Raw genomic sequence first — 555894 nt, forward strand, 5'->3', positions numbered from 1 at the left:
TGTGAGGAAAGGGAAATAAAAACCAGCAACAGCTGGGGAAGAGCCAAGGGTAAAACCACACAGTGTGAGTGGGAATGATTTGAGAAAGGTACAGTGTTATTTCATTTGGGAAACATTTATCATTTAATGACTTGGCCTTCCATCTATACCCCCGCAGACACCAGAGCTGACGGTTCCAGCGCACTCTGACCGTGCTCAGGGACGCGCCATTGCCCGTGGCTCCAACACTACCCTCAGGCGCTGCCCGGGGCACGGCAGCTCCCGGGGCGGGCACGGAGCCGTGCCCGGCAGCAGTGGGTGCTGAGGAGGCGCGGGGGGAGCCTGGCCTAGAGCTGACCATGGAGCCTGCCCTGGAGCTTCCCATGGAGCCCACTATGGAGCCCGCCTTGGAGCTCACTATGGAGCCCGCCACGGAGCTCCTCATGAAGCCCGCCATGGAGCTCGCCATGGAGCTTGCCATGGAGCCCACCATGGAGCTCGCCATGGAGCTCACCAGGCAGCCCACGGAGCGCGGGGCAGCCCGGAACGGTCGCGCCGGGCTCGGTTGCCCCCGGCGGGCGCGGGCCGGGCCCGGCGGAAGCGGAAGCGCGGCGGCGGCGGCGGGAGCGCGGCGGGCGGTGGGTGCAGGCCTGGCAGGGCAGGGCAGGGGCGGCTCCCGGGGTCGCGGTCCCGGTGCTGCCAGGCCGGGCTGTGCCCCCGTGCCCCGCAGAGGTCCCGGTGCGCCCGCGGGCCCCTTCCGTTGGCACCCAGGCGGGGCTGGGTCTCTGCAGGCGCTGCCGCTCCCGGAGGAGAGCGGGAACAGAGCGCGACTGAGCTGTCCCCAGGGAGCGGTCACAGTCCCAGGCTGCCAGAGCTCCAGGGGCGCTGGGACACCGCTCTCAGACACTGGGTGGGAGCGTTGGGTGTCTGTGCAGGGGCCGGAGCTGGCCCGGGTGGTCCCTGTGGGGCCTCCAGCACGGGACATTCTGTGGTTCTTTGTTTAGAGCTCCCTTCGGCTGCTCTCAGCATCCTCAGCAGGGTGAGATACCTTACTCTAGTGAGGTCACATTTCAGGCAGGCTGCTTTTGGAGCCTTGCGACAGAAAGTTCCCCTGGTGTTGCAGGGGAACACCTGCTGGCGAGGTGCAGCGCTGTGTGCACGGGGGCAGGAGGCAAAGATCGAGCCCTTGGCTTGCGGGGACACAACAGCTCCGTGCTGTGTGCCAGGGACCTGCTGGGTCAGCTCCCTGCCTGGCTGCCTCTGGTAGAGCTGCTCATGTACAGAACTGCAGCACATCATCAGCACTAGCTAAAAACGGTCAGTGCCTTTGTTCAGAGTATGGTGTCACTTCACAATGGGTTAATCACGTTTCTGAGGCTCTTCAACTCAAAAGCACAGCCCAAGGCTACTGATGAGTTTCCTTTCCTGCCTGTTGGTGTCCCAGCTGTGGGAGTGCATGTGCTAATCCAGCTTTCCCTGCTCTTTTAGATCCACAGAAATGGGGAACACGAGCAGTGAGCGCGCGGGGCTGGAGCGCCATGGGCACAAAGCCACCCGAGGGGACAGCTCAGGAGGAGCCTCCAAGGAGGGGGACAGACCCAAAATCCTCATGGACAGCCCTGAAGATGCAGACTTGTTCCATCCAGAGGAAATGAAGGTATTGCTGGTTTGTTCTGCCAGCATTGCTTGCTTGGAAGGCTCTGGGGCTGTTTGCAACCTGCAGGGATTTTGTCATTGAGTTTACACAAAGCTGTCAATCCCCCTTCCTTCCCATGCCAAGGAGAGAATGAATTGGTGTTTAAGCAGGTATAATTGGAGGGAAGAGCATTATGTTGCCTTCCACTCTTCCTGCAGATTTGGAAGGCTTTAACACCTTTGCAGAATTCGTGCAAATGAACTTGTGAACAGTATCTAGAGATGCATTTTGTATTCTGCATCTGACAAAACCTGCTTGTAGTAAACTTAGAGAATCCTGCCTGAGGGCAAAAAAAGCTTTCAGTACAGCACAGGTTGTCTGAGTCTGCCAGGAAAGAACCTTTTTTGATTGAGACATTGTGCTTGTAGGCTCCATTGGAGAAAGAGGAATTTCTGGCTTGGCAGCAGGACCTGGAGGTGAATGACAAAACCCCCACTCAAGCTCGGCCAACAGTGTTCCGCTGGACTGGAGGAGGGAAAGAGGTTTATTTGTCAGGGTCCTTCAACAATTGGGGTAAAATTCCTCTGACAAGGAGGTAAGGAAGTGCTGCTGCAGCGTGTTCCCCATGGACTGGCAGTGCTCAGTGCCATGAGGGAGGTGGGCAGCTTGGAGATGGGATTGGGCTTGATTTACCACTCTCCTGCCTCTCTCCTCATGCGCTTGATGACAGTCTGGCTTCTCCTTCTTCCTGGATGGCACAGGGTGGAAGCTGAGCTGTGTGTCACTTCACTGGGCACAGAACACAGATAACCCCAAACAGTCCCTGCTGTGTGTCTGTGCCTGGAGCAGGGCTGGGCAGTGGAAAGGGGAGCTGGTTCCAGCACAGTCTCTGTCACACATCCTTGCCATGTCAGTGGCTTTTGCCCAGCTCAGAGGGCCCAGTGGCCTGTTGGAGCCATCAGGTGTTTCTCAGCTTTTTTGAGATGCTGCTAAAGCCTTCTGAGGAATCAGGGAGTTCACAGCCCAAGGAGTTTGGAAATTGCCAAGCAGCAGCTCTTCAGGCCCAAAGTAACCCTGAAGGATCGAGTTGCTGCTTTTATCTGCTCATTGCTCATTTATTTCATGGGCATTTGGGAAATGCAGTTTATGATGGCAAATACTGAAAGGCAGGGAAATATGAGAAAGCTGATCTTGTTCCATCAGCAGATAAATGAGGTCTCCTGTGCTAACAAGTAACATGAAGATGTGAGAGTGACTTTACAAAAGCTCAGTGCCAGTTATGGGATGTCAGGAGTGTGGGGGGACTCACTGTCACAGAGGAAATTATCATGAGCATTAATCATAATTGGATTCCTTACCTTTGGATTGCATCAGAGATTCTCTGCCTGTTTAAGGTTTTGCATGAGGAGGCTTCTGCTCTGTGTCACAGTGTGTGTCACAGCTTAGAGACCAAGGCACTTTTCAGAATTTTGCAGGGCTGATTGTTTGTCTTAAATTCCAGTCACAATAACTTTGTGGCAATCCTGGACCTGCCAGAAGGAGAGCACCAGTACAAGTTCCTCGTGGATGGGCAGTGGACACACGATCCTGCAGAGGTAAAGTTTGCTTTGAGTCACTGATTATTGATTGAGGTATCTGAAGAGGAGAAAGGGGCTGTTCAGGCTGGTGAGAGAGAGGTTTCTGCTGGCCTGGGTGGCAGCATCAGTCTGAGCTCAGAGGGCAGGAGATGCAGTGAGGGACAGGATCTCTTGGCCATTGGTTTGTAAGTGATGCCAAGCTTTGCTTGTCCAGTGCCAAACTGCCTTTTAGAGCATTGCAGCACTGCTGGCAGCCCAGAGCTCGCTGTGCCAGCATGTTGCTATTGCTGCTCTAGATCTTTTCACAGTCCAGTAATTGTGCCAAAATCTACCAGGCCTGTTTTTCCTCCTCTGCTATAAAATGAGCTTTAACCCCAGCCTGCCCAGCAGTTCCCCACGTGCTCAAGGACAGTGTCCAGAGCTGGTGTCACAGGTAACTCCAGCCCACACTGACCCCTGCCTTGGCAGGTTCAGCTGATATTTTCCTCTCCCAGCCCTTAAAATCCTGCACTTCCTCTTAACCTAACACTCATTGAGCTCTTCTCACATCTGGTTCTGTCATATTTCAAAATTAATTGTACCTCATTCTTGGTAATGCTGATTGTGCAGTTCTGAGAATCTATTAGTCCCACAGGCTTTTTTTATTCTGGTTTTTCTGTCTTGTCTTTTGGCAGCCAGTAGTAACCAGCCAGCTGGGTACTGTCAACAACATCATCCAGGTGAAGAAAACTGACTTTGAAGTGTTCGATGCTTTGATGGTGGACTCCCAAAAATGTTCAGACATGTCTGGTATGAGCTCACTGGTAACTTTATGTCACACTTTTTAGAGCTGTTCAAAATTTCATTTTCCCTTTTTATCTGAGTTAAAGCTCCAGCAGAGATTAATCTCCACTTGTGTCAGGCCCTGTGATGTGTGCAGGAGTCACAAATGCCCAAAGGAAGAAAGTGGAAAGCACAGAGGAGGAAGCCTATACAAAGCAGCACAGATCTGATGAGGAGAAGTCCTGGGTGCTCAGTAACCTTGTTTGCCCCTGCTGTGTGCAGTGGCTGGGTTTAGGGCAGTCACTGGTGGATCAGTCTCTGCTTTACCACATCAAACCAACGTTGAGAGCCTGCACTGCTCCTAATTCAGTCTTCCTCTGCTAAGGAGGCGGCTGAGGGGGTCAGGAGTTGCTTTTCAGCAGGGAGAAATTAGCTGCATTTCCATGCTGGCACAGGCTGGGGAGTATCCTCACAGTGTAGTGTAAATTATCTACCTAAGAATAATACAAAAATGCAATTCTTGCCTTAAGTTTCATGTTCCAGTGTAGCAGGAGAGAGGTGGGGTTTAGCTTGAGCCGTGTCTGAGGTCAGCCCTGCCCTGCTGGTTGCTGAGCTCTGTAGGGATGGAGCCCATGACTGAGGCAGCACCTTCCACCCTCCTTCAGCAGACCTTTGAGCCTGGGCCAGGAGGTGTGTTTGGGTGTGTTTTGCTCTGTGTGACTTTGCCCTGGCCAAAGCCTTTTTGGAGGAAGTGTTATGTGATTGTGGGGCAGGCCAGGAGGAGATTCTGGTAGATGCCCTCCCCCTTAGGCTGTAGCAGTGTTTCCTTTCCCTGATCAGACTTGGAAGGGCCCTTCCCACAGCCCAGCCTGCAGGGGGGAGCAGTTGCCTTTCTCAGGTGCATCCCATGTTCTTGCCCTTGTAGGGCAGCCTGCACTGTGGGCTGTGAGCAGAAGCTCTGGGCAGAGGTGACAGAGAAGTTCTGAAGTGCAGTTGTGCCCTCAGAACTCTGCTGCCCAGACCCTCACAGCTCCTTCCAAGTCAGACTTTGGGCACCTTAAATCCCCTCTTAGGCAGTGACTGATCCCCTGGCACTCCACCAGCTGCTGCAGTTTTACTTAAGTGCCATTGATTCCTTTAGGCTGCATGTACCTATAAAGAGCAGATGTTCTCACAAAGTATTCAGGATGAAATATTTACCATATTTACCATTTTCTCTCTGGCAGAGCTGTCCAGTTCACCCCCAGGACCGTACCACCAGGAGCCCTATGTCTGCAAGGCAGAGGAGCGCTTTAAATCCCCACCCATTCTCCCCCCACACCTGTTGCAGGTCATCCTGAACAAGGACACAGGCATTTCTGTGAGTACATCACTTTGGTTTGCTAAATAATGCCCTTGAGGGTGGGAACAGATGGGGAAAAATCTGGATATGGACAAGGGACAGCTTAGAAGAAACCTTAGCATAAGTTATTGTGCTGGTGAGTTCCTAATTATGTGTGTCCAGATGGATTCATCTGAAGTAAATCTATTTTTCTAGTTGATTGTCTTTAAAATTGAAAACTAGACTGCTGTTTTCCTCCCAAAAGCTTAATCTTGTTAACTGTTAAGACACCAGAAGCACATAAGGGATAATCACATGGTCCTGGTGAGGATGCAGAGGGTTTTACCCAGAGGGAGCTGGGGTTGTTCTGAAATGGTGACTGTGTTTGTGATGGACTCAGTGGCTGGTCACAGATGCTGTTTGGCACCCCTCAGCTGTGAGGAGTGAACTGTCACACTGTCTGTCCCACTGTTACTGTCACACTGTCCCTCTTCTCTGCAGTGTGACCCCGCTCTGCTCCCTGAGCCCAACCACGTCATGTTGAACCACCTGTATGCACTTTCCATCAAGGTGAGAGGCCAGGGCATGTCGTGCCCAGGGGCAGCCCATGTGTCTGGCCATGGCACATGCTCACTTGTTTTCCCTCCCCTGTAGGATGGAGTGATGGTGCTCAGTGCTACACACCGTTACAAGAAGAAATACGTGACCACTTTGCTGTACAAGCCAATATGAGCATCACAGTCATTTGTGACCAATTGTTCTGGGCCAGTGCAGTCTCAGAAAAAAATGCTTCACTTAACCAAATGTACTTCTGCTCTGTGCTGTAGCAAACAAACTCTGATTTCATATTTTTCCTGAGACTTCCAGGTTCTCCTGTATTTGCCTTATTTTGTTAGCCCCACCATGGAAGTTCTTGGAAATGGCAGCTTCACAGCACCCAGACAGGTGGCAAAGATGTCAGTGCCCCTTGTCAGCTGAGTTAAAAAACCACCAATTTAATTAGGCTGAATAATGTCAGGGCAGCAACAGATCAAAGAGCTTTAGCAGCAAGGCAGACTGGGAGTCTGCCAGCCCAAAGTCTGGAAAGTTCAGGATTCTTGGGGAATCTGATTTGAGCATAACACTTAGCAAAAGCAAGCTCATTACTGCTTCCATTGCTCATCAAACACTATTTCAGTAGCAAGTTCCTAACTTGCCTGGCTGAAGTAAGTGTGAATATTGATGATCATTTTGTAGCAGCCTTTTCTGGGCAAATTCAGCAACATCATCATCACTACAAGCTCGTTATTATTTTACGGTAGAGTGGGGTGCACTGTTTCTACTGTGAATAGCTCTGTAGTTTTTTCTCTTCATGAGAACTGAAATACATCTTTTCCCCTGTGGAATTTCTGGTAAAGACAATTGTTTTTAATGGCTGGATTTTTCTGTAAATCGTAATTGTGTCTTGCAGTAATCTGCTTTTGGAAAACTGGTTTCTCTTGCTGTCACTGATGAGGACTTCCTTAATCTGAGAGAGGAAGGAGATGGATGGATGCAGTTTAGGGATGAGTTCTTCAGTAACAGCCTGAGGGTGACTGTAAGTCTCCTGTGTCCAGTGGCCAAACTTACCCCTCAGTGTCAGCAGTGCTGGATGCAGCACCCTCTGTGCCCAGGGCTGGAGCCGGGCAACTTTTTAATTCTGTTTCTGTTTTCTAAGTGATTCTAGGCTGCCTGTCCTTGGTGCTGACAGCCTGTTTTATCCCAAAACAAATGCAACATTAATGCAAACCTGCTGCCAGTGTGCTTGTTGTGGTGCCTGGGGCATCGTGACCGTGCCAATGATAAGCAGCCCCTCCCACTGTGAGGGAAGCACTTTGCACAAGTCTGTGAGGACTCTGAGTGGGGACAGAGCTGCAGCAGCCAGCGTGGGGTGAGCCACAGTGGGAGGGTGCCTTGCCATCCTGGGGTCTGTTCAGCAGCCTTGTTGCAATATCTTCAGTAGCTGAGTAGATCTGGGTCTAGTGCAATGGTTTTCTCTGAAAACTTTCTTCATTCTGTGCTATGGATAGTATTTAGTATTCTGAACTACAGAATTGCTTGTTTTCAACCTCTTTAGAAACAAATAAAACATTTTCAAGAGATGTGGGTGACTTGTCTTGTTACTACTGTTCCCACCTGTGGTAATTTGACCTTCAGTGAGTTATTTTGTTATTACATGTGATTTCCTGATTGCAGTTTTATGCCTTGGTGGGTTGTACGAGCTTTTCATTAAATGATGCAGATTGAAACACTTTCCCCTCTTGCACTCAGTCAGTGAACAAGACCGAGGTGTTCGTGTTTATTTGTGATGTAAAGTTTAGAGGAAGGAAAAGACTCCAGTTAAAAGCTCCAGCAACAGAGCTGGAAAGCTTGGGATGGGCCTTAAGCCTCCTGTCAGCTTCTCTTAGTTCCAGCAGCCACTTCAAGCAGACCTTTTTCCCCAAGCCTTTGTCCTCAGCAGGGTGACTCTGCAGGTCCAGCTATGTGAGGGCACAGTTTGTGTCCCTGCAGTGTCCAGGGAATGCCAAGGCTGTGGGGTGTGTGCTCAGTGCTGGTACCTGCAGAGCACTCCATGTTCTTCACCAGTGCATCAGCTATGGTGGAACCACAGGACAGGAACAATTGTTGTGTAGAAAGCTTGAGGATTTTTAATTTTTATTTTTGGTTTGTAACCCCAGGCAGAGGGCTCAGTACAGGGACTGCAGCCCCCATCAGCTTTTGCAGCCCCGAAAAGTTGTGAGGGCTGGTGGGGAGCCCAGGGTGGGGCCCAGGCTGTGGAGGGCCTGCAGGAGGGACCCTCTCTGCTCCACCCTTCCTGCCCCACTGCCAGCAGCAGCAGTGATGGAGGTGAGCTGGTCCCTGGGAGCCACAGATTTCCTCAGGTAAGGCACTGGCACCCTCAGCCCCCCCAAAGCCCTTTCTCTCCAGCAGCATGAAGAAGAGGAAAGCTGGTTGTTTTGGTTTTTGCCTGGGGGTGGGTTTTGGGGTGTTCCATTGGGTTTTTTGCTGGGTCATTTTCTGCTTGACAGGTGAATGAATTAATCACTCTGTGTTCTCTTATTGCAAGGGGATGAATCAAATCCCTCCAAAGGCAAAAGCTGGATCAAGAGTTGGATTTATTAGCTCACTTACATTCCCCACCCACAGCTCACAGTCTGTGCTGTTATGTTTATTCTTGGCTGTTGCTAGGAGAGCACATTTTTTTAAAGGTAGATGCAGACGCTTTTGTTACAGTCACTTTTGGGGACCCTGGAGTAAACCAGTACAGGAATAACAAGAGCTCCCTGCCCTCCCCAACCCCCTGAATTTCAGCACAGCATGTGGGGGTCAAGCTGACATGGATTTGTGTAGGGTTCTTGGGAATCAGAAAGCTCAATAAATAATTAATTTTTTTTTTTACTCCATCAGTTTCTGGATTAATTTAGTTTTGTTACAATTCGGATCATGCATCATAGGACTGCAACAATGAGCTTTAAATAAGTATTGTTTGTGCACAGTAAAAGAAAGAAAGGAACATTGAACAAGTCAGCATTTCATCATATACATCATAGTAGGCACAATAGATAAATCAAGCAGCTCAGGGTTGATGGAGAGCATTTTCATGGAGAATGTCATGTAGACCAAATTGTAAGAGGAGCCATTGGTTACCCATCCCCAGAGCCTCCAACAAGCCCTTTCTCAGGGCTGAGGGGGTGGGTATGTGCACAGAACCAAAAACACTGAACAGTAGGAGGACAAATTAAGTTACTGTAGGCAGCAGTGTGAATATTAAAAACCTCTTCCTGTGAAAGAATACTTCAGACCCTGTAAAAACTAGTTCAGTTAAAAATAGATGTATTTACATTTAAGTCTGATCTAGCAAGTTTTCCCAGCAGGTGTAAGTTGAGCTGTACAGTAACTGCAGGTTGTACTCAATCTGACTGGATTTGTGAATGGTCTTTTTTTAAAGTTGCAGCTATTAGGCCTTAAAGCACCAGCAATTTTACAGCAGTGGGATGAGGAACTGCCTCCCTCCACTTTGCTCCCAGTACATTGCTGGGATAAGTCCCAAACCTGTCATTAGAGCACACTCTTGTTAATTAAGATGCCTTTTCTCCAGCTCAAGGTGTGTAGGGTCATTTACCAGGGCAAGACTGTTTTCCCAGACACTCACAGGTGCTTCACCTCTGCCCCTCTCACAGGCGAGGCAGGACTGAGCTGTGGGTGCTTGCAGTGACTGCTGCTCTAGTGAAGCACCTGGATAAATGCACCTGGGTTAGTGCACGTGAACATGCCTGGGGTTTGTGAAGCCACTTATGCTACTGTTCAGGGAATGAAAAGTATTAAATGCTGAATATTGCCAGGGTTTGCTCTGGGGTCAGCTGTGACACCAAGGATTCCCCAGCCCCAGAGCCAGGTAAGGGGCAGGGGCACTCCAGAGAGAAGGAAGCCGTCATTTCACCATGCCAGTCAAGATAGTTATTTGTTTTATTTGGTTATTGTTCAACAACAAAGTTCAATACTTTCCCGGTGGAGCTTTGAACTGTCCCTCTGGTTCCCTCCCTTGTCAATAATAAAAAGGTAATGAAGAAAAATCCTGTACTTTTAGAGACCTAAAACCTCATTTATGCTAACAAGCTTCAATTGCAATTTAATGTTACAATATTTCTTCATGGGAGCGAGGAGGACTGAGGCGAGGCCCCTCCAGTGTCTGAGGATGGCTGTCCACAACCACCAGTAAAACAAAAAGCCAGTGTTGAAAAACGCACAGTTTACAATAAAAAAGTAGAAACCAATTCAATTCCCTTTTGTTACGAATATAAAGTTTCTTGTAAATATGTACAGTCCTTTGAGCTATTTCTATAGCAGGAAGCATTTCACGAACAAGACACAAGATATACACTTTCAGGACTCAACAAGCCCATTTCTGAGGTCTTGAAGATCTTCCATGAGATGCAAAGATTTAAAGACTGATCTCAGTGACCTTTCAAAATATTCAGACCAGGAGACAAAAACTTTCAGCAAATTTCCTGCCAAATCATCTGACTGAAAATAACCCAACAGACAAGAGAACAGAATACAATATTCATGAAACTCGCCAAAGGACACTGACAAGGCATTGGAATTTTGATGGGTTTCTAGAACAGGTTAGCACAGGCTTGCAAGGGACTAGCAGAAGTTTAAGTGTGGCGCCAAGGGAAGAAGATTGGATGCAGTTTTGCTCTTTCCAGTTGTAAAGAACATGGTTGTTCACTTAGAATGTTGCTATTGCAGAGTGAATGGTCAAAACCTGCTTTGAAAATCATTTGCTCTCTGCTTCATGTTCACAGCAAAAGAGAATAGGAAGCAATAAAAGGCTCGAGGTCAGACACGGGGAAGCGAAGGTGTGTCAGCAACTGCCAAAGCTGCTCCCTGGGGGTGTCCTGTGCCAAGACACCGGATCTGATTGCACCACGAGCTACAGCTCACGGGAGGAGCCAGCCCGGGCTGCTCCCCCTGGGGAGCTGAGGCTGGCAGGACTCATTGCTGAAGAGACCACATCCAGTGCTGAGAGGAGAACACAAGTGTGACTGTGATTCTTGTCATAGAATAAGGCTTGTTAACGCTTCGGTGCCAAATTTCCAGAGTAATTAACGGCTATTTTGCAGCGTAATCTAAAGGTTTCAGTTAATTTACAAGTGAGGTACAATACACTACTCAGCAAAGCAACCTAAAAGGAGAGAGCCAGTGATGGTGCAGCAGCATGCAGTGAACTGTCATGCAGAAGACCTGGATAAAGTCTTACAACCCAGTAGCTTATAGGTAATGCACTTTGTCTCAGGGCCGGGCAGGGGGCTTGGTTAAAGCAGGGTTCTTCCCTCCCCATCAGAGCTGCTCTAAAGCGATTTTAGTGAGAACAAAATAACTTTCAGAAGTGGCAGGTGAACAGGCTAATCAGAAGAAATTTTTCATGTGTTCTGTGGAGAACATCCAACCACAGCTCCTATTGAAAGACTCACTCACCTTGGCCCTTCTGTTTCCAGGCCATCAGGGGCTCCCAGCACATCTCAGAACTTTGACCAACTCTCTGTTAAGGGGTGCTAACCACAGTGATGACCTGGGGTAGGACACGAGTCCCATTTCCTGGATGAACTACTAGGGACTAAAGTGGATACAAAAAGTTCATGAACTGCTTGAAAGAGTAACAGTAGTACAAAGTGCAAAAACAGGAGTGCAGGAAAGTGCAGAGAAATTAACTGAGCTGCGAACGGTCTTGGAAAGCGTCACGGCTCCCGCTGCGGAGCGAGCTTTGGCCCAGGAATGCTGTTTGGGAACTGGGCTGCAGACAGATGGAGTGCATATACTCAGTAGATTTCCTTTTTTTCCTGCAGGTCAAGACGAGTAACTTTGTCTAGCTGAGACTTACACTGAAGACTGGTCCCAGACCTGGCAGGGAAATAAAAGGACAAGTTAGAAGTCACAGGTGCTTCTCTTCCAGGCACGAGGTGGTGGGAGCAGTACATCCATCACCTCCTGCTGCCACAAAGCCAGGGCTCCTGTCATCCACAAACACTGACAAGGGCAGGCACTGCCAGCACCACTCTGAGCACAGCAGGCTCCCACGCTCCCTGCTCCAGACATTATTCCCCTTCAAGTCCTCCATCGCTTGCAACTAAATGCACCTTTGCTTTCAGCCCATTCTAGTGCCAAGCAGCTTCTGTAGTGCCACAACCAGCCCAGGGCCAGTGCATGACACCACGTGGACTCTGCCCCAACAGAATTTGCGGAGCAGGGGGCTGAGCTTTGATCTGCTCTTGTGCTTTCCAGTGCCCCCAGCCCTTCTGCAGTACCTACAAAAGCCTTTCCCTGAGGACAGACATTCCTGCAGGCTCCTGCCTTACCTTATTGACTTGGGCAAGAGGAGTTCTGGCCCCGCTCACAGGCACCCTGCCTCGGCCGCTGTCCTCGAAGAGCCGTCCTGGGGAGCGCTCCCTGCGGGTGCTCAGCAGCCGCCCCGGGGACTTCTCCCTCTCCAGGGGCCTCCCTGGGGACTTGTCCCTGCGCAGCTCCGTGCGGCCCTCGCGGTACCGGTGCGGGGTGCTGGGCTCCCGGGGGTGGCTGGGCCCTTCGGGGGGCCCCGGGCTGGAGGCCACCCTCTTGGTGATGTGCTCGTTGTACGTGGGAGGGCCTCTCTTGTTGGGGCTGCTGTCATTCAAAAATAATTGATGCGAACCGCTGAGTGACAAAAACCTCCCGTTACATTTTCTTTTAGCAAAAATGTAACTTTTCCCCCAGCACCCTTCGGGTGAGGAGCATCAGCCCCTCCCTGAGGCAAGATGGAAAATGCAGAGGTATTTTGGCAGCTGGAGTATCCATCACGTGAGCCACACTGGCAAAGTGCCTTAATGAATTGCCAGTGTAAGTCATGTTCTCTGGCCTGTTCTGTACACAACACCTTCTCATACGCTCCAGCCATATGCTTTTCCATATAAAAATACACTAAAATTTGATATATGTGTTTTCACACAATTTTCTGTAGCTCAGGGATGTTCAAGCCAGGCTAGGATGAACTACAAGCCTCAATTTCTGTTTCCTGTGCACACAGTGGCACCATCAGCCCGAGTATTTAATTACCTGTATATCACATCACAACTTCCCAGCACTAATCTCCCTTAGGCAGACCCATTATTTGATAGAAAGGGGCTCTTGCTTTACATCTTGTTACAGCCAAGCTGTGTTTAGTGTCATATCAACAGTATCTGAGCTCAAAAAGCTTTGAAGCCAGAGCTCTATCACAACATCAAAGCAAACCAGCACAAGGTCACAAAGCATTTGTGGAGATTATCCCCATCTAGAGCTGATGTTTGTTTCCTTGTGGATGTTAAGCCATTAGCGACTCTATGCCAGTATTACACTAACTGTCACCAGGCTCTAAGAACAGAACAAGGGCACCCCACCACACCAGAGGGAAAGCATCAGGAGGGAAGTTTGCTCCTGAGGCACGCAGGGACTGTAACACCCCGACACCGTCACCGTGACACACGATGTCCCCGCACCTGCGCGTGGCAGAGGAGCCTCTGTGGTGCTGCGGCTGCTGCTGCTCATTGTTGGTCTCCTTCACCAGGTTGCCCTTACAGCAGATCACCCTTAGCTTGTCCTGGTAGGAGGAGGCCAAGTAGATCGCCCCCGAGGAGATGGCAGGCCCCAGGTACCGCGGGTTCGGGATCTCCAAGTGGGCTCGTGCCGGAGTTCTGGGGAAAATTGCAGGAAAAAGTTTTTACAGAGGCAGCACAGTACCTTTTCCTGGCAAGTCCATATATTCCTGCAAAACAGGCTGTTCAAAGAGATGAAAAGAGAACCACTTACCCTATAGAAGCTCGTGCCTGAATCTCGATCACTTCAAGGGAATTGAAGTGGGTCACGAACAGATAGGGCTCCCTGTAGGCTGGAGGAGCAATGCAAAGGCAGGAAAAAACACAAAATACATTCTCTATTAAAAACTTCTAAAACACAACAGCAAGCACAAGAGAGGCTGACAGCCCTGTGGGAAAACTAAGGAATACATTTTATGTAATGACACAGACACCATCAGTATAGGGGGAGATGCAAGTTTAAAGAATTGTTGCTTTGAAACTGTATCTCAAGGACTTTACTAACCAAAGTATCATGAAAAAGGCATTAAAGCCAGGCTATTAACTGAACAAAATCCCATTAAGCAGTGCAAAAGGCCTGAGGGAGCCATGCTGCCCTCATATATTCTTCACTATTTCAGAAACTTAGAGCATTGTTAAAAATTCCACTAGCCAGTTCAACCAGTGTCAGACCAGGAACAAAAAGGAAATGGAACTTCGGTTTAGTTTTCCTTAAATTGCTTGTATTTCAGAGGGTTTGCCATCTGGATTTAGAATAAGCTTAAATTCGTAGGAAAAAAGCTCCATAGTTTCTGGAAGAATTGGGAAGGGAAAAGGAGACAGAAGGGTTGAGTGCAGAGCAGCCACAGGGATGTTTCCTGGTTTCAATAATCTCCACAATGCAAGGGTTGTCTCTCAACACCTACCAAAAGCTAAGGGCAAGCGGTTCCATTTCAGGTCGTCTGTCCTACTGCGTCTTCCATAGGAATCCACAAAGACACCAAACTCTGCCAAGAGAAGCCACATCAGGTCATGAGCATCTGCCTCAGTTTTATTCATTTCTGAAGGGACAAAGGCAGTTGTTCCCATGCTTTTTATCAGAGACATCTTACAAATCCCAGATTGCCATGAGTTACTCTAAATGCCATGGAACTGGTTGGATGTAGGAATACTGCCAGGCCAAAAGGTGTTGTGATTCCATGTCTCTTTGTTCCAGCTAAACTAAGGTCATTATTTAATCTACAGTTGGGCAGGTGATGACCATTACTCACCCAAAATTACTGCTAGAGGGCTTCAGAAGGTTTGTGCATTCCTATGACAGTATACAAGAGGGCAACAGAAACAGCTGTACAAAAAAATAACACCCTCTCTTATTTAATCACCAGAAGGTTAAAAAGTCTTATCTGTCAGCACAGAAACCAGACAAAACCCAAGTCTGAGAGCCCCTGAACATCTTATCAGGGTAATCAAGCACGTTTGCACTTAGCACACTGCCTGCAGTCCTTCCCTCAGGCACAGAAATCTTGTGCAAAAACTGATCCTCCAGGCATGGAGAATTTTACAGCCAAAGCAGGTTGTCCAAAATTCAACAGCATTTGGGTACCTACTGCAGCTCAGAGAACAGAATAAGTGCAACACCTGCACAAGCATCCACCACTTACCATGGAAACAGAGCAGATACTCCTCCCTCTGCCCTGCTGGGTTCACTTGGATGATACTGACTGGGAAACTGTTGGTGGAAGCAGCAAACACAGCAGAGGCCAAAGTGTGGTCATTTTTATCCAAAAACTCTGCAAAGGGAATGGAGAAAGACACTTTGATTTGCACCAACTTTTTTTTCAAAACTGCTTTTGAAAAGCCCTACAAAAGAACCTGTGGAGCCACTTGGAGCATTTCTCAGGAATTATCTCCTACCCTCCAGTGTGTACTGCTTCATCTCAATTTCATAGAACTTGTTGGTTCCAATGATGATGCTGTAAGTGGTCAAATGGATGCAGCTGCAAGGCTCAGAGGTTTCAATCTCCTGGAAAAAAGGAGAGCATGGACAGATATTAGTCCCCTGTACCAGCTTACAGATAACACTGAGTCTGGAAAGTTGGATATTGCTACATTTATCTTTACAAAGGGAGAGGTGGCAACCTCAAAGACCCTAGCAGTCTCTCAAAAGCATGTGAACAAAAACTCTTGCTAGAAGAAAGTTTTGTTGGAAGTGATGCTTGAATGTAGACTCACATACCAAATCTCCTCTGGAGAGATTCTCTTCCTTTTGGAAGAATACACTGTTCTGGAAGATATTCTTCTGCTCTGCAGCTCAGATTTCTGGAGCAGCAATGAGCAGCTGCCTTGTAGGTTCACAGCCAATTTTCCTTCCTTCCTTCTTTTTACATGACAGAGAGATGTTGTCCACCAGGACCTGCCTTGTGGCTGAAGAGCTGGGATACTCTGCAGGTTAGCCTGACACAATGCTCAGATTCCCAGATCTTCTGAGGACAAGATTCCTTACATAAATCCTACTTTATCTGGAAATTTTGTTGGCAGAAAAGAAAAGCATATTCTGGGCTTGCTGCCATCTTGTTAGGATCTAAATTCAGTTGTCTGGATTAGTGGAGATAAGGAAAACCTGCCCTATAAAACATGCGTTTGCATGGTGTGCATGTAAGCCCTTGTCAGAGGAAGGGCTGCAGACCCTCAGTGTTCCCTGCTGTGAGCAGAGCTGGTATCAGCTGCAGTGCTGTAGACATTCCAGGTGTGCCCAAACCTCTGTCAGTCATGCCCTTCCTCCTGAGGAGGCCAGATCTGCTTGGCTGTGCCCACTGCTTCCTCCAGCAGCCTCAGTCACACTGGAAAATGATCTGGTGCCTGCAGAGTCACCTGCAGGGACTTTCACCCAGGGAGGTGTGGTTTGGCTGAACATCCTTTAATTTGTGCATAGGAGAGAACATGAGTTTCTGGGTGCCAGATGTTTTAAGGCAGCTGGTGTTTAAACTCTTTGTCCTGAGGAGAGATCTCTGAGGGTATGATTACAGCTCAGCCCAATATCTCAAAAAATCACAGTTCTGTTCTGCATCTCTCCAAAAATGCCAACTCTTATTAAAGGAAATTGCTGCCTACTCCACTTTGAGTCAGTGCACAGTGCAATTTGTTATCATTTTAGCTGGAAAACAAAATTTCTCATGCTAACAGAAAGGTTTTAGATGCTTGCTCCAAAGCAAAGGCTTAGAGCACTATGTGAATTAACCTCAACTACAGCAGGGAGTTACTAAACTCACCTTTCTGATACAGAACTTGCTCAAGCTCTCGTTGTATCGCAGAACCACCACTTTATTGGGCATGGCTGCACAGATACAAAGACTGTTCTCAACCTGTAAGGAAGATAAAAAGCATAGTTCAGGACAGCAATAAAATAAATTCTATTGCTGAGCGTGTGAAACGGATCTGAGAACCTCTTGCCACAAAAAGAACTTTGCAGAGATAAGCAAGTACATTTTATTAATAGGGTAATTATTGTGAATTCATGAAATAATGAAAAGCCTCTTCACATTCTCAAAAAAGAACGTGAATTTAAATGGCTTCTATAATTTCTTTTATGCTTGAAAGACGTTAATAAAATATGAGAAGGTTTTGCACAGAAAAGGGATTGACAAATTGAAATAGGTTAGGTCTACATTTTAACCCCTGAAACTTATCTTAAGCATCACTTTGAAATGAGTGGTGCTCAGTTTGTTACCAATGTAGTCCACAGAAGTTATTGTTAATGAGAATTTTTGCTGTGGTTAAATGCTCCATACTAAAACCAGTAGTCTGTGTAAATATTTAAAATTAAAGTGACACAAACACCTAAGGAAATTTTCTAGCCTGGAAGCATGACATTCAAGAACAAAGACTGGACAGAATTTACTAATTAAAAACCTCAAAAGTTCTCAAAACTGTAGTCAATAGTGAAGAGGCAGTAGTACCATGCTAAGCTGGATTTCTTACTGTCTAGCAGTTTAAGCTATAGCACCATGGCATCCTGACTGAATTGATCCACATTAGCAGCAAATCCCCCATTCTGTCTCCAGCTCAGCCTCTCTTCAGCCCATAAATTCCTCTTATTTGAAGAAAAATATTCAGAGCAAGAATACAGACCTTGGATGTGTTGCCAGTGGAGTAAAGATGCTGATTTGCTAATATTAAACTCAGAGCAGTCTCAGGGGTGGTCTGGGGGCACGAGGGAGCTGTGACTTACTTTGCCAGCAGCAAAAAGGTGACATCCTTTGACAGCCTCAAAGACATTTGGTGAGACATCAGGCTGGGCTGGGAGGTGAGACTGGGCTAGGGACTGCTTCACTTTCTTTACATCAACAAGACACAGAGCCCTTTCTTCTCCTGGAAACAAAAAAAGGGTGCATGTCATCAAGGGAGAACTCCCTATTCACTACAAAAGTCTTACCTAAGCAGCAGCTCATTGTTACAGGCTGTTACTGTGGAAACAGTCACAAGGTACAGGCAGAATTCATTCCATATTATTCCTATTCAAACTGAAACAGAAAACTTATAAAATCCCAACCCTACAACAGGCAGTAAATCCACCAGGAGAACAACCATTCCCTGTGTGGATTATTAGTGTTGCTGAAGTCTAGCAGAACACAGTAATTGTGGCCTCATTAAGACATTATTCAAAATTAGCCAGGAAGTTTTATTTTGCCCTTCAGAACTTCTTCAAGTACAAGATGTTTTAATCACTCTGTGCCAACAGAACTGGCAAGGGATTTCCAAGAACTGCCCTAATGAATTGCATTACAGCCCAAGGCCAGTTCCTCTCAGAAGCCCAGTGACAGACTAACACAGCTTTCTCATTATGTGTGAGATTTGCTTTGTTCTCTACTACCCTGGCACAAACAAACCATGGACATCTTAAACCCTTACCAGGAAAAAAACACAAAACTAGCAGAACAGGAAAGAATTTGTTTTTCGTTCCCTGCAAATGTCATATAGACACTTGATAATTTGGGCTTTCAGATGAAGATACAGCCTAATGTTCAGCATGCCTACATCCGTGTGGGAAGGATTATCTCTGGAAAACCACAGATGGAGAGATTAAAGCTGGTGTTCCTTTCATAAAGAAATCTTAAGTCATGACAGGAGTCCCAGCTTTGTTACAGGGCAAGAGAGGGTAAGAGTTGGCCCTATGCCCCAGTGATCCCAGAGTGGTCCTCAAATGGTTAATTACATTAAAAAGGTTATGCAATAATTAGGAAGAGATGTTCACTGATTAGCTCAACACTTTTTAAACTGAACTTAAAATGACAACTGACCTCTAACCTGGAAATGTTTTGTCTCTGGTTGTTCCCTCCCCCAGCTCTGAAATCAGTTTCTTGTGAAGGTTTAACTGAGTGCTCATTTACATCATCCCTTACCAGCCAGCCTCAGGCAGGACTGTGTTAACCACAGCAAGGCATTCCTGCCAATTTGCTGATAAAAAACCAGACAAAAGCCTGGAACAAACCCAAAGGTAAGCAGGACCTGGCAGCACAGAGCCACTGCAGGGCCAGTGGGGATGCACAGCCCTGTACCTGCTATCATGAGTAGCTTCTCCAGGTCCTTGATGAGGTGAATTTGGAAGACAGCTCCCATTCCTGGGATGTGCGTTAAGGAATTCTTCAGTACATTCAGGGCATAGAGACCTTCTTCTGCACCCACCAGCACTACCTACAATAGGGGAAAAATAGCTCTACATGAGGAGAACAAGGAATGCTCCAACAGCAGCTTGGGTGATACTCTTCAGCAATGAAGAGAAAAAATCAAACCCACAAACAAGTGCATAATTACACATATTGCAATCAAGATACCATTTCCCTGAATCAATTATCCACTTCTGAGAAAGACCAAGTGCACAGGACCATTACCTGGTCACTGAAGGGCATTGTGCAATTGATATCCAAACGGTCTTCACCCTCCAGCTTCAGCAGGGAGTTCCCCAGCAGTTTCTGTAAATGACAAAAATATTTTTTTTCTTGTTGAGTTAATCTTCATCTCTTTATCTGTGAGTATTTTAACAATGTAAGGTCATCATTCAGACAGGCAAAGAGATTGGCATAGATTTCTTTTTCTCAGAAAGCTAAAAGTTGCAGGGATGCCTCCTACAAAAGAATTAGTAAACTTTCATCTACCTTAGACACAGTAAGGCAAACTGATCAGAATTATCCTAACTTCAGGCAGAACCTATTGTTGTCTCTATCCTTTCCATTTTCCCCAACCTCCTACAACAGAGCAGCGGAATTTTCCAAGGGGAAGGATTAAAGAAAAGTATAAATGTTGGTGGGAGCATGTTTTTTTCTCAGATACAAAAGAAATGTGAGCCTGAGGAAAAAAGAGTATTTCCTGCAGTCAGATATTCCCTACCTCCAGAGCTAATTCTCTTATGCAATGCCACAGAATCCAACCTCCCTTTGCCAGAAAATAGAATTATCAGGGTAACAGTGTGAGAAAGGCTATCCAAAACCTAAACAAATCTGTATAACCTCTTATTAGGGATAAAACTTAAACTAAAAAGTACACACCCACACACACCTCCCCCCAGCAAGAAACATAAAACCTCTGGCTCTCTAAGAATGGGAGGGGAGGGAGCTTTTGCTTCTTTTAAGGTTTGCTTGTTCTATGTGGTACCTTATGAGACTGGATTTAAACAATGTCCTAACTGCTCTTCCTTCCTCTGCTGGAATTACAGAGATATTTTGGGATTCTTTTACTACACTCCCCAAGTCTAAAGAAGAGTATTTTAATACACAGCATCATTCTCACAGTGAACTGGCTCCTGGTGCTCAAATCATAAGGCAGAAGCAATAACTTACCTTCAGTTAAACCTCAGTATGTCAAATACCGAAAAAATATTTTTCAAAACTCTGCTCCCTCCCAGAATATTTTATTATTAAATGAAACTTTTATACTCACAGCATCAGCCTCAGCTTTTTCTCTGGAAACTCTCCCACCTGCCACTATTGATTCCAGTGCTGTGACCCAGCGCTGTTTGTCAGGGAAGCTGGGTGCTAACAGGTAGAGTGTTCTACCAGGCCAGCAAGTGGTGTGTGGATGAGACTCCAATTTTAGGATATATGGCACATCTGAGATGTTATATAGATAGAATAAGACTTAGATTAGTTTTTGGAATATTGTCAGTGGACTTAAAATCAACACCTTTCAGCCTCATTGGAGAGAAGTTGTATTTATCATGACGTACCATGGCAATTTACACATTGGTTTCTCCTTTACAGGTCCTGCACAGGCTAGCTACTTACACCTAAATATTAGCTGGATGTATGCAATCCATACATACAAGGCTGTCTTTAACTCAACAAAAATAATTTCTTGCCTTTTATTCAAAAGAGAAAGAAATTCCATTGTGGGGAAAAAAAAAAACCAAAACCAAACCAAAACCAGCCACTTGACTAAAGTTTTCCCTGTACTGATTAAGAAAAATCTGTAAAAACTGGTTATGGAAACCTTTGTTTTTAACAGTCTGTATCCTTTAATGTAACAGTCAAGACATACAGAATCTTATCCATCAGTTCTCTTCAGTACATACAAATCAACACATCAACATTTTTCCATAATAAGAGACTGTATACACCCCACAGCATTTCTAAGTTAATGGCTTTGTGGTCAGAGCACAATGGTGGCAGAAGTTATGATACATCACAGTTAATAGAGAAGAAATTTAAATAAAGCGAGTGTTTATGCTACAAATCTCTTAAGATTTACTTCCATTTGGCTTGATGACTATATTAACCACAGTTCTACCACAACAGAAGCAACAGCCTGGGTGTAACTAGGTCTGGAGTGCTGAGCTACTCCCCTAATTCAGATGGAGGTAAATTACAGCATTACACAATGAAAGCTCGAGGGAGAAAATTCTGTTCAGCCAAACAAGGCTAACTGATGCAAGCCAGATGAAATCCATTTGACCTCATCTATGTAAGATTCTCACCTGTCTTTGCTGTATTGGTAAGCTCAGTAGCTCCTACAGCTCCATGAACAGTTACATCACCATCAGGAAGGCAGAGCTCAAATTCCTCCAGAGGCCTCTGTCCAGCTGCAGGAGAATGGGGAGACAGATTAGGAACAGACAAACAGGTAGCAAGAAAATAACTGTGACAGCAAAAGGAAGTGGATGCACACAGGATGTTTTCACAGTTCGATTATTATGACATGCCGGCCAATAAAATGGCTAAGAGTCTAGAAAAAAAAGAATGTTGCCTTATCACTGAAGATTTAGTTAAATTTGGTACAGCTATAGGAAACAATAATAATCTTTAAGCCTCTCAACACACCAAACAATAGCTGAAGATTAAAATATATGTTCTTGCTACAAATTCTAAGTTACCTTCTCTTGCTTCTGCATCATAAATGAGCACTTTGGTTCCTTCCAGGACAATATACTTCCTGTCCCAGCCCTGTTGCCCACGTTTATTATTCCTGAGGAAAATAAGCACAAAGCCATGTTGGACTTTCTGCTTGGATTCTATATAAAGCAAGCATGCAACTCCTATAAAAGAGACATTTCAGCAGTAGCAATTGTAATTATAGTGGTGTAATTGCAATACCCCAGTAATAAGCCTTTACCAATTATCTCATTGTAAGAGCCAGGGTAATAGGTAATATCAGGCCAAACATTTCAGCAGCTGACATGGCATCAAGAGTCCTGTTTATACCTTGGCACTTTCATCCACCCTTCCAGACGCAGACTGGTGCTTGGCTCCTTCAGCTGCAGGCCAGGGGAATTCATCTTATCCCGGCAGAACGCTTCCGAGAAGTGTGTGGCATATTCTGCTGGCAGCCCACAAGTAGCTGGCAAGCAAGTTGAGCATTTTGGGTGACACATCACCTGGCATTCTGACAAGAGGACAGGGAAAAACTTCTGTTAAATGACAAAAAAAAAAAAACAATCATGACACAGCTGCCTCAACTTCTAACACACAAATCCCAGCTTCTCCAAGGTTCCCCTTCCACTCCAAACCATGATGTTTTCTCAATGTTTGCACCAAGTAGTTTCAGAGTCTTCACGCTGTCATTTCTTTCCCTGCTCTAGATAGGTGATTGTCAGAACTCAGGACATCCCTCTGGGAGTACAGAGTTGCTGGGACCCCTGCCAGGGGGCTCAGAGACCCTGGCACACAGCCCAGAACACCTGTGGGTTTGATTATGACCCGTGGAGCAAATTACCAGCTTTGTATGAAGACCTGAAAGCCACAGAAGTTAAAGTAGTGTAATAGTAAAATTATCACTAGGTGAAAAAGTAGATTTTGGGGTCTTTAGAATAGAGGATTTGGGGACAAGATGGAGGAACTTGGGCATGTCCAGCCTTTCTTCTTCTCTACCTCCATCTTCTGCTTTGATGTTGGCACTTTTGGATTGGTTTAGAGTAGAAGCTCACTGTCTAACACAGGTGATAGGTATTGGAAAGGAATTGTAAACATTGTATAGGTAGTTTTTAGTATAAAGACATAACACCACCCTGGGGGCAGGCAGCGTGCCTGGAACTGTCCTGCTGGACGGACCTCGGCTGGGCAGGAGAAAATTTTTTATAGATAAGATACAATAAACAACCTTGAGACCAAGAAATGAAGAGCCCTGACTCATTCTTCAAACATGTGGGCCGAAACAGAGACTTTTCACGTGAATAGGGGCTGCAATAAACCGCAACCTTCCGAGATGATGCCTTTCCCCCCCGAGCTGTGCTGAGCTTTGCCCTTACCCAGACACTTGGAGGCCTGCCTGCCGAAGTGCACGGTGTCCAGGCACACGGCGCACTTGGTGGCCCTCATGTTGAGCCCCACGTTGAAGCGATGGGGGATGTTGTGGTGCATCCGCTCCTTCAGGCGCCGGCTGTACTCTGCAAGGCACAGAGAGCATCAGCGGGGTGAAAACGAAATCAATATAAAGAGATGGCACTGGCAGAGGGAGAAGAAGAGGAGCTGAGCAGGAGCCTACCCTCAGGTGTGGAGGATTCCTTCCGGCGGCTGGAGGGTGGGGCCAGCAGGCTGATGGGCGTGGGCTGGTGCTCTGGGGAGCGCACTATGGCAGACATGATGATCTGCTGCCTGGCCGTGGCCGGCGTGGAGGGGTGAGGGTGGTCGGATATTTTCCGATGAGCAGCTACAGACAAGACAAATGTCCCTGGTTAATGTGACCAACGTGGCACTCTGGCTCCTAGCAGGGCTCTGTGTGACCAGTCTGCAGTTACAGCCCACAGAATCAAGTGTAGCTTTATTGTAACATCACAGCGGTGGTAATAACATTTGTTGTTTAATTATTGTTAGAGTGGCACACAATTAAAGGCACATTTTCAGACCAAGAACGTGTGCCTCCTTCCAGATTCACCTTTTCTGTTAACCCCTACCTTCTTCACGAGCAGATCTGAGTTCAATGCGTGTTTTCTGTAGAGCCTCCTCCAGCTCAGCAGAACGAGCCTTCTCCTTCTCCAGTGCCACTTTCAGCTCATTGTATTGCAGGGGAACCTGTGTGGGTAAAGAAGGGTCCTCTTTCCGCCGACTAAACAGGCCCTAGCAACAGAAACACACAGACAACTCCTAACTCCTAGCAAGAGATGGCTTAACCTAGGCAAAGTGACACTAGCTAGTGGCAGTCCGGCCAGAGGGCCTAATGGCAACTCTGTTATGTGTAAGGATGGATTTTTAGTTCATATTGGCACTGGAGAGAAAAATGTCAAGATATGGATTAATTGAAAGAGGGACATACGTTACCTGTTAGTACTCACACCTGGAGTCTCTGAAAGCATCTAAACAGAGGATCTCAAAATATGTGGTTAAAAATTAAATTACTTCATTCAAAATGACAGAGCAGCTTATGACAAAGATGTGACACGAGTCACATTGCCTGACTCCTCTGTCCTATGCTGTGACTAAAGGACAGCCACTCTTGATACACAATAAATTTGTACACATATACATACTTAGCATTAAAAAAACATGCTTAAAATTCTGTATTCCTACAACTTCACTGAGGTGTAGCTACTGGGTTGTAACCTAAGTGTTGTAGGAATAACAAAATACCAGAAAAGCCACAAAGAACACATTCTACCTAGTAAAGTTTGTGTTCACCAACTCAGAATGGTTTTAAATGAGGACAACATTTTGTTACACAAAGAAAGATAAAACAGAATATTAAGAATACACAGCACATAACTAACTACAAAACCATTTAATTCCATGCCTCTCAAACCTTCTTCACCCACCTTTTTCTTTTTTGCTGGTTGGTCCATCTTTGCCTGCAGGAAATCAATGAGTTTAGTTTGCTGAGAAATAGTGCCCTCCATTTTCACTTTTTCATGGGAATAGAGAACCTGTGAATCACACACAGATGCAAGAAATTTCATCTTAACAGAAGAAACAAACAAACAAACAACTCAATAGCAAAACAGAGCTAAAAAATACCCTAAAGAAAGTGTCACAGACAAACTGTAAATCACATCCCAAAGGCTCACAGGGAATGAGGCAGAGCACTGCCCTGCTTCCTCACCCTCACCTGAATGTTTTCCAGCTGATATTCCAGGTCACTTCTCTCAGTCTTCAGAAGATCTGCTCGGTCCAGAGCCTCTTGCAGACCTTGAGTCAGGCGGAAGATGTGGTTCTTCTGCAGATCCATTTGTTGCTGCAGCTTTGCCTGCTGTTGAAAGGAAAACAAAGACCAGGGTTTTGGGCTTGTTGTCTTCTTGTTTGTAAGTAAAAGCTATTAAATGTTGTCACTCTTGTAAAATAATCATCACTGCAGAACTTATAAATAAACACACAATTCTTCAAAAGCTGGAAAATTACAATACTCTAGAAGATTCCTTTTCTTCCAGAATGCATGGTGACTAAACAAGCATTTCTGTGTATTTATATTAATCTGTAGCAACCTTATTTTCTCAAGCTCTCTGTAAAACCACCAGAAGCTACCCAGGACTTTGTAAAAATAAATTAAAACTATAATCTTTACTATAAACCAGGACAGTCATAGTCACATGAGATACAAAATAATGGCCAGCTGTTTGCATCTTTGTCTCCAATTAACACCAAAAGAGGGCACATGACAAAATACTCCTACTTCCTTTAGCATTTACACTTTCTTGACAAGAAGGTCCCTGACTAGGAAAACCATGAAGGTAACCTGTGTTACAAAGTAAGAGTCAGAAATCTTTCCTGGTGGTGCACAAAGGAGTAGGCAACCTGTCAGTACCCCAAGAATACCAGAAGGCTCTAATTGTCCATAACCACCCCTGAAATCCTCCTCTGGAGCTTCTTCCCCCACCACCACCAACTAGTTGCCTGCATTCAATTACTCTCTGATGTGGTGCAGGTGTGTGACCCTGGATTAAAATCCTGTGACCCAAATCAATGATGACAAGAGCTGGGAGAGAAGCCTCACCTGTGGCCTCCAGGTGTGCACCCTCGGCTGGTTTTAAGCTATGGCCCTTGGCCTGGTCAGAGCTGTGCCTGGGCACAGACCTGGCCTTGCAGGTCAGACCTAGGACATGCCTCGTGACCAGAGGCTTCTATAATGATCACTGGTACCTTCACTGCTCCTCTTGTTCAGGTGCTGTGGGTGTGAGCCTGCAGGCTGCAAGGTCCTGTCCTTACCTGGCACACATTCCCCTTGGCTGCCAGCTCCCTGCCCCTGAGGAGCAGCTCACTTTTACTGCTCCCTGACATGGCCACACACTCTGCAAACTTGTAAGTGAAAACAACTCCCCCAACTTGATTAATCTCCCTAGTTATAGAGAAGAAGGATGGATGTGTAACTCTTATTCACACAACCTCCCCATCTCAAGATGTGGAACCTTCTGAAGTTCTAACATGAATCTCCAAGGTTACCTCCTCCAGAAGCCTCTGCTTCAGCTCCCTTTCTGTCTCAAGCTTCTGCTGTAAACTGCGGGCGTTCATCTCCAGCATGGCGTGCTTCTTCTCCAGGTCATTGAGCTGGGAAAGAGGGTCAGAATAACATTGAACACTAATAAATATAGTTCCACAGTCTTAAATCCAACTTCACCAAGCACATGCTCAAGAAAAATGATACAATTAGCCTTTGGTTGCTGGGGAAAAACCAGGCAAAAGACATTTTGGCTTGTTCAAATGCAGATACCAAGTCATTGAAGGACTTCATTCCAGGCATCATAGGCTGCTGTCTGCTTTAGTCTTTTTCAAAGAAAATTTGAGGTCTTTGGTTTGAAGACAGAATTCTATTCTATGCCCTCCAGTCTTTTTAATTTGTCTCTATAACATCTTGAAAAAAAGCTGCTCAAGGCCACATTCCTAAAAGTAATATCAGTGGAAAAGTATTTCATCTAATTATGAAAGTCTAGGATTGAAAGTTACTTACCTTATCAGAAAGGCTCTCTGCTTTGAGTTTTTGTTCCTTGAGTGCTTGCTGCAGGGCCAGAATCTCTGCCTTGTGTTCCTTGACAGCAAGTTCTACCACCTGGCGAGACTCAGTAATACGTTGATCTGCTCTCACTCTGCATTAAAATGGAAAATAATGTTACCTAACTCCTTGACCTCTCCCTAGCAGGCAGTGGCATCAATAACTCTTTCAGAGGTTGCCTCAAATTCAAGATGTTACATTAGAAAGCCAGACTGTTTGCTGCAACACTTTTTTATTATATAATCCTGTTCCTGCCTCTGCTAGGACTACAGCCTTAAACATTTCAAGACCCCATAGGAACAGTCAGGAGCAAAGACTATTTTTTCCATAAAATAAAATAGAAGATAATAAATCAAGACATTTTATAAATTACAATGATAAATACCACTCCCCTTGAATCTTTCACTTGCAAAGAAACAAAAGGAACAATATCAGTGATGACTATTAACTAATAAACCATTTTTAGAACTACCTCACAAGATTTTATATTTAGCTCCAACTCCCATATCCTATGCTAAATATAATTTTTGTACTAGCTTCTATAGAGAATTTTCATAAAAGTTCATAAAAGGGAAGGAAGAAAGAGAGAGAGACCTGCTCTGTTTCTCAGTATCCAGCATCCTCTGCAGCTCTCTAACTCGACATTCAAACTGGGACTTCTCATCCCCTAGAACATTTCTCCACGCTTCCCACTGGCGCTCTTTCTCCAGGAGTTCATCATTCAGGGCCTCCAAGTCCATTACTTGCTCTTCCAGCATCGTACATGTTGTCTTCAAGGCCTCCATAGTCTAAAAATAAATCCTCCTATCAATTCTCACATCCCACATCAAGCGTGCACTCTCAGCTTCAGCCGTAGCATTTCGATTACAGTACATGCAAATCAGCAGCCAGCAGGAGCTGGGAAATCACAGCCCATTTATTTCAAGGCTCCTGTACATTCACTTGTGATCCCTGATAATGTCAGGTCAAGCTCATTATGAACATTTTGAGATTTCCAGAGCCACAAAATTAAAATGAGTAATTCTAAATGACAATGCCTTCAGATTGCAGGATCGCTAAATAAAATGTTGTAAAAACACGATGGGAAATGCCAAAACTTTCCATTCACTCAGCTGCCCTGGGAAGGAAGGCTTAAATGCCATTGCCCCCAGAAGCATCATCACTTCTTATGGGTTTCCAGATGGAAAAGGAATTTTTGCCAGCTCCCACCAAGGGCTCCTGATCAGACCTAGAGAGCCTTACTTGTTTCTGGCTGGTCAGCTGCATCTCCCTCTCGGTGATCTCCCGGCGGAGATGATCGACTTCACTCCGCAGCTGCACAACCTCGTCGTTGGCCCCCGAGGCCTCGTCCAGTTGTTTGGACAGGAAGAAATTCTGGTTGTTCAGCTCTGCATTGTCTTCAGTGAGCTGGTTCAGCTGCTCTTCCAAATCTGAAATCACCTAGAAAGAAAAGTAAATTACATGTGAGTAAGCACAGGTTTTTGAAATCATCCATCCTTCTATGTAACTGGGGAGATTAATCAATTCACACAATTATTGATTGCCAAGCTTTTACATTTTTTCTAATTCAAAAAAGGGGCAGCATTATAGTGGTAGATATTTTTACATAGTAATGTACTTGGATTAGGAGTTTTAGAAAATAGATTTTTTTTTTTTAAATCTGCTTCAGAGCATAAATATGCTGCAATGTAATTTATTATTTGAGAGACCTGTCATAGTTAAAGCACTGGATTGGGAGCCAGGAGTTCTGGCTGGATTCTCAGCTCTGCTGCTGACTTACAGTGACCTTTTTTGCCTCAATCTCCCCCAAGTGCAATGAGGCTAATCACTCTCAGAAAGGCTTTCAAAGTGTGGTACTGAAGAAAACAGATCAAGAGGTGCAGTGGAGGCAGTGCAACCTGATGGATATCCCTGGGAATTGCTTATATTATTATTTGTAGCAGTGGGTATAACCAGGAAAGGCAGAAAAATGTTAAGAAATACATTCTATCAAAGTAACAGCATTATGGATGGCAGCTGGGTACACAGGAGGGAAGAAACCAGTGTGGTAACACAATATGGAAAATCAGTGAAAAGCCAAAACTCAACAAGGCCTTTGCCAAAGTGGGAGCATCCATTTGTTCAGTCAGCACTAACTAAAAGCTTTCAACCACAGTCCCCTCCAATTGAAAGACAAATATAAACAACAGTGGGCCATTTTCACAGTTGGTTTTATGAATGAAAGGCCTGAACACTGGGTGGATGAATTTGTACCTCCTCCTAATTCAAAACCAACATCATCACAACAGAAGAGAAAGAAACCTCAGTAATCTTGAAATCAGCTTAATAAAAAGAATTTCAGAAACGAGTAAACTCTATACAATTCACATTCAGCTCTTCAAAATATGTTCTAGAGGCTCTTTTGCCTGGATGTCAAAGAAAAGTGAATAAGATACTTCATTAAATGGGGAAAAATAAAATCTCAGAGCACAGTTGGCCACACATTCAAATGTAAATGTTCCAATTTCCTACAGAAACCAAGGACTTAAATATCTAAAGCAGTAGAGGATAGAGCACACAGCTCTTCTCAGCTCTCTGGAAAGATGACAACCACTTCTTTCTGAAGAATCTGTAATGCATATTTTGGCAGCCTTTTACCATGCCTCTCCTAGACCTAAATTAACAGTATTTGGTTTTTAAACTGTGAGCAGGAAAAGTCCAACAGCCATTACTCCCTGCTGGGTGAAGGGGAGTTCCTGCCACCCATATGTTCAGGGTCAAATCAAGATGATTCACACTTCCAAACACAACATTTCTGAAGAAATCTGATCATGTGCTTCTTTCTGAGCACTCTCGCTGCCCTATTCAAAATACGCATTTTCCCCTGCATTGTTTGCACCAAGCTTTCAGAGGGGGCAGCCTGGGTTGTAAGGACATGTTAGTGCCTATGCTGCTACAGAAACAAGGACTTAGATTTGTTTATACAAACAAAAAGGAGCAAAAGAACATTTGTTTTCACAGTGCTTTACCTACTGCTCTTACGACAGCTGATATCTCTACCAGATCAGAAATTCACTTTTTCTTCCATTTCTTTTAATTTTATGTTTAACCACACCATGTATCAAGGCAGTTTCAAGAAATATTTTATACATTCACGGTTTCTTCCACGTCTATTTTATATACTAGTACAAGTAAATTTCTATTAAAAAAATATTAAGCTAGTTTTGAAATACAAGAAAATTGAGATGAGGGAAACACAAAATGGATAAAGTAATAGGCAGAGTTAATATGTCCAACTACATAATTAATTATTAAAACTGGCTGTATTTCAAGTTGATTTTATTCCTTAAGGGCTGGAAGCTGAGCTCCTATTTTCTTTTATTCTAGGTTCTGAGATTTTGACTTCTTTCCCTGAATACAACTAAAATTAAACCAGATCATATTATATTTCACTGCTATATTTTATCTAGTAGGATATTTCTGGAAAACTTCAGACAAATAACAAAGCAGTTAACAAAGAAGGATTCCAGAAGATGTGACATGATTTCTTTCCTTCTTCTAACAGTGTATTTACTGACTATTCCAAAATACCTTGGCTTAAATTCCAACTATATTAAAACCTAGATAATGTAATCTAGATAGATTTTTTTTTACAGGAGAAAATTTATTCCTCTTGGTACAATTTTTCCATCTTTCATAGGGAAGGGGGATGTTTTTTAACACATCCAATAGCTATCTAGAGCTATGTATAACCCAACAGGATTAGAGAGTTTATTAACACTGAAAGCCTAAAGAGTAATGGGTAATGCTGACACAGGAAAATGGGATGTAGTGTGATATACATGCCTGTCCTGGGGATCAACAACAGCAACAAAAAGAAAAAAAAAAAAAAAAAGAAAAAAAAAAAAAAGAAAAAAGAAGAAAAAAGAAAAACCCACCAAAAACAGATTAAAAAAACCCCACATACCTGGAAAGATTTAATAGCTTTAGATATTTTTCTTTTCAGTTAAGGAAATCCCCAGGCAAAAAAAGAAAAGCCCCAAAAAACCCCAAACAAGACAACCAATTCTGAGCTATTCTCAGGTAAACGTGAAGTGTATTAAAGAGAAGTCAGTAAGAAAATGCTATTATATCCTTTAGAAACCCATAATATAATTAGAAAAATTTTCACATTTTAAGTTTGTAAATTAACCAAACACTTGAAACCTTGGAAAAGCAATTCTAGACAATCTAGACAGCCACTGTATCTGTGCCACTGCATCACCACTCAGAGCAACTGGAATTTTCTCCTCTATTTATGCACATCTTCATCACAACTAATCCATAAACCAGAGATATCATCTAACTACACAGATTGTTCACTGCACACCACATCTAAGGACACAGCTTATCTTTATCCTGATGCAGAGGACTGTATCTCATTTTTAAATATTGCAGAGCAACCCAAGTACAGCAGCTCCTCAGCAGAAGGGGCCATATCCAGCATAATTCCCTCCCCACTGAATAATCTGAGGAAAGCAAAGTATTCCCCTGGTGAGGCTGAGCAGATTCACAGCTGTTACCTCTGGTCCTACAAACCTCTCCAGCCATGGATTAAATCAAATATCAGAGCAACAAACAGTCAGAGCCATGATGATTTGGTTTGCACACCAGATAAAATGTACTGACTTTAATCCATATGCTCCACATACCAAAACCACAGGCACAATAATGAGGAAAATGAGAAAAATCAGGAGTTTTATTTACATACTAGTAACTGCAGCTTGCAAACTTCCCCACACTCTATTCCTTCATAAAGGTGTCTCAGTTCTCAGTTGCCATCAGCAAACATGCAGAAAAATGCTAGGACACAGCAAGGGAAACTGTTTTGGGATGCTATCAGCAGTGGCTTATTTGGAGTTTAATGTAATTCCAGACTAATAGTGTTGCTCTATCCATTTCCACTCCTCCCCATCCCCACTAATCTTTACCAGAAAGCCACCTGTCAGAAGTAAACAAGAAAAAGCTGTCTCTCAGCCCCAAATTATTGTGAGAAGGAAGTGAGAGCAGAGATCAGACTCCTTTTGTCTTCACCTACTGCTGAGACAAAGCTTTTCAGGCAGAGAAATCCCAACACTGGGAGGCCCAGGCTCTCCAACAGGGCTGCAGACAGATTGTATCTCTCCCTGTTCCATCAATACCTGACAATGAATCCCTCACTTTCCTCCCCTCTCCATTGTCAGACAATATCTGTGCCTTGAAACACACCTTAAACATGGATCTCAGCCTCCAACAACTCTTCATGGTTTATCCTGAGGGACATTGCCCACTGGACACTGCCCAGACTGCACTCCTCTCCTCCCCTGTGTTCCTGTCCTAGGTCCCAGAAGATGAGCTGCCTCTCCCAAGCAGGAGCCTCTTCCTCAAATGATGATGATTTTATCCACAGTGAAGGTCTCATTAACCTCTCACAACAATGCCTTAGAAGTCTCTGATTTTTTGTCAGGCTACAAAAACTACAAAACTCCATTTCTGCCTGTAACTGGTATCTGCCATCATATTTTATGTGAAATGGGAATCAAGGATAACCCCTTCCACTCAACAGGAATTTTACTTTTTAAAAAAATTTTTAAAAGCCATATAAAAGTTTTTGCCTGGGTATTAGCCTTGTCACAGTGGGCAAGATTCCTTTACTCTGAAACACAATTTAGCATCAAAGTAAAATCTCTGAATATTATTTTGGAAGCTCACAAGAACACAACTTATGTCAACTCATTGAGCCAATGTGGAATCAGGATCTTAGACTGAATTTAGCAGGAATTCACACATAACTAAAATTATACCTGTCTGATGGGCTCACAGATTTAATGCCTCAGTATTCAATCTCTTGCACAAGTGCAGAGCAAGCCTGATAATGTTTAAGACTGGAACACAAGATGATGACAAAAGAAACTCAAGAAGGGAAGATAAACCTGGTTTTATTGGGGAAGACTTGAATAAATGGAAATGCAACATCCAATTAGGAATAAGAAATTCCACTCATTGCTAGAGTAAAAGCAACAGCCTGTACCTGAAAAACCCAGGTGGTTCACATGGTGGTTCTCTGGTATTTTCCTAAGCTGAGGGCAAGGCTTTTATAGGACTATTTCCTGCTAAATATTTAAAGACTTTAATTCATGTTTAATGGAAGTTTCCTTTTGGAAACAGTTCTATTATTATTTAGATAATTTAGTTGTATTTTTAAGTTTAAACATGCTGGTGATCTCAGAACAAGCTACATTTTGGAGGTATCTGGAAACAACTGACAAATGTGTAAACTTTCCTATTTAAGAATGCCTTTTATTTCTAGATCTTGCTTTGATTGCCTGGAAAATAGTTTTAACACTCAAATGGGCCATTTATTTCATGGAATAAATGTAGGGAACTAGTTCTCCCTCAGCAGATTTGCTGGATGAGCTATCATTGTGAGAAGATTGTGATAAGATATGACTCTGTGTGTTCCCATGAGCACGTGTGTGTTCAGCAGGTACCACAAGCTATCATTTTTGCTGTAATTATGTATCCTATTATTTCTTGCTCAACTGAGTGACAGAAAGCATGAAAAAGGAGAACCTGAAAATGCCTCCTAGGTCAGAGACCTCAGCAAAAGGAAGACCAAGTGTGGAATGAGGATATAAGGAAAGCAGACACGGCCTTCTCTACAATCAGAAGCTGTGACCTTTGTGAAGCTAGAGAAACAGGAACAATACCAAAGAAAGTAGATTAAGTATTTTTAATTATCTTTTGAAGACTGCAAAAGTACTGAAGTAATTCAATTTTTTAATATTTTTTCCTGTCTAATCTTATTTTTGTAATTCTTATGCTGTTTGGGGGTTCTCAATAAGATCAAATAAAAAGTAATTCCCTACCAAAGTTTGCCAGACTAGTTCAAGGAGTTTGTGTCAGCTTAAAAAGGATCTCTCTTGAGAACCTCCTGAAAGAATAAATCCATCCTTTATCAGGCTGTATAAGTAGCAGCATATTACAATTATTCCCTTGAAGTGTTGTTGGGTTTTAAAAAGAGTATAAATTCTAATCACCTTCAAGTGGAGTCACATGGTCACCAAAAAGCACAGCCTGCATCATACTGGTACCATCAGATAAAAATGAATTTGGAACATCTGGTTAAAGCAGTGCAATTAGCATTTCTTGACCCTCACTGGCAACAGAATATTGCCCTGATTTCCTCATTCCTCAGGCAGGATGGACAGCCAGGAGCAGTCATAGCACACAACATGAAATTATCTGTCTGGTCAATTAAATTATACATGCATTCTCCTGGGCTGCAAAGAGAATGTACCATGGGCATGCATTATTCATTTAGGAACTATTTAATTAATTTCTTATTGATGAGGATGTCTGATTCCACTTATCCCACTGGAGGGCCTTACAATGCACAACACTTTTACAAGTCCTTTGAAGCTCTTGACATTCTGGAAATGTTATGGGTCATTCTTCACTGCTGGAGCTTGTTCCCCACACTCAGAGCTGAAGTGTCACTGGATAATGAGTTACAGCTCTGCAAGGCTGCTGACCCTGCAGTGAACAGAAGCCACAGAGTTTCCACACCTGGCTTTTCTCTGCATGGAGATCACAAAAGTGTTTTCAGAGAAAGCTGTCACTCTGAATGAAAGGCAAGATCCAGAGCAACAGGAGATAGCTCTGGATGTAAGATCTATGATGACACATGGGGAGCTGGACAGTCAATCTAAGAAAATGAGGAAGGGAATAGAAAGTGAAGTTTCTTGTGTAGGATTTCTTTTAGACAGAGGTTAAAGCACTTTGGAAAGCTGTACTTCCTCACTTCTTCCTATCTAGATATTCCATGGCCAGAATAACCCCCTTGCTTAGTGCTAAAGAGCAAGTGAGGAAAACAGAATGACTCTCATGCTGAAAAGATATTTTAAAATAAGATGAAAACTGACACATTAGAGACTTACTCCTACAGCATGAAAAATTACATTTGAGGAAATCACTGGCAGCAGGGAAACAATCAAGATAAAAAGTCCCAGCAATTAAGCCCTGCTCACAGTGTGGGGTAGAGAGAAAAAGCCCAGAATAATTTACAATCACAGCTGACCAGAGGACTGTGGTCCTTATCCAACACCTGTGTAATTCATGTCACTGGAAGGCAGAGACTCTCCCTCACTGCCATGAACAAGTGTGAAGATAGTGTCAAACTGCAAGAATCCCTGTGGATAGACAAAGGCCTTGTACATCTGTCCTGGACTGATGAAATGAATCTGAAAACATGTCAAAGATATCAAGCAACAGAAGGTGAAAATTCAGATCCTGGAGTTCTCTCTGCTGTATGTCAATGTATTATTTGGAACCTTAACACTTCTTGTTTCTTCAAACAGTGTTAAAATCCTCCTTAAAACCCACTCAGGCCTAGATCTACAATGCAGCTCAGAATTTGGACAGGTAGATCTTTTCTTCTTGTGAGCAGAAAAGACCTCCATGTACAGTAATTTTTTGCAGCTGCTGCACCATTCTTATTAGCTGCACTGCAATGAGATATTTTAATTTACTTTCTTCTCCAAAAAGAAGAACAGTGACAATTTCATGATCAGACTAAAACCTCCAAATTGAGGTTTACCTGAAACCTAAAAGAAATCCAATCCAATCCATCCAGCTCCTACTAGCACCTTGAAGCCAGAAGTCCACATTATGAACTAGTGTCATCAAGGATTGAATGAGGAAATTGTTTGTTTCATTATCCTTAATTTCAAAATAATTCAATGATCTGTATTTAATACTCACTGTGCAGCTATTACGAAGGGCTTCAAATTTACGCTGGATTTCATCTCTATGTGCCTAAAGGAGGTAAGAAGTTCATCATCAATTTTTCATACATTAGAATTCAAGAATGCTGTTGCTAAACAAACTGCAGAACAACCTACCAGCAAGCAAAGTTTGGAAGGCAGATGCTGCAGGCTATGAAAGCACTTTGCAGTGGCAAAGAACTGCTTAGCAAAAGTCCCATCCTACTTATCAAAATACACTTCTGCTCCCAACTCTGAAGTGCTTTAGGAAAATGTACAAGCTCAAGAATGGAATTATGCAACAGGTTCCATCTGAAATGGGCACCAGAAGACTTGTTGATCCCATGTTAAGTTTTTACATTCTTGACATTTTAATTTGAGTTGGTTTTATGTCCATATTTGGTGTTTCATAGAAAATAAACACTACATACAATTTAATGCTTGCAAAGAAAAGCTATAGTGATGTATAATGCAAGCTACCCCAAACAGCTCTGCCAATCTACCTGAATCCTACCATAAAGTCACATTAAAGCCTGAGCCTCTCTAAAAAGCAGCAATAAAACATAAGAATCAATTCTTTGGAGGACAGCATCTAAAGTACAGAAAAGTTCAAACACTCATATTAAAGAATGCAGTATTGCATGCACCATTTTTATCCCCTAATTTACAAGCAAAGCATGACAAAGCAAAAAGTTCTTGTTTCAGCCTCTTGGCCTCTCAAAATTCAAAGTGATTTAACAAGTGTCTAATGTCATGTGCTATCTGAAAACTTAACAAAGGAAAGGTTACTGCTGAAGCACATCCAGCCACCTTTCTTCATTCAGAACATTTTCCTTAGAGCCAAGAGACTAAACAGGAAAAAAACCATTCAGCAGATGTCAAATATGAGTGCGTAAAAGCTATCTTACCACAACAGGCAATGTGAGAAATAAAAGTATGTAAAAAACTCCATGGCAGGAATAGTCCCAAGCCTGCTTGGCTGGAGTGTCTGACAGCAGCTGGTCCAGCACTACCAGTTTGCCCCATTAACTGGAGCAATAACTGAGTGAACACAGGTCATGAATATTCATCTGTTTCACTGCTGGGTAAGGATCCCAAGTGCATTGCCAGCCCCCTGGCAGTGATAGTGGCTGTTATGCAAAGCTTTCAGCTGGGAAGGGACTGCCTCAGTTCTGAGCAAAAAGAACCCAGTGCCATTTCTATTCAGTTATTCTTAGGCCTCGATGCTGTTGCTGCACTTGCCCAGCCTGTGCCCCCTTTAGAACTGAGAGAATGGTTCTGCCATTCATCTGCCCAAAGCATCAGCATAATACCAGTGCCCATGCCAGCTGAGGCCCCTCCCCTCCCAAAAACCAGCAATGGCAGCAATGTTCAGAACAGTTCTTTGATTAAATGCCACTGGAGCACATTTTCAACACTTCCAAATCACAGGATTTGAAGGTCATTTCAGGCTGCTGCTCAAGGGGGGGTTAGCTGGTAGCAGGTCAAACTCTCTACCCACAGCTCTGGGAATCTTTTGTGGAGGAAATATTTCTTAGAATCAAACAGTTTGAAAGCATCCTTTTGTGCTCAAGAGACAGCAACCAGCAGCATATAATCTAGAACTCCATTTACAGGGATTGGGGTGAAAGAGGGTGGCAGGACTTGAACTTGGTTTTCCTTTCTATCACTCACACACCTCACCAGACACACGTGACAATTTTTAATGAAACTAGCATTGGAATAAAATTATGTGTTAGAAGACTCTCCCTAGGAATTTGGTGGGAGAATTTGGTATATATACCCCTGAATTTGGTATATATACTCCTGAATAAGTATCCTCAAAGCAGGGTAACTGATAGGAAGAAAAAAATCATCAAAACATTTATGACCATCAAGTACTTCCAAACTCATGAGCTATTATTTCAATAAGTAAATCACAGAGTTAACCTCCTAACAATACCAATTTCAGATGCAACTTTCACCTCAAAACAAAAGTAATGATGCTCCTACAAGCCATCTGTCAGTTTAGGCAGCAATGAACCATTACTAGGAACTCTTCAAATGGTTAAAGGCAAAATTTGACATTTTAGCCTATCAACACAAGGCACAATTCATACCCATTTCTGAAAATTAAAAATTGGATCATATAAATTCCTATTATCCTCTTTATGAAACATGCACCTACGTGACTCTAGTGTGCATCTGCAGCTCACAGACAAGTGCCAGGGCTCACCGTGAGGGCTTGGATCTCCTCCTCTGCCTCGGCCGTGGTCTCCTCCAGCTCGGTCTTGGCCTCTCGGAGTTGGTTCTCCAGGGCTGTCCTTGCAGCCTGCAGCCCAGTGATCTGGGATTCCCTCTCCTGCAGGGTCAGCTGCAGCTCTGTCAGCTGCCTCTTCAGCTCCAGCTTTTGTTCTTCGTGCTCTAGGCTAACCTGAAGGAAGTCACAGTAGTACCCGAGTGTGAGTTACTAACGAAGGCATGACAGGCAATGGAGTCTTGTTTCAGAAACCACTTTAAGATGCCATTGCCATGTCTGTTCCCAAAATCACATCCTGGCACACTGCTTAAATCAAGGACACAGCTTTGTCTACTCCCTAAAATCTACTGATTTTTTGGAAAAAACAACCTGGCATTTTGAAGCAACAAGGGCACAAGAATAGTTCCAGCTGAAACTCAAACGTATCAAACACTGATATGAAATGTTGAAGTAGTTTGTGATGAACTTTCTTCACTGAAGCTAAGAGTCTCTAAGGATCTTTATTTGGGAATCTCTGGGCATACATTACATACATTTTGCAATTGACTTCCATGTTTCATCTTCCCTTCAGATTCCTTTTAAAGAAACCCACCAGCTCATCTGGCTCTGGATGGCTTCTGATGAAGGCTTTCTTGCAGCACACAAAGGGATAAACATGTCACTCCAGGGAGAAGAAATAAACAACTAAACCACATCTCAGTTTTCAGAATCAATTCCAAACCTTAGCATCTTCTTCAGGCTCCCTGCTATCCCAAGGGAATCTGTCTGTTGTGCTGGAGATGTGTGACAAGGCTGTCAGAAACCTTATATGGTCTCAGTCAGCTTCTGGCCAAAGTAGGACAGGTTGGTTGTTCAACAGCCTCAGCTGAAGGCAAGATTTCAGCCTTAGCTGAAAATTAGTGGACTGAGACTGGAGAAGAATTTGTAGAACCAAACTAGTTAATACAACATTAAAACTGAAGCACAGCTCAGAGATCTTTAAAAGAGTATATTTCCATATCACTGTTAGGTTTTCTTTCCAGAAAACTCTGAAAATGGTGCATGAAGCAGCAGGTTCCTTTTTTCTTACAGCAATTCTGCTGTATCCTTTGCTTTCTAAGCTCTAGACTCTAAGGCTACAGGTTATCTGTCTGGTCATTGCACACTTTTGAGCTGTTATATTCTATCCAGACAATACTACAAGGGTATTGTACAAACAAACACAGAAATAGAATTCTGAAAAAGCAAGATGATCTAAAAGCTTAGATTCAGCATGACAAGTCCTTAATACTTACATTTACCTCCTTTTTAATGAGCTTTTTTTTTAAAATTACTAATACACCTTCAAATACCACTACAAGAAGTTAATTCTAGTTCTCATTGCATTCACAAAATGGGGTGCATTTAGGAAAGTTTGTTGAGAGGGATCAGAGCCATGTTTTCACCTCTCTCAGCCGTGTCTCCAACTCCAGCAGGCGGTTCTTGTCAGTGTGATCTTGGTGACTCATCTTTTCCAATTGTTCTTCTAATTTTCGATTCTGGGCTTCCAACTTTCCAGCTTGTGTTTCCAAGTAGAACTTCTGTTGCCTGAGCTCTGAAATCATCTCCTCTTGGGCTTTCCTGATAGAAGAAATGCACAAGTGACAAACCCAAAATGACCTTAACATGTGTCCTTCCACTGGGCTCAAGTAAGGAAAACAAAAGTTTCCTGTGAAGTTAAATTCATGGCTTAAATTCCACATCCCAGCTAAAAATAAAAAAAAAAATAGTGTATTCATCAGCATATGCCCAGAGCACTAAAATTCCATATTTGCCAGTTGCACAGACAAATGAATCTTGTAGAGGGTAATCTATAATTTAAGGTACAATTAATTCTACGCGTTTCATCAATTCCTTGTCACATTTTTTTCTATAGGGGAAATATAAATTCTGAGAGTTGCTTTCTTAGAGTGTATTTCCATGAGACAAGAGGAACTCCATGCTTTAGGACTGGGGGTAGTGTGTGTGGGTTGTTTTGTTAGGGGCTTTTGAAAGTTGTAATGCACATAAGAATTGACCTACACTGAAGTGAAGCTTTTGCTGTGCCTGATCAAAGTCTTAATCCACAAACTGAACAAAAATAATTACTTGTTCTCATAAGAATTTTGAGAGCTGGCAATTATTAATTATTATTATTTGAAATAGACACTCAAAAAAAAAAAAAGTCTTTCTGCATTATTTACAGTTCCTGGAATTGTGTTATCATGCACTGGAAAATTCTGCCTCATAGAGTGCTTTCTACTTAGAAACCTCACAAAGCCCTACATATATTAATGAATTAATATTTTAAGAAGTTCACTGTGAGATAAGCTGTTATTAATCCTATCCCAGAGAAATTATGTGGGTTGCCCAAGATCAAATAGGAAGACTTAACAAAACTAAAAATAGGACTTAAGTCTTCTGACTCACATTTCTGTGCATTCCAAGCAAAGCACCCTTTTACCCTGTTTTTTTAATTTACCTCTACAGATTATTGTCAGCCAGAACTGTCAAATGGTGTTATTTCATTTCCTGCTGTTTACTGGGCTATCTTCTCAGGAACCTGATAATCATTGGTTTCCTCAGATACTGCTGGAACAAAGCTTGCAGAGCTCCCCTCTCCTCTGAAGAGTTTAATCACTAGCTCTCCTCTTGATGCATGCTCAGATTAGCTGCAGCTTTTGTGGGTTCAAAATGCAGTCCAACAACAATTTATACATTTTCAACAGCCCAATTCACAAAATAAGCACAAATTCATTAACTAACTGCATGCATAATTAAGCAATTTTCTCTCAAAATGTTGCTAATTCTGTACTGTCTCCTACCAATCCTGCAAAGTTCATCATTTGACAAAATGTCTCTCAATAATCTATTTTAAATGGTATGTTAAAACATTATTATATGTTTTTCTTGTTTTCTGTGGCTCTCCAGTCAAGGATATGGCTCCCAGAGGTTGCTTTAAGTCCTTAAACTCAGTTCAGCACCCATGACTGAGACATTCAACCTTCCATACACTGAACAGCTCCACCTCGAGACATTCCTGTTTTATTTTAGATTGAAGGTGAGTTATGGCTTTTGCTGCCTCAACAAACTCCCTGGGTGATTAACAGGAGGTCATCTGGAGCATTAAGCAGCACAATTAAGTTCCTCAGTTATTTCTGTGAATATTTTTGGCTGCTAAGGTTAAAATAAATTGCAAGATATTTGAAATGCAATGAAAATTGGAGCCATTACATATCTGAAGGCATAATGACCACAAAAAAAGGAATGAAACCAAAGCAAGTCTTTGCCAAAATTCATCCTTGTCTGATTCTATTCAATATTAGAGATGAATCTATTCAAGTGCTTCCCACAAAGGCACTGCCTGATGTTGGATCCAGCAGCTGATGGACACTGTAACCTTTATGCAAACCAAGCTGGTGAATCTCTGAACTCAGTAAGGGCAAATTCTGTTTTAGCCCTGCCCTGCAGGAGGTATCAAACAACCCATGCTTTTCCTACACTTGAAGTAGAACACCTCTCAGTCATTTATGAAGGAGAAACAGCATTGGAAGGATAAGGAATCTCAGCTAAAATCTAAAGAAAAATGAAGTTCAGGCAGACAAAAGGATCTGAAACGGAAGAATTCAAAAACATGCAGAGAAATTCTTGGCTTCAAAATCTAGTGTTCTTCCTTGTCTCCTCACCCATCAAGGCATGATGAAATGTTTGTGAGTGAAGAGTGTTTAATGTTTTCAATTTCAAAATCATGTGTCAGGGGAAGTGAGTAAAATATAAATCTATTAGCAATGTTTATGTTTAAAGAAAGAATGTATGCTTCTCCAGTGGTATTTTAGACATCAAATTATTATTTCATTTAACATATCTGGCAAACCTACACAAATCACCTGCCTTAGGAAATGCTCCAAAGTAAACACTGTAATACAAACCAATTTTCCCAGTCACGTTTGAGAAAACACAAAATCCACAGTGAGCCCCAACTATTTGAAGAAGGGAGCATATTTTTGAAAGGTTATCAGTGAAAAACAAGCAGGGAGCAGAGCAGGCCTGCAAAAAAGAGCCACTTTTACACAGTGAATCAGAGAATCACTTCAATTGGAAAAGGAGTGACAGAGCTGCCACACTTACATGTTCCTCTGGGTAAAGAGGCTGCTATTTGCTGCCAGTTTGTTGGCCTCAGACAATTCCACAATTCTCTGCTCCAGTGACCTGATCTTGGAATCCATTGCATTGATCATCTGAAACACAGCAGTGAGCCTTTGAGACTGCACAACGCGAGCAGTTACAAAAATAAAGTTTATTAAAAAGTCTGAACTTTTTCCAGAAGCAAAAAAGAACTAAAAGAGAACTGATCAAATGGCCAAAATGAGCAACACAAATGCAATTACTGGAGCTATTTGCAGCTGCTTGCTACTGCTTTAATGTTAGGAAAAAGCAACCATTATCAAGACCCAAAATGAGGGGTACACAGCAAGCTGCATGGCTTTTTAAAAGGAAATATTCTTGAAGACACTCTGAATTTAAAAAAAAAGTCTCTTAAAATTCATATTAATCAATGAATTTTTTTCAAAGCAGCTCAGCAGCACTACAGAACCTCAAACAAGATTATCTTGCTTGAAATCAGCTTTAGAAAGCTGCTCTTCAAACAGCTTTGATTTCCAGCTCAACACCACATACCGCCTTCTGTTCAGCCAGAACTTTGCATTTCTCACGTGCTTCTTCTTCATGTCTTCTGAGCATATTCTCAAGTGCTTCCTTATCTGCAAGATCCTTCTTCATCTGATTTTCCAACACCTAAATGAAGACATTTCTTTTGTCTAAATTATATCTGTTTCACTGGGCAAAGGGCAAGCAGAAAGAAAATCATCAATATAGATTTTTTTTTAGTAAGCAATTGGTCATATCTCAAGCAAAATTAAATCCATGATGCAATTGCATGAAATCCATGGAAGAGCAAACTCCAAAAAGAGCACTCTCTCAGTTATCTCTGAAGACTGAATTTAACAATAAGACTTTATAGAGATATGGAGATATTGTAGGTGTTTTATTTATTATTTTGAGTCATATAAACTGTGTTCAATAACTGTTTCAGCCTAATGCAACAGAAACAGAGAAAAGACTCTCTAACCCAACATGTACAGCTGAAGAAATAGGAAAGTGCCCAACCTTTGGCTGTCCTACCAACATGGCTCACAAATAATTTATAAGTTCCATAGGTATGGATGAGAAGGCAACTGAGACCATACAAATTCTTCCAGTCAGAGACAAAAAATCTAACAGCAAAGTAAAAAACTTCTTTTTGTGGCACAAACAGCTGTCATTGGGAACAGGACTAAAGTAATGAATTGCTACATTTTTCTAGAAATGCATGCTGTGTATGTATGACCAGAGTTATAAATCAGTTGTTAAACTGAAGGTCTCTTCCTTTAAAGAAAAGTTTATCAAAGGCACAAATTCTGGACACCACAGGACGGTTTTTACTTTTCCAATTACAAAAACTCCATGTCTTGTTTTATTCCTTTGAACCTCTTTCACCTGGCTTCCTGATTTCTCCTATTAAACCCTACATCATAGGGCCCCATAATACACCAGGTTCTCTTTTTATTTTTTCCAATGCTTATCCTCTTTCCCAGTTTTTATATCACCACTTATTTCTCAACATCTACATCTGATCTTCCTGCTTTCTATCACTCTCCTCTCATTACTGATAACCACATGCTCTGATCTGCCAGCATATCTTACTTGTTTTTTCCTTTATATTTCTCCCACAGAAATTTCTTCTCTCCTTTTAAATACAACATCCTCTCACATTTCAGCAAAAACGTAGAATTAAAGTATTAGATAAATGTACAAGATGAAGACTGTTCCTACTGAGAATAATTTGTTCTTATGAAAGATTCTTACAAAATACATTTAGTGGCTGTTACATTGCAAGCTCTTTAGAAAAATCCTTAGCCAGTGCACATACTCCTATTTGCCAGCTTGTTTTTACTAATTTTAGATGGTGCCTATTTCTAACTGTTTGTTAATGCTACCCTGGAAAAGACAAAAACAAAGTGGGTGGTTTCTGTGGCTTCTTGGCAGATGTTCCAGCTCCAAGATGGAATTTCAGAAATGGTCTACTATTTGCTGCATTTAAAACTTGCAGGTAGGCTGAGTGAACACTCACAGAAAATCAGTGGGAACTGAAAGCTTCTTCAGGGTGTGAGATCCAACAGCATTAACTAAGTATTATTTAGTCATCAAAAGTCAAATTACAACCAACAAATGCCTTCCTGTAGTTCTGGCTTCAAATGCTACCTCTCCTAATCCAGTGCCACAGACAGATAAGGTACAATGGCAGGAAAAACAGGAGAAAACTGATTTAGATTCCACTAAGCTCCCTCAACATTGCAGCAATGGCAACAAGAAGGCAACTCATAAGACAAAGCAATCAGAGCCTAAAGGCAACTGTTTTTCCCTGAACTCATTCTACCCACAAAAGCTTGTAGGAAGAGAAGATATTTTTACTTTGAGTTTCTCCTCATAGAATTGTTCCTTCTGTTTCAGCTGCAACTCCAGATGTTGTGCTGCAATCTGAGCCTCACGGTGCTTCTCCTCCAGCTCCTAAAAGCAGCAAAAATTCATATTCAGACACAAGGAAATGGTAGGTGCTGTGAGTATGTGTTACACGGGTTCCAAACATTCATTCTCTTTTTTTAAGGCTTCACACTATAAAAATTCCAGGTTCAGGGCTGTCATGGTAAAAAAAAAAAAAGGCATTATGAGACCTGAACATTATCAACTTTTAGTTTGCATATTGCTGCTGACCCATCTACTGCAGAATGGGAACACTGCTTAGGACAAGGATTTCTACTTCCATGGTAAGAATCTCCATCTCCCAGTAAAATATCCCCAAAGATAGGCCAAGGACATTTGGTGAAAACATAGTTATAAACATTTTATAGCTGCAGTGGCATCACAGGAAGTTCAGATCTATTTTTAACAAAGTCTCACTTGTTTTCTTACAGCAGACCTCAATAACGGGGTACTGCTGTCTGTGCTTTTCATTCTGCATTCAGAGGGGGAATAGCATTTACTTTGCTGTATTCCTTGGACAAATGTTGTCAGAAATGGTATTTATAAATGGCTTCAAAAATGAAAAGTGCAGGATGCAATATATGTGATGGAACATACCAGAATCTTTCTAGCCTCTTTATTTCACATCAAATAGTTTCAGCCATGCCCAATAAGGACTTAAAATAATTTGTATTTCAGAAATCAGCTATTTCTGCAGTCTGACTATATTATTTGGGGGTCTATCTATAATAACCTTTCAACAGGACACTTCTCAAGAGCCAAGCTTACAACTTTATGCTCATTTATTGCCATATTTGTCATTCCAACAATTTCCTTAGAACAGGAGCAGGTCCAGGTCTGTCATTCACCACCACTGGGCTGACTCTTGCATAGACAAATTTGGTTGCTGAGGTGCCTCTGAATCTCCTGTCTGCCTTCATAACTGCACAGAACAGGAAAATTTCCTGATATTTGTGTGTGCTGTAGTACTTTACATAGTATTTTGATATGCTTTTTCCTGATCTTCCTCATCTTGTAGGCTTTTTTGCTCCAGTAATTGCAATAGACCTCCTTTTCCAGAAGTGAGAATCAAAGAGGAGGTTCACCAAAAGTAGGTCATCAACAGTGCCTAGTCCCTGACACTCCTGCATGGAATGGAGATTGCTGCTTTTTGCAATTGAAATATGTCTCCCAGCAACAAGAGGGACAACTCACCTCCCCCAGAAACCCACACGTTTCAGGTCCTGGCAGAGAATCAGACAACCAGATCAGCAGCAGCTTCAAAGCTCCCAGCATCAGACTGCTCATATTGTAGCAGGAGCTTCACCAGTTCCTGCAGTGGCACTTAACAGCCAGTGTGGGCTTATAAAGGTAATCTCCTACCATTGCTGCCCTCACTCAGTATTCTCTGTGTAGCACTGACTTGGTTATTGGTATCACAGCAATATCTGCACTTTCAATGATCTGCACTTTGCTGTGATATCATCAGGCAGGCAGAAGTATCTTCTCTAACTTGTTTCTTACTTCTTCATCAGTTCCTTACAGACAGATGAGCAGGTACTCTCAGGTACTGCTCCATGAGTGTACATGAAAACCATGCCTTTATTCAACAACTTCCACCTTATTCTATCCAATTCTGTACCTTCAACTCCCCTCTTACCTCTCTATACCAGGAAAAGTCAAAAATGTTTGAAGAGACAGCTTGAGGGAAGGTACAGAGTAGGAGTGGAGGAAAAGAATACCAGTACCCTGTGCTCCCAGATCAGTTGCAAGGGACCAGGAAAGACTCTATAGGATTACTTCTTCAATGCCTGTTTGACTTTTTCTATAAAATACCCCTCCAACATTCTGTCAGGACTCCATGGAAACTATCTATAAGAAGAGCTAAGCATATCCCATGGTGTAAAACAATTAGTTGATATTTCTGCCTTCCCTTCCACTTTCTCCTCCACAGAGAACATAATCAAAACCAAGGAACAATCCCCAAATATACACAAGAGGCTTATGAAACAATTCAAAGTTTTACACTATTTCTAAACATAAAGTTGGCTCTCTGCCCAGCACAACCATAGTCTCCCACTTACCATGCACTCCTGCTATCAAAACAATTTGAAAGGAACATCACTACTAAAGAACTTATTCTACCTTTTCTTGATAGTGCTCAGCATACTGATGCTAAAGTCTATGCACCCAGAACAAGCCTGGGTCATCTGTTGACTCCAAATATGTTCAATTTTACATTTTCATTTGGCCTTCCTCAGGTGTGTCTCAGCTTGGGATTACTACCAGTAAAATGTAATCCTTTTTTTCCTTGTCATATTGGCAAGACACAGAGAAAATTCATGAGGAAGGCAAAATAAATTTAATTATTCCAATATTAAATTATGCTTTCTGTCCCAGGGAAGCAAAATTATTAGAAACACCCTCTGCTCGATTCACTAGAGACTGACATACTAACTTGCCTTAATAGTTTAGGAAAGAAACAAGAAATTGCCAACAGAGAAGTTATGTGGGTGCAAATGGTTTCCTAACAAATATCTTTGGAGATGAACAGTTTGGATGACAAATTTCTCTCTGCTTCAAAATGTAAGCATTTCTAATAGATCTGACCTCTAAATTCCTCTGCAATTTACTTAAAAAGAGAGATGTTTTTGTTGTTGCCCGCCCTCAGAATGTTTTACCTCTGAAACAATCATAAGGTAAATAATTTAAATATTACTGTGTTGGTGGAAAAGCTTTCCCACTGAGATGACTCCAGCTTTGAAGTGCTATTAAGACTAAAGGCACAGGAGAGAGTTTGTAACTAGGGGTACAAATGGTATTTGAATACTTAAGCTTTCTGCTGGTACAGGAAACAAATCCTTTTATCCAACAATTTCCACCTCATTCAATGCAATTCTACATCTTCTCATTCTTCCCTACCCCTTCCTTACAAACTCTTACCCTCTAGGTTTCATTTATCACCTCTGCTCACCAGAATTTTTTCTGCCATCTGTTGAATCTGTTGAGATTTAGTTTGAATATCTTCTTTTAGGCGGTTTTCTCTTCGTTCCACAGTCTCTAATCTCTTCACCTGATTCTCCAGAGAATGGCGCCGTTCCTGCACAGCAATTATGAGCTGCTGGTTAGGCCACTCTGCATTAGCACAAGGCAAGGAGTAGTTTCTAGAGAAAGCAGGCTGAGCAGTCAATATAAGGCTGGCTTTCATATTTTGAATCTTCATCACACCCTAAATCCCCCAGGCTGACTGCATGTCCTTATCCACTCACTGAAAATAAAACCCCTCAGTTTTCCTCAAAGAAATATGCTTCTTAATTAAAAATGGCTTAATGTCCAACAGCACTGTCCCCTGAAGAATTACTACAGGAATGCTCTTCAGAGCTACCCAGGTGAGGGTTCCTAAACTAAGACACATCTCAATAACTGATGTACTCTGAACAGACACTCTGCACTCACTTCTGCTTCAAGCAATTTTTTCTTCATGCTTTCATTGGAATCTTCCCGGTTCTGCAGTTTCTCCAGCTCCTTCTCAGCTCTCTCCTTTGCCTGACGGATATTCTGCAGGAGCTCAGTTGCCTCTGAGCTGGCTTTCACAGCCTGAAGGTCAAGAGAGAAGAATAAAAGGTAATAGATGAGAAACACACACAAAAATTTGGTGTATGAAAGTTTCAGAACTTCAAGATGGTCAACATTCTCAGTAAAACCACTACAGAACTTTGGTTTAACAGTTTAAATTAACATGTGCATGAGTCCAAATTTTAACTTCCAAAACATAATTTTGACTTCTATTTCACAAAAAAAAATTAAAATCTAGGATACACATGTTTGTCTTGCTATATTGCAAGTTAACTTTCAGTATATAGAGTCAAGTCTATCCCAAATTCAGCCCAAGTTCTTTAAAAGAACTCAGAAAATACTCTTACTGAAGGACAAGGAGAATAACCTGTTGGCCTATAGATAATTCCTTGGCATTAATGCAGGTAGAAAATGAAACAGGGGATTAAAACATGATTGTTTTGAAATATTAGAAGTACTATTTCTATGTAGTTTTGGCCTCCATATTCATGATCATTAACCCTTGAAATAGCCCTCTCTCAGCAGGTGCCAAGTTTGAAAAGCTCAATCAGGGAATTACTGTGACAACCCCTTTCTTTCCTGCTGAAGGACTCCAATAAGAGAAGTTCCCTGACTGCTCTTACAGTGAGACCTGAAGTGCCAGACTGACCATGACAGCAAATCTTAGATATTCTGCCTTACTTTCTGCAGACATTGATAAGGTGTTTCAATTCTGTTGTGAATCCTTATAATTCAACATTTTTGCTGTGAAGATCCTGTGAAGAACTGAACTGTCAAGTGATTAAAGCAGATTATACTGGGAGACTAAAGCAAGTCCAGCATGTGTTTTACTAGTGAGCTAAAAGCAGCTGAACCCTTCCTCAGAAGCAAGGGACCAGTGCAGTGTCCAGAGCATACCCAAACAGGCCTCTAAATGAGAATTTCTCTACACTACTCCAGTTCTGACTCAGCTTCATTTGTAAAAATAAACACTGTTGACATGTCTCAAGAGCCAAAAGCATATTGAGAGCACCAGTGATTTCAGATACCAGTTCCCACCCCCTTTTCCTTATCATCCCCCATGCTATGACTAATTCTATTTTTGAGGGTAAAACAAAGTGCATCCCTCCTCTTCATTAAGGTTTCACTGGGAAATCTTGTGAAAAATCCACTTTCACCACCCAGTCGTTACCTTTGTCAGCTTTTCCTGCAGCTCCTGGATTTTGGCTTGCTGCTCTGTATTGATCTATAGTTAGACAAAAAGATGGAGGGAAAGAGTCAAAACCAAAGAGGAGAAAATGCTCTTTGCTTATGATACCATATTTGTTTCAATTCACTTCCCAAAAATCTTATTTTCCCCCTGTAATCCCAACACACCAAAACACCCCTCGGCAAATCCATTCCCATTTTGCTAACTTGCAGTTGATTCAATATTTTAGTTACCAAGAAGATTGTTCAGTGTGAGAACACAGAATTCTTTTTGTTTTTCACTTTGCTGTTCTTTCTGAGTAAAGCAAACCCTGATGTAGCCCCAGCCTGACTCCAAAGTTGGATGACACATAACAGCCTGTCTTTGCCTGGCTTCTCAACACAATCCATTAGGAACAGGTTATCCAGAGACAGCTTTAGATCAAATAACAGAGAGCAGTGAATCACACCAAGATGTCTTAAAACATAAAATCAAAAGAGGTGGGGGCTGTGAGGCCATGCATGCCACTGAGTAGCCACAGTTTGGTTTCTGTGCAAAACATGAAAGACCCGAGAAGCAAAATCTAGAACGCTGAAGTAACATACCTTTTCCAGTTTGGAATACAACTCTCCTGCCTCATTTTTTCCTTGATCTTTAACCTGTAACTTAAATATAATATACATGAAAATCTCAGGAAAAACTAGGCTTCTACCCAGTCACCACCTCATGCAATTTAAACACCAGCAGTACACAAAGTAGAAATCATATAATGAAAAAAACCATGTTGTGTTAGTTGTAGGAACCACGCTAATCTTTGAAGGGCACACCCACAACTTGTGTGTGCATGTGTCAAGCAGCACTAGAAATTCCAGCAAGCCTCAGCCCCCTCTCCCATGGAGCCTAAACTACCTTTTGCAGTTTGTTGTGGCACTCGGCAGCTTTACGTTTGAATTCCTCGGCTGCCAGGCGGGACTCCCTCAACTCCGACTCGTAGAGATCGCTGCGCCTGCGAGCTGAGATCAGATCCTCCTCCAGCTGATTCATCATCAGCCTCATCTCTTCCACTTGAGCTTGGTATTCCTGTGGTTGGGGTGCAAGGGAAGGAGAAGGGGTTACAGTTTAGAGGCAACAGGGGAAATGCTTGGAGCAGCAGATTCCAGAATACTGACTGCAGGCAAGAGATGCACTTAAGAGCATGTAGAAGAAAGGTAAAGTAGAAAATAAAAAGATAAAAACTAAATAAAATAACATTCATGGTGTTCTGGATTGAGTCTTGCCACTTTCAACTTAATACCTCCAAATCAAAACATTGACTTTTTGAGAGTGCAGGAACACATAAATACATCTACATACAAATGATAAAAATTACTTACATTTCTAATTTCTGAAACAGAAATGTGCCTTTGAGTTGATGTCTCTACTAAATGCCCAGATGCTCCCTCAAGATCTATTTTCTCAGGCTGATAACATGACAGTTATCACAGATCTGCACAGCTTGGGTAAAAGGGAAGAAGGAGAAGCAGAGGGGTATCACACTGTGGCTTGCAGCCATCGGATTTCTCTTGAGAGAGTTAAAAAGGATCACATTGCTCAGTATGGGAGACAACCTAAAATCAAATATTATCTTAGAAAAACTACCTAAAACTCGCATTGCTCATAGAAGATATTTGCCTGTACAGGCAGAAATAAAGATTCCCCATGTAGGAGACTACAAGACAGGGCATTTGGAAGGGGAAGGTGGGAGAAGAAAAGAACATTTGAATTGACTATCTGAATGAGACTGGGAACTCAAACTGAGACTAGCTTGAGAGATTGCTTCATATATTTTCACTGGAAGAAAAGAATTTAATTATGTTTAGCATTTATTAAGTCCTGCAAGTATGCATTTCATAAAATTATTCTAAAGCAAAAAAATAAAACAAAAACAACACAAAAGCCCTCTCGAAAATTGAAGTATTTTTTACAAAGCTGAGAACAAGTAGAAAACATGCACATCAAGAGTTAGGAACAAAGATTGTGAAGGACTGACAGTGGGGGAGTCTATCTTTCTTTCCATTTTAATATCTTACAGTATGCCTGACTACCCCCATATTCAGAAGAGTAACTGTCTCGTGACAGAATCAGGTTTGTCATCGCTCCCTCCAGACAGGCAGCGCCTTCAGCTCCATGGGAGACTGCTGAGCACTGGCCCTGATGGCAGCCCCTCATCCCCCAGCATGGAGAGCTTAGGCAGGTATTGAAAGAAGCCAGGCCTTTAGCAGATTGCTTTACTGTCCCTTACAGGGAGCAAAGAATGGCTCTTTGGCTTGTAATCCCAAAACTGGTTCTCCACCTTGTAAGCCAGACAGGGACCTACTCTTTCCAGTTCGTCTCCTATGCAAGGATAATCTTATTTTCTTGCTGGAAAAAAAAATAGATCTTTTTTCCTAATAACTAAGCATGTATTAACTTAAGTATTCTTTTTATACAAATACATCTGTGAACAAAAAGGCAGAATGGCTTGAAGGAATAAATGTTCTGCTCAGAAATCATAATTTGTTTAGACTTCCTAAAATACTGGGCTTTTTATCAGTGAACACTTGACCAAAGAATTAAAGGTATGACAATAGTTGCCACTGTTACAATGAGCATTTGGGAAGGGAGGAAAATGGGGAGGGAGAAAAGAAGAAAGAAGAGGAGATAATTAGTAATATTTCAGGTTTTCTTGTTTCATCACATTTGCAAGATTGTCTTTGAATAAGTCCCAAAATAGATCAGAGGAAGTCAGGCCACACCACTCAAGGCAACACAGAACAAACCTCTGGGGTATGCATTGCTCAGAGTTCTAAGATACCAAGAGAGATTTAAGCACAGATTACTAGACAAGTTCAGGGCATGTATCTGAAGCAAATCACATCAGAGAACTACACAGACATGAGTGGGGCTTTCAAGAAAATACAGATTCTGATTTGTTGCAAGTTTGTCTGTTAGTACAGTTCTTCATCAAATAACAACCAGAGCACAGGTTTAGTTAAAACAAAAAAGCAAAACAAAACAAAAACCAAACACACACCCCAAGCAAACAAAAAATCCCACAAACCCACCATGTTCTTCTATCCAAGTACCTGAGGTTAAGTTGAACCTACAGCCTCACCCTGAAAATATCAAATGCCTAATTATTGGGTTTTGAAGATTCTGCTTTGCTGTTGAATTGACTCATTCTCTCTCAAGCCTCAGGTTTCCAACAGCAAAATTCTAAGGGGCTCTTCCAACTCCCAGTTCCCTCTGACTTAAAAGTCATGGTCCAAGTCTTTAATGGCCAAGATCCACCTGCTGACATGAGTCAGCACAAATCTCTCAGCATTTTTGGTTGTGAGGTTCTTGCACACGTATTTCAGGGAGCTCAGAAGGCCACCACAGACATGAAAGTCTGCAGGACTCATTTGTTGAACTAAGCAGCCTCTTTATGTCATTGTGAATCTTCACAAGCCAAATTAAGAGATTCTGGGACAAAGTGTTTGATTAAAAATTAGTTGGATTATGTTTCCTCTGTTACATTTGCCTGTACTGCCTAAGAATCTGTGGATATTTAAAATCATCAAAAATGTTCCCCATTTCAGCATTTAAAGCAACTTTGCTAGCAAAGCACCAGAAGAGAGAGCAGGGAGCTTTAGATTCCTTGTATTACATAAAACAACCACCCAGAAGAATGCTGGGGAAGTCTGTGGAGGCCAGCTACATCCAGAGGGCTGGGTTTGCATTTCATTACTTTTTACATAAGAGCTACTCATGTCTGGAGAATTATTACCAAGGTTTCAGGGCTTCCTTGTCTCAGAGACTTTGAAATGAGTCAGTTAATGTTTGTAAAGTGCTTTGAAGATGAAAACCAAGATAATTACAAAGAATTGTTTGAATGCTATAGCAAATTTCAGTTTCTTTTTCTCAATGCAGCATGTTGCTGTTAATTCATAAAACTGAATGGCTTCTCCCTTGCAATGACCACATTTGTCACAATGTTTTCATTTAATTTTGACCTTTTTTTTTCCTATGAGCAACTATGTGAATTAGTGATCTTTCAACATTCCTTGAGTGGAAAAGAAAATTATTTATTGCTACTTCACAAACAGGTCAAATCAGGAAAAGAACAGTTAGGCACCACATATTCTATTTTGAAATGCTATTAAGCATTTTAAATAGTAAGATAAAGAAGAAAAATAAAAAAAAAAACCAAAAACCACAAAATTCAGGTTAGCTCAGCTCTCTCCCAGGTGAAGATTCATTAACTTGTGACATTTAAAATGGATAGGTCATTTCTAATGCAGCATGTCACTAAAGCATTGGAACTTTCTCCTAAACTGATTGTATAGATGAAGTACTTTCAGGACTAGGAAAAGAAAAAGGTGAAGTCTGGAGTTTGTGCTTACTTGCAAGATACACAAGTGGAATTTTGTAGCTTGCTGTATTGCTCAGGAACCCCTGTGAAATCACACAGCTTGGGAGTTATCACAGCCTATCAACACCGAGCACAATCCTGGCACCAGAGCCAGAATGTGCCAAGAATGCCTATTTGTGGGCAGCCACTCTGCTCCCCAAAGAAGCAGGAATACCTGTTCTTTGATCTCTTGCAGTTTTCGGCTTTGCTCTCTGATATCATGAAGTAGCTGCAGTGCCTTATCATCTTCCTGAGACACCTCCATCCGTGCCTGCTCCAGGCTGCGCTTTAAGCTCTGCAGAAAGCAAAATGTTCAATACATAGGCTTTGGTTTCTCAAATGGTTGTATAATGAAGATCTTTAGTTACACAAATGCCTCCTTGACTGCAGTGAGGCATCAGAAAAATGGAGGCACCAATGATGGAATCCTAATGAAATTCATGGCCAGTGCTGCTCCTATCTGAACAGAAGCAGCCCATTTTACAAACACTGTTTACTCAACTTAAATCTTCGTTCAAATCTCCACTTCCTCACATCAGGTGTAGAGACAAAAACCAAACACAGATCACAAAAGGCATCCATTATTGACAGCATTTATCTATATTTTATCCAGCACTATTAATTCACAACCTAGATACAATCCTTCAACTTCATGTTACTTACATTTTTCTTGTTGCTGTTAAGTGAGTCAAATGCTTTAATCATTGTTAAATTTCTGTAAGGAACAGAAGAGCTGAGTGTATCTCACCACATGCCTTACCTCCAAATTTGGAGCCACCAGTGGAGTGGTGCTCCTATTAACTAAGTGTTATTCATCAACAGGAAGATATAAACTGAATTTTCTTCCTTTGCCTAGCAGCATTCAGTATAGGAAAATCACTTGGCCCCATTTTAAGATGTCCTTCCCAACAAACCAAGACATCAGAAAAGGTTTAAATTCTCTGGAACAGAGTATTAGCTGCATTTTTACTCTTGGTACAAGAGAGGAAACATAATTGTGTATCTAACTGAAAATACAGAGACTATCAACTAGAATGAAAATAGCCTCTCTGGAATATTGCCAGTGACAACTGGGCAGACATTCCAGCTCTCATGAAAAATGATCTTTGAAGACATGGCTTTACAGCCTCATTTTTATATTCTACCTGAAAAATAGCACCTGCCCTCGATCTTCCTGACACTGTGCTGGGGAACAGGATGGGTCTGAACTCAGGACACCACAGATGGAGGCAACACCACTGCTTCCTAATCCTATTTGTTCTTGAAGATTTCTGTCTAGGCACTGATCAGGCCCCATCCTCTTCCAGCTTAGAAACCTTCAAGAAGCACAAACCAGGCATGTTCTAGCACAGCCAGTAAGACAAACATCACAAAGAGTTTCAGCAAGACCAGGACAGTAGTCACTCCTGCATGATCTAAGCACATGACCATGAAACAACATCTGAATAAAACTACCATCAAGCTTATGCAAACACTTCAGGGCTCCATGTTCAACAGATATCCTCTCACATAGTATTTTCTCTCCATCAAGTACCCCACTGAAAGCATGATGGAAGAGAAAGACAAAGACCACCAGATTTCAGGCCTTCAGAGCTGAAAGGACTGGTGTAAGGGCTCACACTGCATTCTGTGATATAGGTGGCCAGGTCCTGCTCCAGGAGGGATCGCTGGGTCTCAGAGGCTTTCAGTTCCACCTCCTTTTGGCTAAGTACAGCCTCCACCTCTGACACTCTCCGGTGCAACCGCGTCATTTCCTGCTCCATCTGCAATAAATATCAAGAGGTTATAAAAGGGGGGCTTCAAAAGCTTTGTTAACTGCTACTTTCAGAGCTCTCTTTGTAAGGAGTTTGTCTCCAAGAGACTTCTAGCTATGTTTCTCCAAATGGTGTTTAAATTCCGATACCATTGTCTCTGCTCCAGGAATGCACAGTTCTTCTTAAGGACAAAGTAGTAAGTCTAAGTCACCCCATTCATTCAAGCTGCTTGTTCATATTCAGTCATTCTTCGAACCCCAGTTAGCAAAGAAGACACAATCATTTTTCACCTGACTTGCAGAGATGGGTCACTTTAACCTTATCCCAAATCCATGCTGGACCAGAAGATGGTTTCCCCCCATCTCCTTGTCAGGAACAAATGGTCAAATCCAGAACCGAGCAGGGAGAAAAGTAATGGAACTCTCATAAAAGTCTCAAAACAAGCAGTAAGTGTTAAAAGACTCCACCAGGTTCCCTTTATTGGAGCACAGCAACTGTTACAAGACGTTCACCATAAAGCAGTGACGTGACAACAGTTATATAAGCAGGAGCTGATGAGTGAGGAAGAGCCCTCAGAACAGTACTGCTGTAATGTGTGTCTGATGAAGAGGCAGGGCCTGCAGGAAGCAGCAGTCGTCTGTGGCACGCTGACAAAAGCACTGTTTAAAATCCAGAGCCGCTTCTTGTTAAGTTAAAAGTATCTACAGCAACAGCATGGCCTAAATTCATCTCCCTTTGTACTGGACAGGAAGCCACCTCTCTGAAGGAAAAGCACTTTGCCCACCACGAGTCTGGATGATCAGCAGCATCTGACAGATCCCTGGACATACAGTGGTTGCAGATTCCTGGAGCAATGGGTGTGGCCAATCGCATGAATAAATACCTTGTGACACTTGTCCTGGGCGTCTTGGAGCTCTTTGCTCTTGAGAAGAAGTGTCTTTTCCATGGAGCTGACCTTGGCTGGGGAATCCACACTTGAAAAAACAGATCTAAAAGAGCAAAGCCAAACAGCACATGAATATGGGCAAAAGGTACAGAAATCTGATTTATGCAGCCTCTGTAAAGTCATTGGGTACTTACTTATTCCAGGATAAAAGAAATGTGATTGTGCAGCAATCACAGCCTAACAGCCATCATTGCAGATCAAAGGTACCATAAAAGCTAACGACAACACACCATTATTAAATAATCCACGTGCACTTCTAGTTACAATATTAATATTTTCCATCTGTGGTTGTGTCAGAGTGCAAAACAATAAATCACAGCAGCAGTTTTGCATGATTTGTAGGGATTTATAGGTGCAACAAAAACAGAGCATAAAGTCAACATAACCATTTGGAAAGATAACAAATTTTCAGAGAAATGCTTTTTATTTGGTACTTTATTTTTAAACAGGTTTTTAAATTATCATCAAAGTATAAAAGCCCTACAAACTTCAACATGTCATAATCTGCACCACAGGAAGAAGAATTTAATATCCTTAGTTACATTTTGTGAATCAAAATTGAAACTTCCCTAACCCAATTCATATGATCCCTACAAACCCAATCAATATCAATATGATTAGTCACACTGCAGAACTTCAGAGTTCCACTTAGAAGTAATTTTTTTTTTCCTGAGACACAACTGTACTGTTCAAAACAATTTGACTCCAGAAGCCAGGGGAAAATATTTACTTGTTCTTAAGCTTTCTGTCTAATTGAGACTCAGCATTTAAGAAGTTTACCATTCCTGTTAGTCTAAATTTATTTTAGAAGAGGATAGGAAGCCACCTGATGTTTAGGAGCATATTTTTAGTGCTTTGCAAAGTCTTAAATATGCAATCTGCGACCAAAAAATTAAGTACACACATCAAAACACAATTTTAAAAATCACATTCTCCCTTGCATAAAATGATTCAGACTAGAGACTGGAGCAGTTAATGATGGAAGCAGTGTTAACTGATAGATGAAAAAGCAGCAGTACAATGAAGGTGCTAATAAAAGATCACACAGGCTGCCCACACGTTGCTTTCTGCTTCTCCTGGCCACAGTTTGGTGTGCAGCCAGTTATCCCCACGGAGAGAAAGGAGCTTTGAGCAGCTCTCTGCATAGAGCCAGACACCCACACACAGCAGCACAGGCTCCTCTCAACACCAAGGAAAGTTTCGTTCCATCACCACCATTTTCTGAGAAAAATCTACTCCTTAATCCAACTGGATATGCAGCAGAGACACAGAAAGATATACGTGGATTTTTACAAAAATGCAGCAACATTCCTGGATCAAAGAGATCTTCAGCACCACCACCTCGAGCAGTGATTAGGAAAGACTGTTTTAATATCAGCAAACAAACACAGCAAAATCCACCAATGCTGCCTTGAAAGGTCAGGTATTAATATATCTCTTCAGAAACCTGATATGGAAAAACTTAGAAGAAAGAATCCTGCATGTCAATGATAGAGATATGATCAGGACTTACTAAAAAAAAAAGTTTAAAATGAATGCTTTTATACAGCATTCCTTTAGCCCTGGTCCAATCAATCTGATCCGTCAAATTACCATATTTAAAAATCAATTTATAAAGCGTGTCTATACTCCTACAGAGAAAAAGCAACCATCTGAGAAAGATGCATATTAAATCCCATAACAGCTGGGTGTACAAACAAGGCTAAAAATGAATAGTTGAGAAAAGCAGTCTAAAAATACAAATTAAAGCTCACATTAGCTAAAAAAGACACTAAGGAATCTGCTTTCAAATGTTAATCAAATATATGTAAATAGCTGCAAATATGTACTGAGACAAATCTGAAAATCTTCTTTTAATAAAAATTTAGTTTTACAGGTCTGAACTGTATTGGCTAAAGCAATCTCTTTTTTAAATTACAGTTTCAACCTTAATCATCACTTTTTTACTTCCATTCTTTTCAGATCTGAGGCATTACCTAAGAAAACTCTAGCCAGTTCTGACAGAGCTGGTTTTATTTGTGTCTTCCATTCCACCTCCCCAAAGGAGCTAATTTTATTTGCCATTTTTGCTTGTTTATTTTATTTGCTATTAAAAGAATCAGAGCCTAATATTACAGGCACCATTTTGCATTTCAAAAACTTCTCATGGTGAACCAGCTGAAAGCATCCCCAGGCACTGCAAGGCAGGCAGGAACAGGAGGGATGCAGGGAAGGAAAGTGGAGTTCTGCAAAAGGCAGGAGGTTCAGTCAGCTGGGATGGGATGGGACAGGGCACAGGAGACTGCCCAAGTTTGGATTTCATGAGGTGACTGCAGAGGGAGCTGCTCCTCAGGGCTGGTGTTGGCTTTGTAAGAGGAGACAAGGCTGCAGACACAACTCAAATCTTTCTTCCCCATCCCTGTCCAAAGTGAGGAAGAAATTCCTTAAAAATATATGTGCTGGTGACACGGTGATTTTCCTGCCATGGAAACAGTACATCTTATCCCCAAGGGAAGCTGATCTCAGCTAGCACTGGACACACAGGTTTTAGGAGACATGCTCTCCCAGTAATTCTTTCCTGTGTACAAATTGTATTAGAACAACTTCCTGAACATCCGTACAACCTTCAAAGTATCAGAAAGGGGCAGACAGAGGAAATCAAGAGAAATGGAATACTGGCTAATCTAATAAGCCTTGTCATGGTGATAGAAGCTCTCAACAGAGCATGACAAGGTGGAAAATACCCACATTTCTGGGGCACTTATATTCTTCCTCAGTCAGCATCATTGCAGAAATTAAACACATACAATCCAACATCAAAAGCCATGATGCAAAGCTATCATTCAGGATGGGACCATCTCAGAGTATTTCATTTAATTAACTGCTACATCTGGATCAATTCTCTTAGCACAACAGAGCAGTTTCTGCTGTTTCCTCTCAAGCGTGAAAAAAATTATTAACAAAAGGTAACAAGCTCCATCAACAAAAAAATTGCAGCAAAAGATTAAAAAAACCCCAAATCCAAGTTTGGAGTACCAAGCTCTCATAGCTCTGGCTGTGCCAATTGACTTTCCAGAGAAGCAGAGCCTGCATGACTAAAAGCCAAGTTAACTTAGAGCTGACTAGTGATTTCACAGCTAGATCAGCAGCAGCCTCAACCAGCAGGATGAGCAGAAATGGGGCTGCTTGTGTAAAAGCTCCTCCAGTCCTAACGTGGCTGAGATGAAGAAGAAAAAAAGCATTGCCATGGGAAAAGCTCCAAGCTGATTGTTGGTGTCCAACTTGTACCTTGCACATCCCATCACACCTTTGTAACTTCCTGTGTCCTTTTCTGCCACTGTCCTAAACCCCCAACTCACCTGTGCTTCCTTCTCACAAGGATTGGCACCATCTGTCCTAATCCTGGCCCCCACACAACATGCTGATAATCTCATCCCCCATCCCTCATGCTCTATTCTTTTTAGCATTATACTCATCTGTACCTTCCACCCCCTCGTAAATGCTTGCTCAGGCCTAAAAAAAACCAACCAAAAACAAACAGTGATACCATCAATCTGTGAATAGAGCTTGCTGAAGCAAAGCATATTTTTGGTATGCTCATCCTGTGCTTCCTCTTTCATCTATCTTTGGTGAAAGAGCTTACCAGAACCCAACAAACTGTTGGAAGAAATCAGTAGAAATCCTTCTTTTTGGAGGAATGGCCCATTTTAAGTCAGTATTTTATAATGCCTGTCATGAATCCATACCAAATTTTTAAATTAAAAAAACCTCAACCCCAGTAACCCAAAAAAACCCCAGAAAACAAAACCCCAGAAATCCTGAGAAACACCATTTCTTAGGACCTCAGAGAGAGAGCACAGGCAGGCAAAATTTTGAATAGCAAACTATTTTTTAATTAGGCACTTATTTTTTATTAGGTATTTTGATATATTTCATTTGGTATTTATTTTTATCACGCACTAATTTTATTAGCTATTTATTTTTATTAGGCAGTTTGGTATATTTGGATTTATAACATATTTATCTTATGTTTTCTGCTAGTCACCTGCAAAAGACAAGAACAATTTTCTTCCACCACTTGATGCATATTTTTGGCAGCTAAGGGTTTCTGTCACTTGTTCTAAGCACTGGAGATCAGCCATGGTTAGGGACAGGAAGTAAGGTGGGGCTGGCTTTTAATGGAATTAAACTCTTGGTTGCCTCTTATCTTGTCACAGTCACACGCTTGCAGCCAAACCAGCAGCCAGATTTGCAGCCAGACAGGCTTTTCTCCCCCACATCCAGAATTCAGAGGCCATGATGAGAGAAGGAGTTAGCTGGTCCTTCTCTGCAGCCTCAGCCCAGCTCTCCTAAGAGCAGATTTCACTGAAACATTCTGCTAGTACAGGAGCCCACAACTTAAACAATGTCCTTGATTTCTCCTGATTGCTTCCTATGACACATTATTGCTGTGTCTTTTGCATTTTTGATTAATCTCACATTTGTCAGAGGGACAAATTCTTCTCAAATCTCGTGGTATGGGGCAGTAGACAGAGCACTGTAATCCAATGGACCCTTCTAAAACACACACCAACCATGTCATTTCTGGCAACAGGTCTAAGTGACTTAAAGAAGGAAAACCCTTCTAGCCCAAAGTCATGGGGAGAGTGGAAAAGAGAACTTCTGTTATCCTTCTTCTGTCCTTCTTTAGCTGCCTTTTCTCTGAAGTATTTGAAATACCCAAATACCCAGCTTCTTACAGTCCAGTGGACAAGGGCAAGAGCATCACCCTGACCTTCAGAGTCTGACAGCCCCCAGGTTCAAAGTGCTGAAAGTTTCAAGGATCTCGTCACCAGCGCTCTGCAGTTGCCTGGCCTTACAGTAAGCAGCACTAGAGGGTTCGTGCTGCAGACAGGAAAATAGATCTGCATCACTTAGCAACCACAAGGATAGACTTTCACAGGAAAAGGTTTTTTTAAAAAAATTCTGGACTGATAAACTTCATGACTTAGGACCTTCCAGAGAAGGCATCCCAAGATTCACAGCAGATAAACCCTCTCCACACTTTATTGTTCATCATCTAAGAATTTGATTTTCAAGGCAGTGCAGACAAACAGTACTCTATTTCCTCAAGTAAAACACACACCAGACAATATTTTATAAGTAAGAAGTTATCTTTGTGACCCATTTGCAGTGGTATTGAGAATAAACTAATCACTGCATTATTTAAATACAGGTATTTTAAAGTCTCCATAAGGGCTTTTCCATACTTAAATCACCTTCTTAGAACACAAGGCAAGAATTTACTGCTAAAAATAAGTGCATTTTTCGAGATCTCACTCAAGAAAAAGAAACCATTATTATTTGGGAGAAAATTAAATATAAGATGACTTTCTGTTCCAGTTTAAGAAAAAACAGGCCACACCAAACAGAAATTTTATTTCAGTCAAAATTTCTGCAGAGGACGTTAATCTCAATATTCATTTGCTATACCTCTTCTCACCTATTCCCAAAATTCAGATGTAACTTCCATACGCATTTTTGGTAGCAGCTCCACAGAGAAAGCCCCTCAGTCCATCTGCTACAGCTCTCTCAGCCTCCAGCACAGTTTCACCACTGTTCTGAGACTTCACCCCACGCTCCTCTTCAGTTCTAGTCCTGGGCCCAATGACATACGTGTTTTTACCACACATATATGGTCACTGTTGAGGCTTTCCTGACTGTAACCTGAATGGCCACACAGACCTGGTACAAGGATTGCAGCTCTCCAGGCAGACAAGAGAACAGCCTAAGTTATCTCACTCATAAATTAAGACAGATTTTTAACCTCAGGTATCTACAGATCTAACATTCCATCCTGCTGACAATATTAGATCATTTCACCAAAAGAATACTTTCTGAGGTTTTATATCCTCTCCCCTCCTTCCTCTTTTGCCATAAAAGCAACTCTGCTGAGGAGGGGAAGGCAAAGAATCCCTTTTTATTTCTGGCATAACCATCATATAACCTTGATTCACGGTGTGAGCAAGATCAAAGATGTCAACAGTATCACCAAATTCGGTGACAAGCTTACTGCAGAGCAACTATCACCAATATGACATAAAATGAAACTCAATCAAGACAGATTGACAATGAAGTCCCAGAAGGGAGCAAACCAGCAGCAGGGAATGAAGGTTGACATGATAACACAGGGCATTGAGTCACTAACCCAGCCAAAGCCACTGCGTTCCTGAGAGGCCTCCTGGTCCTGAGCTAAGGACTTCCCAACTTAACACACTGCACTAATACTTTTTCAATAGCTCTGTCACCAAAAACCAGCCAGCCACCACATAAAATGGTTTATATCACACTACTTATATTCTTCTTTTCCTCTGACTCCATTCTCTTGGAAATAATGTTTTCTTTCCATTGAAAATCATTTCTCTGAGGTCTTTACATCCCTCCACACACATGGCCACTGCATCTGAATCTCCGGTGTCTGAGCACAGACCACAGCAATGTCCAGTCCTCCTATTTAACTTGACCTAGCAGCACAGAGCCAGCTGCCATGCAGCTCCTTCCCTTGCTCACTGACCCATCACTGCACATTCCCAGGTTAGTGGAGCTCCTTTTCCATGGATCACTGATTCAGCCTTACACATTCCCAGCACTTGGTGCCCACTCTGCGACCCAATAAAATAACACCATCCCCTTTTTCCATCTCTGAACTCCTCAGTATTCTCCTCCTTGCAGGGATCTGCAGTACCAGAAATGCAATCACCTACTGCTCCCTGCTTAACAGCAACAACTAATTCAAACTATTTGAACTACAATTTTAATAATAACTGGTTTAGAATGAATCTTTCTATCCCATTTCCTCCCCCTCATCCCAGAAATAATCAGAGAACAGTAGGACATGCACAAGACACACCAGCAACAGATAAAGCCCGAATCTGGCAGCTTCCCTACAGCAGAGTACAGGTCAGTTAAAACAGCTTTTCCTCTCACACACACCATCCTCACTGCAACAAACCTACCCATTTTTCCAGCAGTCCTATCCACCTGAGCAATAATTTCTACTTACTCTGGTCTGAGTATCCCCAAAGCCTTGATGAATGAAAACCCCACAAACGGCAAATCTTCCCCCGAGAATCCTGCTGGGTTCAACTGGCGCGTAGAGGATAAAACCCGCGAATTCTTCTCTGGTTCATCAAAATTTGAGGTGTCATCATCAGACTTGAGAGTAGGAACGAAGGGGGGAGGAGCTGGTGGAAAAAAAGCAAGAAGAAAAGATAAAATTCAGCTACAGTTCACTCTGCAACAGTCCCACTCATTCAGTGCTTGCAATGGCACTGCAGCTCCTGCTTTTAATCTTGCTAACACAAGCAGACTGAGCTGCTGCTCTCAAAGCGTATTACAGCAACAAGAGATTAACCCCTGAGCTGCCAACATGGCTACCACTCTGCAGGCACAGCATCTCCCACACTGTTCAAACTGAGATTTAGCTTGGGCATTGGAGATTCTGGGGTTTGGGCTTTTTTCAGGTGAAGATGTTGGGGTTTTTAACACATAAATAATAAAATCAAAGCACCAGGCTAAGGAAATCATTGCTGTAATATAGCCAGAAGCCTGTCAATTCTGATTCATCTTGAAAAGGAAAATGTCTCCAACCTGTCCAATTAGTGACACTACCTGAGAAAGAAGCCTGATCCTGTGCTAGTCAGCTAAGGGATATATCTTACCCTTTAACACTAACAAGAATCTTCCCAGCATGGGTTTCTAATCAACAGCAAACTGGTCTTTCTCCTGGAAGGTTCTAATAAACTATAGCTACTAAAAGCTCGGTGGTCTTTAGGAAAAGAAGATTGATTTTATTTCTCTAAAAGAGCTTGCTTAAGATCTGGAACTCTTGCCGGGACACCACTGCAGTCTGGCTCTGATACAATCAGCTCTGAAGAGAGGTATAAATAGCAGGAATTACAATGTATTTCTTACTATAATTTCTAAATTGGTACCACTTAACTTGCTAAGCAGTTGTTTAATTTCAGATGATTTTCTCGTGCTTGCTTCAGTTTAATTAACCTGAGGAACAAAAGGACAAGTTCTTCTCGGTGCTGTGCAGCACCCGAGCTACCTGCTGGCTTGGCTACGTGTGGGAAAGGAATGAATGCAGAAGCCCTGCTGTGCAATCCCTACCTCATTAAATCACATTTCCTAACATTTATTTATTTAATTTCATCACTCGGGTCCCCACTCACTGCAACTCTGAGCTCAGCAAAGGGGAGACAGCTCCTCAGCCAGCAGCTAGAACAGCCCATTGTCACCAGCTGATGGAAGTGGAGTGTGCTAAAACCGTTACCATGGATCCAGTACGGATCTCCCGGAGCTGAAGGGCTGATGAGGATTGAAGGACTGGGAACAAACATTCCAACCCCTGCAGTGCAGGCTCCCTGCTCCCGAGTCGGCGTTAACCCTACCTGCCTGCGGCGTGACAGCCGCTGCTGCCCGTGAGTGGCAGGGGCACAGCGAGTCACGGCTGGAGGCTCTGGCTCCCTCTAGGCTGCCAAAGCCCTCCACTGCCCGCCTTTAACTCTCCATTCCCTCGCTGGAACTACCCACCAGACCAGCATTAAGAGATAAAAAAAAATAAAAAATTAAAAATAAAGAATCTGTCCCCGTCAACTGCCAAATCCCAAGTACAGGCGCAGGCTTTGGTAGCAGCTCCCTGAAGAGCCATCCTGACGCTGCTCCCAAGCAGGGAAGTGAGAAGAAATTCCATGAAGCAGATGCTGCTCATGTACTGTAGCTCCAAGTGCATTAGAATGAGATAAATGGGGAAAATACACTAATTAAATAGGTTCTGTAGTAAGCAGTTTCAGCCTACTGGAACTTATGAGCTCCAGAACATTTAAAATGTATGTCAGTATCACAGATTTATTAATTTCTTCTCTTTAATTGGTTATAATAAAATATATAACATAATGCTGATACTTATGCAACATAATTTTGAAATATAGATTGTTGATTGGAATACGTATTTCCTTTTAAAAAAATCACTTAATATCAGGATAATGTCCAACTACTCTTACAAATGTTCTTAATGATTAAAAACAGAGAAGTAACAGAAAAAAATTTGTAACCATATAATCTTAAATGCAAATATAAGCTCAAAGTTGTAGTTAATTCACAGCAGAGGAGAATCAGTTCAAGATTAGTATTTTTTAGTTTCAGGACCTTTGCTGAAAGAACTCTGCACTTTCACAGAAAGGGGTTGCTGTGGGATTTTTAACACTGTTTTTGAAGGCAGACACTGTCTATGAGGTAAAGTAAAAGAGAAAACAGCAAACTCTTCACTTCATCTGCAAAAGTTTAGAATGTTTTTAAAGAGGCAGCAAAAAGCAACTTAGGTGCCTTTTTATAATGGTACAAGCACCCTGTTCTGTCCTCCCCAGAGCCTGACAGATACAACTTCATCTCTGAGACATCTAAAGCCTTACTTCCCACCAGAAATTAGCAAAGAAGATCTTAAGAGTCATCTTCAAGGCCTTGCAATTAAAAAGAAAGTTGTTCCTCCTACCAACAATAAGAATTGCTACTCAAACCACATGCATAAAAGAAAATATAATTTAACTATGCGTGCACACAAAAAGATGAAAAAGCACTCAGTGGGGGAACAATGGATGCACAAAGATAAAACTGAATGTGAGACAGAGCAAACCTTTGGGGCTGGTGGAAACTAGTTTAAAGAGCACAATGTTTTACACTACAGCTTCGTCTGATGTTCAATAAAATATGAGAACAAAAAAGAGAAATTGTGAATACTAGATTAAAAAATAATGAAAAAACCCTTTGCCCTCTATTTTGCATTCACTAAAATCCATGACTAACAGTCCAAAATCTCTGCAACTCTGCAGTATAACTTTGTTACAACATTTGTATCAAGAAGTAGTAGCAACTAAAGAGAAAACTTGAAACAGTCATTTGACAAAAACACCTCTAGATGTTAAGTAGTTCTGAACCTGTCAACAGTGGCTGAAAATGAGAAGCAGAACTTCTGAAGAAGTTTCAGCTGTTGGAGAAAAATATCACTTAGGGGTAAGAGGGAATAACTTTAAAAAAAAAAGAAGCTAGATCCACTCTGTGTGATGTTGCTAATTATTTGGTAGCTTCCTCAAGGATTTTTATTCCTCAGACTAAGGAATCCTTTACCTGATGCCCAAAATACCCAAAATACCCACAGAATAAACTGAGTAGTCTTGTAAAACCAAGCTAAAACACACAAGCAATTTTGTTCTCAAGTGTGGGTCACACCATGGCACAATGTCTAGTGAAGTTATTATTTCTTGTTTAAAATCAGAAAGCTGTCACACAACCATAGCATTTTCAGAACAAGATGAAGACTGGTGAATGCAAATCCATTGATGTGCTTATCAGTTGCTTCTTTAAAAGGAAGGATCCTTCAGCAGAGGTCAAGATAAGCCTCTGAGAAATAAATGTGAGCACCATGCCATCACATCTGACAAGGTGACAAATTTGCACTTTTGTCAGGCTCACCCAAAAGTATTACTCAAGAAGACAGCAAACCCAGTGCTTCTACTCACACAAACTGGTTGGGTACAAAGAGCTCCTTTTGTCCCCGACACGTTACAACAATGTACATGTTCTGTTTACCATTTAAAGTATCTTGTGGAGAACTGCATGTTTTAAAAAAGCCAATTCCTTGCCTAGATACATCCCCACTTGTGGAAGGATGTAACCCTCTTCCATCTGTTCCAAAGAATGACTTTCAGAGGAAAAGGGGGTGTTGTAGGTTGCTAAGTTTAAGGGAAAGAGAAAAAAAAAAAAAAAAAGAAAAAGAAAAAAAGGAAAAAGAAAAAAGGAAAAATCCAAAACCACCACACATACTCCAGTATTTTAATCAGTTTATAATTAAGATTAGATAAAGTGTCTTTTATGGAAAAAAGCCTTTTTTTTTAAACTCTGCCTCAGTATGTGTATTTATGATTGGTACAAACAACATTGCCTTAACCAGGTCTTTCCATCCTTTCAAAATATTTTCATGCAAATTCAGAAAAGAGAGACTGCATTTCCCCTGGGACAGTGAAAGACTCAACTGAAACAGGAAACTTAAATGCAATACAGAATGTTTCTTAAGGATAAAAATGTGTCTCTTCTTGATCTACAAGGTGATCTATAAATGCTTTCTGAGGAAAAGCATCCACACAGCCTTTTTAAATAGGTTAGGCATTCCTCTTCCTCAGGCTCTAACAGACCTACTTGAGAAAGTGTTATGAAAGAAAAATAGACAATCCCAGTGATGAAACTAAAAGGAAATTTTTCCTAAGACCACTTATAAAGAATGCACTGTGCTAGTTCTAACCCATCATTACAATATTATCTTAACACCTTTAGTGTTTTGTCAAGGCAATGATCCAACACATACATTCCTATTAAGAAAAGTGATTTCCAACCTGCAGTGCAAGTGATCTCCACTTCAAGAAACAAGTCAACACATTTTTCTGAAGACAAGAATTTAAATTAAACACTACAATGTGTAGCTGTTAACATGCTGAATGACAACATGGTGTTCATAAGGAAAAGTGTCTTGGACTTATGAATAATGAGATTTGGGTCCTGCCTCTTCAACAGCAGAAAACAGTTTAAAAATCAGTCTTTAATACTTTCTCAAGTTCTTCTGTTTGCATGAGACATTAACTCTTGTCTTTTCATATATATATAGTTTGTGCAAATCCAAATATGCCATTCCATTTTCAAGACCTCTTGGACTGTAATTACAAAGCAATTCTTAAAATGAAAGGCTCTTTATGCTGTACACAGATGAAAGTTTTCTGACCATCTCCCATCTAGACTTCAGCAAGCAGATTTTTGATTCCAAATTAAAAAGCTGATGCAGTTTATGGATGTCAACTAACAAAAGACAACCAACAAAATCTTGAAATTATACAGAATGCAGCCTTGTTGCTGGTAACTCAAGTATGTCATTCCCCCATTCTCTACCTCTGATTTTAGATACTTCTTAGGTACTCAAATGGTTCTGTTATCAACTTTCCAGTGAAATACCTGATCATTTAGCTGAAACACAGACAGAAATATGCTTATTTCAGGTAAATAAATTCCAAAATACTTTCAGAAAATTCTTCAGTAAGTGAACACAAACTTTTGAAAGTTTTAGTTTATTTTATTTTTGGGGAGGAAGTGCAGTGGTATCTGTTTTCAGGTGGGTTTTTTTAATAAGCTTTAGAAGTCATTAAATAGCAGAAAAAAGAGACCAACAGAGAGCAGAATCTATAAGTGTGTTTCAGTACAATACTCCAACAAAGAGGAAAAATCACCTGTTGAGACAAATTCAGATAAACCTGACTTTAATTGTTTGATTCTGTTTCTGTAACTTAAGAGCTGCTACTATAGACACATTCCTTGGACCCAGGGAATTTGGGAGCTTTTTTTAGAGGCAATGATCTTTTGGAAAGGGGTTTGCTAAAAAGTCAAGTGTTTCATAGGTTACCATAACAACAAAGTGTAACACTGAAAAGCCCCTTAATGACACATTCTTAACCAAAATCAGTGTATTAAGAATGGCTATCCTGGAGCTCTCAGCATGATAATTAAATACCTGCAAGGCAAAGGTACCAATTTTTTTCCCTACCTTGCTCAGCCTGAAATAGAAATTACATCACTGCCCTTATAGACTAAAGTCTGACTATAGTGACACAGAATTTGTCTAACAGTTGTGGATCAGAGTCACTTCAGTTGGCTTTAGGATCACCCAGTCCCAACACTCCATGACCTTAAAGTCTTTGACCAGATTAACTTGGGGTAGTGAGATTCTTTAATGTAAGTCTAAATCCTATGACCTCTTCCATCACCCATCTTCTCAAGCTGCCATTTCTCCAGCTAAACACCACTATCAGCAGAGGTCAAGATTAGAAAGAAGCCTTTAGCTTTTAGATAGCCCAGGTCAAACCTGACCCAGGTTTTGAACAGAATGACAGAAAAACTGCTCAGAAAAATCAGCACAGGGAGAACCACTACTGAGAGCAAAGCAATAGGTGATACATTGAATCTGCTGCTTGAAGCACAGACACTGCTGTGTTTTGTGCTAGTTACAGTGGGGGTTTATCAAGTATGAGGAATAACAACAAAATGAGGGGTCAAAACTGCATGAAACCTCCCAGTAGGTAGGTGTGGATATTACAGGGAATGATGATGCAATCTGCTGGCCAGTTGCAGGCAGAAATGGGATTTTTTTAAATCCCAAATGATTATTCCAACATTATAACCACACCAGGGCTGCCTAGTGGCTTGTCCATCAGCATCACTGCTGTCACACAAATTGGCAAAACGCTCCATTAACTCCTGCAGCTGGGTGAATACCAGACAGGCAATTGCCAAGGAAACACCAGAACATATGCTCACATGTCACTCTTCTCTCTATATCTGAGGTAACATGATATCAATGCAACACTAAATTCAGGAACAGAAACTGGTGGCTTAGGCAGGGCTCTAGGGAGAGAAGGCAGAGAGCACTGGGAAATGGATGCTAAAGTGATGAAAAGGGCTCGAGGCTCAATGGCTCTCAAAGGGCAGAAACAATGGAATTGAACAGAACAGCAGCTCCACAAGTTCAAAATTAATGAATCGACAGAAAAGTGAGCAAACAGTCTGTGGAGCTGACAGCTGAAGTGCTGAGATAGTCATCAAAAGTAGAAGCACTGGCTTAGCAATTTATCATGGAAAATGGAGCAGAATCATTCCCTTACAGCATATTTGACAAAAAACATAAGGCAGACATGTTGCTTGCCCAGATAATCTTACAGTCCAAATAATTTAAAATACTCTCCAACACAATCAGATCCCCACACAGAGATCACTGATGAACTGTGAAGTATTTGCTTTTGCCATGGAGCTGGTGCCTCAGTACTTCCAAATACCAAATTCCATTGCTTGCATAGTGTTATAAACAGTTTTCTGCATAGAGAATTATCTGGTTCACTGGTTTTGTTCTATTCCTGGTTGAATGAACAGATTTTTCACCAAAAAAAAAAACAGTAATACATTATCACCATTGACTTTGACAAAAAGCTCCAATGGCCCTTATGGCCACAGATGTTTCATCACCTGCTGGGACTACAAAAAATAAACCAACCTTAAGTAAAGTTGGTCCACAAGTAGCAAAAGAGAAACCTGAAGATACAACAAGAAAAGATGAAGCCAAAATTTAGCAAACTGAAGTGGGAAAGGCCTGAAAAAACATAGTGATGCCTTTTAATCTGAAGGACATGGAAAGGACCATTTTGATTTTCCAGTCTAGTGCCTGCAGTAATATGGCAATTCTATCAGGAATTCATGTGGAGTTTAATAAAACATCCTCCTACCTTACAATTTTTACCTGAGATGTTAACATAGCCTTTGCAAAAACCAAAATGAGCTGTTTTGTTAAAAACACCTGCTCCAGGAACCAGTCCTGTTTCATTAGGAATAATTCAGATCAAACACACTTTAATACTCATTGTATTACTTTTCCCAGTACCAAAAAACCCCAGAAATTGTTTATAAATACAATTTTATTCTACTTACAATTACGGATATTGTTCCAGTCAATTTTAGAAAAAAATGGATGGCAGCAGAGATCCTCATAACCCAGCCTTTCCTTCTGCCCACAGAGCAGGCTCTGGATCAGGTCAAGAAAGTCACTGCTAACTTTGACATCCTCTGGGAACTTCAGAAATCTCTGCATTAGAAAGAAATGGATTTCTGCTCAGTAGGAAAACAGGCTCAGAACAGGAAGATTAAGTTTCATTATTCTGAGATATGTCAGGTACAAAGGATGAATATTTATAGCACACAAATAAAAGCATGGTGCATTTTATCCAAGTAGGCTTTTATATGCATTTACTGCAGTAAAGATAAGAACACAGGAACAACCATTCCCACCCAGGCAAATGGTATCCCAGGTCAGCATCTTATGCTGAACAATGGCCAATGGCACACACAAATGGAAGAGTAAAACAAGATATTTCCCCAGAAAATTCTCACAAACTTCCAAAGGGTGGGCCATAGAATTTTTTGAATTGGGAATGATGACACCTGTTACAAAAAATAACTTGATACCTACAATGCCTATATAAATACAACACAATGCATATATTCCAAATATTTGATGAACGTGACAAAGACACATCCATAAACTGTCATGTAAAGCTGAGAAAAACAGCCTTCAGTTGCAGCCTTTTTACTTGAGAACAGGGAAGGAGATCTCTCTACCTGGAAGTTCATGATGTTATTGAAAGTCTTTGCTGAAGTGCCTTCAGTGAAGGGAGACCTTCCATAGATCATTTCATAGGCAATGACTCCAAGGGACCACCAGTCACACTCAGGGCCATAGGAGGCTTTGCCATCCCCTCCCAACCCTGTCAGCATCTCTGGTGCCATGTAGTCAGGTGTGCCCACTGGGAGCCTGGCATTTACCTGGGAGCAAAGATAAACCAAGTGAAATTACAGCACTTTGTGTTCAATGGCATTAGTACCACGTTCTTGGTAATAAAACAAAGGTTTTATTTTTCCCCCCCACCCTTTTTCTATTTTTTTTTTAACAAGACGTAATTTTCAGCCCTCCATGTGAATTTTAAGAAAGTAATTTTAACCAAAGCTGTTCAGCAAATAAGCACCAGGTTAAGGAAACCACTGATAAACAAAGGGAGCTATTTGATATAGTCAAATTATCAGAGCTAATTGTCACTATAAAGTACAAACTGCTAAAGTAGAAAAGTAGCATCCCAAAAAGCACAGAAATATTAAACTGATCTTTGTTTTAAACAGCAAACGTGCTCTGCTTCCACTATTATTAACAGGGATATAATAGTTGAAATTTCAAAAATGGTCAAGTTCAGACAGAAATAATTCCTGCCCTCATTACATTCTCTGTCATCTTTTTACCTAGTGTTCATGAACAGCAAAGCACTAATATCTGAATTTCTGGACTGCTTAGAAAAGGTAAATCAGGAGCCAATGCTACAATCATTTTTGTACTGAGTGGCATAAAGAATGAAACAAAACTGCAGGGAGGCTAACACAAAAACCTATGAGTGACTGAAGCGATGGTGTGAAGAAAAAATTTCAAAGGAAAATGCAATGCAGAGAAGCACTGAAAATGTAAGAGCAAGGAAAACCAGGATATTAAGAATCACATTACAAAGAAAATGTTATGGAAAAATAAAAACTGTAAAACAAGACAGAAATATGGTGCAGAACTTCATGTTCTCACTTAGACACATTTAAATTTTAAAAATTTTCACTTGAAGTTGTGTGCAGTTAACAAAACTTACAAGCAACTTATAAAACACTCCACTGATTTAGATTTGATGCAGTACTTTGTGGTGAGTGAAGCCCAGAATATTTAAATGTGACTCATTTTGATCAAGAGCTCCCCAGTCTTCAAAATCATGAACTTAGTTACAACAGGCACAATTTTCATTCCAACTATAAATCCATGTCCCCTTTAAACACAGCATTGAACAGCTGTAAGAACCTGTAGAAGTATGACTTTGCATCCCAGTGCAAAAGCAGGTAAGTCTGCTTTCTTGTGTATTAACATTTTAATAAGCAAATATGTATTTGCTGAGGGCTGAAAAAGACACTTGAGCTCATGCTTGAAAAGCCATTCACAAATGGAAAAATACAATTGTGAATAGATTCCATAGTGGGCAAGAAAGGCAGAAGAGAAGAGCAAGGTGTAATCAAAGAACAGATACCAAGTTAGTTTTCCTTTTTCAACTGGACTATCCAAACAAGGCACAGACAAAGTTTAAATCCACATTATTACCGTTTTGTTTACTGTCATTTTGGCAGCTGACCCAAAGTCCACCAGTTTAATGTGTCCTGTTCTGTCAATAAGAACATTTTCTGGTTTGATGTCCCTGTAGGCCAGAAGGAAGCAATCAGAACCTTTCCAGACCATTCCCTACTGGCACATCCAGATTGCAGGATATTCCTATTCAGCTATACTCAACCACATGCATAAAGCCTTTCAAGTGGGAGTCTTTTTCCAAAAATTGCCCTGTTTCCAAGCAAATATGGAAGAATTACAGCTCCCCTCATTTCATGGAAGCTTAATAATTATTGAGAGCAGATGAAAGGAGAAGGTGATTTTGCACCTTGACCACATTGTAACTGACTTACAGTCAAGTATTTTATATTTTTCTTCCCAAACTCCCTCACAACTTATTCTGTACATCTTCCAAATTCAGCCAGTGACCTGGCACTAGAAAGCCACAGCCCATGCTCTAAGTGCAGCCACTACAAGCTCTTGGAACATAATATACTTGCTAACATTTCCACACCCTCAGAATGGAAGAGCTTTTTTAAATACCAGTATGATTTGAAAATGCACACAGTAACTGTCGCCAAGCCCTGAGAGAAAACTCTGCGATATTTAACTACTCCAACTTCCTATGCTGCCCTGATCACCAATCAGCACACAACCATTTTTAACAATTACATTAATTCCCCATAGTATTTGGTGCCAAAAGCAGCAGTCCATGGAAAATATTTAAATTTTTTATAGTGCAACATTAAGGCTTCTTTTTACTGAGCCTCCAGAAAAATATATGTAACAATCCTTTCTTGATATTGGTCTGAACTTTACATCAAAGTTAATGCCCTGAGCTACAATTATAGTTGGGAGTCTGATTAATTTCTCATTTTGTCCTCTGACATAGCATGTGAAATACTGAAAGAGGCCAGAATACAGAAGCACCCAAAGGAGCCTTGACGTACCGGTGGACATAACCCATCTGATGGACACTGTGAATGGCCAAAACCAACTCTGCAAGGTAGAACTGCACCATGTTCTCATCCAGCTGGTCCTCATATCTGTTTAAGAGTGACAGCAAGTCCCCTCCAGGCTGATACTCCATAACCTACATACAATTTTAAAGGAACAGATATACAAGATATTCCATTCAACTCCCCAGTATGGCACTGGGCATATATCAAACAGTGCAGGAAAATGTACAGAAAACAAGCACATTTCAACCATCACATTATTCTTTAATAAACCAACAACAATGGTGTTCAGTAGAGGAGAAAATCAAAAACTAGGCATTACCAAGTAGAGATTTTTCTTGTCTTGAAATGCATACTGTAATTGTGGAATCCATGGACTGGTGCTCTGAGCTAATATGCTGCGTTCTTCCTCAAAAAATGACACCTACCAAAAAAGTGTTCAGTTACATCATGATGAGAGGGAGTCAGAATACATTATAATCCCCTAGTTTTAGAAAAACTTGGCACACATCACAAAAAAATTACACAGAAATTATTAAGTGCTGTTTCCTGAGCAAGTGCCATGTGAGGGGAGCACCATACTTTGCTTTCTTGTCAATCTGGGCCCCAGAAAGGGTAATTTTAGTCAGGCTCCATTTCTCCTAGCCACAAACAATGCTGAGGGCTATCAGGAGCAACCTTAGTGCACCATGTATTGGGAACAACTGATGCAGATATTGTATAAATTCATGAGGTCTCTCATGGAGTATCTCTGTCCTACTTGTCATCTCATGTCAGCAAAGATTAACTTCTGTTTCTCACCAAACTATGAGAACAACCTCCATTATCCCTTTTTTAAGTTTCCAAGTAACACATTTCTCAAGCTAGCGAGAGGCTCTCCATAAAAATCCAGTCACCACAGTTTGCCTTCACACCCACTCCTGACATTCTACTTCGCTCTTTAAAATAAAAAAAAAAACCTTAATGAATAGATTGTCTGAAAATTCCAACCATCTTCAACAAGATCAATACTGATTCAGTGTTTTCATCATCTGTTTTTCTTTTTTTATAATTAGATGGGAAGCTCTTTACAACAAGGGCCATGTTTTGGTACCTGAGGATGGCACCTCACCCAACAGACCCATAGACTGTGATAATGACTTTTAAACACAGCAAAACTACTCACAAATTTATTGCTTCACTGAAATGTAGGATGAACTTTCTCAAGATATATTTTTAACTCAGTTCTAATAATAGTGACAGAAAGGAAGTGTTCAACAAATTGCAATTTATCCTCCTAGTCTCATAAGAGAAAAACATACATACGTGCTCCTGTGCCAGCAAGGACTCCTTGCTCATCACCTTCATGGCATAGACATCACCAGTGACTTTCTCTCTCACTACTTTGACATCTGCAAAGTGACCACAGCCAACCACACTCTTTACTTCAAAGTCCTTCACACTGGGTTGCAGTTCCTTTAGTTCAGCGATAGCCTCTGCATCTATAAAAATAAAACACTTATTTTTACATTTGGCAACTGGCATTTTATAAAAAAGAGACAACATCGAAACTGGAGAATAAAATTAAAAAAGCTCCAGCAAACCAAAACCAAAAAAATCCCAACATTCAGTTCCAGATTCTCAAGAAATGTTAAATCTTTCCAGAATATGCTTCTTAAAAATAACAGCATGCATCAGAACTAGAAAAAGACTGTATCAATGCAGAGTTAAGTCTGAAATATGGTACATACAAAAGGATCAGGAAATGCTAAGACAGTTCCCATGGCAACCATAATTCTGTCCCATTCATAACATCAGAGGCTGAGAACCTCTTTGGTTCCTAATTTCTTTCCAGCCATCCTTTATCAACACAAAGTATATTCCCTAAACATGATGGCTTTACCCAGCAAGTTCTAGTCCAAGGGCAGGGTTTGCTCCTCTGCCTGAGGGAGGCACCAGTCTATTGTCTAACAACCTACCAGAGGCATTTACTGCAGATATTCAGCTCAAGCTTTCCACTGACTAGTTCCAGCCAGCATGCACTGTGATAATCAGTCACTCATGGGAGATTGTTCTAAAAATTCTTCAAACTAGCAGAAAATTACTGTCTGCTAATAATAACTACAAACATTGGGTGGAATCATAACAGGGGGCACAACATGTTACTTGAAATCAAATGTCTTTCTGCTACATCTTAATGGAAAAATTGATGGAAATTTTCTTTGCTCTTCTCCAAAAGGATTCTGGGCACATTATCAATAAAATATTTACTCCTTTAGGACCTGTATTTCTGAAGCACAGAAATACTCTTTACAAGCTACACATGCAGAACTTGGGTAACACATGGAATCCAAAAGGTATTTTGAAAGAGCCAGAGATTACCAAGTTTCTCTCTCAAATCTTTTCTTCTCATAGTCACCACCCTGCTCTCAACTTCTGAGACCCTTCTGTGGTGCACACTCAGAGCTTTGCTGTAGCCAGTACTCACTTTCCAAGAAAGTGCCTCTTCAAATATAAATACAGTACAGACTAAGAAGGAAGCACATTTGAGTCACAGCACTTCAAAAGCCACTTGCATTTGATCTTCTTGGACCTGAACAAATCCTTACCAAGATTGCCAAGATCCCCTTTGCAGAGTTGACTCTGCCAACAAAAAATCAGATGCTCAAAGTCCTGGGTTACAATCAAAGCAACTAAAGCATTACTCTAACATCCAGATTCTTAAGAAGTGTTTTATAAAGTGACACCTGAAAATTAGTGTAAACAAACTTACACTTCTTGACAAAGTTGCCAACATGTTTAATTTTCATTAAAGCAGGGTTTCTGCATTCTTCAAAAAGAACAAATAATGAATCAAGGATGCCTTCCCGGGAGAGAGGAGACATCTGCTGTTGAGTCACAAAGAGTGGCTTCCCCTGGAAAAAAAAAGCAGCAACAGCAGATGGAGTCTCAGACAACAATGAAAAGCCTCAAATCAATAACAGATGTATAGAGCAGATAATATATATCCATTTTAAAACCACTACTTCAGAAATTAGGCAAATGATACAGAAGTGTGAGGTAAATATATCAACTCACTATGACTATCTGTAATAGCTGCTACAGGTATTTTTCTTGTAGACAAAGCAATCTTTAAAGTTTCTTCAAAGCAACTAAACTACCAGTCTCAAGAAAGCTATGATTCAAATTTTAACAATTTATATCCTCCTGATGACTCTGATCTGACTGGCCTTTTCCTTGACACTGCATCATGCAGGTCTGTTCATGGTACAAACAATTGAAGAAATCAGCATCAACAGTAGCTCTGGAAGGAAAAGATGTTGGACCTCAGATGATGAAAAAGCAGCCCCTTAGGTAAATTCATCTTAGGACAAACCCACAGCTCCTTCACTCATGAAAATTTGAAGATTACAGGGCACAGAAAGCAATATTCCATCTTTAAGTGGAAATAACTATCAGGCTAAAACATCAGCAGATGCACAAAACATAAGACCAGTTACTATCCACTGAATTTTGTGCAAACCAGGTGAACTTTGAACTTCACCTAGTTACCCCTTTCTTTTACCCTAAAGAACAACACAGGCATAGTTTCAGCATCCAAACAAGCAAAGCTGTATTTTGAGATCCTGGGGATGGAGAAGGACAAAACCAAGATCAGCTGCTCCCAGGCCAGATGTCCTTCACCTGAAAGAGCAGATTTAGCCGGGACACTCGGCTGGTGATGGGCTCCATTGGTCCTGCCTCGACTGGATTTCGGGCTCCACATTTAAACTTCAGCATCTTTACAGCTTATCTCATTGAAACAAGCACCTGAAAAAGGGAACAGGGACATTCAGGAAGCTCTTGGCTGGCTGACTCTAAGCAAAAAATATGGATGAGAGGAGATGGAATTTAAGTAACGTCTACTTTTCCTCGGGGACAAAATTTATGTGTTTAAACACACCTGAAGCGCCCCAGCAATTAAAGTGGGGAGAAGCACAGAAGCAATTACATTGAAGAAGACCCTCAGAGACCATCCAGTGAGCAAACCCCACCGTGCCACCTTCCCTGTGGCACTCAGCACCTCAGCCAGCCTTTCCTTAAACACCTCCAGGGACAGTGACCCCACCACCTCGCTGGGAGGGCGCATAGCCCCCCAGACCCCGGAGGTTACAGCGGGCGGACCCCTCAGAGCTGCCCCATCCTAAGCCCCGGGTCCCTCTCAGAGCTGCCCCATCCCGAGCCCCGGGTCCCTCTCAGAGCTGCCCCATCCCGAGCCCCGGGTCCCTCTCAGAACTGCCCCATCCCGAGCCCCGGGTCCCCCTCAGAGCTGCCCCATCCCAAGCTCCGTTCCCCCCTCAGCGCCACCTGTTCCAAGCCCCGTTCCCCCTCAGGATCGCCCCGTTCCCGGAGCCCCCAAGGTGCCCTCGATCCCCGCGCGCGCCCCGTTTTTACCGCCGCCAGCGTTTGAACGGCGCGGTGGGCGTGGGGCTCCTGACGTCACTTCTGGTACCGCGGCGCGGGCCAATCGCAGGCCGGCGGGGCCGGAAGCCCTGCCCAGGTGTGGCGCCAGCCCCGTGAGGGCGGGAGCGGCCGCGGGGCTCTGAGGGGAGCCTGAGGGGACCCCGGTACCGCGGGGCTTCCCCAGCTCCGGAGGGAGCTCAGGAGGGCCTTCGGACACCGCTGGCGCTGCCCTCACGGGTTTGCTCGCGCTTGTCGTGTATTTCACGGTTTTTTGTTTGTTTGTTTATTTTCCTGTGCCGCATCTTAAAAGTGAAAAATGACTCATTCCCAGTGGTTCTAAGTGAAGCTGGCTCAACCCTACCCTAGACGTCATAGTTGGCAGTAGCTGCTGCCAGGTAGGGCAGCCAGAGGGGAAATGGAAAGGTTTTCAGAAGCTTTAAATTTCCTTCTGCAAAATGCTTGCCTGACCTTTATGACCCTTTCTGTACGGCCGTTTTATTCAGATACAGGGTGATTAACTTTAAAGTGAGGCACTGGTGAAAGGCCTTTAGCTCGGCAGCCCTGTGTCGGTGAGGCCTCATCAGAAGGTGCAGTGGGGTGCGGGATGACCTTGTGTGAGGAGAGACCCGACGGATCCGTGCGGAGATGTCCGTGGGACATCGGCAGGGAGCACTGCTGAGACCTGCAGACATCACAAGGGTGCAAAACACAGCCCCTTGTGCGACAGTGTCGGGGCAAGATTTGATCTGGTAACAGAAATCTCCGTGACGTGGTCCTTAAAAATAATCATGTCGCTGTGAGTGATATAAAATAAGATAGTTTGCCCTCTTACATTCATTTTAATGATGCTAATACTAGTTTGGCATCTTGCTGATCAAGTAATGCACTCATGGATTCATTACATTTGACTTCCTACAAATCATTTTACCTTTCACCTTCCCCAGTCCACCCCTGGAACACTGACATATTTGTGGTGTATTTCTCATCGGAAACTTACATAGCTGGGTTCATTTCAAGTTACAAAGCATGAAAGAGTTTTTAAAATCTAATTTATTGTCCACTACCTGCACTGCCAATTTGGTTTTGGACTCCACTCAGGACACTGTGACTGGCTGTGTCTCATCCACATCCGCATTTCCCAGGGAGATCAGCTCTTAAATAGAAATGCAGTAAAGAGCGTCCTGTGCATGAACTGGGCAATTGCCATGGTAGTGCATTTCAGTGAAATGCCACATCCTGCCCTGATACTGGAGCCCAACCATGTCTAAAGGTGCTCTACTCTAGATTTTGAACAAGTCTGCCATCCAAACTAAGAGACCTTCAGGCTCCTCTGTCCAGCCTGTCTCCTCAACAAATATCATTAACCCCCTCTGTTTTAACTGCCAGAATTACTGTTAGACATCCCCACTGTTTCTAATTCCACTGGGGATATCACCATATCTGCACATCAGTTTGGATTTAGAAAATGGGGGCAGCAGAAGACCTGGGTTGTCCTGAACAGCTCAGTTCTCTGTTGGGTTCAAATCACAGGGTGTGGCTGATTCTCCCTCCCTCCTCTCTGCAGGGTGCTGTGGAACAGCTCATCCACGCTGGGAGAGGATATGGCTCATTAAGGGTCCCATCTCATGTACATGAATGCTCCCCTTTCCCTTCAGAACATGAACACACAATATCCCAAATTTAACCAGCCAGGTGAGCTGCTTGGCTGGACCACGGGCCTCTCTCAGCTGCCCAACAGGTTCAGCAATAGCATCAGTTTATTGATTTACAGTAAATTAATTTATAATTCATTTTTCCAAATAAAGAATATTTTTGAGTGTTTGCAAGCAAAGAAGCTGGCTCTTAAAACCCTTTGGGACAGATAGAGTTTTCCTCATCATTTAGGTGAGGACTCAAGTTAGATTAGTTCCCTTTAAGAAGGGCTTTAAATGCATATTTTGCTAGAAGCAGCCGTGATTCAAGACCACGTACTGGTTTTTGTCCTTCTTTGTTGCTTTGTAACAGACTTAGGTAAACAGGAAAAGTCTAGCAGCAAAATAAAATAGTAGTATAAAAATGCAGTTGCACTAGAACTGTTATCAAATGCTAAGAAAACAACTGAAGTGGCAGATGAGGAGAGGAGAAAGAAAAACCCTGCAGTTTCAGTGCTAACACCTCAGTACCCATTTCTACTGTCTCAGGTAAAAAAGAAATACATACCTGTTCTGAAGAACACATATTTTCTTTTTGTTTAAGTTGATGATCTGAAGCCTTCAGAGTGAAAGTGATGATTCCTTCCTACCTTTGATATTTTTATCAAGAGGAATCATAGTGCACCAGTCCTTTGTAACAGCCAAATTATCACTCCTTGAACTTGACAGCTGCTCCTGGGTACAACCTCACTGAACTGGAAGGAGCAGCAGCAGACCTGCAACTGTACAAAGCAAGGGCTTATTCCTACTATTAAATTAATAGGTTGTTCAAAAGTGCAACAGAATAAATAGCACTGTGATTTTCCCTAAGCAGGTCCCAATATGGTGCTCAACATGTTTTGACATCTCACCATGCACTGAATTGGTTACCATCTGTTTGACATTATTTTATTATAAGAGTAGGGGTTTCCCTTTGTTTCCTTGGCCCAAATTCTCCTCCCTCATGCTGCTGCAAGGTGACTGTTCCCAGGATTGCTTGTCACAGTAACATCCTTCAGGCTTGCCTGAGGTCTAAGATACCCCATAAATGGAGAAGTAAACGACCAGGCAGGCAGGTACTCCAGGTTTTTGCCAAGAGCCTGGTGCTCAGATCCTCATCCTAACTAACCTCACCATATTTTAATGGGCACAGAGCTGCCAAGTCCCCCCCAACACCATCTGGCTGTGAACTTCTGTATTTACAGCAGCATTACTTGGAAATCTCTTCATCTGTGGAGCACTGGTGGCTGTGCCCAAGGTGCTAATGAATTTATATGTGCTCAGAAAACAATAAACAGGGCTTGTGCTGTCACAATGCTAAGAGCTAAGGATGACCAAAAAATGGGGGTTTGTCCTACCTTGCAAACCTTTCCAGCTCTGTTCTTTCCAAATTGTGATGCTGCACATGCAGATGGGTCTGCAGCCAAGGCTCCCAGGGGATGTGGATGCCAGAAATAAATCATGCTCTTCAGCAAGGCCTTTACCATGGCTAATCTGTATGTCAATCTCTAATTCTATATGAAAACAAAAAATGAATTTGCCTTTATCAGCTCTATCCCTTCCTCTAACTCACCAATATTTAAAAGAGCTTGTAATGAACCAAGGTCTTTCTTCAGCCCTAGCCCTGATCACACCTGGGTTACCACTGCCTGTTCCAAAATAAAGGGTTTAACTTGGCTGACTCCAATGCTCTCATAAACCCTTGCTTAGTGTAGCTCTCCCACTGCTTAAAGGGACCTAAATAATCCTTAGATTCCTGACACATTTTGTTCCACTTTCTTTTCCCAAACTATCCAACCTGACATAATAGTCGTTCACACTACAGGGGATAGGAATATTTGCAAAACACAGATTTGGGAAGAAGAGTTATGGAAGAGGGAAGTAAATTCCTTATCAAAGATATGAAGGCAAAGAGAAATAAGCACCAGGAAAACAATTACTTTGTCTTTCCTTCTGCAGTATTTTTAATTTCCTCCTGAGAATTTTTGGAAAAAGACCACTCTGCTGTCATCCTCCTGGGATAAGCAAAAAGGAAATGAAACTTCAAAATACCTGAAAGGCTGTTTGGTGTTTCTTCCATAGACTTTCACTAGAAGGTAGGCACAGAGATAATATTCTTCAAGGTTATTTTGACTAAAGTATTAAAAGTTTTTTTTGTTTGTATTAGTAATATGCTAATAATTGTATTATACAAATGCTAATGTTCACTGGGTTTTTTATGTATTGCTTCTATTTTTTTTATATTTACAGAAGTAAAATCCGTTAAAACAGTTTTTAAAACAGTTTTTAAAACACAGGGCCTTCCTATTAGATACATAGTTGTCATCTCTCTTTTGATTTATTCATAAAAATGCAAACAGACATATGTGATGATGCTCTTCAGACCAAATCCCAGTTCTGAGGGTTCCTCATTCCAGCACACACTGCTCAGTTGTGACCACACTCTCCTAACACAGCCATATGTTGAATTTCCCTGTAAGCCAAAACATAATCATGATAAATTTCTGGTGTGACCAAAATGAAATAGTAACAGAAGTGGGTCACTAAGAATCTTTCTTTATGTGCAAACTGAGTGTTTAACCTCATGAAAGTGAAGTGCTTTTTTTAATCCTAATTGTCTTCTACATTTTTTTTTTCATATTTAGCCTAAAACAAATCCCTCATTACTTTCCAGAGAAATAATTTATTAACTTGCAGATGCAGTGAAAAGCAAATGATATTTTAGATATCTCAGCTTCAGGCTTGCTTTGTGCTATCAGAGGAACATCCCTGATTCCACAAAAATGATTTTATAGAAAGCAATTTATTAAACCTCACAATCTGTCAAGAGACATGAATATTGATGTGTTCACATTAACATCTCCTGGAGCTGCTGAAAACTGAATTTGTCATGACTTAATGGGAATTACATGTTGCACAGCAACAGGTGACAGGAGCTTAATTAAAGCAAACCTGATAAAGTATCTGAGCCATTATAAAAAAATGTTTTGTTTCAAATGTCCTAAAGAACCACTTGCATGTTTTCATTGATGGGAAGGGAAGGCAACTTTGGTTTACAAGATAAAACCTAGAACAGGACAGGTGCTGCTTATCAGATGGCAACTGCATCTTCTGGAATTTAGATAAAATAATAATGTAAAAATGGCCATACCCAGTTATATTTTACTTAGATTCCAAAAGAAGAAAAGAACAGCAATACCTGTATGGTGAAGAGACAGAATTCTTTTGAGAGCACAATTAAACTTATTATTAAAATTTAATCATATGTTGCTCCTAGGGTGAATTAATTCTGGATGTTCACAGCAGGACTCTTTTCTTTGCCTTAAATCAACAAATCCACAGAAAAGACATCCTTTCCTCAGCTACAGCAATAATTTGCTTGTTTGTGGGATTGGGCATCAGTGCCCAGGTATTTTGTTACAAAAACAAATATACCATCAGACTGAAGTATCAAAATTAAGTATAAAATAGATTAAATAAAATATGTCTGTTAAAATGATGCCAGCTATTTAAAAGAAAACAAAGCCAGTCTTTACTAACTCTAATGATTTAAGATACAGAGGTAGACTTGGATTCTTGGTGTAATTGAACTTGAAATAAACTCTGTCTTTTTCCTTTGAAGATTTATTCCAAAAGTTCCAGTAACCACTAATGTGTGCTCTGCAGCCCTATGGCATGGTGGGCAGTGGGAACAGGGTAAAAAAGCACAATAGTAGCACTTTGTGCAGAGTATAAATAAAAGCAGCAGATGAGGCCACGACAGTTTTAATGTCAAAGGACTCTTCCAGGTGAGACTAAAAGAAATTTGGATTTGATTGCCTGCCTGTTTTTCAATCTGGAATCACGATTTTGGTACCTCCTGGATTGTGGATGTTCTTGCTCTGAGTGGGTGCGTTCGTTCCTGTCCCGAAGAGCTCGGCAATGACAGCCTACATGTTACTTTATTTAATCCTTCTAGAATTAGTTCTATAATGTTTGCTTGGAGGCCAGGAGATATTTTACAGTCACTGTGGTGGGATTCTCATTTTTAAACAGCTTTTCCCTGTTAAGAATTGTGATGAATGCATGATTAAGAAATAACACTGACAAACAGTGAAGTATTTTAAGGTTCATAAAGGAAGTGAATGACAATTTCTGGCTGCTTTGGAGGTCGCTGCATGGTGAAATTGCTTTTTTTGGAGTGCTCTTCACCATTTCTCATGGTGATTGGCCTGGCTCACATTGTTTTTTCACACTTTGAAATTTCCTTTACTACCTGGAAAGAAAAGGCTCCAAACCCAGTATATTCTTCCTCAAAAAAAAAAAAAAAATGGGAAGGTGGGAAGTTGTTGCAATGGTGCAATGCTCATGGTCTGCCAAGGAATTGCATTTTGCCATTTTTAGCCAAAGGCTGGATACAAAAATACAAATCTTGAAAGAGGAATGGAAATTCCATGTGAAAGAGTTTCTGTAGAATAAACATTTCCTGAATAAAAAATGGCTTTAGGCTGCTTTTCCCCCTGTGTTTTTAAAGTACTGAAGGTCGACTTTTGTTTTGAAAAGAATTTTTTAATGAAAGGTGGGATTATGCTACTGGTTCAAATTCCTCTATAATTGAATTATAGAGGTATTAAGGTAGAATATTTTCTTCTTTGTATTCCTCTCACCACTTAGCCCTCCAGTTTTCCTCAGAGCAATGGATCTTGTGTATTGCTTCTGTGAAATTTGAAATGGATCAGATGCAGCATTAATGAGTTCTGCCAGTGGATGAGAACAATTAGTATCAATTAGTCCCTTGGAAATGAGGGGAAGGTGCAGACTTGGCACACCCCACATCTTAAAGCTTTTAAGCATGAAGCAGAAAGTAGTCAGCTTTTCATACCAAAGAGCTATCAATAAAAGCCTAACAGCCAACCTCAAAATGACAAAAACCAACAATAACTAAAATAAATAATTTTCTTTAAAACTTATCTTAAGTAATTTTTATTTGTTAACAACCAGCTACCACTTAAAATCCTCCAGAAAACAGCATTTAAATCAGTGGAGGAGTCTGTGTTCTGCATCAACCTATTCCTCCATGAACAGATACTACAAAAGAAAGATTATTTAGAATACAAGATGCTGGAATAAAAGAGATTTGCACACAGGCTGCATAGTTTGTTGCACCTCTTTCTTCTCTATGTTTCCCTGCTTTCATTTTGATGCCTTTCAGTATCCCAGCCTCAAAAGATGATGTATCATCTAGTTCCTGTGAATAAGAACTGCTACTTCTCTCTTAAAAAGGGTTCTTTAAATCCTACTTGTTTTCTGGAATTCAGCTCCAAACTGAGCCAGAGGCAGAGCCAGGAAATGCTGGCAGTGGTGTTCAACAGCTGTGTAGAGTCTGCAAAAGTCTTCCCCCCTTATATGCAGCCTCTTGGGGCAAAAAAATGCTATTCCACATTCAGAAATATCCAATGAAGAGTCTGATCCAAGGTATTTCTAAACAGTGAAGGTGCAGGAGCAAGGCTGCCTCCCCCTGTCATTGCCTGCCCAGCTGTGATGTGAGAGAAGGACACACAGCCCCCACTGCATCATTCAGCAGTACCAACACACCAGAAAATGGCAACTCCTAAAGAGCATTTTTCTTTTCATGCCTACCAAGTCATTTGTAAAGGGCCATTTCTGCCCAAGCTGCATATAAATCCTGGGTTGTTAGTGGATTGCTGCTCTCTGGCTTCCTGTGCACAGAGCTCTGTGCCAAAACCGGGGCTCTGCAGGACCTCAGCCATAAAGAAGAGAATGATCAATAAGGCTGGGCAGGCTGTGACGCTCAGTGACAGATCGGCACTGCCTCTACGGCTGCATTTGAGTTTGGACTAAAATAGTGAACAGCGCAGTTGCAAGGGAAAAGGAGTCATCTGCTTCTTATCTAATGTGTAATTCAAAAATTCCTATAATTGATCTTCATTGACAGTTTTTGCAAGCTCACTCACCCACACTGCACATATTGTGCTTCCTGACATAATTCCCGACATAGACGATGATATTTCAACAGAGGAAGCTTGCTAAATCAGGTCAAACAAAATAAAGCATTAGAATGTGCTGCAAGTCCTTGCAGCTGTCTGTCTTTTCACTCTTTCCCCCTTATTCCCACCAAAAAAATACAAAACAAAACAAACAAAACCCACAAAACAACAGCAAAACGCACAAAAAACAATACAAAACCAAATACTGGTAATTTTGTAATGGGCTAAAAATACAAAATTCAGCTTTGTTAAATGTTGATAGGCTTTTTTTGAATTAAAATACATTATTTTCTCCCAAGATGCTGGACTATTACTGTTGATCAGACATAACTGCCAGTCTTTTATTGCTTCCACATGGTTTAATTTTCCCTGGAAGTGTCATATATATTCTAATGATCTGCTGAATTAAAAGAATTCTAAATTGGTTCCCAGTTGATGAGATGGTGTTTCTGAGATAGGACAATAAAGGGCATTTTCTCTCACAGACAAACACAAAAATTCAGGAGGTGATAATGGTCCTCAGGTGTCTGAAAGAGCAATACATAATTTCAGAGCAACACAAACAATAGATGCATTTTCCATTTACAATGACTGTAAATAAAGAGGAACATAATGTTTCTGTTTTATAAACACAATCACTGGCCTAGGCAGCATTCTCCAATTACTCAAACTGCTCCTATTCTTCAAAAATTGAGATAGAGGAAGGGTTCAACAGACTAACAACTAATAGATACAATAAATGGTAGCAGAAAGCCAGACGAGTTCAATAGAAGCATGTTAGAATAATAGATACAAAAGGCTGGCACTGGGGAACCCCATCTTAATTTCTATAAACGCATCTCCAGCTTTCAAAATAAAACATTTGAAGTGCAGAGTGAGGCACTTTTCCATAGAGGTAGATTCCTTTATTCCAGCTTCTTTTTCCAACTCTAGTTGCTAGTTCTATAGCAGTTGAGAAATGATTCCCATAAATCACCTCCCTGACCCACAGGCCTTTCCCCCATTGGCTGGAGGTGGCTCTTAGGCTGTGCTGCTGAATGATTTTCCAATTTCTGGTGGCTATAGCACTGCAGGTTATTTATGCTACAACTTATTGAGCTGAAAAGTCATCAGGAGAGAAAGAGAAGCAACCAAGGGTGACGCATGTACAGACACACTAAAAATAACAGCAAGCTCTTACCTTTCTTGCCCACAGCAAGTTCCCAGGAGGCTTCTGCACTGGACAGGGATGTTGGTGTGCTTCAAAAAGTGAGACAATATTTCCTGAACTCTGCAGACATATCATGTTATGTGCAAGCATCTCCTTTTTCCCACTGAGTAAGTTCTGAAACACTCAACAAACAAAAACACTTGAAGGGCAAACCCATAAATATTTCAGCAAGTTGTGTATAGGTTTGGAGTTAAATAACTGGAGTAAAACTGACACAGTGTGTATTTTATACTGAGTAGCACAAAACTGACCCAGGGAGTAACAAGGATTATGAAGCAGACAGTGGAATGGAAAGCCATACAGGCTCTTCTGCAAGGATATTCAATAATGGAATGTTTGGAAGGTAGTTGCTGCCTCTGTTTTTTGGCCTTCACTGAAATGTCTTCATTTAAGTGTAAATTTGGGGAAGCAAAACTCATCTGTCTATATGATGGGTTTATATGAAACAGTGAGTGAAAATAAAAACAAAATTCTTCACATAAGGCTACATCTGACACCGACTTAGAAGAGAATTACTTAAATAGGAAAAAACATCCTAAGATATACTTTTAATATCACAGTGTTACTGAAAGAAGCCAGATACCCAAATAAGTGGCAAGCTAACCCGCAGCACTGAAATAATGTACAAAATATTATTTTTTATGACTTTTCCCTTCCTGCTCAACAAAACTGATTTCATATCATTCTAGGCAGGCAAAGGTGTGAAGCTTTATAAAATAACCTGATCTCCAAGAGAGAGGAGAATCACAGACCAAAGGGCATTCAGCCAAACCCAGAGCCTGGATTGCTGTGGATTTTATCAGTCTCTACATCCAGGATGAAAGGCCATTGAGTAAGAAAAATATGCACCCAATCTTCCTATCTTTTGACAACAGCATGTCAATGTATTCATTGATCCCAGTGAAGAGTATCTGGCTCCCTTTTTGTCACATCACTGCCTTCACACACCCCATGGGAGACATTGGCTGTGAACTCACACCAAGGCTGCACTAAATGTTCATAAATGTCATTCCCAATGCAACTGAGCTCACCCTGCCCCTGCAGGCACTGAATGCTGTACAGCAAAATGCAAAAATGGGAAACAAGAATAGAAGGCACTTTATTAAGGTAATGTTCACATCTTAATTTCACCCCCATATAGATAATGTGTGGGTGAATATTAGATTTAAGCAGTTAGCTTAATGCTGAATATTTTAGTGACAAATATGGTCTATGCACTTCCTAAAATGTCTAGAAGTATGCAAAGGAATAATATGGGAAAGGCAGGATAGAAAGAGAAAGGAAACTTTTAATCTTAAGGTTTATTTTTAGGTGATCTGTTGAATGAAGGTTTGGCTTTTCCTTAGAACACCCACACCCCTGCAGCAGAGCAAAGATTCTGATGAATGTGATACCCAGAGTATCACAGCTTTCTCCATGGTTGTTTTTTTCATATAATGCAGTCAGTTAATTAGATCTCCTCTGATCAATCATTGAATTACTGCTTCAAAAGGCATTATGATATGATGAGAGTGCCTCGCAGCAGTTAAACACTTTGATTTTTCTGTCCTAACACATTTACAACTGATGTCAACTAGGTCCTCCCAGCAGGAATAAAGAAATACTTTTTTAAATTACAAGAATAATTTATCTCACAATTTTAAATCTAAAAAAATTACTGTAAAGTGGACCAGTAAAATTACTGTAATATGGATTCATTCTCTCCATTGGTCCTTTCTAGTATTTAAGACCAATTTCTTTCATGTTTTCCATGTTGCTTATGTTTTGATCTCAAGCCCTCTGGAGCATCAACCTTCTCTCTTGCTCTTGTTCTCTTCAGCTGTTTTATACCATCACTGTTATATATCTGTGACTTCAGCTGTGTTACAGCAGCTCCTTCCTTGATCCTTGGGAGTCTGACTCAAAAACCAAAGCAGTGTAGCCATTCCAAAGAGATATTGACAGGAACTCTTTTGTTTTCCTTTTGTGACTTGGCTCTTGAAGAGGAACTCAGATCTAAGGGTTAGGAGTGTAGGTCACAACTCGATCACGAGATTTACATGCCTTGGCATTGGGGACTGTTGGCAAGTTACTGCCTTGGCTTCTCCTCATCCCTCTGTGAAAGGGGAGCAGGGATTACAGGACAATGTCACCCCTAGAGTTGCCTCATTATGGTTTCTGTGAAGAGCTTTGAACTCTTGGAAAGCAGACAGTACAGGGAGGGGTGGTGTGTAGTTTTGGGAAAGGTCTGGTTTTGCTCCCTCTCCAAAAGCAGATGCCATGTGCCACATCCAGGAATCTTTGCACAGTGCTGTACAGAGTTATGCTTGCAGTAAAACAAGAACATAAAGAAGCTTTCTACATTCTGCTTTTGTTTGTGATTCAAGTCCCCAAATGGGGCAAAAAAAGATACATTGGTTTTCTGAGCAGTACAAGTGATGGAAAATAATTTACTTTCTAATCCTACAGAAATACTTTTGCCAGATGAAAACTGTTCTGCCTTTCCAACAGGGTAGTGCAGTCTGCAAGTAATTAAACAGCAGAAAGCAATACCCATAATTCAACAGTATGTCTTAGCTGTTATTTGGCAATTCTTTTTCTCTTGAAAACTCCTATACATAACATGAGCTTAAAATGGAAATCACTCATAGCAGGTTTCATTCCATTGTGAATTGTTCTCATACACCAATATGTAACCACATTTGTAAGAAACCCAGATCTTTTCCTGCCAGCTGAAGCTGTCCTGCACTCTTAGAAAGTCTGCTATTTTGAATTTGAATACCTGCTACGTGGGCAGCAGACCCCAGGAAGATGATACACCAGTCTGGCAACTCGCCATTCTGTGAAACAGAAAGGTGCTGACAAAACTGAAGGGAATTTAGAAACCAGCAACTAGCATAAGAAGACACAGGATTTTCATTTTTCTGGAGAAATCAAGACTTGGCTAGTTTTATAGCAAGGTTGATTACTGCCTCCCAAATTAAACCCCACTACTCAGGGAAACATCATCTGGAGACTGGTTCCATGGTACTTGCAGGTCTCCCCATGGCCAGGCTGACACAGCAAAGACAGATTTCCAGCTGCCTCCAGAGCTAAGAGGAGGAGAGGTTATTGCTCCTGACAGTGCAGAGCACTCCTGGGGCCCAGGGAGGCAGTGTGTCCCCTGTCCTGTGAGCTGAACGTGGAAAAGGTGACAATGTTCTTTTTAGTAACTCAGCTGTTAAAAAGAACCAGAAGAAATCTCAGTTTGAAAGTGTGAAAAAGGAGAAAGATGCTGGGGAATAGCACTGACTACCTCAAGCTAATGCAGGATTCCTCATCCATGTAGAATGAGCTTTAGCTCACCAGGAGCAACTTAATTACTTCTGTTCAATGGTTTTCCACCCACATGTTTATCTAGTTCGTGCTCTTGGAAAGTGCTGAGGAAACAGCTCAGGGCATGAAAGGGGATTACTCTCATAGGTAATGGGTGCTGCAAAAGCTCCTCTGAAAGCTTCTGTGCCGCACATACCCAGGATGCCTCCCCCTGGGCAGGATGGTCTGACTCCTAATGATGTGACAGATCCTGCAGGGACACGAAGGTGCTGATATTTGCACCAAGGAGTGCAAATTACCAGCTCTAAGGATTAGTAATTACACAAATAAGTACACAGCTAATGAGAAACCCTCTTATCCTGTACTTTTTACTTTAAAATTTCTTGTTCCCAAGAAGTGAATCAGGCCTCTCTTCAGATAATTTATAGAATACCAGTTTCCATAACAACATAATTGCTCAATGAAGCAAAAATACCTGGCAGAGTTGCCATTATCATGAAATAATTGACCACAACAGTGAGTGAAAGAGGCTGCATTAAACCCCCACCATTGCTTTGTGTCAACATGGTCAATTACAATCCAGTAATGCCAGATCAAAGACCAGCATTCCTAAAACAAGTCATTACAAATCACAGCAGATCCCTAAGAAGCAGAGAGATCATAGTGAACAAGAATTTTTCCCTACAACAAAGCACTAAGTCATGTCCAATCATTTAATGGTTGCAGAACTCCACGGCCCCCACCATGACAGGTAATTTTAAGACTTAATGGTTTGCTGTAAAGAAATACAAGCAAGAACAGCTCTCTCAGTTTGTGCCTTAATATGGGCAAAGGCACAAGCTACTTTTTAAATCTTAATAGGAGTGTTTGTTCCACAAAGGCTTGGCAAACATTGTCATGTGGTAAGATTCAAGAGGGAGAACTCACACCCACTGCTGAAAACACCTAGTTCATTAAAAAAACACAGCACCAGTCTAGATGTAGATGTACATCTCCCATGGAACCATTACATCTTTACTCCTCCTGTGGGCTGCAGGAGCAGCCAGCCCACAGCTGGGTTTGTGTGTCACATGTAAGTGTTCATGCCACCCTGTACCTCCCCAGCCCAGCTCTCCTCTGCACCCTGTTCTGCTCACTGTGTCCCTGAGATATTTTCTGTTTCTCTACAGCTTCTCCAGCAGCTCTGAGTAGCTCCAGCAGTGTCACACTGCAATCCCAGCAGCTGGCACAAGGGCATGTGAGGATGGGAGCCCTCTTGGCACAAGTGTTGGAAGGTCATCCCACTAAGGAGCCAGCTTGGATCCTGTGTCCAGAGTCTCCCTGGATCATGGTAAGCCAAGAAGGAGCCTCAGGTGCAAGGCAGCATGTGTGTCAGATCAGGGCCAACTGTGAACCAAAGCCAAATTGTTGGTGGGGTACCCCAAACTGTTGTTGTTCTATTATTTCTAGAGTCCCATATTGTTGTTCTATCAGATTTCTAAAGTCCATACCTCTTTGGTGCAGTCTCATGGCTGCAGATCTTCACTGACTCCTTCTTCTGCATGCTGTTCTCTCTCAGGTCAAGGCTCCTCCAAGACTCTCCCTAACTGGCTATCCCACCCCCTTTTATCCCAGTCACCTTCATTGGTCACAGCTGCAGCCCAATTAAGGACATCGCAGCTGCAGCCCATCACGGGCAACTGGGACCTCTGGGGCAAAGACTCTAGACAGAAATTCAAATACATTTCCTCTACTATACCAAACAGATCAAGCTGGCCTGAAATATTGGCCATGCAACTCCTCCAGGTCTGGAGTAGTTCTGCTTGTTCCCAGCACTGTCAGCTTTGTATAGAGAGACTGTTACAGAATGCTTCCAAACTTCACAATTCACAGAGACTAACACCTATGGTACAAAATAGTTACATCTCTAACTCCTATATGCCATATTACAAGTCAAACTGTTCTCCTGTTCTTTTCCCTTTGCACCCCCTGTTCCTTACACACAGGCAGGGTGAGCACAGCATGGTTGGTTCTGTCCTTGGGCACTCCTGAGTCATCCATGCTTTACCCCCTTAGCAGTCAAGGGATGTTTCCCCTGACTTCAATACCATGAGTCACCATGGTGGATGAGTGGTCTTTCTGTTCTTTCTGATGTGATTTTGATAATCCTGGGAAAAAACAAACTTGTCAGAAACTCTATGGAGATACTGAGCCTTGAGAAAAATAGGATGGCCTTTTTTTTTACTACATCTTGCTTGGCTAACACTCATAACAACTTCCTTTCCCTTCTTAAAACTTTCCAGAGTTTAATAATAAATCTCTGTTTTTTTCACCCTTACCAAGCTCTGCAAATACACCTTCCCATTCTGTATTTCCTCTACTCAGCATCAGGGAGAAGCTGGGCACACACATACTGGATAGGTTTGGACATTACAGAAGCAAAGAGAAAGAAAGGTCACACATGAGTCTTATCTCTGGCTTTACAGTTCTGGCCTGTTTTGCAAGCAAGACACAGATGTCCTTTAATTATTCATTAGGGTAACTGCAAACTCTCTGAGGCTGCCTGCACCTCTTGCAGCAGAGGAGGCTGTGGCTGAGGCTGTGGTTGTACACAAACAACCAGAAAACGTAAGATATTTGTCAGAAATTAAGTGCAGAAAAACAGAGAGAAGAATAAAGCAATTCATCATTCAGAAAGGGGGGAGTGGGGCAGGGAGGGAGAGAGAAAAAGAGAGAGAGAGAATGGCAAAAGAAACCTGATAGCTTGTGCTGCCTCCCCTGGAAGTCTGTCAGCCCACTGGCAGGAAGATTAAGGATGTTGATGGGAATTCCTTTCTCACCACAGTCGGCTTTAAAAGCACAGGACAATAACCTACTTTTACAGGTCTGGCTGTGGCTTTCCCACAACACATCTTTTTCTCCCCTTACTCTAAACAAAAAAAGATGATCCCTTGCAGTGCCTGTTATCTGAGTGCTGCCCTCACAGCTGAGGTGAAGGTATTGATTGAAGCACTTGGACATTTATTGGATTTGCAGCTTTCCTGATGTGTGAAAAATGCTTTGTCCTGCTCAAGTCATACAGTCCTACATGTTCCAGCATTTGTTGGTGTAACCACCAAAGGTCCAGACCCTCTGCCACACTTCCTTTGTGAGCAAACCAACCAGTGAAATCCCTGCAAGGCAGAATACAGATTTCAAAGCATCAGATCTAACAATATACTTGACACTGGGCTTGAAGAGCCTGCACAGCTTAGAGTTCACCTCCCCTTGACCCTCTGGGAAGGACAATACCCACTGCTGTATCCACAGCTTAAGCTGGATTGCCTGTTTCAGTATCTTGCTCTATTAGGAACCTGTTTAGCGGAGGGAATTTGCACTGGCAGGATGCCCTGGATGGCTCCTTGAATCAAATTCTCCCCATGGCTTTTTTTTACTGAATTCAGTGCTTGCGGGATGGAAAAAAGCAAGAAGGGAAAAAAATTACTCAGAGGCAAGGTCAGTGCCACCCTTTTGCCCCATAAGAATAGAACCTTTTGCTTTCTAGTTTATACAGAACTATGCAAGATTTTGATCTGAGCAAGGAAAGAATGATTGACCCTCTTACAAAGACTCTTACACCACTCTCTTACACCTATGCTTTATTTTCACCCTTGTTTGCTAATATCACAAAGAAGGCAGTGTGTCCTGGGCAAGGTGACATTTCTGTGCTCTGTGATGACATCACTGGCATCAGTCACTTGCTCTTGGTTCTCTGTGTGCTTGAGTCAGTCTGGCCTTTTTGCATTTTCAGAAAGGGCCATCCCTGGAGTGATTTCCAGGCTGAAAGATCATTTGTTCTGTACACACAGAAAGCTTCTGTGTTTCAAGAGTGTCAGCTCTTGAAATGCCTGATCTAAATCTCCACAAGAGCTACTCACTATTGCAGTACCTGAGGAGTGAAGTCTCACATCAGCCTTCAGCAGTGCAATTAAAACAAAACAACCTCATATTTGACTTGTTTCCAATAACTGGTTCTTCTATTTTCTGGGCTGAGGCTCTCCAAAGGACATAACCAAGCTGAAGCAGGGCAAGAAGAGCAGAAATGGGAGTTGGGCGTCCACTTATAGGCAGCAAATGCCGCAGCTCTCAGCTGAAATATATTTTAGGATCCTAAAAGATAATGCCACCATTTCATTGTAAAGAAACTGCATTGTTATATTTTTAGCAGTTTTTCATAGGTATTTGATTGAGATGACACATACAAAATCAAATACTAATAAAGTAGCATACAAAGGAGTTTTAGAAGCAGTAACATACCATATTTCTAAAAAGCCAAACCAATAATTAAATTCACAGGACAATGGATTTTTAATTTTTTTTTTAAAGTGGAAGTCAATAATATGTTGTGCTATAAACAAAGCTTTAATCCAGGGTTGCTCCAGATAACACAGTTATGTTTTGCAGTCAATAGTCCCCAAAAGAACATTAAGCTTGTATAGAGGCCTGACTAAGATGGTGGCATATTTACAATACATTTCACTGATTTATATGTGCTTTTCCCTCTCCATCCAAGCAATAGATTTTCTTCATCCCTCTCCTAACAGATGCAGCAATGGGGTTTGTTTCAGGCTTTGTTTGGGAGATTAAAACCATCTCAGTATAATCTCTTTTTGTTTTATACACTGAAGGAAGCATTAGAGATGAAAATTGATGCCACAATGGATTTCATTAATCACACCAGGAGGCTTGGTTTGCTGTAGTAGGCACTTCCAGCAGAAGGTGCTCACAATCAGTTTAAATATTAAACGCCCTCCTGTGTTTAAATAGAGATGATCAAATCTGTGCAATCACAGCTCCTCTTGGGACAGGGATTCTTTTAAAAGGGCCAATATTGTCCAAACCATCTCACCTTATGGTCAATCCTTCTTTCCAGCAGTGTAAGCGTCTGTGGAGCTGCAAGGACAAAAGGACTAGAAAAGTCAGTGCCTGGGGGAATTGCTGTGAGATAAAGGAGGTGCCACCTCTGGGTCACCAACGAAAAGAAAATCACAATGGTCCTAAGGGCCAACAGTTACCGTGCTGGGACAGGTGCTGGCAGCACGAGGCACCAGTCTGCCCAGTCCTTGGAGAGTAGGTGCTCACACATCAAAAAGCAGCACTGCTGTTAACTGATGCTGCCAAGAACAAGGCCAAGGATCAACAGATCCCCCAAGCTGGGCTGTTGGGGTGTATCCCCACGAAAGGCCAAGTCCCAGTGGCAGATGGCCAGAGGGAAGTTTGCACTCCCATAATTCATGTTCTAACTGTTACGAATAATCAGCAGCTCTCCAGGGCCCTGGGTCTGACGCCAGGCAGAAGCCAGCCTGCTTGAAACCTGCATCAGTCACCAATTGTCTCAGCCAAAAACACCCTTGGACTGATGTGTTGGGGCTGTTGCATACAGATGAACATGGTCTAAGTGAAGGAAAGGAAAGCAAGCTCCAAGAAAGCAGTGTACAAAGAAAAAAGCTGTGAAACTCATAATTCCTGTCTGCAGAATCTAGGAACCAAAAGCACAAGTTCACTTTAAAATGTTTTTGTGCCATCACTGTTAAAGCCTTGCTTAAAATTAGAGTATAATCAGAAATTGAGGGAATGGGGTCTTAGCAAAGGTGACAATATACAGGTTTATGCTGCTGTATTCTGCCTCAGCCTCCTTCCTGTACTGGGATCTAAGGAGATTAAAAAAATCAACAAAACCAAAACTGAAACCCCAACCAGTCCTGCCCCCAATAGAGGGAATAGTACTGGGAGCTGAACTGACTACAATTCCCAACGTTCACCGAGGGTACCTTTAGGACAAATGTTACCCGAGAACATGCCAAACAATCTGAAATTGAAAGCAAGCCCCGGTGGCTGTTGGAAGCTGTAGTCAGCTCTCCGGGGTGAACTACTGAGCACAAAGATCCCGAGAGCGGCTCTGGCAACCGAAAGAGCCCCGCTAGAGCTCTGGGGGATCGGGCGGCGAGCGAGGAGAACGCGCTGTGCCCCTCGGGGGTGCCAAATTCCCTCCTGGCACTTCCCCGATGTTTTGGGGGGATTTTTGGCCTGGGCCTGCGGCAGAAGGGGCGAGACCTGCCCGCGGCAGCCGGGGCCAGCAGGACCCGGTTTCCCCCGCGCCGCCCGGGCCCGGTGTCGCTGGCGGCGGCTGCGCCGGCGGCAGTGGCGGTGGCCGTGGCGGTGGCGATGCGCTGCCGGGGCCCGGCGCCGGGGGGCGGGGGCCGGGGGCGGCGGCGCTCCCCGCCCAGCCGCCGCAGCCGCGGGCCGGGCGCGGGGGGCGCAGCGGAGCGGCGGCGGCGCGCAGGGCCATGTCGGCGCCGTGCCTGCGCCTGCCCGCCGCCGGGTCAGCACCGGCGGAGGCGGACAGCGCCGGCGGCATGGAGCCGCCCGGGGCCGCCGCCCTGGAGCTGGCCCTGGAGGAGGAGCTGGCGCTGCTGGCCGCCGCCGGGGAGCCGCCGGAGCCGCCGCCCGCCGCCGCCGCCCGCGACCCCGAGCTGCTCTCGCTGATCCGGCAGAAGGAGAAGGACCTGGTGCTGGCGGCGCGGCTGGGCAAGGCGCTGCTGGAGCGCAACCAGGACATGAGCCGGCAGTACGAGAGGATGCACAAGGAGCTCACCGACAAGCTGGAGGTGAGGCCCCGCCGCGCTCCGCCCGGCCCCGGCCCCTGCCCCGGCCCGCGGGTTCTCCCCGCGCAGCGCGGCCCCTTCCCCGGCGAGCGCCGGCGGCGGGCGCGGGCCCTGCCGAGCAGCCCACGGGACGCGCTGTGGCCGTGACGGGGAAGAAAGGGTCTGAGCAATGCCTGCGAGGCCTGGGGGAGGCGAAGCTGCCGTTCTCCCCCGATCCCCCCGGCCCAGAGCCGGCGTGCGGGGCCGGGGCCGGGCTGCAGCACCGCGCTCCGGAGGCTCCTGGGGGGCTGTTCTGCCCCAGGACCACCTGGGAGAGATGTGCGCGGCTCATCTCGTCACAGAAATACCTCGGAAGTTAAATTTGCACAGCAGGTACTGAGCTACAGAGCATATGTGACCCTTATGCTTAAGCTGTTGCAGCTAAGGCTTTAGGCATGGCAGGAGATAAGCCCTACTGATACATCGCTGTTAGCCGTTTGCTCTAAAAAATGCCTACAGGTATCTAGAGAGAGCTGTTTGCAAGGAACTCGGGGGGGTTGAGCTATTTATTGATTTTTTAAAGATAAAATAGAGCTATTACAAAGAAAAGGACTTGTGCTAGCAGCTTTTTTTTTTTTTTAACGACTCTCTTGCACAATTCTGAGAGAACCACTATTATTCACTCTTCCTCATAGCTACTCTTGAAATTGTATTTCTTCCAAGAAGTAATACTGCTTAGAAGGCTGAGGAAAGCCTCTCTCACCTTTCTGGAGAGAGTTTGAACAGTGCTGGATTAACATTCACATTTCAAGTCACAGCCCTAGACCTTTCTGCACAGTCCTGCATATTCCTGTATTCCTTCCTCACAGACTTAACATTTCTCAAGTTCAAGAGGATTTGTGAAATTACTGTATGCCCTTTGTTCTCCTGACAAAAATTCCTCTCTCTTATTAAGCTTGTCATTTACCTCAACTGATCCCTTCCTTTTTGCAAGGGAATCTCTCTGCCTTTGCTATTTTAATAAAAAAATAGTGAAGGTGACATTTGCTCAAATTGTTGCTTAGTGGCTCTGTTTATCAGATGAGAATTTCCCAGAGTATTAAAATTTGCCAGAGTGAATGCTTCCAGGTTGATCTTTAAGCAAGAACAGACGTACGTGGTGTTGTGCTGACATGGTTTTCCTTAGGAGTTGGAGTAGAACCTTTCCTACCATTAAAGGAAAAATGCACAAGTTTAGGTACCCAGCGAGCTGCCTCTTAGAGAGTTCAGGAACCTCAAATACCACTCAGCGCTTGCAAAATGTAGAGGTGAAAATGAAAGGGGAGAAGCTATGACTGTATAGTACTTTAAATAACATCCCACAAATGTTTACCTCTGCTCTCACAGGCCCATTCAGAAGGTAAATGAAGAGATTGTAAACACAACTGGCTGTTTACATATTTTCATCCCATTACTATCGCCCTAACTTCCCAGTGGAATAACAGATTGCTATTTTCCAGGCTACCCATTTGAGAGGAGTTAGTGTTATCTACTTTAGGGGCATTTTTTTTTCCATTGTGTTTGGCAAATTTAACCCAGTACTACTTCACACAAAAAATCAAATTTCAACATTAATCTTCTAAAACACAAGCTTGATAATCCCAGCTTCTGCAGATTAAATCTCGGCCTCCTCCTGTTGCCACTGAAGTGAATAAAATTTCACAATAAGCTTTTTTATTTCAGAGGAGCAGAGAGGAAGGACCCACAGCTGTTCCCTCCTTCCCTGTGCTGAGAACTTTCTGATGGTGACACAAAGCAGTCTCAAATGTCCTTGGTGACAACCTGATATAATGATGTTTAACACTTAAAAGGAGATATTTTGTCCCAATTCACAGTTCAGAATGGGTTACAAGAGCTCAGTGAAGCCTCTCCATTTCACAACAGCCAAGGTCCTGGTCTGCTTGTTGGGTGCTTTGCCTCAAGATTAAATACGTTCTACTTTTGTGGGTTCATTGCTGAGGTACAGCATTCCTGCCATGCACCTATTCTGGCACTTCACAGCCTGAATTTAAATTCATTTCTAATCATGAAATTGAAGTTCTGTAATAAATTCTGATATGTGATCCTAGACAGTTTTATCCTCTCTAAGGGATTAAAACAGTTAATAGTGCTGTTCCTCTGACACAGAGGAGCCTGCTGTGTCCAAGCATTTTACAGTATGAACCCTCTTTTTATCAGCTGGGAAACTCCCCCTTGCTTTCATCTCTTCAGATGAGGACCAGCCCAGCTCAGTTAAGTTGAAGAGAAGCTGTTTTCAGAAGAAAACATCTTCTAGAAAGCAGTTCTGTTTAAAAATCAGTGAGCAGCTGGTGAATGGAGAGACACTCAGGAAACAAGAAACTCCCCTACTGAGGCCAGCAGTTTGCCCTATCAGCACTAGGTGCAGAAATCCCCTCTCCAGACCTGCAGCCCTGCAGGTGCTGGGGTGAGGGCAGGCCAGGAGAGATGGCTGCTGACAGAAGCAGGAGGGACCAGTCAACACATCTCATCTGGGTTCTCCTCTTTGCAACAGCCTCTCTGTGCCCCCCTGCTCTGCTCTGGTTTCTCTGTCACAACAGAATAAACTTCATATTCTTCACCTTCTTCTAATGCCAGCCTTTGTGATGGCCATTTATTGGGGCTCTCTGTAGTGATTTTCTTTTGCAGTGAAAAACTAAAGTGCTTTTTAAATGATTGACAAGGCTTATCAGTGGCTTCTAAATCACATTTGGGTGTCTGGGGCACTTCAGCTGCAGTGCTGCTTCTCAGCAGGCTGAAGTTCCACTTTCCATTTAGAGAAGGCCCTGGATCTTTCTAAACGTTGCCTAGCAGTGAAAGAGGCAGAGCTATAAAAGACAGAATTTTCAGTGTGCTGCTGAAAGTGAAATTGTGGCTGCTCCAGCCACACTTGGACTACAAACAAGATTTCTTTGCAATGGTTGTCATGGGCCAGGTGCTGGGATCTCATGCCTACCTATTGCACTAAAATATTTATATTTTTGCTTAGCTCTCATTTGCAAGGATGCTCATTCTTTTAGAGCTGAAACATGGGGAAATCCCCTACTATGGACCATTGTTTTTAATCAACTTTCCCTCATATTTAAGGGTTTTTCAGGAAAGTCTGAAATTTGCAGAAGGATTTGAAGGCATAAGCAACATGCTGCTACACTGAGCTGGAAGGAGCATAGGAAAGGATTTGGGGATCAGGTGAAGAAAGAGAAAACATGGCATCTGTGTGGCAGAGCAAAAAAAAAGGTGGAAGATTAGCAATACACAGGCCAGAAGCTGGAGAGGTACTGGAGGGTTTTGACATTCAGACCTGCTTGGGAAGGTGACAGGGACCCTGCCAAGGAGGCTGTGTGTCATCAGCAATAGGCACCCAGGGGAAACAGCCCCCTCACAGCCTGTGTTTCTAACAAGCAATAAAAAGCCACTTCACATAAATGCAGTGCAATTTTCTTTTCCACCTAGCAGGTTTATTTTTCCCTCCTATCAGAAGTGCCATGGGAATTGTTCATGAGGGAACAATTCACCTGGGAGAAATAGGCAAGTGCTACCAGTGTTTGGCCCAGTGGGTTTCTGTTCTTTTCTAAGACACATTCCTTAAAGACTGGGGAATCTGATAGAGAGTAGCAGGAGAATATTCTGGGGATCAGAGGGCAACCAACAAGGAGAGGACTCCCATTTTTCAGGTTTCCCTGCTGATCCTGGGACATGCCCATGTCCCCAATCTGTGACTGTTCTGAAAGTAAATGTGTGTCTTCAGCCACCAAGGGAAATTCAAACTCAGGGTTTTGTAGCAGGGATTCTTTCAAATGGGCACAACATAAATCTGCTTTGACCTGATTTGCAGCTCTGTTTCAATCAAGCCCTCATTTAACTGAGCCTGTAAAACATGCAAAAGTTTCACCAGATTGGTGCTGTCCCTCATTTTCCAGCCAATCCAAAGCCAAGCAGAGTCTCCAGAACTGAGAGTGGTTTCTAAGAAACCTGAACCCAGAACATGGACATACATAATGTCTATAGCAACCAGTTCATTGCATCCATTGCCATTCCAGAGCAGGCTGCATCAAACAATGGAGTTACTGTGCACTATCAAACTCTCAGACAACTAATTAGGTCAGGAATAGAAGAAGCAAATGGATAGATGATTCAACTGTTGTTCATGAGACCCATATGACAACAAGGATGCCTCATCTACATTCCTCACCAACAGTAAGGGTATATAGTTTGTGTATTTTGACTATAAAGGCAATTTTTAAAAAATTATGCCACTGACCACTGAAATATTGCTTTGGAGTTAAGCTGGGCTCTGCTAAATCAATTGCTCTGTCTGGCCTATATATCTCGGCTATTGACATGCAGCCTACTTCACTCTTTTGGCAGTTATTTCAGTAAAAATTCAATGTGCTGAACTCCAGTGGCCAAGGACAGGCCAATTGCTGGAAATGGAAATTGGCTTTAGTGCCAGTGACCTGCCCTGATGTGGAATTGTTATCTCCATGGCATTGTCACGCTCCAGCACCGTCCTCTTTCCTGCATGAGGTTTTAGCCCAAGCATAGAGGAGGAAAAGGAGACATTCACCTTTTTTCCCTCCCTTCCTAACCCCTTCTCCCCCATCATGTAGCACCTGGAGCAAGAGAAGCACGAGCTGCGGCGGCGATTTGAGAACAAGGAGGGCGAGTGGGAAGGAAGGGTGTCAGAGCTGGAGAGCGACGTGAAGCAGCTGCAGGACGAGCTGGAGAAGCAGCAGGTCCACCTGCGCGAGGCCGACCGCGAGAAGACGCGCGCTGTCCAGGAACTCTCCGAGCAGAACCAAAGACTCCTGGACCAGCTCAGCAGGGTGAGTCAGCTGGGTGGCACAGCTGGGCACGGGACAGCTGCCATCCCCCTCTGGGGCACAGGAGTGGGGAATCTCCAGCTTCCAGGGAAACAAAGGGTTCTGCCTTTGGTTATGTTACACATGCTGCCTTTAAACTGATTTTACACCTCCAAGGAGTGATGCATTTCTTTGGCAAAAGAGTTGTGTTTCTGGGTTGAGTGGTCATTTACTGCGTAGTTATCTCTCTCAACTGTTTTTGTATCAAGAACTGATGTAGAAAATCTGTTTCTAATTTACTAATAGGCTGAACAAATTTAGCATGCAAGAAGAAGGCTAATCTGCAACAGTGGGGCGAAAGGCTTTTTGCAGGCCTCCCTTTTTTGAGATACATTGCCTGTAATGTTGTAGAATTGAACATACCATGTCATTCTCAGATGGTGTGTCACTACAGATAACTTTGCCATGGTTAGATGTGTGAGAACCTACTGAAATTCCTTGGAATGCCATGTTTCATCAAAGAGCTTAACTTGCCTCTGAATGAAAGAGGATTTATAGTGAGGCTGCTACAAATCAGCCTAATTGACTGAATACTTGCAGCATGAGTTTCTTTCTGACAGCAAAAGACTTAACAGTTTCTGCCTCCTTCTCACAGAAGTTAACCTGTCTTCTGGAATTAAGAGCCTTGATTTTTTTCCTCCCCACTGGACAGTTAGTACAAACCATAATTTTAATGCTTGAGAACACAGTTACTCCAGCAGACAAAAGCATTTGCTTGTTAGCAGTTGCTTATTCCCAAAATAGCATAGAACAAAACCACACAGATTCAGGCTGAAGAGGCCCACCTCATGCTCTAAGAACCTCTCTCAGACTGAATTCTGTCAGAGCTGAGTCTCTGAGGCTGACACAGGGATTTTGCTTATGGAAGAGTGAACACCTCAACCACAACAGTAGGATCAGAGGACTCTGAAGAGGGTCAGATGTGCAGGCCTTCACTCAAGCTGTGTATGCAGTTGTTCTGTGCCTCTGGAGGTGAGAGGAGCTAGTGTTGGGTTTGACACTCTGTACTGACACTTGAGGAAATCACTCCTTATTCCACTGTAGATTTTCTTGTCAAGAATTTAAAAAGTCACTTATTCCAATTTGGTTAACTAACTTAAAAAAAAAAAAAAGAGGAAAAAAACCACAAAAAGACCTGATCTTCCTTAGCTCAGGAATGCTGCTAAGTTTATTCATGTTTTTAAAGCAATGTGTCCCAAGTGAGCTACAAATCTTTCACCTTTTCTCTGGACAGAGCTTATTCCACATACACTATGGATGAAGGTTTCCACCCAAGATTGTACAAGCCTGTGTTGTGTCAGGTTTCTTATCCAGGGTTAGTAAGTTGGCTCCTTCTGTGTATGTATGATTTCTGTCACTGGCTGGGGAATGTAAGATTTGTTATTGTCCCAGCATAAGCATAAACTGGAAGAACATACTGGAAGGTGGGAGAGGCAAACCAGACAGCTTTTTTTGGGCTTTTAAAACAGATGGGATTATCCTCACGTGATACTTGTGCTAGAGGAACCTCTCACAGCCAGATGCTGAGAGATCCACTCCACAAAGCCTTGTCAGAGGAACCACCAAGTTTACCAGCATGTGGTGTCCAAGCATGGGTTTTGTTCCCTTAACTCCCTGTTAGTGCCAGAAATGGTCTTCATTGACCCACTTCAGAACTGCCATATTCAAAAATGCTGAGTATTGCTGCTGCCCTTCCCATTGCAGCCCAGCCCTGCTCCCAGCCTGGAGGACAGTTTTTCTCCAATGCAGATAAGCTCTGATAGAGACAGAGCTGATGTTTGCCGAGGCACGATTCAGTGCTCATTGAGTTTGTCACCTGGCCAAAACTTGCCAGTAACTCAAACACAGCAGTGAGTATAGCAAGGGGGTAAACAGTCTTCCCACAGTCAGGAAAACCTGGACAAATTGAAAGAGAGGAGGGAACAATCTGTTGTCATTCTCAGGGCTTTAGCTGAGGCTTTTTAAAATCTTAGCATTATATTAGCTGCTTAATATTCCATATTTGCTGCTCCATAGTGTATTTACAGTCTCATGTGTCTGGTCTCTTCTTCTGAAGAGGTTACACATGTAATAATCCCTGAGGTAGTGGCACTGCCTGAACCCTGCACCCATGTAGTTCTGGCTCCTGTTACCACTTAGGCTTCCAATTAATAAAAAGGACAAATAAGGGTTGCATGGATGTGCTTGCCATAGGCTGGAGTCTCTCCTGGGATCATGAACTGAGCACTGAGGAGGAAAAGCCCCACAAAGAGGTGCTGTTACAGTTTCTGTGATGTTTAAGGCGTTGCTGCTATCATCCTTGTGTTCCTGGTTCTGCATTTGTGTCACCGCGGGTTGTTTGGGAGCAGAGGGTCATGAGAAGTCTGGGATAAGGTGATGAAAGCCTTTTTCAGAGCCTGCTTCACTCACAGGACACAAAGACAGGCTTCTCTCTGGTAGTCTTTCTACACTAGAAGCTCCTCAAGTTTGAATTTCTACAGTTTTTAGCAATTAACACCTCGTGGCCCCACTAAACAACACTTGATCATGTCACTCCTGGAGAAGGTATCCCCTTGGCATGAGGCTCTGTGTGTTAAATGACAGTCAGCCTCAGGAGCTGCCAGCCCACATGGTCCTGCTTGTTTCTTCTGGATTCCCTGGGCTTCAGCCTCTTTTATCTCAAAGCAGGGCAGCAGCCACCATCTCCTCCATCCTGCCCCTCCTCCTTCCTGCTGCTGCCACACTTTCACCAACTAATTAGTCCTTAGGACATTTTTTAAACTCTGCCTTCCCCAGAGATGAAAAGCCAACACATACTCACTTTGTCTAAACCTGGCACTAATGCCAACCAACCAAGCACACACACCCACACAAGGACAGCAAGGGGACCTGGAAAGCTCTGTCTTGCAATTATTGCCTGGGACTGAAAAAATCCATCATCAGTTCCAGCAAAGACTGATAAGGAAAACTCAAGGATAGGAATTTTAAGTCTGTTCTAGTATCTAAAAATTAGCCTCTTGCCTCTGTCACCAAGAGGCTAAAATAAGGTCCTTAAAAAGTTTTGAGGACTTCCAATGAGGTGATGATATAGGAGAACTTTAAATATCTAATAATAGTAAGTAGGCTATAAGGAACTTTGCTTCCTCTTGAAATACAGCCTTTGGTTCTCTGCTTTTAGCAGAACAAAGATTCTGCCTGAGGTTAGAGCAGCATTAAACCTTGGGGAAAATTTGGTTGGCTGGACTGGGAGCACATGATGAAAGACATGATTGAAATGCCAAAGAGCAAGTTTAAGACCTCCACAGTATTTTTTAATTTGCTACATGATGATTAAAATCCCTTCTGCACATTGCTTTGATTTCCCTCCCCCTGCCTCAGCACAGCAAAGGGTGCAGGAGCTCTCAGCAGTGTGTCCACACCAAGCTAAATGCCAAGTTTACCAAGGAGAACTGAAGAGCTCCTCATGAGCAGTGTGCCAGGGTACAAACCACTCACCAGAACTGCTCAGAGCTAAAGTATGAGGCAAAGAACAGTTCTGCTGAGAAAGTCAAGGCTTGGGAATTATTACATGTTCTGTTTCCAGCTCCTTCAGTGTCTCCCATCTGTTTCAGTTCCCCACGAGGATAAAAAAAGAAAAAGAAAAAAGAAAAACACAAAACCCACAATCCTATGCCTTCTGTCCTTTTATGGAGGAGTGTGTATAGGGAAAGGTCTCCTCTTACATGTGCCCACAGCAGGTAGCACAGCAAGAGTCCTGTCCCCACCTTTGGGCTTCTAGGAGTTACTAATACAAATAATAATAACAAGCAGTCATCTTCCTATAATGAGACAACATATTACTACTTTGTCAGGAAGTGAATGAGAAAAGACTTCCACGCTGTTTCTGAGTGCCTTCACCAGATGGCTTTCCCACACATTTCCTGCTCCCCAGCTCTGGCTCCTGGAGCTGTTTGCTGCGTGAAGCTTGGGCGAGGCTCATCCTGCCCGGTTCAGCTGGGCTTCTTTTATGGTTCGTGGAGCACCGGGAGCGATTTCACAATGGCAGGCTCAGGTAGTTTTTGCAATGCAAATCTGTTTCCCGGGGCAGTGGCAGAGTGTCATCTTGCACTGCTGAAACAGCTCCTTGTGTGCAGAGGGGAATGCTGGGCTGCTGTGGCATCCCTCAGAGGGGCCCTCAATCACCAACTCCTTAGATTCACTCAGCATCTAGAGCCGCATGCTGCTACAAAGAATGAGGTGTTTCAGTCAATCCCTCTGCTACAAGAACAGGAGCAGCCAGCCCACAATTCTCCAAAGGAGGTATTATTTACTAACCACAAAACCCTCCTTTCAGTAATATTTCAGTTGAAGTTTCTCACTTCATGCTCTAACATGCAGCATGTTAGAGAACTGGCAGGCACTGCCTAGCTTTGCTTTGAAAGAAACAGGTTTTTATTTAAGAACAAGCTAACCATAATGTGTTCTCCTTTCCAAATTACTTGTATTTTAAATACATCCTTTTATGGTCAAGAACACACAGGAGAGGCAGATCTGTTGTCAGTTACTTATTTGAAGAGATTTTTCTGAATGGTTGTTGCTGGGTCTATCAGCATAGGAACAATGTTGGGTTTAAGAAATTCAGATTATTCACTGAAAAAGCAAGTTATTGGAAGAAGTGTGCTGGGCAAGATGCACTGCTTTTGCCATGCCAGAGATCTGTAGTAATTACACTATGAATTATGTCTTTAATTCCTTATTTTATCTATACAGGTGCTTAATGCAAGTCTTGTTTATTAAGTAGTCTCCAGTAGCCCAGCAGGGTCTATTGAGAGCTCCATCCTTAGCACAAAGGCAAGCCAGGCTGAATTTAAGTCCTGCTTCAGGGGGTTTATTTTTAACCAGACAAAGATCCTGAGTGAACCTGGGCTAAAGAAGAGTTTCTTTTACTATCCCTACATTTCAAGGTGCAGATCAACCACTACGCTGAATTCTTTTCCATAAAAACTCTTCAGTTTTTGCTCTTCAAAGTGTTTACTGGACCTATTCAGTGAGTAGCTTATTAGCAAGCAAGCACAGAGTCCTGAGTAGCAAATATTCACCTGCATCACCATTGAGCAGTCCAAATTCAGTGGAAGGGGAGATTGCAGGAGAAAGGGCAGCACTGCTTCCTGTTGAAGGGGCTGAAGGACCTGCTTGTCATGGCAGCTGTGGTGGGGCTGCTCATTCCTTGGGGGAAGGCAGACAGCCCTCCAGCACTGTTTTGTGCCTGCCATAAGGCACACACTCGTGTCACACATGCTGAGGTGAGAGGAAACAGACACCAGCACCAGACAGAGCCAAGCACTGATTCCAGTGAACCTCCCAGTAACCTCATTGCCAGCTCCCCACCCCTCTGGAGCATCAGCAGATCCTCACGCCACATAGCCAGATCCCTGATCACCCAGGGAATACTAATGAGAAAGGCTCCTTCTCTCCAGTTGCTTCTCCTCTAGCAGAGAGCACTTGTTAATAATTCAGCTTCGTGCCACATCAGGCCTGGAGTGCTGAGGCTTTCCATGCTGAGGCTGTGAATATAGGACGTGACTGCAGCTGCCTGTTCTCGCCTGCAGAGTCCTTCAATGAAATGATTCAGTGCCCTAGAAGGTAATGGAGAAACACCTTGAGGTCACTGCTGAGTGGCACTTATCCTTCTGGGAGAACAAGGACAGAGGCTCAACCCTCTGCTGAGAGTCAGTCCAAGCCTGCAGCACCCATTAACCCCATTTTAGAACACACAGAGCTTTGGGACCCAACAGGAACAGGGCCATCCAGACATCAAGGAATAAATACAGGAAGTGCCAAAGTAATTTCAGCAAACATGAGGGGGAGCACCCCTACAGAATTTGCTCAAGGATTTTGCACACACTCATTTTGTGAAAGATTTTTACCCTTGAGTCCTTTGGCTAATGAGCACTTATGGAATGGGCAGAAAGAGAATGGGCTGTATTGGTAGGACAAGGGGGAATGGGGACAAATTAAAAGAAGGGAAATTTAGGTTAAGTATTAGAAAGAAATTCTCTCCTGTGAGGGTGCTGAGACACTGGAGCAGGTTGCCCAGGGAGGTTGTGGCTGTCCCAACCCTGGCAATGCTCAAAACCAGGTTGGACAGGGCTTGGAACAGCCTGGTCTAGTGGGAAAATGCCCTGCCTGTGGCAGGGGGAATTGGGACTAGATGATCTGTAAGGTCCATTCCCATCCCTTAACATTTCATGCTTCTATGAAAGCTGTGCATGGACTAAAACAGGGGCTCATGAATAGCAAAGCCCTCCCTAGGAAAAGGATTAAACTACTAGTTAGATTAGAAAAAAATGTTACTGCTAAGGCAGTGGAACTACACAAGTCGCTGCTCCTGGGCAAAAGGATGGCATCCCTGGGTCCCAGGGGCTGGGTGGGACCCTCATCCTCCTCTGGGGCAGCAGAGCATCCCCTCTGTCCCCGAGGACCCCTCGCCGGTTGCTGGATGACAGCACGGCGTGTCCCGGCTGCTGATGTCGCCATGGCAACCGGGTGTGATTTCTCTGCCTGTAACGCCACGACAGTCAGGGACACGCAGGGAGACGCACTTGTGACGTCCGAGGCGGGCGGGCGGGCGGTGGCCGCGGCCCGGCTGCCACCCCCGTGGGCTCGGCTCGCTGCCGGGACGTGTTCCCGCGGCGCCTCTGCATCCCCCGCGGGCCCCTCCCCACCTTCCCTCCTCTGCTCACGGCGATTTCCCCCCCAGCATCGCCTGGAGCTGTACCAGCCCAAGGCAGCCTGTTGTCTGTACCATCCACAGTGAGCTCCCGAGACTGCTGGGACAGGCAAACATTTCATATCCTGCGTGAAAAGAGCCCCTTGTGAGCAGATCAGTGAGTGAGCCCAGGTGACCCTGCTGGGGATTTGGCACAGAGCATCTCCCGGGAATCGATTGTCTGCCCGAGCCACTGAGCCTGCGGGCTGTGCACGGCTCATCTCCCACCCTCCGAGGCTGTCGTGCCTGGATGAGGCAGCAGAGGCTGCCCGGGGAGCCATCACAGAGCCACTCCTCCTGTCCCACCATCCCCCCTTTCACCGAGCAGCACATCTGCAGGAAGAGTGGACAAATACACGTTGGTGTAAAGCCCTTGGTAGTCAGCCATACATTGTTCTTCCCTGCACTTCAGCTGAGCCCTCTCATAGTCCAGCTTTCTGCTGGCAAGTGGTCCTAGGAGAGATTTCAAAAGTTCATGCAGGGCTTCTGTCTTGAGACATCAGCAGCACCACTAATCTGTGAACATCTGAAAGCCAGAATCCAACATAAAACTGAAGCTGAATTTGTTCTGGAGTAAGAAGATAAAATTCTGAATGAGTCCTTTCCTCCCCTCTTCTACTGCACTAAACATTTTGAGTGGCTATTTTGTTTACATCCAGGTTGTTTATTGGAATTGTTTTATTATGCAGCAGCTCAGAGGTATGAACACATGGGCAGAAGAAATTTTTTCAAAATATTTCTGCTTATTCACACTTGCTGTAAACACTTCCTCCAGGAGATTCTAGAAAGTAGGACACAGAAGGTGTTTGTATCCAGCCACTGCATTACTAGCTAGAACCAAACATGATTGAAGGCTTTGCAAATAGCTACATAAGAAAAAACCAATTAAAAGCATTTGATCTTTAAAGACCCATTCTGGGTTATAAAGTTTACACACCTTATAATGAAAGTCTTCTTTTTTCAAGCAGAAAAAAAGACTTGCTTTTTTCTAAATGCAATTTAGTAGACAATAGCTCAAGAGGGAAGTCTCTTCTACACTGAGAGGGTTTTGCCAGCTGTATTGAGTGCTCTGATTACCCATGAAATCAGAGGCCTCTTGCAAAACAGCCAAGAGCTTAACCAACATTTTGTTTAGAATGGCATTTAACAGAACCCAGTTTATTTTGAGCAGAGATACAGGATCAGGAAGACGCTGTTGTTGACTTCTGGTGGCCACGATGCAATACAGAGCTGGCTCATGCTTGGCAGCACCACCACAGGGATGGGAAATGCCACCTCAGACAGGGACACAACAGGATCCAGAGGCAGGCGTACCACAGAAAACAACTGACATAAGTCAAGGGACCTGCATGTCAGAGCAACTGGAGTAAAAGGCTGCTCATAAGCCTGGTCTAGTGGGAAAATTCTGCTCATAAGCAGCCCAAGGAAGCATTTAATTTGGAGGAGATACAGGCTGGCCTCACAACCTCAGTAGTTATCCTTCTGCAGAGGCTCAGTTCTGTAGATGCCAAGTCCTCCAACAGATTTCCATCATGGATGGGATCCCTGTCAGTGTTTGAAGGGGGACTGCTGAGGTCAGAAGTGTTGGGAACAATTCCATTAACTGTTCTCTTCCTCTCCTAACTATTCTTGCCTAGAAGGTTCTGCTGTTGAAGCATGGAAAGAACATTTTTAAACTGAGGGACTGCTTGGATAGTTTCAGCTGGGTTATGACTCTACCAAGATTAGCACAGTAATGCAGATGTGTCATAGCTGCAGAGCTTTCACAGAACAGTTACACGACCTGCTGATGTTTGGGTAACTAAAGCATCCAGCTCATTGGATTTGCCCTTTAAATGGAATCCTTCAGTTCCTTTGCAGTTCAGTGCACCAAGATAACAAAATTTAACCTTGTGATTGCTTTGTTCTCTACATCCTTTAAAGTCTGTTCCTGAATCCACTTCCAGGCTTGGCACAGTTTTGTAGTGACAGGGGTGCTCTTAGAAAGCTGTTCCATTTGGCAACTATTTTGCCTGAGCTGTTCCTGGTTACTTGTTGAACAAAGCACCATTGTACTTGGCTGTCTACAAGCTCAAATCCAGGAAAATGGAACTGTTCTACAATTCAGGTGTAGATTTGTCACTCACACTAGGACCATTAGACAGGTACAAATGTCAAGACTTGCTGTAGGGAAGGGTCTGTATTTATAGAAAAGATCCATAGTCCCATTTGCTTTTGCAGGTGAAGTGTTTCAGGACAAAAACACCCACAAATTTCAAGAGAAGGCCTTTTGGAGAAGTACCTAAAGAGCTCTCCATTGTTTCTTTACTTGGTTAGCAAGGGATTGGCATAAATTCTATTGGAACACCAGGAAACTGAGGCACTGACAGACTTTTCAATGAAAACCAATAAACAAGACCCAAGTAAATGAAAAATCTCCACTTAGGGAGTGTAGTCAAGAGTTTGAGCTTCTCTTGATCTTATAGAATGGGGGTGAACTGGGGTGGGGTTTGTTGTTTGTTTTCAAGATGTGGAATAGGAATTTAGTGCTCTGTGTCCCACACTGACAGCATGACAGGGTAAGGCTAGTGCTCAGACATTACTCCTTGACCAAGTATAAGCTTTCTTTATTCTCCATGTCCCTTACATAAATGGTCATGTGTATAAATTGCAGGATAAAAATTAGACTGATATTTAAAAAACCAAAAAAAAAAAACAGCTGTAAGTTTGGCTGAGTAGAAGAGATGGTCCAGAAACTCTACAAGGTCTCCATCAAAAAGGAAACTTTTGGGAAGTGGCCAAGCAGACACCAGTCAGGGAGGGCTGGCCAATTTCTGCACTGATATGAGAAGAACCAAGCAAAGTTAAGTCTGAAAGAGACCTTCTGAGGTTTCCCTTTTATGCAGGCAAGAGTTTGACTAACATCAGGTCATGTCTTCTTGCTGTTGATGAATACTAAAGAATGAGGCAGAGAAACCTGAGGGAATGCTCACAAGGAATGTGTGATCTCAAAGGCTTTGGAACTGACTTGCATTGTAACTCTACATGGACGTAAAGTAATGAAAGGGTGAAAACAGATGTAAACAGGCCATTATTCAAAATGCTTGAATAGACTCAGATTTTGTGGGAGTCATACTTTCAACAGATTTATGTTTAGAAGCCAAATGAGAAAGCCTGGAATGACCATGTTTGTTTAAAAGAGATCGTTGGTAGAATGTAGCAGTGTGATATTTGTCTAAATAACATCTATTGATCAGCTATGAAGTTGCACAGGGATTTGCCAGCTCAAACTATTCCTGTAGGTTTGCCTCTATTACAGAAAGATTTATTTCCTTAGGCTTTCCTGGATGTTGTACTTCACTTTCTGCACAAATTCTCCCTAAATGTTGTGCTGCTTAGCCTTTATTTCACTCTCCACTTTAGCACAAGGGACCAGACTCTTAGTGAAGTCTAACTCATAAATATTTAAAGCTTTAAGGGGTACAGGCAAATGCTTATAAAATTGATGATTTCATTAATGCCACCTCTTCCTGGGGCCTTCCTGTGCCTGAGGCACTGCTGCCATGGGCACAGGCCCTCACCCTGCAGAGCTGCAGACAAGGAGGGGTCTCTAAGGCTTGGGCTTGCTTTATCAGCAGAAGCTGCAATAAACCAGTTCAGGCATTATCCAATCCAGCAGCTCAGTTAATCTCTGCTTACCCAGATTAACTCTGGCATCACGAGACACAACCCATCAGCTGCAGGCTGGCTCTCAGCATCTCCCTCCTTTCAAAGGAGTTCTTTGCATCAGGCATTCAAAACTTGGGAAATTCCTTCTGTCTTCCCATCCTTCTTAATCCTCCATCAAGAGACAGTATCAGAGACTAAGAAGGTCAAAGTGGGGGAGAGGGAAGGAGACAGGCAGCTTTCTCCTTGACTGCATGTCACTGCCTCACCTCAGCACAGGAAGGGAAGATTTGCCCAATGTGGGAAAGCTCCAAATCACACAATTTTAGTGCTCCTGGTCCCAGACATGGGCCTCCTCCAACAATCTCTGACCCTTTTCATGGCCATGGAACACCCTGCCAAGGAAATATTTTGCTGTGTGAAACCAACAGTGCAGAAGCCTTTCCAAGCATGAACTTGTTCAAATGAAGGTATTAGCTCTCTGGTTTATTTAATCTCCCTAAGCAGAGCTATAAGGCACCCCAGGTCAGGGAAAGTGGCATAATTGCCCAAAATGCCTGTCTAGACCCACATACCGCGTAGGCCATGATGCTAACCCTGCCCACAGCTCAGTGAATGTGACACAAGCACCCAGAGCCAGTGTCTGTGGTGCAGCTGGGCTCACCCTGCAGAAGGGAGGAATGAGCTGGCTGGCTGTAAAGCCATCAACAAAGCACACACACCTCCATGCCTGTGAGTACCTGCACACCTCCACTCTCCCCTCCCCTCACACCCCTTGGCCTGAGGCACCTGTGAGTATTTCAGGCATGTGGAGTGGACAGTTCTCATTAAGCCTCTGTCAGACTGAAATGACTTCTTTACGTTCTTTATCCTTGTGTATGCTCTGCTGATGCCACAGAGTGCAGGTGGCTGGACAGGGAACTCACAGCACTGCAAAAGCCTTGTCTGCCCCTCCCCTTGAAGCCTTGGAGTGACTTTCTAGAACCAGAGGCTGGACAAGATTAAGAGAATAACAGCAGGTATTTCTTATAGGCCTTCAATAGATACACCTTGGGCAGTCAGAAGCCTCCCAGAGGCTACACCCAAGATGGATGATGGTCACAAGTTTTTCACACAAAGTTTGGTCCATTTGCATATCAAGGTTCAGGTTGAGGTAATGAAGTAATTTACCCCCAGTTTGCTCCCCCCCAATTCACTTTTGTTGGTACTTTTCGGGTCCTGAGGCTGTAGGGTGTCCTTGAGTTTTAGGCTTACAGGAATTGTTTTGTCTGAGCAAAATATGAAGACAGTAGTTAATACTTTATATGGAGTTTAGAGTTATGCACTAATGCAGTACAGGATTTGAAAAATATAAAGGCTAAAATCTTAAGGCATCACCCACAGCACTACATGAGGCCACCATAGGATAAAAGGAAAAAATCAAGGCCAAGCTGCTGCTGCTTTAATTTCACAGGGACATTTTTTGCATGTGTACCAGTCCTCCATATTCATCACAGAAGAGGTAGTACTTCAAAGGCACTCAGATAATCACTTCTTGGTGCATTCCACCAGCATCGTTAGGCAAATGTCCATAAATACCCTTCTCACATATCTTGTTTCACTCAGATTATCCTTGTCTCCTTGGCAACTGTCAGATGATGTATAATGCTGGCAGGGATTAGCCCCAGTGAGCCTCATAACCCTCGTGTAAATTCACACTCTCTGAAGGGACCTGGCCAAAACACTCCTTTCCTGGTAATGTTTAATTGTTGCCATAAACAATATTAAATCCTAAACCCTTTCAGCAAACCTGAGTAAGGGAGAAAATCAATAGAGAGCTTTTTAACTGGTAGTATTTGTCTTGTCCTCTAAATAAATAAGTTTGAGACATGGATATACTTGGTGTTTCACAGCTTGACATGTAAAGCTGTATTTTGAATCAGTGCTTGAGAGAACACTTGTGCTGAAAATTCAGCTCTAATATCTTTATCTCCTTGTCCCTTGTTGTCAGTGGGATCACACTGGGAAATTCCAAATCCCTGCAAGAGCTTAACAAAATTATGCTTCACTTTAACCTGTTAATTTCTGAAAACTATCCAGGGTTCAGGCCATCACTTGGTGTGCACACACTGCTGACATGGGTTGTACTCAGACTTTCTCTGAGCAAGCAGCTCTGGGTTGCACCCTCGTGCCCCACTGCTCAGGCAGACATGACCAAAGTCAGGGAGCTTCCACACATGCTCCACTTGCATGAAGCTTGTCTCTACTCCACCTGGTGTGTGGGTCTGCTGAGGAAGAATTTCCTTGTCTCATGTGGCATCCTGGGCACCCAAAGCCAGCTTTTGCCATGTGTGGCACTGACGTGAGACCTCCACATAGGAGATGCAGAGAGTGCTTGTGCATGGAGCTGAGCAGCCCTGCCATTACATACAAGTGTTAAGAATTGAAGATCTAAGTGATAAAAGCCTATCTGTGCTGCACTAGTGACATGATTAAACCACTTGTTCCTTCTTCAGTCCACTCTGTTCTTTATAACTTTCCAAAGTGGGGATATCTGCTCGAATTCAACAGAACAACAAAAAATATCTTTAAGCAGAGCCAAGGAAAGGAGGCTGAAATCAGCACCAGCCTCAGGAACAAAACCAAATCCAGACATACTGCAGCAGAAATAATAGTATTTCTGTAATTGAGCAAATAAATCTCTGGCACAGCATTGTGTCTAAAAATGAATTCAACAATGTGCCATGGCTGATATCTCTTAGACTAATCAACTAGAGAGAGCTGAGAGAGGAGGGGGGAAAACTTTCCAGGAGGTAGGTCACCAAACAGCCAAGCCAAGGGGTGATGGGGCAGCCAGTGACAGGCAGAAGAAAACCCAGGTCCTGGCACAGGCTGGTGAGCAGTGATGCAGCCTGATTTTTTTGCATGCTCATGTGGACCTGTTTGCTCCCCAGCCATCTGCCAGCACCAGCACACACCTCACTGCATGCAAGACTTGCACGGAGGGAGGAAAGGGATCAGTGGCTTAAGGCAGGTGATTTTTAGCACTGATAGGATGAAAGCCCTCCTAGCTCACTCACATGTCTGTGTACTGGCAGAAGCTCTAAGCAGCACCATTTTAGACACTCCAGCACACAGCAGGGGCTCAGGAGATTTAGTGCTGCTACCACTGGCTTGTGCACATACAGAAATTCAGCTACAGCAGCAGGAGTAATAAAAACTGCTGAGAGCTGAATACCACAGTCTCCTCTGTCACTGGTCACATTACTCTTGATTTCAGGCAGCTAGAGGAAGAGAAAGTTAATCATTTATGTGCAGCAAAGCTAGGGAAGATCCCAGTTTAAAATCCTGCTGTAGTAGCAGAAGAGATGGAGTAGATCAGCCCACGATTAAGTGCAGGAGAATCCACACACGCTCAGGCAAGGCAGCCCTCTCTGCTGAAGATAAAGGGATAAATGAACATCCCTGGAAAGCAACTAAGGTTGCCACAGGTAAAGTATGAGCATGTTCAAACAGGGCTTTGAAAATTAAGCACATTCCCAACAGTAACTTGTCAGGGAGTCTCTGAAGGTGAAGAACAGCCACTGCCACACCACTTTTGTTGTCCTTTTCTTGTTGCACTTCACAGCTGGTCTCTATTCCCTTTTTTGGCCCTAGGTAGGGTCAAAAGGCACACGCACAGGGTACATGTCATTGGTACTGACTTCTGCTTAAAAGCACCAAAGCCAAAAGCAACAATATTTTCCCTAAAGGGCAGCTGTAGGGAAACTCTCCTTGTTTACAAACTCTGCCCTTCCAAGACAAATCACTGAGGGTGAACAGGAAGTTTTGGTGAAGGAGGGAAGCATGTTTCTTACCAGCCAAAGTCTCAGCTATGAAACCTTCACAGAGAAAAGAGATCTTTTCTCAGCATCAAACACAGGACAGGCTGCTAATTCTGTCTGTGCAGTGTTTACCAGTCTAAGACCTTGACCAGTGCTTACAGGTTTGCAGGCAGCCCCACACCAGGGCCGTGGGTCAGTCCCAGACCTGCCTGGCACCTGCTCCAGCACAGCCCAGGCTTGCTGAGAGCTGGCTGTGTCTGCATGGAGTCAGTTGTCAAAAAGCAGCAGCCTCTGTGCCAAAAAACCACAGCTTCAGTGACTGTTATCCCTCTAAGCAGCATCTTAGACAGTGCAGGAAAGGGCTTTCACTTGAATGACACCTGACCTGGATTTGCAAAACCTTGGCTACAGGTACAAGTCTGAGTCTAACATATTTGTGCCAAACTGGCTGCCCACAGCCAAGCATGGCTTTTGTAACATTTTCAGTGGACTCTCTCCCAGGCAGTTACTCTAACAGAGCTGCTGGGATGTTGCTGCAGCAGGTTTTTCTTCCTCTAATAACACTGCACTTCTTTTCTATATGAATACATGAAGGGTTGGTGACTGAGGCATCTTCCCCCATACAGGACCATCCATACTTTACCTTTAGTGATACTCACATACACTAAACCCTGAAACTCATACAGAGAGGGGCTCTTTCCAGTCCCTGATAATGATTCCCCTGCATGTGTATGGTTTGGCAGAGTATAGTATCCTTTATATGCCATCCCACAGCATGTGTTGCACCCACCTCGTTTTTCAGCTACGTTTCCTCTCCACATCTACTTGATTTTTTATTTCCAAGCACAGCCTGTTGTAGGACTTAAAGTACCAAAATGCCAGCAAGTTTGCCAAAAGCTGTTATTTCAATAAAATTCATGCAAGAGCTTTTTAAAAGCAAGATTGTAGGAGGACAAAGCTGCAAGGAGAGATCCAAAATCCAGACCCTCCCCTCATCCAGACACTGGCCACAGCTACAGCCATGCAGTCTCTCCAGAGAGAGACACATGCATAAGATCATTATCACATGAATAAGATCTGGCCACTTGGAGAAGTACTGAGAAGCTTCCCAAAAGCTGGGTTACAAGTGTGGTTTGGAAAATATGTCTTCAGCTTTGAGTACACCTGCTGTGAATTTAGGCTCTGGCTCACACTAGAAATTACTATTGCATATTTGCCCCTCTGTACAGCTGGGGAGGTGCAGAGTGCTCTGAAGGCCAAGCCCTGCCCTGAGGATGTGGGAATTAAAGACCTAATCCCCCTCAGTGTTTACATCTGTCACTGCACAGAAGGTAAACATGCTGTGTTCCAGCAGCTGCTGCACCTGCATCCACAGGCTCACCCTGGGTGGAAACAGAGCAAAGTTGGGCTAAAAGGAGACAGAATTCCTGTACTTATTACCCATGTTAATGCACTAAGTATAGATTCAGCTTCAGCAGATCAAAGTGCTCAGATGTTATTACTAACGCATTGTAATTATCTTTTGTCAGCAATCACCAAGAGCAAGGTCTGCCTTGTGCTCAAAGTCTGCTCCAAAGACCTTATGCTCTGAACAGATCTTTTCATGCTGTCAAGAGGGAGAACAATTCAGATATAGCTGGAGGCTGCCAAAGTACAGGAAGAAGCACTGCTAAGTTAAATGGTATCTCTCTAGAAGCTTTTTGTCTGCAGGTATTCAGCACAGTTCTTTTGTGTTTAGAAGGACAGATCAAGTACTAGCTGACCAAGAAATATTTTCAGTAAAATGTTACTTAACAGCTCCAGAACAATCCTTTAAGAACATAGATTTGTACCTTTTTATTTGAGTACTGCAATGTGACATGCTGCCATATGAGTTTCATGGTTTCCAGTCCATCACAAAGTTTCCAAATCTTTGTGATGGACTTGCTCATTTTTATGGTATTCACTTTCCATGTGTGGCCCTATTGCACCTATCTGTGGTTAAAACATTTAGTGAAGAGGAAACTTTATTGGAATAGTTTGAAGCTGTAGCTTTCATCCTGGCCACTGTTCACTATAGAGTTTGAGTTTGCTTATTTTTCCACAAAAAGGACCCACAAGTTCTACTGTATTGGCTATGAGAAATCATCCTTCTGCAATGAACATTTGCACATCTTGCTTTAATCAAGCAAAGCTCCAAAAACCACTTCTTAGCTCTTTTTCCTCTCACTTTTGAAATAAGTTTATCAAGTTTTAAAGGAAATGAGCAAACACATATGAGCACTGTTTTTAAGAAACAGCCTGATAGAAGTTATTTGGAATCCAACTTTGCAGGGATTTAAAAGCTAGTCAAACATGTCCAGGTCAATCTACCATAAAATTTAAATATACATTTGAGAAAATGTTTTCTCTCTTCCTGTCTGAAGACTTCCTGGGAGAGTTTAATATATTTTAAACCAACTCCTTGAATTTTGTCCCATCTTTTTTAGCACTAACTCATTTCACATATATGGGAATGGTCACCCCTATTTTCATGCATTCAGACATGTTTGTAACTACAGGGTTGAGTACCAAGTCTACACACACTGGAAAACTTCTGGCTTGTATTTACTACTAATAAATCCTAAAACAGTATATTGTGAGCTTAACGTGGTGTAGACATGAAGATTTCAAGAGCAGACAGAACTGTTAGTTTGCCATCAGATATTAGATATCCCCAACAGAACTCAGTTAATTTGCTTTGAAATAAAGGGGAAAGAGTGCTTAAAGCCAGAGCAGGAGACTGTAAGAAGCTTAATTATTGTCTCTTTCTTCCAGGCACAACCATTTGGGTTTAAACACCTCCAGGTTTAAGGTCTTAAGACTAAAATGATTTTGTAAAAGAATTAATTCAAGAACAGAGACTGGTTGTCCTGACTTCAGGCTACCATGGAAAGACAGCAAAGCCTCTCAGGCAGGAGGGAATGTTACATTTCTTTGTCTCCAACATTGTAACCTTCTTAATTTTTCAAAAGGTTTTAATGACCAGGTTAAGTATTTGTGTTTCCAGTTCAGTTATTTCCAAACTAGTCAGGCATTCTGTATTTCTTTGTCCTCTCATCTGACCCACACTTTTGGCTCACTAGGAAGTTACTGGAAGAAATATTTTTCAGCCTTTAGCTCATGTAGCAAAGACAGACTGAGCTCCTGCAAATCTGGATTAAAAACCCACATCAAAGGTAATGGCCAAAATGGTCTATCAAGATAAAATATGCCTTTATCAGGGGGGAAAAAAACTTATTAGTGGAAATTAAATATTAGAAATGCATTTAAAGTTATCTTGGAGAGCAGACCACAGAGCTTACTGATGGAAAACATGAACTGTCCACTTCCAAACTGTACCATTCCCTCTGCTAGTCCAGTACAGAACTCCAGGCACTGTGCTCTTGCACAGGCACAAGGGGAATGCCAAACTTTTTAACCTGAAGGTCCCAGACACCCTTGCAACAAGGGCCAGGCTGTGCTGCAGTGAATTAATGTGGTGGTTCCTCTCAGCTCCACCAGACTTGATTATTGCAGCCTTTCTGCTTCCATGTGCAATAGGTAACAAATGCTTCACTCCAGATGAGGTGCAGCATCCCCACAGAAGCAGACCAGGCTGCTGGTGTCACATGTTATTACCCTAATCCTCTCACCATCCAGGAGCCAAGCAGCTGCCAACAAGCCCATGTTCAGCTCTCTGTGCAGAGCCCCACAGCAGACACAGTGCAGAGCTGCCTCATCTCCCACACTTCTTCTGCAAAGCAGGATTTGCACACAGAGCAGGAGCCACTTTGTGCACTACTTAGCATGGTGTGTCCTCCAGGCACACTTTGTCCTCTGAATTATCTCCAGTGCTAATTTATTGCAGCATTCAAAGCATCGTGCCTCCTGCAGTCCCTCCCACAGGAAGCTGGCTGACTCATTTTTCCACACACTCTATTTTCTTCTCCACAAGAGCCAAATGTTTAGGTCAAGAATAAACCACAAAAAAAAGGGAGGCTCGTGTTTAAGCACCTCCTAAAACAGCCCACAGCCACTTGTGAAGCTCTTTCTTTCATTCAAATAACAGACCTGGAAGTGTTACACCCAGGTAGAGTTACCCCCATATGGCACCCAACTGCCCCTGCAGTTCCTAATCCTGTAAATTGATTTAGCCCAAGCTAATGGTTTTTGGCCTCAATTAGTTATCTGAACACTTACTAAAAGACAAGATGAAGGCCACCATTTTGCATTCATTCCCCTGAACTCTTTCCCAAAGCATTCAGATGCTTGCCTTGCACACTGGTTTTGATGTATCACCTAACCTTACAGGAAAGGAAAAAAAGAACATTGCCAGGAAAACCCCATCTAGTTTTTCACACTTTGCTTAGTGATGCAGCAAAAGTCAACCATCTTTGATAAAAGGACTTTTCAAGGACACTTGAAAATAAAAGAAAAAAGTATCAGTACCTTTTCTCCATCTGTAGCCACACAGTCCTCCAGTCACCAGAAATACAGGAAGGAGCCAGAGTAATACAATGCAAACACTTTTCCTTCCAAAAACAAGAAATCCAGCTTCAGCCTGAGAAGAGCCATGGTTTGCAGATGCTTCCATCAAGGAACTAAATACCTCTATTCTTAATTCCATATCAAGCAGGTGCCAGACCACTCCACCCCAAAATACAAAGCCCCAGGTGCTGCCTGCTCTCTCTTTCAGCCAGTTGGGCCTCTGCCTCTCAGGTGTGAGGCCTCAGAGTTGATTGGCATTAACCCATTGCCACCCACTGCACAACTAGGGCTTGTGGAGAGGAAACACATTCTTGGGGGTTTTTATGGTAAAACTCAGGTAAATAGGAGTGAGGTTAAAGGACACACTGTGCATTTCCCACTTGTCCTACAGAAGGGAAAGGGAACAAATCTACAGCAAAAATTTCTCACTTTCATGCAAGCAATAAAAGCTTGTATTCTTGTATTTCCAAAATGTCAAAACTGTGGAAGTAGTGCAGAGCTTAGCATAAGCTGCCATTGCTGCCCTTTGTCTCACAGAATCCTCTCAGAATAGGTTTAATGCTGCAGCCATGAGGCTTTTCCCATCACTAATGTGTCCCCAGCCTGATGCTTATAAAAGAGTCATAATTGTGCCTTTCCTCCATTACTGAGTCTCCTTGCTTTGGCAGTCCTTTGGACCAAGATCTCTGTTTTCCTTTTTTCTGGGGAGATTCATTTTGTGCAAAAATGTTATTGTGCAAAACTAACATTCTTTTGTTTACTGTTTTGTCCCCCTGCCCTGCTGTCAGTGTAGGGCCCCCAGCCAATGGAGCAGGCCTGTAGCAGCCTGTTTCCTGCCAGAGGGAGAGCTCATCAGCCTGAAATCCCCCACAGCTGGGCAGTAGCAGAGTGAAGGATGAAGTGAGGAGGAGGATTCAGCCCCACTCCCCATTTGGCAGGGATGGGGGCACTTCCCAGCTCTGATGTCCTGTGCTGCACTGGGGAGAAGCAGGAAGAGGTCTCTGGAGAAGGCCTAGCCAAATCCCCTCCTACTCCTCCTTCAACCACGAGGCTCTTGCTGTTTCACACACTTTTTACCTCAGCTGACACTGGCAGAAGGTGTTGTGCCCTTTCCTGAGTGCATTTTTCCAGAGGTGTGAATGACAGGCTCAGCCCTGCCCGCAGAGGGGCTGGGGTGGAACTCACCATGTCCACCCTGGGGCAGCCCCAGCCTCACCCCAGAGGGTCTCTCAGCCCCCCAGCAGTGCCTGGGCATCTGCAGCAAATAAATTCCACCCCTTGCCTCAGCAAAATGCTAATTTCATAATGGTCATTAAAGCATCCACTCACCACACACCCTGCACAGCTCCACTGATGACATCAGTCCCAAAAAACCCTCCTCACACCACAAAGGAAACAGCACCATCAACAACCCCACCAGGATGGGCGATATCCACCCTCAGTACAGTTCCATCCTCTCCCTCACCACAAAAATCCCCATTGCTAATCCCAGGCAATGGTTGGTCTGAGCTTTGCCTTTTACTTTACTGGCCACTGTTTTAACTTCAAATTCCCCTAATAGTGTGTAATCTCCCTGTCTTTGTCTCAACCCACAAGCTTTCAAATCTTATTTTCTCGCCCATTGTTGAGAAGGGGGGCTGAGAGCAGCTGGGTGGGCATCTGGCCAGCCCACCAGGGTGCCACTGCTCTTCTCCACAGAGAATTCCTCAGGGAATCCCTCTGGGCACATCAATCAGCAAATACAAGCTGAAGGCCCCAAGAGGTGGTGAATACAAGCACTTATATTATGTAAGAACTTTTCCTGGATGGACTAACGTTTCAAATAAGAATTTGAAGTTGACCTGCATTCAAAGCTTTGCTAAAAATCTCTCAAAGATTCCCAAACCGAGCAACTTCCAGGTGTGCAAAATATTGATTGTGGCTTATGGTGCCAATGTGCCAAGGATTAGGAAACAGCCAATTTATTGGCATGGATCAAGTACCCAAAAAAAACAGGGTTCTTCCAGCACCAGGATGCTGGCTGCAGTGGCAAGACAGCAATCCCAATCTTCTGGGACTTCCCTCAGAAGCCAGATTAACAATTTTTTTGTAAATTACTAATCTAAAGCAATTTGTTGTTGTTGTTGTTGTTTCCTGCTCTGGTTATGTTTTAGTAGCCAAATATATTTTCCTTCCAGAGAAGAGCTGGGAATCCAGGAACCTGCAGCCAGGGGAGGCAGCAATTAGTGGTTTGAAGTGTTAATGGGACCACAGTGGGAACTGGAAGTCCCTTGAACTCAGCTATTAGCAAATTAATAAAAGGGGTAACACGCTCTCCTGAGTGTTACAAATTTAGCACTAATTAGAACTTCTCTTTCTTAGCTATTTTAGGCAAGAAAATCTTCAATATCCTTTGTTAAATCTTAATCATCTTGTTTGTAGAAGTAAATCATATGGAAACATTGGTTTCTCCACCCAGCTACAGTCTATTTAACTTTTTCCATTCTCCTTTTCTTTGTGACATGACTTATAGCTAGATATTTTGTAATCAGTTAGCTTTATTTATCAACTCTTACCCCAGAGGAAGGTTTTCTTTGACTAGGACTAACCTACAGGCCATTAATTTGTCACAGTCCATCCCTGACTTCTCAAAGATCCCCCCTTCACAGGAACATCAGTGGTCCAATTTATTTATATTTGTTTTATGTATTTATTGCTCATACATTCCAGATGTTAAACCTCATGGAGTTCTTGTAACTGGCAAGCATCTCTTTCTGCCAGAGATATACACATGTAGATTTTTGTGTATTTTAACACTTGGGAATTAATCACGAGAGAAACTTAATCAAGTTTGCAATGATGAAAAGCCCTTAATTAGAGCAGAAGCCAAAATGTCCTCCTGCTCTTCTTGCACTGCCCAAATCTCATCGAAACCTTGCCTGAAGACCAGAAAACAAATCTCACAGTTGATTGGATATATCTAATTGTGAATTGATGTCTATGCTTTTGCAGATATGTTTCAAATCTTGCCTGGCGGCTGCATTGGCCAATTTGCCCATACTGAGGAAATTAATTCATTTTTAACTACAGAGCAAAGCTGTGATGTTGGGCAATATATGTCTCCTTTCTGTAAAGAATATTACTTGTCTCTAGGAAAATCAGTGCATTGCTAAGTGATTGACAGAACCACAAAAGATTTAGCTTTTAATGTTTAGGAAACACTGATGGAGAAGAGAAAGCCCTACAGGCTGGCTGAGGCAGAACAAACTCACTTCCATTCAGCAAAAGCCATATTGAACATTAAAGAGGAGATGGAGATGGAAGGTTACATCTTCACTGAAACCACTAAGTAAAAAGAGCATGTTAGAAGTAATCAGTGGGAATCTCATGGTTTAAAACACACATGTACAGGTGCACGCCACCAGCAGTGCTGAGAGCTGAAGCAGACACTGTCTGAATATACACCATAAAGCCTGAGAAATACTGGACACTGTCAAGGTGGCCTTCATAAATTAATGCAAGCTGATGTTAAAATCTCTCCTTTACAATCAATTAGAAAGGTTAGTTTGGCAGCAGGATTAATAACCTCTGAAACAAATGTAGCATGACAAGGAAGATTCCATGACCATTTCATGTCTAGAAAAACTGGATGAAGACTGTTTCTAGTTAGCCTGTGGAGGGAAACACAAAATACAGTCATTTCTGTTTACTTCTGCTAAACAGCTGGTCAGAGAGTACTTTCTGTACTGTGTGAGCCTAAAGCAAGTGTTGTTTTTGCTTTTCTCTACTGCATGAGGTAGGATGCAAGTGGTGTTCACTGAGGTGACACTGTGACATCCTGTCTGCCTTTAGGGCTCTAAATACTAACAGCAACTGAGTCCTTTTTTTCCCTCCATGTGGGTTATAATTGTGGCAATAAGATGTGTGAACCTGTGAGCTGGGCAGCACATAGGTAAATTCCAGGTGATGATTTAATGCTGGTGAATACAAGTCTTACAGTCCTGCAAGCAGCCTGGTACTGGAGAGGACCTTTGAGGTCAATTCATTTCCCTTCTGTCACAGGCAGCCCTCTGAAAGAAGCTGCATGATAAAGTGACCCAGCTCCATTACAAAGTTAATTTTTTTGCCACCATTTCTACTACTGTAATGGTGCAGGAAGAGGAATCCTACAGCAGGTCCTTGAAAATGTAGAAATCTTCCTATTGCCAGCCTTAATATACTCTTATCCGGTTTATTCACATCTTTCTTTTCTGCCAAAATTGTGCTTCTGCTTAAATAGCGCTTCTCCCTTCTGTGTGCTCATCCGTGATGTATTTATAGGGAGTCCTCTCTCAGCATTCACTGCATGAGATAAAACAAGCCATCCTTTTTTTAGACTCCTTTCATATAACAGACTTTCCACAATCTGAATCATCCTTGCAGCTCATCCCTTCACCTGCTCCTGTCTGGGCATGGGGAGCAGAACGAGCAAGAGCAGCTATATATTCTCCTACCAGGGATTTTTACAATGCCATTAATACTGCCTTGTTTCCTTACTGCTCTGTTGTACATTTATATACTCTCTGTATGTAGAATTCTTCAAGCATATAAATTATGTTACACAGTGAGCTATCAAATACTGGTGTGTCATCTCCTCTGGGGCCACTTGTGCTCCTTGGGAGTGTGGTCAGCATCTTGCAGGCAAAATCCTTCAGTGCTTTTCATCTGGTGCTTTTTCATCCTTGATAGCTCCTGCAGAGTGTTTCAGCATGAAGATGTTTCAGCAGTCATTACAAAAGCAAGTGAATCATTCAGAAAAAGCACAATCCATCCATCTTCTTTAGTGTCACCAATTAATAGCTGCTCAGGATGCTTTGCAACCTATAGTTGCTTAAGGGAAGAAAAATAACCACCCCCTTCCTATAGTGCTGTGCTGTCATTATATTCTGTGTATCCTGCCCAAGCAAGGGAAGCTTTATTAAATCCATTTGGCAATCTGCAAAGGGTTCTGATACGGGGCTTTAAAGAAGAGTGAAAAAACAGAATAAGAAGGGAACTAAAAACCAATTGGTAGACAAGATTATTTCTTTTCATTGGAACACACTTCTGTTTTTAGGAGCCAGTGGTCAGAGCCTGATTTGGTGGCCACACTTCTGTCTGCTGCTGCCCCTCCAAGCAAACAGTGCTGAGGCCACCAGTTTCCTCCACTTGATGGAGCTGGAACAGCCTTTTACTTCATGCTTCTGGTTTGGAATATTTTGCTGCAGACTGTGCAAAATAAGGGATCATTTTAAAAAGGGAGCAGTGTTGCCTTTGTGGGCAGCTCAGGCTGGGTCTGTGTGCTCATTGCTCCAGTCACAAGCTCCTAGAGCAGAGTCATTGCACCCTTTGGTGAAGCTCTGCCTTGGGCACTGGCAGAGCACCTGGAGAAAATCCAGACCCACATTTGCCAGACCTGAAGATGCATTCCCCAGCCTGCCCACAGCTGCTGGCTCCAATCTCTCCCTCCCATCTCACCTCCCTGTCTAAAGCACTTTTGCCACTGGACATGCCCCAAGCAGGACAGCAATGCCACCTCTTGGGGGGAATCAGCTCAACCCCAGCCCCTGTGGCATAGTTGGAGCTCTGTGCCTAAGTGTAATGGAACCTGATGAAAGCTAATTAAAAAGAAAACTGTCCATTTTGCTGTCTCTTTAGGGTTTAGTCATAAAAACCTTGTTGTCTCACAAGCCTAAGCAAGTGTGTTCACATGTAAAAATCAGCCATAAAGCTGCCTGGAGGGGCCTTAACATGTCTAAGCTGTCATTTGTAAGGGCTGCCTCAAGCCTGGATCCTGCAGGTAGGAATGACCTTTCTGCTGTCCTCAAACCACCCTGCATAAGTGGGGCATCTCTGCTTCAAAATGGGAAAGAGGGACAAGCCCAGGGATCCTTCACTGACAGTCATGTGCATTGGATGTTTCTCCATCTGGCCTTGACAGGAGCTGGGAATCAAAGGCAAAGAGTACTTGTTATATTAGAGCTGTGCCAAAGATGTTCAGAGGTTAAGAGAGTGTAAATCTAATAGGAGTGTTTCCTGGTCTTCTCCTCAACCCCAGCTAGGCTACAATTTTTAAGGCAAAGTGAATTTCCTTTAGGACACAGGAGTCACCATGTTTTTTTGCAGTGAAAAAAATTATGGGATGTGTCCTCTTGGCTGCCCCAAGGGAAAAATCAACATGGTTTAAATGGCAGCTCTCCCCAGTGTCTGTCCAGGATGAGATTTTCACTCACCCAAACTCTGCAAAATTCAGAGTTTCTGCAGAAACTGGGCTTGTGCAGAAGGTGTATCTGGGTGGGTTTCCCTGGGCAGGAGGAGAGGGCTGCTTTTGGGGTAACTCCAGCTGGTGTCTCCTTGCAGGCGTCGGAGGTGGAGCGGCAGCTCTCCCTGCAGGTCCACACCCTCCGGGAGGACTTTCGGGAGAAGAATTCCTCCAGCAGCCAGCACATCGTGCGGCTGGAGAGCCTCCAGGCCGAGGTGAGTCACCTGCCTCCCTCCTGCAGAAAGCAGCCAGGGCTCTTGGAGCTTGTGTAATGACCCTCTCTGAGCTGGGCAAACACAGTCAGCCAGTGGAGCCAGCAGAGGGATGGCAGCACTGTGGCACAGGACTCCCCCAGCAAGGATTGCTCCATGGTGTTCTGGCTGGGCTGGCTCAGGGCACCTTCCAGTGCTGCCTTTGCCACAGCGTTCCTGCAAAATGAATGGATGAGAAGGATCTTCCAGGAGCCAAACTATGGCTGTGCTCCTGCAGGGCTGCTGTCCAGTACAGACTAAACTCTGGTAGGAATGGTGGGAAGGTCTGCAAGGGTTTTTTTCTCTGTTGCTCATGCTTGCAAAGAAAGCAGCAATCCTCTCTTGCCTCTGAGCCATGCACTTGGGAAAGCAAGGAGCCCCTGCCTGTTTTAACTCAGGTACATTTGCAGGAATGAGACAACTTCCTTCCTTTCCCCTTCCCTGACAGGCTCACTGGGGATCACATAGACAGGTAGAAGATGGGTAGAAGATGTCCAACTCTACTACCCAACCACTTCTTTTATTTAAAAGCTGTCTGGAAAAGCTTTTCCTAAAATCTCTCGATTTCTTTTCTCCCGCTCCCACCTGCTCCTTGCTGGTCCCTCGCCTTTTCTTCCCTTCCCCTTGGTGTGGAGCAGCAAGTCCTTGAAGTAAGTATGGAGGCTTGGAAAGGGTTTGCCTGCACATCCATTGCTGTCACCATGCATGCCTGTCACCATGCATGCCACACCTTGTCTCCTCACCTCCTTCCTGTCTCTTGCTTTCCAAACCCTTTCCCCCTGTGCCTTTCCCATGGTCCAGGGCTCATGGCAGAGCGGTGTTTTTTATGTTGTATTGTTATTTACAGCATGTTCATTACTCTGCCTACCAAATATGAAATCTTGATACAATCTCTCCATTAAACCTCTTATTTTTCTTTTTTCAACCCATGCAAATCATGGTGGTGGTGGGCAGAGACATCTCAGAAACCATTAGTCACCTCAGAGCAGCTTTCCAATACCTCCAGCAGCCTTTACTCTGCAGAAATAGCAAGTCCACATACTTGGCTGATACTCCTTTGTGCAGCCAGATCTTTCCAGCAACCCAGAAAGCAGCAAAGAGACAAGGTCCCAAAGAGGCCAAGAAAACAGTAGGAATTTGCTGAATTTGTCTACGCTCCATGAACTGAAAGGAGGCCATAAGGAATATTTAGGGTTATGCCAGACTGGTGGATGGCTGGCATACCAGACCCCAGAGATCCTCTGTGTACTAATGTGGGGAAAAGCTCCTTCTTCTTGGTTAAACAAAAGAAGTGACCTTGGCTAGTGCTGATTCATCCCTTGCACTGTTCCCAGCTAACTGAGTCATGGAGGGTTTGTTTGGCAAACTGTCCCTTGCCTGAAATCACTGCCCTTGACAATTAAAAGAAATGAACCAATTTTGGAGGCAACCGATCACTGGGAGGCTAAAAATAAGCACGGCACAGAAAAGAGTCTACACAATTGAAAAGACAGAAAAATCCCTGGTGAGGACCTGATGAACACACACCAATTAAGAACAGCAATGGGCAGTGCTGTGGCACAGCCCTGCAGGGAGCAGGATCCCACAGACTCACCCTGTATCATGCTGGCTCACCCTGTGATCTCCAGCACCCATACAGGAGAAAATGCCACCATCAGGACCAGCCAAAAAAGTAACCAGTTCTTCCCAGTCTTTTGAATATTCAGGTTCAAGGGATGGGCAGGGGTGGTCTCCACTTAATATTGATTTCAAGGAATATGCCTTGCATATTCCTGCCAGTGCACACCCAGCCCCTTTGGAGCAGGCCCTGCAGCCTGGGAAAGGAGTTGGTTCCTTTCAGAGCTTTCCTAAGCTTTAAACCACACACAGAGGTAGTTTCTGTCATACAGGTACAGAACATCTGTGTACATCCTTCTGCTTGTCGCTGTTTCATGTCTCTCCTGGGAATGTGGTGTTTCTCCTCTCTGCTCCCTGCAAAGTCTGACAGGGCCTCTCTTTGCCCTGCAGATCAAGATGCTGACGGACAGGAAGCGGGAGCTGGAGCATCGCCTCAGTGCCATGATGGAGGAGAACGACCTGCTCCAGGGAACTGTGGAGGAGCTGCAGGACCGAGTGCTCATCCTGGAGAGACAAAGCCATGACAAGGACCTGCAGGTGAGGAGGCAGCAGTGAGACAGGGAGGGGATGGGGAGATGCAGTAAAAGTCATGATTTGGGGTAAAATTGGCCACAAACTGGGAGACAGAACAACTAGAGGAATGAAATGGCTCATGCAAGAATGGCAGCAAGCAAGGTCCGGGGTGTTCCCCGTGAAGACAGGTAACAGGAACATCAACGAGGCATCTTGACAGCAAAGAGCAGCTTAGGAGGGAGATCTGAGCAAGGAAGTGGGGCGGGGTACTGGGGAAATAAGGTAAATGCAAAAAGAATCAGAGGACTCTGGTTACAGTTCATTTTATTTCATTTTTTAAGAGTAGAATTGGCTTCAAAAGGGGCTTCTCTAGATCCAGAGAAGCCCCTCTTGATCTCTGCTGTTCCAGAGTGCTGTCACTGACCTCTTAGATCCCAGTGCTCAGGTGGTTTCCCAACAATCTCCATGGTGTTCACAGCCATGAATCACCAAATGTCACTCCCCAGAAAACGAGCTTGGCCCCTCTGAGGCTTAGGGCAGAGCAAGGTTTTTCCATTTCACTTCTGTGGGTTACCAAGCACTGAATCCTCAGTTCTGTAAAACAACCCTGAGTAATTCTTCCTTTTTTAAATATATATTTGTATATGTTTTTAAAAAACATGTAGATAGCACTTTCTCTTTGGATCCACTTCCTGCTGTGTTGTTTTCAGCAATTTTTTTTACCTGAGTCCCAACTTCTTCACAATGTTCTCCATTTTAGTGCTGATTAATCTGCTATTTTTATCTTTCTGGATATTCTGGATTCTAAACAGTGCCTAATGACACTTAGAGATTATTAGGCTCCAATAAACAGCAATACCAGCCAAGAGTACTTTCCTCCTGGCTGGAAACCCTGTTTTGTGTCACTCATTCCTCCCTCCCAGCTCCCTCACAAACCAAGAGATTGATCCAGTCCATATTGCCTCCATTAATATTCTTCTGTTTCCTTGCTTTTCTTCCCAAGCTGCACCAAAGCCAGCTGGAGCTCCAGGAGGTGAGGCTGTCCTACCGGCAGCTACAGGGCAAGGTGGAGGAGCTCAGCGAGGAGAAAAGTCTCCAAAACCTCAACACAACCAGCACATCCCTGCTCTCTGAGATAGAGCAGAGCATGGAGGCAGAGGAGCTGGAGCAAGAACGAGAACAGGTATTTGCCCTCCAGCCTCTGGGGAAGCCCACAGGCCACTGTGACCAGAGCAAAAGGGAGTTTAATGCATTTGATCTGGATTTGGAGCTGAAAATTGGGATTGGGGTTTGGCATCAACACCCTTTGACCATATGAAAGTAAACCTCTGCATCCATTTCCAAATCAATGTGGCAAATATTTGTGAGTGCTGGAAATCCCACACTGCACTTTGTGACCATGTTCAGAGGGGTCCAAGGATGAGGGAAGAGGATCTGACTCCATGTTTCAGAAGGCTGATTTATTATTTTTTGATATATATTATATTAAAACTATGCTAAAAGAATAGAGGAAAGGATTTCATCAGAAGGCTAGCTAAGAATAGAAAAAGAAGGAATGATAACAAAGGCTTGTGGCTCGGACAGAGTCCAAGCCAACTGACTGTGATTGGCCATTAATTAGAAACAACCACATGAGACCAATCCCAGATGCACCTGTTGCATTCCACAGCAGCAGATAACCATTGGTTACATTTTGTTCCTGAGGCCTCTCAGCTTCTCAGGAGAAAGAATCCTAAGGAAAGGATTTTTCAGAAAAGATGTCTGTGACAGCACTTGGCCATGGAGGGAGGCTCTCCACGGCCCTGACAGCCCAGGCTAATGGCAGGCTCTGTTGTTGCAGCTGAGGCTGCAGCTCTGGGAGGCGTACTGCCAGGTGAGGTACCTGTGCTCCCACCTACGGGGCAACGACAGCGCCGACTCGGCCGTGTCCACCGACTCCTCCATGGACGAGTCCTCAGAAACCTCCTCAGCCAAAGACGTGCCCGCCGGGAGCCTGCGCGCCGCGCTCAGCGAGCTCAAGAGACTCATCCAGAACGTGCTGGATGGGGCAGACTCCACGGTAAGGTGGTGGCACAGAGAGGCCTTGCCTTGGGCATGTCCCCTGGCCCAGAGCTTGCTGCAGGTGCTGCCGGATCCTGAAGGTCCTGGTGTCTCTCTGTGGCACAGGGCACAGCCCACTCTTTGTGTCTCAAACGGTCAGCCAAGAGCCAAGCACGCGGGGTTTCAGCCTGAAGTGCTCAGACCACCTAAAGTTTCAAGCTCGTACAGCTGTCATTGGTCTGGGAATCATTCTGGAAAATTAATAAAAGTGGGCTTACTTTGAGATTTTCAGTAAGTTAGAGTTTCATTGTGGAAATATTGCAGGTTGCCTTACACATCACGGTTCGGTTATTTCCTTTGGGATTTTCTTAACCTTGCTTTATTAGCAATAGTATCACAAAAACATCATAAGCCCTATGTTGGAAGGTTCTGTCCTTGTGAATTGTCATTGGTAAAAATGTCTTGGCAGGAGCTGCCAAACTCAAATCCATGGCAGGTTAAGGGTTTTGCTGGCACAAGATGATGTCTGTAGGATGTGGTCCCCAGGCTGTTGAGCAAAGGGGGTGGCATGGAGGGACCAGTCATCATCCACAGAAGTGCAGAATTACAAGCAAACACCTCACTTTTTGTTGTGGCTCAAATGAGGCCTGGTCCCATTCCCTACAAGCTGTTTGCATTGCCATTAGGGCTTATTTGGGGTGTTGTGTTGAGGAAAACAGTGTAGCCCCTGCAGGGGGCTGTGAGGGAGGACTCACCCTCCTCACTTAAGTACCTATAGGCAGAGCATAGAGATGAAGTTGTATTTGTTAAATAAAACAGAGAGTGTCCTGTAAAACATCCACAAACAGAGACTGTAGCCATGTGGGCTACCAAATGGGCAGTAGGTCTCTGTAAATTTGGTTTATGCCAAGCTCTGCATGCTCTTTGCATCATGTGTGGAAGTACTACCCTTGGTTGAGCACCCTTGGTTGTGGAGGTATATGGAAACAAAAAGCTCTACCAAAGTCACATTCACATTTTCATTGTTTAGCACCCTCATCCCAAACTGGTACCAAATTAATACAATTGCCTTTTTTAAAGTGAAATCTGAGCAAGAGGTTTCTCTCCCGCTCTCAGAGCTCTCGGCGAAGCGACGACGACACCTTAGAGGAACAGATCAGGAGAACCAGTGAGGATTCACGAGCCCTGAGGGAATTAATGGAGGGAGAACGGGGGAAACTGAGGCAGAGTTTGGAGGAGCTGCAGCGACTGCACAGCCAGGTTAGCAACTCCCACACTTTACCTGTGGTCTTGTAACAGCAGTGTTCATCCTCCAAGACATGCCTTCCATCAAAGAGACCAACATGATAAATAACCCAGGAGGATTTAGGCCAAAATGATTGGATGAGGGAGATTTGTTAAACCAAATGCAGAGGATTTAAGCATTTAGGATGAAAATTTCTGACAAATTTTCTGGGGCCCATCTGAAGCATCATCTCAAGCAGCCAAACTTCCTATAGGCCTTTCTCCCAGACTGCTTTTTAGCCAGTCCCTGTTACTTAAATTCTTCTCAACAGAAGATCTCAAAGTATGAGGCTTCTTGATACGGGGTACTGGAAACCTGAAGGTATCCAGGCTGATCTGAATTGCTGCACTGAGCCCTCGTGAGGGGTATGTGCACCATTCCATGGATATAAAGGTGCTGTTGTTATCAGATTTCTAAAGTCCATACCTCTTTGGTGTATTCTCATGGCTGCAGATCTTCACTGACCCCTTCTTCTGCACACTGTTCTCTCTCAGGCCAGGGCTCCTCCAAGGCTCTCCCTAACTGGCTAACCCACCCCCTTTTATCCCAGTCACCTTCACTGGTCACAGCTGCAGCCCAATTAAGGACATCACAGCTGCAGCCCATCAAGGGCAACCGGGACCTCTGGGGCAAAGCCTCTAGACAGATATTCTAATACAATACATTTCCTCTACTACATAAAGGTGCTGCTCTGCTGAGCAGCACCTTTATATCCATGGAATGGTGCACATAACCCTCACAGGGAGGTATGTGCAGCAATTCAGGTCAGCCTGAATTGACCTCTTCCACAGCAGCATCACAAACCCTCAGAAAAGCACTCCCAGAGAATCCTAATTGTGGCCAGGCTGGCACCAGGCAGCACCCCAGGGACCAGCTGAAGCAACCTCAACAGCAAGGAATGGTCCAGCCCCAACACCAACTCCATACCTGAGCACAGAATCCCACTGCACCCCCACCCAGCATCATCTGTGTCTGAGACCCTGTGCCAAGAGCAGGATATGGACACAGGCATCCAAAGAGGTGCTTGGCAGTCCTTGTCTCTGTGGGACAAGACTCAGATGCTGGAGAGGATCTGGAGGCTGCAGCAGGAGCAGCAGCAACTGCACTGGAGCATGGAATGGGATTAATGTCCTTGACTAGTCTTCCCAGCAGTGCTGTATCACCCTTTGGAGAATAAATAGGAAAACACACCTCTGTTCAGAAAGTCAGCACAACCAGGGATCTGACAGCCTTGTGTAGGGCTGTGGGAGCTCCCACCAAAGGGAAAAGAGTGAGAGCATCATTAAACACCCTGGCAGTGGTGGCTGCACTTGTGCAAGGGTGGGAAATGTCCTGCTTCCACAGCAGCTGATCAGGGCAGAGTGTGGGAGAGGAGCAGCCCTGCAGCCCTTCCTTCCCTAGGACTGCTCCTCTCAGCAGTGTGGCCACCACAAGAGACACTTTTGAGGGTCTAGCCTTCTGCCCCCAGTGAGACATGAGCCAGCCACTGCCCTGGCTGTGCTGCTGCAGTCCTGTGCACCACACACAGCTTCCCTTGCCCTTAAACACACCTGAGATGGAGGAGACAAGGGCTCGACCTCTGCAACCTGGCAGTGCTGACAGAGACCTTTAGAGATTTATTCACAGATTTTATTGTCTGATCTCCCCAAACTCTCCAGCCAGGAGGGACCAGAAAACCAGCCCTGGATTGCAAGCCTGGAACCCTGGGTCTGCTTTTAGGGGTCCCCAGCTGCCAAAGCTCTGAATATTTAGTAAGCAAAGGGAGGACTGCAGTTCTGTTTTCTTCTCACACCTCTGTGTGATGTGGAGAAAGATGAGGCGTAGCTACAAATGCAGCAGCCATTACTCTCAGAGAGGAACTCCAGCCTCCCACAGCCAGTACATGTCTCCCACAGCTTTGCCTGTTATCCAGCCTCACACTTGCTGCAGGTTAATCATTATTCTCACCACCTGTTAAAGAGGCAACATCATCTTCTGTTCAGTGCTACAGAAAATTGATGCATGTGGAAATCTGGTCCAGCCGGGGGAAGCAGTGCTCTGCTGCCTCCTCATCCCTCTGTTCTGGCACTGGTATTGATACAATCAAAGGGGAGCTGCTTCTAAATGGCTTTTAGGATCTTGTGGCATCACACACACATTCATTGCTCCTGCCCAACAGCACAGTGAGCAAGTGGAGACAGGAGCCATCCTCTTCTCTGTCTACACTGAGAAGCTATTTCACACCTTCTGCCTGTTTGTTTCCTCCCATTCTTACCTGAAGCCCAGACAGAACCAATTAAAATCCCAAACCTATCCCTAAACAGCATGTTTTGGGCCTCTGGATCCTCTGTCCCCTGGGATTTCTGTAGAAGTGCTCAGCATCTTTTACATCACCCCATCACCACTGCTCTGTGTCACAGCATTGCTCTGAGGTGCTCCCCATGCAGGGCTGAGGGAGGGGACAGGGGAGCTGTGCCCTGGCACAGCTGGCAGCCCTGGCACAGCTCCCTGGTTCCCTGGCAGCCCCAGCACAGCCCCCCAGTCCCGTGGGGAGTCTCTGCACAGACAGGGTGCAGTCACACCCTCCTCCCCCCGGCCCAGCCGTGCCTCACTAACAGCAGATCCTCCCACACCCTGGATGTGATCAGCCCTTTTTGACTGTCTGCCCTCTATTTAAAGATTTCTTTGAAGATTCAAGCACTACTGAGCTGCATTTAGAGGCAGGAGGTGGGTCAAGTGCTGGAAGGGTTTCCAGGTGGTGGAGTAGTGTAACAGAGTATGTGTGCCCTAGACAAAGAAATTAAATGTGTATGAAATATTGTGAAGCTGTGCTAATGCAATCCTTGCATGATTTCACACCCTATTAACTCACTCTGCACAGGACCAAAACCATAGATCATTTCTCAGACTATTAAAGACTCCAGACATATTTTAAAGTCTAATTAAAATTGTAAGATGTGCCAGTAACACCTTCCATGGTATGAAAGAGAATTTTCACATCCTTTGTCTACAGCTGCATATTACTTCAGAAGATGTAAGGGTCCCTTCAAAAATATTATTTGCTGGTAAATTATGTTAGCAATAATTTAACCCTGGAAAGATCAGAATTATAACAAGCAGACTCAAAGGATGTGTACAAACTGCTTGGAGAGGGACAACCTTTTAGCACTGATGCAGTAGTGTCAGCAAAGTCACAGGTGGGTCCTGCCCTGCCCAGCTTTCAGTGCTGTTTCTGCATGTTACTGAGGCCACCCTGGTGACACATCTTGCCCAGGTGAGCGTCCCAGAGTCACTCAGTGCCTTTCATGGAGGGTGGCACCAGCCCTAACAGCCCCACTCAGCAGACGCAGCTTTTTCTATGACCTGGGGATCTCTCAACCTGCAGGTTCGCCCATGTGGCTTTGCCCCCACACACTTGTGGTACATTTTCCTGAGCAGCCCCGGGTTTCACAGCCTCCCTCTGCCCACAGGTGACGCTGCTGAGTGTGGAGATGACGACGCTGAAGGAGGAGCGGGACCGGCTGCGCGGCGCTGCCGAGGACAAGGAGGCGAGCGAACGGCTCCTGCAGGCCATCAGGGACCGCGACGAGGCCATCGCCAAGTGAGTGCCACCAGCGGCCAGAGCCAGCCTGGGCGGCACCTGAGGAGTGCCATGGCAGGAGATGCCTCTGCAGTGGCTTTCTCCTGCTCTCCACAGCAGCTCTGACAAAGTGCTGGTGCTGGGAAATGCAGCCAGGAGCCTGGGAGCAGGGCAGGAGATGCTAAAGGCAGAGCTGCCCCATGGCTGGACTGAGGGCATTTAGGAGCGTTCTGTGAGCCGTGTTTGTGCCATCCCTAGTGCTGGTGTGAGTCACAGTGAGGAGGAGAGGACTTCAGGAAGCTAAATGCAAACACTAGGTCTGCCCTATTTGTCACATTTTTCTTCCTTTACTGTTCCAGAAAAACAGCCCTGCTTTTCTGACCATCCCCATTACAGCCTGCCTGGGCTTCTTCCCCAAGCCATTCCTGTTCCAAGGTCTTTTTTTGCATCTCCAGTCCTGTAATTCTCTGGTTCTCCTTTTGGGATTCTCCCACTGCTTTGGCTCTTTATTTTGCCCATCATCCTTACAGATCCGTGCAGTTCTGCTCCCCCATACCCCAAATCCTTCCTCAGCTCTTGGGCTTGCCAAAATGCCCTGAGGAGAGGGACAGACACCTTTACCCCTCTGTGCTCTGCTAGAAAGGATTCTCTGATAATCCTGGTGGGCCAGGACACCACCAGTCCATCTTCTTAGGGGAAAAGCCCTGGACAAGAGGAGGAGCAGGAGAGGGTTGCACCTCTGAGGGTGCAGGAGCTAAATCAGCCTTCACCATCCCTTTTTGTAAGTGGCTGGATCGCCTGTGCTGCCCCTGCTGGGCTAGCTGGCCACCAGAGTGCCGCGGCTGTGCTCTGGAACACCTCCATCTATTGGCAAGGAGCAGGAGCATCCCAGCTGCGACGTTCCGGTGCCTGTGGGTTGCTGGCTCTGCCGTGGCTATGGCAACACTGCCATCAATCCTGGAAACATCCACCCAGCAGCGGGGAAGCGAACAAAAGGCTGTTCAGGTGCTCAGAGCACTGCCCGCAGGGGAAGGGCACAGCTTCTCCACTTCCCTGTGACCCTGCTGGGCAAAGCAGCAATATTTGGGGCTGGCTGGACTGTCCTGCAGTGCAGGAGCTGAGGGAATGAGGCACGAGTGAGGGGGATTAAGGAGCAGAGAGTGGCAGCAAGGGAGAGCAGACAGGAGCATCTTGTCACTGAAGTGAAAACATCCAGACCGAGTGGGCTGGTTCTGCCTGGGGAGGCTCGTGATTTTCTTCCCACCTCACAGCCCAAGGGTTAAGTTGCTTTTGTTCAACCCATCCCCCCCAAAAATCCCTAAGTCTGAACAGAAATAAAATCACTGCCCGAGGCAGACATCTGGTGTGGAAAATTTTTGCTTGAAGCTGAAGTTTGGTAACATGGGAAGCAATAGGAAAATAGGATCCTTTCAGAGGAAGTGTTAAGCAACCAGTACCTGGAATATGAGAACTGGAAGTGTTAAGCAACCTTGGAATATTTGTGTTTATATTCTAATACCTGGAATATAAACACAAATTCCCAAATTGCTCTTCTACAAGGGAGCTATTACGAGACAAGGAATGAGCTGCAGTTAATAAGATGCAATTATTTCTCTCGAAAATGTTTGCAAGGAAAGATGGTTCAAGTCATGTTACACTTTCCTATCACACAGCAGTTAATTGAAAACTTCAGCTTTGTGCTCACCTGTGTGCTCCCAGCAGGATGAGCAGCATTTCCAGTTTGGGCAGCTTAGGAAATTGCTCCATCCTGAAGGACAATTCCTTTCCACAAGCAAGGAGCAGCTGGAACATCTCAGCCACTGAGCATCTGGGGCTCTTTGGGTAACCTTGTCCATGGCATGACATGCTCAATGGCCACCAAATGTCTGGGAAGAAATGCAGCAGAGGTGTTCCCAAGGGCTGGGACAACTCCACTGAAATTGGGAGCTTTCCTTAAAGCCTAACAATTAATTCAAATAATTTTGACAGGTTTTCATTCTTAAAAAGTATATGCTGTAATAAGCTCTCATCTTTCATTCCTTCCTTCGATCCTTCCTTCAATCAAGTCCCAAGTGAAAGCAGAATTGTGCTCTTTAAGAGATTTTTATGTTTGTTTTATATTGCAATTTATTGATCAAGCAATCAGACATGAGTCATTTGATTTTTAGCACATATCATTTGTTTTCTATGCATGTAAATGGAAGAAAAATAGAAAACATTTGAATATAGATCCTACCTTGTTCTAGATCTCCATGTTATTGGCAAATCTTGCACATTATCCAGGCACACTATTACCTTACACAGCAGTGTATCTGATTTTTTTCAGTATTCTTCACAGTGTGCTTATCAGAAATCTGCTGGTTTGAAGGTAAAGATATCAAAAGTTCTTCACTCAGATTAATAGATTGTTCAGAATACAACAGAGATGAACATCTTAGGATGTGGGGACTTGCCAGGGAAAGACATAAATTGTAGATTTGTTTAGATATGCCTGACTCTTTGTTTAGAAAGAAGGAGGTGCCAAGTCTGGATTTCTGTCCCCGCAGGAAGAACGCGGTGGAGGTGGAGCTGACCAAGTGCAAGATCGACATGATGTCCCTCAACAGCCAACTCCTGGATGCCATCCAGCAGAAGGTGAACCTCTCGCAGCAGCTGGAGGCCTGGCAGGTGAGACATGAGCCCACTGTCCCCCCTCCCTGTGGCTGTGTCCTGTTCTCTGCCCGAGCACCCATGGATTGGGTGTTTGGGGGTTTTGGCTCTGCAGGAGCCAGCGATGCTCATGAGGTGTGGGGGGTGCTGCCCCTCCCTGCTCCCACCCTTTTGGCTGTGAGCAGTGAATTCTACAGCTCTAAACTCCTTTAAAATGGAGAAGCAGACTGTGCCTCACATGGGAAATGTGCACATTGCTCTGCCCTGGGGTGGGGAGGGGTCCATGCAGGAGGTGTCCCCAGGCAGGCACACCCTGGTACACGTGGGCACAGCATGTCTGTGCATTTCCATGATGGAGCAGAAAGGTGGGAGAACGAGGTTGTGCTGATTGTTGCTGCACTGTTTGCATAAACTCTGAAGATCCATCAAGAAGGAGAAGCTAAAATTCCAGTTCTTCAGCAAGGTGAAAAAACAAAGTCATGGCAGTTCCACAGCTGCCCTGGAGATGCTCTGCTTGGGGTCAGTGGGGAAAATCCTTGTGAGCAGACAAAGCTGCCTCCTCCCAAAAGCAGCACCAAGGGAGGGGTACTTCAACAGAAAATAGAGCAGACTCAAGAGCAAAGGTCTGTGCCATTTATAGTGATTTGTTGCAGACCATGCAAGCCCCCAGCTCTACTAAGAACCAGCCTGACCAGTAGAAACCTTTCCCGTACAACCTCGCTCCTGTTTCAACTCCACTGTGTTTTCGTTTCTCTCTCTCTCTCTTTTTGTTTTGTTTTTTTTTTTTCCCTTTTCTTTTCTTCTTTCTTTTCTTTTTCCTGCTTACAGTTTGCTTCCTCAGGGCTTTTTACTATCTGGCTCCTTTGGTTTCTGATCTAGTGGCCTTTCTCAGTTCCTGTACCAACAGCTTTAGTCGTACACCCCTCCTGCCTTTGAGGTGAGCTCCCCACACCCACCATCCCCTCTCCATCTGCTGCCACCATCACCCACATCCTTCTGTGCCCTCACCATCATCTGGCAAGAGGGGCCAGTGGGGGTCTCCATCACCCACCAATATTCTGCCCACACCCCCCATCCCAGCAGCAGCCAAGGGCAGCATCCTGCACCCCATGGTGAGGCTTCACCAAGGTCCATGGGCAAAGCCAGGCTGAGGTGCACATTTTATTAACCCTCTCTATCCACATATTTAGTATCTGGAAAGTTTCTTGAAAGACAGGCTGGGATTTTACTTCTCAGCCTCATTGTCCAGGTGACACTCTGCTCTGCACAGGAGCTGTCTGGATCCAAGTTCAGTCTGGATGGGTGCTATAAAGTTAGGCCTACTTAGTGCTAGAATAAACCCAGCTTAGGGCCTTAGAACAGGTCCTGTTGCAGTAACACAGCAACCCCAGACCTGCTCCCATCAGCTCTGTGAGCTGAGGCTCAGGCCACTTCATGGCAGTAAGTTGTCTCTAACATACTGACCTGAGGTGTTGCTACACAGCAACAAAAAGGTTTCCAGCCACCTCATGTCCCCTCAACAGCAGCTCAGCCACAGAGGCACAAAACAAGTGGGGAGATTTATGTATTTTGGGGACTATTTTGCAAAGGAGTTTGCAGAAAAGTTTCTGATAAAATAGGATAAAAGTCTCTGCTTTAGCTGGGCATAATTGGACTCTTTAATCTGGTAACATTTTGCTTTTGCTCACTTCTAGTCTGCATTTCACCAAGGGCTGTCAACAAGATGACAGTGTTCTCTAAGGACATAATCATACAGGCTGCAAAATAGGATTCATGCAAAAAATCCTCCCTATCCAAGTGCTTTTCTCTCTGACTCACACATCTGACAGACAGGGATCCAATGCAGTGCACTCTCAATAGTGCATACTGTATTTTTATATATATATGATATTTTTGTGTGTATATATATATATATATATAAATATACATAATCCTTCTCATCCCTTGTTGTATGGTCAATCAAGGACACAGATCTGCCATGCAGGAGCCTGGGTACCTACTTCATTTAGCAGAAGAGGTGCCTTCAAAATCCAAGTGCTGTACATTTTCACATGGCAGCTTCAGCTCTGGAAACCTGTCTCACTGATATTTCATACTGATGTTCACCTCAACCTCTTCAACTCTCCCTCTGCCTTTCCTCTCTCCAGCCCTGCTCTAAAAAGACCCAAAACTTCCCCAGTCTGTGTAGCTCTGCACCCTCCTGCTCCCACAGGGGAAGCCCCCATACTAAATTCAGGCCCAGGTCATGGCTATCAATCCTTTTCCCTGAAGAAAATGCTGCAACAAAAGATCAGCCATTATTAAGTTTCCAGTCCCAGCTGACTGATTTGATTCCAATCCAGAGCAGCTGGGGCACCTGCTGGGCAATGGCAGCACCTTCCCTTCAATCCTGGGGCTGCCCCTCACCAGGTGCTGAATGAACAGCACTTCCACCACTCCAGCCCATCCAGAGTATCCTTACAGTGTCCTCAGCCCTAGTAGGGACCAAACTGCTGGGGAGTAGTTGATTCCTCCTGTGGGGCTAGTTTATATACACACATTTTCACTAAGTTGTAGCTTAAATATGCAATTATAGGAGAAGCAATGGATCTGAAAGTTTAAAATCTGTAAAATTTATAGCCAGGTTTTCAAGGAACGTGTTAGCACATCATTAGTGGCAACAGAACTGGGTAATTATTTTGTATAAAGGAGCTTCACTGTGCTGCAAACATGAACAAAATCAGAGCATTCCTGGTACACCTGAAAAGCCCCAGTTGGTGTTGAGGTGTCAGTCAGAGCTCCCACTGCTGTGCTGGCTCTAGGGGAGGAGGGGGTCCAAGGGATGAGCTCAGTTCTGTTTGGTGAGTCTGGTGCAAAGCCCAGGAGGGATCTGGTGGGCCCACACCTGCCCCAGCCCCTCGGCAGCTCCCCCAGAGAAGCCCCAGTGACAGTGGCCATGCAGCAGCTCTGCCACCCCTGCCTGTCCACTTGCTGTGCACACAGACCTGCTCAGCACAGACTTTGTCCTTCTTCTGGCCTCTGCTTTCAGCTGCATTTGTTCTTCTTATTTATTTCTCCCCAAAGGGGACATCTGCAGGCTGCAGATAGCAGAGAACGCAGCTTAGGGGTGGCAGTGAGTCCCAGGCAGGCACAGAGCTCCTGTGCCAGACCACCTGAGCAATCTGTCCCTCAGAACTGTGTGATTGATCTTCCTCCCTCCCTGAGAAGCCTCGTGGCAGCGAGCACAGCTGAGCCTGCTGTGGGGTGGGGACACAGACCTGTCCCTGCTCCCTCATCCCTGCTCCATCTCATCACTGCACGTTCCATTCCCATTTCAGCCGCCCCACCCCAGCTCCCCTTGGGCGTCAGCTGCCACTAACGGCCCTGTCCTGTCCCTCTGCTGCAGGATGACATGCACAGGGTCATTGACCAGCAGCTGATGGACAAACACCCGAAGGAATGGAGCCAGCTTGCTTATTCCTTCTCCAGTGGCACCAGGCGGAGCGCCAGGCCCTCCCCCAGGCCGGAGCAGCAGGGGGACGAGCCCGGCGGGGCCGAAGGAAACCGGCTCTTCTCCTTTTTCAAGAAAAATTAATTTGAAAAAGAGAAAACTCTCCAACAATTCCTGCTTCAAGATGGGGAGTGGGGCAGCTGCCCAGCTTGCTGATGGACCCAAGTCTGATTCACTGAGTAAAAAAGAAGGGGGCAAAGGAGTTAACCCTTGAGACTCTGCACTATTTACACCGCACCTGGTCTGAACCAAATGTTTACATGAATTGGAGATTTGCAAATTGACAATGTGATTCTAGTAGAAAGAAACTTTTCTTATTCTATACATGAAGTGATAAACTTCAGGGTATATTTTAGGCGCTTTGACACAGTCCAGTTTCTGCTGTGAAGAATTCTCTGATTGTCTTAAAAGCATTCTTATGCTGGAGAAGGAAATAAGCAGCCCCAAGACAGAGCGGTGCAGGGGATTGAGAACTTCTGTCACAGCAAGCAGAAGGGGAAGAAGAGAGCTGAATGCAAGAGGACAGAAGGGAGCCATTTGTATCACCCTGGCAGCTGTGACATCCTTCATCCATCCCACTGAGACTGGAGTCACTCTGGCCCCAGCAATACCATGTTTTGACCAATGTAGCTTTCTCCATGGTGGAAGCTGAGCCCTCACTGCAGCTCCTGCCTGGGCACCATCTCCCCTTGAGCTCTGCGTGGCCGTTCACCCTCCCTGGGATCCAGGCTCCTCACAGCTCAGGGCAGGGGACAGATGGGTGGTGTCACTGTCGTCTCCAGCTCCCTCCTGTTAGAGGTAAGAGTTGCAGGCTGTAGCTACACAGATTTCTCCCCAGGACACTGACCATCTACAACAGATTACAGACTGGATAAAAGTTGTGCATGTTCAGTCCCGGGGCACCTGCTGTTCCTCCAATGGCCAAAAGTAGTTTGGGAGCTTCAGCAAGTCACACACCTTTCCCCAAAGCCATACACATCTCCCAAGCAGAGTAAGAAAACTGTCATTTTAACTGGATAGGCCCCCAAAAGCCTAACTAATAATTCACTGGAAGCCTACTCCCAATGATGTCAGTCAGTCTTTGACACTGGGTTGGCAGACTCCATCCTCAGAAAGCACACTGGCATCTGCCTTCACTGAAGCCAAAGGCTATCAGGGTGTCTACAAAGCTCTGGAAAGCCTGCAGGTTACTCTGCCCTATGCAGAAACACTGGCTATGGCCTGACAGAAAGGAGTTTTGTCCCTGCCTGGGGGTCAGTTGCTACTCAGCCCTTTAGGGACCAGGTAGCCAAAGGTCCTTTGGATCAAAGATGACCAGAGCCTGCTTTGCACGACTTGATCAACAAGAAGGAACGTGGCTTTTTTGGTGTATTCCAGCACACAGCAGTGCTGGAAACCCTGCAATACTCAACTAGGGACCTGCCCTCTGCACTGGATGGGCACTTTACAGCTCTTCTCTTTTATCAGTCTACCATCATAAGCCAGTGAGGAGCACCAGGCTCAGTTCAGAGATGTCCTGCTGCTGTCATGCAATTTTCACACATTCTCCCAGCTCATACTACCCATGAGTTTGTTTCCTGCTGCTTTCAAAAGGCCACCACCTACACTGTCCCACAGCAGACAGAGCTGGCTTCACCTCCAGCCCTGCCCTGCTCAGCAACTTCGGTGCTAACACACCATCCCACAGGGAGCTGCTATCTCTACTCACAGGAACAAGCTTTCTGCTAGAACAGGTACCAATCACCTTCTAAGCAGCAGGTAAGAGGCTGGTGGCTTGGGTTTTACCTCCCTGTGGGATAGAACATCCATAATACCTCAGTATTACAAATATCCTTTCTGCCTATGAAGATTTGAGCATTCCTGTATTTCCTTGTTACATGAAACCACCACATTGGTATGAAATCATCTTGCACTAAGGCAGCTCTGGGCTGCAAGGAGCAGAGTGCTCTGAGACTGGCCATGATAGTGAAGAGCTGAGTGGTGAAACCCATCTACATGAAAGCAATGAACTCTGGATTGCAGAACTTTCTTCAGGAGATGCTTGGGCAAAGCCCCACCAATACAGCTTGATGCTTTTGGGGAAAGGCATCAGGAGCCTCACAGGCAGGGAAGGAAACTGAAACTTGGCCTCTCCTTTCTAGGCAATGCTCAGCTGTCGAGTATCTCCTTGTAGCCACTTGTGCAAGCGAGGGGAAGGGCTGCAGTGCAGTGCCACATGACCTCATGCTCCCATCCTGCCTCTGCTGTGACTCTGGACAGGGCAGGGACACGAGGCACCTGCTCAGCATCTCCTGCTGCCAGGACTCAGTCACACCCACATGCATTACCCCAGCCTTGGATCCCTGCAAAATGAGGAGTGGATGCATGGATGCCAGTGACACCTGGGACACAGTGACACCAGTGAACACTGAGAATGTGACACGGTGACACCAGTGAACACTGAGAACGGTGCTCTGTCACAGGAGAGCCACATGAACATCTCGGTCCTCAGGGACCTTTCTTCTGCTGCCAGTGGTCATTTCCCAGATCCCACCAGCTCTCTTCAAGCCACATGCCCACCATGTGTGGGACTCTACGCCAGTGAGGATGAATGGATGGATGGATAGATGGATGGATAGATGGATGGATGGATGGATGGATGCAATCCTAAGGCAAGGGCCTTAAGTTACCCCACGAAGATGCAGTAATGAGATGAAGAAAGGTGCCTTCTGCTACGTTTGCTGAGGAAAGTGACTCAATCGGTTGCAGGGGTAGGCACAGCCCATCTCTTCATTCAATGAGAATCCTTAATCCCATTGCAATTTTATTTATTTAACAAGAGTGACAGAAGAGATTGCAAGAGGAAAGTCTGCATGTTCTAAGGTGCCAGTTGGGTATGGTTTCTTCAAACAAGCCCCTTACCCTAAAGACTTAGTTGCACTACTAAACCCAGAGATACAAGAGAACTGGGTGTAATGAACTGGACAACACACCAAAGGAGACCTCCTTGTGCTGAGCTGCTACTCCACAGGAACAGAAACTGCCTTAACACAGCAGCTAGGTATTGTCTTCTGTCTTGAAAAACCTCACCTGTATTTGTCACGTTGTGTTTTAACAAGGTCCCGACTGCTTCACTCTGTGCTGTCATTAACACACTGCCCCCATCCTGTCACAGCCTGGAATCAGCCTTGCAGTGCTGGTTGGAAGACACTTCCTTCACTTGTGGCACTTGACTCTTCCAGGATACACCCACGGTGTAAAGGACACAGCAGCTCCAGGAGATGAGATGGAGGAAGGACATCAATCCAGCAGGTACTCAGGATCCCAAAGGAGATTTAATGAGTGGGATCAGCAGCTCTAAACACAACCCTCAGCCTTGCTTTTGAGATAATGGTAAATAAAACAGTAGTGCTGCACAGTCACTGTTCAAATACTGCACAGAGAAGAGATGCCTGCTGAGATTAAGGTTACAAAGGACTTTCCCACAGGTAACAGGAGACTCTTTGGGCAAACGTTTGTTATGCCAGCCTGAGGGAAAAGGGATCAGTCTCCCCTTCCTAAACCCTGCAAGGGAAGCAACTGTAAACAAGGAACAAATGTAAAGGAAAGGCAAGTCACTAGCACTTTATCTTCCCACAAACTTAGATCAGCAACTTGTCATGGAGATGAACAGTAAATGAAAAAGTTACTGACAACAGAGTCATTTTGCAGAGAGAGCAGGAAGTGAGGCTGCAGGCAGGGCCACATGCACTTGTCCTACTTAGAATGGTAGATTCCAGATATGCCTCTCCATCAGGCAAACTCTCTACTCCCCACTCAGCTATAAAAAGCAAGATTGTTTGAACCAAAAAGCCAAGAAAGGAAGTGTCTGGGTGCTGCAGCAATGATTCCCTTGGATTGAGAGGGAAAAAGCACACAGCAGGGACAAGCAGAAAGAATGTACCTATAGATATGTACATATACCACAGTGCTGTAATTTTTGTATGTAGCAGTCATGTAAATAAATGTATGGTTTTTATAAGATACATATTATAAAAATCTATAAAGGCATATTTTTAGTAAAAACAATGCTCTACTTCTTTTGTAAATAGTTCTCTTCAGAATAAAACATCATTTATACGATACTGTCTCAGCTCTCACCACTTTACTGTACCCAGCAGCAAAACAAGCTCATTTTTTGAACTGTCATTTAACACCCAACAGCATCTTTGGTGCTGCATCATCCCACGAAATTCAGCCAGGTAAAGCCCCTGTGTGTGCTTAGGAGAGAAGGGGCCAGGGCAAAAACATTTGAAACATTTGCATCTCTTAGGAACACCTAAAGGTGGGTAAATCATCTCACCTTCCAGCCATTTGTGTCCTTTGCTGGCCCTGGGATGGAGGCAGACTCAGACTGGGAGGGGTTTAGACAGGAAACACAGAGAGGCACAGACCCACAGCTGGCAGCAGCTGCAGCTCAGGCCACCCACACGGCCCCAGGAGTCCCCTCCAGCTGCTCCTCCCGAAGGGCACAGACACAGCCAAGGCACCTTCCCAGAGGGTTCCATCTCTGCCCAGGAGCAGCCTGGGCAGGGCAAGGGGATGCTGAGGGCACAGCCACGGCTGCAGTTCCTGCACAGATTCATTAAACACACAGCAATTCCCTGGGAAAGTGAAGAGAGACTCCAGGTGATTGTTCCTCACCTCGGGAGAAGGAGCTTTCAAAGCTCACTCAGTACTTTTTGTTGAGCAGAAAGACAAAAGATTTCAGCACAATCACAGGCACCTCACTTCACACAGAAATAAGCTACCCACTCCACCTTCCTCTTTCATTCAAACTAAAACAGCAACTAAACATTTGAAAGCATAAATTGTGGTTTTTTTAATATCCCCTCTCAGGAAATAACCCTTTACACTCAGCAGCAGAGCTCACCCCTGGCTTGCCACCCTTCACCTCCAGGTGCTGGACAGCAGAGGAAACAGAGCCTCAAAAAAAGATTTGGCAGCTTGTAACCTTTATTTTTAGTTTTTTAAAATTATTTAAAAAGCATAATTAGAAACTTTCATTACAGAAATAATCCTAGCAAACCAGTTAGACATTCCATTGCTCAACATTTAGGAAACTTCACATCAGCACCACTAGAGACACAGTCCCCACCCCTTCCAATTGAACAGTGATGGCAAGAGCAGAGGTAACTGCTCCTCTACAGCCAGCTCTGGGGGAAAAAAAAAAAGAAATTCCCACTTTAAGCCAGGAAGCTGGACCTGGATTGACAGAATTCCAACCACAGCCACAAAAACCTGGACTCAAAGAGGACCAATTTTTCCATATAAGAGAACACTCCAGGCTTGGGTGCACCATTTCCTCATTTTATTGCATCATTTCCAGTAAATTCAGACATGTTCTTTACTTCTGCCTATATGAAGTTACTCCCTCCTAGATCTGCACACAGCTACCAACAAGATTCCCAAAGTAACACAGCCGGGCCCCTCAGTCTGCAGGGGGAACCCCACAGGCAGCTCCAGGGACGGGCCCAGCTCCTCCCAGCACACACCACATTCCACACTGGAGAGCAGGCAGGAGGGGCTGGTGTGACCAAAGCCACCACTTTGCACAGCCTCTCAACACTGATCAGAGCTCACCCCAGCAGCACCATCCCAGCTCACTCCAGTTCTGGGGTCACCAATGCAGGATATGTGAAGAACAGAGGTGGGTGAAGGCAGCTGGATCCATATCCCAGCACCTGAACCCATTAAAAACCCACGTGTTGCACATTCATCGTTTGCACTTTGGAAAAAGTCTTTAAAGTGATTGACTGTGATGTGATTGTATGATCAGGGCTCTCACCACAACCTGAAAAATCTAAAAAAATGCAGGCAAAATAAGTGACTAAAATTTAGCCTCTCCTGGAGAAAGGGTGAGGAAGGGAGAGAAGTGGGCTGATTCCAAGCTCATGGACATGGGTGAATCACATCCTACCAAACTAAGGCCAGCAATTCCACAGGGCCACTTACTGGCACATGGAGTATGTCCCCCTTCAAGGCCTTAAAGGAAGTCATACCCTCCATGCCTTTTAAGGTAAAATTATTTTTTATTATTATTTAGGCAATAATTCAGGTGCTGAGCGTGTCCTTTCAGCCCAGACATTTGATATTTTAGTTACACACACACATACACTCTCCACCTTTAACTACATCTATTCAGGCTGAGGAAGTGAGCCCTTGTTTTCCCAGAAAGGCTGACGAGGGCCAGGAAAATGTTGCTGAGCACAGCAAGCCCAGTTTGTTTCCAAGTGTGATCCTCCACCACCACATAACCCAAGCAAGCAAGCTTTCCATTTCTTTGCATTAAACAGCAGTCCTCCTTCCTAACTGAAGAATCCTGGGAATGATCCTGCAGCTTTCATATTCAGACATCAATAAGAAGAGCTCAATTTTTTTCATGCCTTTTCTCTCTCAAAAACAAAAGCTTTGCCACCAAAATTCACATTCAAGTTCAGATTGCCTATTTGTGGACAGGGCAACAAGGAGAAGTTTGGGGTTTTTGGCAGAATCACATGATTTTTGTTCTTCTCAAAAGAAATGGACCCTCACTTAGAACACTGGCAGAACCAGAAGCAGAGGTCAAAGTTGTTAAACTTTGCTTAAAAAAAAAAAGGTTTTATCCAAACAAATCCCACTTCTGCAGGTCAGTTTGTTTTCCAGTATCTTGATACAAACTACAGGAGAGCACAGGTACAGCTGGGCTGCAGCACAAGGAGGTGAAACCCAAGGATCCAGCCACGAATCTGGATGATGGCAAGCTGAAATTCCAGGCCCCAGCAGCAGCTCCAGCTGCCAGCCCAGGGGCTGGTGAAACGAAACCCCAGGCTCCAGCAGCAACACCTGCAATCCTGGTACCTAGAGAAACACAGCCCGAGCCCCAGGAAAAGCCAGGGACTCCAGGAGAAGCCAGGGGCCCCAGGGGCAGCAGATGCCAGCCTGGAGCCCAACAGAAATGCAGCTGGAGGCCCCAGGAAGCAGTGCCAGCCCGGGGCCAACTCAAATTAAGAACTTTTAAACTTTTTCTTTAAAAAGATGAACTCTGCAGTCCATGATTGGTTGACATTAAGAAGGCAGAAGCCAAAGCGACAACAGAGAGGCGAGGCTGGTTAAAGCAATATACATTATATACAAACTCTTGGGTTAATTAGTCCACTTGGTAGGCAACGTCCTTCTTGTCTACAAGGCGCACTGGAATGAGCAGGGGAGGAGAGGGGGGCAAGATTCCATCCGATACCTTCTTGGCACTGCAGTGGGAAGGTGCCAGCGCCTCTTGATAGAAAACATGGAGAAAAAATAATCTTTAAATAACGGCACAAAACTGAGAAAGTCCTCCCAAAGCCTGCCCCAGTGGAATTGCCCGAGTCTAGCTGGAGGGGCTGATCTGTCTGAGAGCAGAGTCTCTGCAGCAGGGAAGGGGCATTAGCAGCACCGCTTCTTCCTTTTACTGTTCTTCGTTAGCTTCACCACATCGTTCTGTTGCTGCTGTTGCTGCTTTGCTAAGTTTTCTTTCTTTGCTCGCAGGACAAGCTCTGTAATGCAGTTAAACATCTGCAAGAGAAACAAGCACACTCAGACCACCCCAGAACTCGGGTTGGCTCCTGTGGGGTGCTGGCTCCTGTGGGGTGCTGCTCCCATTCCCCTTTTCTCTATGTTACAATAACACTTCAGAGACCTTCCCCAACCCACTATGGCCCAAGTGGAAATCCAATAGCTTTCCCCAACCCACTCCCAAACTAAACAGTACCTCTATCCCTTTTTCCAAACCAATAAAACCAGGGCAGTTTGGCAATTGAGGGCAGGAGTGAAGTCTGGATAGTCTTGCCTCCTACCAGCATTCTCAACTCCTTCCTGCCTAATACATGAGCACTGCAAAGCTACTGAAAATGCAGTGTGGGCTCCTTCATTTTGCTTCCCCAACTCATCCAAAAACAGCTGAATGTCTCTTTTTGAGATTTTACCTACTACTTCCAACTCATACAAGCACTTTTTCTTTCTCAATGGGAAGAATGGAATTTTTATTTCTTCCCACACCATTATCCCTAAATCATTCTATCTCTACTCTTCTGAATATTATATTACCTCTTCCACATTAATATTTTCTTTGGCGCTGGTCTCAAACAACTGGATCTCCATCTGCCCAGCAAATTTATAGGCATCTTCTGTTTCTACCACTTTTCGGTCTGGATCATCATTCTTATTGCCCACTAAAAAAGGAAAGAGAATAAAAGTCAGTTTGGTATTCCAGCAGGCCAGCCCCCTAAATAAGGTGCTGTAACTCCCTAATCACCTACCAAGTATCCTGCAGACATCATCACAGTTCTGATTAATTTCATGCAACCACCGTTTTACATTCACAAAAGATTCTGCGCTCGTTACGTCGTAGACAACAATGACCCCGTGTGTTCCTCTGTAATACCTGTGGGTACAAAGGACAGCAAATGTTAACCCAGGGCATCACCTTCTCTTCCACTGAGCTTCTACAGGATTCACAACAAATCCTCAAGTTATGGTAATCAAGTGCCCCCATTTCTCTCCATTGAGACTCATGTAGCTCTTTTATAACAGCTTGATCCCAGGCTATTCCCCCAAAGCTAGAGAGCTCCCTGCTCGTTCACTCTACACAAATACATTTCCAAGTCCAAAGTCTTCTAAAATCTTCCTTGTTCAGGTTGTCAGGACCTTCAAAGATGAATGCTGTCTTCCAGCTACAGGACCAAAGGCGATGGTACCCCCAGCACATCCTCAGACCTGGCTGTGATGTGATCCCTGGGGCTGTATAAGCCACATCAAGTTTTTGCAGTAATTCTGTTATCTGTGAACGATCACTTACAGACTAAAATTTCAGCAGATCTCCAAATATACTCAACCTTCAGTCACAGTTCTCTTGAGCTCTCAAAAATTTCTGTCTTGTTGAGCGACTGTGTTCTGATCACACCTTCCTACTCAACAGATCGACTCCATATGTGCATTCAATACACTCTGCTACCTTTAGCCATTAAAAATAAGCTGTATTTCAGTTTATTCCCATTAGTCTTGGGCAACTGGCACCTTTAAAAGATGATGCACAAGTCTGATATGCAAGAAAAATATCTGAATTCAGGTTCCAACATTATCACCTGCACAAAGCTACCAAAGACAGACAGTATCTGCACCACGAAAATGCTAAATAGGAAACAAGCAAGCTCTGCCTTCTCAGTTTTCAGCCACAATCACAAGGCTACCAAGTACATTCCCTATGGCAAATTAGGCAGCTGTAACCCAAAAAATAAAAAGTAATTTAAACAGGTAACAGTTAACAGTGAGGTCTTCATCAGGATCCATTTTTTTGTATTATGTGTAACTTTATTCTTTTCCTTTCATCCTCTTCTCTTTCTTCTGATCAATATTAAAATTTTTAATAAAACAAATTCAAGAAACCAGCATACAAAATTGAGGATTTTCCCTTAAACTGTGACAGCATTACTAGACCTTGCTGTCTTATCACAAGTACTTCTTGCTTGTGCACTTCAGAGATGTCCACTGAGACCATTCTGCTCCTCTTTGATTTTTCCAACTCAGCAAACACATCTTTGAACTTCAAAGCTTTGACTCTAACCCAAACACACCTTTGAGAAGATCTCAAAGCCTCAGCTGTCTTTGCTGCTGAAGTGCTTCAGCAAGTCACTGTCTCTTCCACCTCCAGCCTCATCATCCTTCTACAAGAGCAGCCACCTGCCTTTATGCATCATCAGACAGACTTGCAGAGAGGCGCAGAGCACCCCCAGGGTCACACACCTTCCTCTCCTGACCCCTGCAGTGACAGCCCTGGGTACCAGGGCTCCTCCAGGATGCTCTGCAGCAGCAGAACAGTCTGCTCCTACTGCCTGGCTGGGCACTTGCAGAAGACACACAAATGCTTCTCCCATGCCATGTTTTACCAGTGATTTATGCTGTACATTTGCTTCCCTTGGCAAGAACTAACTCAGGTAAGAATTACTTATTCCCAGCCCATAAGAAATCCTGTACTTTCAAATGTTCTAGTCCATTCACAGTCAATTCTTTCAACAACTTCAAAAGTTGCTACAGCACTGCATTTGTGCTTGACTTGATTACAACACAACTTTATTCATAACTTGGATCCTTTAGAGGGAAAAGTATTTCATGGCCTGAATCCACATGTTGCAAAAATAACCCATCCTCTCCTGATACTGGCACGCCCTGCACACTGGTTTTGATGAATCCTCTTCTGAGTGACATCAATCCTACCAACACACTGCATTTCTCCACAGCTGAACAATAAAATTATCTTCAAGCTCTCCCATATCATCACCTAATAATCTTTTAATTCAGCAGCCCCCAGGCTGACCTACCACTTCCTCCCCAGCACTGAGCACTGCATTTGCCAAGACAGCCCTTGCAGAAGCGCAGTGGCTCAGCTGCACCTACGCAGAGCTGCTTCTCTGTGCTGTGCACACCGAGCCCAGCCTGGCATCCCTGTCAGCCCGAGCAGGGGCCCAGCAGAGCATCCTGCTGCTCCTACCTTGCCCACACACCTACATTTTCTCCTGAGCAAAGCACATGATGTCAGGGAGTGGAGAAGGGGCAGCTGCACACACCAATCCCACTCCTGACACCTCCATGTCAGCACCACCACGTGTTGCTCCTGGGATGGGGCTGTGGGCTGGACCCTGCAGCAGAGACCACCACAGCAATGGGAACCCTGCAGGGGTTTGGAGCTCCTGCCACTGATACTGCCAACCACCTCATCAGAAACAGCTTCCTTTGTGCAAGACAGCAACCCCTGGCTCCTGCTGAGTGCCTACCAGCACACACTGCTGCTATTTTTGGAACAGAAAATTGTCTGGCACATCGTTCTAGAAAGGTTGCCAACCCCTCGTCTACACTAAAATGTCATTTTCTCTATTGGCTGTCATTACCAAGAGAGATAAACCTGAGAGATAAGACCATGGCTACTTGTTATTCTCTAACTCTTAAGTCCCATAGCACACATTCTTTCTCAAAAATGTGGTCATGCTATTTTCCATCAGTTGTTAGATGCTCTGCATCCTAGATAACATTTAAGGCTTAACGAGTACAGAGAAGCTTCTCCAACCCCAAATGCAGGACAGTACTAGAAAACAAAATCTAATTTATCCTATCCCATACTTCAACTTCCAGAATGATGCAGTGCAGAATTGCTTTTATAACAGGTTGTGGGCTTTGGCGAGTAGAGAACAGATGGGGCTTTTGGCATTCAGGGAGGAGTAGGTGTAAATTTTGTGCTTTTGGCAACCAAGAGGTAGTTGAGACTTTGACACAAGGGAAAGAATGTCTTATCTCCTTCCCATCCACATTTTTGGGGAAATAGAGACCACAGAAATGAAAGCAGAAGAGACCTGAAGTCCTCAATCTGAGCCTCTCAGTCACAGACTGGTGCTGGCTGTCCTCTGTGTGGTGGGAGTGCTCTGCCATGTACTCTGCAAACCCCCAAGCCAGCATCTGCTGGTGGAAATACCTTTGTGAAATACAGAAAAAAATGTTCTAGACCAGTTATTCATGTTAAGAGTATCCATGAAAGTATCCTGCTGAGGTGAAAGGCAACCAAACCTGACCTGTGTACACCTTTGGATGCTGGGTAGTAGCCAACAATCTCCCATACAGCTGTAAGTCCCTAGACCTAGAGGCTTTACATTTAGCTTAGGTGTGGAAAAGGCTTAAGAAAGCCAACATTTAATTGAAATAAACACCTTATTGCTTGTTCTGCCACTGGAATTACCTGGGGATTACCCAAACTCAACATGTCCTTCAGCCACCTGCATCCCCTCCTCACATCCCTGAACACAGTCTTGGGAAACACAAAGGAACAGCTGCCACTCGTTGGGGCATTCGCTGCTGCAAGAAACCAGTGACAAAGTTCTCAGATTCCCTCTAGCAACTGCTCCCCAATATTAACATTTGGAGTTATAACAACAGCTTCATGGAGCACAGCAGCAGCTAAGTCAGATTTAAAACAGACACTATGTTGGTCCAGTAGGACCCATATGTTGGTTTTTTTTTTTTTTTCAGGAAAACATTTAACTGCCAAACGTGAAAGACAGGGCACTGGTTTTTAATCCAGCTTCTTTGTTCATATTTCACTACTTTGTAGCACACATTTCCTTTGTTTTTTCATTCATCTAGAATTCTAACCATTTCCAGAGACTTCTAATTACCTGGTTTCATACTCATCTTTCTTTCAAGTTCTTGGAAGCACACCTATTGTCAGTCAGACCAGTCTTTTAACTACTAGCCTTTTAGTCATATCTGCTTTACAAGACACAGCAATTCTATCATCTCAAAGGTCTTATCCCTCTCTCAAACATGCCATTCCACAGGAAACCATGGCAGAAGGTCCCTCTGCTATCACTATTCATCCTGAGCTGGCATCTGACAGCCATTATGTAAAGCTGGAATCCTAAACCCAGAGTCCTGAATCAGGACAAAGTAGTCCTGTCTACAAGAGGAAATCAAGTACAGGGACTGGCTGTTCGTGCATTTTAAGTATTCCTGCTAATACAGCTGCATCCTGGCATGCTAAATCCCTGGTGAATTTAAATCAAATTTAATTTGGATGACATTCCATGGCAACCAAATTCACACAGATCAGCCTCTCCTCCCAGAAGGCACCAGCTATCCCAGTATTTCCACATTTAACAGACAATAAAACCAGCTGCCTTCATACTTCCTAGTCTGAAATTTTCTTGAGCTTCTGTGGAATACTCCAGACCAACGTGATTTCTGTTCCTTAACAGTTTTATTCTGCTTTTCAGCTTTTGACTGTAGTTACAGTCACGTGAAATCAAACTACTACAACCTTTTAATGTTTCCCAATTTTCCACTATTAACTTCCTACCACCTCTACCATTTTGCAGTTCTAAGTCCACACAGCAGCACTACCAACCTATTACTGTAATTACCAGATGGGCTCTAATTTCAGGCTTGCTTGCCAGGCTTGGCTCAACATCAATCTGAACTCTGCCTTTCACTGTAAAGGGACTCCCTGACCTACTGTAATACTGAAGGAACACCTTTTATATTCTTAACTTCAGTCTAAACCTCAATCTAGTCAAAGACCAGGGAGACTACTACATTCTGTTGACAGGGCACTCACACTCCACCCATGATTTGATAGCCAAGGCCTTTTGTAAGAACAAGCAAGGTTGATTTGTCAGTCAGTTTAGGATAAATAAATCAGTTAACTTTGCCAATAAATGAAAAAAAAAAAAAAAACTAACCACAAAACAAGCCAGCCAGAACCATTTCTAAAATTTAACTTTTGTTATTGCCTGGTTTTATAGGCAATACAATTAGGAACACTAGACAGGCACAGCCAACCAACCTAGCAAGAGGAGCCCTCATCCCACTATAATCAGCATTCCCAAAGCATTTTCTTCAACACTTCAAATGCACTTGGACACGTGAACTTCTTTGCACAGAACTGCAAAAAATGCAGATTTTTTTCCCTGACCATGGAGTTACCATTCTGTAACTACCAGAGTGCTAAGGAAGAAACCCCAAAACATTAGATCCCCCTAAAGTAAAATATGCCTCACTTGGGTAAAAAGCAATGAATGCAAAAGGAAGTAGCAGCAGAGTTCCAAGAGGTCATGGCACAAATGCCTCAAACCATTTCATTATCTATTTGAAATGTTAACGAAGAAAAGAATTTCCATAAAACACTGCACAAGGTCCAATCTGCAGCAATTCCCACTGACAGAGGAGTCCTCCTTTGCTGGTATCTCTGCTCAGTGCTGGACACACCATGGCTTTCTAAGCTAGCTGGCATCACCCCAGGACCCAACGCTCGTTCCTGAGCCCGGGAATCTGCAAACAGGAAGGCCATTTGCTGACTCAGCAGTAATGGGGGCTCTCTGACTCGCCTGTCACAGCTGACAGGGCTGCAGCACTGCACGGCTGCCTCCCCCTCACCACTTCCTTCCCAAAACTGCCTGCAGCGCTCCAACAAGAAGTGATGTCACACACAGGAACCCTACAAGAGGCAACTGAGGTTTTTTTCAAGCTAAACACTTAAGAAACAATGGAAGTAACCCAGTAATATCCGTATAGGAGTGCAGAGGAAAGGGGCGGCGCACACATCACGTTGGACTTTGCCATTTCTAGACATAACACAGATGTAACCAATCTCATTATTTTTAGGTGTAAGCAAATTAATCAGTTCATCAGCTGAAAATTATCCTTCTCTCAAATAAGAGCCAAAGGAGAAGTGAGTCATGAAAGACCAAGTGAAACATATGGATCTTTCAAGAATTATTTTGGTTAAAACCCAAGAAACAAAAGTTCCATTTCCAAGTGCACTTTTCCCTCTTCCCCCCATGAGCAGTCCAATTTTACTGCAATCAGTTTACAAACACATTTTATTCTTAGTTCCCACCACCGCAGCTCTAGGTGTGGTTTCTTCAGGAACAGGAAAAGCTCTGCACATGCTGTTCAGAAGGACAATGAGTTCAAATCTGAATTCCAACCAAGGAAAAGGTTAATATCATGTGGGCGTCTGCTTCAGCAGAACTCCACATAAAGATAGCTGCTAAAGCATTTGTCCTAAAGGAAAACCAGGAGAAATCCCACTCTTCAATCTTTGAGCTGTTCATTAGTTACATGACACTGACAGAGAGTTTGCACTCTGTGCTTGGCTGTGCAGTCAGAGGACAAACTTGGATAGGCACCGAGACAAGCTGCCTACTACATGCAGTCTAATACCTCTAGTTCTACCAGCAGAGGAATAAGAGAATACCAGCAGAGGAATAAGACAAAGCCACCACAGAAATGCATAGAAGGGTGAGGAACTCTGAAATCCCAGTTCCAAAGCTTGCCAGAACATCACCACCACAGTCAGTTCTGACACAGCTGAGAGAGGTTTCACTGCACAGACCACACAGCTATCACTAGTGATCAACTGCAGCACTTCAATAGCTAAACCCCAACTCTGGACTAGGAGATCCAGGCCCAGAGGTGCACAGCACAAAGGCTGGTGTTACTCACGTTGATGTAATAGTCCGGAAGCGTTCTTGGCCAGCTGTGTCCCAGATCTGGAGCTTCACCTTCTCTCCATTGATCTCAACTGTCCGGATTTTAAAATCCACTCCAATGGTGGTAATGTAGCTGCCTGGAGGGAAAGCGTGGGTAAGTGAGAACCTAAGCCTTGTTTATTTTGGATGTCCCAAAGCACACTGCTTGGACACTACTTGGCAGCAGCTCTCAGATTGGACAGGAGAACAAGGCTCCCCAATCTGCTTACTGTTTAAAATGCCTTATATCATGCTGATCTACATATTTTTATCTGTACCTAATAGCTTTTCTTCCTAGCCATAAAATCACTTCTCCCATGCCATCTTTAAAATTAAAAGCTCAGTGTTACAAAATAGAATTATTATTTTTCTATCCCATTGATCAAGAGTATGCACCCAAATATCTCAAGAAATAGACAGTAACTATGAGAGCACTTCACTTGTGAAAATTTTGAGACAACACTTTGCTTTAAATACTTGTGGAAACACTTATTTTGAATACAGTCCTACAGTTCTAGGAGTTTCCTCCCAATAAATTGGTTATATCACAAATGTAAGTGGTTTACCACAATACTCAATCAATCTAAATCCCAAATGGCTAATAGGAAGTCTGCAGAGTATAGCACAACCTAAACCACCCAAGCTGTTTCTGGAACCACCTCAGTATTTCAATACTCAGGGACTTCCAGCTGCAAGTGAAGATCAGTCAGGATGGCCTGCACAGGCCTATACCAAGAGATGCAAAGTTAAAAGATGATGTATTCCCAGCACAGCTATCAGTGGGCAAACACAGATTCCTTACAACCAGCAGCAAACCTAGAGCATTTCACTTACTGAAGGAAACAAACCACTCACCTGAGAAGGTATTATCTGCAAAACGCAACAGCAAACTGCTCTTGCCCACACCTACAACAAACAAACACAGCAAACTTTCAGTACAGTCATCCTGGGGGTCGGGGAACATGACAATGTTTTATCCATCCATTGCATAAAAATCAGCACATCATTTAGTACCATCCACCTTAACTATTCATCTCCACACTCTCCTTGGAGATTTGACCAAGCACAGTCACCCCAAGACAGGATGCTCCTGTGGTAGCAGTGCAGGGAGGGGGAACTTGTGCCCTCCCTCCTCCAGCCCTCAGCAAACCCTGCAACAGCAGCTTCTGAACTGTGGTCAGTTCAAGAGGTCAGAGAAGAATAATAACTAAAAGCAAGTTCACAATCAGTAGGCTTACATCTGCTAGGGAAAGAGCCAAAGCTGAGCATGTCCTGTGAATGAACAAGTGCTCAGAGCACTGCTCTGAATTCAGCACTATTGAATTCCACTTGCACATCATGTGTGATGTCAGGAACAGCCCTGCCTACCTCCCATTCTGTGTGGAATTTGGACTGCTCTGACAATCACACAGGGCTCGGTACTACAAAGCTCCCATTAGCATGGCCACAGTGTAACAGAAGCCTGAACGCTAATTGGGAATCACTGTCCTGTACTGCTGTCTGAAACAGCCTCATTGCACATCTCACTGAAAGGACACACACCTTTCTGAAGCTGTCCCTGTTGCCAAAATGTTCCATGAAACATTCCTCTAAATGCTTTGAGTAGCTCTTCATCCAGGTTTTCCATAACTGATTGTTTGCACCCTGATCACACCCTGTTGCAGGGAAGCATTTTTCACAGTGCTTCAGACAAGAGCTGTAAGAAACTCATTCCTGCACACCCACCCAAGAGAATCTGGGTATCTAAATGTCTCCACGTTGTTATCTCTGCATAACATCTCTGCTGTTAATGACCCTTTCTCCCCAAAATAAATCTGCTATAGCATGAATAGGAAATTCAACTTCACCGAGGTAATTATCTATTAAATCTTTTCAGGTAGAAGTTATCCAAGGTAATTATTTTGATGATGTATAACTTGCAAATTCTTCTTAATAGAAGACCTATGCAAAGGCTATGCAGAACTCCAGTAGTTTTCAGCTGCTGGCATGTGACAACAGCTACCAACAAAAAATAAAAACCAGCCTAAAAATCTGCATGATTACAGTAAGCCAGGTCTCATTTGCAAAGAGTTCAAATCACCAGCCATCTGGAGAAGCCATGCTCATTCCTCACTGCTACCAAGCTAAGGAGGAAAAGAGGTAAGGGACTAAAAAATACAAAGCTACAGCATGCATATAATCAATATATCTGAGCTCAAAAAAGGTAGCAGAGCAGTTCCTTCAGAGGACTAGTTATTTAACAAGAATTAAAGCTCTGGAAATACCAGTCAATTAAGAAAAAATAAGAAATTAAAAGAAAACAAGGATGTTTCAGCAGCAAGTGTGTGCTTCTTGACCAAGCAGCCTTGGCCTTCAGCTCAGTGAAAGACAAGAAGGTGCCAGAACCCCCAGAGCTGTCAGACCACACCACCACGTCCGAGCTCAGGCGGCCCTGGGCGATGCTGCAGAGCTGCACATGACACTGCTCTGTCACACTGCCCTCCACTGCACAAGCTGCACAGCTCCCAGCACGCTGGCAGCTTCCAGAGAGAAGAAAGCTCCCGAACTCAGGAAGTTCTGCATGCTCCCAGTGACAATGATCTCACTAAACAAACCCTGCCTCTGACCCACACTGCTCACACAGAGAAAACCACACTCTTGGTGACCCCACACTTCCCACACAGAGCTGTTTGAAGATCTGAAGACAAGGCTTGCAGGGCCCTCAGCTTCTTGAAGACAGCAAAACGAAACAAAACAAAACAAAAAAAAAAGGCCTATTGACTTTGCACAATTACAATTAAAAGTATATTTCAGTGTCAGACAAGATTCTAAGACCTGTGTCTTACTGAAAGGTAGAGTGAATTAACGAAGCAGATGCAAAGCACAGATCATCTGTATTATTTTTAAATATCTGGCACAGCTGAAATCAGCAGCAGCTTTTCAAGATGACCTGTTCTAAAAACACACAAACCTACTACCCCTCTGACAGATTTGCATACAAGGGAAAGCAGATGAGACAGAATTATCCTATCTAGTAACAGTCCACTTCCTATTGCAGGGAATAAATGTCAATAAACAAGGCAAGCAAACTGTTTCGTGCAAGCAGGGACAAAGCCATCCTGTTGGGGTTAACAAAAACAAAACCAAAGAAAAATCAATAGTCAAACTACATAGTGAGATTTAATTACAGCAGAGAACCACAGGCAGCCTGACAATTCTCACAACACTCCTTTCACTGGATACACTACAGGGATTTTGCTCAAGAAGACTGAGCTGACAAAATTTATTTAATTGTTTAAAATGAGAAGTCTTCCTCAGAGTTTTCACCATCCTGTTTATCTTGCCTGAACAGTTTTGGAACTCATCAGCAACCAACAGAGCCACTGCTCTACTCAGAATGCAGCATTTGGATGTAATAATCCAAGGCTCCCAGAACTGCCTGAAGCTGCTCTGAAGCCGTTGTCCTATCTCCCTCCTTAGATCCCTTCATGCAGACACAGTTTAGTGTAGAAAAAACCATTTTTTTGCACGAAGCTAAGGCTTCTGAAGGTGATAACTGCCAAGATCGTGCAACATTACCCTTTCATCAAGAGCTGTGCCTCGCTGCATGCCGGGACCTGCCGCCCCAAGGACCACACCTCTGTTAAAAGAAGAGGGTGGATGCACCCTTCTCCAGTTTATGGAAATTCAGCTGCAAGCTGCTGGAGTGCTACCAACACGGAGCTGCACCGACGGCAGCAATCCTCCCAGCCCCAATCCCTGTGCACCCAGACCAAAGCATCAGACACTGGCACAGTTCACACGCTCAGCCCTCCAGAAGTTTCTGAGGTTGCTGAAGTATTTAAAGGTCTATTTTCAAAAAAACCTCAAACTATGCCTTTATCTCCTCTTTTTAGATATTTGCATCCTATGCTATAACAAGAAGCACACAAAGCTACCAGCTCTTCCAGGATTCATTAAAAAAATAAGGAACTCTAGAACTGAGACTTCAGGCTGAAGCACAAAGAAGTCTTAAGGAATAATTAAGATAATAATGACTGTTAAAACGTACTAGCTGCCACACTGGAAACAACAGTCCTTAGGGCAGCCAGCCCTTCCCATCGATCCCTAAACTGCCTGTCACAGGGGAAGGGAATTCCCTGCCCATCCCAGCAACAGATTAGTGGGCGCCGTCAAAACATGCGCTCGCCAAGGCTGATGCCGGCAGCACCGCCGGTGCTGTCCTGGCTTCTACGTGTCTAATCTGCCTTTTCCCAAACCCAGCCAAGCTATTTACCATAATATCCTGCGGTAGCCAGTTCCGCAGGTTTATCAGATAAAACCTCCCGAAGCCCAAGCGAACGCGCCCCGCCATTCACGCACAGCGCGGGTCCCGGCTCAGCCCCGCGCCGCGGCACCGGCAGCACAACGCGGCGGCTGCCCCGGGCGGAGGAGGCCGCCCGTCCCCGGCTCCCCCGCGCCGCCCGCCCCGGACCCGGCCCCGCCGCCGCGCTCCGGCCCCTCACGGCCCGAGGGGCGGCCACCCCGCCAGCGGCCTACCCACGCCCCCGGGCCGTGCCGCCCGCGCTCACCGCTGTCGCCGATGATGAGCAGCTTGAAGAGGTGGTCGTAGTCCCGGGCCATGGCCGGGGCGCGGCCGCGGGCGGCGGAGCGGGCGGGGGGGGGGCGGGGGGCGGCGGCGGCTCCGGCCGGAGCCACTTCCCGGACAAACAGCCGGAACTGACAGCGGGGCCGCCGCCGCGCATGCGCCGGGCCGCCGCCACGGGCCGCCAGCTGCGCCGCCGCGCCTGCGCCGGCCCCGCCCAGCCCCGCGCCGCGGCTGCGCGGGAAAACGGCCGCGCCCTCACGCGCCCGCGCCTGCGCGTGAGGGGCGGCGGTTGAGGCGGGCGGCGCGCGCCGGCGGCCATGGCGGGAGTGTGAGGGACCGGCCGCCCTCAGCCGCCCTCAACCGCCCTCAGTCTCCCTCAGTCTCCCTCAGTCTCCCGCCGCCCTCCGCTTCCCCTCCGCGGGAACCTTGTCCTCCCCCCCCGTGCCCAGACACCGGCTGACCGCCGTCGGGCGCGTGTTTCCCCCCCAGTTCCCGTAGTGCTCGTGTGAGGACGCGGCAGAAAGCGACGCTGCCCCCAGGAAAGTGTCAGAGGCGTGAGGGAGCCGCAGCAGCCCCAGCTCTGCTCCAAAGGAGCGATTTGTGTAGGTACAGGAACAGTTCCCAGCGCAGCCCAAGCCGCAGGTGAGGAGCCCCACAGCAGTGATAGGAAGTGCCCAGGTGTGTGTCACAGCCCTGGCAAGTCAGGCCAGTCTGAAATTAAATGCCTGGGGTTTTTAATCCACAGATGTGCCTGTGTATGGCCTAGGAAGGGCCTTGACCTCATGCCCATCTGCAGCTGTGCTTGCACCGTCCCCAGCCACATCTGCAGTGTGGCTCTCCAGAGCACTCCCAGTCGTCCAGCAGCCTGAGTGATTTTGTTATCAGTTGCACAGATATTGACTACACGTATTCTGCCAGACTATGGTCACTTTTTAGGTGATTGCCACTTCTAAGTGGAGACATGGCACAGGAAAAGTGCTGGGTTTTGCTCTGATTAATTTTTCTTAAAGATTCTCACTGGAACTGCTGAGATCAAGTTGAATTAGTTAATGAAACCTGTTACTAACATGTATTATCATCCATATGGGAAGAGGTATATTAGCTCTAAATAACTTGGATTGTTACAGATTATAAATGAGTCTGTATTAGGAATAAGTTGTTCCCTGTGAGGGTGGTGAGGCCCTGGCACAAGTTGCCCAGAGAAGCTGTGGCTGTCCCATCCCTGATGTGTCCAAGGCCAGGCTGGGTGGGGACTGGAGCAGCCTGGTCTAGTGGGTCATGTTCCACTTAATTATAAACCTTTCTTAATCTTAACCTTCAAAAACATATTATGGTTTTCAAAGTTCACCCCGTCAAGGTCCTCAAATCCTGGAATCCACCCATGTGACCTTCAGCTCACATTCACTCTGCAACTGATGCATTTTAAACGCCACATATGTATATATGTATTTATATATGTATGTTGCACTGGGGCAATCCAGCACCACCAGAGTAACTGAGGACACTGTAGCTGCAGGGAAATCCCTTGAACCCAGCACACAAACCACCAGCTCAAACCCAAAATGACAGTGACTCCTATTACTTCTATTTTTAAGCTCATGAAACCTCATCGCATGAAAAGCATAAAATGTCATGATGTTACCAAATAAAATGGACAGTAAGAACTGTGACTAATCAAAAAAAATCAAAATATTTGAATATTTTATGCTTTTACATTTGTTTCTCTTCCATTGTAGTTTTTAGCACCTTGTAAGTTTAAACCTCTCTCATAAATTATTTTTTTATCTTCTTGAAATCCACACAGTTCAGCTGTCACTCAGAGACAGCTGCTTGAGAGTTCAAAGATGTTATTACCATCAGTTGTAGGGAAAAATTATCTTTTACTGACAACTGGTATTTTTAAGACATTTGAAATGAAAAAAAAATTAATTCTTTAGTCTCCAAGTTAGCACAATCAATTTATCAGATCTCATGTTGTGGCAAAAATTATGGGTATTTTATCTCTGATACATTAATACTGCAGTGTATAAATAGTTTAGCAAAAGTAGCTATCAAAATCCAAATCGAGTGTTTCACTGTGACTGAAAAATCAGCATATTCTCCACAAGTGCAAGTGAGCTCCCACCTTTTACTCCTCTCTCTCAGGAATCACTAAGCTGAGTGCAGAAATTCAGGTGCTGTTTGGGAAAATGAATGAGTTTTTCCACTTGCTGCTACCTAAGTTGGAAATACAAATCATCAAAATAATAGAATAACTTATTGGTTGAAATGAACAAGTGAATAGAAAAGGCTTCATTTACCTATAATTTTCTTTCCCATGTTTATGTGGAGCATCAGTTGGAATCAGAATAAGCCAAGGTGCCCATGATCAAGAGCTCAAACAGACATTCTTCACCAAAACTTGCCATTTTTTCATTCCTTCCTGGCTGCAGTGATGGAGCGAGTGATTCCAGTACAATCACTGAGATTTTTGACACCTACTTAGTAGGTTTTGAGTGGCATCAAATTTTGTGGCGTTTCAGGGCAGAGGTTTTTGCATTGCATGGTTTAACTGCTGTTCCTGGGATCCCAGAGCACAGCTAATTCATCACAGGTGAAACTCATTCCAGTGCCCCAAGCTGCCAAATCTTTAAGAGCACTTAGCTGACTTTTCACTTTTTAGTATTACCAACTCAGTGCAGAATATGTGGTTTTAAGATGATTTCAAATTCACAAGTATTTTGAAAGGCAAAAATCAGAATTAAAACTCACCTTCAAAATGCAGCTAAATGTCATGAAATAGAACACAATTTCCATCAGACCAACTGGGAAGCACTGCAGTTTTGTAGAAATACATCCAAAGCATAAATACAGAATTAGAGATAATTAACTAAAGAGCCATTTTGTAGCTTGGCTTCATAGCTGATCACAAACTAAACATGTCCACAACATGGTGGTGTTGCAAGAAAGGAACACCCAGAGCTTGTGCTGGGGTGGACAACTGAGATTGTTGTGTGGGGCTTGCAAAACAACTCCCCAGGAGACCTGGGCCAGCAGTGGCCACCTTGGGGCAAGGAGGAGTCAGAATGAAACCAACATGAGGGGCAGCAGTGTAAGTTTAGAAAACATGTAAATCTCTAAGGAAATACATAGAAAATCTGATTTTATTTCATCCAGGGGTGAGGACACTGAAGTGATGATGCAGCTGCTGCTGAAATGAACTGTCTTCAATGTCTGTGGGAACAGAACAAGCAGCAATGGACTCAGGTAGCAGCAAGGAAAACTTTTTCCTCAGACATGAGGTAAGTTCTGACAGTCCGGTAAGTTCATATAACAAAATAGATGGCATAGAGGGTTATGGAATCTCCATCCTATGATGCTGTATAAACAATTGTGTGGCAGTCAGCTAGGAATGGTTTAGTGGGAGCTGAGCCTATCTTAGGTACAGGGTAAAACAGCTGATTTCCCCAGTTCCTTCCACTAACTCCTACAGCAAATCTGTTGTCAGGATGCTACACCACAGGCTGGGAACTGACACAGCACCAAGAACCTCTTGTCAGATTTTTGTACTTCTGACCAGAATAAACCACAGCACTCCCCAGATACCTGCTCACTATTGTATCTTGCTGTTTGAGGCATGAATATGATAAAAATGTTCTTGTGTTTGCTGCTACTGCCATAACAATCAGAAAACTGCTTCTGGCAGAATGTGTGTTCCCATGGGGGTCCACCTCATGCTCTCCAATTTTATGTGTAGTGTTGTGTTCTCCATTCATCACGGTTTGAGCCATCCAGAGTTACAAGCAAGGAAGATTGCACACACACACACCCCACCCACATGAAATAACAAATCTTAGTGCTCTGTCTTAGGTGCAACCAGCTTCTGTGAGTTTTATAAAATAGGTACGGCTCACGTAACTATTGCTCTACATGAAATGTAAAGCACATTTAGCCTTCTAAAAATTTGTATTCTGCAACAAGATTTTCAGTATTTCCATCAAGTGACATCATAGCTACTAGTAAATTGATTTTTTTTCCAAAAGAGATATATGTGGCCAGGTAAAATAAAAGACTTTCTTGGAGCAGCACAACTCATTGACCAAAAGACCTAAAAAGCCAAGTTTTTGTGAAGCCTTTGAAGACGTAAATACAAAGGACTTCTTGTGAGTTGGGTAACTAAAAAGCTGTCTGTAGTCAAAAATACTTTTGAAATTAACAGGAGTAATTATTTACAGATTTCATTAAATGTCAGCTCTGGCTTGGCTTTAAACCCTGTATTGCCTCAGTTCTGTGAAAGGTTTTCACAGCACTGTCCACTCTACAAACTGTATGCCCTAGAACAAACAGGTCTGAAAAGTAAATCACAGTTTGTTGACAAATGAATTTGTAAAAAGAACAGTTTACATCAGAAGGATCAAAGTCAGAGCCTTTATTAAATGTTCCTTCTCTAAACAGACTGCATTTAATCCCCCTTTCGCATCTGTGATTTCTAAGGCTATTTTAAATACTTCGTTTTACAGGGATTTTCAGTCTTCAGAACCGTCACAAGCAGCAAGTTAGCAGTACACAGAAACAATACAACTGAACTTTCACTGAGTTCTATTCCTGCCTCCCAGGGGGTGTGCAAAAACCAACAATACCTCCAGGAGTGGAGTTTTTGCACAGACCCTGGAAAGGAAATAGTTGTCACCAGAGATTAAGCCTGATGTGCTCTAGCCACATCTCACAATTGGCCACAGCTGACCAGTACTGGTTAGTATGTCTGTCTCTTGCACATTATCTGTTTCAAAAAGGGGACCAAATTTTTAATTTTCATCTAGTGTGGGTCTAATTAAGGCTATTCTGGTATATTTGATACTAAAATACTCTCTGGGAGTCCTTTTCATGAAATCCCATCAGAATTAACATTTTCAAAAATGAAAACATTTATAATAGGTGTTGGAGTTGAAATGCTGATGCAGCGGTTGGTTCAGTGTTTCCTGGTCTTCGGGAGCTTTATCACGTCAGGATAGTGTCATCGATCTGTTCCTCAGAGTCAGCCTGCCCAGCCAGCTTCCGCAGGGACCTCCTGCAGCTTTCATTGAGAAGCTCCAGGCTGGCAGCATCCAGGATCTTGGAAACTGACTGTGGAAGGGAGACAGCAACAGTTACCAACTCCTTACAACATACCATTCAAAATCAGAGTGAGTGTAAGTGCCTGAGGCACTGGACCAACTAAAATCTTTCAAACATCCCAAAAGTCTCCACCTGGTTTTACAATTTCAGAACTATCCAAAAACAGGTCAGCCTTAGAAAACAGGTCTGGAAATGGATGCATGAAGTGGTCTATCCTAAATACTTCCTAACACCACTGTGATCATCCAGGTGACCAAAGCAATGAATTATCAGTGCCAGCTGAGGGAACTCAGCACAGGCAAGGCTTAAGGGGCTATGTTAAATGCCTCAATTCTATTAATGCTGCACTGTGAGGTTGTACAGAACAGGTGTTGCTGATTTCTTCAGAGCTTAGCATGAGAATGCTGCTGAAGATCTAAAAGAAAATGGGAATATCCCACTGAATCTATTTCATAAGAGACTTCCAGCACATTCTGCAGGCACTTCACAGACAAATGCAGAACAGGGTGACACAGCCTTACTACCAACAATTATGTTTTTTTATATGTCTCATACCTCAAGCACTTCTTCACCCGCTCTCATCTTCAGGAGGTTGACAATAGCCTGGTCACTGTAGGCTCTTACACTGGTGTTTTTGTCTTTTGTGTTGTCCAGAAGTGCTTTGAGAATTGGTTTAATTGTCTGAGTATCCAGTGGGGGAAGATGGCTTTTATTTGCCCACCAAATCATCTTTTCTGCAACTAACTTTATGTCACTGGATGAGTTCTGAAGACACTGAAGGAGACAAAGATACACTTGCATTCAGATATTCCAAGACTGTATATTTAACGCAGTTGTTATTTTTTTTTCCTAATTTGAGTATTTAAAACTATGCTAAAAAAGGCAAACAGTTTTCAACTCACAGGTACACAAGATACACACTTGTTACCAATTAAGTCTGACTAAATTGTGTAAGAGAAGGTCAAACCTTGAAAACATGACAACTTTTCAATAGAAAATTTCTAAATATGTAGTTGATGACAGTATCACATGTTCATCTCTAGTGTCTCAGGAAGCAACAATGACCCCTAAGTGCAGAAAGGCTGATAGTGTCAGCACCTCTACAGCACACTCACTCAGCAACAACAGCCAGGCCAGTCTCTGGTTGGAATCCTGGGTGCATTTGAACAGGGGATTTCACTTCAAAATTCAAAGAATGAGAGTTTTGTATTTTAACCGTAACCCATTTAAAACATGAAAGCTAATGTCTCAATGTCAGGTACATTATTAATATGGTGATAAAGGTTTTGTGGTAACTGTGGTATTTTATATTTTAACACAATACTATTAACATAGAAAAGTTGGACTTCAAACAAAAAGTCTGCTTTGAAGAATGTTGGCTGTATCATGTCAACTTGGCATGTTTGGTCGTTTTTCAAGTAAATTGCAAAGAAATGTAAAACCTGAAAATGTAACATGCTGCAGCATCACCCCTCTCTATCTGTCCTTGTCTACCAAGAGGGATACTCAAGTGAATGGTGGGGTTTGGGGAGGGCAGACAACTAAAGAAATCAAAAAAACCCAGCCACACACCAAAAGAAACCAACAACCAATAAAGGAATTTTGAAGAAAAATATTTAAATATTTAAAATAAACTGAAAAAAGATGTTAATTTCAATGTTCTCAGGTTAGGTGAGTTTTGGTATTTGATTTCTAGCAAAGGCTGTTTGACCTTTAGCAATGTTAAAAACCTGACATCTTCCTCACACTCTTCTCTGCCTCTCTGCCAGCTGTTTGCTACTATAAAGGAAAAATGCATTTATAAGACTCAGGCTTGAGATTCAGTACAGAAGGCTCAAAAGCAAATTTCCATGTTAGAACAGGGACAGCAGTGTTGTATTCACAGCTTCAAAGCAGGCTGATACAGTGATTCTATCTGCACTCTGCCTCAAAAAGAAAGTTCTAGACTTTCAGGGACTTGATAGACCCATCCATGAGTTAGGTCACACAGAGATTCAGATCACACAAGAACACCAGCAGATAGCTAGCATGAAAATTCTTACCTTAATAAAGAGGCTGGAAAGTTTGGGAGGCAGGTTGCCTCCCTCTTCCATGTGGTATTTCATGAGAAAGCCCATCCCTCTGATGCCACTAACTGCAATGGGGATCTTCACCATAAAGACAAGAATTGGTATTACTACAGCACAGTTCAACAACAGCCTTTAAAACCAAACTCATGGTCTGTCAGTTTCTGTGGAAGGCTAAACCCATCTTTCAAAAGAACAGCAGGATGAAAAAACATTGGATTAATGGTATTGAGTAATATGATGAAAAAATTCCAATGCAACCATGAGCCAGAGGAAATAAAGCAGCAGGCCCCACCAAGCCCACAAAATTCCTACCCCAAACTACTCATTCAACACCAGATTTAAACTCTCCCTCCTAAAATGATTTCCACTTCTTGCAAACTTGGTCTGTGAATGAGAGCTCTCTAGGGAAACAGGAGTGTAATTTACTCCAAATGAAAGCTACTCTGCAGTTAAAGATTAAATAATCTTCATCTCCCAAGAGATCAGAACTCAAAGAACCAGAACAGTTGTGTAATTTCACCATAAAAACTGCATCTAGCCAAGGGAGAATCTTCAGATGGCACTTGGGGGTTTTTGTCCTGGTTGGTTACACAGGAACCTGTTCAAACACCTTTCAAAACTGCTCCCAACAAGAGCTGGCAACAGCACTCCCCCTGTGGGGCAGGACTCACCCTGTCAGCTGTGGCATTGCTGAAGATCATCTCCTGGACACTGCTGTAGTATTTTGGGGAGCACAGCTTGCCAGGAGCCACGTTCACAGCCACAGAGAGAGCCAGGCTCCGGCCATGCCTCACCATCCAGTCAATGCCAGAGACATCTGCTGCAGAGGAAAGAACAAAACAATGGCAGGGCTCATGCCATCTACTTCTCTTCATCTGAGAGGCTTTTGGCAGTTTGTCAATTCACTGCCATAAAATGAAATAAGGAGTGGCATCTAAAGCAATGCCCGGCTTCCTCCGTTTCTCCAAAAAAGACACACAGACAGAGCTAATATGCAACACCTTTTCCAGGCAAGAACACCACTTGAACAGGCAGGAAGGCAGACAGAAACAAGGGACTCTCTTGTTCAACTCAGATACTTCTGATGGTTCAAAATTAGACAAGCTTTGACTCTCTAAATTTGTAAAAGTCATTGTCTATAATTTGACCAGCCAACAGACTTCTTTTCTAAGCCTAGAGGGAAGAGTAATCCATAACACTCTCAAACACTGGGGTGCTATAAAATGCACGTTTTTTTCTAACTTGGAGGCAAAATAGTTAATTTTCCAAAAGCACGTGAAGCCATCAGATGTGGCCTGCAATTAACATCAGCCAACCTAAGATCACAGTGCTTTCCCAAAATGTGGGATGGCCCTCCTGTCCACCCTGAACATCCTGTCATGTCCAACTGTCTGAACATCCTGTCATGTCCAACTGCCCTTGTGCTGGCAACAGCAATTACTCAGCCATGCTAGTACTTTTATCAAGCCATCAGATAACAAATCCAGGAAAAAAAAGTCTGAGCAATCCCAAGTGACAACCAGTTACCTGTGCTCCCTGTGTACCAGAGTGCATCAATTAAGAGCCATGAGAAAATCACAAGATAATACAGAGCAGAGATTCAGTCACAAAGTTATCCTGAATCAATGGCTCAGAAGGAATCTTCTCTGCTTCCAGCATCTGTTCCAGTCCTGTAAGGAGCTTCACCTACCCAGTAAGTGCTGGTAGAGAACGTTGCTGAGCTCGTCGTCGGACAGAAAGGCGCACAGCTCTGCCAGGCAGCCGGCCGAGGCCATGCGGGTGGCATCCTGACAGGGATGGGAGAACACAGAACATGGCTTGAGATCAACACACCCCAGAGACAGGCAGCAAGAAAAACAAGTGTCAGAAGATGACAGGAAATAAAGAGGAGAAAATAAATAGTAGTATTTCGCTCATACTCCTGAGGATTTCTTTCAGTTCATATTGTTTCTTGGACATAATGGAACTTAAAACCAAATCTAAGGTCAAAAAAGCCAGCAGAGACTGAAGAATTACAGATTTTATCTAAGTTTTGATTTCTTAAATGGAAAAGTCATAAAGATGAAATTCAGTGTTTTAAAAGATGAGCTTATAAGAGCTTCTTTAAATCTAGCCATCTCAGGATGAGCTGGTCTCTGTGATAAACTCTCACTACTCTTCATTTAACACTTTCAAGTTTTTGCTGTTTTGGCTTCCTTATGTGACCATCCCATTACTGTCCACTTCTCCCCCAAATTTATTTCTATTTCTAGCATGTCAACAGTATCATGTCTGTTGCAGAGACTGATATAAAAAATAAATTATTAAATTATTAATTTAATCTCCTTCATGTTACTGTTGCTATCTGCTATATACAGAAGACCCTGTATTAAACTTGGAGAGCTTCTCTCATTGGAGAAAAATCTGTCATTATCAGAAAAATTTCTCACACAGAATGATAAACCTCACCTGAGAGGCTACAAACACATCCATGCATATAGTGAAGGCACTGCAGGCTTTCTCCAAGATAAAAAACAAATCCTGACTGCAGAGCTACCTGAAACCTATTAGTGAGGAGCTGCAGGTCAAACCCACATATGCAGTTGCCAAGGAAACATTAAACTGGAGGCTTTTCAGAGTTACCAGGGACGGGTCAGGAATCTCCAGTTCTTGACTGTGACTACATCATTAGTAATTTTCCCAGAAGTTATTTTAGATAGTACTTCTGTTACAAAGTTCAGATTTTCAATGTAAGAACAAGACTGTGTGCAGCAGGGGACCTTTGCAGGTGGCAGAAGCAGTACCTCATCATGTCCCAGCATCCCCAGCAGCACTGTGCTAATATTCTTCCTAATTGCAGCATCCACTTTAGCACCAGCTCCTCGTGTGACAAACCGCAGCGCTTGCAGCATTGTATCCCTGGAAGAGATCACATTCTACAGTCAGACACTGCCTCTCCCCTACCCTCCAAGAGAAGTTTTGTTCTGGATAGTGTAATTGCTGAGCAAGGATCTACAGGTGAGATGCCTTACAGTTTGCGAGAGTGATCCCCTCTCTGCACTGCTGGAGACTCCCCCCTAGACAGTACTTCCATGTGTCTGTCTAACACAACAGAGATATTTTCTGTTTGTTCAAACATTAAAAAAAACTATCATGGCAGGAAGTTCCTATCTTAGGGATCTGTGCCGTAGGATACAAGAACAGCTGCTTTGCTTCAGGTCAGACTGACAGTCAGTACTGCCTTTTATCTGGAAGTGGGCTGCTTGGGGATGTGCAGGAGAGGAGAACTGGGCAGACCCCCAGCACTCTCTCTCCTAAATACTCTCACAGTTCACCTGACACAGGAAAGCCCCATCACCCCCATTCCTGGTTTACAGTCCACTGCTTTCATTAATACATGCATCTTACTCTAACTGGGGGTTTTGTCAACTCATCCCAGCTCTTTCATCCTCAGTAAGCAGGAAGGTCTGAGCTGTCAGCTGCAGCTCACCTGATGGCAGAGTCATCGCTGGAACGAATTCCATTCAGGAGCTCTGTGAAGAGAGGATCCACTTTGACATGGATGACAATGAGCTTCCCAAGAGCATCGGCAGCTTTAAGGCGAACAGCGCGGTTTGAGTCTTGCAGAGCTTTGGTGAACGTTGTTTGCAACTGGGGCAAAAACGGTTTCAGAGCAATCTCCACCTATTCCAGAGTAGAAGAAAGGAAAGTGGTGGGTCAAGTATTAAAGAGCAGTTGGAGATCAAAGCCTGACAATCTCTTTTACAGCAGTTTGTTATCAGAGAACCCTCGTTAAATCTAACATGCTACTAAAATAGGAAAAACATGAAACAACAATTTACCACAAAACCTTTGACCCTTTCCAATCTAATTATCTTTTCTTCACACTGAAATACAAGGGTAGCACTGAGAAATTTTACACTATCATGTACTCAGAGTACTGAATAAAAGCTCAGCTCTGTTCAAAGATCTTTGCACTTAACAATACATAAAAATGGTGGATACAGGAGAGATTATTACATGGTGGGTTTTAATCACTTGAAAGTGGGATCGGCATTTAGCAATATTTCTAAGAAGCCCAGTGTTTCAGCACTGGGTGCTTTTTTTGTAGGCCAGAAGCTGCTGGAAGAATCCAATCAAGTTACAGTGCTATTCCTACATATCAAATCCACAGCAGCAGACATCCCCGCTGTATTTACATGAACAGCAACAGGTATTTCTGAAGGTTGCCATGGAAAATGTTCACAAACCACAGTCCAATACTTGGAATCTTACCTTAGCTAAAAGAAGGCTTAATGTTTCAAGCAGAGCCACCTTGACATTCCAGCTGAACCGATCTCCCAAGATTCGAATGAGTGGCCCAGTGATGCTCACCACAGATGGTTTGAGAGCTTCAGCAGAAGTCAACTTTATAACCAGCCCTAAGGCCTTTGCTGCCTCCTCCTTCTGTTCTGGATTACCAGTTAAAACACCTTCCCGCAGCACCACAAGTATGGAAGTCACTCCCTGTCACGAAAATCGGATAAGAAAGCTTAGAAGCTAAGATGCAAGAAATATGTATCTTATTTTTGCTGCTATTATACACCAGATGCACAAACTTGGAGAGTTTCTCTCAATTTCCTGTTGACCTTCAGCTGCCTGATTCCACACTGACAGAGCTACTTTTATTTGGTTTGATTTCATGCCTCTCCGCCTTACTAAGCCAGTTGCTATGAGAAAAGTGGTGGCGGCTCAGGGAATTTTTAAACCAGAGAAATTTGGCACAGAAGTCCAGTGTTACTCCCCCACAAAAAGCAGCCAGTAACCATAACTTACGTGCATAACAGAACTGTCAGAGACCTCATTGCAAGAGGGGTCTTCTGTAGGGTTACTCAAGAGCTCTAACCTACAAAAAGTCCTCCAATATACAGGTTTGGAAAGCCTAAATAGTCACTGCTTCTAATAGCTATAATATCAATCAGCTCTCCCCAAAGGTGGGGTATTGTGGCTGTGATGAATCCACACTCATTCTGATCCTTTACCTTCTTAGGAATACAGAATCCTGGCACATGCTCGCCCTTGGCCTCATTCCCGACAATCCGGATATCCCTATGCAAGTCCTCAATGAGAGCAAGCTGGTTCCCAGCATCTAATTTCTGCAGGAGAGAGGGGTGAAACAAAGATCAGGCAACATGACATCCAGATAGCTTCTGTGAAGTCTTCCCAGGCCAGGCATTACTCCTGTAACCTTTTTAAGCTGCCTCTCACCTTGGTGATGGAATTAAGCGCATCCCAGCTTTCATTCAGAACTACGGGGTTGGTGTCATTAAACAGGCGAATCAAGCCTGAAACCAAGCTCCTGAGATGCCCAGTGTAGTCTGCTTTCGTCTTGGAGCAGTAGATGTTCAGCATGACAGCTGCTGCCTGTCTCATGCCCAGCTCAGGGCTGCGGGTAGCTTCTAGCAGATCTTCAGTTATAATTCTTTGTCCAACATCATCTTCCACAGATAGGATCACAGACTGGCAGTTTGCCATCTCCTGAAGAGTCCAAATTAACTTTACATTAGCCCTCAAACAGAGCAAAGCCAAATTTAGCCCCAGGTTTCTCCATGTTATCCCCAGCATTGTCTCTTAGAGAAATCCTACAACACACCCCATTTGCTAATTGTTTCTCATTAAAGAGCTGCTCACATCACCATTAAAGGCTTGACTCAGTCCTGGTGCAGACACAGGTATGACCAATTCTTAAAATTTATCAAGTGACCAAACTCTGCTGAACTGATTGCTCCAGCAGCTGCAGGAGGGCTAATTTACAAAAATTAGAGTAGCTCAGTCTCCCCATCTTACTCACCCGTGAGAGACTGTGAGTCTAGTCAGATAACATTCTTCGGATTTAGGTAGTTTAATGCTGTGCGTCACAGCCCTAATTACAAGCACGTCTGTGGGTACATTAGAGATCTCCAGGCAGACTTGGGGCTAGAAGCTGATCTAATGGGTATCCACAGCAGAAAGGCAACAGGACTCTGTCACTCATTTCTAATTCACCAACTGATTATGAAAATGTCTGTCCACAGTCACAACTCCAGGATGTTCTCTGGAGTCCAAACACCAGATGTTTTGGAAAGCAGTACATGAGGAGTGCAGCATGCAAAATAGGAGATTTCCTCCCTGCAGCCCTTTAATCTCTCAGTCTTCTACACCAAGAATAAATACAAAGTTAACTAGACTTTCTGGCAGTTCTCCAGGAATAAGCAAACTGAGAATTGTATCTTGTAGCAGGCCAAGGAGACTTTTAAATGGATACAAATAGATTTGGAAAGCATACGTTTTTTGACTCACAATATGCCACCAGGCAAAAAGACTCATCCTGGAGAAGCTAATGGACTGAATTAAACATGCAATCTGTGAATTTAGAGAACACAGATTCTGGGATGGGAAGTAAACCTGGTGCACTATCTTCAGGCAACCTGTCACAACAAAGAGTTGAGCTGTGCTACTTGCCAATTGCTCTTCACTGGTGCCCAGCTTTTCTTTGAGTGCAGACATCATGGCAGGCAGGATGACACTCAAATGCCGTGTCAGAGCATCCCCTGCCACTGAGGAGAGGAAAGCCAGCACCCGGGTATTCACTGGGGGGGTAGTCAGCTACAAAAATAAAAAATAACACCAAAAATTGAGACAAGCAGAAAGTTTTTTCAGCAGGAGTCTCACTTTCTCTACAGCATGAAATATTTATGCATCACAAGCCAAATAACAATGTTTTGAGCACAAAATCAGAAAAAAGAAATCAGGCTATGCTCTCCTTTTTGCTATATTGGTCCAGAGAAAACTGGCAGCAAGCAGAGAAAACAGCACAAATATCAAGTTTAAAATTTGTTTCCCACTCTACCTTTGGCACCAAGTAAGGCAGCACCACACGGCTCTTGACAGCCATAACTTGTTTAAGACCATCCACAGCAAAGTCAGCTGTCTCTTCATTATCCTACAGGAAACAGAAAGAGACAAACCTGAGAAATTATCTGTGACACACTAAGCTAAGCCCTGCTTCAAGGGACAATTTTACACGTGATCATAAAAACAAAACCAAGTCCTTCTATTAAAAAATGTTCTCATATTCTCATTGTCCCTAGAAAAACCCAAACGAAGCTCTTCTGTCACATCAGACAGATTTTCCATTTCAGACATGTTGGCCAAGCAACTTCATCGGGTGACAGTGGCAATTCCATCACAGAGCCAGGTGTAGCAATTCTTACGCCTAGGCTTAAGCCACAACATCTTCCCTACCACTGGCTAGGATGACTCCAGGAGGAGACAAAATACTGCTGCCATTCCCTGGTAGGTCTGCCACTACAATCCTCCTGCTCCTTTAAGTTAATTATTCAAAACTTGTCCCACAACATCATTAATCAGGCTGTTGACTAATGCTGAGCAATGCTCACCAGCTGCTTCAGCAAGAAGGGCAGGATGTCTTCAAGAGCCTGATGGCCAATTGTTGAGTGCAGCTGTTCAAATGTTTTGGCTGCAGCCTCTCGAACTTCTTCCAGAGGGTCACACAGTGCTTTTCTCACTGTAGGAACCAGGGACTCGGAGAAAAGCAGCACCTGTGGATGAAGAGATAAAATTACAGAACATCTAAAGCACAACAGACACTCAGTAAAGTAGTGAAGAATGCAGAATTTGCAAAACTGAAACTAAACTGCAATTTGCTTGGAATAATATTGGAAGAAAAGCAGGAACCATCAGCACAAATAGCTGCAGTGCTCTAAGGCTACCTAGTGGAAGATTTCTAGTATTGTATCTCATAAAAGGCAATGTTTAAATTTACCGACTGATACAAATTCATACAATTTGCCTGAGCAGCAACTCACTGTTAGTTACAAGCCCTGACTTCAGACCACAGAACACTGGCTGTATTTTTCTGTCTCAAGTGCAATACCTGCACCATAACATCAATACCTGGGAGAAATGGGAATTTCACCTGGCACATGTGACTCACCGCGTCCCTGCTGGTTGATTTCATGATCTCGCTCAAACCAATGCAGACTCCTTGCCTCTCATCACTCTTGTCTGATCTCAGTCCATCTTCCAGGATAGGAATGATTTCAGGGAGGATCTTCTCCCCTAACTTTCGGACAAGGTCTCCTAATGTCCGTGCTGCAACCTGTCCCCAAAAATGTATTAATTATTTTCCTTTTTTATAAAACTTAAGAAGGTGAACTGTGAGCAAATGTTCACTTTTGACCATTCGCTACTGTTCATAGTGCAGACCGTAGGAATGGAAACAGTATTACAAATAACCATTGAAAAATAGTTTTAGTGTCATCACAATCTCAGTTGCCTTCAGCAGAAAACTCAGACCTGCTTATGCTCAGAACAGTTAAACTGATGACAGCTTTGGAGTTACTTATAGAGAAGAATTAGCCTCTGTTCCTCAGGAGTTATTTTCCACAGTCACCTGCAGGATCAGCAAGGCACAACTTAATTCCTCACCGTTCGTTTATCTGCACAAGTACTGGCCAGGAATTTCAGCAGAAGCCCAAAGAGTGTTGGCAGGATTTCCCGCAGCGTGCGAGGAGTGTTTGAGACAACAATTTTCCAGACGTGTAAGGAAGCCTGGCGCACCACCAGCTGCGTGTCCGAGCGGCCCATGTACAGCCCTGCCAGCACCCTGTTCCTCCTCTCCACTCCCAGAGCATTAATGATAGCCTGGAAAGAAACAGCACAGAATTGTATTATCTGCCCCTGAAATCTATAAAAAGAACAGAATACATGATTATTCAGTAAGTCTTTCCAGCAGGCTGTCCATGCTGATTTAAAATAGGAGAATTTGAAAAAAAATAAAGGCACAACAGGCAAGAATGGCTTTACCTTGTTTGACTGGGCTGTTCCAAAGTTGTCATCCTCTGAGGCAGTTTCTGTGGTCATTTTTCCAGTGACTCCTGAGATATGGAATAGGAGATCTCCAAGGAGCTGAACTGAGCTAAACCTGGCAACAGGAGCAAGTCAAGTGTTACAAACAGGTTGCTCAGGCAGTACCTGTCCAATTTTGACAGGATGTCAGCTACAGACTGGAGCTGAATGTGAAGCACAGCTGGGTCTGCACTGAAATGCTGCATGGGCTGATGTGTCACATCAGTCTGCCGACATGGCTGAAAGCAGCATGATAAAGAGAAAGGGAAGCAATGAATTCCAAACTGGAAGGGCTGAGAGAATTTTCAAATGAAAGCAATGAATCCAAGAATAGCTTTGACTCTAAAAAGGAACAAGACATTGCCTGCATGTGTCTAACCCAAACGACATTCAGCTGGGGCAAGAGTACTTAGCAACACTCAGCTGGCACAAATCATTTAGTGCAGCTAATTTTTGAGTAACTGCTAGTGGCTGTGAGTGCTCCACTGTGCATCTCCACACACAGGAGAACAATAACTTGCTCAGCATTTGGAGAAATGAAAAACAGTACACAAGGGCTAAATATTGCCACATCAACTTCCTTGGAAGTGCATTTCAGAGTCACCACCAGAATTAATAATCCAGCATGAATGCTCTGTAGGTAGTAGGAAACCTGATCCAGCCTGGCAGGGCTTTGCAGACTCAAGTGCGGTAAGGCATCCTAATCAAATCAACAAGCAAAAAGAGACACTTGTTTTTGCTTCACAGGAGGTCTCTGCATTTTTCTGAGGAGAAACACAGAGCCTAAACCACACCAGTTTTTCAAGCACGGAAGGGAAACATTTGTGGCTAAGCTGGTTCTGCCTTACCTTATCCTCCACAAGTCATCAAAGAGCCCATCCTCGAGCTGTGGCAGGAGCAGAGCGATGGCAGTCTCGGCGTACATGCTGATGATTCGCTGCCCCGCGCGCAGCGCCGTGTCCCGCACAAACTCGTTCTCATCTGCCAGGGCCTGCACACAGGCACAAAAAGGCTCTGAAAACTCAGCCTTTCACAATACACAAAGCAACAGGAGGAAAACAAGCCAATGTTTTCTCTCTCCACCATGAAAACCGAATGAACTATGGAGTTGTGAATGCACAAAGATGACTTCAAAAAAATTACTAGTGACCACAAGTAAAAGACAGCAAGCCAATAAATTAGGAGAAATAATGTATCATTTTAATTCCCTTTTTTCCTAGTAGTCCAGCCTAGCTGGACAAATCTCTGCACATCCTACAGTTATCAAAAATTTTACTTAAAATATTCTGGAGGCTTATTTTTATTCTGTGATAAATAAAATTCTTCCGTTCTGCTACATACCTTAAGGATACAAGGAATGATGGGACCAACATAGGGAGTGAACTTGTCTCCAAAGGTAATTGGCAGGTAGTTGAACATCATGATATAACCATCTCGTACATGTGGAGCAATATCCACTTTACTGGCAGTTGCTACAATCTCTGGCATAAGCTTCTCCAGCTTTTCTACCCCCAAACCAGCCATAACCTCAGCCAGACCTGGGGAAAAAAAGCAGGGAACAGAGCTGATACACACACAAAACAAACAGCTAATTTGATTTAATATGGGAAGACCTGAGCTCAGTGCTCACACACAGCTGTCCCCACCTTGAGCAGCACCAGAGCGATCCACTGAGCTCTGCTCGTATGTCAGTGTCTCCATCAGCCACGGCAACAAATCCTCAAAGCACGACTCTCCCATACCCTTCACCATGGCCCCCAGGGCCTTTGCAGACACTGTGCGCACCTAACAGACAAGAGGAACAGAGATCTGCAAAATGTCCAGTCAAAGGTGCTACAGATGTGCCAGACTGATTAGGACAATGTTTAACCTAATGCACTTAAAGACAGACTGTGTTTGTACAAAAGACTTACTTCAGGTACAGGATCCAACAGAGAGGCCTTCAGTCCAGGGGTCACACTAGGTAGGTATGGAGCCAGATCCTAAAACAAAGAGCCCAAAAAGTCAGAACCAGATTCAGAATGAGAGAAAACACAGTCACCTTCATGTAAAGGACATCCACCCCTTGTAATCAGCAAACATCCTTAACATCCTGAAAGTTTAATTAGCTGCTCTCACAATACTGCAGACAAGCACAGTGAATTATTCTGCAAGTCCAAGAACACCAGTTCTGTGCAGATCACTCAAAACCTTTTTAATGCTCACTCACAACGCAGCAGTTTGTGTCTTAGGATAATCCAACACTCTTAACATTTACACAAGGTTTAAATGTAGAGATTATCAGCACAAAAATTAAACACAGATCTTTAGCCTACAGTCAGGTCCTACAAATACTTTTCAAACAAATCCTGGATCCATTTGTTAGCAGCTGATCTGTGTTTCAGTTGTTTGTTGAGGCATTTCTTATCTGGTAAAAATTACAGGACCTTTTTGCAGGGATAAACTGGTAATAACTAGATGACCAAAGCTGACAGTCTTAAGGACCTCAGAACTGTCACTATCCTTATAGTCATCTGCTCATTTACATACATTTAATTAAGAAGCTGTACGGATGATAGTATTTTCTATCTTAACAGCAAAATCTCCAAGCCAAATCAATTGTCTCTAGTGCTTGTCACAGTGATCAAATAGAATACAGTTAGAGGGCTTTTTTAGCACTGTACCTTCTGGTCAGTCAGGGAGTACATGTTCCCAATGATCTGGGCAGCCATTTTCCTGGTGTCTGTGGAACGATCCTGGAAAGCTCTCTGAACAATTGGCATGATCAGGGCTAAGGATGGAGCATCAATGAAATGGACAAATTTGGTATCCAGTAGAGTCTGCAAACACTTCTGAGTCTTCCTGGAGGGGTCAGTAAGAGCATCCAACAGAACTGGAGCAATTGCTGAATGTTTTTAAAAAGGAGAGAAAAGATTTTTATTTGTACATAAACCAAAAATGTGTCAGGATGAGCTAGTGTGCTCTCATGAGATGTTGTAGGCAATAAGCAGCACAAAGACAAGAGAAACTCTATTAACATCAGATGAAAAAATGGACAGGAACATTTAAAAAGCCTGGAAGCAGACAGCTGCTGTTAAGCTTTCATGTTTTACTTCTGTAGGATTAGTTTCATTTCTACACAAATTTGCACTTAATCCTAAATACCATGAACCTAAACCTTGCTATTATAAACCACAGTCACATCAGGACATTAGAGATGCACAGACAGGTCTTACCCAGGATCTCTGGATTCCTGATGACAGACCCAATCTGCCTAAGAGCCTGCTGCCCTGCATTCTGCACCTTCACATGGGAATCTGTCAGCACTTCAGTGAGTTTGGGCACGATGTTGGGTAAACAGGAGGAGAGCTGTTTGGGAGCACAGTATGCCATAGCCCCCAGCAATTCCACTGAGCCTGTGAAGAAAGCACACCAAGAAAAAAAAAGACAAAATAAAAGACAAAACACAGTATTAAGAACTGACATGAGATGATGATCACATTTACTTCAAACTCAAATCTACCAGTCGGAGAACACAAAGAAAGGCTGAAATGCATTAAGTCACTCTATGCCACCTAAAGACACCAAAAAATACTTTTCTTTTGTACAAGGGAGAAGGAATATGTTAAGGAAATTCCAGGTTCTGAAGTACAACTATAGATACAGGATACAAACTGTCCCTTGAATATGCCAGGGGGAAAAAGGTTACTCAAATGTGTCAGGGAACTCAGCTGTAAAAAGCTGGAGAAGTTCCACAGTCCCTCATAAGACAATAAACCATCATGGCCATGTGTAGGGATTAAGGAATACACAAGGGGGATGACAGCAAAGGGAACTGTGGGTCACTCTCAGTCCTGTCAGGTGCATATTGGTCCATACCAGCTTTAGTTCTCCAAGATTCCTCTTCTAGTGCCGCAAGAAGCGATGGCAAAACCAGCTTCACTCCATGAGTACTCAGATTGCTCATTACAGCTTTGGCACAGTCATCTGCAGCCTCCAAAGAGAAGAGAACACTTACAAACTGTGACACAACACTGTTTTCCTTCCTCTGAGACTCTCTGGGAACAAAGCCTTCATGTAAATAGTGTCTCACTACAATGATGCAGCTGGCTAAGTGGCTCCCAATTAATGGCCAATGAAATCAGATGCTTTCAGTTACTAAGAAGATCAAATTGTTATTAGTGGTATCTCAAGGGATAGGTCACCTTCTCTATTTGCCTTGTTAAAAACAGGATTTGCATCCATATCCATTCCATCTGGGTTTTTTAACACTATGTGATAGCAGAAATTTCAAGCACCTTACCTCTCGCACGTACTGGTTCCCATCTCCAAAACAAAGCAGCAGGTGAGGCAGCACATGAACCACATAGGGCTCAAACAGCTTCCCAAGCATGCTGCAGAGCATCTCGAAGGCAAACAGAGCCCCTAAAAACCCAAAAAAGACAGTCAGAGGAAAATACAACTTCATTTAAGGAGGATGGGAAAAGAAGATAAAATTTGCCAAATATTTTTCCAAAAGCACTCAAATCTCACAGCTGAAAGTCTCTTGCTTTCTTGCCCTTGTGGCTTGTGCTGTAGTAGGGATTTGTGGCCTCAGAAAAGGAACTCTCCCCCAGCAACACCTGCCTTTGGCAACAGGAGAGGGGGGCACATCCATATGGTCTAGGACTAGAAATTCCTTCCACCACCACAAGGTGAATCGAGCAATTTTGGGACACTATACACAACCAACGGCCTCACAAGAGATACTTCCCATTTCTTTCTTGCCAAACTTTAGTAAAATAAATGTAGCTAAACCAAACACAGGGGTGCAGGAACTTCACCTGACCACAGTGGTAGTAGGTACAAGAGAAATTATGAGTATGTGGAGGGAAAAGCTCCTGTCCTTACCCTCCCGGCGGCGGAAGTTCTTCTTGTCCTGGATGGCGTCGGTCAGCGTGGTCATCATCTCCTGCTGCTTGAGAGAGAGGATGCCCAGGCCTTTCACCAGGCCTGCCAGACCATAGGCTGCACCTTTGCGCTCAGCATATTTATCAGACTCCAACAGCAACTGCATCAGCTTCTGGATCATTCCTCCTGCATCTTCCTTAATTGCAGGCACCAGAGGTGGTAAACAGCTCGCCACTGACTCTTGAACCTATAAAACAATCCATCAGCCACCAGATCACAAAACAGTCATTACCAACATAAATTCCCCTTAGAATGCACCCCAAGTGAAACCTTTCTGTCACCATTTTTCATCTCTCTGCCAACCCTAACAGTATCCTGGTGTTAACCTGTCTCTGTGTGGAACCTGACAACTCCTCCCAAGGGCACCTACCTGCTGAGATGGGGTGGACAAGGCTGCTATCAGTTTGCCAACAATTGGTTTCACTTTGGGGTCACTCTTGTCCAGATGTTTTGCCAGTGACCCCATCAGAATGACCACGCTTTGCCTGACAGCATCATAACTGGCATCATTAGGAGCATTTTTCAGGAATTCTTCAAACACTGGCAAGAGAGAGTTAACATTGTCCTGAAAAACAAAACCACAGAACCTGCCACTAGAGTCCACTCAGAATGAGATTTGCTATGCTCAGTGGACTTGTTTGTTCTTCTCTGAGCCAACAACTGAACAATCACACTGTATTTACAGTTCATTTCATGTGTCACATCACATAAAACCTTGTACCATCCCGACAGGCAACAAATATTTCCTGCTAGAGAAAAATTAGTTCTTCAAAATTAGAATCCCCAAGCCTGCCAGCATGATGTTCTGCCAGAAGCAACACAAGCTCTCAGGCCTGAACATCAGTGCCCGCTCCTCTGCTCGCCCCATTTGCCAAGAGAGAGCAGAAACGTCAAACTTCACATTGTTTTTCTAAGAAACACAATGAAAGAATAAATAATATGAAAATACCCCAATTGTCTTGGGCTAAACTAAAGAATACAGGTATCTGTCCAGAAGTGACTGGCACATATGAGGAAATCAGAAGCTGAGCAATTCACACCCTGCACACCTTCCCCATCTGACACTGCTGGGGAAGAGCTGGCAGGGAGAAGGATGGTCCTCAGCTCCTCAATGTTTTAAGTTTAATTAAGCCAACAATCAGCAAGGTTTCATGTTTTGCTTTGCATGAAGCCTGAAAAGGAATTCTCATCTTCACAGAATCAAAAGATCTATGATTTGACCATATCAAATCTATGGTCTGATTATACTTTTATTACTCTAGTTTTATACCATTTTAACTCCAGTTGATCGGGGATATTATATTTTACAGCAATGACAGGGATGAACCACACTTAGTCAACACTAGACACTAACAGAAAAACCTTAAACACAAAAATTCCTAAATGAAAGTTTTCAGCTGTTACAAGTAACAGCAACCTCTAAGAAATTTATAATTTTTTTTTAAAAATCGATGGGCTCCAATGCAGTATCTACATATCCATCACATCTTTTTTCCCCTGACAGAGACAGATACATTCAGACTTACTTTGCCATGAGTGTTGAGCGTTGAAAGAGCTGCATCCAACATGCACTTCCTGACCTCAGGACTGCGATCATTCAGAGCATCCGGCACAAAAAACTGAAAGAGGGGCTTCACCTGAGAACTGTCCAGATGCTCTGAGAGCTTGTTAAGGGCCAGTGCTATGCCACACCTGTGAAGAAGGTAATGAGCCTGTCAGCTTACTGACTTCTCACAGAATTGAGAGCTCACAATCACGTTTGCTATCAGCAGCAATTACAGAAACTGAGAGCAAGAACCATTACGGAAACAAACTGCCTCAGAGTGTCCAACCTCTGTGCATTTCATTACATAACTCCATGCTGAAGTCTCCCAAAAGGACAACAATCCCTCAGCCATATAATAGCTTTTATCTCAATTAGGCTTTAGGGATACTTGAGCCAACTTAGACATCAGGATCACTTGAACTACTGCTGAAATGCAGCAGCTTTACAACAAGGTACATCAGCATTAAAGGCCAGATTAGCTCAACAGAAGTAGCAAACAAGATGATCTCCAATTAAACCTGTACAGAACATACAAGTAAACAGAAAGTAATTATCCAAACTGGAATTTGGCCAATTCATTAAGCCTCGCACTGCTGCTTTTGAAACAATCAATGGCCCATACAGAGGTGGGAACATGGTAAACTAAGACAAAAATCAGACAGTCTGAGAAGGAAAGACTCTGCTTTTATCAGGACATTGAGATGGTAGCACCCAATATTTTGATGGAGTTCTACCTGCCCCCAGTTTGCTTGAAGGGCACATGAAAACAGCAAGTCAATACAACTGCATTTAATTTTTTGTTCTAAATAAAAATCAAAAACATTTAATTTGCATGCACAGGAAGTGATGAGATCAGTCTGAATACAACTGTACCTTGCTTCCCACTGGTCAGGCGGTGATTCAGATATCACTCGTCCCAAAGCATCCAAAACTGGAGGTGGCCTCTGGAAGGAGAAAAGATTTCATTAAAATGCCTTTTCCAAGGATAGGCATGCAGGGAATTTGTTAACCATACTTGCACTGCCATTTGATAATGGTGCACAGAGTTATGATACCACTAGCAGAAGGGCAAGGTAAAAAAACAAGCAGAAAGCAAGTTTGAAGTCAAAATTACTTCAACTGACGTTGCCCTACCACAGCCTTTCTGTATCATCTAAGGCACCCCTCCCACCTATCCAGTGGTGCCATTACTGGCTGACAACATGAAGTTCAAGACACTGAAGTCTGTGCTAAGCTCAAAAAGGACAACAGTAGATTCAATGCACATCTTCAGGACAGACAAAAGGAAAAGTGACTAACACAAAATAAAGCAGTAGTTCATGCCTGTCACCCCTTAGGGTAAGAGTACTTACATAGAGCTTTTCCTGGTAGATCTCTGTGAGCTTGCTCATGACCTCTGCTGCTTGCTTTCGGTACTGAGCTACAGCTCTGGAAAGAGCCTCAGCCCCTGCCTGTCGCACTGCCTCTTCGTGGTAGATGACATCTTTGATCAGCAGGGAACACAGGTCAGGCTGCAGCTCCAGACCCATGGACTCCCACAGCCTGCAGCACACACACAGAGGTGATGGGTCACCCTTCAGCAAAGAAAGCACTGCCACATGTACAACTGGAGAGGCCTACAGCTGCCCTCCAGCTGTGGGGCAAAGCCCCTGAGTGTAGCTCCATGCCATGGGCAGAGAAGAGGTCCCCCTAAAACCCAATCAATAAAGAAGAACCCTTACCTCTCTGCCAGCTTCTGAATCTCATCTTCAACATCAAACTTTACTACCCAGAGGCGACGCAGCAGGTTCAGTCCATTCTTCTCATCGCTGTCTGGGGTTGGTAGAACCATTTGTAGCTCCATCAGTCCCTGAATTAGTTAACAGGAAAATCAGGAAAAAGGATCTGATTTTTAGAAACAGATGCTTTAAAACAATTAAAACTTCTGTCAAGTCAAGCTCTCAGTGGTTTAAAGTGTCAAAATTCATGTTTGTTTGTGTCTTTGTGCCTTACACTGCCCATTTTGATCAAGGAGTTCCTATTGCTAGTATGTGAGATGATGAGACTCAAGAACAGTGCTCCACAGGCAGGTTGCAGAAAGGCTCTGGTGACTACAGTCTGTCCTGCTTCTGAGTACAGACAAGACAGCTGAGGTGGGCTAAACTGGAATTTGTTTCATGGCAAAGAACACCAAGAGGCCTTGAGGTTTTTCTTTCTGTGTTCTCGAAGTGACTAAGCCTGAAGCTTTCCAATAACAAGGCCTAGTACAGACAGGAATTTTTTGACAGCTTCTCTCTTTAAGACTAAGCTCTATCCAATTGTAAACAGAAGGTGTTAAGTAATCCTAATTATACCTCTTTTAAGGAAACAAAAGTATGGATAAACCCAGAGTACTCCTTTTTGCAGATAAATCTGGCACAAAGAGCATGACTCTGACACATTGCCCAAAGCCTGGCATCACAGCTGACTCCTCTCTGCATCAGTGTTAGAAAAGATCCACCTCCCAAGAACTTCAGGAATTTGGTGTGACCCTGAATGATTCCCACCTACCCTGAGAGCTGCATCTCGAACGTTCATGCAGGGAGACTGCAGGGCCTGCAGGAGCACATCGATCTCCTCCTGCTCGGCGTAGGCGCAGCCGTCCTCCCCGCTGCTGCTCGCGCACAGCGCCGTCAGCGCCTCCGAGGCCAGCACCTACAACAGCACCAGCACGTGGCACAGACCCCACTACACCTGAACTGCTGGCACAGCAAGCAACGAGTGCTGCCACAGCAGAAATTCCCCAAGAACAGTGACCAAACCATGACAAGTTCAGCCCAACTCTGCTTTTTATTATTGACCTTTCTGCCACCTCATCCCTTACAAAACACTCAGAGGAGAGACTACTGAGCTTATCTGGCAGTGCAAGGCCTTAGAGAAAGAAAAAAATGTCACTTCTGGAAGACTGAAGAATATATTTGGCGCAATAAAACCCACAGAAAAAAAGATGCAGGCATTTTAATCCAAGAATACCATAAACACAGACGAAAATTGGGAATGTATCAACCACCAGCATCAGAGATTTAAACCAGTTGGTACATTTCCCTCATTTAGATGCTGATGAAACTTAGGGAGAATGCTGACTGTGGTTATGAAGCTGAGCACTCACCTGTAACCGTGGAGAACCTGTTCCTATCACCCGGGTCAGCAGAACTAGCATGTCCCGGCGGGGCAGCAACTCTGGGCCATTCTGAAAGGTTGAGGGGAGAAAAGGGCAGGGGAGGAAGGAAAAAGACTTTTATCTTGTGATTTCAAAGTGCCCTGCCTATGTATGATGTTCCTTAAAACATCCCAGTCAAAACCTCAGGCTGGACAGGTACCAAAACCCATGGCAGAAAACAATCCTATACAGGTAACTCTAACGTGGACAATTCATCTGCTTTGTCCAGTTTGCACATCAGCTGTTTTATCCCATGGCTCATCTGAAGGAGGTAATCTGACCCCACAGCTCTCACCTCATCCACCAACAAAGACTGGCCATTCCCTGATGATCTCAGCTGGGCATGGACTGTAAGAATCTGCAGAATCTTGACCAGGAACTCCTCCTTGTCTTCGCTGTTATGGGGTGTCTCAGTCATAACTGTCTTCAGAAGAGGAAAGACCAAGGAAAATGCTGGAGCTGATAATGGGGCAGCACCTGTGAAAAGGAAAAAACCATCCTGTGAACAGAGCTGATCCTCCATGACTTGGATGATAATACTGACTGGTATAAAATGTACACCTGAGTAGCTCATAATAGATATGGCCAAGCTTCAGCCTCATGCACAAAGATGCTGAGTAAACCTAAGTATTTGCCATTTAGCAGCAGCAACAGTGCAGCTCCAATAGTGGCTTTTTCAGTGTTAGGTTAAGGGTAGGACTTGATGATCTTAATGGTCTTTTCCAGTCATGATTCTGTGACTCTACCTGGCTTCAATTAAAGTCACATTAGGATTCCAAATTACCAATATTTTCCAAATTACCAAATTACCAAGGATACCAATGCCACAAGAGTATAGAAATACATACTGTAAATGGAATTGAAATAATTCAGTGAATTAGACAGTCACTTATAAAATTCATTTGTCCCAAAGCAAAACCCCCCTGTTTGTCAGCTGCATTTCCTTTAAACACTTCCTACCAACCTAGCTAACCTGTCATTCCAGCCTTCAGCTGGATCTTTGAGAATTAAGTCCTTCTAATTCTGGTACAAGATTCAGCTCCCCTCGTCTCCTTGAAAAAATTAAAGCTTTTGGATTCCCGTTGTTAAAAGATTTTGCTCCTTCCTTTCTACAGGGCCTTGGCTATAGCATATAACAAAAGGTCCTTCCAGTCTTTCATTAGTCCAGTTAATATTCAAGTATCAGGTGTCTACAGAAAACATTTCCTTTCTATATCCTATCTGTGCTGACAGAGAATGCCCAAGTTTAAATTTCTAAATGCAGATGAAGAGCATTGCAGATACAATACTGCAGTATTAGTCAGCTTATGTAGGGCAAAAATACTGCAAAAGTAGTTCAAGGGAGAAATATTAAATCCCAAACACGTTCTGAGCTCCTATTTAACATGAACAGCTTCAGTAAAACCCTCTCTATTTCTCATGTGGGATTTTTCTCTCTGTTTGCTCAGTATCTGTTTGCTTTTACACTTTTCTTTTTTAATTATTGGCTGGATATTTTTAGCCTTAAACCACTGTCCCTCTATACACAGCAGGAGGAAGAAAGCTTTACTGGAGGAGAAAAATGTTCTACTCACACAGTAGCTGGTATTGACCAAAAAAAGAACGATTATAGGATGTATCTTGGCATTTCAGCAATGATTGATAAATTCTGTCATCCACATTACAAGGAGGTATGGTGAATCTTAGGTCTCATAGTAACCTAAGAAATTAATCTCTACTAAATCATATCACACAAGTACGTTCCAAAGAACTTTGAAAAAGAGGAAAAATCCTTTGGGAATATAGTATGATTTGTCATACTATATACTATACAACAAAGTGCTGTGGAAACTACTGCCCTTCTCTTGCAAAAGTGGAAAAAAAATTAGCTATTAATATAATTAAACAATATAGGAAATCGTGAAGGACTGAAAATACTTCCACTATTTTCTTATTTTCTAGAAATAAGCCTGAAAAAGGATTCAAATGTTACTGAATGTGCACTTACTATGGCAATAAATTGCACAGTGGTGACACCAAATTATCACTGAGATATTCAGCATTGAAGTGGTGGTCAACATGGCCAATGGCCACTGGTCAGCTGTGACAGTGACACCAGTCATTCCTTGAACAGCAAGAGAACTGAACTATGGGGCTAAGGGACCAAACAGAATCCCACATTTCCCTTCAAAATATACACCATCTACCACAGCAGCTTTTGACTGGGTTATCTGATGAACAGCTCCAAAGCCTGGGAGAAGTGAACCACCTCTCTCCCTGGAGTACATCCTGGGACAACCAAAGCTATCCCAGCCCCCAGAGGACACACACCAACCCTCCTCTTCTGAACTGTCATCTTCAGTGGAGTGGCACAAGTACTTGTGCACTCCACTGTGAAGTTTTTGGAAGCAACCTAAATAAAAACTAACTCCAGGAAATAAATTTTTTAAATAATCAGGAAAAAAAGGTTTACTTTAACTCAAATCATTACCTTGCACTCTAAAAATATTGGTGCTTGCCTTCGTGTTATAGAGTGGAGAGAACTGCTCTTTCTACAATCATGGCAGTATAAAATATTCATGAACTGCAGCACCACACAGCAAACAAGCAGAGGCCATGGGCACTTCACTGCTGTGATCACAGATAACAAACAATTATTTTCTCTCTCCACTTAGTCTCACTGAATCCCTTATGCTAAGTGGTGCTGAAAGGTAGGAGCTGTCCTTGGCAAAGATGAACCTTAATTTCACTGCTGTTACTTCTGTATGAACCATTTTAAGAAAAACTACTCTTATTTCATTTCTACACTTAACTATAGTTGCAACATCACTTCTACTACCAGCAGAAAAAAAACCCTTAAGGTTTTTCATATCTATGAACAGCTATCCAATTAAAAAAGAAAAAGTGAACTTCTGCTTGCAAAATATAATACAAACTCTGAAAACTAAACCAGTCCATAGTTACTGGAGGTGGGGGCAGTGCCAGCAGAATGTACCATATTCCCCATACTTCATACCTGGCTCTCCCTTGCTGGCTCGGCTGGGAATGGTGTGGGCATGCAGCAAACTGACCACTCTGTTCAGAGCAGTAGGCAGCTCTTCCTGACACCAGGATTCATCCAACTCACACTCTGGTTTCATCAGGCGCAAGGTCACATGGCTTACCAGGGTACCTGGAGTGGAACAGTAAAGAATCCATGAGAGGGCCAAAACAAAAGATTCTCGATAGAACAAGCCTCAGGAACACAGAGCCAAGAATTGTAACAAAGCCCTGGGCAAGAGCCCAGGCTGCAAAGAGGCTCGGAGCAGGAAGCCCAGCCCAGGGCTGTCAGGGGACAGATTTCTTCACAACATGTGTGAGTTACACTCACACCGTCCTAACTCTGCACAGAGAAGATGGTTCCACAGTGACCAGCTGCTCCTCAGAGCTGGTCACTGACCAGACAAGTCCTTGTCTTTTGTCCCAGTCCTACCCAGCAGTAGGATCTCTGGGAAATCACAGTCATCTCCCTAAGTACTGTTCCAGGTGGTTTTTCCTCTTGGCTTCCTATGGTACATGGTCATGATCCACAGTCTATAAGAGCAAGAATTTTCACCACCTTCAAAATGACATATCCTGCCCTTAAAGAGCAACTGCAAATACTCACCAAAGGTTTTCAGTCGAGCAGGCATGACACAGGAAGCCAAGGAAAGAAAAGGCTTCTTAATCCTTGGAGCAGCCAAAGGAGATCGAAAAAGTGGCAAGAAGGAACTGATGAGACCAGGGATGTACTGAGTGAGACCAGGAGGCTTTTTCTTTAAAACAGTGTCCAGGAGTCCTAGAGCTGTTTCCAGCTCATTATCAAGCTGTAGGAAAAACAATTTAATTTTAAAAATTAAAAAAAAGCTCCACTGGGAAAAAAATCAATTCAATCTCATTTCTAATAACAGAAACAAATAGGTGACTGCTACACCATTTTCTCTCCATCAAAATGACTGGGGTCATGCTGGCTTCAAAAAATACAACCAAAGCTCACCTCCTTCAGCCGTTTTCTTATCTGAGCCTCCCTTTCCAGCTGTGCACGCATCAGCTCCTTCTGCTTGCTCGTCAGCTGCACCTCATCCTTTATTCCCTTCTTCTTCTTTATCTCCTGCAACAGAGAGCCATGGTCATCGTTATCTGGGAGCTACAAACACCATCCCTTCAATTAGTCAGAGAAGCAAGTTGGAAACAGGGTTTTTTGCAATTTATTTTTAAAACAGTATCAAAATATTCTTCCAAGTATACCCTTCTTGAGGAAAGACACAAAATGGAAATCAGCAGGTTAACAACACTTTAGTGTCCCTTGGCATAACGTAAGTTTCTCTGCATTGGTCACAAGTTATTTGGTATCATTAAAAAGTGCTTTCTAGTTCATTTACAGGGGATGGTATGTCACCCTCCCCAGAGCTAAGAGAAGTCAACCTTTGTTTAAAAAATGGGATACATACAGATAGAAATACTCCAAGTAGTTCAGAGAATCTTTCCCACCAGCACACAGACATATGCCAGAAGCCATGGAACAACACACAACTTGCAGTGAAGATTCTGACCAGCCTGGCATTCCATCAACTCACCTCCTTCAGCTCCAGCTCAATGATTTGTTCCTTGAAGGAATAAGCTTTGTTCTCCCTCTTCATGTTAGCCTTTTTCATACTATCCTGTTGAGCACTGAGAAGGAAAAGTAGAGAAAGAATCAGCACTGCTCTGGACTAAGGACCAGACATAAAAATCCACGAACTTCTGTGCAGAAAGAGCATCTGACACACCCAATCACCCACTGGCAAGAATATCACTGGTGATCAATCCCCAGATGCACAAAGAAATTATGAAGACTTACCTCTGTATTATAGATTTGTCATACAGTTCTCCCTCGGGTGTCTTCATAATGGCAAATTCCTCTCGAGTAACCTGGCACAGAGCTGGATTCTCCATTGATGCTGTGATAGTGCTGATGAGCTGTGGGAGCACTCTGCCAGGTAAAAGCAGGGAGAGAGACCCCACTGCATTCATTGATGACTGTCAGGAAAATGGAGGAAAAAAACATAACCAGTCTTGCTTAAAATTGTCTCCAAAAAGTACACCTCCCTTACATTCCAATCCCAAATTTGTTGTTCAGTGGGTATTTGAATGTTATCTAAAATTCTACTCAGTTGCTGGTACATTCTTTCCCTCTTAAATCCCAGCTCCTTTTCCCCAGAGACATTCTCTTTTAACCTCCCTCTTCCACACCTTTTAGACTGCTCTCCTTCCTTATAGACCAGTTAGTACTGAACTCCTCCAAGATATCTCCCAAAAATAACAAGGAAAGCAGTTATCACCTGGTTCTCCAGAGTGTAGGTGGTGATCCTGGGTAAAATGTCATTCAGATGTTTGGTAATGAAGTCTTTAGGATCTATCTTCATCTTGATGAGGAGGGCTGGCCAAAGTCCTGGCTGCACTGCCACTAGCAAGAAGAATAAATGAGGACAATAAACATGAAGCAGGTTGCTGGCACAACAAAACAAAAAGCACAATAAAAACTCATACATTGGCCATGAGAGTCTTATCCCTGCACTTACCTACAGATGGATGATGGCTCACCAGCAGCATCTCCAGGGCCAGCTTCTCTGGCTCAAAGGAGTCCACATCAAGCCCTGCCACACTGGAGATGACACAGAGGGCCTCATGCAGCACACGAGGGGGAATGTATGTCCTTCCCAGCTCCGACAGCTCTCCTGCCTCTGTCACCAGCACCTCGTGAGGCAGAATCTGAATGGACAACACCAAACCTCCCTGAGACCTGAACACACCTCCCCACAGTACCACCAGGCTGAATGCCATCTCCCTGTCAATACCAAACACCTGAAGTTTCCAAAGGAAAGAAGGGAATAAGGATAACAGCAAAACCAAAGCACAAGGATGACAGTGACAAGAAGATTAGGAATGGAGGACTATACTGGATTTGGCAAGCTGGGGTAAAATAAAACTAAAATGATCACTTCTGGCAAAGACTCTGGAAAAGGTTGAGCCAGCTGGCTGGGAACATTGTGTTCAACTTCTGCAGTCTATAAGCCAGGGCTTATAAAGACTCAAGATACAAAAAAAGGAATGAAGCACTTGGTCTTTCAGCAGATATTAAATCTGCATTAAAATAATAAAAAATACATGGAAAACTACAGCTTCCTCCCCAAAATATTTTGAATATGTCTTTTCTATGTATGTAGGGAAGACTAGGCATACCCCAGCCATTGATACTGTAGTATGCAGTAATCCAATAAAAAGTGGCATTCCATGAGATCATCTGGAGCTGAATCCTGTTCACATCAGGCTGTACCTCAATGCCAACACCAACAGCAAACCTAGGGCAGGGAGGTGAATGGCACCACTCAGACATCTGTCTGAGCACACACTTGCTGGCTACTCACCTTATGAGAACTGAGAACCACTTTGAGTTCCTCCAAGAGCCCATAGGCCAGCTTGTACCCCCCCAGGGAGGACAGGAGCTTCTTCACCGTTTGCTGGGCCTGCCTGCGGACGTGCCAGGTGCGGCTCAGCAGCACGGCCACCAGGGCACGGTGGTACTGCCTGCAAACACAGACACAGGGGTGAGCCAGGGAGCCAGCTCTGCAGCCAAGGGGACACAAAGGCACCGTGAGTTCAACATTCCCAGGCCACCCCCCCAAGCAGCACTCTGGGGTCACACAGGGATTGGGGACAGCAAGGGGACAGTACGTACTGAACTTTGCTTTCAGGCAGCCGCTGTGCATGATCCAGGAGCAGGCGCTCTGTCAGCTGCAGCACTGTGCACATGGCTGGGGGAAAAGACAAATATTTAAAACAGCATGACACTTTGTAAGGAAACAGATTTTTTTACCTGAAAACAAATGAACAGCAAACAGGACACATTAAAATAGCTCCCCAAGCTGAGCCTCTACATAATCTTCTAACTGAAGCTAAGACAAATCCAACTCAGATCTGCCAACACTGGGAACTGAACCATGATTTCATTGAAATGTTGTTAGCTGGATCCCAGGACAATTTTCCTGACCATTGTGTGTGACCTATTTTGGTCTAAGTTGACAGAGCAAAGCAAATTATAAACACCACGCTCAGTGCTTCTGTTCTGTTAATTCCTGAGCCCTGCCAAAATGGCTTCAGTGGCAATGAAATGGGTCCTGAGTGTCAGCCGTCACAAGGCCCTTCCATTTCTTTATCATTTGGAATGATAAATGAGTGATAACTCAGGTTCATCAAGAAATAAATTAATTATTTTCAAGCTCAGACTACAACTACTGTAGATGTACTCTGAAGAGTACACAGCTCCTTTTAATCTGAAACTGTATTATCCAAGGACATAGAACAGGGCTAACAACGTTAGTTGTCAAATACTAAGAAACATAGTTAAACAGCAACTGGATATCCAGTAACTGTCAATTTACCTTCCTCTGATGCAGACTGCAAAAACTTCTCAGACGTAAAAATTTGTTTTTTCTCATCCAAAATCAGCTGCCAAAAACCACTCAGCTTAGACTCTGACAGGAAAAGAACAGATGTCCATCAAGGATGTTTCAAAATAAGTCAGAACTCATCAGTGTACATAAAATACAGTAGAATTCTCTCTCCTGAAATCCCTCAAGTTACTTCTAGCCTTACTGGTCTTCAATTCTTAAGCTTCTTATTTCTCTCATTGAGAACTATAAACACTCAAAAAAAACCACTCAAAAAACACCAGCTGATAAAAATACTTTTCTCTGACTTATATGTGTGAAATGTAAAGTCTAATTTACCTTAATCTTTCATAGGACAAACTTTCCTAGAAGTAGGAAGAGGGGGAAGTGGTATGTTGCTTTTGGTAGAACACATCTGATTTTATGTCCTGGCAGATGTATGAACTCAGAGAGCTCTTGTAATATCCTCTAATGGGAGACAGAATTCCGGTCCCTATGCTTTCCAAAGGTTTGTAAAACACTACCCAAATAACAATCAAGTAATACTGCCCATGCATCAGTCAAATCCAACCATGTAAGGTCAGGGTGAACATCTCCTGTCAGAATAAAGAGGAATATTTCCCTATGTGAATGGAAGCTGGAATTTGTGAAGCTATGGAAGAGTATTATGTCTTCACTGACATAAATGAGATGGGAATTAATCTTTCCCTGGTTTATAGAAGATCAATGATGCTCTATCTAGAAACTATGCACAGATTAAGAAATAGTATCTCCTGCACACTGTCAAGAAGTGTTAACCCTCAGAACCTGTTTATATTGGATTCTGCCAGCTGTTTTGTGACCTTACCAGTTTGTCCCTCAATTACAGACATCCTGCAGATCAACAAAGCTGCAGCAACTCCTTCAGTTACCATGGGAACCTGAGTACTTTGAGATGCTGCTTTTTCTACTGTCTGGATCAGCATTGGCAGCAAGTCCATTCCCTGCAATAATGTGTCACCTGAGGGGACAAAAGAGACACATTACAAAACAGCATGGTCCTCACTTTCCAACCTAAGTATCAATGGGTTTTCTGCTGCCAGGAGACAAGGAGAGGAATCAGACACACACTGGGAACACTGAATCTCCCAAAGTATTTGCCAATCACTATCACTAAATTGTAACTATGAAAAGCTCAATGGCAACCACTTCAGTCCTTTTCTCATAGACAGAACATTCCCATCTCAATAGATTAAGTTTCTGTTCATGGGATGCAAAAGAAAATGCTAATTCAGTTGCATTAAAGGAATCACTTCAAATCACAGGAAGTCTGACTTCAAAGATGAATGTTTCCCTGAGAGAGGGAAAGCAAATTCCTGGCATGCCATGACCATCTGTTTCACTTCAAACATTCAGAAGTTAAGGAATCCCAGAGGTCTACAAATGTGCATGAAATGCTGCAGTCAAAGGGGGCAGGACCAAGATGTCAATCCTGAGAGGATCACCAAAAGAGAGTAATTTCTTGAGTTTTTCATTTCAAACACAGAAATTTTTTTTTAAACTTTCCAAAAGTCAAAGCCAGAGACCAAGATCCAACTGTGCTGGGTGCTATATAATACAGAAGTACAGCTCCTGAGCTAGAATTTAAGAGTAAGAATTTAATGTAAGACAAAAATAAAGCAATCAAAAATTACTTTGAGATATATAAAAGACAGCATGATGGACAGTGATTGTAGTTCTACAATGAAACAAACCATCTTTATAAATTTGAATGCAGAAGAGTTTAAGGAGAAATGTGAAGGAGGTCAGTAAAAAGACACTGCCTTACAAAGTCTTCCCTAATCTGCAGAGCTCTCTGTATCAGGAAGTGCAAAGGTTGCTAACTCTCCTCCTAAGCCCCACAAGCAAGAGTTAGCAGCAGCTGCCCAGTTTCACCTTTGAAGGAGGCTAGCATGCACTGCAGGTAGGCATGTCTCACTGCTGAAGTCGAGGTTTTAAGGCTGAAGGCTTTCTTTAGCCATTCCACCAGCTTCTTAGGAACTTCTGTGGTGAACCGAGCACACCAAAGGGCCAGGACAGAGACTGCATGGACCAATGTGCCTTCATGGACTGGGGAGAAACACAGAGCTCACATCAGTTCAGCAATTGCAGAAAGCACAGAATAGAAAATAGAAAACAGAAAGAAGGTAACAACATCAGGATGCAGGAAAAGAACACGTGCTCCTAACAGGCACAGCACAGTCTCCCTAGGTTGCTCATCAAAACAGGGCAACAGATTCTCTTACACAGCAGGCAAGAATCCAGATTAATCTTGAATAACCATGTGAAAAAAAACCCTGCTCAAGATGAACACAGCTTAGCAAACCCAGAACAAAGGCAACAGGTCTCACCTTCTTGTTGCAGGAAAGGGATGAAAAGCTCAGCCACAGTTGCACTCAGAGCTTGGCTGGAGGGTCCAGATACTACATGGTGACTAAGGCTGCCAATCCCTGAAAGCACAGAATTCTCTCAGTAGTTCCCAAACTACCAGCACGACATCTAAAACCAATCAAGAACAACCCTTCACACTTCAGTCCTTGGACAGACATCTCTTTCTTGTCACTACATCTGGATATCACACCCACCATGTACCACACTGCCAGATCTCTGTCTTCATTTTCACTCTGGGTGCAAGTCATCTTCTTTTAAGAAAATTTTTGGCCTATCAGCTAATTATTTTCTTTGAATAGAAAGTCAGGAACTGGTATGTGGTATCCAGAACCCTCTATGGGTTCAACTACAGCCAATTTAGAGTGACAGGCTGAAAATCCTAAAGGCTGAGGTACAGATCCCTTCCATTCAGCCTTCTGCTCAATTTCTTCCATCAGAGAAGCTTTCTTCCAGGATTCTCACCTGAAAGGACACTCATCTTCTGAGCAACAACTGTCAGCTTCCCCTCTGAGCCTGCCAACAAGAAACACAAAGGTGACAGGTGATTACAGGCAACAGCTCTGTGTTACATCAAGAATCTCCAGAATCTCCTCCAAAACTCAAAAGCTTGCCCCATTATCCCTGATCCAAGCTGAGCCACCCCTTCCATACAGGCAGTAAAGAGAACAGAAAACACAATACACAAAACTCCTTGAGGCTGTCAAACCTTGATTCATCCCCAGTGCTTATCCTACAATTTACTCACCCCCTAAGATGGCAAAAAGGTGCCTGCCCAGAGACTCCACAGCCGAAGGATCACTGCACTGCCGAGCCAAGTTCTTTAATGCCACAACTGCTTCATCCATCAGCTGCACACTGTTGGATTTCAAATGACCTAGAAAGTAACACATGAGCCAAGAGATCCCTATGACAAACTGCATAAAATCAGCAAGTAAGGATTATCTTTACATGTGGCTTAATGCAGCTTCTGGAACCATCATGTGAACTATTCCAGTTCCAATTTACAGTACCATCCTCCCTCCCACCTAAAACAACCTTTTCACCAGCAATCAAGCTGTTGTAGCTACAGCCAGAAAGTTGCAGAAAGCTTTATTCTGAATTCATAATTCCCTCCAGAAGTGAGAGAGTACTTACTGGCCAGTCCTTTGACAATGTCTAGAGCATACTGGCTAAGATCCAGGTTCACAGATACGAGCAAGCAAGAGATTGCTGACAACATAAGAGATAAAAACAGTTACTTAACAAAATATGGTATGCCATTAGCATTTTAATACACTCTTCCCCACAGTTCACATCAAGAGCAGACAGGTTAATAAAGAGTAGGAATAAAAAAATCCTACTGAAATTGATGCCAAATGAACAGAATAATTCAGGATTATTCTTAGCACTCAGCTGTGAAATCCTGTCCTCGGTGCAAACAGTAGCTATCACATACCCTGACACTTGGGATCACACCACAAATGTTGCTTCTCCACATCTAACCCTTGATGCCAGACAATCCTGCCTGCACTCAGGGACCAAAAGCATAGCCCAGAGGGACACTGCCCCAACAGCTCCAGAGCACTAAGGATCTAGGCTCTTTGACAGAGCAATGCAGAGGTGACAGACTCACTTTCAGTTACATTCTCAGGGCTCCGCAGCAGGGATTTCTGCAGAGTTGGCAGAACAGAGTCCTTGAATTCAGCGTGGGACACGTAGCGAAGGAGCGGAGAACAGCTGTCCTGCAAAGGGGACAGGGCACTCAGCACAGGGCAGTGCTGCCTGGGGGACAACATCACAACCAGCTCTAAACACTGTCTCACCAGCACATGCTTCTGAGGCTTTGTCTTGCTCATAAGGATGGTCTTCAAGTAGAAATCCAGGAGAGCACTCTGAAAAGCAGAAACACCAGATTACAGCCACATCTCAACCTGTACTTAGCTCCTGGCACACACTCAGGTGCCAAGCTGGACACCCCATCTCCTCCTCCTCCTCCTTTCCTTGCACCCTCACATGAGCCAGTCAAGCAGAGACCAGTGCTCCCTGCTCTACCCTGAGCCCAACACTCAAACCACACTGAGAGCTACATGCTGCCTTTACTCCCACTACAGGGACAAGGTGGGAAGCTGTGTGTTGGACATCCACAGAAATGCACTGGCAACACCAAACAGCCATGTATCTGACACCTCCTGTCTAAACACACCCCAGCTGTTTCAGTCAGACGTGCAGGACTACTGAATTGACAGACAGTGAAACCAGGGCAGAAGCAAAGTACCAGCCTCACTAAGACACCTATTCAGTCCTTTCTTCATGAGAACAAATGATGTTTGTGATTCCCCCCCAAAAAAGCTGTACAACAGACTTACCTTGTATCGTTTAATAATATCCATCTCCTTCTGGGCTGTGCAAAACTGCATCACAAGTCCCAGCATTGCAGCATAACTCTGGTTTGGTTCAAGCCCAAGAATGACAGATAGGTACTGATCCACCAGATCCTGGTTCTTAAGAGGAGAAAAGCAAGGCATGTTAATAACACTGCAGAACAGAACAGCTGTAGAATATGGCACATAAGGTAAACATCACCTCTTTCCACAGCCTGTTCAACTTCTTCACAGCCCCATCCACTGCCTGCTTGTGAGAGCCTCCCAGGACTTCCAAAAGGAGCAAACACTGAACCTCCACCTGCCAAAGGCAATAGACATAAAAACCTTTGTGCACCTGCTTCTCAGAGAGCTCATATCAAACAAGACATGCCAAATGTCAATGATTGTCAATGATCAGCTGAATCTGCTTAAGTCTTTAGATCATCTGAGTTCTTCCAACAAGTTGCCTTTGCTTTCATCCCACACCTAGAGCAGAACCATGCCTAACAGTTTTGGAAGCACTGAAAACAGATTACATCTCTTCTTAAAATCTGTTCCAGCTATATCCCAGTGTGCTATGAGCAGAGTCACATGTTTGTGTAAAGGAAGTGAAAGGAAAGCAAAAGCTGTATGACAGTATCATACAGAGATATTTCAAGGGAGGCACAAGGACTTCATGTCACACTGCAGATGCCCCTCAGAGGCACCAGTAGCCATCTCTGTATGCAGAGCAACTGCACAGATGCAAGACTGCCCCACTCATGCTTTATACACCTTCAGTTTTCCCAGGGGAACAGGAGAGAGGTCACAATACACCAAATCTTCCTCTAAACCTGGATTCAAATTTGGTGTTTTCAGTTAAATTCAGAATTGTTTGCAACATTGCAACAACTTAAACACATTAGATATATTTAGATCCATATCTGTGATAGGATATTTCTACAAACCTTAAAGAACCTACCAGTTTTTTCCATGTTTCTCCCTGTCTCTTGTCAGGTGTTGGAAAGACTGTGCGTACAAGCAGGCACGTCCAGGAGAGTGCCAGCAGAGCTGCAGATCCACTGCTCTTACTGTTGTACAAACAGGAGAGGGAGGTAAATCTACACTTCCCAGGACATAACTTACACCTACTAGACCATTACAGACCTATTTTGCCCAAATTAGAACAGCACCTGACTGGCAAGCAATTTTATCACACAAAAAATGCAGCTAAAGCCTCAGTTTTTACAGAAAATAATCAGCCCTCAGAAGTTGGTTGTTTCAGCTCCGGCTTGACACTCAAAGCTTCCAAATGGCACACGAGGCAGCTGAACACTTGACAGGTGATGAAATTCCCTTTCCTAGTGATTTTGGAGACTGTTTCTTGGAAGAGTTTGCTCCTCATCCCCCAGACCTGAAGTTTAACAAAGGCTAAACCATAACTCAGCCCAAACCCACCAGCAGTTATACTGGGATATTCCCTCTGCTTTCCCAGATGACATGGAAGAGGTAAGAGAGGAACATCTGAAGAGCATTAAGAGCTTTCCCTCTAAAGGCTTTCAACACCTCTGCCAAGCAGCAGCAGAAGCCTCATTCTGAACAGGAGGAACTGCCAGCAACTCAGAACTGCTTCCACACGAGGGACTCACCTGGGCACTGCAGCCCTGCCGCCGATCCCTGAGGACTGCAGCGAGTGCAGCAGGTTCCTGGCCGTGGCCTCAGGCTGGGACTCTGCGAGCTGCTGCAGGGCCAGCTGCAGGGCCCTGCGGGACGCCGCATCCCTGTGACAAACACGGATCAGGAACGTCCCCAGCCTGCCACACCGCACCCTCACCACCCCTGCACCGCACCACTACCCCTGCTCTGCGTTCTCACTTCAGCAGTCAGCTAATAACTATTTTATCCTTGCTCTTCTGCACAGTGCAGAAGTTTTTATCAGAAACCTCCATTCCCCTTCTCAAGTGACAGCAGTTATGTAGAGGCCCTCCAGCAGACTGTGGAAGAAAATGGGTTCTGAACAGCTCCTCTACAACAGACCATGATTTAATCCCACCTAAAATTTCCTATAAAGCATCTAAAAGACAGCTCAGTCTTGCTTCACAAGGACATGGGTGTTCATTCTTGCAAACTGAACCACAGGATTAAAGTTTTAATTTAAAAATTAAAGATGAAACACAAGGCAAATATTGTAGAACTTTTTAATATCAATCCTTCCCTGAGAATGTAATTACAAGATGACATTTTTTGATGTCACATACATTTCTGTGACACTGCATGCTAACACTTCCAGATGCTCCAAACCAATTTAATTATTAAATACTGATAGATTACATAATACAGCCTTTCCACATCAATTTACTTGTAGCCACGATATTTTATGAAAAATCCTTTTGCTAGGATTTTTTCTCCTGAGTAGCTGAGAAGCCTCAGAGGAAAAGAAAACCAATAATTATCTGCTGCTGTGGAATGCAACAGGTGCATCTGTGATTGGTCCATGTTAGTTGTTTCTAATTAATGGCCAATCACAGTCAGCTGGCTCAGACTCTCTGAGAGTCACGAGCTTTTGTTATCATTCCATTCTTTCCTTTCCTTGCTAGCCTTCTGATGAATCCTTTCTCTATTCTTTTAGTATAGTTTTAATATATAATTTACTTTTAATATAATATCATAAAATAATAAATCAGCCCTCTGAAACATGGAGTCAGATCCTCATCTCTTCTCCCATCCTGATTCCCCTGTGAACACCACCACATTTACTCACCGGTATCGATGCAGAGTAAGGCAGAAGAGTTTGCAAAGGCCTTTCACTGCACCTTCTGGGAGATCTGTAACAATGTATTTCAAAATACTTCTTCATAAATCACTGTGCTCCTGATCTTTAAGGCAAACACGATTCACTTTATGACTGAAATCAGTAAAATGCTTGCATCTATTAAATTGCTTGCAAGAATTACAGTAGAAGTTTGCTCTTTCTATACATTTTATGTGTATTTTTACAAATAATGGTATAACTGGAACATGTGAAACACAGTCATCTTCAGAAAATGACAGAAATAAGTTTAAAAAATTTGCTTCAGCTGTTTTATTAAGACCATCAGTAATCTTCCACACTCCCCATCTCTATACATGTGTGTATCCAAATATTCCATATGTACTAAAAGAATAAGCCAAGAGTCATGAAAGAAACTCAACTGATACACTATATAAAGAACTAACATACATAATGCTACAACTACTGACTGGAAAAAGTTGTGCCAAAAGCTGGGGTTCTGTGCTACCCACAAACCCCACACTTGGAATTAACCCTGTGATTGAGCACTGGCTCAAAACACTGCCAAATACCAAATACCCCTCACACAGCCTTTTGAAACAAAACATTTGAACATTCTCCTCCACCCAGGTGAGCAGAACAGTGCTCCCAAGCTTTTACCTTTCCCAGAAATGCATTTTCCCAGCTCACTGAGGATCTCTCTCCGCTCCTTCACGCTGGCTGTAGTTACTTTCACTGCAAACCGCTTCAATGTGTCAGAAATCTAAAACCACAAAGCACAAAAACCACCAGACTGCCTTTAATATCAACCTACAGAACATAAACCAGGGCAAGCAGAACATGTCACTTGCTGCCACATGACCCCTTGGTGCCCAAATGTGAGCATCCACCATCTCACCCACCAAGGAAGGGTCACTGTGCTTCACACTCTGTGAAACTCCTTCCCCAGGGTTGAGGGATGACTGCTCTGCAATTATCTGTGCTCTCATGCTCTGTAAGAGACACTTACCCCTCTAAAAGTAACACAGAGTAAGAGCTAGGACCCATAATCTGGAGTACAGGACCTTTCAAAGCAAAAAACAGTAACTTCAAGAATTCAAAGGAGCTTCTCCCTGTATGTTATCTCCTGAAGTCCAGGAAGTCTTGAAGAGGCACTCGAACTGCAGACAACCCAGGGAGACCTACACACCCAGGTTTTCTGCATTTACATAAAGCAAAGCACAGCTCTCCAGGAAAGGCTTTTGAAATCCAGCTCTCAAACTGAGCAACTTTGAATCATCTTTCCAAAAGGCAGAGCATGTCTTCAGAAACTCATAGAAAACTGTTCCTTTTCAATCTTTTTCAAAGAGCTCCTCAAAGCTGCTTTCAATGAAGCTTTTTGCCTACACTCTGGAAGGCTGATCCTGCACAGTGGCTTCCTGACCTTTCAAGTCCATCCTGAGTCTCCCTGAGACTGGCACCATTTCACACCCACAAGTCCCCTTAAAAGCTGGCTGGGAAGCAGTGCTGCACCTCTGAACAGCAAGGCTGGGCTGAGCTGCAAAGCGTGACCAACAACGTCACTGACACAAGAACCAAACCAACCAGCTGCTGTTAAGGACCTGCTCTCCTCTCAAAGATTTCAACTATATGAGTTCATCATACGCAAACTCAAACCAAGCTGCACTTACTCATGCTGCTTAATGACGAGCAGGGGAATGTGCAGACATGAAAAACGTGTTAAAATTATCCTAAGTCTAGAAATGAAAAATATAAATTATGTATAACACTACAGGATCTCACCACCATTTCAGTGACTTACACAAACTGCAAAACCTCGACTACCCACCAAGTCTCCATGGAAAAGCCACTGGGACAGGCTTCAACAGTTTGCTTTCTATTTTTATTTTTTAGGATGTTTATGTACACGTTAGACAGCCAGCATACCGGCAATGCTTCTGCAAACAAATAGAGGACAAAAGCAGTATCTCTACAAGTAAGGACCCGATGCTGAGCAGACTGGGATTTGCTTTGGGAACACCCCAAGCCCCTCAGGATGAAGCCGGTGGTCCCACAGCCGGAGCACGGGGAGCGGTCACACCGCGGCCGGGCGGTGCGAACCGGAACAGCCGCACACGGCGCCGCAGCCGGGCGGGACGCGACTCGTCCCGGGCCTCCGTCCGGACGGGCCGGGCCCGTTCGCCCCTCGCTCCGCCCGGATTCCCCGGCGGCGGCCCCTTCCCGCGGGCCGGGCACGGCGCGGTGCGGGCGGCTCGGCGGGGCCCGCCCCGGCTGCCACGTCCCCGGGCGGCTTCGGGCGCCGGGCCGGGCCCTGCAGCCGGGCCGAGGGCGCGGCGGGGCCAGAGCGGGACGGGGCGCGGCCCCGGGTGCAGCCCCTCCGGTCTCCCCTGCCCGGGCCGGACCGTGCGCGGCCCGTCCCGCACTCACCTGCGTGTCGGCCGCCATCGCTCCGCTCGACCCCGGAACCGGTAGCGGCTTCCGGGGCGGGCCCGGCGCCACGGCGATGGGCGCTGCCCGCTGCCCGCCCGGCCCGGGAGGAAACGGAACGGAACGGGCCGGGCGCCGGCTGCACCGCCCGAACGTGCGGCGGGCACGGCCTGCGCTCGGTCCGGCCGGGGAGATCCGCGCTGCGGCCCCGAGAACAACTCCTCCCCTGCAGCACCCGGGCCGGGGCACAACCGCTCCTTGCCGTGCCCCGGCCCGAGAACAACCATCGCCCTGGAGCGCAAAGCCCCTCGGGTTACACCTTTCCCAAACCCCAGCTGATATGGAGACTACACCATCGATGCAGGCACACATGAAGGTGTAAAAGAGCTTTTTATTTTTCCATCGGGCCAACTCTGACAGAGGCAGAGAGGGTGGCTGCTGTTAGTCAAAAAGACCAAATCCCATGTCCTCGTCAGACTCCTCCGACTCCTCCTTCGCTGCCTCCTTCGCTGGAGCAGCAGCAGCGGCAGCAGCAGCAGGTGCAGCTGTTTCAGCCACCACAGGCATAGCTGCCACAAAAGCTGAGGGATCTGCCAGGAATGCCTTCACCTGTAAAAGTGGGGGAAAAAAATGTAAACTCACGAGGAACAAAACATTTTGCAAGACTGAACCTTTGCAATGATAAAGGCAGCACTTGCAGCTTGCCAGAATCCAAACAGGTCCACTTATCAGTAGCAGATATGAAGAGCCAAAGACATTTCAGCTAAGCTTTCAGCCCTCAGGTAAATCAGCTTTCTCCTGCCATTTGTACACAAGATATGGAAGAAGCAAGTGCCTCTTCTCCAGACACATCTCACACAGGTGTGTCCCAGTGTGGATGCCATGGGACAGAGAGAGAGAAATGGCAAGCGTTTCTCACAGCGGCTTGTGAGAAGTTTTAGGGAGTTGGAAAGATGTGCTAACTTGTTGAGTATAAACAATTTGCAGTTTTTCTACTTTATTTTTCTGTTCCTTTTAAGGACAGTGTCTGAGAAAGATGTTTTTGTTAGTAAGCCAACAGAACAGAACCTATCATACCACTCTATAAAAACCGCACAGTTCTTTTGAATAAACCCTTCTTTGCCTTTTCTACAATCCTGCCTCAATCAGCACAAGAGCGACATCCCAGTCCTCTCAAACCAGGGGACATGCTGTGAATGTGCCTCAGTGCACTTCTAACACCCTGCTCTGCAGAGCTCAGAGCCAGCCATTACCTTTTCAGCCAGAGGGAAGGTGTAGTCAGTCTCCACGGCCACGGCCAGGACACGTTTGTAGCCATTGATGATGGAGTGGGGCACGGACGCGATGGTCGGGTACCCAATCTGCAGACAGATGCTGGCAACATTCCGAACACCCTGCAAAGAGACAAACTTGTGTTTCTGTGGTCTGAGAAATTACAGAAATTACAGCAGAGGATGGCCAGATGACAGCTTTTACACTGCCAACAGAAAGGAAAGCATGCAATGCACACAGGTAACAGCTCCAGTGAAATCAATGCATCAATACTTAAATGTCACTGATCTCTGCTCTCTGGTAACCAGTGACAGGACCCAAGAGAACAGCATAAAGCTGCGTCAGGGGAGTTTTAAGTGGAATAATAAGAAAACAGGCTCCCCATGGAATGCTCATAGCCCCAAGGCTGCCAGAGCTCAAGAAGTATTTGGACAATGCTCTCAGGCACAGGGTAGGATTGCTGGGGTGTCGTGTGCAGGGCCAGGAGTTGGACTTGATGATCCTTGTAGGGCCCTTCCAATTCAGGATATTCCACGATTTTAAGTGGCCTCAAATGATTTCTGAAGCAGATTCAGATGAAGAATCCTACAGGAAGGTACTCCCTGACACACAGTTTCTCTAGAGAACCAGGGAGAGCTCCTGGCTCTGCAGGACCTCATGGAAAATACCAGACAGGACACTTTGTTCTGGCAGTGGTGGCTCCCAGAGCAGCAAGGCAGAACACAAGGGACAGGGCTGTGGCACTCACCTCCAGGAAGCGCTTGTGCAAGGTCTCCTCGGTGATGTCCAGCACTTCAGGGTTGTAAATGCTGCCATTATCAAAGACCTGCTGGATCACCAACCCGAAGGAGAACGGGGAGATGTTCAGCATGTTGAGCAGGGTGGCTTCGCTGGCACCCACTTTGTCTCCAGTCTTGATAAGCTGCACATCACTCTGAGGATATCAGGGAAAAGGAGTGAATACATACCAAGAAATTCCAGCATGTCAAAGCAGTGGGACACAAATGCAGACCGTGGAACTGGAGGAACAAATGAGCACAACATACTCCACATTCAGAGAAAGCCCCAGATCACATAAACAAGTCCACATCAGCCAGGAGAAAGGCAGCACCTTTCCTTCATTACCTACAGGTAGCTCACCTGCACGTTCCTCTGACAGAGCCTACCTGTGGAAATCTGATTGAGAACTTCAATCCCCCCACGCTGCACATTGAAACCAAGCCAGACACCCTCCTCCAGATCCCAAAGTGCAATTATCACAGTGCTCATACAGTATCTTGGCACTAATGAGAGCTTTGGCCTTCACAGCTCCCTCAGCTGCCACAATCAAGGCCTCCCAGTCAAAGAACAGCTTGAACTGCAGCTCACTAACCAGAATTTCAATGGTTCCTCTGGAAATCTTTGTGGTGATGCCCAAGGCCTGGAAAAAGGAGGTCTTCTCAGGTCCGAGGCCTGTGTTCTGGGCTGGCACAGTCACATCACAAGGAGCGATGGCACCAGCACGGGCAGCAGCTGGCACCTGAGAGGGGGGAGATGAGAAGCTGCAAGAATGCTCACCCAGATCTGGTGGGATCACCTCCTCAGTGACATGCTCCTCCATGAGAGGCAGCACCCAGGCACACACAAGTGAGGCAGCTGAACTTAAGCACTTGCTAAGACTGCAAGGGCCAATTCCCAACCCCTGAGAACTTCCTGTCCACCATGAAGACTCAGTTTTATTTTGTGTTCCATCTCAGCATAAACACGCAGTGAGGACTGATCTCTCTTACCTTATTAGCCAGCAGCATGTCCCGGATCTCAGTCAGATCCTCCTTAGTGAAGACAAAGCCCACATTCCCACGGATGTGAGGCAGCAGCCTGAAAAAAATATGACAGCCTTCAGCTTTACTCCTTGGACAACCTCCCCTCCTCTGAGACAGAGGACCCAGAAGTGCCCTCAGGCAGCATTACCCACTTTTCTAGAGCAGGATTATTCTCCAGATGACCCCGAATAGCTTTGCGCATCATCGTGTTCTTCCCCATCAGCACAACAGCTTTTCCACGCAGGGACATCCGGATCTGCTGCATCTGCTTGGATCCCACGTTGTCTGCTCCCACAATGAAACATTTTGGGTAATCATCCAGGAGTTGCTATAGCAAAACAAATACTGTAACTATACAAAGAAATTCAGAGCAGTGCACAGAGCAACATTAAAACCGCAACACATTAAAACGTAAAAAAAGTCAGAAGTTTGAGAAAGATGAGTTCCAAGTGAGGCTGGATCTGCCATAAGCCGCATCCTTCACTCCGCCATCGATTCCCATCCCTGAACAAGTCCGCAACGCCACGGCAAATTCTCAGCAGGCCTGATTTGGACTATCTCACATCTCTTCCTAATGCCAGAAACTCGTTCAGACACCCCATAGCACTCACCCATCTCTTAAAAGCCCCCACAGCCCGGCCCGCCCGGTTCCCGCTGCCTCGAGCCTGCCCCGGCAGCGCCCCACGGGGGCTCCGAGCCGACACTCACGATGATTTTCATAAAATAGTTGGACTTCCACGTAGCCCTGTCTTCCCTGGGCATCTCGGCGGTGCTCCAAGGATCGCCCGGTGGGTTTAAAGACGAGCTGGGACCTGCCAGGAAGAAGAGCGGCTCAGGTGGGTCCCCACCCTTCTCTCCGCCCTGGGGCCCAGCGCTCTCAACCCCATAGCCCTGCCGCGGCCCAGATACCGTTCCTAGTCCTAGTCCTGGTCCCGGTCCGCTCCCCTCAGCGCTGCCCCCCAGCCCCGCCCGGGCCCCTGAGCCGCCGCGCCGCACCCGCACCTCCACGAGGGCTCCGGGAAAGAAGGGCCGCAGGGCGGGCTTGTCTCCTTTTATACCACGGCTCACGACCAATCGCAGAGCGCCGCGGCTCTGCCTTCCCTCAGCCCATTGGCTGCCCGCCGCGTCAATCATCCGCCGCTCTGCGGGAAGCGCGTGACGCCAGCGGAAGGCGCGAAAGGCGCAGGAGAGCGCGCGGCCGGGCGCGCGTCGCCCCCTGGCGGCCGGAGGAGCGCACTGCTCCCCCCCCCCCCCGCGTCAGCCCTGAGGGCCCGCCCGGGCTCCGCTCCCTCACAAGCTCAGGGGCGAAAAACAACCGCGACACAGGCGTGACTATAATGGTAAAAATTTTATTGGCGTAACTGCAAGAATTTTAAATGGAGAGGAAAGAAAAAAAAAAAAAAAAAGCGGAGTTAGAAGTTTACAAGGGAGGAAAGAATCAAATAATTGTCGACCCAGCAGAGCTTCCCCCAGCCCAGCCATGATGTGAAAGGCCTTCCCCAGGGGTAGCGCCTGGCCCGGGGGGGCACACACACACCCTCCCGGAGCACCCCTATAGCCCAACAGCGGCTGTGCTGCCCTAAAACCGCACCTGCACTGAACGAACAGGCATTTTGGACACCCGCAGCGGCCGCAGCCACCACCAGGTGTTATTTGGCAGAGTAGCATCGGTGTGGCATCCCAGCATAGCAGACACCAGATGAAGGCAGAAGGTGAGTGTGACATCATCTCGGTTACGTACTAAGGCCAGAGGAGCCTCCTCTCAGCACCACACACCCCACACAGCACCCTGCACCCAGGTGTGCCACAAGAGTCACTGACAAAGCCTCAGCTAGCAGTGAGGTAGGCTAAAGACTCCCCAGACAGGGAAACTGAGGCACAGGATTACACAGTTTGCAGGTGTCACACAAAGTGGCAGTGCCAGAAACATCTCACCCCTCTCCAGCATCTGCACACAACAGCTGTGTGTCCCCTCAGCGGCACCAAGGAAGTTGACCATTCCAGAGATAAACGCAGGCAGCTTGGGAACATCCATTTTAACTCAAATAGACTTACAAGATCAAAAGGCAAATGCACAAGGCCTCTTGCCTCAAGAATTTCCCAGAGCTGTGCTCAGCCCAGCTGACACAGCTCCAGTGCTCCCACAGCTCCCTCTGGCCTCACACCCACACACTGAGGTTTGTTTGTTGGGGGAAATCTGTGGGACAGTTTCAGTGACCTGAGCAGGGCAGTGCAGCACCGTGATGAGGTTACATGGGACAGTGACCCATGGGTTTCAGGGCTGGTTTCTGACACAGCCACCCCTGGAGCCCTATAATGCACCTGCCGAGCTGCAAACACAACCAGATGGCAACGGTGACAGAGCTGCAGCTCTCTGGAGCAGGAATTCCAAACACTGCTCCCAGGGCTGGTACGCCACTGGGAATTTCAGTGCAGTGCTTCCCTCTGCACAGCACCCTCCAGCCAGAGACCTAAAAGTGCTTTACCAAACATAAACTAGGTCTCACAATAACCTCACAAATCCAGGCTAAACTGCCCCCATTTTACAGACGGGGAAACTGAGGCACAGTAAGGTTTAGTGACTGGCCCAAAGCTGCACAGCTAGTTAGGAACAGACTCTGTCTCCCAGTTTTTTCTCCTCAGTCACAAGACCTTTCTTCCACAGAAAGAAAGGAGCCCCCTCCCCAGTTAACCCTGTTCTGGTTTCAGGCAGCTGAAGAAGAGAAACCAAGGTAAAAGAACTCCTTCCCCCCTAGCACATCAAGAGTCACTTTTAACATCCTGGAAGCTGGGCTTTGGGAGAACGGCAGGTGATTCAAATACAGCAGTTTACAGATTACAATAAAAACCGAAATTATACTTTTAGGTGACCCAGAGGAGGAAAAAAACACCCCAAATCTATTCACAGTTCACCTGCCTGTGCTAGAGAAAAAAAATACAAGTCATGTTCCCTTGCCCATAGATTCAAGCCCCTCCCAACCCGCAACAAAAAGGAAATATTGAATGTTAGTTAGGCTTAATAAAGCATTGAGATTACAGATGCAGTAAGCCAGCCCAACTGGCACACTGCCTAGAACAGCACAGCTTGATATAAAAGTTGCTTTCTTAAAATCACTTCAAAACCAATTTCTGTATAAGAGGATTAAAAGTAAATTAGATATGAATTCAAAATCAGTGTAGAAATCTACAGTTCTTATCAAAGACAGGATACAGTATTCACTTTGATAGTAAAACTCCAAGTGTGTCATGCACACCTGACCCCCAGGACTCATTATACCAGTAACAGTCAATATAAAAGGTTATTGCTGTAGCATCTCTCAGTAGAACATGTTTAACAAGAGCACAGAAAAGGGAAACACCAAGGGGCTGATAGGTCTCATTAGCAAACTGGAAGAAGAAAGGATGTAAATTTAGGAATTTTTTTTTTCTTGGCTTCTTAAACCCTTCCTTCTAGCCACTCTTGTGACAGATTCAGGCCCTGATAGATGGGAGAGTTCCAGGCCAGATAAACACTCGCACGTCGCACTCGCTCATGACAGGGCTGGATGAAAAAGGCTGCTCTAACCTCTCTGCACCTGTGTTTAAAGAAGGGGTGATGCCTCTTCCTCCCCCAGGAGCAGCAGGTGAGGGGAGCAGGTTCCCTGAGCTGGCCTGGGTGCCTATGGAGCTGCATGTCCCCACAGGAGAGCACAACAGTGCTGAGGGATGGTCGGGGCTTACCCCACCTCCTGCTCCAGTGTGCTGAGAGAAGGCATCGAGAAAGGGAGTAACAAACTAGGGAAAAAAGAAAAACACCCCACACAGTAACACCTTGATTCCTCTTAATTAAAAAAAGAGTAAGTGGTATTATCTCCTTACAGTGTAATGGAACTGGAGAGACCCTTGCAGGGTCTTGGCTGCCTGTGCTGATGCTCTAGTCTCAGCAAGTCACACACACCATGTAACTCTGTGAGGAGAGCCAGGGTGGCACAGAGGTCACAGGGTGGCCTCGCTGTGCTGTCACCCTGCACACCAGCAGGCAAAAGCCTGAGAATGAGGTGTCAAAGCAGAGGGTTGTGTTGTCTGCAAGTGTCACCATTTGCTCAGAGAGCTGACACAGGCTGAAAAGTACTGGCAAAGCCTCCTGCTGCCAGGAGGCGGCTGGGAAAAATCTCCCTGTTAGAGCCCTCGAGCTAAGCTCAGCTGTCAGTCACACACACAGACACACACACACCATAATGAGGGATCTCAGCCTCTCTCTTCTGAGACACAGCAAGGGCGTTTCCAGTTTAATGGTCCATCTCATCTCTGGATCTACTGCCTCTCCATAGCAGCACTTCCCACCCCCCACCCCCCTCCTCCCCTGCCTGGTAAGGTTCCTAAATCACAGTAATGTTCAGAGAGACAGAACTGCCAAGGGGGTGGCAGAAAGATGCTTGAGCGCCCATCTATAGTGCCTCTAACAGAAGAGCTTGAGGAAGCAGTTCTGGCAGTAGGGCTTGTCGTTCTGCTCCTTGAAGGTTCCTTTGTTGAGTTGCTTGAGGCAGAAGGCACAGACAAAGTGTTCTGGGTGGAATTTCTTGCCCATAGCAGTGATGCAGCGTCCTGTGATGGGCTTCTGGCAGCCGGAGCAGAGCGAGCCGCGGCGCTCGTGGTAATGCACCTCGCAGTAGGGCTGCCCGTCGTGCTCAAAGAAGCTGCCGTTGACAAACGGGGTGAAACATTCCTGCAGCAGGACAAAGCAAAGGGGACAGCTTGTATGAGAAGCTGGGGTGGTGGGGAGGGGCAGCTCTACCAGCATCCTCTGCTCCATGGCACAGCCCAGCAGGTGAACTGCTGCCTTTCAGCACTGACCAGTTATCCAGAGCCAAACTCTGTCCATCAGGAAGGGCTTCCAAAAAAAGACTAAGAAATGGACAGATAGAAAAATAAGCAAGGGAATTAGTCAGCTCCTTCACCCAGCTGGCTTCACTTCTACAAAGAAAATACTATGGATGAGTTACCAGATGTATCCAGCCAGGACAAAGGAGAACATTCCTGCCCTGAGAGGGGAAACACTGCAGCACTTTCCCTGGGGTTTTTTTTTTTTTTCCCCTCACTCCAGCTTCCCCACAAGGGCAAGCAGAAAAAAGGACCAAGAGACTCATGCAGCAGAATCCTGATGAGCATGGGACTGGTTCCAGCTGAGAAAATCAGGCACAATTAATCTTTATGAGTGACCTCTCCAGAATGGCTGGCATTAGGCAGGTACACTCTGCAAAAGATTGTCCAGCCTGAAATATTTCCAGTTACACATGGGTCACTGCTGGGAGAAACTGTTTGTTCTATAGTGCTAATGATGTTGAATAGATAAGGGGAAGAGGATACATCAGCTATGTGCTAATAAATGTCCAGAGCTGCTCCCTCCCCTCAGCATCTGAGGACACTTCACTGCACAACTTGCAACAGAAGCACCCACTATCCCCACCAGACTGGGGAGACTCCTCTCTCCTTGTAAAAGTGGGAAACTGAGGCAGCAGAGTAAGGGAGGGATTTACCAAATATATCAGCAGCAAGACCCAGAGGAGGCAGTTTCCTGAATCCTGGTTTTGCTGTCCTCTTTCCCAGGGGGGACACTGAGTATCACACACAGCTGGCTCCCAGTGTGTGGACAAGAGTCCAGCAAACAGCATGCAGAGCCCTGGGCAGCTGAACACTTGCAGTACCAGGAGAATGCAGCTTGCCTGCAGCAAGTCCAGGACTTTACCAATGCTGACAGTTACTTCAGTCAGCAGAACAGCTGAAAGGTTTGCTCCGCTTTTGCAGAAACAGTAGAGAATCACATCTTGTGGCCTGGAAGAAATCTGTTCTGGCCTCACTAATTCAGGCCACAGTAGGGGGAAAGGAAAACAGAACTGCTTGATAAAGTCCCAATCTCTGCATGAGAAGGCATAGCCCTCCCAGCCCCAGTCAGGCACAGCTTCTGCCTCACTCTGCACACCACTGCAGGAGCCACAGACAGTCCCAACAGGGTGGTGACTGTCTGCTCTGAGCATCACAACAGGAATCAGCAGCTTTTGGTTCTGGCTGCTTGATCTGGTTTCTGCCTTCTTTCCCCCTCTAGGAAACAGTGGCTGGTTTGGCTCATCTCTTGGGGATGGTAAGAGTTAATATTGCAATGCTCTCTGAAAGAGCGCCAGGCATTTAATCTGCAGTATTCCTGTTTATTATGCCTGTTGTAGGGAGCTTGCCACTATTTCATTGACTTGCATGTTTGTCTGAACAAGGTCACTCTCATTAGTTTACATTTTCAGATGGAGCATGGGAGGAATATCCTCAAAATCTGATTGCTGCAAGTGCTCAGAGAGAAGCTTAGCTTATAATTATTTAAAGGTCACAGAAATATCTCTATCTGTGAGCTGCTGCAGAAGCCCATAGTTAAAGCTGGGAACAGAAAGAGCAAAGCAACTCCAAAATTTAATATAAACAGAGAACAAGAAGATGTTTGGTTGCTGGCATGTTTTTATGTTGTGGGGCTGGCTGCCCTTCACTACCCCACAGACACCTTACCCTGATATGGGACCAGATGCCTCAGGGTGGAAACAAGAGGGGTCACAGAGCAGCAGCAAAGGACCTTGGGTTTCTTACCCGACAGACAAAGCACTCAGGGTGCCACAGGGTGTTCAAGGCAGAGATGTAGTTTTCCAGGATAGCCCGGGCACAGCCTCCGCACTTGGGAGCAAACATATCAAAGTAGTCCTTGCGGCAATAGGCTTTGCCATCCTTCTCGTGAAACCCTGCCAGAAGAGAGGGGAGGCAAAGGGATCAGCTCCTCATCTTCACCTGTGGCGACACAATCTGTGCAGGGTGACCCATGTAGGTAGGATCATCCTCCTGCTAGCACACAGAGCAGCCACAGCTGTTTCTTGTTCTGTTCCCTTCCCATCCCAGCAGAGGCCTGTTCTTCCTCCCCAGAGAGAAGCCATTATTACTGGCACCATCCTTCCCCCATACACAGCTCCCATGAACTCCAGTAGTTCCCCTGTGATGCCTCAGGCTGTACCCTGGAAGCAGCTCTGCCTCACTCCCTCCTCTGCAGTTCAGAGGGGAGATTGCTTTCCCCTTGCATAAACCAGCAATACCTTCAGGTCCAAAGAAAGCTCCACATTGAGCACAGAAAAAGTGTTCAGGGTGCCATGTCCTATCCAAAGCCGTCACCACTTTCTGTTGAGAAGAAAACACAAAGTGCAGGTCATGTAAATGACTTGGAGGTGAGTAAGGGGGGCTGGAGAGGGGACACATGAATGTTGGTGCTGACAAGAGCAAGCATTAAAATAGACTGTCCTTTAGAGAGCAGAGTCAATTTGCCCCTGCCTCTGGCTCGTTCAGACTTTCCCACTGCACACTTTTTTTTACCCTAAAAGGATCTTAGGCACTGCTTCCTCCCTTACACAGGGCCCCACCCAGTCTTAAGGACCAGCACTGGTGCCTGTTACCACAGGCTACCAACAACAAAAGCTGAGGAATCATTACCAGAATGATGGTGCAATGTGGGGTTCTGAAGGAACTCCAGCAAAGGTAAGAGGGACCAACTCCACTCACTAGTGTAAGAATTTGAGTGTGCCAAGTTGTTTCCCTTTCAAAGGAAGGCCAGAACAACTAGAGAAATCCCTGAACAAAACCTTCCACCCAGAATACATGGGTGAAGTGGAATTTTAACACCTAGGCCTGCAGGAACTTGCCAGCACCATGACTCCCCCAAGAACTCACATCAAGGATGGGCCCGTTGCAGTAGTAGCAGCGAGGGGAGAAGAGGTTGTGATAGTCCTTCTCGCAGTAGGGCTGCCCGTCCCGCTCAAAGAAGTTCCGAGAGCCGATCTCCTCCTGGCAGTGGGTGCAGACAAAGTGCTCGGGGTGCCAGGTTTTCCCCATGGCTGTAACCACCTGTTGGGAAAACAGATTTTGGAGAACAACTCTATCTCTCCCTCCCTTCCCTAGACCACATGACAAGATACCAGCTGGAGGTCAGCAAGAATGACAAGTTCTACTACTCAAGTGAGCCCTGGACTGGGGTAGCATGAAAACTGAATTACCTATCATCTCAGGAGAGGGCAGTCCCTCAGGGGCAGGGTAGAGGTCACTGGAGGAGCTTACAGCGTACCTAGCCAGTGGATAAATAGAGTACTTCAGTTTCTCCAGCATCTCCAGTCTCTCCAGCCTCACGAAACAAGCCCTCCCCGTTACTCCCAGCTGCAGCCCAAGGTTCAGCAATGAGGCAGCACCTTCAACTCACCTGCCCAGCAATAGGCTTCTTGCAGGCTCCACAGACACCTTTGGCAACTGTAGCTACACCCAGTTTATTCAGGTCAGACTGAAGACTTCCCAGCATGGTATCCAGCTGACTGCCAGGCTTGGAGGCTGTGGATGGAGGGGAGCTGCTCCCAGCTTTTCCCTGCGCCATGAACTGCAGGTGAGACAAAACAAATACTGTAAGGTGAATGCTGCTATGCTTATCAGATAAATGCCTGCTGTTGCTGCCAGTGACTCCCCTGCAGAGACAGACAGGAGTCAGCTACGCTCTCTGAAGAAGCTGGTGAGAGTCAGGATCAAGTACACACATGTATTCTGACCACACAGAGACAAGCAGAGAACTGAGATATGTAACAGCAGAGCTGTGAACTGAGAATTTGATTTTCTTTCACTGCACACACAGCAACAGTCACCAGCACATCCCAGGCACTCAGTATAGTGCTCTCTAAGCCTCTGCCAAAAATTTCCCTTTACCTCATCAGTTCCTGGCCAGCTGACAAAGCAGACGCCATCCAGAGGGCCCCTTCTCCTTGACCTCTCTCCATTCCTATGCTCTTGCTCTCAGTTGTCTCTCCTCTCTGATAGAGATGCTCTTCTCTCCCTCCTCTCATCTCCCCTTCAGCTAGAAAATTTTCTCCCTTTGCACCACCATCTGCACACCTGTTTGCCAAGTCTCTCTCTCACTCTCAGGTGGTTCTCCCCCATGCCTGAGCTAAGCAACTGGAAGCAGGAAGGAAGGAAGGAACTCCCTCCCAGCTGGCTGCTGTTTACCTACAGAGCAGGCAGTGCATCCCCAGCAGACAGGGCTGCTAGGTGTACTGTAGTTGGAAATGCACCAGTGGGGGGAAGGGGATTTGGATGCCTGTCTCAGAGGCTGCTTCTGAAACTCACACCACCACAGCACACACAGCTTGGAAAGGCTTCCAGAGGAGGGGAGAAATGTTTTACTGAGGTTCATAACTTATAAACAAAGCATTCTGTTCTCCTTGGTCACCCTTTACAGCCCCCTTTACAGACAAACCACAGCAAGGAAATAAGAGATGATTTCAGCTGACTTGGCACTGCCATAGCTACTGTCAGGTTTAGGGACACACAAAGAAATTTGGTTTAGAGTATGTTTTGTTTTACTAAGAGAGTAAATTAAAACAGACAAAATCTATGTCTATGAACAACCAGCCTGCTGCCAGCATAGCCAAAGGAGCAGGGACATGCTGAAGTGTTCCAAGCCTTGGCAGACCCTGCCCTTCCATCCACAGGAGGAGCTCTATTCCCTGTGCTGCAGCTGCTTGCCCTTGCAGTTGACCAGTTTATTCAATGATAAATCCTGGTTTCTGCTCATTTGTATAAACATTCTCATGACATACATGAATTTAGCTGCTTTCACACACACATCCACACACTCTCCAGCCTTGCCTCCCATGCAGTGTGGCTCCCAATGGATCCTAACACACAGCTTTTCCCCTCCTCTCTCAACTGACCTCTCCTAGTCCAGCAGCACAAGCAGCCCCATCACACCCCAGCATCCTCAGCGTAAAACAAACCCTTCACAACACACATTTGCTAACAAAAACTGTTACAGTGGCTGCCTCCAAAGCACACACACACCTGCAAGGGCACTCTCACAGAGAGAGACAACAGTGCTTGGAGACAAAGCCTGTCCAGAGCCCCAGGATAAAGCCCAGGCTTCCTGCATGATGCAGCAGGAAGAAAAGGGCTGCACTGTGTGGAAAGAATCACAGCTTCTCTTGCTCTAGCCAGGGCTTATGGCCACACAGGGCAGGCACAGATGCCACACACAAGTGATAAATACCATCCAGGAAGAAAGGAGAAGAGATGAATTCAACATGTAGCAACAGAGCACTTCACCCTTGTAGTGACCTGGAGGGAGCACACAGTCCTGCCAGTCATGGCTGACCCCAGAGCAGGCACAAATACCTGTGCACACCTCCATTTCTAGCTGGCCTGGCCATCCAGCCCTCCTGACAGCTCACAAATGAGCCCCCACCTGAAAGAGGCTTGTTTCCACCTCCTGTACATAATCCATGCTGTTTGTAGGGGACACTCAGCACATCATCCTCATGCAAACTGATCATGCAAAGGCCCTTCAAACTCCCACCCCTCACCCATGAGATTTGCCATCACTCAAGTTCAGAAAGGAGCTCTGTGGGTAGCAAACCATGCAATACAGGATATTATCCACATTAACAGTGCTGGGAGCTCCAGGAGCAGATCCCAGCACACTCATCAACCAGAAGAGCACACACCATGCTGAGGAAACAGAAAGGGGATCCTGCCTTGTCAGGGGCTGTGGGGCCCCAGGGTGTGGGAGCAGCCAACAGACTGGCACTGCGGACCAGGGGAGGAGCAGAGGTCACCTGCAAAGTACAACAGGTCAAGATGCAGAGATGTTTCTTGCTCGCTGCTTTAGAGCTGTACACTAACACTGCACTGCACTTATATGTTAAAGACTCCCCACCACCCTGGAGCTACAGCCCTTCCCTGGCAGGAGATGCAGAACCCAGGTCTTGACCATGCCATCTCCTCCCCCAAATCCACTCATACAGTGGATACCTGCCTAAAAGGGCAAACACAGGAAGGGTTGCTGAGTTGCTCCTTCCAGTATGCATGTTCTGCCCTCTTCTAGTCCCCCCACTTCAGAGAGATTGTGGAAGGGAGAGCTCCAGGCTGTGTTTCAGAGTTACCTCAATCTCAGAGGGAAATGAGAGTCCCTGCTGCATGAAGTGCCTGTCAGGACACACAGGACCCACATATCCGAGCAAGTTATTGCACAGGCATGTACTGTGCAGTACTACAGCTGGGATTAGATATTGTCCATGAGTCCTCCCTCCCATCCAGCAGTTCATACCAGCCTTTACCTGAACACTCTATCTATTGAGCTGTCAAATTACAAGCAGTAGTTGGATTGGAAAATACTGCTAAAAACACAAATCAGAATAGAGAAGCCTGCCTGCATTTCTGGGAAGAAAGCTTCATCTTCAGTCTGACAGCCAACAGAGACAACTGCCTTGGTGCTAGGAGTCCAGGTCTGGGGAGAACAGGAATGTTTGGGATCTTCATTAGGAGGGGTGCCCACAACAGAAACCTCATGATAATCATTATCAGAAGCTTCCCACTGGAAGAGTGGCTGGGGAGCCAAGCTGAAGGAAGAGGAAGAAACTGGACTAGGAGCTGGGGTAGATGACACAGAGGAAGGCTGAGGTGGGAGTGAGAGAAGAGGTGCAGGGCCAGAGGCAGGAGAAGGAGCAGCATTAGCAGGGACTATCTTTGCAGCTTCTTTGGAAGGCTGGAGCTGGGAAGAGACAGGAACAGAGATTGTCCTCCTGGAGAGGAGTGGGGATTCTGGAGGAAAAACCACCTAGAAAGACACGGAGGAAGAAGAAAGGTGAATAAATCCAAAGAGGAACCAACAAGCACTTCCTTTAACAGGAAGGCTGGCTGCTACCAGTATGTTTATCTAAGGGGGGAAAGCAGCAAGAAGGAGAAGGGAGCTACAAAAGGTGCTGCTCTTTGTAGCTTAAGGAAGAGCACCATTTTACTCATCCCCAGAAAGGCCTGCACAGGTACAGCACTGGACAGAACAAAGCATGCCTGTGTATCAGGCTTCCCAGTGGGGTTTTAAAAATAATCCTCACAGGGATATTTGAGATGTGATAGCAGGATACTGCATCAACAGATAACATAAGTAGCTCCCTCAGATCCCATTCCAGTTCTTAAACATACAGAAGTAGAACCCTGTGCTGCTTTCCCTCTCAGGCCAGACAAGGGTGTTACTTCTTCATTTTGTGTTGCTTAGGATGCTCAGAAACTCAGTCTGCACCTCCACACAATGCAATCTGAACAGAGGGACATGCTGGAATTTCCCAGCACGTGTGACCCTGCTTTCTACCTTCTCTACTTGCTGTTCACCACTCTGCTCTTCCCCCCGGGGCCTGGCAGTGACAATGACCCCCTCTGTCAGCCAGGCATCCTGGCTTTGCCAATCTTTCTGCTCCTGGTTATCGATGCCCAGTCTGTCCTGAAGCTCCTCAATCAAGCGATCTTGGGACTCAGTCTTGTGGAATATGGCAGGACCTAGTTTGCGCCTTGGAGAGAGGTCCCGAGACATTGGATGCACATTCGCAGTCTCTTTTGTCCTCTTGATTAAAGATTTTATCTAAATGACAAAGGCAATAGTATCAGCAGAGAAGAGGAAAGTCAGAGCAAGCCCCAAGATGCAACAGCACAAACTCAAAGACATTAGTGACAATTGTGAGGAGAAAGAGTGATGGCATTTATTCCACAATGCCAAAATTCCTCTTGGCACAGCCCAGAACAGTGACTCAGTGCAAGGAAAAACCCTGTAAGGATAATCATAGCAGCCAAAAATAACTGTCTAGAAAAGGAAGGGAAAGATTAACCAGTGGGAAGCCAAGATAGGAGGTGCAGCATGAACACTCCACTGAGCATTACAGAAACCTCAGCATCACAAGGGCACAGAGCTGTGCCTCTGTGTTTGCCCTTGACAGGCACAAGGCTCTTGGTCAGAGATGTCTGGTGCACAAAGTGTACTTCCAGCACGGAAAGGAACACTGACAGCTTCAGTAATGAGACCTAAAACAGTAAACAGAGCAGAGGAGCTGCCATCCCAATCAGTAGCATGAAACAGCCCTTTCAGCTTTTTGGAGGTCTCTGTGGACTGAGCCTTACCCCAGTTAGGGAATAAAAGTCCACTTCACAAGGAAGTCCCTACAAGCTGCCATGTTCTGTGCTGCTGAATCACATGCAGGAGAGACCACAAGACAAAGCTGGGGGCTGTGAAGCCCTGTGAGATGCAGCTGTCAGTGACACCGCTCAGAGCTCGTGCTGTTAGTGGGGTGAGCCCGGGCACACTCACTGCATGCACACACTGCGAGTGTGCTGGCAGAACAGTCCTGGCTAGGACTTGCCCTACTCCTACATTCACTCAGTGCCTGCCTGGCCTGATGCAGAAATCCTCTCAATGGGTGGTTTGGAGACACAGGGTAGATCCCATTCAGCCTTCCCAAAGCTTTCAGGAGATTCTGGAGTGACTGTAGAGCTTCTGAATTGCTCCTTTTCCTGGTCTCCTCTGGCCTTGTTCATGTTAGCAGTACCTGCCTTCCTAGGAGTTCTGTCTCTGCCCTGCCTCTTCTTGCCCACATCAGGACAGTGGTCTACCTTGGTTTCGTGTGGCACTTCAGCTTTTAGCTCCTGTCCTTGCTTTGCTACAAAGCCCAACTGGCTTTTAGTGTCTGGGAAGACATCCCACCGATCCAGGGCAACAACAGAAGGTTCATTAACAGAATCCAAAACATTGTCATTCTTTGCATGCACCTCTGGCACATGTGCAGGCAGCTCCAGGGGCCACAGCTCATCTAAAGCTGTTTCCACACTTCTGCCCTGGGAGGAAAGAGCTGAGTAGTCCCTGAGTGCTCCCTGCTGATGCAGCTCCTTGGCTATCTTCTCCTTCTTTGAAATGGGTACATTTGAGATTTTGGGATCAGTTCTCTGCTCCTTCTTCTCAGTCTCTTTTGCCACATCATACCCTAAGCCCCGTGCCTCCACATTAGCAGACCTACAGAGAAGCTCCACACTGGAAGCTGGCACAGCCTGGGAAGTATTTCTGGAAGAGTCAGGCTTTCTGTTCAGCTGAACTAAGCTGGCAGAGGCCACTTGCTCCCCACGAGTAGCATAACCAGAGGAGCTCCGTGGCGGGGGCACAGGGACAGTTTGTGCTAAGTGGGGCACAGGTGGAGGGGCAGCAGGGTGCCCTGACAAAGGCAGAACTGCAGTGTCACTGCCTTCCTCAATGCAGGTGTCTGCTGGGGGGACAGATGTTGGCACTGTTGAGTCCCCACTGTGACTTGCAGAAGGGTGTTTGGAATGGGACAGCACTGTTAAACTGTGAGGAGTGTTGCTGGAGTCTGCATTTGCTGAACTGGGAACCGGTTCTAGGGAAGATTCAGAAATCAGAGACATAGTGGAACTAGTCTGCAAAAGAAGAGATAGAAGGAATAAGGAGAGAAAAAGATAATGACAGAGATAAGGAGAAGAAAAAAAAAAGGCACAGAATTAAACATTATAAGAATCATGACTCCCAAATCAAAAAGCCATGTTGACCCAAATCCTTACTTCCAAGAGTAAGGAAGAAAAATGAAACACCAAAGAGCAGAACCAGTATGACATTGTACTGATCTTCACGAGTTCTACAGCCTCTGGGATCCTTTTCCTGGGCCCTCCTCCTCAGTGATAGCTCAGTGTTCACCTGCAGCTGTGATGGGGGCGTGGCATGGCCACAGCCACTGCTGGGAAGCCAGCTCCAAACCCAGGAGTGTCTCGACTGTGAATAAAGGTCATGTAAACTTACTCACAGTCAGACATGTAAATTTTGTATTCCAAAGCTGCAAAAAATTCAATCAATGAATAGAACAAAGCATGACATTTTCTTCTTGATACACTTAATAAAATGCTCCAGTTGGCTGAGTTCATGGCAATGAAAACAAAGCTTCAGGGCATTCACAGCAAGAGCAGATGACATGGGCTTTGTTCTATTCACATCACTAATCTCACCTTGGAAGGGACACACACTGAATCTATACGAGCCTGTCAGTCATTCCATGCCCTTGTGAGCATTGCTTAGGTGGCAGATTAGCCTCTTCCCCTTAGGCCAAAGACTCCACATTGACATTGTAATAAAATCAGTATTAATTTTGATCCAAAAAACATTCTAAGAAGAGCAATTAATACATAGGTTTTGGCTTTCTTTGACTTACAGGATCTTTTGAAAACAAAAGATCATGGGTGCTTCTTTCCCCACTTCCAGTGGTTCCTGATTAAACTCTAGGAGACAAAGTATTACAACTCCTTTTTCTTAGAAAGGGAGACTCAGATCAGCAACTTGGACAAGCTCACACAGCAGGTCAACCTAAGACCAAGACTGTGCCTTCTCAGTTTTAAAAATGTACCCACAAAGGATTTCCAAATCCAAGAGCTATCAAGACCTGCTCTGACTCTTCATCATATTTTCCAGAGCAGCCTAAAGAAGTCAGATGCTTATGCTCTGAGGTGGAAGGGCACATAACTTCCTAAGCCCCACATATGCTACCTCAGTCTCCACTTACCTTTCTGAGATAATTATCATGAAAAAAACTATATAATTAACCAGATCATGCACAAAACCTGTCAGGAAATGGAAGAATAATAACCTTCAGCTGACCTGAGCTCCTGCCATGCTGAGGGGCCAGGAGCTGGCACACATGCACACGCTTGCAAAGCCACACCAGTAGTGCTACAAGGAGACTGTTCTCAGAAAGAAAAGAGCAGTAAGAGACCAAATTTCATTACAGATTGCTCTTCCCTTCGAGTAGCACAGCCAGGCTACTGTGACCACAGTCACAGCTGAGAGGAAAATGACTCGCCAGTATATTAAAATGAGGGAATATCCCAACATGCCCTCTCCCTGAATTTTGCCTAAGCTGGGTACACCTGTAAAAGTAACCTGGTCTGATGCTGTGCTTCACATTTGGTTTCCAGACTTCCTAAAATGAAGTCAGTCACTTTCAAGGCAAGAGTAACGTTTTGCTCAAACAGTATTTTTAACATACTGAAACCATACTAATTCCAAAATAAGAGCAATGGGTGAGCACTCCACAGTAACAGAACAGTTAACTACAAGTATCCAGTTATGCAGTAAGCAGGCATCACATTACACAGAAATGGCAGAGGGTAAAAAAACAAGTGCATTAAGTAATCTCAGTGCCTGATGACCGATTAACCAGATAACCAAAATCAAATGGATTCTGTAAGCAAAAAGAAGGGGCAACAAATCAGGGTGAGCAAAATATAATAAAAGGGTAATGTAACATCACCTTTTACTCAGGGGTACAAGGCAAATCAAGCACCAGTGCCCTCCACTCCTCCCATCCTCACCCATTGCAACTTCTATCAATTCCAACTAATTACATATCATATTTGGGGTTTTTATCCTGTATCCTGCAGTCACACACAGGTCTGATACTCCAACAGCAGCCTTTCATATTCCACCTTTGCAAGGACTCCCCTTGTCTCCCTTATATTCTGACACTGGTACAGACTAGAATACATTTTTACAGCCAAGTTAACACCCCCAGCTGGCACAAACAGAAGAGGTATAACCAAACAAAAAGGACTGAAGGGAAAATGAAGCAACCTGGACAACAGGAGAAAAGGAAAGTAACTTAAAAACAGTCAATGACATCATTAACAAAAGGGAAATGATCACAGAAGCCGTGTTCCTTGTGCTCCAGGAAGAATGTTTAGGCACAGATGAGCTCAATGCTTCACAAAAATACCAATTCTGTGCTTAATAAAGCACAGATCTTAATATCTTGCTGCATTTCAATTTGGTCTCTGAGGTCAACTGAAAACTAAAGCAGGAAGGCAGGTGGTGTTAGCCACAGCAGCTCATTTCTGTCACACAGGTTTTAGTGGAGATTCTAAAGCTTCTCAAGAGTGCAAAGTACTGAACACCCACACTTAAAAATGCCCACTCCCTGTTCTCACCAAAGAAACCTGTGCTGGGCAAGGTCATTCTCAGCTGCCAAGAGCTCACCTGGGAGCAAAGGCTGGGCCACACCCTGAGCTAGCTCCTGATAAAAGCAGCAGGGGCACAAGGCCACAGGGCTCAGCTCCCACAGCACACGGAAGGAGCAGGGCATGGAATGCCAGAAGCACAAGTGGGAGCTCTCTCCAGCTCCACAGCACTGCAGTGTTTCAACCAGGGTGGACAGAGCTTGTGGCTACCCTGCACTACACCCTAGGACCTCAGAGGGAGAAAAAAGGCAACACTAAGGTGTCAATATTTGCAATTGACTAAACACAGCTACAGCAAGTCTAGAGAAAACACTGAGGAACTCACAGCTTCTCACTGATTTAGGTGCATGTGCCAGGAATGGCAGACTGAATTCCATTCCAGCAAGCACAAGGCAAGTGAAGCTTCTCAGAACACGTGTGCCCAGTGCTAGGTTCTGAACTCACACACTTGTCTCAACTCTGGGTGATGTATTGATCTCCATGGGACCCACTAAGCACAGAAAGAACAGCAAACAGCAAAAGCTGTCACTACATGTTCTGTACCTCTCCTCACAAAACACTGCTCAGCTCTGGCTGCCCCACCTAATGTCATCTAGGAGGGGATGGAGTTCAGCACAGACAAGAAATCTCAAGCATCCAGCAGAATCTTCCATACAGGAATAAAACAGAGAGTTAGGAACTGATTTAGGATTAGAAAGCAGATAGGCATGTAAAAAAGGCAAACCTAACAAAGAGATTATCCAGTATATTTGCTTTCGCCGCCTCTCTCAGAAGAAATCCAAGTCAATAATTAGGTAAAACTATAAGCAAAGCAGCTGAAAGTAGAAAGTGAGAAAGTATTTTTCATTTTGCCATGAGTATGGGTAAATGAAATCCCATGAGAACAACCTCTATAGTTCATCATCTAGTGCAGGAGTGGTAACACACCCACATGAATAAAGAAAAAGTTATTCAAGTACATATGCTGACATTGAGTAGTACTTGCCATCCTTTGTCCCCACAAGAAACTGAAACTTTAATCCCATGTTGAGGTGAATAAGAGATTTTGTTTTAAGATAAAACCTTTGAAATCTTCTGTCTGAGGTAAGAGCTTCAGTGCTCACACCACATGCCTGGAATATCCATTCTCCTCAGGGAAAGCACATCAGGATAAAAACACACTCCAGAGAGGAGTCATCCCACAGAACAGAAGGGCCTGGTCTCTGTCAGAAAGCAGAGTGGTGTCCCCATGCCTCTCTCCTTCTCATTAAGTTGTAGCACAGCAAAATAATTCACTCTACCGAGCAGTAACAAAGCTCATTATCTTTGGCAAACAGACAAACTGCAGAACTGAAGGAAAAACAGATCCCAGAACTGCCTTACCCTGCCAGTGATGACAATTTATAGCAGTCAAGGACACCTACAGCCCCACTGAGAAAGCACAAATACACCACAGGAAGTTTATCAGAGCAAATGTGAGAGGTAAAGGAGGCATTCTGACCAACCAAGATCAGCAAATGTGGTTAACAGGCAAGAGAGACTGAGCTGGGTAGGGACAAGATGAAGCTTTCAGCTGCCATGACAGGGTACCTTGAAGTCAGAGAGGGATGCCATCAGCTCATCCAGTTCTCGTGTAGCTGAAGAAGCAGAAATTCGAGTCTGCTGCTGACTGGCCGTGACACGCTGGGGGCTGCTCACCTCACCCTGGCTCACAGTGATTGCAGGCCTGGCCAGGGGAAAAATTAAAAGAAAATTTTAGGAAGAGTGTGTTTAAACATTGGAGGGCACTCCTAGACTGAAGTCCCACTGTTCCCCCAAGTAAGCAGAGCATGAGGAGTTTCATTAGCACAGCCCAACCTGGCCCAGCTTCCCCAGCACATGCAGACCCTGCCTCACGTGTGCACACACATCCCATCCTCTAAGAAACAGATGATGCCTGAATGTTCATTTTGTATTTGTGCTCAGCTGTAAATCTGAGCTTGAACAGTCTACCTCTAACGGATGACTTATGCATTTTTCCATCCAGAAGCAGATTACAAAGCACCAGGACCCACCTGACTTCTGACCCTTTAGACAAAGCCAATCTTCCATCCATCACTGTCTGCAGCAGCTGCCCCTACACCACAGTCACCATTCCCCCAGGAGCCCACCCCACCCCACCCAAGCCTGCAACCACCACAGCACTACTCACACTGGACTTGGCACGGAGCTCTCCAGCTCATCCAGCAGGCTCTCCACGCTGGGACGCACATCCTCAATCCCACGGGCACCATTTCGCTTTGGTTTTTCTTTTGTCGGGGGTGCAGCCTTCCCTCCCCCTGAGCTGCTGTTCTCTGGGACAACATAGTGAGGGCCAGCCACGTTGGGCAGTGATGGGCTTCTGCCAGCCTCATCTGAAGAAAGGGGAGCAGAAAAGAGCCATTCAGAGCCCCATTCCACACACACACATCTGCTAATCACAAGCAAGTACAAAACATTGTCCAGAAATCTTGGGGAACATCCATCTTCGAGGATATTAGAAACTTAACAGTGCAAGGGCCTGAGCAACCTAAACTAACTTCAAAACTTTAGTTAGAGGCAGTTTTGAAGCTGGCCTTGCTTTGAGCAGGGTGCTGCAGCTCAGACCTCAGGAGATCCCACCTTCACTAAATGAATCTTTGATTAAGGGCTGGAGGGGTCTCCCTCACTAAGGATGTTGGAAAGAAAAAGCAAGCTACTATTCTGAGAATCAAAGTATCCACTCATACCAAATGTCCTCCTATTCCTTACCTGTGAAGCCAGTGGCAGGGGTATGTTGAACAGCATTCAGTTCCAGAAGGAGTCTGTCCAGTTCTGAGAGGTTGCTGCCCAGAGAGGAGCTGGTCATTGTGGGAGATGGCTCCGCAGACTTCTGCTTGTTCGGGAAACTGAAGATAAAAGGGAAATGTGAAACTTCTACATCAAGATACAGCAGAAGGATGGAGGGAAACTCATTAGGTTCCCGAAGTTTACACATGTGCTGTGGTCTTTTCAGGCTGATGCTTTTAGTTCTGGGCATAAAGAAGACACATGCTTTGTGACATGACTGAACACAGCCACTACTATTCTTGTAAATCACAAAAATAGCATTGATGGACAGGGCCTCTGATTTTAGGATTACGCGCTGCCCAGCCCTGTAGGGAAGAGTTAACTGTCTGTAGATGCAAAATGCACAGAACAGCAGCAGAACCATTAGCTCATGTATGGGAAAATGGCTTGTTTCTGCTGACACCACACCAAGCAGCAACATCCTCCTCCCTGAGTGAGGGAATGCAGGGCTAGCACAGACTGGAGACAGAGGCAAAGCACAAGCCTCAGGTTAGAAGCAGAAACTGAAAAGCAGTAGCATATGTCATAGCCTCTTGCATCACTCAAGGTCTCCCCAAGTCCTCTCACCTTTAATTTGGGGAACTGTAGTCAATTCACAAGAAAGTAACTTGTTATTATTTTCTACTGTGTTAAACACTCATGCATGTATGAGGCACTGGCTGTAATTACTGCTAGTCTTATATGGGTGATATCATTTACCACACAGAACTGCAAACTGTTCCAAAGCAGACCTGTTCAGGTCAATGCAGTGATTTTTATAGTGGTTACACTGTAGTAACAGTCTTTCCATTGTCAGTCGCAGGAACATTTTTTGCTCCTGGTTTTACAAATGAACTTTACAAATAACTTTTAATGCTCTAGAGGTTCTTATTTTATCAAAAAGATATTTTCCAAATACAAAATGGGAACTTCTGCCTTGTGCACAGGACCACATTATGCTCAAAAAGTTAGTATCTAGCAGGTTAAGGACTCTGACACCTGTAACACCAGTGACAATTATGAATTCCATAAGGGAAGTTATCCTTCTCTTCAGGTTGAAAAACAAGATCCACAACTGCAATCTGAGGAGAACATACTTCATGTTGAACCAACACAGCAGCTACAACTCACACCAGAACCAAGCCTCACCAGACCCTTGTTCAAGAGGACTTAGGGCTCTAATTACCTTCATTTAATACTAATTGCATGCAGTCATCTGAAAAAATTGCAATTACCATCTCCATTGGACCACCTCTGGCTAGGCTGCCCAGAGAGGAGCTGAGCTCTAACCAGAATTAGTTCTGGTTGGAAGCAACTTCCTGCTCAGCAGAAAGAGCTGGCATGGTTAGATTATGACTCCAAAGAAACACCAATCTCCAAAGTGTAAAAAGGTGCCTAGGATGAATTTCTGACAGCACTCATCCCCATGTCAGCAGAAAGGTCTGTCCTACTGTGCAGGCTACTCCTCCAACCGGTCAGAGTGAGAGCAGCTGCCTTTGCAAGTGTGAACTTGTTATCTGTCAATCACCTACTGAGAGGGAACTTTTAAGAAGCTTGAATTTACCTGAAAACTCAAGTCCCTGCACAACACTCCAGGCCACAAGTACTGAGTTCCCAGGGAAAAATAACCCTAAGGCCATCCACCCCCTGAAGAACTTTTGTGCTCTTTAGCAGGGGGGTGGATTTGTCACTTGTGTCTGGATCATATCCTTCACAACACAACCCAGATCCTGCTGTGTCTGATGGATCCTTAACCTCCTGCAGCTGAGCAAGCCCAAGGGCCAGGTCAAAGTTTGAAGTGAGTATGAAAGTTACAGTGGTGTGTTACAAAAGAGACAATCAAAACTGACACAAAGCAATGTAACACACACAGAGAGCAGTGCTTGTTTCCACTTAGAGCAGGCAGCTTGACCCTCAGCAAGCTCAAGTTGTGAGTCAGGCTTATCTCTTAAAAAGGGACAGGATACCTGTAGACGTGCTCCTCTTCACTGGCACGGGGAGTAGGAGAGTTGAGCCCGTCTCTAGGAATGGAGGCACTGGAGCTTTTGGCACTAGAGCTGTATATAGGAGACTGGGACTGAGGCTGTGGAAACAAGATTTGCATTGGAAACAGAGATTACAAAACAAATATGTACACTACTGCATTGCAAACCCATGCATTGACAAGGCAGAACAAAATAAATGATCTGCTCTTTAGTCAAGCCAGTCTCTATCAGATGAGCTACACCAGGAACAGTTTTTCCCCTTACTTCAGACCTGCCTATGAGTCACAGCTTTGTGCTGGAAACCCCCAGCCTGCCCTCCACAGGCTCAAGACAGATGACTAACACTAATCTCATCACAGCACCATTTTGTCAGCACAGTGACGATGGCTTTCAAATTCTTTTCTGCCATTTGCTCCAACCAGTTAGTTCTAATAAAAACTCCTACCTCCCCCCATTTCCCTGCTCCACAGCCAAATTCATCGTCGTTTCTTCCTATTCCCTCCTCCTTACTGTGCTGAGAGATCCTGCCCTTACAAAACCAGCACCCTCCCACCCACACAGCCCCACTCACCTGCTGGTGGCCGTATCTGGGTGTGTTGGGCTGCCACTGCTCCGAGGGGTCGATCACGGTGCCATTCAGGGCGTCGTTGGAAGGTGGCGGGGGCACCGGGGGTGGCACAGCAATCTCCTGGTACGTGTGGTTTCCAGTTGGGTAGGAGTAAGGAGTTTCCTCCGTGAGAAACACTGGGCGTTTGGAGATATGCGAGGTGGTTGATTCCAGGTCTGCCAGCAAGGCGTCTGCAGGAAAGCAAAAAAACCCCAACAAAATGGTAAAAGCCTGGACTAGAGCTTTGTCTCTTTCTTCTCATTTAATGTATCTGTGTCAGAAGTTTTTTGGGGGGACTTCTCGTCTTTGGTAATCTACCAAATGCCCTGAAAAACACTAGTGCTGCTCAGGAATGAACGAGTTAATCAAACTTGTACTACAAAGAGAACACCAAGATGTAGCAAAGCAGCCAGAAAAGCTGTGTCAGTCTCAGATTTTTGCCTTAACTGGAAAAACACCCAACAACAGGAACCCGTAGTCTTCTCTCGTTGTACCCTGTAGAAGTGCAACCTAGGCAAGCCTGTCCAGACATCTACTCCACCAGGATATTGACACAGACTAATTACAGGCCCCACATCATCACAGAGTCATTTACTGTGGCCGCAGGCACTGCTTTCTGCAGGAAACAAGATCTCAGGAGGTGTTTTCTCCAGAGTCAAAGGTAGTGGAAGAAGCATGAAATGTTCAGATCAGTCCATCAGGGCAGCAGAAGGATGTATTTTGGTTGTCCTGACAGAAATCCCCCTCAGTACCTCATACAAACAGTTAACAAGTTTCCAGAGGCTGCCAGGTAAACGCCATTTCTTCTGGAAACAATTCTTAACTAGATGGGTGGAGATTGCTCACAAATTCCTCAAGAGAAGGAAAACCTCCACCAGCTACAAACACTGTCACTCATGCCAGGCAGAGGACCCACATGACACAGTTAGCACTTCTCAAAAATCCCACAGTCCCATCAGAGTTTAGGCATAAAATGGCATTCCCAGCCTTCTGGATTTCTCCCTGCAAATGTATTCTCTGCCCATTCCCAACCCTGCACTCCTCTGGGGTGACTCAAAGGCAAACTCTGACCTGCTGGACCTTCCAGCCCATGTGCCCACCCTGCAGAGCCATTGCAGTTCCTGCTGGGGAAACTCCAGTGAGCGCCTGCAGGTCTGTGCTGCACTCACTTTCCAAAGAAAGCCTCCCTGGCCACGTGCCCAGCTTTCCACTGGGGCAGCAGCACAGTGCACACCTCTGCAAGGCTGTTAGAGAGGAGTTCACTGGAGACATCAGCACTCTCCATGTTCACACGACACACCTGGCAGGTCCCTTTGGAGATGTGGAATTCAGCCAGAAAACAGGAACACGCTTCAGGAGAATTGGGAGGGGACACTCTCTGAACCCCCCTAGATCTCCTTTCCCCTGCACAGACCCAGCTGTCCTCAGGGAGACTCAGCAGATCCCTTCTCCTGCACACAGCAGGTACCTGACACTCAGGTTTGGGGGCACAGGGGCTCAGCCTGAGTGTGGCCACCCTGCAGTGTCCCCCACCAGGTCACAAGGAGCTGGTGGCACCAGAATAGCAACCAAGCAATTGCTCACACTAATGGCTGCCCACAGCTCCCCGGGCAGCACCTGCCAGCCCTGAGCCACTTCCTGAGCACAGCACTCCACAGCAGCCAATGCACTTAGCAAGCCTTCAGGAAAATGTATTGGAAGAGGACAGTATTATTGAAATACAAGATGAGGAAGGTGCCCCTTTTATATTCACTCTTTTCAAAAAATCAAAGCATCATAAAAGGAAAAATAAGCAGTCCTGCGCTCAGAGAGCAGAATACAGCCATTAGCAAATTAAATGCTGTGTTAAATTATTTCTATACACCTTTCATTTAGTAATAAAGATGCTCCGAACCATTAAAGTCACAGGATCTATCTTCCTAAAGGGACCAAAATATCCCAGAAGCAGATTCTCTGAAGGGAGACAAGTATTCCACAGCTGGGGAAAAATGAACTGAATCTTCTTTTCAAGCAAAAGAACAGCTGGTGGACTGCAGAGTGAAAGGCACATACCTCCAGGGAACTGCCGATGAACTGCAATTCCTACAGTCAGGCAGGTCCTGTGACTGGAGCTTTCACGCACACCACCTCCCAGAGAAGTGCTTGCCTAGAAGGAGTGGTTTTTGCTTCTCCCCTCCAATGACAAAGGCAATTCAAACTCCACCAGGAAGTGAAAATCCCGTGAGGATGTTGGGCTCCTCCGGCCCTGCAGAGGGGACGCAAACCATTTTTCCACCCTCCACCTCCAGCCCTCAGTGCAGGAGCGGCAGCTGTAACCATCTCAGCACAGACACTGCCCTGCTCGGCTCCTCTCTGTGCTGCTGACCCATGGGACAGACACCCGCTGCCTTTTGCCGATGGCGCACAGTGAGCTCGGCTACACGCACTGATTTACTTTTACAGGTCTGCGGAAGCAGGGAGGTCTGGAATGCCAGGAGCACTGAGCCCCATGGCTGTGAAGGAGTTAAGGTTAATGATTAACCGCCCCCATGCCCTCCCCCTTCCTGACTTGAGCAAACAAGGCAAAGCCGAGGAACGGAAAGCGGAGGGAGGAGAAAAGGCCGGAGAGGAATTACTCGGTTACTCAAACTAAACTCCAACTTTACAACTGATATCGAAGCAGCTGCACGAAGGCAGCACCCCAGGCCGGCGGGACAGGAAAGGCGCTCACACACCGGTTTCCCGATGTGGAAGGACTCTCCCAGTGCTTGCTCGCCCCCAAATCCTGCAGTCCCCGATCCTCCCTTCCCTGCACCCCTGCTCCTCCAAGCTCACAGCCATGACAGAGGGAAGGTCTTCCCCATTCCGTCCCTCCCCGTCGCTGTTCCCGGATCCAATCTCATCAGCAACCACAGCTCCCTGAAACTCTGCCGAAATGGGAAATTGCACTCGTTTAAAGGGCCCGGCAGCAGCAGCAGAACGTCCCCGGCCAGGGCAGGGTGAGGGGGGCAGTGGCACCGTCCCACCCCACGGGAAGCGATTCCCCAATGCACAGGCACGGGCTGCAGGTCCGTCCCCTGGAGGTCAACCCAAGGAGTTCCAGAGCGTCACTTGAGGCTATTATTCAAAGCCCAACCAAAAATTAACCAAAGGGATTAACATTTTGTTTTCCATTTAGCACTTCATCCCAAGAGGTCCCAAAGCACCGTGCATTCATTTAGGATTTGTACAACTACCACACGACAATATAAGAGATGAGGGGAAAGAATGGAGATTTATTAATAGAAAAAGATGCATCACTCTCTCTTTTGCAAAAGGGACCAGCATCTGTAACCTGATGAACTGTGACAGGGATGCTGTGCTTGTGCTGCACCTCTCGTCACACACTGAGTTCACAACACCGACTTCTCCTTAAATGGAATATTAAATGCTTAAACAGAAATATTAAAGTCTCGATCGATTTACTGGGTAATGAAGTGTTCCTGCCCAAGGTGACCCCTGAGGGACAGTGCTGCAGGACGCGTGAATCAGCCCGCAGGAAGCAGCTGACTGGGCCACCGCAAGGCAGTGACTCGGGCCAGTGCCCACCGGCACATCCATCAGAGGGCACCACCAACACCTCACAGGGACAGCGAGGAAACCCACGGCAGTGCCCAGCCCGGCAGTGCCTCCACCTCACCTGTTCAAGAGCCGGGAGCCTGTCCCTGTTTCAGGCACACACAAACTCCCGGCGGTGCCACGTGTGCTGCACCTCCCCACGGAGAGGCGAATTTCACAGCAGCTACCGCCCAGAACTCCGGGACAGCCACACACCCTGACCTCACCACAGCCTCACCGCTGCCCCAAATACTCCCTGGAACACCACAGACACAGCTCTAGGAGGCAGAACCTCCCAAGGATGAAGACCATACATTTAGTTATCTCAAGAGAATAGATTTAACCATTTTGTAGCAGTAAAGTAAACCAGAGTTATAACGGACCTTCAAACCATTGCTCCTCCCCAGGATCACCCCTCTCCCCACTCTCACTACAAGCCACTAACACAACCCACAGACAAAATGTCAATTCAGAAACACGTGCATGGAGCAGAATCACTCCAGTTTCCAAAGACTCTGTAGGGGTCAGCTATCTATGGGCTGTGCATACAGAAATCTCTATTTTCCACTCCATTCACAGAGTGCTTCTCAGGAGGGTGCAAAAGGGACACCTGCTGGAACACCACCTACCTGGACACTCCTGCTTATCATGGCTACTCTGGAGCAGTTACACAGCCAAGAAAGTCCTAAATCCCTGTGCACTGCAGCACAGAGCACCTCAGCATAAGCACAGCTGGTCCTCCACAGGCTCAGGTAACCTGGACAACCACCTGGACAACCCAAAAATTACACACTCGATTGAAATCACATTTAGTCCTGAGGGCTACTCAAACCACATCCTCCCCAGTATGGCAGGACATTACTGTTTGCATTCAGGTGGGCTTTCTACAAAGATTTTCCTGTGGAGGAGGGACAGTTAAAGAATGATGCCACATCAGGCACTAAAAAGCACTCCAAGACACCTGGAGGTGTGCTTAGTTAGTTTGCTCCTCTCTCCCTTTCCTCATTTTTGCCAAAGATCATTATTAACTAAGAGGTCCTTGGGATTCTGTTCTACAAATCCTCCACACCTCTCTGCACATCAGTTAGGTATGTACAAGCAGCCCTTTAATACCAACTGCTTTGCTTCAAGGTAATTCCCAGCAAAAACAAAGCTCTGCTGGTCATTTCAACAGCTCAGGACAAGAACTCTCACACTGATGTCCAATGCACCGAACCACTCACAAAACATCCCTTCTACCACCAAAGCAGCAAGGTAGAAGAGCAGGACAAATCCTTAGGCTGAGCCCCATTTACCAGTTCAAGCTGCACTGAAAAGATCAAGCTCTGCAGTGCACATTCCTGTGCTATCTCCCCAGCCCACAGCTCGTGGGCCCAGAGGAGCTCCGGCATTCCAGGGGCTCCAGGGCAGGCTCCTTCACAGGGCTGCGTGTCAGCGCTCGCTGCCTGCAGATGCAGCATCCTGCAGCACAACGGCCTCTGAGCAGCCAGGGGCACATTCTTCAGCTTCCCACAGCCCAGCTCTGACTGACACAGAGCAGCAGCACCAGCCCAGGGAGCACAGCCCTGCTCTGCACTCTGCAGCAGCAATGGGTAACACCGGGGCCCCTTTGTACTGATGCACACATCAACAACCCTTTCTAGAAATCTGAGCTGGACTCAGCCCCTTTAAATAGGTAAAGTGAAGTTACTAAAAAGAAAAATATATATTTTTATATATTTAGATGTGTCTTCCCATGCATATCAAAGCATACTTTGTGCACTTCCCCTTTCCTGTGCATTTCAAAAATGCTTTTGGATTAAGGTGACACAGTGAAGCAGAACACATCATGGATTAATTCTGAAAAAACCTACATGACAAGGCATCGACAAATTCACATTTGCCAACTGACATCAAGCAGCTTTTCAATGCTAATTCTTCCTCAAGCAGTAAATAATTTTCCACTATTCATAAGCGGTTTAGAATTTATCTTTTCCTTTTTTTTTTTTTTTAAGTGAGGCAATTTAGAGAAATATAAATTTGCTTTCCTCCGGAGAAAGGATTTCCATATGCAGTTCATCTCTCTCAACAACTGAGGATTATTAAGCCATGCTGACACAGCAAATCACAGCATTATCAAGACAGTGAGGAGATCAAAAGGATGGTGGTCAATTTTCTTCCACATCTCATCTACTGCTGGGGAGGAAATGGAAGCATAAATGAAGCAAGATACTCCAAATGCCTCAGATATCAGCCTTTCATTTTCAACAGCTGAAAGCCACATCTGCACATGTATCAAACCACACACTGCCTGTAGCTCTGCTTCTTGCATGAGACATCTGGAAAGTGAGTAGCACTGGAGACAGGATTCCTCACCCAGCCAGCACCCAGCAAATGCATTCAGCCACAGAGTCCCATCTCCCCCAGCATCTCTGGTGCCACATGTCCCTGACAGCCCAGAGAGCACACTGGGAATCAGGATGAGATGTCAGAGCACAAACTACAGAATTTCCTCTGCTGCAGCTGCACAGAACAGGTATCTGCACCTCCCCTATTTCCCCCCTGCCTCTATTTATCCAAATAGGTAGAAGTGCTGCAAGTTTTCCTGGTTTAGGCAGCAGAAGATTCCTAGAGGACTGGCAAATAGAAATAAAAATGAAGATATCCCTAAGGGCAGCTCTCAATGAGATGGACTTTATATGCTAATCATGTCTCTCTTGGCATCAGACAAACTGCAGACCTCTCACTGGCAGAATCACACACCATTCTCCCCAGCCCTTTTTTCTTAAACCTGCAAGATGCTGAATTCAAATCCTTGAGTGTTGCTGTCCCCTGAGAGAGTGAGGGGAAAGGAATTGCATTTCCAGAACTGCAGTTTGAGCTTGCAGCCTCATCTGAGACACCTCTTTGCAAAACACCTGAATGCACACCTTAAAAATCTCATTAGGTTCAAATAAGTCTTCTCTCAGCACCTCCAGGAGTAAATGCAGCTCCAGCTCACATAGAGGGAGACAGCTCAAGGCAGTAACCCAATCCCTGGCATGACAGTTTTACCTTATGAGTAACTGCAGAGGAATGGGGAGCCTGGGTATATTTATCCTATTAAACAGCCTTTCAAAAGAAATATTTGCAGTGCTCTACAAGACCTGCATCAAGAACACTTGCTGGAGCCTTGCTTGGACTTCTCACTGCCCTGGAGTTTGACTGCAGGTGTGGGGAGCCCCAGACACTGATGGCAGGAATTCCCATTTTGATTTTTCTCAGCAAAATGGAAGAGCCTTATCAGAAATAGGAAAATCATGAACAGGTAAAGGCCCACATTGACTTCCAGGTAAAAGCAGGTTCCAATCAATGCTTTTAAATGCAAAAAGATCAGAGACTACAAAAGCAATAAAATACAAAGACTACATTCAAAACGAGACCTTAAAAACTCAAAGTGCAATTATATGCTCTTAAAATCCTCAAGTTTTCCAGCTCACTGTAAAATAGTTTGGCTTACTGTCTAAGACATTTTGAGATGACATCTAAAAGTTTTCCAAAATGTAATCAATATGTCAAGAAGGTGGTTAGAACACAGGACACATAAAAGTGCTCAGATTTCTTGTGAAGCAGGGGCAGATTGTTATTTAAGATACACAAAATTTCAAGCCACAAAAGGTAAGTCATTTTCTAGGCCTAACAACTGCTGGAGTATCAGTACAGAGCAGCCACTGGGATTTTTACTTCACATTGCCCAGGCCTGCTTAGAGAAAGTTCAGATTGCATGGTCAGTAAAATCACTCAGCTCTCTCCTTAATGTACTAATGTTTAAAGCCTTGTGCTTTCTCACTATCGAGGTACTGCTGCAAGTCATATCTTGTGTCACTGCTTAACAAAACAAATGCCCAAACTAATATCAATATGTGGCATGGTAAATTACAGTAAAGACAATAGCCATTAAAATTTTGAAGCTTCTCTCCACTTTCAGACCAAAACCGCCCCTTAAAATTAGCAAAACTTTGCATTTGTAGCACTGATTCACAAACTTGTGTGGGTGCTCCCAAAAAGCAAAGGCAACCTCCCAGCTGCAGTTATGCCTGGCTAGCCCAGGCTGCAGAGACAAACTGAGCAAGGATTCATCCTGTGACAGCCAGAACTGCTGCTGGAATCAGGTGGTGGCAGCCACCCTGAATCCTTTCTGTGCCAGAACTGGAGCACTGACAGCCAAACCAGGGAGCCTTGCCCAGTACAGCAGCACATGCACCCAGCTCTGACCACTATCAGCAAATGTCTAAACAAAGACAAGACACTGCAGTGTGAGATGTGGTCTGCATGAGCAGCTGCAGCAAGGACTGTGGCTTCCTTTCCCAACCACTGAGACCCAAGCTGGAGAGTTTACTCCAGAGCTTGTGGCCAACTAAGTGGTCACAACCAACATGCACTACTACCACCCCAAGCCTGGGGTTGTAAAAGAGTGTGCAAATGCAGCCTGTGTGAAGCAATTTCAGGAACTGTTTATCAGTAACTGCACTTTTGGGGATGAACTGCAAAGCCCTGGAGTGCTCTGGCTGTAGCTCCAGCAGAGCTGACACCATCACACACAGCCAGTGTAAGGGAAAGGCCCAGGGATCCTCCCTTCCCCAGCATGCAAACCCAGGCTGTTCCTGGAACTTGCCCTGCTGATCACCCCTTTCTAAACTAATTCAACTTACTAATCCAATAAAAGTTTGCTGAGGTGTTGGTTTCAGTTTTTTTAGATAAACTCATCAGGTTTCTTGGAAGCACAGCTCCAACCACCCTATGACTTAAGCAGCTTTTAGAAAATATATTAAAAAGACCAATGGCAGAATTGAGCTCTTGTTCAAGTAAATGAATAAAATTTCTGCTTTAAATGGAAATGTTCTACTTTCAAACCTTAGGCCAGAACACAAATTGTAAATCCAGCCCATCCTGCCATTAGTTGAAAGAAATCACCTACCCTCCCATCAGATTCCCATAATTCATCTGCAGCTCAGATGCAGACCAGAAAAAAAGGCAGCCTGAAAAGGTGCAGCCAGCAGCCAGCTCCAACTGAAATGCTCCTTGTTCTGGAGACATCCCTCACCATTACCTGCTGCTTCCACCCAAACCTACACTGACATTTGATTTTGGCTTTTCAGCCCCAGGATTGTGACATGGCTCAGTCCCTAGGGCCACACTTGCTATGCACCCACTGATGCCTCACTTGTGCTGCTGAGGTGAAGAGTGACAGACTTTTGACAGACTCCTGACCATAAAAGTGAGGATAAGCCAACTCTGTATGCTGCAAAAACCCAACAGAAACCACCACGTGAGCTCAGAGCTTCCACCAGATCCCTCAGATGGGCAGGAGGTTATTTCTGTGTGGGTCTGCTGAAAAACCATTAAGGTCACCACTAGATCCTTCCTGCCCACACCATGTTCTTGGCACCCAGAGCTGCAGTGGTCTGTCTGTCTGTCTGTCTGTCTGCAGGGTGAGGCTGCTGGAGCACTGGGCAGCATCACGTGCAGTCAGCAGGCTCCTGTGTAGCCCAGCAGCTGCAGGGCTCTCAAGGGCACAAGGACACTGGAGGAGAACCAGCTGACCAGTTTGCAGCTTGACACCAGCAGTCCCTGGGAGTCCCAGCCCCATTCCTTGAGGAGCACCTCAGATCCACCTCTTGACATCTGGGATGCAACAGGCTGGGAAATCCTTTGGCTGCTGGCTCTGCTCACATCACCAAGCTGGCAGGGAGGTAACCTGATCTTAACTAGTTCCACAGGGCATGGGATCACCAACTCAGCATGCTGGCTGAGAGACACCACAAGTGCTTAAAGATTGAGTCAGCACAGTTTCCTGGATGAAACAGAACAAATTCACAGCACTCCCTGCCTACAGTCCAGGCTGTGTGAAGGAACCACAAATGATTTTCCCATAGGATCAGAATTTTTCCACTTAACTCTCTCAACACTAAACTAGACTCCAGCTTAAACTGAGTGAGAGAAATGAACCACCACCTACAAAAGAGAAACACATGGTTATTCTGCCTTTCTCCAGCTTCCTGATCAAAACCTCCATCCCCTTTCCACTGTCTCAGAACAGTTCATTAGATGGCTGAGATAATGGAAGTCCCACAAGATACATAACTGCTTTTGTGGTCAGAGATAAATATTCCTCAATATGTCACAAGTGTGCTGAGCATCCTCACACTGAAAGTGATTTGTATTCAAGTCCCTTCTCCTATCAGAAGGGAAAATGCTCCAGAGAAACAAAATACGTTTTGAATATGTTTTCTTGGTTTTTGGACAAAAAGCTGCTAAAAGCAAGTGTAGCCTTTTGAAGTTCTTCAAATTACCCTCAGCTGTCCACTCCACTGCCTTGCCTATCACATTCAAAAGCTGCCAACAGAAACACCAGGAAGAACAAACTCTTACTGGCACTGGAGATCGAAGGACAGCATGGAGGACAGCTACTTTCAGAGGCTGCTCCCTCCCAAGGGTGTGTCCTCCCATTTATTTCTCATTTCCAGAAGTGCTAGATCAGGGGGTGGGAAGAGAGGGAAGGGTTATTTCCTGCCACATACAGCATCTTCTTTTTTATAGCATGGTTTTCTCCACACCTGAAGTGGAAAGAGACATATTTACTTCCCTCTGTTATAGTGATGAGCAGCAAACAGCTCATGCCAATAAAAAACACCTTATGCTAAGACTGGCTGCCGAAAACTGAATTCATGTTCCATGTTCCTTACCAAACAAATAAATATTTTTAGTTTCACAGCTACCAAAGGCTCCTGAGAACACCAGATCCAGCTACACAAGCCTTGAATGCCTCCAGATTCATGGTTGTGTGAAGCCAAAATAGAAAATAATCCTTTGTGTGGTTCCTTTCTGCCTAGATTCACTGGGCTGGCAGAGTCCTGAATAACAGGAAACCATTTCCAAAACTGGATAAGCACAAAAAATTCTTCCACTGCTCCATGAACAATCTTCAGGAGAATGAGGAAAAGTTTGTCAAGGGTTTGTACATCACAGCTGTGGCACATCCTGTGACACAGCGTGTGCAAAAGCTGATCTGACCTCAACGTTTGCACAATGCTGAAGAGCAAAGCTGGGCTCTGCTTCACTGGACAGAGAAGTTGGAGATTGCACAAGAGAAGGATCACAAGGTGATTTGTAAAATGTCACCAGCCTTCCCCAGTACTCCAGCTCCTGGCCTCCAGGGATTCAGACTGTTTGATTTCAGTACCACTGTCCTCAGATGATGTTCCCACCCACAAGTTACAGCCTTTATCACATGGAAGCTTTTCAGTCACAGCTGTCACAGTTCCACACCCTAAACCTAAATCTCCACATATTCCATTTTGTATTGATAGAACTGGCTATGGCCTGCAGCAATTGCAGGCAGTAAAGTCTGCAGCCACTGCACCTGAATCCCAACAAGGCTCACAAATCAGAATCCTCACCCTAACATTCACACTTCCTTGATAGCACAAAAGAAAGGTACCTTTCAGAAATGGAGAACTGAGATGCAGCCCTGAACAGTCCAACATAACATGGCAAGTCCATATTATATCAGAATAGAAAAGCAAATCTGACTCTCAAGCCTGTACTAAAAATATTTAAGTTGGAATTTCTCAGCCTGAATCTGCAGTCTGCTGTGAGCTCCACCTGCCACCAAGTCTTTTGTCAGAATCCTCTCCTTTTGGAAGCAAACTGACTGGTGTTCAACAGGCAGTTATACCTAGCCTTGTAAAAATCACAAGGAACAACTATCTGCACAAATTAGAGAGTCTCCATTTCTCTTCCTATGTGTCAGCTGTGAAATTGGAAACAGCTCTGGACTCCAAGGAGGGTAAGTACAGCCTCTGACAGTCTCCTGGAGTGGCTCTTCTTATGCAAGATCTATTTCTGATCTCTGCCTGACAGCAAACACATCCTCAGGCATTTCCAGGAAGTCCCAGACAAAGGCAGCAGCAAATGGCCAATCCTGACCCAACAGTCTCTGGGAGGGAGGTGAGTTGGCTCAGGGACATTGCTCTGGACAAACAGGAATGAAACGGCATCCTGGACAGTTTGGTGGGAGGAACAGACTGGAGGGAGTGTAAACATTTTACACAAACAACTAAGCAGTTAACACCTCACTACTGACCTGGGCTGGATTGCAGCCAATGTTCTAGATGGGAAAAAAAACTTAACAAACCCAAAACCACTAGTAACCAATACACTGTCTTTTTTAGTCCTTTATTTATCCTTACACATTCAAAATATTAAGTTAACCCTTTTTGTGCATGTTATAAGAATTTTCATATGCTGCTGGCTTCCCTCAAAGTTTCTAGAAGTCCAACAGGATCTGCTCTCCTCTGCCAAAACAAAAAGTTACAAACGCCAAACAAGCAGCCACTGAACTGACCCCTCAGGGAAAATTTCCAGGGCCAAGGGCTCTGGACAAAATACCAACTCCCTTGTATTCCTACAGGAAGAGGGGCTCAGCTAAGCCAGCTATCTGAGGAACCAGACCCTTCCTGCTACACCAGCCTGCAGCTACTCCACAAGCACCAGGTCAAAACATAGCACTGCCATTCTACAAACATCTGACAAATCTGGCACAAAGGAGATCTCCACCAGACAAAAGAGTCCAAGGATGGGAATAGAACCAGCAGGCAACAAGACACTGGATTTTAAACACAGCTCTGGTAACAAGAGCTCAAGGCTTGAATGCAGAGGTGTGCAGCACCTAACTACAACAAGCAGCCCTTTACATGCCCACTGAAAAGAGGGTAGACAAGGGCATTTTTAAGCCCTGTGTTGGTATTTGGTTGAAATTTGTACAACTGAAAACTGTCATAAAAACCACTGAGGTTACAACACATGCTGATCCAGGACTGGATCCCTCTTCCAAGCAGCAGCTTAGTGTGAAATCAACGGTGGCAAATCACAGCATTGTGCACACACAGCAGTGGTCTCCAAATCTCAGGGCAGCAGCAATCCTGGTGTGCTTGTGCTCCAGAGCCCTCAGGTGGAAATGAGAAGGGCGTGGGTTTGACCTCTCAGGGGGACCCTCACAACAGCTGTAAAGCACTTGTCAGCTTGGAGATCATAATTTGCTAAGTGCCGATTGTAACTCATCTAGGGAAGGAAAACATGTTACATCAGGGCTTACAGGAGCACAGGAGCTCCACTGGACGGTGAGCACCCTGGAGTGAGGGATACAGTTTCATAAGATGCAGAAAGGCGAATTAACAGCTCACCACTGCCAAAAATGGAGAGGTTCTACTCCCTCTTCCAGACATGTGCTGCTGCCACTTACTTGTGCAGGCTCTGGCTCTCACAAGACCCCTCTGTGAACCAGTCCAACAGGATATACACCCAGTGGGAAAAAGCTGACTGTCTTCTTTGGGGTCAGGGAAGAGAGGAGCACAGCAGTCAGCAGGAAGGGATATGTCAAACAGCACGTCAGACAACACAGAAGGAGAAAGGATAAGTAAAAGTAAAGCCCTCTCCCCCTTGAGCAGCAGCAGGACCACCACCTCAGGCACCCCAGCAGCACACAGGTACCACACAGCCAGGAACAGCACTGCTAAGGGTCCCTGTGATCCTCTCCATCTGCTTATGTAAAAATGGGCTTGGACACAGTCGCAGACAAAATACAGCCAGAGCTTGCACATTCCAAGTTAATTATGTGCCTTTTCAAAAGTAACAGAAACAGGAAAGCATGTGGGCCCTATTACCAATAAAGGGAAGAGTAGGATTTGCATGGTTATGCAATAATGGACATGGAACTTGAGGGGAAAAAAACAGCATCTTTTAAGCTGTGGAAATCCTATCCAAGCAGCATAAACAGATCTGAGTATAGACCCATCTAGGCAAAGTGCCAGTTACAAAATTTGAGACACACATAAGGATGATGAAATAAAAGACTGAAATACTAGTGTAAATTCTGAATTCATTAAAAGAATTCTGAATTCATTAAAAGCATTAGAAGAACCAATTCTGCCAATGAGATGTAGAGTGCCCTGGCTACCAGCAGAAGGAGGACTCCAGTAATAAAGAATAGGGACACTAAAGAGACTCTGTAATCATACCCATATTTAGTACAGTCTTATTGAGGCATTCCTATCCTGAAGGCTCTTAAATGGGATATCAGAATGCAGACTTGACAGATTTTAGACCTTGAAACACATATTTTTCATTAGCTTCAGCAACTTCCCATTCAGTAAGTAACAAGCATAGCTCCCAAAAGCATAAATGCAAAGAATATTCAACAAATGCAAATCTACCCTTAAAAAAGCACGGTATCTCAAGATTTAAAAGCCTGTGTCAATAAGGAGAGACAGAGTCCCAGCAAATATTGAGATATAAATAAAGACTTGCTGGCTTGATCTGCCAACCACTCTGAAGTGGGTTGTTTCCCTTTTTTTAAAATGGGAACTTGTGTCAAATGTGGTTTAACTAGCTTGTTAAAAATCTAATTATTAAGGAAGTAGTCTCAAAATGGTGGATGTTTCTTTTAAAAAGTTTTCATTTCTGCAAAGGTTCTCTGCAGCAGGGTGGGAGCAGACTTGGAAGCAACACCAAAATCTTTGTAAGCCAGAAAGTGTAAGTCATCATCAAAAACTGACTTTACACAAAGCGCTGCCAAAAGCACAATGTAAACTCACAGAACAGGGCAGGAGGAAATGACAACAAAATATTTCACATTTTTCAGTCCTGTGGATGTTGGTACTACTTATAACTATAATAGGTAGAAAGTTTTAAAATGAAGCTTTTGGTCTGATGAGCACTGCACTGTAACTTAAAAATAACCCAAGTTATTGCAGATAGCGGGCAAGCAACAGCTCTGAAAGGCAACAAAGTACAAGGGGCCAAGAAGCACATGGTTAAAAATCTAGTTAAAGCAGCTTCTTTCCACTTTAAAAACAGCTTCTGGGAATGAAAGGAGGACAGTGTTTCAGAAATGAACGTGGGAACTGGTCTCCCAGTCCACTTTGGGAGATGTGGGTGGCAATTCGATGGAGACTGCTGATGGCTCTGGAGCTGCAGAGCTCTGACTTAGGGGTGGTTTTGGTTTTTTTTTAGCGTTGGCAGAAGAATGTGGCTCAAGAGTTTCACAATGTCATGACACTGGCCCACTGCAAGAAAGAAAATTGTTAAATCTAGATAGAAAACTAACATTTTTAGAACTGGAGTATATTGGAGCCAGTGGATGGAGAAGAGCTGGAGAATGTTTAAGGTTCTCTTATCTCCTCTTACATGAGAAGGTAGATGACCCATCATTGTACCTGTCATCTGGTATCAGGACACAAGTACCAGTCACAAGTCTCTTGCTTGTTTCAGCAGCAGCAAGAGAAATAGTGAGGATATTTTACCAAGAGCAGTATTAATAAAGCAATTAAATGCATGACAGCTTCTTCATCTCAGTGCCCTGAACACAAGTTGTTGTTGTTATTTGATAAAGAAAAATTTTATTCTGTCAACCAAAGGTTGTTACTCACAAGAGAACTCTTGACTGCAGAAAAAAAAAAAAAAACTGAGAAAAAAAATTCCTAAGATTAAAAAGAAAGTAGATTTTTGAGAGGTAGAGATGAGTAAGAGAGCCCGATCTCCAACACTGACCAAAAATGGAAATGGCAGCAATACTGAAATAGAAGCAGCATGAGAATAAACTTCCCTTTCAGAGGTACATGAAATAAATCCTTCTTCAAATTGCTTTCTAAAAAAGGGTTTTCAGCATGATCTCTGACTGTCCCTCCACCAATCCTATGATAAAAGTCACCAATCCTCTGAGATGACTGGAGAGACTGTTCTGCACAAGTCTAGAGAAGTCAAGACTCCCAGTGCCTACATATTTGCTTCGCTGAAAATTAAGTTGACTTCTTTGTCTCAGCTCATCATGTTCTTCCCTGCTATGCCCTGAACTAGGGCACAGAGGAAAAGAGATGAATTTTCTTATCCAGTACTTGGATGCACTCACATTTTATATGGATGTGTACTTACATCACATTCATCCCGTTACTGTTGGGTACTTTAACCTGCTCCATCTCAAACCACAGTGGCATCCCCAGCCCTCAGAGAAGCCCAGGGACCAGGCTCTGCCACTTACACACCCAATGTACCAAGGCAACGTCCCACACAAGCACAGCAGAGCAACTGCCCTCTCAGCAAGAACAATATTCCACTTCTATCTTCGTGACAAATCCAAGCCTAGAGTGTTTAAAGCGGCTGGAAAATAGAGCAACTCCAACTCCTTTCCCCCCTCCAAGATAGAAAACAGAAAAAAACAAAAAAAAAAAGCTGTTTCTGCCAAGCAAGTACTGAATACACTGCATTCCATTTCATTAAAACAATTATTCAAAAGCCAGCCAAGAATTACATAAAGCTTCCTCCCTGCACCACCCCCAGCCCCTTCCTTCAGCCCCTCCTCCCCAGCAAACAGCCTCCCAACCCTGCAAGGACAAGACCAAGCACAGGACACTGCTCCAAACACCTCACAGCCCCATTGGCTCTCCCACCCCACACACAGCATTTTCCAGAGCCAAGCAACAGAGTCAGGGGGCTCCAGCAGATCCAGCCAGCCCAGAAGCTCTCAGAGTTTCACACCACCACAGCCACACCACGGTGATCTGTTTCAAGCAGATTTCTCCTTCGCATTTGATGGGAAAGTAGCATCCAACAAATGAAGCCCTTAACTAACCCTACTAGAAAGATGAATGATAACCTAACAGATTTTCTCTCAAACTCACAGCAAGGCTTTTAAGCATGACCCCAAGACAGAAGGTGCTGGAGGCACTGGATTTAAGCAGTTAAGAAGTACAGGAGCAGCATGCCAGAGCAGCTGTGAGACACTGCCCAAGCAAACTGCTCAGAACAGCCAAGCAGCAAATCTCAGATTAAGCACAAGCAGGATAGATTGAAAACCACAAGCTTAGGGTTATAAGAACCTGACTGACAAATTCATCTCAAACTCCACACAGCCACTGCCCAGCTCTCAGCCTGACTGACAGTGCTGAGCTCCTCATCTTTCACAGGAGAAATAAAAGGCAGCTTCTTCAGGCCAGTGCAGCTCACCCACTCACAACACTGAGTTGGCCACTGATAAGAGATTTCATGACGTGGATGAAATGGCATTTCATTCCCTCCCCCAGTGCTCCAGCTCTCTGCAGGGATCCTGTCTAACTGCTGGAGCTGCTCACAGCCAGGCAGAATAGTTCCAGCTGTGTGTCACACTGCCTGACCAGGCCTACACAGCCCAGAAAAAGTCTCCCATATAAAACCATAATGAACAGGAGCTTCAAACCAGAAACACTACTCTAGGCACCTTCCTCTGGGGGATCACCTCTGCCCAAAAGGCAGCAAAAAAACCAAAACAAACCAACCCAAACCTAGCAATGGATGCAACTAATGGTAAAACAAGATGAGCAACAGAGACCAGCCAAGCCATCATCTTATTCCAGTTCATGGGGCACCAGTAGCCTCAAGTGACATGCAGTTAGCCCTAGGCGTTTTTGTCTGACCTAGCTGAAATTAGTGGCTTCAACCCAAAAGAAACCTTTTCACAGAGAAGCCCTGAACTGGTTTAGGACCATGAAAGAGGATAAAACAAGGGAGTACTAAGCCCCTAATCCACGGCAAATTATTTACAGCTCTCTTGCCCGTGACCTTTTTCTACCTCTGGCTTCTTTCACCATCTCCTGCTCTTATTAAAACTCATCCTAACCACAGTCCCTGAACAACCACAAACTTCCCCATGGCACAAAGTGAAATTCTCTGTTCACCTTCCTCTTCAGCAATGGAAATAAAGCAAGATCCTGTGAGGCATCTAGACAGACACAGGATTAATTCTGTCTGCCAGCTCAGTTCTGTGACAAAAACACGGGACTGGTTTATTCCTGGAGCCCCCATACAGTCTGATTTATAGCTGAGCCATTTAAAGCACAATTCCCCATGCAGAGTGTCATTCAGAAGGTTTATTCCCTGGAGTGCCATTTACTTTTTTTTTATGTTCTTCAAATGATTTGCAAAATGTTAGAGGTTTAAACACATGCAATAAACAGCAAAAAACCACAAGAAATCAAGCTACACTCCACTGCACGCTGCCAGCCAGGCACTCAGTACCTCACCCAGCAGAGCCATCTCTGCAGATGTGCACAGTGAGAACACTGTGAGAAGTGGCATGACAAGCTGCATTGGACAACTTCAGACTATCTCAGCATCATTTAAATAACTTGAACTGAAATTGTCCACAGTGCAGAGACAGTCCAGCACAGGGAAAAAGGAGCCAAGCTCTAACAATGCAGGCTGCCTCCCCCTGTGGCCTGCCATAAGTTCTCTTGGCTCCTCAGTTTGCAGTTGTCTCAAACTGCTTAGATAAATTTCCCATGTAAATTCAGAATAGTTACTGTCTGCTAAAAGAAAAAGCTGCATTTGTGTGAGCAGAAAAAGTGTACCAGACTCCTAAACAGCACAAACACATAACCTCAGGAATCAGTTCCTGTAACTGAAACACCACCACCAAACTCGTTCTGCAGCACTCCAGTTCCCATTTCAACTTGTTTGTTTCATTGGGATTTAAAAACACCCATGCCCAGAAGAGAAAGCACAGATTTTAACACCTAGCTGGTTGCTGCTGCTCTGGGGCCATTTGCAAAAAGAACGAGCATGAATGGGAAAAACAGCTAAAACTGATACAAGGAAGTCATCCCCCACCTCCTATTTTTATGGTATATCTTTAGCACACAACATTCCTTGAATGACTTCATGACGCTCTGTGGTAAAGGGAAAGACGAGGGCAGAGCCACTGCGGGGAACTTGGAAAGGAAAGAAAATCTTTTCTCCCTACTCACAGCCTGTCATAATGGGGGGTGAAGAAAGGATGAGCAATCAGAAAGGCACAGAGGGAATGTTCAACGGGCCTGAGAACGGAATAAAAACTTGTAAATCTAATTTAAACTTGCCACTGTAAACTTTTCCAGCAATGGTGACCAGAAAAGCTTGAAAGAAGCTTTTCAGCTGGAAGCTATTTCAGAAACACAAAGATCTCAACTAACATAACCACACGTTGCAGGTAAGGAGTAATTACCCCTGTTTCACAGACAGAGAAACAACATGCCTTAAGTTAGGGTACATTTTTGAGGCTGTGGAGAAATGGTTACCTTATGCTATATTAAACATAACCCACAGCTGAAGGAGGTAGCCTCACTTCCCAGTCCACTGTGCATGGAAAAAAAACGACTTTGAGAAGAATCAGCTTGCTGATGCAGTTAACTGTCCAACAGTTAATGTGGACACAAACAAAGGAGATGGCCACAGGGAACACCGCAGCAGCCAGCTTAAATCAGGTGAAACCAATTTGAGATCACAACTTATTCTCTAACCCATTCAACTTCAACCAAAGTGGAAAGTAATGGTGCCACTTCTTGCTTCTACTCTGCACTAGTGGATGTAGTAATCCTGCCACAGATGAGACAGTTCCCTACTTAACATTTTACAATGCAATATCCTAACAGTCATGATAACCTGTACTCCCAGGGTTTGTTACTAAACCTCAGTTAGTTAGGACAGGTCTGAAGTGAGCAAGGAACTCATTCCCTAATCACAGAGTGAGAAAGCTTCCCACAGACAATGTCTCACTTTCAGGCAGCTGGAACAGAAGAGCATCTTCATTAACAGCTTCCGCATCAGACAAAAAGGGACACACAGGATCAGTGCACAAAGAGGGAAGCACAGGCTGAGACCAGAGCAGGAAACTGGGACCAGAGTTCCTATTCACTCATACTGATTTTCCACTAGCACTCACAACTGCATTCAGAATCTGCTCTGGCTGTCTCCAAAGCTGCATCAGATTCTGGGTATCACAACTAACACATTAGTTCGATTCAAACTAGATTTGTTTTGTGGCCAGGACAGCCTTTTTACCCCCTCTAATTTTAATATAAGGGTTTTATCTGTCAGTCTGAGCAGCAGATCAGAAAACCAACTCTGATCTAAATAGAAATGCATTATTAGTCCTTGTTCTGCTGCCAGACTTCAAAATTTTAGCTGTCATTTCTGGAGTTTCACAACTTGTTTCATATAACAGATAGACTTCAAAGGGCAAGAGGTGAGGAAAAAGGGGTCCAGAAAAACTGAAGTATCATGATCCCTAGGAAAGGAAGAAAAAGGAGAGAGAGAGAGAGAGAGGGAGAGAGATGAAGATGTATGAGAAGTTTCCCATTTGTTTCTCCAGTGGCAGAGATGGTGTCGGAGGATCAGTTTTAACCAGGAGGGCAGCTGAACACTTAGGATAAGCTGACCTCTCCCAGAGAGGGACAAAGGAGCTAAAGACAGCACAGGGTCCAGCCTTTCCGTGGAAATAGAGCAACAAGAAAAGAAGCCTCTCTCTGCATCGCACACTGCTTGAGGCAGAGGACTCCCTGTCTGAGCTGCTCAGGACAATGAAGTCCCTGTTTTATGAGGGGTCACAACAGCTAAGGAGCTGAAACAAGTCAGAACCCCATTGTGCAGAGCATTAGTTCTGTTTACAGCCTTCTCGCCCAGCAGCAGGAAGGACTCAGAAATCTGAGCCAGTAGAAAGCCAAGGCACCAAATTACTTTACCAGTGCTTCCCCCAATACCATTTCCTGGGCGTAGCTGACCTTAAGCAATTTCACAGCAAACTTTAGCCAAGTGACCCCAAAACCCACAGCATTTGACTCCCAAACGAAAGGAACTGAGTCAGAAACAGGCAAGCATCCCCCTCTGGAGAGGGACAGACAGCACCGCCCTGCAGAGCACAGCAATCTTCCAAATGTTAGGACAGATGACAGATGGAAACACATGCACCTCCCTCCACACTCCCATGAAAAATCAATGGCAAGATTGCTCTCTTTAAAGTCAATCTTGAGAGGATTAAGCACTGAAGAGAGGGTGGATTAGAGTTCCTAAAACAGAGGAAAACAACTAATAAAGCAAAATCTCTTGTGCCCTTGAACTATGCACCCAGAATTTTGAAGTCAAATTGCTAGAAAAACTTTATGCAAAAGAAAAATCCTTCTAGAAGTGAGAAAGCACACCTAAACAAAACAGCTCGCAATGTAGTTGACGTGGACAGCCAAAACAGTGCCATAAACACATCCCCATTAAACAGATATAACTTCTTTGTAAAACACCTTTTACAAGCTCTGGTGAATGCTGTTTTGTTTTTGGTTGCAAAATCCAGTTTAAAAATATCTGAAGCCTTTGAAAACAATTTTGTTTTTTAAACAGCAGTAGAGAAGTGAGAATTTCATCAAATGAAAGCTTCTAAAAGCCATTTCTGTCTGGAGTTACCAAAAGGTTTCCCAGTAGTATTTGCAAACAATCCTTTCAGAAAAAGGCTGTAAAAAACTTCTGGAGTCAAAATCAAAACAGTACTCTGACTAAAGCAAATGTAAAGTTTCTCTTCTCCTACTCCTCTCACCATAAATACATGACAAGTTCTACAAATTAGGTTTCTTCCTCTGCAACAAGCAGATCCTAACGGATCTGTTCCCTCATCCTACACAGACAAGGCAGCAGCACAGTAACTCAACATCTCATTCAGTGTCTCATATTGTCTGAAGTGAGAATGTGTGGATGGTCACTTGTGTGCTGGAAGCACAGGCTGTGCTTTGGCAATCCCCTGAAAGGGGCAAGAGCCCCAAAGCTGGATTCTCACTCTTGAGGACAAAGCTGTGCTCTCTGTGCCAATTTACAGCACTGCAGGACAGCAAATTCATTCAGCAAACTTCCTGTCAAACTCCAAGCACATCCGCAAAGGCGCTTCCTCAGAGAGACTGCAGGGACACAATCTGGAGGGAGACAAGCCCAGCCAGCTGCTCTCCTCCCCCTTCCCACCACGGGCTGCTCCAGTTTCCATCCAGCCCCAGCACTGCGTGTCCTGGGCCACGGAGGCTCCCCCAGAACAACTGGGTGCACAGCTCCAGCCTGCAGAAAGTTTCCTCTGTGAGCTTCTTCAACACTGGGGGAGGAGGGAAATGGGAATGAAGATTTTTTTTCAGCTCCAAATGAATCCTCAAAGCAAGACAAATCCATTCTCATACATTTCATAAACTCTCCAGTCCAAGAACCAAACTGAGATACTTCTGGACCTCCATTTTACAGTGGACATGTGCACACTGATCAAATCCTCCAACTCTAGGGAGAGGGAGGAGATTTTTGATAAAGGCAGGGAGTTAAGAACAGACACACCAATGGTCTCTGTGAGGGGTTCACTCCTGCCCAGCAAGGCCTTTCACTCACTGCTCATTTCTGCGCCACACAGATTCAGAAGCGAGGCATGGAAGTATCTGAGTTGATTTTACTTGACATCAACTCTGAACCTGCAAGTCCCAGCTCAATATCAAACTCCTTTTGGGCCAAAACTGCCCCTGGAAGCAGAGCAGCTTTGTCTACATGGCACTGTGCCTGAACCAACAAGTCCTGCCTAACCAGCTTGACTCTGGACAGGGCCAGTGCAGATGTCTGTATCCATGGCACAGTTAATCCACAACTCAGATAATCCACCCATAGATAATGAGGAAAGAAAAACAAACAACTCTCACTTGAGTTCGAAAGTCTGACTTATTTCAGGGGAGTTGTATCAGCACAGCACAGTTCCATTATGTGTGCATCCCAAGGTGAATGGCTTTAGAGCAGTAAGTGAGCCATTTTGGGCTAACAATGATTCACAGAGGGAAAACAGCTGGTGTGCTTTTCCGTGGTGAATTCTGTACACTACAGAAAAGCTTACAGAGAGAAAGGGTCACACTTTGTTTTGTTCAGCTGCCTACAGTCAATTAGATCTTGTCCAGTCTGAAAGGCTGTACAAAAATTGAGACAGACGCAGTGTAATTAAGACTTGATGAAATCAAGTTGCTCAGACAAAAAGTTCTAACTTCTGGTTGTCCCAATACACTTCAGAGCTCAGAAAAACAAGCCAGGCACAATTTCAGATCTTTTTCACAATTTCTTTGCAGTTTACCTCTAATTCTCCTACAGAGCAAAGAAAAAATGTTAAGGGACTGCAGCAGCCTATTCCAACAAGTGGGAAGTCACAGTACCACTGCTCAGGAATGCAGCTCTTGCAGTGGGCACAGCGAGGCTCCCATGGTTTACTGAAGAACATCCTGCTGAGACACTAAACTGGCCCTACACAGACCTGTATGCTCACCTTGAAGTGCTACTCAAGTCAATACACAGAATCCCGGGTGAATCCTGTTCTGACTAGCAATGCATTCCTGAACACGCTAGGAACTCGCACCACATCTCCAAGAGATAACCAGATTGAGGGATATGAGAAAAGGTAAACAGAGCTGTCTCCACTTAAAGGAACAATAACCATGAGAAGAAGCTGCAGTAGAAATTACTTCTGTTTCCACCAACAGCTACTTCACTAAAGCAGAGGGTTTCACTCCCCAAGGATGACTCCTCCATGGGCACACCTTTCACCAGAAAGCCACACAGCAGATGGACTCCTTGCCCTCTAAGTTTTATCATTAGCCCAATTCAAAGTCTGTTTTCTGAAGGTGTGACCATCAGCTTAATGTCAGCACCATAATGTGAGCTTCCAGGTCCAGAAATAAACCTGCAATTTTCTTGGACTATATGTCGACAGGACGTCTGGTTTCTATTAAAGGTAGGATGGAAGTAACGGATCACAGCCCCTCCCCAGTGTCTGATTTAATCAGTTTCATAAGCGGAACTCAGTCGTCCTAATGCCTCCCAGAGCACAAGGGATTTTGGCAGATCCACACCCTTTCCGGCTTGGTACCAAAGGAACTCAAATTCTCTAGATCTTTCCCTTGAGACCAGTTGCCTGACATTTCTCCATTACACGGTTTCGGGAAACCAAATAATGCAGCCCACCTGGGAGAGGCAGAGGGAGGACAAGGATGAGCTCCGAGCCCGGCTGGGCTCCGCTTATCCCCCCAGGGCTCCCCACTCCATACCCGCGCAAAGTTCAGATCTCGCCCAAGAACGGGCTGGAGAGGCTGCGGCGGGGCAGGGGAGGCGATGTTTGCTGAAACCCGAGTACGCTCCGCGCTGCTGCGGGCACAGGAGCGCAGGACGCCCTTCCCGGCCGGGACAGCCACCGCCTGCGGGCGGGCGGCGGCCCCGGGACAGCCCAGCCGCGGGGGCCCGGGCGGGGCGGGGAGCCGGGCTGGCCGGCGCGGTGCGCGGGGTACGACACGTCCCCGGAGCGACAGGCGCGGCCCGAGCCCCGCGGCGCCGAGGGGCGCAGCGTGGCCGGGCGGGCCGCGGCCGCCCGGGGCGCGGCGGGGAGGCGGCCCCCGCTGCGGGGAACCCGCGCAGCTCGGAACTCACCCAAGTCGTCCATGGTGCCGCCGTGCCCGGTGCCGGTGCCGCCGCGCCCGGAGCCGCTCCCGCCCCGCCGGTGCCGCCGCCGCCCCAGCGCCCGCAACTTTCCCGGCCCGCCCCCGCGCGCGCCCGCCCGCCCGCCAGCGCGCCCCCGCCGCGCGCCCCGCGCCGCCCCCTGGCGGCCGCCGCGGGAATCGCCAGCCCGGGCCGGGCAGAGCAGCGGGGTCGGGGCCCCGGGCTGGGAAACGGCCCCGGGACTGCCGGGAGAGGCCGCAGCGCCCGGAGCCGCCACCCGCGGGGCGCGGACCCCGGGGCCAAGCCTGTCCTGCCGCACGGGAGCCGTCCCGCTCCTGCGGCCCCGAGCGCGTCCGGGACTGAGCGGGAACGCGACACGAGCCCCGCACTGTGCCCTGCAGGAGCCTTTCCCAGAGGAATTGTCCTCCTGGTACACTGATGCGGCCGCACCGGGATTATTGGGTGCTGGGGCTGTGCCCCGAAACCTTCAAACAAACATTTCAGAGCCTCAGCTGATTTGCCCCATCCCAGGGAAGCTGGGCAGCAGAAACCTTTCCTGACCAATTTTCCATAAGCTGTGGCCACCATACAGGAAAGTCACCAGCTACTTCTCCTTTGCTGTGTTCAAGGACTATAACAGCCCACCTGGATTTCTCATGTGATGATCTTGAACCATCATTTCCCACATGCTTTTCCTTTCAAACCTCTATAGAACAACACTCCAAGGCAGCAAAGTCCTTGCTTTGTCTGAGCCCCAGCACAGCCCAACCCTCATCAGAGCTACTGTTTCCCACTGTGCTCCAGCCAAGTTGACATGGCAGTAAAGGCAGTTGCTCAGCCCAAATGTTCACTTCTTAATCTGATGAGAGATACACCAAAAAATATCAGTGTGGGAACTGCCGAGGATCCAGGAAACATGACTCTTGTAGCTCTTTTCCTTACAAAATTACTACCAAGCCAGAGAATGTTCCCAGAACTGAACAGCACATGTCCTGTTGTTGAGCTGAGATTACGGAATTGTATTTCCATTAAACAGAGACCGTGAGGTCAGCTGTGAGCAATCTCCAGTGCTGTATTTTTCACTCTCTAGGCACAAACATACCCAGTTTCCCCTGCTAGCACAAGTCAGACATCATTATTTCCTGTGTTAAGTCATGCTTTAATGGGAATTATTGCTAGGGGGGCAGGGAAATATCTCCTCCCTCATCCCAGCCAATGCTTATGAATAGTCAAAAACCTCCAAGAAATTCATTCCAGCTTTTACTCCAAATACAGTTGTATTGGAGAAATAATATCCTTACTGAGATCTAAGTACAACACAAGTGTAAGTAAAGACTTTCACTGCATGCTTCACCATCCATGCCAAAGATCTCACCTGACATCCCCCTTGCTGGTCTGCCTCAGCAAAATGTAAAACATTATTTGGAGGGACTGTTAAATTTTCTCAAAATCCATCACTGGCTTTACAATGACAACTTCAGGATGCGTGTCTCCAGGTGGAGCAGCATAAACCACTAGCACTGATTGGTCACAGAGCAGATCTGAAGTCATTAGAAACATGTCCTTTCCTGGGGTCTGCATGTTTCCTCCACCAACATGTGACAAGCATGTGCCTCAACTTGGGTTGTATTTTTACCTCTGCATAAATAAAGTGCCTGCTGTGCTCTGTTCATATTGTAGCCTGGTATGCAGTTTTTATTTTCAGCTTCCTACGATGTCCTTTGGGAGTCTGGAAGTGAATGTAAATCAAGAAAGCAGTTTCTATTGTGTCTCAGGGCTGAAAATAAGCTGTCATAAAACCAGCTAGAGTTGCACCCACAAGAAATGGGTTATGTCCAAGATGCTCAGTGTTAAAAACTAAAAAATAAAGTCATTGTTTCTAAAGCTTTGCCTATGGCTTGTGCACTGCATTGAAAGGTGGGGTGGGAGGCAGGGCTGTCCCATGAGTGATACTATCCTCTAGGCATACTGCTTTTAAACCAACCTGCTCACAGCCAGGTGCTGTTCATAACTGAATTCTTCACACATTGACATTTCTTACCTAAAACTGCCAGTCCCTAACCCTCCCACGAGAGCTGAAGGAGTAGGGGCAGGTTAAAACCCCAGCTGCTGAGGCAACTCCTCAGTGGTGTGGGCTCAAGCCCTGTCCTTCCCAATGCCTTGAACTGCTGTTTCCTCATCACTGACCTGCTCTTTGCCTCACACTCTCCCTGACTCACAAACACCTGCTTGCTGCTAGAAATACACAGCCTTCCTCTTATGCTGTGCCCTGTGCTGAGACATTTTGATTTACCCTTGTCTTTCACAGAAGGTGTAACAAGAAGTTACCACCCCCGTTTGCAGATGGTAAACAGGGCTGGGAACTGGAAATGAAGTTATACAGTGAGTCAACATCAACAAAATGTTGAACTTTAGGGCTTCCTGTCTCCACACAATCCATGTTCAGAGCATTCCTGAGTCCACACAATCTGCAGCCAGAGTACTTGCTCAAGGCATCTTTCCCTCTTGTTGAAGAGTCATTTATTTACCAGTTACAGACCAAGTCCCTCAAAGGGCAGCTTAACCCACTGACCACACACAAGACCCTCAGAGTTGATGGATTAACATCCACCAGTGCCTTGTCATTTCAGACTGGCTGCCAAACAGAGGAGTGATCCAAGCTCATTTCATAACACCACCAAAGAAAAGCATCATTATTTTCAATCACTGTCAGAGAAGAGAAATGAAACTACACTGGCCTGTGAGGCATGTTTAGAACTTACCTGTGCACTTTCCAGAGAGTGACTTGAAACTGCAGAGCAATGACAGCACCTTCATTGCAGTGTGTGCCCTCTGTGCTGTGCCACATGAACATCATGCAAGGGCATTTTGCTCTTTCTTCAGGTGAATGCAAGGGAAAAATTTTCAATCAGAGCTTTAGGTTTCAGGCAATAGCAGTAAATCACAACATGCAACTCCCACATTCGAGGTCCAACTTCACACTTGTTGAAAGGATCTATTACAGCAAAATTAACAAACTTGGTTTCTGGATGTAGGACATTGCAATGCAGATTGAAAGCACCACACCAAGGCATTATTACAGACAATTCTGGCAGCAAAAATGAGAAACAACCAAGTGACAAATCCAATACTTACCAACACAGTTTATAAGAATCAAGAAATTACCTGAAGTGTATGACTCACTGCAAACTACATATGCCTTTGCTATTTACCAGTGTGACTTATTCTGCCAAAGGGTAATGGTATCCCTATGCTTCAGGGTTTGATTTCAAGTGATGTTGCTGGCAATAGGAACAAATGAGGGGACAAAGGCAATCTATGAGGTTTCACTGTCACTCTTGGTCACTGTTGTGTATGATATCCCAGTATGACTGAATGTTATTTAAAAAAAATAATAGTAATTATTAAGAGGAAACACTGATGTTCACTACTAAGTTTTCTACTCTACCAAAGTTCCAAGTAGCTGCCCAGCTCAGGGTCTAAGGGCAGGGCAGGAGCATCAGATGGCACACGTGGATCTGATTCTCTGCCCATACAGAGCATGGCAGAGGCAGGCTGTCAGCAGCAGAAAGTTCATCTCACTCACACAGAGTGACAGAGGGCAGCTGCTCCCACCTGCAGCACAGCCCCAGCCGAACTGCTGTGCAGTGGTCACTACTCTCCCTCTGCAGGGCCTGCCTAGCTACTCAATTGCTGCAAATTAGGAAAGGATGGGTTTACTTATAATAGGCGTTGGCACCAGTAGCTGCTTTTTCCAGAGGAAAGGTTTCTTTGACAATAAGGAGCCTTTTTCTATTGTTTTATTTTTTCTTAAAGCAAGTGATGTCAATAAAGAATTGCACACAAAATGGAGTTTACAGTACTTTACACTAGGAGTTCCCTAATGGGTTTTAGAGGACTTCTGCAGCTGGGGAAGCACGATTCAGACTTTCACTGCCCCTAGATTCCTCCCTACCTGTTGAGAAGCTGAGCTCTCCTAAGGATCCTGCTCTACAAGAGCTATTCCAGAAACCTTTCTCCCGCACCTAAGCCCCTCCACTTCCGTTTTCGCTGACCGATTCATTTTCAGTAATTTTGAGAGAAAAAGAAACGAGCTCTTCATTTAACAGCGCCCTCATTTTATTAAACCACTGTTTTGGCGGCAGCAAACCAGGGCAGCGCCGACAGAACAAAACCCGCAGTATCTTCCATACTGGACTTCTCCAGTCGCGAGATAGAACCGGGCTCCATTCATCCTCTATCTGATATCCTCTTTTGAGTTTCATCTATTTTTCACCAGGATTTTCAGTCTCCGTAGAGACTGTCAAAAATTGCCAATGCCGACTATATTTCAAGTCGTCATGGCGGGGTATTGGGAAAAGTTTTCAATTAGCAATAATCGCGCCTCGGATTAACCTCATTGGCTACGATACTGCCACTGCGCAAAGCTGACGGGGCTACCCCGCCGCCGCCGCCACTGGCCCCGGGGCTGCCGCCCAGCTCGCGGTGAGTGCCGCCGCCCGCCCGCTCCTGCCTGCACCCTCCCGGCTGTGCCCCCTGCCTGCCCCGAGCCCCCCGCGCTCCGCCGGAACCAGGGGGGTTCCGTTCCGCGCTCCATTTTGGGCCCCCGGTACACCCGCAAAGGCTGCTGGGAGGGAATATGCAAACTAAGCGTGACGTCACGGCGGGCAGCCCCGCGCAGAACGAGGGGGCCCCTCCGCGCATCCCCAGTGAACCGAGCCCGGGCAGCCCGGACCGTGAGCCCCGGCCAGCCCCGAGCGGCCACCGCGCCGGGGAGCGCATCCCAGCTCGAGTCCCTGCCCAGCATGCCCGCGCCTGCTCCAGCACAGGGCACTGTTCAATAAACTGAGCGCGCTTTTCATAAAGAATTCGGTGTCTTTTTTTTTTTAACGTGCTGAACGAGAAATTATCAATGAAACTAGACGGGGAGTAACGCGTACGCTGAGTTATCCCCACTTCCAAGAATAAGACTCTTAAACATGCCGAGATATCCACATCTCTGAGAACGAAACACTTGAACCCATGCCCTTTTCTTTCTCTGAACATCTATCTTTTAACCACGCTAGATCCGCCTCCGTAGAGGCTCTCAAAAATTGCCAATGCCGACTATATTTCAAGTCGTCATGGCGGGGTATTGGGAAAAGTTTTCAATTAGCAATAATCGCGCCTCGGAATACCCTCATCGGCTACGATACTGCCACTGCGCAAGGCTGCCATGGGGCCGCTCCCTCCCGGCACCGGGGCCGCCGCGCCCCCGCCGCGCTCAGAGCGCCTGCCGAGGGTCCCGGTGCCCCCCGCCCGCAGCCCCCCGCCCGCAGCCCGCACAACACTGCGGCACCCGGGGATGGACCGGGAGGCCACGGAGGGATGCACCGGGGGCCCGTGGCACCGCCGGGACCCGCGGAGGTTGCCGGGAGGGCAGTATGGTAATGAGCGGCCGGGAAGGCGCTGCTCGAGCCGGGGGCATTGCCCAAAAATCGCGGGTTTCCATCCTGGGAGGAGCGGGGGCGCTCTCGAGGAGCACCGGGGAGAAAGGGCGTCTGTCGGGTGCCACCAAAGCAAAGTCATCACCCAACGGTTTAAAACACGTTTAAACTCCTAAAGTATAGATCACTGAAAGTCGTTTAGACTCACGAAGCTGCCAAAAAGAAGGCTGCACTCCATAGCTAAGCCCAGGGGCAGAGGGACAGGCACTGCAGGATGCTCTTCTTCCTTGTGATCACAGAATTACACACTGGTACACAGACGCTCAGGCTCACCTGGTTTTTTAAATTACTGTAAGAGACCAAAAAAAAAAAAAAAAGGATTAAAACTTTCTGCAATGTTTGGAACTGTTTAGCAAGAGCTCTTTGGTGAATGCATTTGAAAAGCAGTCGAAATCTTTAGAAAGAGCACATTGTCTGTAAGATTGCTGGGCATCCAGTGCCCCAGGCTGCTACCATACAGCAGTCTGGCCTTCCTCATATTATTTGTTCCTCAGAAATATAAGCCTCATTTGAAGAAAAACAAAGCAAATACAAAACCCAAACAAAACAAAAAAGAAGAAAAAGAAGAAAACCAAACACGAACTCCTTATTGCCAGGCAAACTAAACAAATTATCAGGTGATTATGGAGCCTGAAACCTGCACCGAGCAGGGAGGCAAAGAGATGGGTTCCTGCCAGGGTGCACAGTCAGCAGCAGACAGGCTTGCACTGCCCTAATTCCCAAGCTAGACATATCTTTAACAGCCCTCAGTGGATATTTCTTCAGTAATTTATTTAGCCACATTTTAAGCCTAAAACATGTTGGTATTGGTTAAAAGAAAACACATATTTTATAACGACAAGCATCTACAATGCATTTTAGCAAAGCCATCGCATGCATTTGTATCCAATAAATTCGGATTTTAACCTCACACGTTTCCCTGAGGGCTGCTATGAATCTCTCAGCGCTCTCAAACTGCCTCAGGGGTTTGGACGTCGGGAACACCTTTCGCTCCCCCTCTGCCTGATGGGAGCTGTAGTCTCTGTGCTTGGTGCACATTTCTCCCCGTGAACTACATTTCCCAGCGGGCTCCCCTTTCCGGCAGCCAGCCCCGTCCTTCCGCGGCCGGGAGGCAGCACCATGACAGGTGAGTTCTCGGCGTTGGTCACCGCACCGCTCTTCTCTCACCAGCCGGCTTCGCTTCGGCTGCCACCCCGTCCCCGCCGCTGTCACAGCACAAGGGACACGTGGGGGTCCCTATGGCGCGGGGGTCCCTTTGGATTTCTGGCCTGTAGCCGTTTGTAGGATCCTGTTTCTCTTCTACCTTAACCTTGCCTGATCTTTTCCTATGGAGCATCGCTAAAAACAAACTCTAGCCTCAAATCTCCGTAGGTACGTTTAAAGAGTTCCACTTATGTAAAGTAGTTTTGTTGGGTTTTTGGTGCTTTTTTTGTTTTGGTGTTGTTGGGGGTTTTTTTGGTTTGTCTTTTTTTGGGTTTTTTTGGTTTGTTTTTTTTTTTTTTTTTTTTTTAATCTCAGCACTTTCATTTTACAAGCAGCTTTGTATTTGACAAGAAATATTCCATCCTTTAATATTTTCTCTTCCATAGTCCTTACCTGGTTCACAGCAGCTTTCAAATGTATCTGTAATTTTTGCTTTCTCTCTCTTGTGGGCCAACCCCTATTATATTTCTATTTCATTTCGCCTCTGAACATTTCCTTCTGAGAGATCTTTTGATGATAAGGGGCAGGAATGAAGAGTTTTCATCAGTTAAAGCAATTTAATTACCATCAAGCTGGCTTAACAGCCTTTGGGGAGCATCATGACACAAGTTACTCTCAAAGCAAATTAGTTTATTGGGAGCCTTTGTCCCTTCTAATGAATTCATATGGGAAATTAAACCTCTTTAGAGGGAATGCCCAACACGACTCCTGCTAAACAGCAAAACAAAGCAAAAATCATTGCAAACAGAATCACTGCTTAGATACAAAAAGCAGTTCAGACTATGGAGTCTGTCCAATCTTCCCTGCATTTCAACTGATGATGACAAAAACCCTTGAGAACTGAAGACTAACTGAGGCAAATCTACCCTTTGCCACTAGCAACAATTTAGCATCACAGTGCTTGGAGCTGAACACCTCAACTTCAGCTGTATGTAAGCCCTCAGTTACCCACCAGTACTAGGTCTTACAGTAAACAGAGCAATATTTAAGTACATCTGAAGTTGAGGTGTTCAGGAGATCATCCCCTTTTATCAGTAAATAAAGTTCTTCCTCTGTCCTCCACATCTTGTACAAGCCCCCCTGCTTAGGGAGATTTAAGGAGGCAGAAATACCAGACAGTCAATTCTCAGGACTGTTGCTCTCAAAGCTTTTTGTACATTGTTTGCAAAACCACAGTAAAGCCCAGAAAGAGTAGTTTTAAAAGAGTGAAATGGAGAAAGAACTGCAGACTGCTCAAAAGCACAAACAAAATCAAAGACCAAACCCATGCACTCGTGTCTCAACAGGTCCTGCACACAATTCCAGGCTACTTAGTCAGCAAAGCCATCCATCCTGCCTGCCCCAGCAGGGCATGGCATTCCTCCCTTAAAGCAGGGTGTCCCTCCCATTCCTACCTGCCAGGCAGTTCCTTCTTCCCCAAACACTTTGGATGATCCCTTCTCTCTCAGAAAGCTCCTGTGTCTGCTGGAGAAGCAAAGCAGTGCCCGTCCAGCTCCCCACTGACTCTGGGAGGTGGCACCCACAGAAGAGAAGGTGCCAGAGGCATTTAGCCAGTGCCCTAATCATCTTCAGTCCCATTTCAAGGCCTGTTCTGCACCAGGCCTTTGTAAATAACAAAAACAAAAAAAAAAACAACCAAAACATGCCACACAGGAGTAACTCCAGTCAAGGCCTTCGTCAGGGAAAAAAAAACATTTTGAGGTTGTTTTTCTCTCCCTTCCTACAACATGTGTTAAGGATGGGGTAAATATAAAAGACTGATTTGGAGCAGGCAGAGTGTTAAAAGTGCAGAACAAGGGTCTCTTCTGGGGAGGAACCAGCCAGTGCCTCTGGGGTGGGGTACTTGGCTTTCCTGCCATTTCCTCTGGCCTGCTGCACATACCTGGGAAAGGCTTCACATGCACAGGTCCTTCTGCACTCTTTACAAGCCCTCTTAGGCAGCCATCCTTCACACCAGGGTAGAACAGCAGGAACCCTGCAAGTCAGAGTTGTTAACTTTGTGCTCAGTGTTCCCCTCTTCCAAAAGAACATACTTGCATGCTGAGTTTTAGTTCACATTTCCAAAATAATTTGTTTCTTTACTAAAAAGAGAGCAAAGAATATTTAACAGCATAATTTCCCAGAGAATCACAAGCAAATGGCATTAAGGACATGCTTTTTGCTTTCTGTTACCTTCCATGTGTTCTGTTCTTGCCTTTTAGCTGAACATGTTCTCTGCCAGGAAGTGGTGTGGCATTTTCAGAGCTGTCAGACTGCATCATTGCAGATCCCGTTCTGTATCCAGAGCCTCTCCAAACCTGACTTTTGTGCCAGCCTGTCTTCCCCCAGATCCTGCAGAAGTGGAGGAGCTGCAGCACTTTGTTTCTAACTCCAAGAGGCTGTTTGTAATGACTGGAGCTGGAATCTCCACCGAGTCAGGGATCCCCGATTACCGCTCTGAGGGAGTGGGGCTCTACGCCAGGACAGACAGACGGCCTGTCCAGCACGCCGAGTTCGTCCGCAGCGCCAGCGCCCGGCAGCGCTACTGGGCAAGGAACTTTGTGGGCTGGCCCCAGTTCTCCTCCCACCAGCCAAACAAGGCACACCTGGTGCTGAGGGACTGGGAGAAGCTGGGCAAGCTGCACTGGCTGGTGACCCAGAACGTGGATGCCCTTCACACCAAAGCCGGGAGCCAGCGCATGACGGAGCTGCACGGCTGCACACACAGGTACAGCTGCTGGCACTGGGGGCGGTCAGTGCTGACTGACACAGCTGCACTGCCAGCTGCTGAGAAAGGAGGCAAAATCTTCACACTGCATTGCTGGAGATGACAGACACAAAGGTGGTATTGGGTTGGGGTGGAGAAAAAATCACAACCCAGTGCTGTTGACAGCATGGTATTTAAGAAACATGACCACCACTCCATTTTTTGGAGCGTTATTTGGATCACTTTCCTTGAAACCTGCATCCATTTCCCCTTTCCTTGGTACAGCAGATGTCCTCTTAGTAAAGAGAACAAAGGGATCATGAGGATACAAGGATTATCTACCTTAGGCAGAGTGGATAGTGCCAGAATTGCATGGGATATATGTACTGGAGAAGGGCCATCACAGCCTGTCTGGGATCACCCAAAATTTCTAGATGAAAAAGCACAGCATGAACTGGGAGAGAGGATGCATGGCAGGGTTGAAAGCACTTCCTCTAGAGCATTCCTACAAAGCAACAGAGTAGAAAGACATCTCCTTGACCTGTACTATTTGGTAAATAAATGTGGAAAATTATGACAGGCCTCCTAAGGAACAAGTTAGAGTCTCCAGATCTTCAGCTGACCTGAAACTCTCTATTAAGACTTTGCCTTAATTTTCAGGGTTTTCTGCTTGGCCTGTGGGGACCGAATCTTGCGTTCTGAGCTGCAGGAGCACTTTGAAGCTCTGAATCCCACTTGGAAAGCTGAAGCGTTTGGGGTGGCTCCGGATGGGGATGTCTTCCTGACGGACGAGCAGGTGCGCACTTTCCAAGTCCCAGCCTGCCGTAAGTGTGGTGGGATCCTGAAGCCTGATGTGACCTTCTTTGGAGACACAGTGAGCCAGGAAAAAGTCAGTTTTGTACACCAGCGCCTGGCAGAATCAGACTCCATGCTGATAGCAGGATCCTCTATGCAGGTAAGTAGGTCTGCCTCCCAAACTGCATTCCTGCTTCTCTGCCTGCAATGATCCTTGGTCCCACAGCTTAGGACTACAAATGGCTTGTGGATCAGACCAGCACTTGCAGACCTTCTTTGTATTTCATTTTTACTGTGGTTAGAATCTGGCTTTATGGGTGACCTGTTTGGGCTTCCCTGTCACTCTTTGCCCGTCTACTTCATGCTGCTGTAAATACCTCCATTCACACCTCTCTCTGCTGCCTCCTCCATCAGGTCACAATTGTCCATAAAGGCAAGAGACCTGATACAATTCATTCCTCACATTTTTTTACCTGAAATTTTTAGCCTTTGGTAGCTTTTTAGGCCTCATGGCACGCTGTGTAAAATACCAGGGTTTAGGACCTCTCATTCTTTATTAAATTCTCAATAAGAGAGCTGAAATATCTCTGCTGCTTGGGATTGTCCTTTGTATCACAATATGTTTTCTCCACTAGCCTCTTATCTATAAGGTAAGGTAACTTCTAAACCCATAGAAGCTTTTGTAATGGTGTTTATGTAAGATAATTTTTTTTTCCAGGAACAAGTTCTATTACATAAAAAACCCCTTACTCTTAACACCTCCCAGAAGAAGATAAAACCAAGGCTGCCTGATTGTGATTCTCTTGGCTTCAGGATACTGGATACAAATTCCTTAAGCTTGCACTTCTTAAGCTTATAATCCTCTGTACAGGAATGATTGAAATGCCTTAGGTTTGTTCTTGTACTACCTTAGCTGGGCTGTGCAGGAACCATCAAAGTGCAGCGTTTAAGTACCTGTGATAACTAATAAAAACTGCTGCAGAGATTTACTAAAAGACAAGGACATTTCCCTTCAATCTGCTCTGAAGTTTCAGTTTCTATGAAACTGCAAATCCTTCACTGACAGAGGTTAAAAGCTGTTCTATTCTGTGCACTCCTGAATGAAGACATTTCCTACCTGAGCTCAGTGCAGCTGCCTAACACAGCATGTATGTACAGCCCTTTTCCCATTGCCAATGGCAGCTATTTTATTCCTTTCTGTAACTCTTCTTTTGCCTAAGCTGCCTGTATTTTTGTTTTTTCTGCTACTCCTGCAGGTGTACTCTGGTTACAGGTTTGCTCTTGCTGCCCGGGAGAAGAAGCTGCCAATTGCAGTCCTTAACATTGGGCCCACCAGGTTGGATCACTTTGCATCCTTAAAGCTGAATTTCCGCTGTGGAGAGCTGCTGCCTTTGATTGTTTGCACATGACCCAACCAGCTGAGCTTCAGTAGCTAGCAGGATTAAAGTTATTTTTACAAGGTGGGTACCTTCCCTGGTCAGTCACCTTTCAGGGTAACAATATGGGTTCCTGGCAAATGCTGAGGCTGAGATGTGCTGATTGACAAAATGTTCCCTCACTGCACCAAAAGGTGGCTGTAAATTTTAATCTGTAATTGGTCTGCTCTGATGGGCCATGATACTGTTTCCCATGATCATAAACAAGAAACATACTTAGTGCTAGCACTCCCAGAGAATTGGGTAGGAGTATCCAGAAGACTCAGTAGTGCAGAATTCCAATCCATTAGTTACCACCAGGAAGCTACAGGGGATCACCTGATCACAACTGTTGCCTTTGCAGTGAATTGCCTAACAATTCAAAAGCTGTTCCTGATTGAATTGGTCCAGCTAATCCTAATCAAACACTGCTGTTCAAAATAATCAATTTAGTCGATAAAGGAGCTTCTTTCTTCCTCTCCTGCAGGACTCATCTCAGAAAGGGGAAAACTCCAATCCAAGAGGCAGCTGTGAGATGCAGTGCACAGCAGCTGAGGGCACCAGGAGAGGGCAGCAAGCCTCACACGTGTCAGCCTCACCAGTGCTCTCCACTGAAACCATCTTCACGTATCAGGAAACAGAATGAGGATGAAAAAAAAAAAGTACTTTTCTGCCTTACCTTGCCGTTAAACAGTGCCTTTTAATTCACTGGGACAGGATAATTGGACTGCCATGTCTGAGGACAAAAAACCTTTTTTATAATTGTCCCCAGAGGAGAAGGGTGGGACGGGGATTTTGACCAGGTAATTTGAGGCTGTAGCACAGGAGGGCGATGTGGGACACTGCTGGGGGATCCAGTGCACCGGTGGGATACTGTAGAGTGAGCAAAGAGGAGAAGGAGGCAAGAGGAACTGCAGTGGTCACTATAAAGAAAAAAGGTTCAAAATAGAAACTGAACAAGAACACTGCTCTTGTAACAGATTAGTTGGAAGCACAAGCTATAAGGGCTGATGTCTTCCAGCAAGGAGGGGAAGTCAGCATTTCTCTCAACTGTTGGTTGACAAATTAAACTGCTTCCTATCTGACCCCTTGAAAAATTAAACATTGTTGAGATGCCAGAGGAGTTACTTGAAGCTAATCTGACCAGCACTACTTTCAGTGAGGCCACTACATTTTCCAGAATGCATTTTTTGAAGATGTTATTAATTAATGAATAGCTAAGGAATCAATTAAAATTGTTTAGAAGACTGAGACTCTTTGCATTGTAATTTTCTCTCCCTCCCATGATTTAAGTACATTCTCAATAGCCAGTTTAGATTCTTCTTTTTCCACTGCAAAAATGCAGGTTGCAATTACTAGCAGCTGATGAATTAAGAGAGAAATACAATTAAATCTGTACAATAGGTCTCCCTCAGGAGGTAATCTCTGTTGAAAGGTGCAATTTCCACACTCCTAACAGGAGATCCATCACTAACTGGGTAATGATTTTTTGTTGATCTTCAGGATGGGATTGCAAACTCTGTCAAACTGTCCACAGAGTAAAATACAGAACCTGGCACAAACTAGAACACTAACAGTTTGACCTGACCTTCTTCATGAAACCACCACTCCCCCATTCTAGCTCTGAGGGATTTAATTGTTGGGGTTTTCCAAGTGCCCCCTCCTACTTCAAGTAACGCATCCTGGACTAATATTTTGACAAGAACTGTAACAAGCAGTTGGAAACAAGGATGCTAGAGTCATCTGCTAAAAGGTCGAGTAGCAAAGCAAGGACAGCTGACCACAGGATGCAAAGTTCATTTTTGCTTTGCTGTTGATTCAAATCCATGCCAGGAGAGAGCAAATAAAGCAGAGAATCTAAGGGATACATAAGGCATCCAGTTTCTGCAGAAGGCATTAAGATGCCTGATACATTTCAAGCTTTGGCTGTATTGGGTTAGAGGAGAGACAGCTTCAGTTTGAAGCCAAGCAAGAACAGTTCAGGACTCCCACCTGCATTCTGCTTGCGTTGAATGGTGACTCCACTTTGCAGTGACTCAGGTTTCTGCTGCTTGGCAGTGAGCAAAGCTCACAGATCTCTCTCCATCTTTAGCAGTCCTGTCACAGTACAGCTGTCCCACCAACCAAAGCTGTTGCAGAAATCATGCCTAAAGCACAGCAGAGTCTCCACCTACACCATGTTTACATGTAGGGGCTTTCCCTGTAAGAAGAGACGCTGATGCCTCCTTAGCAGAGGAGCTGGGGCCGAGTTTCTCACTATCCACATCATCTTCTCCCCCTCCATGAACCTTACACCACAGTGCTGTGTCAAAACCAGAGGCTGCAGGTTCAGTGCCAGTAGAGCCAGCCTTTTGAGAAGGTGTGGGAGCATTGCCAAGCAGTCTAAAACAAGTCTTGGAATGAGTTCTGTGACAGGTAACTAAAGCTCCCTCATCTACCCCTGCCTGCTCTCCTGTTCTGCAGCTGAGCCTGTGGGAGAGGAGTCAGGGTGTGCCTTCAGCATCACTCTCAGATGAGTCATTACCCCAACTCTCCACTGATTGTACTTTTAAGCCACCAGGACAATGAGTCAGAATAAATGAAAATAACAGTAAATTTCCTCTGCATGGTTTATTACTATATGGTAATGAGCATATCTACAACAACTATATGAGGTTGAGATAAAGAAGTTCCTTCTTTTTTCTGCTAAGTTGATCTAGCAGTACTAAAATTGACCTCTTTTAGAACAGGATCAGAACACTTCACTTCTTAACATATTCCCCAAGATACCATTAAGTTTGCTCACATGAGAAATGCCTGAGAGAGCCTAAAATTCCTACACCAAAAGCCATGACATGAAATTAGCTGAATCAACAGCTTTTGCTCTTCTCTTTTTCTTACAGCTGTTCTTCCTGAAGCTTGGATAGAGGAGCTGAGAGTACGTTATAATGGATTTTTCTTCTGCTCCTCTGAAAGTGGGGTTGGAGTTACCCAAAGCAAATAAAAGTTACTTCCTATTTGGCAAATCTTGTCTTTGTTTCTGGGCAAATTCTCAGAGCCATCTGTAACTGAGTCCAGAAGTCTGAGGAAGGTATTTTACATACTGAGCTCCAGTGAGGGCAGCACAGAATGCAATGGCCCAGAGGGTTTGGTGCCTGTGGTCTAAGTGCAGCCTCCCACATCTTACAGTCAGATTGCTCCTATTGACACACCTGCTTGTTCATTACTTCTAGAAAATGACCCAAAACCCAGGGCATGCAGAATTTGTGAGGTTCAGTGGAGTGAAGGTGACTAAATCCACCATCTAGAGTGTGCTTCTTCCCCTGTGACTGCCTTGGATGTCACCCTTTCCCAGCCTTTGCAGCAGGCAGGGAAACAGCAGAGTCAAGCCAGATGGGCTTTAAAACCACTGTTCCAGACTGTTCCTGCAATTGTGTGCAGGTCCTGGTCATCTTCCTTCCCAAGGAAAGGTACCCCAGTGCACTTCTTCCCTTCTGCACCACTAACCAGACAATGGCAGAGAAAAAGAGAAGCTGAGCCTGAAGAGGACGAGCAACAGTGCGAGTGTCTCGAATTGGTCTCCAGGCCCAAACAGAAACTGGCACAGGATCATTACCATCAGCAGAACTGTTTGCTCTCTGCACGTCTCACCTCAGCTGGAGCACTCCCTTTCATCTGTGCAATGCCCATGTAGTTAAGAGTAATTCAGCCCTCCCTGCAGAGAGTGAAAAATCTTGGCATAGAAAACAACAATAGAGAAAAGATAAGAGACTGAGGCTTCACTTCTGCAGTGAGCCCAGGGAGCTGCTCTCCCTCCAGCATCCCAAGCACCAGCTGTGGTGCTGTGTAGGGTCTCAGAGTTCCCCCTTGCTGAGCACAGGGATACCTGGCATTCCAGGCAATCCCTTTCTGCTTTGGAACAGAAGTACAGACCAGCATGGTAGATCTTCACACACTCCTTGTACTCCCCTACACTGGCAGTTCAAGCAGTCACCAGCCCTGCTCTTACTCTTCCCACAATGTTCCTCAAAGCCCTAATGAGCAGCTCTGCACAACCCCTTCAGCCTCCCCACCTGTGCGTTCATTAGGGCCTGACACTCTGCATTATGTGGGAAGGCTCCCCATGGATGGGGAATGTTTAGGTTTAATGGAGGGTCTTTCACACCACCAAAAGGGCAGGGAAATGAGAAGTGTGATCAAGGGATCAAACAGAAGTGCAGGCTTATAAAATCTGTATGGAGTAAGACAGATATGGAATATATTTGAGCCTTTATCTATCTATGGGGTTTATCTAGGGAATGCTAGCATGCTCCAAATGCTGAATGCCAGGAGTAGATATACTGCTCACCTCAAATCTAGAGTTCCTGTTACAGGCAAAATTCATACTGAGTCTCTGAAATGCTTCCAATGCACCCCAGCAATCTTCACTACTTGTGATAATACAGCTCAAAAGTGTAGTGTTCCTTCCAGATAGTGATGATATTTTACTTTTTTTCTCTACAATGAGGTTTATCACAAGGGGATTTTAGTAACATTTACTTAGGAGCTTTACTGTTCTACAAACAATAATTTCAGAGAATCTAAGCTAGTGAGGGAGTACAAGAGACCTCATCTTGCTCTTCCAGCCCTAAGAATGATTCATTTTTGCCATATGACAGAATCGCACCCAGGATCCTCAAGATTTCTGTGGAAGACTCCAAGCACTCAGTATTTCCAGAAAATTCACATAACACAAATACGTGAGAAAAATAAGCAACAAATACTGGTAAAATAACAGGACTCAATCTATCTTAAAATTGAATGTCTGGCTGTGACACAATCCCTTCCCCTTTTCAAGGAAAAGAAGAACTAAATGCAATTCACTATCCTTTCTCAATATCATTCTAATGCCCTCAAAGATACATTTACTTTCAGAAGGAAGGCATTGCAAGTACCTTCCAATAACATACCAAGCCAGCTTCTTTCTCCATTTGTTTCTCATTTCCCAGAGAACTCTCAGGTCCTTGGGGTCTGCTCCATGTTTGGGTACAGTTCATTCTGATGATGAACCGGCGCCCTCCTCATGCCCTGCCAGCAAGCAGGTGTGTGTAGACCCTGCCCCAGGAGGTCACCCACACCTCCAAAAATATCTGCCAGCAAAACAGGTAGCAAGGGTGGGGGGCAACTTTGGCACAGGACCTTGGCAGGGCTGGGAAAGCAGGGCAGATACCGTCCCTCAGAGGGGCTCCCTGCCTTCCAGGCTGACATTACCTCCTTCTCTGCAGCTCCTGACTGCGAATAGGGGAAGGGCTCCCCAGGGTAAGCAGAGACCCTCAGGAGAAAGGAGCACCAAAAGGCTCAAGACCCTCACGCAGCGATGCCCCGGGGAAGAGGGACAGCCGTGCTGCGGCTAACGCGTGGGCAGCCCGAGGCGAGGGCGGCTGAGGGAAGGCTTGAAGGGCGCCCTCCGGAATCCCGGGAGAGTGAGGGCGCCGTGAGGGTGAGGGCGGGGGAGAAGGGCGCCCTGAGGAGCCCCGTGAGGGTGAGGGCGGGCAGGGACGGTCGCTCCGAAGGGCCTCGGGAGGGTGAGGACTGGCAGGGACGGTCGCTCCGAAGAGCCCCTGGAGGGTGAGGGCAGGCAGGGACGGTCGCTCCGAAGGGCCTCGGGAGGGTGAGGGCAGGCAGGGACGGTCGCTCCGAAGGGCCTCGGGAGGGTGAGGGCAGGCAGGGACGGTCGCCCCGAGGAGCCCCTGGAGGGTGAGGGTAGGCAGGGACGGTCGCCCCGAGGGGCCCCGGAAGGGTGAGGGCGGGAAGCCGCAGCCGCACCTTCAGCAGCCCCGCCCGCGGGCACCTGAGGGGCGGGGCGGGGCACGCGAGGCCCTGAGCAGGTGCGCCCCGCCCCCGCCGCCTCCAAGGGCCAATCAGAGAACGCGGGGGCGCCTCATGCGCCACACAGGGCCGTGGGCAGCGGGGGCGGGGCTTCCCTCTCTCCCCCACGCCCCCCCGCCGCCCCGTCCCCTGAGCGCGGCGGTGAGCAGCGACCCCGAGTATCGGTTTAGGTTATTTATTTGTTTATTTTGGCCTGCGACTGCCCACAGCCACAGGATGGTGACTATTTACAATATTTGTCGGTGTCCAGATGCTTGTGCTCGGGGTTGTAGGGCGCCTTGGCGAAGCACATGGCAGCGGTGCGGTCGCAGTTGCAGATGAACGCGGCGCACTCCTTGTTCGTGCCTGGAGGAGAGAGAGGAGCGGTCAGAGCCCGCGGCTCCTTCGCCAGGCGCTGCAGAGGCTCGGGCTGGCATTTCTGCTGTCACGGTGTGCCCGTTTCACTGCTGCCATCGTTCTAGGGGAGAACAGGCTTCTGCCCACTAACCCAGTGCCCCTAAAGCTGTGTGTTCCAGCCAATCCATCTCTCTCCTTGCCCCTTCTTCCCTTGCCTGCAGCCTTATCTGCCAACCTCTCAGCTCTTTACCTCCGTTCCAGAGCCCTGTAAGTCTCCACTATTCATCAGAGGTGTCTGGCAGAAACTATATAACAACGCCAAGTTAACATGCTGGTCTCTTGCATACTGCCATTAGAAGGCCTCCCAGAAAAGTACTCAATCCCCTGGAGACTAGAGAGGCTTCTCTATATTCTGTTGTACCATATATCTTCACAAACTTTAAATTGTGGGCTATATAGAGAATACTCATTCCAGTGCCTCTTTGAGGTGCCCTCTTTCTAATGACCAGGTCCCCTGGCAAGAGCTTGCACTTGTGCCTTCCTGCCGCAGAGGTGTGAGTGTACCACAGCCCTGCCCTTTCCTGAGAGGCTGGAGGATATCTGGGGTGAAGTGGAAATGGACATACTGCTGCATGTGATCTGCCCATCAGAGCAGCTGAAGCGGTACAGCTTAGTGTAGGGGTTGTCCAGGAGGAATTTGCAGGATTCCATTTTCTTTGCCTCTGAGTAGCAGCGATCATGGGTTTGGCAGCACCTGGGAAGCAAGGAGAAAAAGGTTAGAAAATACTAGAATCACAGGCTCAACTGACCTGTAAGACACACAAATACATTAGATTTGCTTTGACAAGGCTCTTGACAATAAAAAAAAGATACCCAGCAATAAGAGGGCAGACACAAAGGACCTCAAAGGGATACACTTGTGCCAGCTCATGGTCCAAGAGGTACCTGGTAAATACTTATGGGAGCACCTTCACAGTTGTCTATTGGGCACAGGGAAAGTCAAAGCCAGTGTTTACCCTACACTTCCCTCTCAGTGCCTGGTCGCTGACAAGCTCTCAGCCAACACAATCCAAGACTTGGCTGCCAGATTTGTGTGTCTCTAAATTGCCCTTGCAGTTTCCTAGCATTTTACAGCCCAGCCTGTAAATGTTGATGGTCAAGCACCAGGCAGAGTGTGCAGAGCTGCATCCAGGCTGCTGGCCCAGCACTGCTGCAAAAAAAAAAAATGCTGGAATGAGCACACTGTGCTGCCATAGAAGAGAAGAGCTACTGTAATTATATTTTATCTTAGTAATAAGGCATCAAGGTGTGATAGACCACATCCTTTTCCCCTGAATCCACCTGTGAAAGAAAGCTTCCTTCACAGTAGGCAGAGAGTTTTGTAAACGTTCATAGGCAGGGCCAGCTGAGATGAAGCTGAAGCAGGAAAGTACAAGCAAGGAAAGAGGTGTGTAAAGGCAGAGTTGTACCTGTCGAGCTCGTCCACGGGAGTGCCGCTGCCCCCCAAGCCGCAGTAACAGCCATAGTGGTTGAATTCCAGCAGTGGGTGGCTTTGGGGCAGGGTGCACTTGATCATTTCACGGAACAGCCACACGGCCCGGGGCGAGACCTCCTCGGCACTGGCTGCACCCACTGCGGACAGACAGACAGACAGACAGAGGGTGGTTAGAGTCAGGTTTGGGGTTACCTGGGCCAGGACGAGGGCACCTACACACCCGACAGCAGGAAAAGCAGGGCCAGGAACTTCATCCTTGCAGCTCTTGACACAAACACTGGTGCCAAGGGAAATGAGTCTTTATACAGCAAGCTCACCTTGACGTGGTATGAGATAAACCAGCCAGTATTTATGTTACTAAATGCAGACTTCTTCCATCGGGGGCTGTGGGCGCCAGGTTGTGGCGTGACCAGTTGAAGGCCAATTGAGTTAAATCCATAAAAGCTGGAAAGGCAAATATTTGCTCTCTAGGATTTTGCTATTAAATTATTGTAGTATTGCTATTAGAAGTCAGCCTGAAAGATCTGGATATTTTTAAGGGCTCTCTACTAAAAAATAATATCAGTATGGTAGTTACGTTGGGAATTTCTGGCACACTAATAACCACCTGCCACTAATACTTGCATCCTCTTTTAATGGTATCCCACATATCATTAATCCTGTATCTCTCCATGGGTTCTCCTGGCATAATTCAGAGAATAAGATACAGGTTGTCCACTCATATCAAATGACCATTTGGCATGAGCTCACCTGAAAAAAAAAAAAAAATCAAGCTATTCTTTACTTTAAAACCACAGAGGAGAAGGAGGTACTACTAGACAAGAAATAGGAGCCAAGTGACCTGGAAAACTTTAGGTGGTTTAAACAAGGAGTAGTATCTGGTTTTATGTGGCCTTAAGCAATGTACATTGGAAATGAACCAGGCTTAGAAGTTTCAACATACACAGCAGACTTCAGTGACTTAGAGCAGTTTCTCTTTCTCCAACACCAATGCAGAACCCAGTTAAGAACCTTTGGTTTTCTATGCAACAGGATGAGGAGAGTTGGGAACCTTGAAAGAAGTTAAAAAAAAATGGGTAAGAAAAGTCTTCCTGGAATCAGTCAGGGGTAAGTAAAACAGCGTGCTCATATTTAGATCCCAGAGGCTCTGGCATTTTCAGGGCTACAGGTCTGGCATTTTTACACACTCAAGATACGGTTCCTAGACATGGCTGTCAAGTCTGCATTGATAAACAAAGCACCAAAGAAACACAAAGGCCACCTTTCTACAACAGCCAAATACACCAGGGTGCTCATGCAGGAAACTTTGGGCTCACATCCCACCAGTAGATTCCAAAGGGTTGATGAAGACACCTTCCTCCTCATAGGGTCTGAAACTACACCAGGACACCCACAGTGCCCACTGGATGTTGACATATCCATAGGACACCTAGGGAAAGTTAGACATGGTGCTGAACAAACAGATCCATTCCAACTTCTTTGATCTCTGCAAGTGCTCCCATTCTGGGGCTCCCCACTCATGGGTTACCACAGCTGAACAGATGCTGGGTTGATTTAAGATTCTCAGTGTTCTAACCCAATATTGAACAAACATTAAAGGCTGATGTAAAGGACAATCTGTACCACAGTTAGTTCAGAAAAAATAATTTTGTCTTTTGCCCACATATCAATCTGTCAACTTTCCCTTCAATATCCACTTAAGAGATCTCTTTCTTCTCTGCTTTTAAAATTAAAAAAAAAATTGTTTTCTTACCTATGAAAATTAGGAGTCTGGTTCCTTTTTCTCTGTTCTCGGTATATGATGTATTATTGATGTTTCCTAGAAAATTTCCAGTCAACCGGCCTTTTTAAAATCATAAGTCAAAAATTTCCTACATTTTTAGTTCAACAAAAGAATCACCAAGTGTGGGAAAGCAAGCACATGAGTATTACAAGAGCCTCATGAGAAAAATCCCAGCAGGGTAAAGATTTTTCCACCAATGCTATTTTTGGTTTCCCCCAACCTGTGCTGTATACAAAGCCACTGGTCCCTTGGTACACTTGTGAGCACATTTCAACCTATAACTGGTTCAAATTTACAGGCTTAAGCCTTAAATTATTTTTAAGACTTTTTTTTATAAGCCCTTCTCTCTTTTGTTTTGTTAAGGACTTTACTTCCCATCTCCACATTTTACTTCCTTGCATCTAGTTTCCTTGGTCCACCACAGTCAATTGAATCCAGGGTATGTGCTAACCCTGTAAGCACCACATTATCTCATTTTCTGAACCTACAAATACTTACAACAAAACCTCTGTAATGTAAAGAGACACAATCTCCACTAAAACCAGATCTGCCTCACATTATAAACTGGCCACTGCCAAAGTGTGGGAGCAGAACAGCAAGTCAGAGACCTGCCTGGGGCTTCTATCCTCAAGGCAGGATGCAACTCCTGCCAGGTCCTGAAATCTCCCCCACTGGAAAACCTTGCGCCCCCAAATAATGACAGAGAAGGACAGTTTTCAAATAATTTATTAGGAATTTAAAACTGAAATCTGGAAAAAGGGTTACAGGTGTGGAGAGAACAAACACTGGAGTGTAATAACTTACTGGCTTAAAAACACAGCTTTATTTCTTTTAAAAAAAATGCCCACCCTGAAACCAGAGCCCCAGCCTCCAGGCAGTGGCCAGAGAGTGACTCACAGCCCAGCAGCAGCACAGCTGGCCCGGGATGTCTGGAGGGGGCACGGAAGCAGCTCAGCGCATACACCAAGAGGGAGGAAAGCGCTGTCCGCAGACCCAAATTTGAAGTATATAGAATAAAAATAAACCCAATAAAATGCAGCTCTTCTTTAATTAGGAAATATTTAAAAAAACAGACATACAGACTCTTGTCTCAGTAACAAAAATTATTGCTTTGTGTTTTCAGTACTGATCTGTTAAGTACCTTCTTACCTAAACAGAACTCTCCAAACGCATCGCCCAGGTCAGGACAAGTTCCAGCAGACGGGGGAGAGATAGAAGAGAAAAAGGGCCCTGTGGGCACTGTGGCCCTCCCAGTCCTTTTCTAAATGCCCATCTCCTTTACAGGGGCTCAGTTTGGGGGAAGAGAGGGAATGATTTTTAAAACTTAAGATGAAGCTTTTATTTCCCTGGGAAAAGAGTTTGGCTGCATCTTAATAAAAGGCTTAATCACCCCCCTTAACAAGGTCTTTGGTTCACTGAAATCCAGACCCAAACCTGCCCCATGTATTCCTGCTGGAGGTCTCCCCTGGCAGAGTGCTGGTTGGCAGAGGCCTGGACCATACCAGGGGAAGCCCCAGCAGGTTCTGGAGAAGGGACCAGATCGCCCCGCACAGGACAACGGACAAATTCCCACAGTCTTCAGAACACAGAGTAAAGCAAACGGGAAGCTGCAATTCTATAATTCATATAATCCCTGAGAAGCCCTTAACCCGCCCCCAAATCACCACCCTAATGCTTTTCTCCCCTGTTAATGAATCCCCATCCCAGAGCCCTGCCCTTCAGAGAACGACTACCCAAATCTCCCCCTGGCCAACACCCCTTCTGATACCCTCGCCTCCAGAGGAGGATCCCCTTTCCCAGGAAATCTTGACGCAAGCGATAAAGTTTGGAGAGTGAATTCCTTTCAAAGTAACCAAGACAAGCAACGGCGGCAAAGCCTTTCCCTAAGCCAGCCCAGAGCCGGTGCTATGGAGCCCAGGGATGGAGTCTGTACATCAAGCAATTGGAAGCAGCTTTAACCCGCTCAGCAAAACAGCCGATGGCTGGTACGTTTCACCCCGCCCGCCCCCCCGCCCCCCTTTCATCTCATCTCATCAGAGGTCTTAAAATCTTACAGTAAAAGGTGTACAAAAAAAGAACAAAGTCCTGTCAGGATTCTGCTGGAGAGTATTGCTCACGCTGCGGCACCAAGTCCAGGACCTGGAGCTGCTCCTTGGAGCCAGGCTGCAGGCAGCAGCCAGGTTCAGCTCACGATATTTACATATTATACAGGAGGAAAAAGAAAACCCCACGTAAAACTAAACCTAGGAAAAAAAAAATCTTTCAGCTGTAAGGATAGTGTTTTTCACTTAGCAAAATATACATTTGTTTTGTTCCATAGCAATGTCCAACGTTTTCGGATCCTTGGAGTTTCACACTTTTCAAAGCCTCACATTTACAAAACAGAAACAATTAAAAACAGTTTCTTTAAAAAAAATAGAAATACAGCAGTTCCTCTCAGCCTTTGCTCTCTCTCTCTGTCTCTTTCTTCCCTTCAGAACTGCATTCTTGTTACATACCGTGCTTTAAAAACACTGACGACAACAACAACAGAGTTGAAAATATTCAAAACAGTTTCAAAGCCAAATAAAAATACTCCTCAATGAAAACTACCTAACACAATCACAAAGCCAATTCATAAAATATGTCTACTAGCTCGGGAAAGAGCAAACAACAAAAAGAAGGGGCAGCCCCCAAAAAAGATAAAAAAATAAAATAAAAAAATAAAACTAACAGCTAATAAAATAAATAAAAGAAGAATCAGTGGGCTGGGGGCAGGGAGGGGGAAGCGTAAACCGTCGGTGGTTAGTAGGAAAGCGAGATGATCTCCTCGGGTTCAGTCCAGTGTGGTCTGGTCAAAGGGAGAGATCGGGCAGGGCGGCAGGAGCCTGGCAGCCAGCCGGCAGTGTGCAGTTTGATTCAAGAGAAAGGAAACCTTGGCTCATCCCCCGAGGCTCACCAGATCCTCCAGCCACGCGCTGTCCTCGGTCAGGTCACTGGGGAATCTGCGGGAAACAGCAGGGGAGGGAAGGGACAGGGTCTAGAACAGCCACAGCTTTCCTCCTGGGGTTTTTTTCTGGTGTGTTCTGACAGAAACACTCAATACCCAAACTTTGCCCCGACACAGTCTTGCTCTGCACATGGCAGGCACAGCAGAGATGTTTCTGTCTTCAATGGCAACGTGCAGGCCTAGGGAACAAGGTCCCACACCCCACATGGCCTGGTCCCTGTGAGGGCTGGGACATAGCAGAGTCCAGCCATTTCCCCAGCACTCAGTCCAGCCCTGCCAGGCTGCCATGGGCTCCTGTCTGTGGACACTGCTCCCTCCAGTTTTTGCCCTCCTTTTTGAAAAGCTGGTTGTTCACTTTTTTTAATTTTAAATTTTAAGCCAGCTAACTTCAGTCATATTTGCAAAGCAAACAAAAACTATTCACCAGTTCCCTCTCAGCCCATCCAAGGACCAATACCAGAAGTGATCAGATTGTCCTTCTGCCGTTCTCCCAGGCAGGAGATGAAAACTTCACTTCCCAGCGACTGGTCTCAGCAGCAGTGAGAACAACCAGCTGCATGGTGGAGGCTTCCCCAGCCCCGCAGAAGAGCCAAGCTTGTCTCTCAGATCACCACTGGGTTGTGACTCTGGCCAACCCTGTAGATGTTTTCTTTTTTTGTCAGTACTTCATTTTCTTCCTCTTTGTGCCAGACACTAAGAGACTCTCCACTCCCAGCCTGGGGAGTGTTCAGTAGGAACCCAACCTGCCAAGCCTCCTGGTTCAGGAGGGAGCCCAGGCAGGCCACAGGACTCCTCCCACAGGCTGGGCCAGGCCATGGAGCTTCACAGCAACATCCACAGCTTCAGCTGAGAGCACAAGCACAGGGACCAGCTCAGAACCTCACTCCTCTCTCTCATTACCTGCTCCTGTTCAAAGCTGTCTTACCTCCTGCCTCCTTGGTCCCCAGCTTCAGTGATACCCATTGGTAAAAGCTGTTGCAATCAAGGGACCCTGTGAAGAAAGAGTTAAAACCCCACTCTTAAACAAAAGAACAGTGAAGAAGAATTGCTAACACAACAAATTCAGTCATGGCCCAGATGACAGAGTAAATGTTTTCATTTGGAGGTGCCAGGGCTAAAGATCACATCGCCCTGCAGAATGCTGTGTCAGGGCCAAGATGGGCTCTTGGAAAGCCTGGGCTAGATCAGGGAAAGGACTGGAGATCAGGACCTTGAGTGGTGATCAGAGAGAGCCAACAGAAACCAAGCATGTGGGCTCTGCACTGTCCATCTTGGTCTGGGGCTCAGCAGTGGCACAGCCAATGCTGCAGTGGGTGGTATTTCATAACCAGAAAACAGACTGTGGGCTGAGGGGGCTGCCCGCTGCTGCTCGCCTCCCTCACCACGTGGAGACACAGCCCACTCCCCATGTCCCTCCCTCCAGAGAGGGCCCAGAGGGAGGACTCACCCCTAGGCTGTGTCCAAAGCCGGTGCTCGGGGCTGGGCTGGCAGCGCTGATGTAACTGCTGACCCCTGAGTCCTGGTTGGCAGCTCCGTAAAGCTCTGCCATCGGCCCGGGACTGGTGGTGCCCAGAAAGCCTCCGGTGCGACTGGGGGTGGAACCTACAGCAGGCAGCAGAACTACGGAGTGAAGATCCCAAAAATGCAACCCCGTCCCACCCCCCTCCCCAGCCCCTTGGCAAACCTCCTGCAGGACCCGTGCTGGGGAGGAAAGTGGAGTTACCTGTCCCTCGCACCACAGCCGCCGCAGCTGCTGCTGCCGCCATCGGTCCATACGCAGTGAGGGGGATTGCTGCAAAGGAAGGAACAGGCATCTCAGGAGCACTGTGGCTACATGGGAAACTCCTCAAAGGGAGCCTGCATTTCCTACTGCAAAATACTGGGCTCACACATATGTATTGGCTTAGTGCACCACACATTAAAGGATGACAACGGGGAAGTGCGTAGCCCTGAATTTATCAGTGCTCTTTTGCACAGCCAATGTCCAGGGGATTGCACAAGCCATGCTCTGTCAAGCCCACATCCCAGAGCAGCCAAAGGCACGGTGTGGAAGAGCTGAATGAGAAGTGGGCAATTTCAGATGTATCCTGTCACTACTAAGCTTGCAAGATGCAGTTAATCTGAAGCTACAGATCCAGATTTTGGCAGTAAATGTGGAGAATGGCAACAGCTCAGGGACAGCAGCTGAGGCTTAACATCCTGAGGCTCAGCCCCTCCTCTGTCTCTTGTTAATATTCTTGAATAACAGTTTAATAGCCTCTTTCTCCCTATTTCTTTGCTCAAAACATACCATTCTACCCACACTGAGTTTTGCTCCTGATTGCTCAAAACCTCATTGTTCATTGTAGAAAAGCAGGAAACGTATACCTAGGGAGCAGGAACTAGAAATGGCTTAATTAAAACAGTAAGTCTTAATTTATATGTAACAGTTCTAATTCCCAACTCTACTGCCACAGGCATTCAGCCCTCGGGGCAGGAGGCATCTAGCCAGTATGTTTCTCTTTGCCCTTAAAATGACTGGGTCAGCATTTCATGCTTGAATGTGAAATTCACTGTGATTCTGTTTAGAGCACCATAAAAAGAGGTCAGAACAAATCAATCGCGTAAAGGCTGAAACCCAGACTAGCTTAGGAGGGAATATTTAGTAGCAGGCACCAGCCTGTTTCAAGCAAACGTCATAGGAGGCTTCTATCTGGGTTAGCCGCTCATTACAGGCCCTGGGCCAATGCAGGCATGTTGCTGCTTCACATCACCCCCAAAGATGCTGTTCTGGGAAAGAAAGGCTGCTGGCAGCCACCCTCCTGCAAGTCCCTAACACATGAGTGAATGTGGTTTTACTGAGAAACGAGGCAAGGTCATCTCAAAAGCTCCAGCTCTTTTTCCAAGAAAAATCCTTCTTGCCTTTGCAGTGTTATCTGCTGAGACACCAGGTTTGTGCTGGGTGACAAAGCACCTGTGTGTGCATCCCTGCCTGTGCCATCCCCTCCCCTTGGCTCCCCTCCCAGAGCTGTGAAGCGCAGCCCGTGTGTGCTGCAGCCACTCAAGGCACGAGGGCCCTCGAGCGCACGGCTCTGCCCTCCCCAGGGCCAACTGCAGCCTCTGCATGGGAACCACAGCCCAGCCAGGGCTGTGCAGCGCCTGCTTAACAGGAGGGAAGCGTCTCGGGGAGGGAAGGATGCCACGATCCCCAGCTGGTACTTCAGCAAGACACTCAGGACTGTAAGCTAATGTGGCACCCAGCCAGGACAGCAGCATTAATAACTTCTTGTTGTGCAGAGCTCTGGTGCACCCCGAGCACCAGTGACAGCCAGGCCCTGGGTGAGTCACCTCTGCTAGGAAAAGGCACAGGACAGCTGGGGGTGGACATCAAGGGAGAAACTATTCTACCAAGTCACCAATGTTCCTCTACAAATGTGATGGGTTTTGCAGAAAAACACACAGGTAAATAAACAACTGGACACACATGTGCTTTGCTTGCCAAACAGAAGGCTCAAAGGTGCTTATGCAGCTGCATACGTGGTGTCAGGGAAGGGTTTTGTTATGAGGGAAATGGGATTTAGTTTTCCCCTACCTCCCTCAGGGAAATTTGTTCATTGGTGACTGCCAACCTCAGCATCCTCACAAACAGAGAGTCCCTGAGGATTAACATAGTTTTGTGCCACAGAAACTCCCTTTCAAGCCTTGTTTGTACTGCTAATTCCAGAAGAGCTTCCTAGGAAGGTTTTCCATACCCCTTTGCAGAGAGATTCAAACCCTGAAACAGGTGGGGGCAAGGAAGCACTGGGAAGGAGGAACACTATGGAAATGAAATGGCACATGGGGAGCAGGGTGCTACAAAAAGCTGCTTTTCTATGACAGAAACCATGGACAGGACAGAGCTGGGAAAATATGGCCGTGGAAGGGAGAGTAGACAGAAGGAACATCACGTAGGGAGAACACACTGCACACACCCCAGGGCCTGAGGATCCAGAGGGCATTTGCACTTTGAGGAAGGACACGGAACACAATCCTCTGCTCCCATTTTGTTCCACAGCTCCCTACAAACACTGCAGGACTTTGCAAGGTCCCAGCACACTCACTCCTACCTGGGAAGCCTGTGTGGGAGTGGCTGGGGAACTGTACCACTCAGAGAAGGGAAATCATTCCCTGCAGCCCCTCCTTCCCAGGGAAATGGGATTAGAGTAACCAGGAGGGCATCCACATCCTCTCCCTCCTCCCAGCACTCCAAATTTCATCCTTGCAACACCTCAGGTTAACGCCATTTATAGACCTGTTGAAGTCACCCTGCTCTCTGCAGCTTCCATATCTGGTTTACATACAGCCTGGGGCAAGGAGCTAAAAATGAGGCAAGCAGCAGGAAAGGACCTGCATGGGCCTCTTCAGAGGCAATACACATGGCTCTGATTGCCTCTCCATCTTTCCATCCCCAGCTTTGAATGGAGCTTATCCAGATGAAAGAGGAAATAAGGCACATTTCCAGTCTAACTGCGCCAGGCTGTGGAGCAGCAACACCACTGAAACAGCACAAAGCCCCCTTCTCCCCTTGCAGCTTGTGAGTTTAGGAAATGAGTGGGACTGACCTGTGAGCTCAGGGAGGACGGGGGCACTCGGGAGAGGGGTCCGCTCTACACGGAACTCTAAAAACGAAATGCAAGACAGCTTAGGAACTCATCAAACGCCCCCAGGGAGACCCCCAGAGACACAGCAGCTGGGGTCTGCTGGGGGAGCAGTCTGCAACCAGACTGCAACCAGGCCAGTGTCTTCTTTAAACTGATTTATAACTGGTGCTGAAAGGTGCTGGACTCCTGCCCTGAAGGCTGAAAGGATCCATTTATCCTTGGAATAAATGTGGCCAGGGCAGGGCGAGTTCAAGAAGCCTCACTGTGTAGCCTCAGGTCTGCCCTGGAGCACCACTCTGTGACCCAGCCAATCTGACCTCTCGGCCAATCTGACCTCTCAGCAGCAAGGCCAGTGGGTGCTCAGTATGTGCCACACTCAGCCTGGCACAGGTTTACAATGAGGGACTTGAAGCCACTACAGCTAGATTCATGGAGAGCTTCCAGACAGCCAGGAGGCAACAGCAACTTTCAGCCAGTTAGCCTGGGCTCACCTCAGACAAAGAGGAAACTTCCCATTCCCAGCCCTTAATATCAAAACTTCATATATCAACCATCACACTGAGGGATGGAGTGAGGAAGGGATGCTCAGAGTTGCCACAACTCTAGAAAATAGCAATAGCACAGTGTGTCCCTTAAGTGTGCTCTGCCTCATTCCCTGGCCTGGCAGAGAGAAGGAGGGGAGGCCCTGCAGCTCTGAGCAGCTGCAGCACAGCAGGTTCCAGCCATTGATCGCTGAATCCATGTTCTCAGCACATGGCAGTGTTAGAAACCACTCTGTTTGCAGGGGATCTGCAGCCCCCTGGCCCAGCAGATGCTTTGTGAAGGCTGTGAGTTGTCCAGGCACTGTTCAGATCACAACTGCAGTGCTGCAGGCACCTGCCTTTTGCGTGCCCAGGAGATCACTGGCACATGGGGTTTAGCATTCTGTGCTACTTTCAGAGTGGTGGCAACTCTGGTAAAGAGAGACAGACACACACAAAGGCAGTGAGACAGGCAGAGCTGCAGGGCCCTTCTGTGTCACAGCAGCAGCCCTGCAGAGGAGGCCAGCAGAGAGGACGTCGGAGCAGCCTTGGGCTTTTCCTGCCACTGCAGCGTGAGGATAATCCTAATGAAGGACAAGCTGTTCCCACCTATTCCAGGGCTTCTCCAATCCCCCTTCCACATCCATCTCCAATTTAAAGAAAGACCAAACAGGGAAAAGGGTGAAAGGGGCAGAGCCTGGGTTATAGATCATGCCAGGGGCTCCCATCACCTGAAGGCAGAGCAAAGAACAGAGCAGGGAGCTCCACTCACCAGGGAACTGGTAAGTGTAACCAGGTGCAATGCCAGTGTAACTTCGACTCGCGTAGGTGGCAGCTTGGAAGCCTGGATAACCTGGGGAAGAGAACAGGACTCTGTTACTGCAAGCTGGCAAGGTCTGGCTGCTCACCAGCAGCAGGAGCATCCTTTGGCATCAGACAGCAGAGAAGGGCAACAGCAGAAGCCCCAGGAGAGCACTGGGCAGAGCGCACAACACGTGCGAGCCTGCAGAGGAGTTTTAGCAGGCCCGTTTAATTTTTCCTTGCTCCAAACATGTAAGGACATGGAGATTTCCTTCTCAGACTCACAGCTCTGCAGACTAAGGCTTTCTGATGCATCAGCTGGATTTACAAACAGGAGATCAGGGAGGAGGGGGCATTTGAATGGCTGAGTCACTTTTGCACTAGAAGGGTTGGTGAATGCAGGTACAAAGAACATTTCTTCATGGTGCAGGCAGGAGCACAAGTCCTGCTCTTCCCCAGGAAGCTGACCACCTATAGGAACAAGCCTGTGAGAATGCAGGGCATTGACTCACAGATGAGTATTTAATTTGAGATCTCCCAAGACAAGAGTCCGTGGATTTCCCAGTGACTCAGTTGGAGTCTTGCTGCTTTAAAATTCAGATGGCTTAGAAAAGGCAAAACCCAAAACTACAGGCTGGAGATTTATTTTCCTTCAGTAAGTCAAGTGAAAACATTGGTGGAAAAATGCCCTTTTGGGGGTTTTGTTCAGTGACTAACTGCTACTCAGCAGGCTTAGCACTGAGAGCCAGGTTGAGTACATCCTGCCCAGCAACACCAGCAATGATCCTGAGCAAACAGTGCTCTTGGGTCAGCTCAGTCCTGGCTCCAATGAAAGTGAGAAGAGAGAGAAGCCAGGACCTGCACCCACACTGGTAGGATCATGCTGACTCTCAGATTCAGGCATTAGGTTTTGTGCTCCTACAAAAGATAGGGCTACAAATTATTTTTGTGTTTTTAATTTTTAAATTTTTATCTGAATGCTATTGTCTTGGGAGCATTGGTAGACATGAAATCCAGCCTGCTTGTCACCAACTTCTCCTTACAAGACAGTCCCCATGATAAATCTATAACTTTCCCTGCAATACCAGGTGTTTACTGTACCTGAAAGGAAGGGAACAGAGTGAGACAACACTCAACCAGAACTTTAAGGGCATTTTAACAGTCTTTAAATGGCAGTGGGGACATTTACACAGACCACTGCTTCAAGTGGAAGCTTAGCGACTCTAATCAACAAATTCATCAGAAAGCCTATACAAGTACGGGATAAAGAGGCCTGGGTACAGATTACTCCACACTCAGCTCTGCAGTTACATCCTATTCCACATGAAGGAATTGCTGTCCCCGTGCACTGCGGGACCGTGGAGGAGCTGCCGATGGGCAGAGCCGGCCCGGGTGTCGCAGGACCGGCCCGGGTGTCGCAGGGCGGCGGTGGCACGCCTGCAGTTTTTCCCGGTGCCACCAGAGGGCAAGTTGCGATCGCGAACAGGTCCCGGCGGCCCCGCACGGGGAGCGCTGCCCTTGGCCGCCCCGGCGCTCCCGGAATAAACCTCTAAGCTGCTGCCTGGCACGGCCGGGAGCGGGGGGAGCGCGGCAGAGCTGACCGGGGCTTACCCAGCATGCCGATCCCCAGCATGAAGGCATCCATCCCGTAAGGCATGACTCGGGACCGCCCTCGTGCAGAGCCCGTTGGGGACATCACCTCCTTCGGCTGAGCTTTTTTACACTCCACCTGCCACAGGAAAGTAAGGATCAGGCTCGCCTGTCACAGGCTGGATCCCAGACTGTCACAGGACACGGCCACGGAGCACAGGCAGGTCAGGCAGGGCTGCCTGCGTGACAGCACGTCCCAGCCCCAGCCACCGCTGTCAGCCTGCCCTGCTGCCCTTCTCAGGCATCGCTGTCCCCAGCCCACATGGTGCCAGCCTTCCCTCTTGCTCTGCAGCCACCACAGGCAATGGGGAGCTCCAACACTGCTTTTCTCCTAGTGGTGTTGCCCTTGATGTTCTACTTGACCCTGCACCAGAGCCTCAAAGCCTGATTTTCCTCATTTCTGAATAAAGATAAAACCTGCCCCCTCCCAGGCCGCTACAAGGTTTTGTGTAACTTCAAAAACTCCAAGCACAGTACCATTCCCTGTTTAGTTAGCTCTCCTCCTTGAGAACTCAGTATTATGCTTGTTCACCCCCATAAGGTGAGGTTCTTCCCCAGACTGACTGCTGTGATTTTTGGGAAAAGACTCAATCTGATTCCCCACTGGAGAGAAGGTGCATCAGGACCCAAGTGCCTCGCACCCTGCCTCTCCCACATCCACACCGCTGTCCCTGCTCCCCCAGGCTCTGCCCCAGACACTCACCATTTTGTTGTTGATCTCATGGAAGTGGATTTCACATACTTTTTCCACAATGTCTTCACTTTCAAATGTGACAAACCCAAATCCTGAAGAAAAAGCAAAACTCCCTGATCAGGTCAGACCTTTCACAGTTTGAACTCTCTACTCACAGCCTTTTATTGGCAGGAGAAAAGGAGAGTACAATCAGCCCTTTCGAATACAGCTGTCACTCATCTTCCCTCTCCAGCAAATTCTACTTTTATGCACAAGAACAGGACTGTCCTCTTACAGATTCTCCTCTCCTACTCATCCTGTATTTCCCACCCACTCTGAACCCAATTGGTCTCAAATCCAGGTTTGTTGTTCTTTGGTTTTTTTTAAACTTTGCTATTTGCAAGGCAAACCACATGGCTGGTAACACTGGGGAGGATCTGGGCAGATGCTCACACAAAGAATCGGTGGGGAAACCAACAGCTGCTTGCCAGGACATCACCACCCTCACTAAACGCACCCCACCAGCAGGAACACCCTGCAGCTCCCTCACAGGCACTGGCCATAAAGCCTCGTGTGAGCAGGCACAGATCAGCAGTGCAGCTGCACACAGCAAGGCAGATACAGGCACAATGATTTGCAAAGTTTCACCAAAGTAAGGTTTGTATCTGGGGTAAGACAGGACAGCGTGTTCCTGGCCCCTGGCCCACGCTCGCACCTCCTTTCTCTCACCAAGCCCTTTGCTGACAGTTCTGGCAAAGCCCAGCTCGGGTGGGCAGACTGAACTCCTCTAAGCTGACTGCAACCGTTTCCGGAGAACTGAGGCAGGTGGGAGGATGTCTTAGAGCTTGCTGTGCAAGCAAGCTGGGATTAAGCAGAACTTTCCGCTTTCCAGAGCTGGCCAATTCCAGAGCTGGCGCTGTCAAATAACATTCAAAAGCAAACGGGAACCCACTGCCCATACCTCACCTTTTCTCCACACTGCCAGAAACACCTCGCTATAAACTCCCCCATCTGTCTGTGCCCAGGTAGATTCACACCACTCATCTCAACACCCATAAGCAGAGGAGCTCAGGAATTCAGCAGAAAAATGCCAAAAGCAGTCCTGAGCCCCATCAGACTCCCACCAGGCCTGCTATGCCCTGGGCTGAGCCCCCTCTCTGCTGACACAGTGGCTAGCAGCTCTCCCTGCTGCCTCCCAAAATGCCCAACAGCTCTAATTGGACCAGTGACTGGCAGGCACCCATGGAGGAACAGGGGTTAATGCTTCTTCCCTTTCAAGATGAAGCTGGAACAACATCCTAGGACTGCCGAGGCCTGGCAGTCAGAGTAGATTTAATGGCTTTACAAAAAAGTAAAAATCTGAAGGGCACAGAGAGTAGCAAGAGCAGAAGGGAGAGTTCCCTCGCTGCTCTGGGGGCAGGAGTGCTTGGAAGTGCTTCAAACAACACACAGGAAAGCAGCCAGCATAGGGCTGTTACTGACCCTGACTGGGAAGAGGCTGAAGCTAAGTTTGCAGGTCAAGCTGTTGCCATTAAATCTCCGAGTTGGATGCAAGTGTCAAGCCCTGCCACACCACCAGGTAGTTGGTCTGAGGACTGACCAGGAAGGCAGGGACACCCATGGATGGGCTGGGTCTGTATAGCACAAATAGTACAGCCTTGCTCCCATCCTGTAACCAGACTCCACCAGCAGGACTCGGGTAAGAAAAGGTGACCTGGGAGCACAAGTGGGCTCCAGGCCGAGGAAGGGGCGAGAAGCAGGCACTCTTCAGGCTCTCGTGTCAGCTTTCCCAGAGCTCAGATTACTCGGGACAAGGTAAGACACACACTGCAGGCTGGAGCCACGGAGGTGAGCATGCAGAGGAGGGGGCCGTCTCCTCTCACATATCTGCAACTCGACGAGTTTACAGCACAGGAAACGCACTGGACAAAAGCTCTCTGTGCTGCAAGGGCCACTGGTAAAAGATGCAGATGCAAAAGAATGGGGTGACTGGAGGCAAGATAGAGAGCAGCTGCGACCTGCATCCCCTGCTGCTTGGACCCCTCCCTAGGCAAGGCAGGAGGCAAATCCTCTGCAATAACCTCTCCTAGGGCCAGAAGACAGCTCTCACCTCGGTGTCGGTTGGTTGTCTTGTCAAACATCAGCATCGCATCATCCACCTGCAAAGAGAGTGGCTACAGTCAGATTATTACTGCTGCAACAAGCATCCTCCAACTCAATTGTTCAGAGCTTCCCCGGCTTTCCCAAACCTGAGGGGATCAAGATGAGACATCCTGTCCCCAAGAAGGAAACAGGGTGTGCACACATATGCAGTACACATAAGCTATCGCACCAGGCACTTCCTCAAGCCACAACCAGCATGGCCCTGGTCCCCCCACCAGCCCGGGGCAGGTGCTGCTGGGCTGAGCCCTTTCGGCCCAGCCCCTGGCAGCGAGCGACCCCAATTGTTTGCCTGCAGCTCCAGCCGGGGGCCAAGGAGCAGGGAGGGCATTGTTACCAAATCCTGGCCTCAAAGGAGAGGAGAATCAAAGGGGGGCAGAGAAGCAAAGCTGGAGAGAGGGGAGAGGAATAAGGGGCCTCCCAGCGGTGGGGGAAGCGGAGGCCTCAGACAACAGAGCCTGCCTGGGAAAGCTGGGAAGCGCCCCCACCCCCACCCCATGAGGAGCCTTTCCTCTAAGTGAGGTTTCCCACTGCTGGAGGCTGTAATTAGAGCAAATTTACTGCAAGGCCTGAGCAGGGCTGCCTTCCCGGGGGGAGGGGCGGCCGGATCCCATCCCCCAGCCGGCCTGGGGCTGCTCTCCTCCCCGGCACATCACCGCCTGGTGCCACTTTTCCCCCCATCTTCCCGTGAGTGTTGCCTTGCGGAGCCACATCCACTCCGCAGGTCAGCCCGAGCAGGGTTAAAAAATACACTTCAATCCCCTCCGTGTAAGCCCCAGTGTAAACCTGTCCCACTGACCCATCCCTCCTCTAATACCACTGCCTTAATCCGATTATGAAACTGGACGTGCAAGTGCTCAGGGGAGGTGGCAGCAGTCTCTGGCCAGCAGCTGCCCTGGCCCTCCTCCTTCTCCATGTGAAACAGCCCCTCCCTGAGCAGCAAGCCCTGCACGGCCCCCAACTCTACAGGATTACTCCCTTGCCTTGCCCCGGGAAGAATCTGCACTGCTGCCTCCTCCTGAACAGTCACTGGACAGGGCAGAGCCCTGGCAAAGGCAGCCACGGGCTTTGCCCATGGAGACCCCACAGCCCCAGTCAGGAAGGGAGAGGCTCCCACTCTCAGGCCCCCAGGACACTCAGCTCCACCTCAGGGCCAGGTGGATGGAAGCAGCCCTTACTGATATTTCCAGTACCAACATAAGCAGACAGGGATCATATTTGATGCCCTTGGCATTGTCTAACACATCCACTCCAGGTGACAACAGACAACCTGGCTCCTGCTCATCTCACACACTTACCATCCTGGCTCAGCCTCCTCAGCCAAGTAAACAAACACCTGAGAAACATGCCAAGCATCCAGTCTGGAGCCACAGGGGACATAAGCCTTGACACAGACCCGAAGCAACTCCTCAGCAGCTTCCCAGGACACACAGTTAGGGAGATGGGTGCCGAGAGCAGCTCCTCATGCTGTCATTCCCCATTGCCACTTGCTCCCACATCTGCACCATTTCCCTTCATGGCACAGCACAACTGTGATGTGCTGGAGGGAGGCAAGACATGGCTTTAAAAAGTTCAACAGGTTTTATTGTCTGGTTTTCCCCATTTTAAAGTCTAGATCCATTCTCCCATGCAGTTCACCAAAAGGCTGGAGAAGTAGCTGTTCTCCTCCCCAGTAAACACTGGGAGAAAGCTGTGTCAAAGGCACTCTGAGGTAGTGCCACTCCTAGCTCAGGTAGCTGGAGACCACAAACCCATGACAATGAGATATGGGCGTGAGGAAAAAAAAAAAACAAACTAGTGTCAATGAGCACAGGCCCACTGCTGACTTACTCTGCCTGACCAGCCCTCCTCTCTGCAGAGCCTGGGAAGCAGGAGCAGCTGCAAGTGGCACAGCCCACTGCACTTCCACACAAACTCCTGGCACAGCAATATCCCAGGCAATGGCTGGGCACTGCCACAGCACTCAAGCACTCAGAGAAAGAAGATGTACAACCATTTCATCCCAAACCATGCTGTATGCTGTGAGGAGAGCTGCAGCCTTCCTCCTTCTGCGCTTTTTCTGATGGCTCTGCTTTGAGGTGTACCCAGCACTCCAAAATGTACTTGCCTTGCAAAGACATATTTATTGTAACACATGTACTCTATTTGAAAGCTGTTTCCTGCTAAAAACTAAATCTTATACAGTACATAAGTGTGTGTGTATATATATATATGTGTGTGTGTGCACACAACTCCAGGGCTTCAACTCTGTGTATGACTGTAACTGATATATTTTATTGCCATTAAAACCTACACATGACCATCTTTATGTCTCCTTTCAAGGCAGCCTGTGGGCTCAGTTGGGTGGTCTCAGCACACACCTGTGAGGTAAAGCAGGGCCCAGATCCTGCCTAACCCTGGCTACAGGGGATACATACATCTGTCTCCTGCCATGGATAACTTGGGCAGACCCTCACTCTGAGGCACCATATCCAGCACCCACCAAAGCTCTGCCTGCACCGATTCTACACCCCCACGGGCCGTAAGTGGGCAGCTATTGTGGTGCTGAACCACCGCAATCCCCCACCCCCGCTCTTCCCTCCGCGTTGGGCCTTTCCCGGCTGGGCCGCGCCGGGCCCCAACAAAGGCGGCCGCCGGCGGGGCCGTCGCGATGGCAACGCGGCCGCCATGGCAGCTGGGGCCCGGATTAGCGGCTCACAAAGCCGCCCCGCAGCGCTCCGGGCCCGCGGCCTGCCATGGGCTTCGGGAGGGCACCCACCGGGGGCCTCCGGCACCCCAGCACAGGCGAACCGGCATTCCCGAGGGATTCATCCCCTCCTTCCAGCCCCGCGGCTCTGTGCAGGGCCTTCAGACCCTTCCACCAGGCTGGTGCAGCCCCTCCAACCTGGCCTTGGACCTGCCCCAGATGGGGCAGCCACAGGTTCTCTGGGCAGCCTGGGCCTCGGCCTCACCAGGAACAACTTCATCCTAAGAGCCAATCTAAACTTACTCTCTCTCTCTCTTTTTCAGTTTGAAACCGTTCCCCCTTGTCCTGGCACTACATGCTCTTGTAAATGATCGCCCCCAGGAACCTGGTGCCTTGAGCTAGAGGAATCAGACAGGATGGCTTGGTCCTCCCTGCTTTCTAGGTCCTAAGTGTTCCTATGCCTTTCCTAAATAAGAAGGTAAAAAAAGAGGAGTGATTTTTTTTTTTTTTTTTTTTTTGCATGCTTTCTGTCTGGGCTAAAATGTATTTTTCAAAAGCATCTATTCTAATTTAAAGTGGTGGCAAATCTAAGACACACTCAGACTTGTGGCCTGAGGGTGACATACAAACCTTCATGCAAAAGCCATCCAGCAGCCTGGATTCCCCTGTCCTCAGAAGCAGAGCATGATCTCCCCCTAAAGCCAACATCCAAACTGAGCTTGCCACTGGATTCTCAACAATTGACTAAAAATCACCACTAGGAACCTAGTACCTTGAGCTTAAGAAATCTGCTGTCTTCTCTCTAGATCCTAAGTGTTCCTGTGCCTTCCCTGGACAGGCAGGAGAAAAGAGGAGCAATTTTTGTCCTGCCAGGTACTAAAAAACTGTGAGGGCACTTGGAAGAAGAATGAACAGAGTTCACTCAGAGAAAGCCCTTTCTCAGAGGGTAAGTCCCCTAAAGAAATACTTTAAAAGGGCATCCTCAACAGTTCCTTTTCACACAGTCCCAATGCAATTCCAGTAGTACTAGACCCAAATTACAGGAAAAAGTCTACCTGAAAAAAAAACATTTTCTGAGATGAGGATACCATGACTGAAGCTTCAGCACCTCTCACTTAAAGGTACCATAACTACAAATGATCCATCCAGCCTTGGCCAAAATACCTGGGGGTTTTCATTCCACTCTAATATCTCTCAATTTTCCCCATAGCAGATAACTAAGAATGAAAAGCAGATAACTAAGAATGAAACGGGAAGCCAATGACATCCTCATGCAGATTTAATAAAATAATAATTTCCCATGCCAGTTTGATAGGAAATATGGATGCACTTTCACAAAGGCAGATTTTGAAAGTTGGTAGTTTTGAAAGCAAAGGGTCTGTGGAGATGGACATCTTCCACCTGAACTGCAAATAAAAATGTCTGAGCCGGTCCTAGAAGGAATCATAGCAACACATTTGTAGTAAAGTTAGGCAGAAAAATAGTAACTGTTGAGACAGCTTCCATATGGAAAATAGAAACCAAACTATCTAGAAACCACTCAGGCATCCTGTCAAGAGACAGACAGCATTAACAGCCCTGTGAGGTTGTCCCAGCTGCACAAACAGGACAGGCCAATTCCAGGAGGAGGATACACGGACAGAGAGGCTGCCTCCAGGGAGCAGGTGTGCTGTGCCTTTCAGACCCTTCTTACCCTGCTCTGCAGACCCACGGGCAGAACTCTGGGAATGAGACTTGGCCAAGGGGACAGAGCCTGCTCCATGCCACAGAGAAGAGAACAGACTGTCCAGGTGTCCTTGCCCACTCTCACACAGGCACCTGGCAAATATCAGGTGAACCCCAGAAGACCTGACTGACCATTACTGCTAGAGTGGTTTTGGCTATGTGCCTACCAGATGCGGAGCACAGAGAACCCTTTGTTCCAGAGGCATTGTTACCACAGGCCAAACTGCCTACTGCCACAAGAGAGGTGATCAGATTCCCCTTCTCCTCCCCTCCCCATCTGTTCATGGCAACCATGTTATGTGTGAGAATTTACATAAATTGCCCTCTGATATGTGGAAGAAAATCCAAAATCCAGTTTGGAAATCCACAGCAGGTTGACAAGTAGCTTTGATCCCTGAAATTTCCAGAGAGCAGCAGATTAAGGATTAATTAATTAACATTCTCCCAATCCAAAGTGAGGAAAATCATGGCCACTGTAAGCACAGAAACAAGTCTTCCTTAAAGACATTTGCCATCAGTATCTGAAGGTTTTCCCATTAGTCAGCAGGGAAAACTCATTGCACACACCTAAGTCAACCACCCCATTCTTGTGGCAGGACTACATGAATAGGCATTTGTGACAGACCCTCATCTGATCCAGCACCTCAGATACTGTGATTTTCCCTCATGGCAACAGTAACAGCCATCACCCCAGAGAGATCTCAGGACCTCTCAGGTCCAGAATTTGGATGGAGTATTAGATGGCAGCCTAAAGGTCAGAACCCTCCTCAGACCCCAGATCTTTTTTCTTGTTTGCTTCCAGGGTATTTTTAGAGAGGACATCTCTCTCTGGGCAAGAGCTGCCTCACAGAGGCTGAGCTTTCATGGCCGACTCATCCACACACAATTACCTCAGGCCCAGTGAGAGATGCAGACTGGTTTTAAGCACTTTCCAAGCACCCTTGGTGCTGCAACTGATTAGTGAGTCATGCAAAGACGTCACTGGGAATGTATTTCCTGCACTGCTGCTTCACCAAATGTAAAAGCACATTACAAAACCATGAGTTCAAAAACCTGATTCAGGTGCAGGCCCCCATTTCTTCCAGGACCTCTGCACTTCCAGTTTCTGTTAAGATCAGCTTCTCTCCTAATGACAAACAAAAGACCAGCTGCATCAAGTTAGAGCAGAGCTCTGCCTTGCCCAAAACCTCCCAAGATATCAACCAACAGACAATTTTGGAAGAACATAAAGATAAGGCAAGGATATTACCACAGAGCCCAGAACACAACATCCCCATCCAAGCTATTTGTGATTTGGAGATTTTCTGAATTCAAAAGGGTGTCTGTGTATGTTAAAAGACCTTCCATGAATTTGCCCAATCATTTTGGAGCCTATGTAAATTTTAGCAACAACTTCCCGCAGCAAAGATTTCATAGTTTAGATATGCTCCATGATAAAATGACTTTATTTGTTCTAAGCCTCCTCCTATCTTGCAATTTATATAACCTTCTCTACCACAAAACTTCATCAGAACAACTCTTGCATTAGAAAGATGATCTGAGTTTTTTCAGTTTTGATTTGAAACAAATAACCTTGCTTACAAGATCAAAGACCCAACAGTCCAAAGAAATTACTCTGATGGACAACTCCTTTTCCTCCCCAAAAATAATACAGAACAACATGTCCCCACAGGTTGAAGTAGCAAAGGAGGAAGCTGCAACTTGAGCTCCTCTGGCATTCTCATACATGTTGAACTAGACAGAAGACTAGCTGTGCCTGAGGTGGTAGCTGCAAGACACCTTCCTCCTCTCTTTCTCTTTCAGGTTTCAGTGAGGGTGGTAGCCTGAATCTAGAGAAGCTGTTGAAATAATTCCTTTTGCTGTCTAATGATCTTCAACACCATCCAACTTAAGCCAAAGTACTTGGCTACACATACTGTGAATGAAAGTCTTTCCAGGACTTCTGTCCTACAGTTGAAAAAATAATCTCCTTTAGAAAGCATGTGCATGGCCTGAGCTTGGATCTCAGAGAGATTCAAGTTTTGGAACCAGAGAGGTGTTTCCTAGAGATCCTGCTATGCTCAAAGCCCTCGCAGCTGCACCTGACAAACCACAGCCAGCTTGAGATCACTTTTCAGTCTCTCTCTCTCTGTACAAAAAAAAAAAAAAACCAAAAAAACAAAAAAACCAACCCAATTTTGTATTTTCTTTCTCAGGAAAACAGCAGCCCATATATTTTTTAGTCAGAGTTTTGGAAGGGAAAAAACCCCAAAGTGAATCCTCTTTGAAGCAGAGACACAGTGTATTTGGGATCCTCTTTGAAGCTTCACCTTTTGTGCCTGTTAAAACCAAGTATTTTGATATGAAGAACTAGGGTGCCAGTCTCTCCCTCTCTTGCTTTATCACTAAGTAATACTCACGGATTTCCTTTTCACACATTTTCACCTTTTTTTTGCCACTTCCATTTTACAAAGGTGAGAGAAGGTTTTGGACACAGCAAGGAAAGAAAACAAAACAAAACAAAAATAAGAGAATAAGCAGAAATGCCAAAATGGAAAAATCACATCTGGGACTTTTGTCTAATGAAATAGAAAACCATTTCCTTTGCAGCCCAACTAAAGTTCCATTTTTTTCCTGCTAATGGATGTAGGAGGTGTGCTGCATCTGACCTGAGATGCACTGACACCAACCACCTTGGTAGGCTTGTGAGCTGCAGTTCATGGATTTGAACTGGAGAGAACATTATGATAATCTAATTTGACCTCATCTGTTCTGCAGGCCATAGCACTTCCTCTTGTAATTCCTTCAGCATGTACATGCTTTCTGTCTGGGCTAAAATGTATTTTTCAAAAGCATCTATTCTAATTTAAAGATCTTAAATGGTGGCAAATCTGAGACACACTCAGGCTTGTGGCCTGAGGGTGACATACAAACCTTCATGCAAAAGCCATCCAGCAGCCTGGACTCCCCTGTCCTCAGAAGCAGAGCATGATCTCCCCCTAAAGCCAACATCCAAACTAAGTTTGCCACTGGATTCTCAACAATTACTAAAAATCACCCCTGGGACCCTGGCACCTTGAGCAATCAAGACAGGATGCTGGTGCTCTCAGCTCTCTCCTCTCTAGATCCGAAGTGTTCCCATGCCTTCCTTGGATAGGCAGGAGGAAAGAGGAGCAATTTTTGTCCTGCCATGTCCTAGGTGACTGTGGGGCCACTTCAAAGAGAAGGGAATAGTTACAAAGCTCTTTCCTAATAGGGTAGGTCCTCTAAAGAAATGCTTTCAAAAGAGCATCCTTAACAGTTGCTTTTCACACAGTCCTGATACAATTCCAGAAGCAGTACTGGACCCAAATGACTTGGGAAGTCTTAATGAAAAAACATTTTCTGAGATGAGGATACCATGACTGGAGCTCCAGCACCTCTCACTTAAAGATGCCATAAATCAAAGAGATGAAGACCACTCATGACATCTGGGACACCCATAAAGATGAGATTCCAGGAGACCTCTGAAATCTGGGAGGCCCCAGCACATCATAAAGAGCCACCAAAAGAGACTGTGCATCAAAATCATGTTTTCCACGAGCAACAGCTGAAACTGAAGGCAACAGGCTTAACCCTACAAACCATACAACAGCACATTCAGAGCTCAGAACTCCAGAGGTGAAGGCCACAAGGCTTTCCTCTGAAATGCACTTTCCTATCGATCCTGCCCATCCAAGCTCTCTACTATAGAGAATCTCTCAGGAAACAATTCTCCTGGCCATGGGTGAATTATTTCAGGCTTAGTCTGGAAGATGGTTACAGGCCAGGAATGATGCTTTACACAAGAGCTCTGAAGAGTCTCTCATCTGAAGTGCACAGATGAGTCTGAAAATTGCCCTGAAAACAGCAAGTCAATCTGACCAACACTAACACCTCCCCATGGAGGTTCCAGCAGAGCCAAGGGGGCAACTGCTCCAGCCCCACGCAGACTTGAAGCTCTGGATGTTGTCCAGGACACTGGTTCTTCAGAAATGAATCGCTGTGCAGAACTCTCCCTCCTGCCCACTCCAGAAAACCGGCTCACACAACCAGTCCTTGCCTGACATCAGAACACCTCTCAGCACACAACCATTAAACAGGAGAAACATAACAGCACCCCAAAAGAGCTGGAAAGGAGTGCTCAGACTAGAGCAACTGTAACTGCCTGTAGACTGAGTGCCCTGTGACATGCTTCTTTGAATTAGCAGGGATACAGTCAAAGTTAAAAGGGGATTATGCCAAAGACAATTTGTTTTCCTATCAAACACATCCATCAGCAGCACAGGAGAACTTGCAAGTCCAACAGCCTTCAGACTGCACAGACACATGAACACCACCACCTTTAGTGGTGGCACCCTTGAGGATACCATGTAAAAGCTCTTGGGGACACAACAGAGTTTGCCCATTTCTTATAGAAAATGAAAGCACACAGAGCTACCAACTGGCAAACATGAGGATATCCGACCACTTTCTCTTAGAAGTGAACAGAGTCCCACTTTGCACACCAGGACATGCAAATTTGTCTTCAGAAGCAAAGTTCTGAGCAGATACTTGTATCAAACTTTCTGCCCAAAAGTTTCAGCAATATGGCAAATCTGGTTACAAAACCCCCTTTCCTTTCACTAATTAGTGTGCCTTAATATGACATCACCCTTTTGTAGGAAATTTCAAAAGAAGATTAATACCAAGCCTTCATCTCCACGCTGCAGCTTCCATGGTACCTCCCTCCATGACCATGATTCCATCAGCAACCAAACCACGTTCTTCCCTCCTAACTGGGCAGGAAGGTTCCAAGAGCTGAAGAATCCAACACTTCCTGCCCCAAAGAGCAAACCTATGCACAACTCCACTGAACAACAGTGAAACAGTGACAACGTCCTGCCCACAGAGGTGACCACACTCAGCACTTGGGTACAATGATCCCCTTCAATTCCTAATCCCATTAAAAATCTTGGGATCCTTCAGTCTAATCCTGCTGATAGCACTCCTGGAGATGCTGACAACCTCCTCAGCTGAAAGGTCACAACTGAACTCCCTTCAATGCTCAGATTTGGTTCAGTCTCACAATTCACACACCTGGCTGTCATGGACCATGGCACAAGTGACTTCCAGCCACAGTAGCCCACCCTTCCCTGAGCCACCACTGGCCACAGAAGAGCCAGACCAACACAAGGGACAGCCTTAGTGCCAAACTTTCTTCAACCATACAAAACTTACACCACCACTTGCCCAAGACTCAGCAGAAGTTTCAGGACCAAAAGACTTATTTTTAATAAAGGATTAATGAAAAATAAATCACAACGTTTTGAGTTAGAAACTCAAAGTTTCTAGAGGCCAAAGTTTCTAGAGGCCTCTGAGTTAAAAGCCAAAATCAGAGGTTTGATAAGGCAGCCACTCTGTTAGGAGCTACAAACCTTCCTCCAGCATTTGAACAAACTGCAAATCTGTGAGCCACAAGAGGCTTCTGGATAGGAAAAATTTCCCATAGCTGAGGTCCTAGCAACTCTGGGAACAAGGATAAACTCTGTTTCAAATCACCACAGGGCAGGAGTCACAGGCTGTAGCCCCTACAAGGACATTACAGCCAGCCAGCATCTGTAACTGACCTTTAATCTACTTAACCCTTGCAAGAGACTCAAGCTTCTAATCCCGCCCCCACAAAAGTTCAGAAAACTCCTTTTGCCCCAGAAGCAACAGCTTTGATCCAACATCACTCAAGAGACTTACCTTTCCAAACTGCTCGAAATATTGTTTCACATCCTCCACAGTAGTGTTCACAGACAGACCACCCACAAATATCTTCTTCGTTCGGGTCACCATCTGGAAAAGGGAAGGACAGGAATTCACCAAATAAACCCAGAGCGAGCAGAGAACAAGACTCAAAAGGCCACTAACTCCCCTCTGCTGCTGGGAAGTGCTTTTCCCTTTGCTGCAGGGCTTCCAACTTCTTGAAGCCCTCTGGCCAAACACAGCTGGCAGATCTGTCCCACACCAGATTCATGCTCTTGTCTTCACAGAGCCCACCACACGTGCCAGCACCCAGCCACCACCTCCTCGTCAGACAATTACCAGCCTCCTCCCTCACCAGCCTGCCACCACTCCCTTGGCACTGTGACACCACCCCAAATGTGTGGGGCACAGCTGTCCCTTCCCCAGCCCTACCACTTTGCACAGCCAGCCTCTTCCAGGCAGCCCCAGAGGTGCCTGCTCTGCTCCCAGGGTGACAGGAAGCCATCACAGGCAGGTTCCCCAGGCTTTGCCCTCCCACCCCACAAATTGCACAGCCTTCCAATCTGAAATGGAATAAGCCTCATTTCACTACCATTCTCCAGGCACTTCAATGGAGCCCAGTCAACACCCAGTTAAAATGCTTCTGCCTCTGCAAATGTAAAGACAAGATCCCTCTGCCACTTGTCACTGATACTGCTGGGACAAGGAAGAAAACTAACTACCCTGAGAGGGGCCATGGCTGCCAGGCTGAGGCACACCGACATCCTTTGAACCAGCTCTCCAGCTGCATCCTCCCCTTAGCTGCTTGGCTACACCCCTGCTCTCAGTGGAACACATGGTCCTAATTACCCCAAGGAGCATAGGGCTAATCCGCAGCAATTCCCTGCCTTGGAGAGCAGCCCGTTCTAACACTAAAGCACCTTCTGTCACCAAACTGCTTAATGGAATTAACCCAATTCCTACCATGTGCTTCCTGGCTCCAGTTACTTGGGATACCTGCTCACCAATTGTTCTCAGTGCCTGAACCCCTTACTTCCCTCCTACCACCAGTCTCCTCTTTCCTCTCTGCTTCTCAGCACAGCTTCTCCTCAGCTCTTTCACCCCTAACAGCACTTGGAACACAGACTCTAAACTTTAAAAGCCACATCCAAGAGCCAAGTTAAAGGAAGACCTAAAGTCTAAAGGCAGTCCCCAGCATCCTGCTGGCTCCTCAGCTAAAAGTTTCTAGCTGCACACCTGGAAAAAGTTCCTGCCACTGTGCATTTTAATGCCAGAGCCTCTTGTAGGTAAGATCCAACACCAAACTCCTTTAGCCTTTTCCAGTGCTGAAGCACACAAGGGCATTTCACAAAGTGAAATCCTTCTCCCCTTCCCTGCCATACACCTATTCATCACACACAGGTGCACACACACACACACAACACTCTTCCACCTGTGTCACATCACAGCATGGAGCTGCTCCATATCTCCATGGGCCTGCAACTTCCAACCATTGTCTGCAACCTTGGAATGACTAAGGTCACCCTGGGCAGCATTTAATCCACCAGCTCTATCTAGTGCATCCTGAAGTACAACCAAGGGGCCTCCTGGTTCCTTCAGTGCCATGCAAACTCCCAGCACTGTGCTCCAGGTGAGGCCTTGAGCAAACCCCAGCGAGCACCTCTGTTGCATGCGTTGCCACTTTGCACAGAAGGACAAGGTTCACCACCACAAATTTTGCCCCTTGTGGCACAAGGGCTGCCCACAGTGCTTACCTTGGGCTGTGCTCGGCGAGGGAACGCTACCTTCGGGTCAATCTGAAAGAGATGTGGGGAAGAACAGGTGAACACATTTTTCCTGCCTATTTACAGACACACGGTTTCCTTCATGTGTGCAGCTGTCTCTGCCTACGTGGCACCTTGCTAAAAACTCAAAGAATCTACCTGAGGTTCATAAAATGAAGCTGGCTGCAGACATCTTTCCCTCTTGGTAAGGTGTAACCCAGGAAGACTACAAGTCCCAGCATGCAGTGGTCCATCTCCAGCTGAGCACTGGGCAGATGCACTGAGAGCCCATCACATGCTGGGATTAACAGGCTGGGCTGCGCCCTCCCGCTTGGCCAGCCCCTGGGTGCCTTGCATCACCAGCCTCATATTAAAAGTGATTTCTTTTGCCTTTTTTGCTCTCACCCTTCACTCTTCCTACAACTACAAAGTTCATCTGGGTAGTAACAAGACAGAAAAGAAGCAGCACACAAACCCCCAAACATTTCATCCCTTCAAACACAGAATGAAGGGCAGACAAAAAGAAGCAATAAAAGAGCAGACAGGATGGCACAAATTAACCCGAGGAGCCCAGGCCAGGCGGCTGCGGAGGCTGCGGCCGCAGGGATCGTGCTGCCCCTCTCCCCAGGCCGCGCTGCACACAAAGCCTCGATGCCTCCCTCCCTCTCTCCCTCCCTCCCTCGGCGGGCTGAGCCTCCATTGTGCCTGTTCAGCTTCCCTATAAACCTGCTGCTGGCCGGAGCAGCCGGGCCCGCGCCGCCATCCAGGTGCCGCGTGTTCTGCCGGGCTCAGCACGGATGAGTGCCTGCCTACATCAGCCTCACACCACCACCAGCACCACCACAAAAGCTGGGACAACACCAATGCAGCTGCAAGCCAAACACCCACAAAGCCTTCTCTCCTCCTCAGCCACCACTTCTTTCTTTATAGCCCATTTTTACAGTAACTCCTGTAAAGTTACATCACATCGGGGATGATCCAGACCTACAAATCAGCTTACAAAGACCTGTGGTAAAGGCAGGTTTGGCTCATCCCCACACTTGGACAGGCTGCAGCTGGGAGGGCAGCCTGGAGCATTGTCCCATCAGCCCAGCAGCTCCAACAGCCCAAAAGGAAGCTGTGTTTCTCCAGCTCCTCTCAGTGCTTTGTTCAGCTTTCCAGCCTGGCTGCCCTCCCGTCCCGCATCCTTTTACTTGACTCAGAGCCCCGGAGCTTGGCCCCCCTGTGCCCTTCCACCAGCTCCTCTCACTGCCTTCCCCACCTCCATCCTGACTCACAGCTTACAACATAAATAAACTCAGCACGTAGGTAAACACAGGCAAAACTGAAGAGCACAAATAAATTCAAAAATAAACCTCGCTCCCCAAGCTCCAAGCGCCGGCAGATTAGCATACCCTCCAGTGCCTCCCTGGGGCATCGGAACCATCCAGGCCCTCCCCTCCCCAGGCACATCCCCCCCCCTCCCCACTGCTTCCTGGCTAGTGCAGACACCCACAGCGAATTCTGAGGACAGGGGACGGCAGGAGACCAGGAGGTTGATGGCAGATAATAAGCAAAAACAATAATCTACTGTCTTTTACTTCTCAGCCAGTGTCATTCAGCTCCTGCCAATAAGATGCTTTCATACTCAGCAATGCTAAGCTCAGCCTCATTTTCTCATTACCCTGAGTGTGATCAACTGGGCAGAGATAACGTGTCCTCCTGGCTGGAGAGAGCAGGCAGTCATTTCACAAATTCTTCTGCACAACCAGCTATTGTTGCAGGTAGAGGGAGGCTGGGGTGACTGATTGCAGGCGCAGCCCTGGGAACACGCAGAGGGGAGCGAGTTCGGTGCCGGACTCAAGTTACTCAAACTGGACTGCTCCTTGGCTGCTGGAGTCTTTCCTAATTAAAGCAAAGGCACCGGTACCTTATTCCCTCATTTCTGGTGTTAAAACAAATAGCCCTGGAGGAGTTGTGTTTCAGTGTCACCCACTGACGTAATGGATCCTTTTTACAAACCCAGATAGAAATCTGCTAAGAGCATTCAGAACTGCTCAGATTGTATCCAAAAAACAAAACCCCAGATCAAGCTGCAGTGAATGGAAGTCACCTGAGCTCAAACTGCTTCCAGTTCACCCCACAAGACTTTGGTAATGAGGAATCCCACTGAAGTTGCAGGTGTACTAACAGGCCAGCCAGGTCCTTAGTAATACTCTTCATGCCACCTAGAGCCTCATTTCATAGCTCAGATCTCGTAAATGCTGTGTTAGCCTAGCTGGTACCAGTGTCCCAAAGCACAGGGAAGGCTGGGAAGGACCTGCCAGACATCAGGACCGGGTTTGTTCTTTCATTGTACCTCTGTCACTACCTCTGCCCTGCTGGTTGGCACTGCATGGGAGCTGCAGATCACTCCCTCCACCACAAAAGACAAACCCAGCAAAAACTCAACAACAGCAACAAAGAAACAACGGGATGACCCAGCACTGCCAAGTGCTCTTCCCAGAGCGCGGAAAGAAGCAGCTCAAGGCAGCGGCCAGCTGCAGCTTTACAAAGTCACGCAAATCTTTTACCTTGAGACTGTAAAGCCAATTCTCATATCAAGTATTTTCAAAAATAACCCTGTAGTCTGCTATCTAGCTTACAAACAAAGAGGAGTCTGAAAAGAACAAGGCTGCCCCGAAGAATTGGGCCAAGCGCCTTCATTAGGGTAGGAAGAATCAGAAGACAATGAAGCAACAAGTTGAGAAGACACAGTCTATCAAATGCTGTTTGCCAGGAGACACCAAGCCCCATGAGAAGGCTGTCCTTAGAGGGCACCAGGCCTTTTCCTGCAAAGTTTCATAAAACTCTAAATTAAGATTTAGATAAGTTTGTGTCATTTAACCCATGACTCACAGCAAAGCCTTTCACCTCAGCAGGGAAAAGGCATATGGAGGTTCCATGTGCTCCCCTAAGATCAACCTCTCACAAGGCAAAACACCCTAAATCATCTGACCCAGCTGAAAACTGCACCAAACAAAAAATAAGAATGAAGGGGGAAGAGGACCAAAGTTCCTAACAAAGAAGGCCCTGGTGAAAACTGTCCCTATTCTCTGTGCCTGCCGGCGGGGCGAGCAGAGCAGATGCAGCAGGGAATTTCAATGGCCACGAGGCCCTTCTGTTCTCCTGCAGCGCCCACCGTCCCTCCCTGCCCGCCTGGGCTGCGCCCGGGGCCGCACAGCGCCTTCGCACAGCCCGGCAGCGGCAGCCTGGGGAGGAGAATGGACAACATGGATTTCAGCTCACTCCCAGCCCTGAAACACTTCCAGAATTAGTGCTACAACCGACATCCATCACTTGCCTTTTCAAGAGGGGTCTATGCCAGCCCACAGACTCATGACAGGACTAGCTGATCAGAGACTGTGTTTACACAGGCTAGTGAGAAAAAAAAAAGAAAGAGAGAAAAAAGAAAACCCTGGGCCCTCCTCAAAAGACATTACTGTAAACCCACCCCCCAGAGCAAAATTCGCATCACTCCTGGAAGGAGGAGGGCCAGGAGTCCTGGGGACCAAGCCTCAGCCAGGAAGGCTGGGGTGGGTTTAACCAGGAGCTCCCATGGGGTGGAAGGACCTGTGCACATCAAAGGGAGCGATCCAGGCAGTTAAACAGGAACAGACATAAATCTTGCTGCAACTCATGCTGTAAACCCTAAGAAAGAGGGTCTCGCTCTCCCGCCCTCTCCTTCTGCCAAGATAAAGACTAGGACGCCTGGGCCACGCACTGCAAGAAATAAAACTCTGCAGTTGGACTCCTCAGCAGCCCTTGCCTGGAGCCAGAATATGCCCCCTCACCATGCCATCCCCTTGCAGCCCCGGCCACTCCCCCATCCCTACCCTCACCTTCACCCCAGGGCAGCAATAAGGAAAAGGAATTCAGGGGAAGGCAAGTCACTGAAACTAAAGAGAAGGGACCTCCCACTCAGACATCTCACCCCCACCCCTCAAAACAGTCTGCACATCTCCTGAGCACCACAGATCCACAAGGCAGGACCCACCACCTTACGCCACTAGTCCAGTGAGCCACCAAATCTTTCTGCTGGCCCACCTGGGGGTCCTCATCACCCAAACTTGCAAAGTGAGGGCTGGAGCCACAGCCGCTCCAAGAAGCTGGTGGTAGCCCACACGGGCAGACACTGGCCACACTTGGAGACAATAAAGTCCTGAACCTCCGTGACCAATACAAAAACTTCACCTGGGGAGACCACAAGAGAGTCTCTGGGGTGCACAGAATGAGGGCTCTCTGCCGGGAAGGGGGGATGCACAGGCCACCATGGCCAGGGAAGCAGGGCCTGGGCGCTGGGGAACAGCACCCCTGAGGAGGGATCAGTGCTCAGCAGTACACAGGATGAAAGGGCGGCTTCCCTCTCTCGGAACGCAGCCATGTCTTATTTCCTGGGGCAAATCCTCATCCCAAACGTGTTCAGGTATCCCAGCTTCGAGAGAGCTACAGTCACTGCCGGGATGGGCCTTGAGATGGGCCTTACAACCAACGAGCGAGAAGAAAACCATCACCGGGATCCACAGACCCACACCAGGAATCGGCACACGGTGAGCCCTGTGCTCGGGCGGCAGCTAGGCTACCCGCCGGCAAGTGGGACAGAGAAGGGAACGATCGATCCGTATCAGGAATCAATAGTTTACAACCTCTAACTGGAAATCAAACACTACAATCGACGGCTGCTCCGAGCACAGCCGTTCCGCCGGTAAATGCACCCCTGAGATGAGAGAAGTCATCTCACCGTCTTGGAGTCCAGTTCATGTCTGGATTGGGCCAGGACCTTGTCGACGCCAGCCTGGTCCATGAACGTGACGAACCCGAAGCCCCTGAGCCCCACAGCCCGGGCAGGAGAGGGGATGCGGAGAGAAGAGAGAAAGTTGGTTAAAGTGGCGGTCGGGCCGCGGCGGGGGCGAAGGGAGGCGCGGGCCCAGCCTCTCACCTGGATCTCTTTGTCAGCGGGTCCCGCATCACCAGGCACTCCTTCACCTCGCCGAACTGGCTGAAGTACTCCCGCAAGCCCTCTGCAAGTACAGCACCCACCGTGGGTGTCCCGTCCCGTCCCGGCCTCGCCGCACCCCCCCCGGGCTCAGCCCCAGCTCCGCCACCCCCGGCCCCGGCGGCAGGTGCGGGGCCCCGCGACGCTCACCTTGCGTGGTCTGCCAGCTCAGTCCCCCGATGAACATTTTGCTGCGGGAGGAAGGGGAGAGCCGTGAGCGGGGCCGCGCCGGGGGGCCGCGGCACCCCGCGGGGGTGGCGGCAGCGGCGGCGGGGCCGCGCGGGGAGGGGAGGGCGCGGATCGGCCATGTTGGCAGCGGCACCGCCGCCGCCGCTGCCTCCGCCGCCGCCGCGCCTGCCCGGGCCGGGCGGCCGGGGCCGGGGGAGGGGGCGGCCGCGGCCGGACCGGGGGGGGCGGTGGGGGTGGCCGGTGGCGGCCGCTGTGGAGGTACCAGGGGTCGTGCGGGGAGTCCGGGGAGGCGAGGCCGGGCTGGCTGCCGTCTGTCTCCATTCGGACCTCTTCTCCCTGCGAGGAGCGGCGCCGCACTCCCGGGGCAGATGAGCGCTGGAAAAGGGGCCGGACGGACAGGCCATGCTGCCCCCTCCCCCGACCCCTCTCCGCCGGGCGGGGAGGGAGCGAGGGAGGAGGGCCCGGCGGGCACAACCTGCCCGGCTCCTCCCACCCCCGCCGGCCCGCCGGCCGCCCTGCGCATAAAACCCGCCGGCGGCACGGGGGCCGAGTGCTGGGAGCCGCGCCCGCACCGCGCTGGGGGAGAGCGCCCGGCTCCGGGCTCGGCGGCGGCAGGAGCAGCCCCGGAGCTCGCAGCCGCTTTGTCCCTGGCCGCGCTGCCCGCACCTGCCCCGGGGCGGTGGACAAAGGGTGACGGAGCCAGGCCCGGCCCGGTGCGCTCGGGCTCGCTGCGGCGGACCCCGGAGACCCCGGCCCTGTTCCTCCCGGTGTTTCGCCGCCGCCGAGGGCGCTTCCAGGTCGGGACCAGGACTGCCCTGCTCACCCCGGGATCCCGACCGGGCCGCGGGGAGTCGAGGCGCCTTCTCAGAGCCCTGGTACCTCCGTGTCCCCTGGCAGCCCACGGGGACCCTGCAGGGGTCAGGGGCTTCCCGGCCTCGCCGCTCGCTGCCCCGCACGGCAGTGCCCAGGCTGCAGGACCCGGGGCAGAGCTGCTGCCGGGCACCGCGGAGCCCCGTAGAGCCCCGCAGCACCAGGTATGCATAGCCCGGCCGCTCTTCTCTGCCTGCGGCTCACTGGGAAGGGGGTAGGCTGGTCCCCAAGGCACCGCGCAGTTTCTTACTCATTCAGGCTGACAGACTCGTGCGGAGCTCCATTCGAGTTCCACTGCCACACAAGTTCATTCACATGCTGCTTCTCGAGCAGGTCTGTGCACTCTGCCTCTGCTCTTGGGCAACCTAGCCCGGGTGGCTGGAGGAGCTCAGCAAGGAACAAATGAAATACCTGTAAAGTTGGAGTCAAGAGGAGAGCTGAAACTTTGCCTGACTGTACCAAGCATCCTTCTGGGAGAAGGCATTTGTTTGCATCTGTGGCAAATCAGAACAGAGCGGTGCTCAAAACCTCTGGTGTCAGTGCTGTGACCCCTTCTCATGTCAAGAGGGTATCACTGGATTCCAGGCATAAGCTACTGTGATGCCAAATACTTCCCACAGGCATCCCTGGCTCTGCTCCTTCCAGCATGGGTCCCCCCTGTACCCTCTCACTGCCTAAAGCAAGGTATTGACAGCTCAGGTCAGTGCCATCCTCATTTGACCTTTCTTCCCCTTCTCTCACGACTGTTCTTCCACGTCCCAGTACACATCCTCTCCTTCCTGGAGAGGAACCACTACACCTTTGTTATAACAATACTTTGCAACAGTATCTTTGTTAGATGGGCTGCAACTCTGAGTAAGTTTATCCTCTGCCCATTAGCTCTGCCAAACCACCATTCACCCACCCCATTTCCTGAGCTGGTTCAGGATCCTGTCCTGTGTCCTGGCCCTGTGCTTGGGCACAGCAACACACTCAGCACCAGAGCCTTGGGAGCTGCCCCTGGGAGCTGAGCTGTGCAGCATCCCAGTTCCTGCTGCCACCGGTCCAGGCTGAGCTGCTTCTCCAGAATAACCCACTCTTCATTCCACAGGGCTGAAGTCATCATTTGGGTGGAGGTGCCCTGGGAGGCAGCAGGGCTGGTGCAGCAGGGAAATATAAATAATGACAGGCAGAGGTGGTACTGCAGCTGGCAGTGACGGCAGGAGTGCAGAGCCAGTGGAAGCAGCGGTGCTGGGGCAGCACCCCAGCCATCTCCCCTTGCACCTCCTGAGAAACCTGGACAAAGCTGGGCTACCAGAGCCACCTGCCACACTGCCCAGACTCAGGGATGTTTTGCTCCTTCCCAGCACCTGCTCTCTCCCATTTAGGGGGCAAATACTTTAAAGGGGGAACTAGCTAACAATTTCAAGTTACCTGACACAGGTTTTATGTTCCATTATTGCCCAACCTAGGCACACTACTAATCCTAATTAAAAACAAGAGGGGAAAAAAATAAGAAACAAGAGCTCAGTGTTGGACTCACTAAAAGATAACATCTCTTGGTTTGCTACCAGTGCATTACTATAATTTTAAACATGTTATTTTTAAGACAGTACAGGTTGAACACTCTGAGGGACACTGTTAAAATGCTTCATTGTCTTTTTTAAATGTTTATTATTTTATTTACTTTTTCTCCACCAAAATAATATTGGAGAGGGGAGAACAGGATCAATGTGAGTTAACATCTGTGAAGACCAGAGGAAAAAAAATGAGCCTTCAGGAAGATTTGGGTGGAGAATGTGGTTGGACTTGCATCACTGGCAATGACACAGTAACCTACCATGTAACTTATTCCAAGGTTGTTTCCAAAACATACACATATTTTGTATTTCCACCTTAGGACCCCCAAGTGCTTTGTAAGTAGCAATTCATTTATCTCTGTAATGCACAGGACAGTGGGTCTTGAAAAATCCGCTGATTAGTGACAGTAGGAAGCTTTCCTCACGGAGAAGTAAACATATAAAACATTCCAGACCTTATGATTGGAAAGATGATCTGCCGAATATAAAATAATGCAGCATTGTATTCCTGGGGCTGCAGACAGACAGCTGTAGTGCCTCTGTGGCTGCTGCTGAGAGGTTGCCAAACACCAGCGAGATTAACAAAACTGCTCAGTTTTCTTGCTGCTATTCAGTGTCTCATGTGCGGTAGAGTGACACTATCAAAATCATGTCCACTTCCTGCTGAGGAGGATGATTGGCAAAGCTCTGCCCAGCACCAGTGGCAGACACTGGAGTTATTCATGGGGAGAGGGAGGTTCCAAAAAGTGGAGGTTAGGGGAGGGTCAGGGAGAGCAGCCGCCTCTTTTCCTCCCTCATCCTATAAAGCTTAGGGAGAGATTGTCTTGGAGACCTGTTTCTTGCTGGGAGGTTTTGGCAGTCAGGAACCATGAAAAGTTTCGCTTTTCATTTAGTTTGGACAGTTAATAAACAAATTTGAACTGGAATTGAAATAATTTTTGTAACACTTGCATTACAGTGCTGAAGATGCAAACCTGGAAGGTATTAACTGTGGCTCCATGGGCAGCCTGGGGGCATTGCCTGGCTCTGGCAGTGCCTTCTGGTGGTTCTCACGCCTGCTTCAGGAAGGATGCTGACCCTCTGGAAGGGCTGATGGCAAAATCCTGCTAGGCCATGCATGAGGCAGCCAGGGGTGTCTACCTGGAAGGGAAGCCACTGCTCCAGCAACTACCTGCCTGGCAGGAGCTGGCTTGGGGCAAGAGTCAGGCACACAGGCAGAGAGGAGCTATTTAGGGAAATTAAATTATTTAGATTCCACTCAGGTGGGGGGAGGGACAGAGTCAGCAATAGGAAGAGACGAATAACTGCAAATGCACCAAGGACTTCTTTAATTCTTATAAGAAACCTCAGGGAGCAAGATTCATGGGGGTTTACATGGTGCAGAGCACTGAAAAACAGGATGGGTGGGAATACAGAAGAGGAACAGGGTGGCATGCAAGAGAAACATAGGTGTTAATAAAGAGCAGGAGAAAGGGGATAGCAAGAGTAAATAGAGATAGCTGGGATAACTGCAAAAGGAGTGAGGAAGGAAGGAGGAGACCACCCCCAATTACCACAAAGCAGCAAGAGGAATTGGAGCCTCACAGGGAAAAAAAGGGAAAGAAGTCTGCAGGGAATGAAAAATAAAGCATCAAGAGAACTTGCAGAGTAGTAAATTCAGTGTAGGGATTCAGCATAAAATAGCAAACCCAGAGAGAGGTCTCTGAAGGACAGTAGGAGATTGCAGGCTTCCACCCGCTGTCCTGGAAATGATGGCTAAGGGAAAAATCAGAGAGCCCTGCCTGCTATTCTCCCTCTCTACAAACTCCAAAAACTACTACGTGGCGTCTAGTCTCCATGATCCTGTCTAAATCAGTCCAGCAAAGAGGGAGGAAGCCCTGGCTGCTGAGCTGTAACACAGGAGCTGTTCCATGCATGGAGTGTGCCCAGCAGCCAGGTCCCACCTCCTGCAGCAGCCTGCAAAGGACCCCCCTCCCCAAGGAGCAGAGGGAAACATTTTCATTTCCCATTTTTTTTTTTTTAATACTCCAAAGACTGCTATAAAGTGACAGAAAGCAATAACAGATTTGAAAAATGAGACCTCTCTCCTTGAAAGTGCCCTGAGCTCCACCTTCCCTCTATAACCTCTTAGAGTTTGTCCCAGCCTTCCATCAGGCACTGCTTTCTGCTCTGTCCTTTCTCCTACCTAACCCCTTCCCAGTCTTCACTTCCTATGGAGAAGGGACCTATCTTAGAGCATCCACTGTCAGGAAGCTCTTCCCCAGCTGAGAAGCAGAACATTGCCTCCCATTCTTCCCCTCTTCACCTGGAAGCTCAGAGCTTCCCATGGTGGGGTACACAGGGACTCATTTCCCCACCATTAGAAAAGAGATATGAGGATGGATGCAAGCAAAATCCACCAGATGTGCTGGACTCTTTTAAAGAAGATTGATTAAATTGTTTCTAATGCTCAGTGAAGGTAAGGCAATAGGTTTAGTTGATACAGAAAGAGATAAATGTTAGATATCAGGAGAAACTAGCAACTATAAGGATGGCTAAAGATGGGAGAGGGGAGCCAGGAAGGCTGGGGAATTATTATTCAATAAAATTTTGAAGAATAAATTAAACAAATGTCAGTTTGGTGATTATATCCTGTTTTGTTCTTGCACATTACATGCATAGATGGAGCCTAAAGAAGAGGAGTAACAGAGAAATTTAGGGGTTTGGTCCATGGGTTCATATCAGGGCAAGTGACAGTGCAGCATGGGGCCAGGCTCACCAAATACCAGAAGACTGAGAAGACATTTGGGAAAAAGCTGTGTGAAGAGGGGTAACAGAAAAAGTTCTGAGTCACGTTTGAGAGCTGCCAGACACCTTATACAAAAGGGATTTGCATACTAACATTTTACCAAAGTATTAAAGTTCTGAATTTAAAAACCTGTATCCCAGTGGAAGGGGGGCAGGGTGAGCCCCAAACACACCAACACAGCCAGCACATGTTTGCAATGTCTCCTTGCAGGGACAGGGCTGTGCCCGGCTGCCCGGGGTGCTGGGCCTCCAGCAGCAGCTCCCCAGGCAGTGATGCTGCACTACCCTGCACCTGCACATCCTCTGCAGGTCTGACGTGTGTGTGAATTATTAATCTGGGCATGGAGTCAGCACCATGTCAAGGACCTCTAAAATCTGCCTTAAAGAAGGTCAAGTCCAAGAGAATAGAGGAACAAGGGGGAGAACAGGACTCAAGGGAAGCACTGGATTCCCTGCTGAGATGCTTGCAGGAGGCAGAAATCTGGGTCCTGGCACTGTCCCAGAGCAGCACCAGAAGGAAGCACTCAGAGGAGCAAACAGAGAACTTTTGGCTCAACACATGAACAGGAGCTGAGCAAGCAGAAGCTGTTTCTTCATCCCCTCTCTTTCAGGATATAATCGATTTCCTACTCTGCTACAGCACTCGCACTGGCTTTTAACTCTCCCATTTCTTCAAGACTTATTTTCTAATCTAAGATTATGGGACCTCTGCTCCACAAATCCCAATGGCACTTCTCAGAGGATGACATTATAGCATCCAGGTACTAAAATGGTGTAAAGTAACTGGGGCTGAGTAACTGTTAAACTTAACAGCACAACATTGAGAAGGTTTGCAGATTATTTGGAGGAAAGAACAGAAAAGAGAATCTTTAAAATCCAGGGTGCATGCTGGAGCTCCTGAGATGAGAAAGGTTCAGACCAAGGCAAGTATACAGGACAGAAATACACCCTGTAAATCTTCCTAAGCAGCTCAGCCTGTCCTGGTTCCCCAAGGTTTTGCCAAGGTATTTTGTTTGTACTTGTCACATGACTTACATCAGGCATCACATCCTAATCAAGACGGACACCAGTGTCTTCCCAGGCAAAGCTGCCATGCTCAGATTGCAGGAGAGGCTTAGCTGCTCTTACACGTCACTGCTGCCTGAGCCTCCTCCCTGCTGAAGGGGAAAGGAGGCGAGAGCCTGCCAGGGTCCAGGTGCACTCGTGGTCAGTGGTCTCTGGTCATTCTCTTGTTGCTGTAGAACAGGCTACTGCAAGGCACAACTCACCCAGTGTGTGTTACACTCAGAACTGGTTTTCTACACCAGTGCACCCAGCACAGATGCTCTGGAGCAGGAGTGGTGTCCCCCAGAGAGGAAGGGCTTCCCTCACCCCAGGGCATGTCTTTACTCAGGCTTACAGGCTCCCAATCCTTCCAGGCTAGGGAATGTGAAATGAGATGGCTGTTACTAAATACTCTCGTTTCAGCAATCTTCACCAGCTTTTAAATGTGTTTGGAACTAGAAAAGGCTCAAGATCTGTTCTTTGATCCCAAGACACAGCGATTGCCCTGCCCACACACCCTGTGAGCTGACCTCTAACTGAAGAGAAGCTCTCATTCTGCACTGCTCACAGTCTAGTGGGAAATACTTTGCTCATGCTGCTACTTGTCCATCCTTGCCCATCTTTTTCTCACTTTTCACAGCCTTAAAGCATTTATCTTTTCACGCCTTTGCCTGCTGTGGATTTCCCTCAAGGCTGATTTTGCTACCTTAGGGTCCTTATGCCATTTTCTTTTATCTGGGCTTTTTTGGTTTTGTTTGGGTTTTTTGGGGGAAAGCGGGGGGCGGTTTGTTGATTTTTTTTTTGGGGGGGGGGGGGATGTTTGGAGGTTTGTTGGGTTTTTGGTTTGTTGAGGTTTTTTTGGTTCCAGGCAGAAATCTCCCCACCTACCTCATGCCCATGCAGTTCCATGAGCTGAAGTAAACTGAGTCACTGACCCTTTTCCCACCAGGAGTAAGTAGTGATTCACAAACTGTTCCTCAGAGCTCCCAGCTGGCTGGTGGCCAAGGCACTGCAACAGTGCTAAGGACCAGCCCCCTCCAAAGTAGCTGGCCAGGGCATTATTTAGCCAAGGCTAAGACAGACAACATGGAGATACTCCTTCAAAAGCAGGGACACAGAGGAGCAGCAGGAAATCTCTCTCACAGTGGAGATGTGAAATGTGTACTGAAACCATCCCTTTAGTAAAATATGAATGAAACAGTAACCTCTACAATTCAAAGTTTCTGTCAGATACATTAATCAAAATGGAGAATAGTAATATTAAAAATTTAAGTAATATTAGCATAGTAACATTAAAAAATACTTAAGGCTGAGACAAAAATGTGTTTAAGATTTTAGTTCCATCTCCATGCCATATTCCCAATTATTCAATGAGCAATTCTGCACTCCTTTTTGCAGGAATGATCAGTGCCTTTTTAGAGACATCAGAAGAAAGGACTCTCATGAGTTACACGTGAAATAGAGGGATCATACTCTGGTTTAAGACATCTTGACTCACTGGACTTGTAATCTGATTATATGGGTGGTTTTGGAATCCCTGTGCAGTATGTCCTGCCCTGCTCTAGCCTTTCCCTTCTGGAGGTAATCACGTGTACTCCTTCACAGACACCCTGGGCTTTGGAACCTGCCCACTTGTGATGGATGGAAATAGTGAGGCATCTTCCAAAATTTCCCACTGATTTTAAATGTTTGAAAGAAGCTAGGGAAGAGTAAACATTCCTCTTCCAAAGAAGGCCTGGGAAAGCTCTCAGCACAGAGCATTTTCTGCAAAACAAGCCCATGGTGCACACACAAGGTCTGGGGTTGTTAGTGCACAGGTGACCAGGCTGAAAGCACAAGGCTCAGTAATTTACACCTTCTCTATGGTTTTAACTGCCAGGCATCCTGGCTCTGTTTACTGCCACTCTGCTGGACACCCAGGAAACCAGTGTTCTACTCTCTCAAATGCTACAATGTTCCTGTAACAGAAAGTGTATTTAAATCACATTTTCAAGGGTGAATCTAAAAGGGCCTCTCTGGTGTTTGAAGAAACCTGGGAATAGAACCGACAGCTGCTAGCAGAGCAGCTCTGGAATAAAACAAGTTTTTGAAGTAGGAAAGCTGCTCTTACACACTCCTGCTGTCAGGCAAAGCATGCTCAAGTGTGCTGGTCATTCTGGAGCCTTGAAAGCAATGCAGTGTGTGGCAAGTTCACTCCCAGATGCTGGGAGAACAAGGGATTGTGGGAGACAGTGTAAGATGGGGAGGGATTTACAGAGAAAAAGCAAATCAGTGGAAGTTTGTTGAGCCTTACTTCCCTTTTGGTTTGTTTTTAGTGAGGCTGCAGTAGGAAAAAAATTAAGATTTTATGCCTGTGTTGCTTTAAGGACAGGAATGCTGGAAACAGAGGTATTTGATACCTTTGCTGCTAATTACAGTGCAAGCTCCCAGTGTCCTGACAATGCCCTTGTCCCTGACCTGGAGGGGCCTCACTGTCTCAGGGTCAGCTGTAATTTAGTTTCAGGTCAGACCTGGGACTCTCCTGCCAAACCAACTGCACTTTGTTTTGAAGTAGAGACCATTTACTAGTAAGTCTGAGACCATCAAACTCATTTCACTAACAAGAAACAGGAACAAAGTGCAGGGCCCCTGAGATGAAGGTCAGTGTTTGACACAGGGAGAGTTCAGCTGCATCATGAAGGAAGGGGCTGTTCTGCCCACTGAGCCTCACAACCACAGCAGCTCAGATCTCCTGCTCTCTTCAATTAAGTGAGTTTATTACAGACAGGCCTAGGGACCAACCAAGCTGTGCCAGGCCCTGAGCAGGCAACAGCACTGTCAGGCCCCACCTTAGAGCACTGCTCACTGCTCCAGGGCTGCTCCATCTCACAGGAGGCTCCAGAGGAGTGAGCTCTTCAGTGAAGTCATTAGTTGTTTATGCTGCTCCTACCTCTTTCTCACAAATTGGCCAGGTGATTTGGGCCAAGAAAATTCTCTTTTTCTACTTGAAAACCAAGGGGTTTTCTTCCTACCTCAAAAAAAAAAAAAAAAAAAAGTTTCAAGATCTTCAGAGAGAACATGCTGCAGAAAATAACTCAAAGCTGTAAAGGGAAATACTTTTATCTTCCCCAAATAATCAGCCCTCTCTAACTCAAGGGAAAGTAGAATTTTTTCAACAGAAGAACAGATTTTGATTCTGATCTTCTTCCACTTCACCATACTGATGGAGAGATTCTACTGTCATGACACCACATGGCATTACCTGAAATTAACTTGTCATTTAATGAACACTTCTTTACAATTTATGTCTTAGTCTGAGCACCCCAAGCATTTTGCATATTGTCAGACATTGTTCTTTTGCTTTTATGTAGACATAGGGCTGGGTTTGCTAAGGGATAATCCATCCACAGCACATTTTCTTTACTTTTAACTCTGCATATCACTGCAACAAGAGGCCAACTTAAAGAAAAAAAAATCTGGATGAAAAATTGATGCCAATTTACAAAATAGTAAGAGGTTTTTGACATCAAAAGAAGGTTCCATGTCCAAATCTATAAACACATGAGTGAGACAGACAAGTATAGACCCAAACATACTTTGTGGAAACAGTAGAATATATTCAGCTCTAGTTGATAGCCAGAGTTGGGGTTGTTGGTAAGATGTGAGAGACCACAGCTATAGCAAGGAACAGGACTTCTAAGGGGTGTTCAAATCTTTCTTTCATAAAAGTTGACTAGAAGACTGCAACACACCCTGAGGTGTGTTAACACTTGTTCCCTGCCATGCTGGACAGCTGAAAGCAGTGTGGCAGGAAGAATTACCAGCACCACAAACTACAGATGAGTTCAAAATGCAGTATTTCTGCTGTCAGACATCACAGTTCCCTAACTGCCCGTAGACCCAAACCACTCCTCTAAGCATTGGTGCCTCTAGAAAAATGAAACCAGCTTCCAAGAGCTCATCTCAGTTGTCAGAGCTCTTTGTGGGACAGGTCCCAGCTACCCAAGAGCTGGCTATCTCCTTCCTGGCTCCCTGAGAGAAGCATGTGTTTCAGGAGCAATGGAACTGCCATCCACCAGAACAAGGCTCTGGAGCAGAGCAGATAGCTTCCTTGGCAGCTGGCCTGCAGTGTAGGAGCTCACTCCCAGGAGAGATTAGAGGGAGTAAAAACCTCATTGCGATCACAGCAAAGCGCTCAACCTGCTTCTACCAGAGATTTCTCACAAGAGCAAAAAAAAATCCAAAAGTATCTCTGCAAATAGGAGGCTGCAGGAACAGAGAAAAGATAACCCAGTTAATGTCATGCACACAGCTTTGCTACCAGCTCAGGCAACCCTGATCAGTAAAGGACAGGCAGAAGCTCTGAGCAGAGCCTGTTTTACACCTGGAAGATTACCTGGCTAACATCTGGACAGAGAATTACCTCCCTACTTAAAGCCACCCAAGCTCCAGATCTGCAGCTGCAAAGCTTTCGAGTGAGGTTTCTAAATTTGGTAGTTGAATAGCATGAAATGTATTCTATCCCCCAGATTATCCAAGCTCATTTTCAGGGCACAATAAAGGACAGAAGTTACCCTCAGGTTCCCAGGTAGTGCAATTTATACCCTGAGGAAGATGAAAGTACAAACGACTTGGACTCTCATAGACTTTGTGTGCTTTTGGACTTCCCTGCTACTTCAGGTGTCACTACATCGGCATGACCCCCACAGTGACAGAAAAAAAGAGAAGATTTTCACTTATTTCAAGGAAGGCTGAGCTCTGACCATAGACAAGGCAATTTTCTGTCTACACACAGAGGACTCTGCACATAAGAGCTGTTTCCCAAGGGCACCACAAGAAATCCTTTCCAGACAGCTCCCAGGGCTGGAGCTCCTGCAGGGCACCACGTGGGCTCATCCCCAGCCTAGGAGGCTCCTGGGAACAGGGACACAATGAGCATGGACTGCCCAGTTAACCATATGGAGGCCATCTCCCATCCTCTGCTTCACTGCAGTAGGACTCTGCAAGGTAAAACATGAAGCTCTGGGCAGGGCTGTGCGGGTGGCAGCCCAGCCTGGGAACTCAGGAGCAGCAAGGAAGGAGAGGATGCTGGAGTGGAAGTGATTTGAATTAGAACAAACTGGCTGCTGAATAGAAGCTTTTATTCCAGCATGGAGAAGGCTTTGTTAGTCAAGCACATGTGATGCACAAAAGCCTCCACTTGAATTCATTGAGTTTTAATTGGTTCTCAGGTGGGGGAGGAGATGGGTGTTAGGAATTAGGGATTCCTTAAAGAGGCAATATCATTAAATCTTAACGCCTCTTCCCTCTCACCCCCAGCTTCGGCTTAGGAGTCTGGCCTCATTCAATTGTCTCATGTTAGAGAATCAGAAAAACTGAGGGAGAGAAAGGGTGGGAGGGAGAGTCACTAATAAAGCCTAAAGGGAGATCAATGAATGAGGAGGGTGAGGGGCAGGAGGAAGACTGAAAAAAGAAAGAGCCTGGTTGGAAGAGGAGGGAGGTCACAGGCAGGCAGGGAAGACAGGAGACCCTCAAAGGGATGCTGGAAAGAGAATGATGCCATTGCAGTCGGTGCTTTCTTTTCTCCCTGCATTCCTTCCTTTATTGAACACTTAAAACTTCCCTTGGAGATCCTCTGTCTTGGCTCTGTAAGCCTGTGCTTCAAAATAACAGTCAATCACCAGAAGGAAGCAAGCAAATCCTGGGGTGGGTATGGGGAGCATGGTGCATGTGCAAGGGGAATGACAGCAGTGAGAGAAACCTGCTTGGAAAGACCTCACAAGAGCTGCTGCTTGTTTTGCCAGACATAGCACTTTTCAAACACAAGTTTTGTTACTGAGAGCCTGCCCAGACATAGCTGACTCAAGGTCCTTGTGAGTGAGAAAAAAGAGAGTAATCAGGAGCTGAGGAGATTGCACAGCCAACGCTGCAGGAGGCTCAGGACTCTGCCTGGTGTACAGAAGGGACCCTGGGTACCTGCAAGCCAGACCCTGACAGACAACTGCTATGCTGTGATGTGGAACACACATCTCCCAAATGTGTAATGATTTCCATCAGTCCAATACATCACAGGAGAATGAATTAATGTTGATTTAACTACTACACTTGGAATTTAGATAGGTAAGTGAATGACATACCAAATGCACTGCCAGCAAACACCAACTCAAATGCATTTTCATTTAGAGTTCCTGACAGAAGAACACTGTTTCTATATTTAAGCCAGACAGTTTATCCTGTAAAAAGCCACACGCAGGAGATATTTTTTGCAGGAAGCACTGCCTACTGTTTTATTATAATTCTTCATTACAAAATTAGACTGCACGATCTCTGCTTGTAGACAGCATGGCACTAAAACAGTGGCACAGCAACCAATTACTATAAAACTCAAATAGGAGGTCTCTGACTTCTGTTCGAGGACAGTGTGGGATGCTGAAAACAGCACTCCCATGGTGGCTTCTCTCTGAGAGACTGATCCAAGTAACTTACTGTGTTGTGAAATCTGAAGGAAACACAAGATCCTCCACTGGCATAGCTGTGGTACAGGGTAGCTATCATACACTTAGGTTATTCATGTATTTCAGAGCACAGGGGAAAAAAGAGAGACTGGTGAATTCCCCCATTGAAAGTGTCATAGGATTCAATTTTCTAAACCTCCTACCTGAAAGAGGAGCCTAAGAATCATTTAGAAGTGACACAGAAAACAAAGTCACATTTGGTCCTTAACTCCAGCTAAAGCAGACGTGGTCTCCACCTGGCAAAGGCATTTGTGAGCAGTGGGCCATGACAGTGCCTGGCACCAGCTACAGAGAAAGCATTTAACCACACATGGAGAAGAGCTCACAGCACTTGCCTTGATTTTTAGTACTCCAAATCTACATGCAGACTCTGCCAAGCTGCCTACTGTCACCACTTGACCAGTGACAACCCACGAGAGTCCTGCCCTTCAGCAGCAGCAGGGCTTTCCTCCAACAAGGAAGTCTCCTTTGGACAGCTCACATAGGAAAATACAAACAAAAAAAATCCTATTGCAGAGACATTATTTTTCCTTTTCAATAAATGTTTCCTGTGAGCTTCAGTTTGTCTCTTCTCAGAGTACACCTGCACTACGGGTAACAGATTTATTTCAGCTTTTATCTTAGGGGTTTTAAATACTTCATATAATTCCAAGCATAATTTCAAATTATATCTGACTCACTTGAAGCAACCAGCTGCTCCCTATCAACAACAGTAACATGGGTGAGTCCATCTCATTGTGCATAGATTCCTGCCCTGTTGGAAAGCCACATCACTCTACACAGGACTGAGCAATTGTACTGTTTTCCTACAACCCTGCATTCCACACTCGAGATAGAACAACTCCTGTTACTATCTTCCCAGCAGCAAAATGTAGGAAAAGGCTGTTGCAGTAAGGATGGGCAAGGTCATGCCTCCAAGACTGTTCCTTATATTTATCCTAGACTTGTTGCCCTGGATGCATTTGCCCTCCTCCCAGCAGTTTGCTAGTAACAGCCTTTCCTGTAATTGTTTTCTTCTCTTTCAGATATGTTTAGTTTATACTTCAGTGCTGGAGTATTAGTTTTCATGATTTCACCTTGTTTCTCAAAAATCCCCTCTTTTATAGCTCTCAATAGAATCAGACCATTTATGCCTTTGGAAAAAAAAAAAAAAAACAGGGGAAAAAAATCTCCCAGTACTCTCAAATATCTCTTTGCTCTCCTATGGCTTTCAGTAGATGCCTTTGGTAGTTGGGATCCTCTTGCAACATATTTCCTAGCAAGTACCATTTCCACAACCTCTTGGTATGCGACAGCAGGCACTTCTGAACTGCTTCACTACACAAGCCACAGATTTGTCTGTCACAAACAGTGTCAGTTATCACAGCATCAAATTTGCTGTGTGCAGCAGGTCTCCAAGACTGCCATGAATTGAAATTTTTTTTGCTACCTCTTCTCAGTGCCTGATGGGACAGGTATCTCAGCAATCAGCAGTGGCTTTGGGGCAAAGTGTGACTGACACATCTGTATCAGCCAACCAGTTAATTTTATTCCTGGCCTGCTTCATTACATTAAGCCTCATGATGCTCACCATATTTCCTCCTTTCAAGGCAGGAGAGATAGCAAAACCATCCTTTCAGCTCCAGAAGCAGTTTAGCTACGGCTGCTCCATGATTAGACTGGCTTCACCTCACAGGTCCTCCTGCAACCAGGAGATTGCCTCTTTCTTTTTGAGGCACAAAATGAGACCAATCCTAAGCAAAACTTAGCCTTAACAAGGTATCACTGACAATTTCAACAGGACCACAACAGAAATATCCTGTGCCAAGCTACTGGTCAGGCACAAACTTTTACTTTCTGTTATCCTCTGTGAAGGGGCTGATTTCTGTGGCTGCTGACAGTTTCAAGAATATGAAGGCCACATACAGCTCAGGTCTTTACAAAGCTGCTCAGAATGTTCAAACAAAAACAAGCCCTGCCATCCTTGGAAATCACTTGTTTCTGCTCCAATGGACAAGCCCTTGGAAAGACACTGGGAGCACCCATCCTTTGCTCTGTCAAGGGCCACATCAGCATCGTGCTGAGCCCAAGGATTTCCTGCAGATTGCAGCTTCTCATGCTGTTTCATTTGAAGCTCCAGTCCCCAGGCAGGCTCCATACACAGGCTCCTGCTCCAGCCCATGCCAGGGCTGTAGTACCTGCAGGACCAACCACCAGAGCACTCACAGCTTCTCTGGGCCCACAGGCCACATCCAAGTTTGTGCAGGAGGAAGGGAGAGCTGCACTGGAGCCAGGCGCTCTGTGTTACAGACAGAATGAGGCTAGGATGACTAATGAGAGAAGCCAGCACTGCAGAAGCTTTCCAGCCCAGTGCCCTCACAGGTTTCTGTGTGAGATGAGAGCATTTGCACATTTATCAGTGTAATAGTGCACGCTTACTCTTCTTTAAATTTGAACAAACCTGCACCTCCATTGCTCTGCTGGTCAGTGGACCTTGCTTGAAAAGAGCTTTACAAATGCACATCACTACTGGTAACAACACACCAAGTTTCCACTGGGAACTTCAGGGAAGAGCTCTGCACTTTGGTACATTTACTCATTGTATCTAAACATGTTATTTCTCTGAATGATACCAGTGCTCTGTCTCCTGTGTTTTGACAGGTAAGTAGATGAGGGGCACTGTGACTTTAAGAAGGTCATTTCCACTGTCCTGACGCTGTAATTAGCCTGCTAAAGAAAGGGCAGAGGCTGGAAATTGGATTGAGCAAACCAGGCTTTAGCCGCAGGATGAAGGCAGAGCTCCGGGATTGTTATGTTAATCACCTGAGCTCAGCAGTCCCTGCCCTTCAAACAAGCACAAACCCGGTGCAAACCCAGGACCTCTCTGCAAAGCAGACCCAGCCTGGCTCAGGCTTCAGCTGCCCCAGGACATCTCCCTCCAACTCCTGGGATGCAGGGGCCACCCCTGTGGCCAGGCCTGGTGGCACCTGGAGAGGATCCTCTGCCTGGCCACAGCCTCAGCCCGTGGTCATCATACAGCTCCTCTGACCCAGAGCACCGGGACATAACTGCCAGCGGTGAGACCATTAAACGGGGTCACAGGTGATGCTGTGAGCTGATGGGCTGCTTTACACCATCGGAGGATCCAAGCCCAGCCGTGCTGAGTCAAAAGCATGTCTGAAAGCACAGATTGCTTACTGCTACTTCACCGATGGAAAACAGCCTTAAGAACAATAGGCCAGATTCGTATTCGGCATAATAATGGCTGTAGGCAGCAAGACTGCAGGCTGGTGTCAGCCCCTCTGCAACAACAGCACAAGCCCCCCAGGTCGCTGGGCCACTGGCTAGGTGCTCCAGTCCAGTGTCTTCAGCACCAGAACTACCCCAAGTGAATCCCTGGAGCAGGTCCTGGGGGTACAGCCCCCAGCCTGCCCCTGAACTCTCTCCAGGAATGCAGCCACACTGTGTGCCAGAGCTGTCACCTGCACCAGACAGTGGTGTCACCTCAACAAGAGGTGCTGTACAAGCCAGCAGCAGTGGCAAGCTTGGCCCAAGGTGCCCCGTGTGCTGTAAGAACATGTTTGTGGCACAGCCAGTGAGAGTTGGCCATGAATTGCTCCCAGCCGGCTGCCTGCTGCCTCCTGTTTTGTCCTCTCCACCTCTCCCCTCCACGGGGAGGGTTTACCTCACTGCACTTTACTAGCTTGTATCCCTGGGAAACGTACCATTTTGTCTCCTCTCTGCTCAGAAACTTTGGGCTAACAGCCCTCACCACCACCACCCACCTTCTTTTTAAGGCAGCAGCCCAGGCTGGCCATTGTCCCCTCCTTTTGCCCCTATTTTCTTAGGGCAAGCTTGTGTTTCTCCCCCGCATCGGGACAGCTGGGGCTCCACGTTACCTCCCTTGTTCTTTGGCACATTTTCTCACTGCACCCCTGCGCTGCTGGGGAGGGGGGAGGGAGGGGAGGAGGATGGGAGGGCAGTGTCTGGCTCTGCACCCAGCACGCCGGATGGCATGGTTTTGGAGAGGCCTGGCTTAGTGAAGTTATTCAAGCCAACGGCAGCCTGGCAACCGGGCGGCCACAATGGGAGTGCAGGAGGAGGAATGTTTCCACATGCCTGATCAATGGGAGCAAGGGAGACAGCAAAGCAAACAGAAGCTGGGAAAGAGACACAAAGAGAAAGCAGCCTTTTCTCTGCTCAGTTCCTTTCATTTGTCACAGCTCTTTGTGCGGCTGATGACAACGGAGGCCCTTCGGAGGCTAGTTTTAGGGAGTTTGGTTTTTCTAATTAAATAAAATGCCGTGTCCCTCTTATTCACTTGTCACCTTCCCGCTCGCCAAAAAACCCCCAAGAGCAGCCCCATCAGCACCTCAGCCTCCAGCTCCACGCACCTCCCAGGAACCCCAAGCACCACTTTCTCCCTGGGAAGGTAGAAAGGCACAACCACCCCCTCACCCACTCAAGAGCAGCTCCTGGATGTGCTGCCCTGTCCAAGCGCCGCCAGGCCCTGCTCGGGGCTGCAGCACAGGCCACCCGTGGCCCCCTGCCTGCTCATTACGGGAATAAAGAGTCCAGCCAAGGACAACTCTGGAGGTGGCGTGCTCCTGCAGCAGCTGCTGACCAGACTAACGGGCAACTTTCTATGGGAACCAGGCAGTTCAAAACAGGGTGAGGGGACAGTTGCCTTGGAAACTGGGGCCATTTCTGCTGTGGAGCTACAATTTCCCTCGAAATGTCCCAGACAGGATTTACCTGGGAGCTGACTGTGGGACAGAAACTCCTGCAATCTGCAAAGCAGATGCTTAGAGAATGGATGGAGGCAAACGAGGGGTGTCAGAACAGAGGCACCAGCGTGTTGGTGCTGGGTTGTGTGGTGACAAACAATCCAGTCCTGTTGCATAACCAGTGGTGGGAGCCCAAAGTTGTTTCCTCTAATTACTATGCAAGAGTTCACAGCGACAGGCCTCCTCTTGTGCAGGAGTTTACAGGAAAGGTCCTCCCTGGCTTGAAGGCATCACCAAGCAAAGCAGCAGGAGAGTTTGGGGGTAAGCTTTCCTCCATCGAGGCCAGAGGAGAGGTTATTAGGTCTCGTTTTAAAAAAGAAGTCTAGCTGAATGTATGTGACTCTGAAGAACAGAGAAACCTCCTGGTTGGTGAAGAACAGGAGGCAGGACATCTGCCTCCTCCACACCTCCACAAAAACACAGGCTTCCCTCTCCTGTAAACAACTCCATCCCCAAGCAGACAGGGCCGCAGCAGCTCAGCTCCAGCCCCCTGAGCATCATGAGTGCAGGAAAAGGAAAAGGAAAAGGACTGTGATCCTGCATGTGTCTTAGGAGGAGGGAATTTCTTAAATGATCATGGCAACATCTGGGATCTTGCCAGGCTTTTGCTCAGAGTTAGCATCAAGCTGCCACCAAACCATGAAAATGAGCTCCAGCAGTATAAGTCAGTGAATGGCAGCATGAGCTCAAGGAAATAGAATGAACCTTGGTCCTAATCATGGATGTAGCCTTGGTTCAACAGGAAAATTTCTGCCCACTTTCAACATCCAAAGACACAAATGGCTAAATACAGGCTTCTCAGTCCTCATGGGCAGATGTTCCAGACTGTCCAGGAGGACAGCAAGTTCTTCTGTCAACACCTCTTTCTATTCCCAGGATTTACACTGAGCTCAGGACCTCTCGGGTCTTTAGTAGTCTTGTGTCTCAGTCAATCAGTGGGACCAATATTGGACCAGACATTTTGGCAGGCAGGATCTGAAGTGATAAGGATAGGATGTGTAGCCTTATCTGCTTCCATCATCACTCCATCTGAATTGCACCTCACACCCTGCTTCTCTACCCAGCCCTCTCCTTTGGGGTTTCAAGCACATCCATGTAGGCAGGTTAAAGAGAATCCCACAAACCATTTTTCACAAAAGCTGAATTTCCGCAGTGCTGGGGTTTCTTCTGCCTCATTTTGGAGGTATCAAGGGGGTGTCATGCCTCAGTTTCACTGTTTTCCCCACCTTCCCACAGCATCACATGTAATGCTTTGATGGCTAATAATGTTTGTGCGTTCATTTAACAATGTAATTGCCTCTAAATAATAATAATTACAATTACTTAAAAAGAGGATTCTACCCTACCCCTTAACACCAAGTTGTTTGTTGCCATATAATCAGCAAACTTGCTTTTGGGAAGCGTCTCAATTTCCATAGTGACTTTATCACTGTTGTCCCAGTGCTGCCTGGCTCTTCCACTGCCCCCAGACATGTGCTTAGTGCCAACCTGCAGATGAATGAATGGGAGCCTCCCCTCCACAACTTCAGAGAGAAAACTAACTCCACAGACCTCACCTACAACTTCAAACTTATTCTGGTGTTCCTTGAGCATTTTTGTAAGGAGGGAGAAATCCACCTTCACTTCTGCTCAAAGGATTGCTTTCATTAAGGCCTGTTAGATTTGCAATGGCAAGTATTTGACCTGCTTCAAAAATATTCATGAGACTCACATGCATTCAGTAAGGGCAAACAAGCTCATCTTCTCCTGTGGTCTCAGGGTACTGATAGCAATATACATCCTAATTACAATATGTAACATATTGAGAATGAGACCTTGTCAGCTCTGGTGATGCTTTCTTTGAGTCAAAAAATCAATCTGGAAGTGATTGTGATTATTTCTCAGTAGATCAGAAAAAAGTCTAACCATGTGCAAATATTTTTAAGTAATTGCCCTTTTCCCTGGTCTCAGTGAGAGGCTTTCAAGACAGGCCACAGGTAAGATTTGAACTGTACAAGAAAACTTAGACAAGTCCATAACTGGGGTTGTGCAAAACAGCAAATTGGGCTGTTACTATGCAGAAAAAAAAAAAAAATTCTCAGGTATGCAGACTGCCAAGACAGTCTATTACAGCATTCATTAAGCTCCAAAACAGAGATTACTCTTCTTTACACTCAATGCATGGTGTAATGTGTGTGGACAAAACAAGAAGGAAAAGCAGCATTCATTCCCCACAGAATTCCAAGCAGTTACTGCAGACTTCCAGAAATATTGCAAAGCAGTGCAAAACAAATGCAAGTGGTCCCTTGTGAGGAAGAAAAGCAAAGTGTACTCCCTCTTAACACAATCACTGCAAGGCAGAGCAGGTCTCGCAGAGCTGGTGCTGCTCTTTCACTCCTGCACCTGCTGTGAAGACACCATCCCAATAAGCAGCAGCACTCTACAGCTCCCTGCTCTGCCTCTCTCAACAAGATCCTTCTGTGCTGCCTATGGATTCATCTCAAGATAACATTCTTTGATAGAAGGACAACCTGCTGATGGACACATGCAATTAGTAGCCTGCTGACAGGAGCCCTTTCAGCCTGTCTGTGGCCCCTTTTACTCAGGTAAAGCTGGCACAGTGATCCAGCCACTCATCCTTTGTTACAGCTCTATAAAGCGGAGGAAATAATTCAAAAAGTCTTAAAGGGAACCTCAGGGTGGAAAGAGAAAACCTGACAGGTATTCCATAACTGAGGGAGAGGCACCATTTTATCACTGTTGACACAGCTCCCACTACTGAAATCAATAAGTGCTTGAGCTTTTTATGATCCTCCTTAGCACAGGTAATACCACAACAAGGCAAAGAGCTACCTCCTGCAACCACATAAACAAGCAAATCTCAGAGGGGAGAAGGAGTGGGATGGACAGAGAGCATTTCTCTCAGAAAATACTGTGTTCATCCCAACTGAAAAGTGAATACTTCCTCTACTAGCCTTTCTTTCATTTTTGTGACAATGTGACCCCGATGCAGACAGTGCACAGGTGATGGAGAGAGCACACACAAGATACCCGGGATGGTGGGACAGCCCCACCAACCTGCTGGCCTCCTGAGGTTACAGAGTACACACCATACCCAGTGACCAGATCTCCCAGCAGTCTAATTACACAACCTTGCCACAGGGGTCAACCCCCAGGAAAGGAAATTCCTTCAGGCACATCACATCAGATCTTCTTGAGATCCTTCCCACTTAAATAAGTCTCAGTCCCACTGGCACACATGTGCCACAGCCTTGCATAGTTGTTTTCTGAACAAAACTGGAAGCAAAATTATTCCAACTCATCTTGGTATGGAGCAAGAAAAACAACTTCACGTGGCTACAGGACAAACTGCAAATGTTTACTATAACACCCTCTTCCACCCACAGCCCCACATCCTGCTGGAAATCAGAGAAACCCATGCCTTGGGTACAGCCTGTTCTTGGCCACAGCACATGTGGGTGCCAGAGACAAAGCACAGGGCAGATCCAGCCCTGTTTACTTCACCACTTGAGACCCTGACCTTGATCATTCCCTTGGCAGAGGATGTATGTGGTGCTCAGAGGTTGCTCTTTGCACTGTTCAGGCTCTTCTCTTTGCTCACAAATATGTTACACAAAACACAGCCTAAAGTTACCACAGGTTTTCACAGTTGTGAAAACCAAACATCCTCTCTATGAAAATCCATCAGTTTCACTTTAGCCTACCACAGCCCACTCAGACATTCCTACAAACCCAAGGAAAATGGCTTTTAACCTGTTCTCATTTGCAGACCCTTACAAGATTTTCACTAGAAATCTGGACCTACACACAGTGATTTCCAGCCTGCTGCAAATACACCACATTTCTGTTGTCAAACATGTAGCAAGAATCCTTACAAGCTGGAGGAACAGATATTAAGCTGGGTCAACCAGGACAAGAAGAAAAGATTAAAATTCATCCTCTTTACCTAGGGAAAGAGGAACGTTCCAGTAAAAAAAGCTGAGAGTTGCAGAGAGTTTAGGCACACTGACTTCTGTAGCCCATCCCTCATTTTGCAGTGATCAGCCAGGCTGTGCAGTGCAAGGGAGGAATCTCTTCTGGTTTGCTCTCTGTCTCAGAACAGGGGACCAAAGAGCAGACATGTGAGTGCTATCCATAAACTCCACCGAAATGAAAAAGCCATTCATGCAAAGCCATCAGTACCCTCCTATACCCTGCCAAGGTCTATGACCAGGCACAGAAGTGCCTTCCTAATGGCTCTGCAAATTCCCTTTCAGAAAGGCTCTGACAGCTGATCTGTTACAGCACTTAGCACCTGATGAGCAGCAACCCGGAAGGGGATGCTTACAGGCACCGCGATGTGGGATGTGCATCTCAATAGTGGGGCCCTGCCAGAGGCAAAGTCCTGCCCCGATCTGGGGGGAGGTGGATTTCATCACTCTGAAACTGCGTCAGTGCAGCAGGTCAGCCCTCTTCTGCATTGTCACTCTGTCCAGCTGTTTACAGACAGTTGGCTTGAACTCCAGGAGCAGAAAAGCCACTGTCTTATTTCCTCTGTCATCTGTATTGTCTTAGCTCTAAAAGCCATGTGATCCCACAGAGACAAATCCACCCACCTCTGCAATTCCAGAAGTGTTTGCATCCTTCTATCATACTAAAACTGCCACACTAATGGTGCCTAGCAGCAATTCCCCATCCTGCCTCTTGGCCAATGTGAAAATAACTCTGTCATGCTAGAGAAGTTTGTCAGCTTGTCTCACACCCGGTTCTGGGGATACTGGTGTATGGAAAAGGCATCTCTCAACAGCCCATCATAAAAACAACCACAGGGCAACCGAAACTGGCCATGGGACGTATGCCCACAGCTCCAAGGAGCTAATTTGAACCAGGCCGAGCTGTATGGACTCAATAATTAAGAAAGAATGTACATGAAGTCAGTATATTAAGGGGTGAGAATGCATTTCAGGTCTAGAGAATTAAACCATTGTAATCAGAGAAGAAAAAAATATGAAGTCAAATCCTTGCATAGACCTTGACTATTCCCTCGGCAGGACAAACCTGATGACTAGTTGTTGTTTACAACGATAAGGTCAGAGGAAAGGCCATTTCCTCTCAACAATTGTCAGAAAGGATTAAAACCTGCATTCAGGCTCGCTTTGAACTAGCAGGTACTCCATTCCCCGATGGTATCAGGATCCATTCAGCGAGGTCTCCGGCAGCCTCCGGGGCATGTCTCCATAATGCCCCCATTGTGGAAGTATGCACAGCCCCGCTTCCTGCACTCACTCCATCTTTATGAAGCTTCACCCTTGTGGTCTGATACCCAGGGCAGGAAGCAATCCTGCAATCATTGTTTAATTAGTCATTTCCCAAGTCTGCCTCAGTTGAGAGTTGCTGCTGCTTGTCAGCTTCTGGAGAGGGAGGCGGGGAGACAGAAACATCGCTACCAGATTGTGAAACAAGGATTGCTCCTAGCGTTTGAGGCGCATTACACCGCAGCTCGACAGGCCACATTCTCCATTTCCACTTTTTTTTTTCCAAGTAGGATTTGAGCAGATGAAGGAGCCATTGCACCTTCTGCAAGTCAAGACAAAAACTGATTTATAACAAAAGTGGCTTTACTTTTGTTGATTTGCTGTTATGGGCTGGGTTTTGACTGGCTTGGGTTTTGTGTTGTGTTTTGGTTTATTTTTTCCTTGAGAAATAGCGTCTTTGATACAACGCACATACTGCAAGAGAGGTCTGTTCCAGGAATTCCAGTTGCATACTTTCCTTTGTGGAAGTCAGTACTGACCTGAGAGGTTGGATGCACGCAGCCTCGGCTTTTCCAAGTGAGATCACTGGAAGAGGAACTTCTTAACACATAGTCACCAATTTGAAAAGAATGAGAGTTACATAGTATTAAAATATTTGTCTAGATAATGAGTGTTTGTGAGTGGATGAATGCTAAAGGAAAAAATTTGTTTGTTGAAGCCCAATTGTTTTGAAAAACATTATGATTTCTCAGTTTAACAAAATGAATGTGGTATTTAAATAATGTCAAAAAGACCTATTTTGGCATTTTTGATGTACTGCAAATAGTTGAGGAAAGCTTTCCAAAATAAAAAAAATATATCTACAATTATATAAAAAGCTAGATTTTTTTTTTCAGTTTAAAGACACTGAAATCAGAGGAACTGTTCTGATTAAAAGAAGACAATGCTTTCAGAGTTTAATTTTGTAAGAAAGTTTGATCTAAAATGTGACACACTCTGGAATGATTTTGAAATCTCAAAATTTCCCAGTAAAATGAGAACTTCTCTCTTTCTCCAGTCCCAGTTTCCTTTACTGCAATGAAATAAGTGGAAAAGTTGTGTGTGCAAAAAATTTCCTTGTGACAGTAGGACAACCCTGCTTTTGATAAGTGTGTTGTGAAGCAGGAAAATCAGAAAAAGAAAAACCCCAGATCAGTGATCCCACTGAGAAATTTACATAAATTTCAAGAAACTGGAATTCTCAGAAGACAGTGGAAACTGACTCCAATGGGGAGTAGAACTGGTGAGGGAATGATGAATTTTTGTTGTTATCATATGAAAAGTTCCCACTCTCTCTGCAGATCTAGCATGTAACTTCTTATAACCTTGTTCAAATCACATCCTGTAATATGCTGGATCAGTCTCAGTACAGGGCTAATGCACACAGCTTCCAGCAGCTCAGAGTGCAAGCAGAAACAAAACTTATTTGCTACAAAAAATGGTGCAAGTATGTCCTCAGAAGGGATTCCCCCCCCCTTCTTTTTCCCACTAAGGCTATACTAACCTTGGTAACAAAACTGAGGAGATATGGGGATGAGACAATTTCACATGAATATCCTCTCTCCTTAGCCACTCAAGGAGACAAGTGGCATCTTCTCCATGCTCCTGTCCTCTGATTCCATGACAGTTTCCCTTTCTGCAGTGATGTTTCTGGGAGCACACTCTGCTCTTCCGTAATGTGATCTCCCTCTTAAGCTGAGCTTTCTTGCAAAGTGCCAAAGCACAATAAGAAAAATTATTGTTAAGACTGACATGGATGAGAGAAGGGTGCACAAGAGAGCTGTGAGAGAGGCCAGGAACACCTGTGAGGTTGTGGGCTCCGTCCCCTCACCTGGGGGAACAAAGGCTCAGCACCCAGCATTGCCATAGCACCAGCAGCCATCAATAAATTGCTCTTCTAAGAAAAGAACAGATGTGACAAAGATTGTTCCAGGGTCTGTAGCAGACCACAGCCAAAGCAGAAGAGTCTAAATGTGCTGGGCTGGGATGGCAAGGGAAGTCACAACTGGGTTCAATCTAGGGGGAATTATTCTTACACTCAATTCATCAATTTATGGGCAAGCAATTCCACAGGCAACGTTGACTTGATTAAACAGAGCCATAATGACAGTGAGTGTAAGGAAGCATCCAGCCAAGTATGCAAACTAGCCTTCTCAGCCTAGAATAAAAGCTTTCCAACCAATAATTTCATGCTTTTATCTATACGATCATTAATACAGATACCAAACAATGCCAGCTCAACGTGGTGTCAAAGGCTCTGACAACCTCTAATTGATAATAAATAATTCAATTTCTGTCCCAGTCCAAAACTGCTGAATCTTGGGACATGTTCCAAATAAATGATTAAAAAGAACTTTGAATGTAATTATATCTAACACAATTGGGGATATTGCCCAGATGAAATTTACAGCAACTATTCAGAGCTACAAAATTTCAATGACACTGACAACTCCTCATGCCCACTAGAAAATGAAATGTTCTTTACCCAGGCAATGGCACAGAGTGCATTTTTTATCAATAGCTTTATGCCAGCAACTCACCCAGGCCAACAGTGCTTCCCACAGCGGTGCAGTCTTTCCCAAAAACACCAGAGAAAATTTGGGAATAGGGTTTTGACAGAGCCAAATCTTCATTATTCTGTACAAGCAGAACTGGATCTTCTTTCTGATACAGCTGAGTCTACCCCTCTCCCCAGACCACTTACTTTACAATTAGCAGAAGTTTCTTAAGAAATTAACACTCTTAGTTCTTGGAAGGAAACTAGGGCAAGGTGTTTGAGCAAGGAAAGTGACTATCAGCACAGTCCTGAAGGGATGAATGCAGCATCTCAGAGGCACACGGATTGTTCTCAGTAATTCCCAAACTCCAAAGCCAGAAGGATCTCTGAACACTTACTGAAAACACAGGACACATACTTACAGAAACATCCTTATATAACATTTGACTCCTATATTTCTCTCATATGTATAAATCCCTGCTGAAATTTTACTTTCAGAATCTGTAAACAAGGGATGATATTCACTTTGAATTATGTGGATGCAAATTTTTTTGAATGCCAATTTTCGATTTTCTTAGGAGAAGGGTGGATGTAACTGACCTGAAGAAGCAGTGACTCCTAAGAACTTTGTAGGCTCATCATCGATTATAAGTTATATAAATTAGATTATATAAAAGTGTATATATATATATATATATACACACACACACATACATGTAAGGTACAAAAAGGAGAGTGACTAACAGAATATTTAAATATCAGTAAAAACAAGGATACTTTCCTTATGCAATCTCAGTTGCACACATGAACTAGACAAAGATCTCACATGTCTTCAGAGTCTTGGTGAGGTGGTTGTTATTTTCTAAGATAATGGAACAGTGGAACCCAAGAACTAAATACTGTAATGTCAGAAATCACTCTGGAAGTTGCTGAGAGAACTGGATTGAGCTCTGTGACCCTGTAACATTTTCACTGCCAGGTCACAGGTACAGAATGTTTGTTTACAAAGTAACTTTTAATACTTTGTGGTTAAGCCATATATCTATAGGAAAAGTGTTCTTAGCACTTTGTTATGTAAAGTTTGTTAAAAGGGAGTTTGCATCCGTTCATTCAGAAATTCCACATGGTCAAGTCCTTTTTGAAAACCCAGAAACCCAGGGCAAGAACAGAGGATTCAAATTAATATTCTGATTTCTCATTGCACACCTGCAGGTTGGAAAGGGCATGGGATAATACAACAGCTGTGTGCTTCCCCTCTAGCAAACCAGGCAACACATCCCTGCTGGCAGCTTTTCTGCAGAACAGAAGGGACAGCACAGGAAGACTCCATCTAACATCTCTAATGTTAACAGAATTTCTCTACTAAAAAGCCCATAAAAACAAAACAAGAAGGAAAAGCATTTCAGAGCTCCAAGAGGGGCCAGAAACGGGATAAGAGAGAAGTAGAAATATAGATGATGTATTAAAAAGATGTCATCACCTCTTTAATGTGTTTTGTCTTGTCAGCTGTTACCATCCTTAGCTGCTCCATTTGCAGTGGTACAGAAGATGGGGAAAGGCTGAGCTTGGAGCAGCAGCTGTACTCTGAGGGCTGGGTAACTGGATCCAGCCTTCTCAAGCAGACACAGGGCAAGTGCTGCTGAGGTGAACTCAGTTTAATAGGTTGCTACTTACAGGCTTAGACCGATTTACAGGTGTTTGCCCTGAAATATGACCATCCATGTCACCACTGCTAATCCTCTCCCCTTCTGAAATACTCCCACTTTAACAGGTAGCTATTTTTGGGGAAGAAAACCCACGTACATACCAAAAAGCAGCAGTGCTCCCTAAATCTCCTCCCACAGGCAGGGCAGCCTGACTACGACACGAGACAAGTTGTCTTTGGTGTACAACACAACACCAAACCCTTGGTGGCCTCTGTCATGGTGGGCGTCAGCCAGCTGCAAGTGACAGTAATAACAGGGATGTCACAGGGAGAGCACACACAGACCTCACATCCTCCTCCCTGGCAGCCTGGCAGATAATGGAACAGTGGAACAGTAGAAAACCTCCTGTTGGCAATGCAAAGCCTGGGAAGCATAGCTGGCTGCTCCCACTGTGTCCAGGGGAACAGTTGTTTTCATCTTTCTCTGCTGAACACTTCCCTTTTGCCTGCTCTCTCAGGCTTCTGACCTCTTTTCTACAACTGAGTTTCCATCCAGCCTGCAGCCCAGTTTTGGATCCTGACACACTGCTGGAGACATACTCTGAGAGCTTCAGTGGCCAGGGCACTGTGATGCTCTGGACCTGGTGAATCAGTTCCTATTCCCCACACACTCTGCTCCAGCACTGTGGTAATGATTTGCAGACATACATGAGGACAGGGTTCACAGTCTAAGTATACCAAACAAAAAATTATCTTGGGAGTGAATGTAAATTTACGTAAGTAGATAACCTTTTTTTCCTTAAGTAATATATCATATAGGTGCTGCCTGTGTTCCATACATCTGTCTCTTAGCTAAGCTTAGAGGCTGCTGGGTACAGTTTCTAGGAATCTACCACTCACAGCAAAATGCAGCTTCTAGGAGTTCAAGGCCATGCCAAGTCTCACATACTGAGCATAAGATCTGGTATCCTTGCTGCTGTTCTCAGCTCCATACCCACAGAACCTGCATTTTAGCTATTTTGAAGCATAGCAACCCTCCCTCTCTGTCACTTTGAGATTTTTATGTGACAGATATTTTTGTATTGCAGGGCATGCTGTGGGAGAGGTGCCTCACAGGCACCACAGGTGAACCACACCAAAACTGCTGCCAGAAGGAAAAGCCTGGTGTTGGGGACCCCCTTGCCCATCATGTGGCCCAACACAGCTGCCAAGTGGGAGATACACAAAGCTATCTCAGAGCCCAAACAATGCCAATCAGGATCTCAGTGTATTCCACAGCTGAAAGAATCAGATGTATAGGCACAGGAGCCCAAATTTTTGCCCTGAAAACATTGTCCAGAAAGCTGCTACAGATTTTCCTGGACTTTTTAAGCAGAAAGCAAGCAAGAAGCCAAAATATACAAGTTAGATACAGGGATAGAGCTGGATGAAAGTCCACAGTGAATGTGAGTTTCATATCCAAACTAGCAGGGAAAATGGATCTCTGTGCTGCTGTAAAACAGTCACACTGGAGCTCCCAGCACAGCATGAACAATTTTGTTTGGGATTCCCCACTTCTTTCCAGTACTACAGAACAAATACCTCCTGCAAAAGCTGATGGTGACTGTAAGTGGGGTGAGGGGGTAGGGATCACATTCCCTGCAACCCCTCACATGCTTCACCTCCATCTCTCCTATTCTTGGTCCTAAAAGTACCATAATATTTTGAGGTATCTAAGTGTGTGCCAAGAGACTGACATTGCACTTCAGTTTCTGTGGATGCCACAGCTCTCCAAAAGTTTTCCTCGGTATAGACAATTGCATATGTGCATTTCTACCCTTGCAGTTTTCCCAATGGCTTCCTCTTTCCATTCCAATTCAGCTTTTTCCAATACATCCTGCTTCTGTTGTTCCTCTGCTATGTAAGCAGTTCTCTGTCTATTCTTGTTTTTTTTTTTTCCCTAGCTCTGCACAGCAGCTACTTGCTAGTTACTCAGAATCCCAATAATTTAGGTCAAAAAGCTCAGTGAATCTGATGTGGTTTGTTTCACATAAAAAGAGTGAAATTGAAAACCACCTTATTCTTCTCAACTGAAATGCTGCATCCCTATTAATTCAGGTGTATAAATAACACTCTCTAATGCTGCATCAAGGGCTCTGCTGTGTGATTAAACCTGCCTCCCTGACCTGTAATTAGAAACTTTGGTTTTGAAAGGCAGTTTGCAGAGAGAAAAGGAGAAAGAAAAAGAGAAAGGAACCAGCTCTCAGACCCAACAATTTTGTTCTTAATAAATTATTCAGAGTTTTTGAAAGTTGAGCTGGATTTCCATCTGCTAGCATTGAAGACCCAAAGGGAAGAAGAACTGAAGGATTCTCACAGCACAACACAACAGCACAGAGCATGGGGTTGAAACCAAAACCCAGCAGAGAAGTTCACTGTGTCCTCTGCCTGTCCCTGCTGCCTGTGCACACCTGGACTTCCAGCAGCTCTCAGAGTAATGCAGAGTGACCTGCACCAGAGTCCCACTGAGCTAGTCATGTACAGTTTGGGACATAACATTAGAAGAAAACCCCCAAATTTCCTTAATGTCTTACAAATGTCAGTGCAATCAGGCAACACACAAGTAAAATAGTGGTGGTGATGAGTAGAGAAACAACACAGACACCAGATTGCATGGTCATACACCAGTAATATACAGCCTTTTCAAGACAAGTAATTTAAAGATGAATTATAAATGATTGAACTGATTTTTTGCTCCAGGGGCAGTCAGACAGTACAGACCATTGTACTATTAGAGATGCTAGTCACTGTTAGGTGCAACCCCAAGGTACCTCTGCTGTTATAAGGTGAATTTCTCACTTGGAAGTGGGGAGACAGTAAATACCTTTTTCTCCTGGAGTCATAGTAAAAAAATTATTATTCCTTCACCAAATGTTGACTCATTTTAACATTAAAAAATAACAACAACAACAAATAAAAAACAAACCCAAAAAACCCACCAAACACAATGCACAAATAAAACATTCCAGTTTTTGCAAAGGATGTCAGTAAGCTTTCCTCTTTCCACAATGTGGGGATAGAGCAAGCTTTGAGCCCCGGATAATACAGGTGATGAACTGGCCCTGGGATGAGAGGTCTCTCTCTGGCCTTGGGTATTTGGCAGCTGTTTCCAAAGCTCTGCTTGACTTCAGATCAGAGAGATTTTGTGATGAATTCCTCCTCTGGTTACACCTATAATCTTTGTGTTGAGGGTGTGACTGACATGAGTTTCAGTCTTTTATGTTTTCAGGCTCAAGTTTGCAAGGCCTCACACCAGGGGAATCAAGAGTCGGCTAATTTTCTGCGTAACTGTTTTTCTCTAGGAACTTTACCAGGTTGATCCAAAGTTTCAGGGCAGCCTTATGAACTGAGACATCAGGTTTAAGGAGACTTAAGTGAGAGAGAGAAAACCCGAGTTTCACATCTCAAGGACTCTTTGGTCAAAACACCCAACCTCACTGAATTCTCCAATACTTTATATCTCCTACTGTGTTTTTTTACATGCACAACTTTAACAAAAAGAACAGGCTAAATCTACCAAAATAATAAATTCTCACTGCTGGAAATGTCTTCATTCCAGTTTGCCTAAGTTTGTAAATGTATAAGGTACAGAGCCATTGGGGACCATGGGCTTGGTATGAGGGTGTGGATCCATGAAACAAAAGAGTCCTTCAAATTCAATAACAACAAGTTTAAGTAATCTTTTGTGTTTGCAGTGTGGTAGAGTCCAAGTTTATCACAGAGCTGCCAGAACATAAATCTGATACAAACTACTTTGGATTAGATAGCATAGCAGAAAGAGCTTTACTAGGGTACTGACAAGTTTTATGAACTTTTTAAAGAAACAGGACTTGGAAATACTCACTGTTGTTAAGTTGTTGTCTTGAGGGCTTGAATATTCAGCACTAAGAAGGGAAGAAGAAAAAAGTTAACAAATTCAGAAAAAGAGAGCAGTACTTGAAACTCATATTAAGACACATTTGTTTTTCAACTGGAATTTTATGTCAGTTGTACTTAAATCTGAGTCCTGTAAATCCAGCATGCCCTGCCTTCCTTGGATGCAACCATGGGGTCTCCTCCCCCCCGTTTTTACAAATCCTCAGTGAGTACTGTGTCACTTCTCTATGCTTGCCTTTGAGGGTCTCTCTCATCTTTTAACATTGGTACGCAAGTACATGAGCCAAAAGAGGTAAAGAATTAGGAATACATCAACTTCCAGGGGCTGTCTCTGCATGGTACCCTCAGGCACAGGGAGTGCCCAGTAGGCCCTGAGAGGCACCACCTCTGCCCCAGCACAGAGGGGAGCAGTTCCAGCTCTCTGCAGGGTGAGTGACTTGTGTGGCTCCCCTGGGAGCTCTGTCCAGCCCTGGGCTCCACGTGTGCCTGCTTGGGTTACTGACCAGCTTCTCTGGTTTCCAGCAAGTCATACATGGCCAGAACCAGCCCACATGGCTTGAAACCTCTTTCCCATGTGCTGCCATGGTCCTCTTCACTCTCCACAGCCATCAGCAGAGTTGCTCAGGGTGAGGTGGCTGCCTGCCCTCTATTTCCCATTTCTTGTGGGCAGTTTATTATCTACAGCCGTTCCCTTGAAGATTTTGCTCTCCCATACAGGGATTTATTCCATAAGCCTCACACTCCCCCTGTCCATGTGTCTCATATGCCACCTTCCCAAGCTTCTCAGCTCCCCTGGCAGTGTCTGGGGCACGTGCATGCCCTCAAGCAGGCTGTGTATGTGTTGCTGTGATAGCAGCGTTTTCCTCTTCAGGAATCCCTTATTCTCTCTTACAATAGCATTTTAATGCCCCATCTACCTCCACTCCCTGAGTAAATGGGTTCTCTAAATGTCACTGTCAGTGTTCCTGTGCATGTGTACATTACTCCTTTAGCAGAGCACCCTTAACTCCTTCACATCAGGGTTTCTTTTTCTTTCTAACTTCGGGTACAAGCCCCGTATTTATCTAGTGACAGATCTTTCTGTGTGCTCAGGTAACTTTTCTAGAACAATAGCCAGAGATGAGATAAAGATATTGGTATGCAAGAGCTATCACCCAGTTGCTTCACACCTTCAAGTGCAGTGGTACCTAAATCACTGCTGCTTCACAATTCTCCCTTTTTGATTTCCTAGTATTTCCACAAATTACTGGTGTTCCCTCTCACAGTAATGATAGAAAGTCACTGAAATTGTTGTAGTTGATCAGATGAAGCATTTAGAAGTCATCCTATACCATGAAGTCAGAGAGAAACAATGACCAGATGGGCACACAGCCTCACAAGTTTAGCCTTAGACATAATGAAAATGAAAGGGAAACTTTCGTCATTCAAACACTGAGCTGAATCACAGTGCAATAATGTTCAGTTGGTCTTGGGAAAATGAGGGTTTATGTGAGGTTTTCTTGGTGACATCCCAAGTGATTTCCAAACCTCAGAATAAAAGGGAAGATGGATCCAATGGTTTGTATTATTCCCAACCTCCAGGCTGAAATATGGTACTACACTGAAAAACAATTCTCAAAAAACAAAAAAAAGGAGGAATTGTTCAGCATCTATTAAACTCCAGTGACTCTGAAGAACACCTTCCCTGTTCCTTAGTACAAATGTTTTTCTAGCTTTCAGAATGCAGAGAGGGTTCTAAAAATCAAGCTGGGTTTCTGAGCATCAACAGAGGTGCCATTTCTACAGTGCAGCTTTGAAAATATGATTAAAGCCTGAAGCACAATGCTGTGCTCCATGGGACATATCTGACCCACACGCTGCCTTTTCAACTCTCTGCATTTTCTAAATCATGTACATTATGAGTGAATAGGAAGAAAACGTGTAAACAAGAACAGAAAAGGTCATTGCAAGTTCATTAATTCTGATCACTTAATAAGCTGTAAATTGAAGTGCATGAATTCCATTCTCTTGAACACCAGGATAAATTTGAAGAATCTCTATTGACTTAATTTACACTGGTATGCATTAGAATAGTTTCTGGCACATTCAGAATCAAAATAATTATTACAGCAACATTCAGGACCAGAAGGCACCCAGCTCCCATTTAGTAACTAAATGAGCGACAGACTTACAAAAGCAAAGAATTCACCAACTTAAAAAAAACAAACAACTTAATTATTTTTAAAGGTGGTGCAGAGGCACGACCATGGGGGTTGTGAATGTTAGGGCTGCAGGACTGGCCCTAAGAAGCAGAGTGACACTTTGCACCTAACTAAAGAGAACACCGTGTTGTGCAAAAGAGCTGCTACTGTCCTCTGTGCCCGCTTCTCACAGAGGACAAAGGTGAGCTGTATACAAGGAGGCAGAACTGCTTGAATAACTTTGTCAAGCCAATACTCAGAGTGGTACTGATACATTTCAGAGCTTTGTGCTTGCAGGTCCTCTCAGAGGTCATGAGGACTCCAGGAGGATATCTTCCTATGCTAAGACAAACACTGTTTTTGAATTCTTTACTCCGTGGTTAGGATGCTGTCCAAGAAATCTTACTCTAACTTTCCTGGAAAATAAAACACTTGGCTGCTTCTAGGGAATAAAAGACACCCTCAGTATCTTCCTGAACACCTTAAGTATCTAAAATAATGACAGGAAAAAGCATGATGGTGGGAGTAACAAGCTGAGAAAAGTCTAAAACACGTTTAATATAAATCACTGGGGCTGCTCGGCTGCAATACCACGAAGTTTCCTCTGCCTTGTGCTGTTGGTGGTTTGTCTGCAAGAAAGTCCCAAGAAGGCAGATCTAACGCGATGCCCTTGAAACCCGCGTCTGTGAGTGCCTGGGAACGATCCAGCGGCGTGTCCAGCGAGCTCCTCCTGCCGGCTGCTCTCCGGGCTCCTGCTGACAGACCTGAATTTTGCTTTGGCTTTTCAGGTAGCTGAAGGGAGGCAAAATTAATGCCACATCTTCCTTATTGTCATTGCAATAATATCTCTCATATCCGTGCCCATCCCCTCCAGGAGTCTCAGACACACGGAGGGGCTGTGGTCCATGCCAGGAGCGGGGCAGAGCAGCAGCTGCAGAGGAGCTTGGGGAGCCTGAGGAGCAAAGGTGAGCAGGGACAGCAGGGACCTTGGGTAAAAGGGCACACAAACAGTGACCAAGCAAGAAGAGCAGAGCAGGTCTGGTGACAGTGACCACATAGAGCCAGGAGATCGGGGAGCCCACAGGGATGAAGTGCCAGGTCTGAAGCAAAGCCAGGAAGTCAAGTCAGGATCAGCCACAGCCAGGCACAAACAGCCTTACAGCCCACCCCACATGAGGACTGAGGACAAGGGCAGCTCTGTGCCATGGCTCCCAATGGAACTGGGGAGGCCCCAGCTGGCTTCTCCCGGCCCTTTGGCAGACAGCTCTTCTCACAGCACTCTGATCCCAGATCACATTCCACTGCATCATGACAGACCTCAAACACAGGCAGCCAAACCTGTAGGACAGGGGTAGGAGGTTGCAGAATCAGCTGGTGCACTCAGGGCCCTGTCAGCACACTGCCCAGCACAGCCAGGGGAGAACATAAAAATGATTCCAGGTGCTGACAAAGGAACCTGGGTACAAATATGCCAAAGAGGTTAGCAGTGTGCAAGACAGACAATCTGTACTTCAACTGTTTCAGGGTCTGGTAAGGAATTACCTTTGCAGGGCACTGTGTGTGTGCTTGTGTTTTTTTTGGGAAATCCTTCTTCCTAGGCCAAAATAAAGAAAACTGCCACTGAGATGTAATGACAAAGCCTTTCCACATTTTTAGCTTATAACTTAAACCAGAAAAAATGCAAATGTAAACTAATCCTGGCTTCCCATTAAAAAAAAAAGTCACTCACACTATATATTCCTCTGTGACATATCAGTTGCTCAGCTCTTTGGTGAATCTGTGTCCCAAAAGAAGAACACAGACAAGACATACTGGTACCCCACTTCCTACCTCCTACAGGTGACATCTGCCATGGCCCTGCACTGGCAGGTCTTGTAGGTATCTGCATTAGTCCAAACTCCCAGCCCTGCCTGCAGGGAGAGGTGAAACTTCCTGAGGCAACAAAACCCAAGTGGCAGATAACAAGTGTCTTTAAAAAGACAACTTCTTGAATCAATAAGGAAAGACTAACCCTTTGGGAAAGGGTGTCTGTGATTATCTTTTTGAGTTACACTGGGAAAAATCAAAGAAGGGAAGGGAAAAAACATGAGGTGAGCATCCCAAAAGTGTTCCCAGCTGCACTGACACTGATACACGGCTCAGATAAAAGCCAGTCTGCCCTGCAAAGTTTACATGGATACAGTAGAGAGCAATGATCTACTGAAGAAAGAACATATTTTATCAATATTGATTAAAAACCCTTCCAAATTATGTAAAATATTTTGGAAAAACCCACATTTATGAAGAGAAACCCATAAATTTGCTAAGGTGGTCAGGGATATATTGTGTGTCCTTCCATACAGAATGCTGAAAGTATACAGGACTGTTACTAAATGTGGCTTCTCTGCCAAGTAATTGTATTCTTGTACTTTATATTTCCAGTGTGAAAACTCTAATGAAACATTTTAAACCAAAGCCGTTTCCTTGGAGCTGCCTTTGACCTTCTTTTCCTTCTCTCTCAGCCAAATCTCCCTGCCAGGATGAATTCAGACCTAATGTCTGCTCCTCCCACCAGGCTTTTGGATATGTGACAATATCCTAGTCACTGGGAGCTGTGCCTGCTGGTGTCCATTGTCTTGAGTCCACTTTGGGAGAGGGCTTTTAAGGAAAAGCTCAGAATTAAATTTATGAAGAGTCCAATGATTTACAGGAATGACCAACCCTGTAGCTACTTCCTGCACACATCTACCAAAAAAATTTTGTGAGTCCTTACTAACTCACAAGGCACCAGCATAGGAATGGTTCAGGGTCTGAGAAAAAGCTTTTGAAAGTTTAAAAGACAAAACAAATAAACAAAACCAAATTTGAAATGAGGGTCCAATCTAAAAATACTACAAGCCTGTCCATCAGCTAGAGGTGTGGTAGTGAGACTGCGTACCAATCTGCTGTGCAGAGCCTGGTACATTCCTGACAGGCACCAAAAAGGGTTACACAGAGCCCTGACAGAGCTGCTGGCTGTGCTCTGTGGAATGCATCTGTCCCAGCAGTTTGGTGACAGGCACAGCACAGACATGCAGCCTGATCACAGCCACTGCTGAGTACAGCCAAGGCACTACATTGTGACACTGAGGTCCATTGCAGTGACAGGACATAATGAAGGGTCCAAGAAAGGTGCTGCTCACGATGGAAATGCCAGGTGCATTGCCCAGGTAAAAGAGGAGTGGGTCTGTGGCACAGAGGATGCAGAACAGCAGCCAGGTGTAGCAAAGTGCAGCTGATGCAAGGCCCTGGATAATTCACCAATGCTGTTGATGGTATGGTCGGACACTACCAGAAGGAAATCACATTATATGCCTTATTTACAATCAGTCCAAATCTGTAGAAACATTATATGTATCATCTGTGCCTCACTTTGTGTGCTGTCATCTATACTGCCTGCCCTATTTAGTTTTGGTACATGAAGAAATACATACCTTGGGAGAAAGTAAAACTGCTTTCTCTGTTAAATCTCTTGTAATCACACTAAAAACCACAAAACCTTTGCAGATATCTATCCCATTCCCACATTAAATCAGTATGTTACTTGACAAATGTTTTCATTTAAAGACCAAGAACCTGCTAGGAATTCACAACTAGGCTTGAGCCCATTGCCTACGAACCCTTAACTTTTCTTCTTCAGCCCCCTGTTCCTCCTTCCATCTCTGTTCTGCAATTTGCCAGCCTCCTTTACGCCTCAGTTATGTCTGCACAATGTGAGGCAGGCAGACCCATATGCCCACAACAGCTCACAATAACTCAGCAGGCTTCTGCGATTTTCAGAGCCTGCACTACTGTGTGCCCATATCTGCTGTCAAATTACTGCCTGGACAGAGGCTCCACAGCCTTACCCCAAACATGAAATTGTCTCTGACACCTCAGAACATTCATCTTGTCCTGCAGCTCTTCCCACATAAAGTGGTGTAAACCCAGCTGATGCTTCTAGGAAATAAAGAACAAGCTTACCCCTCCAAAGATGTGTTATGATTTTATGGCCCCTTCCTGCAACCTGCTGAGAGTGGATGTGCTCCATATCATACATTTAAAACACATCAACACAGATTTGAAGGGTGTACAGTTCTTCTGATGTTTCTAAAGGAAAATAGAGATGAAAGCCATAAAAAACAACCCTTTACACACAGCAGAGGTAAAATTTAAACATAAGTTCATGTTTCCCTTTAGTAAGTTCTGGCAGTCCTAGGACTGTTCTAACTTCTAGCTGCTTGTCATGGCTGTAACATAACAGCAGTGAGGGAAAACCCTGAGTACATTGACTCCAACCTTAGCTGCCTTCCCTTAAAACACTCACCTTGCCCTACTCTATTTGAAGCTGTGAAAAGACAATGATAATAATAGGAAGCTGCCCATAGAGCTCCTACAAAGGAGACATTATTTTCATGTCCTGCCTCATTGCAAATACCTGTACATAGGAAAGATGGCATGCACAGATCACACACAAACCTGTAATCGAGGCAAGTCAGGATGTTATTGACTGGAATTGCTGTTGTCTGTCTCGACCTTCTCCTCGAGGTGTCTCCACCTCCCATTACAATGTCACAGCTAAAGGAGTTCCCCGGTGGTCTGCAAAGAAGCAAAATAGCAAATGGCAAGAGAGAACTGACATTGTTTATATAACATTAAAATTAATTCTAAATCAACAATTCAGAGAAAGTAACATTGCATAAAGTAGACTAAAAGAGATTTCACTGACAGACAGTGCTAACAGTGATATTTTGTATAGATAAAGCATCTTGTACCCCAAATCCTCAAGATGTTACAAAAAAACCCAAAAAACAACACTACCTCTCTTCAGTGTTTTGCAGAAAAAGTGAGGCATAGGCATTCACAGGGCTTTGCAGAGTAACTGAAAATTTACCACCAGAATGAAGAACAGAATCCAGGCTTTTTAATCCATTAGTCAGTTATGTGCATTATTTTAAAGCAGCCCTTGGATTTACTCATTTCAGTGTAGGTTGAGTAAAAAGGAGCATTAAAGCAGAAATATACATGTGTTCTACATCTTAAACCAAGACTTTCCTCTTGGACAGGCAATAAGGATACCCTGCAGCCCAAGGTTTTCTATGCAGCCATAAAACCTTCATCCTTTTGAGTGTGCTGGTAGCCAGGATAACCCCCAATCCATGCTCTATACCCAGTGCATGCTGCAGGAGGAAAAGATAACAAAGGCTGTTTAATGGAGACAGAACTCCATCAGGGAAGTCCTTTTGGGCCCCATTTCCATCAGGTCAGAAAAGGAACAGCCAGGACCCACATGCTGGGCTCTGCTAAGGCTGCTCCAGGCTGCAGCTCCTCATTTGCAAAAGAAATGATCCATTCATTTCCCTCTGACCTCTGCAGATACTTCAGACTGCTGACCTCATTTGCCCATGGCTCCCACCACTATGAGCCAGCATCTTCAAACAGGTGCTCCCAGACAAACCCCTCCACCTTCCCAGGCAAGCTGAACTAAGACAGCTCCAAGAATCCTGAATCAAGGCTCCCACGAGGCTATTTGTGCATGGGCTGGGAATGTTCAGCCCTCAATGCATTTATTTCCTGTTCAGAAAAGCAGAGGCCATATATGAAAAGGAGGTACAGATGAGAAAGTGTAAATTTTGTCAAGTGAAGTTAAAACATGTGTAAGTGCACAGTCACATGCTTGTATGAGTATGCACTTAACACAGATTTCTTCCCTGCAGCTGCTGACAGCTACACATTCTGTTAGTGTGTGGTGGCCCAAGCAGGCCCTCAAGTCCCTCTGGACAACTCAAGTGTCTTGTGACTGGGAGTTCTCACCTCTGCAGGAGATTTCCAGACTCAGTTTTATGACCAGAGATGAAGAGTGACAATTCTACTTCAGCAGAGGAATCCCCGTGCTTGTATTGCATCCCAGGAAAAAGACACATCTCTTCAGACACACCCATTTACCTTGGCATTCACAGCCTTATTCCAAGAGTATCACAATACATACTGACTTTTGTTCTCAACAGCCCCATTCCAGAGAGATCATTCCATTCCACAGCTAAAGATACAAAGGCATTCGGTGGGAATCTGAACTGGGAATCCAGTGCTGGTTTCAAGTTCAAATTCAGAGTCCTGCTCACTGGACTAATCTGGAGAGCATTTTTCTACTTGGCAGAGAAGTGTGAGTTTTCAGGTCTGAAAGAATACTGAGGATGGAGTCACAGATACATTATCACAGACTAATATCTTTGTCAATAAAGTAGCATAAAACCAAAGCAAGCTAGGTCAGCTCTTCCCTTGGTCTCCAAAGAACACCCAATTAGTAGAGTGAGCATAACCATCTTTAATAAGTAAACTGTTTTGGAAGCTGAACTGTTTGTTCCAAGTGCCACATAGACAGCTCTGGCTACTGGCAGAAGAGGCCCGTGAATCAGAGCCCGAAGTCTGATGCAAGAGAAATTTGGGCGTCTCAAGCTGATTTCCCCAGCAGAGAACAACCCTATTAGTTTGAGAAAGTCCCCTGCCTGCTTTCTCTCTGAGTAATTAAGAGTGAAATCCTCCTCTCAGTGACCCCAATGCTCTCAGCCTAGGCTGATTTACACATGAAAGGAACCCTCTGAGGGGCTTTCTCTCTTTCACATTCACAACCAGGCAGGACCTATAAATAAAACCTTTCTGAAAACAGGAGCTTTCAAAAAGGTCTGTGTATGTGCACAAACGTGTATGAGAGAAAGGGAATGGCTGTGTGCACTCGAGGATGTGTGTTTGCATGCGTATCTGAGGCGTGGGTGAGAAGAATGTGCATTCACACACCAGCCCTCATGCAAACAAGTGCACTGAGAAAAGCATCTGCATGGGCACGGAGCGTGCACAGGTGCTGGGGGCACTGACAGGAGCCAGAGGCCGTGTCCAGGCTGGCTCCAGCTTGCACCATTCCAGGGGTTCACCCATCAGCTGAGTCATGCTAGAGCTACACACCGAAAACCAGAGCAGACTCAGAGCCAGCTGTGCATATGAGACCAAGCTTGTGGAGCACTTTCCCTCTACACAGCAGCAAAGTACTGCAGGACAAACACCAGTGGTTTACACTGCTTGGCTTTCACGTGGGAGGTAACACACAATCAGGGCTCAGTTCCTATACTTTTGACAGAAAATGAGATTTTTAAGTGGTCACATCTTCTCAGCTATTCAGGAGAGAGTGAGTAGTGTTCCATTTTCCAGGGTTGTCATTATTCAAAAGTAAATTTTAGTTTTCTGGAGCATTAAACCCTTAAAAGTTTGAAAACATAATGATGAGACAGATGACCTGAAAATGAAGGTCAGGAAATCAAAAGGACTATGACTACCTTTACAGTAGTTATAAACACAAAAATGCAGAGATATGCATCTGAATTGGCCCTGCCCCACTCTCCTGCTCATCCATGTGGCTACAACTCAGGCCAGGATATCTCCCCTTCCACGAGGCCTACAGAGAACCCAACATAACTTCCAGGAAAGCTGGCAGTTCGTGTGACCCTACCCTAATACAAAACAGGTGACACAGAGCTCGGAGCCAAGCCGGGACAGCCCACAGGGTTTCACAAAGCAGGTTCTGCTCTCTGGGGCTTTGCCCCTGTAAGAGAAGACTTGGCTACAACGCGATAATTGCAGAACTGCAAATTATTCTACTCCACTACTCCTGACCAGCTGAATCATTTGCTTTGCTGAATCTGTGCCTGTGCCATATGCTAATGCCAGCAATGGGGATGTAGGTGCGTTAGAAGCACTGCAGCTGCTCCACTGCTTGGTGGGAGACCCCAGGGTGTGAGAGGGAGGCAGGAGAGGTGCCGCACCCTGCACCCTTCTGACTTCATCCTTGCTAATCGCAGCTCTCGGATCTCTCACCACCCCCCCCCCCCCCCGCCCCCAATTCTTATGCAAACATTTAGAAGAAGTATGGAGAAAAAAAGGCACAAAACAGGAGACATAAAGAGTGCAAAGCCTCACAGGAGCGCACAAAGCACAAAATGTCTCTTCTGCTCGTTCAAAAGATTCTTCCCAGCTCCTTGCACTAGGCAGGAGTGTGTGAGCAGGGATTCAGAGCTCCCCTCCCACTGAGCTCGCAGCTAAAGCCCTCCCCCAGTTCCCAGGGTCTTCAAATGAAGATTTGCATAGTAGTTCCAGATCATTCCCGAGAGAAGGGACAATGGCTCTCTCAACGCCCTCTTCCCCCCATCCCTCCCTCCCACAGCTGATAAAGCCTTGGTGAAAAGGGGAACAAAGGATTTACAGATGTCAGAATATTGATTTCTGCCGTTCCAGGACTACAGAGAGAAGATGAAGAAAACTTTTGCCCCCCGAAACACTGTGGAGTTCGAGACACAGACGCTATCTCTGCAGCACGAACTCCGCGTTTGTTGAGACAGTATCTGATGGAGGCAATATTGCTATTCGAGAGGGATGAGCAGGGCCCTGCAAATGAAAATGCACGGGGATGAGATTACAGCCTGCAGTCCCAGAGAGCGCATTTGTTGTTCCAGACGTGCTGAACGGAGGCATTTCCAGCGACAGCAGTTTGCCACCAGGCGGGCCGGGCCGGCATTGCTCCGGGCGGCAGCTCCCGCCCAGCCCAGCCCATCCTGACCCCGCTGGATCCTGGCCCCTCTCTCTGCCCCCCACCGCTGCAGCTGGGACAAGGAACGGAAAGGAAGTGAAACCTTTGAGTCTTTGGCAAGTGGCCTTTGATTCGGAATCAGAGTGGAAGGGATTGCCACTGAACTCACTAAATTTAGGGCCGTTACCTGAAAGCCAAAGCTTTCTGCGCCTACAACATTTCTGTTCACAGTCCGTGTGAACCCGAGCTTGCTTTTGCACTACAAAAATTCCTTTTCACTGTAGTGCATCAACTCCACTGACCTCCACCAGCTCCCTGCAATCGTTCAGATTGTGTTAAACAGAACGGTGACACGATCCAAAGTGTCACATGGTGGCACTGCTGCACACCCAGCACGAGACTGGCACTGGGCAGCCAAGGGAGCTTCCAGGAGCGTGACCTCCCCCTGTCGCACCACTGCTCTGAAACAGCTTCCAGCTTTCTCTCTGGGACTGCCTACTGACACTTTATAGACATACATACATTGTTATGTTATGTTATGTTAATTTTCCCCTCCCTTTTCAGAGCTAAGTCGGTAGCATTTCTGCACTCAAAAAGTTCCTGGGACCCTGGATCTTTTGTAAAAATGTACCTGATTAAAATTTCTCTAAATGTGGGATTTAGGCCATTTTTAAAGGTGATAAGCTATTTTCTAAATCAAGTTCTAGGCTCCTCCGATTTTCCCTGGGGGAAAACCCCACCTGATTCACTTTCTGCAGGGCACAGTGGTGAGTACAAAAGGGTTCCCCATGCCATGGGTCAATAATTCAGACAGAGCTGCAGAGCCAGAGCTGACTGCTCCCTCATTTTCCACATAGCTTTGTACAAACTCGTGCTGTCAGGAGGACTGCAATCATCACAGTGATAACAACCATCACATATTGTAGAGTTAAACACATTTCACACAACTATATCAAAACATTATTCACAATACTCATAAAATATCTAGGTTTCTTTCAATACCTGCCTGTCTTCCCTCAGCTAAAGAAATTATTCTTATGGAATATTTTGTGTCTCCCAGCAGTCACCCCTAATTTACATTTAAAGATGTGAATCAGACCCACCAGACTCCTGATACACCTCATACAGAGATTAATCACAGCTGCTGGGATGATGAAGACTAAGGCAGACCCATTTTAAATCAGTGTAACTCAGACTGTAATGAACCTGCTACCACACTCAGCTTCAGGACAGACTTCAACCATTTCCAGGTGCTCCCCACCACGAGCCCTTAGAGCTCCATGGGTGAGCTCCTGGGGCAGCTGTGCTCGGAGGTGCCACTTCTGCCTTCTCCAAAGGGCATTTTCTAGACTGTCAGAGGAGTAAAGGTGCCAGGGAGAACCTGGGAGAAGCAAACCTTGGCTGCTCTCACCTCCTGCTTAACACTTGCAGGTGGTGTTTTGAGGCTGCTGCAGCAGCAGCACAGCTCACAAACCGGTTTCATTTTAGAGAGAATTTTCCCTCATCCTAGACAGATGTTTGCTTATTTTGCTGATTTCTTTGTTTTCTTATTTTGTTTGCTTATTTCTTTGTTTTCTCTTGTTCGTAAACATTAGTGTCTGTTGCTTACTTAAAAGTTTTGTTGCTACAAACAGGAGTAGTTTTGTTTATACAGTTCCTGTTACAAATTTGCTTTAGGATACAGAACTTAGTTTCATCACTGAAATATTGTACCAAATAATTCTCAGATCTTACGTTTCCCCCAAAACCCCATATGCAAATTAAAAGTCTGATATGTTGGACATCTCATAAGCCTGAATCCAGAGGATGAAGGTGTGGAAAGGCAAAATCTCCCTCCAGTGTGGATTTAGCAGAGCAGGTGTGTGTGCACATGGCAAGCCCCAGTGGTTTGAGGGCTGTTTTGTACAAAATGCATCCTGTCCATGATGACAGAACACTTGTGCAGGTACACACAGTACCTGGGAATAACTTCTTTCAGTATGGAAACAAAGCAGTCCTTAAAACTATGTATTAAATAAAACCATACAAAAGCAAAGTACTGGAAGAGGTAATTGTAATTTTAAAAAATAAGAGAAGAACAAAGAAACCAAAGCACTTTTAACACTTTACAGTGCCTAGATAAAGTAAATAACTGAGCAATATTTTTATGCCAAGGTGTGTTTCACAACAACCTTCCAAGGTTCTGGCCATCTTACAATTCCTTTATACTACACAGTAAATTGGACACAAGCCCTGCTCCAAGCGAAAATGGGTAAAGAAATCCTGTTCCCCAGAAGCAAACACATCTCCCCATCTTACAGCCATGGCAGGCTGCATTCCTTGGTTTTGGCAACAGAGAAGTGACCAATTCCATGGGACCAAGGTGTGCACAAGGCCAACCAACCTCCTCCTTCCAACAGAAACCTTGTTTGGAGTAAAACTTCATGTCATTCCTCTCAGACAAGCCCCTACCATTGTCCTTCCCAAAACTTCTGTTTCTTTGCTTTTTTACTGTAACAGTTTCTATAGGCACCATGGGAATCCTCTCATTTTGCTGTGCTGAAAAATGTACTGTCCATCTACACCAAAAGTTGAACAGCCAACCACCAGGCCCCAGTAAAGAACTAAAAGAAGAACCTAGATATTTTTTTTTTTCAGGAGATCTTGTGTTCATTCAAGTGATGTTATTATTTCAGTAGAATCACACCAGGAATCCATGTAATTAAACAGACATTGGTGGTAACAGAAGTGCACCATTTGAGGGCCTCTTTGATTCCCTCATGCCTGGGACATCCCCAGCACTGTCCCTGACCCCACAGCCCGAGGACTTTTCACTCTCTGAACTACTCATCACTCTCTACCTGACAGGAGGATGTAGGCAGGTGAGGATCGGCCTCTTCGCCCAGGCAATGGCGACAGGACAGGAGAAAACGACCTCCAGCTGGACCAGGGGAGGTTAAGGTTGGACATCATGAGTAATTTCTCCACAGAAAGTGTGATCAGACATTGGAATGGGCTGCTCAGGGAGGTGGTGCAATCACCGTCCCTAAAGGTGTTTAAGGAAAGACTGAGTGCCATGGTCTGACACGGTAATGTTCGGACATAGGACGGACACGATGCCCCCCGAGGTCACCTCCAAACTAAGCGAGTGTCTCTATCACCGCCCCCAGGCCGAGCTCCCCCAGCCCCGCCCGGGCCCGCTCCGCCCTCAGCCCCAAGATGGCGCCGGGCCGCCCCTCAGCCCGCACCGCGCTGACGTCACTGCCCCGCCCCTCTCGCGCAGGGCGGCGCATGCGCACGGGCGGCCCCGCTCAAGGTCAGCGCGGCCGCTGCTGCCGCCGGTTCCGCCCGGCGCGGTTCCGGTTCCGGTCCCGCTGTGCGGACAGGAGGACATGGCGGCGCTCGGACGGGTGTCCCGCCTGCTGCTCGGTGCCGCCGCCCCGCGCTCCCTGCCGGGGCGCGGCTTGGCGGCGGCCGCCGCACACGAGGAGGGCGGAGGTAACGGGGCTCTGCGGGGCGAGGGCGGAGCCGGCGCCCGCGGCCGGCGTGGGGCTGCCCTTGACAGCCGGTGCCCTTCGCTGCGGGAACGGGGCATGGCCGGCGCTCGGTGAGGCCTGAACCGGGGCTAAACCGTGAGTCCGGATCCCCGTTACAAACGGGGAGGGTATCCGCGCTCGGGCGTGGAACTCAGGTTCATAAGCGCCTCGTTAATGCGCTAATTGCGGTAACGCGTGTGGGGTCGGTATCGCTGATGAGAGCCGTGCTCGTTGTTCTGATCCCGCTGTCGCTGCCCAGCCCGCATGTGGAAGACGCTGACGTTCGTGGTGGCGCTGCCCGGCGTGGCCGTGTGCATGCTCAACTGCTACCTGAAGGGGAAGCACGAGCACGAGCGGCCCGAGTTCGTGCCCTACGCGCACCTCCGCATCCGGACCAAGGTACCTCTGCCCGGGTCACAGCCCTCTTCCCCTCCACGGCTGCAGAGCTTCCTCTGAGACTGCTGCGTGAGATGGCTGTCATACCAACTCACGGCTGTTTCTGAGGCAGTGAGAGTTTGTCACAGCTCTGATGGAGTACCCATGACATTCACAGGCCCTCCCACCCCAGAGTGATCCTCCTAATGTATTGCTGAAAAATGTTTCAGTCCTAGAGCTGCCGTACTTAAAGTAATACAGATCCCAAAATACTCAAAATTGGGGTCCTCATAATACAGCACAATGTTTGTTTAAGAGCAACGATTGTGCTGTTTAGACACTGTGGCTCCCACGTAAGGGAGGCAAAGTTTTCCAGCTCTTGCTTCCCCTACATCCTGGGAGGCAGCTTGCCTAATTCACCAGCCTGTCAAGCTGTGTGATCATATAATCATTTAGGTTGGAAAAGTTTTCTGAGATCTCCACCTTGTCAACCAGATCATGGCACTGAGTGCTACATCCAGTCTGTATGTAAACACCTCCAGGGATGGTGACCCCAGCAGCCTGGGCAGTTTGTCCCAATGTTCAGCACCCCTTTTTGTGAAGAAATTCCTCCTGATGTCCATCCTGAACCTTCTGTGGCACAGCTTGAGGCTATTTCCTCCTGTCCTGTCACTAATTGCCTGGGAGAATTGATATTTGAATGTGTACTGTTCTTGGTTTCAGGTGCCTGTAGGGATTGTTCAACAGCTGCCACTGGCTGATTTTCTTTCTTCTTTCAACAGCGTTTCCCCTGGGGTGATGGGAATAAAACTCTGTTTCACAACCCCCACGTTAACCCTCTCCCAACTGGTTATGAAGATTAAACCCAAGATCCTGCCAACAGCCAGAACTTTGGCTCTCCCCATCCTGAACCAGAATGTTGAGTGGGAGCCATCATTTCTGGGGTCATAGTTTCAGAAACTCTGTGTTTCTTCTGTGATGAAGCTGAGTGGTGGTGTGGCCCCCTGTGTGCTTGTGATGGGGCCCTTTAAATAAACAACTCTGAACGTGAATTTGGGATTTGACTTGTTTACCTGAATCCTTTGGAGTTTTTTAGTTTAGTGTTGGCAAAAAGCATTAAGGTTTCCCCCAGGAGAGAGTGCAGGAGCAAAGGGGTCTGACTGCCTGAATGGTAGCACATGTTCCTGTGTCTGCTAACACAAACACCAGGAATGCACTGTTTCATTTTCTTGTCTGGTTTAACTGATGACTAAACTCACAGCCAGAACAACGGATACATGGATTAATAGTCAATATATACTGAAGCACATTCTCCATTATCAGCTCTTGCAATATTTATTAACAGTCATGAAGGTGATTTTTCTCTGGTCCCTTCTGGCACAGGGAGAACAGCAAAGATGTTGAGCTAAGCTCTGCCTTCACACTGTTCTCAAATTTTCAGGTACATCAGCACATATCTTGCTCGCCACTCTGCTTTCCATAAAGCTGCAGTCTGTACAAAGTCTCACAGAGGTTTTGCAGAAGAAAACACAATTTTGGTTCTACTGCTTATGTCTGTATAGCATGTACTGTGTCGTGCAGAAGCTGCCTGAAGCAGAAGGAAATAGTGAGCCACTAGCCTGAGCCAGTGCCAGTACAACTTTTCATTTTCAAGGTTTAGCTCACTACAAGTAAACCCTTTTCCACTTCTTACTATAACTTCTGTGTTTTTTGCACAATGTGAGCTCTATCTCAGCTGTCATTAATGTGGTTCCTCCAAAAGGTAGAATATAGCAGCTGCTTTGGCATCTTGCTGTGGAAAGGAGTGATGGATGGCAAGAGAGAATCTCAAAGTGCCACTGCAGGATGCCCTTCCCCATGTTTCCATGGGATTTTTTTTGTCTGCTTACCAGTAAAAGATTGCTCAGACAGGTTTTCCTGTGTTGAAAGTACAAGGCACTGATGGGCACGGTTTTAAAGCTGACAAAGTCACATTACATTTAGCCCTACACTAAGATCATAGAAAAGCAAACTGGTTTTGTGTGTTATTCCTTCAAAAAGAAAAGCTACAGAGTCAACTGTCTCCCAAATGCTATTTATAGATCCTTCCCTTAGACCTGCTGCACTTTGCCAACAGCCTGTTTTTTCAGTGCTGTAGGAACTCTCTGCACCTGAGAACAGGAGTGTGGCTCACCTGGCTCTGTGACTGGCACAGGCACAACAGCCTCAGGCTGCAACAGTTCCTGATCCTCTGCACAAGGACTCAGGGTCTGGGCTCTGTGAGGGGCTGTGGTGCAGACAGGTCAGCTGTAGTATTTGAGAACTACACCTTTTTAGTTTTTTTTTTTTCCAAGTATAATCTTTAAATAATTAGTAGTAATTAAAAGCTGAGAGGGAAGCTTTCTTTTTTTCTCACTGTAATTCCAGAATTATGAAGTTATCTTTTGTCCCCAGTCCATAATATCTTTTTCCCCTGTGTTGGTGTAAGGAGAGGGGCAAGCTTTGCCCCATCCCTGTGTGAGGATCAAACCACAGAAATATGTAATGCTAAAAGGAGAGAGACAATTCCAAGTTCATGGATGTGTCAGTACCTCAGAAAAGGCTGAAGTAGCCTCTGCATTAAAAGTCTTCTCTTCAGCTGCTGAGCAGGCACTTCCATCCCTCCTAGGGGGCACAATCAGACTCTACTGCACAGTTACCTACTTGAACAAAATATAACCTGGTTGTATTTATTTTAGCCAAGCTGTTGCAGGTCCACTAGTGCTCTTAAACCGTCTCTGCAGCTGACACAAAACAGTGCTTAAGCCCTTCAGCATTACATGAAACTAATTTCATCACCAAAATTCAGCAGCATAGAGATGATAGCAAGTACATCAACCCCCTTCATATTCTTTTTAAACACTTTCAAGTGTTATATAAATAAGCGAGAGAAATCAGTCACAAAGAGCCCATCCCAGCCCACTCCAACCAGCATTCCCCACTGCAGAGTACATTCAGTAGGAAGCTCACATGGATTTTTAAGCCATCAGATGCTGAACCACCACCAAGTTTCACTGGCGAGGAGGCAGCAGTTACCACATTATCCAGTTTTGGGTTTTTTTTCTTTTAGCTGTTTGTTTTCACAAGCAGAGAACATTTTTTCACTTCCTAGAAAGCAGTTAACAAAGGTCTTCTCCAGGTGGCACCTGTGGCACACCTGGTGATGGTGCTTAGTCCAAAGGCTGCTGTCAGTAACTCCACCCATACTGCCAACATCAGGAGGAGTTCTCAGTTTTTCCTTTACTTGGGCCCATGAACTCCAGGCCCTCAATGGGTATGTCCTTTTCTTTTATTGCTTTCTGAAAAGAAGAAAACCAAATAATTAAATTCAGAACTTCTTTATAGGGCTTCATGATGTTATCTTTGGTACAAAGCACAGAACCACAAAATCAATGAGGCTGTAAAACACCTCTGAGATCATCCAGTCCAACCTGTGAGTAATAGCACCTTGTCAACCAGACCAAGGCCATGCCCAGGCTCTCCTTAAACACTGCCTACACCTCCGTGGGCAGCCCATTTCAACATCTGATAACCCTTTCTGTGAAAAAACTCCTCCTAATGTCCAACCTAAACCTCCCTGGTGCAGCTTAAATCTGTATCCTCTTGTCCTATGGCTTGTTGCCTGAATAGAAATCATCTAAAAAGCAAGTGATCTAGAAAAAGTAGTCTTAAAGGATGGTTTGAATAAAGCTTCAATGATAGAGATGCTGGTTTGAATAACGTTTCAACGTTAGAGCTGCTGAAGAATGTACTGAGAACTCACTGAGCTACAGTCACTCTAAAAGAAACCTGCTGCAGCCTCTACAGATCCGCCTTAAGAAATGTACAATAAAAATAGGAAACGCCTGTAAAATATTCATGTCATGACCGACAGACAAGGGGCGGGACAAACCCAGCGCTGCGTGTGGGGGTCTGTGCTGAGGCCTGAGGCTGCCGGGGGCACCGGGCCGGGGGTGGAAGGGTCAGCGCGGGGAAGGACGTGAGGGGCAGGGAGCGGAGGGCCCGGGCCGGACGCACCTGCACGCAGAGCTGGTAGCGCTTGAAGAGCTGCCCGCAGGGGTCGCCGGCGCTGTCGCCCTTGAGGAACTTCTCGGCGAACCAGCGGTTGAAGCACTGGTCGTACTCGCGCTTCAGCTCGGTGCACGCCTCGCCCACGCTGTTCATCGCGGCGGCCGCGCCGGACGGGCCGGGCAGGGCCGGGCGCGCCGCCACTGACGCACATCCGGACGGGCCGGGAGGCGGCGGCGATGCGCGCGCTGCTCCTCGGGCCGTGGCTCCGCGCCGGGCGGGGCCTCCCGCGGGCACCGGGGAGCGGGCACCGGTACCGGGGACACAGCGAGTACAGCGGGCACAGCGGGCACCGGCCGCAGGGACCGCTCCGGGTAACACCGCAGACACCGCTCGGGCACCGCCGCTCCGCCCCCCGCGAGGCGGGCACGGGCTACACCACCCGTTAATCTCCCCCGAGAGGGACAGCGATCAGCGGCTCCCTGCATTTGGTGACCTTAAAGGTCTTTTCCAGCCTTAACGATTTTAGGATTCTTTGTAAACTCCGTTTTTGACGTGTAACAAGTGTGGAAACCCAGAACAGCGGGAATGTTTCTCTGTCTGCTCTGGGGTGCCCTGACCCCCAGGGGAGCACTGACTTTGATCCTCATTCATGGAGAAAGGTTCCTAAACTTCAGAACAGACTAGAATCTACAAAAGGGTGAAATAGATTATAGAGAGTAGTGTAGGTGTGTCACTTGGTGAGAAATTGAGGTTTTGGGATTTTTAGTATGTTGTGGATGGAAGCAAGATGGAGGGCACAGGGTGTTGTCCTGGGTTTCTTCTTCATGCTTCTTCTTCCTTCTTCTCCGTGGGTTTGGGTGGCATTTTGTAATTGGGCAGAAAAGTCCGCATTGTGGGCTCCTTGTGATCAGTTATTGGGTTAAAAGGGAAAATAATATAGGTGTCAGCTCTTAATTGGACAGTTTAGTCTTAAAAGACCTTGTAACAAGAGATTGTGGGCCATTTTGTGCCTTCTAATGAAAACCTGCTGAACTCACAGTAGTGAGACTGTTTTGCTGATAAGAAATAATAAACACTTGAGTCCAAACATGAACTACTGTCTCAAGTGCCTTCAATCCAGACCCAGAGAAACCCACAACTGGTACCCCCACAAAAAGTTTCTAATTAAAAGAAAGTAGCGCTATTAAACTTGTTCATTTTTGACTTTTTTTGTCCCTATTGATGCTTTTGTACAGCAGAGGGTGTCGGTGGAAGTGCTGGAGCACCTGGAGCACCTGGCCCTGGTGGATTTCCGGGATGCAGAGGGTGTGGAGCGGCTGCAGAAAGCGATCCAGTTTGCTGATCAGCTTCATGAAGTGAACACCGATGGTGTGGAACCCATGGATTCAGTGCTGGAGGACAGGTGGTGAATCACAGCAGCCTCCTTTTATCTGTTCATGCATCAAACTGTTTGCTTCTGGGACCTTTTCCCCCAGGGAATCACCGTGCATGTGGCCCCTTTGCTCAGAACGTCTTCCTGTGGTTCTCTGTGGGGGAAAGTTGTCATTGGCTGTGTAACTTTTATGTGTGAGCAAAGCAAAGGTGAACTTCAGTTCTTTAATCTGTCTTAATTGTCACACTGCACCCCCAATGCCTGCCAGTCCCATTTTTGAGTGCTTCAAAATGTTCCAGTACTTCTCTCAGTGTTTATTTAAGAGACCAACACCAGATTTAGAGATAAGCCACCCTTCCTACCTCATATTCACACAACAGCTTGAAGACAACCAGTAACCTTTGTCCTTCAGGTGTCTGTATCTCAGAGAAGATGATGTGACAGAAGGCAACTGCACCAAAGAACTGCTGGAAAATGCCAGAGAGAAAGTAGAGGAGTATTTTGTGGCTCCACCAGGTATTGACTTGCTTACAAAAATCTCTTAATCTCATCTGAATTAACCTGAAGAAAATAATCTGCCATAGCTGCATTTAGTATCAGAAATACTAGTAAGTAATAGGGAGCACTAAAAGAAATTACTGTAGCCATCTGTATAAAATCATGTGCAATTTCTTGGTCCAGAAGCAGCACAGAGGCTGACCTGATTCTGAAGTTACTGCACATGTCAGGCAGGACTTACTTCTCTGACTTTCTCAGGATATTTAGGCAGCCTGTACATGGAGTAAACTGGAGAAACACTTGCATGCCACAGTGTCCTGCCCACAAGGTAGCTTACAGCTGGTCTCACACAACTTGTTTTTTGTTTTCTCTCAGGTAACATCCCTTTACCAAAGCTGGAAGAACGAGAGACTTTTCTGCAGGGCTCTCAATGACAGCCCAGAGCCTAAATGCCCCTTCAGTATATTATTTGGGGAAAATGAAGTTTTGTGCAGTCACAGCTGAAACACCTTGGCATGTATTTTGGTCAGAAGAAGAGCACTTGCAAGACAGAAGAAAGAAAGTGTAAAAGTTCAGTAGTGCTGTTGAAATATTCAATGTCTCTGAAGCTGGACAGCAGCATGGCAGATGACCTGGGTGCTTTTATTTGGCAAAGTGAATTTGCTGTCTGGAGGTGAGAGCAAACCCTTGTCCCACTCTTTAATTGTGCAATTACCTCATTATTTGTATAAGCATCCATAATATACTCACCTAGATGCATAAAACATGTAATTACTGTGATACTTGAATTCTTTCAAGGGTATTGAAATAAAGCCTCTATTTAACACCACTACTCCAATCCTCTGCAAAGCTGTGACACTGTATTATTGCTTTAGTCTCAGACTTGTCAAGATTCAGACCCTGCAAATGCTGAAGTTTACAAATATACAAGCTCAGCCTGTAAGGAATTTATGAGGTGTATAGAAATCATAACAAGGAAAGACTTCAAATATCTATCAATCAATATGATCAATACCACAATCATAATATCAAAGTGGGTAATTCCCACTTTGAGAAGTCCCCCCTTGATCTATCCATTTTGGCCTCTTCCTTTGACTATCAAAGAGAATGGGGACAGTATTATTTACACAGAAAAAGGAAGAGGAATTTGAGAGGGAACTGACTGGCTGCAGGAGCTTTTAACCCAAAATAGCATCAAGTAACTATTTAAAGGCAACAACTAAACCAACAATTTGGACAAGATGATCCCACATTGCCAATGCAGCACAGGCTAAACTTAAAACTGCCAGTTCAGTGCTGCTCCCACACACTCTAGGGAAAGAACAGACTGCCTGATGCTTGTTCCCTGCAGCCCAAACTGCATTTAAAGTGGAAAACACACATCTCCTTAATGAAGGGGTTTGATGCACCTTCACCACAAATAAGGGAATTACAACCTTGACTCAGACACTTGCAACCACCAAAAAGAAAAGCTCACAGAGGGCAGATGAGCTTCCTGTGGGGCAGGGCATGTCAGTGCCTCAGTGGGTCTATCACTGGTGGTGCTGAGCCCCAGGGGATGGTGCTGAGCCCCACTGGGCCCTGGCTGCACTTTGGGAGAGGGAGAGACACCCCCTCATGTGCTGGTTCCCCTGCATTCACTGCAGCACTCAGTAAATGGATCCAGTTTCTCTGGAGACCATGGAGATAACCTCACTTAGAGCTGCTGACATTTTTCCACCACCACCAAACTGTAGATCTAAAATTAGATTGGAAGCTCTTGCATATAAATCCCAGGTTTACAAAGAAAATTTCACTGTGGAGATTTCTTTGCCTTTGTGGAAAGAAAAGAAGATGGAAGTAGTTTTATTGGTAATAATGATGATTTTATGTTTTGTTATTAACTGGGAGCCCCAGGAAAAATCTGTTAGTACAGTGATAGGTTGTGCAACACAGAGTGAAAAACCACCTCATGAAAAGTGCTTACAGCCTAAACTGGGAGAGCAATCTCATGAGATGCCTTATCCATTACCCAGTTTTCTTCAGCACCTCCTCTACACCTGCTATCATCTCCTGTGTTTACTTGTTCTGCCTTTCCCTGCAGCTCTGTCCTGAGGGAAAGTCTACTTTTATACTCTTGATTACCAAGTAGGACTGTGATGTATCCCAGGCTTTAATGTTTCTCATTAACAACGTGCACCTCACCCACACTGCCATTTCCTGCAGTCGTCATCACAATTGTTCCTCCAGCAAACCATTTCTCAATAAATGCAGAGAAACTTGCCTGCAGCTACCAAACACAGCCACCTCCTCAGAGATCCATGGGTGTTTCTGAAGTTCAGTTGGAGCATTTGGAAGATTGTTAAATGGTTCCATTCTGTCAGCACTAAACTGTCCAGTACTCAAAGAACTACTGCAAGTGCTGCAGATACTGAACACAGTTCTGGAAATTAATTACTTACTGTGGCCCCAAGGCCATTCAAAACTTCTTCATGTTTCTAGCACACAAGCAAAGTTGTGAACTGTATCTCTGTTTGGAATGTTAAAACCTGTGAGTCAGGAGTTATTTCTGAGATATTCTAGAGTGACAAAAATATTACATTATGCAGTTTCAGTATTTCTGGGGGCAGTGTATTCTTCTGAGGTTGCCTTAGTTTGCAAAAGCAAAGAGTTGCTTGCAGTTATTCTGCTTTTGCTCTGAATGACACTGAGCAGGTAACTACACTGTAAGAATATGCAAAATATTTACATTGCAAGTGAGGTGAATGACTGCTCTTGAGGTGGGTTTTTTTTAAATTTCTACAAGGAAATGGGAGTCCTACCAACCAGTATTTAAAAACCTCTTTTAAATCATCCTGTGCTGTTTGCTGTAGACATGGTTCAGAGTCCTGTTATTAACAGATCAGCTGTGGAAGACTCAATAGCAATGTTCTATCTGCTGACAAGAGTGTAAGCAGAAAGTGCCCCAGGGAGAGTGAAACTAAGAAAACAGAGCACTGAGGTTCTACCAAAACATCTTGCTTCATTTAAACAAAAAAACAAAAAAAAAAAACAAAAAAAACCCAAAACAAAACCAACCCAACCACCAACCAAAATAACCCCCAAACCAAACACAAACAAACAGAAAAGGCAAGAGTTGCAGAAATGGTGAGGTCTGCAAAAGATGGCATAAAAATCTGATAGATTTGGTTCACTAAAGGAACAAATTTGGAGCTGACTTGATCATACCCAGTAAACATGGGTCAGAGATTTCTATCAGAGGTACTTAAGTGTGACTTGAAAAGACACAACTGAAAACAGACTAGTGAACAGGACAGGTGATCAAGTGCCATTCACAAGTTGTGGAACTCCTTCCTTTGACATGGGTGGGCTTCACTCCAGTAAAGGGCATATTACTGAAACAGCAGCCCTAGGTAATATCCCAGTATTCTTTCAGTAATATAACATACTATTGAAAGGGATATTCCCAACAAGAGCTTGTTCCAAAGAGAAACTAAGTCTGTCATTGCTTAAACTCAGCATCTCTGTGATCCAGGCTGGGGCAAATAATAAAATGACTTTTGGGGCCCACATATCATCTATGGAAAGGTGTTTTACAGAAGCTGGTGGACAAATTACAATGCCTTCGAGACTGGGCATACTTTAAGGAACAAGTTTTTTTTTTCCCAGGATCACCTGATGATGCCACACAGAATCACAGAATTAGATTAGAAAAGACCTCGAGTCCTATCGGTGACTGAACACCACCACGTCAACCAGACCACGACACTCAGTGTCATGTCCAGTCTTTCCTTAAACACCAGCAGGGACAGTGACAGAACTACCTCTCTTGGGCAGCCCCTTCCACTGTCTAATCATCAGTTCTGCGAAGAAATTCCTCCCAATAACCAACCTAAACCTCCCCTGGCGCAGCAGACCAGTAGCAGAGTCAGGACTGGAAGCTTTCCATACAGAGCCCAAATCTACGTGACCATCCCAAAACACGAGCCCCGTTCCCCCGGTACCTCCCTGCGTCCCGTCGGTTACCATGGGAACGGACGCGGCGCGGGGCATCGCGGGCCGCAAGACAATGCTGCAGTAAAACCCGGCCGGGCGCCGCGTCTCAGCCAATGGGCATTCAGGGGCCGGCAGCGCTGACCAATGGGAGCCCGGGAGGCGGTGCCGGTGGCCAATGGGGAGGGGGTCGGCGTTCAGGAGGCGGGGCAGAGACGCTGCTAGGCGCGCACGGACCAGAGCGCAGCGCCGCCCGCTCCGCAGCGCCGCTCCCGCAGCGCCCGCACGGTGAGGGACGGGGCGCAGGCGGCTCCAGAGACTCTGCCAGCCCGGTACTGGGGACCTCGCGTGTCCCGGCGGTGCCACCGTGCCTGGGCTCTTCCCCGGCCGCCGCCTCCGGTTTTCCCGCATTCCCGGCAGCTGCCGGCGGCACCCGGCAGCCACACGGGGCTCCGAGCCCTTGGCCGTGCGTGCCGGGCTTTCCTCGCCTCCCCCGGGGCAGGGAAGGACCGTCGGGCCGGGCGATGGAGCGGCCGCGCTCTCTCGCGGGGTTCCCGGGTGGCGCCGGGCTGGAGCGGGGCTGGGGAGGGCGGCGGTGCTTGTGCGTCTCCGGCCGGAGAGCGGGTGCCGAACGTGAGGCGGCGATTGAGCCGCCGCTGCTCGGGGCCGTGCCCGGCACTCCCGGCCAGGGCGGGGGCACCGCGCGGCGCCCGAGAGCGCGCTGGGAATGGCGATACCCGTGGGGCAGCAGGTGGTTCTGGCAGGTGCTCCTGCAACTTTGAATTTCCTTCCTTTTCTCCAAGCAGGCAATCATGAGTGATCGAAAGGCAGTGATCAAAAATGCGGACATGTCAGAGGAGATGCAGCAAGACTCGGTGGAATGTGCAACTCAAGCCTTGGAGAAATACAACATCGAGAAGGACATCGCTGCTCACATAAAGAAGGTAGATGTTGGCTTATAATGTGCTCATGAAAAATCAATGGGGGAGAACGCTGCTAGGCAAGTAGCTCTAGAGAAACGTGTTCTAGAGGCACCAGATAATCAAGTTAGACTTTCTTTCTGTTCTGTTCCCCACCCTTTATGTGGACCTTTCTAGGTGCTTCTGCTTTTCTCTTGTAATGTCTTACACCTTTTCTGCCACTGCCCCATTGTCCAGCTGAGCAGAGAGTGGCACCTGGCTGTCCCTGTGACTGATGAGCTGGTACAAGACACAGGCTCTGTGCAGCCTATTTAAAGAGTGGTGCTTTGCCGACCATGTAATAAGTGGGTTTGGTTTTTTTGCCTTTCTCACCACATGTAAGACAAGCTGTTCATGCTAATGCTGAACAGATGGTTCATAGCTTACAGTTTGTCACATTTTCTCTCTTGACTCCTACTGGGAGCTTGACTGAGCTGCAAGGAGCTGAAGGGTTTGGTTGAGCAGAACAGAAACTTCCATGTCCACACAAAATTCTTTTCAGCTGACAGCTGTTAGGTACTGCAATATAAATCCACTCATTGCATGGGTTTGCTCACTGTAGACCTGTACACAGGAGTTTGTTTGTAGCAGGCTCCTGACAGCAGTGTCACATCATCATCTCATGACCAGGTGTCAGAGATATGGCAGAGAATTTTCCATCAAGTGTTCTTTCAGCATCCTTACTGCAAAAAAAAAGCTAATGAAGTCCATTAGCTTCAGAAATAGAAGCTAATATAGAAAAATACCAGTTTCATTGGAGATTCAGAGATTCAGAACAAGCAGACAAATTCTTAGAAGTTATGGTTTGAGATCATGGCATGACTGTAGGGGAAAAGTTACCTCCCCAAACATATGTTTTAAGCTTATTCCTGCTCTGCTTGGAAGCACTTGTTTTTTTTTTGGTATGACTAAGCAGCAGATGAGTTATAAAGTGACAGATGATCCTTGTGCTTAGGAGCATATGCTGCTCTTTAATTGCCTTCTTCCAAAAGTGATACTTGTTATCAAGTGACAAATCATTGCCAAAAAAGCCTCCCCAACTGTTAGACAATATAAGTATAATTACCATGAAAATGCTGACTTTCTAATTCTCTATTCTGTAGGAATTTGACAAGAAATACAATCCCACGTGGCACTGCATCGTGGGAAGGAACTTTGGCAGCTATGTGACTCATGAGACCAAGCACTTCATCTACTTCTACCTCGGCCAAGTCGCTATTCTTCTGTTCAAGTCTGGCTAGAGCCATGGACTGTTACTGAAACTTGCACCTGGGCACAGGACTGCACACTGATTCCCACCTTCAGCCTTCCTGGGGAAACACATCTTGATCTTCAGGTCTTGTATTGTATTGTTAATGGTCAGGGATTTTGCTGTAACAGCTGGTATTTTCATTGTGGCTATATAAAAAAGTAAAAATGTCTTCCTTGTATTTATTTTCTTTCAAAAGATGGCTTCTTTGCTAATAAAATCGTTTATCCCTTTGCCCTCTTGAATTGCCCTCTTTATTGCCATGTGAATGAAGGATGAACATCCCCACCTTGATTCCCACACCCCAAATCCATCCTTTCTTAGGAAACCTTCTTACAAGACTGATTTAAGTGGAAAAAAGTTGATGCAGAGCCCTTTTATTTCATAAGCCTTCCATTTGCCTTTGAAAGAAGGAGTCATGGGAAGAAAATCCTTAAACTCCAGATGACAAAGATAATAACAGCTTCATAAAAGTCCATAGTTACTTCATAAATCCAAGTTACTTCTCACAAGTATAATATCCTCCTTCAAAGCTTAGTAAAAAGAAAGGCATCTTATTTGGAGACTAATCAGTCTGTGTCTTTATCCACACCCACTGCCAACTTGCTTCGCTTGTCAGCATTGCTCAGTTTTGGCCACATCCTTTACATTGCACTTGAAGGGAAATGCAAGTGTAAGAAACACCAGTGGAGTCACTGCACAGGTTTCTGGTGGGGAGAGGTCACTTGTGCTCTTCTGAGCCCAGCTGCAGACAAGTGTCTGCTGCACAACTTCTCAGGACTCCTTTTGATCCCGTTAAAATTCCACAGCTTTCATATCCCTCATGAAAATGATACTTTTGGTGTTTTGGTACCCAGACTCAGAGTTTGAAACCTGAGTGAATGGCAACAATGCCAAAGTTCAAATTCTCATAATCCACTTTGAAAAAGCCTGCATCTTCTATCATTGCCTTCAGCTCCTCCTGAAAAATAAGTGCCATAAGTATTAACAACCTGAAGGCCCGTAAGCCAGCTGGCCACAAGATTATGCTGGAATTGTGTTTTGTGTGTCAGTGAACCTGGGGAAATCCTGCCTTACCTGAGGGGGGAACTGTCGGATGCTCTCCACAAGATACTGGTAAGATCTCCAGTCACCAGCAATAACCTCACCCAGAACAGGGATAACCTGGAAACTGTAGAGATCATAGAGCCTGCACAGAGAGATGGTAAATACAGATTAACAGAAACAAATTTAAACCCTCTCCAACACGAGCTGCTCTCTGTGCCACTAGGCTGTACAGTCTGTAGCTGCTTTAAAAGTGCACCAAGATGTGGTCTCAAAGTGTCTCCACATCTTATTCTGAGTACAAACAAGAGAGCACTGTGACTTGGCCTAAAGCATCACCATGCTCCTACCTGGAAAGAAGAGGGTTGCTGACATGACTGAATTCAAGGCAGAGAAATCTTCCTCCTGGTTTCAGCACACGATAGGCCTCTTGAAGTGCCTGAGACAAAGCAGATGTGATAAGTTTGCTTCTGTAGAACAGCACCTGCCTATTATCATGCCATGTGATGTTATCATGCAACCCTGATGAACTGAGGGGAATGAAGAGTATCCTGACTGGCAATCTGCAATATTTACTGTAGAGAAGCATCCCAAGACAAGTATAAAAAAAGCCCCAAATGTGCCACAAACCCAAAGCACAAATACTCTTGCTGTTACATAAATAGATTTTTACAAGGCTTTGTGTCAAAACTGTGATGTCAGGTTTGCAATTTTCTTTCCCTACTCGCAACTGATGAAAGTTTGTTGGCTGAGCTCTTATAATTACAGACCAAACACAAAAGGGAGAAGGTGACTCAGCTACAAGAAACTGAAAATCAAAAACAGGCATGATAATTTTTTTTCAATCAAAAGATTTTACTGTGAGGCACACCCAAAGGTTCAAAGAAGGAATGATACTGGGTTTCGGATGAACAATGTGTAAGAACAGGAAGGAAAGAGAAAGAAGAAAATCTTTGGCTACTTTGAAAATTCCATCCTGCATCAAAATGGAACACCTAACAAGAATCTAGACAAAATCCTGTTTAAAACTGTATGTTCTTTCATACAAGAGCAGAGTTGTATTCCAGAACCTCTGAAGGCTGTACATTTTTTTGACTTCAACTGTCCTGTTCCTATGGGATAAAATATCAACACTACACAGGAGCTCTGCACAAGTCTTGGCAGCTTGAGTGTGTTTTGTATCAGGTCTCCAGGGAGCTCTGTGACCACACTGCTGTATGCATGAAGGCAAAGAGCCTGTGCTTTGGAAGGGTGCAGACAAAGCACCTGGAAAAGCCACATGCACATTAAGTTCAAAGGAAAATGGTTCAAGGTGGTTTGGATCCAAATGCTTCACCTTCCACAGGAGCTCTGCCAAGGTTGTAACACACTCCTCCAAAACAGACGAGTGCCTCCAGACAGGTGTCACCCCCACAACAGCCAGTCCTTCTCAAAGGACAGAGATAGTTCAGAACTATCTGATAGTTAGAGTAAAAGAGTACTATTTATCCTAATTAAAATCATACTTGTTCTTTATAGGGAGCTCTGCCACCAGCCAGTGTAAAGATGCTCAGCAGCAGTGGGCTGAGCAGGTTGGTTCAACAGCAGTGGGGGCAGCAGCCTCCTTCCCACTCTGCTCTGGCAGCTCTGTTGGCTCAGGCAGGGAAACAGAAGGGGACAGGAAGCACTGGACCCACTGTTGGTGGGATATAGGATCAGGTGCTGCAGGAGGATTTGAGATGTGCAGCCTGATTGCTCTGTGCATGTGCAGATCCACCCACCCATGCCATAGGTCAGGAGAAGGTGGGGAATGACTGTAACATGCAGTCCTTTGCCTTAGGAACCTGAGACTGGGTGGCTTGCCAAGCTGGAAGGATTGGGTGCAACTGGTATAAATCTATCTTTTTATGACAAAGGTGGGGCACTTAATTGCATTTTCTATTCACACAAGTTGCACACTACATGCCACTTATTTTAAATGTTTCAGGAGTAGACTAGCATCTTCGTTTATCCAAAGGAGTTCCTAGTTTGCTTCCTTCGTAGAATAAAAAATCATAAGGACCCCACGTCAGGATACACTACAGTAACTTACCAGATCAATACGAGTTACATTTCGGATTCCAAAGGCAATTGTGTAAACATCAAACTTATCATCATCAAAGGGCAACTCTTCAGCATTCCCAAGTACCCAGGACAAGCCTGTAGTGAAAGACAAGTCATAGAACTGAGCTCAGACTGCTCCAGAAAGGCTAGAACTTACCAATTCTAGAAGGAATTGATTATTTTAAAGTGATATTGAAAGCAAATGTTTCCATTTTGCAGTTTTGTTAGAGGAAAGACACCTTGGCCTCTACTTGCAAATCTTTCAAGACAGAGTAGTTGATTTTGCAGATCAGCCAAAACATCATTCTGCACATACACACACTGAATATGTGCCACAAGGATTTTACCCAAAACTTGCATCATAGTGGAAAGCACTGTTGGCTGCCATTTGTGGCAAAGTTGTAAAAGAGAATCCCTGCTCAAACTGTAGCTATGGACAATTACTAACATCTTACCATGCAACAATGGCCAAAACACTCAACACATTTTGCTAGAAAGCTCCCACAGGTTGAGGAACATGAAAAGCCACACTCCCTCCATCAGGACTATCAGTATGTGATGCAGTTGCAGCTGTGTTGCTTCCTAGTCCCCAAAGGATCAAGACCACATCTATCTGTAGAGCATGTATGTCCAGGTCATTGGCAAGTTGCACAATCAGTGACTGTGCAACTCATGCTCCTTTTCCCCATGCACAGCTCCCACTCTTCCTGAATGTACACAGGGAAACAGCAAAAAAACCTCTGTCCCTCACAATTTCTTGCAATCAGGAATTCCTTTCCAGCCACAGTACAATGCATTATTTACCTTCAGAGTAGCCAAGATGCTGTGCTTTCTGCTTCCCAACTTTTAACATTTCTCTGTTGATGTCACAGACCACCACTTGGGAATCCCCTAGTGAGTTGTTAAATTTGTCATTCTGGTAACTCTCAAAAATTTCCTGCCATGACAAATTCTGATGGTGCTTGAGCTTCCTCTGGAGCTGGCGTTGTCGAACAGAGCGAACATAATTAATGAATCGAAAGGCAATGTCACCTGCAGTTGTTTCAAAGGAAAGATACACATTTTGGAGCATTTTCTGACTCCAGGGAGTTGAAACACAAGGCTTTGAACATCCAACTGACTTACTATTTCTTTTTAGTCATATATATTTATAAAAACACCCCCTCAGACACACTGTAATAGACACAGAAAGTGTGTGTGTGTGTGTACATGGGTAAAGACAAAAAGGGAACTTATTAAAATCAAAGAGTCCATGATATTCTACAAATTCACACAGTTTCCCATAACATAACATGGCAGGACTATAACACTTTCAGACCCTTAAAGCAAGATATTACAAAACACAAAGATATCAGTTCTCAACCCTTCCCTGGGAAAGTCAAGTAGATGCTTCACTAGCTTTAAAGACAGGGAGCTAAGGGTGAGGAAAAAAAAAACAGCGGGAAATGTAATTCTGAGCAGATTCAAACAGCTGAAAAAGAGTGTGGCATTGTCATGTGGAACTCACCCAAATTATTTACCTGTTCCCCCAGCAACATCAAGGAGGAGTGTTCCTGGGCAAGGGTTCATTTTATGCACGAGGATATCCTTCCACACCCGATGAATTCCTAGAGTCATTGAATCATTCATTACATCGTATTTCTTGGCCACATTTTCAAAGACCTGATAAACTGCAAAGAAAGGACATGGGAATGAGATGCAATTTACTTAAAAATGCTTATGTCTAAGTAAAACTTGTCCTTTATTGCCCTGTGGAGGTCTGTCCACTATGTGGAGCTGAAAAATACCACCAAAAAAACCAAAAAAGATTGAATTGACTGAGCCAGTTGCCTGACAAAGGTCTCTGGAGAAGCACAGCCTTCCCGAGCTGAGGGAAGTAGCAGTGATATTATGATATTATTCACCGAGACTCCCGGTAACGCCTCAAACAAGGGCCCAGCCCCACACACGTCCCCAGCACTGTGGATGGAGAACGATCACCGGCTGCCGGGAGCCCAGCTCGGCGCCGGGCCCGGCCCGCCCTCTCCCGCCCTCTCCCGCCGCCGCCGCCGCGGCCGCCCTCACTTTTCTCCCTCCTCTCCTCCTCCGTCACGGTCTGGAAGCCGAAATGCATCTCCGGCCCCGCGGCCAGGCCGCGCTGCGCCCGCAGAGCTGCGGCGGGCCGGGACAGCAGCGCCCGGCAGCGGCACCGCCACAGCCGCAGCGCCGCCATCTTCGGCACGGCCGGCGGGGGCGGCGCTGCGCCCGTAGAGCTCCTACCGGGACAGAGCCGGGAGAGCGCTGCGCCCGTAGAGCTCCTACCGGGACAGAGCCGGGAGAGCGCTGCGCCCGTAGAGCTCCCACCGGGACAGAGCCGGGAGAGCGCTGCGCCCGTAGAGCTCCCACCGGGACAGAGCCGGGAGAGCGCTGCGCCCGTAGAGCTCCCACCGGGACAGAGCCGGGAGAGCGCTGCGCCCGTAGAGCTCCTACCGGACAGAGCCGGGAGAGCGCTCCGCCCGTGCCCGCTCCCACCGGGGACGTTCCCCGCAGCCCAAGGCGCCGCCGCTTCTGCCGGACGCGGTCACCGACTCCCCCCGTCCCCGGTGTCACCCCTACTCTGCGGTGGAACCTGTGTTGTGAGGACAAACGTGACGGGGGAAAAAAAAACCAAACCAAAAACCCAAACCAAACACAACCCTCACGGTATACTTGAATGATTTTGCAAATAGTTCAACTTTATTTTATTTAGCTTTTCTTTAGATTTTTAATTCTGCAGTTTTCTTCACTTAAAGTGAAGCCTCGTAGGGAACGGGAGGGAGGGTTTGTGGGTTCTGATGAATTGCAAGGAGGAGTGAAAGATGCTTTGATTCCGGTTAGGAGCATTAGGACACATTAGAAACTTTTCTTCTTTTCTTTTCTTTTCTTTTCTTTCTTTTCTTTTCTTTTCTTTTCTTTTCTTTTCTTTTCTTTTCTTTTCTTTTCTTTTCTTTTCTTTTCTTTTCTTTTCTTTTCTTTTCTTTTCTTTTCTTTTCCCAAAACTTGCCCTGCTTATCACACTACTTGAATCATCCAGGAGTTCTGCCAGCTTTGTAGATACAAAAAAATTACTTAACCCATTCTCAGGAGAGATGACATCATGCTATTAAAATGAGCCCAGGGACTGCATTCCCAGGGCATGAGCTGGGCTCCCTCACCCAGGACCTTCCTGCCATATTGGGACTTTTAGCACCATCATCAGACCACACCACGATTTTCTCCTATTTTCCTCATATAATATTTTTTTAACTCAATGTTCTTTGCAGTGGGATGCCCTCCGAAGCATATTTGGTTTAGTTGGGTTATTTTTCTCAGCCTGAGCTATAGTGACAGATGATCTTTGCCTACCAGAGCAGTGACCTGGAGAGTCCCTCTCATGCAGTAGTCATGGACACCAGTGACCACCTCCATTCACAGAGTCACAGAACAGGTCAAGCTGGAATGGACCACTGTGGGTCATATGGTCCAACCTTCCTGCTCCAGCAGGGTCATCCCAGAGCACATGGCACAGGATTGTGTCTAAATGGTTCTGGAATATCTCCACTGAAGGAGACTCCACAACCTCTCTGGGCAACCTGTTCCAGTGCACAGTCACCTGCACAGTGAAGAAATTCTTCTTCGTCCTCAGGTGGAACTTCCTGTGCATCAGTTTCTGCCTGTTGTCTGCCTCTTGTCCTATTTCTCAGCACCACCAAGAAGACCCTGGTCCATCCTCTGACACCCACCCTTTAAATATTTGTACACATTCATGAGGCCCCCTGTCAGCTGTCTTTTCTTGAGGCTGAACAGGCCCGGATTCCTCAGCGTTCCCTCATATAAGAGATACTCTGATCCCTTACTGATCCGTGCTGCCCTCCACTGGACCTGCTCCATGAGCTTTATGTCTCTTGTCCTGAGGAGCACAGAGATGGACACAGCACTCAAGATGTGCTGAGCAGAGGGGCAGCATCACCTCCCTGACCTGCTGGCAATGCTCTCCCTAATGCTCCCCAGGATTCCATTGGCTCCCTTGGCCCCCAAGGCACACTGCTGACTCAGGAACAGTTTGTTATCCATGAAGACCCCAAGCTCCGTCTCCGCAGAGCCGCTTTCTAGCCAGTCATCACCTGTACTCGGGGTTATTCCTTCCCCCTCTTCCTTCCTGCGTTCAAGCAGCTCAGCCGTGAAGAAAAGAACAAAGCAACGGGGCAGAGCTGCGCACGGCCGGAGAGCCGCCGGTCGCGGCCTGTCCCACGCTGGGCCGGCTGGGCCGGCGGGGCCGGGGTGCCCCAAGGCCGTGCCCGCCGCGCCTCACCGCGGCCGCCGGTCGCCATGGCAACGGCCGCAAAGCATGCCGGGCTGAAAGAAATTGCTGCGGCAAAACCCTGCAAGAGCGCTGGAGCGGGACCAATAAGATCTCGGGGTGATTGTGGCGGTGACCAATGGCCGACGGCCGCTGCTGAGGGGGCGGGGCTGGGGGCGCTCGGAGGCGCCGGCGGCGCGCGCGGGTCGGTTAAACAGCCGCGGCGGCGGAGCCGAGTGCGTGCCTCGCTCCGCGCCGTCCCGCACCGTCACCGGCTCTGCATCCGCACCGCGCCGATACCGCGGCGCCCACTCGACGGTGAGGGCAAGGCGTTGCCGACTTGAACATTGGGCAGGAGTAGCAGCCGAGAGGGGTCGGGTCCGGCTCGGGAAGTCTGGGACTGGGCAACCCCCCCCGTGCCTGGGCTCTTCCCCGGCCGCCGCCTCCGGTTTTCCCGCATCTCCGGCAGCTGCCGGCGGCACCCGGCAGCCACACGGGGCTCCGAGCCCTTGGCCGCGCGTGCGGGCTTTCCTCGCCTCCCTCGGGGCAGGGGACGGGCGTCAGGCTGGGCTCGCGGAGCTCCCGGAGCAGCGCCGGGCTGGGGAGGGCCGGGAGGGCGGCGGTGCTTGTGCGGCTCCGGCCGGAGAGCGGGTGCGAACGTGAGGCGGCGATTGAGCCGCCGCTGCTCGGGCCCTGCTCGGGGCCGTGCCCGGCACTCCCGGCCAGGGCGGGGGCACCGCGCGGCGCCCGAGAGCGCGCTGGGAATGGCGATACCCGTGGGGCAGCAGGTGGTTCTGGCAGGTGCTCCTACAACTTTGAATTTCCTTCTCTTTTCCTCCAAGCAGGCAATCATGAGTGATCGAAAGGCAGTGATCAAAAATGCGGACATGTCAGAGGAGATGCAGCAAGATGCTGTGGAATGTGCAACTCAAGCCTTAGAGAAATACAACATCGAGAAGGACATCGCTGCTCACATAAAGAAGGTAGATGTTGGCTTGTAATGCGCTCATGATATCTCTATGCACATGAAAAATCAATCGGGGAGAATGCTGCTAGGCAAGTAGTGCTAGAAAAGCAAGTTCTAGAGACGCTAGATAATCAAGTTGGACTTTCTCTTTAGGCTGATGTCCGTGTGTTCCTTTACCCACCCTTTACGGGCCCTTTGTAGGGGCTGCTTTTTTCTTGCAGCGCTTTCTGCTTACGGCCTTTTTAGCCGCTGTCTGTTGTCCACGTGAGGATAGAGTGGCACCTGACTGTCCCTGTGACTGATGAGCTGGTACAAAACACAGGGACTCTATTGAGTTCTCCTGTGGTTTTCCTCTGAGAGGTAGCTTGTTCTGGGTTTTGTTTGTATTTAACTTAATCTTAAGGATCTCTTTACAATTCTTGCCAGCTGGATCAAAAATAGCAGGGAAAAAGTGCTTTTCTGTAATTCTCTGTAATCACACCTCTCCTTACGTAGTGATATAAGCAAAAAAGAAAAAAAGATCCTGGTGGCACTGCTTATCTGTTGTTTGCAACATCTGTGTCATCCTTTATGTAGGATTAACAATACATGAGAAAGATCTAGTTCAGATTATATTTCCTGCTTCGTCAGCTCAGGAGAACGGAGAAATGAAAGTGCGTCAGTAGAAGTTAAAGATCTGAGAGGAAGAGCTGTTGAAATGTTGGGGCTGATTGGACTGAAACTGTCTGGAGTTAACTGCTTGGCACGAGGAGCTAAGTTTGGTAAAGGTTTAGGCCACAAGCTGTGAATTTTCACATAGATATGTTAACTTTTACTTAACACTGTGAGAAAGGGCCTCAAGAGCTGGTTCAAGCTGGAAAATAAGGAAGTTATAACTGTCAGCAGAAATCACAACGTGAGAGATAAAAAAGACTGTCCAGAGACAATGAAAAAACCCCAATAAAGAGCAAGAAGTCCCCACACCCTGCTGTTATTATTAGTCAGAACTGTGAGGGGTGGGGAGCTGAGACGGGGAGGGTGTAATTGCCTGGCAGTTTCTTTGTCCGGGTCCTTCTGAAGGCACCCAGCTGGAGCTGTTCTGCTGCTGGGGCTCAAAGCCTGGGGCTCTGCTTCAGGATACCTGGGGTGGAGGTGACTTTAAAATTTGGGATACCTAGAGTGGAGAAGTTTCTCTAACATGAGAAGTAATTCATCCATGCAGAACAATTGTTTCTTTTAAAGAAATACTTACTTGCTATGACCAGAATACCAATTGGCTTTTTTTCTCCAGACACAGAAAGTACCTATTGAAAGTTGAAATAGTACTTTTCAGATATCCTTCATTGCAACTACTGGGAATTAATAGAGGATTTGTTTGAAAATATGTAAAGCACAATTGCTTAGATTTATTGATCATACTGTTGTTACATAGCAGGTGGCAGAGAATTTTCTGTTTAGTAGCTGTGCTGCTGATAAGCAAGTGTAAATTATGACTTTGTCTCTGTGGGTACAAAACTAATGGTGAATGTTTTACTTGAGAATTGTAGATTCAATCATGTTATGAATTATGGGGGAATAGAAGACTACTTTCCTTCAACAAATGTAATATTTTACACTTAGTACTGCTCAGTTAGGAAGCACTGTGGGGTTTTTGCATGTCTGACTAAGCAGCAGGTGAACAATAAGATGTAAATAAAATAATCCTAGTACTTAAAGAGCATCTGTTCTTCCTCTGATTGCCTTGCTCAGAAGGTACCTATTAGAAGAGTTCTTCATTTGTAGTGATCTGTTTTGCAGGAGTTTGACAAGAAATACAATCCCACTTGGCACTGCATCGTGGGAAGGAATTTTGGCAGCTATGTGACTCATGAGACCAAGCACTTCATCTACTTCTACCTCGGCCAAGTCGCTATTCTTCTGTTCAAGTCTGGCTAGAGCCATGGACTGTTACTGAAACTTGCATCCAGTTACAGGACTCTCTGACTAGTTACTGCAGCCTTCCCGAGGACACAGGCCTTGATCTTCAAGGGCGATGGCAGGGATTATGTTGTAACAGATGACATTACATCGTGGATATAAAAAGGAAAAGTACCAAAAAAGTCTTCCTTGTATTTATTTTTTTCCAGAAGGCTCCTCCTTTTGCTATTAGAGCTTTTGGAGCAGTTTTGCTTTTGCAAGTTTTATAGCCATCTACTGTATTTCCTGATTACTGCTAGTGCTATGCAAGTACTGACAGTGTGTTTAGCTCTTTATGTTCTAAACTTCTCTTATTTTTTTGATTTTACTTTTATAAAATAATTTTCCCCCTCTTGTTTTGCTGGATTTGCTATCCCAAAATCTGACCTGTTTCTTTTTTCTGCTGTCTCTGGAGAAGTGTACTGGAGAATAAAAGCCAAGTTCTACCCCAGCCAGGTTGTTATTTCTGGCTGATTTGTATGTTGTGGTGACAGTGGATGACTGGGTCTGGGTGGGCCATGAGGAGTGCAGCCTGAGGGGGTGTGTGGGGCTCTGTGTGGGGCTGTACTGCAGCCCACGGGCTTGGGCTCCATCCCGGGCATGGAATGGAGCCACCCCTGCTGTCCTGGCAACAAAGGACAACAGCTGCACTCGCCCAGGGGGAGTGGGAGCCCCAGGGCGGTGCTTGTGGCCGTGTGGGTGGCAGGGCCTGGCTCCCAGCCAGAGAGCAGCTGCTGAACATGAGCTGTGTTTGAGCAGCTGCTGCTCGAGCTGTGCCCCTGCCTGGCACACCCGGCTGATGCTGTGCAGTGACACTGGTGGCACTAAGGGCATGCTGAGAATGGCAGTCCCTGTGGGGCTGCTTGGCAGGGGCTTCCTCCTGCAACTAGACCCTCTGCACTGCTTGATATAAACACCCCTGTATGATCAGGCAGCTGTGGTACAGGACAGACACATGCCAAAGAAATGCAGCAGCTTCTGCAGGGTCCATTAGGGCTTTGGAGAAATGGGAAGTTGAAAGAGAAATCACGGTCATTACAAAGAGGATTAATGATTGATTGTAATAGCCTTTCATGGAACACTACCCACACCAGACATCAAGGGGGAAGAGTTGGAAAATTGAAATACTGTGATCATGTGATACTTAAGGACTTTTCCTGGGACCTGGTGTCACCTCAAAGAAATCTCTTCCAAAATCCAGAATACCTGAAAGCTGAGCTAAATACATAAGTCACCAAGGCGCACTGTGGTTAGACTGGCCTGTGCTCTGTCAGGAACAAGTAGGAGCTACAGTAGCCTTGGCCTGGGTCGAATGCCATCTGTCTGTCCCATGCCCAACTCCTGGTGACGTGTTGCAGAGAAGGAAAATATGTGGAGCCTTGAAGATAAGCCCAGTGTCCTCTGTGTTTTTCCAGAAACCCCAGACTCTGCTGATAGCCGCTATCGTGCTGAGAAAAAACTCAGGAACTCTTCCCAGTGTGGGCTCAAAGCTCCTTGACCAACTAGAATTAATGGCCAGCCAGGCCAATCGAACGACCTGGGGTGTTGTTCTTGTACAGCAAACGGTGCTTTCAGGAGGAGCGGGAGGCATTTAGTCGATCCCCTCCCTGTTCATTGCAGCGTCCACAGCATTACAATTATTTTAGCAGAGATAGGCCGCAGCCGTTCTCCCTGGTGTCGCCGGTTACCGGGGCCGCGGGACCGGCGGCGTTCCCGTCGCCATGGGAATGGGAGCGGGCGCACGGCACGCCGGGCTGGGGAACGCCCCGCCCATCATCCCGCGCCTGGCCAATGAGCTCCTGGGGAGCTCCTGGCGCTGACCAATGGCTGGCGGCCGGCGCGCAGGGGGCGTGGCCGGCGCGCTCGGGAGCAATGGCGGCGGAGGCGGAGCCGCCGGACAGGGACGGGAGTGCGCGGCCGGGCCGTGACGGGAGATGGGGGCTTTCCGCCCTTCCCGTGCTCGGGGACATTGCATGGCACACCCGGCCAACGCTGCCCTTGCCCTTCCCCTGCCCGGCACACCGGCCAACGCTGCCCGGCCACAGCGGTGGCACCGAGCGGCGCCCGAGAGCGCTCTGGCAGTGACAATCCCTGTGGGGCTGCTTGGCGGGTGGTTCTGGCAGGGAGCTGCTCCTGCAACTTTGAATGCTTATTTATTATAGGCTTATTCTGTTTATTCTGTGTGACCTGACGGTTGTGATAAAAAAAACCAAAGTTGTCTGAAGCGATGCTCTGCCGGGTGCCAGTCGGGCTCTGTAGTGTTGAGTGTGGCACTGCAGCTCATGTAATTAGGGCAAGTGTTTGCTACTAATACCTTCCTATTGAGCACTGTTTGAAGTACATGGTTGTTTTTATTTGGAGAAAGACTTCCTTGTATTTATTTTCTTTCCACAGCAAGTTGATTTGCTAATAAAAATGTTGCATTTTGCTTTTAAAAGTTTTGTGTCTGTCTACTCTCTGATATTGCATGTCTGTTTCTTATTTATTTTCAAATGTGGAGGAGCAACTTTGTTAGAAAGTTGAAGGTTTTCTCCCCCTCAAATCCAGAAGATCTAAACACTGTGGTAACTACACTCACAGCTTGGTCAGTAATTCAAAGAATAGACCTAAATAGGGAACAACCAGGTGCTAAAATAAGGCCTTTATGAGGATTTTCTTAAAATAATATTTATAGAGGATTTGTTTGAAATGTGTAAAACACAAATTCCTGAATTTGTTGATCATACTGGTGTTACAGAGCACATGGCCTGTGCATACAAAACTAGCAGTGAAGCTTTTACTTGAGGGATGTACATTCAGATCATGGTATGAGTTTAGGGGGTAAAGATGCCCTTACATTCTCCACCTGTACTTTTTTTAAGAAGCTGGGAATTGCTCTCCCACAGAACTTAAAGCTCTCATCCCCAAAACAATGGAAAAAGCATCAGGAGATGCATTCAAGAATGCATTTTAAAGGTTAAAAGAAATGTCTTTAGGATCTGAGTTGCCTTGTGGATTGTTTCCCCTTTGAGGGAAAAGTTAAAAAAAAACCATCACTTCAAGTAGGCCTGATGAGGTATTTTTTTCTTTTCTTTTAACTTTCACGGTTATTTTCTACAAACCGATGGCAAGGATTTTATACCAGATGATTTTCCATCCTGCTGAGGGGAGGGCGATCCCGTCGGTGCCGGTGGGGAGCGAGGGGCGGGCTCCGGGCTCGGTGCAGGCCCGGCCCCGGCTCCCGGCGCGCCCCGCGCGGCCCAGGACTACAAATCCCGTCATGCCCGGGGGCCCGCCCGGACAGGCTGCATCCGGGTCTGGCCACTGCTGCGGGCGACTCGTCGCCATTACGGGGCAGCGGCGGCCGAGCCGGGGCCGGTGCGGCGCCGAGCAGCCGGTGGGTGGCGGGGTGGTGCCGACCCCTCGGGCGGCAGCAGCGCCGGGCCCCGCGGGGCTCCGTGAGCAGCTCTCCTTTCCCCCGCGCCCGGAGCCCCGCAGGCCCGGCCCGGCCTCCCGCGGCCTTCCCCGGTTCGAGCGGAGCAGCGAGAAGATGTCGCCATGAAGGAGGCCGAGTCCGCGCTGCGCCGCCCCCGCCGGTCGCCCCCGCGGGCCATGAGCCTGGGCCCCCGCCGGCTCCGCCAGCGCCCGTCGTGCCCCCCCGCCCAGGGCCGCCGCTCGCCCGGGGCGCCCGTTGATGCTGCAGAGCCCGCCCGGCGCGACCCCCGCCGCCCCCGCCATGGACAAGAGCAGCCCCTGCGGCTCCGGTGCGCCCGGATCCTCGGCCGGCAGCAAAGGGCAGCAGCCGCGCTCCGCCTCGGCCGGGCCCGCCGCGGGGGAGTCTAAGCCCAAAGGCGGTGAGAGCGGGGCGGGGGCTCCGCGGGGAGCGGGGGTGAGTGGGGGGCTGCGGGGACAGGGGCCTTGTGCCGCCCTCGGGCTTGTGCCGAAGCTGAACTTCGCCGTGCCGGGTTGTTTGTGTCTCAGTTGCGTTTCATAGGCGGCGTTTCAGGTCACTGCCTGTTTTTGATTTCTTTTTCCTTCCTGTTCCGGCTCTGCTCGCTGTTTGGCGAGCTGGGATTCCTACTCTCTTCTTCTCTTAAGGATTAATGCTTTATCTTCGTTAGTATTGGAGTAAGCAGCTTGAGCGCTAATGCCCCGGTGCTATAGTAGGAACATACATTCCCCAGTGCCTGTGAATAGAGCCCTTAACTTTATCTTGTACCTGTGCTGTTACACCTCACCGAGGGGGTCTGGTATCCGTACACAGCGTTCCCCTTGCCCCGGTGTTTCAGTGACCTCCTGCTTTGGGGGAGCTCAGGGTTTGCTGGCTGTTGTTTGCTCATCTGGCGTTCAACCCAAAGTGTCTCACCTGGGATTGCAAACAGCTGCTTCTGCTGACAGAGCAGTTTGTCAGAAGCCAGTGTGGTTCCTGTCATCATTTCAAGGTAATACCTAAGCCCACATAGCTCTCTAAACTTGTTTAGGAAGAGAGTGAGTGTATGGGTGTTCTTGACAACCTTTTTTTTTTTTTTTTCCCCTAAAACCTAGAAATGGGGCAGTAGTGATTAAACTTGGTGATTTTACTCCTGAAGTATATGAGGGAGTGTCAACAGGTTGCTACACCACCATTGCTGTACTAATTTCCTTCCTCCTCAGTGGTTTGTTTCAGCTGTATTACTTGAGGCCTCTGAGAAGGCAGCATTGCACTCCAGAGGGTTAACAAAATAAGTATCTTGGAGGTGTTTGTTGACTCCTTTTTGGACCTTCTAAGCATGGTCATTTCCTGGGTAACCAAGTATTACCTGCTCTTCTCCTGTATTAATTGGCCTTCCCCAGGATTGACAGAAGTGGGACATGGGAGGTGACTCAAGCACAGCTCCCCAGGTTGTGGTATAACCGTGCAATTAAAACGAAATTTTAACTTCGAATTCAAACACTTGGAAGTCTTTTTAAGAAGAGCTTTTTCTGTCCCTGTCTTGCCAAGAGACACCTCCGCACTCCAGCCTCTTTTGTAGTGGTGTGTGATGCTCTGTGGAGGACTGTTCACAGAATACAAACGTCCTTCAGGAAGGGGTTAAGATGATTTGTGCTTTGCTGGTATCCCTTCCTGTAGAAGACACAGTATCTGGACTGAGGAAGGATGTAAAAGGCCTGTTGTTCTAGCCCAGAATAAAAATGTTAAAGGATTTTTGTGGAATGTCACCTTTCACAGGTTTGAAATAATGGCACTGGTAGCACAGGAGCAGTGGGGAAAGGAATCCTGATGATTGTTCTCTTCTACTCCAAAACTTTTAATTCAATAACCACCAAAGCTTTTTAAGACCTCTTTTTTTTAAATAAAACAGAGGAAAATTTTGTCATAGCACAATTCCACTTCAGTGATACTTGTTTCCAAACTACAGTGGAGGGCAGAGGGATGAGTTGCTTCCTTTACAGGGCATCAAAGAGAGCCGGACACATTAGAATCTCTTTTCATAGAAGTTTATTTAGGAATATCTTAACTGGAGGGTACTGAAAACTAAAACAAAAAGATTCCCTTGATGAAATTAGGGCAAACGACTACACAGGATGCAGTTGGGCAAAACTGTAGCTATGTTTTCATAGCTGTTGGCTGTAGGACACTGGCATGTCACCATATGTAATCTGTTTCTGGAGCTCCTTATCACTGTCCTTGTAGCTCATGTGGTGCACCCCTTAAAAGACAGATGTATGAATATATATAGGCTATATATAATAAGAACATATTTTATATATATACATATATATGAATATACAGGTATAGGATGTGTTCAGGAAATCTTGCATCTCCTCTGAAATGGAAGGTAATCCTATGCACCACAGACCTTCCTCAGATGGTCACTGGGTTAAATCCAGTCAAGCACTTGCCATTTGATGCTTTCCAAAGTTACCTGCTGTAACTGTCCAGCTGAGGAAGTAAAGAAATGCATATTCCTGAGCCCTTATGGTAGCTTCTGTTTCTCTTGTAGTGCAGCTGGAAATTGGCTAAATAGAGTACTGTATTCCCATGTATTTGTGGAAGTTTGATTCCTCCTATCTTTCAAATTTGACCTCAGAGACTAAATTAAACTGAAAGTTTCTAACAGAAAAGTTTCTTTATGTTGTATTAGTGTGCCAACAGGAATCACATCCAATTAGAGTGGGATAAAGTAGCTAAGGCACAATAGGCTTGTTGGGGTTCTCTGCAGTCCTGTGGAGCTGATGGACAGTGTTAGCTGTCACAAACCTTCCTGGGCCTTATCACACCCAGGGCGAGCCTGCTTGGCTGGGCTGTGAGAGCTCAGTCACCTCCTGCTCACTGGGGTGTTTGCCTTGGCAGCAGCAGTGGCCCCAGTGTGTTTTCATGAAACCACCCTGTGGCTTTAGTGTGATCCAGACCCCTTATGCAATGCTGCTGGCTTCAGCACAGCTCAGCAGAAAAGAGGGGGAAAAAGGTGGAAGGAAACAGCAATTCTCACCCCAGCAGCAAGCCAGTATTGCAGCTCCAGTGCACAAGTGGTCACCTGCAGCTGCTTCTAATGCTGTGAGCTTCATCTCCCCTCTCTGGATCTTTGGAGATACAGGTCCTCGAGCAGCAGGAGAAACCACAAATCTCAGGGCTTGCTCCAGAATGCCAGAACAGTTTTATTGCTAGTGTTTTTAAATTATACAGGCAGCATTTTTTATAAGTCTCTTGGAGTGTGAATGGGTAGATAAATCTACATAAATTATATACATATATATGTATAGGTTGGGTGCCATGAAAACAGCAAAAGGACTAACTGAGGACCTGAGTGAAGAGTGAATACCTCACCTGCACACTCTGGCTGTTGCTAACTCCTCATTTGCCAAGACAAGAAACTACCAAATCCAAACTTACCCTGCTTAAAACTGGGATTTCACAAGAGAGGATGGCAATCTTCCACTTTTCTCTGTGCCAGAGTGCAGCCTCTCCTGTCCTGCCCTTTGTGGGAGTGCTGGGATGGATGATAGAAAGCAGAGAGCTGCCTGACGTGTGGCATGCTGGAAAGGTTGGAAGGGACAGCATTGCTTAGTTTGGGGTAGGAAAAAGCTGTTCCATGTGCAGATGCATTCTCCAAGCTCCTGGCTGTCTGCTGACCAATTTCATTACTGCTCTGATGGACCAGGATTCTGCTGAGGTCAGTTATTCTGGTGGTGGGGGGGCGAAACTGCCCATCTGTAAAATCAGGTGTGAAGCATTGTTAGACTGTTGTAGGGTCCTTTTTTAAAAGGCACAAGTGGAGTTCTTTCCTATAAAATGTGAGAGTCACTGAAGTAACTCCCAAAGGCTCTAGGAGGTGCCTTAAAAGGACCCATAGTATGAGAAGAATGTGTGTAAACTATCTAACTGACAAAGCTGGTGGTGAGTAACTCGATTAAAACTTTAAGTGGCTGGAGATTCTTCTGTCAGCTCCAGGGCTGAGCTGTTCCGTGTTCAGGGACTTGTAAACACCCACTTTAGACTGACTTTTTTGAGTTGTTTCTTTTCACCATTTGAAGATGGCAGAGAAACTGCAAAGTGGTACAGGCATGTGCCCCTCTAGTGCATTTGCTGAAATTACAGATAGAAGCGGGTGGCTGAGCTCTAAGCTGACAAGTTCTGCTCCTGATTAAATGAAGGAGTAGTCTAAACTGCTTAATTATTTACCAGAGACTCTTGAGGTGCTGGTTATTCCTTTGTCCCTACAAACATTCTCAAAAAAGGTCTGTCTAATCATTCAGCCAGACCTGGTCACACCCTCAGTGCTTGGCAGCTTCTGGTGTGTTTTTTCCTGATAACACTCAAGCCATGTCCTTTTAGCCTGATGTGCATTAAAGCACTGCCAGCTTTGCAGGCATGTGTTTAACTTACACAGCTGTGGTTCTGACAGAGTTGGTTTAATTCTGAATTAAAGGATCAGCCTTTTGAATAGCAGAGTAAATTACCAATTCTGATGATGAAGTTTGTCTGCAATATGGGCCTGTCACATCGTGTGAAAGTAATGATAGTGTCCTGTTTTAGCTGTCACTGCAGCCAGAGAAGTCTGACAAGTGCAAGAAACAGCAGACCAGCACAGAACCTGGTCCAGCCACTTTTATTGCTTAATTTATTCTTTAGAGGTTGGGTCCTCAGTGATACACAATAACACACAAACCATGCTGTTCTCAGCTCACTTTTTCTGGGTGATGCAGGTGGAAGAAAAAACTTCAAAAAACAACAACAAAAGATACTTTATATGGATGATGCCATTCCAGCTGTTTTAAATGCTTGGGTAGATGGGAAGTGGTGCTGGGAAAGGGAAAAATTTGGAGCACTGGCAATGAAACTGCCCATATGAGAAATGTGATCCTGAATCACAGTGATGTGTTTGCCTGCCATGTAAGATTTATGTTAAGGGGTGGGGAGGAAGACTGCAAAGTGGGAATAGGGGAACTAATAGGCTTTTATAAACTGCAGCTAGATATTGTGTGAGTTGTTGCTGTTTGTGTAATGTTTACTGAGTATCCAGAGTGACTTTGGGGCTGGCTGCTGTGGGTAGATGACTTGTTGGGCCTGAGGAGTTTTGTTTCTGAGCTTATCACCATACTCTGCTACAAATAAAACTTGGGGCAGGTGGTGGAAGTGCCGGGTTAAGCACCCACAGCCTGTTGTGTGCTTGGGCAGCTCTGATCTTGTGTTAAGACTACTGGAAATGCTTTCATAGTATTAACTTTGTTCTAGCAGTTTGATTTAGCAGCTGTTGAGGCACAGAACACCCTTCTCAAGGCTGGATTGACTTTTCTGCTCTTTATTCCTGCAGTTTTTTGCTTTGTGCTTCACCACTGTGTCCTGTGTTAGGGTCAGTGGTGTGCCAAGTGCAGTTTTTGGCAGACAGTTGTTGTTGCATAGGTTGGTGGACTTTGTACTTAGATCTTAGGTATGTGCCCTGCAAGGCCACAAAGCATTTGGTTTGTGCTTCAAGATCAATTAGCATTTTTTGGCCTGATAACATAAAAGTATTTTTAAAACAGAATTAGATCTGCTGGGATCTTTTAAGCAAAAAGTGCAGAAGTGATTGAAAACAGGCAATGGAAGCCTTCAAGAAAAACTCAGGCAGCACTGTATTTATACAGTGTATTTTATGTGTGATAAATATGATAAATGGTGTGTTTTAGGCAAATTAAATGAAAGTAAATAACTAGTTGTTGTCAGTCCTTGTAATGGGGTATGAATGTGTGGCATGTGATGTTAATGTTTATAGCTTAATGTACCAGGTCACACACTAATATTTTGTGGTGGCAATTGCAAATCTGAAAAAAAGAAATTCAACTTTTCTATAAAATGTAGAGCACAGCAAATACTTTCTTTTAAACTCTTTGACCAGCTCTTTGGACAATGATGGGAATTAAGTGGTTTGGGTTGCTGGGGGATTTAGTGTCCTGATAAACACTACTCTTAAGATAGTGGCTGAGGTGAGCTCATCTCTGAGGTGAATTTAGCTGAGGTGCAGTACTTGGGGCCAACTCTGAGGCTGCTGATCTGATCCTTCTTTTCTTTTCCTTTTAGATGGAAAGAATGCCAGTGGATCCAAACAGCGTTATAATCGAAAAAGAGAAACTTCATATTCCAAAAATGAGAACTTTTCCTTTCAGTCCCGTCGCTCCAATTCACAGAAAAGCAAAGCTTTTAACAAGATGCCCCCTCAAAGGGGAGGCAGCGGCGGAAGTGGGAAATCTTTTAGCTCTTCTAATGGTGGAAGACGAGATGAGGTGAGAAGTGTAATGCCCTGACTCCAAGGCCTCCTCTCTTGGGATGAGAGGATCACCCTGACCTGCCTAGATAGGTCTGCTGTGTTCAGTTCTGGGTTGGGAAGGGTGAGAGTGATAAGAGGTGCTATCATTGTTGAGATGCCAGAGGGAGTGTGAGCAGAGCAACTTGGCAACTACAGAGGAGTGGCAACTACTGTTCTTTGCTCTGTGTGGTGGTGTTTGAGGGTTCCCAGGACGAGGGAAGAGATGAGAATCTTGACTCCATGTTTCAGAAGGCTGATTTATTTTTTAATGATATTATATTAATAGAAAACTATATACTAAAAGTATGCTAAAGAAAAAAAGAGACATCAGAAGGCTAGCAAAGAATGATAGTGAAAAACCCGTGACAGACTCAGAGCCTTGACACAGCTGGACCATGATTGGTCATCAAGTAAAGACAATCCACATGATGCCAATCAAAGATGCACCTCTTGGTAGACCATCTCCAGACCACATTCCACAGCCATCAGATAGTTATTGTTTACATTCTTTTCTGAGGCTTCTCAGGAGAAAAATCCTAGCAAAAGGATTTTCATAAAATATCACAGTGACAGCTCTGCTCTAAGAAAAAATGCCATCTGAGGAATGGGTGCCAAGACAGGCCATGTACACGTGACAGGGGTCCTTTGTGAAAATATACAGTGATACAGTTTCACTGTCCTGTCCCTGCTGGCCATGCTGTTTTCAGTACAGCCCAGGTGCCACTGGCTGCCTTGCCCACCTGGTTCATGTTCTGCTGCTGTTTGCCAACACCCCCAGGTCTTTTCCTGATGCTCTTTTCCAGCTGCTCTTTCCCAGGCCTGGAGCATTCCAAGGGGCTGTTGTGACCCAGGTGTAGGACCTGGCACTTGATGTTGTTGAACCTTGCACCCTTGGCCTTGACCCATCAGTGCAGCCTGTCCAGATCCTCTGCAGAGCCTTCCTGTCCTCCAGCAGATCTGCATTCCCACCCAGCTTGGTGTCATCTGTGAACTTGCACAGAGTGCCCTCAATCCCCTTGTCCTGATCATTGATAAAGACATTAAACAGGACTGGCCCAAATACTGAGCTCTGGGGAACCCCACTCATGGGGGCCCCAGCTGGATGTCACCCTCTGTCCCCAGGGCCCAGCCATCCAGACAGGTTTTTACTTGCAGTGGTTTGCTTATCCAAGGCATGGGCAGCCAGGTTCTTCAGGAGAATGCTCTGAGAAACTGCCAAAGGCTTTTCTAAGGTCCAGGCAGACAGCATCCACAGCTTTTCCCTCATACACTGTGTCACCTTGTCATAGGAGGAGATCAGGTTAGTCAGGCAGAACCTGCCTTTCATAAACCCTCCTTGGCTGGGCCTGGTCCCCTGCTTGTCCTGTACACACTCTGTGATGGCTTGAAGAATAATCTCCTCCATAACCTTGCCCATCACAGAGGTCAGAGTGACAGGCCTGTAATTCCCCACATCCTCCTTCCAGCCCTTCTTGTAGGTGTGTGTCACATTTGGTGACTTCCAGTCAGCTGGGACCTCCCAGTTTGCTGGGGCTGCTGGTAAATGCTGATCACTGCTGCCAGCTCCCTCCCTCCCTCCCTGTGGGTGGATCCCATCCAGCCCCATGGCCTTGGGGGTGTCTGGGTGGCACAGCAGGGCACTCTCTGTTTCTCTGGAGTGTGGGCTTCATTCTGCTCCTTGTCCCAGTCTTCCTGCTCAGGGGACTGGGGACCCTGAGGTCAACTGGCCTTACTATTAAAGGCTGAGGGAAAGAAGGCATTAAGTACCTCAGCCTTTTCCTCACCCTTTGCCACTGCTTCCTTCTGCATCCAGTAAAGCATGGGAATTTTCTTTAGCTCTCTTTTTGTAGCTGATGTATTTATGGAAGCATTTTTTTGTCTTTTACAGCAGTGGCCAGATTAAGTTCTAGTCAGGCTGTGGCCCTTCACTTCTTTCCCTGCACAACCTCATGACATTCTTGTAGTCCTGTTGAGTTCCCATCCCTTCTTCCTCAGGTCATAAATTCCCTTTTTTCCTGAATTCCATTTAAAACTCTCTGTTGAGCCAGGCTGGTCTTCCCTCATTTTTTGGCACAAGAGGACAGTGTGTTCCTGTGCCTTTAAGATTGCTTGAAGTATGTCCAGTCTTTTGGACTCTTTTGCCCTTCAGCACTGCCTTCCAAGGGACTCTGCCAACCAATCTTCTAAACAGGCCAAAGTTTGCCCTCTGAAGATTGAATGTGTCCAACCAACTCAGGGGCACAAATTTACAGGTGATAGTGGTATTGCAAAAGTAATTGTGTTGGCAAGGTAAAACCAGATTGAGGCTTTTGTGCTGATGTGGATCTAAGTACTGTAGAGTGTTTGTAGGCTTTAACTGATACTCTGGTTTTTCAGTGTTGGTGGATGAGCAGCACTTCTCACCCAGATCACTGGCTGAAAATTCACCTGCTGCCTCTGCTGAATTTTGATTTGTTGCTTCATTACATGAAAACTAACCAAAACAAGTACAGCCCGTGCAGTCAGTAATCAGGCTTGTATTACTGTCTAGTAAAAGGGTATTGTCAGGATTTGAGCAACTTCTTCTTGACTGTGTTTTGCCACCTTTTACATGTCTTTGTGGTTGCTTTAACTCTCTCCTTCTTTTGCTCAGTGTGGGGTCAGAGCCCTGAGTTCTGACTTTCAGGTTCTCATGCATTTCTAACACAGCACTACTTGATTTACAGAACAGGGATGGGAGGAGGTGAGTGAGTAGATGCTGCATGTGCTGTGTGCTGTCATGGATGGGGCCTGGATGTCCACCTGTACTGATGGCTTTGCTGTGAACTCCAGCAATTTCTAACCAGTGCTGTTCTCTCTTAGGTAGCAGAGGCTCAACGGGCAGAGTTCAGCCCTGCCCAGTTCTCTGGTCCCAAGAAGATTAATCTGAACCACTTACTGAACTTCACCTTTGAACCCCGTGGCCAAGCAGGACATTTTGATGGGAATGGACATGGCAACTGGGGGAAAAGGAACAAGTGGGGACATAAACCATTCAACAAGGAGCTCTTCCTGCAGGCCAAGTGAGTGGGAGATCCACGGGGCTCTTAGACTTCTACAGAGACATGGAGCTGTAAGGGGTGACAAGCCAGGGAATTGTGTTTGGGCTTGACTCATTGTCTTGTCTTTTCCAGGATGAAATTACCTTTCTGTAGTGTTTTTAGTGGTAATGACTATATTTTAAAGGGATGTTGTCTTTGCCTATTTGCAGAGGTATCTGTTGGAGTGAGTCCTTTAGATACAAACAAAAATCTTCTGCTCAAATTTTCAAGCACGGCTTTGGGACACGACACTCCTATTTGGGAATATCTGTATAGTTCTTTATAGAAGATGGTGGTTTTTTCCAGAAGTTGCTTTGTTGAGATAGAAGTCATAGCAGTTGCTAGATGAAAGTTAATCTGAATTTTTAAGTCCCAAAGGCAATTACTTATATGGGCCTTAGTTCTTAAAATGCTGGTTATTTTATGGGCTCCAGAGTATGTAGTATAACCCAAATGATGATAATATAGTAACCTAGCAGCAGAATTCCTTTTTGACTGGAAATTTCCCCAGAATATGAAGTGTGTTCAGGACATCCTATCTCTGATAATATTAAAGATAAAAAGTATTTTCAGCATTGATGCTTCTGATTTCTCCATAATGTTTTGTGGCTTATTGTAGTGAAGTCTATTTGCAGGAACCCCAGTAGCTGTAGTTTTTGTGACAGGATTTTTCCCCTTGTGGATTCCCTGTTTTTTAATAGATCCCCATTGCAGCTGACTGTTTCCTACACGTTTCTGGAAAACCAGTCTGCCCGGCTCATTCTGTACTTAGTGTGTGATGTTGTGTCTAACTGAAATTAGACACACCTGTATCCTGAAAAATCTGAGTGTGAACTGAACTCTTGATTTCTTGTTGATAGAAGTTACTGACTGCATCCAGCAGTTTGCTGCTGGACAAAGAAGAAGCTGAGAGAATCCTATAGGATAGTTCTCAAAAAGTTTTTAGAAACAACTGAGTGGATCATCTGTCTCTTTGCCTTTCCCCAGCTGCCAGTTTGTTGTCTCTGAAGAACAGGACTACACAGTCCACTTTGCTGATCCAGATACCTTGGTCAACTGGGACTTTGTGGAGCAAGTGGTCAGTTGTGATGGGCTAGATTTTTTTTTTCCCCTCTTAAGAACCTCAACCTGTCTTTAACTACCTCTTTCCCTCTGTGATGTTACATAAAACTCATCTGTTTTTGAGTTGAGGCCTTTTCTGTCACTCCCACAATACTGGGAAAGATCTGTCATGGAATGAATTATGAAATACTTTCATGACAGGAAAAGAGAAGTGCTAAAATCTATTAGGAAAATTAGCAGCTTCTTCTTGCTTTCGCAGATGGGAGCTCATCAAAAATAGTATCTGACATTCTGTAGACAGAGTCCTTGTGATCGAGATATTAACAGAAAACTTGGGCATGAGTCCACAGAAGAGGACTAGAGTGTAGAATTTTGAAGAATTATTCTGTGCATAGGTGGCCTATCTTGCCTAGCAACAAAATGGAAAATCTCTTGGGAATTGTGGTCAGAAGTTTTGGGTTGCCTCAAGCAGCAATTTATATCTGCCAAGACAGTCTGGTGCATGGTGTAGGTGGAGAGGAGGTAGGCTTACTGTTACCTGTCACTACAAGAGAGCTGAAAAATCTAGGTGCTTGCTTGGCAGTTATGTCTCTGCCACACAGGGAAGCTACCAAAGTGTCTGACTAGACCTAGCATGTTGATGGAAGTGGGTAAGTTCAGTCTCACAGTTACACAGGGCTCCACAAGTCTGCTCGTGGGAGAGGCCACAGAGCTTGCTTGCCTTCTCACTGTCTGAATTCACATGATGGGGATGCTGCTAACTCTCAGAGATGATGAATACCTGAGGGGAAACATAAGACTCACTTTTTAATGTCATTAGAGTAGAAATAAGACATAAGATATAAGATGGGTTGCTTAGAAGGTTATCCCATGTGCAGTCTGAAGGTGTTAGTTCACAGTGCACTAATTTCTTGGTAAATAAACAGAGCCTAAAGAGCTGGAAGATAATATATTAGAGTAGATCTTACAGGTGGCTTATTCTGGATCCCAGGAACTGATTTCTGAGTCTTGTACTGTTCTTCTCATGTGCCATTTCAGCGAATCTGTAGCCATGAAGTGCCCTCTTGCCCCATATGTCTGTACCCACCCACTGCTGCCAAGATCACTCGCTGTGGGCACATCTTCTGCTGGGCATGTATCCTTCACTATCTCTCCTTGAGTGAGAAGACCTGGAGTAAGTGTCCTATTTGTTATGGCTCTGTCCATAAGAAGGATCTCAAGAGGTGAGATGATATTAATTAAATCATGCATCTTTTTGCAATGTTATTTTTACACTGCTAACCTCCTCCGTACATTGCAGTGTTGTTGCTATGGAAACACGTCAGTATGCAATTGGTGACACCATTACAATGCAACTCATGAGGAGAGAGAAAGGTGTACTGGTAGCACTGCCCAAATCCCAGTGGATGAATGTGGTTCAGCCTGTTTACATCAGAGGTGAGTGTATCTCAGTCCTGGTGGTTGGAATCCTGTTCCTGACTGTGGGCCAGGATTTGTGTAGAGACAATCGACCCTGGCTGCCAAATGTGGAATTTAGCAGCAGAAAAGCTTGATGACCACATATTAACCATTTCTACTCATATTGTTTTTCTGTAAAGGCTTTAACTTGTGTGCTGTGTCCCTTCAAGTGACTGAACTCAGACTCCTGCTTTCACAGTCACTGCTTATAGTTTGATGTGTCCTTTGTATCCTGCAGTCATTGGTGTGACTCTTACTGCTTTTATTGGCTCTTCAGTGTCCTTAACATTTTTCCTCCTGACTCATTATACAGCTTCACAAAAATAACTGTCTCTGTCTCTAAACTATTTCAAGGCTGTAATCTTCAACAAGGTTTTCATCATCTTCACTTACCAACTGAAGTCAGTGAATGCTATGGGGAAATAATCAAAATTATTGCAAACCTTATTCCAAACATCTGTTGCCTGACATCTTCAGTTTTCTCCAGTTAAGAGTGTGACTAACTCATCATCATCTTATATGTTAGTATAGCAAAAATTTTGTGACTAAAGAAATAATTTTACTGAACATTGCTGCTTTGTGGGCTGTCTTGGCTCACTTCATTTTGCAGTCACATTTAGGAAAGGCTGCATGCATTTAAACTCTCTGGAAGAAGTCTTCCAACATGTGATGGATATCCAGCATGCAGGCTGTGGTCTTTCTTACATATTTCTCAGTATTTGAAAGTAGGGGACTTTAAGTATTTTCATAAAACAAACAAAAGAACAAATATGGGATTTGAGAACACTCTAAAGCCAGGAAATTCACCATTAACTTGGTGTCTGTCTGTAGACAAGGTTGGACCCTTGGGGAGCAGTGAATATAGGGATTGTGTTAACATGGGATGCTGTGGTTGCTGTAAAGCAACAGCAATTCTTTATTTTACTATTTTTGCTGTGCATCTTGTAAAAACCTCATAATGATGTTTTATATGGATTTTTAATACATATGGGCTTATGAGCTAGTTTGAGCCAAGCCAAGGTGGCTTTGCAGAAATTTCCAGCAGCAGTATTTTTGAGAGAAGAGGAAGAAGCTGCAGACTGCATTGTTTCAGGAAGCTTTGACGCCCTCAAGGCTTCTCAAAGGTGATGCTCCTACAGTGTGGAAGTTTAGGCTTCATTTCTACTGATGTGTAGCAACTCAATGGTGAAGTGGCAGATGAGCTGCTGTGTGGGGGAGGTGTCAGAGCAGCTATGTGACACCAGCTTGTGATACAATGGTAATTTGTGGAGTCTGTATCAAACTCTTGCTGAGTGTTGTCTGCCTTGAGGGATTAACTCCCAAAAGTGAGCAGTAACAAACTTCAGAAGAAGCAGCACTCCAAACTGGTGGCTCTACATGCAGATATTAATGATTTGGTGCTCCTTCTGTGCAGATGACCAGCACAGTCAGTATTCAAAGCTGCTTCTGGCATCCAGGGAGCAGGTCTTGCAGCTGGTGATCCTGGAGGAGAAAGCAGCATTACTGAAACAGTATGAGGAAGAAAAACACACCCCAGAAGCCTGTTTCATTGAGGCAGCTATCCAGGAGCTGAAGGTAACAACCTCTTGGGAGCCTTCTGGTAGCTTGTTTTTTAAGAGTTTGCAGAGCACCCTTGTTCTGCTGTATGGATGGTGGTGGGTGATTATTCTGGTCTCTAGCAAATTGCCGGTGTTTGATGCTGGAGTAGCATTATACACCTTGGAGGAGACTGTAGCCTTTGGGCCCCAGGTATCTGATGTGGTGTTCAGGATAACACAGCAGAATGGTTTTTATAGGATGGTATTCCAGTAAAGGAATGCCAGAGCAAGGCTAAAAATAACTATAGGGGTGGTCTCCTGGCTTAAAGGGCAAATTGAAACTTGATCCCTTTGGATGATCTCCAGGAGCGAGAAACAGCCCTGTCTGCTGACCAGGATAAAAACAATGGCATTGCTGGAATCAGTGCAGCTGTGGAAGAATTGGTCCTAGAAAGCTCCAAAGCTGTGGAGCCTGCTGTTTCCCAAGAGAAAAAGGTGGGTGACAAATCTGCTCTAGCAGATCCTGTTAACACTTAATTCTGGCACCTCACACTGCAGTGTGTGGGGAGCTCGTGCCAAAGATTTTTGCAGAGATGATAATCTTTGAAGTAGGTGGTGTGGTACTAACTCTATACTCTCTGCTGTGGTAGTGTGATGTGGAATATCTCTCTGCATTTGATGAGGAGCTTGTGGAGCCTTCCTCTGACCTGGCAAGTTCCTTTTCACCTCCTGTGGAAGTAGAAGAGGCAGTGCTGGATGAGGAGGAAGTACCTGAGGTGGACACTGTAGGAGAACCTGTTATGAACACTGTAGAGGAGCCAAATCCAGCTGAAACAAGCTGCCAAGAATCTAAAGATACAGTTAGCAGTGGACATCTTGGCAACTCTCCTTTTTACTATTTTTATCAAGGTCAGTGCAATGAAATCTTTGGCAGAAATGCCTCCTTTGGGGCCCTCCTTGAGGAATGTGTTTGTTACTTCATTAGATGCAGCTAACCCCTGTGAAATAAAAGTCCTACAGGAACTCAGAAAGGAGCTTTAATTTTATTCGTGGAGGATGTCCTGAGGTGGGGAGAAGGGTACTGAAAATGAACAGGCAAGGAAGGAGTGATGATGATGTGTATTGTATTTGTGGGGTGCCCTCGTGGCAGGAAGGAATGATGAATCTGACTCCATGTTCTGAGAAGGCTAATTTATTATTTATGATACTATATTATATTAAAGAATGCTATACTAAGCTATACTAAAGAGAATACAGAAAGGATACTTACAGAAGGCTAAATGATAGTAGTGAAAACTCGTGACTCTCTCTCCACAGTCCTGACACAACTTGGCACTGGTTGGCTAAAGAGTCAAAATAATTCACAGCAGAAACCAATGAAACAATCTCCAAACACATTCCAAAAGAGCAAAACACAGGAGAAGCAAATCAGATAATTATTGTTTTCCTTTTTCTCTGAGGCTTCTCAGCTTCCCAGGAGAAAAATCCTGGGCAAAGGGGTTTTTCAGAAAATGTGAATGTGACAGATGTGTTGCCTTTCAGCGGAGGATGGGCAGTGCATGTACCTTCACCCTGTGAACGTTCGCTGCCTTGTGCGTGAATATGGCAGCTTGGAGAAGAGTCCAGAGAAGATAACTGCAGCTGTGGTGGAGATAACTGGCTACTCCATGACAGAGGTAGTTATTTTATCTTCTTACTAATTAAGGGCCTTGTTTGAGCAGGTTGGTCATCGTAGAGGAGACTTGATTCACCTCAGTAGTAAGAAATAATAAATATGAATGGGTAGGGATGCTAATCTGTGAAGGGCTTCTGTGGAACGTGCTGGGCCTTATGTTGCTTTTGATAAGTAGGCTACAGTATAGATTTTTTTTTTTTCCTGGAAGGTCCAGTACAAAAATAATCATGTTGCAAGTCTGGTATTGCAGAATTTATTCCAGTGATGTGAGTGAGAAGGGAGGAAGACGTGAAAATCAGTAAGCAAGCTGATGTAACTGCATCCAAGTCTGATTATGATGTAGCTGGTGGAGATCTTGGAACATTTGATTCTGACTCAGGGCATCCATCATGTGTTTGTAGTTTTTAAAGTAACCATTGTGTCACTGGTGCTATTTTTTTCTGTTTGATTTGATGACTATTGTGCATTCTATTTCTGTTCATCACCATGGCTGCCTCTAGTCCTTGTGGTGATAAATCACTCTCTCTTTGTCAGGATATAAGACAGCGCCATCGCTACCTCTGTCACTTGCCCCTCACCTGTGAGTTCAGCATTTGTGAACTGGCTCTGAAGCCACCTGTCATCTCTAAGGAGACTTTAGAGTTGTTCTCAGGTTTGTAGTTGTTCTTATCCCTTTAATGGTAGAAAAAAGAACATACTTTAGAGCTTTACTCCTCTTGCACCACCTGTCTGGTGGCTGCTGGACAGAACAGCCCCAAGTCACTGTTTCATAGACAGCAGTTACAAAAAGAATAAAAAATCCCAACTGCTTGGAAAAGCATATGTTTTTGTAAGCATATTTTGTTACTAATGTGTTATAAGGTTGTTCTCAGAGCTGGAGGAACCCTTGCCAGAGTATTGGTGTGGGTTTTTTGATATCCAGCATTGTGCATTGCTCCTAGATGACCTTGAGAAGAGGAAGCGTCTGCGGCAGAAGAAAGCTCGCGATGAACGGCGGCGCGAACGCAGGATTGAGATGGAAGAGAACAAGAAACAGGGCAAATGTAAGTCATGATGGCACATAACTGGTGGATTTCCAGTCATATTTGGTTGCTGAGCTGATTTCTTGAGCTACAGGATGAACTCTGAGGCCTGTAGTTTGTAGTGTGTACTTCGAACAAGATTACAAAGTATTAGGAACAATGTCTGTGTAATGAAAAGCATAAGCTGTTTTAGTCAGGATGTTAAGTGATGTTATGCAATTGCTGCATACTTGTGCATTTTGGGAGGGATGGAGGGCATTCAAGGGCACAGTTATCTCCATGGTGTACATAGCTCTCTGTTTTTATAGTAATCACGATGTAAAGTGAAAAGTGAAGAAAGCAAAAAAAGGCCCAGAAACTGCTTCCATCCAGCAGCAGGACTTGTACTGGTCTCCAAATAGAGGGTGGAAAGAAATGAGTTGGCACCTCCTAGACTCCTGAAATGACTTGCATATTGACAGTCCTCCCCCACGTTGTGTAGTGCTTTAATTTAAAATCTCTTTCTAGATCCAGAGGTCCATATTGCTCTGGAGAATCTGCAGCAGTTCCCTGCTTTTACCTCTTGCCCTGGAGAAACTGCCAGCGCTGATCATCAGGGCTTCTGTCAGTCTCCTCTTGGCAGAAGCCCTGTGTCTCAGACAGGTGAGATCTGGAAAAACACATCACATCTAGCTCTTGATCATTCTTTTGGGATCTGTTGCTCAGGTCATCATGCTAAACTTTCTCAGTATTGATCAAAGACAGCTTCTTTTCAGAGAAGCTCAGCTGCTCCATCCCTGAAAGTGTTCAAGGTGAAGTTGGATGGGGCTTGGAGCAACCTGGGATAGTGAAAGGTGTGCCTGCCCATGACAGGGGGGTGGATTGAGATGGTCTTCAAGTCCTTTCCAACCCAAACCATTCTGTGATTCTGATTCTTTCCTAAGCTGCCTGTGAGATAATACACAAAAGGCAGACATGGTTAAGAAACATTCTGTTCCTTTGTCTGCTTTTTGCTGCCTCTACCTTGACAATATGAGATCTGCACTGTAGTTACCCCATCTTTTACATAAGGCAGAAGAAAGGAAACAATTGCCCCAGAAAGGGAAGAAAATTGTTTACCAGGAAAACACTACTGGCATTTTTTCTATCATCTCCACCTTCTCCAACACATTATTCTAAAATAAACCCACAAAAAGCCCCCTGCCCCAGCTTTCCAAAATAAGTAAACAAAACCCCTCAAGCAAACAAAAAAAACAAACAAAAGAAAACCACAGGCAAACTTAAATTTTCCTTAAATAAAAAGATTGAGGAAATTTCAGAGATCCCACTGTGTGACTTATGGATAGAACCAATGAGATCAAAATGAGTAATTACATAGGATAATAAAACTTTATTTCTGTTACATCCTGATAAGCAGCATAATGACTGCCTTGGCCAAATGCAACTGGCTTTAATTCTCAGTTCCTTTCTCTGTAGAGTCTATTCCAACTCCACTGTCACCTGCTGCCAGCCAGGTCAGCCCATTGCTCTGTGGAAGCTTGGAAGAAGAGTCTCCCTTCCCTTCCTTTGCCCAGGTAAAACATGTAGAAGAGTGAATCTTGTCAGAATTTCCTGTGTCTTAGTTGGGGATTAGGCTGAGACTGTAATTGCTTCCCCTACAAAAACAATGTGGGATAAATGTTAGGGAGACATCATACGGTTTGAGTGCTTAAAAGAGGTTTCTAGATCTTCTTGCCACTTAGGGGGTCTGCAGGATTGTTCAAGTATGTGGAATTTAATCATATCCTACAACTGTTTTGATAGATGTTGAGAGTTGGAAAGGCAAAACCAGAAACGTGGCCTAAACCTGCTCCAAAGACAAGAGGTAAGAAAATTTGATATTAGTACTTCAGGTTCTTTACCATCCACCTGAATGTGAGAAATCTTGTAACTTCAAAAGAAGGATATGGAGTGTGGAGGGGCATTTGTGTGGTGGAAGTTTTATACAGCATTCTGCACTCCTTCCCTCTTTCAGATGAGAACACTCTGGCACTCCCTGTGCCTGGAGAGAGTGATGGAGAAAGTGACAGCTCTGACCGGATACCTGTGCCCAGCTTCCAGAATTCCTTCAGCCAAGCTATTGAGGCAGCCCTCCTGAAACTGGACAAACCGTCCACAGCTGATCATTTATCAGGTAAAAGGCAGGGGGAAGGGCAGGAAAGCTTTCTGAAGTGAAAAAAAATGAGCATTTCCCCTTTTTCCTCTGGGAGAAGTGAAAGCAGCAATTTTGGGGACCAAAAATTGGCCAGAGAACAGTTCTGAAAATTGTTAGGTTGTGGTTTCTGAACAGCTTGACTAGGGCTTCTGTCAGCCTAAAGCAGCCTCTTAGTGAGAGCTGAGATCTCCAACTAGCAAAGAATCCTGTTAGGACAGAGATGGCTTTTTACAATTGTATTGGCCGTGTCTCTACTGGAACCTAAATTAAGCTTTATCTTAAGGAAGTTCAGGTTATACATTTCTAAACTGTAATACCTGAGCTGCTGAACTACCACTTCAGTTTGACCAAAATGTCCAGGTAACTGCTAGCTAAAATTTCAAATTAGGGAATGTGAAACAAATTGAGGTGAACTTAAACCTGGTGCTGGATTGTGAAATTTATTTTTAATGCTCAGTTCTGATGTTTAGCTTTGGCTTCTGTTTGGAGACTGCACTGGATGATGGAGACAGTTGGATGGGAGGGCCTGGGAGTTTCAGTGAAGTGTCTGCTCCACGTGTGGTTTTTTTGGACACTTATCAAAGTGATACTTGTTGGAAAGGCAAACTGCTGCACGCTGCAGTCCCAGGGTCTGCTGTTGCAACAGCAACTTTACAATCATTAAGACATGTTTATAATTGTGTTTCAGATGTGATGGAGTCTCCCTTAGTTCATCTGCAGTAATTTTTTTGTTAAACTACCTGGTGTTCATTAAATTTGTAGTAAGTGTTGTGGATCTGTAGAAGCCACTTAAGCCAGGGAAGACCATTTATCATTTCTGTGTGATGTTCCTGTTCCATGAAAAGAATGACAGTATTATTTTAATTCTTCACAGAGGAAAAGGGAGGCAAGAAAAGAAAGAAACAGAAGCAGAAGCTATTGTTCAGCACCTCTGTTGTTCACACAAAGTGATTCTGCTATTCAAGAGAAGTTTCCTCTCCTGGTTTTCTTTTAATTTTGCTTTGTTTTGCTGCTATAGTTTAAGTATTTAAATTTGAACAGCCTAAACTTGTTTTTCCAGGATTTCTAGGGGCTTCAGGAGGAAACCATGATAGTGTATGTTGAAGTAACATGTTTTGATTCCAACTGCTCAATGAATTTATACTGAAACAGAGTTTTGGAAGTAACAACCCAGAGACAAATCTGCCAAGGCTTCTAGTTGCTGAGTCAGTCCTTTGGGCCTGATAAGCAGTGTGAAAGTCCTTACAGGTGTGTGGCACTGCCAAAGTACTGCAATATTACCCAAGAGAAAAGGCAGAGAACCTTTATTTTCCTGTAATTATTCATGGGCAGAAGTCCAGCTGACTGACAGTAGTGCTGTTGCAGTAAAGCTGTCAAACTGCTCTCTTGAGAAACTGGTTTTGGCTGCACTGGATACAGGCAAAACAGCTTATTGGCTTTAGAGTGTTAGCTGCTATATCTGTTCTTTTTCTAAAGAGCAAGAATTCCTCCTGTTCTCCTGGCTTGGAAAGATAAAAAGCTGAGGTGAGTGTAAAGCAGAAATTGGCTACTTAGTTTTAAAGTGGCTTGATGATTTTTGTATTTCAAAATGGCACTAGCGGTAGAAGGAACCTCTCCTGACTTCTCTCAGTTGTTCAGGTCTGTTTTAATGTGGGTGAGTGAGGCTGCTACTTTTTGTTTGTTTTTTGCCAACCATGGGCTACTCATTTTTTTAACCTGATCATCTAGAATAAACACTCCCCTCTAGGGCTCCTGGTAACCCTCTGAATGATGGTTTGACACTGGCTGCTCTTGAGTTGGAAGAACACAACTGATAGCTGAAGTCTGTAGATAACTTTTACACCCCAGCAAGAAACTGGAGTTCTCTTGTGCTGGGCTGAGGGCCTGTATGCGCTTGGTTCTGGGATTTAAGTTGATCTGTGCTATGAACATGTCTCCTCTGGACCCCTCCCTGCTCTTTCTTTGGGTGGTCACATTCTGCACTGCTTGTGGTTTGATTTGAGCTACTGAGTTAAGTGGTGTGGATTTTGTTGAATAAAATGAATTTTAGGTGCAATGTACCAGTCAAGGCCAACAGTTGCAATAAATCAAACGCACACACGCTCACAGTGCTGCAGCTGAACTGTCACAGCAGCCTGGAGCCCTAGAACATTGCACAGGGGCACATTTTACCTTCCTGCTGGCAGAATTAATTGCAGGGCACTGGTAAAAAGTACCACTGAACTTAGGGAGGGAGACTGACAGTGTCTTCTGTTGTCTTCAGCCCCAGTAGCCCAGGCTTCAGTGTGCTCTGTCCCTCTGACACTGATCTGAGCAGGAAATGTGTGTCTGAGGCACCTGGAGTCGGGTATTCCAACACCACTGGTACTCAGTGGCTGTGTCCCTGTTTAAAAAGCTGCTGTCAGTACATGGGTGCTTGATTTCAGAGCAGCAGGCTCCACATGTGTGCCTCATGGGAAGCTGGTACCAAAGAGTCCATCAGATGTGGCTGTCAACCAGAAAGAACAGGAGAGGAGGGAGGTAAAGAATACTTCAACTGCTGCAGGAGGATAGAGGAAACACCTGCAGGACATTCTTTGAAAGCAGCTTGACTTCACGCTTGGTCACGACTAACCCCACTCAATGAAAGACAGGACAGCTTGTCAGGGGACTGACTGCAAAGAAACTAAGACAGGATACTTGACAGTGTAACACATCTTGCTGTCAACACTTTAAATGCATATGGGAAAACAATTGGTGAGGGCAGAGAAAGCAACTAAGAGATTCAAATATGCAGTGAACTGTGGTTACAGCAAGTCATTTTAAGCTAAGGAACAGGAGTAACAATACTTAAGTGTCTAACCAGTATCTGTTGTGTTCTGTTATCTCTGCACATTTATAGTCAACTTTTCTTTGCATTGGGAAGAGAGAATAGCTGGAGCTGGTGTAACTCACCTCCACATGTCACAGGCACTAGGATAAGGGAAGTGATGTGGGCAAGGCAGGCTGTCCCTGCTGCAGGGCTGTCCCCACAGGGACAGCATCTTCCATTGTATCTTGTTTTCCTATGGATTCGAGATAATACCAGCAATGCTACTTTCCTGTAACTGATTGGTGTAAACTTAATAAATATCTAAGCAGTACTTGTACCTATGAGTTTTATAATGGGGGGATGGAGTTGAGTCTTGCACTCTGCCATACATTCCATGAACTCACTGCTCCTGTGTACACAACTGGTGCTTTTCTCACTCAAAACAGTGGTAGCCCTGTGGCTAACAGTGCACTTAAAAGTAAAAAGCAGATGTTAATGCTTTTTGTATGCTGAAGGAGAATAATGACAGTCCTTGTCTGTGCCAACTGCCTAAAGCTCCCTTCTACCTCAGCATGAAGAACACGTTGAGCTGCTGCACTCCTCAGAAGGGCAAGTGGTTTTGACTCCTGGAGTGAAACAGGCAAATAACCTACTTAAGTGAAATAATGTTTTATTTTTTTAAATTTAAAAACATTTGGAATGCAGAATGAAGTCTAAATCTGAACAAATGCTTTTCCAGTCCCCTGCACTGCTTAACACTGAAGATAACCAGTCACATCTTGACTAAACGAGCACAGAATAGAGGTGAAGAGTAACAAGTGACATTCAGTCTGTCTCTGTGCCATCATCATCCTCCTCATCTCCACTTTCAGACTGCTCTTCTGTAAGGGAACAGCTCAACAAGGACTTCTGTATACATTGTCTTTCCTCTGCAATAGAGAAAGCAACAGAGGGTTAGTACTTGATCTCTTCACAGACACTGGACTCTCCTCTACTTCTAAAGACAGAAACATTTCTCAGGCCAGGAATTCAGAAGTAGCCCAGCATATCCTACAACAACCCCAGGAATTGAGGCTACATTTTAGGAAAGTGGCTGGAAAAACTCACCTTCATTTGTACAGTTTTGCAACAACCTCAGCAGCTGTGTTCTGTTATACTGAATCAGGAATTTCTGACATGTTCTTATGGTACCTGTAGAAGTCACAAGAACAGCATGTAACAATCAACACAACCAAATGTTTCAGAGCTGAGTGTGTATTTTCCTAAAGAGCATTGTATCAAGTGACAAATGCTCCAGGAAACAAGATTGTTATTGTAAATGCTACAAAGGGGCTGCAGACTGCTGCACTGCTGAGGTTAGGTGGTGGAGTAATAATTTCAAACACGCAGTGCCTGTTAGTTCCCCTGGGGGTTAATTTTGACAATACAGAAGATACTATACTTTGAAAATATATTTTAAAATAATGTAACATGGTATTTGCTGCTCTGGTTTTGTGATAAATGTAATGAAGCTTCAAGCAAAATTAACGAGGCTTTCAAAAAAAGAACTGCTGGTGCCTGTTTCTTATTTAGATCCGCTGAAAGCAGTTGCTGTTATTAACACAGAGGAATGTGTCGCACCCAGAGCAGCACCACGGCGTCGTGGCAGGTTATGATTAAAGCTCCATCCTCCCCCCGAGCCCGGGGGCTCCTGACCTCCGACGTGCAGGGTGTTGAGGAAGCAGGGGTAGCGCTGCCCGCGATTCTCCAGGTGCCGCACGAAGGGCAGCGCGGAGCACAGCAGCCGGTACGAGTCCTTGCGGCAGCGCAGCAGCACCGTCCCGGTGTAGGCGTTCAGGTACTTCACTGCGGGACACACACGCACGGTGAGCGGAGCAGGAGGGACCCGCGCCCCGGGGCCGCCCTCTCCCCCGCACCTGTGAAGGAGATGGAGCAGCACGCCAGGCCGTAATCCCCGTGCACCCGTGTGATGGCGTCTCTGATGGCGAGGTTCAGCACGCGGTCCTCGATGCACTGCCGGCACCGCGGGTCCTCCGAGACCACCTCGCAGAGCACGTACCTGCGGGACAGCGCGCTGTGAGCGGCGCGGCACCGGCCCGGACACGGCACCCTCGCCTCCCGCCCGCCTTACCTGTTCTTGAAGCGCACCATGGCGGCGGCGGCGCGCGGCGCGGACGGACAGTAGGCCCGGCCAATGGGGAGGCGCCTCCGCGCGCTGTAGCCAATGGGCGGCGTGAAGGGGTGGGGACAAGGGGAGGACAGCGCGGCCCCGCCTCCTTCCGTGGCTGCGCGTGCGCGGTGCTGCCGCGAGCTGCCCGCGGGTCACGGAGCCAGAACCGCTAAGGGTGGAAAAGGTCTGAGGTCGTCGTGCCCATGCTATGACCAGTCATCACCGTATTAGCCAGACCACGTCCAGTCTTTCCTTAAACACCTCCATCATCCTGGGTAGCCCATTCCTGTGTCTGATCACACTTTCAGTGAAGAAGTTCCTCCTCATGACCAACGTAAAATTCCCTTGGGGCAGCTTAACACTGTGTCGCTTGTTGTCTGGAGGAAAAGCCCGATCTCTACGTGACTCCGGTTCTCTTTCAGGTACTTCTAGAGAGCGATAAGGTCCCTCCTAAGCCTCCGCCAGGCTAAACACCCCAAACTCCCTCAGCCGCTTTTCACAAACACATACACTCCAGACCCTTTCCCAGCCCCGCAGCCCTCCTCTGGACCCACTGCACTGTTACTGGAGGAAATCCTGGCACGCTCTGGCTGGGGTATATCACACCTCAATATCCTTCCTGAACTGGGGGGCCCAGAACTCCACAGAGCCCTTGAGGCGCGGTCTCAGCAGTGCCGAGTCCGGGGGTACGATGGCTCCCCGGTCCCGGCGTTCCCACCATTCCCGGCACACGCCGGGTCCCGCTCTCCCTCCCGCCCTCCGCCAGGGGGCGCGCGCGGCGCGCGGGCCGGCCTGAGGGGGCGGCTGAGGGGCGGCGGGAGCGCGGGGGCTACCGAAGGTCCGATGCCTCCCTTTAGTCCCTTTCGCTGCATTGCACCGACCCGCCCTGGCCGAGCCCCCCCCTTATCTTGTGCCTAAAAAGTCTAAATGAGGGAGATGGGACGTCTCCGTGTGATGGGAGCCTCGGGAGGTCCGGAGGAGGCGGGCGAGTACCGGCCCCTCGAAGGCCTCAGCAGAGCGTCCAGAGCCTCCGCGGTGCTCCTGGAAGGGCTCTGTCTTTGCTACCCTCAGAAAACTGCTCCAGTATTTGTAGCTCCTCAGGCTCCAGGTATTTGGGGTTTGGGACATGTACTAATTAATGATAACAGCTAAGAAAATTGTGGAACAGAGCTACTTCCTATAATTATTTCTGTAGTGGTGTCCCAAACTGTGATGTGTGACACTGTTGAGGAAGCAGGGAGGGCTCATTGAAAAGATCTGGTAGGAGAATTAACTGAGGAGAAGGGAATGAGGGGAATAAGGGAAAAGATGTGAGGTAGATATCTGAATGTGAGATGGGAGAAAGAGTTTTGCTGAGGTTCTTGGAGCCAAGTCGCATAGGAGTGCTGAGACACTGTAGATTAAGTGAGAACTCATTGCTAATTCAGAGTGGAAACATCTTTAATGACCTTCATTCTAGACACAGAAAACAATGATAAAGCCAGTGGAAATCCTGTCCTGGGTGATAAACTTCTGCCCTCTGAAACAGATGCCTGTTCTGCTGCTCTCTCCCCTTGGCTATTAACTCCCCTCCTTCACCTGTGATCACGTTTTCAGGTCGTGTTTTTTTCTAAGAACTGCAAAATGTGAGTTTCCTGGGGAGAAAAAAGCTCAAAGCCCAGCATGGACTTTTAAGAGACCTTTTCTCTTGGGCCACAATCAAAGGGACTGGGGGCAGTTTTGAAGCTAATGCAGATAGGAGCATTTTCTCGATGAGAGGACTGCATTGCATTGATCTTTACCATATTGCTCTGTGTTTTAGTATCCAAATGGGGATCTAACTGTAATCTGTTCCACTTGTCAATACAATGAGCTCCTAGGTGATAAGCTAGTCTCACATTTTTGAACAATATTAAAGTCCATGAAGATTCCCATTGATTTTCTTTGTGGAGTGAGATTCCACTTTAGGCTTACAGTTGGCCTACCAGGTATGTTTCCCTGCTGCCCCTGTGTTTGTGGTGGCATCACCTATCCTGCCTTCCAACAGGGCTCGGGTTGCCCTGTGCTGCTCAGGTTGCTTTTATCCATCCCCTCCTTTATTTCCTTCTTGCAGAGGCACGCTGGGCTCTGACAAGCAGAGCATGTGAGTGCACTCTGCCCTGTAATCCAATAGGACATGTGCACTGTGCATGCTACAGGCTGGGCCCTGTGTACAGCACAGGCCTCTGCTTTCAGTCCAGAAGGCTGATGAGGAGAGACATGATGCAGAGAGCAGAGCTGTGAGATAGCCCCGTGCTGCTTCGTTTCACCCAGGGTATTGCCTTAGCTCCCTGCTGTTGGTTTGGAGGATGCACAGAGCAGACCTGAGTCTCCACAGCTCCCTGCACAGTACAAGGTGTGCAAGTCCAGTCAGGCATCCTGGTGTGCTGAGCTGACAGCACAGCACTGAAAGGTTACAACATCTTCACATTTGTTTTCCCATCTCCTCACTCTCATCCTCTGCCAGCTCTGCTGTGTGGATTCCAGTGTCAGGGATTCAAGGGACTATTGCAAGTGATGGTGAGTTTTACATGCAAGGTGGGAAAGAACTGTCTGCTAAGAAAAAATCTGAGAGAGAAAAAAATAAGAAAATGCTATTTAAATGGAAGAATGGGTCAGGAGACCTGCCAAGAGAGAGGCTGGATGTCTCTCCTGCAGACTGGGAGAGAAAATGGCCTTGGGATATCTTATCAAATAGAGGTTATGGAGGACAGAGCATGCAAGGACAGGGGGAAATAACATGCACTGTCTATAGACATTAGAGACAATTTGTAAAGCAGTTTAAGAACATTTGATAGAAAATTCTCCATCAGTGTAAATGTTCATCAGTGATTGTCCAATAAAGTGGTGGTGCTAGGGAGGTGCAGGAGGAATACTGAGGTCTCCATTTCCCAACTGCTGTTTCTTATTTGTGGTAGTGTGCCTGCAGAGGAGCTAGTACCCATCAGTCTGGGTTGGTTTTATTACCATTTTAGTTCATTATTTGACATTTTACTACAGGCTTGAAGGTCTAGACCCTCACTTTGGATTTACATGCCATCTGTATCTCCAGGTTGCAGGTCAGAATACATTTGTATGAAATCAATTGTGCTAATAATGTGCAATAGACTGTGGTGAATGCATGTTTTCTTGTGTGCAGCCAGCTTCTAGGGTTTGTATGTATTTGCTGTAATTAAAATTACTAGTGAATGTATTCGATAACACACACACACACATACATATTTTAGTGAATCCTTGCACTCTTTTTAGGTAGAATGCATCCATTTTATAGGTGAGGAAGCTAAAGTACAGGGGGAATAAACAGGTTCTTCATGGCAAATAGCTGTCAGTCTGGAGATGGAGATCAAGGACATCAAGTGAGTAGAAAGAACTGGCATATCAGCACATACTGTGTTGGAGTATAGGTCTGGTATGTTGCTTGTGCATGAAGTAGCCAAGTAATTACATTCTGGAGTAAAATTAGGGTGCATTGTGATACTCTGTCCTTGTGATACCACAATTATATCTTCCCTGTGTAGCCAAAATAATGATTTTTGCTTCTCCCTGGAACACAGAACTGAAGTTGCCATCAGGTATGGTAGCAGAGTAGGGGGAGACAACTACATTTTGTTCCACTGTGTGCACATTGCATCCCCAGATAACCTCAGTGCTGAAAATACAAAACAATCTGGCTAAAATTAAAACTGCTTCTTAAATCCTGTCTGATGTTGCCTGAAGCTTTTTGTTCAGTTTATCTTCACAAGGTCACTGAGACAGAAGAGTGCATTCTCTGAGCGTGCTGGCCTGGAGCTTTTTCATGCAGATGCTTTCATTTAACATTTGGGACATTCTCCTTCTCCCTTAGGTCTCTTCCTTTGTACTCTCCCTCATTTGCTCTGTCTCTCTACTCCTCTCCTTTGAGTTCAGGTTCCCTCAGATCAATACACATAAGGCTAAAAGCTATCCCTCTTTTTTATCACCCTAACATGTAATCATTAATCATAAGCTTTCTGTTCACCCAAGCTGTCATGTGTCAGAGACTGCTGCTCTGTCAGAGCTGCCCCATGAGCTGTCCTGTGTGCTGCCTGCAGCACTGCCCTCATCTTTGCTGTCATCCTGCCACGTGGAGTAATTGTCCTGCAAAACCATGTGTTTGAAGCAAATTCTGTTGCAGCCTCTTTCAGTGCTCTCAGTGCAATCTTGGACTACTTGTTTAAGTTCAAAATAGTAAATTCACATTTCTTTGGGGTTTTTTTAATAGTCAAGAACAGGATGTGCTCTGAGAGACATCCCATGTGTTTATAAGGTGAGCTTCCATTAAGATATTGGAAATTGGAAACCACATTGGAAGATTGAAATCAAATATTAAGATCTGATAAAGGGCATTAAGTGTCTGTGAGTTTGGCATGTGCTGCCTAGCATGAACACAGCATCAGGAGTCTCCCTGTGCAGCAAAAACCAGTGTGAGAGAAGAGCAGTACAAAAAGGTGATGTGCCAAGGGAGAAGCTGGACCTAGAATTCTGGATTTCATTTTCTCCAGCTTTGCAATGGGGATAATTGCAAATACCTTATTCATAGATATATATTAAAATTAGTGAACTGTCCACTTGAATGTTACTATTTATTAAATATGGTAAAACTGCTGCTCTATAGGAGAGATCTGTAGGAAGCACACTTCATTTGCAGCAAGCTGCTGCAAGAGGCTAACAGCTGCTTCCAAACTAGTTAATTAAATTAATCAAGAACTAGAATATTAGTTCAGGTAGTTTAGGATTTTCTTCTCTTTCCTTTCCATATTAGGGAACAGACTCAACTGTAAACCAGATAACTTACTATGTAATCTGCTGTGTAAAACCCCCATATTTAGCACCTCCTTAACAGGGATGGATTAATTATTCTTTGTTCTGGTCTCTGAAGATAAAGGGTAATTACTATTAATTATGTGTAATTGAAAAATTGCTCCTTCACAAAGAATCCAGTAGCACTAGCAGGATTTTAACTTATTGCTGCCTATAGAGAGTCTTACAACATTCCATAATGTTATGGCAAAGACTGCCATAAACTTAAGAACAGTCTCAGTGAGTCCTACTCACTTTGCAGCCCACACCTGAAAGCAGGATTTTCAGACATAGCAGATCTCAGAGCAGCCTGCAAGGCAGGACTTGTGCTTTGTTCTGTGCTGAATGCACTGAAACAGGAGGTGCAATTTGAAGGGGTGGTTGTTACTGAGGATGCTGTAAGGCTTTTCCTCTGTAAATTTCCAGAAATCTGTGGAATAACCACCAAAGGGAAAGTATAAGAAAACAACAAACAACCCCAACAAAGTGAGAGATTGCTTATCTGGGAAGGAAGCTTATGAAAAAAACAATAAAACCACCATGACTCTTTAGTAACCAGTACATCTTAGACAGCAGAGGTGTCTGACAGAGTGGAGACTGTGTTGAGATATTTGAATTTAGCTGAAAAAGAAAAGAAAAATTAGAATTTTTACAAGAGCAGAGCACTTTTAATTGCATAAAATTAGTGGATAGGTTTGCATGCAACCTGAAACTCCTAACAGCCCCACCGATTTCTGTTGTCAAAATATGTAGGTATATAACTTCCTTTAATTACAGTAGGAGCTGGGCACCTTTCTATGCATAAAAATCTGGCCTTTAAGCTCTCCATGCCTGCGTTTCACATTGGCAAAATGAGGAAAATGACACTTATCTGTTTCAAGGAGTGCTACAAATAAATTATTGAGTTATTGAGTTATTAGGCAATATAATAAATGAGATTCAGAAACTCGTATGACATAAACATAGCCTTGGTGTAGGGGCCACTCTGAAACAAAAACCATGTGTCTGGTGCTGCTGTTGTCTTGCAGATCTTTGCTCTCTGCTTCTCCTTTCCCCTGAATTCCCATGAGCAGATTAAGCCAAGGCCCTATTTTACAGTAAGATGTATCTGCTTATGTTGCTGCATATTGAATAATCCTTTCTTTACGTGGCTTTATGTTTAACTCCAGCAGCCGAGGAGCAGCGTGGGATCAGAGTCTTCCACAGAGCGCTGCTCTCCCTGATGAGGGAGGCAATGAAAAACATTTCCAGTGTATCCATCCCTCAGTGCTGAGGTGACAGGACAGGCATCCTGGAGCAGGCTTACATAACGTGTGCCTGCTGCCTGGCTCTGCACGTGCAGGGGGAAGGGGGCTGTGCTGGAGCTGCTCACTGGCTACAGCAGGGCACCCCTTGGCAGCTGCAGGGTCTCAGCTTGTGCTGGTGTCAGCCTGGTGCAAGGAGTGTGTCACTCACTGCCTGGCTGGGGCACACAGGTCTCAACTCTTTGCCTGACCCACTCTGACAGAGAGCTCCCCACCCGTCTGTTCTTGCCTAGATCCAATTTTAGCTGCAGCGTCCCACAGCCCAGCACAGCAGGTGAAAGCCCCTCAAAAATAGAGTAGGGTGTAATGTCTGGTGTGATTTGGGTGGGGAGAATCAAGAGTGATTTTGTTTCTGCTGTGCTACTGGGGGTGCTCACAAAGACCAGTAAATGCAAACAGATTTCCAGAGGCAATGGCTGTTACAGATCAGAGAAGACAAAAAGCACTGGGAGCATCTGATCTATTTTGGGAAGCCTGCTAGGCTTCCCTTTAAAATTTTTTTTTCATTTTTTTTTTCTAAAGATGTGCTTGCATCTGCGTCAGAGTGTCAATATTTTCCACTTTTTTAGCTATATCCACCATGAGGACCAAAGCAAACAAAAAAAATCTTGCTGGATTTTCAAAGCTGTTACCACCAGTAACCTTGAGGGCACAGGGGTTTGAGCTACATTTGAGATGCCTTCTGCTGGTTGGTTCCAAGCTGGAGCTCCTGGTGATGCACATAAGAACCTTTTCCTAGTGCTTGATACCACAGTGAGATGACTGGGGGGAACTGACCCAGGGTACATCCCTCAGGCCTTGGCAGTAAAATTCCACAGTGTTCATGCTGGAACTCAAGGATTGTTTCTATGTGACCTTCTGTGTTCCTGTTTCATACCTGTGATGCATAAAAGATCATGTTTATCCCCCTGTAACATTAGTGACTTAATTAGAGCTGAATTTGGTCCTACTGTCTCTGAACATGAGCAGCTTCCATCAAGTCATCTAAAGGATCATATCTGGTTTCTTCTCTCTCTCAGTATTGGTGGCATCTGGTTTCATTTTCCATCTTTCCTAAGGGAGCTCACTTTCCTCCACATTTCAGCATATGCTTGTTGTATGTCAGCACCCTGGGCTGCCCACTTGGCCATGCCAAGCCAAGTACCACTCTTTGAGCCAGCAGGGCACAAGGTGGTGAAGAGAAGAATGTGAGACACATCAGGAATTGTTGTGCACCGTGTGTAGCTTAAAACCAGAACCTGCTTACAAGTCAAGAAGCTAAGATGGAACCAGTTAAATGTGGGGTTTTTTCCCTCTGTGTAGGATGTGTAGAAGTAGCAAGACTTTCATCCTGTAGAAGCCAGCGGTTTTGCAGTGTGGCTTCTCTTTGCCAAGACCAAAACTGGCACTGTAGGGACACCATTTTCAGGGTAAGTGCAGGGAGGGACCCTGTGATGCAATAGCACCAGACCTGCAGTGTTGCACTTTAATGTCCAGCACTGTCTGCAGGACATCCCTGTTTATTTCTGAAGATGCCGGCATGGGGAATTTTCTAATGTGACAGTTTGTCTCCAGAAGATGCATTGGTTCTTTTAACTCATTCTATGTCTTCTACTTCCCTGTTCCCACCCCAACCCCTTGACCAAACCAAAATTTTTCTTAGCTTTGTTTGTGGCACACAGAGGGACAGCTATCAAATTGATGAGTATTAAGTTCTTGTTTTATAAGATGTAGGATTTTAAAAAAGCATACAATGATGACTTTGAGTATTTATTAGATTCCAATAAAATATACATTCAACTTCAGCTGTCAACATTTTTATGTATATTGCTACATTGATAAACCTATTGCTTGAAAAAGAGGATACACTTTGTCTTTTGTTTCTCTATTATTATAATGTTACCCAGAATTGTAAGATCAGCACCTGTGAGTCAGATCACAGACAGTAACAAAATCATTTTAGAATGATTTTATTTAATTAATTTACTTAAATTATACATACTAAGCTCTTTTATTTTTGGGACTTGCAGGTTGCAGGTCTCTCTCTGTAAGTGTGGGGGCAAGCAACTTCATTAGTCTTTTGATAGTCTCTTAGCATCAGAGACGGGTGGTGTCATCTTCTATTGAAGCTCGTTTTTAAATAAAATTGCAGCAATTTATAACATGGATACTCCTGCTCCTGCTCCTGTTAATGTTCCCTCCTACTCCACCCCATATTCTCCAACAGAAAGCTATCACAGTCACAAAGACAGGAAATTGAAGGACAGGTATTAAATCTCGAGTTCAGTTCTTTCGTGCCTTTCACACATTGTAGCTCTATAGAGGAGGTGATGTTTTGAGGACAGGGTATAAGTAACTTCACATTAAGTAATGGACTTAAGAACTCCATATGCAAGCAGACCTCTCTCTCTCTGTGGCTGCCAGTAACCGTGTCAGTGCTGCAGTCTGCTGTTCTCTGCTGTTCTCTGTATCATTATTCATGAGCTCCCATGCCGAACAGCAATCAAACTCCTCAGGCTGTGCTCAGGGGATTATCACACTCGCAGGGCGGTTAAAGTCACTTTGCCTCGAGTCTTCTGCCTTTGAAAAGTGCCCAAGGCTAATCACTGTGAAATGTGACGCCTGTCATGTCTTCTTGTTCAAGTATGTGCAGCAGGCCTGTCATTCACTGAAAGCCTTAACATCTGTTATTACATGGTAATCCTCATGCATCAGGCTTCCAAATAAGAAACTGGTGGAGTCCAACAAGGTATGGCTGAGCCTTGGTTTGCATAATTCCCAGAATGCAAGGCAACTTGCTCTCCCTTCTGAAATCATTAATAAGCAATAAGAATATTATATAAGCTGGCATCTTTTTTTAAACCATGATAATTTCAAATGCTATTATAATTAGGATGAAGATGAGAGTTTGAGCTGGGGGAGGGAACAGGGAAAGGATTAAGCTGATCTCCACCATGACGTTAGAAGGTAGCTTTGTCTGCTATATCCTACTTTTGACAATAATGGATACGCTTTAGAAACATGAAGAGGCAAATAGACAATTTATTTAAAAGTATTAATCCTTTTCATCCTGAAATGTTATCTCTCACCATAAATAGGATCACAGCTCTTCAGTCCACTTACATTCTGATTAATTGACCCTGTAGAAAATCCTGAAGAGCAATATGTGTTTGTGTCGTGCCCTGGTGACTATCGGCTCCATAGTGGGTCTCATAAAGTGTACAAAAATATTCTGTGGCCAAGAATATCTTTGCTTAAGCCAGAGCGATTACTTGGTGATTGAGACTGCAGTGCTATCACATCACAAGATGTGGTGTCTTGGGTGGCAGGTCCCAAGCCTGACTGATCAGATGTGATATTTTAATAAAAAAAAGTTCAGTGTCTTAATCGAGGAGGTGGGACTTGCTGGAGAAGGAAAACCAGGTGCAAATATGGTTCATAGATGTAACTAATAGGGCTGCTTCCTTTGGAATAGAGAAGATTTAAATAGGCACTTGTCAAAATCATTTTCTCTAATGCTGCAGCAGCCCTTGGATCTGAGCATGTTCCTGATGTTCCCCCTCACTCACATGCACGAACACGGGGAGGCAGCGGGAGGAGGCAGCTGCACTGACACACTATAGGGTTTGCAAGAACACCATGGCAATTTAGAGGAGCGATTAAAAGATTGCAAACATTTATTAATAGCTTTGCTGCTGCAGCAGCTCTGCCTGAGAAGCCTTGCTTCCTCTGGGATGCTCTTACCTCCTGCCTGTTCCCTTCCAGAGCTTTAGAAATTGAAAAGTCAGGTTTGGACTGAGTTTCAGTTTAAAGCCATCATACTGCAGACCAGATTAACCCACTACCCAGGTGAGAGGACAAAGGGAACCTGAGTGTGGGAAAGAAACAAGAGAAGGTACACAGAGTGAAAAGAAAGATTTTTTTTTCCCCCAACTATTTCTTGGTCTTTCTTTTCTTCCCTGTGCTGCTTTCTCTTTCTCACGTTGTTCCTCTTTCCCCATTCCTTCTCTTCTCCCTTGGGACAGAGTGACTTTTTGTTCAGTGCATTGGCACTAGATTCAGATGGGGGCCTACAGTGCCCTTTTGATACTGTATAACAAAATCAATGAAAGATGGGCATAAAAGCAGTATTGGAGAGCTTCTGCTGAAAATTCTGCAGAGCCATCTAATTTCCTAACCCAAGCATAATCAGTTCCTTTGTGAATCCCATGACTCTGTTGCTGTCTCTTCAGAGTTTTAACATTGAGAATAGGGAGGAGGTGAACATTCAATTATTAAAAAAAAAATAGAAGGAAAAGAAAAACAAAGGAAAGGAAAGGGCAGTTGGCAAAAGAGCAAGAAATCACCTCAATCTTCATGCTGGTCCTGCTGAACAGCAATAAGCACTGTAAATTAGATGGGCAATTCTGATGTTTGAGTGTGCAATGTCTGAGGCATTTTTATCCCACAGAGCAGATGATGGTGACTGACTGATACAAGTTTGCAATAGGAGGATATTTATCCTACACATATGGTGACCTCCTCCATATTCCTACCCACAGTAGAATAATCAGTTTCTTCTGCTTTTTATTTTTCTTTTCTAACCTGCATCCCAAGAGAAACCAAAATGTCCAGACAGGCTAAAAGGAATATACTTTTCTGTTAAACAACAATGACAGCAAATATAAATGTCCTGGTCGTTATTTGAAGTCCTGCTATAGCTGAGTTGGATGACAGTGCACTTCAACTGTGGCATTTCCTGTACACTGTGGGCAAGCAACTGGATGTACATTGGGCATCAGCACCTTTCTAATTGTGCTTAACTTTTTAGTTTCATCAGGAGCATTTTTCTTCTGTTCATACACCCATTTTAATCATTCCACCTTGCAATTTAAGAAAAATCTTGTTGCATAATTACTACATCTCTGCTCAATGCATAGAATAGGCAGAGGGGAAAGCAAAGTGGATTCAGTGGATCAGAAAGGAGAAAAAATTATGATGGTGAAGGAATGCAGGAATGAAATTAGAGTTGAATTATGGGTCCTGCATTACTGTTAGCTGAACCTGCTGTGGGCTGAGTTGGAAATTTTTAACTGCTTCCCCTGTTCCTTGAAATTTTCAGTTTAAATATTTTCTTGGTCAGTTTTCAAGTGTAGTGTTCAATTTGGAACTCGATGAGCGTGAATTTTTGTCTATTGCAAGGGAGTTTTGCTTATGAAAAACTCCTGGTTATCTCTGTTCACCTTGTTCACTGTGCTCCTTGTGGGAAACTGCACAAGCTGAGACATAACAGAAAACATCCTCCCATGGGATGTTTAGGAAAGTCTGTATAAATTTCTGGAGAGATTGGCAGACAGCCTGTAAGACTTAAAAAGTCTTGCTTTTCTAGGAAATAGGTGTAAAACTTAGAACAATCCTAGTCTAAAAGACAGAGAACCCACTGATAAGTTTGAGCTAATTACTTGTTCACTTTTTGTCTTTAGGAGCTGGAATTCCCCTTGCTCAGAGTGGTCAAAGAATGACTTTGATGAGGATAGAACAGACCTGGAGCTTAGAGAGGTACCTGGTCTCAGGTAAGAAAGAATATAGATAGGATCCTGCAAGCACCAGCTGGACTGAAGGAACTCTGTTTCTTGTCTGATGGTTGCAAGTGGCAGCCCCTTGCAGGCAGTAGCAGCTACAGCACTCAGCTGCTCTATCAAAATCCTCATCCTTCTCTAGCAGTAGCTATCTCGTTCCCATTGGTTTCAGTATCTTTAATTTCCCAGTTTGCTGTGTGTGACAAGAGGATGGCTCTCAGTCCTGTGGCAGTTAGGACATGTGTTGGTGGAAATGTTTTGTTGGGATTTTTTTCATGTCCTACAGGGTATTTTGGGATGTGTTGGCCTTTACAAGTATTTAAAGCAAGAAACTGTATCTCATTAGCATTTCCCTCTTCCATCAGGATCTTGGCCCTTACTAAGGCTCTTGCCTCCTATATTCCTAGTTTTCTTTTTATTAATTGTTTTCTTGCTCATTAATAAAATGATATATTGTGCTTCTCTAGTATCAGAATTACCCTTCTCTTAGCCATAGAACTGTCACTTTAGCCTTTGCCACTGGCATTCTCAGGTATTGTTAGGACAGATGCTCCCTCTGGGTACACTGGTCATACCTCTGGAAGTAATTGGAATTGTACTTTGCAAATGAGCAAAATGCATTGAGATATGTCCTGTATCTTGTACTGGCTGCTATCTCTGCATCCAAGTGGCAAGTAACAGGACCAGCTATGGATAACAAACCTTGCTCTGAGTTCAAATACAGCAAAGGACCAAAGCATTAAGTTTCTGAAAGTAGGAAAGTGAGGCTCTTGTGTTATTGCTCACTGATATGGGAACATTGCAAGAGAAAACAGGTATCATTCTCTGTACCCTTGTTAGGAGACAGGGAAAAGGTAATCATGGGGAAAGGGAAGACAGGTTAGAGGTAGTAGCAGAAAGGAGAATTGTCCTTTTATGAGAGCCAGGTACTGGTAAATAACTTTTAAGTGCTAAGAAGGTGGTAGAAGGCAGGACTAGAATCTTTTCAAGGTTTAGATTCTTCTGTAGAGTAAATCACTTCTGTTTAGGAAAAAAAAAAATCATGGAAGATAAAATATTCCCTGACATGAATATAAAAATGATGAAGCTGCGCATGATGAGCCTATAAAATTCCAGAGTAGGTCTGGTTTAAAACTCTATCAGGACAAAATCATTAACTTTTAATAGAATGTACCTTGTTGCTTTGATGATGAATTATAAACTGGAGGGAAAATGAAGAGGCAGCTTATGTAAAGCTGCATCATCCTCTGCCTCTGTTCAGACAACACTGTATAACTCAGCTGGTAGCAAAAAGTCAGCCAAGCTCTGTCATTGTTTGCATCACAGCATGCCCTGAAAGCAGACTTGCCTTCTGCCAGCACCAGTGCAGTGCTGGGGACCACTGCCAGGGGCCACAGGCCTGGGGAATATTGCCCTTGACAGGAGCACTGAACCCTGGCAAATGGAGACAACTGAAATACATTGCTCTGTTTATTCTGTTTGTGTGGATTTTCATCACCCTTACTTGTTTGCAGTTCAAATAACAGTTATTTGTGAATTTTATTTTTCAAGATTCTGTTTGCAAAGGTTTGACTTTAACTGAACTGTTCAATTATGTTGATTGTGTGTGCTGTTGTCCAGAGCTTGCTTTCTCACACGATGCTTGAGTGATCTACAAGATACAGCCATTAAACTTAGTTTATTGAAAATGTACAAGAATCATTTTGATCACATTGTCTCAAACTTTCCATGTGAAAGAAATGTAGCAGATTTCCTCATGTTCTGTCTCCAAATCTTACTTTCTGGTGGTTCTGGTTTTGGTTTGGTTTTTTATTTTTTTTTAAGAACAGTAATATTGGCTTCAGGACCCCCCTTTTGTTCTTTTCCCGATATTCTTCTCCTTCCTTTTAACCCACTATTTGTTTAAATTATTTCCCCCACTGTTAAGTATTCATGCCCAACCCCTTCAGTCCCTGATAAGCACAGTAAATTAGTGTGATTTTCTTGGCTAGGACTTGAGCTTTACTTGTTTACATAGGTGTTTATCCTAAAATTCATGAAACATCTATCTTTATTGTCTTAGGTTTGAGAAAGGACCTGTTTCAGGAGAGCTCCATCTATCTCTGAATAAAGTCAACATGAACAAACAAATAATCATTAGAATTTCTTTACTCTGGCCACCTGGTGTCCTATGCAAGGTCAGGAAATCTCACCAATCACACTCTATTTTCCTGCAACAGAACTAGAAGAGATACAGCTGTCTGTCAGCTGGGTTAATTTGTCTCACAATGGATTAAGCAAATCTCACTTTTCTTGTTAAAATTCTCAAGTTATTTTATCATAGGGAATACTGAGATGTGCCTAGTAGCACACCTCACCTAGAGGTGAGGGTTTGTCAGCTCACTTTCTTGTTGCTGATCCCAATTGCTGAACAATGTCACCAAATCTTGGTCAGAAAAAAAGTTCTTTGTAAGCAGAATGAGAGGTTCAGGCTCAGAGATCTGCTCAACCATTCCCATAACAAACCAACTGATGGCTTAGAAGCTCCAGGTGAAGACCAGGGTGATGTGGATAATGGTGTGGACAAAGGGGGTTGAAGTGCCAGTGTACATTTCTAAGCCCTCCTGATGGATGTTACATTATTCACAAAGCCCTGGCTTTTGGGTGCTTATGAGTAATGAGTGGATCTGGGTGGTTTAGTGTCCCTGTCCCCCAAGGCCACTGCCCTTTGAGAGGGAACAGAGTGTGCCACCGTGTTTGGCAGCCACGCTCCCAACCTGACGCAGTCGTTTTGGGGGGGCACGGAGCTGGCAGAGATGACTCATTCCGCCTCAGTGGCTCATTGAGGAGCTGCAGGGAAAAGTTATTTATAACCAGACCTTTCAGGTTCAGTGCAGCAGCATCTTCAGCAGGAAGGGGACAAGAATGGGGATGGCACATAAGACTTTTCACATACAGATCAACCTTCACCCCAATATTGTCCCTAGAGCCACACAGCCACTAGCTGACTTCAGCCAGAATCTTTTCCAAGTCTTTTGCTTAGCTGTCTGGGTGCTGTGGTCCTGTTGCAAGATTCTGGTGATAACTCATCAGCTTCTCAAAGAGCAGGGAGACAGCTGTGAATGTCATCAGTGTGAACAAAACACAAACTCTACTGCAGCTTCGAAGCTGACACTTGCTGATTCTTTCTGACTCGTGGCCATAGCATTATCACCTCTATCTTTTCTTTGTCCATGTTTATCCCTGGCTCACCATTAAGATGAACTCTTGTCATGGGTGTTTTCAGACAGGCTTTATGCTGCCAGCAAATCCCATTTAAACCTCCTGAGGCTTCTCTTCTATACAAGCTAACACTATAAAACTGCAGTTGGTTTCCTGATCTTGCTATGGACTCACTTCATTTTTAGGTGCCTCCATGACTCCACGTGTGAAACAGTGATAATGATACCCCCTGGATTAAGCACAGTGGGATCTATAGTGATGAAACACCACCTAAGTGGTAGTGTTATTATCAGAGTCACAGTACAATTGGAAAGCATTTTACACAACAGCAGAGGACAGCATGTGTTAAAGAAAATATTTGCTACAAACACGTATGTCTTTGTATCTAGGTAACTGTGGACTTTATCTTGAAGCATATTAGCACACATAAAAATTTTATGTCAAATTAAACTTCTTTGAGCTGTCTGTTCTCTTAACTGGGTTTTGAATTCAAAGCCACAAAGCACCAGGGATCCTGTTGTATAAATGCCTACCTTGTTCTCCTACCTCTGTCCTATTCTTAAACCAATTTGCATGTGTGTCTGGAACTGGGCTGGGGTTAGATGGCTCTTTGTCTCCAGTCTGTTGATTCTTCCCATAGTTTAAAATCTGCATATCTGGCCTTTCATCTTCTCTTTTTTCCCCCTCTTTACTTCTTTCTTGCTCTCTGTTATTCATTCAGTAGACAATTGGCTCAGCAGCGTGCAGCTGTTGCACGGTTTGATCAGTGTAAAGTGTGTGTTAAGGCCATTTGGTAGATCCATATGGGTTTCCTTGGTGGTCTCTCTTTTGGCTGCCCTACATCCCTGTGCTCTGGACCCAATGCTATGGTAGCCTTTTTACAGTGGGTTGTGTTGATTCTCTTCATACAGAAGCTTTGCTATAAATAGTTCTTGCCTTCAGCTTTGGCAATGAGCAAAAGGGGAAGTCTAATAAACCAGACAGTGCTGATAATTTATTTCTCAAAGTCCAGCCATAAGATTGCAAAGATATGTGAATGTGACATGCACCTCATGACCTGGACTGGAGGTTTCCTCTGCACAGTGTCCAAACTCTTCCTAGCTGCCACATTATTTTCTGTAATGTCCGTTTCATTTTAGGAAAAGCAGACATTTGGCTTTTACGATTGCAAATAAACCTCTGAAACATCAACAAAATGTAACTGGTACAGAGATATTTGTACCAGTCTTGAGAAAAAGAGACCATATTTCAGTGACATGAGGTGCAGTGGTTTTTTGGGGTTTTTTTGAGGGGCAAACTAAGGTGCTTATAACTTGTAAGTGATTATAATTAGAATGTCAGCTTTGCTCTTTGTCTTCAGCAAATTTTACACAGTAGATAAATTGGTTCCTAGAGTCATTGGTTTATCCTTTTAGCAGCTGCTAAAAGGATAAACCAACTTTGGATAGCCATGAGTATGGAAGTGCAGCTGGCTCCCCTGGGTGTCTCATCACTCCACGTGGCCTGAGCCTTGCAACATTCTTGAGCAGACCCCTGGAAGGTGAAGGGGATCCCAAGGATGGTCAGCTTGACTAGAGAGTGCACAAGGAGATGTGTCCAGGTTTGACTTCATGAACCCAGAACCAAGAGGGCTGGGAGGGGATACCAAGAGTGTTCATACATGTCAGAGCCTGAAAGGATTTACTTCCCTGCATTTCCAATTGCTTGTTTTCTATCTGGGGAAAATCCCTTTTGACAGCCCAGGCGGTGAGCTTCTAATTCCTGTCTCCAGCTCATTTTTCACTTCAATCCCTCAGCGAACGGATTTTAATGCTTGATGGACTCAAACAAAATTATTTCCGTTCCTGTGGCTTTGCAAAAGCCTCCAGGGTGTGTGTATGTGCGCACAGGGGAGGAGGGATGGGGCTTGTTTTCGTTACACTCCAGTAAGCCTCCTCTCCAAGGGAGACCTGGTTCATTTCTTCATTAAGGGCTTTCTTGCTGATGATTCCTCCCATGCTGTCCTCCTGGCTCTTGGGTCACAGGGGGACCTGTCAAACATTTGCTATTCCAAGGGGTACAGCATGCAGTGTTCCAGATCAGTGTTTCTGCAGCAAGTGGGGATTCAGATAATATGACCATACTGTGCTTCCAGGAGTAGCACTGGACTAGGGGGAATAACTGTAGGAAAACTTTCATCCTCCCCAGCTCTCACTGGGATTGAGACAACACCATAGGCTGAGGGATGGGGTTAGAGACTGAAGCATTATCTGGGTAATCAGTAGTGTTTAGCACTGACATCTTGTTTGAACATGTGTACAAATCACCCTACTGCCATTGTAATGGACAAGTGTTGCTTTTTATTACTTTTAAAATTTTCTTTATTTTATTTAATTCATATTAATTTTATTTAATTTTATTAATTTTAAATTAATTTCCAGACTCCCTTGCCAGCAGAAATCACTGCAGAGAGCTGTGCAGGGGTTCTGCTTGCATAACATTCAGTAATCAGTCAGAATTTCAGCTGCTCAATGACCATGTGTTTCTACTGGGCTTCTTCCACAGAGTTCCTGTGTTTGGGAGGCTAAACTATTTAAATGCTCAGTATCTCACCCTTCTATTCAAACCAGATCATGGCCATCAAAATTTACAAAACAATCGCTCTATGATACACAGCTCTAATAAGGATTTATAACTAATAAAAGCTAAATATCCTCAATATTCTCTGAAGAATTTAGAGTGTGGCATAAAGTTGATGATGTCTGCCAACGTATAAAACTACTGTTGTTAGGATGTGCTAAGCCCACTTGGTGATACCATATCTAGATTAAGTTGTTTCAACTTATTATAACTGCTCCCAAGCTGTCACATTGTCAGTCAAGGCAAAAATCTTGTTCCTGGAGTTGGAAATGTATTCTGTGTTTCTCTACAGCATATGCCTATCTTCTAGGACAGCCTCCTCTGTTCACAGCCTCCTGTAAGTATTTGTTTAGAGCTACTGATCACCACAAATGATGATCCTTATTGTGTCATGTTTGTAAAGCTGTTGGATCTGGGAACTACAAGGTGTAACTTGTGAGTTTGCTCCTTTTTATCTATCTCTTTATATTATTTCAAACCCCAGTTCCTTTTCTAACTTCAGTTTTTTTCAGTATGTGGTCTCATTTTTTATTTTGTTAAATATATTGTCTACCGGTGAGAAGCCCTTTATTAGTGCAGTTTTCTAAGATGTTGCATCAGAGACTATTATTTTGCATTAAAAATACTCAAAATTATACACAGAGTATGTATTCAAGTTTTAGTTGTAAATACAGTAACAGTACTTCAAGAATAATTTATCTAGTTAATATAGTCTTGCCTGTAATTGTATTTTTATTTCAACTTTTGCAATAATCCTCAAGATTTCAAGCCAGGCATAATAAATTGAAGCGGTAATGAACTTTGGAACTTCATTAATAAAATGATGCAAAGTCTGTTAGGTGGAAGAGCACACTAATTTATGAAGCAATAGATAGTACTGGCCTGAATGCTTCAGATAATTGTTACAGCAAGGATACAGGCAAGTCTAATTTTGCATATCTTTAGATTTCGAAAATGAAATAAATCTAATTGACAGTTTCCTAAGGATCAATTAGAATTTGAATTATTTGATTAATTGTGATTAGTTTGGATTTACTTGCATCACATCAATTATCTGATATTAGATATGTATTAGCATCTGACTGCAACAGTTTTATCAACAGGATTTGCCAATAAATGATAACTTATTTCAATACTGGTTTCCACCACATCATTGAAGTGAGGATAATGGAGACTGGAAGTTACCCACAGGGACAGAATACAGTGTCAGTACCACTGAGAAAGCAGCATGTCGGGTTTTCTCTGTCACTTGTCTTTTTTACTTAGAGACTAATAAACCTTTCCATCATTGGAAAGTCTGAGAGATATGACTGGAATCTTTCAGCTGGAAAATCAGTATCAAGCTTTTCTTTGCATTCCATGTTGTACCAACTTTCCTACCTGTGCTGCCATTGGCTCAAGTCTAGGGCTTGCTGTGCCTCTGGCACACTAAAAAATACTCTTGCCACTACCCTCAAATGTTTTTCTCCTATTTACTCATATATCTAATCTCAATAACCCATTAATAGTGTCAGGCTTATCAGTGTCATCTCTGAATTTTACCTGGATATTCCTTGCTGTATTTATTGTTTTATTTTTTAATTGCATGTAAGACTGCATCTAGCATGGTACTCGTGTGCCATTGCCCAATGTAATGGATGTTTTATTTCCTTTAAAGCTGATAGCATATTCATTTCCCACTGCAACACTGAGCTTTTCCCTATGAACATCTCACTGGAGGTGGCACTGCAGAGGTCTTGTCCATGTTGTGTAAGCTCTGCTGCTACTTACAAAATGTGCAAAGCTGATCCATGACATTTCTGGCTTCTTCTGCATGCCAAATATATTCTCAGTCCATCCCAAATCATAGACCATGTGTGGTTCTCCATGATTTGATCTTTGAGCTTACATCTCTCAGATCTCTTATATGGCATTTTTTGTGTTTTCATGGAGTTTAGATCTGACTGCACTTAATTCTGGACTGGATGACTGCCAGAGGCTGGTTCTTTGACCTTCTGTCAGTTTTGAAAATTTTGAGGGTGAATAAATTCCCTATGAAGAAGACAGACCTTAATTTAGATTTTCTAAAAAATTCTTGGGAGAGACACCCCTTAGTAATCTGAAAAGGTAAGAATCAGCCAGGCACATGCATTTCTTCAGCTTCACTTTTTTTTTTTAATATATTTGCCTAAAGAAAATAAATCTTAACATTTCATTTTTACATGAAGTGCACTATTTCATCGTGTATATGGATTTGTAAGGAGTCACTGCCAGAATTGACTGGAACCTCTTAAACATTTCAAATGCATCAGAACTGAGTATTAAGAAAAATAAAGCTTCTGATTGTCTTCCTTTTTACTGGCATACATGGCTTTTAAATAAACATGGATTCATAGCACATACACATGCAATTTATGTTTTCCCAGTTGCCTTCTGTATTTCCAGACTTTCAGCTCTTCTGAACATCTCTGTAGCTTCTTCTTTTATTCCTGATACCATATGGCATTCCTTAATCCCTCTGCACCCAAACTGCTTTCAAAGTTATTCCTTATTAGTGACGCATTTCCAGCTGTCTCTGCTTAACCCAATGAAGGCTTTTGTCATGTCCCTGCTCCTGAGCCCAGGCAACTGAACCATTTCCAGTTAGAGTGGCCAAGGCTGTGCCTTGGGAGGGAGCATGCTACAGGCAGTCCCTGCAGTAGGTCATGGTGTGGGAATGACACACTGGCAGAGGGGGTCAGTCTCCAGGTTCTTCCTAGAGGAGGACGCCTTGTAAGTAAGAAATATATTCAAAATGCAGGCAATGCTATTTGCCTGATTACAATCTGATATTTCAGTAGAATACAATGAAACTATCAGAGCAATTGTTCCCATGAGATTTACAGAGAAATGGCCCAGGCTCTCAAAATAAATACCCTTTAGGGCACTTCCTTGAAATATTGTTTTTGGAAAATATTATCAATCTCCAGAAAATAAATTTAATAAACCTCAGTTTGTTTATGTAGCATTGAGCCCTGTAAACATCCACACTCATTTCTCTTGGCTGCTGCTCTGGTGTGAGGAGCTGACATTGCCACTGAGTGACAAAAGTACCAAGTGGGAATTCTGTTCTCACATGCTCTGCCCAGGACAGCCAGTACAGCCACAGGGCTGTAAATCAGCAGACACTTTTCTCTTCTTGTGCAGATACCTTCTGTCAGGGGCACATTGCTGAGCAAGAGTCTCTAGGCTCCACTCCTAAGTTTTGTCTTTTTTCTTCTGCACAAGAAGCTGCTGCTGCTGTTATTATTGTTATTATTAATCATCAGTATTGTTATGTGATGCTGCAGCTCTATTCCCCTTCTTCTCAGATGTTGTTTCTGCCACAGCCTTTTCTGCCTTTGATCACAACCAAGAAAATGGCTTTGACATTGTATGTATTCCCAGAGCCCACTGCAAAGTCCTAATCCTTCTAATAGCTGGAGGTTTTCAGTTTAAGTCTTTTATTAATATTCAGTCTTAATTGTAAAGCACTTCAGTGATATCCAAAAGCCTGTCTTACATAACAGTCTTATCCACATTTGAGTTCTTCAGAGCTGGAGTGTCAGGAAAAACCTCTGTTTGATCTGCCTCGTCTGTCATCAGTCCTCCCGCCTTTAATGCACAAACCCATTAACAATACCTTTCAACTGTCTAAGCTCAGATAATGTATATTTTTAAATATTTGATATTATTAGAAAGAGTATGACTTGCTGTCATGTACATATTTAAGTGGTGCCGTGAGCAGTCTTTATAAAGTCTTCTGGGAGCCTTGTTTGCAGCTCTAAATCATCTGGAAAGTGAAAGAACCTATAGGAAATTGAGCTAATTAAGACATTTCATAAAGTGCCAGTGATGCTAAGATCCTACTATGCCTTAGGTTTTCCTCAGCTGGGTAAACTGAGGCAAGAGCAACTGGAAACTGGGAAATGCTTCCTTCCTGACAGTGGATATCCCAGAAAGTCACTGAAAAGTAATAAAAAAGAGACCTTTTTGCTAACCAAGAATACATTTTTGAATTACAGTTTTTAATATTTTAATTCATTGCAAATGATCATTCACTTTCCTCTTACAGTGATTCAGCTATTTTAGGAAATTGCCAGCTCTTTCCAGTGTTTATATATTTTAGTAAAGACTAGGAGTGAGCCTTCACACTAAAACTGGCATATTTACAATATAAACCCTTCATGTTTACTTAAGGAGATGGTTTTCAGAGGATTGATTCAGCTCAGACATGTATTGTTCAGATTGAACAAAGGCCAAAGTGTAAAGATAGCCTGAAGTGAGAGCCCTTCCAGTAAATGAATGCAATTTTAAAACAGTTTGATGTTATTAATAAGCAGATAAAAGAGAGATGTAAGCTTGGGCTTCAGACAGCAAATATTAACATCTCCTTAAAATCCGTCTGAAAAGACAAAGGACATAGCAGCACATGTCCACAGTTTGCATTTAGAAGTCATACCCAGAGGCAGATTTCTGTTTCCTCCAGCTTCTGTACATGCTGTGTTGAAAGATTTTTAGAAAGATTTGAAGATTTTTAGCCCGCCACACTTTCTTCTTTGAATTTGAACAGAGAATCTTAAATCCAAAAGCTTGAGAACCCCTTTGGAAAGCAGATGTTACTTCCTGTTCCTCACATGGAAAGGAACTAAGCCAGTGCAGTAAAGCTGAAATCCCTGTAGGAACTCTTCACTGGGGGGAACTACCAGAATTTATCATTTGTGCTTCAAGCAAAATTATGGGCAGTAAGGATGGTCAAGAACTCCTCCTTTGACAGCAATTCCCTGCTTACACACTGGTGTATGTTGGCTGCCTGAAAGCTGATTTTTCCACTGCACAGATAAAACTACTTATTCTGTATGAGTTAATTTGATCCTTTAATAATTATCAAGAGTAATAGAAATGCTTCTCTAGATGTCTAAAGGAATTGTTGGAAATTACTAAAAACCTACATTACTCAATATAAGTTGATAATTGTACTAATGAGATGTTGTTAGATCCACTACCAAAACATAGCAGCCCTCTGAAATGAGGAATACAAAGCATTTTGCAACAAACTTATTTGTACAGTTGACAAAATACTTTATCTGAAATTGAAAGGTAATTTAGGCAGGGTGATACTACCTAAGCTGTAATTTTGTTCAGGACATCATGTCTCCTATTTATTTATTGAAAAGAATTAGATCCTTAAAGATAAGGAATTCTCAGTGCCTTTGTCTAGTTTCCTGTGCCAGAGACACTGGTAGCAGCATTTTGTCCCTCTCCCTCCAGGAGCCTGCTGGCTCAGCAGGGAGGTGGGCATGTGTGCACAGGAGCTGTTTCAGCTGATGCTCAAACAAGGTGTCCTTCCTCACTGCCATCCTAGGGCTATTTGTCACCTGAAGGCACTACTGGCTGCTAACAAACCTGACCACATTTTGTAGCTCAGCTTTCTTTGTAACAGCTTTTCTTTCTGGTTATAAACCAGATGTGCCAAACCCTTTTCTCCCTGGAGCTATATTTTACTTACAACTGTGCTGGTTATGTACCAGTATTAATGTTCATTAGATAAAAAATTTGAGAGAGAGCAGCTCTATGGAGAGAGAACAGCTGCCCTGGAGATAATAAGTGATTCACTCCAGTTGATCCCAAATGAATTTCAATTCACTATAGTTATTTCATACTCTTGCCTGTTTGTTGTATAACTGAGTTTACATTGTATAATGGAGTTGTTCCATGACACATTTAGTTGTTCAGCTCATATTTTAGTTGTTGGTGTTGAAAGAGTCAAAGGATGAAAACAGTGCCTACTTTTAGTCTGATTTCCCAGGTGCATCAAAAGTGGCAGAATAAAATAGGAGGACTGATGTACGATAATCTTGATACACCTTAATACTCTTCCCACTGGAAAATATTCCTCTCCCAAAATACATACAAGAGGTCTTCTTTGCCAGGAGGCTGGCCTGAGATCTGGCTGCTAGACAATGAGCAAGCAATAGCAATTTATTCAGCTTTGTCCCTAACTACTTTCAACTCAGATTGCAAGTATCTGGTCTTGAGTGCTGCTCTCTTTCCATTCCCTGAACTAATTCTTTAGGCAGTTGATAAATAACCTTTTTTCTTTGTTTTTTAAACTGGCAAAGATTAAATGTTCCTAGTTGAAAAAAAAAGGAAAAAAAAAAAAGACAGTCTTTTTACCTGATAATCAGGAATCCTTTTAAATGCAGCTGCAGAGTCCACCTGTCTCTCTGAAAAGCAGCCATAATCCTGAAGTCCAGATCACATTTCAGAAAGAGATGACTCCATTCCGTATGTAGTTTATTGTGCTTGTAAAACATCTGCATGAGCTTGTGAAAAGCTTTGCTCTTACCAAAGAGCTTTGCTCAGGTCTTCTGAAAAGTGGAAAATTATGAAGGGATTTAATTTTCTCCCTCCTAAGTTAATTGTTGCTCTCAAGAAGACACGCTGACCAATTGAGCATCCCTTTGTTATTTACTATTTGTCATATTATCATTTTATGCCTCCACACTGTGTCAAATGGAGAGACAGACCACTGCCACTGTTAAAACCACATCAGTTTTGCTTGTGATTTTCAGAGGTTTGGGGTTTTTTTCCTGGAATCTGTACTCAGACCTTTAATGTGCTTCCTGCCTGCCTTGTAGTTCACCTCCACTTGCACAGCAGTGCTTTCTGCAGAGATGTGACTGTGAAGTTGACTGTAGTTTGGCAACAGAGATGTCTGATATGAAAGTGGTGACATTTGCCAGCCGTGGGCTCTACGACTGCAAAGCTGAGGCAGCTATATCAGCTTAATTAATTGCATTCCTAGCTGTATGAACTGAGACTGAGACTCAAAAAGGGTGTGTAGGAAGAAGGTAGGGTGAGGAGTAATTCCAGGAAAATTATTTACTTTTGTTACATTCCTGGAGTAGGGAAAGTTGCATCCCTCCATAGGAGTCTGGCAAGAGTTAAGCCATGCATGGTAGCTCAGGGAGCCCAGTTGTATCTGTTCCACTGAAAAGCAGAATTTCTATTACATCTTCTTTGTGTTATTTGCTTTTACAAGCTAAGAAATGGTTGGGGCATCATCTCTGTGTGAAATGTGGTCTCCTCTTGACTGGCCTCTCATGTGCCAACAACATGAAGCTGTAGAGGCAAGCCCAGATCTGTGCCCTTACAAAGCATCACAGTGAAAAGGTTTGTTGCTTCTCTTTGGAACCAATTCCCCTCTTCCACACTCATGATTGCACTTACCTGTTTTTCCCACTGCAAGCTTTGTGGGCACAGCCTGGCCCTCCAGCCAGTCCTGTATATTTACATTATAATGTATAGGGAGCTTCACCTTTGTCCCTACACACTTCTGGCCCTTATCTCTCTGTCATCTGGCTTTTCTACAATTGTGTTTTTCCTGTCATTCATCCATTTCTCTTGTGGACTGTTATTTTTATTCCATTGCCCTTCATCCTCCTTTCCCATTCCTATAGGCATATTACAGGTTCTCACTGCAGCCTTTCCACCTTCAATGCTATTTGACCATAGAAAACAGTGACATCCAATCTATCTGCCACTGTCCTGACAAACAAAAAGGGAAGTTCTCTCTTTGCAATCAGGATGCAAGTAACCTGAAGGATGGATTTGAGCACAGGGATTACAGCTGGAACAATAATGCCTTTGTAATACTGTCAGGATTATTCCCCTCCTGTGGAGAAAAACTTGAAGAGCAAAACCCAGTCTTCAAGCAAACAGAATCTCCAGCTGTCAGTGCTTTTGCTTCCTCTGGAGGAGACACATGCCTGTCTAAATACAATATGCCTGAAGACCAACACTTGGCATCTAATGACTATTGAAACATGATGTGTTTCTAAAATCCTCTGAAAGCAATGGAGGAGAAAGGGAAAGGCCTTAAATGGGGCCTAGGCAGTTCATCTTCTGTTACAGGACAGATTCCTGATTAGTATCCTGATTCTCAGCCCAGGCCAGCTTAGATTTTAGTTTGCTTTAGCAAATTGTTTGTATGACATCATACTTACCCTAGATGATTATATTATTGAAAATGCAGGTGGGAGAAATAATAAAGACTAAAAAAAAGTCACAGACATTTTGTGCCTTCCCATCAACAGCTTGCTGGAGACTTTTTTTAATGGGCAGTGCTCACACATTTTACTCTTAAAGTCCTTTTCTAGGCTTTTAACTGAAATGGAATTCAGGGCAGGCAATGCAGCCCTTGTTTGTTTTAACAGTATTCCCATTTTTGTAAAAAAATTTTCTCTATGCACAAGTGAAGCCAAAAAGAATTGACCAAACCCTTCCCCCAAAAATGCTCATGCATTTGCTCACGGGCTTGCTTTTTGATAAGCACTCTTACAGAAAGGCACGATTTTACACTTGCAGGCAGGGCTGTTTGTCACTGCACACTGGAATTGGATCTACCTTCCCCCGCCTGCCTCAGGCTACTCACTTGCTCCAGAATCCCCCAGGTTCAGGAGGGAAGCACAGCTCCTCTCTAGCTTGGCCTTGGACTGAATCACACGGATAGTTTAACTTAGCTCTGGCTCAGGAAGCAGCGAGCGTGCCTGTTACATAATATAATCTTCATGTCTTGAGGATTCAGGCCTGTCCTCTTTTGTGCTGCCAGATGGAAGAGGAGCCACGCTCTCTCTGGAGAGATGTCCCTGCACATCTCGCTGCTCAGCTGTGCTGGAATTAATGTGCTTCTCTCTGCAGCGGGGCACTGTTGTTCCCTGGCATTTGGCTCCAGAATAACTAGCTCTTTAGTATGCAGTGGATGCTATGCAGCCACTGGGATCCCAAGATTAATTTGTCTAGAAAAAGAGATACATGAAGAACCTCCAAAAGGAATTTGTGGGAGGATGTACTCCAGATTCTCTCAACAGCTATGGTTTGTTCCCAGCTGAAACCCAGATACAGGTGTTGTGGACAGCCAGGTTTCTGCTTTGTGCTCTCACTCTGTCCCATTACAGTTTTTTCAGCTGCTGCTGCTGTTTTGTTCCTCGATTCTGTAACATGGCCCCTGTCTGCACTGTTACTGCCTCTGTTAGTCAAGCCGTTTCATGCCCTGATCCCTGACGTGCTCTCCAAAGGGATGAATCACACCTGCACTAGTGAGTCCCTTCTCACTAATGAGACATATGCTCCAAATTCTGCAGTGCTGTTGATTGAGGCAAGGAGCTACAACCTACCTGTAGACAGAAATGGCACTACAGTCCTCAGGAATAGCTCAAAAGACCCCAGGGAGGGTGAGGGCAGTGTTAGTCAAACTAGCAAGGAATCTTATCTGTGGGACTTCCTCACAACAATGCCTCATCAGCACCAGCTGTAACTCCAAAAACAGCAGCTTCTCTAGAAGCAATGTTACATCCTGATGGAATTAACTCCCCAAGACATGGAGCTATTGAGAAATACTTCTTTCAGCCTCCTGCTACCTCTGAGATTCCTGGTAGAAGGACCCCTGTAGCAGCCATGGCTCCAGCAATGCAGGTGCAGTAGGGAAAGCCAGGAGTAATATTCATCCAGCCATGAGTAGTGATTCTGCACTGCTGACAACAAACAGGAGCAGCCTGTTCTGAAATAAAAACCAGCCCACAACAAAACCCCAAAAGGTACCTTGGCTATAATTAGGAGCTGAAATGACACTGCAGGTTTGAGTGGAAAGTTGGTGCTTGACAAACGTGCCTGCCATGAATCCCTTCAACAGCCCATTTAGCCACCACAACAGCTGCTGCCAAGTGTCCTAAGTAGGACAGGGGCAGAGGGGCCAGCCTCTTCTGCTCTCTGCCATCCACGGGATGGATGGAGGGCACCTTGGGCAGGAATTGCACATGGCTGCTGCGCATCTGGTGCTGATAGCACAGCTGATGAGATGAGGCAACGCTGAGCCAGGGCTGCAGCATCTTCCTCTTTCCATGGCAGCTTTGCCCTGACCAGCACATGTATCTGTAGTGGTGGGGGCACAGCAGCACAGGCTGCAATGGGACCCCAGGCTGCAGAGAAGTTGCACTTGTATTGTTGCAGAGAAGATTGTCATCACATAGTAACTGCTGTGCATGTGCCAGCAAGAGCAGAGTGAGCATGAGTAAGCTTATTATGCGATAATCACACCTTCATCTTTCTGGGTAGATAAACTGCTGAGGTATCCAAGTCTGGCAGTGAGGCACAATCACTGTCTGAGGATGAGCAAGAAGCAACTGGGACCTTTCCCCATTGGAAACATGTCTGATTTGATGTCATTATCTCTTTCTGTTTTTAAACAGAACATCGTTATTGAACCACCTGTTGCCACTTAATTACCTGTGTTTGATTACAAAGATATTAAGTTATCGGCTTTTTAGGTAGAAACTCCTTCATTTTTATATCCTTGCGTGATGTCCCCTAGCAAAGCTTTTATGTCCATTTCAAAAGCTGCATTAAAACTCTCCTGTGAGCTATGTCAGGGACACGGCAGCCCAGCCTCCTGTCCTGAACTTTGTGAAATCCAGACTTTGAATCCTCTCTGCTATGGTGATCAGACCTATAGGTGCCGACCTATGGGGCAGTGTCCACTGCGGCCCCGTGTCGGGAGGCTGAGCACACGGGTGGTGCACTCAAGGTGGGCCACGACCCCCAAACCGTGCTGGGTCCTGGTTGCGGTGTGAAGGAACTGTCCGAGGGGCACAAGTGTGGGCAGGTGGGTCACCCCGCGGGGCAGGCGTGCTCACCTTCCCGGCTCTGCCCTGGGAGGCGCTGAGCTCCTTCCCTGGGAGCTGAGGGAGTCAGGCCTCCCCCACCGTCGCCCCCGGGACGCCGCCAGCGTCGCCGTCTGCGCCGCCGGGGGCGATGGTCCCGCGACTCCCGCCCGCCGCCGCGCCGGGGGCTGCGGCCCTTGGGCCCCCACCGCCGTGCCCGGGGCTGCCGGGCCCTGCACGCCCGCCGCGCTGCGGGAGCGCCGCCCGCCGCCGCCCGCACCCCTCGGCGGCGCCGCTTCGCCTGCGGCGCGCCCCGGCCCGAGCCGGCCCCCGGCGGGGGGAGGCCCCGGCTCACCTGGAGAGGCGGCGGCGGCGCGGAGGGTGGGGGGGCAGAGCCCCGGAGGGGGAGACGGTGCCCGCCAGCCCCCGCCGTAGCGCCCCTGCCGCGGCCTTTGTCTGCGCTGTCACATGGGCCGCGGTGCGGGATTTAAGCGGGTCTCCGCAGGACATGCCGTGAGCGGCGCGCCGCAGCCCTGCCCGCAGCGGCAGCGCTCCGCCCGGCCGGGGATGCGGCTCTAGCGGCCCCGCGATGAGCGGCTCCTCCATGGCGAAGAGCGAGTCCCGCACTTCGCTGCTGAAGGCGGCGGGGAGCCGGCGGGCGGCGGGCGGCCAACCCCAGCCCCGCGGCAGCCGCGTCCGGGACGGCAAAGGACAAGGCGGGCAGATGGGGAGGGAGCTGAGCCAGGAGCAGCTCCCCGGGGAGCCCAGTGCCCGCAGGCCGCTCTGCCACCCAGGCGCCCGGGAGGACGGAGCGAGGGGCGCGGGGAAGCTGTCACATGGACGGGGGGAGAGTCAGCCCGAGCCGGCGGAAGGAGGTCCAAGGAGAGGCAGCGGCAAGGAACCGGTGCGGACATCCAGGCAGCATCACCACCTCCCGCCGCACGCCAGCCACGGTCACCCCCAGGACCAGCATCAGCTCTCAGACAGGGATGGGGAGGAGGCAGAGGAGGACTTTTTCTTCAGTCACAGGCAGAGGTCCAGCAGAGAGTCCCTGAAGCTCTCGGAAGGCGCTTCACCTCTGTCCAAATCCAGCAGCAAGTGCTCCACCAAGTCCAGCGGCAGCGATCGGTCAGTGGAAGCGGATCCCCTCATCCAGCAGCTGCACCCCATGCTCAGCTCGGTCTTTGGCCAGGTAAGGGGCAAAGCGCCCCTCGCCACCCACCCCTCCCTCTCTTCCCACCCGCTTTCCCTCCGCGCCCCCTCCTCCTGCGGCTCACGGACCTTCGGCTCCTCGCTCCGGAGTCCCCGCGCCCCCGGGCACAGCCCGCAGCTGTAAATGCACTGCTTCCTGGCTGCCCCTGCCGAACTTCTCCCGGCGCTGCGGCACGGCCGGGGGCGCTGCGGGGTCGGCCCCGAGGAGGGCTCCGCGCCGGGGACGGGGCGCGGGTCAGAACCCCCGGCCCCGCCGGGCGCTGCGAGGGCGCTCTCGGTGGTGCTGACGGGGGAAGTGCCGGTGCTTTCCCTGTCACCGGGGGAAGTTGTGGCTCTGCCTGCTGAGGGTGAGAGTCAGAGAAGCGGATTTTTAAAAGCTATTTACTTATTAGATTCTATCTCTCTGGCTCCCCGCCTTGCTTTGCTGTATTTGTTTACATCTCCTTATGGTACATTTCTGTACAATCAGCATATGAATCATTTCTGATGGCAGAAGCTGTCAGGAGAAGGTAGTGGGGAGGACGACAAAAAAAAATCCTGACCCAATTCCGAAGCCTTCCCAGTCACTGTGTTAGAATGGAACAGATGCTTTTGGTGTTTGCAAGCTCTTTTGGTACAAAGCTGTCGCTTTTAGCTGCTTTTGGTAGTGAAATTATCCAACACAGTTACCCTCTAAAAATGAAAAGGCAGAGGGAGACTAGCTTGAAATTTTCTTTTAGAGACATCTAGGGATGTTACTGGAAAATATAATCTCTGGGAAGATTAATGTAACTGCAATCTTCCAGAAGCACAGTTATAGGTATAAGCCAGTAGCCTGGGTGGCTAAGTTCCATCCAGCCCTGGAAATGATCGATTAATCCAGAGTTATGATTTCTGGAGTTTGTTATCCAACGATGAGTCTTTTCTTTTTCCTGTCTTTTTTTTTTTTCCCTTCCCTTTTTTTTTTTTTTTTTAATGAGTGTTTGGGATGCTTTGCAGGGAGCCCATTCAGACTGAGATTATGGAGAAAATTAGAAAAAAATGTTGTAATTGGATGGAAGGAGATGGTACACCCGTATGTTTAATATGGGAGTGTTGTTGACTTCTGTTCATCTTGACTTCTCCAGATAAAAATCAAAGAACATCTGCTCTCTCCAAAGCACAACACTTTTCCATCCTCACTGGCAGTCTGCTGTTTAGGAATTTTACAGTTGTGTTTAACTTAAAACAAGTATTACCCTCCCTGTGCCAATGGTGCATCCAAAGTATAGATTAAAATTTTGTTGTGACAATAAGGAAGAGCCTGGTCAGCAGATTGATGCTCAACCAAGTTACAAAAGCCATATTCCAGCACCAGGCTTTCAAATGCGTGGTCTTGGCTCTGATTTATGCTGCAGTTCTGAACGAAGTGAAGATGTATCCAAGAAAAAATTTTAAGTCTATGGAGCTGTATGTCCCCAAAGCATCACAAATACAAATTCATGCCAGGTCTCCCACTCATGGAAACCCCTCTGATTTTGAGCTTAGTCCTTACCTGAACAGCACCTTTATTTTACCTGTTCTGCTGCTCGCATTCCAGTGTCAAAAGACAGTTCTGAAAGCTGTAAATGTAGCAAAATTTACCTGTGGTGTTCAACAATGCCCTTCACTGAAATAAGAGAGATATGATTATAATTTTCACTTTTTCACTGAGTACATTGCACCAGTGCTTACACACACACACCAGCATCTTTCTTTTGGAGTGTAGTGTTATTTATTGCATTTTCTCTCTGTATTCATCTCTCACTTGCTTTCTTTGAAGTAACTGTGACAGAATGAAAATTTACTGGAGATTTTAGGACTGACTTTTAGGACTGGGCTGTAGTAGATCCCCTTGTACAGGGGCAAGATGGGGAGCTATAATTTTTTATAATTTAGGATACACAAAGAGCTGGTTACATGAAATACGTGAAGCTTTTTTTTTTTTTTTTTTTTTTTTTTTTTTGGTAGTGATATCAAAATCCTGGGATGAATAAAGGCCCAGGTGTAAGTTGTACGGAAATTCTGTCATGGCACATAATGATACAAATTTTGTTTCTGTGAATGAAGAAATAAATGCCCAGCATTGTGTAAAAATATGTGCAAAGGTTTGAAACAGGCAAGGACTTATACCTGTGGCAGGGTCATAGGTGCAGACATATCCAGGGTTGCAGTCTGAGGCTGCAGATGCTGTAACACCAGTCTGCTCCACATTGTGATTAGAAGACAGCAACAGCTCAGCAGATAATTCATTTAATATGAAAACTTCTTTCTAGCCCACACAGCCCAGTGTGAAACAGTTAGAACAGTAATTTTGCAGTACATAGGAGAGGAGCACAGTGATGTATATCACAGCAGCAGAGCACTGTGGTCCAGCAGCATCAGTTTATCTTGATCCAGCTCTACAGATGTGGAACATCATCACCCTGTTCCATGCTGGTGCAGTGATGTGGTCGCAGATGCAGACACTACAGTGGTACAGTAGATACACAGAAAAGATTGCAGAATGGAGAATGTCATTATTGCAGTAACAGCAAAAAGGAGCAGTTCAGGACTAGAGGGTTGTGTCTGAGGGAGACAGATTTGTAGCTGTGCAGAAAAAAAGACAGAGTGAAGGAAGAAGCGCCGTGTTTATATAACCAGCACAGCAATATAGTGCACTGTGGGTGTGTACTCCAGGAGAATGCTAAGATACTGCCAGGATACAGGATGCAGTGATATTTTATTAATTAGGCTTATGCTATATTGGTGCAGTGATGTTCTAATACCATTAAGCAGTAATACTCTTTTAGGATATTTTACCATTTTGTAATTGAGTGGTACACGAATTAAGAAAAGTAGGGTAGTGTAATGATGCATTAAGTATAAGCCAGGATGTCATCTTAGCCTAATGACATGTTTGCACACCAAGCTGGTGCTTGGTGCAGCAGTTGCAGAAGAGCACCTGCTGTGGACTTTCTGCTGGGCTGGGATGCAGCGCGTGCAGCTCCGAGCGTCTGGAGAGCTGCACTGACAATGCAGTGGTGTGGTAACGCAGTCCTGGGGCACAGCAGAGATGTGATACTGGTGCCGTGTGGTAGGAGTTTGGCAGTGCACGGGTGTGATAATTGTGGAGTGTTGTAGCCTGACAGAAGAGTTTAGCAGTCTACTGATGTAGTAATACAATATTGCAGACAAGAGCCATTCTGTACAGCAGTGATCACTTCTGGTGTGATATTTGCAAAGGGCTGCGCTGATCTGACAGCACCATCCCGCTGTAGCAGAAGGCAGCAAGTGAAGTATTACCACCATGCCACAGTTTTGGAAGCACAGCTGAGTTAGCAAGAGGACAACGCCACAGACTTACCTGGTGACAGTGCAGTGTGAGTACGGGCTGGTTTTATGCGGGACAGTGGGACAGCAGTGTTTTAAAGTGGCCCTGCAGTGGCAGAGGCTCAGTGCAGTGCAAGAGCAGTGCTGTGATTCACGGGTGTACCTGGCAAGGGATGTGCATATGATAATGCAGCAAAGTGGGGAAATGGCAAGAAAAGGGAGCATGAGGAAGATGTTTCATGTGATTTTGGCCTGATAGGATAGTGTTGAAGTGGCCAAGTGGCAAAAGTGTGTTGTGAAGCATAAGGGAGCATGCTTATTACCCCTGCAGAGCAGAGAGTCCTGTAGTGTCTCTAGTGTGGCTACAGATCACCGTTCAGCAACAGAAGAGGAGTGGTGACCCCTCAGCAGCTGGGATGGCGGGGAGGTGGCAGCCTGGCAGCAAGACACAGTTTATTAATGTGACAACAGTAGCAAGAGCAGCACAGAGACTGGGACAGCAGTGCGGTGGCAGCAGGACCGCAGTGCAAGTTTTGTGGCATTCCTGGGGCAGCGGTGCAGTGGCTGCAGTGCCCATGGTGCAGCAGTGCCACAGTGATGTGGCTGCAGTGCCCACGGTGCAGCAGCAGTGCCACGGTGATGTGGCTGCAGTGCCCACGGTGCAGCGGCCGCCTGGCACCTGGCTCACCACGGCTCTGTGCAGGGACTGCGGCACAGACAGCCACTGGTTCTCATTGCTTCATTCCTCCTGTGCCTCAGTGCTGGCCTAGCTGGCATCTTCAAGAACAGCTTTTTCCGGGCATTTGCTATGCAATATTAATTTGTAAGCGATCCTGCCATGTGAGACCTGAACGTTTTCAGAGCCGTTTAGCTTTCACACCCTACCTGACTGTTAAATTTTTCAGTGAAGTGATTCCCCAACAGTTTTCTGTCAATTGCCTCCGGTAGCATGGGGATCAAAGGGGTCAAACAATTGCCGTAGAGAATCATGAAATATTTACAGGGTTCTGCTGTTAGCACTGTGGCCAAAGGGGCTTTTGTATTTCTATTTGTACAGGGAGTTTAAAGCCTCTCCTGCACCATCTCCCATTCCTGCTTAAATGTCACTGTCCACATTACCATTAAAATAGGGAAGGAATCTTTCTGCATTTCCTGTGAAATTTTCCTTTTATTTTCCTCCTCCATCCCCCTTTATTCTTGAGCTTTAGTTCTTAACAGGTTTTAACGGACCTTACAGCAAACTGGGATGACAGAAGTGGCCCCCTTTTGGGACAGAAAATGTGGAAAGCATGTGTGGAAAGCATGTCAAGAACATTCTCCTCTGACCAGCTGAGAGAGTGTAGGGAAAAGGTGCCTTGTCCAGCCTTTCTGGTCTTCTCATCTGCCAGATAACTTTGTTCCCTCCAATGTCTTTGGCTTCAGCTGATTCTAACAGGCATTTTGCCCAAGAGCAGTCACTGCATCAGGACCATTCTTGGAGATCCATCCGTGGAGAAGTAGGAAGCCCTGGCCAGTCCTGCCAGGGTAGAGTGGCTCCTGGCTTAGTAATGGAAGTTTTCATCTGGCCCTGTGTGTTAGTGAGGGAGGCCGCCATGGAAACTTTCATGTGTCACGCTGTGGGGTAGCGAGGTGAAGGTGAAAGGTCTGGGTTTCCAGGTTCTCACATGCTGTGTTGTGCCTGTAAGGCAGGTGAAGCAGTGGCATGTCAGGGCTGGTGACAAACTGAGACAGTCTCTAACTAAACTGCTCATTAACACTGTTAAATCGGCACAGTACTTTGGGGTGAACAGACTTCTGGCTTAGCATGACTGACCGCCGAAGTGGTGCTGGTCCCATGGCACAGTCTTGGCTCGCGTGGAGCATGGAGCGTGGGTGCACAGATTAGGAGGCAGAAAAACCCGGAGAAATGCCGGGTATCCTGCACCGACTTTTCCTCCGTGTTTTATGGCACCTCTGAATGTTTATACCGGCCCCAAAAGGGCCCCTTAGGGCACGGGCGGAGAGGGAAGGGAGTTCCCGTGGCCGCAGGGGACAGTCCCGCGGACAGACCGCAGTATTCCCTCTGTTGCTGCCCGTCCCGCCGGAGCTCCCGGGATCGATGCTGCGGGCCTGTCCCCCACACGCTCCGCCGCGGGGCTCCGGGACAGCGGGGCTACAGCGGGGCTGCGGCGGCCCCGGCCCGGGCTCTGGCGGCCCCGGCGCGCCCCCGCGCGGCCCCGCCGCCTCGGCCCGGGGCCCTTCCCCGCCCGGCGGAGCCGCCTTGACACGGACCCGCCGCGCTCTGGGTTCCCGGGGCATGCTCTGTACCTGGGCTGCCCGGTGAGTGTGTCAGAGCCGGGGACAGCCCCGCCGTTGCCGTGAAGTAGGTGAGAGCCGCTCCCAGCTGCGTGTTCACAGGGGTCCGGATACCTGCGTGGGGCCCGAACAGCCTGCGTGCTTCCATCCCTGCATGAGTTGCCACAGCCCATGTCCATGCATGTAGATTGACATAAAAAAGCCTTCATATACATGTCTTGTCTATGTACACACAGCCTGCTCGTGCAGCCTCTGCTAAATCTTCTGTGTGGCTTCACAACCACCTCTGTACACGCTTATGCATTCCTGTGCTTAAAACATCGCTCGGCGTTTGTGTGCACACCTGCCTGCTGACACCTGCCACACCTTCCAAGGTACGTCTCATGTTTTTATATGTAATGAACTCAGACACAGAGAAACATTGTTCCACTTGAGCATATCCACTCAGTTCCCCCCTTTGCTCAGCTTGGAGAAAAGTTCATCACATTTATTGCTTGTAAAGAGCTTGAGGGATGTGAGCCAGACGTACAGAATCACTAAGGGGCAATGGATAAGCCTTCTGTCTACAGTAGGTCTGCCAGCAAACATTAATCTTTGCCAGTGATTTACTTTTTAAACAAATCTGTTTTAAAAGGCTATAGAAAGACATCAAAATAGAACCAAGCTAAAAGAACATTCATTAAATATTCTGTTCATGAAATATACAGCAGCATGATCTAATGCACTGAAATACACAAACCTTCTGGTTAGATTCAGTTTATCTTTCAAGAGAAAAAAAAGCTTTCAATAATAAATTAATCATCATTTATATAAGTCCACTGTCCATTTTGTTAAGCTTTACCACCTTGATTTTTGTTTCGTGCAATCCTGGGTTTCAACACAATGTCAGGGAAGTTTAGCTTTAGATGTAGTGGCTGGGCTGCAGGTTGTCAGCTGAATTAGCTGTGATTCTTTGTAGCATTCCAGCTTCAGTAACTGTTTTTCCCTGATGCGTCCATGAGTGGTATTGATTTCCAATAACAAGCAGCTATATGGTGTGCATTCAGTAAAAGATGTCTAGCTAACTTTGGGCTCCGTTTCAATAATCCTCTGACATTCCTGTGACCTTAGAAAGCAGCAGCAGTGTCCATGAACCTGGGTAATCCTTCAGTCAAATGCTCCACTTAAAAATAAAGAGAAAGAACTGTCCTAGCTATGGTCATATTTAGATTTTTAGTAGCTTTCTGCACCAGCATAAGACCATGAACTCAGTGCTATCCATGAATGAAGACATTAGCAGTATTCTAATATTTCTTCCACCCATTCCTCCCCTAGAGTACTTTGCATCTTGCAACCATCTTTGGAAGGAATACATAGCATTGTTTCATCCCACTCAGGCAAAATACATTCTCTACATTTGGAAGGAACAGGCAGTGGTGTAACATTGGGAAGCATAATGTCACAACAGCTGAAGGCAGGAAGTAGAAAAACGCCAGCAACCTCAATGTGTTCTGCTGAAATAAACCACAAATTGTTTAGATACTTTGGGACCAGTTGTGTTGAGGCATAGTCAGAGACCTGGGATACACAGTTTGGCCTTTTTAAAGGTGCTGTCAGATCCTTACTCAAATTAGAAGTGAGGCAGATCTCTGTTTTAGGGTGGCAAATCTCACATAATGCTGAGGGTTGGTTTGGACTATTTTGTTGATATTGGTTTCCATGCCTCTGCTCATCTGATGATCAGCCACATTTTCAGTAGCACCTCAGTGTGTCAGCTAAACAGTGACCCCCTGTCCCTCTTGTTTGCAAAGAGGTGAAAGAGCCAGGCAGAATTAGCTGCTTTTGCAGTAGTCACAGTTGGATGGAGTGCAACAAAATTCCCATATTCTGGAGCAAAGACAAGGAACCACGTAAGGTTTATTTTAAACAACCTCTGTGTTCCATATACATGACAAATCCTCACAGCAGCTTCTGAGCTGTCAAGTTTGTACTTGTCTTTTTGTAGCCCATTGATGATCTTTAGGATCATCATCAGCAAATATCCACAGTACATTGTGGTCTGGGCAACGCATCTCCTGTGTGGGAACTTGGAAGTTGGGCTAATGCAAAATCCTTGGATCAGATCTGCAGGGAAGGTGTCAGGAGAAAGCACGTTCCCATCTATTTTCATCTGATGCAAAATGAAGGCAGCTATTTACAGACAGAGCTGTTCTAAACAGAAGTTGACAGGCAGTCCAGGCTTTGTTACCTTGAGAGAAATAGAAAATATCCTCAGTTTTTTAAATAAACATTCTGTTGTTTGTGATTGATTATGATCCAATTGCTCTATGGAGGAGAATATTATGCACAGCATGAGTCAGCAACACTTTCCTCCTGGAACAGATGACAGCAAAGAAAGTTCCCAAACTCTCTGCAGAATTCCTTTCCCTAGATGAGAACCTGGACTGCATCCACCAGTACCTGCTTGTGCCTCCCCTTGAGGTGGACCTGTACTTGTCTGACTGGCATGTGGAACCATCCAAGGTTCATTTGAGGTTAGAAGACACAACTCAATGTGCAGCAAAAGCACTTGGGAGCTGATGCAGAAGAAGAAACAGAAATCAGTCACAGAAGTTCATAGTGCCAGTGCATGTTCCAGTGGTTGGGAGCTTCAAAATGAGGTCCTTGACAGAACTGGCAACAGGAGGATGTTGCCCACTCCAAGTGGTTGGGCTCATCTGAGGTCGTTCAGTAGACAAGACACTTTCTGTAAACCTATACATTTCCTGTAAAATACAGACCTGTAGCCACCAGATAAAGGGTTATTGGGAGCAGATTTGAAAGCTACTAACCCATGTGTGCACTTTCCACTCTGGTGTAGGAAAAAGTACAACAAAAATTCCTGCCCTGTTAGGATAAATAAAGTAAGGGGATGTATTTTAATATACTAAATGTTTAAAGCATTTAATGGGCTCTTGGTAGAACTATGGACTTCAGTGAAAAGCTACTAGGAAAGAGTTTCCCCTGCTTTACTATACAATACCCATTACCTACTGACATTGCCCTGTAGCAGTATTTATGTTGTGTTCAGAACAATAATGTAATGTTCCAGCACATGAAGAACTGTGCACTGAAAGAGGCCTAGCATCTGAACAGTCCACATACAAATCCATACTTCCACTGAAAATTTTTGCCAAGCAAAGCTACAGTTTGATAAGCAGTCACATGTTTTGGATTGATTTTGTTTTTTCTGTTGTGTCTGTTGGATATTTGCTGCCACTAGATAAAGCTTCTGGCACCTGCCAAATGATTAGCTATGAGGAGTTCCAACATTTTCCTATGAAATGAGCATTTCTGCCAAAGGTGCCAGCCCAAAGCACAGTACTGCTGCTTTTTAAAGTATCCAGACATATTAAACCACCTAAATCATTCCTTGTTCAATGCCAAGTCAGCCAGCCTTCTCCCTTCCATGTGTTCAGGTCAGTCAGTGTGCCAAATGCTTCTTTCCCATGGGCTGACACCTTGCTCTGTGCTAAGCTGCATCCCTTGAGGTCTCTGCTGTCCACCTTGGACCTTGGGAGAAAGGGAGGGATGGATGAACAGCAGCAAGACTTGCATTTCACAAAGTTCTTACAGATTTTTAGAAAGTTTACAACAGAGACACAGACCTTAAAAGAACAGTGTGATTGCCACAAAGAACTGTGTGGGAAAACCAGTATACATGCATGTGCAGCCCTCCCACATGCATACTGACTACCCCAGATATAGGCATACCCACAGATCAGCACCTACACAGAAATGTTTCTGACACACTTATTCTCAGCATCCTGTTCTCTTACAGCAGCGTCAGTTGGAGGAAGGGAGAAAATATGTTCCTTCTAACCTAATCTTCTAATGACCTTTCTGCCAACTCCACTTTCCTTGCCTATCTTTAAGCTACCTGTGGTGGTGATGGGAACAAGATCCCAATGTAGAGAGATTTTCCTCCTCAGAGCTCAGCAGGGGCTGTCTGCTAGATTGTGGTGTCCTGCCCAGTTGCTCTTAAGAGAGTCAGAGTAAATAAGGAGACAAAAAAATTGCTTATGATTGCATCTCTTGGGCCTCTTGCAGCTCCTCTAGAGTTCTTACAGAGTCGAAGGATTGTGTCTGTGCTGTAAATCTGGTGCACATGGGCTCCCATTCCCTCTTCCCTTCCTGGACTGTGAATTCCCTGCCAAGCCTGGCAGGAGGTCTCAGCCCTCTCACTCTGCCCTGCACGTTTCCTACAACTGCCTGTAACTGTAGGGAAGAAAAGCTGGAGAGAAGGCAAACACACTGATGGCTGTGGCTGGCTCTGAATGCTCTGGTACAAACCAGTATTTAGAGGGTCACCATCTCATTGAGAGGCTTTTAGAGCTCAGTAAGACACACTCCACAGCTGTATTCCAAAGCTGTCCCACAATAGTCTGGGAACTGTGATGGATTTTTCTGGCAGGAGATGTCTGACTCCCTTTCTTTCCCTCCCTCTCTCTGGGACAATGTGGGAGATGGGCACTTCTCAGTTGCAGGGTGTTCCTGGCCTCCATGCTTCCTGTCAGGGAGAGATTCATTAGCAGCAGAAAGGCAATTCTCTCTCCTCTCTGCTCTGGAATTGAAGTCATTTGTCTCAGGAAGGAGCCCAGGCGCCTCACTCGCTGTGTGGCAGCTTCTGCTCAAGGGAGACAAGCACTTCGTCAATAAACAAGGAGCCTGGGGAATGGCTCCGGCTGACAGAGGACATTATTAATGACTGGCACTTTGTCAGAGGGTAGATCAGCCTCCCATTAGCTGCCTTAAGAGGGAAAAGAGAAATAGGGCCAAAGATGGAAGCCTGAGAGCAGCTGGGAGTTTCAGCATCTCTCTGCAAAGACCCCACTGCAAGGCCCAGGGCTGGCACAGCCCCCAAGGAGTGACTGTATTTTTCCTCAGCATCTCCTGATGAGGGAGACAGGCCCAGCTCAAGAAGAGTTTTGCTCTCCACCCCAGCATGGGTGGGCTCTGCTATGGAGGTCTTCCCCTCTGTCCCCCTCTCAGTCTGCCCTGGGTACAAGGGGCAGACAAGGGGTGTTTTCCAGCATGTTCTGCTGCAGCTTTTTGTTTTGGAGAGCCTGTGGACCTTTGTGCAGCTCCTACCAACATCATCTAATGAAGAAAGCATTCAGGGAATCTGAGAGGAGGCTGTACCACTGCCTTCAGTCTTGGGAAGCTGCTAGTACAAGGAAGAGCAAGAAGCACCATTCCCTATGGCCATGCACTTCTGTCTGTGACTAACTGGAGAAGCTGCAGACTTTTGTCATACTTGGACTTCCAGACTCATCTCCTTAGGTGGAAGAAGCCTCTAAGCTCTAAAGCAACTGTTGAGTCACCTTAGAATCATACTTAATTTGCCACAGCACCATCAGGGTGGAAGGAGAAATCCCTGCTTTGTTTTGACATTGACAGTTCATCCTTTGTCCTACAGCCCTAGAGCTGCCAGGAGAGCGAGTTCTTGGCTCCTTCACAAAAAGCATGTGGTGCAAGTCCTCAGCCTATGGAGCAGGTCTTTGTAGAAGCTTTTGTTTGGAACTACACTTGCAAACAAAGATGTGAAATCTTTCAGCTCAACACCAGTGTCCAAGCAGCCTGCTGCATATCAGGGTGTAAGATCAGTGTCATCCTGGTCCTTAGCTCTTCATACTTCTTATCACTGTGGAGCTGCAGCTGTGGTGCCTTCACAGCTAAAGGTACATTCACAATCCTGCTCAGATACTGTTGCCTGAGTGTGATTATGTGGTTTTTATTCAGTTTAAATCTCTTTTCAGACTGAATGCTCTTATGCTCAGTCTGAGATCAGGAAAAAATATATTGGGAACTCATCCCTTTTATTTCACAGATTATTCTACACTACAGGCATAAAATCCAAAATGTAGAGCCAACTCTAGGTTCAGGTGCCTCTTATTTATTCCAGGACTTGGGCTCTTGCAAATGAAATGGATGGATCTGACATCAAAATTCTTTGATTCACATTATCTAACCTGGGGCTGTTTAGATTTAAGATTTGGGTTGAGCCTATCTTTGGCAGACTTGTACTGGTTAAACTGCCAATTGATTTTTACTTGCAGAAAGCTGGAAAAACTTTACTGCAAGACTGGCTCAACATCTCTCCCTTGTGGTTAAATATTACTGTCCTGGGGCTGAGAGTGTTGTAGGGTCCCAGGACTGCTGTTTCCAGGCTTGCTTCTGCTGTGACAGAATAAAAATCAGACACTTCTAGGTCTGCTGGTATTTATAAGCTGAAACAGGTCCCACCCAGATAAATTGGTCCATTTCTGCTCTGAAAGGAGCTGTGGTCTGCTCCAAGCCCCTAAGTGGATTGCCTTCTGGCCAGCCTAGGGCTGTGGTGATTGAAAAGCCAAGAGGAGTTAGAAGGGGGGTGGGTAGGGATGCAGTGTTTAGAGGCTGTGTGGACCCAAACTAGCTAGATTCACAGAACTCATCACTGAAATCACTTCTTGCATTGCCTCTCTGTTTTAATTCTCCCTGAAACAGCCCTCTCCTATGAGTGAAACAATCTTGCCTGCAGATTGAGGGGGGTGGGAGGGATTTGAACATTAATCTGATGTAGATTATACATCCGCCTCCCTCTCTCCCCCCTTCTCACTCACTCTCTCTCTCCCTCTCTTTCTGTCTGTTTCTCTCCCCTCCCTCTCCTTCCTGCTTCATCTCTTCAAGAAAGTGAACATAAAGTAAAATACGGAGAGAGAGAGGCAGAGAGAGAAAAAGCTCCCTGAAGAGGGAAAGCCCCAGCAGCCAGTAGCTGTTTGGATTTGCCTGGTGCTGCCTTTCTTGCTTTGCTCCCAAGGAATACCTTTAATGGGATCAATTGCTTCAGTTCCTTTATAACCAAGTCCACCGGAAAGGCAGCCTCAACATATTATGGGCAACTGTGTGAAGTCTCCTCTGAGAAACCTCTCTAAAAAGGTATGTTCCCTGAATTGAATCAATCCAGCCCTGCTTCTTGGGATGGGTGACACTCTGGGCAGATGAGAATGGGAGGTGGGAGAAACACAGAGATGAGTATGAAGGGTTCAGCTTCTTCACCAGACTTTTTCTGTAAGAGCTGCTCATGCAAGTGCAGCCAGTAGAGCCCAGGATGCTCAGAGCCATACTGTGTATAAATAAATGTGTGTGTAGGCTCGTGTCCTGCTCACTGTGTGTGTGCAGCTCTCCTCTGAGTACATGCAAGCATGTGCTTGTTGATGTGCACAGTGTGCTGGCACACACCTGTCAGGGCAGGAGTGAGCTTGTGCTTGTGCTTGAGTAATCACGTGTGGCATGGGTTAGGGACATAAATGCATGTATACATGAAGGGTCATGTGTCTGTACATGTTACCATTGTGTGTAAGAGTATGCACACCTATGGGCCCATCTGAGGTACCTGTGTGTCCTTAGCTCTTTACATCTCTACACAGGCACCCTGAGTGCCTGAGCAGGTTTGCTGTGAGTGCAGAAGGCATTTCTGTGTATCACACACATGCCCTTGCTTGTATGGCACTGTGTGTGCTCACCTGCTGGTGCATGTCCTCACAGAAGTCTCTGTGTAGACATGCACATGTTTTTTATGTCTATCCATCCTTGCATATGAAACAATTAGATTTGGTATGTGTTTTGGGTACAAAAGCATGTTTTTCTCTCTGTTCTGCTTGTCCATGCATCTGTTTGTGAGTGGATACACTGGGCCCTGGCTGTGTGTTTGTGCATCATGTTGCACATCAGCGTGGCCAACGTGTCTCCATGCTTGGGCCCAGCTGGACTTTGTGAGCTGCCACGTGTATCAGTTAGGCTTCAGCCCACAGTCTACTCTGTGCTGAGGTTTTGCAGTGGTCCTGGGACAAACTAGATTCAGGAATAATTCTGCAGTTATGGACTGGGTTGAAATGGGAATGACATGCCCCAGAAACATTTCTTGTTTGACTGAGGAAGACCTTACAGCACTGTGTACCTGTCAGCCACACAGTTCTCACTTGGCATTGCTGCAAATCTAATAGCTCAGCAAAAAGCTATGCAGTTCATTCTCCATAAATGATAAAGTTATGCTGATCATCCAAAGAATTGCAATGAGATGCTGCCTCTGTGGAGACCTTGACGACAGTGAAATGCCACTGCCATCAAGATGCTTTATCCAGGAGAGCTTGCCACCTGGGAAAGCTTCTCTGCAAGGGAGCTGTCTGGGAGAGAGAGGACTTCCATCGTAGAGTTTCTTTTGGCTGCATTTTGGCCTCTTCTGTATAGAAACACAATTTGCTTGTTATCCTGGCTGTTGTAAACAAAGCCAGTAATGGCACAGTGCTGCTGTGGGGGAGCTGGGATACTTGATGAGGGAATTCATCACCAAGCAGTTAGGCAGTGCTGAGACCAGTCCTAGGTCAGGGTGACCTGCAGGGAGATGTAGAAGTAGCTGAGGTTCACCCAAATGTTGCACATATGAAAAACCAACTTGGTTGCTTGTAGGTCGCCTTTAACTTGGAATAAAAGGAGTTGGCTGCAGCTGTACAAGGCGATTGCAATTAAAGTCTGACAGGTAGCCAGGCTGCTTGAATCGAAATAGATTCAAGAATCTGTAAATTGTGTTGTCAGTCTTTGAGGTAATTTATGCTTTTATTCCTAAAAGCTGCTTTGAATAACTCACCTTGTGCCTAGTTACAAGGCCTGGGATGTCAGGACTGCAGAGAAAAAGTTGTGAAGCTGAATCAGAGAATTTCTCAGACATCACTCTAGTGAGCTATGAAATAGGGCACTCATCCTGACAGGTCCTGGTACTCTGCCACTCTTTTCATCACAACACACGTGATTATACTGGAGACTTTGCAGATCAGTCTTAACATTGCCCAACTTCACTTGGCTGTTATATGATCCCAGTCATTTTTCTCAATTTTACTTTGAGCAAACTCATTTTGCTAAAAAGTTAAAGAGGAGGGACTGCAGACAACATGTGTGGAAGCTGCTCTTGGGTGACAGTCTGAACTCTTTGAATACATGATTTCAACCCAAAATTTGGGATTCACTCTTGGGCACCAGGTGGCTTGGTCTAGGTCTGGATGACACCAGGGTACCTTGCTTGTTCAGGCTGTGGCTCCCTGTCTGTTGTTGGTAGCTTCAGTTTCTTGTTGTCACGTTGTCCCCCCAAGTGATTGTGGAAGCCATCCCAGCTGCTTTTCCCTCCAGGAGATACTGCAGTTGGGATCGAGGCCTCTGTTGGCTTGCTGTTCTGCAAAGTCCCTCTGACACTCAGACTGGAAATGAAGTGAATCCTGGTGTGCTTCTGCTGTGCAGAAATTAAAAGCCTTGGCATCCAGGTCCCTCACTTTACCACAGCTCTCCACCACTTTGGCCATCTCTCGATCAACCAGGTCTCTTCCCACTCCATAATCTGCTGGTCTGACACAGCCAAGGGCTGGACTTGGCCAGGAAGGTTAGTGGTCCTTTGCTAAGAAGGGACTGGGAAAGCCTGATCTCCCCAGTCCTATTCTTGCATTTTCTTTGTCATGCATACTGCTGTTTCCCCTGTAATGGGTGGCTGATGTTCTTTGCCCCATACCAATATCACAGCTCCCTTGCCCTCTCTTCTGCCATGTAGAAGGAGCATGGTGAAGGGAACTTGAGTGGATATTTGCAGGAGAACCTGTGAGACTGCTGGCAGAGGGAACATTGAATGCCATAAATCCTGTCTGCAGTGACAGTGCAGGGCAGGGAGCCTTGCTGAGCTGTTCACCTTGGTATTCTGGCACTGCAGCAGTTTGTCTGGTCACAGTCCTCAGTGGCTCTTGGCAACTGTTTTGTCAAACTGGCAACCTCTATTGAGACAGAAAAATAATGGGATGACTATTATGAGGTACTGCTGTATAGCTTGGTAATAAACTATTGACTGGAAATGTCAGCAAACAAACATTTGGGGCTGTGGGGTTTTGCATCCTTCATGTGGCTTCACTGGAATTAAACACTGATGTGGGGTATTTAAGTGATTCATATTATTTGGTATATTAAACTGAAAAATGTGCCAGGAAATAAAGCTAATAATTTTGAAAATACATTGCACTGATGTCACAAAGCTGTGTAGCTCAACACAGATGTCTTGACATTTAGCTGAGCTAGTAATATGCCATTCCTGGATGGATGCTCATCTTTCAGTTTTCTAAGGACAAGTGTCCTATGTGTCAGAATTAATCAGAGACCAATTCCTTTCTCAGCCACGGCTACAATGAAAATGCTTTTCTGCTTTATCATTTTCTTTCTCCCTGGCTTGCTTTTTGAGTTATTTTTGTTTTGATGCTTGATATTCACATGACATTATACATGAGCAGATTGGTGTAAGACTGTGTACAAAAAGGCAAATTACAAACCATGCATGCAATGTAATAGCACATGACAGACACAGCAAGTAGATACAATAGTCTCAGACAAGTGTGAATGGGGGGTGTTTGTGTCTGGTCTTTTAGCCTGAAAATTTACCTCGGGCTTTCAGGAAAGGGTTAATAGAGACAATGACAAGTGACAGAGCTTCTCTGATCACCCCTGGGAACGCTGGCTGTAAAAGTAGAATCATTCCTGAAGAGGAATCTAATGTATGATTAATGTTTATTCTGTAAAACCAAGGGTCCTGTGGGTTGTGTTGGCTTTTTATAGCTGCATGGGAATATCAGGATAAGAGGTTTTTTGCAGAGCCAGGGAAATGCATTTCTATAAAAGGAAAGCAGCGCCTCCTTATAAAATCCAGTGCTGGATTCTGTTCTGGAGCCTTAGCTTAGCAGGACGTGTGCACTTAGAAAATGTGCAAATGCAAACACTCAAAAATGTTGTGCCCGTGTCTGATCTCCACTTTGGGACTGTCAGTGATTAAAAGAGGCCAAGGCAGTAAGTGCCTCAAACCCTGAGGATGTAACTAATTAGTAGCTGCACAAGGCAGCGTGAGCCTGCAGTTGGCAGGGCCACCTGATGCTGTAAATGGTCTTCTGAAAACGTGATCAAGCGTGTGATGCTGTGTGAGCCTGTGCAGTGGCTTTGTGCGGCTCTGCCGGGTCTCCTGGGGATGCCCTGGCAGGTTTGCCCGGGGCACGGGCTGGCACACGTACTGTTAAGTTGGGATGTGCTTGTCCTTTGCAGCTCATTCAAGGCAGTGTTAACTCCGGGGCTGACTGTGGGAGTGTGGCACTTTGGGCTGTGCCTGGGTAGATGTGAGCAGTGCTGAGAGTTTGATGTCATTTCAAAGAGAAATTCTCGTGGTTGGTTGTTATTTCAGCTTTTGAAAGTGAACTCCTGGACTTACTGCTTCTGTACAAATCCGAATAGGCCGGTGGGGGGGACGCAGTGTGCACCAGATGAAAGAAATTTAGCAATTATATCTCTGCGAGGCGGTTCAGTAAAACTTCAGAGGAACGAGATGGGGAGGTAACATCCTCTGTTGTGTTGTTTGCTTGCTGCTGGTTGGCTGGGAAGATCCGCCATGACGAGAAGACGAGCTATAAAGCTGTCCAGACGAGCGAAGAGGGGTCGTCGGCTGGCGAGTACCAGGGTCCGCTCATGGTGCTGGCCCAGAACTGCGCCGTCATGCACAACCTGCTGGGGCCAGCATGCATCTTCCTGAGGAAGGGCTTCGCAGAAAACAGGCAGCCTGTACGTAAGTTACACCCAGCGGGGCGAGACACGCACAAAGCCACGTGGACGCGAGTCGGGGATGCGGAGCCGCCCCCGTGCTCCGTCTGCGTGCAGCTCTGTAACTCCCAGCCCTGGATCTCGAGTGCAGCTCCAAGTGCAGATACAGTCGCAGGCAAATGTCTAACCTGAAGGATGTGCAGATATCCTTGTGGAGGATTCTAAACTTGCAGCTATGGAAAATAGATTCGAGTCTACACTCGAGTAGCCATAATCATATGAATTCATGAAAAGGTTTTAGGACTTCAGGACTTGCATAATCATATGGACTCAGGAAGAGTCCAGTGCTCAAAGCTGTTATTCCAGCAAGACACCCATCTCTCATTCCCAGGCTCAGATTAGCATTTAAAGCCTAAATAGCCAGTTAAATGCAAATCAGGGCATCTGTATTGGGAACAAGCTGTCCATATTTGATACTGTTCCTATCAGTTCACAGTGAGCACACTAGTACCAGCAGATATAAGCAGACAGCTGCCTCCTCACAGATACCCAGACACAATCTCTTGTGCACTGGCATACCCAGCCTGACACTGCAGCAATCCCAGCCAGTTAAACTGAGGAACATCAGGCTTTCCTTATATTTGCAAATAGTGCCAGGCTACCAAATGTTATTACCCTCCCACATGGAGAGAAAGAAATAGCAAAACCACTTCCATTCATTCAGTCACACCTATCGTAACTAGGTGCTCATATGCATCCAATGTATGCATTTTTATACAAAAAATAAAAATATGTGCTTGTATGTATGCACCCCAATATCGTATCTTTACAAGAACTAAAACATATTTTTGCCCCATAACATTCTACTTCCACAATAACATGAATTTAAAGACAAACAAAATTTAATATGATTAACAAACCTTTTATGGATATGTATTAGTAAATATGTGCATTGTCAGATATTCACCCAGTGCCTTCCATGTTCTTGTAGTGAAACAAAGCTTACCCCAATTGCCTCAGAACCAGAGGTTTATTGCCTCTGTAAGAAACCTCTGCTTTACTTGTGTGTTGATATGGTTATCTACAGCTGTAGGAGACATGTAGGTCTTTATTTCTGAAACCTCTGCTTCAACCAACAACTCAAAAAAGAGTAATTATTTGTCATTATTGATCAAAAGGCTTTTGTTCTTCCTAACCTTCAGCCACTGCGTGATCACACAGTCCCTGTGCCAGGTCACTAAAACATGAAACACACTCTTGCACAAGTACACTTGCTGACCTGCACAGAGCCACCTGTCACAGGAGATAGGTCCAGCTCCCTAGTGGACAGCTGGACAAGTGTCCATCCTGCTTAGGCCATGGAAGCTCACTGTACCCTGAGAGGTCTCCAAAATAGGATTAGTGATGTCTCTAAGTACCCTGATGTAGAATAAGTGCATCTAATACAAAGCTTTACTTTTACTGACTCTCTAGGCCAACAGGATTTCTTGTGCATAGAACAGAAATAAATGAGAGTAAGACCATTTAGTATAATGGACTCAGAGGGGGTCACCTCTGCTCATATCTAGGATCTTAACTCTTGGAATAGTTTTATTCCTCTTCCCATATGTTCTCCGAAAGCTTTAGAGTGATTCAGCCCATTTTATCCCAAGCAATTTTACTCCTTAATCATTTTAGGGGATCTTTCAAATTTAAAACAAAAAGCCTCTTCCTGATGTTAGTTATTACTTGAGTCAGATTTTTAGAGGGACATAAACCCTCCCCCTCCTTCTGCATTTGCGGTATCTGGCAAATGCAAATTCTTTGGTGTGCAAAATTAGTGCTGAAGGTTCTGACAGGTGTCACCAATGTCAGTTACAATGTGGTCTTCAGTGAGGGAGGAGGAGGAGGAGGAGGAGGAAGAGGAGGAGGAGGAGGAGGATGGTCTTGTGAGGACTGTACTGATGGAGGGCCTGGGTCCTACCCTGGCCACTGTCACAAGACAGCAGCTACAGTGGGTGAGTCATGGCACCCTTTGCACTGCAGTGCTGGCACTCACAGCTCTGCACCTGCACCTGCTGTGCACCCAGCCTCTATCTCCAGGGATCGGTGTTTGCACTCCATGGAATAAAGTGCACAAGGTGCTGGAACTGATTGTGGGTGGTTTTCTTCTGTTATTTTATCTAAGGCAGGAGGGCAATTATGCCTCCTGCATCCGGTCTGAGGAGATTGAATTGCTTTATTACTTGGTATTGATGAAAGCAGAACAAATGGGATGACATGTTTGAAAATACCAGGTCTGTGAAGGATGAAACAGCAGAGCCAGCACGCTCTGACAGTTCCATCCAGCACAGAGATGCCTCTGGGAAGGTTATGAGTGGCAAGCTGGTCATTTCTCTGGCACAGCCCACTTCTGCACAGACGTAAACCAGTGTGTGTCCTAGTTTGCTACGCACTCCGAGCAGCTGCCATTAGAGTTTCCAGAGGAGCCTGTGGTTAAATAGCAAAGGATCATCCTTCTCAAACTGATCAAAGGCACCGTCTCCAGGCACATGGGGTGAGGCTGGAGGACACCTGGAAGGCAAGGAGAAACTCCCCACAGTTGAGGGGAAAAGCCGAGAGTGAGACGACAAAAGAGATCGCGTTTCTGTGTTTCCAAATTCTCAGATGTTTTGGATTTGCCTGGGAACCATGAGAGGAATTAGAAAGGGCATTTAAACCAGAAAGCAGTGCATTTCCATGCTCATCTCTTCTTCCTGGTGCAGTGTTGGAGCTTTCCTATACTCTTATTTCCTCCCCCTTCTTCCAAGAAATTCAAATTGGATGTTTGAAGTTGCAGTGTTTCCTGAACATGGTGAATCCTTGTCCTGTTTCATTTGTGGATGACCTTGATAATGTATATGTTGTGTGTCTGCCTTCATGACTGGTTTCAAAATGCTTGTATATGGAGTTGAGGCTGGGGGGAAGGGGGAAGTTACTGCCTTTTTGTGGGGACAGATTGTAGGAGATGTCACTGAGACATTGACTGTGAGAGACCTCATGGCTGTTGCTGTCCTGCCAGGAGGACAGAGATCAAGCAGTGATCTGAGCAGATGATAGTCTAGACCTGCTGGTTACAAGGACTGCTTCCAGCTGCTTTGATCTGTGTGTATCAGCAGGAATGGCAGTAGAAATACAATCAGAGCTCCAGAGGAGATCATAACTGCCACAGGGACAGTCTCTGCTCCAGAACTTGGTGCTGGGGAATGATGAAGCAGCTTCATGAAGTCGCCAATAATACCATCAGTGGGGAGGCCACAAATCTTGCTGTGTTGGTCCAGGTCTATTCTGTTCAGGGACCACCTGTCTTCCCCCTGTCCACCAGATGAGAGGGAGAGGGCTTGCAGAGAAATGTGTGCAGGTTAACACCCCTCTCTTTGGGAAGGAAAGCTGGGAAGCCTTCCTAGGTAGATGGTATTAAACATGTCATCACCTTCTTGTTTCTTCTCTCACTTTCTGGCTTGTTCCAGAACCCTTTGTACCAACAAGTGCTATTTTGAAACTATTTTGTGGCCAACAAATGTCTTTAACAGAATATATTCTCTTTTTGCAGGATAGAGAACTGCGTCCGGAAGAAATTGAAGGTAAAATTTGTTGTTCCTTCTTTGTCCTCTTTCTCCCTGCCCAGTGAAAATTTTTTGGCTGGCCCTTTCATGGTGGCCCCCATGGGTTAAAATTATTTGGGGCAAATCAAGGGAGATGATTACTGGAATAATCCCAGTAACAGAAATAATGTATAAAACTGAAAGAGTTCTGACTGTAAGGAATTTGCATCCATTCCATATTCTTCAGGGTGAGAGGATAAGTAAGTAATGGGATATTGGCTGTTAGGGAACTGCTGTCCTTCCAGCTCCCACAGAAAGTGTTGTGGGGCATGATACTATAATATGGCTCCAAGGAAGCTGGTTTACCTGCTAATCCCTACAGTGAGGGGTGTATAATAGACTGCAGAGGTAAATGTTGGAAAAACTTACTAGTTGCAGTTTCTTTAGGAAGCACAGTTCAGCAATGAAATGTTTGTGACACTCGTAGTCCAAGCAAGCTTTCCTGCCAGGAATGGGCCAGCAGCACTGCTGACAGAAGAGCTTAACTTTGCTGCAGTCATTGCCTCATGTAGGGAGATCTGGTGGGAAAATACTGAGTATCTTAGAGAGTCTGCCTTCATAAAGTGCAGTTTATTCTGGGGAGTTTTCTTGGAAAAGGTATTTCAAGCTGTCACTGACAATATTGTTCTTCCTTTCCTGCAGAATTAAGAGAAGCCTTTAAGGAGTTTGATAAAGACAAGGATGGGTTTATTAACTGCAGGGACCTGGGCAACTGCATGCGGACCATGGGCTACATGCCCACTGAGATGGAGCTAATAGAGCTATCCCAGCAGATCAACATGAACTGTGAGTAGCACACACCCAGCTGTACCTGCCTGTTGCTGCTGTGCCCTGCATCATTGCCTCAGGCTTTCTTGGTCTCTGGCTGCCTCTTTTCCTTTGGAGTTTTTCCCTCTCTTCTTTGGTTCTGATTTTCACTTCTTATCATCTCTCCTGTTTGTTTGTGGTACCTAAAGTCAATGCCTTTGTTTTTGCTTATCAAAGGGGCTGTGTGGACTGTACTGTATATGGGAACAGTGAGTGGAAGTTGTCCTTCATGCTTATGTTGTCAGGTGTAAAACTGCCCTTAGTGTGTGCAGTCAGGCACCGGTGCACAGGTCCTGTGTGTTGTCACATTGAAGCTGTTGTCAGATGGTGTCTGACTGAAGAGCAAGCCTGGGAAGATGGGGATGCTTCATTTAGATGGGTGATGGATGGGCTGTTGGTGTGTGGTGGTTTTTTGTGTATCTGTTGTGTGCCTGGGGATGGGCTGTGAGCGAGCTGTGCTGGCAGCGTCAGATGGGAGCATCTGCTGCAGTCATGGAAAGATGTGACAAATGCATCTGATTCACTGTAACTGTGTTTGTGACCCTTGTCTTTCACCATTGTTTTTGTCAGCTCTCATCTGTGGCAGTGCAGGGTATCACCCTCAGCCAGGTGGGGAGAGGCATATTTAGTGCATGTTATTTCTGACACAGGATTATGTTAAAAGGACAAAGTACTTGGTCAAGGGAAGGAGAACAGCTGTGACATATGCAACCAGTCACACACAAAAGCAGCTGATAACCTGGCACACAAGTGCTTGGGAATTTGAGAGTGTTGCTGACAGCTCTCAGGGCACTAACAAGTCAAAGAACTAATACAATGAATAAACAGTTGGACATACATTAGCTGCTGTAATGGAGCAGGACTGCACCAGTGCTGCAGGGCAGTGCCCAGGCTCTGCAGGGATGTCGTGCTGTGCCCTTGCTGTGCCCTTTGGCACAGGCACAGCAGAGTGTTGCTGTAAGCACTAGAACGATCAAGCCTCTGATACATACTGTGTGATGCAATAAGGGTGTGACAGTCCATGGCAGCCTAGGATGGAATAACTTGGGCTCATTCTGCCCAGCCCATAATCCAGAAAATACAGGGTAAAACTACCTCTCCTTTTACTTCCACTGTCCCACACCTTCTGTGCTTTGCTTCCTGGAGGGCCAAGCGCTCTCTGGGGCACACAGAAATGCAAAGTGAGTGCTGGTCTTGGCTAACTTATGGAGTCCTTACACACAATCTTTCATTTTGTCCCAAGTGGGTGGCCATGTGGATTTTGAAGATTTTGTTGAGCTGATGGGACCAAAACTTCTAGCTGAGACTGCAGACATGATTGGTGTAAAAGAACTCCGTGATGCCTTCAGAGAGGTGAGTGATCCTTTCCGCGTGCTCTCAGAGAGGTGAGCAACACAAGACAGGATAGAGAGAAGACTCACTGGAGAAGAGAAGAGAAGAGGAGGAGGAGAGAGCAGCACAGTGGAAGATCTAGAAAGAGCCCAGTCAGGCATGGAATAAAGGAAGAGCAGAGAACATTGCTAAGATAAGGGAACTCTTGAGGCAAGGAAAAGAAAGGCTGGTGCAGACAGAGCATTTGCAAGGGTTTTCTGAGGAGGAAAGACAGACTGGATCCAAAAGAGGAAAAGGAGAGACATGGAAGGAATGGAGAAAATACAGAGCGCTTAGGAGCAAGGCAGTACAAAAACCAGTCCAGAGCAAGATCTGTTTCCATTAATTGTATTTCCCCTGCTGGTATTTTTCATGTACTTGCAGTTTGACACCAATGGAGATGGGGAGATCAGCACCAGTGAGCTGCGAGAAGCCATGAAGAAACTGCTAGGGCAGCAGGTGGGTCACCGGGATATTGAAGAGATCATCCGGGACGTGGATCTGAACGGAGATGGGCGTGTTGATTTTGAAGGTGAGAAGGGATCAATGCTCGCTGTCCATCTCCCCTGGAGTGAATCAGAGTCTCAGATCAGAAACTGAAGTGGAAGACTTGCATGCTCAGGGCCCATGGTTCTGAAGTATGGAGAAAAAATAACTTCATTTTCTCAGTCAGATGAATTGTTCATTTGTGTATCATTTCTTGCTGCATCTCAGTTGCCATTGGGTCTCCATAATTCTAGCATGGTAAGAGATAGAATCTGTTATACAGAAACAGATCCTGGTGCACACATGCTGTGCCTGCCATTGTTTTACGGGGCATTTTCCTTTCTTTAAATCTATTGCGAGAGCTGTGGGGTGGCTGAATTGCTTTGGAGAATGCATTGCATCTTTCATTTCCTCTGGCTCACCTTTGTTATATGCCTTTATAGAGAATTTGTTTCTGGACCTTTATGCCAGAAGATGGTCATGTGCCAGCTGTGCTCACTTATACTGCAGATATCTGATCCCTAGGTGTCATGTTAAATCCTAGAGATAATTAATTTCTTCTCACAATTTTCATGCCAGAAGGACTTTGAAAAATAAGAGTGGTTAGGCTTCTATCCTAGCCATTAGCTGTGGTAGGAGCAATATTAATAGAGCCTAGGGTTTCTGGCAAGGAAGCAGTTGATATCAGACAGCTAAGAAGATATAAGAGCTGGAAGGGTGTGAGAGTGTGGCAGGCTGCTTTTTTCCCTGGTAGAAATCCAGATGTCCCTTTACAGTAAGGGTGAAGTACTTGAACTATGAAATTAAAGTAAAATTGACATAATCTTTTTGGCTCAGTGTATTCCTGGGTCTCCTACGTTACAAGGCATCTCAGTCCTCAGGATTACTGGAGCCTCTGAGGGCTTTGAAAATATTAGAATACCACCAGTATCTTCCTAGAAAGTATCTGGTAGCTGCAGTTGTTCTAATGCACTGGCTGATTATATGACAGAAGCTCTCCTTGTTTCCCACAGCTAAATTATGTTAGCTAAAATACATGAAATGCTATCCCAGTATCAATTTCTCTGTGAGTTAGCATTTTAGTTGTCAAAGGACACCTCTATCAATGGAAAAGGAGAAGTCAAGGGGGTAATTTCCACTGCCCTTTTCTTTGCAGAGTCATTAGTTCCTCAGCAATTCAAGTGCCGAATGAAAACACATTTATATTTGATGGCATTTACACTCAATTTGAACAACTGCAATTGACTTCACAAACTGCAGGGTAGTCAAGAAATAGATCCAGGGTATCCTTACAGTTAACATGTATCTTTAAAAACAAGAAGTCCCTTAAAGTAAGCTTTTCTCTGCAAGAACGCCAGTATAGATACTGGCACAACTCTCATGCTCTCCCACACTGGTATCTCTGTGAAGTGGCAAGCTTACTAAGAAATCATACTGTGTTCCCAAAACTGCATATCAAGGTTCCCTGAAGTTACAGTGAAGGGAGACAATGCTGGCTGTAGTGTTGCACAAAGAGTTGCTTGTGCAAACAAGACCGTAGGTGGCTGGGAAGGAGTCCAAGGCAATGAACTGACCTGCTGGAGGGATCTTATCACCATATCTGATGCAAGGATTAAAGCCCACGTTGTGTGAGCTCTCAGGGCCAATCTCAGGGTGCACAGGCTTTGCTGGCAGCCTGGGGACTCCCGGTCTCACCCTGGCTGCTGTCTCCAGTGGATGAGAGCTGGGCTGGGGACCATGGATGCCTTCTGGTTCAGGGCTCTCTTGTGTTGTTGGTTGCAGAGTTTGTTCGCATGATGTCCCGTTGAAGATTATTCTCAGCTAAAGAAGAATCAGCACCTTAGAGAGGGCAGAAGAGGACCTAGCTGGAGCATCTAGCCCCGATGTTCCTACGTGAAGGTTTATCGGCTGGCTGCAATTAGGACATTGCAAGATGACCTGCTGCTCCTCCCTCATGGTGGTCCCCATGCCCCTCCACCCTTTCACACTGTGAAAGACTTGCAACTTCCTACAACTGGAACCATTCCTTGAAGAAGATTGCAGGAAACTGCAGAGCCAGGACTTGCCATGATGCTTTCATGGGATATTTGCAACTTTAGACTCCTCCTCCCCAGCTTTATTCTCCCACCAGCTGCTGCAAAGCAAAAGCAGGAGAAATCCTCTTGGCTTGGTGGATGAGAGCAAAGCCATTGGGACTGGTGGCAGCCTCAGGGCGTGCTCTGCACTTCTTGGTTTCCCTTGGTGAACCGTGTCTGTGTTTGCTGTCTCAGTGTGTGTCTGTCTGTGTGGAGTTATTTATGCTTCCCCAACACTTATTTGCATCTCCTGTGGTTATGTTTACCAAGAGCAAATTCAAATATATGTCTTGTGGGGGGAAAGTGATAAATATGCACGTTGAAATGATGTGGAGCCTGGATGTCCCTGTGACAGGTGGTGACCGTGCTGGGGGAGAAGGGCTTGGGCAGATGCACACCCCAGGGTCTGCACCAGGATCCAGAGGCAAGTCCTTGCTGCAGAGAGGGGAGTCAGTGCTGGCCACTGTGTCAGGACTCTGCCCTCCCTCCCACTGTCCCCATGGCCAAGGGGCATGGAGGTGCCTCACAGTGAGGGCAGTGCAAAGGGTCCCCATCCACTGGCATGGGCACAGGTGAGAGCCCCTGCAGTATCATGGGAAGGAGCAATGAGAGAAAGGGCCCAAAGGGGAGCTGGGTGGGAAGGGGACAAGCAGCAATAGCCAACCTCACCCTTTTCAGTTCATTTTAAACACAACTGTGAGCACATTTATGGTGGGGCCATGCTGTGGGAGCTGAGCTGTAACTCCACTGGTGTTGGGGATTGGCTGGGAGCTTCCTTGTGTGGCAGTGCCCTGCTCTCCAACCTCTTCACACTCAGAAATGCTGCACATGTCTGCAGCAGTGACAACAGCAGCCTCCAGGCCCAACCAGCTGCTTCCAAACACATCAAATCTTACCCTCCTTTTCCCAAGATGCTCCCAAGCTACCACTCTCTTCCCCTACTCTACCAGACCTGCAGACTCACTCACAAGTTGCCAGGATTAATTTCTGTTTGGCTTCAAATGGCTTAAAAACCATCATCACTGTGTTTCTTGGTGTGATTGGGAGCTGTTTTCCTCTTGGTTGCCTCCTTACTCAAACTGGGAGGTCAAGGACCAATATCCTCCTGCTTCCTCCATCTCAAATCTTTCATTTCCAGGGTTCTCTGTCAGATTCTCAGGTCCACAAATCCATGTCCCATAGGAGCATTTTCTCTTCTGCTTTCCTGTTGCTGTGCTAACCAGCATAGCTGTAGTGATGGCTGATGCTCCAGTGATGGAAAAACTGTTTCTCCTTATATTTGTGTGTGTGTGTGCATGTTTACTTGTGTTTGCACAGATGTGTGCACTAGGAAGGGTTTGTGTGTGTGCACATAAAAGCAAGGAGTGCAGATAGGTACCTGGGAGTGAAGCAATAGAAGAGTTTGTATGCAAGTGGGTGTATGCCCACTGTGTGTGTTTATCTATGGAGCTGGTCCCATCTTGGAAATGTGGGTGTGAGCCAAGAAATTGGGAAATGGTTATTTACAGATCTCCACATTTACTGGCTCAGAAGCTGTATTATTGAGGGTGATATTGGAGATGAGGGTGATAAACTGAACAGAGTCCAGAGTCCTGGTATGTTACAAATGTGTTTAGGGTAATACTGGAGAGGGGGAGCCATGTGCAGGCTTGTCTGCCAAAGGGAGTGCTGGTACACAACTGTGCTTCACTTACAGTGGAGCCTGTTGAGGAAGGAGCTGCTTGTGCCTGTGGAGCAGGACAGCTGTGCTGCTGCCTGTGTGCTGCAGGGTGCTGTGCCTGCCTTGGGCACTGGGCATGGCTGGGTGTATGCCTTGTGCCACAGCCAACCTGCAGGAGCCCAGGGGATAGTCAGAGGCCACGAGTGTGCTGGCTGCTTCTGCCTGCTCCTGCCCAGACCCTGCCCTGAGCAGTCACATCTTTTGCCCACAGCAACAGATGGCAGGACAGTGTTTATTGAAAATGGTTCCCACATGTCTGGAGGCTGGGCTGATCCACAGTGCAGCATCACAGTGGCTGGGCATCTTCCCTGCCAGCCACGGCCACATTTGCTTGAGCAGGTCCCTGTGTTTGTGGTGTGGCAGAGCTGTGCCTGTCATCCCAGGAGTACTAGGCAAAGGCTGGCTGCAGGACACCTCTGTGTCATTGCAGAGGCAGTCCTGGAACCACAGCTACTTCTGAGGAAAGCTGAGTCTGCCAAATCATCTGTAGCTCTGTTCTGCCAGGTCTCACCATGATACAGTGAACAGGTCAGACAGGGCAGGTCTCAAAAGCCTTCATTTTTTTTTTCTTCCAGCAGAAGCTCTTGAGTTCCTGTTGCTAGCCTGATTTTACTTTCACAACAAACCCCAAATAATCCCAGGGAGTTTTACTATTTCCTTGTGTAGACATGGGTAGAGATTAAAGGTCCAATCTAAATAATCTAATTCCAGAGATAATCCTTTTGCTCTTATCTTCAATTTCGTACCAGGGAGCTGCTTCCAAGGAGCTCTACGTGGCAGGGCACAGCTGTTCCCTTGTGGGCACCTGAGCCTTGTAGCCCAGTGCCATTTGGGAGGGCTATGGGGCAGTGGGCTCACACTGATTTCTTAGATACCTCATTAACCACAAGGCCTGCTTCTAACCCACATCTTTTTGCTGCTCTTTTTGGACATCCCAAATGCTGCTCCCATTTTCCAGCAGTGAATGGCTAATACCCTAACCATGTGCCCCTCGTTGCTCATGAACAATCAGGGTGCTAGGTGGACCAGGCAGGACTGATTCAGTCATTTTGGCACAGCTGCCAGGGGACAGGGAGAGGTCAAGGGATTTAGAAAATGACCCTGAGCCTTTCACTTGTAGGTTACTGGTGTAAATCCAGCCTGCATCAAGGGACTGACTGATGGCTCAGTGGATTAGTAAAAGGGTGGAGCCTCTGACATCTGGGGCACAAACTGGCATCAAGTTGCTGGTGTGACGGTAAGTATTGATTGGGGACAGCAGTGTAGGACACCACAAACACAGGGCAAACAGCACCTGCCATCCTCTGCCAGGAGCTGTGGCCAGCCTGGAGCCAAGGTGAGGGGCTCCTCTTGCCCCAGATGAGCACAGCCACTGTCCCTCCTCACTGCTGCTCAGTTAATCCCTCCTGCTTTGTGATGCATGACTGATTCTTGGGAAGTGATCATCCAAGCTAGTTTTTAGAAAATGCTCACCCTGGCAATACCTGGTAACACTTAAAGTGTTTATGTGGTTCAAAGTTGGGTTCCTCACCCACACATCACAGTTGAAAGTGTAGGATTAGGGAGGATCATTTGTAATCAGCACAAATGAGCTCTAAAGAGGCCTCCCTCAACCTCACCAACTGGACAGCATTGTCCTGGCCATGGCTGCTTGCACTCCTTTGGTAACAGAACTTGAGGGACACCCAACAGGTCACAAACACAGCAGGGATACAGGAGATTAGCCTGGATTTGATCAGATGCTGCCAGGGCTGGGGTCTGTAACGCTGAGATGATTTGCCAGGAATCAGCGTGAGGTGGCTGAATCTGGGGAGGTGCTAAGTGTACACATTTCATGCTACTAATCTGCATGTGCTTTCCTAAGGCACCCTGTAGTTTTAGGAACCCCTTCCTTGGAGCAGTGCTGGTGTGGGAGTGCAGCAGTGCCATGTCTGTCTTGGCCCAGTTATATCATGAGCCCAAGAACTGAGGTGACAGCAGCAGGAACATGCTTTGGGATCCACTCCAGCCTGGGCAGAGCAGACTGGGGAGCAGGGGGTGGGTAGTTACATTCTGCCAAACAGTTCACTTCTCCAACACTGTGTCTGGTTAAGAGGCCCACAGGTGCATTACAAAAGCAACAAATGTATTTAATTCCCAGTCTGCAGCACCAAGTCTTTATTTATAGAAGCAAATGCTTTGTGAAAGACTTGAATTAATAAAATATCACTGGCACTTGAAGCAGCCCCTGCTAATGCAGCCGGTGCCAGGAGTGCAGTCCTGAGGCCTGGCCGGTATCTGATGCCTCAAGGAACACCGTGATCAGACAGAAGGGCAAACATTAAGTTATTTGTTCCCCCTTTGTGTAGGGAGTGAGTTTCATTCGACCTCCCCCTGGAATATCTCACTCCAGCCACCCAAGATCTTGCCAAGGTCCTCCAGAAAACAAACCCAGGATTTTACATTCTCCTATAAAGTCCAAGCCAGGGCTCAGCCCACTGGCAGTGTCACGGTCACCTCCCTGCCTTCCCCTTCACTGCCCGCTTTGCTTCGCCCGCAGATTATTGCGGTGCAAGGTGCTCGCACGCCACCGGCCGCTTCGCTCCTTACCGGGCGGACGGCAGCTGCCTATTCCCTTACTCCATGGCAGGGGCGAATGGGAGAACCAGCGAGTTCTGCCAAGGCAGCGAGCGGGGCTTGGCAGCCGCTGTTCAGAGCGCAGCGGGCACGGAGCTACCGGGGACGTGCCGAGGAGCCGCCCCCGACGGCGGTGGAGCTCCCGCTGCCCTGGGTCCGCTTCCAGCCCCTTCCCCGAGCACACCGGGTGCGCTCCGCTCCGCGCTGCCGCAGCGCCGCCCGTTGCCGCGGCAACCCTCCGTCTGTGCTTCCCGCCGCCGCCCCGCCGTGCTCCGCGTTCCGCCGCGCTGGAGCCCCGCGATTGGCGGCGCGGAGGGGCGGGCTTTGCCCACCAGCCGCCGGCGCTCAGGCCAGCTCGCCGGGCTGTCCCCGCTGCGGACACGGCCCTGGGGAGCCTCGTCCGTCCCCGCCGCGCCTTCCGAGGGGAGCCGGTTCCACACCCATTCCGCTCCCTGCGCGAGCGGTACCGGCCCCGGGCACCCCGGCCCGCAGGGACCCGGCTCCCCGCGCCGCTCCCGCCGCTGTCCCCGCGCCGCTCAGCCCAACCCGCCCATCGCCGCCGCTCATTGGCCCGCCGCCTTATGAATATGCAGATCCATGCCCGCGGCCGTCTAATGGCAGGCGGGCAGGTAATTAATATTCTCGTTTCGGCGCGCGGATTGGCCGGTGCTTGTCCCGCCCCGGCAGCGGGGTAAGCCGCCCCCTGTCGGCGGCAGGAAGGGGCGGGCGCGGCGCCGGGAGCGCGACATGGTGGGCGCTCGTACGCGCGGGGCGCCGCTGCTGCCGCCCGTGCTGCTGCTGCCGCTGCTGCTGCGGGGCGCGGCGGGCGGCATCGCCGATAGCGTCGTCTGGGCCGTCAACGCGGGCGGCGATGCCCATGTGGACGTGAACGGCATCCACTTCCGCAAGGACCCGCTCGAGGGCCGCGTGGGCCGAGGTGAGGGCGGGGGACACGCCGCGGCCGGGGGGTTTCGGCGGGACAGCTCGCGGGGTCCCGCTCGGCTCCGCTCCGCTGGGGCTGCGGGGTCCCGCTGTGCCGGCGGCGGCCGGGACCCGCGCGCCCCCGGCGCCGTCCTGCCCGCTGCAGTCCCGGCGGGTCTGTGGGTGTCCCCGCAGGACGGCGGGGGCTCCTCTCCCGCAGCCGCCCGGGGACGGTCGTGGTCCGATGGCAGCGCCGGCACTTGTGACAGCGGGACCACACCACCCCTGTTCTCCCGCCGGGCCCAGCTGGGGCTGCATCCCTCGTCCCCGTGGCGGTGCGGGCCCGGGGCCCCAGAGGCGGCGGGATGAGCCCTGCGGGATGGTGTTCTGCCCTCGGCCTGCGGGGTTGTGTAATGCCGGAGGGGAAGTGGCTCCGCGAGGGTTGCAGTGGGATTTCGGCTGGAGAGGCGGCCGGAGCAGTCGAGCTGCCAGCCCTGCCGCGTGCGCCCGCCGGTCTCTTTTTCTCTCCCGTTTTCCGCTGAAGAGCCCGTGTTCTACAGCAGGAGCCGCCGGTTCACAGCCCAGTGCGCAGCGCGCTCGGTGCAGTGGGAACAAGCTTTTCCAGCCCTCTGCAGCCGGATCTGGGTCGCGCACGATGGGGGCTGATGCTTGCAGCATTCTGGACCCGACAGCGAAGAGCACAGGCTGCTCGCTGGAGCCCCGGTGCTGGGCCCCGCAGGGGGAAGGTACAGCCGGCTGGTCTGCTCCATGCCCCAGTCCGTGGCTGGCTGTTCAAGGGCAGCGACACGAGCAGAAGTAGAGGCAGATGGGAAATCTTCGGCTGCTCTAACTACCAAGTCAGTAAAATCTTCAGCCTACTATTTAGGACAGGATGGGAAGCTAATTGCACTTGGATTACCTTTTCCTACTTCCCCCAAGACCACCACAGTTTGAATTGTGCATGTTTCTGATAATCGGTGTACCAAAACTTAGTTGATTCACTAATATAATGAAAATCTAGCTGTGTTGAACTGCTCTGCTGTCAGTTACAGGTGAGTGGTGGAATGTGGAGATGAGCTCTCTATTCATTTTTCAGTCTAACCTTTGCTGTTTCCATGTAGGATGGTGAGGATTTTCCTGTGCTATACAGCTGGAACTGTTATTGCTTGTCCTGCATGAGTGCCATCCCAAATGGAGAGCCTTTTGGCTACAATGGAGATCACATTTAAATTCTGATAGGTTTTTTCATACCCATGGAAGCTGCTGCTCCAGTCACACAGGGTGCCCTGATCACTGCAGGTCAGCTTCCCTTCATAGACCTCTCATATGTGTGACTTGAATGTCCTTGTGGACTTGAACTATTTATTTCTGAGTTGAAGAGAAAAAAGGGTCTTTTTCAAGCACATTGTAACATGCACTTCCTTTGTGGAAAGCCCGTGGTGTTTCCTCTGAGCAGCAGGCTGTTACAGTAATCCTGCATCAGCCAGTGGTGCCAGGCACAGTGGAGACTTTACCCCTTTGAGCTCTCAGCTGCCTTTCCCTCAATGGCTTTTTATTGCAGCATTGTTCATTTACTCTGGGCTCCTCTCTGTGTTGATAGGCATGTAAGGGCTATAGCAGAAACGTATGGCTGACTGGGAGGAAATGACCTAGGGATAATAATTCTGGGCTGTACTGCCTCTGGGCAATTTAAAACCTTTTTTCTCAAGCCTCCATTCAGCTGCTGTGCCCTAAAGGACTGACTGTGCTGATGGCAATTACAGAATAGGCAGGTGCCAAACATAGTTGAGTTACAGCTTGGTGTGTACTGCTTGCTCCCTGTGAGCACCCAGCATGCTGTAAAATCCATCTTGCTTCCACAACTCTTGTCAACAGAGCTCTGACATGCAGGTGACAGGTCTTCCTCTCCAGTTACCTTCTTGGCTATTAAAGGACTTTCTTCCTGTGCAGGCTTTCCTTTAATAGGAGCAGCCTTCTGTGGAGTCCTTGGTTTGCTATCACTGTAATCTGTAGCTGGCCAGAAATATCTGTGTGGGAGGACAGGTTAAACTTTTCACCCTCTGTATTTCTGGTGGTTAGAGTCCTCAGTCTTTATGCCCAATTTCGAGTGGTAAAGAGAAGTGGAAGATTGCCTGAGCAGCTCTGTGTGAAACAGGAGACTAAGAACTGGCATTAATTTCCTCTCACTCGTTTGCATTGGCTCTGTCTTTGGCAACGTGTGCTGGGTTAGTAGCTCTTGCTTTGTCTTGGCCAGTGCAGTGTCTGTTCCCATGGAAATGGGGCTGGGAGAGGTAAGTGTCAGCAGAGAGCCTCGTCTGGATCAACTTCTGCCTGAAGTGCCAGTGGATGGATGGTGTCCACAGTCGTCCCTCCTGCCCCTGCTTTGCTGGGAGCTGTTTGATGTGCAGCCCTGGAGGCATTGCAACAGTTTGCATTTATACAGGAACCCTGATACAGTAGCAAACCAAGTGGGGTTAAAGTTGTCGGGGGCTGCTGTAGAGGTGATGAAACACTGAAAAGAGGCAAATTTTGTGATTTCTCTTATTTTGTCAGTTGTTGTACTGTTTGGGCCATTCTCAGGGGCTCTTTGCATGCCTGCAGACAGCACCCATTTCAGCTGGGTGGCTCTGGGAACATCAGCTGATGGAGCTGCTGGTGCTCTTGAAATGCTTGTGTATCTTTCTTGCTTCCTTCATCCCATCTTCATGCTGACAGGTATTGTGGGCCTGTGGTAAGAAGAAAGGGCTTTGTAAGATGCCTAATGCTTTTCACCCTTCTGCCATTCCCCAGTTCTTTGTTGAGGGGGATGAGTCTCTAAAACCCAGTGCTATCAACTGCTAACTTCAAATCTGTTGCATCAATAAATTGAGTCAGTCCTATGCCAGCTGTTTTAGTTTTGTACTTGGAGTCTGAAATTTGAAAGTATTGTAAAAATATTCTAGGTGTTTTCTCTCTTTTAAGCAAGAGCCAATGGCCAAGTCCTTTGGCTTTGTGTAATGTTTTTGAAATAGGCTTCTCTTTCTGAAATGGTGAGAGTGAGCTTACTGTGTCTTAGACTGCAGCAGGTCTCCAGACCTGTTTTCTTACATTTCTTGAATTTTGGGGCTTTGGCTTCTTGTGCTTCTGCCCTGGTAGTGCTGCCACCTGGTCAGAACAAGCAGGGGAGACTGAGGAGGTCTTATGAGTTGCAAGTGCTAATGCCACTTCTGGAGTTAAGTGCTTCAAGAATATATAAAATGTTTCTTCTTCAGAATGTAACCCTTCTCTCTCTCCTTTTTGTTCAAAACCCAGCCTCTGACTATGGTATGAAGCTGCCAATCCTGAGGTCCAACGCAGAGGACCAGATTCTGTACCAGACCGAGCGCTACAATGAGGAAACCTTTGGCTACGAAGTTCCCATCAAAGAGGAGGGTGACTATGTGCTGGTGTTGAAGTTTGCAGAGGTCTATTTTGCACAGTCTCAACAGAAGGTAAGCAATAGCTCCTTGTGTGTCTCTGATGTGAGTTCCTGGCTAGGACTGTGTCTGCTCAGGTTACCTCTGGTGCTTTGCATGCTGGAGGAAGGAATAACTTAACTGAGGTCCCAACCTCTGCCAGGCTCTGAACCTTTAGAGCTCTTTTCCACATTCTAGCTGTACAGTTGGACTGGAAAACTTAAAGTATTTAAACAAACATAAGCAACTAAACATAACTAGCAATAGAGTTTTACAACCTGTTTAGGCTGTGCTGGCTTTGAGAAGTTTTTTTTCCTTTTTCTTGAACACTTGATTCTGACTGGACAGCATAGTTATGCTGGAGGAAGTATTGCATAGATTGAAGCTGGGAGGTGGTCTGGGTTAAATAGCCTACTCAAAACAATTTTTACAAATGTAGTAAGACTTGATACTGGTTCAGTCTGATCATGAAAGTAGAGGTAAATTCATCTGCTTTTTGCTTTTTAGAGAAGAATAATCCTTGTCCATTTTTGAAACCCCTCATGTACAGAAGTGGAAACAGAAGCAAGCAGAACTCAAAGTCCTGTGATAAATTGGGGTAGGAGTGGTTTGGGTTTTAGTCTGGCTTTCCCCTGATTCCATCAGCTTCTTTAGGGCTGATCTCCTTAAGCACTGTGCTGCCTTCCTGCCAGAGAGGTATTTCAGGGAGCAGAACTGGTGGGGCTAGCTTACAGAACGGATGCAAAAAGCAGCCTCAGATTAAACTGAAGGGCTGAGGTATCTTTGGTTCCTCTTTCTTCATGTGGTTCTGCTGGGATTCCCCAGGTGCTGCATGAAGTTTGAGTCATTACAGCCCGGACAAGGACTTTCACTCTGAGTTCACAGATGTGGTTAGCAGTTAAACATTTTACCTCCTTCCAACCCTGTGTTCTTCACCAGCTTGTTTCCTCTTCTCTGTTCTGCTGCAGGCTGTTAGTTAGAAATGGCTTCATTCCCTAGGGTGTGGTGTGTCACAGCCACCCCAGAGTGATAGGAACAGGTCTTCAGACTGGGGAAGAGTTGTGAAAGAGAAGCATGAATAAACTAGAATAAAAATGTGCTGTCCTCAGGTCTGAACAGCAGATGTAGGGGCTGTTTTTAAAGGAGGAGGTAGATTTCAGGGTATTTGGAAGCATTGTTAATGCTTTAGTGTCTTTACCTGGCTGGTTTTTGGCTTTGAATCCTTGCCAAAGGAGTGGGCCAGGACATGTTACAATGCTTTCTGGCTCTGGGTGCATAAAAAGCAGAGACCTTTCCTGTTCTGTTCCCATTTCAACTGTCACGTGCCTGAATCTGCTCTGACACTCTGTCATTTCTTCCACCCTGAAGGTATTTGATGTTCGCTTGAATGGCCACGTGGTGGTGAAAGACTTGGACATTTTTGACAGAGTTGGACACAGCACAGCTCACGATGAGATCATTCCTATGAGTATCAAAAAGGGAAAACTGAGTGTCCAGGGAGAGGTTTCAACATTCACAGGAAAGCTCCACATTGAGTTTGTAAAGGTAATAAGCTTTTCAGGGCAGAGCCTTGATCTTCCTTTTCCCCTTCTTACTCAGTCATGTGCAGCTCTGTGCTGGAGGAGGAGAGGTGTTGGTAGGTGGGGAGACCATTCCTGATCTCAGAGCTGCAGCACTGACTTCTGCTTTTGCTTTTTCTAGGGCTACTATGACAATCCGAAAATCTGTGCCCTATACATCCTGCAAGGAACAGTGGAAGGTAAGCACAGTTTCTGAGCCAGAAGGCTCTTCCCCCTTGGAGAGCAGCCTGTTGCTTCTCAGACTATGAGATCATAGCTTTTCTGACCCACATCTGCCAAAATTGTTTCTCTTTCACTGAGTTCCCACAGAGTGCGGTTGCAGAGTGAAGTAGGTGTGCACTGTCCTCATTCTCCTCTAAGTCACAAAGCTTGTGTCATTCTGGAGTGAGAAAAATCAATTTGTTTTGGAATTTCCTTTATATGGGGGAACATGTCTGGTCAGTCTCAGCTTATAGCTACAGATAAATACCCTCTGGCCTTGGATGTCAGCAGCAGCCCTGCAGACAAATAATTTTCAGCTATTTTAGCTAGTGCTTAAATATGTCTTACCTGGAGCTTTGTTTTGCCTTTTCAGCTTTAGGACAAGGCAGTATTTTTTTCCCAGATACCAGTTCCTCTGGATAGCTCCAGGGAGTGCTGGAAAGGTCCTTGTTCTTTTATCACCCTCTTTATAAGTGAACTGGAATTGGAGCCCCTCTAGCTCCTGAACTAGGAAGGTTTAGGTTCCCTCTCTGACCAAAACATCAATTTGCTTTACTATGGGATGGTCAGGTGCTGGTGAAGATTTGGTAAGAGCCTTGTGGCCAGCTGGCACCTGCAGCTCAGGCCCAAGGCTCTGAAGGCTGGATTTGAGTGGGGCTTGGCCATGCTGCTCTCACAGCTCCAGCTTTGAGGGGTGCAGTGATGTGGAGTAGGACTGCTTATGAAAAGGGATGTTTCTGTTCCTGTTTGCACCTGCATCTGCTGGTCCTGCAGGTGCTTGTTCTTGACTAGATCTTACTGAGCAGCTGCAGTATCTGAATGTGTGCTCTACGTGTGCTTTTGTGCATTAACTTTTCTGTGTGACACATTGATGGTGTGGAAGGATGAAGTTTTTCTGCAGGCTGGATCCTTGGAAGCTCTTATCTTGCAAAGAAAATAAATAGTGGTGTGATCCTCTGTGGTAGAAGATATTCCTCTCTTCTGGGGTGTTCTGGTTTTGGTTTTGGTGGGGTCTCAGGTGCCCTCTGGCTGATGTTCATGTTGGATTGGGGAGAGGGGAAGGAAGTGTCTCGAGTGAACTCCCAATTTACATCCTGCCTGCTTGCCACCTTTTGTCTTGTTCAACAGATGTTCCAAAGCTGCAGCCACACCCAGGCCTGGAGAAAAAAGAGGAAGATGATGATGAAGATGACTATGATGATGGTTCCAGTGTCAAAAAACAGGCAAATAAGAACCGGGTTCAGTCAGGCCCACGCACACCAAACCCCTATGCCTCGGACAACAGCAGCCTCATGTTTCCTATACTGGTGGCCTTCGGTGTCTTCATTCCTACCCTCTTCTGCCTCTGCCGATTGTGAGAGCAAGCCCCACAGTGCATCAGCCCAGGGGCTGGGAGGGAAGGAGTTGGACCAAATATGGTTGCTTTCAATTTCTCCATATTGTTCATAATTTAAGGAAAAAAAAAAAAAAAAGAGATGATTCATTTGGAATGAATAGCAATGAATAGCAGGTCCAGGTAAGAGGGAGCTTACCTTCCCCCTGCCAGCAAGCAGCAAGGCCCTCGCCTTCCCCTTCGCACCATGTGCAGCCTCTGATTCTCCCTGGGGCATCCAAGAGTGAACTGAGTCCTGGCTGGGTGTGTTTTGGGCCATGAAAGCTGAGGCTGCCAGTCCTGGGCCGTGTCCCACACTCAGAGAAAGCCATGTGCTGTAGGATCTCTGCCTTTACTGGGTGGAATACGGTTCCTTAAGCAGGAAAGCAATTCTTAAAACAAGGCCGGGGTACACATTTTGTCCAGGAGTGTGGAAGTGTTGTGGTGCTGTTGGGTGTCAAGCGACTGCAGAGGACAGAGCCTGGCTCAGCATCTCCCTGAACGTGTGCAACACAATGTATGGTACTCGCCTGCATAAAGATACCAAGGCTCCAGACCAGCCTCCGTGGAGACAGTTCCCTCCTAAGACTGCAAGCTGTGCCAGGAGCAGAGGGATTTATCTGGCCTGATTTGCTGCACCAGTTGGGAGAGACTTTCCTAGTCTGGCAATTGCAATGTTTGTTCCATCGCAGAGGGATTCTGCTGTAGCCTGCGAGAGGCTGACGTTGTTAGCGTCTGATCAGATGCACTTGTTTTCTGTATTGATTATGGCTTTTTTTTCCTTTAATATCCTTTTATTTTCAAAGGTTTTGTTTTAAGCCCAGTTCCTTGTTTTGCCTTTCCTAGCAAGTGACCTCTGCTTTGAAAGAAGCTGAGAATCAGGTGAACTAAAGAGGAGGTTCAGGGCTTGTTCCTTTACCTTCCTCATGGTGAGCTCCTTTCTCTGTGACTAAACAACCTGTGCTGTAGGACAGAGAGCAGAGCAACCTGGTGGATGCTCCCTGTGGTCTCTCATCCCCTCTGTAGGGACCAGCCCTGCCTGTGGCAGTGAGAAGTGGAGCTGGTCAGTGTTTGCAGTGAGCAACTTTGCATATCCAGGCCCTGTAGTGAAGGGGCAGATGTCCAACTTTTCAGTCCTGCAGAGCAAGGTGGTTTGTTTTCATCCAGAGCTCTGGAAATGAGCAATGCACGGGAGACAAGGTCACCTGCTTCCCCCAGGGATATTTCTGCAAGAAGCTTCTGTTTTCACATGCAGAGCCTGTACCTGCCTGGCAGAGGCTGAACAGAGAGAAAGCCACTGCTGTGCCTTCTGGTCCAGAGCTGCAGGCCCTGAAGAACTGCCTGCCCACAATCTTGGCCTCCAACATGTTGAGCATTTCTGGCTGACCAGGAGGGAGATGTTCTGTGCTGGAGCAGGATCCATCCCAGGCAGGGTTGGGTTTTTGTGGATCAGCTTTGTTGCTGCTGAGCTCTGGGCTCACAGAGCACTTTACCTCACGCTCTCCCCATTGTCCTCAGAAGTGTTCCGTCTTTTCCTGGAGCAGTGGCACTGAGCAGTGACCTCTGCTGCTCTGCCTCTCTGGGTTTTCCTAGCAGTTGTTTCTGGGTTTGATCCCCTGCAGTGGCTCAGCCTTTCTTTGAGCAGGGCCAGCAGAATTACCAAGCTTCTGGCCAGGGAACTGGAGGAGCAGCCTGTTCTGTTCTGCTGGGCCCAGAGAGCTGAAGGCTTCCCTTCCTCTTATCCCTCAAGCTGTGATAGGAGCTGTCAGCTCAGGGTCTCCAAAGTGGAAGCTGAGGGAGGTGACAAAATGCTGCTTTCTGCATCAGTGCCACTGAACCTTGTCTTTCTGATCACATCACTGCTACAGGCCTGACCCTCATTCTGTATCTGTGAGCTGAAAAACAAGCAGGACCTTCATTATCTTCTCTCTAACTGCACAAGGAGTAGTTTGGGACAGAAGGAAGAGAGTTCCTGCCCCAGTTAAAGGAGAATCCAGGCTTTAGAGAGCAGATCTTGAAGAACAAACCTTAGGATGAAAGGTGGTAAGCTTGAAGCTGTCTGCTTCATCTTCTAGCTCCTGTTAAAATCCTAATACCTACAAAACTATTATAAAATATGAGCTCTGATTTGTTCAGTGACACTGCCTGCAGAAATTCTCCAGAATTTTTGGGATTGCTCTAACTGGATTGAAGAGACATTTAGATCTTTATCAGTTTGAGAATCATGAACTGTGCTGATTTGTTAAGCAAAGAACCTTGGGTTGAAAGCAGGCGTCTCTCTAAGGAGCTGCTCTCCTCCAGGCCTTTTAGGGTGCATTTTATTTGAGCATCCTTGAAGCAAGGAATCACTCAGCTTCTTGTGGCTCACCCAGTAATCTCAGCACCTTGCCTACCATGGGTGTGTTTAGATGTGCAGAAGTTGGAGACAAGTCTTTTAGGATAGTTTATGCTGGCCTCTCCTAGCAGCCAGGGCATCCATTTGGTGCCACCAGCTGCCCCAAGGCAGAGCTGTACAGGGTGTGATCCAGTTTGTTCTAGTTGCTCAGATCAAGTGAATTTGTTTTATTTGAATAAGAATAGGGAGGAGAAACAGTTCATCCATCATGGCTTCGATTTAGTTGTTTTGACTCTGGATTTGTGCATCCTTCTCACTACAAAGCTGGTTTCTAGGGGGTTCCTGACCCTGTTAAGGTCCTGTGAGCAGTTTCCTTCCTGGTCCATCCCCTCCTGAGAGGTTTGCTTTGGAAGAACCCTTCAAACAAAGCATGTGGGAGCAGCAAGGATGGTGGGGGCTGGCCAGTCAGCACCTTTCTGGGAATGGAGTACTCCAGCTCCCCAGGCCACCTCTGTCTAGTATCTGCAAGCCACACTCAGGGGTGTAATGAGGTACCTGGTCCTGACCAGGGAAAGAAAATGTTTGGGCTGGCTGTAGCTTTCCAGAATGGGTGTTTGAGGGACTATCCAAGACATTGTTTAACTGAGAGGTCAGAGACAAGCATGTTTGTGCTGATTCCTCTGCCAGCAGCAGGCAGATGGAGTGCAGCAGTGTGGGGAGCTGGGTCAGAACAGACCCTGCTTGATTCATGTTGTGTAGAGAGGGGCAGATACAGCAATTTTAGTAAAGCTTCCACTTAATAAAGGGAAAATCACTGTCTATGATGATTCAGGCCTGGATCCAGCCTCAGAATAATGGTTCCAAAGCGTATTTTAATTGTCCCATCAGCCCCTCCTTTAAGCCAGGCTATTGAAGTCTTCTGTGTGTGTGACTAAACATCTCTGACCCTTTTGAGTGTCCCAGGTGGCAGTGAACAGAAAGCCAAATGAATTCCCTTCTCTTTTTGGTGCCTTTGTCTCAGGCTTTGAATAAAAGTCTATTTGATGGAGCTTCTTTTTTTTTTAAGGAGCTTCTGAGTTTTTTCTTTTTTTCAAGGGACAGGCATTCCCTGCCCTTGAGATCAGATGGGGACTGTCTCCCTGTCTTCAGATGCCAGCTCTGGAGGTCACAGCTGAAGTAGAGAACTGTGAGCAAGTATCTTTATTTTCAGCCCTTGAAATCAATGGAAGAAAAGTCTAGCAGGGGATAGAAGAACTTGAAGAGCTCCTTCAGGTCTGGTGTGCCCCAGAAATCGCCTGAAGGCAGGATGGAGAGCTTCCAGACAGTCTGGTGCTTGGGCGTCTGTGCAGTTCAGAGCTGAGTGAGTCACGCTGGGTCCTGGGAGCTGTTTGGCACTTACAGCTTCTGGGTGCAGAGTGGGGCTTGGGGGGTCCTGCACCCCTGATTTGCTCACTGAGGGCTTGCCCCATGCTGCTTAGGTCTGAGCAGAGCAGGGACCTGTGCCTTGTCCCTTGGCCTTTAAGTTGAAACAGGATTGCAACAGCCAGGGAGGTGTCTTGCTATGGGAACTCTGGGCTGAACCAGCCTGTTGCTGATAGAAAACAGCAGGAGGGAGAGAGCCAGGAGAGCAGCTTCAGCCCTTGATGTGAGACAGATTCTGAGCAGCTGTGAAGTACCAAGTGTGTCAGGCTCTGTTTGGTGCTCAAATGTGGGAGAGATCCGTCTGCTTCTTGCACGTACGATGGGGAGGGAAATATCCTTGCTGAGAATCCAAGGGAAATGGGAACTGGGCCAGCACTGAGCTGATTTACCTACTGGCACTTCTGCATCTCCACAACAAATGCCAAAGCCTAATACAATTCAAGGATGCTATTTTAACGTCGGCCTGGTTCCACCAGTCTGTCTCCACAGGCTGGTCCCACAGAGGCTCACAGAAATATTCTCAACGGCACAAACACGCCAGGCTGGAGCTGGGAAGGCTCAGAAATGTGATCACACAGATGGGCCTCCTGTGCTGCACCCCTGCTCCGTGCTGCCCAGCAGGTCTGGGGCACATGCATTCACCTTGGATCCAAATGGATTTGACCCAGGAGTATTGTAGCATTGAAAGGTGCTGGGATGGATGGGAGAGGTGAAAGCAGGTCCATGTCTTCCGGGACTCTGGCTTGCTCAGAGTTTATTGCTGTATATTAAATACTATTTTTGGAGATTGAGGGGAAGATGAGGGTGGGGAGGGATGTGACGATGCTGTCCCCAGTCTGATTGGTGGGATGCTACTGCAGGTTATTGATAGGTTTTGATTTTTTTTTTTCTAAAAAGTGCTTTATTTAAAGAAAAAAAAAAAAGTGAACAGAACAAGTGCTTTCCACCCTCCTAGAAACTGTGCTGGCTGATTAGCAAATGTGAATAATCTTCTGCAAACATCAAAGGTTTCTGCTAGAGTTTGTGTGATGGAGATTTGAAGGCAAGGGGCAAAGTACAGCTTGAACCAGTTTAGCTGGGAAGAGTGTGAATCCAGGAAATGCATGATCTCTGCCCTGGAGGTGTCCCCTGTCACACTTAATGGGGACGTGCTCTCCTATGCTACCATGGCTGATCTGTCACACTGTGGCAGTTCCTGAGCTGGTGTTCTGGAGCAAAGCAGTGGCTGGAAACTGGCTGGCAAGTGGGGGGCCTGAATTTTTTGTGGTTTCCTCGTGGGCTTTGTGCATTCACGGCTTTCCCACTTGAGAAGCAGCTGGGTTGGTAAGGGCGCCCTGGAGCCTGTGAGAGCAGAGGCAGGATCTGTGCTCCATGCCAGGAGGCAGCAGCCAGGCCTGTCAGAGGTGGTGGTGGTGGTGTCTGGGTCCTGTTGGGGTAGCAGCAGTTGGCACCTGGTCCCACCCTCCATTGTGCCTGGCTGGGGATGTGTGGAAGTGACCTGTGCCACTGGCATTAAGGACACAGCACAAACTGCTTAAAGCTGCAGGTCTACATTCCCTGTAAAGGCTGAAGCAGTGTGAGGAGAAATCTCCATCTGTACATGTCACCAGTACAAAGGGTTTTTGAGGAGGATTTTTTATTTTACTGCCCATTGTTTTGTGTTATAACAACTTGCAGTGACATTTTTTTAGTTTGTTTTGCAGCAAGCTTGGGCCCTAGGTGAAAAGCACAGATACCTATTTCTGATTGCATCGGCTTTGCAGGGACTAGTTTGGGGGAGATGGGCATGGGGTGGGTTATTTTATTTTTGGTACACGGTAGCAATTTTATTTTTTAATTTTCCCAGGATGTTTGGCTGAGGGAATGTTCTGAAATCTACTGTCTGGCAGTTTAACCAGCAGTGTGCTAAAGGAAAATAAACAAAATTATATTGTCACTTGGATGAGATGGTTCCTCTTTTCTGGTGGTGGGGGCAGAGGAGCCCCCTCTGGTTTACACCCACACGAGGGAGGCTGAGCCTGGCTGACTGCTGGGTAACACCGTGCTGCTGCCTCCAGTACAGCCCTGGTGATTTCTTGCCCATTGTTTTGAGTGATAAAGTGCAAATCGAACGGTACAACATCCCCTTAAAAGTGCTGATGTGGTTGTTGCTTCCTGCTCAGAGCCGGAGCACCAGAGAGATGTAATCTGCTTTCTGGGCTTTGCAGGCTGCCTCCCTGTCAGCTTGAAACCGTGTCAGAGGCAGCTGGGGCTGGAGCTGGAGCAGAGAGAAAGCAGCAGCCTTGTGCTCCAGGTGCCTGCTCTTGGGGAGGTGCTTTTCTGGAAGGCCTGGGTCTGTCCTTCCTTAGGGATAGAGGCACCAAGCCCATGCAGTAAGGAGGATTTAGGAGCACTGGTGCAGGCGGTTTTTTTTGAAATAGCATTTGGCTGGCAGTAGGAGGAGTGTGCTGCTCACAAGCCACAGCAAGTGTCACAAATCACTGCTCAAAATCTGCTTCCAGTCATCGTGAGCATGTTTCAGTGTTGGCTGAAGTCCGAAAAGAGGATGCAGATGTTTGTTGTTCTTGACCCAGTTCCCCAGAGGGCTGCAGGTGACTCTTGGCAGCTCTTGCGTGCCTGCTGCGGGCTGGTGGGCTGCCCCTCTTTGCAAAGAAACGCGTTCTTTCCTCCTTGTGTTGATACTTTGAGTCCCTCCAAGTGTGACCTCCCCGGTTTTTCCCATCGGGCTGGGGAGGCTCGTCCGATGTCTGCCACTGCCACCCGCGGGCACACGGTCCTGTTGCTGTCCCGCTCCCCAGGGACAGCAGCTGCGGTGTCCCCGGTGCTGTGTCACCGTCCCCTGAACAGAGCGGGATTCTCGGGGGACACCTGCTCTGTGTCACCGGCTGCGCTGCGGGCTCAGGCCGTGCCTTCAGAGCCGGGAGCCCAGCGAGGGATGACGGCCGGGCGGTGCGGCGGGAGCGGGACGCGGGGCTGGCAGCCGGCCGGGGGCAGCGGGAGTGTGGCCGGGTTTGTTTGTTCCTTGTGCTGTTTTCCCTCAGGGAACTCAGCTTTCCCAGCCGTCCTGTCGCGCTGCGTCCACGGACGGAGCGGCTGCCGCGCCGGCGGTGCCTGTGCCGGCCTCTCGGGTCACCCATCCGGGCGCGACCGCGGCGGGCCCTGCTGAGCTTCGGGTGCGGTGTTGCCTGGCAACGGCCGCCGCCCCGCCCCGCGCTCCCATAGCTACCGAGGCGGGCGGCGGCCATCTTGGCAGCGGCCATGAGCGGCTCCAGGGCGCGGGCGGCGGCGGCGGCGCCGGGGCCGGACAAGAAGCTGCCTCCGGGGCCGCCGGGGTCCACGGGGCCGCTCAGCCGCCTGCGGGGCCGACGCGGATCGGCGGATGCGCCGCCGCGGCAGCCCTGGACCGAGTCCGAGTTGCTGGCGCTGGAGACCGTCCGGCCCGAGCACGTCCTGGGGCTGTGCCGGGTGACGGAGAGTGAGTGCGGGCCGGTGCCCGGAGCGGCGGGGGCTCTGCCGGCCGGGCTGCCGGGGCCGGGACCGGGCCTTTGGTGTGGGGAGCGGCGGGGCCTGGCCCGGAGCTGCCGGCGGGGGACGCGGCGGCTCGGGGTGCACCCGCCGGCAGCTCCCGTAGAACTTCCAGAAAGTTTGGGGGCTTTTGTGTTGTTTGTGGGTTTTTATTTGTTTGAGGCTTTTTGGTTTTTTGTTTTTCCTCTGGGCTGCTGATCTCTGCTCTTCTGTTCCGATCGCATCTCGTTCTTGCTCTGCTACCTGGCACTTATCCTGTCTTTGTTTCTCACATCCTTAATTCTGTCCTGCTTTCATGAAGCTTCTGCAAAACAACGAGCAGTACATATCTTATCGGGCTTGGGCTAACAAAAAGGGAAATTCATTGGTAAGTGGTCACAGGTGTTTTGAAACGTTACTATATTTTTTCTCTCTCTTCTAGATTATTTATGCAAACCTGAGGACAACATTTACAACATTGACTTCACCAGGTTTAAGATACGGGACCTTGAAACTGGAACAGTACTTTTTGAAATTGCCAAGCCGTCTGCTTCAGGTACAGCATGCAAACGTTGCAGGGAGGATAGAGAGACTCAGAGAGCTGAGAGGTTGCAATGCATGACCCCTGCAAACCAAGCAGAAGGGTCCTTTGGTATATGTCCTGATGATTAAATTCCTCTCTTTTAAGCATAGGACTGAGTTTATCTATGCCGAGAAACTTGTGATAAAAATGTGATTATCGTTGGATGGGAGAGACCTATCGACTGGCAATTTTCCTTTTTTGGGCTGGTTATAAAAGAGATTAGTTCGTGTGGATTGGTAGTTGTGAGGGGGAGAGATTGAGGGGAGGGGTGGCTCCAGTTCTGGAGCCACCATGGCTGGGCCAACTGTCACAGCAAGTCTTTTCTCTTTTACTTTTTGCCAGTATAAGTCTCAGACCAATTATTAAATGTGTTTACATTCAGTACCTAAGCAGTAAGCCTCTTGTCCTGATACACCCACTAGGCAGTGTCACCTCAGGTGTGCACTCTGAGCAGAGTAACTCCAGGCTGGTGTTTTCTAGAGCACGCTGAGGAGGATGAGGATGACAGCACTGAGCTGGACGCAAGTGCAGGGCGCTTTGTTCGGTACCAGTTCACCCCAGCGTTTCTCCGTCTGCGGACTGTTGGTGCAACGTGAGTATGAGCTCATGGGGAGAAGGGAGAGTTGGATGTTTACAAAGTGTTACTTGACAATTCATAACAAAACTGGGTTGAAGACTTGAGAGAGCTGATCTTAGACTACAAATATCAAACTCTCTGTAGAGAACTCTTGTGTAGCCTCATGCCCAAGGCTCTGTTCTTTCTAACAGCTATTTCTTTCCTGATTCTTCCGTGCAGAGTGGAATTCACAGTGGGAGAAAAGCCAGTGTCAAACTTCCGAATGATTGAGAGGCATTACTTCCGAGATCGCTTGCTGAAGAACTTTGATTTTGATTTTGGCTTCTGCATCCCCAGTAGCAGGAACACATGTGAACACATTTATGAATTCCCTCAGCTCTCAGAAGACCTTAGTAAGTACCTCCTTTGCCACACTGAGTGGTGTTTTGTTTGTGTATGCATTCTCTCCTTCTACCTGTTCAAGAAGTTGTGACTGGGATTGAGGGGACAGGAACAAACAGATACAGGTTCCCAGTTTAGCAATGTGTAGTCTTCTCTGAATTAGAGATTTGTGCTGCACAGTCTCCTCCTTTGAAAATAAAAGCCTAAGACAACCTGTGCTAAGTCAGAGGCTGCAAGAACTGATCAGAGTCACAGGTCTGACATGCCTGATGCCTTGTAGCGTAGCCCAGAAGAAAACAAAACACCAAAGAAAGGGTTCTTTTTATAGCCACCCATCTGTTTTTGGCACTTGCTTGTTAGGGCTAGAGCCTTCTGCTTTGGAACAGAACTGGTTCTTCCCTGTGGTTTGTTTTTAAGCCTGCTAAGATCTCTGCAAATACAGATTGCACAGGGTATGTTTGACCTCAGGGGGTGGATGGAGCAGAGGCACAGGGGCCCTTCTGGGGCTGCCTGGCTGTGGGGAAGGTTTAGGGGTTTCATCCCACCTGTGTATGTGTGGGGAGTGCCACAAACGAGCTCCTCCTGCTTACAGATGTGATGGTTGCTTGGCTCCATTCATGGCTCTGGCAGTTTCTAAGCTTATTTTGAGTGAGGTTTCTTCATTCCCCCTCAGTTTGCTTTTGACAGCACTTGTCCTGTGAATGGGAAGAAGGGGAAGGGCAGGCTGCAGCCTTTGAAGTAAGCTCAGAAGAGCAGTTTGCTTCTCTTCCTTGGGTAGGGCAGAGCATCAGCCTTGTAAATCCAGTGGAGTGGCAGAGTCCTTTTTATCCTGGCTGTGGCTGTTGAAGGTAATGGAGCTCTCTCTTTCACAGTCCGTCTGATGGTGGAGAACCCGTACGAGACGCGCTCAGACAGCTTTTACTTTGTGGACAACAAGTTGATTATGCACAACAAGGCCGACTATGCTTACAATGGAGGACAATAATCATTCTGTCTGCTGGGTGCTCTGATGCCCTTAACCATTCCAGATGTGCAGGAGTGGACTGGAGCTGCTGTCTCGTGCAACAAGGCTTCTTGCCAAACTTTTTCTCTGTGCATGAGGCTGAGAATATGAAGCAAAGACGACGGCTCCTGAAAGGAAATCTCCCTGCAACACCTCTCTCTCTGAGACTCAGCGTTTCCTGCCTCTCCTTCTCTGTCCCTGGCTATCTTCTGATAACCTTGGTTAGGTCAGTGATCAGAGGGACTCTTAGACAATTCTTGCTCTTAGTCTTTCTAGTTAGTTTGCACCTTTAGTGCTTCTGATGTTTCACCTCTTGGGTGAATATCCTTTTTCAACAGGTCAGATTGTTTGTGTTAAGCTATTTCTTAGCAGGAAAATCTTAACCCCTTCCAGTAGCCAGTGATGCTTGAAGAGCAGATCTTTTGTTCAGTTGGATAGATCATCTCTTCAGTGGCAGTGGTTTTGTTTGTGGCATTGCTGACATGGTTTTTTAGGGTGCATCCCAATATTCTCCAGTGGGAAAGAGACTAATTCGGCTTCTAAGCAGTGCAGGAATATTCCATCTGCCTCGGAGGGCCTGAGCTGCCCCTAAGAACATTTAAGCTCTGTTTTCCAGAGATTTCACTAGAGATATGAGATAGGGGAAAAAGGGGATTGTCCCGCTGATAGCATTTCTGTTTGAGCTTTTGTGAACAAACTGTTGAATTTTGGAGATCAGGGGTCAACCTTAGAGCTGAAGTTAATCTCACTATATTTACCATTTCTCCTTCTTCCCTTTGTAGGAATTTTTGGCCCTTGGTACAGAATGTATTGCTTTTTGGGTGGACAGCACATTGCCAGCCTGGCTGGGGTGAAGGTGTCACTCTATTGGGCTTAGAGGAAAAAGGGAGAATGTGGAAAATCACTTGAAAAATGAGTAGGAAGCAGAGCTTCCTAGGCTTCAGTCTGTACTTGTAAACCTGACTGGTCTGTCAGAGTTGCTGTGAGAGGCACAGCTCATTTTCTTTGTTGCAGTGAAGATAATAGTAGCTAAAAGGTTCCCAGGTCAGATCACTCAGTGTTATGGATCCTTAGAAAGTGAGAATGCACATGGTTCTCTTTTTCACACTAGCCTCACTGCTCTGCATGCTCAGCTGCTTATTCATGGTTTAGGAAGTCATGCTGCCCAGGTTGATACCACAGCTGGGTTTGGGATCTGGCAATGGCATCATGCAGTGGGAAGAGGAGGATCTGTGTCTTGCCAGTAGCTGTGCTGGGGCAAGCTCCCAGCTGTGCAAAATCTTAGCTATCAAAACCTTTTCTGCCAGTTTTGCTGGCTCTCAAGACTGGTACTTTTCCTGTCCCCATGCTGGGCTGGTCAGTTGTGTCTCTTATTAGGGGAGTTAGGTTGTGTCTAGACTGGAGACCTTTCCTAATGCTAGTTCCATTTGTTCTTGAGACAATTAAAACCTAACTCTTCAATGGTTACCTGTTGTGTTAAGAGGGATTCAGTGTAGTTTGTGTTTCAGCAGGGTCGAGTGGGGTGGACATCAGAGCCTAGAGCCTGTTAATGCAGACAGCAATAGGAAACCACTGCCCTTACTTCCAGATGAGTGAAAGTAACTTTGGCGTGGAGCATCAGCTGGCATCAGAGTAAGCAGTGAGAGTGTGTGGGGTAGCAGCCATGAATGAATCTCCAGCTCTTGGGAAGATACTTAATTATGATTAACCACAACAAATGACCTGTTCTGGGTGGAGCATTAATCATAAGCAACCACAACAAATGTCTTGGGAATGTGGAGGGGCAGGGTCTGCCTGATGGAAAGATGAACTATTCTGCCACCATCGATCCCCTCCAGCATCTCCACAGGCATTAATGCAATCTTGTTTAGGATTTTCAGGATTAGTTAAAGCTCTTGTTGAGGTGGACCTCAAGATGCCTCTTACAGTGAACACCTTCCACAGCCCTCATGCTGTGCCTCTGAGGTGGGAAGCATTTGCTTTGCTCTAAGTTACTCAGCACAAAGCAGAACTGCCTGGAAGTGTGCTTTTCATCCTGAAGTGTTCAGAAATAGTGTCTGAAGAGCCTACTCGTTATTCCCTGGCAAATTTTAGCATATTGAACTGAATTTTGTATGTAGTATAAATCCAGGTGCCTTTAAACTTTATCACACTTTCTACATGAAGCAACCTCTCGCTTTTCTTAGGAGTGTGACGATTCCCATCTGTTTCTCTTGTCGCTGCAAAGGTTCCCCAAAGGCGATGGGCGCGCACCGGCGGGAGCGCGCACGGGGCGAGGGGGGCGCGCGCGCCATCTGCTGGCGGCGGGAGCGCGCTGCCGGGGCAGTCCCCGTAGGAAAAGGGAATTCCTGTCCTTGGCCAGCACCAGCAGCAGAGACGAGGAAACGGCACGGAAGCGGTTGCTTTCGCACTGGTGAATGTGTTGGCTATTCAGCAATAAAAGGGAGAAGTGGAGGCAAACCGGGAGACTCGCAGGCAGCAGTAGCACCCTGCGGTTTTTAGCTGAGTTTGTTTGCTTTGCCAAATCAGAAGGTCTTTGCCCTAAAAGCATGCTGCAGGAAAAAGAAAGTCCCTACAAGAGGGCAACCCAGCACTGAAAAAGTTGATTGTAATCCATAAAGTCAGGGATTTCCAAACTCCTGTCCCCAATTTAGTAGCTTTTCTAGGATTCCTTTTCTCTTAGGTACTTTCTATAAAGCCTCTTTTCCTTGTGGCAGGGATGATTTCTTTGGTAAACATGGTTTAGCAGACCAGCTTCCTTCTGGAGTGTGTGCTCTGGTGTTTTAATGATGGGTCAAAGCTACTCATGCCAGTGAGCTTGGAAGAAATTCCACTGGGATCACATCCTTGACAGGCGAATGGTCAGTTGTAACCTGGTGCTGCAGGCAAAGGAGATGCTTTCAGTGTTAGTTGAAGTTTGAGCAAGGAAAAAGGTATCAAAGGCTACTTCTCTCAGATTTTGTGCTGAGTTGGAAAAAGAAAAAAGTTGGGACCATACTGAGTTTGGCTCAAAACTTCAAAAAGAAAGGGACCAAACCCACAGACACATAGTATGTTTTTTCCAGTGTTTTTCTTCTTATTACCAGGACGTCTTTTTCACATTTTTGAGGCAAGGGCTTTGGATCCATGCCAGCAAACTTCCTGGAGAGCTATTTTCATGCCTTGAGTGTGGAATACATACTGCACCTTGTGAAGGAAGGTCATCTCTTGTTGTATGGACTGGGTACTTCTGTCCTTGTCCTCTGTTTTTGGTAGGAAATGTCTTGTATGTGTACTTGAGGATTTTCAATGTCTCTTTTGCAAAGGAGCAGCAGCCTCTTCTCTGGTGCTTGGGGATGCTCATTCCATTATCTGAGGGTTCAGGAAGAATAAAACAAGTGTTTAGTAGTCAGAAATGAAGGAGGAAGGCAGTCGTGAAGCAGTAAGGTCCAAATGTAGCAACTCTACTTCTCAGCTCTGTGTTTGATCACATCATCTTCAGCTGTTTCCCATTCTTCTGCCCTGCTGTCCTGTGACATGGAGCTACTTCGTGCTACCCCCGAGCCTGGCTCGCTGTGGGCTGTGACCCTCGGACACAAACACTGCCGTCTCCTGTCCTTGCCAAGGACAAGGCTGAGTGATGGCAGCCTGCTGGAGTCAGCACCTCTTCAGCAGCAGAAGACAATGAACACCAGCAAACGCCCCCTCCGCCTGCCTGGATCCCAGTGCTGTTACAGGACCCGTATTTATCTCTCACTGTGTGGCCTTGGGGCTGCTGGCGCATGGACTCCTCTGTACTGTCCCCTCCGGACCCTGCTCCCGTGGCTCTGGCAGAGCCGCGGGGCTGCCCTGGTGGCCGGGGTGTCCCCGCGGTGCCGCTCTATTTGTACACGCGTGGTTTTGTCACCAGCAGTCGGAATAAAGGACCTTCCTTCCCTTCCCTTCCTTTCCTCCCTTCCCTCCCCTCTCCTCTCCCCGCGGCGCGGGGCCCGGCGGGGGCGGGGCGGGAGGGGCCGCTCGGCCGGGGGGCGGCGCGTGCGCGCCGGCCCCGCGCTCCCTCCCTCAGGCGGCGCCATGGCGGCGGCGGCGATGGCGGCGGTCGTGTCCCGCTGCGGCGGAGCGCCCCGGGGTGAGGCTGCGGAGCGGCTTCCCTCTGCTGCGGCTGCTCGGGGGGGCTGCGGGGCACCCGGGAGGGGCGGGAAGGGGCCGCGGCCCGCGCGGGAGGGGGCGTCCCGGTGCCCTTCAGGGCCTGCCTGAGCGAGTCCCCTCAGGCGCGGGAGTGGCGCCGCCCTTCAGCCGGGCCGCAGCTGAGGCCGCGGGGCCGCGGGAAGGTGGCCCGGGGTCGGGGGATCCTCAGAGCCCCTCACGGGCCGGCGCCCAGCCCTGGGCCGGTGTGAAGGGCAGCGGCGGCGCTGAGTCCCCTCCCCGCTTCCAGCGCTGGCCCTGCGGTGCCGCCGGCTGCACACCGTGTACCAGAGCGCGGAGCTGCCCGAGACACACCAGATGCTGCGGCAGACGGTCCGGGACTTCGCAGAGAAGGAGCTGATGCCGCTTGCAGCGCAGCTGGACAAGGAGCACCGCTTCCCGGCCGAGCAGGTGGGTGCAGGGTTGGGAAGGCACAGCCAGAGGCCCCTTTCCTGGTGCCCTGGGGCAGCACCACTGGGGCTGAGGCAGAAGCTCCGGTTTAGCAGAGAATTGAGTTTAGACCAACTGGTTGCTCTGAATGTGGACGTTGTAATTCCCACAGGGCATTTTAAGCTTTTCACTTTTATTTGTGCTTCTCTGTATCTGACCTTAGTACCACTGAGTTTTTAGTTCTCTAAATGACTTATCTGTGGGCTATAATCAAAATGATAAAACTGATTTATAAAATTAATCAAATACTTTTGTAGACTGCACATAATGGTTTATGGTGAGGAATCATAGATGGCATGAATGCATTTCAGATGGTGGAAAAAAGCGATCAGGAGGTACATGCTGCTCATCTTCTGGGGCTGTGAATAAATCGAAATTTCAGCCAAACCAGTGATTTTTCATGTGGAAAGACACACCAGTGTGCACATTAAGCAATGAAATACAAAGCTTCAGCAACATAGATCCTGTTAGCCAAGAGACTAACATTAGCCAAGAGACTCCAGGCAAACACTGTCAAAGGCATGAGAGTTTTGTCACATTCCTTTTTCTATTAAGGTATAAGGAAAGTAGCCAGGAAAGTCACACCCTAAGGAAGAAAATAACTTTACTCCTTACTGTTCTCATCTGAGAATTTTACATTTGATTCTGAGTCTTTTGACATGAATGTGTAGGGGAAAATTCAAGATGCAATCAAGTGTTTAATTAGATGAAACAACATACATAGAACCAGTGGCTGTCTTGTTCATCTTCTGTATTTAATGTGGAGGATTGGTGTTTTGGGTGCCCACATAGGAGAGAAATTATGTATCTAAAAATTCTCCCTGGTTCCTCTAAAAGCAAGCAGAGGCCTATGGTTGCAAAGCAAGGGATCTAGCTGGGGAACTTGGGGTGGATTGATTGCAATGTAACTAACAAAAAAATTCTCTGGGAAGCAAGATCTGGCTTTATTGGGAATGAAAAAAATCACCTTGCACCACTGTTTTCTGCAGTCATTCATTCTGTAAAATTCTTCCTTTGTGCAGTCCTAGGCTGAAGCTCAGCAGACTAAAAGGTAAAGTTCTAATGATTTTTATCAGCTAGATTTCCCATTTCTGCTGACAGGAGACATGCAAGGGTGGAGCTTTGGTGGGAGGTTGAGGAAATGCTGTGGAGTTCTGTCTCCGTATTTCACCTTCAGAAGGCTCCCCCCTTCCCAGTACTGAAGAAAGCTCTTTAAACAAGCGAGAGCCTAAACAGCAGTGACTGTGTACAGCTCCTGCTGAAGCCACTGGGATCTGGGGACACTTACCAGTTTGTTGAGATTCCCATTTCACCAGGAGCTGTGTGCATCTTTTCCTCTGGTGTAGCCCTCTCATGACGTGTCTTGCTCTCCACGTGTCTGTATTTGCTGGCACACTGGTGCTGCAGAGGATGGAACTGTCCATTCCCCCTGTGCAGGTGAAGAAGATGGGTGCCTTGGGGCTGCTGGCTATGGACGTGCCAGAGAAGTACAAAGGAGCAGGTCTTGACTACCTGGCCTATTCCATCGCTGTGGAGGAGATCAGCAGGGGCTGTGCCTCCACCGGCGTCATCGTCAGCGTCAATAACGTGAGTGTGAGGCTGGCGTGGCACAGGGTGTGTGTGAGTTCCTGTGCTGGGTTCTCTGCTCTGTTGGAGAGCACATTAGAGAGCTACTCCATTGGTTGTACCTTCAAGAGGCATTAACAGCACTAAATTCTTAAAGTCCCTGTATTTAGGGCCAATACTCAAGTTTGGCTCTGAAGAGCAGAAGCACCAGTGGATTGCTCCCTTCACCAGTGGAGAGAAAATTGGATGTTTTGCCCTCAGTGAACCAGGTGATGTGACTGTTACCATCCCTGTTGCAAAGAACATGGTGTAGCTTCTTTCCTTGGTCGGGTCTGGGATGGGCTTTAGGTCTTTGAAACTGGAGCAGTTTGTGGAAGGGTGGTTTATAGCAGTTCTGTGTGAGTGGAGTCTCAGTACCCAAGGCATGAACTGCCGTCCTCTGGTCCCTGCTGAAAATACTCATTCCATATGAGCAGAGCTGGGGACACACCTTGCATACACGGGCCTTTCCCTGTTCTGTGGGAGGGACAGTGGTGACACTGCCACAGTTCAAGAGGTGCTGTGAGCTGATGGGGTGCAGGTGGGGGTGGCTTTGCCCCCAGTGTGTCACCAATCACCTGAGGTTTGTTTGCTGCTCCTTCACTCAGGAAATGGCAGCGACGCGGGCGCAGCCTCCACTGTGGCGCGCCTGGATGGGGATGAGTGGGTTCTGAACGGTACCAAGGCCTGGATCACCAATGCCTGGGACGCCTCAGCCACAGTGGTGTTTGCTACTACGGATAAATCCCTGAAGCACAAGGTGAGATAGTTTGTGTCAGCCAGGAAAAAGGGATGGGAGTGAAGGAGCTGTGGAGAAGCACTTTGCCACGGCTGGGACTCTGTTTTTAGAGCCTTGCAGGCATTGACCAGAGGAGGGGTTGATGCGTGCTGGTTTTATTCTATCTCAGCTCTCCTCTCCGTCCACCTGGTTACCTGGACATGTGGCTTTTATGTAAAATGGAGGGAGCCTGTTGACAGCCAAGGAAGTGGGAAGGTAAGAAGACACCATTGCTAAGAGTTTGGGTCTCGTTGCAGGGCATTAGTGCATTCCTGGTTCCCATGCCAACAGCTGGGCTGTCACTGGGGAAGAAAGAAGACAAACTGGGAATCCGAGCCTCTTCCACTGCTAACCTGATATTTGAGGACTGCCGGATACCCAAGGGAAACCTCCTGGGGCAGCCAGGAATGGGCTTCAAAATCGCCATGGTAGGAGAGGGATGGGGTGCAGCTGTGGGGGTGTACAGCTGTAGCTCCCAAGCTTACTGTTTTGTAAACCATTTCTAGAGGCAGTCACTTCAAGGAGGACTGCTTGCATAAGGTGTTGACTCTTCTTGCCAATATGGGAGGAATCATTCTCAGAGCTTGATGAATGTTTAATTTACACAGGTCTTTGATAGCACTTTTATTGTGGCAGTTCTCAGCTGATACCATTGTGGAGCAGAGCTGATACCATTGAGGTGCAGTGTCAATAGGGGCAGTATATTTTAATTTTTCTTCTTTCCGAATCCTCTGTTCCTCCGGTTGTACCCATAGATAAAGGGAAAACATGGCATTTCCCCATGTGAGTACTGTGGCAGAGGAAAGTTGTCCTGGAGGCCCATGACAACTTCTGCAGTGTGTCTAAAGGTGAATGACAGCTGAGTTATGGTATGCATGTGACTTCTGAGGAGGAGCAAGGGAGCTGGGAACAGATTTGTTTCCTGCACTGTCCTTCAAGAGTGGTCATTGCTCTCTCTGGAGGGGCACAGCACCCTTTGTTGGCCTGACATTTTGGGTGGAGCTCCCTGTAGCAGAGCCCATTCCATTATGTCCAGAACTAAAAGTGGTTGGTGACTGACAGGTTCTTTTAAAGACCTTCAGCCTAGGGTTGAGAGGATAAACCCTTTTCTCCCTGCACTGCAATTTCTTCCTGTGCACAGAGGGGCAGAGTAGGTGTTTGAGCTAAGTCATTTAATTGACTGGGTTCACTAATGAGTTTGAAAATGTTTTTCCCATGTGTGTCCAAACAATGAGGGTAAAAAAGGAAAACTGACCAGATTTCCAAAGTACAATCAGCTGCAGAGTGCATTGGGTGTGCCTGAGGAGTTCTTTCCAGCCCCTTCCAGAGCAGATCCTTGTGCTGCTTCCCTTATTTTGCTCCCTCTGTTTTTCTCCCAGCTAGTAAGCAATCCTTCTCCTTTCTCCTTCTATTGTTGAACTCCTGCCTTCTCTCTGCAGTGGAAGTGCTTGTTACAGCTCTCTATTCCTGCATAACTGGGAACATTGTGAATCAAGGAGGTCAACCAGGGGATTTTAAGGCTACAGCAGCTTTTCAGCAACATCAGAAATGTGTGTGTACTATTCTTGCTCAAGCATGACTTGACTTACATGTATTTCATGTCTTTTTCAGCAAACTCTGGATGGAGGAAGGATTGGTATTGCCTCACAGGCACTTGGAATAGCACAGGCAGCTCTGGACTGTGCTGTGGATTATGCTGAGAAGAGAATGGCCTTTGGGTCACCCATCACAAAGCTTCAGGCAGTGCAGGTACGGGCAGGGCACAGGGGGCAGTTCCACAGGCGGCTGGGGCTGGTGGAAAGTCTGTGTGGGTGGGGTATCAGGCACACAGTGCACTTTGTACTGGCTGGGGTAAACAGGGTGATAATTCTGTTTTCAAATGCTATTAAAACTAATTGTTGGGACAGAGGCTCCTTTTCCTTAGATGGCTCCAAGGGTGGAAGAATTCAGCTGTCCCCTCCAGTGCAGGCAGAGGCCCTGGAGCAAAGGCACTATTTGTTGTTGCAGTTCAAGCTGGCAGACATGGCTGTGGCCTTGGAGGGTGCACGCCTGCTGACCTGGAGAGCTGCTATGCTGAAGGACAATGGAAAGCCCTTCACTAAGGTATTTCCAGCCCTGCTTTGTCCAGCAGCCACAGCACAGGACAGGCTCAAAGCCAGGGAGCCCCACTCCACAGAGCATTGCTGTGCTCAGCGCTGCTGGGGTGTAACCCCCAGCAGGTCCTGGGCCTGCTGCCCACCCTTGGGCAGCCCCTGAGCTCAGCACTGGCTGTAGCCAAGGGGAGAGGGGTGGCTGCTCTCAGCTGGCACCATCATCAGGCCTGTATCTCTGCACAGCTGCTCTGTGAGGGTTCAAGCTCCTTGTGCAGGTGAAGGGTTCCTTTTTGTGACAGCTGCACTCTCAGTGATGTTTTCCTTCCCCAAAGGAAGCGGCAATGGCCAAACTGGCTGCATCAGAAGCTGCAACATCCATTGCTCATCAGGTAACTGGCAATTGACAATTCTGACATATGGCATGTGGGAAGGGACTTTGGATGTCTCACAAGTGCTTTGGGAAGGTGGGATGGAATTTACTGATTTGTATTTGAAACACACCAACCAAAGCAAGCAACCGACCCTATGGCTGAAGCCATTTAGCACAACCATCTTCACAGGTTGTGGGGCAATAGGAGAATGGCAGGGGTTCATACTGGCCTGTGGCAGCTGTATTATTCAAGTGGCCTGTGCCTGCTGCTGTCCAGGGCAGTGGCAGTTTTAAGGAGCAGCAGTGTGGGAGAGCCTGGGGCCACTAGTCATCACTACTGCACCTGGGTGAGATGCTCTGTTCTTTGGTTTAGTGTTCCAGGGCTTACATAAAAGCATCTTAGAATATGGATCACTAACAGCTACCTCTGAAGCAATTAATTGCCCATGTGGAATATCCATATTGTTCTTACCCAGATCAATCCTGTGTATTCCTATGATCACAAATGAGCTGCAGTCATCCTTATGTGTCCCACCCTCCCCATTCTGCTTGCAGTGGGCTCAGTTCCTCTTAAAAGGGCTGTCTGTGTGTGTGTGCATTCTGTAGAAAAGATTTCTTGACCCCACTTTGTTTCTAAGCTGCTGCCTTTGTTTCAGGCTATCCAGATCCTGGGAGGGATGGGCTATGTGACAGAGATGCCAGCGGAGCGGCACTACCGCGACGCTCGCATCACCGAGATCTACGAGGGGACCAGTGAGATCCAGAGACTGGTGATTGCAGGCCAGCTGCTGAAGGCCTACCGAGGCTGAGGAAGCTGCCTGGAGCAGCACATTGCCCCAGGGGCATCAGAACGGTGCACAGTGATGGAGTTTGAGCCTCTTGAATGAGGCTATTGATGGAGGTTTTCCTCACCAATGAGTAACTGACCCTCTAGTTAAAATGTGCTGATTCTTCTTTGGACAAAGTATGGCACACTGAGGCTGGACTGAGGTTTGTAAGTGATGGCTGTGAGTGCAGGAGGGAGGAGGCAGCCTGTGCTCATAGGCAGCCTGAGGCTCCTGCTAAATGGGATTGTTGGAATGGCTTGGTAGTGGCAAAATGACAGCACATGCCAGCCACTGCCTGTTTTGCTAAATGTGTCACTACATGGCCCTGGATAACCAGTGCCAGAGTCAGAGATGCTGAGAGCTGTGACCCCTGTGCCCTGCTTCAGGCTGCTGGGCACCTGCCTCTGCAGACCAGACTTCAGGTGTGGATGCAGCTGTGTGTGAGCTCCTAATGGGACAGCCTGGGCTGAGGTAATCCCTGCAGCAGGGCCCTTCTCACTTCCAGCAGGAGAGAGCCAGACAGGAGGACATGCAGGGACAACCCCCACACAGAGGAATCTGAGCAGAGACTGTAGCTGCTGTCTGCATAGATTTGAAAACACAAAGAATTCCTCGATCTGGGCCAGCAGGGCCCAGCACCTGCTCACTCAGCTGCTCTGGGATGTAGGGATAGAAGCAAAGGACAGCAAAGCTGCAGTGCCTAGGACTACTTTGTAAAAAAATCAAACAAAAAACCCCCTCTGCTCCCAACTCTGCCTCTGCAATATCAGCAGGAAAGGAAGTGCCTGATAGGGCAGCAACAGCTTTTAATCTTGACATGTTTTGGGCAACGAGGCAATGAAGAGATGACACACAAAGCTCACCAGGAAGCTTTAGCAGTAGCACATCCTCAATCAGTGATCATTGGTAAGACATAAACTTCAGGAGCATCAACAGCCAAAGGAAAAGCTCTAAACTCAGGAGAAGAGGGAGAGGATTAAGGCTAGAGCCTGTATGGTCCAGTCCGCCTCCTTGTCCAAACAAGTACACTAGAGGGAAATGGTTCTTTTCCTGTGGTGCCATTTTATTTAGACTTGTGTGCAGAGAAGAAGAGCAGGATTTTTGTTACACGGGAGAGCAGAGAAGACAAATAAAAAACCTGATTTTAAAGGACCACCACTCCCTCACCTTTTTTTTTTAATGCAGATGTGAATTAATTCAGAATAATTTCTTCAGTCCCAAGATGCAGGAGCAGAAAGCAGTAGGGCCAGCATGCACCAGTGAGACCAGTTCTCAGTGATGTCAGTCATCCCTGGGCAGGGCGCTGGAGGGCAACAGCGTGTTGGGGCAAGGGCCTCAAGTGCTCAGTTTCTCCTTCTTCTGCTGTCCATAAGGATTGACAGAACTTGCCAGGTAGTGAATTCAACAGGAGCATTCCTACTGGAAAATCATTCCACTCATCTTGAATGTGCTGTAAATTATGGAGGGCTTCTCTGGATGAAGTTTGATTTCAGCCTGTGTCACCTCTTTGATTGCTGCAGGCTCACTTCAGTGATGGCACCTGAAGATGTGGGATACTATTTTACACTGACTTATTGCAGCCACTCAGGTAGAGCAGGAGCTGCAGGGATGTGAGGACTTCAGCAGTGCAGAGTTCCTGTTATGCTGTGCTCCAGCTGAATCCCCAGTGAGCCAACACTGCCAGCCCATTTCCCCTCTCGGCCAGGTGCTTCTCTCACAGCTGCTGTGCTGTCAGTGCTTGCTGACTGCCCCTCTTCACCCTCAGCCTCCCTCATTACCAGCTCTCATTTGCTGCAGCATGAAACCATCCCTGTTTAGCCACCATGCTGGCTGTGACCACCCCAGCTGACAGAGGAGAGAGAATCTACAACCTTGAGGGAGAAAAAAAAAAAAAGGCAAAAGCTTTCAAACAAAAGCTTTCTGGAAGTTTTTCCCTGCTTGCCACACTGCACTGCTTTGGGGGTAAAACAGCAGGGTTACACACAAAGGAGCTCCCAGAGCAAAGCAATGGCTTGGCTCAGAGCAGGACACTTCAAGCTTACTCCTCACTGCTGCTGGCTGAGAGAACTTTGTGTGATGAGTGTGTCTGCTCTGCTCCCCGGGGCTGTTGCAGAGGAACTGCTGAAAGGGCAAAACACAAACGAGTTTGGCAGCATTAAATCAGCAGCTCTTAGCAAGCCACCCTCAGACAAACCCAGGTGTGGGCAGGGCCAGGCTCTCCCTGGAGAAAAGGGTCTGTTCACACGTGAAGCCACAACTTTCAAGTGACAAACTCAGCCAACATTGCAAAGCTGGGCACAGAGATGGGAAAATCAGTTATACATAAATTAGAAACAAGTGGGGAAGGAGATAAGTCACTTTTCAAGAACAAAAGCTACACCTCTCAAGGACTTTGTGGTTTTGCCCCACAATGCTCTAAGAGTACATGAAACTGCTTATGAGGCATGAAGCAGGTGGAGGAGCCTGAACTAGAATCCTTTCTTAGACAACACAGTTGCAGTAACCAGGAGTTACTTCCTGCCACACCCTAGACCTGACAGCTTTTATATTGTGTAGCTCAGACTCTTCCTCCTGAGTTCTCTATGGACTAAAGGGAGATGAGCTGTTCTGAAAAATCCCCAAATTTATTCTGATTTTAAATTAGATCTTTGTTTCACCTGAGAGCCCTCACTATCAACACAGACCTGGCAACAGCCACACATTCAGGTTATGTTGGAATTTGGAAAAAAGATGGAAAATAGCATATTTGAAAGACATCCTGAAGTAAAAAACACAGAGTGCCTGGAAGAGTAATAGAATGAAGACATGGAATAGTGATAAGAAAATGTGACAGTGCTGAAACTTGAATGAAAAAACTAATTTCAAATTCACATTTTGGAACTCATCGTGTTTGTAAGGTGGAGTCTGACCTTAGGGAAATATCAGCATACAAACAGTACCAGTTCTAAGCTGACTGTTCTCAAAGATGCAGCAGAGAACCAGACCTGGCAGCAGATTTGTACACTACAGTTCTGGTCCATGTCCTGACAACTGTGCTGTAAGCACACCCTGGTCTATCACTTTTTTGCCAGCATTTTACCTCTTGCAAGAAGGTTTCTATTAGTCAATTAATAAAATAGTTCTTTTTGACAACTTTCCAGAAGAAGGGGCAGGCAGTGGGGCAATCCCACTGCAGGACTTTGTGTCTAGTTTATTAAGGAGTTCAACAAAGAAAGCATCAGCAACTGTACCAGACCCAATGGGGGCAGGATTCCAGGACCTGCACAGTCTCCAAAATCCAGAGGACCCAAAGCCCCCTGTGCAGCTTGATCCTCAAGCAGAGGGGACACATCAGCCTGGAAAGACAAGGCCCAAAGGTCCATCTGTGCAGGGAGGGCCCACAGCTGAGCAGCCAGGTAGGACCCATTTCTAACCCCCCTGAATGGTTTGAGGAGGGAGAGCTGAGGGACAAAGCTTTGCAGCTTTAACTTACAGCTCTTAGTACAGTTAAACTTCAGTGAACCTCTGCCAAGTACCAAAATCCTTTTCCTGCCATCTGAAGGGGCAGCAAATCCCTTCCAGTGCAGTGGGTGCTCACCTGGGTGGGGCTCAGCACAACGTGAGGGGCAGAGACAGAGGGCTCAGTAACAGCTCACTCCTGGTGCAGAAGGGCACAGAGTGCAGGGAGGCAAGACAGCTTAACAAGGAAGACCAGGCTTTTTTGGGACAGCTAAATTAATTCTGATTAAGTATTTATCAATTAGAACTTTCTCCAGAATGTTTCTCTTAAATGTAGAAATTGTTCATAAAGACACTTAGCAGGCATGGCCTAAAAATGCTGCTGCAAAACAGAGAAAGACCTTGGATTTTAATTCCAGAGGAATTCCAAAGAAATAATTCCAAAGGAGGGAACTGCTGTGAAGCTGATGGTGCCTGAGCTGCGCACAATTGTCAGGTAGGTGCAAAGGCTGGGCAGGTAAAGCTGCAGAGAAGTGGATCTGAATTTGTTATTCCACTGCTTGGAACCTCTCAGCAAAACAAAAGCTACCAAAAAAGCCTTTTTTATTTGAACATCCACCTCAGTATTTTATACACCTCATGTTTGAGGTATAGCTCAAAACTGGTACTTTTCTACTGTCCCAAGCAATTCTGGGACCTAACACCTGGCATGAACAGAAAAAGCAGATTCTCAATGAAGAACTATTAATTGCATTAAAAAGTGAAATAGTTACAGTTTACAGTTACCTGAGAATGAGCACTGCAGGCTCAGGTAGAGGGAGTGCTTTCAGCTAAGGAAAGAAAAGAACTCAGGGGGAGTGTGAGAGAGAGATGAAGAGAGAGAGATGAAGTCCCAAGGTCCCCCCTGCCACACCCACCCACATTTGCACCCCTGCCCCCCAGCAAAGGCTGAGCTGTTCCTTACTGTTTATCCTGGGCCATTCCAGCTGTCTTGGAGGTGCATCCCAGCCAGCTCAGAGGCATCAGGGCCTCTGCCACCCGTGCCAGACCTGCCTGAGAACAGAGGAAGGAGTTCATTAATGACATTAATGACACAGCACACATGTGGCTGGACAGAATTTCCTGCCATGTCCAATATGCTCTTCCTGTACCACCCAGCAGCACTGAGAGCTTCAGGTGTTTGACCAAGCCCTCCCTTACCTGGAACAAACCAGTCCCAAAGTCACCTCAGTGCTCAGTCAGAGTCAGTCTCCAACATTCCTCCTCCTCCTCCTCCCATGCCACTGACACTGCCCAGCATCTGTCACCTAACAAGAGCTGGGAGCTCTCAGGAGAGCTCCCCAAACCCCACTTGGCAGAGTACTTGAAAGGAAGAAAGTTTAGTTACCTCAGGGAAACCTTTCAGTCAATAAAATAACAACTGGAACTGCTGGTTTTAAAAAAGAAAGAATAAAATCCACATTTGAACAGGCTACAGGTAGAAAGCAGTCAACACACAAATTCCAACCAGTCACAACAGTAAAGGACAGTTTTTCTTTTTTCTTTTTTTTTCTTTGAGGGGCAGGGGCATGGAAAAATACAGCACACTAATGAAACAAAATGCAAAAAATACAAAAAAATAGAAAATAGAAAAAATGTATTTACAAGTGATACATTACTATGATCAGAAAGCACAAAGACAATTGCTGCTATAATACATGCACTGGTCAAGAAGGAACTACTAAAAACCTGCAAGGGAGCTGTTTGTAAAAAAAAATCAAAGAAAAAAAAAAAAAGAAAAAAGACACCCCCACCTCCTCCCCCCTCAGACACACAGGGCTGGGTTTGAACGTTTTTCTTCCCTAGTTTGCTACATTGATCAAATCAAATATCCCCTAAAGTCCATGGTACAACCAGTACAAATACTACACTTGGTTTTAAACTGCAGGTTCAGTTGTAGGAGGGGGGAAAAACAGCAGCTCATTGTAGATCCATATACATAAAGCCAGAGTAACTGTGCTACATGCTAAAAATTACAGCAAGCCCCTGTCTGCTACACAGCATGATCTTAGCAGGTTTTCCTTTTTATTTATTCATATATATATCTATATGTGTGTATATATATATGTATAAAAATCGTGCCCTTTTTCACTGCAATATGACATCTGGGTGGAAATGTAACTTGTTACAACAAATTTTATATGTATACTGCAAGAAGTCACTCAATGTCTGTGGATTTAATAAGTAACCTCACACCACAGGAAATATTTAATAAATCAAAAAAACCCAATATTGTGACAGAAGACCTTCTGTCTCAGTTCTTTTCAAAACCGAAGTCCTGCAGGAAACTGGTCCCAATGTCCACGAGGGGTTCTCTGAAGAAGCCTCAGTTTGCTGAACTGTTTTGTGTTTAGTGTTCACAAGTTTTTGAACGACTTCAAGCCGTTTTTAGTTTCAAGTCTGTCTCTTCCTCTCTCACAAAGGTAATAGTCTGGTACTAATCCATCCGAGTGAGGAAAAGAGGAAAGTGGCTGCAGTTGCACAAAGGGTCCCCAATTCCCCATCTGCAGGGAGATACGGAGTCACACGGAGCTCTGGGATTTCAGCTTTTGTTTCTTTCCCTCCTTTAATACAAAGTCCTTTCATACGTGTCCCATCGCTGGTACCTTCCCAAGTACCAGCCAGTCCAGCTTAGGAGACAACAAAGCCACAAGTTAAAGTGAAAAGGACCAAGGCAGAAGTTCAGGTCACTTCCTGTCCGTTCCCATCATACTTCCAGGAAACGGGAGCTGCTGGACTTGGAGTGGAAAGGCTCAGACCACATGCGGCGTAGATCGCCCTAGGCAGGGAAACAGCACAAGGACCATGCCCTCAGAAACACTCAACTCTGCTTAGAATTCACTTGTTGAAATGCACACAAGAATTGCAAACACATCTTAGAGCAAATCTATTCTTCATCTGTTTTACAAATTACAATAGAGACGGTAAAAATAAATCCTTTCCCTGTCAGGCCAGAATGTCTTACTTTTAGAGCAGATATACCCAAAATAGGTTTCTGATGGGAAGGAAATAATTACTTAGGTTGAAAATCCTGCCCTTTCTTATGTTCTGCTCTGCAGAGTGCTAGATGTGTGCTTCAGCAACAGCCCTGGAACAGGAAAGGTAAATTTTACAATTTCTGTTCAGAGCAGGTGACTGGGAAGAGGCAAGCAAGGTTCTGCCTCTCCAGTCACTGTTCAAACCTTGTGCATGTGGTATTTCATGACCAACAGGACAAGGACAAATTCACATATTCAATTAAAAGAAAATTTAGTATTTCAGAATTTATTTAGATTAGAACTACTGGTACTTTATGTGCATTAACAATCTTCTATTTCAGGAACTCATCTCTCAGTTGCTCAGTCCTCTGAAATGAAGAGTGACCCGACACAGCAGTGGTTACTCTGTGCTGAGCCAGGGCTGCCAGGGACACACATCCTCCCCCTGAGAGCTGCTCCCAGTGCCAGGACACTGACCCTGCTGCCAGCTGCCCAGAGCTGCCCACGTGCCCTCCCCTCTTACCTTTAAATAGGCCATGGTGAGGAGTGGCAATAAAGTGAATGGTACCAAATAGAGCAGGGCAGGCTGGGCTGCCCGGTGAATACGAGAAGCTACTGTTGCAGTTAATAAACCTGTAAGAGAAGAAAGTCACTATAAATATCTTCAGGTTACAGGTGGATGTTCTCAGCATTTCATCCACTGAGGCTCCCTTCACCCCCTTTCTGAGAGACAGGTGAGGAAAAGTTACTTCTCTGTGCGTTGCTTTCCCTGAATGCAGTTGAAACAAAACAGTGAAAAATTATTCTATTTTAGTATTAGGCTGTGTTGAGCCACTTGGTCCAGTTCTGAATCTCAGACTTAAGAATTATTCAGACAAAATACAACAAAAGGTGAAGGGGGGAAGCTGACTGCATTGCACTGAAATGCTGCTCTTGAGACTGTTGGTCTGTGGGCCCTGGCCCGAGCAGTCAGGGCTGAGGAAGGGCTGTACACATCAGGAATGAATTTCCTGGACATTTGCCAGAAGGGAACGTAGGGGGAAGAATCGAGGTGTGGGGGAAGGAAGGCTGTTGGTAGGAAATTATCTTTAATTTTCAGCCTCAGAAGGGCCATGGGAGGTCAGGATATGCACATGCATGCCCTGACTGGAGGGAAAAGCCTATTTTGTATTAGGCAGGAAAGAGCTGGCTACAGCAAATTACAAACGGCATTCCAGTTGTACCTATTGATGATTTTCTCTATGTACTACTATGTCAGGATCAGAATACAAAAATACAGGAATTGCCGAGGTGAACTGCTTAAATTTGCTATGTACAATGCACTGCATAATTCATCTGGAAACTTCCATATTTTTTCCATCACTCAGGTATTAGCTATGACACTTTTTATGCCAGTGAAGCTAAGTGCAAGTGCTAACAAAAGCACACTGATATTCTCTTTCATCCTCTAAATAACATACAACAACTACAAAAAAAATCTTGAAGATTATAGAAGGGCTTTTCTCCCTAGACCATGCCAATAAACGCAAAGAGAGGAGGATTAAAAAGAACATAACCAAGCATCCTCTCAAAGCCTCTTTACACTTGCTTTCATCATCTTTTAAACCTACTACAATAATCCCACATCTGCTCACTTAGGCAGCTCTTAATATTGGACTAATTACTCACCTACAAAATAGCCAATAAGTGTGCAGTGAAAGTAGGAGACCTTCTGCATCCGCCCAGAGATGTTCCCTGGTCCCGGGGCGCCGCAGGAATCGCTGTTGGCTTGTTTTTTGTAGTTATCGTAGCGCAGGACGAAGCAGAGCAGAAGCCCTGGCATCACAATATCTCCAATCCCCAGCATGGAGAAGTGGCTGCCTGTGGAACTGAAGAGGAACTGGGATTGGCTTCATGGCCAAAACAAAAGGTGACAAGCTCTGGACTCCTCCACTGTGGTTTTGAGCTTCATTTGGCACAGCCCCTCTTTCTACTGGCAAACTTGCACATTGCTGGCTAATGAGGTTCTCCTCAGTGATTTCTTCACCACCTCAGCTTTCACAAACCCATTTGGTTTTATATAATAAAATTATTAATAATAAATATAAAACAAATTATTAAGATTATATATAATTTTAGTTTTAAAATATTATTTTAATAATAAAATAATTTATAAAATTATTAATAATAAATGTAAAATAATTCTGTATCCAGAGATTACATTACTCCAAATCAGTTTCCTTCTCCCAGCAGTGTTTAAGCTGGTTTTGCCCTTAAATCACTCAATGAAACAGATCCATTGGCCCAGTGTTTCAGTCCTCTCCCTCCTCAGCACTGATGGGAGGGCCCAGCTGGCCCTTTGATCTGACTGTTCATTACCACTGAAGTGCATCTTCATCCCTGTGCATGCAGATCTAAAACAAGACACCACACCCATTTTGGACATTCAGACAAAACAGAAAACTTATCTTGCCAGATACCAAGAAAAGAGCCAATTGTGAAAAAGATTAAGAACTAAAGTTATTCATTATCTTAAATCCAAGATATTTTTCATGAAAAATTGTTCACTTTGTCAACTTTGTGATAGGAAATCACAAAGTTGCAAAGTGAACAATTTTGGTTTTATCACTGCAGATAATCAACTTCTAATCTCTGTAATTTCAGCATGCCAACATCTAAAGAAACAAGAACAGAGTAATACCCCAACAAAACTTCCTGCCTGCCTGCTGCTGCACTGAGCTTACTGCCCCACCAGGCCTGGGCGTGTCTGCTGACAGATGTGAGCCACCAGGGAGCCCCTGGAGCAGGGACATGTGGAATCATCTCCTTTCTGCACTCTGCTTGCTGGGTAAGCCACCCTTGCTTAGGTCAGTTTCCAACCCCTTCCCAATCATCTGCAATTACACAGGAATTCAGACTGCTCTGATGCTATAATGAACCTCATCTCTTTTGGTTTTAAGTGTGAGGTCACACTAGCAATCATCAGGCTGCAGAACTCTCCCAAATGTCAAGAAATGCATCCTGCTCTGAACAGGGCACCTTTACCCCAGTCAGGGTCCTTCTCCATGAATCAGCCAAGTGTCCAGTCCTCACTGCTCACCATATTCCTCTTCAGCATGAAGAGGCAATGACTCAACAGGGATTTTCCAACAGAATTAGCACTACTAAGTATATGGAGGGAAAACATTTCTCATGCACTACAGTAGCAGAAGCTCTTACCTTGGGAATACAAGTTTGCCAGGCAGCGACAGACGGGGAACGTCCCTGCCCACGTTTGGTCCCAGGTGAAGTTTCCGGGATAACACATCCAGGGGGTTGTCAGCTGGTTGTGTGGCCACTTTCACCATAACATTGCTGTTAAAGATGTAGGCAGAAAAAAAGACCTACAGAGCGAGGTAATCAGAAGTTACAAACTGCAATTGCACGGCAACTCAAGCTGAATGTATTTTTGCTTTGCTACTCAAGAAAAGAAAGGCTATTTTCCTTATGATGACAAAAGGCAAAATGTATTTCAAAAATTCAGATAGAGCTTTTTACACTATTAATTCTCAAGAATAACTGGAATATACTTTTTGATATCAAGATATTGATTAATATCTTGGGATCCTTTGGCAAAGAATCTGTCTGGACAACAAGCATATAGTGTGGGATGACAAATGCAGATAACAGCACCATGAAAATGGAAGGAATCTGCAGAACAGAGAAGAGGTGAGCATGGTGCTCACTCATAATGAGTGGAATGAGGCAGCCCTTGTCTCCAACAGGCTTTAATGCTACAGCCCATCCCACTGGAACCTCTGTTTGCCAGAGCAGTCAGTGGGTGCTGCCCTGGATCAGTGCTTGGTGTTATGCAAAGGTAAAACAAACCCCTCTTGCTATTACAGAACACATCCTGTCAGGTTTCCTGTAGAAGTGCACTAAGATTTTATGCCAACCTGTCTGGCTCTAAGTGCATTGGCATTCCTGTTCTGCAGATTTCACTGCTAATCAGAGATCAGCACGTGTGCCCTGTGCCAGTGTGGGCACAGCTCTGTGTGTGTGGGAAGTGCTTGTTCTCATCTTCAGCCAGCTTTCAAAATCTGAGGTCCAAATTCTGGGGGGTTTTTAATAATATGCAGAAGTCAAAATATTCTAATCTTATTTATGCTTTATTTCAAATAATTAGCAAGGAAATAGTTCTGTATTCTGTTGTAGAATACAGAACACTCAGCATCTCAGAAGAGAGTGGTGGAGCCAATCTTCTGGCTTTGCAAACTTCCTCAATGTCCTACCAGTAGGATTCATGTAAAACGCCCAAGGCTGATTACAAATCCAAAGCATAAAAACAGTTTTAGCAAAACCAAACACTTACCCAAAAGACATCATAAATTAATAACCCAGAGAGCAGCAAGCAGGAAACCTTCAGGCTCGGCAGCCGGACAAAGGCAATCATTGCAACACACAGGCCCATAGCCAGAGCTACAAAGGGCAAGACATCAATGGTTCATTAAAAACAGCAGAACAAACAGAAAAACACCAATCCCAAAGCAGTATCTCCCCTCCAGGACCCCAAAGAAGGCTCTGTTTGCACCTGTGCAGCTCTGCATGCACTAGATGACTGTCTACATTTCCAGACAGTGACATTCTTCTTACCAGGGTTAAGTCAAATACCTTCAGTAGCCAACACACACACGTCCCCCTGGAAGCAGAGATCCCTCCACAGGCACAACCCCCTGTTCCACTCGACTTCCACCACCCAGCACAAGGAAATGTTTCCAGGTCCTCTGTCCTAGAGACTCCATCTCCACTGTACAACCCTGACTACCCACTTTAGAACAGAGGCAACAAAACAGCTTTGAATTCTCTGTGCCCCAAACACAAACCTCTACTTTTCCTGTATTGTTTTTTTAAGAAATGCATAAAATAAATAAGATCCTTGATTCTTAATTCAGAAAGGGCACAGTTACATGACTTGTTAGAACTTGGTCTGACAAAAACCCACTCAAACCAAACTTCTGCTTGGGCAAGACTGTGCAAGACTGCCTGAATACCATGAAACATAATCATTGAGATATCTGGGATTTCCCAATAACTGTTGTGTGAAAGCTTAGGGGAAAAAATATGGGTAAGTTTTTTTCCTAATTCCTCCTAAGGGCGAGTTTTCAGCCAGATCAACGAGCTAAACAAGACACAGCTCAGATTTTTACTCTGTACCAAGGGGAATTTTGTCAGGGTAGGAAGGTTCGATTTTAAACAAAAACCCAATCTTCACATTTGTGTCATTGCCTGCTTCTTTGAGCCCAGCCTCATCTACCAAGGATACTCAACTGACAAGTGAATGTATTTCTGCTGGTTAAAAGTAAATCCCCAAAGAAATACTTACAATAAAACAAATTCTAAAAAATCTTAAAAAGCAAATCAGCTTTCATCTATGATATCAGTCTATTTGTGAGGAATAATGGAGCCCTGCTGGGATCAGATTACAGTCAATCACGCAGACATTTGTCAACAACATGTCTTTGTCTAACATGACATGGAATTTTTAAGAAGTTACAATCCCATTTTTGCCAGCTGGAACTGCAGGGGAAGCCAATTCACTGTGCACATGCCCAGCAGTGTGACAGCTGGACTCAGCCAAAATGGACAAGTTACCCTCTGCATTCTCAGGCTGTACTGATGGGGCTGTGAAGCCACCAACCACGTGTATTTCACCTGAAAGCTGGGAGATGTTCCATCCACTCACTGGAAACACATCCATACCCACTCAAGGGATAAACATGCCCTGGGCTCCTGCCAGCCTGGCTGCCTGCAGTGCCTGGGGCTGCACCCCAGCAATCCTGCCAAGCCCTCCTTATCTCCTGAGACCTGGCAACCTCAGCACAGCCCCAAGAGTCACAGCAGCGAGTTCTGACAAAGCAGTGGGGTCACTGATATCAAATGTACTCTGAGTCATGCTGCACAACTCTAACTAGCTACAAAATGTGAGCAAATTACTGAGGTATAAAGAATTTGACACAGCAAAGCAGCAGGAAAAGAATTGCATTCAGTAATTCACTATAGCCCTGAGTTACAGACTTCCTCAGCAGAAGAGCAAATACAAGGGAACAGACTGTTTTAAACCAAAGAGGTTTCTCTAAAGCCAGTGTTAATAATAGCTCAAGCAAGCCTATATTTAGGAGAGGATTTCCAGGTTATAATTAATGAGAAATGGAAATACTGTAACCGGTGTGAGTTTTATCTACTGTTCACACACTGCATTTCTCTCCCACTGAAATGAACACGGCCACTCACACAAGGCATCAAACTAAGCAAATACTGGGTAGAAAAGAAGATGGAAAAACCCTTCAGCTGACAGTGAAACACACATGCTACTAATTACACAGTTTTGTAAATGCTTTAAGAAACACTGGTAAATTTATAAAACAAGCAGGAATGCCCAAGAGCAAGTACCAGTAAGATGGGCCAAAGTGCAGTCAATGGACTTCTCTAAATGGAAGGCAGCTTCCCTATCCAAGCTCATGCATAGTGTTGATAAATGATATAAGGCAGATCCTCACTGAAATATACTTCAAGTCATTTAAAAAAATAGCCAAAGATGAGAGAAAGACAGAAAAAGAAGTAGAGGAGCCACACAACCAGCAGCTCTGGTTTGGAAGTGCTGGGCAATGGGTTAACAAGGCTGAATAAGAAAGCACTGGAGGAGTTAACTATCAATTAACAGAATAAATTAACTCCAGAGTCGCTGCAAACACTCTCCTTATGGAACAGGGATATTCTGAGGATTAAGAATATTCTTGCATATGTCATTAGATTCTCTGGCAGCTTTCCAGCTCTCCTGCATCCAGAGCAGGTGAAAGCTCCAAGATGCTGCTGGTGCAGAGTCTGGTTTACAAAGCACTGTGTAAGCTGGAGAGGCTTTAACTTCCCCCACAGGCCACCAGGTGAAGCTCTGATCTGATGAAAGTGTATTTTAAAAGAAGGGAGTAAGAACACAGCCCAGCTGCTGCAGCAGCTCCTGGGGTATCTGTGACCATGGCCTTCACTCTGTGGCTACAGATATTCCACACATCCATAGCATTCCTCCAGCTCTGTCCACTATTTAGGAAAGCTTTCATTTTAACCAGGCTTTACCAAGGAACAGTGGCCATCCTTGGTGATTCTGTCACCCAACAATCTGCTCTGAGAAATGAGCATTTCAATACCTATAAAGGTCATCATCCAGAAGAACCCTCGGGAGCCAGCACGGGCTCACTCTGCCCTGGAACACATCCCTGCCTTTAGAAGGACTGCAGCCAAGGGCTGTGAGGGCAGGGGCAGGGTGGCATTTGGGCACTGAAGGCTGCTCCAGCAAGAACCACCACACCTCGATTTCGTAAGGACTGGCAATTACCAAGAAGTGTTCCCTTGTTCTCTTTCACAGCGACAGAATCGATGCACAGCCCCGAGGAACAGCCAGGGCTCTCCCGGTGCTGCGGCTCACAAGGAGCACCCGCCCCGTTCCTCCAGCTCCTCCTCCTGCCCCGCTCGGGCCAAGAGCAGCTCGTTCACAGCCCCTGCTTCAGTTTCTGCCGGCGGCCAAGCAGGGGATGCTCCCGGGCCAAGCTCAGGCAGCAGCTGCCAGCGCTGCCCTCCGGACACGAGGCCCCGGCATCTCCAGGGCTGAGTCCCAGAGAAGGCAGAGATGATGGGATCCCACATGCAGCAGCACAGGACGAGGACTGAAGCTCCAGCCTGTTTCCCTGACAAAGGCCAATAAAAGCTATTCCCTGTTTAGTGTCACTGGCAAACACTGATTTAATTGGATTTGAACAAATGACAGGAGGATCACCTATATAGTTCAAGTTCCCTTAATGAACTACATAAAGTAATTCAAAGTGAGACAGCAGCAACACAATTCAGTAAATCATAAAAAGCCTCCAAGAGAAATAGAAGCCAGACACCACTCTGCAGCAGCAGCTCAGAGCTCTGTAGATGAATTACTGCAAAGTCCACCATGTCAGACTGAAGCACTCACAAAAATAACTATTTTTAACTAAATGCTTCTGTTGATATCTCAGTGTAGACAAGTCTTCAGATTCTGCCAAAATCCACACTTGACATTCCTTTTAGCTTTGCAGCTACTGCAGATCAAGTGTCACCCTTGATTTCATGGTGGGCTACTCTGCTTATCACAAAACAGACTGTCTGCATTTTTTCATTTACCATCTGGTATTTTAAAAGGTATTTCCCTTTCAAACAACAGGTGGGACTTTTAAAGCAGTTCAAACCATGAATGAAGCACAGTGCTCACATACAAAAGAAAGAATGATGGTGCCACGAGAGGTTTGAGTGCTGAGGACGTGCTGCTGCTACCTCATTTAGGAGGAGCTGGAAGCGGATGGGATGAATGTTTTCTATTGTAACAAACTATTGCAAGGGCAGGTAATGTTGTTGCAGCAATTTTTCCTCAAGCAAGCACGACCTCAGCAGGCCATTACACCATGTCCTACGCCAACTGAGCTGCCTGACACTGCTGAGAAGCAGAGGCCCTGCTCCTGGCTACTCCTTCATGCCTTTGCTATTATATCCACTCCATCCCCTCAGATCCCAGCATGCTGCCACTTTACCTTCTGCCAAATTTAGCACATACCTGACTACACAATAATTCAATTCATCTCCCTGCAGCAGCAGAAAAACAGGCTGGTAAAACCCAAGTATGCTGCCATTCTAGTGAGCTGGATCAGTTTACCATGTGATTAACTAAGTGCCAGAGCTAGCACAAGAGATCTGGAAGGCAGGAGGGAAGGATGAAGGCTCCTTTTTGGAACAGTAAGCTGTGAATTCAGGTCAACCACCATGAAAAAACCCAATAAATCACAGCCTCAAGCCAGCTGGCTGACTGCCAGTTTCACCCATCTCACCACACAAGGCAAGCATTGCAGAGATCAAAGCCAACCAGCCACTGTGAGCTGCCTCACAACAAATTATTTCAGCATCAGAGCCAATGAACAACAAGACACCCACCAAAAATTAACCAGATTTTTAGAATCAAGCTATGAATCACAAACAACCACTGTCTCCACACATCTTGAACTCAATCTGGCCATTCACCCTACACCACACAGGTGCAGAGTATCCTTTATGAGTGTTCTGGTGCTTCCCTGGAAGCTTTTACAAACCAGAAAAACAGGTGTTCCAAGCACTCCCCTGGCGTGTTCCTGGCAGTGCCTCTTCAGGGAGTCAGCCCCACAGCTCAGCAGCCAAGCCATTAATAGCAGCAAATTTCACCCATCAACACCAGGCAAATGATGTGTCAGAAGAGGCACAAACCAGCAGTAAAACCCCTTAATTCACATACTCACCATCCATAAGGAGCCAGTGGCCAGTTAGGACCCAGATAAGGACAAGCATCACAGACAGAGAGAACGAGAGCAACTCAGCAGCAGTGAAACGGCCACAGCAGCCAAAGGAAATCCTAGAACAACACACAAACATCAGCTGGAAGATTTTATGTTTCCATTTAAAGAACAGAAAATGGACACTGTTGGAACATGGCTCAACTGCTGATGAAAGATGCCAAGAACAACTGAAGGGAAGTTCCTTTGCCACAAATAGGTACCAAAACAGCAACAAAATAAAAGCTTTCCCCACATTCAAATACTGTGTGTAAAGCATGAACTGCAGAGATGGAAAAAATCCTCTAAATCTTGGCACCTCTCTTGAAATCACCAACATTCCTAGCACCACCTAAGATAGTGCTTTTAGCAACATGAACTCCAATCACAAGGTTAAAAAATAAAATTAGTTTCAAAACATGACATTAACAACTGTAATTTCCACTGGTTTAACTACAGTCTTCAAAAGAGCCAGCATTAAAATCCAGAGTCCAATGTTAACAAACATTAAAATCCAATGCCATGTCCCAAACTCTAAAATCTCAGCCAAAAGAAGCCAAACTTATTAAAAATCACTGTTGAGAAATCTAGTTCCCTGTAATGGGATTGCATTTCCCAGGCTGGCAAGTGTGAGTGACTTGCAGAAATTGTGCTTCCTACTTTCACAGTGGAAACATGATGTTGGCACAAAAAAACATGCACAAACATCAGCCCTGAGGTTAATGCTTATTAAAGAATTCTCATTAAAGGAAAGAAATACAACACACAAGAAGAGGAGCAAAGGATTGCTCAAGTCCTTACTTGTTTTGAGGTGAGCAAGGCCGTGTTAAGTACTGGCACATCGGGAGCAGAAGGAAAGCAAAAGCTATTGTTGCAAGGACTATGGAAAGAAGAAAAGGTAATATTAGGACATTCAGACCTAATTTCTACAGTACACAAACATGCTTCTCCAATTTGAAAAAGCTCTTGCAACAATGCCCTATTATCATATGCTCAGTGTTATTCCAGCATGAGCAGCTCAAAGCTCTGAGGTTTTCTGCACAACAGTGAGTCTTCAGACTGAAATAAAACAAAAGCTCTCAAAGGAATGCAATGCCCCATCCCCAAACCCTAAAAAAAGGTCTTAAATTTATTCATGATCATGTCAGCAAGAAAAACAGTTTTCACATATTCTGAGTAAACCAACAATCTACTACAAACTGGTTGTGAGATTTTCCTACAATTTTTCAGCATGACACAGACTAACTCAGCAGAATAGAGGGGTTTTTCCACTTTTTAACTCGGATAGTGATTCTTTCCCCCATCTCACTCAAAACTCTTTATTCATCACTAAAACACAGGACAACTTCAAATAACTTATAGCCAGCAGCTGGCAACCTCACTTTTTTAAAATACAAAGTGCTTTAGGTTTTTGAAAACAGAATGATAAAAATACAGAAATATCCAAACAGACTATTTCCATAAACATTTTCTTTTTCAAGCAGCATACTTAACCCACCCACACATTTGTAAAAACATTTAGTAACTGCTGGTATTTATAATCATTTTTCCTTCCCTTTTTTTAAAGGACTGTTTAAAAGGACGGAGCATGAGGGCGTGGAGACACAGACATGTCAGCAGCACACATCCAAAACTCTGCAGCAAGAACAGACTGCCATGAAAATCACAGTCTTGGAGCTTTTTGCACGCTGCCATTCAGATCTTTGTGCTGTCCTCTACTTATTCCTTTAAAAATTTTTGTTGCTGGTTTTTAAAAGGGATTTTTGTTCTCTCCTCAGATGAAGATGATGGGAAAGAATCAAACATTGTCTTACAGTTTAAGCCATTCTCTACACAGCTTAAGCCAACCAGAGAAAAATTCAGTTTGGTCAAACCACATTTTTCCATTCTGGTGGGAGGAGGATTTGAAACAAAACAAAACAAAAAAAAAGGAGAACTCAAATAATTTAAAAAGAGAATTTTGAAAGTCAGTGCATACAAACAGCACCATGAAAACTCAAATTCTATCAGTATTTCAGAGGGGGGAAGAAAACCAGAAGTGGTAGGGAAAGAACGATCAGCGTGGCACCTCTGCACAGACTGACCTCAGAGCCCCTTTGGATGTTCTGGCAGAGAACAGCGCCCAGGAACGCCGTGCGCCTGCTGCCCGAGTCCTGCCTGCCCTCCCTGCCTGCCCTCCCTGCTCCCCAGCACAGCTCAGCCCTCTCTGCCCTCGCAATCTCCCCTCTCCTCCTCTCTCCTCCAGCCCTGCCCAGCACGGAGCCCTCCCCTCCTGCCCTCCCTGCCTGCCCTCCCTGCTCCCCCAGCACAGCTCAGCCCTCTCTGCCCTCGCAATCCCTCCTGCCCTCTCCTCTGCTCCAGCCCTGCCCAGCACGGAGCCCTCCCCTCCTGCCCTCCCTGCCTGCCCTCCCTGCTCCCCCAGCACAGCTCAGCGCTCTCTGCCCTCGCAATCTCTCCTCCCCTCTCCTCCAGCCCTGCCCAGCACGGAGCCCTCCCCTCCTGCCCCAGTCCCCGAGCTGGGCTCCCATGGGAGCTGAACGGACACGAGCAGGAGTCGCTGCCACAGGAGGAGCCGCTCCCAGCACTGCTCTGACTGCCCGGGCTTCCAGCCCCCTCCAGCCCCGAGCAACTCCTGCCCGCAGGCAATGCCAGCCTGGGCTCTGCCCTCTGCCCTCTGCCAGCACTGGGTCCTGGCCTTGGCTGCACCTATGCTTGCTCCTGACTCTTCCCTGAAAGGCAAATCTCTGGGAGAGGAAGATTTGGGAGGGGTTTAAGAAAGCAGACAGAGCTGTAATGTAGCAGTTCCCCACATGAGCCCCTGCTCGCTACAGAGGATGTCAAATAGCACGACCTGAGCTTGGTCTGTCCCTCTCAAGGGACAGAGGGACCAAGTTCACAGCCCCAGGTTCACAGCTCCAGCAGGGTCCCTCCCATCCTGCAGTTCAGCCTCTGAGGAAGCTTTGCATTTCAGAGGTTCTGGGCCCATGCAAGCCCAAGGAAGAGCATGAACACACCATAAAAGCAGGTTTGAGAATAAAGATACCCAAGAGCACTGACCCCCAGTCCCCTGAGACCTACAACAAGCCCCAAGGGACACAGGACCCTCCACAGAAGTGTTACAAATAAAGTTACAATTCCCAAGGTCATTTTAAAAATAAATCGACCAATAACCCCAACAAATTAAAATTCCTCTTTTGTCATAAATCTTTCCTTGTAACATCTTATATATTTGTTTGTATATATTTCCCTCATATCTAGCATAGAGTAGAATCTATCTGAAGTATTTTTTTAAATAGGAAAGAACATACGTGTCATACATCAAAGTTATAAAAGCAGAATTCAACAGACCTTTACAGGAGGCAGAATTAGACAGGAGTCTCAAGACTAGAGATTTAAATTTCACTCATCAACATCAGCCCTGTTTAAGAGGCTGGCACAGCTCAGGAGTTAAAGCATAAGGGCAAAGCCTGCAGTGAAGCAGGAGAGGATGAGAGTATTTAGGAGTTTTAAAATCTTCACAGACTCAGAATGTGGACTGAGTATAATTTTTAGAAGCTGCTGTGTATCTGGAGCAGTAGGAAGAATCTTTCTACTCTCAACAGCAGTGGATCTCTTGAAGAATTGCAAAAATATCAATAGGCCAAAATTTTCCAAAAAGCAATGCCCTGGCATTTAATTATAAGACAAAATGTAAATGCTAAACAGGACTAGAGGATCTGCAACTTATTTGCAGGTAAATTTCAATTTTGTTCTAAATTCAAGCAGTGCAAAAGACTAATATTTAAATGTTAATGAGACCAGAAAAAGAAAAATTGCATTAAAGCAAAACCATGTTAAAGTAGGAGAGAAGTCTCTGGACAGGATCCTCAAAGTTATTTCCCATGAAGTACTTGAATTATGAAGTACCATGTACAGTTCTGAGCAGCAATTTATAAACAAGTGAACTTCATGCAAAATAACACATCTGGGCATGTTTAGACCTCTGCCAATTTATAGTTCAGTAGGTTTAGCACATCTCTAAGTGGAAAATACTTCTCAAATAATACTTGTCTATTTATAGCTACACAGACATGAAAATACAACTGTGAAACCTGAGGATTCTTTTCTTTAATGTACTGTGACATGCATTATAATTCTTACCAACAATATTCAATTATATCAATACTTTCTGTTCTATTCCAAGTCTTATAAAGAGAAGAAAGCTTGGTCACCTGCTGTGCATATTGTAAAGACAACCTGGACTGAGTCGAAGAAGAAGAACATGACGAGCAGCGACACGGAGGCGCCGATGGGCAGGAACAGCGCCTGCGTGGAGTCGATGGTTTGAATACCTGCAGGAGAGGGGACACTGAGTCCTGTCTGTGCCACACGGGGACACAGCCAGGGCAGGGCCTGACAGCACTTTGCCTCCTGGTGCTCTGTGAGCCCAGCACAGCTGCCTGAGCAGGAGGCTCCAGCTGAGCACTGCAGAACCCAGGCACTGAGAGCTCAGTCTGATCTCATGCCATGGACAGAATGAATGACAAGCTGTGAAAATTAACATTATTTAGGGATTAGAATCACTTTACACTGAGACACAGAAATGTGTTGAACATAGCATATGTGAGGTTTACTTAATCTCTGACCAGTGTTAGGCTGACCCAGCTCATGCAAAGGGTGCCACAGCTCAAATTCCACTTGGGTGAAGGCCACCGAGCTCTTAAATTCCATCACAGGCTTCTCTCATGAGATAATATCAAGCCTAACAATAAAGGGTAGTTTTTAAAAAATACCCAAGTCATTTGCCTGGTTATGAAACCCCCAGGTCAGTGAAGTGCACTGTAATTGCCTTTTTGCTACAGACCAACACAAACTCAGGCTCACATTTCATAGCTGGCAGTAATTTTAAACAGGGCAGAGATACTGAATTATTTTCTTCTTCGTATTTCCCTCACCTCACCCATGCACTGTGACTACCAGGGATGTTAATCATGGGACAGGACAACTTTTACTGTATTTTTGAGTTTTCAGAATTACCAGCAAAATTGAGAAGTCCACCTAACCCCACAAATTCCAAGACTTAACCAGTCTCTGCAACTATTTTTACATTGGATCCCTGGGGGGGAAACAAGCCAGAAGCAGCAACCCAATTAAAAATACAAGACACACTTCTTGTAGAGCACTAAAGTAACAATAGGGAGCATCCTAAGTAGTCACTTGTTAAGTGACCAACATAAAAATAATACAAGACTAAGACCTAGAAGAGATGTAAAACCAGCTTAACATCAACTGTGTTATCCTAAAATAATTAAACACTGCTGTATGAAGGGGGTTTTACCAATCCTAGGATTTGAAGGGTAAGCCTTTAGGGTTGAGACATGCACAGTCAAGTAAATACATACACAGATTGTGTGTCTGTGTTTCTGTGTAAGAATGTGCTTTATTTTAACTTTTCCTGTCAAGAGTGGTAAGTCATATAAATAACAGGTTACCTGTACAACTCAGTTACCAATGGATCTGAGTATGTGGGAAAACCTCAAACACACATGAAATACATTCACTACAACTTAGTATCTGTTATCAATATTCAACCATTTTCATAAAAGAAAAGCTGAACAAAAAGCATGGAAGTCATGACAGTTGTACATGGTCATGTCATTTATTAGTTCATGCCATGATCTATTACTCTTAAACATAAGTAGCACAATAAATTTTAAAAATAAAAAGCAGAAGAACTCAGTCACTTGGGATTTCCACATTGCTGAGGTGTGGCACATTAAGGTAAAGTGCAATGTAGACAGTCCAGTGATGACAGTGTGAAGACACAAAAATTCTAATCTGTGACTTAGGTCTGATTCCTCCTGCCCTGAGAAAGCATTTATTGACATCTCCTTCAACTTCCCAGGGGAAAAACCAAACCAAACAAAAACCCAGAAATGACACACTACACATCACCTTGGCATCTGGGAATTAGTGCCTGCAGCATTAAATGTCAGAGTTTTCATTTAATTTCTGATCATTTTGACAGCTAATCCCCTTAATGTGCTTATTCCCTAGCCCCAGACTGCCTTCTCTTCCTTCCCAGATGCCAAAAGCCTCAACTGCTCATTGCTGTATCACCAAGCACAGCAACCTCTCTGCTCTGTGCTGCCAACAGGAGCAGTGCTGTGACAACTACTTAAATTCCAAGAGTCTACATTAGAAAAGACAAAACCAGCTAGAGACACAACCTCTGTAATTTATTTCATTCCTCATTTTAAAGCTATGTTTCTTGCTTTAAACAAAACAAGCTCAGCATTCAGGGTTTCATGCACAGGGCTTCTCACTCCTGCCTTCTATACTCTGGGAAACGATTTCACTCTAGAGTGAATATTGCCTTTTCTCAAAATATGGCAATATAAATTGCCTTCAGTTAAACTCAAGTATGAATTTACAACACACTGTGCACACTGTGTTCCACTCTCACTGATCAGCTCCATATTTTTACCTGCAGAACTGTGCATGTCAGATGGCCAAGCTGCCTGCAATCTATTTATAGACCACAGAAGGGACAGTCACCATGCAGGAGCTGACATGTTCATCCCACTCTGGACAGACAGTGTGCAGACACATACTTTGTGTCCATTCTAAATGAGTTGCCCAGAGCCAGGTAAAGTCTCTGCTTCAGTTTCTCTACTGAGAAGGTGAATCCTCCTCAGGGATTTGTCAGTGCACCCTGCAGTCCCTCCCTGCTTACAGACTGACCAATGTGCCACAGCAATGAGCTCCAGCCAAAAAGGAATTACACTCCCTTCTCCTGACTGTGGGGTGGCTCTTTTCAAAGTAAAGCTCTTTCCATTTCCAGTCAAGCCTGACAAATTGTGCCACATGCAGCTTTTATGCATTATGGAAATGTCATGTTGATGTTTTAAATCCAGCTTTCACAGGTGAGACCCAGCTGTGGACAGCAGTGTCAGAGCACAGGAGGTGGGAGTGCCCAGACACAGCCTGGCACCTGTGAATCTGCAATGCAGCAGCTCAGACACACCCACAGGTGAAGCAGGAGGTGCAGCACTGAGGGGAAGCACAAAGGGGAAGGAGTAAAGCTGACCCTTACTGTTATTGGTGCTGTTGCCATTAAATGACCCAGTGGTGCTGCTGTTGTCCTTCTCTTTGTCCTGATTCTCAAAGTCCATGTTCAGAGACCTGCAGGGAACAAAGCAAATGTGACAGATGAGTTCCAAACTCCTGCTCAGGCTCACCAGCTGCAGTCTCATTGCCCCTGCCACAGCACTCTGCCCTGGAAAAGCCCTGTAATGCTAGTTATTAGAAACACCACCACACACAGTGGGAAATGAAAATAACTGAAGTGCTTAGCTCCAAATGAGGCCCCACATCCCAGACTCTGACAGTGAGATCACTCACCAGTGCCTACACTGGGGAGTGCTGAAAATCTGTGCTGCTGTTTGCTGTTACCTGATTTCTGGGAAGTGCAGAACATGATGGAAGCACAATAAATATTTCAATTCTCTTGTGAATTTGAACTCTTTCCAAGTTCTCATTTTTGTTCCTTTTCTTTCAAAGGACTATCAGGTTTCATTTTTAAGACAATAATATTTCCTTCCTTGAAATGTTCTCATGAATGACCCAAACTAGCTTTTAAGTGTCTGCTTAATGTAAGGTCTTACTTCACTGAAAAAAATTTCAGCAAAGCCTAGAAAATAATCAGATATATATTTTACATGCACACAGAACAGATGACTAGAGGAAGCTCTGAATAAATAGTACAAATTAATACACTTTTAGTAATCCATAGGAGCAGACAACACTCCCCTGAGTAGCCAGCTCAGCTGCTATTGATTCATCTTCTCATGTTTATATCAATACTTTTTAAAAGTTCCAATTTAGCACAGTATTCTACCCCCTTTTGCCACAGTCCTTCACTTTGATACAACTTTCAAATTATATTCTAACACATTTGGCATAACCTTCAGAAAAGGAGGAATTTCACTTAAGGTCTGTTTTGACCAGCAATAATTTCTATTGTTAAATTTGATGTGCTTTTAAGCAAAAAAATACCAGTAATCAAGTTTACCATGACAGTTTCTCATTGATGCATGTGTGGTATCCACAATTTAGCTGCATATTGATTTATTTATTCAAATGAGCTACAGAGAACCACCAGAAGCACTGTGCATCTCCCACTGTGCACCTCCTGTCTTAAGCTCACAGCAGCATCCAAGTATTACAGCAGAACTTCCAGGTCAACAGGGATTAAAGCTCTTTTCAAGTTTAGCTTAACTGAGCAACACAAAGTAAACAAATTCTATTCATTTATCAGACCAGTAACAAATACACCACAGTCTTCTAAACTGTTCTAGAGGTGTCACAGATATTTTATTGCAGTGCACTGATCATGTACTGCAATGCACAGCTGAGCAAGTCTGTGCTGCAGTCCCAGAACCTGGAATTAGACACAACCAGGTCTACAGGACCAAGACACACGTGGTGTATTAAAGACAGAGGGGCTGAGCAGCTTTACTCCATAAAACAAAACCAAGAAAGGCTCTTCCAGCACAGAACTGGTTTGTTTCCTTTGCTTCTATCAAGCAAATGCTCCCCAATAGTGCTATGAGTTAAAGCAGCTTTTGGTCTTGGGCAAAACACGAGGAAGCTTCCACCTCAGACCCAGAGTGCTTCTACATAAATCATGGATCATCAGTTAAAGGGTTCTGGAAAATACAAAGAGGCAATAGAGAGCACTAAAATTCTAACAAATTAATCTGTTGTTCTTAGCTTGTTCTTTTAAAGATCTCTTTGCTCTGCCACTTGTTTGGAGTGCCTCCATCATTCACTTGCACTCCCTTTTTCCCCATTATGCATTGTAGCTTTATAGTTTTCCTCTCAAGCTATAAAAATCTGGGAGGAGGCTGACAGCCCTCCAGGACTTGGTCCAAGATTCAGACAAACAAGATAATTCTTTTCTCAGGGCAGTGTTTTCTTCCCCTCTGAATTAGCACAGTTTAGCAAGAACCTCACACCATCATTCTCCCAATGGCATCGGGCAACTCGTAACTTAAGGGATTTTCTATCAGCAGAGAAAACTGGAAATAAAACCCATCACATCCACTGCCCATAAACAACCTCAGCCCCTCTCTTTTCATTGCCATAGTGTCAGCAATTATTATTATTACCTATAAATATCCTTGCCTCCAAAGCAAGCATAAATTAGGAAATTACTTTCACTTAACAACACAGCTGCTCTTCCAAGCCAACCTCTGAATAATCTCCAACTGTTTTATGATTTGGCTCTTCCCTCTGCTACAAATTATCACTAACACAATAAAAAACCTAAGAAGCAATCATTAAAACACCTTCCAAGAAAGTTAAAAATCATACTGTAAAACAAGATCAACTCAAAACTACTGGGCTGTAGAGAAATGGCAAGCTGGGAAACATTCACTGTTTTGTTCAAGTTTCTCCTGGGCTCCCAAGGGAATGTTGAGTCAGCATCTCCCCTGGGGCACTGAGCTGCTCCATTGTCTCTTCTGTGGGTCCTCAGAGCTCCAGCTGGTTGCATTTCCAGTGCAGGGTTTCAAAGCAAGTCACCCTCTCCAGGGAGCCCCTCGGGAGGGTCACACCGAGGCCACAGGAATGAGTAATGCTGGCACTGCCTGCAAAGTTCAGATTCAGCCATGGATCACCCCACTGCAGAAATGCCTCAGGGAAACCCTGCTCGAGATGTTCTTACCAAGCAATGGAGAAAACAGGAATGTAAGGATCTATCTTGCCCTATAGGGCACCTGCAGATGTAACTTATTGAGAAGTCCCTTCTTGCTCTACCAGTGAGGGCAGCCACCCACCTGAGAGCTGTGGGAGCATGGGAATGCCACGCTGGAAAGCCAACCCTGAGCACACCACGTTCACAGGACACTCTGGGCTCACCGTGTGAGCTCCCTTCTATTCACACCCACACTCTGGACACCCAAAGCCTAGAGACAGAAGGCCCCAGGGTCATCCCATACTTCTGGTTTGGCTCAAAAGCAGGCATTTGAACAGGCAGATTCTGGGTTAAATCTGGCTTTACATAAGCTGAGAGCCCATGTCTGGGGATGTGATAGGATAGAAAAAGATTTAGCTGTTACCTGCAAAGTAAATCCAACATTAAAGTCACAGAGAAGCATTTGGACAAGAAGGTGCCTGTCTTGCCCTCAGAGACAACCTGTTCCAGGCTGAGCTCACCTCTTTAAAAATCCACAGCTAACACATCTACTCGCATGCTCCAGTTTACAGCTTGTAATGCTTTAAAGGATTAGTCTTGCCCCTTTGGCAGGCAGCAATAAAAGTATGTCAAGTTCAAGGACTGAGAGCAGTCAGAATGTGCATGACAGAGACGTCCAGAAGGGATGGAAGCAAAAGCTCCTGACCGGCCCAAATGCAGGCAGGAAATGCTCGTTCATGCACGGTCAGAGAAGGGGAACTCCTCTCTACTGCTGCACTTGGTTCTGGGCTCGACCCACAATTGATCAGACATTCTTCTGAGTATACTGGGGTTTGGGATTTTTTCATTTGTTTTGGACAAATGCTTCTATTAATAAGGACAGTGGACCAAGGCTTTCCTCTGTTCCCCTGACGCTGCCTGCCTTAGATTAGATCCACCACACACGTGGGTTTTATCCTAATGACTCACCCACCCAATTCCTTCTGATCCTATTACTGCACTTCTGTTTCAGCCACTTGCCAAGAACATTACAACAACTCTACCTGCTTCTTTTCAGTTGAAAATCAAAAAGCAAACCCACCTTCTGCAACACAAAGGTTAACTGAGGAGTGCTATTTTCTTTTTGTCTTACAACAGCTCTGCAGGAGATGAGCACTCAGATCCAGATGAACAGATGAGAATGAGCACCCTAAGCTGTAACTTTTATCTTTCCAGCACATCAGTTTTCTAAGAAAATTCATCCACTTTGCCAGAAGTTTTCATTTTACTACTTTAAGGACTTCCAGATGAATATAATTTTGTAACTTACTACCACACTTCAATTTCTTAAATAACTTAATTGTATTTCAGACCCGTTTGTAAACACCACTGCACAATCTTCTGTAAAAAACTGCTTTGGACCTCAGTCTCTGATCAAAGAGAATCAGAGTTGGTCCAAGTCCCCAACATAACTGTGGGTTTCAGCTCAGACCCCTGCTAAAGGAACCACATATAGGAGATGAATTAGGAAAGTAATTTTAAAACTCTGGGACCCTATTTTGGTCTGTAACTCACATGGTGGGGTCTTCAGGATACACACAAAGGCAAAAGACTAAAACAAGACATTTCCTCAGTGGTTTGTATCCATCACCATCCCACTACTCCATCCCTGAGTCAGATTGCTCTGGAGTTCACAGCCCTTGCTACATGAGTAGTTTTAAATGTAAAGTATAGGACAAAATGCTAAGAGCATGTGTAGGTACCAATAGGAAGAGGATGGCAAACAGCAGGGGAAAATTCTCAAGGGCAAGGAGCTCCAAGAAAGAAGCCATTGAAGTTCACACACTCCTGCTGTTTTATATTGCACTATGTTTTCATAATTGAATTTTAATAAATGCTATTGCTTCTTGCAGCCAGATGCATAGTTCCTTTTACACAATAGCATAAATTCAAACAGTTAAAAATTTAATTAGTTCCTTGACTATATGCTAATCTGACTCAAAACTTGAAGAAAAAACTAAACAAATCCAACCTTTGATTACTTTTTTATTCTGATCATCTCTAGATTTTGTTTTCCTAAAGCCTTCTATTTTAATTCACCAGCAGTGCTGTTACCTAACGCTTGCTAACAACAACAGACAGCTCTTGCAAAAAAATTGGCTCTTTCATTATATGACTTTATTAACTTACAGTAGTGATATGAAACCTCTTATCCTAAACCAGCTGCAGCTTACATCATATGGATGAGCACAGCTATCATCTATTTCAGGAATACTCACAGCAGTTCAGAGACTCCGTAGTGAGTACAAGGCCTTTTATCACAGAGCTGTGAAATGAAGCCATGTTCTTCAAGAAGCAGAAAGAAAACCATGCTGTATTTAAGTTTAAAAAAAATACTTTCATATTGTGATTATATTACTTCAATATTTCAGTATGAGCCTCATTCCTTAGGTGCCATTACAGTAAAACAAATTGTGTAATACAGCAGGCAAGTCTAAAAGGATAATTGAGTTTTCTCTGAACAATACTCAAGTCTCCTAAAATGAGGCAGATTTGATTTTTGAAGACTCAGACTCATCGTGCAGCAGCTCTCAGATGCTCTGCTGGAATTGAACACTGGCAGTGTTTCCCATTTCTCCATGAAGCTGTCACTGACACTGGAGCAAACAGCAGTGGCACCCAGGGATTGCTGCTCCACAGGAGAGCATTCCCAATCTACCACCACTGGCTGATGGAGAAAACTCTGCTATCCACAACATTACCTTCTATCTGTCTCAACAATCCTTTTCTACTCTCTAAAATATGATTTTACAGAGCTGTCCTCAAGGACTGACTTTTAAGTCATCTTATATGTGCTTGTACCACAACATTTACATCTTTCAGAAACCCCAGCTCGCTATTATTTCTTCCTTTTCCATTTCCTTCTCAGAAGCAAATAATTTTTATGTTGGCTATGTCTGACAAAGATACAATGAAACAAAAAGGCATAAACTGTATTCAGTCACTTGCAATATTTTTACTTGAAAAATAAAAACCGTGCAGAACCTTAAAAAGAAAATCTTACCTGAAACTGCCATAGACTATGAGGAGAATAGAAATCAGGAAGGTAGACACTTGACTGGAATCCACAAGGGAATATGCCCTGGAATGAGGAAAAAGAAGGCAGGTTTGTCATTGTGAGTGTCCATTTGCTAATTCTTTTTCTTATTTTAATACAAATACAGAACCGGATGACAAATCATGGCTGCTCCCTCTGAAGTTCTTGTCTCATCTAGAACACAAAACCTGGAGCTTGTGAATTCACTCATTATATTCAAGGCTGCAGCATGAAAAACCTGCACAGCCAAAGAAGGACAACTCAAAAGCCTTGTGGTAATTTATTCTGAAGTCACCAGATTCAGGGGTTTTTCCTCAAACTCATTAAAATCACTTCAATTGCAGCTACTGCAAAACCTGCACATCAATAACAGGAACCTGCTTTCCATAACCCTTCTCACATCTTCAGAGTGGCAATATGGCAGCCAAGGCTCCCTTAGCTGGGGGGAAAACCCCAAACAAATAAAAGAACCCCCCAAAGCTCACAACAAGCAGCAACATGCATTTATTAAACCACACACAATCACCTCCCTATTCCATCTTGCAGATCACTCAATGCAGGATTAGTGATGGACATTTCAAACCCAGCTTTATCTGCCTGACTTCCTAATGTAACACCCTGTGTTTAAAGCATGAAATATGAACGTTAATGCAGCAGAGGCCCCTGTGCTGGCAGGGGCACAGCAGGCAGGGAGAGGCTCTGGGAGTCACTCTGCAACTCCCAACAGGTTTTCCATAACTTGTACTAAAGTAATGGAAAAGAACAAGAAAAATACTCTATGATAATTGCATTAGTCTTCTCCTACAAAAGACATAACTGAATATTTCTGAAACCAACCAAAAAGCCTAATTTCAGCAAGGCTATGGATATGGAACAAAGATAATTGAATTACATGATTGTTTCAAATTAAGTACCACTGAGCAAATAAAAACTGAAGATACGAGACAGTTAAAGAAACACTCATCCCATTCCCAATTCAAAAGCAATTTAGAGATAATTACCAAACCACTAGACACACAATTTAAAACACTTTTGTTTAATATATAAACACAAATGTGAATCTTCTACTACAGAAACTCAATACTAAACATCACTGAAATACAGACTGCCTCTTCTAGATGGAATTATATACTTGTGCAATAAGCTTTTAAGAAATTAGAAACTGCTTTGGTTAATTACCATGAACAACTTCCACATATCTCCACATTAAAAGTGAAAAACAGGTATCTTCTTTGCTCATAATGTTGGCCCACACATAAAGACAATCTTAAGCTTTAAGTATTGCATTTTCTTTGTATGTATGACCCTTAGTTCCAGGCTGTGGAACAGAGCCCTGAAAAGCATCCATGAAGATCAATATAGTGAATTGCAAATACATGCAATGTAATAACTCAGCACTTACAACCAGTGCACATACAAATGTCCAGGTTATACACAATACAGTTCACAGCACATTCATGCCATGGTTACAGCTGAACTCTCACCAGAGGAGACAGCCTGAGGACAATCACACTGGGTTTGTGTCCTGTTTCCAGCTCTGGTTTCAGAGGGAAGCATTCCCTCAGCCAGCCTTGCACAAAGGGAAAGGAAAGCTTTGCATTGTTTGGATTTGAGAATAAATAGTGGAACTTGTCTATTAAAATATTCAGAAACTCCACATTTATGAGAAAAACAAAATTAATGGAATTTCAGAATGGATTAAACATGGCCAGGGTTATGCACTGAATTTTATTAACTTATGTTCATAAAATTTTATCTTCACAAATCAGCAAATATTTTTGAGATGAACAATGTTTTCTACATAATTCTTCATTCAGTGACAACACTGGAAGCTATGATAATTAAAATGCTGTTTTGTCATAATTTTAAATGTCAGTCAATACAACAGTGTAAATGCTAAACAGATTCATAAAAGGATAAAATAGAGATGATAGATGGAGCATGGATCAGCCCTGTGCATAATCCATCAGTTTTGTATTAAAACTGAGAGCCCTCTGGTTGGATGAAGGAACTGCAGAAATGCAAACCCGTGTAAAACAATGATCTAACACATCCCAGCCCTGCTGACAGCCTGCACTGGTGCTCAGGCCTGCAACCTGCTGATTGTGGGCAAGGCAGGAATGAGAATTAAATCCTTCCATGCTACACAAGTGAAGTGCAACAGAGTAATTGGGAACTCATCACAGACAGAGATGTTCCCTGAGCACCCCCCAGAGAGATCTTGTAACAGGACAACCTAAAAGCTCAGTGCTGCTACCAGGATAAGGGTCTGGGGAAATCCATATTCTGATATTGCAGCAAACAGGCCAGGGAGATGCAGTCACACCTCCCTTCCTCCTCAGGCAGCTGGAGACAAACAAGGCACAGCACACAGAGTGTGGCAGGCTGAACCAAGGGAGCAGCTCAGGCACGGCCACATTCCATCCAAAGTTTCCAACACAAGGAACCCACAAGCAAACTTGAAGGATAATTTTACAATGCCAAAGTGAATCTCACTCTAATAAAACCTCACATCTTTTAAACATTACATTTCCCTACATTATTTAAGGTATTGTACAAGACTGGAAACCAGAGCTGCTTCCTAAAATCCTAACCACTGACTGGATGGACAATTCTTTAAGAGACTAAAAATCCTTGATCCCAAACAAATACTTCCTAACACATTACTCTAGGTTAGAGGTAACAAGCAAATGACTATCACATGAAAGAATCAAAAGGTAAGATTACTTCCAAATTTTAATATTATTCAAAATGCCAGTATCTTGCAAACCAATTTGTAATTTTAACTGAAATTTAAATAACCTTCTGCAAGCCAGATTCCACATGCACATAATCCTGTAGGATTCTCCTACAGGCATATTTCAAGTATGCAAGCTCAAATGCTCTCACAGCCAAACAGCCTCAGTGCCATGTTCCTCTCAAATGGCATCAGCCAAAGCCAGAACCCACACCAATGACAGTTTTCAGAAGCTGCAGTCACATTTAAGCAGCTTTCCACTGCACATATAAAAATGAAACCAGCTTCCTTCTAGCAAGGTATTTCTGTAAAACTCTTCAATCTTGGAACAAGTAATGGGAACTTATGCACAGAAAATGCCTGTACCAAGCTTGTGCACAGTTATCCTTTAGCTTAAATACCAATTTTAGATGCAATTCTCAGTACTTACAACACGACAATCTACAAAGAAGATATTATTCTTCATCCTCAATCTGAAAATGAATACTGGATAAGGCCATGCTAAAGGCTCTTTTGAAGACTGACTGCAGTGCAGTTCACCTGTGTGTCATGATACAAGAACAACTCCCAGCACATGTGCAGAACACTGCTCAAAATACAAAGACAACATGGGTTTTCCCAAGGAAATACATTTTTCAGGATTCTTGCACTACCACACCTGAAATTCAACATCCATGTAAGGAAGCTGGTTTAAGAATTACTATTAATAAATCTATCAGATTCTTCCTTAGTTAAGTAACAAGTAATTAATTATCACACCCTAGTACTTAATAAAGCCAAGCACTCTGGTGCCTTCAGACCATTTTCTCAGCCAGCTGCTGAGAGGTGACTTCTATAACCTGAGCTCTCACTCTGAACCTGCATCTTTACATGGCTGAGATCAATTTTCATAAATTCTCTGCCATTAGGCATCTATTTCTGGCAGCTTCATGGGCAAGGCTCAGAACACAGAGCCTGCTAAGGCATGCCAAGGCAGAGACACAGCAAGCACTGTTCCATGCCATATTCTGTGTGTCTGCCCCAGAGCCTGACAGTGAGAGCATTGTGCACACAACAATCCCAGCAGGGCTGGCCAGCCTGGCACAGAGTGCTCCATAGACCTTTACCTACAGAACAGCTCCAGGGGTGCCCACTGGGACACACCAGCACTCCCCAGCAGAAACCATGCAAAATATCTGAGAGCTGGTGTGCCAAGCAGCACTCTCCTCTCTTCTGGGAAACAATGAATAACTTCTGTATTCCCAAGGGAACAGAGACCCACTTCATTCCCAGCCAGGGAAGATGGTATCCAGCTCATCAAAGCTGCCACAACAACAGTAATGGCACCACACTGGAGACACTTGGAAGCTCTTGTCTCTGAATCAGCAGCTGCAGGTCAAGCTCTTTACCCCTGTCCCTCCAGGTCCAAGCTCACCTGTCTTTGTGGACATTCACCCTACAAGGTCTCTGCCATCTGCCTACTCTTTTCCTATTATGGACCTTCTGGGTTTTTTTTCTTTGTATTTCCACTGGAGAAAATCACCCAGGCAATATAAGCACTGCTTTTCATGTTTCAGCTCTTCCTTATCACCAAAAGACAAGCAGTTTCTGGATAACAAACTCCTTCCTTCCAAACCTCCAGCAGGAAACCTCAGGCCCAGTCTGGGGATTCTTTCTGCCCTTTGTGCTGAGCAGTAAGAACCTGCAATCTGAATTTGTTCAATGAAGACCCAAACCAGGAAGCAAAGGGATCTCCAGATGACAGTGCAGAGCACTCCCCTCCTGTCATGGGCAATCTGAAATGACCACAAGCCAACACAGCCATCACAAAAACAACTTCTCACCTTTTCCAATCACCCCTTCTTCTTCATCTCATCTCTGCATAACCATCTGTAAAACCACACACAAAACCAGACTGAGGAGCCTGCCTCCCTGAATAATAATGAAGAACAAATGGGAAAGTTTCTCAAGTGATTCAGACTCTTGATCTAGCACATCTCTGGCCATAAAATCAAAGAGAAAAGACTTTTCAGTGGCAGCATTAGCTTCAGTACCCCAGAATTATTGCTCAAAATATTAGGGAAGTTTTATGTTTTTGGAATAAAAACTCCTGTTTGCACAAGATGCCTACTAAATGTATGATCATAAAAATTCAGCCCATAGATGAGTAAATATCACTCCTGACTCCCAGGTACAGGAGAAATGAAGAATTCTGCCAAAGGGGCAATGAGAGGCCTGTGCCCTGAGGTTTCCATAGCAATGGACACTCAAGGCCTTGGACATGAATAATTCTCATACAAAAGCTGCTGTAACAGCAGCAAGACAAACCTTCCCTGCACACTTACTGTACCTACACAAGAATGCAAATAACAGAGCAACAAATAAATCACAATGACTTGGAAAGTGCAGCAGATGAACTAAATTCACTAAAGCTCACATGAAGAGAGATTGCATTTCACCATGTATTTTTTTAAATCAGTGATCAAAACATCCAAGAGTTCACAAGATTGAGGAAAACAAGACTATAAAAGGATGGTGAGCGTGCTAGATAGGCTCGAGTACAGATGGATTAAAATAGAAAAGTTTTGCTGTGTTTAATGGGACCAAATCTACAACTTGCAGACATCACAGAGCCACAAATCCACACTGGGAATGTAAGGAGATAATTTAATTCACTGATCTTACTCTGGGGAGAGACAATCACTCATGATAGGTGCTTACCTCATCTGTTGTTAAAAAACTAATTGGTAAAAAATTAAGGGACTTTCTTGACATGTGATGTAAGTCTTTCTGGCTACAATTTCTGTCCACAATTTTTCTCCTTTAAAAAGTCCTTTTCAAAACTCATGGAGAGCTTTTCATACTATCCACATCTGGGGTAAAGTGGATCCAAACATGAATGGATATTTCCACTCACACATTTCAGTTTCTGAAGGATGTGGCTGCTTGAGAAGTGACCACACAAAACTTCAAATATTCTTCAGCCCACATTAAATCCATGACTATTTACCCAATCAATGTGGTACTTTTCACTTGCATTTCAAATACCACCCTTATAATCAAATGTCCCCTGTCTCTCACAAGGTGACACTAATCCACACCCAGCACAACATGCACCCCAACCCTCTTCAAAAGAAACTTCCCCAGAGGCAGGTCCCAGCACTGGAACAGTGATGACAGGGCACCTCCCTGCTCTGTACTCAGCATTCATCCCAGAACTTGCTGAGGGCACACATTCAGCATGAGGGTCCCTTCTCACCTGATGGGCAACTCCTTCAAAGGGAAATTTTAAAAGTCCCCAATATAATTAAAAACAAAACACAAAAAAAAAAGTGCCCAAAAAAACATTAAACCAAATCAGAACAATCAACTTCTGCTGGAAATCTGGTGTTCAATGTCAAAATCAAGGATGGAGTAAATTTCCACTCCCTTCCTCCCAAGGGTTTCATGTATTTCAAAGCATTTTTAGTGTGTTTATTCCATCAGTGATTGTCTTAGCAACAGAAAAACAGAAAGTCAAGAAATAGCAGTTGGTAAACTTGAAGCAAGCTGAAGAGTATTCCTGCACTTCCCCTGCCCCACAGCAGGTTTTTATAGCCATTACCTCCACATGGAAAACAACATTCACCCTCACACTCCTGCACTGACCCAAGGACTGTGGCTTTTTTGGATCATGCAAGAATGTGCCACTCATGAGGAAAAGATTTTCCTGAATCTACCTGCTTTGTAAGCTTTTAAAACATTCTACTATTTTATTCCTTAAAAAGAGTGTGTGGTAACTCAGTGATTAAGGCACTTTATTGCTAAGAGCAATTTATTTCTGATGCTCGTGTACCTGGCACTTGTGAGCTGCCACTGTAGAATTATTTATTAAGAGCACAAATCAAACTCAAGGACTGCAGAGCACAGTCCTAGGGCACATGAAAGAAGAGCACTGCCATGGACATGAAGATCAATTACAGCTAATTGCACAAATACTCATTTTGGCTGGGGGTGGACTCACTCCATAGGTAAAACTAATACTGCTTTTTTCCTTTACTGGATTCCAGGTCAAGGGTATGACTAAAAAGCCTCTTTCAGCTGCCTTACATGTGTAAGATATATCCATATTTAAGAGCCTCCATTAGGCTTGCTGCCAAACCAAAGTTAAATCTGAGTGTAAGAGTTAAAGGTATAATTTTAAGTGTGAAGTCATGGCACCCACAGCTGTAAACATATCTCAGGACTCTTCTATTCTTTAGTGTGATTCATAGGAAAGAGAGCAAATTGCTATGGCTTTGCTTCTGTTAAAGGAATAGCTTGTTTTCTACAGTGAGTTTACAATTTCATCTCATTGTCACATGCAGATCTTATTGTCATGCTAAGTATGAGTAATTCATGGAAACATGGGTTATGTCAGAAAATAAAACAAGTCTAAAGTGAAACAAAACAAAACAAAGAGGAAAGAGTAATATGGAATGTCTCACTAAAAGCAGACTTTCCTACACAGCCTGTTAGGGCTTGGGCAGGCATTTCAAACTGTAACCAGAGAACAATTCTGCTGTTTACCAGGCAGAGCTCCCAGAACAACATTTTCACACTATTAAATACCATACATATATTTTTTCCTACCCATACAATTTTAAATCCCAAGCACCTCCTCTATTCTTTCCAGAAAGCTGATTTCCTAAATTATCTCTGCAAAACCAAATTCTAAGCTCCCAACTAAATTGCTAAGAGCAAACACTCCTCTGAGCTCACTTTGAGAGGAAATTGAAGTATCCAGAAAGGCATCAGGAGGCACAGTCTTGAAAAAAAACCCAAATTCTGTTAAAAACATTCTCCGAGCTACTCCTTTGGCTCACCCGACTGTTTGCCACAGAACAAAGAATAACATGTTTCACAGCTTTTTGGAATTACAGCCACTGGAAGATTTCCAGATTTCACATTCTGCTTGGTGCACTCATTTCCTTGCAGGAATGGGAGCACAACTTCCAGTCCCTGCATGGAAGCACAACAATGCTCCAGTCATGCAAAGCAGCATTATTCCCAAGCAACACAGGATAGTGCAGACATAGCTCAAAAATATTTTCAGCTCCTGATATGCCCCCAGAGCTCCAGTGGAACCAGAGTCAACAGGATATTTGGGAGCAAAATTTGCAATCAGCAGTTAATGGAGAAAAATTAACCAGTATAGCTTCAAATCAGTTGTACTGGACACACATAGCTGAGTATGAAGCAGCCTGAACTAAAATATAGATCCAAAAATCATAGGATTGTGTTTGACATTGTTGTCACAGAAAACACTGCCTTTTTTTATTCCACACTGGATACCTAATGTTTGTCTCTTACCTAAATACACACACAAAATACTTTTTGGCATTCTTTATGTTATTGAGGAGGGTTGGTTGGGTGGTTGATTTAGACTGGGTCGAGAGTTTTGCTCTAAACTTGACAAATGAAAAAATCTGGAAACCTTCCCTCCTTTTTTTCTCAAAGAAAGAAAAAAAGCAGCCATGAAAAGCAGAGCACGCTTTTGCTGCCAAATATATGTGACCACCAGCCAAGGAATCCTCTCCAGGAGCAAGATTTTGAAGTTGTATCACCAGGATTTTGAAAATGTGAAAAGTACATCTATACAATGATGCCTGCAATAGGGGAGCTCCACTGAAGGAGAAGTATAATTTCAAAGAGTTAAATCTCATTGAATCTCATAGATACAATCTCTGTATCATGATATCAAATGTGTTTTTTCACATATTCTGAAGAAGAATATGTGAAAAAACACATTTGATATCATGATACAGAGATTGTTAGTAGCAAATGTTTTACCTGATTTTATATCTTAACTGTGTCATGTCTGTTTTAACTGAGCTGTACCAGATCAGGCAACTTCTACAGCACTGGCATCCTAGTGCAGACCAGCCCCAGCAAACTGCTGGGTCAAGGCACAGCCCTGCTTCTGTTTCCTAAAACTATTCTTACTTTTATCCCTTCTTGACAATTAAATCTGAAGGACTCCAGCTTATGATAGGATTTGCCTCTGTTGGTTTGAAAATGGAAAGCTTGAGGCAAGGAAAGCCCAACAGGCTCCACTGCAAACTGTATCAACTTCAGTTTCCTTACCTCTGACTTCAGGGGCATTAAGAGTTTTGCAAACAAAACCTGCTTTTTCAAATACTTGCCACTAAAATTAGCTTGGATTTTGATACTAAAACTTATTCACAGACAGGAGAAGAAGAAAGAAGTAGAAAAAACCATCACAGCCCCGTTTTTTGAAGGAAGCTTTGATCCAGGCCAGCAGCTGCACACCCAGCAGGTGTGACACAAAGAGAAAAGGAGTCAAGATGTGGCCATGAACAAGGTGGGACTAAAATCTTTTGGGAACAGCTTACAGATAGATCTCATTAAGCACAGTGTAATACACACACCTGTAATCCAAGCTTTGCTGGAGCTAACATAAATTAAACAAATCTAACCTTCCTATCTCCCTGTACCCAACCTCCCATGCAGAAGTAAGCCTTGCTTTAATTAGGTTAATTTTCAAAACAGACCATAAGTACTGTAGTTGCTGCAATATATGATAACATTTATAATATTGTGTGCTATTTCAGTCCTTTCAGATTGGGTTTTCACTAGTAAACTGCAGACAGCTTTGCTCCAGCAGCACAGCTCCACCACAGTGCAACACCTCGAGGCACTAACAATAAACCCCAGCATCAACAACAAACAGGGTATTATTTATTCAGTGAGGTGCAAGAAGCAGCCATTCTGCATTTGCAAGGGCCAAACTATCAGCTTGTTTAAAAGATGTTTGAGGATGAGAAAAAATAAAAAACCAATCTGTTGACTAATTAAAGAAACTGTATTGTCCTTAACTGCCTTCATAGTTTACTGCCTTACAAAAGACTTCAGTTTACTGCAGAGGGTAGATTCCAATTGTGCTGTAGTATCATAAAAAGTGCCAAACAGAAGTATGAATACAATGTTTTTGTGGGAAATTAAAACAAGCAAATGTCAGAACAAGAGGTAAACATATAACTATGGCAATGCACATAAATATATATATGAGACATCTGACATAGCCAGAGAGCTGCAGCTTAGCCACAAGAAAGAACTGACCACACAGGGAGACCTTCCTCAAACACAGAAAACTCTTTCCACCTTCCACAAATAATCAAGAGGAGGATTGGAAGGAGGGAGAAGAGAGGAGGTCAAATCAAGATCTGCTACACACAATCCTCTTGCCAGAGCCACAAGTATATTTCTTTATGTAAATGTTCAGATTCCAACAGACCAGTGAACTCTGCAAAGGTCAGTCCAATATTTAGCCTACTCCAAAGACTTGCTGAAACAGCTCTTTTATCTAAATTACCACTTTCAACTGTATGAATTTTCAAAAAACAGCCCTTTTTACATCAGGAAAAAAGGCAAATCAAGGGTGTGGTTACCATAATTAAAGTCTACAAAGTACCACTGTGCAAGCTGTCTACAGCTTTATGCTACACAGCCTAATCTTGATCCAAATAACATCGTGCTTCACAAAGGGCCATGTGGAAATGTCAGTGGTTATCCTTGGCACAGGAAAGTTTTCTGCAATTTTGATGGCTAAGACCTCTTTGGATGATAAAGGTATTAATTTATATCCCAGTCATATATGCAACCTGGAGTTTTCAATCACTTGGTGGTAAAGCTCTGCATTACACAGAAGGTTGCTCAGGGCTGGGTTTCATTTTCTGGCACTTATTCTAATCACAGGAAAAAAAATAAAAACTTCCCTAGAATCTTCACCCTAGGCTCCCATCTATGTTTTGATCTCTGTAATTTCCACACTTAACAGAAAAGTGCATTAGAATGACTATAATCATACAGAACAGGAGGATGCTCCCTACCTCCAGTTTATAGCAGAAAATATTTCCCTTGCAGAGGGAGTCCCAGGCTCTCCCACAGAGGAGTCCCCAGGCCCTGCAGTGGCCCAGGAGCTGCTGCTCCCAGCCCCAGCTCCCCCAAGGGCTCAGGGTGCTGCTCCTGCAGAAGCCCTGCTGGCACCACAGTGCCAATGCTGACAAGCGATGTCTGCCGTGACTCAGTGCTGGTAACACAGCTGCCACACCACAGTTCTACATCCAGCCAACACATCTCAGAGCACCCTGTGCTGGAAGCTGATAAAACATGGGAGTTTCTGTAATTTGGAGTTAAATATTTGTCCCAGTCCTCGCTGCTGCTCCATCTGGAGCTGGAAGACAGTGGTGAGCAAATATCTCCTACGTTGCCTCACAATTAAAGATTCATATTTACTGTGCAGGTTATTGCCAAACAATTCATGTACCACCTCTGACAGTGTGCTCTGTAACACTGTCTACAAGCACAATAAATTATGTTTTCACTTAAGGAAAAATAAACAAACAGAACCAAATCCAACCTCTCTGAAATAGTCAGAGAACATCAAAACAAGCTCATAAAATTCGACATAGCCTTACTTTTGAGTATTTTCAAACCATGGCACTTGGACTTTAACTTTTTCTAAATTTAGAAAAGAGGGATAGGAAGACTTCAGCTCTACACTTGCTCATGTCAGGAACTCCAAGAAGCCCCTTGGGCCTGTAATAGACCCAAAGCTCTGTAAGAGTATCAGGTGACTTTGGCAGGCACACAAGTCAAACTAAGTTGAACTGGTCTATTTTCCAAACACACAAACATGATCAAAAGGCACAAGAAGTAGAAATCAGAAAGTGTTATCATGATTCCTGATAATACAAGAAAAAAGTGCTGGCAGGGCAAAAATGACCTTAAGTGAGTGAAGGAACTCCCAGCAGTGAATCCAGAAGATGTAAGGGATGTTTCCTTTCTTCCTTGAAGCAGAAGCACTGACTGAAACACGCCTACCACTTTGGTATGTAAGTGAAAAGCCAAGGGGTTAAAAAGAAAAACCAACAAAACAACAAAAAACCCAAACTTCCATGGAGCTAGAATGAAAAGCTTGAAGTAAAATCTCACACCTGTAATATTGTAATGATAATATTTCATTGTTCCAGTACTTCATTTTTTAAGAATAATGCACTGCTAGTCACAAAATCAGAAATAAAATTCTAAAATAAAAAAGCAACATGATTTGCTTTTTGAATAGCAAATGCAAGGTAACTTCTTTACAAATACTAAAGTCCTTTAAACAGGAAATAAATTAGGGCCTACACTATCAATATGTCAAAGAGCAGCTTTTCACTGCTGAATGGATCCCACCCAGAGAGAATGCACAAAGGCCTATTTGAACACACCACAATACCCATGCTTAGTTCAGTTACAGCTGAGGCAGTACAAAGGGGGAAATTAAGTTTAAAACTGGGAATTTCCTCCTGTTCTGATGCAACTCACACCTTCAAGCACAGGACACACTCCACTAAGTCTCTTAATCAATGGGAAGAAATTACTATTTTATTTAGCAAAGAAGGACAACCCAAACAAGCAAATGTGTGTTTATTCAAGGAAGAAAATTTCTGAGCATAAAGCACCAAGATGAGACTACACACAAACACAGCCAAGCAGAGCAGGTACCTGTGCCAAGGACGGGGTGACTCAGGCTATTATGAAGCAGCAAACAGAACTTGAGCTTCAATTGTTAGCATGGCACTAAACACACATCAACAGATCGAATGCAATTACCTTGATTAAACTGCACATGATTCACTACAAAAGTCAGTTACAGTTTTACAATATCAGCATTATGATTTCCCCATACTAGTGAACCTATTAATGCCAGTACTTTGGACAGACACTTTTTTTTTCCCTGAGGTGTTCTCTCAATTTTCATTTTTTTGAGTCATGTGGTGTAAGAGCACACACAGCCCATCCAGCACAGAAGGGAGAGAGGACTGCTGAGGGGGAAGGCAGGCTTGGATATAAATTTAGTTTCAATGTGAGCAGAATTATTAGCCTGTCACTGGGATGAGTGCAGAGAAGAGTTTCTAAGATGACTAGAAGAGATAGGAACTGAGTTTATTTAGTCTAGAAAAATACACAGTAAGGGGAGAAACCCACAGGCAAAAGGAAACACTAAGTAGAAGAACTATGAGATTAAAACGACCTAAAATTGTGTTACACCAGGGAACCTACACTCTTTCCCAACACCAAACTGTAAACTGATCCAATTGCCCTCTCAAATCCAATTTCTTTTTCCAATTAACATCTCCATAGTCACAGGAACACTAGTGACAACACAAGAAGTGGCAGTTCTTCCAAGTTTCACCCACTGTGCTTTTTTGGGGGAGGGGACACCAAAACCCAAAGGACACAAAAACCAAGTGGACCAGTTCCAAATGTATTACCCAGTATGTTCCTTTCAGTCTTGAGAAACAAGAAAAAGAAGGAGAACATGTCCTACTGCTCTTTTGTACTCACTTATTCTAAACAGTAGAGGTTTAATTAAATGATAATGTTCAGAGATTATTAGAGGCATCTCACATGCTGAGCTGGGCTTCCAAATGCTGAAATGCTTATTAACAGCAAATTTTCTCAACAGCAGCTGTCATGTCTTCAATATTGCACCACAAAAACCTTTTGGACAAACTGAAGTACAGGAGTCTTCATGTCCAGGAGCAAATGAAATCTCTGTTTGACCAGCATCAAATTACAGCCACTTGAAAACTGAACTAGTTTCATCAGAGAGATATTGTCATTTCATCATCATCCTCCTCCTACAAACACAGAACTGAAATGCACACCCCAGATGAGCATCACACAACACACAGGGTGAGTCTGTAATATTCTGCAAACCCACAGATTGCCAGGCTTGAAAACTATTAGAAATCCCAAACAAAGCCAAAATACTAATTTTACTGGACAAAATGGTTGCCTTTTAAAAAGCAAATTTCTAGGTAAAGGCATTGATGTAACATTACATAGGAAAGTAAGTTCTCTCCTGTTTCAGGTCATCCACTAATTTGCACCAGTCATTCTAAACACACATTTCATTAATTCAAGCTGTACTCTTTAATGTGTGTTTTAGGCTAGAGAAACTGCAGCACAGCAGAGCAGAGATCCACTTCTAAAAAGAAGTTTTTCCCTCAATATTCATTAAATGTCACAGCAGAGTCAGATTACATCTCCACCAGCATAAACTGAACCCAGACAAACAGTCCAGCCCTGACAGGAGCAGCCACATCAGATTTTTCAGGAGTTGGTAAAAACCATGACACTTCCAACCACATGCATAGAAAGGAAATCACATAAATGCAAGGCAGGTTAACTTCTATTCTTTCCATCCTTCACAGGATTGCTTTGAAAAGAGTGAACAGACACTGGAGTAGGAATTCTGAACGCACAGAGGCAATGGCCTCCAATTTTGACATTAACTTAAAATCATTTCCCCAAGGATTAGGGAATTAACAGCTCATTTCTTTTAGGAAAAACACAGAACTGCTGGGCTCAATGGGGATGTCCATGCAGCAGCAGCTCAGAACAACTTAATATATGCCTGGCATCCAGGAGCTACTATAAAACAAACACGATGTGGTTTTGAACACAGGCTGCTGATGGCATAGTAGAAGACTCAGCTTTCCAGGAAATTGTACATGCTGGAAGCCTAAATGCTGATCCTTCACCATCTGTTTCAATTCACATTTTCATGTAATGTATGGAGCGAGTACCAAAACATAAATCAAAGTGAGTGACCGGATTTAAACACTTCAAACAAACAAAAGAGTCTTTTCAACTTGGCAACAGCTCCCACTATCAACATTCAAACAAGTGAAATTAAACTGTATTTGTGGGGAGGAGCAAGCTCTTATCACACCAGCAAATACACAGCTGGAGAGACAGAAACCTTTCAGCAGGTACACATGAGAGCTGTGATATCCTCAAGGGGTACATAAAACACCTATGTATCATTAATTTAAAAAATTGCCTCCCACCAGAAGCAGATTTACCATTTTGTCAACAATATCAGAAAACTAGAACAGGAATGAATATTTGAAAATCTGAAGTTTTCCTGCTTAAGGAAAAAAAAGAGTGTAGAGCTAAGGACATTCAAAATGTACTGAGAAAATTAGAAAGGGGATGTCACAGTTCTCTAAGCAGCACCTGGAAACTGCTGTGGGAGAAAAATAGCCCTGAGCTGGAAATGCAATGTTTCAGCAATCAATATTTTCATAATACATTAGCATATTTTCATAAGACTTTTGATCTAGCCATTCAAACTAGGCAGGCAGGATCCATTTTAAAAGCAGTATTGTGTATAATCAAGGGTGTAAGACAGATCATAAAAGAGAAGTCAGCCTCTTTTTGAAGTCATTTCAGTTTTAATTCATTTAACTTGCACAATTTACCTCAAGGTTTTTTTCCCACACACATAAAACATATATGGGAAAGACTTAAAATCATTACATACAACTTAAATTTTCTACTCCAAATCCTATATTGTACCTGTACCATTTTTTAAATTTCTGAATCCAGAAAACTGTTTAACACTGATAGAGAACAATTTTCTCCAATCAACTGATCTCAATCAATTTTTTTTTTTCCACCCAGAATGCAAACACATGGACTCTTAGAAACATTTCAAATATAATCCTTGTGTCCCCCATAACCACTCCTAATCTGGCACCTCTGCTTGGTTTCATCCCAGCTCTGGATTCCAAAGTCTCCAAGCCACCTACAAAAATACTGCAGAGCTAAATCCTCCCGATATCCTTCTGTAATCCCAGAGGCACTTTAGGCAACAGACCAGTCTGAAAATACCCAAGTGCCCTGGGAAGGCAGAGATTACACTCTGTTGGGCTCCATCTATATTTCTGCTGATATTTCTTGCTCAGAAACAAAATGCTTTTTTGGAAAAGATTCTGTGGTGAACATCCAGATGTTTAACCTTCCTAAAAATAACCAAGTTCACCCTTGGAACAGTCATAATTCCAGAGCACCCTTTAGGCAAAAGCACTCCCATCAGAACTAGAACACAGACTCACTCCAATAAAAGTTACACTCAGGAAAATGTAGTAGCAAGATGACAAAGCTGACTTGAACATTAGAATTTTTGGTTGATTGTTGAAGACACCTACTAAATTTAGACACAATTCACGGTGAGTTTGCCACATGCATTGATTCCTGTACCTAAAAACAATATGCTATTTTGAGACCAAAATAATATTAAAATGCTATTTCACTTTCATAACATTATTCACATTTGATTGTACAAAGTGAACAAAGTAAAATGAAAAATTTAAAAATATCCCCTTAGTCATCCTTTATGTTTTATTTGAAATCTGCTTTTGCATAAGAAGTGAAGCACCGTGAGGATGTAGCTAACACAAATTTTAAGCTGTTTTTAAAATACTCTCTCATCACTGGTTGGCACTGGTGAGACTTTTTAAGTTAAGATTTTATGCATGAGCAACTGTAACCTGTGTTGCACAGGATTAAGCAGAACAACAACAAAAATCACAGCAGCACAAAGTTTCAGACATTTTCCCTGCCTGTTTTGTTGTCTGTATTTTCAGACAGTTCTAAATAAAAGTATTTAAAATGCAAGGAAAGACAAATAATTACGCAAAATTAACAAAGTTGGCCAACATTATAAGATGACAAAGAGAGAAAAATGTGACAAAAAGGTGACAGATAGAATTTGTAGATGAAAAAATGAAGAGAACTTTACTTGAAAGTGAACTTTTTTTTACTCAAGACTGAACACTAATTTGTCCAGATATTTTTCTCTAATATTGCCCAAATTTTCTTTTAAATATAACAGTGTAACTCCTGGAAAACACATTTTCAACCCCAAACCAGTTCTAAAAATACCAAACACATAGAGAACCATGCACCTCTTAAGGCAAGGGCTCACATTTATGAGTGATGCTGCAGGACACGTTGAGGTTGCACTTCTGCCATCAGAGCCAAGTTCTCAGTCAGAAACCCGCATTTGCTGGCTCCCTGTGTCTGGAACTGCCCTGCTGTCTGTCTGTCTGTACATTGCCATGCTCAGCCAGGTGGACACAGGCTGTTCAGGCCCCTCTTCCCTCCCAAGAGCAGCTCCCCACACCTCAGTGAAGGACTCATCTCTGCCCAGGGCTGACGAGCGCCCTCTGCTCCCTCCATTCCCTGCAGGTGTTTATGCACTCCTGGAGCTGAAGTTTAAAATTCAGTTGATGTGAATAATCACCCCATAATTTCTGATAGATTTCTGATATATTTCTGGTATATACCAGTAGGACTTCAATTAGTCTACATAGGTTTTGTGTAATAGTTGGTATTTTCTGTCTCTGATTAATAATTGCGAAGGAAAGAAACACTGGATTAAAAGTAGCAGGATTTTAAAGAACTACATGCAAAACATGCATGCAACCCCCAAGAGTTTTTGCTCAATTCAGCTCATGATGAAGTCTTCATTCTTTTCTCTTTCAACAGCTCTCGCTTATTACATTCACCTAAGCAACCCCATGGGAAACCACAGACATTACAAAATATTAGAAACTCAGTGGAAGGCAAATGCTGGATTTGACCAGGAATGTGATGACAAAGAGTTTGCTCTAGGCTTCTTTCAGGTTTTAGAAAGCCAATTTGCTTTCAGTTCATTTTAGGGGGAGAATGACATAGATTCCAGAGATGTAGTCAGCTATATGAAATCTTGTTTCACAAAACAGAAAATACAAACCACAATGTCTGCTCTCCTGGGAACAGAGGATAAACATCTAATCACATAGGCCCTTACAAAGGAAAACATTATCTTTTATTGAGAAGAAAGACTAGAAAAACATTCTTTTTCAATATTAGGCGTTTGATTTTCTGCAGTAAGTGTGCAATGGCAGTACAACTCAGTTCCAGACAGGGTGCAGTATGAACTACCACAATGCCATTGGTAAAGCTGACGATTTTCATCTTTTTCTATCAAACAAGATTTAGTAATAATATACAAATGACCCAGCAAATTTCAGACAAGATGGAATTTAACTCATCTTACCCATAACAACAGGAAAAGAAAAAAAGGCAGAAATAGTATCTGGCTTATGATACACAGTCAGAACATAGCACAGAATAATTAGTTTTAGAGTCTCCAGGTGGACAACAAAGACAAGACACTGCCATCAGCTTTCTTCAGTGTTGATTCTTCCCTGGTGTCTAACACAAACCTTAATCAGGTCTAATTGCTCTAACTCCAACCAACACCAAAACAGTCTGCTGGATTTATTACTCATTTGCCAGATTGTGCAATGGCTTCCCATTCATTTCACAGTTACAAAAGAGGCTCCTTGAGGTTTGCAAGGCCTGTGTAAGAAACTCTGCCCAGCACGAAACTGCCACTCATCAGTTCTACAGGGAACTCGTGGCCTTCCCAGTTTCCAGCCCTCAGCTCTGTGCAGAACAGTCTCTCTCAATGTGCTTCTCTCCTGTGGAACACAAATTTGGCAGGGCACAGTGCTGCTCCTAACCCCGTGCCTCCAAATGGACCAGACAAAACATGTCTGGCTCTTCCCTCCTCCCTTCAGGACAAATACCATGGACCAGGTCATGTATCTTCATTGGTAAACCCTGAGCCTCCTTGGCAGCAGCTGCCCTATAAATTTATAAGACAGATAAATTGTCAGCATAAGTAAGCTGTATTCCTTCCCTGCCCATCTTTCTGTGCAATCCTAGCAGTGTCTTAATTAGCAGCATGAATTATTTGCCATGGTAATAGGGAGATATTCAAAGCACAGAATGATAATTTCCCTGAAATTTCAAACAAGACACTGGCTGGAGATGCACCTCCTGAGACATTATTAGGAAAAGACAAATAAAAATATAAGCATCTCTACCACATCCAAAGCCAGACTATTGCACAAGTGAAAAATTTCTTTACAAAACACAATACAGGTACACAAATGCTGTGATGCTTCTCATGGTGAGCTATGAGAAATGTAAGTAACTGTGCCTGGAAAAGTCCAAGCACAACTGAGCTGGTTCCTGACAATGTTCAGACAATTGTCACAGGCAAATTGTGGCAAAACAGCAGTGTCTGTAGCAGCTGATTACAGGCTTCTGGTGTCACAGCATAAGCCATTCAGCAGCAATTATTTTCTTTCAGGGGTTAATCAATTATCAATCGCTGTAAGAAAGAAGGAAACACAACAAAAAGCCCCCAGCCCAAGCAAATGCCCTGAAGTATAGATGCTGTTTCACCAAACAAACAAACAAACAAACAAACACCAGCTCCTCATTTCCAGTGACTGTGTGGAATGTGCCTTAGTGTGGAAATTACACCTGGTACAGAACCCAACACTTGTTAATAAGCAAAGCAGGGCACTGATTGCCTGTCACTGAACTCTACTGATAGCATGCACTGCAATTCTCTCCTCATGTCCTGAAAACAACACAGACCTTAAATCCAACCACCACAGTGACAGAAAGGGTTTCTCAGCCATTCTCTTCACATTTTCTGCTTCAGAGAGTTTTCCTACCTTTCCAGCAGGGAAAGCCCAGTTTGGCTGGCAGCAAGGAAGGTCTGGCACTGATCTCAACCAGAGCAAGGCTTCAGGAGGAACTCAGAACCACAACCACACAGCAACCAAAACACACCACCTTCCTTCAGCCTCACCCAGCACACCTTCACATCCATGGGATCCTTCCTCTTGGAAAGAATGGAACCCAATTCATTTTCGACAATTCCCTAATTGTAAAATCAAAAGCAATTTCTGATACATTTAAATCTTACAAAGCAACTAGAAAGAAGATTACTTTTGTGAAGAAAATTGCAAATGGCATTAGAGTTGTGCAGGATTTTTATCACCATTTGGTCTTAGCCCACTTGCCTTGTATCAGAAATGGGTGGGTGGCATATCCCTAAGTTTAGTAAGATTTTTTTAAAAGAAAAAAAGAGACCTAGTTACAACATGCTAAAAATTCCCCATCATCAAGAAAACATCCACTCAGCATTGATTACTAAAAATATCTCAACATATATACCCAAGCCACTTTTAGTTACAAAACATCTACTCCTCAAAGCAACTTTTGTTTCCAAAACAAGAGCACTATGAATTTCTATTAGTTGGGCATTTTGCAGAGTTACTGTCCTCAGGTGTCTACAACGACAAGAAAATCTAAATATTTACTTCATTTTTACAGTGCTTGCACAGAAAAAATAAAGGACAGCACTATCCTGATAAGATGCCACACTAGCTAAGATCCATGAATTCACACCATTCCCACAACTATTTTTAAATTACTTCCATTGTTCCTCTCTCTTTACAAACTATCATCAAAAGAATTAACAGCCACAGAAATGAAGGAGAAGCTGGATCTCTTTGGATGATTTGGGGCATTATTCAGGGTCCAGAGGGGTCAGGAGATTCTGTGATCTCACTTCAACAAATTTGGACAAATTATAGCACTGCAGCCTTTCCAAATTAGTCATATAGACATTATAAATAGATTGTCATGGAGTTCTAGAATCCTGCTCCTCCAGAGCTATCCATTTCCTATGCAGTACCAAGATACAGGACATTCAGCAGCCACTTGCCTAACTGCACTGAAAAATTCCATTACAAAAAACTTCCAACAGCTGAAACTACAATCAGCAAAATAAGGGCTTCTATTAGCAACAAGGGATAACAAATTTTCACACTTTACCCTAATGAAAGGTAACTGTATCAGTGTCTCCCAGAACTGGAGCAGTAAGTTATTTGAACCAGGTTCCAGCCAATTGAGTCTTTAACATAAGAAAACATAGCCTGCCTTCTATCAATGCAGCTCAGCCTCATCCCAGGCACTGTCAGCCATCCAAGTCCAGAAGTGCCATTTTTCTGAATAAGGTTGTTCAACCTAAAAACTCTACACAATTCATTGCCCAACTCCACCCTTCTCTTGGTCCTCTAACAGCCACATTACCCAAGAGTAAGAATGTGCTGCAGTTCCAGGCCTAAGTTCATCTAAAGTGCAGCTGAGGCAGGCACATCATCCCAGGCATATTTATTGACAATGTTCCATCATACACAGAATGTTATGCTTGTCACAGTGCCAGCAAGCAGTCAAAAAAGGACAAAAGAAAACAGATTATTATGTGGCAGAAAGAGAGGACTCTCAGGATATAGAGGGCAGTTCCTGTAGGCCTGCAGTGCTCTGCCCAGAGCCCCAGAGCAGTGCTGTGCTCAGACTGTCCCTGGGGCCAGGCAGAGCAGCACACACTGTGTGTGTGTCTGACACCTGCAAGGTGTGAGCTGAGCTCACTGCTCCATCCCAGAGCTGCCCCAGCACACACAGGACAGGCTGTGTCACCTCTGAGGACCTCATCAACCACTTCACCTCGAAAATCTTTCTGTAATGCTCTGTAAGACAAATGTGTAATAGTTCTGGCAGCTTTGCTTGGACAGGGAACAACACACTGTGCAAAAGGACTACTTCAGTATTTATGACAAAAATCTTACTAAATCTGTAATCTGACTTCTTATGGGATGCAGAGAGGTGGGTAACAGACTAAACCAAGAAAGTTCAGACCAAAGGAGTATCTCCATCTGAAGCAACACAGAAAGAACACACACAAAAAGTACAGCAGATGAAGAGCTAACAAGCACACAGAGGAATACCCCTACCTGACACCATAATTGATCACTTGCACTTATCCAGAAGCCAAAACCAGAAGATGAAGTTGATCCTCTCTGATGTGTACAGTTTCACTCAAGCCACACAGATGATACTTGAGTGGCCTAACTTGCTCTCAAAGTATTACCTAAAGACAGTCTGTGCAAATTCCTGCTTAACTTCTTTACCCTACCAGCTCCATCCTTTATCCCCAGGCTCTGACTGCAGCCCTGCTCCTCGTCTTGCACAGGGTTCTGATCAAAGCTGCCCTCCAGGAGATCAACCTGTCCCTGACCACCACAAAGCCTGTGCCAGTTCTGGCCTTGGTCACTCTCATCATACCAGCAGTAGAGAAATTCTTCCATCTAACTTTGTTCTAACTATCTGGAGTATAATCCTCACTGCATCCAAGGACTAATAGAAGAAGGGTTTATTCACATTCATACCCTTTCTTTTCTAAGTGACAGAGTTGGTCATGCAGAGCAGAACTCTGAGGGCAGAATCTGCTGCAAATCCCATCTCCTTGCTAAGTCACTGCCTCCTCATAAAGCAAATGTAACAACTGAAGAAAAACAGTGGTTCAGAGCAAGAAAGAGCAGGAACCTAGAACCACACAGCTGGTCTGCCTGTGAGATACAGGTGGTTTTGGCAATGAATGTGACAAAAGGTTAACACACACACACATACATGCAGGCACTACTGGGTTAAGCCTAGAACAGAAGACACCATAGCAAAAACCCCAGGGTCTCCACCTTTTCCCTAACCTAGCAATCATCACTTTGTAGATTACACAGGTTAAAAAATGCAGCTGGCCTAACTGATAAAAGAACATTCACCCAAAACTTAGTGTACAAAGACATTACAGAGTCCCCTCAGGTATGGAGGATATTGATCTGAACACTACATTGCTTCCTAGACAAAACCCATCCTTCCATCCCAACATGTATAAAAAAGTCTTATTTGGAGGTTTCATTTCCCCAGCAATTCTTGTACTTAAGTTAAAAATATGCAGAATACCATGATTTTTTTTTAAGTTATCAAGACATAGTGGGCTTTCTAGTATGAAAGAGGTTGGTTGTTTTTATCACAGAAATCAGAAAACAGGATGTTTTCTCACCTATATTGACTCTAAAGCCAATCCAAAACCACACCTCATACCTCTGACACTGAGACTGCTATTTATTGATTACGTGCTTAGAAATCCAAACTCTTTTTAGCAATGTATTCACAAGTCAGATAAAAAAATAAAACTAACAACTAATAGTTTAATCAAAGCATTTAACAGTCATGCCTTACAATCAACAAGCTAAAGTCAAATTGACCAATATGACCTTATCAGAAAGAGCAGCTCTGAATGCTGCTGGAGTTACTTTACTCACACATTCTTTATCACTGCCTGGGTAGAATGAAACCTGATTTATCAGCATTCCGTAAAAGAATGAGTTAACACCAGCAGCATCCAACTCTGACTCTTCAGTGACAGTGGTAAAAATACACTCCTGTGTCAGTCAAAGCCATAGAGTAACCAGTCTAGCCACATTTAAGCAGCTTTAATCATGCTGGCCCTGTACTAAGACAAATTCATGCTGTCAGATGATGGCTGGTGAGATTCTGAAATGAACTTGACTACTCACAGCTGCACCAAGTCACAAGGGGATTCAGCTGGCATGAAAATACAAAATACTGACCATCAAAACAGGCACCCTGCTTCTGCCACCTCCTACTGAGAGGCAAATTCAAAAAAAAAGGATCTTAAGTTGTGCTGAGCTTGACTGGCCAGGGCCTGACTGCTGCCTCACAAACTGTGGGGGGAACCACAGAACATTCACACACCCAAGTGCCAGGGTTATGGCAGCTGAGGCAGTTCCAGGTGCAAAAAACAGGTAGCAGAACAGACAGAGACTCTTTCCAACAAACTCTTGCCCAAATAGCCAAGAAGCTTTTCTTGTGACAACAAAAAGCAGGAACATTCTTCTAAGAGGGTGTTTTGGAAATCTTATGAAACTTTTTCCAGTAAAGCCCCCTGCAGAGAAATATTTTTGGTTTATGGCAGACTCTTTTCATCTTTTGATTCAGCTTTAAGGTAGCATGCTTTTTTATCTGCAAAAATATAAAAAATAAAGAGAAAGATAACTAGTTGGAATACTAACACTGGGGTTCTTCTAAGGCACTTAAGTATGAGAAAGACTTATCTTTCTGTTCTGTACCATCTGTAACTGCTTACAGCTGCATCTGCTTTAGAAGTAGACAAGTTAGCAGAAAATTAAAGAAAAAAAAAGTTCAGCTCTTCACTATTTAGCTTTAAAGTTTCCTTTTTCTTGAGGAAAAAAGCACTCTTTAAACTATTTTCACCATAAAGCTTAATTAGATTCTACTCTTCATCTTCAAAACCCTGCAGAGATCATAATGTTCCCCACGAGAGCTTTTAGCCCTTTGTGGTAGCTTTTCTGAGCAGCAATTCAAGGGAAGGTGTAGGATCAGGCACCTCAAGGAGAGTTCAGGGAGCAGATAATCTCTCCTCCAGCACACAGCCATCAATCTGAGCTTCTAAAGGGACCAGAATGACCTTGCACCATCAAACCTAGAAAGCAAGGCAGACACCCCTCACCTCAGCAGTCTGCAACACAACAACACAGGCTACAGAAATGCACAGGAGGCAGCTCTGTGTGCTCCTCTGCCTCCTGCTCCTTCACCCACCTCACCTTCAGCTAACAGTGACCTAGGGAAGGGACTTCCCATTGACTAAATAAGTCTAAGTCACACTACACCTATTTTATCTTGCCAAATGGGTCTGACAGAGATGATGGTGAGATAAATCACAACTGTAAACCTGAAAGTGGCCCTAGTAAAATCACTTCTTTGTGTAACAACTCACCATTGAGCTTTGCTCTTATATATCCAATAGATCTGTATCAACAGCCAGCTGATACTAACTACAATAATTACTCTGCTGAATTTCTACCCAGTACTAAAGTTTCCAGATAAATCTAAATCAAGTTTTAAGCCTGGGCTGTCTATCTGACCAGAAGGGATTTCAGATGGCCAGCAGGCACAGACACCAGAACTGAGTGGAGCCATAATTCAGCTGCTGTGTTCACCTCTGTCCTGCTAATTGTGCTACTGCAGAGCTCAAACATTTTGTAATGCTGGTTCTTGTCCAAGCTGTGCTATCTCAACTGGAGTCAGCTGGGCTTATTATTCCAGTAATGACTGAAATTGAAATAAATCCTGAGGATATACACTTGCTACTAGCTCAACCCATGTAGAGAACCCCTCTCCAAAACTGTCTGTGCTGTACAGAAACGTGCACCACATTTACATGCTGAGATCACTTGATTTTTTTGTACCACCTGAAGCCACACTGCACCAGGAATCCACATGTACAGGGTTTTGCTATTCTAACATGAAGCTGCTATTTGCAGTACTACTGTCATGAGAAAATAGCACAAGCAGAGCTCCCAGACTTCTGTGATTCAGTCAAACACTATCAATTCTCAACATTTCTGTTGATCCCTAAACTTCTGAAATAGTTTGAAATATACTTAAAATTATGTATCATTGCATATTTACTAGAAGTCACCTGTTGGCTAGTTATCAGATGAACAAAAGGACCTTTTAAAGATACTTCTGTTCAAAAACCAGCAGAGTATCTAGGAATGAAGAAGGAAATTTGGACTTGCAAATTAAGCAAGCAGAGAAGCACTGAGTACAACTAAGAGGACTGCAGGGTGCTTACCTTTAACAGTCAGTAGTTAATGTTGCACAGAACTATTTTTTCCTTTCAGATGAACTGAAATCAAGCCTATTTCTTGAATAAGTAAGGTAAGCTTGCCAACTCCTGGCTGAAGTTAAAGATTGTGTATGAACAGAAGGTGGGACCCCCTGCTTCCCCCACACAACCTTTGCTGTGGAAGCTCCTGCAGGAACAAGGTTATGGCATAAAAATGGAAGAGAATCCTTTCCCAGTCTTTGGCTACATACCCAGCTGCATGGGAAAATAACTTTTTGGGTCAAAAGTCTATGAAGGAGCTACAGGAAGTGAAGGAAGAACATCCAAACCTGGAGTCACAGTAGGAAAAATTGAGAGTCAGTGTAATTTTCCTTTCAATTCCACTGGTCAGGGAAAATCCTACCACATACACACTCTGAGATATGATTTTATCTCTCCAACTTCTACGTTGCCAACTTCAGTAATGGAATTTTAAGGATAACATTGTACAGTAGAGAATAATCTTTTTAGTGCATTCACCCCTGCTTTATGACACTGGCTGTGATGGTTTTAAAGTACCTCTTTTCTGACATCCTGAAAAAAAAAGTCACTTCAGCTTTATTTCATGCATTATTTTGAACCCTTGTTGTTGTAGGACATTAACAATGTTAACTTGGTTAGTTATCAGTTACAAAGTATCCCTCCAAAGAGGCAGCAGAACATTGTGACTTTCTGACAGCCCTGCCTATACCATACCACTTAATGTGACACACAGATATGGAGGCTATCCAAGGGAATCTGAGACCTGAGGCATGGGTCTGGCCCTAAAAAGAAATACTCAACAGAATCTCATAATGAAGATGACAGCAACACAGCTACACAATTAATGAGCTCTGGGATAGTGTCATCATGGAGGTTCTAGCAGACAGAGAGACATTTAATGTATGGTGAGAGCTGAGCTGCTCTCGGGAGGCACAGGAGGGCAGGGAGATCAGGGTATTTCAGGCACAGACACCAAGGGATTTAGGAGAAGAGATCATCAGCACAAGCACCCTTGGAAGAATTAAAGAGAAAGGGAATCAGCAAGTGTTGCAAGGACACATATGCTCCATTAATCTTATTAAATCATCACCTTGCAGAGTGGCTCTGACTGCCTGGATCCCGTCCAGCTCGTGCTTCGCTCCACACAACGCCCAGCGCTGCCTGACTCGCTGCATTTCAATCCTCATCACTGACACTACAGCCCTGCAGCAGCACAGAGAACATGTGCACAACTTGCTTCTACAAATTCACCCTTGGTTCTTCATGGAAACTTCCCTCATGTGCCACCAGAATCAAATTAGGGTGTTTGGACTAAACAATTTGTGCCAATTATTTGCTTTTAGAGTGTATTACAATGCTTAGAGTCATCATAAAATGTCAAAGGACAATAAAGACAATGGCACCTATGCCACAGATGTTGGCACATCACATTATCAAAATAATTATATAAAATAGCTGAGATATTGAAAAAGAACAGAGTCTGCTCTGCTCTTCTTTCAAATTTCAGGAAATAAAAATCACTGAATTTTAAAAAGCCTGACGGATTTTTCAAAGTACTTTTTGTAGGAAGTTTTCCTAAATACCCCTTTTTTGGCATTGTGTTTCAGTGACAAATGACTGAGTTTTCAGCAACTGAATCTAGCTAGTATTAAAAATGGTGCTATTCACCAAAACACAACTTAACTCAATATCCTCAATTAATTTGTCTGGTGGTCACTACAAAATTCCTCAAATTCCAACAGCATCAGGCTGCTTAACTCATACCAAAATCTTAAAGTGCACAAAATAAGCAATTTATTGGACCCTATGCTTCAGCAGAAGAGAGAGATGTTCTCAGCTCCATCAAACCTCACACAAGCCACAGGAACAAGTATTGATATTGGTGGATCCACACACCTAAGTACTCATTCACCTGTGACAAGGAATCACATTCAGGTCATCTTCTGCTCATGGAAATTCAACCTTTCACCCCCAGAAAAGCAGCCTGAACTACCCCACAAACTACAGACCCTGCAGTCTTCCAAAGCAGGTTTTTATGCAGGCAGGGAATCCAGGTCTCTGCCAGTCCCAGACAGAAAGGCATGTCTGCCTCTTGGCCCAGCAAATATTTACAGGATTTTATATGAAGTGAAAGAGATTGAAGTGGACACACAAAGCTCAACCTCTGAATAACACATAGTTTGGTGATGAGAACACTCCCCTAGAAGGTGAGAGATGCAAAGCCAGAAACCCTGGGGGATGGAACTGATCTCCTCCTGCATCCTAGCCAAGGTCTCCAGTCACTGGGTAAAACTAAGGGAACCAGTAACTATTATTACCATAGTACCCTGGAAAGGTTAAAGGCAGAACTGACAGAAATCTCAATTAAAAGAGGTACTGCACACCAGCACCAAGAGAATATTGATTTCTGTTCTCCACTTTAAATTTTTTCCTCCAGAATTACTAATATATTAGTAAATACAGCCTTACAATTAGCAAACAGTGACAGGAGGATTTTTTTCCTTGAGCTTATCAGTCACTATACACATGTACATTTGAGTTACTGTAAACTTCTACTTATCCCATGCTCTTTGCTCTATTTGCCTTTCAGCCCAGTGCTGCAGACAGGGCCCTGATCCACAGCCCGAGATAGCAAAAGCTCCAGGGAGGGTGACAAACAAGTGAAGTGAGACTGGTCCTGAAAGACAAACATATGAACTCTAAACCTGATATTCTCAAATATACTGAGGTTTAAGGCACTTTTCTCATGCTAGATACTCATGCACATTCATACAATGACATCCTTGTTCTCAGGAAGCTCCTAACAATCCTTAAAATGGAATGTGGCCGGTAATTTCAGTTCCTGAAAATTGCAAGATTAAGGGCCAAACTCCACATTTGCGTGCCAGGATTTCATGACAGATTTTTGATGGCAGCACAACAGAATTTCATCTATGTGCATTGCAATCTGTTGCCTATCAAGTGCAAGATTTTTAAAATTCAGGTGAATTATTCTTTTCCTGTTGTAAACTGCCTCCCATCCTCAAAACACCTTAATTAGTCAGTTAAGGTCTCCCAACCTAAACTGAGCAAACAAGTAAAAAATCTTGAATGCAAAAAATTATTTTACTAGTATTTGACAAGTTCTGTCAACAAGCTGCAGCTCCTCTTACTCCCTGCCCTCCCACATATACATCTAATCCAGCCAACTAAGACTTGAAAGCACCACCTGAGTCTTCTGGAAGAAACTGCATTTTAATTCATGGCAGCAGCATGCTAAATGCTTAATTGCAATCAAAGCAAATTCTCAGACCTCTGAATTCAGAAAGACTTCTAACACCAACCAATTTGAATTCTCCCAGAAGCAAAGACAGCACTGTACATTTACACTTATTCCAAAACCCAGTAGTTTTATTGATTACTCTGACACATCATTAGATTTAATTTCCACACCCTTTGCATTATGAAGAGAAGCTTCTAAATATATCACCATTTCACTCATGAAACATTTGATGGCTAATACAAGAATCATCCCACTGATTATAACATTTAACAGGGAGTTCAGTTGTTCTTAAGATTAGTGACTCAATACAGTGCTTTCTTTTTTTGTTCTTAGCTTGCCCTCCCAGTCTGTCTCCTAATCACCACCCTGAGAGGGCACGCACACATGGCAATCCACATTACCCTTATACAACACTCTTGGAAAGGAAATATTAAAACCACATTTGATTTTGGTGTAGAAATCCCCTTCTTTGCTCTTCACCAATGAAGGAAGCTGTGAAAATCTTTTGTGCATTGAAAGGGAAAAAAAAAAAAAAAAAAAAGAACAAAGCAATCTCTATTGCCAGACTGGGCAGCAGTAAAAAGGGAGGGGGTGTTACATCAGGCCTTGAAAAACACTAAACACCTACTAACTGCAGATAAACAAGATAGGAATGGTGCTGGGCCTTCTCAACAGGCTCCAGCACAAAACACCACCACAAAATGCCAGAAATTAGGGACAGACCAAGTATTTCACAAAGCAATGATCGAGGTCCTGCTGCTTCCAAACTCAGCTGCTGTCACACTCCACACGGTTTGGTGCCTGCAGATAAATTCCTTGGTATTTACTAATCTTACACACACACATGTATATAAATATATGCACTGCTCTGCCCATGCTTATTCCCTCCTCAGTTGAGCAGAAACTTTTGTCACTCCCCTGTTGCATTTCCTTGCTGGAGCACACACAGGAAGCAAGGGGAAAATGGGTATTCAACAACCTCTTTCCTCTCCCATTCTATTCCACTTGCAGAAAACTAATTTTAGCTCTTATTTAATCTACAAAATCATGAGCAACCTTGCCATGCAGCAGTATTGTACACAGCTCTCCTTTCCTTTTATTAATGCAGGAATTTGACAAAAGAAAGTTTCTCTACTCACTGCTGACAAGCATTTGATTCAAACACCCTTTCTTTTTAAAAAGTCCATATTCTTTGAAAGAGTATTTCCACCTGGGACCTATCCCACATTTCACATTAAAATTAGTTTTTCCAGGATGACAGTATTCTTCTTTACCAGCAAAATTCTCAGCAGAGCCTCCTTTCAGGATAAGACACCTTTATCTGAATTACTGGCTCAGCAAGATGACTTAAGATACTAAAAATTTAAATAAAAGTACATTTTGTTATAGGTGTGGGCACTACTGAAGAAATAAAGAAGTAGTCAGAAGAAATTCCTTACAGGAACAGTGTCAAAAGACAACTCATGTATTTAAAACTATGAAAGAGATGGGGGGAAAGCATAAGTCTCTCCTTCTTATAGTACCTTAATAAAAGAAAGTAATTGCATTTGGTTCACTTGGAATGCAAAATAAATATATAAACCTACCTTAAAATCTCAGATTCATATTTACAAACCAATAAATAAAGCAATATGAGAATTAGTTCTCATCTCTTGCAAACATCATAATTAACAAGACTGTCAGTCATTGAAATAAGCCCTGATTCTCATGTTTGCCAATGCTGATGTCCACTAATCACAGCTGGCAAGTACATTGTTTCAAAGTATTTTTAACACAACTGTGACTTTGGGGTTTTTTTCAAAAAATCAAACCCATAATAAGCTTTTATCATACCTTATGAAGCTACAGTGGCTCAACAACACATGCAGACAGTTAGGGACAAAAAGATGGAACCAAGCCTTGTGCACCTGCACAAAAGGGAAGTGCTACTGCAGCTGGGAACCAATTTACATCCCTGCAGAGCCAGGGGCATGAAAGGGCTTTTCTGACTGCCAGATGAGGCATTTTCAGATGTGAAATAAGGTGTGTGTACAGCAGCTGGACACTGCAGCACACAACACACCTGTTCTTGGAAAGCTGCAGGTCTGGCAAATGGACAGGATGGGATCAGCCAACTTCCAAACACAGCTCCTGCAGCAGCTCCTGGGCACAGCCCTGCTGCACACCAGCACCAGCCTCCCCAGGGGACAAAATGCACATTAGTCCTACAAGTGCTAAAGCACTGGCCAATTTTACACTGAGCTGCATCATCACAACTGTAAATAAACCAAGGCAAAATTGTTGTTAGAAGTGTAAGTAATGAAATACCCACAGAGAGGAGAGCATGACTGCAATTGGATTTTTGCTCTGTCCACTGCTCCCACAGCTCCCAGGCAAGGCTGAGCACAGGTAAAAATGCAAAGTGACAGAAACCTCAGGTGCATGAGGACACCATGGAGAACACAGACCTAAAATTACAGGGTTTAAAGACACATCATGTCCTCATTCTGCTACAACCTCAGTACTGTAAGAAAGAACTTCCATTCTTCAGATCCACCTAGCACAGTGAAGACCTTAAATGACAATTCCCCTAAAATACACAGGAGAATGAAATTGTCATTTCAGAAGAGCAAACCCTTCTCTCAGCCTCTGTTAAATATCCTCCCTTTAGACTATTACTATGGCAAAAACAATCATTTCAAACAGCAAATGAGTTAAGATTAAAATAATGTGTAAATGACATTTTGTTTCATTTACTTCTTTCCAGAAAGCTGACAAATCCAAGAGTTTATGAATTTATCATTTCATACTGCAATTAAAACACACTAAGACACATTTAACTGAACTACATTAAACTGCCTAAATCTGTACCAATATTCATTTACTGTGTCAATATGTAAATGATCTTTTAAGTCAGAAGAGTTGAGTTTTCACTGCTATTTTAAAGCAGACCAGACCACTTGTCTGAGCTTGAACTGAGCTTGTGAAACAAAATAAGAACATCTAAAAAGCAGAAGACTGATACAAATGTTGGTTCTTGACAGAGAAGAGACGGGAGAGGGAAGAAGGGGCTGCCAAAGTCTCAACATGTGGCAGAACAGAAATCCCCACTGGGTTCCAAGTTTTGAAAAGTAATAGGACCATTCAGAACAGGGATTTTTGGTTCATGCTCAAACCATTCTCCACATTCAGCACACACCAAGGTCAAAAACTAAGAATTAATTCCTTTTTTAATAAGGGACTTATTTCAAAGCAAGTAACTTTTTTCAAAAAAAAAAATCTAAGAAACAACTCTAGATGACATCACTGGATTTAAAATGCAGTGAGAATATCACAATAAATTGCTGCAGTGGTCAGGTCAATAGTGATGATGCGCAGGTAAATTTGAGGTATTTTGGCTGTGATCCACAACAGAACAAAACCCCCACATTCATAGGAAGAAACTGCACCTCGTCTCCTTTATCCACTGCCAGCTAGGCCCGAGACAGTGTCAGGACACAGAAAAAAATGCCCTCTCATTTGCTACACTTCATGTCTTTCCACAGGAACTGGTCTCTTCCTCGTCGTTCTATTTCCTGTACAGGGACCAAGCCTATTGTCGCTAGGTGAAAACACACACACACACACACACACACACGCACACACCACCGACTTACCAGCCTGCGCTGGCATAAACCTCCCTTTAGGCAGAGGTGACCTGCAGCCTCACAGCCCTGAACGAGCTCCTGTCCCTGTCCAGGCCCGGCGGATCGGGCGTGCAGGGATCAGCTCACAGGGAGCCCTCCGGGACAGGACAGGATCGGGGGTGACAGCCCCGCCAATGCTCCCGGCGATCCTCTCCTGCTGCCCGGTGCCGGCGGGGGGGATCCGCACAGCCCGGCCGCCCCGTCCCTCCTCCTCTCCCCCTAATCCCCTCCTCCTCAGCCGCGCCGAGCCCTCAGCCCGCAGCCCCTCCACCAGCGCGCTCCTTCCCGCCCCGGTCCCCGCCGCAGCCCCCCCCCCCGCCGGCCCCCCCGCCCGGGACACCGGCCCCGCGTGGGGCTGCGCTCGGCGCGGCCCGGCCGGGTCGGACCCTCCCGCGGCCTCGGCCCCGCGGCTCACCAGGAGTAGGTCTGCTCCGCCATGGCTGCGGCTGGGCGGCCGGCGCTGGGCTCTGCGGGGCGGCCGGGCCCGGGCTCCTCCTCCGCCTCCTCCTCCGCCTCCTCCTCGCAGGCTCCGGGGCTCAGTGGCGGCCCCGCTGCGGCTCCCGGCCCAACATGGCGGCGGCTGTGAGGAGGGAGGGGAGCCGAGGGGGGGTCCCCGCGCGGGCGGGTAGGGCGATGGTGGCGGCGGGGCGGGCGGAGGCTCAGCAGCCGCGACGCGGGGCCGCGCTAGGGCGCCGGCGGGGCCTCATGGCCGGCGGGGCGGCGGCGGCGGCGGCGACGGCGGCGCGGGGCGGGGCGGGGGCGGGAGGCGGCGGCACCGGGCGGCCGGGCCAGGCCGCGCCGCGTGCCCGCGCTCGCGCACGGCGGGGGCGGGGCCACGCCGAGGGGCGGGGCCCGAGCGGCGCGCGGGGTCACGTGCCCACAACACCTTCACGTGCCGCCGCCGCCGGCCGCGCGCAGGCGCTGTGGGGCGCGGGGAGGCGGCGGGCGGCGCTGCTTGCCGGGCCCGGCCGCGCCGGTTCGCCGCGGACACCGCGCCGGAGCCTCGGCGAGAGGGGGGCTGCGAGAGAGGGCGGCGGACGGAGCTTCCGCCGGCAGAAAAGCAGCGCGGGTTGCGGGAGGGTTTTGGGGCTGGGGGCTTCCGGCGAGCAGCCGCGGCTCCCGAGGTGACTCCCCAAGCCGGCGCTTCCTTTCCCGCAGCTCCCCCGGGGTGCCGGGCAGGGCGAGTGTGGCCGGCTCGGACCGTGACCCCGGGGCCGCTCCCGCTGCCCCTCACGGCGCTGCTTTCCCCGTCCCGCAGCAGCCCCTGCCTGCCCCGGAGAGCGCTGTGGCGCGGGGCTCCTCCGGACGTGGGCTGGGTGCTAAATGCACCGTTCAGGTAAAATAATTCCTACCCGCGGTGTTAATGCATCACATGCACAGGTGTTCCCAGAGATTGCTGTATTTTTGAATCTTTGAAACCAAGTAATATCCGTAGGATCAAATGCTCAAATGTTGGGTTTTTTTTTTTTAGGGAAGGAAAATAACATTCCAGATACTTTAACAAAATCCAGATACTTTGACCAAATAAAAATCACGTGCTTCATTTTATCACCAGCCTGATATTAAACCTGTGCGAGTCTCAGGCAGAGAAACTGCTGCGTTGATACTGGTCTGGTGTCTGCTGCCAAACCCTCAGCCCTTCGTTGTGTTTCTGCCAAATACAGGACCAGTGCTTTTTGCTGGGTTTGCTCACGTGAGTAATCCTTATTTACCTCCTGGGAGTTCACTTGCAGCAATTTTGTGCAAGTGCGGCTTTGCAGAGCTTGAATCAATTGTTCCAGTCCAGCTGTGCATTCCCACTCATTGTCCCTTTCAGTGTGGGAGGGAAAACAGCCAGTTTGAACATACAGCTAGAGGTGATGTAACTGCATCAAATATAAATAGAAGAACAAATGCCAGGGGCTGGTAAAAATATGTATTTGTTTTAAAAACAAGGATGAAGAAATTCTATGCCTCGATAGAATTTTGTTTAAATCTTCCAAAAAATAATGGGACATTTGGACATTTTTCATTGCATCTACAGGGATGCCAGATGCCTCTGAAATTTGGAACCACACTTTTGTTTGTTCCTATTAGTGGATTGAATAAAATATTTTCATTTTGTCCATCTCATTTATTCTCTCGAATGGGAAGACCTTAGGCTGGTGTGTGGTCATGACAGAGGATTAAAAGTAAGGAATGTCTCTGTTCATCTTTGTTGTGTCACTAGTTGCTGTGTAATCCTGGGCAGGTCACTTCATCCCTGCTAGCTCAGCTCATCAGTCAATACAGAGCAAACTGCAAAAAAGCCTGAAATTTTGGGGAGCTGCAGCAGGAAGATGATGCACGTGCAAGACAGGTTTACCTGGTCTTGATGGAGGGAAGGCCTGGGACTCCTGTGCTCCAGTTGAACAAGGCTTTTAGTAAGATGGTGCTGGACTCTGAGGGTTTCTTCCCCTATATCTTTATGCTTTCAAAACAAGTGATGCAGGTTGTGTCACTTCAGCATCCAAATGCTCAGTGTTTTCCCCAGCCCTTTGGCCTTGTGGACAGGAATGACCTTAGAGCTCCCAACATAATCAGCACTTTACCCACTTCTAAATCTGCTGGAGAATCGGATTTATCAGCTGGGAGGTGGAAATGCCCCAAGTACCCAGTGGGGTCACAGATCCCTGCTGGGCTCAGTCCTGGCAGCTGGGGGTGCTGCAAGGATCAGAGGGTGGGGAATTCTGAACTTTCCTCCCAGCTGGAGAAACTTCCTGCCCTGTCTGATCTCTGCCCTCGGCTTGCACAGTCCCTGTGCCCATCTCGGGGGGAGATCAGGGAGCTTTGGTGGATGTGAGAGGAGAAGGGAGGGAGGAGGAAGGGAGTCATGCTCAGGGCTGGAACAGAGGGCTCACAGCCCACTCTGTTTGGGGGGAAACTCTGGTGTTCCCACATACACATATCCCCTGTCTAAAAAACCAAAAATCTCAGGCTTTGGGTAGGATTTGCACAATGGATAAGTTCCCTGCTTTTGTTCTTCTCAGCACAGCAGAAAAACCTGCAGAAATGCTTAGATAATAAATAAATAATTTGGAATCCTCACTCTACTGTGGTGCAAACCTGAATGCCTGGAATGCCTGTTGGTGCTACCCTTTTTATTGATGATAACAGAGTAAATGTAAGAAGAAAAAATAACTTCTCAGTCCTTTTAAATCAATGCAGGGAGAGATAAATCAGTTTTCAGCCTTGTCTTGATACTAAAGAGCCTTTCCTAATTTTCTTTTTGCTGAGAAGAAGGATGTAAAACTGATATTGGTATCTATGAAACAATATCCCTGCTTTGTGTTCATATTGAAATAGCTTCCAGTTTCTCAGTCTTGCAAAATTTCCAGCACATTAATTTGGCACAAATGATTTATAGCTGATGAGCAATTAAAGTATAATTTCTTTCCAGCATCTCAGGCTTTGTGACTAGACTATTAAATGATTTTGCAAGCTTGCTCTATCATTACAGGATAGCAGTGGGATGAATTCACAGGAGAAATTTATTCCTCCCTGCAGACCCAGCATCTACTCTCACCTGCAAACTGGAGCACTGCTTGCATTCCTCAGATAATTTTCTCAGTGTATCTTTTGTACAGTCTCTCTTTGGACGTACAAGAGAGCTTTAGTCTGAATTTCAGTGACAGTTTACTCTGACATTACAAAGTCCTCCCAGAGTGCCTGTTCTGCCTGGAACCTTTGATGTAGACTGATGCTTTCCTTAGACCTGTCAAGGTATTTCAGAACTAGCAGCAAACAAAACCGTTTTTTAAATTATTTTTATATTTGGAAGGGCAGCTCCCAGAGACAAGCATGGTAGAGAAAAATCAGATGAAAGTACTGGCTACAAAGAGTCCTCACCTCCAAATTGTTTAAATGTCAGCAGATGACATTTAGCTAACCATGTCTTGATTCTGCTGTAATGGAGGTGGAAAGAACCAGAGGAGCTTCATGTAGACACTTCACCCTTCAGGAAAGGAAATGACAGGTAGAGTTGTCAACCCTGCTTTGTTCAGGAAGGAACAAATGGACAGGAGCAGAGAAGGAAGGAAAAAACCCAAAAATCAAGAGATGCACTTCTGACTGTACAGCTGGGAGCTACGCTGGGCTATTTGCTTGTGAGATCCTTGTGGGATTCCCCTTTACAAACCTAATTACAAGGTGCAGTGACCATGTGTGACACGATTCTCTTCACTACCACCTAGTGGGAAACTCCTTCATAACCCAGCTCAGGGCTGCTCCTGATCTCCACCCTCACCCTGATGGTAGAAACTGGGAATAAGTGGAGGGAGAAAACGAAGATGACTGGGAAGGAGGACACAGTCCCGTTTCCACATACAGGCAGAGGAATGTGTAGAGAAAATCTGTAATTTAAACCCATTTGCCCCATGGATTTACCACAACTCCAAGCTCTGCATCCAACCCAGCCCACTGATGAAAAAACCCAGCTTCCTTCTCAGTAAAATCACATTTTCCAATTATAACCACATATTTACACCAAAGACTACTACATTAGAACCTAAATGTGTATATATTGGAAACATTAAAACATGTGTTCAAGCAAGTCCTTCCCCACTGAGATACTCAGGGTTTGCACAAATAGCTGAAATCCAGCCCTGTGAAAACAAAGTATAAATGACAATTATCTCAGATTTTTCACACTCCTGTGTTTCTTTTGGGACTAAGCTCCCAATGCACAAATAATAATCAGTTTTGGTACTCACGTAGCTTTTTTCCCCCCAATAACAGAAATAAGGGTGAAAATTATCATAATAGCTCTCACATTTCAAGGAGGGGATTATGTTAATGTCATTCAGGCCAGTAAAGCATTTATCAGTCCCAGCAGGAAGAACAGTAAAATGGTAAAGAATTATTAAAAGAACCATTTCTCTGTGTTTCATTTGCCATTGGCAATTTTACCACCCTATTCAGGGAATTATATGGGCTCCCTCTAGTAGCACTTTTATCACAAATATATTTAGGCTTTTTTTCCTTCTCTGTATGCTCCTTCAATCCACATTGTACCAGCAAATTACTGTGTTTTTCATCATGTACACTTCATAATAGATATAATTCAATACATTAAATCAGAGGTAAAAATGGTGTTGATACAGGAGTGAGGGTTTGTGAGTCTATTCTGCATTCCATGAGGTTCACAGGACTCTGCTGTCCCTTACTCTGGCTTTGCCCTTATTTAGTGCAATGAGCAGAATACAGACCAGTACATGTAAAATCAGAATAATGTTCCTATTGTGTACCCATTCATGCTTTCATGCAGTGTTTTCAGTGTTAAGTAATTCACTCACTTTATTAGAGGAGATTACTTTGGAACAGATAATACAAAACCAAATACTGCAAACATGAGAAAAGCAAGCAGGTATCTCTTGGTGTCTTCAAGCTTTAAGTTTCCCCTGTTACAATGACCAAGATCATTTTAATCAGAGTGACTTGAGAATCAAGTCATGGCCTGGGAAATGGTTACAAGGAAAATCAACATAGAGTAAGCACTGGTAATAGATAAAAATGGATATAGGAAACACAAGTCCCCTTATTTAAAATATTCATCCTCAAGGCACAATCCCTGAGTACAATTCAGCAGCAGGAGAACATTGTCTGATTATGGCACTCTGAAACTGAGCTCTTCCTCCAATAAAACTATAATCTAACTTCTACCTTTGACCTCTGCTATTCTCTCATCACCTCAAAAGTGCACTTGTAATAAAATCTGAGGAATATGACATTGCAATCCTTAGTGCCAGGCTATAAAATAGGGATGCTGGCTAATTCCCAGCAGGAATCCCTTTCAGTCTGACCACTAGGCATTTCTAACATTTAAGAAACACTGAAAAGCTCGCTGGTTTTCCTGCACTGAGGCTCTGAAATACTTAGTGGGGCTGAGCTAATCACTGGCACAGCCTGGCAGGTTCCAATGAATGGGAAGACAAAAGTGGCTACGTTCATTTGGTTTTTTGCTAATTGTCCAGGTTCCTATAGTTTAAAATGGACAGTTCCAATAGACCAAGGGAAAAATTCCTTCAGGATAAAGTGACAGAGAATATTTACCTCCTCCTCAGTATTTGAAATGTTTCCTTGTTCAGTTAAGCGTTCTCCACATGGCATCCAGTTGTAGCATTCAGGGAGGTCCTATCATACAAACAGATGTGCATTTCTGGTTTTATAGACTTCAAAGGTCACTGGTCTCAAAAAAAAAAAGCTTCTACAGCTGAAGATCCTCAAGGCAAGCAGAAGCAGCAGCATCAGGACTTCTGGGTGCATAAGGAATCCTTGAAACCACATAATATAAACATAACTTGTTGTTATGCTTTCTTCTCTTTACAGCTTCCACTGACAAATATTGCTGTTCTTTGTTTAAACTTCCCCATCACCCCTCAAACATTCAGTAGGTTTATATACCAACAGAATATGGACAATCCTTCTAATAAGAACAGTGGTAATATTTTCCACCTTGGTTTATGTAAAAGAGATCACCATATCAAAGAGAGGCAGAAATCAGTAACACACAATGACAGCATCTCCTCTGTCACATATTGCAAGAGCTCCACAATCTGCTGTGTCTGTTTGCAAAATCCTGGAATTATAAGGACATATCATGCAGAAACTGTATGTCATGGTTGGATACTGTAATTACAATTGAAAATTACTGTTATCAGCCACTAATGTTGTCATGTCTACCTGAGGGGAGGGAATAAAGGAAAAATGTAATAACAAATAAAATGCATGGAAATTGTATCAACACACTGAGAGTACAATGCCAAAAATGCTCACCATTCTTTAAACACTCTTGTGATGGGTGCAAAACCAGCACAACTCCTTATTAAGAGTATGACCCCAAAAACATCTTTAGAAGCTGAAGTTGTCTTTACATTAATGTTCACGTGAACATTTCTTCAAATAAATGTTTTTACATGGACTCGGGATTCTCAATCGTTTTTAGCCACACAAAGTCGTCAGTATCCATTAGAGCTTTGTTAACGCCCTGCAGGGAGGGGACGTGGTGCTCTGGGCACGGAGCAGATCTGAAATAAAAGACAAGAGTTAGCACAGTCCCAGTCCCGCCCGTGCCTGGAGGAGGAGGGTCCCTCTGCAGGAACTCTGTCCCGCAGCTGCTGACTCAGGAGCCTGGAGAGCTCGGCCAGCGGTGCCCAGCAGGGAAAACAGGAGGGAAACCAGGAGCCAAGGTCCTCTGCAGCATTGTCTTGGGACACTGCCCAGTCTGGGGACAGCCCTAGCAGGCTCTGTTTAGCTCAGGCTGATGGGAGTGTACGGACACCCGCAGCTGCCCTGGCAAGCTTCCATTGAGACAACAGCTTTACATCCTCCCAGGAGTCACTCGTGTGAGACAATCGAGCCCACACGTGCATATCAGGTTACTCCCTAATTTAGCCACTCAAAGTAGATAGGTTAATTCATATTATTTCAGACCAGAAAAGAGAATTTAGTCAAAAAGATTCCTGGGGAATTGTTTTAAGCAGTTCCAGCCAAGCCAGGGATCCTGTTTTAGGAAATCACCCAACAGGTGGGAGCAGAACCTCAGAGCAGGGCTGGTATCAGGAAGGGATGGAGGCAGATGATAAAGGGGAACCACAAGCTTGCTCCATCAGGAGTAGTAGGGCATTTGATGATAGAGCAGGGGTTTGAGCATGACCCAGCACCCAGGGCTATCCTTTATCAAACACGTGAATCACAAGCTCAGAGGGGCAAGCCCTGCAATCCCCCAGATTATGTGGGAACACTGCTCCTGCTCATAGTTGGGCAATAACATAGCAAGGTAAAATGGAGGTACTACTAGAATTTGCACATCAAGATACCCAGCAGCCAAAGCCAGAAATGAAAAAGCCACTTAAGTCTTCATGGTCTGCCACAGAAATCAGCTGGAGCTTCAGAATACCCTGTGAGGTTTGGGAAGGTTCACATAAAGCCAGTGGTCGCCTGCCCCTCTGCTGGGGGATGCACAAAGACCAGTGCAGCTGCCAGTGTGGCTTTCTCTCAGCCCAAAGCCTTTGGCAGGGCCTGACACTGGCTGTACTTCACCACTGCCAGAGCTCTGAGCAGGTTCTGTGATATTCCAACAGCAGCACCTTGTCCTGAACCATGGGCAGCCCAGCACAGCTCCTCCTTTTGGGTACGCCACCTCCTTCCTTCTCCAAAATGAACGGGGCCAGAAGTAAGCTGTACTTCTCCATCCCCATCTTCCTAGTGTTCTT

General features: G+C 45.5%; 24 protein-coding genes, 2 long non-coding RNA genes and 2 other non-coding genes across 60 annotated transcripts; 13 read left to right on the forward strand and 15 right to left on the reverse strand.

Moving 5' to 3' along the window:
- Positions 1-549: 549 nt before the first annotated feature.
- PRKAB1 (protein kinase AMP-activated non-catalytic subunit beta 1) lies at positions 550-7395 on the forward strand. Of its 4 annotated transcripts, XM_071445497.1 has the most exons (8): positions 550-617; positions 1468-1636; positions 2044-2210; positions 3117-3210; positions 3867-3981; positions 5181-5314; positions 5777-5845; positions 5930-7395. In XM_071445497.1, the coding sequence occupies exons 2-8, from the start codon at positions 1478-1480 to the stop codon at positions 6005-6007; spliced, it is 816 nt and encodes a 271-aa protein (XP_071301598.1). In that variant the 5' UTR covers positions 550-617; positions 1468-1477; the 3' UTR covers positions 6008-7395. The 4 variants fall into 4 exon arrangements, with proteins under 4 accessions (XP_071301598.1, XP_071301595.1, XP_071301596.1 ...); XM_071445494.1 differs by lacking the exon at positions 5930-7395 and having other exon boundaries at positions 5777-5929; XM_071445495.1 differs by lacking the exons at positions 550-617; positions 5930-7395 and adding an exon at positions 631-1018 and having other exon boundaries at positions 5777-5929.
- Positions 7396-9742: 2347 nt separating this feature from the next.
- CIT (citron rho-interacting serine/threonine kinase) lies at positions 9743-63526 on the reverse strand. 10 transcript variants are annotated; one of them, XM_071445461.1, is made up of 39 exons: positions 63214-63526; positions 56130-56235; positions 55112-55255; positions 53668-53787; positions 49991-50161; positions 49687-49740; positions 49085-49138; positions 47794-47934; positions 47312-47437; positions 44290-44385; positions 42457-42573; positions 41908-42017; positions 39207-39381; positions 37759-37956; positions 35542-35595; positions 28024-28221; positions 27376-27569; positions 26740-26875; positions 26235-26339; positions 24907-25047; positions 24617-24724; positions 23762-23924; positions 23353-23517; positions 23117-23254; positions 22074-22254; positions 21746-21837; positions 21350-21454; positions 20317-20486; positions 19272-19352; positions 18939-19074; positions 17612-17751; positions 16653-16745; positions 15298-15406; positions 15045-15173; positions 14310-14390; positions 13619-13697; positions 13309-13503; positions 12154-12487; positions 9743-11698 (listed from the first exon to the last, which is right to left on the reverse strand). In XM_071445461.1, the coding sequence occupies exons 2-39, from the start codon at positions 56190-56192 to the stop codon at positions 11675-11677; spliced, it is 4920 nt and encodes a 1639-aa protein (XP_071301562.1). In that variant the 5' UTR covers positions 56193-56235; positions 63214-63526; the 3' UTR covers positions 9743-11674. The 10 variants fall into 10 exon arrangements, with proteins under 10 accessions (XP_071301562.1, XP_071301571.1, XP_071301566.1 ...); XM_071445470.1 differs by having other exon boundaries at positions 12154-12454; positions 20272-20486; XM_071445465.1 differs by having other exon boundaries at positions 23762-23879; positions 49687-49746.
- Positions 63527-70719: 7193 nt separating this feature from the next.
- On the reverse strand, positions 70720-75599 carry DMPK (DM1 protein kinase). Its single transcript, XM_071445798.1, has 6 exons — positions 75240-75599; positions 74257-74358; positions 73926-74068; positions 72973-73066; positions 71415-71618; positions 70720-70881 (listed from the first exon to the last, which is right to left on the reverse strand). The coding sequence occupies exons 1-6, from the start codon at positions 75477-75479 to the stop codon at positions 70720-70722; spliced, it is 945 nt and encodes a 314-aa protein (XP_071301899.1). The 5' UTR covers positions 75480-75599.
- A 21147-nt stretch (positions 75600-96746) lies between these two features.
- BICDL1 (BICD family like cargo adaptor 1) lies at positions 96747-146444 on the forward strand. 2 transcript variants are annotated; one of them, XR_011682001.1, is made up of 11 exons: positions 96748-97143; positions 101766-101981; positions 127038-127154; positions 129198-129344; positions 130324-130503; positions 131161-131379; positions 132477-132620; positions 136095-136225; positions 138751-138871; positions 139682-139790; positions 142239-142376. XR_011682001.1 is itself a non-coding variant. In XM_071445502.1 (10 exons), exons 1-10 carry the CDS (start codon positions 96823-96825, stop codon positions 142425-142427), a joined length of 1785 nt encoding a protein of 594 aa, XP_071301603.1. In that variant the 5' UTR covers positions 96747-96822; the 3' UTR covers positions 142428-146444. The 2 variants fall into 2 exon arrangements, 1 of the variants encoding a protein (XP_071301603.1); XM_071445502.1 differs by lacking the exon at positions 139682-139790 and having other exon boundaries at positions 96747-97143; positions 142239-146444.
- An 855-nt stretch (positions 146445-147299) lies between these two features.
- RAB35 (RAB35, member RAS oncogene family) lies at positions 147300-162138 on the reverse strand. Of its 2 annotated transcripts, none has more exons than XM_071445503.1 (6): positions 161941-162138; positions 158246-158296; positions 157365-157488; positions 150638-150762; positions 150426-150550; positions 147300-149894 (listed from the first exon to the last, which is right to left on the reverse strand). In XM_071445503.1, exons 1-6 carry the CDS (start codon positions 161990-161992, stop codon positions 149766-149768), a joined length of 606 nt encoding a protein of 201 aa, XP_071301604.1. In that variant the 5' UTR covers positions 161993-162138; the 3' UTR covers positions 147300-149765. The 2 variants fall into 2 exon arrangements, with proteins under 2 accessions (XP_071301604.1, XP_071301605.1); XM_071445504.1 differs by lacking the exon at positions 161941-162138 and adding an exon at positions 158629-158674.
- A 4212-nt stretch (positions 162139-166350) lies between these two features.
- Positions 166351-205075, reverse strand: GCN1 (GCN1 activator of EIF2AK4). Of its 2 annotated transcripts, none has more exons than XM_071445507.1 (58): positions 204996-205075; positions 203229-203331; positions 202560-202623; positions 201448-201579; positions 200781-200889; positions 200040-200138; positions 199823-199957; positions 199280-199348; positions 199090-199198; positions 198612-198686; positions 198223-198351; positions 197940-197990; positions 197438-197536; positions 196983-197156; positions 195916-196068; positions 195060-195152; positions 194357-194432; positions 194046-194205; positions 193200-193389; positions 192960-193084; positions 192479-192657; positions 192216-192309; positions 191636-191749; positions 191267-191465; positions 190637-190792; positions 187937-188118; positions 187591-187671; positions 186993-187136; positions 186185-186312; positions 185816-186005; positions 185337-185407; positions 184444-184609; positions 183288-183482; positions 182858-183104; positions 182271-182392; positions 181847-181961; positions 181204-181383; positions 180652-180872; positions 179902-179970; positions 179635-179773; positions 179330-179526; positions 178837-178979; positions 177947-178064; positions 177569-177784; positions 177075-177239; positions 176518-176679; positions 175968-176060; positions 175580-175723; positions 174347-174616; positions 174121-174234; positions 173375-173605; positions 172590-172783; positions 171904-172018; positions 170811-170907; positions 169792-169937; positions 169094-169198; positions 167607-167825; positions 166351-167060 (listed from the first exon to the last, which is right to left on the reverse strand). In XM_071445507.1, the coding sequence occupies exons 1-58, from the start codon at positions 205011-205013 to the stop codon at positions 166935-166937; spliced, it is 8010 nt and encodes a 2669-aa protein (XP_071301608.1). In that variant the 5' UTR covers positions 205014-205075; the 3' UTR covers positions 166351-166934. The 2 variants fall into 2 exon arrangements, with proteins under 2 accessions (XP_071301608.1, XP_071301607.1); XM_071445506.1 differs by having other exon boundaries at positions 169792-169940.
- A 291-nt stretch (positions 205076-205366) lies between these two features.
- RPLP0 (ribosomal protein lateral stalk subunit P0) lies at positions 205367-209151 on the reverse strand. Its single transcript, XM_071445508.1, has 8 exons — positions 209072-209151; positions 208778-208881; positions 208222-208397; positions 208037-208124; positions 207640-207786; positions 207016-207201; positions 206249-206389; positions 205367-205604 (listed from the first exon to the last, which is right to left on the reverse strand). Exons 2-8 carry the CDS (start codon positions 208829-208831, stop codon positions 205437-205439), a joined length of 960 nt encoding a protein of 319 aa, XP_071301609.1. The 5' UTR covers positions 208832-208881; positions 209072-209151; the 3' UTR covers positions 205367-205436.
- A 247-nt stretch (positions 209152-209398) lies between these two features.
- PXN (paxillin) lies at positions 209399-254273 on the reverse strand. 2 transcript variants are annotated; one of them, XM_071445510.1, is made up of 11 exons: positions 254174-254273; positions 230288-230514; positions 229699-229814; positions 227675-227811; positions 227097-227298; positions 226496-226631; positions 216321-216491; positions 215798-215971; positions 215170-215251; positions 214676-214824; positions 209399-212774 (listed from the first exon to the last, which is right to left on the reverse strand). In XM_071445510.1, the coding sequence occupies exons 1-11, from the start codon at positions 254184-254186 to the stop codon at positions 212508-212510; spliced, it is 1674 nt and encodes a 557-aa protein (XP_071301611.1). In that variant the 5' UTR covers positions 254187-254273; the 3' UTR covers positions 209399-212507. The 2 variants fall into 2 exon arrangements, with proteins under 2 accessions (XP_071301611.1, XP_071301610.1); XM_071445509.1 differs by lacking the exons at positions 209399-212774; positions 214676-214824; positions 215170-215251; positions 215798-215971; positions 216321-216491 and adding an exon at positions 220373-222346.
- Positions 254274-258470: 4197 nt separating this feature from the next.
- LOC139598906 (U4 spliceosomal RNA) lies at positions 258471-258611 on the reverse strand. Its single transcript, XR_011682064.1, has one exon. It is a non-coding gene; the product is annotated as a U4 spliceosomal RNA (small nuclear RNA).
- A 642-nt stretch (positions 258612-259253) lies between these two features.
- On the reverse strand, positions 259254-259394 carry LOC139598907 (U4 spliceosomal RNA). The gene has a single exon (XR_011682065.1). It is a non-coding gene; the product is annotated as a U4 spliceosomal RNA (small nuclear RNA).
- A 1340-nt stretch (positions 259395-260734) lies between these two features.
- Positions 260735-268772, forward strand: SIRT4 (sirtuin 4). 2 transcript variants are annotated; one of them, XM_071445511.1, is made up of 5 exons: positions 260735-260794; positions 263073-263578; positions 264218-264512; positions 265609-265812; positions 266255-268772. In XM_071445511.1, exons 2-4 carry the CDS (start codon positions 263079-263081, stop codon positions 265759-265761), a joined length of 948 nt encoding a protein of 315 aa, XP_071301612.1. In that variant the 5' UTR covers positions 260735-260794; positions 263073-263078; the 3' UTR covers positions 265762-265812; positions 266255-268772. The 2 variants fall into 2 exon arrangements, with proteins under 2 accessions (XP_071301612.1, XP_071301613.1); XM_071445512.1 differs by having other exon boundaries at positions 260765-261039.
- Positions 268773-271773: 3001 nt separating this feature from the next.
- On the reverse strand, positions 271774-275794 carry PLA2G1B (phospholipase A2 group IB). Of its 2 annotated transcripts, XM_071445519.1 has the most exons (4): positions 275199-275794; positions 273420-273582; positions 272577-272704; positions 271774-271959 (listed from the first exon to the last, which is right to left on the reverse strand). In XM_071445519.1, exons 2-4 carry the CDS (start codon positions 273524-273526, stop codon positions 271838-271840), a joined length of 357 nt encoding a protein of 118 aa, XP_071301620.1. In that variant the 5' UTR covers positions 273527-273582; positions 275199-275794; the 3' UTR covers positions 271774-271837. The 2 variants fall into 2 exon arrangements, with proteins under 2 accessions (XP_071301620.1, XP_071301619.1); XM_071445518.1 differs by having other exon boundaries at positions 273420-275794.
- Positions 275795-275936: 142 nt separating this feature from the next.
- Positions 275937-306212, reverse strand: MSI1 (musashi RNA binding protein 1). Of its 4 annotated transcripts, none has more exons than XM_071445515.1 (15): positions 306011-306212; positions 305710-305750; positions 305503-305584; positions 305305-305389; positions 300537-300578; positions 298780-298872; positions 288592-288640; positions 286512-286594; positions 285770-285887; positions 284130-284210; positions 282798-282854; positions 279941-280009; positions 279665-279819; positions 279143-279208; positions 275937-278212 (listed from the first exon to the last, which is right to left on the reverse strand). In XM_071445515.1, the coding sequence occupies exons 1-14, from the start codon at positions 306067-306069 to the stop codon at positions 279167-279169; spliced, it is 1056 nt and encodes a 351-aa protein (XP_071301616.1). In that variant the 5' UTR covers positions 306070-306212; the 3' UTR covers positions 275937-278212; positions 279143-279166. The 4 variants fall into 4 exon arrangements, with proteins under 4 accessions (XP_071301616.1, XP_071301614.1, XP_071301618.1 ...); XM_071445513.1 differs by having other exon boundaries at positions 279665-279837; XM_071445517.1 differs by lacking the exon at positions 282798-282854.
- Positions 306213-306668: 456 nt separating this feature from the next.
- Positions 306669-350531, reverse strand: LOC139598757 (uncharacterized). Of its 2 annotated transcripts, none has more exons than XR_011682003.1 (5): positions 350191-350531; positions 343255-343374; positions 342760-342885; positions 336567-336606; positions 306669-307029 (listed from the first exon to the last, which is right to left on the reverse strand). It is a non-coding gene; the product is annotated as an uncharacterized lncRNA (long non-coding RNA). The 2 variants fall into 2 exon arrangements; XR_011682002.1 differs by lacking the exon at positions 306669-307029 and adding an exon at positions 332852-332978.
- An 89-nt stretch (positions 350532-350620) lies between these two features.
- Positions 350621-352292, forward strand: COX6A1 (cytochrome c oxidase subunit 6A1). Its single transcript, XM_071445525.1, has 3 exons — positions 350621-350827; positions 351125-351264; positions 352023-352292. The coding sequence occupies exons 1-3, from the start codon at positions 350722-350724 to the stop codon at positions 352101-352103; spliced, it is 327 nt and encodes a 108-aa protein (XP_071301626.1). The 5' UTR covers positions 350621-350721; the 3' UTR covers positions 352104-352292.
- A 1627-nt stretch (positions 352293-353919) lies between these two features.
- On the reverse strand, positions 353920-355422 carry TRIAP1 (TP53 regulated inhibitor of apoptosis 1). The gene is made up of 2 exons (XM_071445528.1): positions 355276-355422; positions 353920-354557 (listed from the first exon to the last, which is right to left on the reverse strand). Exons 1-2 carry the CDS (start codon positions 355420-355422, stop codon positions 354474-354476), a joined length of 231 nt encoding a protein of 76 aa, XP_071301629.1. The 3' UTR covers positions 353920-354473.
- A 74-nt stretch (positions 355423-355496) lies between these two features.
- On the forward strand, positions 355497-357971 carry GATC (glutamyl-tRNA amidotransferase subunit C). 2 transcript variants are annotated; one of them, XM_071445521.1, is made up of 4 exons: positions 355497-355640; positions 356505-356671; positions 357054-357157; positions 357515-357971. In XM_071445521.1, the coding sequence occupies exons 1-4, from the start codon at positions 355506-355508 to the stop codon at positions 357571-357573; spliced, it is 465 nt and encodes a 154-aa protein (XP_071301622.1). In that variant the 5' UTR covers positions 355497-355505; the 3' UTR covers positions 357574-357971. The 2 variants fall into 2 exon arrangements, with proteins under 2 accessions (XP_071301622.1, XP_071301624.1); XM_071445523.1 differs by having other exon boundaries at positions 356508-356671.
- Positions 357972-361243: 3272 nt separating this feature from the next.
- Positions 361244-363553, forward strand: DYNLL1 (dynein light chain LC8-type 1). The gene is given in 5 exon segments (XM_071445524.1): positions 361244-361291; positions 361294-361373; positions 361375-361399; positions 361915-362055; positions 363174-363553. Coding segments are annotated over 5 exon segments (417 nt in total). The 5' UTR covers positions 361244-361258; the 3' UTR covers positions 363312-363553.
- LOC139598762 (dynein light chain 1, cytoplasmic) lies at positions 361318-374095 on the forward strand. 2 transcript variants are annotated; one of them, XM_071445526.1, is made up of 3 exons: positions 361318-361399; positions 371588-371725; positions 373486-374095. In XM_071445526.1, exons 2-3 carry the CDS (start codon positions 371594-371596, stop codon positions 373621-373623), a joined length of 270 nt encoding a protein of 89 aa, XP_071301627.1. In that variant the 5' UTR covers positions 361318-361399; positions 371588-371593; the 3' UTR covers positions 373624-374095. The 2 variants fall into 2 exon arrangements, with proteins under 2 accessions (XP_071301627.1, XP_071301628.1); XM_071445527.1 differs by lacking the exon at positions 361318-361399 and adding an exon at positions 370904-371060.
- Positions 363681-368844, reverse strand: COQ5 (coenzyme Q5, methyltransferase). The gene is made up of 7 exons (XM_071445520.1): positions 368510-368844; positions 367966-368115; positions 367250-367477; positions 366435-366541; positions 364714-364802; positions 364397-364508; positions 363681-364280 (listed from the first exon to the last, which is right to left on the reverse strand). The coding sequence occupies exons 1-7, from the start codon at positions 368655-368657 to the stop codon at positions 364179-364181; spliced, it is 936 nt and encodes a 311-aa protein (XP_071301621.1). The 5' UTR covers positions 368658-368844; the 3' UTR covers positions 363681-364178.
- Positions 374096-376929: 2834 nt separating the features above from the next.
- On the forward strand, positions 376930-413055 carry RNF10 (ring finger protein 10). 2 transcript variants are annotated; one of them, XR_011682004.1, is made up of 18 exons: positions 376930-377477; positions 383165-383367; positions 386232-386431; positions 387437-387527; positions 388550-388734; positions 388812-388948; positions 390384-390544; positions 390874-391002; positions 391158-391416; positions 392050-392183; positions 392717-392834; positions 393124-393225; positions 393712-393846; positions 394660-394757; positions 394987-395047; positions 395198-395356; positions 398908-400760; positions 411920-413055. XR_011682004.1 is itself a non-coding variant. In XM_071445529.1 (17 exons), the coding sequence occupies exons 1-17, from the start codon at positions 377318-377320 to the stop codon at positions 396326-396328; spliced, it is 2409 nt and encodes an 802-aa protein (XP_071301630.1). In that variant the 5' UTR covers positions 376930-377317; the 3' UTR covers positions 396329-398499. The 2 variants fall into 2 exon arrangements, 1 of the variants encoding a protein (XP_071301630.1); XM_071445529.1 differs by lacking the exons at positions 398908-400760; positions 411920-413055 and adding an exon at positions 396252-398499.
- Positions 398822-400380, reverse strand: POP5 (POP5 homolog, ribonuclease P/MRP subunit). Of its 2 annotated transcripts, none has more exons than XM_071445532.1 (5): positions 400300-400380; positions 400085-400227; positions 399864-400013; positions 399276-399359; positions 398822-399097 (listed from the first exon to the last, which is right to left on the reverse strand). In XM_071445532.1, exons 1-5 carry the CDS (start codon positions 400317-400319, stop codon positions 398994-398996), a joined length of 501 nt encoding a protein of 166 aa, XP_071301633.1. In that variant the 5' UTR covers positions 400320-400380; the 3' UTR covers positions 398822-398993. The 2 variants fall into 2 exon arrangements, with proteins under 2 accessions (XP_071301633.1, XP_071301632.1); XM_071445531.1 differs by having other exon boundaries at positions 399789-400013.
- Positions 413056-428776: 15721 nt separating the features above from the next.
- On the forward strand, positions 428777-455603 carry CABP1 (calcium binding protein 1). 5 transcript variants are annotated; one of them, XM_071445535.1, is made up of 8 exons: positions 429548-429685; positions 441997-442245; positions 446758-446934; positions 450485-450515; positions 451179-451322; positions 452587-452696; positions 453099-453246; positions 454983-455603. In XM_071445535.1, the coding sequence occupies exons 2-8, from the start codon at positions 442201-442203 to the stop codon at positions 455006-455008; spliced, it is 681 nt and encodes a 226-aa protein (XP_071301636.1). In that variant the 5' UTR covers positions 429548-429685; positions 441997-442200; the 3' UTR covers positions 455009-455603. The 5 variants fall into 5 exon arrangements, with proteins under 5 accessions (XP_071301635.1, XP_071301634.1, XP_071301636.1 ...); XM_071445536.1 differs by lacking the exon at positions 429548-429685 and adding an exon at positions 432847-433064; XM_071445533.1 differs by lacking the exon at positions 441997-442245 and having other exon boundaries at positions 428795-429685.
- A 4682-nt stretch (positions 455604-460285) lies between these two features.
- On the forward strand, positions 460286-472812 carry MLEC (malectin). Of its 2 annotated transcripts, XM_071445538.1 has the most exons (5): positions 460302-460548; positions 463824-464002; positions 465335-465511; positions 465668-465725; positions 466876-472812. In XM_071445538.1, the coding sequence occupies exons 1-5, from the start codon at positions 460359-460361 to the stop codon at positions 467103-467105; spliced, it is 834 nt and encodes a 277-aa protein (XP_071301639.1). In that variant the 5' UTR covers positions 460302-460358; the 3' UTR covers positions 467106-472812. The 2 variants fall into 2 exon arrangements, with proteins under 2 accessions (XP_071301641.1, XP_071301639.1); XM_071445540.1 differs by lacking the exons at positions 465335-465511; positions 465668-465725 and having other exon boundaries at positions 460286-460548.
- A 1276-nt stretch (positions 472813-474088) lies between these two features.
- UNC119B (unc-119 lipid binding chaperone B) lies at positions 474089-480844 on the forward strand. Its single transcript, XM_071445544.1, has 5 exons — positions 474089-474351; positions 474823-474936; positions 475444-475555; positions 475760-475932; positions 476794-480844. Exons 1-5 carry the CDS (start codon positions 474135-474137, stop codon positions 476904-476906), a joined length of 729 nt encoding a protein of 242 aa, XP_071301645.1. The 5' UTR covers positions 474089-474134; the 3' UTR covers positions 476907-480844.
- A 47-nt stretch (positions 480845-480891) lies between these two features.
- On the forward strand, positions 480892-488364 carry ACADS (acyl-CoA dehydrogenase short chain). 2 transcript variants are annotated; one of them, XM_071445542.1, is made up of 11 exons: positions 480908-481032; positions 481339-481499; positions 482561-482589; positions 482976-483125; positions 483262-483373; positions 483752-483903; positions 484179-484349; positions 485533-485670; positions 485929-486024; positions 486347-486403; positions 487041-488364. In XM_071445542.1, the coding sequence occupies exons 4-11, from the start codon at positions 482985-482987 to the stop codon at positions 487191-487193; spliced, it is 1020 nt and encodes a 339-aa protein (XP_071301643.1). In that variant the 5' UTR covers positions 480908-481032; positions 481339-481499; positions 482561-482589; positions 482976-482984; the 3' UTR covers positions 487194-488364. The 2 variants fall into 2 exon arrangements, with proteins under 2 accessions (XP_071301642.1, XP_071301643.1); XM_071445541.1 differs by lacking the exon at positions 482561-482589 and having other exon boundaries at positions 480892-481032.
- Positions 488365-492168: 3804 nt separating this feature from the next.
- On the reverse strand, positions 492169-548444 carry SPPL3 (signal peptide peptidase like 3). Its single transcript, XM_071445543.1, has 11 exons — positions 548079-548444; positions 515721-515798; positions 510074-510162; positions 507210-507329; positions 503800-503878; positions 502966-503078; positions 497997-498103; positions 496865-497028; positions 495335-495534; positions 494190-494299; positions 492169-493467 (listed from the first exon to the last, which is right to left on the reverse strand). The coding sequence occupies exons 1-11, from the start codon at positions 548099-548101 to the stop codon at positions 493396-493398; spliced, it is 1155 nt and encodes a 384-aa protein (XP_071301644.1). The 5' UTR covers positions 548102-548444; the 3' UTR covers positions 492169-493395.
- A 154-nt stretch (positions 548445-548598) lies between these two features.
- On the forward strand, positions 548599-549768 carry LOC139598779 (uncharacterized). Its single transcript, XR_011682006.1, has 2 exons — positions 548599-548999; positions 549135-549768. It is a non-coding gene; the product is annotated as an uncharacterized lncRNA (long non-coding RNA).
- Positions 549769-555894: the final 6126 nt, after the last annotated feature.

The sequence above is a fragment of the Agelaius tricolor genome, unplaced genomic scaffold (assembly GCF_023055355.1).
Source record: "Agelaius tricolor isolate 1412-34295 unplaced genomic scaffold, bAgeTri1.0.p SCAF_20, whole genome shotgun sequence".
NCBI classification, from domain to species: domain Eukaryota; kingdom Metazoa; phylum Chordata; class Aves; order Passeriformes; family Icteridae; genus Agelaius; species Agelaius tricolor.

What these genes read in the sequence shown, in the direction of transcription:
- PRKAB1 (XM_071445494.1), top strand. Translation starts at nt 1,478, where the DNA reads ATGGGGAACACGAGCAGTGAGCGCGCGGGGCTGGAGCGCCATGGGCAC. An exon ending in GGACACACGATCCTGCAGAG is followed by an intron (nt 3,211 to 3,866) that starts GTAAAGTTTGCT and finishes GTCTTTTGGCAG; the next exon opens with CCAGTAGTAACCAGCCAGCT. An exon ending in AAAATGTTCAGACATGTCTG is followed by an intron (nt 3,982 to 5,180) that starts GTATGAGCTCAC and finishes TCTCTCTGGCAG; the next exon opens with AGCTGTCCAGTTCACCCCCA.
- POP5 (XM_071445531.1), bottom strand. Translation starts at nt 400,319, where the DNA reads ATGGTGCGCTTCAAGAACAG. An exon ending in ATGGTGCGCTTCAAGAACAG is followed by an intron (nt 400,228 to 400,299) that starts GTAAGGCGGGCG and finishes GCTGTCCCGCAG; the next exon opens with GTACGTGCTCTGCGAGGTGG. An exon ending in GCAAAACTGTACAAATGAAG is followed by an intron (nt 399,098 to 399,275) that starts GTGAGTTTTTCC and finishes TCTCTATTGCAG; the next exon opens with AGGAAAGACAATGTATACAG.
- TRIAP1 (XM_071445528.1), bottom strand. Translation starts at nt 355,422, where the DNA reads ATGAACAGCGTGGGCGAGGCGTGCACCGAGCTGAAGCGCGAGTACGAC. An exon ending in GCTACCAGCTCTGCGTGCAG is followed by an intron (nt 354,558 to 355,275) that starts GTGCGTCCGGCC and finishes TCTTCTTTTCAG; the next exon opens with AAAGCAATAAAAGAAAAGGA.
- RAB35 (XM_071445503.1), bottom strand. Translation starts at nt 161,992, where the DNA reads ATGGCCCGGGACTACGACCACCTCTTCAAGCTGCTCATCATCGGCGAC. An exon ending in TGATGTCTGCAGGATACTTG is followed by an intron (nt 150,551 to 150,637) that starts GTAGGTGATTAG and finishes TTCCTTTTTTAG; the next exon opens with TGGGCAATAAGAATGATGAT. An exon ending in AAAATATTAATGTGGAAGAG is followed by an intron (nt 149,895 to 150,425) that starts GTAATATAATAT and finishes TTTCTCTTGCAG; the next exon opens with ATGTTTAACTGCATTACAGA.
- BICDL1 (XM_071445502.1), top strand. Translation starts at nt 96,823, where the DNA reads ATGTCGGCGCCGTGCCTGCGCCTGCCCGCCGCCGGGTCAGCACCGGCG. An exon ending in GCCATGACAAGGACCTGCAG is followed by an intron (nt 129,345 to 130,323) that starts GTGAGGAGGCAG and finishes TTTCTTCCCAAG; the next exon opens with CTGCACCAAAGCCAGCTGGA. An exon ending in TGGAGCAAGAACGAGAACAG is followed by an intron (nt 130,504 to 131,160) that starts GTATTTGCCCTC and finishes CTGTTGTTGCAG; the next exon opens with CTGAGGCTGCAGCTCTGGGA.
- MLEC (XM_071445538.1), top strand. Translation starts at nt 460,359, where the DNA reads ATGGTGGGCGCTCGTACGCGCGGGGCGCCGCTGCTGCCGCCCGTGCTG. An exon ending in TTGCACAGTCTCAACAGAAG is followed by an intron (nt 464,003 to 465,334) that starts GTAAGCAATAGC and finishes TCCACCCTGAAG; the next exon opens with GTATTTGATGTTCGCTTGAA. An exon ending in TCCACATTGAGTTTGTAAAG is followed by an intron (nt 465,512 to 465,667) that starts GTAATAAGCTTT and finishes TGCTTTTTCTAG; the next exon opens with GGCTACTATGACAATCCGAA.
- PLA2G1B (XM_071445519.1), bottom strand. Translation starts at nt 273,526, where the DNA reads ATGATCAAGTGCACCCTGCCCCAAAGCCACCCACTGCTGGAATTCAAC. An exon ending in CCCGTGGACGAGCTCGACAG is followed by an intron (nt 272,705 to 273,419) that starts GTACAACTCTGC and finishes CTTGCTTCCCAG; the next exon opens with GTGCTGCCAAACCCATGATC. An exon ending in TGGGCAGATCACATGCAGCA is followed by an intron (nt 271,960 to 272,576) that starts GTATGTCCATTT and finishes TCTCTCCTCCAG; the next exon opens with GCACGAACAAGGAGTGCGCC.
- CABP1 (XM_071445533.1), top strand. Translation starts at nt 429,083, where the DNA reads ATGAGCGGCTCCTCCATGGCGAAGAGCGAGTCCCGCACTTCGCTGCTG. An exon ending in TCGCAGAAAACAGGCAGCCT is followed by an intron (nt 446,935 to 450,484) that starts GTACGTAAGTTA and finishes CTCTTTTTGCAG; the next exon opens with GATAGAGAACTGCGTCCGGA. An exon ending in GCGTCCGGAAGAAATTGAAG is followed by an intron (nt 450,516 to 451,178) that starts GTAAAATTTGTT and finishes CCTTTCCTGCAG; the next exon opens with AATTAAGAGAAGCCTTTAAG.
- RNF10 (XM_071445529.1), top strand. Translation starts at nt 377,318, where the DNA reads ATGCTGCAGAGCCCGCCCGGCGCGACCCCCGCCGCCCCCGCCATGGAC. An exon ending in GAGCTCTTCCTGCAGGCCAA is followed by an intron (nt 386,432 to 387,436) that starts GTGAGTGGGAGA and finishes GCCTTTCCCCAG; the next exon opens with CTGCCAGTTTGTTGTCTCTG. An exon ending in AAGCCCTGTGTCTCAGACAG is followed by an intron (nt 393,847 to 394,659) that starts GTGAGATCTGGA and finishes CTTTCTCTGTAG; the next exon opens with AGTCTATTCCAACTCCACTG.
- CIT (XM_071445470.1), bottom strand. Translation starts at nt 56,192, where the DNA reads ATGGAAAAGACACTTCTTCTCAAGAGCAAAGAGCTCCAAGACGCCCAG. An exon ending in TGCAAGAGATCAAAGAACAG is followed by an intron (nt 50,162 to 53,667) that starts GTATTCCTGCTT and finishes CCCCAACCACAG; the next exon opens with GAATACCAAGCTCAAGTGGA. An exon ending in CAGATCTGCTCGTGAAGAAG is followed by an intron (nt 23,518 to 23,761) that starts GTAGGGGTTAAC and finishes TCTTGTCTGTAG; the next exon opens with CTGCTCATCGGAAAATATCC.
- GATC (XM_071445521.1), top strand. Translation starts at nt 355,506, where the DNA reads ATGCGCGCGCTGCTCCTCGGGCCGTGGCTCCGCGCCGGGCGGGGCCTC. An exon ending in GATTCAGTGCTGGAGGACAG is followed by an intron (nt 356,672 to 357,053) that starts GTGGTGAATCAC and finishes TTTGTCCTTCAG; the next exon opens with GTGTCTGTATCTCAGAGAAG. An exon ending in GTATTTTGTGGCTCCACCAG is followed by an intron (nt 357,158 to 357,514) that starts GTATTGACTTGC and finishes GTTTTCTCTCAG; the next exon opens with GTAACATCCCTTTACCAAAG.
- DMPK (XM_071445798.1), bottom strand. Translation starts at nt 75,479, where the DNA reads ATGTTGTCTCTTTTTTATAAAATGCCAGTTGCCAAATGTAAAAATAAG. An exon ending in CCTTGCTGGCACAGGAGCAC is followed by an intron (nt 74,359 to 75,239) that starts GTATGTATGTTT and finishes CTTTTTTGGTAG; the next exon opens with GTGTCATTTTTTGAGGAAGA. An exon ending in ATAACATCATGAACTTCCAG is followed by an intron (nt 70,882 to 71,414) that starts GTAGAGAGATCT and finishes TTTCTAATGCAG; the next exon opens with AGATTTCTGAAGTTCCCAGA.
- ACADS (XM_071445541.1), top strand. Translation starts at nt 480,978, where the DNA reads ATGGCGGCGGCGGCGATGGCGGCGGTCGTGTCCCGCTGCGGCGGAGCG. An exon ending in CAAAGCTTCAGGCAGTGCAG is followed by an intron (nt 485,671 to 485,928) that starts GTACGGGCAGGG and finishes TTGTTGTTGCAG; the next exon opens with TTCAAGCTGGCAGACATGGC. An exon ending in CAACATCCATTGCTCATCAG is followed by an intron (nt 486,404 to 487,040) that starts GTAACTGGCAAT and finishes CCTTTGTTTCAG; the next exon opens with GCTATCCAGATCCTGGGAGG.
- RPLP0 (XM_071445508.1), bottom strand. Translation starts at nt 208,831, where the DNA reads ATGCCCAGGGAAGACAGGGCTACGTGGAAGTCCAACTATTTTATGAAA. An exon ending in ACATGCTGCTGGCTAATAAG is followed by an intron (nt 207,787 to 208,036) that starts GTAAGAGAGATC and finishes CCCCCCTCTCAG; the next exon opens with GTGCCAGCTGCTGCCCGTGC. An exon ending in GAGGAACCATTGAAATTCTG is followed by an intron (nt 207,202 to 207,639) that starts GTTAGTGAGCTG and finishes TGATATCCTCAG; the next exon opens with AGTGATGTGCAGCTTATCAA.
- GCN1 (XM_071445506.1), bottom strand. An exon ending in ATATTATTAAACGATACAAG is followed by an intron (nt 199,349 to 199,822) that starts GTAAGTCTGTTG and finishes TCTGCTTTTCAG; the next exon opens with AGTGCTCTCCTGGATTTCTA. An exon ending in GGATGCTGGGACATGATGAG is followed by an intron (nt 170,908 to 171,903) that starts GTACTGCTTCTG and finishes CATCCCTGTCAG; the next exon opens with GATGCCACCCGCATGGCCTC.
- LOC139598762 (XM_071445526.1), top strand. Translation starts at nt 371,594, where the DNA reads ATGAGTGATCGAAAGGCAGTGATCAAAAATGCGGACATGTCAGAGGAG. An exon ending in TCGCTGCTCACATAAAGAAG is followed by an intron (nt 371,726 to 373,485) that starts GTAGATGTTGGC and finishes TCTGTTTTGCAG; the next exon opens with GAGTTTGACAAGAAATACAA.
- PXN (XM_071445509.1), bottom strand. An exon ending in CCCTGCCACTGGCTTCACAG is followed by an intron (nt 227,299 to 227,674) that starts GTAAGGAATAGG and finishes CCCTTTCTTCAG; the next exon opens with ATGAGGCTGGCAGAAGCCCA. An exon ending in AGCTCCGTGCCAAGTCCAGT is followed by an intron (nt 226,632 to 227,096) that starts GTGAGTAGTGCT and finishes TCCCCTGGCCAG; the next exon opens with GCCTGCAATCACTGTGAGCC.
- SIRT4 (XM_071445511.1), top strand. Translation starts at nt 263,079, where the DNA reads ATGTTCTCTGCCAGGAAGTGGTGTGGCATTTTCAGAGCTGTCAGACTG. An exon ending in CTGCACGGCTGCACACACAG is followed by an intron (nt 263,579 to 264,217) that starts GTACAGCTGCTG and finishes CTTAATTTTCAG; the next exon opens with GGTTTTCTGCTTGGCCTGTG. An exon ending in TAGCAGGATCCTCTATGCAG is followed by an intron (nt 264,513 to 265,608) that starts GTAAGTAGGTCT and finishes CTACTCCTGCAG; the next exon opens with GTGTACTCTGGTTACAGGTT.
- UNC119B (XM_071445544.1), top strand. Translation starts at nt 474,135, where the DNA reads ATGAGCGGCTCCAGGGCGCGGGCGGCGGCGGCGGCGCCGGGGCCGGAC. An exon ending in TGCCAAGCCGTCTGCTTCAG is followed by an intron (nt 474,937 to 475,443) that starts GTACAGCATGCA and finishes GGTGTTTTCTAG; the next exon opens with AGCACGCTGAGGAGGATGAG. An exon ending in TCAGCTCTCAGAAGACCTTA is followed by an intron (nt 475,933 to 476,793) that starts GTAAGTACCTCC and finishes TCTCTTTCACAG; the next exon opens with TCCGTCTGATGGTGGAGAAC.
- COX6A1 (XM_071445525.1), top strand. Translation starts at nt 350,722, where the DNA reads ATGGCGGCGCTCGGACGGGTGTCCCGCCTGCTGCTCGGTGCCGCCGCC. An exon ending in CGCACACGAGGAGGGCGGAG is followed by an intron (nt 350,828 to 351,124) that starts GTAACGGGGCTC and finishes GTCGCTGCCCAG; the next exon opens with CCCGCATGTGGAAGACGCTG. An exon ending in ACCTCCGCATCCGGACCAAG is followed by an intron (nt 351,265 to 352,022) that starts GTACCTCTGCCC and finishes TTCTTTCAACAG; the next exon opens with CGTTTCCCCTGGGGTGATGG.
- MSI1 (XM_071445513.1), bottom strand. Translation starts at nt 306,069, where the DNA reads ATGGAGACAGACGGCAGCCAGCCCGGCCTCGCCTCCCCGGACTCCCCG. An exon ending in TTACACTTACCAGTTCCCTG is followed by an intron (nt 282,855 to 284,129) that starts GTGAGTGGAGCT and finishes TTTCGTTTTTAG; the next exon opens with AGTTCCGTGTAGAGCGGACC. An exon ending in CGTCCTCCCTGAGCTCACAG is followed by an intron (nt 280,010 to 282,797) that starts GTCAGTCCCACT and finishes CTTCCTTTGCAG; the next exon opens with CAATCCCCCTCACTGCGTAT.
- SPPL3 (XM_071445543.1), bottom strand. Translation starts at nt 548,101, where the DNA reads ATGGCGGAGCAGACCTACTCCTG. An exon ending in CTTTACAATATGCACAGCAG is followed by an intron (nt 503,879 to 507,209) that starts GTGACCAAGCTT and finishes TTCTTTCCATAG; the next exon opens with TCCTTGCAACAATAGCTTTT. An exon ending in GGCAAACTTGTATTCCCAAG is followed by an intron (nt 495,535 to 496,864) that starts GTAAGAGCTTCT and finishes GTTCCTCTTCAG; the next exon opens with TTCCACAGGCAGCCACTTCT.
- COQ5 (XM_071445520.1), bottom strand. Translation starts at nt 368,657, where the DNA reads ATGGCGGCGCTGCGGCTGTGGCGGTGCCGCTGCCGGGCGCTGCTGTCC. An exon ending in GGAGGAGAGGAGGGAGAAAA is followed by an intron (nt 368,116 to 368,509) that starts GTGAGGGCGGCC and finishes CTTTCTTTGCAG; the next exon opens with TTTATCAGGTCTTTGAAAAT. An exon ending in ATGTAACTCGTATTGATCTG is followed by an intron (nt 364,803 to 366,434) that starts GTAAGTTACTGT and finishes GCTTTGTCTCAG; the next exon opens with GCACTTCAAGAGGCCTATCG.